General features: G+C 40.5%; 4 protein-coding genes across 9 annotated transcripts; all 4 read left to right on the top strand.

The window, feature by feature from the left end:
* The first annotated feature begins 6,546 nt into the window (after positions 1-6,546).
* RANBP17 (RAN binding protein 17) lies at positions 6,547-324,946 on the top strand. Of its 4 annotated transcripts, XM_032626911.1 has the most exons (28): positions 6,553-6,606; positions 16,484-16,630; positions 21,229-21,319; positions 29,242-29,408; positions 32,853-32,918; positions 37,890-37,994; positions 39,390-39,555; positions 42,529-42,602; positions 44,820-44,939; positions 46,706-46,852; positions 47,386-47,558; positions 49,582-49,775; positions 77,917-78,022; positions 87,176-87,311; positions 227,832-227,905; positions 228,927-229,007; positions 237,866-237,929; positions 238,021-238,129; positions 251,575-251,678; positions 257,397-257,485; positions 264,796-264,903; positions 267,447-267,529; positions 280,703-280,917; positions 283,068-283,206; positions 294,935-295,101; positions 318,853-318,951; positions 320,839-320,966; positions 323,216-324,946. In XM_032626911.1, exons 1-28 carry the CDS (start codon positions 6,589-6,591, stop codon positions 323,310-323,312), a joined length of 3,267 nt encoding a protein of 1,088 aa, XP_032482802.1. In that variant the 5' UTR covers positions 6,553-6,588; the 3' UTR covers positions 323,313-324,946. The 4 variants fall into 4 exon arrangements, with proteins under 4 accessions (XP_032482804.1, XP_032482802.1, XP_032482803.1 ...); XM_032626913.1 differs by lacking the exon at positions 21,229-21,319 and having other exon boundaries at positions 6,547-6,606; XM_032626912.1 differs by lacking the exon at positions 37,890-37,994.
* Positions 324,947-333,611: 8,665 nt separating this feature from the next.
* On the top strand, positions 333,612-336,421 carry TLX3 (T cell leukemia homeobox 3). The gene is made up of 3 exons (XM_032628389.1): positions 333,612-334,144; positions 334,500-334,743; positions 335,672-336,421. The coding sequence occupies exons 1-3, from the start codon at positions 333,724-333,726 to the stop codon at positions 335,880-335,882; spliced, it is 876 nt and encodes a 291-aa protein (XP_032484280.1). The 5' UTR covers positions 333,612-333,723; the 3' UTR covers positions 335,883-336,421.
* A 40,800-nt stretch (positions 336,422-377,221) lies between these two features.
* Positions 377,222-393,638, top strand: NPM1 (nucleophosmin 1). 2 transcript variants are annotated; one of them, XM_032627484.1, is made up of 11 exons: positions 377,222-377,576; positions 379,568-379,647; positions 380,135-380,254; positions 380,586-380,679; positions 381,241-381,347; positions 381,447-381,514; positions 385,922-385,979; positions 386,335-386,418; positions 387,472-387,573; positions 389,930-390,004; positions 393,282-393,638. In XM_032627484.1, the coding sequence occupies exons 1-11, from the start codon at positions 377,519-377,521 to the stop codon at positions 393,318-393,320; spliced, it is 885 nt and encodes a 294-aa protein (XP_032483375.1). In that variant the 5' UTR covers positions 377,222-377,518; the 3' UTR covers positions 393,321-393,638. The 2 variants fall into 2 exon arrangements, with proteins under 2 accessions (XP_032483375.1, XP_032483376.1); XM_032627485.1 differs by having other exon boundaries at positions 377,342-377,576; positions 388,835-393,638.
* An 8,066-nt stretch (positions 393,639-401,704) lies between these two features.
* FGF18 (fibroblast growth factor 18) lies at positions 401,705-437,400 on the top strand. Of its 2 annotated transcripts, none has more exons than XM_032625096.1 (5): positions 401,705-402,229; positions 402,405-402,441; positions 416,883-417,063; positions 429,155-429,256; positions 436,114-436,745. In XM_032625096.1, exons 1-5 carry the CDS (start codon positions 402,198-402,200, stop codon positions 436,464-436,466), a joined length of 705 nt encoding a protein of 234 aa, XP_032480987.1. In that variant the 5' UTR covers positions 401,705-402,197; the 3' UTR covers positions 436,467-436,745. The 2 variants fall into 2 exon arrangements, with proteins under 2 accessions (XP_032480987.1, XP_032480988.1); XM_032625097.1 differs by having other exon boundaries at positions 402,069-402,229; positions 429,150-429,256; positions 436,114-437,400.
* The last annotated feature ends 53,077 nt before the right edge of the window (positions 437,401-490,477 follow it).

Here is a 490,477-nt window from a genome sequence, read left to right as displayed (position 1 = left end):
AGGCTGCTATTCTTGGTAATTTTTAGTTTTGATTTTATACAATTCTGTACCATAAAATTTTATACAAAAATCATGGATTTCTTCTATAGTCAGGAGAAAATGATAGAAATATTCTTTTAAAATAAATCTCGATAATTTGAAAGGATTTAATATGGGTATCATCTCTCCTAAGCTTCTCAGTATGACATATGCTACTCGTGGGGAAGGTGTTAATGTGTGTTGGGGCAGAGGAGATGGGAGGCAGAAAAAGAAAGGAGAAAGAAGAAAGTTCACAACTTGGTTTTCCTTGAGATATTCTTAGGTGATTTTGTTTTTCCTTACAGTAAGAGACTTGCCTGCTCAGCTTGGTATCCTCACAGTAAATTTAAAACATAACTCTTAGCAAAAGGAAAATGTTGACCCTTAAGGAAGGGGCTTTGGGTTGTAAGAAATGGTATAGCTTTTGCCTGCTCAAAGTAATATTAGTATGTGAAGGACATAATTTTATATTTTAGTCCAAATTAATTTTACTCTAAAAACAATTAAACAGTATTGTTCTCATTGATACAGCCTTAAACATATTTTATGGATATCTTTTAGAAAAAATCACTTGAAATGGGGACATGCCTATTTCTGGGAAGTAGCTATGTGCATAAAATGGGCTATGACTGGTGATAGCTCTTTTTTCCTGCCCTATTCCCCTAGGATTTACACATTTTATATTTTCCATTTCAATTTAAGATTGCATTATTTTAAAAAAAAGTTACATGCACACACATACCACATCCACACTTTGCCTTACTCCAGAAAAGATTTATGGCAGTAGTGCCTGCCTGGTCAAGTTCAGATTTTCTGATTGGTCTTTCTTCCAAATATATACACCTGCCATCAACACTTCTTTGGTAAGTACTTCCTTAATGAGATTAACAGTAATCTATTTTGGTGTCACTTTTTGTTATACCATAAGTTTTCCTCTCAATATAAAAATGAATAATGTACCTTTTAGAAAATCTTGAAAACACAGAAACATGATGAAGAAGAAAAAAATCACCTGTTAATTCCACCATTTATAAGACAGCACTGTTAATATTTGTTTGTATTCTGTTCCATTCATTTTTTTCTATGCCTTTTTTCATTTGATTGAAATGATAAATTGTTCCATTTTTCCTTTTACACTTAACCTTGTAAGACAGCATTTTCCATATTTTTTTTACAAAACTCTCCATAAATATAATTCTTCATGACTGTATAGGATTCTGCCATACGATGTACCATAGTTTACTTAAGCTTTTCTGCTTTTTCCTATTGTCAATCATGCTATAATAAATATCTTTGCATATAAAACTTTAAAAAAATTTAGGCTTCTTTGTTAGAATCACTTTCTAGAAGTTGGGTGAAGATGAACATGTTCAAGGTTCTTGATACATATTGCAAAATTGCTTTTCAGAAAGGTTATACTGCTTTATTTATCCAGTAGCACTGCATATCAGGTTACATTTTATCATGATCCTGCTTAGCAGTAACTTTCAGATGCATATTAAGTAATGCTACTATCTTGCGTACATAATCAATGCCTTAAACTCTTTACTATTATGTAGAGGAATTAATATGCAAGTAATATAAGGCAATGTACAGAATGAGAAACATTAATTTTTATTTGTCAAAATAATGGCATTATTAATACATAGCAGTATACCCTTATTGGCAGTGCATTAAAAGTAAAAATCATTTAAAGAAAAAGTATGTATATTTTTTAATATATATGTAACAGTCAAGATTGTGAAATAACTCATATCCATATCATTCGTGAAGAAAAAAATTTTTTTTCTTACTCTGGTTTCATACTGGCTATTTAAATAAATGGAGTTTAAAGTTAATCACTTAACAAAACAAAAATATAGTTGAAATCAACCAACATGAAAGAAATATACACAGGTAAATATTTTATATAACTGCTGCGTTTGAAGGGGTTTTACGTAAATTTGAATTTATTGGATTCATTCTCCTCCTATTTCTCTTACCTGCCTGCCCTCTGCTGGATTCCCCAAACTTATTGACGTATTAAGCAATCTTACTCAGTGTATTTAATAAAATTACATTTGTAGAATAAGTTAAGGGAAATGTGTACTAATGCTTCCTATATTTTGTTTATAATGTTACTAAAGTAAATGATTGATCATAGGTTTTACATTTTAAGTATTCATAAAGTGAGAATTTTAGTTGGATATTTGGAATTTTCAGTCCCACCATTTATGAAAACATGAGATAGAAATGCTGTTAATGCAGGAAATGTCAGAGCCTTTCAAAATTTTTCAGGATTGAGAAGCTGGGTGGGGCAGGAGGGACAATGAGGAAATATTCAATTTGATAGTAAATTCACAAAGTAAAAAAGTATAGAATAATTTACTGTTTGATTAAAATTATAATGCTACTCCATTAAAAATATTGATTTAAATATGATATTCAGGGGCTTCCCTGGTGGCGCAGTGGTTGAGAGTCTTCCTGCCGATTCAGGGGACGCGGGTTTGTGCCCCGGTCCGGGAAGATGCCACATGCAGCGGAGTGGCTGGGCCCGTGAGCCATGGCCGCTGAGCCTGCGCGTCTGGAGCCTGCGCTCCGCAACGGGAGAGGCCACAACAGTGAGAGGCCCGCGTACCGCAAAGAAAAAATAAAAAAATAAATAAATAAAATATGATATTCAGAGAATATGAATTTACTTGATAATAAAATTAGTATTTATGTAGCACTTATTATTTACCACATGCTAAGTACTTTATATATATTAACTCATATAGTCATCACAGCAACCTATGAGATATATACTATTAGTCTCCATTTTATAGTTGAGGAAATGAAGGCATGGCGAGGTTAAGTAACTTCACCAAGTTTACCAGCTAGTAAGTGAGGTAACTGGTATCTTAACCCAGGTTGTTTGGCTCCATGTTCTTTTCCTAACCGCCGTGCTTGGCTGCCTCATCTCAATATTACTTCTTGTAAAATTTTTGAATTATAGACTTACTGTTATCCTGACCTTAGAAATGACAAATCAAAGCTCAGAGTTGTTAGGTGAATTTCCTAAAGCACCAGAATTACAAATGCTAATTGAATGCCCTAAAAAGATACAAAGATTAAAGACCCATCTGTCTTTTTTAGAAGGCTAGTTGCCATAAAGGAAGATAATTTTGTAATTCCTAAGGGCTCTAAATGTCCCTCCATTAATTGAGTTTTGTGACAGAAATAAATTATTTGACATCCTGGAGCATCTTCTGTGCTAATTTTAATAGCTGTAGTGACACAATTCTATCTTAAATTTTGTTAATTGACAAAAAAAGATATGGAGTTGTGTGCATATTTTGCTGACAGAAAATCATGGAAGGGAGTGTTAATTAAACAGAAATCTCATGTGGTCACTCAAATTTAAAAGGAAAAAATAATTGGCTTCTCATTTCCAGAATTACCTGGTGACTCCACAGAACAGTCAGCCGCTGTTCCTGTCACAATCTCATATTTGCCCCAAGGATATTCTGGAGTGGGAAAAAAATGCCAAATGGTCAAAGTTCAAGTAAGTGTTCCTCTCTTAATGACCTAAAAATTGAGGTGACAGAAGTGCTACTTTAAAACTATAGCTTTAAAATGTGGTTGGGATCTAGAAGTTAGGCAAAGGCAATAATAGTCAATTAAAATAATGGGGTACTTATTGTGTGGCAGGTGCAATAGGGAGGTCAGAAATGAACACTGGTGCTTTGGATGTGAGAGTCAGAAATGTTGGAATGTGAGAATCACAAACAAGATTGGATATCAAAAGTCTTGGGACATGGAAATGAAAGTTAAAATATAGGAATCAAAATCTTTAGGAATTAGGAGCACAAAATGGCAGGATGAAGGTATCAAAGATTTTAAAGTTTAGGAGTTGAGCTGTGGGGATGAGGATTCATGGGCTGTGGATGAGCTATGAAAATCAAGGGTGAAGAATGGAAGATGCAAATAGCCTGGCCATAATGAATTAGCTTATGCTGGATTAGACCTCCCACTGAAAACAATTATAAAAACGGGACAAATAAATATAAATATACATACATATTTAACAACTATATTACATATATAACAACTATAAAGAAATAAGTATGTATTTAACAATAATTTAACATATTAACAACCATATCACACTATATATATATATATATATATATATATATATATATTTAACAACTGCTTGAAGGTACTAGAGAACAACCAACAAAGGCAGGACTTAATTGGCTTCAATCCTTGAGAGCATGAAAGCACTAAGGGCAAGATCCACATTTACTTCAGCTTTTCCCATCTCTTCCCCTCCCACCCCAAAAGCATTTTCCAGTTGGCACAAGGAGTAACAGAGCTAAATAGCAGCGATCTCAATAGGCCAGGAACAGACAAGGGAGTCTGGGAACAAAAGCAGCTGAGATTCTAGGGACAAAATTCTAGAGAGGAGCAAACCGCAGAGATGTGAGCCCCAAAATCTGTGTACAGATTTCCCTCAAATCATCAGTCAATTCTTAAGATGTATCCCTGTAGGGAGAGACTTTAAGAAACTCAGCAGAAGAGCAGCATCTAAAGAGTCAAACAGAGATTTTAGCAGCTGCACAGTGATGGGGAGACAGGGATTAAGAGTTCAAGCCAACAGGGTGAAGGTGTCTTAGTAAACATCCCAGGCTTTTAGTTGTAAGATCTATTGAGGACCATGACCTAGGAATAAGGGTAAAATGGAAATAAACCTGAATTTAAAAGCCTAAAGCCAAGTCTTATAGGATTGGAGTGATCCTCTGGTATTCTATCTGCCTACTACAATAAAAATTTTTTTAAAAACCTTCTTTGGAGAAAGCTGATATCGTCCAGAACCTCTACAGTTTTTCTTCCACACTGTCTGACATTCAATAAGAAATTATTGAGGCACACTTGAAAAAAATAGGACCAAATACTAAAAGCCAGGAGGACCCACAGCTGATTCAGATATAGGAGTTATGTGTCACAGTCTTTACATAATATAATTAAAATGTTCAAGAAAATAGAGGAATGATAAAGAATTTCACCAGAGCCTTGGAATCTATTCAAAGAATGGAAAGGGAGGAGTCAAATGAAAATTCTGCAACTGAAAATATTATAACTAAAATTAAGAATTCAACAGAGGGGTTGTATACCAGCTCAGACACAGCAGAATAGAGTTTCTACTGACTTGGGTGAAAGGTCAATAAAAAATATGTGGATTAAAGCATGACAAGGAAAAAAGACAAAATATACAGAAAAGAGTGTAAGAGACATATGGAAAACTCTAAAAGGTTTAACACACACGTACTTGGGGTTTCAGAAGGAGAAGAGAGAGAGAAAGGGACAGAAACAGTATTTAAAGAAATACTGACTGGGAATTTTCAGACATTGATAAAAAAAACCCACCAGATCTCATATTTAAGAAGCTTTATGAACCCCAAGCAGGAGCACACACACACACAGAGTTATATCACACTCAAACTGCTAAAGACCAAAAGAAAGAGAAAAATTTTAAAGCAGCCAGGGGTGGGAGAAGGAGACATACTACCTTCAGAGGAGCAGTAATCAGACTGATGGCTAATTTCTGAACAGAAACAATGGTAACCAGAAATCAAGAGAAAGGCATTTTTTAAATGCTCAAAAAAAAAATTAAAAAGCCAAAATAGAATTCTATACCCAACAAAACTATCCTTTAAAAATGTAAGTGAAATAAAGACGTTTTCACGTTAACAAAAGCTGAGAGAATCTGCCACTAGTAAACATGAACTATAAGAGGTATTAAAGGAATTTTTCACACTAAAGTACAATGACCCCAACTGGAAATGTCAAACTTCAAGAGGAACTCCTTTCAGAAAGGAGTGACTTTGGCCTACTTCTCAAATAAATTCTCATTCCAATGGAATCATTCAGTGTAAAATATAAGTTCATGTTAAATGAAATCTAGACAAGAAGTGAACTAGAATTTTATAACTTAACAATATGTAGAAGATACTGTCAGTTTAATTTTAACCAAAATAAAGTTTTTTAAAAAAATGAAAGCTGGATTCTGGGAGTCAGGGATCAAGGACAGCAGCTGGCATGTAGCAGCCAAAGGTTATGGCTGATCTGTCATTGGCAAGTGGGTGTTAGGGGACAAGAAAAGATGTGGAGATGGGGGAGTTAGAAGGCGTGGGCAATAACTATGCTAGAGGTCAAGAGAGTCTGTGGGAGATGTAAGGTCAGGGGTCATGGCTGACAGTTGGGTGGTGGTGGTTGCCTCAAGGGCCGGAAGCCTGAAGTCACGACTCACCTGAGGAAGTTGAAGCATGAGGACGGGGAGGGGTGATGGGGGCGGTGGCGGTTGAGATTCCTGGCCCCCGGCCCCGCCCCTCTCGGGCTGGCCCCGAGCGCGCCGCCTCCGTCACCCCGTCCTTCCCCGTCAGCCCCGCCCAGTCCGGAGCTTCGAACGCGAAGGCAGCTCGGCCGAGGCGACGAGCGAGCTAGCGAGTGGCGCAGGGACCCAGCGGGCTGCTGGGGCTTCTGCGGCGCCCGCCTACGCTCCCTCCCCTCGGGTGCTCGGGGCGCCGACTGGCGCCGCCCCCCGGGAAGATGGCGCTGCACTTTCAGGTCAGTGCGCTTTGCGCCGCGGGTTCTCGCTCCGCCGGTCAGCCGCCCCAGGAACCCGGCGGGACGCTGGGGTCTGGAGACTGAGGGCCGAGGCCGGTGGCGGAGGCCGCGGGGTCGCGGGCCGGTGCCTCGGAGCCCCAGCTCCCGTCCCCGGCCAGGGACCCACGCACTGGCTTGGGCTGCACACCCCGGGCCCGGGCCCGAAGAAGGGGCGGCCAGAGCTTGGGGTTGACGGTGGAGGGGCAGGGGCCAGCCTGGAGCTCGCCCCTCGGGGGAGGTACGGATGCTGAGGACCGGCCGCGTGGGAGCCCGCTCTCCCTGGTGCCGCCGCACGGCGCGCACGGAGGCTTCGGCGGCGCCCTAGCAGGTGGGAGCCCGGCCGGACCAGCCTTCCCGCCGCGTCGTGGGCCGCGGTTCCATCGTCTGCCTCCACACAGTTCGTACGGAGCTCGAGAAGGGGGCCTGGGTCCGCCGATGGAGGGCGCAGCAGTTGGACTTTAATTGGCCAGAGCGGACAGGGGCTGTGTATATGGGGAGTTGCGAAGGAGGGCTCTGCAGCAGCTTCATTGGAGGAGGAAACGGGGGCAGGACGCGCGCTAGGAGCGCAGAGATGGTCTGGATGGGACGCGGGCTGGAGGAAGGCTCACGTATTCTCGGGCACTCTGGCATATGCATCCAGTTATTCATACAACAAGCATTTATAGAGCCTTCCCCCGCCCCCCCCCGTGTCTCAAGCACGGTGCAAAGTTCTGGGATAAAGGATTACATCATCTTACCATACTTGCCCTCACGGAATTCACGGATAATTATATAGTACATGTGAAAAATGGTATGATAGAATTAATCACAGGATATCATGGGACATTGAAAAGGGGCAGTCAACCGTGTGTGTGTGTGTGTGTGTGTGTGTGTGTGTGTGTGTGTGTGTGTTGGGAAGGAGTGAGGCAGAGCTGCTGTGCTTCTCAGGCAAGCTTTTCTGAGCTTCTGTTCATCTACTAATGTATTGTAGTTCCTACTTTGCTAGGCCCTTAAGATATAGTTCTAGCAAAACTTTATGATTTGTACACTCAGGAAACTTGCAGTCTAGTGGATACTGAAAGAATTGTAGGAGTTGGCCAGGCGAAGAGGAAGGGAAGGGTATAGAGGCAAAAGGACAGTGTGAGCCAAGTCAAAGAATTGTGGAAGAACATGGCACACTGCAGGAAGTTCGGTTTGGCTGGAACTTAAGGTTCATAGAAAAGGGAAGGGAGCAGGGAAGCCTGTGGAGGCAGGAGATGACCTTGGAGAGGTAGGCAGTCTCATAATATGCTGACAGTGTATCTAAGTGTCCCAACCCTTTGTAGATTTCTTTGGATCCCCTGTGACTACAGTGACTCATTAATTATTGATTCTTCCAAAGGGTCTTTTCAATCAGCCACTCTCCTATCAGGTAATTGACAGCTCAGGAGGTAGTAAGCCTGACACATTACCTTTTGACTCCTTGCCATTTCTAAGCGTCTCCAGGTCAAAATAATGTTATTTATTACCACTTTAGTAAATATGCCCTTTGGAAATCTTCACAGGAGGAATTTCACAGGAAGGACTTTGGGATTGTAAATAGGTAAACAGATGTTCATAATTCAGGTGTAAATCTTGAGGGCAATTAAAAACTGTGGTGGAAGTTTTGGGGACTTCCCTGGCGGTCCAGTGGTTAAGAATCTGGCTACCAATGTAGGGGATGTGGGTTTGATCCCTGGTTAGGGAACGAAGATCCCACATGCAACTAAGCCCATGCACCGCATCAAAGACCCAGCGCAGCCAAAAAAAAAAAAACTATGGTGGAAGTTTGGAACAGTTTCAGACTTGGAAAGATGAAGCATAATAGTAAATTACCCAGTCTGGAAGATTTCTTCATACTTAGTGGTGGAAAAATTAGCTGCTAATGCCAAAATTACCCAAATTGGTTTCCTAGGAATGTATTTCACAGCAGTTCTGGGAAGCTTAAAAGTGGAGTTGAACAAACAAAAGACCTGATGATTTGGGGGGCCAGAATTAAGCTCTGAACCTTCTCAGTTTGAATTGTTTTCAGCATATGGATCATATTGTTACCCAGTTAACTCAAGGAGCCTTTATTGCTAATGATAACTGGTACCTAGCATTTTGAATTTTCACATGCTTGTTATAGATGTTGAGCCCCACAGCTAGCTTGAGAGGTGCGCATATACAGTCGGCTTTCTGTATCCCTGAGTTTTGTATCTGTGGATTCAACCAATTGTAGATTGAAAATACTCTCAAAATTCCAGAAAGCTCCAAAAAACTTCCATTTACTGCACACGTGACAACTATTTGCATAGCATTTACATTGAATTTACAATTATTTACATAGCATTTACATTGTATTAGGTATTATAAGTAATCTAGAAATGATTTAAAGTATTTGAGAAGATGTATAGAGGTTATAGGCAAATACTATGCCATTTTATATAAGGTACATGAACATCTTTGGGTTTTGGTATCTGCAGGGTGTCCTGGAGCCAATCCCCCTACTTATGTGCATATATACATTTTATCCCTGAAGACACTGAGTCTTAGAACAATTGTGACTTGCCCAAGGCTACAGAATTAGAGTAGTCTTAATAACTCATGTTTCCACATTCTTTCCTACCAATATCTTACTGTCATCTACCCAGCAGGGAAGTTAGTGAAAAATTATGCCATTTTGATAAGTAAATAAGTGAATTTATGTAAGGGGAAGTTAGGTCACTGCTTCACAGTCTTTTTCACATCATGGCATACATAAAAAATGGTAATTGTGTGGTTCATTGACATAAACTGCTCATAACCAAAAGCCTGACTGGAGGACAAGGGGATCAATGTCCCTGACATACTATAACCATTCAAGGCACATGTATTCTGGTTAGGAAGCTGTGGGTTAGGGTACTCTGTCCCAAAGGAAGAAATGGATCTGGATTATCTGAGAGGAGACAGTCCAGATTAGAGGATAGGGGACAGAGTGAGGAAAGGTATTTCTGGGACCAAGTAGGAGGTAGGCACTTAAGATTTAACAGAAGGACCTTGATGAGAATCAAGAGATAACATTAGGAAAAATTTAGGAGATGCAGTTGGTCGATCTTTTTAGCTTTCAGGATTATTCCAGAACCTGGGACTATAGTCATGCTTAATAGCCAGCCAGGCATTCTGATATGATCAGGCATACCTGATATGATCTAGATGTGATTGTGAACTATTATAGTTGAATACGATGGTAACATGATGAGAAAGGGGTTTGGAAAAGATCATCCTGTATGGAGTTGAATGGGAGAAACTATAGACAAAAGACCAATGTGGTGTTTTATAATTAACTGAAGAGATTATTTACAATTTGTGTAGATCTGCTGTGTGCCAGGAGGTGGATTAAGCTTTCTCTCGTCTTTTCTGTCTTAATCTTTACAATTATTTTAGATGGAATCTTCACAATTATTTTACGTGGTGGATATTACTACCTGCAGTTTCAAAAGTGAGGTTTAGAAAATTTAAATAATTTGCTGGAGGTCACTTAATAAGTAATTGGACAGATTCCAAAGCTTCCACTCTGATTCCCAAAGAAGCCCCTAAAGAAATCCTGGGCACTGTAGGCCACAGTTGGAAAATACTCTTCTATTGATCTACTGTCTATGAATATCATGTAGAGGTGTTGAGTCTGAGTCTTTATTTTAAAAGAATTGGTAGGATTTTGTGATAAATTAGGTAGGTACCTGGAATTAGCCAAACTGCGAGGTTTGAGGGCACAGTTTGCAAGACTGTTCTCACTTCTGACACCACCTGCATATTTGGGGGTTTCCCAGTACCACTCTCAGGTTTGATAGTTTAACAGAAGAACTCACAGAATTCACTGAAAGCTATCATACTCAGTTTATTATCAGGAAAGTATGCAGATTAAAATTGATTAAAGAAGAGATACATAAGGCAGAATCTGGGAAGGTTCTCAAACAAAGCTTTTGTTGTCCTCAGGACATGTTACTCTCCCAGCATATATGTGTGGCAGTAAGCACCAAGTATTGCAAACCAGGGAGGTGCACCTGAGCTTTGAGTTTTGGAGTTTTTATTGGAGCTTCTTTATGTAGTCATTGATTGACTGGTTGGTTGCCACATGATTGAGCTCAGTCTTTAGGTCAGATGATACTGAGCAATCTAAAGTCCCCACCCTAAAACACAGGGTTGGCCTTTGGGATGGTCAGCCACCAATTTACGACTATGGGGTGTGGTCTGCTACACACACACACACACACACACACACACACACACACACACACACACACCCCGCCCCCGCCCTGAACAAAAACATTCCTATCTTAGACGTAGATTACCTCCCAGAATCTGAGGGCGAAGACCAGACTTTCTCTTTGGGCAAGGCCAAACTCTTAACTATATAGGAGGGACTAAGGAGAAGGAAAAGTAAAAGATAACATCAAGATTGTAAGTCTAGATTCTGGTCTACACCTCCAAAACCACTGAAAACAAAGGGACAGTTGATGTGAAAATCTGTGGGAAATATGTTCAATTCAGTTCCTGACATTTTGGGGCTTTTTGCAACATCTTTCTTGATTTCCAAGAAGAAGTTTGTAGATAAATATAAAGGTGGTGAATAGAGAGTTGAAAGTGTGGACTAGGACATCACCTGCAGGTACATGATGACTAAAGTCAAGGGTGGTAAGATGGCAAGGTGCTGAGGAGACAACATGTGCTTGGGGCCCACAGATTTGTATGTGGCTCAGAATTGACCATTTACTCATATCTTGAGCAACGTGTGTGTGTGTGTGTGTGTGTGTGTGTGTGTGTGTGTGTGTGTGTGTAGATATATATATGTGTGTATATGTATGTATTTGATCTCTCAGCCTCAGTTCTTTTTTTTTGTCTGTAAAATGGGTGTGCTAAAAACATGTACTTTACAGGAGTCTACTTTTTAGAATTGGTTTAAAAAATAGAAGATGGAAATACTTTTGTAAACCTTTAAAGCACTAAAACAAATATGATCCAATTCATTGTAGAAGAAGGAGTTCTAAGAGGCCCAGAAATAAGCCCTCAGGTATGCTCGGGAAAAGGTAGTAAAGGGAGGAAAAAACAAAGAGTTTATGGAAAATGAGTAACTTTAAGATAAAGGCACTTTCTATTAATGGTAGTCAAGAAGCTTAATTCCAGAAGGCAGGAAAGATACAGAGAAGAGTAATTGAAAGGAGTTTAAATTTAATTGAGCAGGGATTTTTTTGTGGTTCATCGATTTATTGTTTTATTATTAGGGGACATTTTTCCCTAGGACAAAAAACCTTCGTTTTTTTCCAGCTTTCTTGAGGTATAATTGACAAATAGTAAACTGCACATACTTAAAATGTCCTTTTGGATGAATTTTGACGTAAGTATGTTAACTGTGAAACCATCTCGGAAATCAAGATAATGACCATATCTATCACCCCCCCAAAGTTTCCTTATGCTCCTTTGTAATCCCCCCTTGCTGCTTCCCTGTCCTTTTCTCCCACTCTCTCCTCCCTCCCCAGCCTGAAACCGCTGATCTGCTTTCTTCCACTATAGAACCATACAATATAAACTCTTTTTGTCCTGCTTCTTTTACTAGGCATTTACCTGTCGTTAGATACATGGTGGGAATTACTGTATAGAAAGAAGTCACATCACTTACTGGTTAATTGTATGTCAAGTGCAAAGTGCAGAAATGAGTCCAGAATAACTTGGAAGATATTAAGACTGTAGGCAGGATTATGTCATTGTCTCCTAGGCTATGGAAGTTGGGTGCTGTCTGTTTATGTTTGATAGTTTATCGATGGGAGTTAGGTGATATCCAGTTCTACCTGTGTTACCTGTTATTTATTTATATGGGCTTCTTACGGTGATATGAAGCCATGTAGAAGCTTTAATAACTCAAACCCGGTTTGTCAACAAGTTGAGAAGGGATCATTTCTCTGAGGCATTCTTATGTTAACCATATTCTCAGACATCAGTTTATAAAACTAAGATGCAGTTTATCAGTTCACTATGAAAAATAGTCTCTCTTTATAGACAGATTTTCTGGAAAATCAAATGCTAATCAGAAGATTGGTCACTCAGCAGTCATCACAAGTTTAACTACTTGAAATGTTTAGATAATGCTTTTCCACAGGGTAAGGATCTTTATGTATGTATCCTTTTCTCTAAAAAGATTTATCAATAGTATGCTAGGCATTTATTTAACTGTTATCCTTACAGTGAAAGAATAGCTTAATTTTTTCCACTTTGTTTCAGTCTTTCCTAAGAGAAAGTTCAAACCTTTACCTTTTTATCTTTCACTGCCTTTCGGTGGTTAATAATTTGAAAGGCATTTGGGACATTGTTGTAAACAAATACTTTTTAAATACACTTCAGACTTGTTCTCTGTTGGAGTTCACTAAATCAGTATAGCAAAAAAGACAAAATTCCAGAACTTTTTCAGAATATTTCCAAATAGATTTACTTAGGTGCCACTGAATTGATTAATATTAATGTTTGTGTTAGTTTCTTGGGGCTGTTGTGACAAATTACCACAAACTGGGTGGGTTAAAACAACGAAAATTTATTCTTTTTTTTTTTTAGAAGCTATTTTAGCTTTATATTTTTATTTTATTTATTATTTATTTTCTTTATTTTTGGGGGCTGCGTCGGGCCTTAGTTGCAGCATACGGGATCTCATTGCAACGTGCAGGCTTCTCTCTAGTTGTGGCGTGCAGGTTTTCTCTCTCTAGTTGTGGTGTGCAGGCTCCAGGGTGCGTGGGCTGTGTAGTTGTGGTTCTTGGGCTTAGTTGCCCCGCAGCCTGTGGGATCTTAGTTCCCCGGCAAGGGATCAAACCCGCGTCCCCTCCATTGGAAGGTGGATTCTTTACTACTGGACCACCAGGGAGGTCCCAGAAAATTTATTCTTTTATACTTACAGAGGCCAGAGTCTGAAATTAATGTGCTGACAGGGTTGGTCTCTTCTTAGAGGGCTTGAGGGAGAAACTGTTCTGTGCTTTGTCCCTAGTTTCTGATAGCTGTTTGCAGTCCATGGTCCATTGGCTTGTAGATGCATCACCCCAATCTTTGCCTCCTTTTTATGACTTTTTCTCTTGTTTCTGCATCTCAAATGTCCCTCTCTCTTGTGAATCATTGGATTTAGGGCCTGCCCTAAATCCAGGATGATCTCATCCCTAGATCAGGATTTGCAAAGACCCTATTTCAAAATAATTCGAAGGGACTGGTGGTTAGGACTTGGATATATCTTTTAGAAGGATACAATTCCACCTATTACAATATTCTTATTAGGTGATACTAATAATAAACAGCTAACGTTTGTAGTGTGTATAGTGTGCCAGAAGTTATGTGGCCCTAACTCATTTAATCCTCGCAGCCGACCTTTTGTTTTTCAGCAGTTAGGTTTTCTCAGTATTTCTGGCTTCGTTCTTTTTTATACTCAAAAAGTCTACTTCTTCAGAGACTCGTAGACCTAGATGAATGCGTGACAGCAGGATCAGTTTATCTTTAAATTATTCTGGGTATTATCAGCTGTAAAATTTAGCCCTTCAGATTTATTAGATGAAGGAAAAGGTTTCTGAGGTTGATCATGAGTCATGAGAGGGAAAAAGGTAGCTCTTTTCATTTTTGTGTTTCTTACCCTTGGAGGAAATATGGGAATTCATATGTATTCATGAACCATAAATTTTCTATGCATTTTAATATGATGAACAGTATGTAGTAGCACTCTGAGGGCTTCTTGGCCAGTCTAGGTAGAGGAAATGTTTAAAATGTGGTTCATTTTTGCCGTCCTTTATCCTAATTTATCCTTTTGAAACCTTTCTTTTGTACTTTTATTTTCACTCTAGCAAAAAATTCCCTAGTCTGAGATGTTGGGCTCTGAGCTGGATAGAGAAGTGGAAAATGCCATTAAGAAACTAAGGAGAGAGAAGTAAAAAGAATAATGGGAGCTAGAGGAGGTTTCATTTCAGTGTTTCTTATGTATTCCTGTTAGACAAAGGTACATGCATTTGACGGAATGTCTAGATTAGTGTAGCTGTAAGGCTGCCACATAAAAATTCAGGTCAGAAAGGATAAAAAATAGTATTTCTTTATGAATATCCCATTACCTTCGTATGCCCACCTGACGTTGAAATCTGTGCCAGTTTTTTTTTTTGTCCTCCAAAGAATAATTCTCTAAGTTCAAACTGAAGTAGTTTTAGTAAGCCACCTTTAACAAAAATTCTCTAAAGCTGAGAGGAATACTGAACTCATTTAGAATTTTTTCTTTCAGATTTTATCCACGTGTCCTATATCTTCAGATTAGATTATATTTATAAACAGAATGATTTATTTATTTTTAAAATTGGCTTGTTTGTCCTCCCTATATATTTTTAATACAATTTTAAAGATTACCCTTTACTTATAGTTATTATAAAATATTGACTATATTCCCTGTGTTGTACAACTTATCATTGTAGCCTATCTTACACCCAGTAATTTGTACCTCCCACTCCCCCACCCCTATATTACCTCTCACAGGTAACCACTGCTTTGTTCTCTGTTTCTGTGAGTCTGTTTCTTTTTTGTTATATTCACTAGTATGTTGTAATTTTTAGATTCCACATATAAGTGATATCATACAGTATTTGTCTTTCTCTGTATGACTTATTTCACTTAGCGTAATGCCCTCCAAGTCCATCCATATTACTGCAAGTGGCAAAATTTCATTCTTTTTTATGGTTGAGGGATATTCCATTGTATATATATATATATATATATATATATATATATATATATATACACACCACCTTCTTGATCCATTCATCTGTTGATGGACACTTAGGTTTCTTCCATATCTTGGCAGTTGTAAATAATGCTGCTGTGAACATTGGGGCACATGTATCTTTTTGAATTAGTGTTTTTGGTGTGTTGTTTTGTTTTTTTTTTTTTTTTTTTGGATATATACCCAGGAGTGGAATTGCTGGGTCATATGGTAGTTCTTTCAGTTTTTTGAGGAACCTCCATATTGTTTTCCACAGCGGCTGCACCACTTTACATTCCCACCAACAGTGTATGAGAGTTCCCTTTTCTCCACATCCTTGCCAACATTTGTTATTTGTGTTCTTTCTGATGATAGCCAGAATGAATTATTCTTTATGTCTGTAAAATAGGAACCTACAAGATGATAGCTAGTTATTACACTGCTATAAGTAACATGGGGTCAAGTCGTAGTTCCTGAGAATCATGCCGTGGTTTACCTGCAGCACTATGAGTCATTAGTTCTGAAGACCCACATCAGCGTATATTTGTATCTTTTCTTTTATATAGATGGAACCATTGAAGTTCTTATAATCTGAAAAAGAATGTAAATTGGCGTAATGTCTGCAACTTGCACATGATAATTCCCCTTACCCATCTCTTTAGCTTCTTTTGGCATCTCCTCCTGGCTGTCTGTCTACCAGTCATACTGACCTTTTAATGCCTTGAAACGATTAAGCTCTATTCTGGCCTCTGGTAAATGCTGTGTCTTTGCCTGAACTGCTGTCTACTCTTTTTCATATGGCTTACCCTTTCAGGTCAGCATAAATGTTACTATATACTTTAGGCCAGCCTTTTTAATCCCCTTGGATTAGACAAGTCCTCCTCTTTCTGTACTCTTACTTTTCCATCACAGAACTATCAATTTAAATAATTTAGAGGTAGGAGGTTTGCCTTTTTTTTGTTCACCACTGTGACCCCTAGTAAGTAGTTGTAGCTCAATAAGCATTTATTGATTTGACAAATACACGCATTGTATTTGCATTCCTTGTTTCCTATGATTAATATATTTACCTTATTTTTTTTCACTCAAGTAAAATGTTAAATTTTTTTTTTTTTTCTTAAGAGTTTGGCTGAATTGGAAGTATTATGTACTCATCTCTACATAGGGACTGATCTTACACAAAGAATAGAGGCTGAGAAAGCACTCCTGGAACTTATTGACAGCCCAGAATGTCTCAGCAAGTGTCAACTTTTATTAGAACAAGGAACAGTAAGTATTTGATAACAGCAATTAACAATGAAAGATCGGTAGGTATATGTCATTGTTAATGAATGCATGTAGGTTAGCAATGTAGGTTAACTGATAGGTATTACCATATGTCTTTTTACTGTAGTTTATTTCACTGTTGAAGAATTGGAAAGCCTGGAAAGAAAACTTAGGGAAGAGCCCAGGAGGTGGAAATAGGCATGAATCAAAATACATTCTTGATTCCTCTTGGCCCCTTTTTATGTCTTCTACCAGCGGCAAAAGTTACATTTTTAGAAAGTTGGAATTAAAAATCTAGGTGGGAGAGGCAGATTGTGATTAACTTTGAAATGTGAAGGAATGATTCAGAGGAATGCTGATTACTTCTTGCCTGCCTCTCTCCTAGAGATTCATAGCCATTCATTCAACATCATTTAGCAAGTATTTAAATGTAAAACCAGGCACTGTACTACCTACCTGCTTTATTTACAAGCATTAAAGTAACTCATAGTTTAGTTGGGAAGGCATAGATGTATCACTATAAATAAAGAGCTATGGAATGATATGGTAAGCACTACAGTAGGAGACTGTAGGATCTACAGAGCAGAGGTTAGCAAACTTTTTCTGTAAAGGGCCAGATTGTAAATATTTTAGACTTTGTGGGCCAAGAGGCAAAATCAAGGGTGTTTTATAAATATGCCTATTAGAAGAGAGAAAACAAGTTTCCACAAAGTTTTATTTATGAATTTTAAAATACAATAATTGAGTACAGTGTTTTTGTAGTATAAGTCTACTGATGAAAAGAATGGAATTATTCTTTTGGGGATGACATTTTGCTTAACTGGGGTTCAGAGTTAGTATTTCCTATCATTAGCATTGATTACAAATGTTCATATGTTAATACTGACCTGTAATGAGATTTTACAAATTTCATCTTTGGAAATGTCTCTTCACACAGATAGGTACTACTAAATATTGATATCAGCTGATAAGCATATGATTTTAATTAAGCATATTCATCACTTAGAAGGCATGTATAGTGTTTTATTAAAACTTCTCTTGATATTTGTCTTCTAGGATGTCATTACATTCTAGATTAATCACTTCCAATTGAAGGTTAGGTGGAGGTTCCTCAATTGCTCAGTTAAATGGATTTTGAAATATGGAAATTTCCTTTGCATTTGCAACAAGGTCTGGAAAAAAGTGCTGCTGGAACATAGTTTGAGCTCAGAAAATATACTCAGCAATAGAGATCTTGCTACTTGTTTTAATATTTGATTGTGTGGAAAATATATAAAGCAGCTTGATATTACTTGTGATTCAATCAATGTTAGTTGTGACTAGAGTAACTTTATTGCATTATAAGTTTCACATTAGTACTAAGCACTGTTTGCCTTTTAGACAATTTTGTAACTTTAGGTTGAATTCATTAAGAGACATTATCAAGTTTGAAGCAAAAACTAACTTCAAAAGCTATTTAATGTTCAACAATAGTGGATAAAATTGGTTCTTCTCATTCAGAAAAATTTCAGTCTCAGTCCTGAGCAAGAAAAAATTGCAGTAAAACTTTACCACTGCCAAGCTATAGAACTACTGTGCAGTAGGGCAAGTCAGAATTTTCAGCTTCTATTTCTGACAGAAATTTCCAGAACTGAAGATGAATTCATGAAAGTGAATTGAAGTCCACTGTTTTTTTGTTTTGTTTTGTTTTTAGATTTTTTTTTTTTTGATGTGGACCATTTTTAAAGTCTTTATTGAATTTGTTACAATATTGTTTCTGTTTTATGTTCTGGTTTTTTGGCCACAAGGCATGTGGGATCTTAGCTCCCCCACCAGGGATCAAACCCGCACCCCCTGCATTGGAAGGCGAAGTCTTTTTTTTTTTTTTTAAATTAATTAATTAATTTAGTTTTGGCTGCATTGGGTCTTCGTTGCTGCGCACAGGCTTTCTCTAGTTGCGGCGAGTGGGGGCTATTCTTCATTGCAGTGTGCGGACTTCTCATTGTGGTGGCTTCTCTTCTCGCAGAGCATGGGCTCTAGGTGCGCGGGCTTCAGTAGTCGTGGCACGTGGGCTCAGTAGTTGTGGATTGCAGGCTCTAGAGCACAGGTTCAATAGTTGTGGTGCACGGGCTTAGTTGCTCCGTGGCATGTGGTATTTTCCCGGACCAGGGCTTGAACCCTGTCCCCTGCGTTGGCAGGTGGATTCATAACCACTGCACCACCAGGGAAGTCCCTGGAAGGCGAAATCTTAAGCACTGGACTGCCAGGGAAGTCCCTGAAGTCCACTGTTAACACTACTGATTCATTAACACATGATAGATTCAAATATTTACTACAAAGTACCTACTGATGAATAATAAAATGAATACCACAGGCCTTTAGTCTCTTACATTTTTACAAGCTTTGTAAATTTGTCCACTTAAGTTTTTTCTTTTTTTTTTTTTTTTTTTTTTTTTTTTTGCTGTGCGCGGGCCTCTCACTGTTGTGGCCTCTCCCATTGTGGAGCACAGGCTCCGGACGCACAAGCCCAGCGGCCATGGCTCACGGGCCCAGCCGCTCCGCGGCATGTGGGATCCTCCCGGACCGGGGCACGAACCTGTGTCCCCTGCATCGGCAGGCGGACTCTCAACCACTGCGCCACCAGGGAAGCCCAAGTTTTTTCTTTTTACCACCACTTGTGGCACACTTTAGCAGCTACTTCAGGTTGTACAGAATTAGCATTTTCTCAGCTTTTTTCAAGATATTCTGACCAGTAATTGCATGCAGACTCTTCATAGAGATTAATTCTTTAGTCACTTCAAACTAGCATTGACTTCTGGAATAAACAGATAATGTCGGTAACAGTATGAGCAGTGCATGTTGGTAACATTGGTAACTCATCAAGAACTAGGGAGAACCTCCAAATCATTCGCCTGGTTTGAAATTGAATTTTGATGTTGCTCTAATAATATCTTCAACTATCTGGGCCTTCTTCTCACTGAAAGTCTAGTCATCTGAAGTTTATGTTCTCTGCATGTGTAACTTTGGCTACTGCAATAAAATAATGGTGATTTAATTAACTCTTTTGGTAAGTGGCTTTCCTTACTTGGCTAACAAATGAGCCATTTCAAAACCTAACTTTGGTTGTAGCCTCACTTTATTTTTTTGTGGAGAAATTTCACTGTTATAGATATTCTGTCTTAAATTTTCTCCTTTTTTCTGACTATTGATTACCCGTGAGTTAGGAATACTGACATGAGTGCTTGGTATGATATGGTCAACATATGTTGTATTCTTTTAGGACAGCTATAGTACAATTGCATAAAAAGCACATTGCTTTGCTATATGATTCAGTAACAAAATGATCCACATCCCACTGTGCCTTAAGAGTTAGATATTTGAAGTGCCTTTCTATCTTTTCTTGTTTTGACATAACAGACATGCACTGGTAATAATAAAAGGTGCGTGTCATGTCATGGTGATACTCATGGCACTCTGTGCTGTGAAGTTAATCAGTACATCACTGCGGTTTATAGTGCACTGAGCAGCAGTAGGAGGCAGTGAGTGCCATATACTGTTTTAACTATTTGATTCTGCTGTCATAGTCTGAAAGCAGACTATATGCATGTGGCTGTGTTCTAATAAACTTTATTTATGGACACTGAAATTTGGATTTCATGTACTTTTCACATGTCACAAAATATTATTATTTTTATTTTTTTCCCAACTGTTTAAAATAGTAAAATCCATACATAGCTCATGGGCCTTGCAAAAACAGGCGGGATTTGGTCCACAGGCCTTAGTTTGCTGACCTCTGGTCTAGAGAAAAAAAAATAGGGCTATCTTTACAAGAGATTGCTAGGGGTAGAGTGAATAACTGAATCAGATTTTGAAGGGTTGAGTATGCTATTAAGTTAAGACAGTTGGTGGCCAGAGTGAATACAACCAGCATGGATCTGAAGGAGGGGGGAGGTTAGGGTGGGAAAGACATTGAAAGGAACTGAAAGAGGGCTGTTTTGGTCAGAGGATAGCAAAGAGTGGAACCAGATGAATTTGAAGAGATAATCAGAGGGCAGAACATGCAGGACTATGTAGACATGGTAAGTGTATTTTATTTGAACTTGCTCATAATCATTTTTTTCCTCTTGCGGAGGATGGGCTCTAGGTGCACGGGCTTCAGTAGCCCAACAACTGCTTGCCATTTGAAAAGACTACCTATACCTTCCTCAGCTACCCCACCCTTATGAGGGATTGTGTGTGTGTGTGTGTGTGTGTGTGTATTTTATCCCTTGTAAATCTGCCAGTTTGGAAAACCAGAAAAATTCCCAATATTGCTTAGGAAAAGTTCCTATCATAGTATTTTTTTTTGGCTGCATTGGGTCTTCGTTGTTGCGCGCGGGCTTTCTCTAGTTGCAGCAAGCTGGGTGGCTTCTCGTGTTGCGGAGCTTGGGCTCTAGGTGCGCAGGCTTCAGTAGTTGTGGCGCATGGACTTAGTTGCGCTGCAGCATGTGGGATCTTCCCATACCAGGGATCGAACCCATGTCCCCTGCATTAGCAGGCGGATTCTTAACCACTCTTCCACCAGGGAAGTTCCCTTATCATAGTATTTTGATTAATCTATTAAAATTTATATTTCTTTACAGACATCCTATGCTCAACTCCTTGCAGCAACATGTCTTTCAAAACTTATTAGCCGAGTCAGTCCTTTGCCGATTGAACAAAGAATAGATATCAGTAAGTGGTTTATTATGCTTTTTATCATATTGCACTTTAAAAATAAATTTTGCTTTTAAATATGCTAAACTGTTAACAGGCTTGCAAGTTATTTTATTGTCATTTTTAAAGATGAGTAGTCAAGTCTCCTTTACACATGTAGTGATAAACAACAATGTGTTATACAAAAATGTGTTGTCAGAAAAGCATTTGTTTAATTTGATAATAAATAATAACTAGCATTTTATTGTCTATACTATTTACTAAGATTTGCACTATCTCATTTTATCTACCAAACTTCTGAGATAGGCACTATTGTTATCCTCATTTTATAAATGAGGAAATTAGATTTGATAGGATCTATAATGTGCCCTAGATCGTCACACATCTAGCAAGAAGTAGAGCTGTGATTCAAACTTACACAATTTTTGTCATGCTCTTAGCGATTATCTTAACATCATATACAACTAAATGATGGGAAAGAAGTGTACTCTCCAGCATTTCTCAGGATCCTATATCAAAATCATATGGGATGCATATAAAATCAAAAGCAGATTCCTACTTATTAGGAAAATAATGTGTATATGGATGAACAGTGCTTGGAACTTAGTGTAGTTGGAAAATTGATTCTGTAAAGTACCAATATGCTTTCAGAAGTAATGTATTTTCATATTTTAAGTGTGTGAATTTGTTTTTCATATGGACAAAACTCTGATAGTTGAGGTATGGGAATTTTTTTATTATCTTTGTCCATAATAGACTGTTGACTCATTTCTGCTCTCCAGCCTCAAGGTTTACATGATTCATATTTGTGTAACAGAAAAGTTAAAGTGTAGTATTATATATGATGGTTCTTTAAGCTCAGTTTTTGAATGGTCACATCCCACAATGATTTGTCATTTGCCTCATATGTTTGACTGATATTTCTCTTAAGTACCTAATAACCGAGGGGAACTCCTTCAACTTGATAAAGAACATCTACCAAAAAAAAAAAAACCTACCAGGCTGAAGAAAACCTAGAGGAGAATTTATCCATGTTCTCATGGACTTGTGTGCTTAAGAAAGCAAAAGAGAAATTTACAGTTTAAAAAATAAGGGTTCAAACATTAAAAACCTGTCATAAAACATTGTGATTTTGTTTGTTTGACTTTTATACACATAAACACACATATTTTAGGTAGACTTATTTTTTTAGAGCACTTTTAGGTTCACGGCAAAATTGAGCAAAAAGTACAGAGACTTCCCATATACCCCCTGGCCCCGCACATGAATAGCCTTCCCCAGTATTAGCATACTACACCAGAGTGGGTACATTTGTAACAGTTGATTAACCTACATTGACACATCATCATCACCCAAAGTCCATAGTTTATATTAGAGTTCACTCTTGGTGTTGTGCATTCCGTGGGTTTGGATAAATGTATAAATGACACATATCCCCCGTTATAGTATTATACAGAATAGTTTCACTGCCCTAAAAAGCCACTGTGTTCCAACTATGCATCCCTCCCTCCCCTCTAACTCCTGGCGACCACTGATCTTTTTTACTGTTTCCATAGTTTTGCCTTTTCCAGAATGCATGTAGTTGAAATTATACAGTGTGTAGCCTTTTCAGATTGGCTTCTTTTACTTAGTAATATGCATTTAAGGTTCTCCATGTTTTATCATGGCTTGGTAGATCATTTCTTTTCTTTCTTTTTTTAAAAAAATTTATTTATTTTATTTATTTTATTTTTGGCTGCACTGGGTCTTTGTTGCTGCACCCGGGCTTTTCTCTACTTTGCGGTGAGCGGCGGCTACTCTTTGCTGCAGTGCACAGGCTTCTCATCGCGGTGGCTCCTCTTATGGCGGAGCACAGGCTCAGTAGTTGTGGCCCACAGACTTAGTTGTTCGCGGCATGTGGGATCTTCCCGGGCTAGGGCTCGAACCAGTGTCCCCTGCATTGGCAGGCAGATTCTTAACCACTGCGCCACCAGGGAAGCCCGATCATTTCTTTTTAATGCTGACTGATGTGCCGTTGTCTGGATGTACCACAGTTTATCTGTTCACCTTTTGAAGTACACACCTTCATTGCTTCCAAGTTTTGGCAATTACGAATAAAGCTGCTATAAAGCAGGTTTTTTGTGTGGACATAAGTTCTCACTTCATTTGGGTAAATACCAAGGAGAGTGATTGCTGGATTGTATGGTAAGAGTATGTTTAGATTTGTAAGAAATCACCAAACTGCCTTCCAAAGGGGCTGTACCAGTTTTGCATTCCCATCAGCAATGAATGAGAATTCCTATTCTTCCACATCCTTGCTAGCACTTGGTGTTTTCAGTGTTTTGGATTTTGACCATTCTTATAGGTGTGTAGTAGAATCCTACTGTTTTTTAATTTACAGTTTCCTAATGACATATGATGTCGAACATCTTTTCATATGCTTATTTGTTGTCTGTATATTTTCTCTAATGGGGTGACTGTTTAGGTCTTTTGCTTATTTTTAAATCAGGTTGTTGTTTTCTTATTCTCTGTATATTTTAGTAAATGGTCCTTTATCAGATAGGTCTTTTGCAAAGATTTTCTCCCAGTTTGTGGCTTGTCTTCTCATTCTCTTGGGCAGAAGCTTTTAATTGTAAAGAAGTCCACCTTATCAAGTATTTCTTTCATGGATTGTGCCTTTGTTGTTGTTTGTAAAAAATCATCACCAAACCCAAGGTCATCTAGATTTTATTCCTGTTATCTTTTAGGAGTTTTTATAGTTTTGCATTTTAAATTTAGAGCTATGATCATTTTGAATTAATTTTTGTGAAGTGTGTAAGTTCTGTGTTTAGATTCATTTTTTTGCATGTGGAGGTCCAGTTCTGCCACCATTTGTTGAAAAGACTGTCTTTACTCCGTTTTATTAGCTTTGCTCCTTTTTCAAAGATCAGTTGACTGTATTTATGGGAGTCTCTTTCTGGGTTCTCTATTCTGTTCCATTGATCTATTTGTCCTTCACCAGTACCACACTGTCTTGATTATTATAGTTTTATAAAAATTAAAGTTAGGTAGTGTCAGACCTCCAACTTTGTCCTTCTCCTTTAGTATTGTGTGGGCTATTCTGGGTCTTTTGCCTCTCTATATAAACTTTAGAATCAATTTGTCAATATCCAAAAAAAAAAAATAACTTTCTGGGATTTTGATTGGGATTGCATTGAATCTATAGATCAGTTCTGGAAGAAGTGACATCTCGACAACATTGAGTCTTCCTGTCCACGAACATGGAATATCTCTACATTTATTAATTTCTTTGATTTTATTCATCAGCTGTGGTTTTTTGTAGATGTTCTTTATGAAGTTGAGGAAGTTCCCCTCTGTTCCTGGTTTGTTGAGAGTTTTTATCATGAATGGCAGTTGGAATTTTTGAAATCCTTTTTTTGTATCTATTATGATCATGTGATTTTTCTTCTTTAGCCTATTGATGTGATGGGCTGCATTAATTGATTTTAAAATGTTGAACAATGCTTGCATACCTGGGATAAATGCCACTTGGTTGTGGTATATAACTCTTTTTATACATTGTTGGATTTGCTTTGCTAATAATTTGTTGAGGATTTTTGTTTCTATATTGATGAGAGATATTGGCTCAACTACAAGTTTTCTTGTAATGTTTTTGTCTGGTTTTGGTGTTAAGGTAATGCCAACCTCATAGATTGAGTTAGGAGGAATTCCCTCTCCTTCTTTTTCCTGGAAGAGATTGTAGAGAATTGGTAGAATTTCTTTCTTAAATGTTTGGTAGAATTCATCAGTGAACCCATCTGGGCCTGGTGCTTGCTGTTTTGGAAGGTTATTAATTATTGACTCAGTTAATTTAATAGATATGGGCCTATTCAGATTGTCTCTTGCACTTATCTTTTTTAAATGGATACTTAAAAAAAAAAAAAAGGTACACTCATTAAAGGAAATTCGGAAAAAAGAGAAAAGTAGAAACCTACCACACAATTTCAAGCAACAAATGATGTGTTTCCTTTATGAGTTTCTTGGGTTTGAGTTACTACTCTTGCTTCTGCAAGTAGATTAGAATGTTATGAAATGTCTGACATGTGTCAATAGAATAATTGGTATGTCAGTTAAAATGGAAAATGTGAAGATTGCCTCAAAGTCACATTGCCTTTATTACATCAACTCTAAAATTCTCATTCTTTCATGATACGGTCCCAGACTACATATTTCATTATTTCCCAACATTAACTCTGTTGCCTGTTCTCTGTGTCCAGCACACTGTTTTCTACCTATATTAGTATAATTAACGATGGCTTACCATCGCTCATCAGTTAAATACCATTTCCTCAGCCTGGTGTTCAAGTCCTTTCATGAGCTTGTAATTGATGGATCGTCCCATCCTTGTAGCCTTATATCTCATTGGTACTAGCCTATTTGTACCAGAAGGTATTTTCCTCATGCCATGTTATTTCTGCCTTGGTGCCTTTTCTTATGTTGTTTCTCTAGCCTGGAATGCTGTCCTTTTAATCTTCTATTCAAATAAAAGTGTAGCTTAAGTTTAATTACCTATATAAATCAGTCAATTCTCCTTCCCTTTCTCTGTCCTTCACTCCATCCCTCCCTCCCTCTTTCCTTCCTTGCTGACTCCCCTCTTCAAACAGCTTTATTGAGGTATAATTTATATACCATAAAGTTAACTTGTTTTAAGTGTACAATTTTTGATTTTTAGTAAATTTACAGAGTTGTGTGAACATTCCCATCATCCCTTCCAAACTCCCCATGCTCATTTACAGTTAGTCCTGCTCCCATACCACCAACCTCTAAGATGTTTTCTGCCTGTATAGATCGACCTTCTGAGGATATTTCATATAAATAAAATCATATCATGTGTAGTTTTTTTACATCTAACTTCTTTCACTTCAAAAAATGTTGTTGAGGTTCATCCATGTTGTAGCATGTGTATTTCATTTTTTTTATTATAGAATAATATTCGCTTGTATAGATGTGTGACATTTTGTTATCCATTCACTACCTGATGAACATATGGGTTGTTTTTGCTTTTGGGCCACTGTGAATAATGCTACCATGAACATTGACATACAAGTCTTTGTGTGGATATACGTTTTCATTTCTCTTGAGTAGATACCTAGGAGTGAAATTGCTGGGTCATAGGTAAGTTTATGCTTAACTTTAAAAAAAACTGTCCAACTATGTTTCAAAGTGCCTATACCATTTTGCGTTCTCAGCAGCAATGTGTGAACATTGCAGTTTCTCCACATCTTCACCTCATAAGTCTTACATTGATCTTCTTGTGGTAGTTTCTTTTTGTCTGTCTCTCCAAATATTTTATAAGCTAGCTCTCAAGGCATAGATTATAGCTCAAATTTTTGTGTTCACAGCATTTGGAATTGTTTCCATCAAAGCATTTGTAGTTAAATGTTGAGGTATTTACCTTCTCTTCATTTTTTTCCTGAATAACATGCTAGCCTTTGGGACCAAAGTAGAGATTGAGTCTTTCCCCTTTCTTTTATATTCTTTTTGTATGTTTTCTGATAGACTTTGTGGCATATTTTTTTACTTGACTTCAATTAATCAGTCAAAAATATTTCATATTAAATTTCTATAATGTGTAATACCTAAAGTTTCAGTCTAATGGTAGTAAACTCCAAAAGACTAACTACCAGTTTTGACTTAGAGTTTTTGAATTACTAATTATTACTAAAATATATGGTTTGACCAGTATTTGAAAGCAGGAAACAAACAAACTCAAACCAAAACAACCTGACTCAGAGTCCCAATTTGGCCACTGTGACAAGTTGTTTCACCTCTTTGACCTTCATATTTTTTTACCTAGGAAACAGAATTATAGTAACATAATAGCAATATCTTCACATTGCTGTGAGAGCTACATAAAGCTTTTTTTCTGGGAAGCACTTGTAATTTCTAACTTGTTTCATAAATGCTAAATATTGTTGTTATCATATATGCATTTGACACTCAAAGAGCCTCTAGTGCATAGCGTTCCAAGTTTCTGTTAACTTTTGTTGGGGAATTTTTCTAGCTGTTTATTTCATTCTCCCATGTGTCTTTCTGAACATTTCATTTTCTTCTTGGTATGGCTTTTCCCTATTATCTTGGGCTGGTGATGATTAGATTGCAGTTGTTTTACTTGATTGTTATCATTGGCTCTTGCTTATTAAACTGGAACACTACTATAGGTCATGTAATAAGCATAACGTGAGAATATTTTATGTAAAACGTTCAACTAAAGTAACAGAAATACAGTCTATTAAAAATTTTTGCCTTAGATAATAAACTTATTAGCTAGTATCTTTGCTCAAGGAGTTTGGGAAGGTGTACTTCAGGTACCTAGCTTAAATGTGAAACTTGGTTTGTCTCCTGTTTTGTTGTTTTATTATTTTTGAGATTACCCTCCCAGTGGTTACCACTACCTACATATAGATTTCTCACATTCCCTCCAGTTTAAAATTTTTCAAGGTACTAAAAATAAAAATAATAGAAGTAAATAAACCAGATTTTCTTTTATGTTTAGGAGGCAGTGTCATTTTCATAAGTTTTGTTATTGAAATAAAAGATTACATGTAATGAAGCTTAAGAGAACCATATTACTTTAATCCATAGCAGAAACCTCTTTCAGATTTATCTTAATGCTAGGAAAATCTCTTTTAATAGTGTTTTTATTTGTATAACTGTGTATTTTTAATGTTAATAAAAATTAAGGTTGAAATGTGCTAGTCGTGAGAACTTTTCTTTTTTATATCAAGGTTCTCATTACAGTTGTCAAGAACAGCTGTTGAAAGTGTTCTTGGATTTTGGGGTTGTTTCCATTAAAGCTATTTTTAGTTAAATAGTGAAGTATTAATATTGACTTTTTCTTCACTCTTTTCCCAAATGGTATGCTGGCCTTTGGGGCCAAAGTAGAAATGGAATCTTCTCCCTTTAAAAATTTTTTTTCTTCTGTTTTTCTGATAGACTTTTGTGGCCCATTTGTAACCTCAATCACTCCTCCATTAGGAAGCTCATAGCTGAATTTGCTACCCACTTTTAATGATTTGGGTATATTAACTTTATTCCAGGCTTTACTCTTCTGTTCGTACTTTCTTTAACTTATGTACTTATTTTATCACATTATATTATTTGTATTCTTTTCTGCCACTTAAACAGCCAGATATCGCTTCTCGGCCTTTTGGCTAAGATCATGTGTAAACAGCCAGATAGTGTGTAGTCAGTTTTGCTATAACATGACATATGTATTCCTAAAAGTGACTATGCTGTGCAGTGATATGTAGTAAAACCACAGGGCTTATTGGAGAAATGGGATTATGGAAATAAAATTGAAACATTTTATCAATGACACATTAAAAAAAGGATAGAAATCTAATAAAAGACATAGTAGAGTTTTACACATGTTAAATGGTTAAGAAATACTAAATAGAATAAATACAGCATTTTATCTTGAAGAAGACCTGAAGTTTGTGGAAGGGGGCCCACTTCAACAAATAACTCATTGAAGTGTTGAAATTTGTGAGTTACTATGAAGGTAGAAGGAAGGTGATCTGAAATAGAATGGAAATTGTAACACCAAAAGGGATGAGTCTGATAACACATGAGATGAACTGAGATAGCTAGTAGATACGTGCATTTTGAGTATGGCTTGGTTCGTTTGGCTTGGTTGCCGTTTTCGTTATTCACCTAGTGTTTCTTTCTGAATGAAATTATGCAAAAATGAAAGTGACATTCGCATTATACTCATATTATCCCCTAATATATCAATTGAATTGGAACACATTTGCTTTTTCCAAATAACCCTTATAGGAGAACTGACTATATAAATAAGTACATATCTTGGAGAAAGGGATTAACTTTTTGTCAAAGAATGTGTTGTCATCACTACCTGTTTTTACATTATTCGCATTAAGTTACTGAATAGTCCAAATGATCACAATATTTTTTTACAGGAAACTACATTCTTAATTATGTGGCATCACAACCCAAGCTGGCTCCCTTTGTCATCCAAGCTCTAATTCAAGTCATTGCTAAAATTACTAAATTGGGGTGGTTTGAGGTTCAGAAAGACCAGTTTGTCTTCAGAGAAATTATTGCTGATGTGAAGAAGTTTCTTCAGGTAAGAAGGCATTATTACATTATAAGAACATCAGTAGTTGTTTTTTTGGTTTAGAAAACTGCTTTTCTTAAAGTTAAATTGTTTGTTTTGTGGCTACCAGAACCATATTAATTATGGTTTATTATTTATCCTCTGGAGCCTGTATTTTTTATTGCCAGGAAAAGAGGATCATGTCATATAACTTCCAAACCAGAAGAATGCAAATTATAATGTTTTATAATTTCAAAAATATATGTTGTCATTTGTAACCACGTGTGTCTTTGTATTGCATATATGCAAAACATGTATATAATGTTTTTCATGTATTATCTAATTTAATGCTAATTACATCTCTGTGAAGGGAATTACATTTTGTAAATGAGAAGACTGAGGCTTAGAAAAGTTAGGTAATTTGTATAGGATTGCATAGTGATCTAGTAAAGCATAGCGCTTGTACTTCAACAGGTTTTCTAACTTAAGATATATATATTTAAAAATTTTTTACATTATACCACATTGAGTCATACTAAATTCTCAAGAATGTTTTTAACCTAAATGATTAAAGTTATAACATACTCACATTTAACTTACACAAATTCAGGTATTTGGACTGAAAAGGAAAAAAAAGAAAGAAAGAAAAGAAAAAAGAAAAGCAAGAGGACACTAATTTAAACTGTGCCAGTGATTCCACTTGCTATTCCACATAGTATTTTATGTTGTGGGGTGTGATATGGGAAACTTAAATCTGCTCTTTTCTGTTCCTGTATGCCTCTTAGGATGACCATCATGCCCTGCTCAGTATGATTCAGATATTTAAAGATACATACTTTTTCATGCAAATGTTATCCCTAATCGCAAGAAAAGTACCTTAGTTGGTGCTCTGCCGAAGAGGCAGTGATCTGTTACAGTTCTCAAGGAAAAACTGGCAGTTTGGATTAATAGATGTTCAGTGTTGGTTTATTGGCAATTAGGGGGCCTTTTGGACTTTCTGAGATGTTATTGCTTATACAGTAACTGTCAGATTTAATCCCTATGTAAGATGTAACTCCATCATACATTGTAATGCTAGAAACCTCAGAATATGAAACACTAGACTATTCTGCTTCTCTTTTATTCATATTGTTAAAATCCTGGTTAACAAATATTTGATTATCTAAAATATCACAAGAATAAGTGTATTTTTAGCCCTGAGGAGATCTGCTGTGGGACAGAGGGATAATTTATTCAGTGACACATGAGTTTCTCACTTTATAGTTGTGCATATAATTTTGACTAACACAATAGCACCCCTCTCTTGTCCTTTACTAAGATTGTACACAGCTCATCAAGAATCCACACACACACTCACTGTAAACAAGAATAGACTTCAGAGTTCTTTTAAAATAAAATCAAGGTTGAAAACTGAATGAAATGAAATCATTCTTGTTGGCTAACATTTCTCAAGCTCCCTTTTCAATGACTGATAAGTTGAGCTTAAGTTGGGCTTTAGTGTGCTTTTGTCAGTTTTGGAAGACCAGAAGAAACAGAAAATGTTTTCTCTTCAAAGTTTATTACAGTATCACAAAAAAAGCACTTGCTTTCTGGGTATATGACTTAACCTAACCTTCAGTCATGAGAAAGACAACTAACTTAGTGTTTTAGTACTCTAAAATAGTACCGCATGGTTCCTTTGGTTAATAACAGCTTCTGTGAATTTTGTACTAAAAATTATTTTAAATTTGTTAAATTTTTAATGGCCTGAAATTTTGTATATCTTCTTTTCTCTGTTATTGTAACCTTATTGCTGTCATACTTCTAACATTTACACGCCTCCTTTCTACATACCTACCCAGGAGATACTACTGTCATCTAGGACAGTGCTATTCAGATTGCTGGTTCACAGCAAGATAAGGGGTTTATGTCAGAATGTAAATCAACGTGGTGCTTCCGTCATTGAGAGAGACTTGCTATGAAAAATATGCCAGCTGAACTGAACAGTGTACTTAGTGACTTACCTGTTTTATATTTTGGTGCAAACTCTTTTGTCATGGACCAGTATCAAACCATTCTCAGATTAGAATCGAATTTGCAGACTACCAGCAGATTCATGGACTAACAGTTGGTCAGGGAACGACATGTTAAGGAGCATTGGCCTGGTTTACACAGAAGATGGATGCTTCAGTAATGTGAAATCTGTAGTTTATCATAGAGTTCCGATTGTCCTAAAGGGCCATAAAGAATTAAAATGCAAAAATTGGACTTCCCTGGTGGGGCAGTGATTAAGAATCCGCCTGCCAATGCAGGGGATACGGGTTCGATCCCTGGTCCGGGAAGATCCCACATGCCACAGAGCAACTAAGCCCGTGCACCACAACTACTGAGCCTGTGCTCTAGAGTCCACGTGCTGCAACTACCGAGCCCACGTGCCGCAACTACTGAAGCCCGCGCGCCTAGGGCCCATGCTCCACAACCAGAGAAGCCACCGCAATGAAAAGCCCGCGCACCACAACGAAGAGTAGCCCCCGCCCGGCACAGCTAGAGAAAGCCCGTGCACAGCAACAAAGACCCAGTGCAATCAAAAAAAAAAAAAAGCAAAAATTATGGATGTTTCTTTTATTTTTTTATTCTGAGATAATTTGAATTTAATTATACCTAGTGACCCAGTGTTAGTGAAATTCTGTGATAGTTAGAAGGAATGACCAGCTATAAAATTAAGGCTTGAAAAGTGTATCATCTGTACTGCTTTTTTAAAATTATTATACTATAATTGGATGTTATATTTTTTTATTTTCATACTTCCAATGTGATTTTGCAGTTGAGTAATTTGTTAGTGATGTGCGTATAAAATCTGAATTTTGATTTGAAGGAAGTTATTGAGATTAAATTGGAAGCTGATTACATTAAAACATCGTACTGTATTGATAGTCATGTATTTACTCAGTGCATTGGGCAGTTCACAAGCCTTCATTATAGATTCTTAGTAAATGCATATACGTGCACTATTAAATAATATTAAAAGGGCATAAGTGATCTTATCTGGTATTAGGTTGAGGGATTTAAATTAGTTCCTAAGTTATTAATTATTTACTGAATGCATCTATCTTCAAGCAAATTTACAGAGCTAAAAATTGTTTTTTGTTCTTTCTTATTCGTGGCCTTATGAAAAGGATTAAACTACACTCCTGTATTTTGAGGTTTAGTTTATTGTAAGTCCTACATGCTGAAAACATTTTATAGAGAGTATCATGTAGTTCTAAGGTAGGTGAGCTTTTTTCCCATTCAACTCTATACCTAAATTTATCCTTCAAAAAAATGAGCTTGACATTATTTGTGGACCTCATAGTGATTTTTCTATATATTTTAATAGATCTATTTTAAGAAAATGTGATGTTTCAGTATTTAATTACTTGTAAATGTTACCTGGTTTACACATTAAGAACCAATCATTTGTCTCCATTTAGGCTAAACTTGTTTTTTTCTCCAAAGGGTACTGTGGAACACTGCATAATAGGAGTAATAATCCTCTCAGAATTGACTCAGGAAATGAACCTGGTAAGCCTTTCCATCTAATGGTGACATGAAGTTTGCTAGGTAATGTCATTTCTTTGATGTAAAATCTTTGTGTGGCTTAGAACTCTGAATAAGCAAGTCTTTTTTTTGGGGGGAGGGGTGTCTATTTTATTGGTGGGATAATCAAGTATTGGAACACTTTTACTGTTACTGAAAATGACAGTAACAATATAAAGTACTACAAAGAACAGGAAATTAGACATGGTCCTCTCTCCATGGCAATTGGAGGATCGTCCTTTTATCCTCTGTATATATAGTAATATACTAATCATAAAAATAAATTATACGCAAAAGTGGAACAAGCCTTTATTTGCTTACACAAAAAAGACAAGCAGTTTAGCAGTTTGGTAAATTGATTCTCAATAATGGATACACAGCCTGACTCAACAAAGAACAGGATACTTGGCACTTTGCTACTTGTTAGCATGGGTTTCACCCATACAAGGAGAGTTTGCAGAAGCTATGCTTACCCCCCACCAATGCCTTTATGAACTCAGCAGCTGAGCACATCCTCACCCGCTCCTGTTCATTTTTGTATTTAACATGGTTCTAAACAGAACAAAAGCAGAAGTTGGGTTTTACATGGAATAATGTTATAATAAAGGGGAATTTATTGTTTATATTTAAGAACTTTTATCATCTTTTTTTAAAATTGAAGTACAGTTGGCGTACAATATTAGTTTCAGGTGTATAACATAATGATTTGACATTTATACATATATATATATGTATATATATATATGAATTGATCACCACATAAGTCTAGTAACCACCTGTCACCAAAGTTATTAAAATATTATTGACTATATTCCTCATGCTGTACATTATATCCCTGAGACTTATTTATTTTATAACTGGAAGTTTGTACCTATTAATCTTCTTCACCTATTTCATCCAGCCCCCATCCCCCTCCTCTCTGGCAACCACCAGTTTGTTCTCTGTATCCGTGAGTCTTTCTGTTTTGTTTTCTAGATTCCACGTATAAGTGAAATCAGATGGTATTTGTCTTTCTCTATCTGACTTACTTCACTTAGCATAATACCTTCTAGGTCCACCCATGTTATTGCAGACAGCATGATTTCATTCTTTTTTAATGACTGAGTAATTCCATTGTGTGTATTTATACTACATACTCTATTCATTGATCTATTGATAGACACTTAGGTAGCTTCCATATCTTGGCTATTGTAATTGATGTTGCAGTGAACATAGGGGTGCATATATCTTTTTGAATTAGTGTTTTTGTTTTCTTTGGGTAAATACCCAGAAGTGGAATTGCTGGATCATATGGTAGTGCTATTGGGTTCTCCAAAAAGTTCGTTTGGGTTTTTCCACGGAAAAAACCCAAACGAACTTTTTGCCCAAAAAAAAAAAAAAATCTTATGGAAAAACCCAAACAAACTTTTTGCCCAACCCAATATTTTTAATTTTTTGAGGACCTTCCATACTATTTTCCATAGCAGCCATACTAATTTACATTCCCACCAACAGTGCACAAGGGTTCCCTTTTTGCCAGGTCCTTGCCAATACTTATTTGTTGTCTATTTAATAATAGCCATTCTGAAAGACATGAGGTGATATCTCACTGTGGTTTTGATTTGAATTTCCTTGAGGATTAGTGATATTGAACATTTTTTCATATGTCTGTTGGCCTTCCGTGTGTTTTCCTTAGAAAAATGTCTATTCAGGTCCTCTGCCTGTTTTTTATTCAGATTTTTTTTTGATACTGAGGGTAGGGAAGTTTTCAGCAATTATGGCTTCAAATACATTCTGTGCTCTTTTCTTTCTCTCTTCTCCTTCTGGGACCCCTATAATAATGCAACTGTTAGTATGCTTGTTGTTGTCTTAGAGGTCCCTTAAGCTATCCTCATTTTTTAAAAACTTTTTTCTTTTTGCAGTTCCAATTGGGTTATTTCAACTACCCTGTCTTCCAGATTGCTGATCCATTCCTTTGCTTCCTCTAGTCTGCTGTTGATTCCCTCTAGTATATTTTTCATTTCAGTTATTGTATTCTTCAGTTCTTATTGGTTCTTTTTTATATTTTCTATTTCTTTGTTGAAGTTCTCACTGAGTTCATCCATTTGTCTCCCGATTTTGGTGAGCATCTTTATCACTTACTTTGAACGCTTTATCTGGTAAGTTGCTTATCTCCATTTTGTTTAGTTCCTTTCCTGGGGTTTTGTCTGATTCTTTCAATTGGAAGGTATTCCTTTGCCTCCTCATTGTGTCTGAGTCTCTGTGTTTGTTTCTATGTAGTAGGTGTATCAGCTACATCTCCTGGTCTTCAAACAGTGGTCTTAACGTAAAAGGGGTTCTATGGGGCCCGGTGGTACCCTCTCCCTGGTCACCAGAGCCGGGTGCTCCAGGTGCTCCTCCTCCTTTGTGTGGGCTGTGTGTGCCCTCCTGTTGTGGTTGGGCCAAGATTGCTGCAGGCGTACTGGTTGTTGGGGCTGGTCCCAGCCCAGCTGGCTGAGAGGTCTGGCTCTGAGTGCTGCAGGTGGGCTGATGTGCTGATCTGTGGTTTTCTCGTTGTCTCATCTCAGGAAGCACATGATTTGATTTGTTACATCACTAATGATGTTCACTTTGGTCACTTGACTAAGATGGTCTCTACCAGGCTTCTCCAATTGTACATTTATTCTTTTCCCCTTTGTAAATAATGAGTATTTTGTGGGCAGGTAGTTTAAGACTCTGAAAATACCTTATTCCTCATTAAACTTTTAATTTATTCATTTATTATTTCTATCAGTTTGGATTCCTGGTTTCTAACTTTGTTTAATAGGTTATAGTTTGTTACTTACATTATATTTTGGTGCCCAAATTTTCCCAAATTTGGCCATTAGGAACCCTTTCAGGCTAGCATCTCTGTTCATTTGACATTTATTCACCATCCTTTGAACATTTTCTTACTTTCTGTCACAAGATGTTCCACGCTTATCTTGTGTAGAACTAGGTACCTTTTGAAGAAAGCTTCAAGCTATGAAGTGTGATTTTGACTTTGTATGGTAAAAAATACATGGCTTCTGTGGAGACATTTTAGTTAGCCTAATTTTAGAGCATTAACAACTTCAACTAGCATTTCTTAAGTACTTCTGAAACAGGCAATAGGGAGATCTACAATGCATAATGAAAATCAAATACAGTTGTCAAATGTGAGCCAGGTAAATTCATGTAGGGTCAATAACAGGATGTATCTTCTAAGAAAAAGATCTAAACTTGAGGTTTCTTAAAAATTTAGAATTATATGTTACCATGCTTTTGTAGAAGCTAAGTCTAGTATTCCTGCAGTATATTCAAAATATAATCATCAAGAAGTAAAATATTCTTTGCCTACATGGTAGAGACATAGTTATGCAGTAGAAAATGGATGCATAATCCCTCTTATCAAAAAAATTGGATATCTAAATAAATAACCCAAGTAGAATGAGCATGTATGCCTTGAAGATAACTCTGAAATAAGACCTGGATTTGTGTTTTAGCTCTATTGCCTGCTGCTTTGTCCAAACTTCTTAATGTCTTTAAACTTACATATCACTATCTGTAAAGCAATCATGACACTTTCCTTGGGTCTTATTAAGATTAGATAAGTTACTAGCACAGGTCCTAGTACATACAAGTACTCAGTAAACCCAAGGTTCTTCCCTCAGTGTTATAGATATGGTATGCCTGTGAGCTTTAATTTTCTTGTATGTGAAAAGAGAATAATATATATCTCACAGGTTCGTTTTGAGGATTTAGTGAAATAATATGTGAAGAGTACATAAGTTGAGATTATAATGCTGTATGCTATTATTAATTTGTATTAAGGAGAAGTTTTTATATATTGAGGGAAACTGAAGAGACAGACCAATTGAAGGAGAGAGAGATGGACGTTTGATTTAAAAGAAGGGGGAAATGCTGGAAATGCTAACTTGAATCTTACATAGTGGGTAGAGATTCCAGTAACTGCTTTCTGTAATCACTTTGGACTTCTGTTATGTTTCATGTTTCTATAAGTAAATGTGGTATTTAAGTATAATATGATGGAGCTTAGGAAGTGTCAGATAATCAATTTTGATCTCACTACTTTTTTCAAATCTATAAATATCAGGAAGGAAAATGGTTTATTTTCATCTTTCAGATACCAAAATGAATGCTATAGCCACTGTAGCCTGTGGTATTAATAATTGTTTGGGTATCAGATTTCAGCTTTGTTTGCTGTTTCCTAGTGATAAATGGAAATATTAATGGTACTAATAGTATAGTTTTTGCCATATTATATTTTAGATTAGAGGCTCAAGAACTAGTCTTAGTAAACTTATTCTTAAAAATTATTTTTTATTAACTAATAAAATATTCAGGGGGAATATACTGTTATGTAGTAAATCAAATTTCTGATTATTTATAATTTCTGCCTTGGTTTTTTTTTTTAGAATATCAAAATACATGAATCAGTGACATAGCTGATATATATAGAAATGTCACTTTCATATAGAAGAATCTTTCTGTAACTGGTTCAGTTTGCTGATTCACAGAATGTTAGAATTTGAGGATTATGTCAGAGATTTCCCATTTCATAGGTGGAGCCTGAGGAACAGGGAAGCTGTTACTTGCCTAATGTGAAATATGATACATGACTCAGGAGTTGATAGTATCTATTATTTTCTAATCTGTGTTTATATTGCCTCTGAAAGTATGATCAATTCTGCTTTTCAATTTTGGCATCAGTATAGTTTGTAGAGAGAGCACTGAATTAAAACAATACAGAAACTTGGGTTCTAGTCGTGGCTCTGCCATTATTAGCTCTTTGAGTAACCTTAAACAAATCACTTATACTAGTAGATTTTTAAAAGCTCTTTTAGCTCTATACTTTATGATTCTTTAATCATTATTTTCATTCCTTTTCTTACATAGTAAATTTTTGCTTTGCTGTTTGGCAAGTCTGGTTAAATAAATTCATCTTGAACTTTTTAGGTTGATTATTCTAGACCTTCAGCAAAACACAGGAAAATAGCTACCTCATTTCGTGACACTTCTCTTAAAGACATTTTAGTGCTAGCATGCTCTCTTCTAAAAGAGGTAAGTTACTTACTTAATAATTCAGCATCCTGTTTCAGAAGAATTTCAGATGAATTCCCCTGTGCCCGTTTAATTTAAGTACAAATTAATTTGCACAAATCTATAAGCAGTTCCAAAAAATTCACTTTTATTTAGTCGGGATATAATAAAGTAAGATCCAAAGGGAATTTAGTAACTTGTCTTTAGACAGTAGTTTCATTATCTTCCTACCGTAGATTACTTATTACAGAAGCTATTTGAGACTTAGTCTCTGTATTGCCCTGCCCATATTTTAATGGGGTGCAGATGAACAATGAAATGACGGCAAGTTTTCCTAATTCATCATTTCTCAATATTTTTTCAGAGTTGAGCCAAGATAGTTGACTTTAATAATTTCTTTAGGAAATAATATTTTCCCATTTGCTACTTAGTGCCCTATTGAACATTAGTATGTTCATAGTATGATTCATAATTATATTGTGTTCTCTTGTAATATAGGGACTCCCTCATTCTACTCAAGCTTGTTAATTGGTGTAGTAGACCATTTCCCAAAGTATGTTCCACTAATCACTAGTTTCTACTTATTTAAATTCTGTGATATAGTAACATGGTAACTGCCACACTAGGCCAGACTGAAAGTTCCTCTATTGAAAAATTTGTCTTTTAGTATGAAAAATTTTAACATATATACAAGAAGATCGAATAGTATAATAAACTCCCTTAGACCCAGCAACCAGATAAGCATTAACAACTCGTGACCAATCTTGTTTCATCTCTATCCTTAACTAACCACTTTATTTCTTTCTGTGTTTTTCTTGAAGCAGAATCCCAAGCTTCTTATCATTTCCTCCACAAATATTTCACATTGTATCTCTAGGAGATATAATCTGTTCTGGTTGTGTCAGAATGAACATTTTGAGGGGGTCGGGATTGTTCTCCAGGAGCTTGTGAGTGTCCTCCCACATTCAGACAGCTCTGAGAACCTTTGTTAGCTGAATGTGTATCATTTATGCATGAAGCTCCCCTACTTTTTCTTGAAGAATATTATATTTTCAGCTTGTTCCAATTGCTCCTTTGAGCTAACGAATCCTGTACATTTATACATTTGTGCTGTGTAAAGTATTTGTCCTAAAGTTACTTCCTACAACTTTAGAAGGTGATCTCCAGTATGCAGTTAAATATGAAAGGTTTTAACCCCATTTTACAAGATTAAATTTGAAAATTTAATCTATTATTGTAGATTTTTGTTGATAGTGATATTACAGTTTTTTCCTGATATATACAACATAACTATGCAAATTCTTTTTTTTTTAACTAATTTTAATTTGGAACTGAAGAATTATTTAAATTAGTTGACTAAAATTCTTTTAATTGACATATGTCATAATGTTTCATTTGACTCTGAACCTCTTTCAGGTGTTGGCCAAGCCTTTAAACCTTCAGGATCAAGGTCAACAAAACCTAGTAATGCAAGTCTTGAAACTGGTCCTCAACTGCCTTAACTTTGACTTCATTGGCAGTTCAGCAGATGAATCTGCAGATGATCTTTGCACAGTACAGATTCCAACAACTTGGAGAACAAGTAAGAAAAAAGTTTAGTGTAAGGAATGGTCAACATAAAATACACAGGATTAGCAGTATAGTTGCTTTATGTGCAATTATCTCTGTTTTTTACCTGGCAATCAAAAAGTTCAAAAAAATTTGTAACCTAAGGTAGCTGCTGATACCCAATGTTGAAATCTGTTTTCCTCAGTTCATATCATAGTAACCTCTGTATTTTGATTTTGGAAAAAAGAAAAGACAACTCTAGAGTTGGAGGATGACAAGTTTAGGTGGGGAAATGAAGAGCTCTGTTTTGAAATTTTCAGATAAGCAGTAGGAGAGGATATAACACTTGGCAGGAGATATCAACATATTTTTCAAAGTTATAAAGAGAATGAATTAGAGTAGCTAATTTAGCAGAGCAGAATTGCAATTTACTTTGTTACAGAGAAGGACACCAAAAAAGAGCAAACTCACTTGCTCTCACACATCCCAGAAAGATGATGGCAATAGGGCTTTCCTATTGAAGTCAGAGGTAGGGAATTGGGCTGAAAGGACTTGGTAAAAAGTCTATGTTCTGCACAGACACCCCCGGGATCTTCTGTGCCACCTCTGTGCAGCTCTGTGACTGCCCTTTTCCCTTCCTTCCCTATGTGTACTTCCCTCTAGATTCCCAAGACCAGAGCTTTTTTCTCTTGAGAAATTAAACTGGAGAGGTTTCTCATTCAGGGGTATCAGATATAGTAGAGAAACACCATACATTTGGTGAAAACTTCTAATATGGAAGTCAGAGACTAAAAGAATTAAAAGGGACTTTGTATCTTGATAGTAGTGATGAATGCATGAACCAACACATGTAGTAAAAATTGCACAGACTAAATACACATACACACACACACACACGAGTACATGTAAAACTGGGAAAGCCAAATAAGATTGGTGGATTGGATTTTATCAGTGTGCCTTCTTGATTGTGATATTGTGCTTTAGTTTTGCAAGAACTTACCATTTGGGGAAATGGGGTAAACAATACATGGGATTTCTCTGTATTATTTCTTGCAACTGCATATAAATCTAATTATCTCAAGAAATCTTTTTTTAAAAAGGGAGAGTTAGTAGAAACAGAGACAAAGTGAAGAGTCGAAGTAAGTTTCAAAAAGGTTTAATTGCTATCCTCAGAGAGATAAGAAAAGGTAATGCATTCCTGAAACATGAATAGGATATTGTTTCAAAAACGGAAGTTAAGACAGTGTTCCAGATATACAAGTTGCCCAAATAAAACATTCAGTAAAGGAAGTGGAAGATAAAGCTAAGGAAATATCCCAGAAAGTAGAACAAAAAAAGCAAGAAGAGATTTGATAGAAAAAAATGCAAGAATATTAAAGCATGAAGCTAGGAAGCTTGACATCTGGCTCTTAGGAGTTCAAGAAAGGACAGGAAAAAACAGAAGGCAATTTGCAAACAATACCAAAAAAAAATTCTCAGCGATGAGATACATAAATTTTCACATTGAAAGATCCCATAAGTACCCAACATAATAAATGAAAAAAAATACACTAAGCTTCATAATCATGACATTTCAGAATAACAAGGACAAAGAGAACCTAAAATCTACCGGAAAGAAAGTCACCTACAAAGGATTGGGATCAAGAATGGTATTAGAGGGCTTCCCTGGTGGCGCGGTGGTTGAGAGTCTGCCTGCCGATGCAGGGGCCACGGGTTCGTGCCCTGGTCCGGGAAGATCCCACATGCCACGGAGCGGCTGGTCCCGTGAGCCATGGCTGCTGAGCCTGCGCGTCTGGAGCCTGTGCTCCGCAACGGGAGAGGCCACAACAGTGAGAGTCCCGAGTACCGCAAAAAAAAAAAAAAGGAATGGTATTAGATTTCTCAACAGTAGTACTGGAAGCTAGAGGACAATGGAGTAATATCCTCAGACTTCTGAGTGAAAATAATTTTCAAACTAGACTGAAATTACCAAGTATAAGAGAATAAAGATATTTTTAGACATGTAAATCGTTCTGAAATTTAGCCCTTACGTACTTGTTGTTATGAAGCTACTTGATATACAAGCAAGAAAATGGAGGATATGGAGTTGAAGAAAGCTTTAACACAAGATGACAATCAGCAGACATAAAAAGGAGATAATTATGTAACACATTTTGGAACAGCCAGTCTAAGTTGAAGAAGGCTCCAGGAGGAAGGGGTGGGAAAATGGAAGTGATAGGTTATTTGATGCTATTGACCAGGTGGAAAATGGCATGAAGAACATTTTGCAAATCTGTCAGAACATTTGGAAAGAATTAGTGACAGATATCGATCTACACAACTAAGCACAGAAAAGATGCTGTGATTAAATCCAGGGAGTGTTGGAAATGTGATATAATCATAGTATACTTGGCTTAGCGGTTAACATTATTTACCTAGTCATAATAAAGTAAACACTTAGAATTGATTTAATTCCAAATTGTTATAACAGTGGATGGATTTTTGAGAGAGGATGGATTGTAGAAAGAGTGGTGGGAGTAGAGGGGAGAGTGTACCGTAACAAGGTCATTTGAGACCTAAAATAAAATAGTCAAAGACATGTAATACAGCATGTAATTTGGAAACATGTATTTAAATATAGCTAAGAGTTGAAAGGCAGTTGGAATGGAGTAGGGTACAGCTGTTTTTTACTATATACTTTTTAGTACTATTTACTTTTTAATACTATTTGAATTTTTAAATGTTTTTATTACCTTAATATAAATGAAAATAGTGAGAAGGTTCTCTCAATAGGAACTGTAGGTGCTACATGGAAATAAGGAACATCTTAGCTAATTAATTTTTATCTTTGTATTATTTCATATTTCAAAGGAAAATAGCTAGGAATTAAAAAGGAATTAAGCCTAACTGCAAGGAAAGATTGGCCACATGCAGAGGTCTTGGAGTTCTTGGTTTGTATGATAATGTCTTACTATGTGAAGATCACTGAATTGAAAGTAATGGTGTTAGAATTTTTTTTTTTTTCCAGTTTTCCTGGAACCAGAAACATTGGATCTTTTCTTTAATTTGTATCATTCACTTCCACCACTCCTATCTCAGTTAGTAAGTAAAACTCATTCATTATTTCATTAAAAAGTACCTGTGATATTTATCTAAGGGTGGTACATATTTATTTATATTCTTGATTAGGTTTACCTCTCATAAGAGATTCTTACATCATCTGGGATTTATATTACGTAAGCTATTTGTCAGTTTCTATTTATAGTCCATAGTTCCCGTCATTTCACTGGTGAGCCCAAAACCCGTAACTGGTGATTTTGTTCCTGCCCGTAGCCAAGACAACCTATCAACCTCTAAGTATCTTTTTTCCTACTCAGTCCCCCCCAGCTCTTCTTCTGGGCCTCAGTCCAGTAGTTTGCCACCCCACCTGTTACCTTCCCTTTTCTTAACCTCTCTAACTCTTTCTCCACTTTGCTTGGCTCCATGTCAGGCTTGCCATGTGGCCCCCATCAGATATCTCCAAATGAGAAACAAAGGGGATCTGCTCACTTGATTTTGTGCTCATCACTCCAGCTGTTCATTTATTTTTTGAATCAGATTCTGTTGTGTGCTAAAAGATTCTTGAAACTCTTTGGTTATAGTATGGAACTTTGAGACTCTGTATCCCATCTTTGTGGAATCTAAAACAGAGACCAGGCAAGATTGAAAAAAAAAGAAAGTTGTTAGCTTAATATCTAAGCTTGTAGAAGTGAAGTTGGGGAATTCTTATATTGCCATTTCCTGAAAAAAGATGTTCCATATTTAAAGTACATATCAGCAGTATGTTTGTTTAGATGTGTTATCACCTAGGAGGGAGGAATAGGTTCACAAAAATACTCCCTCCCTTTCTTAGAAAACATGTTTGCTCTCAAATCGAGGGTTTTAAGGTGGTGGTTTTTAAACTGGGTTTCACAGGACACTCATGTTTCCAGGTGGTGCCACAGAACTTCAGCCTCTGTCTTTTAACCAGAATAGTCTTGTTTTTAGTTGTTTAAAAACCATGGTTTCAGAAAGTACAGTTATGTTTTGGGATAAAACAAACAAGCTACTGGTGCTTAAAAGTAGATTGGAAAGCAACTGCTTTAAGAGAATGTAACTGACATTTATTGGGCATGCCCTATCCTATGATGCTTATCTCACTTCATCCTCACAGTGGCCCTGCAAGGTAAGTATTGTTACCTTCACTATGTAGACAAGGAAACAGATCCGGAATGGCCTAGGTGACTTCCTTCAGGGCAGTGAACTAAATTTTGGAGTTGAGATTCAAACCCAGGTGGTTTTGGCCCCAAACCCCTGGATATTTTTATTACGCTAGTGGTTCCTGAACCTTCTACACATCAGAAGGGAGTTTTGTTTTTTGGGTTGTTTGCTTGGTTTTTGTTTTTAACATTAAGGACTGTGGCAAACTGAGTAACATCTAAAAAGACTATCCTCTGATTTTTGTCCCTATTCTCACCCTTGCCAAGAGAGCCAGACAGTTTGTGTGAAATCTCCTAACTGGAATATTTAAATATTGACAAATAATTCTTTTTTTTTTTTTTTTTTTAAAGTGGGCAAGTTTACATATGTGGGCCAGTTTGGCCTGAAAGTTGCCAGTTTTGGGCCTCTCACTTAATGAACAAACAGGCTTCAGTGGGTTCCAGTAGTAGAATTAAGAACCCGAGAAGTGAAATTGACTGATAAAGTATTAACTTCAGAAAGATAACTAGGCCGCAGACACTTTGCAGGAATTTTTATAGGGTATCTGACTTTTTCAGCAGCATTTTCCAAATTGTTCCTCAAGATACTAATAAATGGTGTGGGCAAGATGTTTTATCACCAGATAAATTTGGGACATGCTGAATTAAGTAAAGTTAAAGATTTTTTTCCCACTTGCAGGATACCACAGTGCATATTGTACAGTAGTTCCCAAATGTATTCTACAACAAAACCATATTTTCTTTTTGGTGAAACACCTGGTTCGTTGGTTTACAAACAGATTAGGCATCAAAAGCAATTGGGAGCCTTTGAGTGTATGCAGGTCCCGGCTCTGCTCTGGTGTATTTAATATATACAAAAATATTAGAGGAATTTTACACAGAAATAGGAATTCTAGTGGTGGGATTGACGGGTTTTGGGTGGTGGTAATTATTGATGATGTTTAGCTTTCATTGTTTTTGGAATCTATAACACTATTTTATCATTAAAATTAAAAAATTTAAATGTAAAGAATAGTGTTCCTTACATGTGGCCTTACATTAATTTTAAAGTTGAAATGAATTTTGTTGTTCCTGTTTTTAGGCACTTTCATGTTTAGTTCAGTTTGCTTCTACAAGAAGGTCCTTATTTAGCAGTCCTGAACGTGCCAAGTACCTTGGTAATTTAATCAAGGGAGTAAAAAGGATACTTGAAAACCCTCAGGTATTTTTGAAGTAATTTAATTAATATTTACCATATTTAAATACAGTTTTTCTGCTGAAAGGTGCATAATAAACTTATGACTTTATTACGATTCTGGAAGAAAATAAGTATCATATTCTACTTTCTTGGATCTCATTTGTAGTATAAATGGGCAGCTTTGAAAAATGAATGTTTTCCTGACTGACTGCTACGTTGTTCTTTTTATTTTTCCTGTTCTTTTAGGTAAATATGAATAGAGGTTGTATACCTTATTATGCTTCTGCTTTCTACCATTGTACTTTCCTTGCATTTCTTAAATTACTGAAGTGATTAATTCAGTCATATCTACCTTCTAAACTAGAAGACAGTATAAATCTGGATGTTAATATTGGAATAAGTGGCTTTAAATTATGAATATCTTTTTTGCCCTCTTGTGGACAATAAAAATTTGTAGATTTTTAAATCTACTCTCTATGTTAACTGCAAATCTTCAGTGGCAGTGTTCATTTCAGAGAATTGCACAGCCATTATAAATTAGTGATTTTGGATGCCTAGATAAAATTTGTTTCACTTTTGGTTTAAAATATCTGTAATGAAAGTACAAATATTAAAAGGTTAAATGATGATTTAAGGAGGTTTATCTAAGTCTCTTGGTTATTAATAACTTAGGGGGGACATATAATATCTATACATAAAAAAATGCTTACTCTATAAAGAACAGTTGTTTTTGCAGATTAAGTGGTATTTTATGTGTTGTGCATTAGTTTTATCTTTTCACTGTTGGCATAACTGTGAAATTTATGTGTTTTGCTGATAAATGGGATTTTTACCAATATATCGATACTTTAAAATTTTTAGTTGTTCAGCTCACTATCATCAGTCAATATGTGGAAGATAATATGCTAATATCAGATAATTCTCTTAATTGATTTTCCAGTATCCTCATGTTGATGGTTTATGGCTCTAAAAGTTAATTTGAATATTATATAGATTTTAGAATTATAAATATGTATTAAAAGACCCATGAATACAAAATATATTTTTAAATTAGTCCTTAATAATTAGAAACTATGTTATATTTTTTCATGGGATGAAAGTTTTTACAAACTCTTTCACTATTAAACAGATACTGAAAGATACTTGAATTCTGTTTCATGCCAGCTATAGTACAGAGTTCTCAAACTATAAAGATAATAACATACATGTCCTATCTTCGAGGAGCTCACTGGGGGCACCTTTCTTGGTCTTCCCTTTTAAGCTGTCCTCCCCACGAAGTTACCTCTGTTTCTTGTAGTACTTTTGTTAAATTTTCTGCTCTACATTGCAGCAGTTTATTTAAATGTCTTAAGAGACAAGGACTTGCTTGAGGACATAATGCCTCTAGGTACTCAATAAATATTTGTTGAATTAAAAGATGTTTCTGTTATTTGTGGGTACACATTTAATGTAAGTCTAGTGGTATTGCTCTTTTCCAGGATTTCAAGAGCCCACTCTTATTTTCCATCTTAAATATTTTTCAGGTCTTGTATTGACTTCTATTTAAGTCACAAGATACACACTCTCTCTCCCTCTCTCTCCACCCTTTTCTGTCTCTCATGCAAGTTTTTTTTGGGTAATATAGGGGTTCCCAAACATGACTTAGTCATCATGGTCAAAGCTTCCTCCAAAGCCTCTAGTTTGGATTCCTTATTATTAATCATTTATGACAACATTAAGTCCAGTAGGAATCATTTGGTTTTTTGTTGTTAAGTTTTTTAAAAAGCCTTTCTTTTTGTCTCATAATTTAGGGTTTGTCCAATCCAGGTAATTATCATGAATTTTGTCGATTTTTGGCTCGTTTAAAGACAAATTACCAGCTGGGAGAATTAGTTATGGTGAAGGAGTATCCTGAAGTTATCAGATTGATTGCTAATTTTACCATTACTAGCCTACAGGTAAATAAAAATATATAGTTGATGTTAAACTGTAGATAGTTTTAAAACACTTTCTTGGTAAGATTTGGTAGGGATTTTAAAAAACATTTATTAGAGCACTTTGCTAAAAATGTTCGTTGCAAGATTTTAGGTAAAAAACTTCTTTGTAACAAATTTTATAATAATAAAAATTTAGAGGCCATCTAAATATCTAATAATTAAAGACCGATTTGAGATGCTGTAGTAAAATCTATGTGGAGAAATAAAATAAAGTTTTACAGATTAGTTTTTGGAAAAAATTCTTTTTATAAGTTTGGGGGGAAGTTTTAAAACCATATTTTCCACATGATATCAACTCTGTGAAAAAATATTCCTGGAAAGATTAGAAGGAAGTTCACAAACATTTAACAGAATTTGCTATTTTAAATGTTCATTGGTTATAATCAGAATAAAAGTTTATTTTAAGCTGTATGTTTACTAATTTTGCCTCTCCATTTCTTATTCTAGGAAGACATAATGTCATTTTAAATAACGTTTGCTTTATTTTTTTGTAGCATTGGGAATTTGCTCCCAACAGTGTTCATTATTTATTAACTCTCTGGCAAAGGATGGTAGCGTCAGTTCCTTTTGTGAAATCAACTGAACCCCACTTATTAGACACTTATGCACCAGAAATCACGAAGGCCTTTATCACTTCTCGGTTGGAATCTGTTGCCATAGTTGTGAGGTATTGAAAACTAAATGTTTTTGTTGTATTTTCATCTTCTGCATCTTGGAATTTTTAAAAATGGAGGTATCATTTACCTATGGTAAAATTCACCTTTTTTAGTATACAGTTCTGTGAGTTCTGACAAGTGTATGCCGTTGTGTTTAACAGCACAATCAAGGTATAAAATAGTTCCATCACCCCAAAAAGTTTTTTTAGGTTCCTTTGTAGTCAGACCTTTCCCCATCCTCAGCATCTGGCAACTATTGATGTTTTGTTCCCTAAGATTTTTGTCTTTTTTGGATGTTATTACATAAATGAAATCATGTAGTATGTAGCCCTTTAGTCTGGCTTCTGTCACTTAGCATAATGCATTTGAAATTCTTCCATTTTGTGTCAGTAGTTCTTTACTTTTTATTGCTGAATAGTATACCATTTTATGGATATATCACATTATTAGTCCACTCACCTATTGATGGACATTTGGGTTCTTTCTGTTTTTGCCTTTATGAGTAAAATAGCTGTAAGTGTTCCTATACAGATTTTTGTATGAATTTAAGTTTTTATTTCTCTTGGATAAATTCCTAGGTGTGAGATTTCTGGGTTGCCTGGTAAGTGTATATTTTACTTTATAAGAAATTGCCAAACTATTTTCCAAAGTTGCTGTATCATTTCACATTCCCACCGGCAGTGTATGAAAAATCCAGTTGCTCTGCATCCTCACCAGCACTTGATATTGTCAGTTTTAAAAAATTTTAGTCATTCTAATAAGTGTGGTGCCTCATTGTGGTTTCAAATTGCATTCCCTTAATAACTAACAATGTTGAGGATCTTTTTATGTGCTTATTTACCATTTGTATATACTCTTTGGTAAAATGCCTGTCAAATATGTTCCCTTTTTTTTATTGGGTCGTTTATTTTCTTATCTTGCGATTAGAGAGGTCTGTATATTCTGGTCACAAGTCTTTTTATCATATGTGTTTTGCAAATATTTTTTCCCAGTCCATTGCTTGCCTCTTCATTTCCTTAACAGAGTCTTGTAAAGAGCAGGAGTTTTAAATTTTAATGAAGTCCAATTTATCCTTTATTTTTTTCTTCTAGAGGTTTTATAATTTAAATTTAGGTCCATAATCCATTTTGAGTTAATTTTTGTATATGATATGAGGTTTAGACTCAATGTTATTTTTCTTTCTTTTTTTCCTTCTTGCATAGCAAAGACCAGTTATCCCCAACACCATTTGTGGAAAAGACTGTCCTTTCTCCATTGCATTGTCTTTACTCTGTTTTCAAAAATTAATTGACCACATATAGATGGTTCTATTTTTGGACTCTTTTCTCATTACTCTGTTTTTCTCCTTCTGCCAGTAGCCCCTGCCTTGAGTACTGTAGCCTTATAATAAGCTTTGAAATCAGGTAGTGTGAATTTTCACCTTGGTTTTCCCTTTTTAAAATTGTTTTGGCTCTTTTACTTCCTTTGCTTTTCTGTATAAATGTTAGAATCATCTTGTCAGTATCTACAAAAAAAAGTCCTGCTGGAGTTTTGACTAGAATTGCATTGAATTTGTAGATTAATTTGGAGGAAGAATTGACATCTCAGCAATATTGAGTCTTTTAGCCAATGAGCATGTTTATCTTTTATTTAGAGCTCTTCTGTGATTCCTTTCATCACTGTTTTGTATTATTCAGCCTTTAGATCTTACATATATTTAAGATTTAATTAGTGTTTTATGTTTTCTGGTGCCTTTGGAGATACTGTTTTTTAAACTTAAATTTCCAATTGTTCATGTTAGTATATAGTAATGAATTCTATATATTGATCTGTATTGCTAGCACCTTGGAAATACACTCACCTGTTAGTCCTAGTAGCTTTCTTGTGGTTCACATTTTCAAATATAGACATTTTATTTCTTACCTTACAGTCTATGTCTTTTATTTCTTTATCCATGATAGAATTTTTATTTAACATAAATAAAGCTTATTTGTGGTGAATAAAAGTACATCTCATTCTAACGTCACCTGCAATCCTTTTCTTATATATTTGCAGAGATAATTTAGATGATCCACTGGATGATACCGCCACTGTGTTTCAGCAGTTGGAGCAGTTGTGCACTGTTAGCAGATGTGAATATGAGAAGACATGCACTCTTCTTGTACAGTTGTTTGATCAAAATGCACAGAATTACCAAAAGCTTCTGCATTCAGCTTCTGGAATAACTGTGGACATGGCAATTCAGGAAGGTCAGTAAATTTTATATGACCATATAAATAATATAATAATATGGTATTATGTTGAATTTTAAGTAGCTTCATTAATCAATTTATTTAATAATTTTACTGCAACGTATTTTTGTTTATTTCCCCCAATTCTATTCCTCTAATAATCCATTAATTTTATTAACCTTCTGGGTATTTTGTTGGTTTGATGGTTTTAGTTCTTTATAAGATTCACAGGGAATATTTCTTTCTGGATTCACTATCAAAAAAAGCTGATAATGATCTTTGAGTAGAGTTTATTAACTTATAACTATCTTTTAACTAATCATGTTTCCCTCTTTGCTATATCTGACTGCAAATTCAGAGCCCAGTTTTAGCCAGTAAAAATTTTCCAAAGACCTCATCGTGGTTTTGCATTTGTTTATTTGCCTTCACCATGGCTTTATTTGATTATTATATTTCAATTTCTCAATTTCCTCTTTATTTTTCATTCTTTACTGAAGGAGGATTTATTTATTTCTGTATATTTCCTTAATACGAAAGGATTTTCAGGAACATATGGAATTAAATACATTTTTCAGATTTTAAGTGGGATAACTTATGAGAATGGAACTGGCTATATACATTTCTTTTTTTTTTTTAACATCTTTATTGGAGTATAATTGCTTTACAATGGTGTGTTAGTTTCTGCTTTATAACAAAGTGAATCAGTGATACATATACATATGTTCCCATATCTCTTCCCTCTTGCGTCTCCCTCCCTCCCACCCTCCCTATCCCACCCCTCTAGGTGGTCACAAAGCACCGAGCTGATCTCCCTGTGCTGTGTGGCTGCTTCCCACTAGCTATCTATTTTACGTTTGATAGTGTATATATGTCCATGCCACTCTCTCACTTTGCCACAGCTTACGCTTCCCCTTCCCCATATCCTCAAGTCCATTCTCTAGTAGGTCTGTGTCTTTATTCCCATCTTACCCCTAGGTTCTTCATGACATTTTTTTTTTCTTAGATTCCATATATATATGTTAGCATATGGTATTTGTCTTTCTCTTTCTGACTTACTTCACTCTGTATGACAGACTTTAGATCCATCCATCTCACTACAAATAACTCAATTTCGTTTCTTTTTATGGCTGAGTAATATTCCATTGTATATATGTGCCACATCTTCTGTATCCATTCATCCGATGATGGACACTTATGTTGCTTCCATCTCCTGGCTATTGTAAATAGAGCTGCAGTGAACACTTTGGTACATGACTCGTTTTTAATTATGGTTTTCCCAGGGTATATACCCAGTAGTGGGATTGCTGGGTCATATGGTAGTTCTATTTGTAGTATTTTAAGGAACCTTCATACTGTTCTCCATAGTGGCTGTAGTAATTCACATTCCCACCAGCAGTACAAGAGTATTCCCTTTTCTCCACACCCTCTCCAGCATTTATTGTTTGTAGATATTTTGATGATGGCCATTGTGACCGGTGTGAGATGATATCTCACTGTAGTTTTGATTTGCATTTCTCTAATGATTAATGATGTTGAGCATTCTTTCATGTCTTCGTTGGCAATCTGTATATCGTCTTTGGAGAAATGTCTATTTAGGTTTTCTACCCATTTTTGGATTGTGTTATTTGTTTTTTTGTTATTGAGCTGCATGAGTTGCTTGTAAATGTTGGAAATTAATCCTTTGTCAGTTGCTTCATTTGCAAATATTTTCTCTCATTCTGAGGGTTGTCTTTTGGTCTTGTTTATGGTTTCCTTTGCTGTGCAAAAGCTTTTGAGTTTCATTAGGTCCCACTTGTTTATTTTTGTTTTTATTTCCATTTCTCTATGCGGTGGGTCACAAAGGATCTTGCCGTGATTTATGTCATAGAGTGTTCTGCCTATGTTTTCCTCTAAGAGTTTGATAGTTTCTGGCCTTACATTTAGGTCTTTAATCCATTTTGAGCTTATTTTTGTGTATGGTGTTAGGGAGTGTTCTGATCTCATACTTTTATATGTACCTGTCCAGTTTTCCCAGCATCACTTATTGAAGAGGCTGTCCTTTCTCCACTGTACATTCCTGCCTCCTTTATCAAAGATAAGGTGACCATATGTGCGTGGGCTTATCTCTGGGCTTTCTATCCTGTTCCATTGATGTATATTTCTGTTTTTGTGGCAGTACCATACTGTCTTGATTACTGTAGCTTTGTAGTATAGTCTGAAGTCAGGGAGCCTGATTCCTCCAGCTCCGTTTTTCGTTCTCAAGGTTGCTTTGGCTATTCGGGGTCTTTTGTGTTTCCATTACAAATTGTGAAATTTTTTATTCTATTTCTGTGAAAAATCCCAGTGGTAGTTTGATAGGGATTGCATTGAATCAGTAGATTGCTTTGGGTAGTAGAGTCATTTTCACAGTGTTGATTCTTCCAATCCAAGAACATGGTATATCTCTCCATCTATTTGTATCATCTTTAATTTCTTTCATCAGTGTCTTATAATTTTCTGCATACAGGTCTTTTGTCTCCTTAGGTAGGTTTATTCCTAGATATTTTATTCTTTTTGTTGCAGTGGTAAATGGGAGTGTTTCCTTAATTTCACTTTCATATTTTTCATTATTAGTGTATAGGAATGCCAGAGATTTCTGTGCATTAATTTTGTATCCTGCTACTTTACCAAATTCATTGATTAGCTCTAGTAGTTTTCTGGTAGCATCTTCAGGATTCTCTATGTATAGTATCATGTCATCTGCAAACAGTGACAGCTTTACTTCTTCTTTTCTGATATGGATTCCTTTTATTTCCTTTTCTTCGCTGATTGCTGTGGCTAAAACTTCCAAAACTGTTGAATAATAGTGGTGAGAGTGGGCAACCTTGTCTTGTTCCTGATCTTAGTGGAAATGCTTTCAGTTTGTCACCATTGAGGACGATGTTGACAGTGGGTTTGTCATATATGGCCTTTATTATGTTGAGGAAAGTTCCCTTTTTGCCTACTTCCTGGAGGGTTTTTATCATAAATGGGTGTTGAATTTTGTCAAAAGCTTTCTCTGCATCTATTGAGATGATCATATGGTTTTTCTCCTTCAGTTTGTTAATATGGTGTATCACATTGATTGATTTGTGTATATTGAAGAATCCTTGCATTCCTGGAATAAACCCCATTTGATCATGGTGCATGAGCCTTTTAATGTGCTGTTGGAATCTGTTTGCTAGTATTTTGTTGAGGATTTTTGCATCTATGTTCATCAGTGATATTGGCCTGTAGTTTTCTTTCTTTGTGACATCTTTCTCTGGTTTTGGTATCAGGGTGATGGTGGCCTCATAGAATGACTTTGGGAGTGTTCCTCCCTCTGCTATATTTTGGAAGAGTTTGAGAAGGATAGGTGTTAGCTCTTCTCTAAATGTTTGATAGAATTTGCCTGTGAAGCCATCAGGTCTTGGGCTTTTGTTTGTTGGAAGATTTTTAATCATAGTTTCAATTTCAGTGCTTGTGATTGGTCTGTTCATATTTTCTATTTCTTCCTGATTCAGTCTTGGCAGGTTGTGCATTTCTAAGAATTTGTCCATTTCTTCCAGGTTGTCCATTTTATTGGCCTAGAGTTGCTTGTAGTAATCTCTCATGATCTTTTGTATTTCTGCAGTGTCAGTTGTTACTTCTCCTTTTTCATTTCTAATTCTGTTGATTAAAGTCTTCTCCCTTTTTTTCTTGATGAGTCTGGCTAATGGTTTATCAATTTTGTTTATCTTCTCAAAGAACCAGCTTTTAGTTTTATTGATCTTTGCTATCGTTTCCTTTATTTCTTTTTCATTTATTTCTGATCTTATCTTTATGATTTCTTTCCTTCTGCTAACTTTGGGGTTTTTTTGTTCTTCTTTCTCTAATTGCTTTAGATGCAAAGTTAGGTTGTTTATTTGAGATGTTTCCTGTTTCTTAAGGTAGGGTTGTATTGCTATAAACTTCCCTCTTAGAACTGCCTTTGCTGCATCCCATAGGTTTTGGGTCGTCGTGTCTCCATTGTCATTTGTTTCTAGGTAGTTTTTGATTTCCTCTTTGATTTCTTCAGTGATCGCTTCGTTATTAAGTAGTGTATTGTTTAGCCTCCATGTGTTTGTATTTTTTACAGATCTTTTCCTGTAATTGATATCTAGTCTCATAGCGCTGTGGTCGGAAAAGATACTTGATACAATTTCCATTTTCTTAAATTTACCAAGGCTTGATTTGTGACCCAAGATATGATCTGTCCTGGAGAATATTCCATGAGCACTTGAGAAAAATGTGTATTCTGTTGTTTTTGGATGGAATGTCCTATAAATATCAGTTAAGTCCATCTTGTTTAATGTATCATTTAAAGCTTGTGTTTCCTTATTTATTTTCATTTTGGCTGATCTGTCCATTGGTGAAAGTGGGGTGTTAAAGTCCCCTACTATGAATGTGTTACTGTCGATTTCCCCTTTTATGGCTGTTAGTATTTGCCTTATGTATTGAGGTGCTCCTATGTTGGGTACATAACTATTTACAATTGTTGTATCTTCTTGGATCGATCCCTTGATCATTATGTAGTGTCCTTCTTTGTCTCTTTTAATAGTCTTTATTTTAAAGTCTATTTTTTCTGATATGAGAATTGCTACTCCAGCTTTCTTTTGATTTCCATTTGCATGGAATATCTTTTTCCATCCCTTCACTTTCAGTCTGTATGTGTCCTTAGGTCTGAAGTGGGTCTCTTGTAGGCAGCATATATATGGGTCTTGTTTTTGTATCCATTCAGCCAGTCTGTGTCTTTCGGTGGGAGCATTTAATCCATTTGCATTTAAGGTAATTATCGATATGTATGTTCCTGTTCCCATTTTCTTAATTGTTTTGTGTTTGTTATTGTAGGTCTTTTCCTTCTCTTGTGTTTCTTGCCTAGATAAGTTCCTTTAGCATTTGTTGTAAAGCTGGTTTGGTGGTGCTGAACTCTCTCAGCTTTTCCTTCTCTGTAAAAGTTTTAATTTCTCCATCAAATCTGAATGAGATCCTTGCTGGGTAGAGTAATCTTGGTTGTAGGTTTTTCTCCTTCATCACTTTAAATATGTCCTGCCACTCCCTGTGGCTTGCAGAGTTTCTGCTGAAAGATCAGCTGTTAATCTTATGGGGATTCCCTTGTGTGTTATTTTTCCCTTGCTGCTTTTAATATGTTTTCTTTGTATTTAATTTTTGACAGTTTGATTAATATGTGTCTTAGTGTGTTTCTCCTTGGATTTATCCTGTATGGGACTCTCTGTGCTTCTTGATCTTAATTAACTATTTCCTTTCCCATAGTAGGGAAGTTTTCAACTATAGTCTCTTCAAATATTTTCTCAGTCCCTTTCTTTTTCTCTTCTTCTCCTGGGATCCCTATAATTCAAATGTTGGTGCGTTTAATGTTGTCCCAGAAGTCTCTGAGACTGTCCTCAGTTCTTTTCATTCTTTTTTCTTTATTCTGGTCTGCAGTAGTTATTTCCACTATTTTATCTTCCAGGTCACTTATCCGATTTTCTGCCTCAGTTATTCTTCTATCGATCCCTTCTAGATTATTTTTAATTTCATTTATTGTGTTGTTCATCATTGCTTGTTTCCTCTTTAGTTCTTCTAGGTCCTTGTTAAATGTTTCTTGCATTTTCTCTATTCTATTTCCAAGATTTTGGATCATCTTTACTATCATTATTCTGAATTCTTTTTTAGGTAGACTGCCTATTTCCTCTTCATTTGTTAGGTCTGGTGGGTTTTTATCTTGTTCCTTCATCTGCTGTGTGTTTTTCTGTTTTCTCATTTAGCTTATCTTACTGTGTTTGGGGTTTCCTTTTTGCAGGCTGCAGGTTTGTAGATCCCGTTGTTTTTGGTGTCTTTACCCAGTGGCTAAAGTTGGTTCAGTGGGTTGTGTAGGCTTCCTGGTGGAGGGGACTGGTGCCTGTGTTCTGGTGGATGAGGCTGAATCTTGTCTTTCTGGTGGGCAGGTCCATGTCTGGTGGTTTGTTTTGGGGTGTCTGTGGCCTTATTATGATTTTAGGCAGCCTCTCTGCTAATGGGTGGGGTTGTGTTCCTGTCTTGCTAGTTGTTTGGCATAGGGTGTCCAGCACTGTAGCTTGCTGATCGTTGAGTGAAGCTGGGTGTTGGTGTTGACATGGAGATCTCTGGGAGATTTTCGCCATTTGATATTATGTGGAGCTGGGAGGTCTCTTGTGGACCAGTGTCCTGAAGTTGGCTGTCCCTCGTCAGAGGCACAGCACTGACTCCTGGCTGCAGCACCAAGAGCCTTTCATTCACATGGCTCAGAATAAGAGGGAGAAAAAGTAGAAAGAAATAAAGAAAGAGGATAAAATAAAATAAAGTAAGATAAAATAAAATAAGTCATTAAAATAAATAAATTTTAAGAAAAAAAATTTTTTTAAAGAAATAAAAAACACGAATGGACAGAACCCTAGGACAAATGGTGAGAGCAAAGCTGTACAGACAAAATCTCACATAGAAGCATACACATACACACTCAGAAAAAGAGGAAAAGGGGAAAAAAATCATAATCTTGCTCTCTAAGTCCACCTCCTCAATTTGGGATGATTCATTATCTATTCAGGTATTCCACAGATGCAGGTACATCAAGTTGATTGTGGAGCTTTTTATCTGCTGCTCCTGAGGCTGCTGGGAGAGATTTCCCTTTCTCTTCTTTGTTCGCACAGCTCCCCGGGTTCAGCTTTGGATTTGGCCCCGCCTCTGCGTGTAGGTTGCCTGAGGGCGTCTCTTCCCACCCAGACAGGACAGGGTTAAAGGAGCAGCTGATTTGGGGTCTCTGGCTCACTCAAGCCGGGGGGAGGGAGGGGTACAGAGTGCGGGGCGAGCCTGCGGCGGCAGAAGTTGGCGTGACATTCCACCAGCCTGAGATGCGCCGTGCATTCTCCCAGGGAAGTTGTCCCTGGATCCCGGGACCCTGGCAGTGGTGGGCTGCACAGGCTCCTGGGAGGGGAGGTGTGGATAGCGACCTGTGCTTGCACACAGGCTTCTTGGTGGCGGCAGCAGCAGCCTTAGCGTCTCATGCCTGTCTCTGGGGTCTGCGCTGATAGCCGCAGCTCGTGCCCGTCTCTGGAGCTCCTTTAGGCCTTGCTCTTAATCCCCTCTCCTCACACACCAGGAAACAAAGAGGGAAGAAAAAGTCTCTTGCCTCTTTGGCAGATCCAGACTTTTTCCCAGACTCCCTCCCGGCTACCCGTGGTGCACTAACCCCCTGCAGGCTGTGTTCACGCCACCAACCCCAGTCCTCTCCCTGCGCTCCGACTAGAAGCCCGAGCCTCAGCTCCCAGCCCTGCCTGCCCCGGCGGGTGAGCAGACAATCCTCTCAGGCTGGTGAGTGCCGGTTGGCACCGATCCTCTTTGCGGGAATCTCTCCGCTTTGCCCTCCGCACCCCTGTTGCCGTGCTCTCCTCTGCGGCTCCGAAGCTTCCCCCTCCGCCACCCGCAGTCTCCACCCGCGAAGGGGCTTCTAGTGTGTGGAAACCTTTTGTCCTTCACAGTTCTCTCCCACTGGTGCAGGTCCCGTCCCTATTCTTTTGTCTCTGTTTATTCTTTTTTCTTTTGCCCTACCGAGGTACTTGGGGAGTTTCTTGCCTTTTGGGAGGTCTGCAGTCTTCTGCCAGTGCTCAGTGGGTGTTCTGTAGGAGTTGTTTCACGTGTTGATGTATTTCTGATGTATCTGCTGGTGTTGGAGGGTCTCCTGCAGAGGCAGTGGGTGGCCGTGTCTCACCGTGAGGACAAGGACAATGACAGCAGGAGTTCTGGGAAGCACTCTTTGGCATGAGCCCTCCCAGAGTCTGCCATGAGCCTCACCAAAGAGGCCAGGTGGCTATATACATTTCTAATAGGAGGCAGTTTAATTACACTTCCAGGATGTTTTTGTTTTCTTTCATATTTGTTTGGAAAGTGAGTGGTAAGGGATGATAGTCAAACTTTGAGTGATTTTCCATTTAAACTCTTTTTAAAAAGTTCTTTAAAAATTATCCTATACATTTACGTATTGTCTTCTAAAAATGCCTTTTATTCATTATCTGTTTTTTTGGTTTTTGTTTGTTTTCTGAGTCACACAGTACTGCTCAGCAGCGGATAGAGGAATAGTTAACCTTCTTGAAATGTTCTCTTTTATTAGTATCTCATTATAAATTAGATGGAGGAGAACTAACATTTTACTTTGTAGCATCTTGTCTTCATGACTGATTCCTTTCTTTTGCAGAGTTCTGAAAATTATTAAATATCTAATACATACAAAAGGGTATTTATATATTTTGAGACATAGTAACTAGCAGTAACAAGCACCATCACATAGCTTAAAGAACAGGTCAATACCAGTATCTTTGCTGTTCCCTTTTTCCTACCAGCAAAAAATTACTTGATGTTTGTTCGTTAATTGATGCCTCTTCTTCATAGTTTTACTGCATATGTATGTACTCTGAAAATAATGCATGGTTTTGCATATTTTTGAACTTTATACAAATTGAATCAAAATTATTCTTTTACAACTTGCTTCATTATTTTTTCTCAGTGTTGCATTCATGAGAGTTTGTGTGGATGCTGTAGCTATAGTTCCTTCATTTGTACTGCTGCAGTGCTGTTGTTTGAATATACTGCAATTTATTGATGCATTTTCTTGTCAGTGGGTATTTGTGTTTTCTGTTTTCTGCTAATGCAATGAATGCTGCTGTAAAGATTGTTATATATATTAATTACATAGTCAGCTTCAGTAAGCAATGCCAAACTATATTTTACAAAGTGATTGTACTACTTTATGTCCCACCCACTCTTAGCTAGATCCTCACCAGTGGCTCATAATGTTAGACTTTTTGTCAGGCTAGTTGTAATATACCTCATGCATATTTTACTTTTCACTCTCATGATTATTAATGAAGTTTAGTGTTTATGTTTATGTTCTGTCATCATCAGTGATATATATGTTCATCACTTTTGTTCATTTCCTCCTCGCCATTTGGATTATTTTGGTCTTTGATTTTTTTATACTAATGGAGCTCTTTATAATATTTTAACACTAATCCTTCAGTTGTTTGAATTGTAAATATTGCCCTCAAGTTTGTTACCTGTTTTTACGTGTAACTTTAATGTATCTGTTCTCTTAGTTTTCATATCTAATTTTATTTTAATTAATTCACCCAATCTTTTGAAGAGGTATTATATTTACATTGTCCAGAAAAAAGAAATTAAAATGGGTTCTGTTCCAGTCCTATAATCTGTCCTACTGTTCTTCACTCTAACAAATAACGATTCTTGTTGGTTTTGCATCTTTCTAAAATTCCTGTATGCATGTACCATTAGGAATATATAAGTTCTTATCCCCTTTTGTTTACATGGAATGTGGCATACCACACTCACATTTTACTCCTTGCTTTTTCTCATTTAACAATGTATTTTATAGCTATTCTTAAATCAGTATACAAAGAATACTTAATTCTTATGGATGAATAATATTTTATTTTTTGAATGTATCATAATTTATTTAACTATTCTCTCCATTGTTGAGAATCATTTGAGTTGTTTGCCATCTTCTGCTATTAAAACTAATGCTGTACAGATTAACCTTGTACTTGTCATTTTATATTTATGCGAGTATATCTGTAGGATACATTTCCAGAAGCAGAATTACTGTTGGGTAGAAGGGTTAATGTATTTGTAATTTTTATAAATATTTCCAAATTACTCTCTGTAAGGACTGCACCAATTTACTTGTCCACCAGCAGTCTATGAGAGCTCCATGTTATTGCCTTCACAGGGCAGTATTACCAAGCTTTTGAATTTTTGGCAATCCTATAGGTGGAAAATGATTTCTCAGTATAATTTAACATGCTCATATCAGTGAGGTTAAGCATTGTTTATTTAAGAGCTATTTGGTCTTCTTTTTTTTTTTTTTTTTTTTTTTTTTAGTATGCAGGCCTCTCACTGCTGTGGCCTCTCCCGTTGCGGAGCACAGGCTCCGGACACGCAGGCCCAGCGGCCATGGCTCACGGGCCACTCCACAGCACGTGGGATCCTCCCGGACCGGGGCACGAACCCGCGTCCCCCGCATCGGCAGGCGGACCCCCAACGACTGCGCCACCAGGGAAGCCCTGGTCTTCTTTTTCTGTAAAAGAATTACTCATTTTTTTGGCTCAGTTTTTTGTTGTTGGGTTATTGGTTCTTTTTTTCTCATTGATTTTTTTTTCCTCATTGACTTTTAAGAGCTCTTTATATTTTAGAAAAATGAGCCCCTTTGTCTGTGTTGAATTGCAAATATCTTTTTTCTTTTTCTTTTTTCTTGAGTATACAGTTTGAATTTAGTAGATACATAGCCATGTAACTACCACCACATTCAAGATAGAGAACCTTAGAAATAATTTTCTCATGCCCTTTGATCCATTTTCCTAACTCTATATCCAGGTAACCACTGTTTTTTGTCACTATGGTGCATCTCTTTTGGGTTTCTGTGTAAATGAAATCATACAATAACTAGTCTTTTGTGTTTGACTTTGTTTGCTTAGGATAATGGTTTTGAGATTCAAACATATTGTATATATAAATATTTTGTTCCTTTTTATTGCTGTGTAGTGTTCCATAGTATGGCTTTTTCTTTAGTTTGTCTAGCTGTTTACCACTTAATGGATATTTGAGTTATACTTGCAGTTTTTGGCTGTTATGAATAATGATGTTGTGAACATTTGCAGACAAATCTCTGTATGTACTTAAATTGTCATTTTTCTTGGGTAAATACCTGTGACAGTTTGCTGGGTCATATGAGAAATGTGTGTATAATATTATAAGATACTACTATGCTATTTTACGAAGTGTACCATTTTTCATTCCCACTATGAATGCTCCACATCTTCATCATCATTTGATACTGTCTTGTTAACTTTAGCCATTCTACTGGGTATCTAGTAGTAGTATCTCATTGTGGTTATACTTTGAATTTCCTTGATAATTAATGAAGTTGTGCTTTTTTGGCCATTCTTATATCTTCCTTTGTGAAATGTCTGTTCACAATTTTTGCCCATTTTTATATTGGGTTGTTTGTTCTTTTGTATATAGTCTTATTATTGAAATTGTAAGTGTTTAATATATTCTGTATACAGTCCCTTTTTCACATACATGTTGCAAATATTTTCTTCCTGTCTATCGTTTGTCTTTTCAACTGTCTTTCAAAGGGCAGAGTTTTAAATTTTGATGATCTGCCTTTTCAGTTTTTTCTTCATGGCTTATGCTTTTTATATTTAAGAAATCTGTAACTGAAGTCATGAATATGTTCTATATTTTTCTTCTAGAAGTTTAATAGTTTTAGGTATTATGTTTAAGTCTCTGATCCACTTTGGGTTAAATTTGGGAATGATGTGAGGTAAGGATAAGGTCTCCTCCCCAACCTATACAGTTATCAAGTTGTTCTAGCACCGTCTTTTTTCCTATTGAATTATCATGTACCTTTGTCAAAAATCAGTTGGCCGTAAAAGGCTAGGGTCTGTTACTAGACTCTATTCTGTACCATTGATCTAAATGTCTATCCTTATGCCAATATTATACTGTCTTGGTTACTATAACTTTATAAGTCTTGAAATCAGGTAATTTAAGTCTTTCAGTCTTGTTCTTCTTTCTCAGAATAGTTTTGTGTTCTACATCTTTTGCTTTTCTGTATTAATTTTAGCATCAACATGTCAGTTTCTTTAAAAAAAAAACTCATTAGCGTTTTGATTGAGGTTGCCTCAATCTATATATCAGTTTGGTCCATCTTGATATCCCGTTGAGGGACATGATATATTGCTCCACTTATGTAGGTGTTTTAAAATTTTCTTTGCAATGTTTTATTGTTTTCAGTTCATAGGTATTAAAAATCTTTCACAAAATTTATTCCTATATATTTTGGTGCTATTGTAAATTTTGATTATTCTTTGCTATTTTATATAAGACCAGAATTGATTTTTGTCTTTGTGTCCTGTGATTTTGCTGAATTTACTTATTAGTTCTAATAGCTTTTTTTGTAGATTCTTTAGGATTGTTTTATATGATCACGTCACCTAAAATAAAGACAGTTTTATGTCTTGTCTTCATGCCTTTTATTTCTTTTTCTTTCCTTATTCCACTGGTAGGACCTTTAGTACAATGCTGAACAAAAGCGGTAAGAATGGATATTCTGGCCTTGTTTCTGTTTATACATAGAAAGCATTGAGCCTTTTACCATTGGTAATAAATTTGATGAAGTTCCCTTCTGTTTCTCAGGCTATTTATAATGAGTGGGGCATTGACTTCTTTGAATGCTTTTTTATGTACCTACTCAAATGACCTTTGTTTAATTTTTTATTTTACTAATATAATGAATTATATTGGTTGATTTTTCTTTTAAACCAGCTTTCCATTCCTAGGATAAATCCTGCTTGGTTATGATACTGTTCCTTTATATAGTGTTAGATTCAGTTTGCAAAAATTTTATTTTACATTGATGTTCATGAAGGATATTTGTCTGTAGTTTTCTTTTTTTGTGATGACTTTGCTTTTGGTAACAGGATAATACTGGCCTCATAAAATGAGTCAAGAAGTGTTTCTTCCCCCTTCTTTACTTTCTGAAAGAGTTTGTGTTGTATTGGTATTATTTCTTTCTTAAGCATTTGATAGGATTCATCAGTGAAGCCAGTGAAGCCAGCGGGCCTGGAGGGTTTATTGTTATGAATGAAATTTTGTTAATTGGTATAGGACTATTCAAATGTTCTCTTTCACCTGGGGTCAAATTAGTCATTTGTGTCTTTCAAGGAATTGGTCCTATTTTTAAATTTACTGGAATAAAGTTATTTCTAATATTTCATTATTATTCTTTTAATGTCTGTAGGATCTGAAGTGATGTCTTTTCTTTCATTCTTCCTATTTTAAGAATTGAAGTATACTTGCCACATAATATATTATTTTCAGATGTACAACAGTAATTTGGTATTTGTATATATTAGGAAATGATCACCACAAAAAGTCTAGTTAACATCCATCACTATACATAGTTACACATTATTTTTCTTGTGATGAGGACTTTTGAGATCTACTATTTTAGCAACTTTCAAATATGCAATACAGCATTATTAACTATAGTCACCGTGCCGTACATTACATCCCCATGACATTTATTTTGTAACTGGAAGTTTGTACCTTTTGACCCCCTTTCATCCATTTGATAATTTTTGCCCTTTTTCTTTTTTTCCCGATAGACTAACTAGATATTTATCAACTTTGTTAATCTTTTCAAGAAATCAACTTTTAGTTTCACTGATTTTCTTTTTTGTTTGTTCATTTTTTATTTCATAAGTTTTTTGGGGGGGCTTTATTATTTTCTGCCTTATACTTGATTTTATTTGGTCTTTTTTTCTAATTTTGGATGGAGACATCACATCTTTAATTTTTAGATTTTTTTGTATTCTAATAAAAACATTTAAAGCTATAAATTCTGCTTTGAGCATTGCTTTAGCTGCATATCATGAATTTTGATCTTTTATTTTCATTATCATTTAGTTAAAATTATTTTCTAATCTGTTATTTCCTTGTTAGTTTATGGATTATTCGAAGTATGCTTTTATTTCCAAATATTTGGGGCTTTCCTAGTTGTCTTATTGTTTCTGATTTCTATTTTAATTCTACCTTGGGCAAATATCATTTTGTATGATTTCAGACTTTAAGTTTATTGAGACTTGTTTTATGACCCAGCATATGGTCTCTCCTGACAGACAGACCATGTACACTTGAAAAGAATATTTTACCATAGCCATAGTTGGGTATAGTAGTATGTAAATAGAAATTAAGTCAAGATGATTAATAGTATTGTACAGATATTCTTATTTTTAATGATTTTTTTCTGTTTGTTATTTTTGGGGCCTATTTCTATTATTTGCAGAGAAAGAGGTATTAAATCTCCAAATATGATTGTGGAATAGTCTATACTACTTTTTATTTTTTTAATTAAAAATTTTTTTTTAATTTTTGGCTGTGTTGGGTCTTCATTGCTGTGCGTGAGCTTTCTCTAGTTCTGGTGGCTTCTTTTGTTGTAGAGCACAGGCTCTAGGCACACAGGCTTCAGTAGTTGCAGCACGCGGGCTCAATAGTTGTGGTATGCAGGCCCTAGAGCGCACGGGTTTCAGTAGTTGTGGCTTGCGGGCTCAATAGTTGTGGCTCGCAGGCTCTGGAGCACAGGCTCGGTAGTTGTGGTGCATGTGCTTAGTTGCTCCGCGGCATGTGGGATCTTCCTGGACCAGGCATCGAGCTCGTGTCCCCTGCACTGGCAGGTGGATTCTTAACCACTGCACCACCAGGGAAGTCCCATATACTACTTTTAATTTTCAATTTTTGCTTCATTTAGACATTTATAATTTTTTGTCTTCCTTGTTAATTGATCCTTTTATCTTAAAATCTACTGCATTTGATATTACTGTAGCCAGTGCCATCTTATACTTTCTGTTTACATGGGATATCCTTCACCATCCATTTACTTCCAGTCTGTCTGTGTCTTTATTTTTAAAGTGTGTCTCTTGTAGACAGTGTATAGTTCTTCCTTTAAAAAAAAATCACTGCTGACCATCTCTGTCCTTTAATTGAAATGTTTCGTCCATCTACTAAATGGGGTGGAGGAAGACTATCAACTCAATACCATTTAAACTGCTTCCTTAGAATAAGGTTTTTCATATCACACTGGTAGTCTGTATTTAGGCCTCGCTGTGTGAGGTCTGAATTGAGGGATTTTTCCTTCTTTCCTGTGACTAACATGGAAGTCAAGTTAGACAATTTTCTGTTTTGTCTTTCTTTGTCTAGGGCAGACAGTTCACTTTCTTGCTAAGGGTGTAAGAGTTTCTTGTTGGAGTCCTCTTATTGGGCATGCCCTAGGCTTTGTCCTTCAAACAAGAAGCTCAAGTTCTCTAGTTGTTTTTATGCCTATATCTCTCAGTTTCAGCCCAGACATCTGTTTTTGCCTTTGTGGATTTATTTTACTTTCTTACCAACTCAGTAATATATCAGGTGCCTTTGTGCAAATTAGAAAAAGCACCCAGGCAAGTATAGTATGCTAGTATGGTGAGTAGAGTACAGGCTGGATTTCAGTCCCCACTTGTCCCTTCAGTTCTTTTTGTAGATATGTGGTTGCCCTGTAAGCCTGTCTTATAGTGTTTTGGGGTTTTTTTTGCCTGATGACACAATGGCAGCCTTATATAATATCTTTTCTGATTCATTTTTTATATTAATTCAGATTATGTTATAATTTGGTTCATGTTTAACCAACTACCTATAAAAATCACATTTTTTGTTTTTGGTTTTATATCACAATTAGTGTTTGCTTCTTTAAACGTAAAGAATTAGTAGTAACTTTCACTTCAGTGTGGTCAACTACATGCTCTGAAAGGCCTTTGAGCTGCAGTCAGATCCTGCATTGCTTGGCTTGAAATAAGTATATGAAATTTCTGAGGTTCCTACTCCTCCAGTCTGCTCTCCTCCACTTCTCTGTCCCTCTCTCTTCTGACTACTTCCCCCTCAAAAAATGAACTTTAACCAGAATGAACTGGTGGGTAGCAAACAAGGGCAAAAAAGGCAGTGTTGCCTTTAGAGGCAAATTATCAATGATTAAATTGGTGGCAAACCCTTAAGCTAGTAGCAAAGTCAGTGTACTGAACTTGGGATTCTTATATTAAGTTGGGCCCTTGAGAGGGGATATACTGGTCTGAAACTGGTAGATCCCCTTGCCTTCCAGCAAAAAAGTAAATTAAAATCTTCTTTAAAGAATAGCAACCATACTTTAGTGCCTTAAGAATCCTGCAGATAAAGAGCAGTCAATTAACTCTTCATGACTTAAAAAATAACCAGCACACAAACAACAAAACAAGGTACCATGACTGAGCACTAACAAAAACAGTGAATGGTTTATTTGATTTAGATCTCCTCAAGGACTTAAGATACTGGAATTTTATAGGAATATAAAATAATTATGTATGAAATGTTTAAAGGAAAAAGTTAGAACTACAGATGAGCAAACAAGAGAATGAAAAATGACCAGGCAGATTGAAGAAGACTCAAATGAAACTTATTATTGAAAAAAATATTTTTTGTGATCTAAAATTTAATGAATTTGTTAAACAGTAAATTAGAGCCTGCTGAGGAAAGAATTAGAAAATTGGCAGTTAGATTTGAAGAAATTTTTAAGAATGTGGGGAAACAAGGAAAGTAACTTTTTAAAAAAAAAAAAACTGGTGAAGGATTTATTTTTTAATTTTTTTGGCCGCACCTCACGGCACGTGGGAATCTTTGTTCCTTAACCAGGCATTAAACCTGTGCCCTCTGGAAGTGGAAGCATGGAATCTTAACCACTGAACCACCAGGCAAGTCAAAAGTAGCTATTAAAAGAGAAGTTAAAAGATGGAATGAAGAGGTCAGATATGTCAAGTTGGATCCCAGAAGACAGAATAGAGAGAATGGAACAGAAGCAATAATGGAAAACATTCTTTCTGAGAATTTTTTAGAATTAATGAAAGACATGCATCTGTCAATACAGCAAATCCAAAATGTACCAGTCAAAAAACCCAGCAGTTTAGTCAAACTATGTAGCTCTGAAGACAGAAAATCTCTAAAGCAGCTTAAAGAGTGTAAAATAGACCGAAAAACTCACTTCTCAACAGTAAAAATGTAAACCAGAAGATTGTGGAATATTATTCTCAAAAAATTGAGTCAAAGTAATGGCCATCGTATAACTGTATGTCAGCAAAAGTATCTTTCATGAGCAAAGATACTGAAACCACTTCTAGACAAGTGAAAACAGAATTTTTACTACCAGTAGATCTTTACTGAGGTTCTTTATTAAAAGTTTTCATTAAACGTTCTAAAGATTATTTTTCAGGAAGAAGGGACATGATTCCATGAGGAAGGAAAGGAACACACAGAAATTGGTAAACACACAAATCTTAACAAACATAGCCTTATATTTTTAAAAAAGTTATTGTTTTTAACTTGTGAAATTAAAAAAGAAACTACCATAAACAGTAGTACACGAGAGAGGGATGTGATAAGAATTAAAATTGTCTTAATGCCTTGTTTTATTTTGGAAGAGAATTAAGATGGTAAAATTTCAAGAGTAACAAAAGTGTAAGACATGTGATTAACTTCCGTTACACAGTAGAGGAAAAATAATGAAATAGGTAAACAAGGAAACTCAGTGTTTTAAAAAGCCAAGAAAAGAGAGACAAAAAGAAAGACAGTAATAGAAAATAAAATAGTAGGAGCAGTCCACATACATTATTAATCTAATAAACATAAATGAATTAAATTTACAATTAAGCCAGATTATAAAGTTGAATATTTTAAAAAATATTCCAGTGATCCAAATGCCCATTATAAGAGACATACTCGGGGCTTCCCTGGTGGCACAGTGGTTGAGAGTCCGCCTGCCAATGCAGGGGACACGGGTTCGTGCCCCAGTCTGGGAGGATCCCACATGCCACGGAGCAGCTAGGCCCGTGAGCCATGGCTGCTGAGCCTGTGCATCCGGAGCCTGTGCTCCGCATCAGGAGAGGCCGCAACAGTGAGAGGCCCGTGTACCGCAAAAAAAAAAAAAAAAAGACATACTCAAAACTTTAAAACATAGAAAGTTGAAAGATTAAAAAAAATGTGCTGTGTAAATATGAACCTAAAGGAAGTTGGGGTAGTTATATTAATATCAAACAAGACTGTAAGATAAAAAGCATTACTAGAACTGGAGATAATCATTTGTATACTAAGAAGGTATAACAATTTCAAATATCTAGTACCTTGAAATAGTCTCAAAACATCAAGCAAAGAATGGTGATCCTGTGGGAGAAATCGACATATGTACCATTATAATGAGGAGTTGCAGTACATTTCTGCAAATTATTTTTGATAAATTAGATATGGAAATCAAAAGGATTTGAACAATATAATTAACAGACTTTATTGAATTGATGTATATAAAATGCTGAAACCAACAATTAGAAAATATTAATAGGACATGTGGCATGTTTTTAAAAGAATTGACCAAGAAGAACAAAGCTAGAGGCATCATGCTTCTTGACTCTAAACTATATTACAAAGCTATAGTGATCAAAACAGTATGGCATTGGCATAGAAACATAAATCAGTGGAACAGTATAGAGAGCCCAGAAATATACCCATGTCCACATGGTCAGTTAATTTATGACATAGAGCTAAGAATATACAATGGGGAAAGGACAGTCTCTTCAATAAATGGTGTTAGGAAAACTATATAGACACATGCAAAAGAATGAAACTGGACCCCTATCTTACACCATACACAAAAATAACTCAAATCGAAAAGACTTGAACATAAGACCTGAAACCATAAAACACCTAGAAGAAAACATAGGTAGTAAGCTTCTAGACATTGGTCTTCGCTGTGATTTTTTGGACTTGACACCAAACGCAAAGGCAACAAAAACAAAAATAAGTAAGTGGTAAGTGGGACTACATCAAACTAAAAAGTTTCTGCACAGCAAAGGAAACCATCAACAAAGTGAAACGGCAACCTACCAAATATGAGAAAATATTTGTCACATATCTGATAAAGGGCAAATATCTAAAATATGTAAAGAACTCACAGAGCTCAATAGCAAAAAAATAAACAGCCCAATTAAAAAATGAGCAGGGGATCTGAATAGATATGTTTCCAAAGAAGACATATGAATGGCTTTCAGGTATGTGAAAAGGTGCTGAACATCACTGATTCTCAGGGAAATGCAAATCAAAACCACCATGAGATATCACCTCACACCTATTAGAATAGCTGTTATCTTAAAGACAAGATATAACAACTGTTTGCAAGAATGTGGAGAAAAGGGAACCCTGTGCACTGTTGGTGGGAATGTAAATTGGTATAGCCAATATGGAAAACAATATGGAGGGTCCTCAGAAAGTTAAAAACAGAACTACCAGATGATCTAGCAATTCTACTTCTAAGTATTTGAAGAAAATGAAAATACTAACTCAAAAGGATATCTCTACACCCCCATGTTCATTGCAGCCTTGTTTACAATAGTCAAGACATTGAAGCAACCTAAGTATCCATTGCTGGAGGAGTGGATAAAGAAAATATGTGGGGTGTGTGTGTGTACACATAAACATATGTATGTAAAATTATTATACATTATATATATAGTATATAAGGAATATTATTCAATCATAAAAAAGAATGACTTCTTGCCATTTATGACAACACGGATTGACCTTGAGAGCATTTTAAGTGAACTAAGAGAAAGACAAATACTGTATGATTTCATTGTATGTGGAATCTGAAAAACAAAACAAAACAAACTCGTAGATACAGAGAACAGATTGGTGGTTGCTGTGGTAGTGTTGGGGAGTGGGTGAAATGGGTAAAGATGGTCAAGGTATAAACTTCCAGTTATAAATAAATAATGAAGATGTAATATACAGCATGGAAACTATAATTAATAATACTGTATTGCATATTTGAAAGTTGCTGAGAGTAGATTTTGAAAGTTCTCACCACAAGAAAATAAAATTTGTGACTGTGTGGTGGTGGATGTTAACTAGACTTATTGTGGTGATCATTTCCCAATACATACAAATATCAAATCATTTTGTTGTATACCTGAAACTAATATGTTATATTTCAACTATATCTCAGTTTTAAAAAATTAACCAAGTATTACTACATAAAGCAAGTCTCAACAAATTTCAATGACAGTATCATAGAGTCCAGATTTTCTTACCAATTTGCGATTAAATTAAAACCAACCTGTAAAAATAACAAATTCCATAAAGTTGGTAATTTTATAAACATACTTCTAAGTAATTTTGGAGTAAAAGAAGTCTTAAGGAAATTAAAAAACAAAGAAAAGTGGAAATACAACATGTTTGGAATTCAGTAGGAAATTTATTTCACAAAAACAAGAAAGGCTGAAATGTGACTTAAGCATCCAAGTTGAGAGGTTGGAATGAGAGGAGCAGATCAAACCCAAAGAAAGGAGAAAGAAGGAAACAAAGAGCAGAAATTAAGGAACTAAACAACAAAGATTCAGTAATATCAAAAAAATCAAGAGTTAATTCTTTAAAAGTACTAATAAAATTGACAAACCTCTCATGAGATAGGAAGAAAAGAGAATTCACAAATAGCATTAGGATCAAGAGGGGAAATACAATTACAGATACAGCAGAGGTTTAAAAGATAAAATTATACATAGTATTTTTTGAAGTCAACAAATTAGAAAACTCGAAATTAGTAAATTCCTAGAAAAATAACTTAAAATCAACACAAGATTTTTAAAAAAAGATACCAGAAGTCGAAGAAGATATTTGCAACACATACACACACACTAACCCAAGCAAGGATCTAGAAGAACCTGGAAATAAATCCTAGAAATCAATAAAACAAGCAATTCTTTAGGGAAATGATCAATAGATACAAATAAGCATGTCACTACTCATAAGAGAAAGGGAAATCAAGGCACATGAGATACCGTTTTACTTCCAGTAGATTGGCAAAAGTAAATCTTACAGGAGAATGTAGATCAAAGGGAATTTTTACATCCTTCTGGTAGGAATATAAAGTATAGTCACTTGGAAATAGACTGGAAATCACTTTGGTGTTATCTTGAAAAGTGGAACATTTGAATACCTTCTGACCTGGCACTTCCACTCTTAGATATGTCCTTTAGAAGAGCTCTTCTAAACAAGAGGACATGACGTGAGAATGTTCATAGCCTTAATGTTATTAAAGGCAAAAAAATGGAAAAAGCTCAAATGTCCATCAACATGAAAATGGATAAACAGATCATAATATAGTTATACAATGGAGTATTATATAACATAAAAAAATGAACTACAGATACACTTAAAGATGAATTTCAGAAATAATTAGTGGGGAAAAAAAAACAATTTTCAGAAAGCTATATATAGTATGAAACACTTAATAAAGCCCCAAAACAAGTGAGACTAAAAATATATAGTTTAAGAATATATCTGTAAGTGATAAAACAAAAAGATGTCAAGAAAATAGTAAGCATCAAATACAGTCATGGTTACTTCTAGGGTGCAAGGTAAGGGGGGAAGCTAGGTTCGGGGTATGGAGGTAGGTGTGACAGTATTGGTAATGCCTTGGTTGTTAAATTGGATAGAGGGGGGTCACAGGAGTTTGTTTTATCATACAGTCATCCCCCTGTATCTGAGGTTTCTGCACTTGCTAATTCAACCAACCACAGAAAATATTCCCCCCCAAAATAAAATTCCAGAAAGTTCCAAAAAGCCAAACTTGAATTTGCCATGTGCCAGCAACTGTTTACTTAGCATTTACATTGTATTTACAACTCTTTACCTAGACTTTACATTGTATTAGGTTTATAAGTAATCTAGAGATGATTTAAAGCATATGGAGGTTACGAATAGGTTATATGCAAATACCGTGCCATTTTATATAAGTGACTTCGAGCATCTGCAGATTTTTGTATCCATAGGGATCCTGGAAATAATCCCCTGTGGATACTGAGGGAAGACTGTACTTTACATACATTACATATATTCTTTCATATGTATCAAATATTAGTTACAGTGGGAAAAGATTCAGTTGTAAAATCAAAGACTTGTTTTCCTACAAAAGGGTATTAGAAGAAAGTATAGCTGTTCTAAGATACATGAATGGAATTAACTGAAATGTAATCATTTATTGGTATTAAATAGGCCTATCTATTGAATAAAATGTCAGACATGTTTCTTTTTTGTTTTGGGGGGTTTTTTTGGACTGCGTTGGGTCTTCATTGCTGCGCAGGCTTTCTCTAGTTGTGGCGAGCAGGGGCTACTCTTCGTTGCGGTGCATGGGCTTCTCATTGGGGTGGCCTCTCTTGTTGTGGAGCATGGGCTCTAGGTGTGCGGGCTTCAGTAGTTGTGGCGCATAGGCCCAGCAGCTGTGGCTCACGGGCTCTAGAGCGCAGGTTCAGCAATTGTGGCGCACAGGCTCAGTTGCTCTGCGGCATGTGGGATCTTCCTGGACCAGAGCTCGAACCCATGTACCCTGCATTGGCAGGCGGATTCTTAACCACTGCGCCACTAGGGAAGCCCCAGACCTGATTCTTGACTAATACAAATTCAGGGAGTTTTTGTAGTTGTAGTTTTAATGAAACATCATTTCAGAGTTTCTAATATAATGCCTGATACATGGAAATGTTTAATAGATATTTTTTTCCTTTCTTCTAGTCAAAAGGTTAGTGAAAAGGAATCTGTCTGCCCTTTAAAAATATCTGTGGTTTATTCGGAAATAATTGTTTTATATTATGAAAAGTGCCTAGTGTGGTGTGGTTCTAGTTTGTACTGCTGTGTATGGTAGTGTTCAATTTCTTTTGTGTAAAGACTTCAGTTAGTGTTGAACAAAGAAAATTATATGCTCTCGTTATGTGTGCTTTAATTTAGATGCTTAATGGCTTTTAATGTTACAAAATAAGTTTATTATTATATTATGATCTCACTTGTATTATATTGTCTTGCTCTTCCATATTCGTGGTGATATGGTCATGGTTTACGAAAACAATAATCCCTAAGAAATAAATAGATCATTAACAGTAGTTAACGATTACTTGTGATCTAGGGTAATGACTGATTTCTTTGGGATTATTGCAGTTATAAACCATAATTACAGATTATTACAGCAATAATTATTTTGTTAAAGGAAAAAATGTTCTGTTCTTGAACAGCTGCTGAACGAGTGCCCTGAACATTTCAGAATAAATCGAAAAATGAAAAACTATAATGGAAATGTAATCTGAGAATTTTTAAATAAAATTATAGATATGAAACTCATATATAGGATATTTAAATTTCTAAATGCAATTTAGATTTATGGCTTTACATGGTTCTTTAAACTTTGTGGATATAATTCCGTAACCAATGTAACTTTTTAACATCTATTATTCTAAATGCTGTAACTCTAATATTCTAGAGTTTTAGGGTAAGGTTTAATGTGTATGAGAAATATCACTCATTCAGTGAAATAGGAAAATTGTATTTGATAGATTAATTAAAATGCCTTTATATTTCATTGCATTGTTCATTTCTAACACTAATCCTAATTTTTTCAGTTAGTAGTTGTTAATTTTTAGGGTTAAAAATTCCTGCTTTTTTGTCTCATACAATAGAAATCACTGCTTTCTAAAACAGGGAAAGAGTGAATATATATCCTACTTCTCTCTGAATAAACTTCCATTCAAAATTTACCATAATTTTAGAAAAAATGCTCACATGCTATCTTTGCATAGCATTCTTTGATATCAAAGCCTTAATTTCAAGGTCACAAAATAAAATGAATTAAAGAATAAAAAATTAAAATTTGAGAAATTCTTGTCCTATATTTAGTATTTATTATTAGACAGTGATCTCATCACAGTGCATTGAAAAATCATCTTTTCAGTTTTCTCTCTCTCACCAGGTTCAACCTGTTAAGCATAGGGTCTCTTTCTCCCTTCTCACCCTGCCTTATACATATTTAGTTATATCCCAGTGGACAGAACATGGCACATAGTAGATATTCAGCAAATGAATTTTCTGAAAATTCTTGAGTGTTTTTCAGTTCAGGGTTTTTGTTTGTAGACATAGCTAACTGTAAGTAGCTTTAATTGCGAAAAGCCTCTTTGGTAGAGAGGGAAGAACTTAAAAATTCTTAAATATTGTGTGACTTCATTTTCTTGAGCAGCTTGAAAGTAAAACTTAGAATGGACATATAAATATTCCATATTGATATGTTTTATGGCTTTTGTAGCTATGATATAGAAGAACTAAAAACAGTATAGCTATTTAATAATAATAATAATAATAGTCAACATTTAGTCAGCCCTTGTAGCAGGAATTATTATGAGTACTTTACATGCAGAATACCATTCAGTGCTGTCAGAAGCCTACGAGCCAATTATTATTAGCATTTCGTATTTATAAATGAGGAAATTAAAGCCAAAAAGATTGAGTAACAAGCATAATAAATAGTAGAGGCAGAATTTGAATCCAAGTTGTGCTCTTGGTGGCTAAATTGTATTGCCTCCATTTTTAAATATTGATCTTCCAACAGAGAAATATAAAAGTTACATATATAATCAGTGTCTGTTTTCAAGATGGCTTGTTTTATGAAGAGCTAGTAGGCAGATGTTTCTACATTTACATTAGTTATAAACTCCAAAAGTAAGTTTGCTTATTTTAAATTCAGCTATTCAACAAATGTTAGTTTCACGTGTCACATATACTTGGTTTTAGGGTGGCTGGTTTGGGAATCAAAAGAAGTGTGAATGCCCTAGAAATGATCCCAAAGGGAGATGCAGTCTCATGTGTAGCAAAAATCTGGGAGACAGGTGGAGGACAGTCAGGATTAGGAATTAAAATGTATTAAATAAACACTTAAGAGGTTGTTGGATCATCAAGGTCTGTCTAGCTGATTGACCACTGTGTTGTTCAAGTATTTTAATCAGTTTTGAGAGGAAGTGGTACATATCTCATAACGGTATGAGAATGGACTCTTGGAAATCCGTTGCCTATATTTGAATCATATACTTCTTAATAGGGATTTGTGACACTAAATAAATATAGGTACAGATAATACATATAATGTTTAAAATAGTACTTAGTGCATGTTAAGTACTATTTAAGTGTTTGCTATTATTTTTAGTAATAGTGAAGCTTACTTTAAGCAAAATTAGTATCTAAGAATCTAAATAGATAAAATATATAAAGAAGGTTATTATTTAGATTTAAATAATATTTTTCATTTTGAGAAATAATTTGTAGTAAGATATTTTTAAAATAATGACTCTCATAGGGCAGGTAAGTTATTATACTACATTCACCAAAGATTATGGTCACAATGTTTTAGATTCGTATCAATTATATAAAATGTGTATGCCCCACACACATTGGAGCACAATCTATTGATGATAACCTTTGTAAGATTCTGAGATATACAGTCGATTCTCCTTATTTGGTATTTAATGTTCCATAAAGTTTCTGTGAACACTGAATTAGCAAATATTAAACCATTGCTCCTAGGGGAAATACAGATTGGGTTCCTGCAGGCTTCTGGTCACATTTTCATCGACTGATCAGCATATAACCTTGTGTTATGTATTCCTGCTTAAAGATAATTTACATTAATATATATCATTGATTCGTTAACATTGAACTCACAGCCAACAGCACTACAGCCCATGCCTGGACGAAGCTTAACACGTGTTATTTTCTCTACAAGGTACATAATAGCTTTTTTTTTTTCACTTAGGAACACTAGGCAACACATTAGCACTATTCTTATTGACTATTTTAAAGAGTAAAATTATAAACAAGGAGCACAAAAGTGAAAAAACAATGTGGTACCAAAAAGATACCAAAAAGGGATACTTAGCTGTTTATAGAATGAGAGATGAAACAAGAAAGCAGATTGTTGCTTTGTTTTACCTGATCTTGGAATGTGAACATTGGGCAACTTAAATTATTTGCTGTTCTGCATCTGTCCATGAATGACCACAAGTATTGATTTGGGGGATTACAAATAAATTTTACCACGTGGATGAATTTGCAAATAGCAGGATAGACTAGATTATACCTTGCATTGAATGTGCTTTAAGAAGCTGCTTTTATTTAAGCAAGAGAAATGTAACTACCATTAACATTCGTTTTTAATAACAACTCTACATTATAATGTTTACTAAATTGATAATAAGCTGTTAACTTCTTCTTGCCTGGTTCATGCTGTATTTTCTATGTAATGATTTCTTAATTCAATAACCCATGTCTATTTGATAACTTATGTATGCCAGGCACTGTTTCAGGCTCTGGATATGCAATAGACAACCAAACAGAAAAAATAACAGCTGTCATGCAGTGTACATTCTATTGGAATAGACAAGTAACAAAGCAAGATAAATAATAAAGTATATATTATGTTAGAAAGTGATAAGTAAAATTTTAAAAAATAATGAATCAGAAAAGGTGGATATGAAATGTTGGCAGATTGTATTCTGGTTATCTTTTGCCCAAAACTTAGTGGTTTATCAAATAACAATTTTATTCTTATCTCTCAGTGTTCTCTGGGATTGATAAGTTTCAACTAGATGGTTCTCCTTTGCTGTCTTTCAGGTGCTGTAATCAGGTGACAGCTGCAGCTGGCATAACCTGAATGATTCTTTACTCACAAGTCTGTTCTCTTTGCTGGAATGTTTGATGAATGGGCTATAGTTGGGCATTTCTCTCTCCATGTAGTCTCTTTACATGGCTAGCCTTTAGGTCTCAGGGTATGTGGTTTTCTTACATGGTGAATGGCTTCCCCTAAGTGAACATTCCCTGAGAGACTGGAAGAAGCTGCCAATTCTCTTAAAGGCTAAGCCCAGTACTGGAATAAGTGTCACTTCTACCATATTCTTTTAGTCAAAGCAGTCACAGTCCAGCCCAGACTTACGAAGGATTGGAAAAATAGACTCCACTTCCTGATGGCAATTGCATACATGGAGGGAAGGAATTGATGGGTATCTTGAAGACACACTACCGTAGTCTAGGTATTGAAAATTGATAGGATAGCTGTGTAAGACCTGACTGAGAAGGGGCATTCAAAGTGAGACTAGTCAACATGGTTGTATCTTTTTGCAGGTACATTAAGCTGTGTGAGGATAGGCAAAGAGTAGGTGGAGAATTGGATTTAAACAATTACAGTTTTGTAAGATGAGTATGTCAGAGGAGGAGAGAAGTTGACATTGTATGCAAGACAGAGATTATAATGATAGGCAGTAGAACTGGAGGTAGGTAAGCAGGGTAGAGAAGACATGAAGGGTGTAAGAAAGTGAAAAAAATGGCAGATCCCAAAAAACTATTAGAACTAACAAAAGAGAAACAAAGTTGCAGGATACAAGATCAATAGATAGAAATCAACAGTGGGTTTATATATTTTCAATGAGCAATCAAAAATGAAGATAACAAGTCCACTTACAATAGCATTTAAAAGAATAAACTACTTAGGTAAAAACTTTACAAAAGAAGTGTTAAGTCTTGTACACTGACACTGTAAAACATTATTAAATATCTAAATAAATTGGAAGACATCATGGTCATGGTTCAGAAGACTTAATATTGTTAAGAAGGCAGTATTCCTCAAATTGACTTAATGGATTCAGTGTAATCTCTGTCAAAATCCCAACTGGCTTCTTTTCAGGAATTGGCAAGCTGATCCTTAAATTAATGTGGAAATCCAGAAGACCCAGGATATCCAAAGTAATCTTGAAAAAAAAAAAAAACAAAGTTGAAAGACTCACACTTCCTGATTTCAAAATATATGACAGAGCAATAGTAATCAAGACAGTGTGGTATTGGTGTAAAGGTAGACACTAGATCAATGAGATGTAGTTGAGAGTTCAGGTATAAACCCTCTAATTTGTAATCAGTTGATTTTTGACTGGTAGGAAGACAGTTCAATGACAGAAGGATTGTCTTTTCAACAAATGGTGCTGGGACAGCTGGATGTCTGCATGCAAAAGAATGAAGTTGGAACCCTATATCCTACCATACACAAAAAGTTAAATCAAAATGAATCATAGACCTAAATGCAAGAGTTAAAGCTATGAAACTCTTAGAAGAAAACATAGGACTAAATCTTCATGACTTTGGGTTGGGCAATGGTTTCTTAGATTTGACAGCAAAAGCTGAAATAACAAAGGAAAAATTAGCATTAGTACCACATGAGAATTTAACATTTCTGTGCGTCAGAGGACACCATGAAGAAAATGAAAACAACCCACAGAATGGGAGAAAATATTTGCTAATCATATGTCTGACAAGAGACTTGTATCTAGAATATATAAAGAACTTTTACAACTCAATAATAAAAAAGATAGATAGCCCAATTTTAAACTGAGCCAAGGATTTAAATAGACATTTCTCCAAAGAAGACATACTTACGCAAGATCACATAGCAGATTGGTAGAGCTGGGATTCATAGTTGTATCTGGCTCTAAAATGTGTCATTTTCACTATTATACTACCTTGGTGAACTTAAAATCCAACTCTTCACTCTGTCAAGAACTGAGTTCACAGTAGTTTATCACTTGTTTGGAAGAACTTTCGCTAATTTTAGAATATTGGGAAAAATAAGCCTTATTTCTATCAATACTTTCTAAATGATTTTTTCCTTGTTATATATTAGGACGTCTTGCCTGGCTGGTATACTTGGTTGGGACAGTTGTTGGAGGAAGATTAACATATACCAGTACAGATGAACATGATGCTATGGATGGAGAATTATCCTGTCGGTAAGTAGTAGCCATATAATTTATAGAAATTTAGTTACTGAGCTGCTATTATGAGCTAAAGCATTTTGTACTTGGCCTTTTGGAGAAGGTATTATTTTACTTTTTACTGATGAGAAAACCAAGGCTTAAGTGATTTGTAAAAGTCATATCTCTAATAAGTAGTATAGTCAAATATATTCATATGAATAATATGAGTAAGCTAGTTTTCCATATATTTTAATTCACTTTTAATAACATCTTTCTTTATAACAAAGTAATACATGTTTTTGTTGAACACTGAAGATTTAAATGAAAAGAAAGTTATATATTAATTTGGAAATAACTACTGTCATTTGGTAAAGATCTTTGAGTCTAATGTTTGAGAGTATATGTACATTACATGTGTATTTCTCAACTTTTTTTCAACAAAAATTATACTATAATATTGTTTTGTAAACTAAAATGGGGATACTAGTACTATATCTAATTCATTTTGGGCTGTTATAAGGATTAAATAAGTTAATAATTTAAAAATAATTTTAAAGTGCTTAGGACAATCAATGCCTGGCAAATAGTAAGCACTATATTACCAAAAAACCCCCCAAAATAATTCTTTTTTAAAAACTCAAACATAATATTTATAAACATTTTATCTAGACATGACATATTCTAAGCTGTACCATAATTTAAATAGGTCCTTGCTTTGGGAATTTTAGGCTGTTTCTCAATTTTTCCTTATTATAAACGTGAATATTCTTTTAGCTATATCTTTATGTAGATCAAAATAATTTTATTAGAGTTAGGTCCTAAAAGCTAAATAGTGGTTGAATAGTATATAGCACTTTAAAGACTTTCAATACACCTTACCAAATGGCCTTCTGGAAAAGTACCAGTTTATCCTCTGAGCCCAAAGGCCATGAGAGGCTATTGGGGTTTTTTGTTGTTGTTTTTTTTTTTGCAGTTGAACACTAGGTGGTAGGATTCTTATCTTTGCCAGTTCATAGGTAACTGATGTCTCATTTTAATTTGTATTTCTTTGTTTACAAGTGGTGTCAAACATTCTTTTCCATTCCTTTTCTTGCCATTTCTATTTTCTCTTTGTGATTTTTTATTATATGTAGATTGTATCATTCACCTGGTTTTCTTTTATGATTATCTTTCCTAATCTATCCGTAAGAACTCAGTATATATCAGTATATATCAAAGATTGTAATATTTTGATATTCATTTTGCTATTCATTTTCTCCATATGTTTTAATTTGTTTTAGAAATTGCTTTTTTTCTGGCTTTAAACATTTATATATTAAGATCTATGAATTTTTTCTTTCATACTTTTTTCAATGCTCATGTTTAGGAAGGTTGTTCCACACCTGGATAATAAAAATATTCTGCTATATTTTCTCCTGGATCTTTTATGGTTTCAGCTTATATTTAATTTTTAATATATCCAACATTTATTTTGTTATGTACTTTTTCGAAAGTTTCCAAGTGTTAACCAGTTAATGTCAAACCCCACCGTCTACTGATTTGAAATGCTGCATGTATCTTACACAAAATTCTCATGTCTTTTTCTAGGCCTTTCATTCTTCTCCACTGATCTTGGAAGTCTATTAGTACACCACTATCACCCTACTGAAGTCTTTAGTATGATATTCTCCCTCATTATTATTCTTAAATATATTCCTAACTGTTTAATAAATTTGTTGCCATTTTGAATAGAGATTTCTCTCTCATTTCATACCCTTTTTAACCTTTAAACTACCTCATTTCAATGAAATTTGAATCTGAATGGAACATAAATATTTTTAGTTTTTCCTAAGATTTATTATTTCCAATATCAAACCACTTTAAAATATGACTGGGGCATTCTCAAAATGCTTTGATTAATTTTTTTTTTTTGCGGCACACGGGCCTCTCACTGTTGTGGCCTCTCCCGTTGTGGAGCACAGGCTCCGGACGCGCAGGCCCAGTGGCCATGGCTTACGGGCCCAGCCACTCCGCGGTATGTAGGATCCTCCCGGACCGGGGCACAAACCCGTGTCCCCTGCATCGGCAGGCGGACTCTCAACCACTGCGCCACCACGGAAGCCCTGCTTTGATTAATTTTTTTTTTTTTTTTTTTGCTTTGATTAATTTTAAACCAAGTGAACAATTTACTTCTGTAACATCTTTTAATATTACGTATTTAGTAAAGTTTTTGCTATAGTTAGTTCGATTTTTTTTTTTTAATGTTTTCATCATCAAGTAGAGAATTTCCCACTGGCACTATTTTCCTGAAAAATATATATAACAGGAAATAAAAGTATCTGCCAAGTAGAAAATTTTAATTTTTTCTTTAAGCGGCAAACATTTAGCTCTCAGTAAGATTTGTTTTGTGTTTAGCTTGTCTTCCCTAGGAAACAAAGTCTTAGTTGAAGTTTATGGGCTAAGATTTTTTTGTGGGGTGGGGAAAAGGATACATTTTCAGGGAAGAAAGAATGAAGGAAAAGTGAGTAAAAGATAAAACAGGTTATGTGTTGATTAGTTGATGAAAATATTGTGACCAGAGTTCCTCGGGAACCTATTCCTGTATTACCTCTAGGAGCAGTGGTTCAGTATTTGCTAATTCAGTTTTTATGGCCATTTTACAGCACATAACTACCATAAATAATGAGAATCAACTATAGAAGGTGGTGCATTACACACCTGGTTGCTCACTTTTACAGGTTTCCCCAGAGACCACATGGAACCAGCTGTGCTTCAAAGCAGTCCATCTTGGTGGTGGGGGGGGGGACGGGGACTGAGGGCAAGTGGTTTATATGTTCACTTATTTCTACATCCCATTTTTAGTGGTTGAAATCTACTCCCAGAGTGTATAACTTTTCCATACTTCTTAGTTGTGTTCCCTGGCCTCTTTGAGGAGCTGCTGGGGAAGCCAGAGCTACTATTGGTCCTGTTGGTTGGAGGTAGGGGCTGGCTGGAGCTATGATAGGCCTTTCCTCCCCCTGAGTGAGGATTTGTAACTGCAGTAGCTGTGCGAGTCTTTACTGGGGCTACAAGGCAAGTGGTTGAGCCCAGGGACAGGAGGAGAGGTGGTGGTGGGGTTGGTGGGGGGTTAAACAGGGCCGAGCAGATTCAAGGTGGGGTATGTACCAGGACTTACATAATTTGCCTAGAAAAAACATAAATATATGTGTTTTAACATGCTGAGATTTTAAATTAAATAAGAATGATGTTATATGTAAAATTTTAAAATATCAATTTCACATGGAGAAATTCCAGGTAACTAGAACTGTCATACTGTTGCCTTTTGGTGGTGTTATATGATGACCTTTTTAACTTCTGGGAGGACACTACCACATTGGACGTTGAGGAGCTCCTGCCAAAAATCTATGTGTTATTTTATCAGAAAAAGGTTGATATTCATAAAAACTTTCAATATTGTGATAATGATATTTAAAACATGTTACTTTAACATTTTTAAATATGCTGCTTTAACTTAGCAAATAAGTATATTTGTGCTCAGGCCACACAATTCTGATTAAATAAAGATAACTTTATAATCATTTCAGTTTCATTCATCATGACCAGAATGTAAACCTCTTGAGAGATTTCCCAGGGATTTTGTCTTGTCCTGTATCCTCTCTAATTTGCTGGTGGCTGCTTCTTTTCGGCTCATTCCTCTAAGTTAGGCCACCCTCTGTTTCTGTTTCTTCACGTTGCTCTCACCTGTTCATCTCTCAATCATTCCTCATTATTCATTGAAGACTTTTGCAGCTAGGTCAGTGTTTTGCTCTCTGCCCCAAACCCTGCTGTGATGTAGATGACTTCAACTTCTTTCCCATCCGGTAGGTGTTGCTTCCTCTTCTCTACACAAGACACTTCCAGTGGCTTCCTGTCACACGTGAAACAAATTCCAAATTCCTGCCATAGCCCAAAGTGTACTGTGCTACTTCTCTGACCTTATTTCCTATCCCTTTTCATTCAACTCAGCTACATACACTGACCTCCTTGCTATTGAGTATTACCAATATGTTTTCACTTTAGGGACTTTGCGCTTCTCTTCTGCTAGGAATGCTTTCTCCCAGATGTTTATGTAGTACTCCGTCACTTCAATCAGGTCTGTACCTAGATGTCTCTACCTCTTTTGACCTCCCTATCCAAAATAACATCCTTATCCTACTTTAGTTTTCTTCACAGCACTTATTACCTCTTGATGTTTATTCCACTAGAATAGGGAAGGAATAAGCTTTATCTGCTTTGTTCACTGCTGTATCTTTATCTCATCTGCCTGGCAAAACCTAAACTCTGAAGGAATTCAGAGTTTTCTCTTAATTTGTCGAGTGATAAAAGAAATTGCACACTTCTTTAGATAGGTACCATTGCCAACTATCTTTTTTTTTTTTAACCTTAACTGAGCCCTCAGCATGGCTCAGTGATTTGTGTTATTTTAGTAATTCTTATCTTCTGACTTCCAAACACTTACTGAACTGTTTACCTTGCATGTGTTGTCCCACGTGTACCTCTAATTCAGTGACTAAACTTAAACTCATCTCTTCCATCCACTCCCGACCCTGACTCTCTTTGTGTGTCTCATCACTGTCCACTCAATTGCCTAGGCTTGAATCCTGGGACTTCTCCTTAACTTTTTCTTTTTTCTCTCACCAGCATCCATATAGTCATTCTGTCACTTCTACCTTCTGCTTATCCCAATTAGTCCAGTTATTTCTATTACCCTTGCTGTTTTAACTCCTGTCATCATTTGCCTGGATTCATGCTACAGTTTTATGTGGGCACCTTGTTTCCTCTCTGGCTTTCTAAAATAAAGATTTGATTATGTCTGTGCTTTGCTGAAAGTCTGCAATGACTTTCATTGCTACTGGGATTAAAATCAATGTGATTTATCAGGCTCTTCATAATCTGGGTCCTGCCTGTCTCAGTAGCCTCATCTTGTGCCACTGACTGTCTTATAGCTGTATGGAACTTTTTTTCAGCTCTTAAATGAGCCATGCTTCCCCCCCTGCCCCCCCCCCGCCCCTCCTGTCTAGAAAACTGCACATGCTTTCCCCTTTCTCTTGACACTCTCTGCTCTGTTCCATCCTAGAATGTTAGGAGCTCTAGCTAATTTCTTTGTAGTGTTTATTATAGCACTTGTCATTCCTTATTCTAATTGCTTGTTTTACTGTCTTTCCCTGCATAGGCTATAGATTTCTGGAGGGCTGGGAATATATATGTTTTGCTCAGTATTGTATTCTGAACTCCTAATACATACCTGCCATATTGTAGGCCTTCAAATATTTGTTGACTGAATAAGTACTTCCAGAATTGGATATTAAGGGGAATATAAAAGAGTTGATTATCCAAACATTCATTTCTTTATACTTGAAATGGTGTACATATACTTGGATCAAAATTATTTAATATTTATCTTTTTATTCCCTCCATGCTCCAAAGATAATTTAAGATAAAGGTAAAAATAAATGTAGGACAATAAATTGAAACACAAGTGAATATTGTATATACAATACAAGCTTTGGTCTTATGCACTTATTAGAGGTGGCCACAGATCTTTGAAGGACACTGTGGCAGAGACTACTAGTTGTCTTGTATCTCTTCTTTCCTTCTTCTGCAGTAATAGAATACCTGAAATGTTTTGCTGTGCATTGGCCACCTGAATAAGACTAGATTTACTAGAATCTCTTGCAGCTAGGTATGGTTAAGTGATTATGTTCTGGGCAATTGAATGTAAGTGAATGTGGTACGTGTAACATACATGCACATGGGTGGAGCTGAAGAAGCCATCTTAGACCATAAAGTGATTGGGTGAGTGGAGGCAAGTGTAACAACAAGATGGAAGGAACCTGAGTCCCTGATACACCGTGGAGCACCAACTAGTCCTAGAGCATTGCCTTGAATTTTTTTTTTTTTGCTTGAGAGAAAAATAACATCTGTATTGTTTAAGCCATTGTTTTTGGATTTCAGTCACTTGCAAATGAACTTCTTGTACGGCTATCAGAGCTTATTTGACAGATGGATCATGTACCCTTCTGGGAACTCTTTCCTACTCTCCTGTTGGGGATTGTTGGAGTGCCTTTGCAATTCATATCAAGCTGGTGATTTGCATTGCCTCTTAAGCAAATGTGAATCACCAGCTTGATATGAGCTGTAAAGGCACCCCAACAAACTTGGCTATTGGTTTCATGTCTTCCTCAGATTTTTGGAACGTATGTTATTAAAAGGAAATAAAAGTAAACAAGCCATTGCATAGAATCAACAAAGAACCAGAGTAAGAAAAAGGAGGCCCTACTCATAAAGAATTTAACAGCAGGATATGCTTTAAGTCATTTAAGAAATCACCTGGATCCAGAGATGAAGTTTGGCGTGTGTATCTATTTATTTAACTAAAAATTACTTCAGGAGTCTGTGCATTCACAAATACACAGACTTTAAAAGTGAGCTTTGTCACCTCCTTTCAAAATCAGAGAATAAACACATCTTTTTAGGAAAAACAAACACACCTGGTTGACTCATTCTTAAATTTGATCTTTATAAGCTTTCCTTTATGAATTTTAATAGCATTAAAGATATTTAGTAAGTGAAGGTACTTTTAAATAAGTAGCTTAATTTAGGAATTAATAACTATAAAAATGGTTACCAAAATATTATTTCATAACACTTTGGCAATAAATACCAAGTTTTTTAAAGAAGTTCATTCACTGTAACCTACACATTTTGTTCCTGGAACTCTTTGCTGGTAGGGACTAGGAGAATAATTATATTTCACTGAAATGTAAGTTTGTATTCAAAATGAGATTATTAAAATTTGGTGTAGTCTTAATTTTATACAATGTTTTGGAAAGTTATTTAATAATATGAAAAAAATAATTGGGCAAGATATGTTTAGTGAGACAGTTCAATGGAATAAAATAAACGGTCCAGGAAGTAATATGAATGCATAAATGGACCTAATGTATGTGATAAGGGGGTAATTCAAATTAGTGGGCAAAAGACAGACTATACAAGAAAGAAATGGTGTTGAAGCAGCTGGGTAGCCATCTGTGAAAAAACGTTGATCCATATCTCACCAGATAGGTTCAAGGTTAATTTCAGTGTATCATACAGTTGAATGTAAAAAGATGGAACAAAAACACCTCAAATTTGGGTAGGACCTTGTTATTTATATAAAAACCATAAGAGAAAAATTGGTAAGGTTTTCTGCATAAGAAAAAGAAGAAAAACATGCATGGTATTAAAAAAACACCATAGGGCTTCCCTGGTGGCGCAGTGGTTGAGAGTCCGCTTGCCGATGCAGGGGACACAGGTTCGTGCCCCAGTCCGGGAAGATCCCACATGACGCAGAGCAGCTGGGCCCGTGAGCCATGGCCGCTGAGCCTGCGCGTTCAGAGCCTGTGCTCCGCGACGGGAGAGGCCACAACAGTGAGAGGCCCGCGTACCGCAAAAAACAAAACAAAACAAAACAAACACCATAAAGTCAAAAGACAAATGAAAAAGTGGGGAAAAATATTTACATCTCAATCACAGGCAAAGGGCTCAGTTTTCTAATATATAAAGAATTTGTAGAAATTAGCAGTAAAAAAATAACCCAACAGAAAAATCAAAAAAGGATATGAGCAAAAAGGGCACACAAAAGGACATATGTATTACTTAAAAATATGGAAAATTTTGACTTTACATTCATGAGAGGAATACAAATTAAAACTTCACTGAGATACCATTTTTCAGATTCCAGTAAATTGTAAAGTTTAATATCACCCTGAATTATTTATATGTATATAGACAATCTCATTTACTGATGATGGGAGTATAAATTGTTTTTGTTTCATTGGAAGGCAGTTTTGTAATAGCTATCAAAATTGTAAATTCATATTCTTTAAGCTAGTAATTTGACTTTTACTGGTGTATATTATAACTGAACATGTGTGCAGTGATGTGTACAAGATTGTTAATTGCAGCATTTTTGTAACAGCAAAAAATTGTAAACAACCTTAGTGTCCCTCAGTGGGGGAAAGTATGAAAATAATGTGGTATGTTCATATAATGATGTTCAGCAGCTGTAGAAAGAGAATAAGGAAGCTCTTTATATCTGACATGAAAAGATCTCTAAGATATATTATTAAATGAAAAAAGCTAGGTTTAACAATATAACAGTGTAGTATGCTCCATATGTGTAAAAGAGTTGGGAGGAGAATGTATAGTCATACATACATTTTAAAAGTCTCTGGAATGACACAAACCGTTAACAGCGTGTGTGTGTATGTTCTCGTGTGCATACATGGAAGGAAGTGAGTGGGTTAGGACTAGGCATAGCCGCCTTTGCATAATGAGAAAAAAAAGAAATAGGTGCTGTTTCCTCCAGAACTTCTACTTCTGTTTCTTAAAAATTTTATTATGATATGCTAATTTTGTTAGCACCAGGCAGTTGGCAGCCATTCACTGGAAAATTTTAATGAAAATAGATAGATAACAGAAGGATTTGGGGGTGGGGGGAAATTCTAGACTAAGCTTTTTATTCTATTAAGCTTTTTCTCTAGGAAATTTAATTTAATCTTTAGTTCATTTATGATTTTTTGATAATAATAGTTGCATACTTGTATTAAAAATATTTGATTTTGTTAAGATCATCTTGTAATTTATTTCAGGTAAGATTTTTATTACTCATTAAGAAAGTGATACAGCTTGATGGCTGTACCTCTTTTATTTGTATTTTGAACCATATGACCCCAAAATATATAGTTATATGAAAATATGTTGTAATGAAAAAGTAAAATACAAAACTACACATTCAATATCATTTTTCTTTTACTAAAATATTATATATATACATAAATATATAAGTTAATACCTGTGTTTATATAATAGTTATAATTGTAGATATTTACTATATATGTATATGTCATGTATCTATATATAAATGTTTAGTAAAATAATAAATGCATGTCCATGTAGGTTTGTATGCATGTATATGAAGTGCATGTGTTAGGAAAAAGGGCTAGAAGGAATCAGACCAAATTGTAGTATCTCTTCGTGGTAGGATTTCAGATGATTTTTAAAAATATTTTCGTTATAAGCATTTGTATTTTTCCACTTTTTATATTATATAAAATTGATGATAAATATTTTAATGGTATTTCTCTAAGAATTTTTACTGAAGCTTCTTTTTTCCTTCATGAAAAGAGTTTTTCAGCTTATATCTTTAATGGATACCGGATTGCCTCAGTGTTCTAATGAGAAAATAGAACTTGCAATTCTGTGGTTCTTGGATCAGTTTCGTAAAACATATGTTGGTGATCAACTTCAGCGAACCTCAAAGGTAGGTTTTTACTAGAGATTAAAATTAATGTTATTGAAGATGAAGAAAGGTGTTCACATGTAACAGCTTTAAGCTGAATGATATATTTGGGCAATTTCTACATAAGAAATTTAGTTGATCAATTGAAGTCAGTTGATTAATTGGTATTGAAGGCAATGTGAGATTGCTTGTTTTATGCCTAGATTTACCATTGGCTTTGAAGATTGATTGGCAGAGTTAGAGAATATTTTTTATGTGGTTAGTCATTAGTTAAGATTATTTTAAACACCTTAATGAATTTTGCCTTATTGTATTTCAAGGTTTAAAACATACGATTTACTCTTTTAGTAGTTCTGAGGGTTTTGGTGGGGTTTTTTTTTTGATACTTATTTTTGCGGTTTCCAGTGTATTTTCCACTCATTTCTTGGCATTTTTACATGATAAATGATGAGGACAAGAAGAGTAAGACATGCCTTTGAGAGGCTGCAGTTAACTTAGTGAAGGGAACATTTCTACTATGGTGATTGAAAGTTTAGCATTAGCAAGTTCAGATGAATTGATCTTAAGGCATTTAAGGTATTATTGAGGGCATTTATGTGAACCCTAACCAAATATTTAGTAGCACTTGGACACTGAGTAAGATCTATGAGGTTTTTTTTTTCTTTTCTTTTCTTCCTAGAATAATAACTTTCCAAAACCTTCTCTGTTGGAAGTCCCAAGGATATTCTTATCTCCTTTGGATTTATAGTTTGTATTAGTAATGTTAAGAGATTAAGTTCTAGTATAAGCTTTTTATATTGAACTGAGCTTTCTTTTCCCTGGGAAATTTAGCTTAACCTTCAGTTCATTTATGGTTTTCTGCTAATAGTAGTTGTATAGTAGTATGAAAAGTATTTGATTTTGTTAAGATCATCCTTTAGTTTACTTCAGGTGAAATTTTCTTTGCTTTTTAAGAAGGTGATGTAGTTTGATGCTTTCTTTGTGAAATACATTGTGATATTTTATTGCCATTTAGGATTTGTTTTCATTCAGGATTAATATCAAAAAAATTTTCTTAGAATTAAGCTGACATTGAATGAGACAACTAGGGAGAAAAAGGAGTAGCTAGATATAACTATTTTAGGTTGACAGTAAGACAAATTAGAATCAGACAAAAATTACATGGTATAAAATTTATACAGGGTACACATTGAATTATGATAAACTGTCTTGTTTTAAATGTACCCAGAGAGTTTATTTTGCTTTTGCAAAAGTGAATACTCTTGAAACATTGCTTATCTAATATCCATTTGGTCTGGGTCCTAAATCAGAACAGTGTAATATGGAGTGGAAAAGCCTTAAAATTATTGTGGTTAAAGCACTTGGAAATAATTATGTAAAATGAAATCGATTGTTTTAGGGCAATGGGTTTGAGAAGTTTTTTTTCTGAAGATTCTTATATGTATATAACTTTTAATATAAGGTAATTGTGAAAAAAGTGAATTATAAAAGATAAGTTTTTCTTTTTTGAAATTGCTTACATATTAGGAAAAAATAAACACATCATCAGACTGGTGTTGATTCTTTTATTTTAATTTTACTCTAATGTTTTTGATGCATCTTATCCTATTTTCAAAGAGAATAAGGTGATTTTATTTCTGAGGCATTCCTACTGCATAACCTTGAAGTGAAGCCAAAGCTTTCCACTTTTCTTTTCTTTTTTTTTGGCTTGTCTGCTGATCTGCCTTAGTAGGAACTGTTCTGGGGGTCCTTATTGTGTGCCCTGGCACTCTTCTAGGAACTCTTCACATTCTCTCTAGGTCTTATAACAAGCCTGCAAGTTTGGTATTATTGTTCCCATTTTACAAATGAAAGAAAAGACTGTCTAAGACATTTAAAATAAGTTCTCTACATACTGTTTTTCTGTCAACCAACTAAGGAGGACCAGATGGAAAATATTTTTTGGTGAGAGCATTCCGGATTATGGCAAAAAAAGGGAGAGCATTAGGTTAAAGTAAGCGAATAATGTTCAGTGTGTACTTATTTTGTACCAGGAACTTTCCTAAGCTCTCTTAAGCATTATGTCGTTTAATTGGATCATATAGAGTATGACTTAAAGTTCTTCCCAGTCTCTTTTCTATGTATGTCATCGGTTTCATGCTTCACTACTCCATACTTGTATTGCATACTTTATGTGTACTAAATTTTTTTCAGCTCCTTTAACAGTCTGCATTCTCTTTCAATTCTGGACCTTTGAAAAAACTTGTTTCCTTTGCTAGGACACTATTTTTTTTAATTCAGCTTCCACTTCCCTGCCTTACTTAGCTAACTTCTACTTTTCTTTCACATCAGATACCGCATCCTTTAGGATGCTCTTCTTAAATTCTGGGAGAGTTTCTGTCCCCTATTTTAGGATTATTATACTGCATTTTAATTATTTCTTAGCAAAACATATAGAGACTATAATTTGGGTTAGGACTGTTCTGTCTTCTTTATTGTTATCACCTCCACATGCTTGGCATATTCCTTGTATGCTTTCTACTAGATAATGGTTGAATGTATATATTTAGTAGAATTTCATAGGAATTGTGTCTAGATATCATGTATAATACTTTCAGGTAATAAAGGGTATGTTCTTGAGTTGGAAAATGATGCTGACTTTAGTGAAATTGTTTGACAGTTTTTTATAAAAGATATATTAATTGATTTATTTTTAATTTATTTATTTTTGGCTACACTGGGTCTTTGTTGCTGCACACGGGCTTTCTCTAGTTGCGGCGAGTGGGGGCTACTCTTTGTTGTGGTGCGCGGCCTTCTCATTACGGTGGCTTCTCTAGGCACGGGCTCTAGGCGTACGGGCTCAGTAGTGGTGGCACGCGGGCTCAGTAGTTGTGGCTCACGGGCTCTAGAGCACAGGCTCAGTAGTTGTGGCTCACGGGCTTAGTTGCTCCACGGCATGTGGGATCTTCCCGGACCAGGGCTCAAACCTGTGTCCCCTGCATTGGCAGGCAGATTCTTAACCACTGCGCCACCAGGGAAGCCCTGTTTGACAATTTTAAGTAAGGTATACCATTAATAAGCATCTTAAAAATTCTATAAAAGCCTTCATATGCAAAATAATATAATTTATAGAAATAAATGCTCCAGGAACCAAGGTGGGAATCATTGAAGTGATTGTATAGAAGTATGTCCTATAAGTGAGAAAGAAAAGTCATAAATAGTAGCTGTAGGCATTAATTGAGCAATCAGTCTGTGCCAAAGACTTTGCTCAGCACTTGACAGGCATCTAATTTCATCTCACAAAAACTCCATGGAAATAGTTATCTTTATTAACATCCCCACCACTTTTTACAGATATGGAAACTGAGGCTTGGAATAGTTAATTAATTTGATTAAGTGGTTGAACCAGGACACTTGATAGAGCCTTTGCTGCTAACCACTTTGTTGTATTGCCTCCTGTTGGATCTTTGACAGGGGTATTGAATGGGCCTTTCAAGCTCAACAGGTTCTAAAAAGAAACATTGTCTTCTAAAATGCTTTCTACCTACTTTTCTATTTTGAGGAAGAATGACTTTTAACCCAAAATTTCCACTTTGTTCTTATTTCTTATGTCTAATCTGTCACCTATTCTTGCTGATTTTATTGCCTAAATATCTCTCAGTTCCACTCCTTTCTCAGGAGTGGAACTTTCCTTTTTATTCTTGTTACTGCTTACATTTCTCACTAGATTTCAAAAGTCTTCTGGTTGTACTCTTTGTTTCCTTTTTGCCTTCTTCCAGTCCATTTTCCATACTGCCACCAGAGTAATCTTTTCTTCAGTAGAAAACCAGAGAGAATAGTGTAATGAATAGTCACACATCCATCTTCCAGCTTTGTCAAATCTGAATGCTTTGCCATATTTACTTCAGATCTGTATATTTTAAAATTAACTATTGAAAACATATTGCTCTGATTCTATTTGCCTCATTTCTTGCCCAAAAGTAACCACTACCCTAAATTTAGTGTGATTTTCGTGCACGATATCGTTCTTTCCCACATTTCTATATATTTATTAACAAAATATAGTATTATTAACTTTATAGAAAATTATTAGGCAGAAACTTGCCTTTTTTGATCAACATTGTTTTTGAGATTTATCCATGATGATACATGTAGTTTTTGTTTGTTTTAAAGAACAGGTGTCATTCTTTTTTTTTTTAATTTATTTGTTTTATTTATTTTTGGCTATGTTGGTTCTTCATTGCTATGCACAGGCTTTCTTTAGTTTCAGTGAGTGGGGGCTACTCTTTGTTGTGGTGCATGGACTTCTCATTGCGGTGGCTTCTCTTGTTGCAGAGCAGAGGCTCTAGGTGCACGGGCTTCAGTAGTTGCAGCACATGGGCTCAGTAATTGTGGCTCGCAGGCTCTAGAGCGCAGGCTCAGTAGTTGTGGCGCACAGGCTTAGTTGCTCCGTGGCATGTGGCATCTTCCGGGACCAGGGCTTGAACCCGTGTGCCCTGCGTCGGCAGGCGGACTCTCAACCACTGTGCCACCAGGGAAGCCCTGTATGATTTTCTTGAAGGTAAATACTAGGAGTGGAATTGCTAGGTTGTGGAATGTTCATATCTTCAGCTTTACAAGATATTATCAAGTTGCCCTCCTAAGTGTTGTAACAGTTTATTCTTCCTCCCACAGCAGAGTAGGTGTGTGTTGCTGTATATTGTCATAATACTTGCTTTTGTCAGTCTTTAAATTTTGCCATTCTTCAGGGAACACATTTCTTACTGTGCCATTTCTCTGCTTAAAATTATTATTGATTTACCATTATTTACAAAATAAATTTCTTCTCATGGTCAAACTTCACCTACCTTTGCAACTTTTTCTTTTGATACTGCATTCTATTCTATGACATGATGTATATGTGCTGCTGTGTATTTATTTCCTGCTTGCATATTTCAATTATCCAATGAATATTAATAAGTAACTACTTTATATTAAGGCCAGGGATACAAAGGCAAATAGGATGGTCCATCTCCCCAGTAAGTGTATAAATTAAAGAGGGAAGATAGCAAATAAAGAAAAAAATAGAAAATTTATCCATGTCTATATTGAAACAGTATATAAATAAGGAAAAGACAGACTTAAATAGATGCTGCTGGGATATTTTGTTATATCTATGTAAAAATTATATTATTCACAGCACACAAATATCAAATCCAACTAAGTTAGAGGACTCTTAGTGTGCAAAGTAGAAGATTATGATTTAGGGGTAAGGAAGGATTTTTTTAAGACATAAAAAGCCCAAAGTGTAGATACAAAGGTTGATAAATTCTACCCATTTTAAAAGTAAAAACTTCTGTGGATAAAAAAGATACAGTAAACAAAGTAAAAAGACAACCTGTAGACAGGTTGTAAGATATTTGTAATACATGTAACTTAAAGAGAATCAATATTCAGTTATATAAACAATTTCTATGAATCAGTAAGAGCAAAACAACTCAGTAGAAAAATGCGCAAAAGATGTGAATAAACAATTCACAGAAGAGGAAATCACAGTTGCCGATAAACATGAAGAAATGTTCATCCTTTTGTGGACTCGAGAATGCAAATTAAAGCTACAGTGAGATACCATATTATACCTGTTAGCTGGAAACAGTTACAAAGTCTGACAAGTGTTAAGTATTTGTCAGGAAGTAAAATAGCAAACACTTTACACTGCTGGTGGAATCCAAATTGGTAAAAGTGCTTTGGAAAACAGTTTAGCAATATTTAAGAAAGTTTAAAATGCATATACTCTTGGATCAGGGAACATAAATTCTGAGAACATACTTTAAAGATGCTCACGTGTACGGATGACATATTTAAGAGTATTTTCGATACAACATTGTAAATCAACTATACTTCAATAAAATTTTAAAAAAAGAATATTTCAGGTGTACAAACAATTGGAAAACTTAATTTTAAAAATACCATCTACTCTAATACCCCAAAAGCCCTTCATAAAATAGGAATAAATCTAATGAAAGATGTACAAGACGTGTACAGTGTAAACTCTAAAACATTGTTGTAAAAAATTAAATGAGTCCCAAATAAATGGACATATATATACTATGTTTATGAATTGGAAACTCAGTATCATTAAGATCACTTAAGTAAAGTAAGAGGTAACAATGTGTCATGAAATAGAGAATATCGATAAAGGGAAATTTAAAAAAAAAGAAATAGAAATTCTGTAGTTGAAAAGTACAATAATTGGTATGAAAAGTATACTAGAGGGGCTCAATAATATATTTTAACTCGCAGAAGAAAGAATTAGCAAACTCGCAGAAGAAAGAATTAGCAAACTTCAAGATTGACTATGTCTTAGTTTGGGCTGCTATAATACATACCATTGACTGGGTGGCTTAAACAACAAAAAATTATTTCTCACAGTTTTGGGGGCTGGTAGCCGAGATTAGGGTGCCAGTGTGGTTAGGTTCTTGGTGAGGGCCCTCTTCCTGATGGTATCCTCACATGTCCTTCCTTGCTCCATGCCAAAAATGAGAGACTGGTTCTTTGTCTGCTCCTCTTTTTATAAGGGCATTAATCTCATCATGACGGCCCTACCCTCATGACCTCACCTAACCTTCGTTACTTCCCCCAAACCCCACTTACTAATACCATTCCTTTGGAAGTTAAAGATTTAGCATATGAATTTTGGGGGACACAAACATGTAGCCCATAACAGATGGCTAGAGATTATAGAATTCAAAAAACAGACAAAAAAGAATGAAGGAGGGCTTCCCTGGTGGCGCAGTGGTTGAGAGTCCACCTGCCGATGCAGGGGACACGGGTTCGTGCCCCGGTCCGGGAAGATCCCACATGCTGCAGAGTGGCTGGGCCCGTGGGCCATGGCCACTGAGCCTGCGCATCCGGAGCCTGTGCTCCGCAACGGGAGAGGCCACAATGATGAGAGGCCCGCATACTGCAAAAGAAAAAAAAAAATGAATGAAGGAAAATGAACAGAGCCTGAGAGAACTGTAGATCCCCGTTAAGTACACCAACAAACATATGGAGTACCTGGTAGGAGGAGTAACAAAGAGGACAGCAAGAAAGGAGCAGAGGGCTTCCCTGGTGGCGCAGTGGTTGGGAGTCCGCCTACCAATGCAGGGGACACGGGTTCGTGCCCCGGTCTGGGAAGATCCCACGTGCTGTGGAGTGTCTGGGCCCATGAGCCATGGCCCCTGGGCCATGTGCATCCGGAGCCTGTGCTCCGCAGCGGGAGAGGCCACGGCAGTGAGAGGCCCACGTACAGCAAGGAAAAAAAAAATAAAAAGAAAAGAAAGGAGCAGAAAAATATATTTAAAGCAATAATGGCTTAAAAATTACCACATTTGAAAAAAAAAAAAAAATTACCACATTTGTTGAAAAATATTACCCATCAAAGAAGTGTAACAGAAAAGGTCCACACTAAAATCACACCATAGTAAAAATGCTGAAAGACAGGCAAAGAGAAAACTTTGAAAGCAACGAGAGAAAAACTATTCCTCACATACAAAGGAACTCCAATAAGATTAATAGCTGATTTATTTTTAGAAACAGTGAAGGCCAGAAGACATTTGGCTGTCATATTCAAAATGCTGAAAGAAACTTAAAGAATTCTATATCCAGCAAAACTATCTTTAGAAATGAAAGAAAAATTAAAGACATTTTCAGATAAACAAAAACTCAGAGAATGCATCGCTGTCAGAGCTGCCTTATAAGAAATGCTAAATGAGGTACTGCAGGCTGAAAACAGGTGATCTCAGACAAATTCATACGGATCCATGGAAAAAACCAAGAGCACTAGTGAAGCTAATTAAGCAATTATAAAATATGGTACTTCTCTTAACTGATTGAAAAGCAATGGTATATAACAGTTACATATTTTATATACATATACACTGTATCGATAGCATATAACATGTAGAGATATTGATAGCACACAGAAGGTGGGTGGGGAAAAAAAAAGGTGGGTGGAAGCAAAGTTGTGGAAATGACACAAGATGGTAACTCAAATATAAGAATCAATAGAGAGAACTAGAAATGGGAAGTAAGAATGTTTATCTAGCAAACACTTTAAACATATTCTTGCTTTTTTTTTCTCTCAACTTTAAAAGACAAAATTACATAAAGAAATAATTACCATAGTTTATTGTTGGGTTTATAATATGTAGTTGTAATATGTTATAACGTACAATAGCAATATTACAAAAAGGGAGCAAAAAGAATAGAGCTATGTAGGAGCAACATTTCTTTATCTCATTGGAACTAAGTTAGTATAAATCTGAGGTAGATTCTATTAAGATGTATATAGTGAGCCCAAAGGCGACCACCGAGAAAGTTACCAAAAAAAGTATAGTGAAAAAAGTCATTAAAGTTTTTAAAATGTTACATTAGAAAATAATTCGCTTAATGCAAAAGAAAGCAGTACAGGAAAGCTAGAGGAACAAAAAAGACAGTAGACATTTTTTAAAAAGTAAAATGGCTGACATAAATCTAACAATATCAATAATAACATTACATTTAGAATAGATTATATAATCTAACCAATAGGCAGAGATTGTCAGATTAAAAAAAAAAAAACAATGTCCAACATGCTATCTACAGAACACACTTTTTAAATTCAAAGATACAAGTAGATTGAAAGTAAACGGATGGAAAAGATATACAGACAGCAACCATAAAAAAGTTGGAGTTGGGCTTCCCTGGTGGCGCAGTGGTTGAGAGTCCGCCTGCCGATGCAGGGGACGCGGGTTCGTGCCCCGGTCCGGGAAGATCCCACATGCCGCGGAGCGGCTGGGCCTGTGAGCCATGGCCCCTGAGCCTGCACGTCTGGAGCCTGTGCTCCGCAACGACGGGAGAGGCCACAACAGTGAGAGGCCCGCGTACCGCCAAAAAAAAAAAAATAAAGTTGGAGTGATTATACTAATATCAGACAAAATAGACTTTAAAACAAAAAATGTCACTAAGGATGAAGAGGGACATTTTATAATGATAAAATAATCAACCCATGAGGAAGATATAACAGTTACAAACATATTACTACCTAAGAACAGAGGCAAAAACTGAAGCCTCTGTTTTTTACATGAAGCAAAAACTGACAGAAATAACAACGTTAGTTGAAGAATTTAATGCCCTAGCTTCAATAATGAATGGAACAACTAGACAGAAGATCTATAAGGAAGTAGCAGACTTGAACAGCACTATAAACTAACTGGACCACAGACAACTATAGAACACTCCACCCAACAACAACAGAATATACTTTTTTCCCATGTACACACAGAACATTGTCCAGGATGGACTACGTGCTTTACCATAGAACAAAACTCAGTAAACTTAAGAGGATTGAAATAATACAAAGTATATTCTCCAACCACAATGGAATGAATAGAATTCAGTAAAAAAGAAATTTGGGAAATTCACATATATGTGGAAATTAAACAACACACTTCTAAATAACCAATGAGTCAAAGAAGAAATAAGAAGGGAAATTAGGAAATATTTCTAGGTGAAGGAAAATGAAGACACAATATACCCTAACTTATAAGATTCATTTAAAGCAGTACTTAGGTCTAACTTTATAGCTATAAACACCTACATTAAAAAAGAAGAAACATCTTTAATAGCCTAACCTTCTACCTTAACACTGGAAAAATAAGAAACTAAACCTAAAGTAAGCAGAAGGAAGGATATAATAAAGTAAGAGTAGAAATTAATGTAATAGAAATTATAATTCATGGGAAATTAAATCACCATAATTCAGGAGAATTCATTTCAATACTATAATGACATACCACTTCACTCACCCCTAGGATGGATATAATCATAAAGACAGATAATAACATATCGGTAAAGATGTGGAGAAGTTGGACCTTCATACACTGTCGCAATGTAAAATGGTGCAGCTAGTTTGGAAAACAGATTGGAAGTTCTTCAAAAAGTTGAACATAGAGTTGCCATATGATCCAGTAATTCCAGTCCTCTGTATATACCCAAGAGAAATGAAAGCACACATCCACATAAAAACTTTGCACACTATTTGTAGAAGCATTCCTTGTAGTCATTAAGTCAAAAAAATCCAAATATCCATCAACTGAAGAGAGGATAAATAAAATGTGGTATATCCCTAAATGGAATATTATTCAGTCATAAAAAGGAGTGAAGTATTGATACATGCTACACCATGGATCATCCTTGAAAACATTACGCTAAGTGAAAGAAGCCAATCACAGAAGAACAAATATTGTGTGATTCTACTTATAGGAAATTTCCAGAATAGACATATCTATAGAAACAGAATGTAGATTATTGTCTAGTAAAGTTTTCTTTATGTTGTGTTGAAAATATTCAAAAATTGATAGTGGTGATGGTTGCAAATATCTGTTAATATACTAAAAACCAATTAATTGTACACTTTAAATGTGTGGTTGTATGAATGTCTCAACTACTACCAAAAAAGGACTAAAGCTCACTTTTAAAATGGGGAAAAGATTTAAACAAGCACAACTAAAGAAGATACCTAAATGGCCAATAATCACATAAAAAAATGCTCAACATTGTTAATCATCAGAGAAACATGAAAGAAGTATCATTTCTCACCTGCCAAAATGGCTAAAAATGAAAAGACTGATAAACCCAAGCCTTGACGATGGTGTGGAATATATGAAACTATGATATGTTGCTGATGGCAGTGTAAACTGATGTATCCATTTTGGAAAACTATTTGATGAGTCTACTAAAGCTGAACAGAGCTTACCCTATAGTTCATGAGTTTCACTCTTAGGTATTTACCCAGAAGAAATAAGTTTATATATCCAAGTGACTTATATAGCAATGTTCATAGTAGCTTCATTTATAATGTCCCCAAACTGGAAACCTGTGTTCACCAACAGTCTAATGGATAGATAAATTAATGTGTACCACATGGCAGTAAAAGAAAAGAATTACAATTCATGTAAAAATGTGGGTAAATTGATGATAATCAATTTAGCCATGATGATGAATGAAAAATTAGACACAAAGTGTACATACTTTATGGTTCTGTTTAACAATTTAATGTGCTATTTTGATTGATTTGTGAATATCAATCCATCCTTAAGTCCATGGAATAAATCCCACTTGATCATGGTGTATGATCCTTTTTATATATTGTTGGATTCAGTTTGCTAAAATTTTGTTGAGGATTTTTACATCTGTATTCATCAGAGATATTGGCCTGTAAAAAAATTTTTTTGTAGTGTCTTTGACTGGTTTTAGTATTAGAGTAATGGTGGCTTTATAGAATGAATTTGGGAGTGTTCTGTCCGGTTCAATTGTTTGGAGTAGTTTATGAAGGATCAGTATTAGCTCTTTGGTAGAATTCCCCTGTGAAGCCATTCGGTCTTGGACTTTTGTTTGCTGGGATATTTTTTTTATTACAAATTCAATTTCACTTTTAGTGATTAGTCTGTTCAGATTATCTGTTTCTGGTTCAGTCACGGATGGTTGTTATGTTTCTAGAAATTTGTCCATTTCTTCTAGGTTGTCCAGTTTGTTGACATACAACTATAGAATTCTCTTAAAATTTTTCTATCTCTTGGGCTTCCCTGGTGGTGCAGTGGTTGAGAGTCTGCCTGCTGATGCAGGGGAGACGGGTTCGTGCCCCGGTCCGGGAAGATCCCACATGCTGCGGAGCGGCTGGTCCCGTGAGCCATGGCCGCTGAGCCTGCGCGTCTGGAGCCTGTGCTCCGCAACGGGAGAGGCCACAACGTAAGAGGCCCACGTACCACAAAAAAAAAAAAAAAAAAATTTGTATCTCTGTGGTATTGGTTATTTCGCCTCTTTCATTTCTTATTTTGTTTATTTGTATCCTCTTTTTTTTCTTGAGGAGCCTGTCTAAAGGCTTATCAATTTTGTTTATCTTTTCAAAAACCAGCCCTTTGTTTCATTGATTTTTTTTCTATTGTTATTTTTGTCTCTATTTTATATTTTTCCTCTCTGATTTTTATTATTTTCTTTCTTCTGCTGACTTTGAGCTTTGTTTGTTCTTCATTTTCTAATTCCTGTAGGTGGTAGGTTAGGTTGTTTATTTTAGATTTTTCTTGTTTCTTGAGGAAGCCCTGTATTGCTATAAACTTCCCTATTAGAAGTGCTTTTGTTGGTATCTTATAGATTTTGGAAAGTTGTGTTTCCACTTTCATTTGTCTTGATGTATTTTCTGATTTCCTCTTTCATTTCTTTATTGACCCATTGGTTTTTTAGTAGCATGTTGTTTAGTCTCCATGTGTTTGTTTTTCCCAATTTTATTCCCATATTTGGTTTCTAGTTTCATACTGTTTTGGTTAGAAAAAGTGCTTGATATAATTTCTGTTTTCTTAAATTTGTAGAAACTTGTTTTGTGGCCAGCATGTGATCTATCCTGGAGGACATTCCATGCGCACTTGAAAAGAACGTATTTTCTTCTGTTTTGGGATGGAATGTCCTGTAGATATCTGCTAAATAAGTCAGACTGATCTAATGTGTCATTTAAGACCACTGTTGCCTTATTGATTTTCTGTCTGGATCATTGTGTATTGATGTAACAGGGCATTAAAATTTCCTACAATTATTGTGTTATTGTCACCTACTCCTTGTATGTCTATTAATATTCACTTTATATATTTAGGTGCTCCTGTCTTAGTTGCATATATGTTAACAAGTGTTATATCTGCTTCTTATATTGATCTCTTTATCATTTTATAATGCCCTTCTTTGTCTTTTGGTATAGTCTTTGTTTTAAAGTGTATTTTGTCTGCTATGAGTATTGCTACCCCGGCATTCTTGCTTTTATTTGCATGAAATATCTTTTTTCCATCCCCTCATGCTCAGTCTGTGTGTGTCTGTAGCTCTGAAGTGAGTCTCTTATAAGCAGCATAGAGATGGGTCTTATTTTTTTATGTAGTCAGCTACCCTGTGTCTTTTGATTGGAGCATTAGTTCTTTGACACTTGAAGTGATTATTGATAGGTATGTACTTATTGCCAGTTTGTTACTTGTTTTCTGGTTGTTTTTGTAGTTCTCTTTTCTTTTTTTCTGTTCTGGTTTGATGATTTGTTTGTTTGTTTGTATTAGTGGTATGCCTGTATCCCTTTCTCTCTAGTTTTTGTTTATCTATTGTAGATTTTTGACTCGTGGTCATTGTGGGTTCATATGTGTTGGCCTATAACTATATCTACTTGTTTTAAACTGGTATTCATTTAAGTTCAAATCATTTTAAAAGATCTATATTTCTGGGCTTCCCTGGTGGCACAGTGGTTGAGAATCTGCCTGCCAATGCAGGGTACACGGGTTTGAGCCCTGGTCTGGGAAGATCCCACATGCTGTGGAGCAACTGGGCCCGTGAGCCACAATTACTGAGCCTGCAGGTCTGGAGCCTGTGCTCCGCAACAAGAGAGGCCACGATAGTGAGAGGCCCGCGCACCGCAATGAAGAGTGGCCCCTGCTTGCCACAACTAGAGAAAGCCCTCGCACAGAAACGAAGACCCAACACAGCTATAAATAAATAAATTAAAAAAAGAAAACAAAAGATCTATATTTCTTTACTCTCCTCTCCCACATTTTGTGCTTGTGATGTTGTATTTTACAGCTTCATGTTTATCCCTTTAATGTTTATTGTAGTTATAGTTGACTTTACAATATTTTGTCCTTTAATCTTTGTACTAGCTTATTTAAGTTGTTGATCTCCAGCCTTTACTGTATATTTGCCTTTACTAGTGAGTTTTTTTTTTTCCTATCCTATAGATACTTAATTCTTGTTATATCCTTTTCTTTTGCACTTTAGAGAAGACCCTTTACATTGCTTTTATGGAAGGTTTAGTATTGATGGTGATGGGGTCCTTTAGGTTTTTTTTTCTCCTCTGCTCAGTGGCTGTCACCGTCCTACTGGGGGCAGGGGCAGGTTTCAAGTTGCTGAACTAGAAGCCTTGAGGATCAGGTCTGAGCTGGCTCTGTTCCCTCTCTGTGTGCGCTCCCTCTCCCAGCACTGGCGCCCTTGCCCTAGAGGGGAGCAGTGCTGGAGCAACAGGGGCTGGAGCAGGCCCTTGGTGTGGATCTGGGCACAGGATTGTGGCAGTCCCAGCTGGAGTCAGAGTCCGAGACCACTTATGTCAAACTGCTTCCACAAATGCCAGTAATGACTGCCCATGTCCCATTCGGGTTTTGTTCAGGGTTCAAGCCACCTTTGTCCCTCACAACTGAGCACTCCCCTGAGCCACTGCAGCCCTAGCCTTAGTGTGGAACCATGTTGCAAAACAAGCAGGGCCAACGTGGGCGCTTAACTGAGGTTGGGCCTTGCGTTGGGACAATCACAGGAAACTTGTAGGAGTCTAGGGCAGTTTCACTCTGCTTTCTCCACTTTATTTCGAGAGTAGCCAAGTGTGTGTATGCCCTTCACCAGCAGAATCTAGGTTTCTTACAGCCTTCCTGTTTTTCCCACTGGTTTTGTAACCAGCTAAGGGAACTTGTATTGGTGGTGTCAGACTGCAGGGCTGGAGCACCCAATATGTGACTTGAACCTCTCACTCCCTAGAGAGGATCCCCCTCCTATTCTTTGTCCCCTCCCAGGGACCCAGGTCCTGACCTGATCGTTTCTCTTTCCTTCCTACTGGATTCCGTGTGGATCTTTCTTACAGCCTTGGTTGTACAAGAGTTAGCAACTCTCCAGTTATTTTAGTTTTCAGTGGGAATTTCTCGAATGTAGATGTATTTTTGATGTGTTCATAAGTCCCATGTCCTCCTGCTCCACGATCTTGATCTGAATGCCCCATTGTAATTTTTAATCCAGTTAAAATTGAATTGTAAATTTTAAAATGGGATATGGAAGAAACTTTTTTATAGACACACACACAGAGAGATCTTGGCTTCTGAATATTTATCAGTAGGTGGAAATTTTGAACTTTGTTTTTAATTCCCTTTATTTATTCAAGCCAACCCTACCCATAAACATCAGTTTTGCTTTTGTTGGTTACAGAAATCTCACCAGTAAGCTGAATTGCAAAAGTTAGTTAAATTGTGGTCGTTTAGATCTTGGAATGTACTTTCCTTTAAAAATAGATCTACAAAGAACTATTTAATCAGTGACACTGATAAGCCATAGTATTAATAGAAGTTTCCTGAATTTTGGCCTCCTAAACTAGGATACCAGAAATTGAGGAGGAAGCAAGTTCCCTTTCCCTCTTAGGATTTAAATTTTCAAGTAGACAAATTAGTCTTAGAGGTTTTCTCTCCTTTTCTTCACTCCCAGTTTTGACATCCTATACAGTCAGTCACCACCAGAGGGATTTCATTCTTTGAAATGATCTGTAACTCTCTTTTCTCCATCAGCACACTACGCACAGCAACACACATGCACACAGCAACACACAAACACACACCTCACAAATTTGCTTTTTTTCTAAACACTTGGCATCTGCTAGGTGTCAAAAGGGAAGACTCCCAATTAATGGATGAATGAATTATCCTAGGAAGGATTTGCCTTTTCTAAAGAAGATATTTATTAGTGCCAAAGAATTTCAAATAGTATAACAAAGTGAAGTAAGTAAAAAAATCACTCTGTTTGAGGTAGTTACTTAGATTGAGGCATTATGTGGTCTGGGAATGCACTCTCATGTTATTTCTACTTCCACCTCCCCCTTTTTTGCCTTCATCCTCCTGAATCAGCTATTTTCTAAAAATTTGCAAATTGCTTTTCAGGAAGGTTCTCAGGGCATTGTTATGAAGCCAAAGGGAATAAAGGCAACATACTAATGTATAAATAGGTGACCATGCATTCAGATTTGCCTAGGATTGTCCCAGTTCACACTTGTTGTGCTAGCATAATTGATAATTAATTGCTCCATCTTTTGTTCTCAAAAGTGTCCCTGGATAATAAGTTATATGGTCCCTTTATGTACAAGCCGTATGTTCATAAATAGGATATTGTAGTAATTCATAAATGGGAAATAACTTTATTAAGGTCAGGCAAAGTGATGCTTTTCTTTTGCTTCTCTGGCTCTCCATACCTGAGTAAAAGCCTTATTTATAATCATCATGAACTAGTGATATATAAGCACATTGTATCCTTGTAATTCTGTGGAATAACTTGGAATTTGTACTAAGACAGTCAGTGACTGTTGATGTATTTTCAAGTTATCCAAAATAGAAATGGGAATATTTCAACTTTCAAGTATCATCTTTGTATATGGATTTCTAAATTGTGTTTTGTAATTACTTTACCTGTTATCAAGCTTTTCTCCTGTTGAGTACCACATGAAGCAGCAGATGGCATTCTCTCTCTACAGCTGTTAGATCCTCCTGTGTAGAATATTAGTAACAGTTACTGGTAAATCGAGTAGGGAAGCACGTGAATAATGAAAAAGAAAAACATAATCGTAACGGTAACTTAAGTAGACTGCTGTAACTATAATTGGCAATCCAGTGTTGAAATAATGTACTTGCTGCTTTTCCAGGTAACTTGGATATATTTCAATTTTGGGCAAAACAATTTTTGTATATGTATTTAATAACAGTTTTAGGAGAAAGTATTTAAGAAATCATATGAAAATTGTTTTGTGCATAGGATTTTCACTTTGGTGAAAAATACGTAGCAGCTTTAAAACATTTAAACAGTAAACATTTAACATTAAAAAAATATTCTAGTGTAACAAGTATATCATGCAGGTTGTAGGGGGAAGAAAGTACCTTCAAAAGTTGATTGTTTTTTTTGAAGTTTGAGTAGAGAGAATAATGATCACTGACTTTGGGATTTTTAGAGAATAATGATCATTGACTTGGGATTTTTTTTTCTATTAAGTGTTTTAAAACTTATAAAAAAGTTTTCGAACTTTCATTTTGAGCTGCTTTCACATTTCCTGTGTAAATGTATCATAATTTGTCTCTGTGATAGAGTGTTTTCAGAGCTAGCTATGTTTTCCTTCTTGGATAATGGTTAGTGCTTATAGTCCTAGCTAATGCTTATAGTGCTGGATTGTTTTATTGCTCAAGGATTTTTTCTTTCAATTGTCATATAATACATCTAATACATATATAATACATCAGAATTCAGACAGACCCTTTTTTAAAAATATGATTTCTCTACCCCCATTCCTATGTAATTCATCTTACTTGATAATATTTATTAACTATTGAAAAAACACATTCTATGTCTCTGCTTAATAGAAAGTTGAGCAAAGCAGCCTAAGGCCTAATTTTTTTTTTTAATGTTTTTGCTTTATAAATGGATTTGCCAAGTTATGCTTGGCACTTCACTCCCTAAGTGCATTTAAGTGTTGATTCAAGAGCATTAAGTACTAGACAAGGAGGTTTGCAGCAGAAAAATCTAAAGTTAAAATCTTAGCAGCTGTTAATAATTGAAATTATGATGTAATTTGGAGAAATACAGGATTTAAATTGGAAAAATGATGGGCTTAATTTATTATTTTTAAACTGACTCCTATGTATTATTTATCATACCAAATCAAATATACCATTATTTGGCATATGTAATCATGTAATTCTTTATACATGTATTCCTTAAACACTTATGGTCTTCCTTGTGCTTAGCACTATGCCAAATCCTGGATATTCCAAAGATAATGATTACTTGTAAAAACTTGATAAAGTATATGCTTATACACAGAGTATTTTAAATCTATATTTTCTTATTTTTTCCATTTATTTTAAATGATTATAAATTCTGAAGCATTTATAGAATTTGACATTTGTGGACAAAATGAACAGAGTAAAACTACATGTGCATTTGGATTATGAATGACATATTTTGGATTGTTCTCTTCATTAATTTTTTAAAAGGCAGAAGATAATACTTTCTTTTGGTGGTGATTTTTTTGCCTCAGATACATTTATCTGGACATCTTTTGATGTTTGAAATTTTCCTAATGATTCTAAGAAATTGTTGTGATAAAAATAATAAATGAAATAGTATGTGGATGTGACTAAGATGTGTCTTTGAAGCATTTTCAGCACTAAAAAACACTCAGTTTAAAGAGGTTTTAGTTTTTAAAGTTTACAACTAAAACATTATTCTCCCCACATTGGTCTGTAGTTTTTCTGAATAGGCATTGGGTCTTGTGGAAATCACACACAAGATGATCTTTCCCTACAAATCAAAAGGTGAGGCATGCAAATCTACTGAATTTACACTAGAAATGTGTTCACCTGTGATGGTGTTGCTAAAATTGGTTATCTTCTCTATTATTTAGTGTCAAAGTAGTGATCAGTGAGAATCTCCTACTTCATTCCAGAAAGTATTTTCTTTTCTTCTGTTGATAATTGCTTTAAGTGGCTTGCTTGAAGGGAATCTGGATGAGAGAGGATCCATCCTACTTCTGCTGCAGAAACCCTGAAGCTACGTAAAATTTGTAAATAATCCATCCCACATCTTTGTTTCTTTTAGCTTCAAGGAATGCTTAACACCTATTATATATTATAATGACTGGATGATCAACTGGAATGATAAGAAAAGTTATTTTAGCTACAAGTTTGTAAATAAATATGGTTAAAATATTTCCAGAAGAGTTTTAGGCTTTAAGATGGTGATTCTATCGCATCAAATGTTTTCTACAAATCTGAATGAGGAATATCGTGGATCATTCTTTAATCGTTTATTTAATAATTCTTTAATCATTTACTTACTGATATGTTATTCTTTTTTGGTAGTATAAGAAAGTAATCGTATTATTTCCAAGGCATGTTAGTATTTGAAGAATAGGTATGTTTAGCCTGAGAGCGAGCCTGATATTAAGTAGTTAAACATTTTAATAATATATTCGTGTGTGTGTTTATATTTTTCTTCCTCAAATATATATTGTTCGTTGCTAATTCATGTTCTTATCTGATAACTAGGAAGAAAAATTAACAAGGTAGGCGTATTGAAATATGTACATGAATGACAGTCCAGAATTACAGGCTATTTATTAACTTAATAGTGTGATTGCATCAAAAACAAACAAAAAATAAGTATTAGTAAAGACAGAAGAAATGTAATTAAAAATTGCTGTTTCTTAATATTTAAATGACAAGCAGTGTTTTCTTTTTGTTTTTTTTTGATAGTTTTGGATTTTTCCTACTGGTTATGTTATATATATTTGGAAAATCTAGTAAAGTCCAATTAAACATGCTTAACTATGTTTGTCTAAGTCTGAATGACACTCTCTTTGTTCAAATGATACTTTTAGGCAACAATTTAATGCAGAGCATAGTAGGCAGTTTATTGGATGCATTTGTTTAAATGTGTGTCAAAACGTATCCATTTAGACTATATTCTAAATCGTATAAATTCAGTTTCTACTATATATAGATGGCTGCAGTGTGCATTTATTAGATTCCTACTGATTTTAGAGAATGTTGTGTGCTTATTATGTTCCCGCTTAGTTCTATCAAACTAGCTATCTCCAAGTTATGTAATGTTAAGCCTCTTACCACCATGTGGCTGTAAACCAGATAAATAGAAATGTCAATAGCATGGATTATAACAGCTACTGTTTATATTCCATCTGGTACATTTATTTTTTTCTCTCTGTGGAAAGGCCAAAAAAGTTTTAGCTTAAACAAAGGATAGATGAGCATTCTGAATGAGGCTCCTTTACTGTCCTCATGATTAATGATCACTGAACACTTTTGAAAGATTAGCATTTTTTTAGAGCTGCTAAAAAAATATACTGTTTTATTTAATTACAAGAAAGTAAAGACTCTTCACACTGACAGGTGGTGGAAATTAGCAGGCAGTTTTGAAATTGTGCTGTGCACGAGAAATTAGATCTCATTTTAATTCTGCTTTTCTCAACTAGCAAATGAGGTTAATGCCATACATATTCAGCTGATATGGATGAAGAAATTGATATAAAGTAGATCAACATAGCTACAGGGCTAGATTAATTTATAGGTAAAGAGGCAGTGATAAATGAAAGTAATGTAGTAGTGGTCACTAAACTCCTCTGCCATGAGGGATTCAATAGCGTTAGTTGCTCATTAAAGGCATCGTCGGGGTGCATCAAGTAGAAATTTGAAAAGGAATAACCAACTAACCCCTAATTATCAAAATACAGAAAATACTAATTATACCTTAATTAGCTTTTCTTTTAATGTACTGAAATTTGTTACTTTTTGTGTGGCACAAATGGATAGTTATATCAACAATAAATAGGTTGTTTTAATAACTTTCTTTTACCTCTGGGAAAACTACACTCCAATTTTTAATATGCAATAATGCTTCTCTCTAGCCTGTAGGAGATGAAAATTATTAAGTAGCTTTATTTTTTTGAAGATTTTACAGCAGCTTTGGGAAAAATTATTTCACTATGCATCAATTACTTTTAATTGAACTGAATATTTTTCAGATTATACCGAATGCCTCTCATTTAAGTTTAGCAGTTAGAGTTTAAGAAAGCATCATAATGAGAACTGCATATATCCTCTGTCATGTGTTATAATAAGATAAAGATGATTATTTATTTTGAATTTTTAAGAAGTGTCCTAATTAGACATTATCAGGGTAGTCACCTTATTTATTTCTGGTAGGCAGTGTTAGAGAAATAAAGCTATGTATTTTAGACACTTTTGTGATTTTTTTTTTTCTTCCCCAAATAAGGTAGCTATCAAACAATCCAGTTGAGAAAGGATTTATCTATTTAGAATAAAGATGCAGTGCTGGAGTGGGAAGCAGCTTGGGCTTTTAGTCAAATAGACCTCAAGCCTGATCTGTGCTCCTCCTGCTATCTCTTAACTACCCTTGGAAAATCCATTGACTTTTCTACGTATCAGTTTCCTCATCTATCAGCAGGAGAGATACCTTTTACAGAGAATTGTGAAGATGAAGTAAGATATGTGAGAAGTATTTAGCATAGAATTTAATACAATGCAGATACTTGAAAGAAAAAAATCTGTTATTGATAAGAAGGTAGAGCTAAATTTTAAAAAATTATCTCTACAAATTCATGTAATGGGGAAATTCTCCATGAAAGAATTTAATGTAATCAAATCTTTAGAATATATAATATAATTTCTGACCTTTTTCAGAATTTGACTGACGTATCACAGATTGATTTTTTTGTGTGTGGAGAATTTGGAAATAGTTTGGCTTTGGGGCGCATAGTTACAGTCATTGTAATATTGGTAGATAATCTAAGTTCATGTTTTTTTCCTAATACCAGGCAGAACTGGGAACTAAAACCAGTCTGATTCTGAAATCCCTCTAGAAGGAGACAAAAGTGTGACTTCTGGCCTAAATCAAATCTATAATTTGTTCAAAATCTCTATTTTTCTATCCTCTTTTGCCTTTGATACTTGTGTTGGATTTGTGTTTCTTCCTCCCTCTTTTGCTTTTCCTCCACTATCCTTTTTGGGTCATAGTCATTCAATACACTGACCATTAACTAGGTCTGTGACACTAAGCTTCTCCAACTTTGTTTTCCTTGTTAGTAAAATAAGAATAATAGTATTCATTGGTCTTTTTGGTAATGAATTATATCAATATGTTATGCCAATATCAATTACATTGTATCTTTTGTCAGAAAAATCAAATAAACAATTCAAATAGGCATAAAAGAATGGATCACCAGAAGAGAAGAGAGCCGGAGGAGCATTTTACAATTTATCAAGATATGGATTCTAGTACTGCCTTAAAACATAAGCACTGTCAGCCTACATTTTAGAATTATGAGTGCTAACTAAATTAATATATATGAAAGTAAGTTGTAAACTATGAAGCATTCTGTATATCTCCATATTACATGAAAAATGACAATACTACCTTTCACCTGCTTACCTCCTCTCAAACTAACCAAAAAGAACAATTCAAGTGTGATTGTGATGAGAAGGAAAATGAATGGGTTTGTTTTCATGGAGGGTTAGGGGAGTGAGAGAAAATGCCAGAATGGAAGAAAGGAGGTGAGATTTTTATGTTCATCAGAAGAGGAAAGGATTTTAAAGGTTAGAAATAGAGAATTACAGCAGTGGTCTCAAACTGAGACCCCAAATCAGGAGCGATAGTCCACCTGAAAACATGTTAGACATGCAAATTCTTGGGCCCTCCTGTACCTGACCTAATGAATCTGAAGCTCTGAGCGTGGGCCCAAGCAATCTTCGTTGTAACAAGCTCTTCAGGTGATTCTGATGTTCACTAGTTTGAGAACCACTGAATTATTTGCTTGAAGACAGATGCTCTCTTAATTTCTATTTTTAATCATCATAAGGACCTAGGTTTGTTTGTAACTCATCCCCACCCCTGCCTCTTTTAACCTGAATATGTGCTCTTTTCTTGCTTTTCTTTTAACCTAAGCTCTAAAGAAGGGTAAGGGAAAAATGACCGCTAGTCCATTATCTGTTAAACGTTGTGCTAAAATAATCTAGGGGAATGTATAAGTCAATAGGATCTATGTTCTCCTCTCCCAAGAACTAAAATATATACTTATACATTAAGTTATACAAGATACATATGTAATAAACCATGAGTATTCCTAATCTTAACCCTATTTTCAACATTTCTTTTAATATTATAATTAATGCTAAAATGAACATTTTTTTCTTAAATATATTTTTGAAGATAAAATTATTTTTAAATAAAATTTCTCTTCATATATTGATTTTTTTTTTTTTTTTTAAAGAAAACTACAATCTGAACTAATGCCTTGAACATAGTTCTCAAATGTTGTGACTCTTCCCTCTTGGCCTTTTATGTATATTATATTGCTGGTGATCTATGGGCTCATTAACTTTTTAAAATTAATATGTTTTAAGAAAAGTCCTTCAGACACTAGCAAGATTAGGTCAGAAGTCACACTCTTTTCTGCTTCTAGAATCAGATAGTTTGGATTTAATTCACAGTCCTGTCTCTTAATAGCCTTGTAATTTTTGATGAATATATAATCTCTCTAAGCCATTCTTTATTCATCTGGAAAATGATAATAATAGTACCTCCCTCTTAGGAAAGTTTTGAGATTAAATGAGAGTGCATGTAAAATAGTTGGCACAGTGCCTGATACATAGTGCCCAGTAAATATTAACTGCTATGATAATGATGATGATGGCAACTACAACAGCAATGTGACTCTCACTTTTCTACTTCAATTTAAACGGTACACAGTGTTTTTAGAGTTAACAAAATGTTAAGAGTCTGGAAGAGACTACAGATATAATTTAAATGAGCACTTTCTAAGATGTTTTCTACACATCACAAGGCTCTTGATAACAGAATTTAACAAGTTAATAGCACTTGAAAGGATTTTTTGCCATAGAAATTTGGAAAAGCCCATGTACTATATATTTCTCTCTTAGAAATTTATAATACATGTTAGCATATTAAAGGTTCTAAGAAAGCCTTGCCTTAAATGATCCTTAGCATTTATCAGAATTACTTAACCATAGAAACCTTTTCTATGGGGAATACCTACTTAGGTTTTACAGAATACATTCTGGGAAATGTTTTCTAGACCAACCACTTTTATAGATAAAGAAGCATCTCCTCGACCCCATTCTATAGAAATTGATGACTTACCTAAGGTCACACAGCTATAGACTGAGTTTGGAACCCAAAACTCTTTCTAGTCATGTTCACTTGTTTTTCTAATCTGGTTTGGATGTAGAAAGGAAAATGTTTTGAGTAGAAAATTGGAAATGATTCTATTATATGGGATGGCAAGGAAAGAGGAATGGGAGATAATTCTAATATAGTGCCTCTCATGAGTCTCTGATTTTAAGAGAATTCAGGATACTTGTTAAAAATACAAATTCTCATACTCCCGGGCATTTTGATTTATAGGTATGAGGTAGGTTATCATTGCTAGGTCATATGTTAATAGATTTAGGATTTCCAGGCATGAAAATTTCCAGATTGGTAAGTGTTATCTTTCTATATTGGCAGAAAGATGATTAAAAATAGACCAGATTCTGTGACAAGAAAGGCACATAAACCTCACTTCCTGTCCACTTACACCTTAAAGTCATGTATGTTTGGGAAGAATGTTATTGGTTTATTTATTGCTTTCCCCATAAATACTCTCTAGTAGTCATTTCATTAAGGAGTTATGGAAATCTGTTTCTTAAGGTAGCTGTGGAGTCATTCAGAGCCTAACAGATTATCGGTAAGCTATATTAAGTTCTCTATAATAAATTAGTGATTCATTAAATTTATTTACTTTTTGACCACAACCCTGTTGGATTCACCTCCAAGGGACAGACTATAATTTAAAGTTAAACCTAGGCCTTCTTATGTCAGAAAACATCTAAAAATTTCTACATGGAAAATTTTGGGAAAATACGGATAATATTTGGAGTAATAGCACAGCCTTTATAGCTGATGCCTAGACATGTCCTATAAAGACACTAAGAATTCTCAGTGAAATAAGAATTAGTTCTGGTATGTGTTAAAATGTCTGCTTTCCAATAAATATTCATAGTTAAATCAGCCAATTTCAGGAAGTCAGACATTATTTGGAGAAATAAATATATATAAACTGTATATTGTCATAAACAAAGATTTTTATGATCTTCTTTGGGGATTTTATGTATTACAGGTGAAATGTTTCTGAAATTTGTTATATGCATAACCTTTTCTTTAAGACCTTGAAGTTTATGACCAAGTTACGAAAACACGTTTGCATTTAGCATTTTTATTATCAATACAAGTTGTCAATTAGAATAGATTCTCAAGGTATTAAAGTGAAGGTATGTTTGTGAAATTTGACTTTCAGAGTAATGATGCTGTTACTTGTTGTTCTCCAGCTTATTTTGCAACCTACTTTTCCTTCATGTTTTGCTTCAGAGAAACCAAATAAAATATAATATCAAGGTCCTTAAAAATGTTCACATCTGTTGACCCAGTGTTTTATGTACAGAAGTGTAGCTTGAGGAAATAATCTGAAATGCAGGCAAATCTTTGTGTAGCAAGGTATTCATCCCAGTAATGTTTAAAAGAGAAGATTGATTAAATAAGTTATGATACAGCATTTGATAAAATATTGATCAGACATTGGAATTTGTTTAGACTGAAAGTTAAAAGTTTTTGTAGACCCCTGTACTCCCTCTTTCTAGGCATAACCACTATATCGTTCCATACTTTTTTCTTTTCTGAAAAATTTTATTGACATGATATGATGCTTTTGTTAAAATGTTACACTTTTTGTAGGACAACAAATTATAAATACATAAATATTTTAAAAATTCATCCAAAAAGAGTAGAAGAAAATATATTAAAATGTTAATTAATAATGCTTGTCTCTGGGTCTGTATACTTTCTTTTTTTTTTTTAATAAATTTATTTATTTATTTATGGCTGCATTGGGTTTTTGTTGCTGCATGCAGGCTTTCTCTAGTTGAGACGAGCGGGGGCTACTTTTCATTGTGGTGCGTAGGCTTCTCATTGCGGTGGCTTCTCTTGTTGCAGAGCACGGGCTGTAGGCACACAGGCTTCAGTAGTTGTGGCACACGGGCTCAGTAGTTGTGGCTCACAGGTCATAGCTAGAGCTCAGACTCAGTAGCTGTGGCACACGGGCTTAGTTGCTCCATGGCATGTGGAATCTTCCCAGACCAGGGCTCGAACCTGTGTCCCCTGCATTGGCAGGCGGATTCTCAGCCACTGCACCACCAGGGAAGCCCCTGTATACTTTCAGTTACCCTCCACAGCCCCTCAAGTAATTTAAAAAAGCCTATGGATAAAGATAATCTTTCTGTGTCAAAAGGGCTGGAAATCTAAAAGTCTGAAAGGTAGGATGCTTGAAGAACCGTCTTCCTTCTCATTCTTACTAAATTAAAATGATAGTTGAAGGTATTTTCTCCTAAAAAGCAAGGCAATGAGTGAAAAGATAAGGGCACTACTGGTAGACATGATGACAGTGAAAGAAAAGAGGAGTGGAAAAATCGTTTATGGAAATGTGAATTCATAGAGTGGTTATAGTAATACCTGAACTTGACTTCAGAGAAAGCAAAAGTGATCTTCGTGAGATTGGTTAGTTTGGTCATTTGAAATCAGGAATTTATTTCATTCATGCTCTGCTAAACAGCTTTCAACCACTATACTAAGTGAATATGAAGAAAAGTTCCTTTTCTGGAGGATTTTGAAGTCATAATTATATTGGGTTGGCCAAAAAGTTCGTTCAGTTAGTGACTACGTTGTTCAATAAAGTTCTTCGTGAAAATGAAAAATGTCTTTTATTTTTACTTAAAACCGAACAAACTTTTTGGCTAACCCAATAACATGCCAAAGCTTTTTACAAATAGAAAGTGGTGAAGCCAGAATTCAGACCTAGGTTGGTCAACCCCCAAATTACTTGCTCTATATGTAGATGCATCATGTTTAGGATTCTAATTTCCACCTAGGACATACTGTCTGATTGTGGAACTAAAAATATGTATCCAGCCTTCCCTGGTTGGGCAGTGGTTAAGGCTCTGCGCTTCCACTGCAGGGGTATGGGTTTGATCCCTGGTCAGGGAAGTTCCTTCCGCCACGAGGTGCAGCCAAAAAAAAAAAAAGAGAAAAAATAAAAGATGCAGCTCAAGTTACACTGTCATTATTACTACTCTTCTGATTGGAAAGGGATATTTATCTTTTGCTAGCTTTACTAAAGAGAATAAGATTTCTCTGTGTTACTATTTATTATGCAGTGGCTTCTAAAAAATGGAAAAGTTAGTTGCTAGGCAAAAAAAAAAAAAATTTCATTTAAGTCCAAAATCCCTCACTATGATGTTTCTGGAAAGGTAGTTCCTCAAACTGTGGTGTACATAAGAATCCTGTTGCGTGAGTTTGTTAAATGCAGATTCCTCTACCTCTCAAAGATTCTGATAAAGTAGATTTGGGGCAGGATCCAGAAATCTCTATTTTAATAAGTACTCCTACTAATTTTGATGTAGGTGATCCATGAACTACACTTTAAACAACTCTCGTTCAGAAGTTCTACCTCCTAGTCCTTACACTGGATATACTTTTTATGTCTTTACAGTTAACTTGATTAATACAGATGAAAGTTGAGGGTTTTCACATTACTTTCTTATTTGCAGTATGCTGTGAAGTCTGCCAAATGCACATAAATTTGCTGTATTAAATCTTATACTGTTTATCATTTCTTAGTTCCTCATTGACTTTGGAGAATTTTATTGCTGTGTGCATACATTTTTGAATATAGCATTTTGAACATAATTGTCAGGTTGGAGGAACTGCCATTTCAAATAATTAGGAGCACTCAGGCTGTTTTGGGGTGGAGCCCATTTATAAACCTTGGTCTTATGGCTTCTTAAAAAACTATTCCATTCTTAGACATATCCATGTAAAATTACCAAAATGATTACGATTAGACTTTACGTTGTCATGGTATTTAAATGTTGTTGTGTGTTCATATAATGTGAAAAGTGTATATTCACATAAAAATAGCATCAGTACTAAAAGTAGTATAGGTCTTTGATAGCAATATTAATTTAGTTTTAAGCCCTTCTCGTTCAGCAGTTTAATAGTCTTCTTGAGGTTCTTGAGGCATATTAACTACTACTAATTAAAAATGGACCTACTGACTGGCCTGTTTTATTGTGCTTTTACTTGTGTCTTGGATGTCTATCCAGATGCTTTTGCTGGTGGGAAATTAAATAGTCTGTTACAGTTTTCAATGAAAAAAAAATGTCAGTGGGGCACAGGTCTTAGAGCTGTGGTTTTTAATTTGTATAAAATATTTTTTAATTTTGGATTGGAAATTCCAAGTTTTTTTTTAACTTTGTATTTTTTTAGATATAGAAATGTTCATGAACCTAGATAGAATATAACATATTAGAATACTTTCAGGTTTTTATTTAATATTTATATACTGTAATGGCATTGTAAAGTTTAGAACTGGAAAGGCTCTTGATAAATCATCTGCTACCTTGAGGCAGCTGAATTTTTTTTAACCCTATTTTAATAGTGAGGCCCCGTGAGAGTAAATGACTTGCCCAAGGTCTCATAGCTGGCAAGTGTTAGAGAGAAAACTAGCATCTAGGCTTTTATTTTTCTAATGTAATGATTTTATCTAATTATTTTCTTGGATCATTACATTAATACATTTTCCCAACTTCAGCTTATGTCAATGTTCACCATCATTAAGTTTTTAAAGATATTTCTATAATTGTAAATAAAATGCTAGTATTTATTGTAGGTTTAACTTTTTACCATTTGATAATATTTTTCAATAAAATTAAGTAATTATAAAAATAGCCTGTTTTGTCAGTTGGATAAGCTGGCTTTATTTTATACTGCTGATAAAGGCACATTACGTTCAAGCATTGCAATTATCACTGAAATGCGCATCCATTAACTGAAAGATTAGGCTGAGTATATAATTACTGTCCAGAGCCAATATCTTTGAAGCTGCATCTACACAATGCTATTAAGCTATAAGCAATATTTGTAAACTAATATTTAAATGATTCAGAATTGATACCATCTTTTTCAAACATAAAAATGAAAACTGTATATTCAATTTGGTTTCTCATGTGCTTAGAAAAATATGATGGGAATTCTTAAAGGTGATTGAAATATGTGACTTGAGGTAGATGAATTTTAATACAGTTGCTATAACCTAATACATAGTAATGTTACTGACATCATCTGTTTCCCAAGTTTTTTTATTGTGGTAAAATATACATAACATAAAATTTACTCTCTTAACCATTTTAAGTGTACAGTGGTATTAGATACATTCATATTGTTGTGCAAACATCTCCGCAGTCTGTCTCCAGAACTTTTTTCAGCTTGCAGAACTGAAATTCTATACCCATTAAACCGTAACTCTTCATTCTCCCCTACCCCTAGCCCTGGCAACATCTGTTCCATTTTCTGTCCATGTGATTTTGACTATTCTAAGTACTTCATATAAGTGGAGTCATACATTTGTTTTTCTGTGACTGGCTTATTTCACTTAGTTAATGTCCTCAAGGTTCATTGATGTTGTAGCATGTGTCAGAATTTCCTTCCTTTTTAAAGCTGAATAATATTCCATTGTGAGTGTGAACCACATTTTGCTTATCCATTCATCTGTTGATGGACACTTGGATTGCTTCCACATTTTAGCTATTGTGAATAATGCTGCTATGACCATGGGTATACTAATACCTCTTCTAGACCCTGCTTTCAGTTCTTTTGAGTGTATACTCAGAAGTGCAATGGCTGGATCATATGGTAATTCTATTTTTAATTTTTCGAGGAACCGCCATACTGTTTTCCACAGTGGCTCTACCATTTTAGACAAGATCGGGCACGTTCAGGGTGGTGTGGCTGTAGACTGACTCTGCCGTTTTACAGTCCCAGCATCAGTGGACAAGGCTTTCAGTTTCTCAATATCCTTGCCAACATTTGTTATTTTTTTAAATTGAAGTCTTTTGTCCATATAAAATAAAATATATGTATATTCTATTCACAGTAAAACTGAAGTGGCTGTGTAATCAAGCTTTTTAACTCAGAAGGTCTTTTGGGGGCTTATCATTTCAAAATTGCTTTTAAATCTGAATATTTATATTTACTATTGAAATCTATCTGAACTTGTATTTCCAACAATAAGTACCACTTTTCTTTACTGCTACAACATTTAGAAGGGTGTTTTGACAACTGTTGCATATAGATGTTCACAATATCCTACAATGTACCTTTACAATTTGTGTAATTTGTATGTTGCAGTATGACATTACTTAATTTATTTGACCCTACTAAATTCTCATGTGAGCATCTTGGCTTAGACATACATATCTAAACCATACGATGAGGAGGACACAGTCAAGAGACTTGCTATCTAGTTTTGTCTCTACCATTAATGCCACATTTTGTGGTGAAAAATATTGTAGTTTTAAAATCTGGTTAACTTGGTTTTAGTGCCTGTCTTTATCATTTAGTAGGTATGTGGCCTTAGGCAATTTACCTAACTTCTTTAGATACCAGTTTTCCTAAATAAAACACTATAAAGCACTCTGCAGGGTTGTTTTGAGGGTTAAAGATAGTAAGTATAGAGATTCACACAGAATTGGTGTTCCCTAAATCATACCTGTTAACATTGGTTTAGTTGGGTAAGTTATAGTCTAAATCTCAAATTCAGCCCATGTGAAATGAAACAATTGAACTGGACTAAGAGAAATGAGTCCGAAGATCCTTGAAATAATATGCTAATATTTTCATTTTGTATGCTTCTGTGGAAAGATGTGTAGTGTTCATCAGATTATTAAAACAGTTTATGACTCTCCCAGAAGGATACATATTAAAGTAGGTGATCTCCAAATTATCTTCTAGTGATAAAATTTTGATTATATGCTACACAGTCCACCTCAGTGTGGCCAGAGTTAGGGAAATTCTTTATAAAAATTTTTTTTACTCAAGCCCTTTGTTGTCAGAGGTAATCATTGTAGTTTACCTTAGATTAGCAAATTATACCCAAAGTAAGTAAAGAAAAGGAAATCATTAAAATAAGAGTAGAAATCAATGGAATATAAAACAGGCAATCAATGGGGAGCACCAATGACATGACAAGATGGTTATTTGAAAAGACTAATAAAATATATTAAATTCTACAAGACAGATTAAGGAGCAAAAAATGAGAACCCCCCCGCCACACACACACACAAAGTACCAATATCAGGAATGAAAACGGGCACCATTATAGATCCTACACACATTAAAAGGATAATTATGGAACCTTACAAGTAAGTTTACACCAATAAATTTGACAGCTGAGAGACAATGACAAATTCTTTTAAAAACAGAACTTACCAAAACTAACAAAAGAAGAAATGTGAAATCTAAATAGCTTAATATCTAATAAAGTGAATTAAATTTATAATTAAAAGTCTATTCACAGGGGAAATTCCAGGCACAGATGGTGACCTCCATGAAGCACTGGGGAAGGAATTAAAACCACTCTAACACAAACTTTCAGGAAAGAGAGGAGGAGAATAAATTCCCCATTTCTTTTATGAGTTTCATATAGCCTTAATATAAAAATCCAACAAGGAAATTTCAGAAAAAGAAGATTGCAGACCAACATACCTCATGAATATAGACACAAAAGCCCCCAGTAATTTCTAACTTTATACCAGTTACTGTGCCTAAAAAGAGTTTAATCAATTTAAGGTTAATTCAATTAATAGTAGGTAATATATTTCATATGTTTGTTTATTTAATTTGCCATTACATTGGAATGTGAATAACTATTGATGTTATTACCCAGTTGGTAATCAGAAATGACCAGGGTGTTATATGAGGATAGTTACTTAGTATAGTTTATGGCCTCTGTTGTCTCCCTAAGTACTGTTCTAATAGGCAACTACTTCTGTTTCTTTTTATATTATTCATCAAAAAGGAATTGAATAGATAGCTAGTGGGAAGCAGTCGCATAGCACAGGGAGATCAGCTCGGTGCTTTGTGACCAGTTGGCAGGGTGGGATGGGGGGAGGAGACACAGAGGGAGGAGATATAGGGATATATGTATATGTATAACTGATTCACTTTGTTATAAACAGAAACTAACATCCCATTGGAAAGCAATTATACTCCAATAAAAACGTTAAAAATTTTTTTTTTAATTTAAAAAGGAATTAAAAAGTTCTTCATTATAATTATGGGAAATTATTTTTTAATTACACATTAAAAAAAATTTCAAATCTACAGAAAAGTTTAAAGAATATTATAACAAATGCCTTTATACCATACATTTTGCCACATTTGTTTTATCTCTCGTTCTATGTATGACACATTTACGTGTACACATTGCATATAAACTTTTTTCTGAACCATTTGAATATGTTACACACATCAGGACAGTGAGCCCTTAAGAATACTTTCCACGTATCTCCTGAGAAGAGGGATGTTCTCATATATGAAAATACCGTTATCACACTCAAATATAATAATGATATAAGAACATTTAATATATGGTCCGTATTTAAGTTTTTACACTTGTCTCAATAATGTCCTGTATAGCTTTATTCTAATGCTAGAAACAATGATCATGTGTTGAATTTACTTTTTTCTCTTTAATATAAAATCTTCTTGCCACCTTTCTTTTTTCATGATATTGACATTTTTGAGAACTTCAAGCCAGCTGTTTTGTAAAAAGTCCTGCAGTTTGTATTTTTCTGGTTATCACCTTAGTGTTAGATTTGTTTAAACAGTATTGCCAAGAATACTACATAGCTGAAGAAATAAAATTCTTAGTAGAATATTTGCAAAAAGAGCACTTTAGACCAACAGTGAACTATGGAACAAATAGATAAAATGACAGAAACGGCAAAGTTTACAAGATTATACTGCAGATACCAATTCTGCATTACAGTGTTCTTGCCTGCCTTCACTTACCTTATGAATGTTCCAGTTACTCCACATCTTTGCCAACATTGTCAGTCTGGTATTGTCAGCCTTTTAAATTTTAACCATTATAGTGTATGGTGGGATTTTACTATAGTACTAATTTGTATTTTCCTAATGACTAATGATATGGAGCATCTTTTCATGGACTTGTTGGCCTTTCATATATCTCACTTTGTGAAGTGTCTCTTCACCTCTTTTGCATATTTCTTATTGAGATATTTATTTCTTATTATAGAGTGTTGTTTATAAATTCTGTGTTCCAGTCCTTTGTCAGACATATTTATTGCATTTTCTCCCCCTCTGTGATTTGTGTTTGCGATTTACTATTTGCTTTCTTAATGATGTTCTTTGAAGAATAAATATTTTTAATTTTGATGAAGTCCAGTTTATCTTTTTTTTCTTTTTTGTTTCTTACTTTTTGTGTCCTAAGAAATCTTTACCTTTGCAAGGTCACAACTCTTCTTTCCTATGTTTTCTTCTAGAAGTATTATATTTTTAGTTTGTACATTTGTATCTATGATCCATTTCAAGTTAATTTTTGTCTGTGGTGTGAGATAGAGTAGAGGTTCATTTTTTTTTTCCCATATGGATATCAGGTTGTTTCAGCACCAGTTTCTGAAAAGACTGTCCTTTCTTCCATTGAATTATCTTGAGCCCTTAGTAGAAAATTAATTGGTTATATATCTTTACATCTGTTTCTGAAATCTCTATTCTGTCCTATGGTGATCTGTAAGACTATTCTATGCCAGTATTATAGTGTTTTGATTACTGTAGCTTTTACTGTCTTAAAATCACATAGTGTAAGTCATCTAAATTTGATATTGTTTTAAAAAATTGCCTTGGCTATTCTGGTTTTTGTCTTTCTTTACAAATTTCACAATCGGCTTATACATCACTATAAAAAATAACACTATTTTTTGGAATTGTATTAAATATATAGATCTATTCAAGGAGAACTGACATTTTAATAGTATTGAGGTTTCCTATATTCTTCCTGATTTTCTGGCTCCTTGGTTTTATTGGTTATTGAGAGAGAACTGTTGAAATCACTGACATATATTTATTTCCTCTTGCAGTTCTAGCTTTTCTGGCTTCGTGTATTTTTTTGTGTGTGTGGTACGCGGGCCTCTCACTGTTGTGGCCTCTCCCGTTGCGGAGCACAGGCTCCGGACACGCAGGCTCAGCGGCCATGGCTCATGGGCCCAGCCGCTCCGCGGCATGTGGGATCTTCCCGGACCGGGGCACAAACCCGTGTCCCCTGCATCGGCAGGCGGACTCTCAACCACTGCACCACCAGGGAAGCCCCATGGCTTCATGTATTTTGAAAGTCTGTTATTAGGTCCATAAACTTTTAGGATTGTTATGTCCTCCCCCTTTTTTTTTTTTGGCTCTTCTATTTATTTTTGTTGTTGTCGTTGAAGTATAGTTGATTTACAATGTTGTTTAAAAAGAATGTGTATATATATGTATATGTATAACTGAATCACTTTTCTGTACTACAGAAACAGAAATTAACACAACATTGTTATGTCCTCTTGATGAATTGACCCCTTTATCATTATAAAATGACCCTCCTTATTCATGGCAATATTCTTTGCTTTGAAATCTACTTAGTTTGATATTGATATGGCTACTTTCACTTTCTTTTGATTACTGATACCATTCTTTTAACCTTACTATGTTTTTATTTTATATATAAATAAGTTTGTAGGCAGCATATGGTTCAATGTTTTTTTAAATCCTAGATGGTAATCTCTACCACTTAATTGAGCTGTTTGGACCATTTACATTTAATATAATTACTGATATGGTTGGATTTAATGCATTATCTTGCTTTTTTTCCTGTTTGCTTCAACTGATTTTGTTCCCCTTTTCTTTCTTCTTTGTTTTACTTTTTTGGCCTTCTTTTGGATTACTTTTTATTATTCCAGGTTATCTCCTGTTTTGACTTATTAGCTATAACTTCTGTTTAGTAGTCATTCATCAGGGTTTTATAGAAAAAACAGAATACATCTTTAGTTCATCTTAGTTCCCCTTTCAAGTTATATCACACAACAGTGTACTTCCATTTTCCCCCTTTGGCCTTATGCTGTTGTTGTCATACATTTTACTTCTACTTATATTATAAGCCCCACAATACCTTGATATTATTTTTGCTTTGAGCAGTTGCTTATCTTTTCAAGAGATTTAAATAATAAGAAAAAAGTCTTTTATATTTATCCATGTAATTACCATTTCCAATGCTTTTGATTCCTTTGTGTAAATCCACATTTCCATGTGACATCATTTTCTTTCTGTCTGAACGATTTCTCATAAAATTTTATGTAGCACAGAAATCCTGATCTTTCAGCTTTTGTATGTCTGAAAAAGCATGTATTTTGTTTTCTGTTTTGAAAGATATTTCCACTGGAAATATCATTCTAGGTTGACAGTTTTTTTCTTTTTAATACATTGAAGAAGTTGTGCCACTGCCATCTCACTTGTCATGTTTATAATGAAGAATCTGCTGTAATTCTTTTCTCTTCCTGTGTATGCAGTTTGTTCTTTTTCTTGCCTTCTTTTAAGATTTTATCTTTATCACTGGTTTTAAGCAATTTGATTATGATGTGCCTTGCTGTTGCTTTCTTCATGTTTCTTGTGTTTGGGATTTGTTGAGCTTCTTAAATCTGTGAAATTTTAGTTTCTTAGAATTGGGAAAACTTTAGGCTTTTATTTCTTCAGGTATATTTTTCTGTCTCTCCCTTTTCTCTCTCTTTTTGAACATATTATATATGTTATCATAACTCTTTTTTGTCTTTGTCTACTGATTCTGCATTTATAGAATTTTTTTCTTTGCATTCCTAATAATTTTTTTTATTGGATGGCAGACATTTTTGTATAAATACTGTTGAGTTTGGTCTGGGAAGCAATTAAAGTACTTGGAAACAGTGTGATTCTTTCAGATCTTGCTTTTAAGCTTTGTTATGCAGAGCCAGAAAAACATGTTGTCTAGGACTAATTTTGCCTCAATACTAAAACAACATCTTTCTGAGTATTCTACTCAATGTACCATGAATTATAAGGTTTTCAATTGTGGCTGTTGGGTATGGGACCTATTTTGGGGCCCTCTGTGAACCCCAGGTACTATTCTCTCTAGTCCTTTTGGTGTTGTGTTTTTTTTTTCTTTGACATCAGATAGTTTCCTCAAATGCATGTATGGATTGATAAGTACTCAGTTGAAGATTCAGTTCTCTACACATCTCTGAAGTTCTTTCTCTTTATAGCTCTCTCTTTTCCAGTACTCTTTCCTGCAAACTCAAAACTCTAGCTGCTCTGGCCTTTTGGACTGTCATTTTGTCCCTCAACCTGGGGAGCCTTCTGGCCTGCACCAAGCTTCCACCTCCCTGGGCCAATCCCAGGGATCCCTGTTTTTTGCTTCCTGACTCTAATGTCTTGAAAATTATTGTTCCATATATTTAAATTGTCTGCATTTTTAGTTATTTCAGGCAGGGGGGTAAATATAATCCCCATTACTCCATGTTGGCAGAAGTCATGGATTTTATTTTTTCTCTATTTTCTTTTCTTTTAATCTACCTGTTTCTTTATATTTAAAGTGGTTTTCTCACAGGCAATATCCTATCTGACAATCACTGCATTATAATTAATATGTTTAGACTAGATATCAGTAAACCTTTTCTGTAAAGGGCCAGATAGTAAATATTTTAGGCTTTACAGGCAGTTTGTGTCACAACTGCTCCACTATGTTATTTAGTACAAAGCAGCCATAGACAATATGTAAGTGATTTGACATGGTTGTCTTCCAATAAAGCTATACTTAATGGATATTGAAATTTGAATTTCAGAAATTGTCATGTGTCATGAAATACTATTATTAAACTTTTTTTCAACCATTTATAAGTGTAAATGCCATTTCTAGCTCACAGGCCATAAAAAACTAGGTGGCAGGCTGGATTTGGCCTGTGATCTGTAGATCACTGACCCTGGTTTAGACTATTTCTCTTTAATATAATTATCGATATTGCTGTCATCTTGCTGTTTGTTTTCTGTTTGTTCCATCTGTTTTTTTGTCCCTTTTTTCCCCCTTTCCTGCCAGTTTTGGATTAATTGAGTATTTTAAAATTATTCCACTTTATCTTTACTATTGGTGTGTTAGCTGTACCTCTTTGTTTTATTTAACAGTTTTTCTGCGGTTTATAAAATGCATTTCTAATTTACCTACCCTGAAATGATATTATAGCACTTCATATATAATATAAGAACTTTATAACAATATACTTACATTTAAACCCTTCTGTTCTTTAACTTCTACATTTATAAACCTCTCAATACATTGTTATTATTTTTTAGTTGTTGTCTTTCAGAGAAATTGAAGAATGAAGGTGAAAGTTTTTATATATACCTACATATGTGCTATTTGACGCTTTTTTTCTGTAGTTGTAGATTTCTTTATGGTATCTTCTTTATTTTCCATGTGAAAAACTTTTTTTTTTTTAACATTTCTTGTAGTTCAGGTCTGATGGAAGCTAATTCCCTCAGCTTCTTTTCTTTTGCCTGAAAAATGCTTTGCCTTTACCTTTAAAAGATATTTTTACTGGGTATAGAATTCTGGTTTGACATTTTCTTTCCTTCTGCTATTTAAAAATGTGTTTCATTGCCTTCTGGCTGTTGTGGTCTCTGACATGAAGTCTGTGAACATTCTGAAACTTCTTCTGGAACTGTGCCCTGAAGGTTCAAGTTACTTCAGATTCTGAACTCTTATATTTGCCTCCTCAACTCAGTGAGACTGTTGTACTATACTTAGAATACCCCCTCCTTCTCTACAGTCCAGAATGCTTGTTTGTTTCCTTCTTATAGGAATCCAAGTCCTGTACTGCCTGTTTTCCATTTTCTCAAAACTGTTGCTTATTATATTTAATCTACTTCTCTTGCTGCTTAAGGTAGAAGGGTGAGCCAGGTGCCTGTTACTGCATCATGGCTAGAAGAGCAAGTTCATTCTTTTGAGAGGAAAAAAAAAAAAATTCATTGAACTGGGAACAACATCTCTACTTTAGATACTAGAGATTTAAAAATGTGGACTGTACAGGCTTGATCTCTAGTCTCATGAAACTTACATTTCAGAGGAAGCAGAGAGAAATATTTAATAACTAAGCAAATCCGAAAGGTAATTTAAGATACTAGATAAGTGCTGTGAAGACAGTAATGCAGGATGGTATGATAGAAAGATGGAAAGAAGAGTCTACTTTAGATTGGAAGAACGTGAAAGGCCTTGCTGAAGTAGTTAATGTTTGACATGAGGCTTGATTGATATAAGAATTGTCAAACTATGGTCTGAGGGCCAGTGCCTGTTTTGTAAATAAAGTTTTATTGGAAAACAGCCACACCTATTCCTTTATGTATTGTCTGTGGTTGCTCTTGGGCAACAATGGCAAAGGTAGTAGTTGGCCCATAAGCCTAAAATGTTTATTATCTGATCTTTTAAGAAAAAGTTTGCCACACCTGACATAAAAGAACTACCCATTTATTGCTTGAGCTGAGATGACCAATGACAGTAGTATTTATAAAGCTGGTGAATACTTTTTTACCCTTATCTTAATGAACTTTAAATGAACGAGCATTCAACATAAGTGACCACTTTCTCCTTGAAACAATTTTTCCTTTTCCTTAGCTTCTCTGACACCATGCTTTCTTGTTTTAATCTCTCTCATAATTCCTTCTCAGCTTCTTTGTATACTAACTTTCCTAAATCTGACCTTTAAACATTGTTTCTTAGGGCTGGGCTTAGGTCTTCATATCTGTCTTCTCCGTTTTCTCCCTAGTCTCATCTTCTGTGTCTTTAATTACCATTTATTTACTGAAGAGCCCAAATACGTATCTCTAGCTGGGCCTGTCCTCTGAACTTTAGATAACGCATCCAGCCATCTACTTGACATTTGTTTATCATCTTAAATTCAGGAGCCTCTAAACAGAATTCATGGCATCCCCTGAAAACGCTGCTTTACTTTTAGATTTCTCTATTCAGTAAATGGCATCTGATGCTCACGTCTAGAACTAGAACTCACCTAGAGTTCTAGAACTAACTCACACCTAGAACTCGCTGTAGCCATTAAAACCTTTCAGTTCTCTGTCCTAAGTATTTGATTTTATATAATTTTATATGTATTAGCATGTTACTAGTCGAGGCCACCTCTCCATGACCTCTGTGACGATTTTCTAATGGTCTGCCCATATCTATTCTTGCAACCCCCAAAATTGTTCATCGTATACGATAGCCAAAGTGGTTGTTTTACAATGAAAATTAGTGTTTCCCTTTGTTAGTAGGATAAAGACCAAATCTTTTCCATGGCTTATAGCATCTGCTGAAGAAACTCTCTGTCTCCCTCTCCAGTCCTATCCTATACCAGTTTCCTTTTCTTTTTTTGTTTCTTTTCTCTAGGTACTCTGGCATTTTTTCAGTTCCAAAATTCTCCAAATACTTTACCAGGGCCTTTGCATATATTGTTTCTTCTCCCTGGAATGATCTTTCTCTGTTCTTTGCCTTGCTAATTCCTACACTGTTTTCTCTGGTCGGCCTTCCCTCATCCTTCCTTCCTATCTTAGGGCCTCCAGTTATATGAAGTCATATTACTTAGTCTTTAGTCTTCTAAGCACTTATCACACTGTGATTATTCACAAGTATAATTAATGTAATTATGTGTCTGTTTTGTTCACCATTGTGTTCTCAGCACCAAGCATATTTTCTGACAGTCAGTAAATATTTGTGAAATGAAATAATAAATGAGTATATCATGTGTTTCAATTATCACAAAACCCCTGAAGTTTATAATTTCTCTTTGAGAGGCTATTAAATTCCTTAGGAAAAATTTAGTAAAGAATACTGATAATAGTTGCCATTTATTGAGCAACTTTCATGTGCTTCCTATTCACTCTGCTACCCTACAATGTAGAGATAGACTTATCCTAATTTTTATGTGGGGAAACTGAGGCTCACAAGGGTTATTTCACTTGCCAAGAGTCATACAGCTAGTACATGGGAGAGCCATGATTCAGACCCAATTGATCTTTCTCTAGAGGCTCTTATGTTCTTACACTTTGTATTACAGCCTCCTAACCAGGTTATTACTGGGAAAACTGCAATTTGTAACTTCACCACAGGCTTCCAACTAATTTTTCCTTTTTACTCCAAAGGGATTAAAGTTAGTATCTATACATACTAGCTCATATATTCATTATTTGTTAATATTTACATAATGATTGTGAAAATACATGTACTTCTTGGATTAACAAACATCTGTAAAATACTGAATGCTGAAATTTAGTAATTTGGTTTGGATCTTTGCAGGCATGCTCTAGAATAGTTATGCAGAAATTACACCAAGGCTACAGATGAACTTACTCCATTTGACATTCAGTATTTTTCTTAGTTGTCATAGTTTTTTTTTTTTTTTTTTTTTTTTTTTTTTTTTGGCTGTGTTGGGTCTTTGTTTCTGTGCGAGGGCTTTCTCCAGTTGTGGCGAGCGGAGGCCACTCTTCATCATGGTGCACGGGCCTCTCACTGTCACGGCCTCTCCCGTTGCGGAGCACAGGCTCCAGACGCGCAGGCTCAGTAGTTATGGCTCACGGGCCTAGTTGTTCCGCGGCATGTGGGATCTTCCCAGACCAGGGCTCGAACCCGTGTCCCCTGCATCGGCAGGCAGATTCTTAACCACTGCGCCACCAGGGAAGCCCAGTTGTCATAGTTTTGATCCTAAGTTGAGAAATTACTCACATATTCGAATTAAATTATGGAATGTTTCACATTTTCTCTACCTTAGAACATGTAGTAAAATTTGGATGGATCTTTAAGAGTCTGTTTCTTAAAGAGTTTATCATATAGGGCAAGGCACTGCTTTGAGAAACTGCAGCTTAGCTTCATTCTGTTATTACTGCATGGTTTAGGAGTCTTAAAGATTCTGATATTTCTATGATAAATCAGTATCATGAAGAATTCATTTTTGTCTTTTCTTTCAGCATTGGTAAACTCATTTCTGCCATGAAGCATCTTATCTCCTTGTAATGCTCTTCAAGGGAATTACCCTTGATATCTTGGTAGAGCTAAACACTTTCCCCTTCTCCTATTTGTGAGCTTTGCAGAGAGTATTATAGCTCTTCTCTGGAATTTTCTATGTTTTAAAAATCCCCTTTATAAAGAACTCATCTACTTGTACATACAATATAAATCTATAAGAGAAAGACAAATGTCACATTATATCACTTATATGTGGGGTCATAAAAAAGATACAAATGAACTTGTTTACGAAACAGAAATAGACCCACAGACATGGAAAACAAACTTATGGTTACCAAAGGGAAAAGGGGGGAAGGATAAATTAAGAGGTTGGGATTAACACATACACACTACTGTATATAAAATAGATACCCAACAAGGACCTACTGTATAGCACAGGGAACTATACTCAATATTTTGTAATAACCTATAAAGGAAAAGAATATATATATGTTCATATATATATATATGTATTACTGAATCACTGTGCTGTACACCTGGAACTAACATGACATTGTAAATCAACTAAACTTCAATAATGTTTTTTTAAAAATAAATAAGAGGGCTTCCCTGGTGGCACAGTGATTGAGAGTCCGCCTGTCGATGCAGGGGACACGGGTTCGTGCCCCGGTCTGGGAGGATCCTGCATGCCGCGGAGCGGCTGGGCCCATGGGCCATGGCCACTGGGCCTGTGCGTCCAGAGCCTGTGCTCCGCAATGGTAGACACCACAGCAGTGAGAGGCCCGCATACCGCAAAAAAAATAAATAAGAAAAACAGCAAAAAAAAAACACCCCTAGTATCTGAAAAAAAAAGTCTGTAAAGCATTTAAACTAACCCCAGTAAGATCATATTATAATTAATAATAATAATATTTTGGTCATCAAACCTTGCTTCATAATAATTTCTTTCACACTTAAGTTTAAGTGCTAAACTTTGTAGCTTCATATAGTGATTTTCATTACAGAGATCAATTTTATTATTTGCCATTTGAGCTATAGACTACTAGACCTAGTAATTCCTGTTTATTTTGTAGAATGGGAGGTGAGAACTAGAATTGAGGAAGGGATTTTGATTTCATATAAATTTATCAGCTATTAATTAGTTAGCCTATTACATTTTTATAGTAGCTATTGAACTTTTGCAGCCAGTCTTATTTTGAGTGTATTTTTAAGGTAGCATTTATTAGCTTCTATATCATCTCACCCTGTCATCTCATTCATGTGAAATGGAGTTTTTTGCTTATTGATTTTTTAAAAATAAAAACTAAGTGGTACCCATACATACAGAACATTGAAATTCTAGTCTTGCCCATGAAAAAAAAGTTAAATTAATATTAGACATATATGGCACTGCAAATAAAGCTAAACAAATTTTTATAAATAAAAAACAAAAATTTACTGTGTTTAGTAGGGCAAAATAGACATCTTGAAATCCTGAAGTTTGCTAATTATCTAAAATAAAACTTTGTGTATCTATAAAAAAGACTAACATGATATTTTTGAGTATAGATTCTTAAAAGAACTAAATCATCAGTCTTGGAGAAAAATAGTATTTTTAGAATTCTTTTTTGAAAATATCAGTAAAGATATTTTATACCTATGGAAAACTTGATTGGAACATGTTAGAGATGTATCAAATACTGGTCTTTGGAATGCCAGATAATTTGGACTCTGGAAAGATAAATTCTTTTAAATCACCACTAAAGTAGCTATAATATCTGAAAATAATTTCATGATTTGGATTGACACTGCATTGTTGACATCCTCCTTATCTACTCTTAAGCATTTTTAGAAATATTCTAGGACTAACTACTTTGCCCATGAAAACAAACTTTTGGTCATTCATCTTCCCCAAATCAAATTCAGCGGGGCCATGAAAATAATCAGTTGTAACTAGCATCTTTATTACTATAATATCTATTCCAAAATGATTTAGACTTTTGTTACCTTTGTCTCTCCCACTTTTGCAGAGACTTTCTTTGCCTTGTGTACAGAAAAGAGGTAGCTAAGTGGAGAATATGCATACCTGATTTTTTTTCCTCTCCTAAGAAAGGAGAATTCATCCACTGCCACTGTACCTTTTTTTTCTTTTCTTTTTTGTCTTGCACAGAAGACTGACATCTTCCTGTGAAGGGCTTGTGGCAAACCTATCCAAGTCGGGTTTCTTCCTCCTTGAGAACGATCTGACCCATCATCATCTGAACCAGGGATCACACTCTAAGGGTCCAGGTGAGGGCAAGTCAGTCTGTATGTTAAGCCAATTTCTTTTCTGGTCAGGTAAGTCACACTCAGGCATTATCTCACTCAGCATCAGTCAGCCTTAGTTTTTTAAAGCTTCCTAGACCCCAGAGAGATATACAATTCATCCATCCATTAATTCTAGGACCCACCTAAACTATTAATGATTAATCACATCAATTAAAAATTCTCTTTGCTGAATAATGTAATCATTTCAGGATACTTACTCATTTTAAGTTCCAGAAATCTTAAAAGGAGTATGTGTGTATGGTGAGAGAGAAAGACATATTGAAACAGGTATTTCTAGTTGCAGTTTTAGTGCTGATCCTTGTTTCCATTTTTATTGAACTTGTAAGAGTTGAGAGCAACTTAAAGTCAATCTAGCAGATATAATCTTGTACCTTTGTAATTTTAATAGCTTTTAACTGTGTTTGTAGATGTCTTGAATCCAGCGGTGGATTCAGAATATTAGAGCTAACATTTACATGCATGGTCATCATGAAAGTCTTCGTTGGTTTGCCATGGATTCCTTCACTTAATGTCAGAACGATTAAGGGCAAAGACAAGAATTTCCCTGTTCTGTATCCAATTTCCATAAGCTAGTTATAAGCAGAAATTTATGATTGCTCCTCAGGCAAGTGGTCTTAGCTAATTGAAGTCTGACTTTGCACCTTGATGCTATATTTTAAGCTGGGAGGTGAATTAGGTCTGTGGCTATGAGGCTATTTTCAAGACAACTCAGTTTCAAAAGCTTTTTTTAATTGGGGGGAAAAATCTTCCTTGTATTCTGATATTGATAATCTATCCTTCAAAATGCACTTGTAGGGACTTCCCTGGTAGTCCAGTGGTTAAGACTTTGCCTTCCAGTGCAGGGGGCGTGGGTTTGATCCCTGCTTGGGGAGCTAAGATCCCACATGCCTCATGGCCAAAAAAAACCCCAAAACATAAAATAGAAGCAATATTGTAACAAATTCATAAAGACTTTAAAGGTGGTCCACATCAAAAAATCTTTAAAACAAATACAATTAAAATAAAAATCTGAAAAACAAAATGCACTTGTACATTATATATAATTTGTTTTATAGATGACCCTTTATATACTGTAATAAATTACTTGTCAATCTTATAAAACATTCATTTGTTGCATCTTGATAATGACACCGTATGCATTTAATTGTGAGGAAAACAGAAGTAGTTCTACTCTGATATACCTTGTCTCTGCCGTTTGCCAACACAAAGATAGGAATAAATTGGGCTTTTATTTCCTTCCATTGGCTAACTCTCCAGGTGACTCCTAAGTTATGAACTGAAGTTAATATACTTCAGTGGAGTTAATACACTTCAGTTTGCTACAGTAAAGAATGACTCCTACTTAGTGGGAAAAAGCAGTTGTCTTCCTCTCTGAAATTTTGTCAGCCAAGAAGCTAAATGGTTGTATTGCCCTTTAATATTGGCTTTTTGAGATGCATTTTTTGGTGTTTATTACTCAAAAATGTCAGTACTAGTTTTGAGCAAGAGAACTTTTCTTTGGCTGGGAAAGCAACTTCTTCAAGCATTTATTATTCAGAACCACCTGATATTTTATGACTGGAACCTAAATAAAGTAGTTGTTTACTTGATTCTGTATCAGTACAATTAAATTAGTATGGGCTTACACACAGAATTTGTTGAATACAGATCCTCTGTTTTGTAATCCCCTTATGTTTAGTGTAACGTGCAGAAGAACTGAAAATATTCATTGGTGTTAAAAAATATTTCCAAGATATTCTGTCTTGAACAGGAAAGTTATTTATTTAACTCTGCTTCAGGTGCTAACGAAAAGTTATTTCCCACTAGACCGTAACTGTTAATATGATTAGGTTCCTATATGTGCACTATGTGAGTACATGAACATATCCTAACCCAATCCTATAAATCTATAAAGTAACTTAAATATTTAGAAATCTGAATTACATTACTTAACCAGGAATGTCATACACATTAAAATGTTTATTACATATTAGAATCTGCATTGTAATGAAGTCAGTGGCCATGTTTCAAAAGCTTAGGGAGTAACACAGATTTCTCATGCTGCTCTTGGGCTGGGATAATCAACTACATTGTTGAGGAATTGTAATTTTGAAGAAATAGCAAACTATGAATGAAACTTGAGTATTTGACTGCCTTTAGAAGTATGTGTATATCTAAAGAGTATAAGTTTTAAAATAATGCCTTATATTTACCCTTCTCTTACTCTTTTACTTATGTAGCCAGTAGTTTTTTATGTAGATGTATATGTGAATTTTGGATATTTCCATATTTATATCAGTGAAATCATTGCAACATCTGTTTTAATAAACAAATGAACTGAGATTTAAAAGACCAGTTTTTAGTCTTTAAAATATCATGATGGTGTCAGCTCTTAATTATCTACACAGAGATTTAAAGAATTAAATGTATAGATTTAGATTACCCGTGATAACATTTCCATTCTACACCAGTTAACATATTTCAGACACCTGGTAAGTGTAATAAGGGACATGCTAGCTCATTTCCCTTACTCTAAGCAAAACAAAATTAGAAAGGCAAATGTGCTATGAAAAATAAATAATTGATTAATTCTAGAACCACATGATGTGACTTTTAGACTCTTCTGTGCATTGATAGGTTTGTTCTGCCCTTTCTAAGAAAAAGGCATGCTACTGACCCCACTATAAGCTTCAAGTTACCTTTTAAGTAAAGTATGTTAAGTTTGGAATAAAGCATAGCTTAGACATAGGCATTATAGAGATTACATACTGAAATTGGGGGTTCCTTTCCTTATTCTCCCTTCCCAGTTAAGATTTGATTGCATTACTCAAACAAGTTTTAACAGTAAAATCATGTTTTGTGTTTCTTTGTTTCCATTTTCTGCGTCCTCTGTAGGACCACAAAACAAAAACAAAACAAAAAACAATGAATGTCATTGTTCTAAGAAGCCCTTTTAATGCATCCAGGATGTCAGAAACAGTCCTTTCATGCCTCCTGAAGAGTGGCAGCATGAAATTGTATAGGAATATTCTACCTAGCTTTTCTTTTGGTGATGTCTTGCCATTAACTCATAGAAATATGTATTGTACTATTATCCCTATTGTACCTTCAAGTAATTTATTGGATTGCCTGTTGGCTACTAATGTCTTACATTAATAACCAGAGAATATTTCAGAAAGGTGGTTCCTGCTTCGTAAAATGTATCTGTGGTTGCTAAAATCTTATTTGGCTTGAAACAACTAAATTTAGTAGACTCTAAAATTGTATATTGTTAGAATATGATACTTCAAAAAACTATGATTTACTTTCAGTTCTGAAAATATTCAGAAGGGTTTGTTATCTCTTGCAGACCTTTCTGCAAACTACTAATGGGATGAACACAATATATCACTTTTGTAATAGTGAGCTATTAAAGGCAAGCATAAAGCAGTCTGAAGCCCATAAGTGCTGCCAACAGCTCCTGCTTTAATGAATTCCCTTTTAGATGTCCATTAAATGCTCGTGGCAAATGTACTCATAATGGAAATGGCAAATCTAAATGGGTAGATATGAATAATCCATGGAGTTTAAATTCTGTTTATGATCATCTTCACATTTAGTTTTCAAGACAACGCAGTTTAGTTTTCATTACAGTTTGGAATAAAGAGGACAGGGAGTAATTGATTGCTTCAAGCAGATTAAAACCAGTGGTTTTCTTTTCAAAGAACCAGTTCAATGCAGTAATTCCAACTTTAAACATTGATTTAGGGTACTCAACACAAAATGTTTTGTGCTATGTGAACTTTTATGTAGAAAGACTAGTATTACTTTTATTTCCCTATATATCTATATAGTGAAATATAGAGGTTGTTAGTAGCATGTGCATGACTTAATAGTGATCTATATTAAGTCATTTTGATATTATTGCAGTCATATAATGAATCAGTGAGATTCCCGTCATCACTGTAATATTGTTTGTAACCCATTAGCACAGAGAAATTACAGCCCATCGTACATCATTACTGTGATTGAGGCTTTATTACCATATTCTCAAATTGCTTGCTTGCTCTAAAACTAAATAGACACAAGACAACTATAGGTGGGTATAGACTATGCATTATTGTGCTACAGTAATGAGGGATTATTGTACAATAAATGGGTGAAACTTATGAGGAAAATAAGCAGTAGTAATAGAAAACTGGAGACTCTTTTTGCTTTTTTTATTACTTAAAAGGTCATATATATTTGTTACGCTCATGTTATTGTTTATATATTACACGAATCGTAGCCTTTAAATATTTTGTAAAGATTTTTTTTCCCAAACGTATCTTTTCGAAGTCTGTAGTCTAACGCACTTCCAGTGCTCAGGGCTGGACTTGGAATCTGCCTTTTGTCACTTGCGAGATTAGACATTTTACTGCTGCTAAGCTTGACATTTTTGTGGGTGGGTAATACCATTTAAACTTCAGGCTATTTTTCACTACTCTATATATTTTATTAATAGTGTGAATAGGTCAGTAGTCTTCTGACTCTTCAGTTGAAATAATAAATGTATGAATGCAACAATATTCTAAGCAATGAAGAGAGGTAAAATATGGAACAATTGCCTGGGGCCTGATGGTAAAAGACTTTTGATGTCTCAAAGAGGGAAATGGAAGAAATATATTGCCTCTATATTAAAGAAAAAAAATCCCACGACACTAAAACTTGTTAAATTGTGCATATGTTCATCCTCTCTCTGTTGAGTCTTGTTTATAACATTGAGACCATTATTTAGAACAGTAAAAAGGCTAGTGCGTTGACTTTTGGGCTAAGATCATTGCTTGGATTGAAAGTTCTGCTCAGTGCAGAGTGGCTTTCTGATCTCAGCTTCATTGTGATTTGGCACCATGACAATTTAAATAACAAACAACAGTATAAAACAAAAACCAGAAGCTGGCATAAATATATTCATGATTATAAAGTACTCTACCTATAAATTCTTAGCTAAAGCAATAATAACCACCTGCAAAGTTAGACATGACAACATATTCTTCCAAGAGAGATAACTCTGTTCTTAGGTTATAATATTCTCACAAGCCACTTAGGCATTACTCTAATGCCTATCATGATGTAATTACCACCCTCTTTGTAAGTCATAGTTTTTATTTATAACACATATAGTGGTTGTGGTGGTATAAAAACTGAACGCTTGTCAAAGTATGTCTTAACTGCAGTGAGACATACTCTGTGAAATGAGAGTTCAGAATTGGCTGGGGGGACATAGGCCTAAACTATGCCTCACCTAACTCTAGTATATTCTTAAAATGTAAGAAACTGAAAAGCCTCCTAAATAACTGACTTCATTCCCTGCTTGCCAGATTACACAGCCATTTTGAACTATATGAATATTTTTGTGACTTTCTCTTGATTCACGTCATCACTTCTTGGGAGCACTTTCCATGTTAAAAACAAAACGAAGAAGCAATACAAAAGCAAAATGCCAGGAATAAGAGAGAGGAGACGTTAGAAAGATGTATTTTAAATCTTTGAAATCATCTATCTGTGACTCATTTTACACTTAACATAATTTCAAGCAGGATTTGAAGTTGTATTAAATTTGTTACCTGCTTCCAGATCTTTTGGGGAACAAGGGAGAACATGAATAAAATAACTTTTGTTGTTTTTAATAGTCTAGTTGGAGAGATACTAATAAATAAAAAATTACAAAAATAATAGTAAACAATAAAAATAAGCATTAAGAGCTAAGAAGAAAAAGTGAGATATGGGTGATAGGGAGTGCTAGGTGGGGTTGTTTTAATATAGGATATTTATAGAAGGCCTTTTTCTAAATTAATTAATTTTTTTGGCTGTGTTGTGTCTTCATTGCTGTTCGCGGGCTTTCTCTAGTTGTGGAGAGCGGGGGCTACCCTTCGTCGTGGTGCATGGGCTTCTCATTGCAGTGGCTTCTCTTTGTTGCGGAGCACGGGCTCAGTAGTTGTGGCTCGCGGGCTCTAGATATTTGTGGCGCACAGGCTTAGTTGCTCAGCAGCATGTGGGATCTTCCTGGACCAGGGCTCGAGCCCGTGTCCCCTGCATTGGCAGGCAGATTCTTAACCACTGTGCCACCAGGGAGGTCCCCAGAAGGCCTTTCTAATGAAGTGACCTTTTAGCAAAAATCTCAAAGTGCAGAACTACCATAATGGTATCTGTGATAAAATACCCCAGAATGGTGAATACAAAGATGTAAGACAGAAGCATGTTTGGTGTGTTTGCACAACAGCAAGGCCAGTGTAGCTCAGCGAAGTAAGTAAGGGACAAATAATGAGAAATTAAAAACAATGCCTTAGTAATTTTTAATATTTATAATAATGAATTTAATACCATTAAAGATTTTTTTCTTTGGCTAGGTTTTTGCTCTTAGAGAGGTAGTTCAGACTCAAATGATGCTTTCAATAGCTTTCTTAATATATTGTAAATGATTTACTTTTTAAATGTTTAAATATACTTTTAACATATTCAGTCTATCACATATATCTTCCGTGGGGATCTAGATATTTTTGGTAAGTTATGTCAAATTCTCAGAGTGTGAGCCATGGACTACCCTATATATTTAAGAGCTTACAATTGGGGAATATTTGTACTTTTTGTGCTGGTATAGATAGGTTATCAATTTATTTCTAGCACTCAGTAAAAACAAACATTATTTAATGGCCCTTCCAAAGTAGTCCAGAGCTCCATTAAAGCTTGTGAAGTCTTGCTATTTTATTTATTTGACTTACAGACAAATTGAAATAGATGAGATGTAGAGTTTGGGGGATCTTTAATCCTGTAAAAGGGGTCCTTGAATTGCAAAAAGTTTTGAGAATCATTTGCCTTCTTCTAAGGCAGAAGGTGAGGAAGAAAAGGAGCCAAACATGGGAAAACTGAGGTAAAAAGAAGACACTAAGAGAAGTCTAAGGTTCCAAGAGAGAGAAGAAGCTAAAAATGTATGTAAGTTAAGTTTTGACACAGAGAAGAGGAAGCTGCTAAGAATTTTTCTAGTTGTATCCTGCATTAGTTATGTGTTGCTGTGTAACAGATTACACATGTAATTACTAAAAACTTTTATGAATCTAAGGACTTAAAAACCCCTTCTAACTGATGGATTAATGGATGGATAGAAGGATGGCAAGGTATGTAATAATGCAAAATACAGGAACTCTTTAATTATAAAATCTAGAATGTGGATATATGGCTGTTTATTGTACAGTTCTTTCAACTTTTCTGTATGTTAAAAATTCTCATAATAAAATGTTATCCTTATAATACTACTCCTAGCTACTGCTTTTCCAAATGCAAAGTGACATTTTGTAGTGGCAAAGAATTGGTAACTTTTTCTCCCCAGCCTAAACAACATGCACAAGTTATTGTTAGTAGTTAGCATCTTAGCAAGCCTAATAGCATGTAGCTCTTTCTGTCCATATAATATGCTTCCTTTTATAGGGAAGCAATGATTATACCTCTGGCATATGTATATGACAAGAGCCTGAATCACAAAACACATTTAAACAAAATATTTGTTATGTAACAGCAGCTACCAGTTACTTAGTGTCTGCAGTGTTTCAGGCACTGTGCTAGTTACTTCTGTTCTCACTTTAATCCATATAAAAATCCAAAACTGCAGGAAATTACGGATGAGGAAACTATGCTGTAATATTTTTACTTCTTAGTGGTGGTCCTTGTAAAAGTCTGTTTAGCATTGAAAATCAGTATATATAGTTTTGGATTCTAGTGTATTATCATCGTTAGTTAGTATAGAATATGAAAAATGCCTATCATTTTTGCTTAGATCATTTGCAAAGGCCATTTTGCAGTGATCTTTCATAGGGTCTTATATTTTCTTGAACCTCCCATGACTCATGTGTAGTTGAAAGAGCCATATAATTTGGAATCAGAAAGCTATGTTTTAGGTCCCAGCCACATCTCTTAAAAGCTTTGTGACCATATAGGAAATGTGAGTGAAGAATATATACAAATTCTTTTTAACTATTTTTGCAGTTATTCTGTAAATCTGAGATTATTTGTAGATAAAACCGAAAATAAATAGCTTTGTCACTCCTCTAAGCCTTAGTATACTGTTTTTGAAAGTAGGAATACCTGTACCTAATAATACCAGAGGAACCTAAAGAGAGCCTAAAGTGTGAATGCAGATACAGATAGCTCACACAATTTTCAGCCCTATTGTAGGTATTCAGTAATTTTCACACATAGTTAAATGCACAACACATGTTCATTGAGAGCGGCAATATGACATTGTAAGAATATCCTCAGTGTTGGAGAGCCAGCTAACTAGATTCGGATATTAATTCTCTCACTGGACGACACATTGAGCAATTGACTCAGTCCTGTCATTCCTCAGTTCTTCCTACAATGGTATGAAATAGTGGAAAATATTCAATATCTAAAGGCATTCAAGCTATCCCCTAGAAAGCTACTGTAAAAATTTAGGGTAATGTGTTACGTAATATTTACTAAGCAGCGAGCCGTTTCAGTAATTGTTGTCACCCATTTGCTTCATTTACGTACTGTGATTTCTCAGTTTTTTTAATCATCACTGGGCACAAAGCAGCATCTCCCAGAAACAAAGAAGCCAAACTACCACCCCACCTTTCACAGTCTAACTTGTGATAAAATATGAGAACATATTTTTATTTGTTGAAGGAAGTCTTATATATCCCAATTGAAATCACTTTTGAAGTACATCATCATATACAGATACTATACTTAAATACATTTGTTGTTTTCAGTATTATTGAAATATTTGTGGTGAAAGAGATGATTAATTAATGCTTGGAAGAATATGTTGCTGGTGAGTTGTTTGGGTCAAAGAGTTCTCCCTTTGCTAATATTTTGAGGATGAGCAGGAACATCAAGAATGATTTTAGTACAGTAGCACTCACATTTGAATCATCTTTGGATTAAAAGGTTCTAACTAGAGTCTTTTTTGCATTGCTTTTCTTAATTATAACTATAAATCAAAACCATATAAAATTACAGAGAGCTAAATGTTTTGTAAGAACCATTTAATGACTGTAATAACCAGTCTAGAGGGAGGCATCATCTTTTTGTCAGGGAAACCATAGTCACAGAAAGACCCCTACTCTCAAATTTTTGCTTTGTCTGAAGGGAGTATATATTAAGATGTTTGGAGAAATAGTTACATAAAGTCTTTTCTGCAATATTTTAAAAGAGGATATAGTACTTTGCTTAAACTAATAATAAGACTGTAGTTAATGGACACAAAAGTGGATGAATATGGGATGACTTCAAAAAAGAGATACAATTGATGTTATATATTGACTGGTGACTGCTTTCCTGCGCTTAGCATTAAACAGTTTGTACCATGCAAATATCGAACTCTATCAAATGAGTGACTACAGTATTTTCATACAGCTGTTCCTATAATTACTTTGTAATAAGTAAATCTTTTTGAGGCAAATACATAAAATGAAGTATTCTTCTTAAAAAACAAAAAACCTAAGGTCACTCTTTTCTTAAAACATTTTATTCTGAAGATTTCAGGAATATACATAGGATAAGATAGCTTCAAACTGGTTTATAATTTCAAACTGGTTTATAATTAACTGGTTTATAATAAGTTTATAATTAACTGGTTTATAATAAGTTTCAAACTGGTTTATAATTAACTGTTTCTTAAATAAATCTTACACAGAAGCAAATGGTTCTGATGGAAATGAGGATACAGTGATTGCAGGGAGCCAGATGTTCCAGTGGCTCAGTTCTTACTGTCTCTGTGGTGACCCTGACGTGTCTCTCTGGCATCCTAAGCCTCTGAGGAGTGCATTTTGAGAACTGTGGAAATCTGTAGGAATTTGTAATTCTTAGGCCATATGCTATTCCTTTGGCTATTGAACAACTCTTCCTTGCCGTCACTGTTAGATTACATAGGCTAGCCACTAGCAGCTATAGTTGTTCAACAGGAATATGTATATTGCATAAACAAGTTATTGTTAGTCAGCATGTTTGTCTAATCAGTACTAGTAATTAGGTATGTCATATGGGCTCAGACACTTCTGATTCTCAATTTCTTTATTGTATGTAGTGAGAGAGAATTGGGTTAGGACAAATCAGAAGCTCTTTCCAAGCCCCTACCATTCTGTCATTCGATAGAGAGTCTAGAACTTCCCTTACATGAGGTAGAGAATAAGTCTTAGCCATAGACCATAACTCTGAGGGATTTAAACTCAGATTGACGAGATAAAACTATCTGACATAAAATGAGCAGAGACAATCTATTAACAAAATGTTAATAAATTGTTTTGGACTTTAAGAGCCAAAATTATAAAGAGACAAATGTATGTAGAAAGGATCTATTTTAAAATTCTTAGATTAAAAGAAAATCCTGTTTGATTGAGATTTCATCTAACTAGATAAACCAGCAAATTATGCACTTAACGTATTTCCTACTAAGAATTAGAAATCAGTGCTGTTGCTCTGTTTTGATCTTAAATATGGTCTTCTAAGCAGGTGTAGGAAGGTGTTATTTTTTCTCATGCTGTCTATGAATATTAATATTATGACATTTTTACTTTAATGCCTCCTGTGAAACCTGTATTCTTACACATCTAATGAGCCAAACTATAGCTTTAATAGCTCATATAAATTCAATTGGCATATGGCTTGAACATCAAGATTATAGAGTGACAAATTTTTCCTAATTGTTTGTGAGTACAAATTAGTATTTTCTTAAGTCCATTCTTAAAATGTATTTTTAATATAGCTATAAGGTCATATAGATATACTTCAGCATATAAAAGAAATATTTTAGTAATTTTTATGTTGAAATTTTATTTTACTTTACTAGCAGTTTTCATTCATTAACTCTTATTTTCCCTTGCAATAATAATGTATTTCCAAACCATTATAAAATTTGTAGAGAATCTTATATTTAATATTTGACTGTAATACCCAATTTGAGTTTTGCTTTGCTCACAAAGGTAGAGAGAAATCCAAATTTACTCATAATAAAAGTATTAGAGAAACTGTCAATAAATTTACTGCTATAATTGAATCATATGATACCTAAATTGTTGATAATATGATCTGCTCGTTAAACAATAGTGTCTGGAGAAAATGATGGATTAATTGACTGATGGCTAAAGTTTCCCTCAATTATAATGGTTTATCCAGTTTGATTTGATTTGTGTAAAATAACTTTCTCTAATAAACAATTTGCTCAGAGGCAATAGAAGAAATGAATGGTTATCAAACCAAACTTAATTAGTCTATCCTAGATTGATATTACTTGGGGAGTCTTCGTTTTAATTGTGGAGGGCTGGATGCAAAGAGTTTGGTTCATTATTTTTTCCTGTATAAACACTATTGTGTAACTACCTATGGAATAATAACATGTGAATTCATTTTAATAAATGCTTGTAAAGTGAATTAGCTAATTATGCCAGGCTAAAAATGATTCCTTTAATTATTTTGGATATTTAACTGGTACTTCAATTTTATTATTGTTAGTCTGTAAATGTGATTTGTATTAGCTCTGCCAAACTAATTATAATATTTAACTTAACAATTTGAACAGTTTTGTAATGCTTATAATGTTCTCTTGTGCAAGAGAAAACATTATTTCTAGTTTGCATGAAGATAAAGGTTTGACACAAATTTAGACCAAAAGAATGGCTGTTTGTGTTTAAATAGAGAATTTTTTAAAACCCTCAGTATCCAATATAGTGACTGACATCATTATATGTATGAGAAGAATGAACATATTTCATTCAGGAGAAGGTAATACCAGTGAAACCAGTGACTCGGTTTATCTTAAGATGGTATTAGTTTGGCACTTGAAGATACGATATAGCATAAGAGATTTGATTATTATTTTACAACGTAGAAGCATTTTCTTCATGACTTTACCATAGACAGAAAGAAGAGCTCTATCCACATTCTCAGAAAGATTTATACTCACAACTCATTATGAATGTTAAAAACAATATACTTCTTTTTTTAATTTATTTTTTATTTTATATTGGAGTATAGTTGATTTACAATGTGGTGTTAGTTTCAGGTGTACAGCAAAGTGATTCAGTTATACATATTACATATATCCATTCTTTTTCAGATTCTTTTCCCATATAGGTTATTACAGAATATTGAGTAGAGTTCCCTGTGCTATACATTAGGTCCTTGTCAATTATCTATTTTATATATAGTAGTGTGTATATGTTAGTCCCAAACTCCTAATTTATCCCTGTCCCCACCTTTCCCCTTTGGTAACCATTAGTTTGTTTTCAAAAAAAACAATATACTTTGTAATCACTTCCACTTAGCAAGCTAATTCTAATTGTCTTTGAATCAGAAGTGAATCAGAAGTTTTAAAAAGGCCTTAGTAGTGAAAAATATAGCATTTTTATTTAGTTTTTCTGGGAAAGAGGCAACTACCATAATCAGGACACAGAATAATTCCATCACCTAAGAAAAACCTTCCTCATGCTGCCTTACCCTCTCCCATCCCTAACCCCTGGCAACCACTGATGTGTTCTCACTCACTATAGTTTTACCTTTTTCCAGAATGTCATATAAATGGAATCATATAGTGTTTGACCTTTTGAAACTTCTTTCAAAAGGCTTCTTTCTCTCAGCATAATGCCTTTGAGATTCATGCATGTTTTTGTAGTATCAGTAATTTGTTTCCTTTCTGCCTCTCCCCAAATTAGCAACACTAATATCAAGTTGTCAGGTTAATATAAATGATCTACCCATATGGAAACTTAATTTCTCCTTCAGCATATCCCCATCATAACTAGAACTTGATTTTTGCCCTTATTCATGCATATAGTTCTGTCTTTTTAATGTCTGTGTTGTAATTTTTTATGGATGCATTATAAATGCATTATAAATTTTATGGATGCATTATATTTGTTTAACCTGTCTCCAACATAGATGCATAGATGTTTTAAGATATTATATTCAAGGCTACAGTAGGCATTCTTGTGCATGTCTTTTCTGCATGTATATCTTCCAGTAATTCCTAGAAATGAAATTTCTGGGTAAAAGAATGAACACAAAAATTTGTATGGATTACAGTTTGCCTTCCCAACAATGTTGAACCTATTTGTACACGCTCTTATTTTGCTCTGTCATTATCCTTCTTTGTAATCTTTGCAAGTCTAGTAATTGAAAATATCTCACTTTTATTTTAAATTGTATTTCATTAAATATTAGTGCATTTGAGCTCAATATTGTTTAAATGTCAGTTGTCTCCAATTTGATCTATATATTCAGTCCAATCCTAATTTAAAAAAAAAAAAAAATCCCAGCAAGGTTTTTTTGTTTGGTAGTTTTTTTGTTTTGGGTGGTTTTGTGGGGTGTTTTTACGGTTTGTTGTTGTTGTTTGCCATTTTAATAGGATTGTAGTGTATCTCATTTTAGTTTTAATTTGTATTTTCTTAATGGGTAATGATGCTGAACATTATTTCTTGTACTTAATTGTCTTCCATTTGTCCTCTTTGGAAAAATGTCTGTTCAAGTCTTTTGCCCATTTTAAAATCAGGTCATTTGTTTTCATACTGTTAAATTTTGAGGGTACTTTATAGATTTTGGATACAAGTTCTTTGCTGGATATGTGATTAACAAATGTTTTCTTTCAGTGTATAGCTTGTCTTTTCATTTTTTAAGTGTCCATTAAAGAGCAACTGTTTTTAATTTTGGTGAAATCTAATTTACCATTTTTGTTTTTTGCTTTAGAGAGTGTTTTGGTTTTATTTTGATTCGATTTTAAGCCATATACACATAACTTGTAAGCTTTAAAACTGTAATATGTTGCAAATTGGTTGTATCATATGGACTTTTGCATTTACTAGTATTTAGTGATCATATGATCTATATTCCAGAAAGCATGTTTTTAAAAATGTGAAAATCTGGTTTTGTGTATGTGTGTGTGTGTTTTTATATGACATTAGCTTATTTCCTGTTCATGATTCTTTGATTCAAGAAGATACTTTTTGTGCATATATTGTATATACAGTAACATAAAAGACATGATGAGACTCTCCTGGCAATGAATTAGGAAAGTGAATCATTTAAATAAATTTAAGATATTGGAAAACTTCTAAGAATGCAATGAAAGATAAAAATATATACTATGAGAATTACATTAGGTAATGTGCATGAAAGCAGGGCATAATCTAAAAAGTTCTATCTAAATATATTTTTTTTTGTTTCTGCTTTATAACAAAGTGAATCAGTTATACATATACATATGTTCCCATATCTCTTCCCTCTTGCGTCTCCCTCCCTCCCACCCTCCCTATCCCACCCCTCTAGGTGGTCACAAAGCACCGAGCTGATCTCCCTGTGCTATGTGGCTGCTTCCCACTAGCTATCTATTTTACTTTTGGTAGTGTATATATGTCCATGCCTCTCTCTCGCTTTGTCACAACCTACCCTTCCCCCTCCCCATATCCTCAAGTCCATTTTCTAGTAGGTCTGTGTCTTTATTCCTGTCTTACCCCTAGGTTCAGCTCATGCAGCTCAATAACAAGAAAACAAACAACCCAATCCAAAAATGGGCAGAAGACCTAAATAGACATTTCTCCAAAGAAGATATACAGACTTCCAACAAACACATGAAAGAATGCTCAACATCATTAATCATTAGAGAAATGCAAATCACAACTACAATGAGATATCATCTCACACCAGTCAGAATGGCCATCATCAAAAAATCTAGAAACAATAAATGCTGGAGAGGGTGTGGAGAAAAGGGAACCCTCTTGCACTGCTGGTGGGAATGTGTATTGGTACAGCCACTATGGAGAACAGTATGGAGGTTCCTTAAAAAACTACAAATAGAACAACCATATGACCCAGCAATCCCACTACTGGGCATATACCCTGAGAAAACCATAATTCAAAAAGAGTCATGTACCAAAATGTTCATTGCAGCTCTATTTACAATAGCCCGGAGATGGAAACAACCTAAGTGCCCATCATCGGATGAATGGATACAGAAGATGTGGCACATATATACAATGGAATATTACTCATCCATAAAAAGAAACGAAATTGAGCTAATTTACCTTTTTTTTTAATAGATTATGTTTTTAGTGTCATGCATAGTTAAATGAGCAACGTGAAAGAATTCTTTGCCTAATCCCAGGACACGAAAATAGTCTCCTAAAAGTTGTACAGTTTTGGGATACGAAACTTTTGGGATATCTTTTTTCCATCTTTTGCTTTAACCTGTGTTTAAATGTAAATGCATTTTACCTTAATATGGGTTTCTGGTAGACAGCATATCATTGAGTCCTGATTTTTTTTGTCCATTTTCAGAAGCTCTGTCTTTTAATAGGTATATTTAAACCATTTACACTTACTATGGATATTTGGATTTAAGTCTACCCTTTTCTTGCTTTATGTTTGTTTCCTCTACTTTTAATTGTTTCTTCTTTCCTGCCTCCTTTCAGATTATTTAAATATTTATAGTATTCCATTTTATTTTATCTATTGAGTTTTTTACTGTAGTTTTTCACATTTTTTTTCATGATTACTCTAAGGATTATAATATGCATATTTAACTTTTCACAATCTATTTAGAATTAATATTTTACCACTTAAAGTGGAACATAGGGTCCTTTTCTCCTCCACTGTTTGTGTTGGAGTTGCATTATGTATTACATCTACATACATTGAAAACCCCAAGATAATATAATTTTTGCTTTGAACCATTAAACATATTTTATAGACTATAAGAGGAAAATTCTGTTTATCTCGATATTAACTCTCTTTTCTTTCGTTCGTGATGTTCAGGTTTCTCTCATATCGTTTCCCTTCTATCTGAAAAACTTCCTTTAACTTTTCTTACAGAGCAGTTCTACTGACAATGAATTCTCTTAGTTTCCTATCATCTGAGAATGTCATTTTCACCTTTTTTCATGAAAAATTTTTTTTCTGGACATAGAATTCTAGGTTGACAGTTTTAGCACTTTAAAAATGTTTCACTTTCATCAGACTGCATGGTTTCTGATGAAAATTCCACAGTCATTTAAATTGCTATTCCCCATCATTTTATGTGCTATTTTTCTCTGGCTGCTTTCAGGAATTTTTTCTTGGCCTTCAGTTTTTGAAGTTTGGTTATAATTGTATAGGCGTGAATTTCTTTATGTTTATTCTTCATGAATGTGTAGGTCTGTGTTTTTTGCCAAATTTGGGAAGTTGTCAACCATTACTTTCATTTTTTTCTTTTTTCATTGAGGTAAAATTCACATGACGTACAATTGAGCGTTTTAAAGTGTACAATTCAGTGACATTTAGTGCATTCAAAAGGTGCAAATACTACCTCTCTGTAGTTTCAAATATTTTTCATTGCCTCAGAAGAATATTCTGTACCCATTAACTCACTCTCCATTCTCCCCTCTCCCATCCTGTGGCAATAACTCTAATCTGGTTTCTGTCTCTGGATTTGACTATTCTGGTTATTTCATATGAGAAGAACCATGCAATATGTGACCTTTTATGACCAGCTTCTTTCCCTTAGCATAATGTTTTCAAGGATCATCCAAGTTGTAGGATGTGTCAGTACTTTGTTTCTTTTTATGACTGAATAATATTCTGTTTTATGGATATGTATATACACCACATTTTATTTATCTCTTTATCAGTTGACAGACATTTGTGTTGTTTCCTTTTGGCTGTTATGAATGGTGCTGCTATAAACATTTATGTACAAGTTTGTGGATATCTCAGAGAGAAATAAAACGTATATATAAAATATAAAATTAAATTAAATATATATATATGTATATGGAGTTGCTAAGTCATATGGTAATTTTATGTTTAACTTTTTGAGTTACCACCAACTTGTTTTGCACAATGGCTGCACCATTTTACATTTCCACCAGCAGTGTACGAGGGTTTCTTTTTCTCCATATCCTCATTAACACTTTTAATTTTCTGTTTTTTTTATGTATACATGTATATTTGGATTATATATTATGTATATAAGTAATTATAACCATCTAGTGTGTGTGAAGTGATCTCATTGTGGTTTTGATTTTCATTTTCTTAGTGACAAATCATGTTGGACATAGTTTCTTGTGCTTGTATATCTTCCTTGGAAAAGTACATTCAAGTCTTTGCCCATTTTTTAATTGGGTTGTCTTTTTCTTGTTGAGTTGCAAGAATTCTTTAAATAATCTTGATACTAAACCCTTATCAGGTACATGATTTGCAAATATTTTCTCCTTTTCTGTAAGTTGTCTTTTCATTTTCTTGATAATGTCCTTTGAAGCACAAGTTCTTAAATTTTGTTGATGTTCAGTTTATCTATTTCTTCTTTTGTTGCTCTTGCTTTTGTGTGAAATCTAACAATTCATTGCCAAATTCTGAGGTCATTAATATTCTGTGTTTTCTTCTAATAATTTTATAGTTTTAGCTCTTATATTTAGCTTGTTGCTCCATTTTGACTTAATGGTGTAAGGTAGGGGATCCAACTTCATTCTTTTGCATGTGGTTAACCATTTATCCCAGCACTATTTGTTGCAGATATTATTTTTTCACCTTTGAATGACCTTAGCACCCTTGTCAAAAATCATCTATCCATAGATTTTGGGGTTTATTTCTAACTCTAAATTCTATTCCCTTGGTCTATGCTATGGTCTGAATGTTTGTGTCCCCTCAAAATTCATATGTTGAAATCCTCATCTCCGAAGGTGATAGTATTGGCAGGTGGGACTTTTAGAAAGTACTTAAGTTCTGAAGACAGAGCCATCATGCATGGGATTAGTGCATTCTAAAACAGCCTCCACAGAGATCCATAGCCACTTCTGCCATATGAGGATCTGGAAGAGAGCCCTCATCAACCCATGCTTGCACACTGATCTTAGAGTCCTCCCTGGAAGCCTCCAGAACGGTGAGAAATAAATTTCTGTTGATCATAAGCTACCCAGCCTGTGATAAAAGCCCAGACAGACTAAGACAGTCTATACGTCTCTCCTTGTGCCAGTACTGTACTGTTTTGATTATCGTAGCTTTGGGGTAAGTTTTGAGATTGGGAAGTGTGAGTCCCCCAACTTTGTTTTTCAGTATTGTTTTCGCTATTCAGAGGCCTTTGCAATCTTATATAAATTTAAAGATCATCTTTTCCATTTCTGCAAATGAAGGCAATTGGAAATTGTATTGAATCTGTAGATCATTTGGGGGGAGTATTGCCTTCTTAACAATATTAAGTCTTTTAATCCATTAGCATGGAATGGCTTTCCATTTAATTAGGTATGTAATCTCTTTCAGCATTGTCTTGTAATTTTCGGTGTACACATCTTTCACCTCCTTGGTTAAATCTATTCCAAGATATTTTATTCTTTTGGATGCTATTGTAAGTGGAATTATTATCTTTATTTCCTCTTTGCATTGTTCATTGCTGGTGTATAGAAACCTAACTGATTTTTGTGTATTGATTGTGAACCCTGCAACTTTGCCGAATTTGTTTAATAGCTAGTATATGTTTTCTGAACGTTTTGGTGTGTTTTCTTTATAGAATCATGTCTTCTAAAAATAGAGATAGTTTTATTTTTTTACTTTGCATTTGGATGTCTTATATTTCTTTCTCTTACCTAATTTCTCTAGGTAAAACTTTCAGTACAGTGTTGAATAGTAGTGGTAAAAGTGGGATCCTTGTCTCATTCCTGATCTTAGGGGGAAAGCTTTTAGCCTTTCACCATTGAGTATGATGTTAACTATTTTCCCCTTTGATTCTGTCAGTGTTTGCTTCATATATTTTGAAGGTGTTGTATGGTGCATATGTGTTTATAGTTTTTATATCTTCTTGTTGATTTGACCCTTTAATCAATATATAATGTCTTTGTCTCTTATAGAAATATTTTGATTTAAAATCTATTTTATCTGATACTAGTATAGCCACTCCAACTATCTTTTGGTTATTGTTTGTATGGAATATCTTTTTCCATCCTTTCACTTTCAATCTGTTTGTGTCTTTGGGTCTAAAGTGAATTGCCTGTAGGCAGCATGTAGTTGGATCATTTTATTTAAATTCATTCTGGCAATCTGTCTTTTAATAGGTGAGTTTAATCTATTTACATTTAAAGTTGTTACTAATAATGAAAGACTTAGTTCTGCTACTTTGCTGTTAGTTTTCTGTATATCTTATATCTTTTTTGTTCTTCAATTCCTTCCATACTGCCTTCTTGTGCATTTTATTGATTTTTTCTAGTGTCAGTTTTGACTCCCTCTTCAATTCTTTTTCTGTAAATTTTTTATTTTCTTAGTGATTGTCATGAGGATTACAGTTAACATCCTGAATTTATAACAATCTAGTTTGAATTGATACCAAGTTAACTTCAATACCATACATGAACTCTTCTCTTATTCAGCAGCTCCTGTCTTTTATGTTGCTGTTGTCACAAAATACACAAAATTCGTATAGAATATGCCCATTCACATAGATTTATAATTATTTTTTAGGCTTGTTTCTTTTAAATCATATAGACAATAAAAAAGCAGAGGTACAAACTGAAAATAAAATAATGTTAGCTTTTATGTATATACCTATGTGATTAACTTTACCGGGGATCTCTATTTCTTTATATAGCTTTGAGTTGTGGTCTAGTATCCTTTCAGTTAAGCCTGGAGGAATTTCTTTAGTATTTCTTATAGGGCAGGTCTGCTAGTGATGGCTTTTTAATTTTTTTAAATCTGGGAATGTCTTAATTCCCCCTGAGTTTTTGGAGGACAGTTTTGCTAGATATAGAATTCTTGGTTGACGCTTTTTTTTTTCTTTTTTGGCTGCATTGGGTCTTCGTTGCTGTGCTTGGGCTTTCTCTAGTTGCAGCGAGCGGGGGCTACTCTTCATTGCAGAGCATGGGCTTCTCATTGCAGTGGCTTCTTTTGTTGTGGAGCACAGGCTCTAGGCACTCTGGCTTCAGTATTTGCAGCACTCAGGCTCAGTCGTTGCAGCACACGGGTCCTAGAGCGTTCAGGCTTCAGTAGTTGCAGCATGCGGGCTCAGTAGTTGCAGCTCACAGGCTCTAGAGTGCAGGCTCAGTAGTTGTGGTACACACAGGCTTAGTTGGTCTGTGGCATGCGAGATCTTCCTGGACCAGGGATTGAACCCAAGTTCCCTGCATTGGCAGGCAGATTCTTAATCACTGTGCCACCAGGGAAGTCCCTGTTTGACAGCTTTTTTCTTTCAACATTTTAAATACATAATCCCAGTGTCTTCTGGCCTCCATGGTTTCTGATGAGAGATCAGATGTTAATCTTACTGAGGATGTCTCATACTTGACAAGTTATTTTCTCTTACTGCTTTCAATATTTTTTTTTGTCATTGTCTTTTGACAGTTTGACATAATAATGTGTCTCATGGTGAATCTCTGTTAGTTTATCCTGCTTCAAGTTCATTGAGCTTCTTGGATATATAGATTTGTGTGTTTCATCAAATGTTGGAAGTTTGGGGCCATTATTTTTTCCAGTATTTTTTCTGCCCTTTTCTCTTTCTCTCTTCCTTCGGAGACTTCTATAATGTGTATGTTGATATGCTTAATGGTTTCTCATAGGTCCCTTAGGTGTTGTTCATCTTTCTTTGTTCTTTTTCTTTCTGCTCCTTAGACTGAGTACTTTCCAATTGCCCTATTCTCAAGTTTACTGAGTCTTTCTTCTGCCTGCTCAGATCTGCTATTGAACCTCTACTGAATTTTTTCATTTCAGTATTGTACTTCTCAGCTCCAGAATTTCTATTTGGTTCCATTTTACAATCTCCCTTTTTAAAATTAACAGTCCCTACCTAAGTGTTTATATAGTGTTCTCCTGATTTCTTTTAGTTTTTTATCCATGCTTTCTTTTAGCGCTTTGAGCATATTTAAGACAGTTAATTTAAGTCTTCATCAAATAAGACCAATGAATGGGCTTTCCTCATGGATTGTTTCTGTCAGTTTATCTTTTTCCTGTGAATGGGTCATACTTTCCTCTTTCTTTGTGTGTTTTGGTTTGCTGGTACTTTGAATTCTGGTCTCCTTCTCTAATCTGCCCACTATCCTTTACTTTGCAAAGTCTTCAAATAGCTTCTCCATGCTTTCTGTGCAGGATTTATATTTGTACTCAGTGGGAGAGACAGGTTATAGTTTGCTTATTTCATCTTGCCAGGATCCAGAACCTCTCTAAACCATTCTTTTTTTTTTATAAAGATGAATATTTAATAGTGATGAAAGGTATGATCCACAGAGAAGACAAAATCATCATAAATATTTACATTTCAAAAATATCAGAGAAATTTATAAAGTAAAATCTATTATATAAACACAAAGAAGCACTAAGAGAGCCTCAGTAATAGTGGAGATTTCCCCTTGCCTTTCAAAAAAATCAATAGATGAAATAGATAACAGATAGGGATATGGCAGATATGAAAAACCATTGCAAGTCCAATTTAATAAATGTGCTTTGAACTTTTAAAACATATTGTGTATTTTGAATTACATATTTGGAATTCTTTTAAAACCATTCTTATTGTAAGCTATATGCCCCCCTGCTCTAGAAAAAGCATACTTGATTTTTACAGACTGTTTGGAATATAGTATGTGCCCAATTAAGTATTCACTGATTGATTATACCACCCAGTTGTTAAGGGCACGTGATGCTAATAAAGAGATTTATCTGCAGTTTTAGGTAAATGTGCATTAACAAAAGCAGATAGCTTTATGAGTTTCCATTTGAAATGAACCTCATACTTGCATGTGTGTGTATCTTTGTATATCTCCATGTCTTTGTAATGATATGTACCATCTTGTACCATCTAGATGTATAAGTATCTTATTATTATTTGTATACATTTTCTTCTAAAAACTAAAAAGCCATCATAAGTTTTTTTTATAAATGATGACTAATGGAAATATCATTTGATGTTTAGTAAAAATGAATCATCTTGAAATTTATATGCTCACAATAAACATGACCGTTTAAATAAGCTTCATTTCATTTGAATAAGCACTTTAAAAATTTGAGTGCTTATTCTATTAAATAAATCATGTATGCATATTTATATCCCAGGGACAGAGAATAATGAAAATATTTTATGACCATTTTTATAGAATTACGTGATTTTTTTTTTTGGTAGAGCATAGAAAAGTTTATCTTATCCACTAGAACATAAGTACAAGTTGTAAATTGATGTTCAAATTAAAAGCTCATTAGATTACAGATTTACGTATTCATGGCCCCATTAATGGAACTTTGGGATCAAGAAAAACATGTATGTTCTAGTCCCATTGCATAAAAAGTGGGACACATTTTATACAGTCTGATATTCTTTTTTTTGGCTGTGTTGAGTCTTTGTTGCTATGTGTGGTCTTTCTCTAGTTGCGGCAAGTGGGGGCTACTCTTCGTTGTGGTATACGGGCTTCTCATTGTGGTGGCTTCTCTTGTTGCAGAGCACAGGCTCTAGGCATGTGGGCTTCAGTAGTTGCAGCACACGGTCTCAATAGTTGTGGCCCACAGGCTCTAGAGCACAGGCTCAGTAGTTGTGGCGCACAGGCTTAATTGCTCCATGGCTTGTGGGATCTTCCTGGACCAGGGATCAAACCCATGTCCCCTGCATTGGAAGGCGGATTCTTAACCACTTCGCCGCCAGGGAAGTGTCTATACAGTCTGATATTCTAAAAGGCTTTACAAATTTCAATACTATCTCTAATCTTAAAATTAGTTTGATTATGTTGCATGTATAGTCATGCAGAAATGGTTCAGATGGTCATAGAAACTTAAGGTGGAATCTTCCTTAAAAAACCCCTAGGATATGATACCAAGCCAGGGGTCTTCCCTTAATCTGCAATTCCATTAATGTTTGAATTTATCATTTTGATGTTCTAAGTGATGGCATTTCTTCAACTTCCCCAGATGATTTCTCATAACTTAATATATTTTCCTGGCATCTAGCTTTCTCTAGTAAATCAACTCTTGACTATTTAGAAAACAAATTTATTTAGCCTTTTTTCTTTTTCCTCTGGCTCTAGAATTACTGTTGAGCTGTTGCAGTTTCTTAGCACACCATTAAACATGCAGTTCAAACCACTGTATTCCAATATTCAGTTTGGTTTAATTCATTCTTTATTGGGCACTACTATTGTGTCAAGCCCTATGTTCTAGATACCAGTGAAATAGGAAATACGATTTCATACCAGATCCTGAGAAATTCTGGTTAATAAGTGAGACATACACACAAATAATTATAAACATTCCATGCAACACATACAGTGGCATCAAGATTGGATGTTGTACAGAGGAGATGGTTTATTCTGTCTGGGTCAGGAATGGAGGATGGATTTGTGATCTAAATTCTGAGAAGCCACAGAAGAAAATGGAAATAAAGCCAAATATAAAGTAATTTTGAAAAAGCATCATGGTGATAGAGTGATTAGATAGAAAAGGAGATAAGAATAGGCAGATTTACCATGATGCTGTTGAAGCTTAAGCTTTGCAGAAGGGCCTACCAAACCTGCTTTGCCCCTCCTTATAAGAGATAAGTAACAATATTTTTGTCAGGGATATAAAATAAAAGAGAGGAAACATCTTGCAACTTAGTAGATAGACAAAATTTCTAAAAGATGACTTGAAAAGCTGAAGCATATTGGTATTTCTCCTTTCTGTCTTTACCAAAAAAAAAAAAAAAAAAAATAGCCCTTCTGTATGCCAAAGCAAGCAAATTCTATTTATTAGAAAACCAAATTTCAATGAGATAGATTATCTTAGAATGTTCATATTTGTAGAGGACTTTAAATGCAATTTGGTTAGTTCAGTCCTATCATTTTACGGTTAAAGAAACCAAGATCCAACAAGATTAATTAAAGAAAACAAATCTGTTTGCCATTTTTGTTCTTTTTTCAGTATACTCAGCATCCCTCTCTCTTAGGTATTTCAAAAGGAACTGTTAGGGCAAATACATTCTCTTTTTTGGAATTACCTCTACTGTTTGCTTGTATCTGTAATCTGAATAAATATAATGTTAAAGCTGGAAAAAGTCATGGAGATCAGCTGTTCTTAAACTTTTGAGGAGCAAAAATCATTTTGAAGATTGGTTAAAATTCATTCCCTGTGCCCCATTCATTCCCCCCAGACTTAGGTGAGTAAATAATTCCTGACATAGATGGAGAAACCCAAGATTCAGAAACAGAGAGAATGATTTTTTTTCAAAATCCCAAAGTGGCCAATAGCAGACAAAATTAGAATGGTCTACTTATAGATTACCCCTAACAGTTAAGTTCTTCAAATTGTAATAAATTGATAAAATAGTAGTTTCTTTCCTGTTTGTCTCACCTCTCCCCTCCCCCACAAATTGAATGTAGAAATACTAGTATACCTATCTGGAGAGTTAGTTTCTTCTTCAGAATATCGCCAACATAATTAGAACTTGATTTTCACTCTTATTCACACATGTATTTTTGCCTTTTTAATGGCTACATTTTATTCCAGTTTACGGATGCATCATATAGTTTAACGTGTCTCTAATATAGATACTTAGATTTTTTAAAATAATATATTCAGTGCTGCAATAAACATTCTTGTGCTTATCTGTTCTATATCTCCAACAATTTCTAAAAATTAAATTGCTGGATGAAAGAATAAACATGAAAACCTTTTAAGGACTGCAATTTGCCTTCCAAAAAGATATAACCAATTTGTACCTCACCAAAAAAATAAACAGTTGTTGTTTTTCTGTAGCTTCGCAATTTTTGTACTTCTTTGTAATCTTTGCCAATCTAGTAATTGAAAAGATTTTACTTTTACTTAATTTATATTTTATTAATTATTAATGCACTTGAGCTCAATATATGTCAAACAGCTCAGTGTGACATTTAGATTCAATGCAGTCATGGTCCAAATCTTAGCAAGGTTTTTTTGTCATTATTGACAAGCTGATTCTAAAATTTTGTGGAAAGGCAAATGAACCCTTTCAGTTTCAGAAAAAAATGAAAAAGAAAAAGTTGAAAACTGATACTACCCAAGTTTAAGACTTAATATAAAGCTACAGATGGCAAGCCAGTGTATACTGGCTAAAGGATAAACATATAGTTCAGTGGGATAAAGAGCCCAGAAATAGATCCACTGATATGTCAACTGATTTTTGGCAGAGGTTAAAGAGAAATTTAATAGCAAAAGGATAGTCTTTTCAATAAATGGTGCTGGAACAGTTGGACATCCATACGCAAAAAGAACCTTGACACATACCTCACACCTTATACAAAAATCAATTCAGAATGGATCATAGACCTAAATGTAAAACTATAAAACTTCTAGAAGAAAACATAGGAGAAAATTTGTGTAACCTTGAATTAGGTGATGAATGCTTAAAACTGACACCAAAAACACAATCCATAAAATAAGAAAATTGATAAATTGTACTTTAAAATGTTTGCTCTGTGAAAGACACTGTTCTAACAATAAAGAGAGAGCCACAGAATGGGAGAAAATATTTGGAAATTGAATGTCATACAAAGAACTTGTATTCAGAATATACATAGAACTCTAAAAATTCAACAGTAAGTGTGGTAGGCAGAATAATGGCCACCCCAACCATGATCTACGTTCCTAATTCCTGAAACTTGTGAATATGTTGCTTTATATGGCAAAGAATTATGGTTGCAGATGGAAATAAGTTTGATCATCTGACTGTAAGATAGGGAGAAGACCCTGGGTTATCTGACTGGGCCCAATATAATCACAAGGGTTCTTAGGCTCTTAAAAATGGAATGATGATGCAGAAGAAGCAGTCAGAGTGATGTGATGTGGAAAGGACTCAATCCACTGTTGCTAGTTTTGAAAATGAGAGGTGAGGGCTCTGAGCCAAGGCCCACTTGCAGTCCTTGAAATCTACAGAAGGCAAGGAAATAAATTTTTCCCTAGAATCTCCAGAAAGAAATGTAGGCCTGCTGATTCCTTGACTTTGACCCAGTGAGACCTGTGTTGGACTTCTAACCTACAGAAATGTAAGATAGTAAGTTTGTGTTGTTTTAAGCCATGACTTTTGTGATATTTTGATACAGCAGTAAAAATCTAATACAGTAAAAAAATAATAACAAAAAAATGGGCAGTAGATCTGAATAGATAATTCACCAGAAAAGATATATGGATGGCAGATAATGATATGAAAATATACTCAACCTCATTTATCATTAGAGAATGCAAATTAAAACTAATGAGATACTACTACAAACTTGTTAGAATTGTTAAAAGCAAACAAAAAATTTGACAGTACAAATACTCACAAGAATCTGGAGCAACAGAGACTCATTCATTGCCAGTGGGATTGCAAAATGATATGCCACTTTGGAAGATAGTTTGACAGTTTCTTATATATCACTCCTAGGTATTTATCCAAATGAATTGAAAACTTGTGTTCACGTAGAAACCAGTATGCTAGTATTTATAGCAGCTTTATTCATAATCACCATAATCCAGGAACGAACAAGATGTCCTTCAATACGTGAATGGATAAACAACAGGTGAGTCGTACATCATACAATGGAATAGTACTCAACCATAAAATGGAGGGAACTGCTTATTCTTACAACAACATGGATGAATATTGGATGCATTTTGCTGAAAAAAAAGCCAGAACTTAAAGGCTATGTATTGTATAAGTCCATTCATATGACTTCTGGAAAATGCAAAGCTAATAAGATGGAAAACAGGTCAGTGGATTACCCAGGGGGCAGGGAAAAGGAGGAATGGTTGACTACAAAAGGGGCACACAGAGGAATTTTTAAAGCGATGGAACTGTTGTATATGGTACTAAGATGTTGGATGTGTGACTCTATGCATTTGTTAAAAGCCACTGAACTTCAACTGATATAGATTAAAAAAATCAGCCAAGATGTCAGGGGATCCCAGGATAGAATTGAGACTTTCTAGTGAACTTTACAGTGAAGACACTGGGTCAAACTCTACCTTACTCAAATAATCAAGGTTCAAATCAACAGTGATAAGTCAAGTGTATTCTTCCCATAACCCATAACCCCTATCTGATCATAAGAAAACATCAGATAAACCCAAAATGAAGGAAATTCTGCAAAATACCTGACTAGTGCTCTTCAAAAGTATCAAGGACATGAAAAGCAAAGGAAGTCTGAGAAACTGTCACATACCGAAGAGACCAAGGAAATATGGTGACTCAGTACAGGTGGAGGCGACTGATTCCTTCCTACAGCAGATAGAATTCATTAGTGGGAAAACTCGTGAAATACAAATCAAGTCTGTAGTTTAGTTGATAGTGTTACTGTAACAATGTTAATTTTTTAATTTTGACAAATGTACCTTGATTATATCAGATGCTACCATTTGAAGCTGGATGAAGGATATCTGAGAACTCTGTATTGTGTTTGCAACTTTCCTGTAATCTTAAAATTATTCCGAGATAAAGATGTTTGTTTACAGAGTATACATTCTTTCAAAATATATATTTATACAGGTGCACATCTCTTTTTTTGTTTGTTGATCATTTTTTTGTGAGTTGCCTATTATAATCTTTGCCAATGTTTTGTTTAGGTACACTTTTTATATGTGATTGCAACTGCTACATCGACTTGTTTTAGGCTCTGTATAAATCTTATCAGTAACTAAAAAAGCTTGTGTTTTTATTCATTTTCACACTATTTTTGAGACTGTGTTCTAATAGGAAGGCTGATTGTAAATGTTTCCTTTTGTTGTCTTCTCTGCCTTAGATGCTGGAAACTTTTTCATACACTGTCACTTAATCCTTGTTAAATAATAACTTTGTTTAAAAAGAATACCTACTTTTCAGGTAAGAAAACCAAGGCTTGGAGGTTAATAACTGGTCAAAAATCAAAAGCGAGGTTTTTTAAGATTTAAATTTAGGTCTTGCTCTAGTTTCCTTTCTTTCCCATATGATAAATTGCCTTTTCTGCAGTATAGTAGGAAAACTTCAGGAAAAAATGTTTTGACTTTTTTTTTTTTTTTTTTTTTTTTGCGGTACGCGGGCCTCTCACTGTTGTGGCCTCTCCCGTTGCGGAGCACAGGCTCCGGACGCGCAGGCTCAGTGGCCATGGCTCACGGGCCCAGCCGCTCCACGGCATGTGGGATCTTCCCCGACCGGGGCACGAACCCGTGTCCCCTGCATCGGCAGGCGGACTCTCAACCACTGCGCCACCAGGGAAGCCCTGTTTTGACTTTTTAAAATAAAATAACATACATTACAAAATGTAAAACCAAAACCCATATCTTCTATTCTACTTGTAAATATGCCAATTTTGTTAAAGAAGGTATATTAGAGAAAATTACAAACTAGATTGGCCAAATGAACAAATTGTTCATGTATCAGAAAATCCACTGTAGTCTTTACTTTTCATTAGGAAGCAAAACACCAGTAAAATAATATACCCCTGGGTTTTGAGGAGTTTGAACAGCATGATCATTCATTGCAGTTTGTTGAATTTCAGGAAGACCGTAATAATGCTTCTAAGTTTGGACATAGACTTTTAAGACTGTGATTATACTTATTTTATCAGTTCAAGTAAAGCCACCCTTGAGTTTAAGATATTTTCTTTGCTAAAAGGCAGTTTGGGTAGGCTTCAGAACCAGCCGTTTGGTTTGAGTATCAGCTCTGCTTTTTATTTAATTGTGTGTTTTTTGGTTTTTTTTTTTTTTTTTGCGGTACATGGCCCTCTCACTTTTGTGACCTCTCCCATTGTGGAGCACAGGCTCCGGACGCACAGGCTCAGCGGCCATGGCTCACGGGCCTAGCCGCTCAGCGGCATGTGGGATCTTCCCAGACCGGGGCACGAACCCATGTCCCCTGCATCGGCAGGCAGACTCTCAACCACTGCGCCACCAGGGAAGCCCTAATTGTGTTATTTTAATCTCCATGTATATAGCATATTATGTATCTCATCCTTATAAGTTATGTTAGTATATCTGCATAAACTACCATGTTGAAAATCTAATAACATAAATGCCTTTATATACTTTAATCCTTTGTCTGGGACTCCAAAGGAAAAAAAAAGACTTTCAATCTCAACAGGTTGTAATATAATGGAATAATCTCTAAGAATCTCTCCTTGATACCTAGGTTCTGTTCCCACTGATAAAAGACAGTCTCTTTACTGTTGAAAACCCATAGTCTAAGAGAGGAGCTTCATATGCTCATACAATAATAGCAACTAAATATAGATCACATTTTTAAAAGTTAAAGAAATAAACATCAGAGTATCTAACATAGAGATTACTGGTTCAATAGTATTTTCTTATTTTGGCACCTGCAAAAATTCACTTAACTGTCTTGGATCCTAAATATCTTCCTATGGAGAAAGTATAGCACTGCCTTCCCTGGGATACACTAAATAACTTTTTCCTTCTATTAATTATTAAGGACTGACTTAAGTGTCAGCTTCAAATAATCAGGATAATCTGGTGTCCTAGATGCCAAAGGAAATTGCAAGAAGAGTGTTAAAGATGGCGTGTCAGGTAGCCTTGAATATCAAAATAAGATGAAACCTGAGATTAAGGTTGTTAAATCTGCCTGTGAGGGGTTCTTTGAAGTGATGGTGCAGACAACAAATGACATATTACATTGTTATTGTTTGTACACATCTATCTACCCTTACAGACTGAGTTCTATTATAGAATGGCCTGTTTCTTTTAAATCTGTATTGGCAGCACCTAATATTGGGCCTAAGCTTAAGTGTAACATTAATTTTTGAGAAGGCAAAGTGTCTTGGAAAAGCTCCATTTTTTTCTTTACTCTTACATTACACTTCACTTCATCCTTAAAGTTCAATTCAGTTCTGACACTATCTGCTTGGAGGTAGCATCAGATTCCCTAAGTTAAGGGCTCAGTCCCACAAGACTGCCCCCTCCCTTCAGATGCCAATGGCAAGTCCCATGTAATCACCTGTACTTCTGACTGAAATGGAGGTTCCCATGACCCCTTCTTTGGGTTTGATAATTTGCCAGAATGGCTTACAGAATTCAGAGAAGCACTTAGGTTTACCAGTTTATTATAAAGGATATAATAAAGAATACAGATGAAGAGACACCATACGGCAGGGTATCGGAAAGCAGGGTAGAGCTACCATGCCCTCTTTGGCTATGCCACCCTCCCAGAACCTCCATGTGTTTGGCATCCTAGGAGCTCTCCAAACCCCATGCTTTTGGTACTTTTATGGAGGCTTCATCACTTAGACATGACTAATCATTAACTCAGTAACTCAATATCCACCCTCTCATTCCTGGAGGATGGGGAGTAGGGCTGAAAGTTCCAAGCTTCTAATCACATCTTGATCTTTCTGGTGACCGGCAGCCATTCTGAAGCTATCCTGGAAACCTAGCAAGATTTGCCCAATTAAAACAAAAGACATCCCTATCACCCAGGAAATTCCAAGGGATTTAGGAGCCCTGTGTCAGGAACCAGGGTCAAAGGCCAAATATTAGAACAAGAGATGCCCCTAGTGCTCTTATCATCTAGGAAAATTCAAGGATTTTAGGAGCTCAGTTCCAAGAACTTGGGGCAGAGACCAATATGTATATATTTTCTGTTATTTCACAAGAGAGGAAGGAAAGAAAACTGATAGTAGCTTGTGGGGAACTAAGGTCATCACAAAGATTTTTGTTTCTTTATTTGTTTTTATAGTAGGTAACAGGATATTGAGAGGGGGAAGGGAGAGATGGAGAAAAGTCATAGGGCCTTGATTATCTCAGCCAAGTGGGAGGCAGTCAGTCCTCCACTGAAAATAAAGGACACCATACTGGAGTGAGGACAAAGAAGAAAGTGGAGAAAGGTTAGAACAGAAAGTAAATTATGGTTTAAAAAATAAATAAATTGCAGGTAGCTGTAAGGACCCAGCTGAGGTGAGAGCACTGATGAAACACTCAAGCCCATTTTAGAGCTGAGTGTCTAAATAATAATGTGAGAATAATATTAGAATAACTATTATTGCTGTACCTCAGGAGATTATGTGTCTTTTACTATCCAACATAATATTTCATATTTTATAGATTATATTAATTTTATTTAAGATTATATTTTTTATTAGTTTTATAAGTTGCTGTCTTCTTTCCTTGAAAGTAATCCTACTGGTAGTTATGCCATCTCTGTGAAGGTACGACTGATGAGATCACATCTAAGCAACATTACCCATGTGGTCCATAAAGCTCACCTATGGATTATTTTCTGCTTCATGACTATGGAGCCTTTAGTGTGATTTAGGGTTCATTCACTCAGCATATAAGACCTAGACACTATGTGTCTGGCACTGCCTTAGTCACACAATGCTAAACCTCCAGAACTGACAGCCTAGTGAGAAAGAGAAAATATATAAACAGTTACAATGTTACCTAAGGAGTGCCTTCGGGTAGTATTTTATTTTAAAAGCATGTGATGGGTAACCCAAGGCACTGAATTTCTAATGCTGGAATACCAAGGAGTTTAGGAAGTGCTACTGGACAACTTGGAGTAGGTGGGGAAAGCTGTAACAAATGATACTTAATTTGCATCTTCAAAGCCTAGTTTACCAGGGGAACCTGGGAGAGAAGGGATTACATACTAGTATTTCTCAACCTTTTTAAATCCATGACCCTCCTCCTCTGATAAAAAAAAAAAAAAAGTTCATGTCTATCTTGCACATTATTTTGAAATTTCAACTCAAATGAAATATAGCTAAAAATAAATCAAAACAAGGACTAAACAATTGAACAAAAATGTTCAAACTATAAATTCACTTCCCCTCTCCCTATTCTTCCTGTGTCACCCATCGTGCTTTAGATGGGAGGGAGTTTATTGATGCATCTGTAATTACTTGATAAGCAGGTATGGCACCTCTATGGTATATATACCACTACTACATGATCATAAGGTTTCTCTCAGAAGGCAGAGGTTTAAACACCATAATTGGCATTTATGAAGGCCAGTTGTGTATATGACTTCCTTGTGCAATATGCCTCTAATACAGGATCACAGAGTATTGCTTTCCATTCTGCTTTTGACCTAAGTAGGTTTTCTGTAGACTGACATTTTACATTAAGCCTTCCTTGACTACTCCTTCCTGTGCCCAGAGCGGTTCAGCTTCCTTTAATGTGCCTTCTTAGAAACCTGTGCTACGGATTTGGGCAGTTATCATTTTTACTAATAATTGCCCTTTTCGTCTGTGTCCCTAAAAGCTTGTAAACTAATAGAGAGCAGAAATTGTGTTTTTCCTACAACCGTTTATTTCCCAGAATACTGTCATTGCCAAGTAGGCAATGAATATATATTTGTTAAACGAGTAAATATAATTAAAAGTCATATTAGCATTAAAAAAATTATACAATGAGACAAGTTTATCTATAGTTTTTCTTGCCCACCTCTATCACTCTAGCATCTTTAAGTTTTTCCTCCCGCTTTTTTTTTCCTTCAGGGAACCTATGTCTACATACTGCCTTGAGCCCCCGGGTATCAAGGCGATGGTGGAAGGGTGAGGATCTGATTAACATTCTAGTACAAAATAAAAGTTTGCTTCTTTATTTTAAATATGTCATTATAGTGTTTTCAGGTGTCTTTTTAAAAATATTTGTTTATAGAAAAAGCAATATAGTCATTTGGTACAAAAATGCAAAATACAGAGAGGAATGCACTGTGACAAGTAACTTCCCTTTTCCCTCCATCCCTCAGCCATCAAATTCCGGCTCCTAGAAACCATACTTATCAGTTTCTTGTGTATTTTTATGGAGCTATTCTATACATATTCATATTGTATGTCTTCTAACTTAATTTGTAATGTCTTCTTTTAAAGGTGTTTCAAATATATATGTAATCAACAAGCCAGGTGGTTTGTCTTGTAAAATTTCTCAAAGTCTAGATATTGCTGATTATATTTTGGTATATTCTTCTGTCCCTGTATTTCTTGTATAAGTAGTAAGATACAGAGACCTCGGGCTTGATTTTTTCTTTGTTTGGTTTTGTTTTGGGTCAAGACTGCTTCATAAGTTAGGTTGTATACTTACTATACTTAATTTGCCTATTCTGGATATTTCATATAAATGGAGTCTACACAATATGTAATCCTTTGTAACTGACCTGTTTCATTTAGTATATTTTCAAGGTTCATCTGTGTTATAGCATGTATCAATACTTCGTCTCTCTTTATTGTTGAATAATACTCCTTTGTATGAATATACCACATTTTATTTTTTTGTTCATTCATGGAGGGACTTTAGGATTGTTCCTAATTTTGGCTATTAGGAATAATGCTATGAACATTCATGTACAAGTTTTTGTGTGGATATATATTTTAATTTCTCTTGGGTACATACCCAGGAGTAGAATTGCTCAATCAGATTGTAACTCTATGTTTAACATCTTAAGGAACTGCCAAACTATTTTCCAAACTAGCTGCACCATTTTATGTTCCCACCAGAGGTGTATGAGGGCTCCTGTTTGTCCAAAACCTTGCCAACATGTGTTGTTACCTGCCTTTTTTATTCTATTCATCCTGGTGGATTTGGAGAGGTATATCTCATTGTGGTTTTGACTTACATTTTCCTGATGGCTGATCATATTGAGCATCTTTTCATATGCTCATTGTCTGCTTTTATATCGTCAGAGAAATGTGTTTTCAGATCCTTTGCCCATTTTAAAATTGGGTTATTTGCTTTTTTATTATTGGCTGTTAAGTGTTCTTTATATAACCAGGTACAGGTCTCTTTTCAGATATATAACTGTGTAGATATTTTCTTCCATTCTTTGAGCTGTCGTTTCACTTTCTTGGTGGTGTCCTTTGAAGCATAATAGTTTTTAATTTTGATGATGACCAGTTTTAATTTTTCTTTTGTTGCCTGATCTTTTGATGCTGTAACTAAGAAGTCACTGCCTAATCCAAGGTATTGAAGATTTACTCCTATGTTTTGGGGGTTTTTTTGCGGTACGCGGGCCTCTCACTGTTGTGGCCCCTCCCGTTGCGGAGCACAGGCTCTGGACACGCAGGCTCAGCGGCCATGGCTCACGGGCCCAGCCGCTCCGCGGCATGTGGGATCTTCCCAGACCGGGACACGAGCCCGTGTCCCCTGCATCGGTAGGCCAACTCTCAACCACTGCGCCACCAGGGAAGCCCTACTCCTATGTTTTCTTCAAAGATTTCTGTAGTTTTAACTCTTACATCTAGGTCTTTGATTCATTTTGACTTAATTTTTGTGTATAGTATGAGGTGTAAGGGTCCAATTTCATTCATTCACTTGACCTAATACCACTTGTTGAAAAGAGTATTTTTTGCCCACTGGATGGTCTTGGCACTCTTGTTGACAATCATTGATTGTAAATCTGAGGACTTATTTCTAGAATCTAAATTCTGTTTTACTGACCTATATGTCTGTCCTTATACCAGTACCACACTGTCTTGACTACTGTAGCTTTGTCATAAGCTTGAAATCAGGAAGGAATTGTTATCCTTTTTCAAGATTATTTTGACTATTCTTAGATCCCTTGGATTTTCATGTGATTTTTAGGACAACTTGTCAATTTCTGGAAAAAAGTCAGCTGGGATTTTGACAGCGACTGCACTGAATCTGTAGATTAATTAGGGGATTATTGCCATCTTAACAATATTGTCTTCCAGTCTGTGAACATGGGATGTCTTTTCATTTATTTAGGTCATTTATTAGTTCTAATAGCTTTCAGTGGATTCCTTTTCTATATACAAGATCTTGTCATCAGCATGAAGCAATTTAATCTTTGTGTTAACAGTGTCTGTCAGTAATAATCAAGGACAGTTTCATTCCCTTAAGCCCCTTCTCCTTCATGTTTTCTTTTCTAGTTCATTTTCTCCTTACAATACTGTCTGCCTTCTTTCTTTGTAGCTCATTCGTAGTCCATTTCCTTTCTGCATTTGGGCTTTTCTCTAATAATCCGAATTCACCTCTTCTTTCCTCCTTTGTGTTCTCTCTGCTGGAATCTTTATCCTTATGGCTTCCTCTCCTCCTCTACTTAACCTCTTTTTCTTGCACTTTCTTTCTCTCTAGTGTCTATCTTTATTGCCTGCCTGATGGACATTGACACTGTTCTCTCAGGTTATTGGAGTTATTTCTGAGGTCAAGACTATGTTTACCAGAGTTATTTTCTTATAGAAGTAGTTGTAGCAGCTATTTTTAGCTTTATTGAGATACATGTTACTTACAGTAAAATAAATAGATTTTAAGCATTCAATTTGGTGAGTTTTAACAAATGTATACATCAGTGTTTACATGGTTTTAACACCAAGGAAATATCCTCATTTCTCTTTCTAGTTAATGTCCCTCTTCCCCCAGCCCATGAGAGGAACACTTTCTAATTTTTATCACCATAGATTAATGTTACCTGTTTTTAGATTTTATATGAATAGAAATGTACAGTATGTGCTCTTTCAAATCTGATGTTTTTTCACTCAATAAGGATTCATCCATGTTGACATACATGTAGTAGTTCGTTCCTTCCTTTTAATTACTGAGTAGTATTCTGTTATATGAATATAACACAATTTGTTTATTCATTATCCTGCTGATGGACACTTGAGTTGTTTTCACTGGTTTTGTTTTTAAAAATAATAATGTTTTAAAATTTGTTTTTAAAAAGACAAAGGAAAAATATCAAAAAGTAAAAAGCTCAGCTCCGTCCCTGCAGAGGTAACCTCAACATACAGTTTCATATTTTCTTTCAGACAGTCATATGTATATCCAAGTATTTTTATATGTCTTTGTACTTATTTTCATACAAATGGAGTCATCTGTGTATATAGTCCTGAACCTCAATTTTTTCCCATGTAATATTTCTTAAACATCATTCTGTATTAACACATGTATTACTTCATTCATATTCTTAATTGTCAAAGAGCATATATGTAATATACTTCTTTCTCATTGTACAGATATACAATAAATTCTTTAACCAGTCATATTTAACTAATGGATAATCAAATTGTTTCTTTTTTTGCTCTTACAAATATTCCTACATTGAACATCCTTATATTTATATATATTTGTGCTATTTGCTCAGTACATAAATGCTGTAAGATAACTATTACATAAGAGGAATTGCTATGTCAAACACTATGTACGTTTAAAATTTTGATAGAAATTGCCAAATTGCTCTCCAAAAGTGTTGTATTAAATCTCAGCAACATTGCCCTTTCTATACAACACTTAAGGACTGTTTTTCATATGTGATTATGGAGACTTTCATCTGTTTACAGTTTATTTATTTAACAATTATTGAAGACCACCAACAGTGTCTGACAGTTTTTGTTCCCACACAACTTGTAAATATCAGGTCATGTTTATCTTGCCAATCTTACCAATGAAAAATATTATCTTACACATACTTGAATTGCATTTCTATACTTATGAATATTCTTTCATATCTTTATTCTTCATGTAGTTTTCTTTTATCTGTAAACTACCTAGTTTGTATTGTTTGCCCATTTTTCTATCTCATTTTTGTCCTTTTTCATGCTGATTTATAAGAGCTCTTTGTCATGTGTTATAGTTTTTCCTAGTTTCTTGTTTGCGTCTTGAATTTGTTTATGGTGTTTTTTTCTTAAATAAATATCGTGTGTATATATATATATATATATATATTTAATAAATTTATATATTTATTTTTGGCTGTGTTGGGTCTTCGTTTCTGTGCGAGGGCTTTCTCTAGTTGCGGCGAGCGGGGGCCACTCTTCATCACGGTGCGCGGGCCTCTCACTGTTGCACCCTCTCTTGTTGCGGAGCACAGGCTCCAGACACGCAGGCTCAGTAGTTGTGGCTCACGGGCCCAGCTGCTCTGCTGCATGTGGGGTCCTCCCAGACTAGGGCTTGAACCCGCGTCCCCTGCATTGGCAGGCAGATTCTCAACCACTGCGCCACCAGGGAAGCCCTATGGTGGTTTTTTTAAAAAAGAAAATATCCTCTGTTCCTTGATGATGTTTATATTTTTAAAGTAAAATGTTGTTTAACCCAAAAGAATAATTCTAAAGAATTAGTGGGATCCTAGCAGTTGAGTGAGAAAATTATTTGGGTTGGCAGAAGGGATACCAAGAAATCTGGGAATTTCATCTCTCTAAATGAACTCTTTCTTCAAAGACCTGTCTCTACAATAGTGGAATATTTGATATACCATCACTTTTTTTTTTTTTTTTTTTTTTTTGCGGTACGCGGGCCTCTCACTGTTGTAGCCTCTCCCGTTGCGGGGCATAGGCTCCGGACGCGCAGGCTCAGCGGCCAAGGCTCACGGGCCCAGCCGCTCCGCGGCACGTGGGATCCTCCCGGACCGGGGCACGAACCCGTGTCCCCTGCATCGGCAGGCGGACTCTCAACCACTGCGCCACCAGGGAAGCCCTATACCATCACTTTTTATGCTGTGAGGATAAAGTTTGTCTTCACTTTAGTTCTAAATATATAACAATATGTTATATATAAATGTCAGTATATATACATTTTTTTCTGTACTGGTGCAATTGGTTATTTTGTCATTTGTGATACTGCAGATCCATCATTCACCTCTACTGAGTTTATTCTTCATTTGGGTAATGACTTCAGAGAATTTTAATATCCTAGAACTGTAGCATTGGAAGGATTCTCATCATAAATTTCAGGACAACTAAGAAGTTGTCTGCATTCACCCATCAAGGCACATAAGTAGAGACTTTTGCTTAATTCATAAGTAGAATAAACACAAGTATTGTCAATGCTTTATTTTCTTCTCTTGAATATTTATTGAGACTCTGGCTAAGATCTTATCTGAAGGAATGTGAAAATAAAAAACCTGAAAGACCTGCTTAATGGATACTCATCGTATAACAGACATGACACTGAGTTGCTAATATTACCACATCTTCTAGTTGGTCCAGTTCTACATAGAAGGTGAATACTTTTTATGAGTTAGACACAAAACTAAGTGCTTTACCTATGCATTCAAATCTCTGAAAGTAGGTCCTATCCTCCCTATTTTAAAGTTGAAGAATCTGAGGCTCCAAGAAGTAAAATATCTTGCCAAAGTAACTGCTAAATGATAACTAAAACCTCCTGTTGTTCCCATCAGAAACTTTAGAGTTATGCACTGGCTTCTTTTATCAAGTAAATTCCATGCTGTGTCTACTACTCTTAGTCCATGGGGAACTGACCCCATTTCCTGGCCTCAGGAATGCAGACTTGACATAGCCCTGACCAGTCAGATCACTGTATTCCCCTGGCCACGATTATTGGTTTAATATGAGCATATGAAACAAGCCAAGTCCAAGGTCAGTGAGGTTTAACTTTTGAGACCTTTTGAAACTATTTGGAAAGAGAAACTCTCTTTCCACTGAATTTGTAGGTAGGAAAATTTAAGTCTTAAGATGTCAAGGGCTACTATGTTCAAAAAGCCAGCTTGAGAGTGAATGAAAGGACTGAAAAGAAACACTGAGTTGTGGAGAGAGACCAGATTCTGACACTATTTCTTTAGCCCCTGGATCCAAGGATTCAAATATGCTTACAAGAAGATCTAGCAATGTTTGTTTCAGATACTGAGCAAATACTCCCTCCCTCCATGCTCCCTGCTTTAAAACCAAAGACCATGCTGAAGTTGTAGAACCAATTGGCTCCTAAAGATTGAAGTGATATTGGTAATATTCTGTCTCTCTCTCTCCTATTCCTCCTCCCTTTTTCTCTCTCTCCCCCCTCCCCCTTTCCCTCCCTCCTTTTCCCCCTTCTCTTTTCTCCTCTCTTCCATTTCCCCTCCTTTTCCCCCTCCTTTCCTTCCTCCCTCTTTCCTGCCTTTTCTCTGTCTCTCTGTCTCTCTCACACACACATACACACAGACACACACACACACACACACACACACACACACACATACACACACACAGACTTATGTCCAGCTTGACCACTAATTCTAAAATAGGAAATGACAATGAATATGCCAGGAGGAAGGGGGAGTGTTCTGACCTGTTGCCAAAGCTTTTTTTTTCCACCTCTGCACTGCACCTATATTCTGTAATGGTCACTGCAACCCTTTTTAAAAAACTGTTTACATGTCTGACTTCTTGTTTGGATTTTACTTGGTGATTTGATATGAATTTTTAATGTAAAAGCACTTAGCATTAGGAGTTTGACATTTTGTCTGACCTTAATCACCAGGAGGATCATGAGAGGTTTATTCAGTGGGAAGAGAACTGTTACAGCCCTGACAGAAATGATGGGAAATAAGTAAACAGACTTTTAAATCTTCACCAGAAATCAATAGGGTTTAAAGATGATGGACGTTGGTGTTTTTTGCTGCTTAAGGACTTGAACCTTTTACGGGAAGATATCTTCTCAACGTGTCAGCAGTTTTTTCCCTGTACACAATGAATCACTGCTGCAAATAGAGCATTCTGCGTAGCACACTCTTCATCATTATTATATGGAAGAAACTGTATATGCCTGCCCATGGTAACATAGAGCCTTTTGGGGCATTTTTGTATGAAAAAAGAGGGCCGTTTCTCACCATTTTGTTTTTTGTCTTATGTGTAATTCATGCTCCAAACTTTCTTCCTCAACACAATAGCAATTTTTATTTATTGAGTACCTTTTAGTTATGTGATGTTAAGGTAGATGATATGATTCCATTTTATAGATGATGAAACTGAAGCCCAGAGGCTCTGCCTAAGGTCATCCAACTAGTGATATAACTGGTATTTAAAATCTTGGTCCATAGTATTTGAAGCTTATGCTTTTACCACTCTTTGAACTGCATCTCTGAAGACACTCAGTAGGTATTCTCACTTTTGACTCTATTTCTTTAGCAGTGGTATCTCTCATTTCTTTCTTTCATCTTTTCCCTCAGTCAGTAAAACTGACTTAAGTGACAGATCTCCACATCATTTAATAAGAGGATAAGAGCTATACCATGGTCATTGAATAAAGAGTTATGGGTTGAGAACTGCTTCCCAGTATACTCTGCAGATCTGTTTTTCATGAATGATTTACAAGATATTAGATTGATACAGCATTTAGCAGTATATTCACAATAAACAGAATCCAATGAAAGTGTTCAAATTTTAACAAAACGTCATGCAGTGTCCTTTTTTTCAAGGTATAGAATTACATATTTCATTTTTAAAATATTTTTATTCTAAATACTTTAAAACATGGAAAACTTGCCATTATAGAAAAGCTGACTTTCCAGGTATTCGAGAAACTAAGATATTTATTTTGTAATTTGGAAATATTCTTTCTAATTCAAACTAAGAATACCAACTCAGTTTTTTAATAAGTAATCATGAAATATATATTGGTAGATAAAAATTTTCACATAACATTTTTGATTTGATGTGAATTTAGCTTTAAAGACACATTACTTTAGTTAATTGGAATTTTAAAAAGAAAAGATGAGATAGCTCTTTACCAGTTCATTGTAATACATGTTAGATATGTTGAATGCAAATACCATCTTAGGAAAGGTGCAACAGTCTCTTAACTTTTGGAATCCTCCATTTCCTTATTTAGAAGCTGAAATAAACTAAAATTTTTGAGGATCCTTCTAACTCTAAAGTTCTGTAACTCCTTAGGTTTAGAATATTGGTTTGAAGTCATTTTTTTTCTATCACATACTTTTACGTAATGTTTGATTTTTCACAATGTTCAAAGTAATTTTTGCTGTAGCATTTTAAAACGTTCCACCCTCACCCCTTAAAAGCTGATCTTTTTCTAATATCTAATGATCTTCTCTGAACTGGTATACTGTGTTGCTCCCCTGACTTGTTCTTACCTCAAGAAGAGTGACTTGAAACCTTTGTTTCTCATATGAAGAAAAGATAAAATATTGTTACTCTAGGCCTTCTAAAGGTGCTGATCAAGGAATAAAACTGATCAGCCATTTTCTTATGTTCTCTTTACACTGACTTGGGACCTCAAAAAAGAGTGTTAGTAGAAATCAAGAATGCTTCGTTCTAGTCTGACCCTTATCCCTAATTTTTTGGTCATACAACCTCTTGAGGCCCCAGTTTTCTTATCTACAAAATGGGGATAATAGGACCTACTATACCGGATTATTGTGAAAATTATTTGAATTAACATATATGGAAGCATTTGAACTCCTAAATAAGCTGCTTTGTCAGACAACAATTTAGGTGTTTTGCTAGTACAAGTTCTTATTACCTGGGCTTGATATATAACCTCAAATTCTTGTACTGCAGTTTTTTGGGTATGACCAGATGTAACTTCTAAAAATAAAAGTACTGCTGAGTTTATTTATTCACTTAAGTAAACTTTCATGGTTTTTATCCTTGCCCCTGTTATGAAGTAAACATGTCCATTTTTTAAAAGGCTATAGCTTCCTCAACATGACAGTGATTACAGATTAAACAAATGAAGAGAGGGCTTTTCAATATAGGGTGTTCCGTTTATCAAGTTCCTTTTCTTGTTTGTCTTTGAACTTTTAATCCTCTCATTAAATATAAAGTCATTTCCTAGTTACTTTGCATTTAAATTTTGCATTGGTTACTATAGGTTTTTATGTTTAAATATTTGATTTTGATGAAGTCATCTTTAATCGTTCATTTTATTAACATCTGTTTTGGGGACCAAAAATTTTACCAAAGAACGTGCTTTAAATTTATTGAAGGAAAATATGATCTGATACCTAAAAAAGTAAAGCAAAACCAATTTTTTTTGCTCCAAAATCTTACTGAATGTTAAGTAATGGTCAACCATGATTATGCCTGTGTTGGTCCTACCTACATACATTTGTTCCTTTTAAAGAACACATATGTTTCCTCTTTTCTAATACTTCATTCTTAAGTTATGTAAAATAGTTTTCATCCCTTATTAAATGACTTAATAACAGTCATCAATTCCTATCAACACAGAAGTTATTTTCCCCAGAATTATTCTCACATTTTTTCTCTTTTCGTAACTCTTTGTTCCTTCCTTTATTGCAACAATTGTATTGCACATTTATATGTCCGACCTACACACCATCAGGAGTTTCTTACATTGTGAAATCTTATTTACCTTTGATGTCTAGTCCTTATAAACTCTGTGTGGGGCATTTAGTGAACTCTCAATAATATATTGAATGATACTTCAGATTTTGTTGAAGATCCAAAAATGCTTAGCCAAATTGATCTATGACTATATAGACAAGTTCTGTTACCATGATTCTTAAAACAAAAATGTTCCCAGTTTGTGACTGATGGTCTATAATGTCATATTTACTTCCATTATAAATAGTCACCTTTCATAATAGTGTCACCATAATAAACTAAGATTAAAAGGATTTGCTGAGACTTCTCTCCCAGACATTAGGATAAACCAGGTATAAGGTTCTACCTCCAGTTAGCTACATGACCTTATCCTGTTAAGGTTTTATTTATAAAGTGACGGCTTATACTGGATTATTGCTAAGGTCTGTCTAGCTAAAGAAATTCTCAACCAGAAGAGCTTAACAGTATCTGTCACCTACATTTATTTTTGCTAAGAGGCTTTTTTCCATCATATTGACACAGTTATTCTGAAACTCAGTTAGCTTCTGAAAAAACCTAGGAAGCCCAGCTTGTAGCCCCACAGTAGGAGCGCTTGAGGAACCTGAACTGCATACTACCAGGTGCTTTTTACATCCTGAGAAAAATTGTTATTCACTTTTGATCTCTAGTCCTTAAACTCAGTGCTTGGTATTTAGTGAATGCCTACTAATGCTTAGTTTGGTTTGGTTCCATATAATGGAAAGTACTCATCTATATGTAATGTATAGATTTCTGTCTTTGAATTTGTGGGAAGGCACGTGTATTGTAAAGTCAGCTTCCTGCCATCCCTACTCTCAACCAACATCTAAGTCCCTGCCACTGTGGTTTAGTCCCCAAAATTTGTTATAGAAGGTATAAACACTTGTTTAATATATCATAGACAGCCAATATGTGTTTATATATGGCCTTGTCCCTGAAGGACTATAAGCTACTTGAGGTCAGAAGCTCTACTTAATTAATTTTTTATCTCCTTCTAGTGTTTATTACTATTTAGTACCTATTGGTCAATTTTGTTTACTAATTTGATGATTATACAGAATTGCAGAATTATACAGAATTTTCAGAATTATTACTGAAAAAAGATCACTGCCTTTGTAATGATCCCTCTCTACAAGAAGGAACATCCGCAACTCAGTTTTGTGTGATAGCTTTTGTAAGAGGGAACCTTCTGGAGAAGCACCTGATGATAGTCATTGTCTATTATGTTATTTCAGGGATAAAGGACAAATGTAGTCATAATTGCTGCTATAATTTTCATGAACCCTAAACAGTTCTATATTTTTTAAATGACTGTAGAAATGTATTGGTTATTTTCAGTTTAGTTTTTATGCAGTCTAGCAATGTAATCAGATTAAGTGTGTATGTGTCATGCATTTTTTCACTTGTAGCAATAATCCCCTATCTGCATCAGTCTAATTTAGTGCTTTGGGCAATGAAGTAATGCAGACTAAATCGAAGCTGAGCTTGAGCCAAGATGATGAGTTGGAAAGATTCCTGGTTTTGTAATTATATAGACCTGAATCTCCACTGATTGAGGTATAACATACATAAAACACTAAACATGGTACTTGATTATGGTAAGTTGCTCTGTAAAAGGTAGCTAATGTTATTTTAGTTTAAAAAGTATATTGCTAAAAATAGTCATTAGGTGTGAAAAGTATTTGAAAGACATGAAGTTCACTGCCTTCAAAGTACAGATTACCAGCATATAATATATCTTGGCATATGTTAGCTCCATAGTAGGTTCTGAAACAGACCAAGGAATGAAAGAACCAACTAACTTTGTTGCAAGGCTGTGTGCTTTTTTATTTAATGGGAGATGATAGTCATCAGATGCCAGTCTAGATGGTGGCAGCCAGCATGTGTGTGATTTCTAATTGTGTGTGTTAGGTGATTAGAGATTTCTGCCTTAAGCAAGTCACTGAGTACTAGATGAATTCAACTTCTGTTAAATTTCCTCTAGTGAAAATAAGGCCAATAATGATTATGTTGCAAAGTTATTATGAGGATTAGTGATTATATCTAAAAAATAACTACAAGTGCCTAGCATTTTGTAAATTGTTCTATAAATTGAGCGTTTTATTTTTATTCTCATTATTGCTGACATTGCTGTTGCCATCATCATCATCTTTATGTAGTGATCTGTGTGCTTAAGGTGGGTTTCTGCCTTTGTGGATCCTCCCAATATTTCTCTGTTCCTTAGAAACAGATCCTGTAAATCATCACAGAAACTCTCTAGGCATCTGAGAGCAAAAATACTTCATCAGATTCTGTAGGCTCTTAACTTTATACCATTCTACCTAAGCCTGCCTTCTAACACTGATTCTTCTGACCTTTCAGAACTATGCTCTCTTGACGTTTAGGAATTGCGGAAGTTTACTATCTGGCTGATCTTGGTATATGGTACTACGTGCAATGTACCCAAGAGAAATACATTCACTTTGCGCCGTCTTTATCTGATTGTCAATCCTACTTTACTCATATTGGCGATTTTTTTTGTATTCTGTCCCTACTTTTCTTTTCCTCATGATAATTTCATTTAATTTCACATTCTTTTATTATTTTTTCAAAATTCATTAACCCCTAATAAGGTCAGTTATGTGAATTACGGATTCTCACTAAGTTGTTCATAATGCTGTGGAGGTGTGTTATTTACTCCATCTTGTTTTCTTTACTCTCTGTCCTCTTGATGTACTTGTTGTGATGACCTTAATCATGTTTAGAATGGTTCATGGAAAAGAGAAGGTTGTGACTGGAACTGACATGAGCCATAGAGTTTATTTATATGCTTGTGTAAGTCTTTTCTATTTTATCAACTTGAAGCTGAACTTATTTAAGACATTGCTAGCTATAAATAAAAAGCACAGTTCTTTTCATCTGGTAGGTATATAGTCCACCAAAGGAAATCCATTGTGGATACTGATAAGGAAATACATAGAAATTGAGAAGGGTTTTGGTAGTCCAGTTACCTTTGACAAGTCATAAGCTTTCTGGGCCTTAGTTTTCTCCAGTCCAAAATGGACATGTTAACTGCCTTTTCTATTTCAGTGGATTGTGTAAAGATCAGATGAAATAATGTGAAATGCATGTAAAAGGACTTTCTTTGTCATTCATGAAAAGTGTTAAACTCTTTATGATTATACAGTGTTGTTGCCTTGAATACTTTGAGGAAAGAGAGTAAGTGTTGGTATATTTATTAACTGGTTTTTGCCTCTCTTCTTCCAAAAAAGATTTGAAGCAGAGGTCACTAATGAAGTCACTGAATTGAAGATATTATTGGCAAGAGGAATGAAGTGAAAGGAAATCTGAGGAGGAAAATATTTTGTAAAGGTGTTGAATTAGTTTGCTGCATAGGCAATAAATATTTGGGAGGCACATCCTCAGAGATAGAATTAAAGTACAAATTGGATTGTTACTGTTGGCAGATAGGAGTGGTTTTTAAAAGAGTAGTAATATATTGTAGATCTGGAGAGAGATTTTCTATAAAATGGTAAGATCTTAAAAAGAAGAGGTAAAGATTAGATATAATGAGAAATTGTTAGTTAATTTCAATTTGAGTACTTGGAGGAAATGCTTCAACTTACAGGGAAAGAATAATTTTAGGAAAATAATAATGTGACCAGGATAGGGCCTGAATTTTGAATCTGTAAGGAAGAGGCTAAGTTCTTATTAATTTTTTTAAAGGTCAGTGTCTACCTTAAAACGCTTGTTTACCAACAAATAAAAGTTACGGGTGGAGGAGAGAGAAGAGGGATATTTATGAATTATTTCTGAGATCTAGTGAAAATTCTAAGTATGTGGTAGAACTTTCTGAGGTTCATACCGTAGCACAAAAGGAATTATGATGGTTTTAGATAATGTTTTGAAACATTAATTGTGACCATGTAATTAAAGTTTATGATTCTTGACCTCATATCTTATTTTGTAAACTGATGTTTTATAAAAGACTATATTACTTTCTGCTTCAGGTTGCTACTGAATCATGTTAACTCCTTTTTTATCAATAGTTTCTCTCTCGTTAGTTCTTTCCTCCCAAACTACGTTAAACAGAGTACCTACACCACTGCTTCTTAGCTCTTTTTCTTTAGGCAAGTTCCTGAGCTCTCCGAGCTTTAGTTTTGTTGTAAAATGTGGATAGTAATACCTATTTTTTATAGAGTTGAAGCGAGGATTGAGATAATATTCTTAGCATGATAACTGACACATAGAAAGTACTCATTAAGAATTAGATGCTTCTACTGTTGTTGGTGGTGTTATTGCTATGATTATTACAACTGTTCTTATCATCGTTGAATACAGTTATTTTTTCCCTAGTGGTCTACTAAATCAAAGAAAAATCATTGGGAAATAATCACAGGGGATGTGTTTATATAAGTGGTGGCCACGTATTATATTTTACAGGTTCGTAAACTTTGCTTCTTAGCATGTTATGAATATCTTTGAACTAAAACGTTTGGAGAGGGAAGAAAGATTTTCTTTATTTGAAAACATCCTTCTGTTTTACATCTTAGAATAGCAAAAACCTGTATGTACTTTTTAGAATCAGTCTCTAAATGATAGCCCGATACGGAAACCAGGGTTCTTTACAGCAGGCCATTCTGAGGTTGGAGGTATCGTTGGAAAAAAACGTAATTAGGATTCACCATAAATTCTTACATTTCTCAGTATTTTATCTATTAAGCGGTCACCCCTGCTTGTTGCCCTTTAGGCAGTCAGTTGAGGTGCATTAGTAAGCTGGGTGAGCAAACTGCTGAGCATATCTAATTGGACTCCTAGAGAAAATGGCTGACCAACGGTTTTGAATACTCAAGAATTCACATATTGAATGCCTGTCAAGGACCAAATCTGTTGTGAAATCATCATTACCCTTAGAATCTTGAACTTAATGAGGAGACTGGTAAGAAATGGTACAGGGAGATAAACCTGTGACCGAGGTAAAGACAGGCCTGTAGCAGCCCTTAAGAGGGACACCGGCCTTGGGCTTGAGGGGAGCAGGACTCGGGAGAGAGGAACCAGAGGACTTAATGATGGTAATATCTGGGCTTTGAGGCCAAATGGATGGTGGCTGGGTAGAGAGGTGGTAAGGGACCAGGAGGGGATAAATTTTCCATTTGGGGAACTATTAGATGGTGGAGTAAAGATGAAAATATAGGCCATGAAGGGAGAAATGAGATTTTTCTGCTGTGGCCTTGGAGGGTCTCTTTTGAGCAAGAACTAGTCAGTTCAAAGGAGGAAATGATTAAAATGGAATTCACTAAACTATTTTATTCTGTTGACTTGATCAGTCAGTTTCAGTAAAAATGCTTGCACCTCATAATCCATTTGGGTATGGATTTGTTTTTGTTACTCTTTTATAATGTGGAAGATACTTTCAGAATTCTCATGTGGTTCTCGATAGTGGTTGTACAATATAATCACATGGGGATTATTTTTTTAAATGCCAGCGTAGATTTGTTGTAATGATTCCAACAGAAATTTTTAAATGTTGGGGGATGGGGAAATAGATTATACAAGACTAGCAAAATATTGATAATCATTGAAGCTTGGTAATGGATACCTTAGGTTCATTAAAGTCTTCATTATATTTGTATATGTTAGAATATTTCCATACTAAAAAATTTTTGAAGTAAATTTAGAAGAAGTTTTTCTCAACAACCACCACCAACAAAATACTCGTGCCTGGGCTGCTCCCTAAACCCATTAAATAAGAATTTCTTGAGATAGGACTAAGGTATCATTTTTCTTTTTTATTGAAGTATAGTTGATTTACAATATTGTGTTAGTTTCAGGCGTACAGCAAAGTGCTTCGGTTATACTATATATATATATGTATATATCTATATTCTTTTTTTCATTTCTTTTCCATTGTAGGTTATTACAGAATACTGAATATAGTTCCCTGTGCTATACAGTAACTTCTTGTTATTTATCTAGTTTATATAAAGTAGTGTGTATCTGTTAATCCCATACTCCTAATTTATCCCTTCCCCCGCTTCCCCTTTGGTAACCATAAGTTTGTTTTCTATGTCTGTGAGTCTGTGAGTCTGTTTCTGTTTTGTAAATAAGTTCATTTATACTATTTCTTTTAGATTCCACAAATGTGTGATATCGTATGTTTGTCTTTCTCTATCTGACTTACTTCACTTAATATGATCATCTCTCGGTCCATCCATGTTGCTGCAAATGGCATTATTTCATTCTTTTGTTTTTTTAAGTTCAACGTGATCCTCATGTAGCTGTGGTTGAAAAACCTCTGCTTTATGAGATAAACTAAGCAGGAATTATTGTTCTTATTTTACAGGTAGAAAAACTGAGACCCAGAAAGGCTAAATGTTTTGTTACAAGGCCACATAGACAGTAAAGAGCACAGCAATTGCATTGTCAGCCTCATGTATTCTAGTGCTCATTTTATTATACCACTCTGCTTCTACATTGCCCATCGAAGGAATGATTTCATTGCTAGTAGTTGTCATATGGTCTGTTCAAAACCTATGCTGTATTGAAGATACCTTAGTCCTAACGACTCTGTTTTAGAACACTAGTTCCTCTTCCTCACACTGGCAGTGAGTATTGGGTGCAAGCAATGACGGTTGCTAAATTGGTTTTATTTGTGAGTAGGTGCTCATAATTCAGCCTGCCATTTTCTTTTCTTTTCCTGCAAATATGGGGACAGTGTAAGTACCTCTTGGAAAGAAAAGATGCTGATATTTTTCTAACACCCTGTGCACTGGGGCAGTAAATCTACATGCAAATTAAAGATTTTGGTGACAAATGATAACTCTCATCATCACTCTAATCTCTTCTTAACTTTCCTGGGTATTGTTAATTCATAACGTAGTTTGAATTGACTTACTACTATTGATTTCTGTATTCATTAGAATGAAAAGAGAAATCTTGCCGTTGCAAGGGAAATACAGTTATCAGACACTTTTTTCTCAGAGAATAAAAGGACCTGGCGGGATATAAACTGTGAGAATGACAGTTAAATTGACATGAAGGTTAATGCTTGCTTGCTACATTGATGTTGGAGGATCAGTCACTTGTCAGTATGCTGCTATAATACATGCAGTACATCTTCATTAGGAAGGCATATAGCAATCAGTTTCAGGTTTCCGGATGAGCCTGTGGCCAGGCCATAATTAACCTTTTGAACCTGGAATTGTAACAGAATGTACTATTGGCTTGGGTTATCAATTATGGTCAGAGTCAGTTGATACTTACCCAAAGAAGGCTTATTGGTGATGGATATTATAATCTACTCATTTTCCATTGTTTGATTAAAAAATAAAATTGACATGACAGAATATTCCATTTTTTACTTTTGGAGAGACCAATTTTTGTAAGCCAGATGCTTTGCCAAACAAACAGTTATATTAGTAACAGTTTGGATTTTCTTGGTTTCGATTTGATTTTCGGTCTCAATTTTCAGTATTGTTTTCAGTTTCTTAAATATGAAGCAGTGTAACTGCTAAGGAGGACTTTTTAAATACCTGATTTGTCAAATTATAATAGAAAAGACTAAGATAGCATTTCATCATACTTTAAACATAAGTTTTAAAAGATTAAAGTTCAGGTGCAATCATGTTATTAAGTGTTTTGCGTCTTGTACTTCTTTTTCAATATTTCACTCAAATCAAATAGTATTATCAGAAAAATGGCTGACCGAGTTTCACTTATTTTGGAAACACTTAACAGATTATTTGTTAATCAAATAAAACTGAAAATAATATTTGCCAATCCAAATCAAGGGAATGTTGCTATTTTAATGTATTTCAAATTGCCTATTACAGTTTAAATATAACTACTCAAATTTAAAAGCTCTGTGCTTTTTAGCTATATTTCCATTTATTATGTTATTTTTATTGTATAAGTTTTCAAAATAATTTTCTATTAAAGTTATGCAGTGCTAATATGTTTGAGAAGTTATTTCTAGAAAAAAGTTACACTTAGGTTTTACTTGTAGTTGCTGCTGTCTGTGCATATTGCTTTGAAATTGTCATCTATGAATCTGTCTTGAGACAATTTATTTTTATTTATTTATTTATTAACATCTTTATTGGACTATAATTGCTTTACAATCGTGTGTTAGTTTCTGCTTTATAACAAAGTGAATCAGCTATACATATACATATATCCCCATGTCTCCTCCCTCTTGCGTCTCCCTCCCACCCTCCCTATCCCACCCCTCTAGGTGGTCACAGAGCACCGAGCTGATCTCCCTGTGCTACATGTCTGCTTCCCACTAGCTATCTGTTGCACACAATGCTGTTTCTGCCCATAATTAATTTTAAATAAACTGTCTCGTAGAGAATGGAATTGAGGATACGGGGAGGGGGAAGGGTAACCTGGGACGAAGTGAGAGAGTGGCATGGACTTATATATACTACATATATACTACTTGCATATACTATATATATATATACTACATATATACTACTTGCATATACTATATATATATACACTACATATATACTACTTGTACATACTACATATACACTACTTATATATGCTACATATATATACTACATACATACTACTTGTACATACTACATATATACTACTTATACATACTACATATATACCACTTATATATACTACATATATACTTATATATACTACTTATATATACTGCTTATATATACTACATATATACTACCTATATATACTACAGATATACTACTTATATATACTACATATATAAGCCTATGCCACTCTCTCACTTTGTCCCAGTTTACCCTTCCCCCTCCCCGTGTCCTCAATTCCATTCTCTACGAGACAATTTATTTTAAAATTAATTATGGGCAGAAAGAGCATTGTGTGCAAAGGTGTTTTTTGCAATATTTTTATAATAGTGAGAAATTGAGAAAAACATAAATGTCCAATACTAAGACATTGGTTGAGTACATTGTGTACACCCATTTGAAGAATTAACATAATCATAGGGTAGAAATTTTAATATTCTGAGGAAATAGTTATCTTAAATTTTTAAAAGTAGGCTAAAAAAATTGTATACCTAAGGGTAATAGAGGGTTTGTTTATACTGGAAAGAAATATACTAAAATGTGAAGAGTAGTAGCCTTGAAGTGGTAGTATTACATGCCTTTTTTCTTATTTATATATTTTATTATATAAAATATTTATTATAGTATATATATAAATTATATTTTAAAGTAAATTATATTTTTATAAGTAGAACTGTTTCTGAGTATTATTACTCTTATCTATCAGGAAAACAATAGTTTAAAAATTAATTACAGGTCTCTAAAATTAATGTTTTTGTAATCTGTTCATCAGTAGCACAAGATAGTATGTAAGGCCTGACTGCCTGGTTCAAATTCCAACTCTTACTTTCAAGCTGCGTGACTTTGGATAAATTTTTAGTACCTATTTATGCTTCAGTGTCCTCCTCTATAATATGAGGATAATAAAGTACCTCTCTTGTAGGGTTTCTATAAGATTAAATTAGTTACTGTACGTGAAGTTAAAATAAGTAAACACAGTCTTCTGGGCACTGACCCTCTAGTGCTATACACACAGCCTGCTGCTTTACTAATAGCTGATCACTAGCTCTTTAGCTTTCATATCTATCTTCCTTCTGTAAATCTCTACTTATTTATGTCCCATGGGCTCTTTCAAACTCACCATTCACCTTCTCCCCAAATATCTCTCACTCCTGCTAGTAAATCATTGTCACCTCAGTCACAATATGAGAGATGTGAAAGTCATTTGGACTCTTCTTCTCTCTTCCTAAATTTTCTTGAATATTTCTGCTTTTTTTCTTTCCCTTCTGCCACATTCAGACCATCTTTACTTCTCATCTGCTCATCCAGTCTTGACTTTCCTATCCCCAAACATCCTAGACAACACTGCTAGGGCATTCTTTCTGAAGTGTCAGTCTTCCGTAATTCCCCAAACTTTCAAGGTGAAATCTAGAGCCCCAGGGACCTAACCTCTCCTCTGGACTATACTCATTTCACCTCACACTGGCTTTCCTGAATTATTTGCAATTCTTTGAACATGCTTTGCTCCTTCAGTACTTCTGTGTCCTCATGCATGCACTTCCCTTTCTATGGAATGCTCTCCAACCTTCTATAATAACTCTGGATTAGATATTTCTCCGAATGGACTTAGCACATGGCACAAAGCAGTAAAAGCATTTATCATACTTTATGTTAATTGTCTGTGTCCTTTTCTCTGATACCCTTTACATTGTGAACCTCTTACATTTAGGGACCAAGCCTTATTCTATATGTCTTCTTTTTAATATGCATGGACCTAGAGATGATCATACTAAGTGAAGTAAGTCAGACAGAGAAAGACAAATACCATATTGATATCATTTGTATGTGGAATCTAAAATGTGATACAAATGAACTTACTTATAAAAGAGAAACAGACTCACAGACATAGAAAACAAACTTAACAGTTTCCAAATGGGAAAGTGGGTAGGAGAGGTATAAATTAGGAGTTTGGAAATAGCAGATACTATCTATCAAATAGATGAACAACAGGGTCCTACTTGTACAATACAAGGAACCATATTCAGTATCCTGTAATAAGCCATAATGGAAAAGAATATGAAGAAGAGTATGTATATGCTTAAAACTGAATTGGATTTCTCCTCAGTAGTTTTTAAAAGTGTTAAAGAGTCTAGAGATCGAAAAGTTTGAGAACTATTATCCTACACTGTTATCCTCATATTTCAGAAGAACCTTCCTTTTAGTATACATTTGGAGCCTTTTAAATTGACCTCCCAATTTCAGAGAATCCTACAATTCTGTATAAGAACAATACTTTCTTATAAGTTGTCAAAATTGTTAGCAGTAATACTTGAGACCTTTGTTTATTCTTTGACCCTGTTTGCCTTCTCAAACAGCTTACAGAACAAAATACCAGGATATCATGATTCTGGTGTACTTGAATCAGATTTCCAATGTTAACTTTTATGAAATATGGAGAATAATTACATTATAATTAAAGCAGATTGTGTTTTAATGTGAACCATTACATTTTAGTATATGACTGGTATTGCAACTAGAATGTTACCACTTCCAGAAGTTTATGCAACCACAAACAGCAAATATCCTCTTTTTTATCTTATATAATGAAATTGCTGAATGTTTTAAATAGGATTTATCTATTGTGTATTTTCCAGTATTTTAGAAGCATGATAGAGTACAGACACACTAAATGGTTTCTAAAAGAACTGTTTATTTTTTCATTTAACAGTTATTAAGCATGTGTCAACTCTGTGTTTAAATACTAGGGGAAAGACTAGCTGTAGTCTTGGTTCTTAAGTTAGATGGGGGAGGTAGAAAAGAGAACAAATGAAAGATATTTTTGCCGAACTAGTGTAAAACTTCTCAAAAATAAGGTCTTTTTTTATTCTTGATGATGTTTGTCATTGATTTTATGTAAATTAAAGGTTGTAGCCTATTTTATGAGTATAACTTAATCAGTAATAAAATCTTACTTCCACTATGAAATAGAATTTGAAATCTAATACAATATTAAAGTTTTTAAAACAATGATTAAGTGTTCTTTAATCTCCCTCAAGTTACAAAGAGGTGATATTGCTTACTTTATTTATATAGTGGAGCCGGAAAATGTTTGCCAGAAGACAAAATTGATTGCCAAGTTGAGCTGTACATATGATCATCAAAAGAGAACTATACCCTAAATATCCCAGAAAGTTGAAAAACAGTTATAGATTTTACATATCCATGTATTACAGTGAGTACCCCATTTATGCTGGGAGAAGTGGTTTCAGTTTTCATTTTTGCAGCTAGGAATGTTTTATAGGTCTACCTTACTTACATACTTACTGTTCACCCTAACAGTATTCCAACAAGCATTACTAGTGTTTCATGGTCAGAGGGACGTGGGACTCCTGTATGGCAAATACCATTCGCCTACACATAGGTGACAGTTTGCCTAGGAACAAAATTCAAAATCTTTTAAAACCTGCTAGTTTTTACTATTACAGATTTTATTCTAATGGAATGAGAGCTAAGACTAGCTAACATCTTTTGAGGTACACAGAGTCAAGCTAGCCTAGGACAGCCTCTGAACCCTGGCATTATCATCCAGGATATATAGAGTTTCTAGAGCCCAGTAAAAATGAACAGAGGTACCTTTTAATGAAATCATGGCTTTAATGTGAATTTTTTAATGCCATGTGGATTTATAGTTTAACTTCTTACAGAGAGTATTAAAGGCAAGTAAACTTAAAATTTCTTGGCTTGGTTTCACTGTTTGTTACAGGAGGAGGAGATGCAGTTAGAAAAGTATTCCATATCATATTGCTAATTGGGGGGGATTTTTTTTTAAGAAAAGAACATTTGTTTTCTATAATGCCATCTACTACTGAAAGAAAGCTCAGTAAAATCTTGACTCATTAAAAATAGTGTTATCCCCCCACCCCAACCCTGACCTTGGAAGAATGGCAAGTTCTCCCCCACCCCCTTCTACTAAACAGAGAGTGTCTGGGGTGACTTGAGAACTTATGTTTATCAAAATGGTAATGGAAGGTGGAAGGAGGGGGAGAAGTGTGACAAGCATGAGAATGATAAGGTAACACTAGTATAATGGCCAGAATGGATTCCAGTCCTGAACACTGTCACTAACTGGCCGGTGAATTTTAAGAAAAACTTTGAATGTGAGTCGCAATGTTGAGAACTCTGTCTTCTAAACTCATAAATGTAACAGTGAATATCATATTTGCCGATTTGTTGTTTCAACAGATGTTTTTTGATTCTTTAATTAGCCCTGGCCCTGCCTTCAGTGAGTTTATAGTCTAGTTTGAAGAGATTAGATTTTTACACTAGTGGATAAAGTCTCAAAAACAGATGTCTCTGTCTCTCTATCCTTCTTCTCTAGCACAGAGACTATCCTGTGTCATAGAGGTGTTTCTTTTGTTTTTGAAATCACTCACCACATGGTGATGGAAAGGGGGAAGAGGGAGGAATCGGTAGAGAAACATAAAGCGCAAAAGCCTAGCAGTCCTTGTTTCTGAAAAGTAAAGCGAAAATGCAATTTATCAACCTCACCTCTGAAATTACAATGTAAGTCAGTAGAAATCAATGCATAATTCTCTTGCCACACATTTCTTGCAGAAATGAGATATAGCTCTGCTTGTGCCTGGCTTACATAGCTGAGTCATAGTTAAGGAAACCTGTGTGGGCTTAAAACCTAGAGGAGAGTTTCCCTTCCTTCTACTTCACCCTTCTCTTGCCCCAAACCTATCTCCACCAGTTACTTCAGTGTGGCACTGCTGTTGAACCCATAGCACCATCTAGGGGTCAGGGGAGGTGATGGAGAGTAGTATTTCTGTGCCTAGGCATTCCCAAGAGCTTACAGCCTTTAGTACTTTTAGAACTCTTCTCCCAGTTTGCAGTTAGCAGTTCTGTAAAATTATGTCAGAAATAGATGAACATGAGGTTTACAGAGTTTTCTCCTCATGGCAATTAAAGAAAGAAAGTTTACACACATGTCAGAAGACAGTATTATACAATGAATAATACCATACAAGCTTTATTCCAAATCGACTTGGGTTCAGATCCACCATCTGGGCTTGTAAGGGTTTTTCTATTATAATGTGTAAAGTGGTTTGGACATAGTAGGCCCCTAGAAGTGAGTCATATTATCATGTTTCAGAATCATATGGATAGAGTTAGATGGAGCCAAAAAAAAGAAAGGTCAAATTCTACAAAAATAATGAAACTATTTTAGTCAACGTAAGGAAAGAAAATGAACATTAAGCAAATGTATTTGGTGTCAGGGCTCTACTTTTTAAAAGAAGAATCATATGTATAACTGAATCACTTTGCTGTACACCTAAAACTATCACAACATTGTTGATCAACTGCACTCCAATGTAAAATAAAAAGTTAAAAGATCAAAAACAAAAGAAGAATCATAGGCTGTGGTCTATATCTAAATCACGAAAGGTGTTAAAATCACATTAATAAGTATTCTGGTTACAACAGAGTAGAACTACGTCATCGTCAAAGTAAAGCTGACTGAGGCTTCAATGTGTAATTAAATTGCACTTTAAACAAGAGCATTAAAACAGTTCTTGTAACACTCTCCTCCTCTATCACTTTTCTCCTATCAAAACACAAGAAGCCAGTAAGAAACATCATTCCCTTCTTGGAATAAGCAACAAGATAACCTGCAAACAGATGATAAGAAAATGTCATTCATCATTTTCATTTTCTTTGGAAATTGTGCTTCTCTTCTAAATATACCATAATTTTTTTCTTTTCCTTTTTATGCTCAATCAGAATACTTTAAAATACTGTTTTGTTTGTGGAAAAACACCCTTCTGTCTCTTAAACATATCTTGTGCTTTTTAGTGAGAACCAGTTGGGGGGCGCAGATGCAGCATTGTAAGCAACTGTACCTTGGCACAACTGTATGACAAATTATGCTGCGAGGTTGAAAAGCTAGTTTCCCTACTATCCGTTTCTTTTGGAGAATGTAAACTAGCAGTGTGATACCATTTTACTGATACTGGAGATACAGTATGCATGTTTTTATTCATACAACTTTTTTGAGAAGTCTATAATGTTGTGTATGTTCTTGGACTTCTATCTCCAAAATCCTCTTGCTAACTCTGCTAGTTATAAGGGCATGCAGTTTTCAGCTATAGTCTTGGGTTCTACCATTTAGTGGCCTTTAGGCAGATGTCTCAAACTCTCAGACCCTCCCTCAGCTTTCTTGTTTCTAAAGTTAGAATAATAATAGTTAATTCATAAGACTGTTGTAAGGATTAAAGGAGATTACATAAGATAAGTTCTCAAAAAATATTACGTCTCTTTCCCTATAAAATAAAACATTCCCCTAAAAACTATTATGTCCCATTTTTTTCTTGACTACCTTCACCCATTTTGCCTTCCCCCATCCTATCCCCCACCTCTGGCAACCACCAATTTGTTCTCTATATCTTTGAGGTTTTTTTGTTTTAGATTCTACGTATATGTGAGATTGATCATACAGTATTTGTCTTTTTCTGTCTGACTTACTTCACTTAGTGTAGTGCCCTCAAGGCCCACTCATGTTGCTGCAAATGGCAACATTTCATTCTTTTTTATGGCTGAATAATATTCCACTGTGTGTATATACCACATTTTATTTATCCATTCATCCATTTATGAACACTTGGCTTGTTTCCATGTCTTAGGTATTGTAAATAATGCTGCAGTGAACATTGGGGTGCATATATTTTTTTCTTTCAAGTTAGGGTTTTTTTTTTTCCCTTCTGGTAGATATCTGGAAGTAGAATTGCTTGGTCATATGGTAGTTCTATTTTTGGTTTTTTGAGGAACCTCCATACTGTTTTCCATAGTGGCCGCACCAATTTATATTCCCAGCAACAGTGCACAACAAACACAACAGTGCACCTTTTTTCCACATCCTCACCGATACTTGTTATTTCTTGTCTTTTTGACAATAGTAATTCTCACAGGTGTGAAGTGATACCTTGGTGTAGTTTTGATTTGCATTTGTCTGTTGGTTAGTGATATTGAGCACCTTTTCATGTACCTGTTGGACATGTGTGTGCTTTCTTTAGAAAAATGTCTATTTGGATTCTCTGCCATTTTTTAATTGCATTGTTTGGTTTTATTTTCTACTGATTTGTGTATGAGTTCTTTATATATACTGGATATCAGATATACGATTTGGAAATATTTTCTCCCACTCTGTAGGTTGCATTTTCATTTTGTAGATGGCTTCCTTAAATGTTGCTAGGCATTTGAAGTGATTCTAATTTGTATCTAGTACTACTGTTTTCTAGATCCAGGAATGGCTTCCAATTAATATTCCTTTACGTGGAATAACGTTCATTTGTCTAGCTCACTGCTACTATATTGTACATGTACAGCTTGGGAAAATGTGCTGTTTTTGCACATTTTCTGTTCATTCAAATGGTTTATGAATCAAAAAACAGAGGCCTATCATATTCTAAGATCCTGTAATTATTGCAAAATAAAGTATCCATTTATTAGGCAAGAATTGTCTACAGTGTCTGCAAGAGTAAACAGAACCACTCACAAGAATAAGTGTTGCCTTCAAATTCATACTGAAGTATGCTGAAAAACATGTATGCTATAGCTGTGATAATGAGCAGTACAGTAGAGAGAGGTGATTTATGATACCTGTTTCTGACAACTATAGTGCTGAGATTCCCAGGGTATCTGATTGTGGCATTAGCATGCTGACAGCTCAGCATTTAGAACATTATGGTAATTTATCCTGCCTATGCTGTCACCTGCACTGTCAGAGTTTCTTTTTAATGATGGTATAACTATTTTGTTTGTTTGTACTGCATTCTTTTCATTTGGCTAATGCTTTCTCATTAGATTGAACCTAGTAAATGAGAGTAATTAAGTGCTTCCTATAGCTCAGATGCAATGATTAAGTTGCAGAGCTGCTACTGATTATGTTTTGTCATTTATCTCTATTAATCTGAGAATAATCCAGATGATAAACACATGTAATTTTTTGCTAATGTTCAATAGATGAAATTTATAGTTTCTCAATGGAGCCAAGCAGTATGTGTATATTCATATATAAATGATAAGTTGTTACATGTGAACTTGCTTTTAATCAGCATACAAGTTACAACTAGAATTAATAAAAAGGGAAAGATACTTTTTGTCACACTGAATTTACTTTTTCCTGAAATGTCTTTCTTTATTCCAAAAAAAGAAAAAAGAGAGAGAGAGAAAGAAAGCAGGCTTAAATCTTTGTTACAGAGCAAGTTGTCTCTAACTTTTCCTTTCTTTGAGTTATATGCAGGGGCAAGACTAAAATTTGTTTTAATGTAGTGTATTTGAACTCATGGGATTAATAAGTTTTTGCCTTTTAATAAATTAAGCTAAAATGTGGAGTTACATATCTATTTTTTGAAAGATAATACACAGTTACATATTATTTATTTATATCTGACAGTATTTGCTGTAAGGAGCTATACAGTTTTCATAACTCTGAAATATTATGAATATTATAGTTAATTAATCCTACTAGCTTTTTAAAGTTTTTGTAAACGATGCCAAACCAACTGATATTTTGTTTGTAATTGAGACAGTATATGCCAAATTCATGCATTTTAATGTAATTATTTGCAAAAATGTATTCCTAACTCTTTACAATTTATTTACAAAATGACAGTTCCAACAAACTTTCAGATGTACTAAGAGGAAACAGTATTGTTTTTAGGAAATTAGATTTTTGTGACACTGTTTTCATAAATGCTTTAAAAGATCATAGACTCACTTAATCTGTGAATATTTGTGTGCATAGGCTACCCTTAATCTTCAGTTCATATACGGACGGTAGGAAAATTGACAGGAACCTAGTTATGGTATTTAACAGTTTGTGCTTAAGTGTATGACCGGAATCTGGTTAGACTGTGATTTATCATACATTGGAATAAGAACATTAACAGTTCTCTTTTTAAAAAATGAGCATTGTTGTCCTTGAGCTTTCAGCATGTTCCCGGGCACTGTAGTGCTTTAACAACACTCTCATAATTCACTTAAGAAAAAGGTCTTTTAAGCATCCATACACATAATGCCTACACATTTAGATCATTTGCGGAATTTCGTGTGAACAAATGGTATCACCTAAAATTAAATTTCTGAAACATTGGTGTTAGGCCTACTTCAGTGAGTTAGTTTTAATAGGATATTATTTTTTGAAAATAAAGACATTGCATAATTCTTAAATGGAATTTGATATTTTTAATGATTATTCATGTATTCTTTGGATTCCTTTCTAAAAGAATAAATGATTTTTAAAAGGTGGGTTTAGGCTAAACAGAGAAACTTTCCTCCCCTTTAGGTATAGAAATGGCTTCCATGCAGACTAATTGGAAATTGAGACCATCATAAATATTGGGCATTAAGTTCTCTAGCAGTCTATTCAAATTGGTTTTCCCTCATTTTTAGAAGATTTAATATTTAGCCTCATAGAGATGGTCACCATTTAGGGATTACATTTTTAATTCTATACTTAAGGCTAGATAATTTGTTAATGTTAGTATAATAGAAGAATCTGTGTTTTTGAAATTGTGGAAAATGTCTCTGATAGGCATTGTCAGTTAAGTAAAGGACCAAAAGCAGAAAGTCCAAAGTTCTTTCTAACTAGGACAATGTTCCCTAGTAGTTATTTCATTGGATAAATCTCTCTTTCTTCTGCACACTGAGATATTAGGATGAATAATGGTAAGTATTAGGCCAATGAAATGCTCTTTGAATGTTAAATTATAAAATAATAAGCCCCAAAAGAATAAGCTTTAAATGTCATAATAGGTTTCCTATCACTGTATACTGATTTTTTTTTAAAAAAGCACAATTTGAATAATATTTAGGAAGGATTGTTAATTACTTTAGAAGATATTTCTTTTTCGGTAAAGGATGGGAATGATAGTTTTGATGTAAGAATCTTTTCATTGACTTGTATATATTCAGTTCACTAATATAAATTAAATATCTGTTTGCTCTTTCTGTATTCCTGACAGTGGATTCCTAAATGCCCTTTCTTTAATATTCTGGTTTTTAAAATTATAATTCTTAATCAGTCCCCACCCCCACCCCTTGTCCCCACAACAAACAAAGAAAAAGTCTATTTGAGTTGTTAATGTTGAAATCACAAGTTGTAACTGTCCCTTTCTCCTTGGTTAAAAAATAATTATAAAAATAGGGTAAAGAGAAAATTCCCTTTTTCCCCTTGTTGGTCAGTTCTGTAGAAGTAATTTAAAATAAGGTGTATTGAATTCTTTGATCATTTCTCTTGGGTGGATAGGGAAAGAAGTCAAAGCTGAGGCAATTGCTTCTGGGCTCTCTTTCTGTGTGCCTGGTAAATGAAACACAAGGAACCTCACCAAACTACATGACTAATGGCAACCTCCAGTGCCGCCTGCAATCAAAGATTAATTTGCTTTATCAAGTTTAAAGAATACTGGGTGATAAATCATGTCAAAAAGAAATAATCAGTCAAAGGCTGATGTTCTTTTCTACATGTGAGGACAGGTGCTATGAGGCAGGCATTTGCCGTGTACGGTTAATTTTGTTTTTGTGCATTTATGTTCATTTTAGTTTCTATTTAGTTGATTCTTGAATCAAATAATTTCTTTCATTAAGATCAACTAGCATTCCAACTGGAAGGCTATCGGATTATGGATCCAAACTAACATTCTTTCCCTTTAATTTGTATAAATATTTTCTTATCTGAGGATTATTAATAAATGTTTACTTTTTTCAAACATGAGTTAGCTGACGCCAAATGAGTAGTGAAATTGTTTTCTCCTTGTCAAGGTGGCCAAGAATATTAACTGAGTGTTCATATTTGTAATAGATATCTGTATATAACATACCTACATATTTATATAAAATTTTCATTTTACCCAAATCCCCACACCCTTTTCTTTTCTTTTTCTTTTTCTTAGAGAGAGAGAGAGAGCGAGCTGGAGTCTCTCTTTAATTCTGTCCCCTGGGTCCATAATGTAGGATCCATTTTAGGTAAGATTGTATTATAAAGAGGTGGTCTTCCCAGCACTTTTAGCACATGCATTTTGAACAGTATCCAAAACCAGTCTTGTGTTTGTTCAGAGGCTGTCAGGACTCTTCTTAAAGTGAGACTCAGAGCATCATTTTAGAAGAGTTTTTTTATTTCTAGTTATAGTCACGTTCAACTAGAGTCTCTTTAAATGTTTTGGTGTATGTAGATATGTATTACTTCCTACCCTAGGTCGTTTCTACTCCCTCTACCTTCAGTGACTAATTAGAAATTGAGAAATTATTAATTTTGCATTTGATGTATATAAAATAGAAATGTATCGTAGGCTTGAAACTTGGAGCTGTGAAGTTATGTAGTTTGAGCAGTTGTAGGAAATCTTATTCCTGACGTGACTCTTTATTTTCTTTTTCCTCATGGTTTCTCCCAGTCTTTCTAGATTTTGACCCTTTTTCACTCCAGTAAATTCTTGGCAGTGCAGGTGGACTTATGGCTTTTGTTTTTCTTTTCTTTGGTTTCTGATTCCTAGGAATTATTTTAAAATATTTATAAAGTTCCCTTTTTAGCATCAATAGTATCCTAAAGAGAAAATATCTTGTCAGCTTAGCTGGGTTGTTTTTTTTGTTATTTTGTTTTTTCTTCGGTACGCAGGCCTCTCACTGTTGTGGCCTCTCCCGTTGCGGAGCACAGGCTCTGGACGCGCAGGCTCAGCGACCATAGCTCACGGGCCTAGCCGCTCCGCGGCATGTGGGATCTTCCCGGACCGAGGCACGAATCCATGTCCCCTGCATCGGCAGGCGGACCCTCAACCACTGCGCCACCGGGGAAGCCCTTAGCTGGGTTTTTTAAAACTTCTTTTTAAACTGAGTAGGCATTTAACTTGCCTATACTTATATTTTTCATAAGAAAGAATTTATCATGATCTAATTTATATCTAAAATGAGAATGGGACAAGGTAATGAGGACCCTTCTAATTTGAAAGAATTTTGTAACCTAGGACCTACCTATTTTGGTGTTAACTGAGTCATCAGTGATCATTAAGAGTTTGTATAACAGCACTCTATGCTAGCAAATTGCTGTAGAATGAACTGCATAGCAGAGTAAAAATAGGGTTAGATTTGAAGACTGAACACTTCTAGCTAAGGTCTAACTTCAGCATTTGTATAAAACCTGATAACTGTAGTTGCTTTAGGGGTGCTGTTGAGACTAACAGTCATATTTCTCAGTGGTCCCTATATGAAACCACATGAGAGAAGTTTCTTTTAAAATTTCGCACTAAGATATGACTCTGTGCTTAGGAAACGCATATATATTCCTATAATGGATAACAAAGACTATAAAATAATATTTACTTTTTCACTTTGGACATCTGGAAATTTGGCCCCAACTTATGGCTCAGTTATACCATTGTGTGAAACCTTATAATCTGCTTTTATGAATTTTGATAATTCTCCTCCCTCACCCCCCCCCATCTTCACTCTAATACAACTTTATATTATACCAAGTCCTCATGTTTCATTTTAATTCCTCTTTTACTTTTTTAATGTCTGGTTTTCCTATATATCACTCCAAACACTATATATAATGAGTTACTGTGTAAATAAGTAAAGCTGCCCTGACCCTGTCACTAAATATCCGAAGAAGTCATTTCTTTTCTTTTAGAGTTTCAGTATTCTCATTTGTAAAATAAATTAATGAATCAGATTGCCTCTGAGGCCATTTTGACTCAAATTCTAGGAGTAAAAGCAATAGGCTTTTAGTTTCTGTTTGGGACTGTAGAAAGCAGGAAGATGCATCACTCCCACCCTGAACAACAAAAAAGATGGACAAACTGCAAGTTTATGACTTTTCTTGAACCTGTCAGAGAGCTGAGGTTGCAGAGCAACCAAACAACCTAAAATCTAAGAAGAGATAGGTGCCTACTAGGAGAGAAAGAACACAAGTACTCTTTTACCTGAGGCACATACAACGGACACCATTAAGAATGATTGGGATGGAATAGTTCAAAGAATTGATGGAGGTACACACTATTATACATAAAATAGTTAACTGATAAGGACCTACTGTATAGCACAGGAAACTCTGCTCAATACTCTGTAAGGACCTATATGGGAAAAGAATCTTTAAAAGAGTGGATATATGTATAACTGGTTCACTTTGCTGTACAGCAGAAAGCAACACAATGTTGTAAATCAACTATACTCCAACAAAAATTAATTTTAAAATTAAATTTTAAAAATTTAAAAAAAAAATTTTTTTTAAAGAATTGGTGAAGGCCCAGTATGGACTGGCAAGAGAAAGTAGAGCCCCCAACAGCCTTAGATATATGTAGACTTTGTACCTTCTTGCAGGTTCTCTCTTCACATACCCCACCAGACAATCCCTCCTACCCCAAAAAGATATTGGCAAGAGTCCGGAGAAAGCATCCTTCAAAGTGCATCCCTAGATGAGGGGAATAACAGTAGGAGGGGCACAAAACTTAACCTGAACCCTTCTCCCCCATCTCCCCTACCAAAAAAAGGTGTTAATTTACAAAGTAAGAAAGGCAACCAGTGAAAACTTTTGGTGGGGTGGGACAACTCTGCCCAGTCAGGGAGCAGGGACAGGAATATGTGCTGGGCCCAGAACCACAGCTGCAGGAGAGGCAGGAGCACTGTGAAGGTCATATCTCCGTGACCCAGAGACACAGTGCCTGCCCAAGGCTAACACCTAATCAAACAACACAGAACACTCTCACCCATTCCCTATCAGCAGACTAACAAGTGTCAGTTAACAGGTAATAATGGAATATTGCTAGGAGAGTTACAAGAACATTAAGACATAATACCTGAGGCACAGCACAAAGGAGAAACCTAATACTAGGAGTGAAGCAGACATTGAGAAAATCCCTCTTTGAGAGCCGGCTCCCACTCTAAATAAAAGGTATCACTAGAGTAATTTGAAGCCTATGATATACTGTGGGTAATTATACAACAAAAAACTCAGACTTAACCCAGCTTCTAACTATTAAAGCTCCACACAAAAGGCCTAGCAGAAAGACACATGCATTTCCAGAAGCAAAAAAAAACCACAAAAAGTCTGACTTTCAACAAAAAGTTACAAGAAAGGAGAAAAAAGAAGCAGCCTACAGCCAAGAGACAAAGCAAAGAACAAAGTGAGACTCAGCTATGATGCAGACATTAAAACTCTATAACAAGAAATCTAAGGTAACTATGAATAATATGTTAAAGATTCTACTGATAAAGGTGGACAACATGCAAGATCAGATGGGTAATTTCAGCAGAATTGAAAAATTTAAGAAAGAATTAAGTATAAATGCTAAAAATGGAAAACTCTTTAACAGAGATGAAGAGTGCCTTCAAAGGCCTTATCAGCACACTTGACACAATTGAGGAAAGAATCAGTGAACTTGAAGATTGGTCATGAGAGATTACCCAACAACAACCAATTAAAAGAACAAGCCAGGGCTTCCCTGGTGGCGCAGTGGTTGAGAGTCTGCCTGCCAATGCAGGGGACACGGGTTCGTGCCCCAGTCCGGGAAGATCCCACGTGCCGCGGAGCGGCTAGGCCCGTGAGCCATGGCTACTGAGGCTGCATGTCTGGAGGCTGTGCTCCGCAACGGGAGAGGCCACAACAGTGAGAGGCCCACGTACCGCAAAAAAAAAAAAAAAAGAACAAGCCATAGCTTTTGAATGGCTGTTCTTTTAATTTTTTTCATGAATAATACTGTCAGCCAAGTTGACCTAATTGACATTTATAGAACACTTCATCTAACAACAGAAGAATATACATTCTTTCACATGCACATGATACATCCACCAAGATAGATTGTATTTTGGGCCATAAAGCAAATGTTAACACGTTGAAAGGAATAGGAATCCTGTAAAGTATGTTTTCAGACCAGAAAAAAAATTAAACTTGAAGTTAATAACAGAAGGCTATCTGGAAAATTACCAAATATTTAGAAATAAAACAACTATTTCTAAGTAGTCCATGGATCAAAGAGGAACTCTCAATGTAAAAAATATTTTGGATGGAATGAAAATGAAAATATATTCTAAAATACTGTAATTTGTGGGATACTGCTAAAGAAGTACTTAGAGTGAAATTTATAGCATGAAATGATCATATTAGAAAAAGAAGAAAGGATTCACATCAGTAATCTAGAACAGGGGTTAGTACTTTTTCTGTCAAAATCCAGATAGTAGGGCTTCCCTGGTGGCGCAGTGGTTGAGAGTCCGCCTGCCAATGAAGGAGACACGGGTTCGTGCCCCGGTCCGGGAAGATCCCACATTCTGCGGAGCGGCTGGGCCTGTGAGCCATGGCTGCTGAGCCTGCGTGTCCAGAGCCTGTGCTCCACAGCGGGAGAGGCCACAACAGTGAGAGGCCCACGTACCGCAAAAATAAATAAATAAATAAAACAAAAATCCAGATAGTAAATATTTTAGGCTTTGAAGGCCATATATGGTCTCTGACACATATTGTTCTTTTTTTCGTTCTTGTTTTGTTTTTACAGCTTTTTAAAAATGAGAAAACCATTCTTAGTTCGAAGGCTATTAAAAAAAAGGTCACAGGCCAGGTTTGGTCCTTAGATCATAGGTTGCATACCTCTGATTTAGAAAATGAGTAAATTAAATTCAAAGCAAGGAGAAGGGAGAAAATAATGAAGATAAGAGCACGAATCAATTAAATTGAAAACAAAAACAATGGAGAAAATCATTGACACCAAAATCTAATTGAAAAGACAAAACTAATAAATATCATTCTAAACTGTCCAAGGGGGAAAATAAGACAAATTAGTATCAAGAATGAAAGCACGAAGGAACTCCCTCGTGGTCCAGTGATTAGGACTTGGTGCTTTCACTGCTGTGGCCCGGGTTCAATCCCTGGTTGGGGAACTAAGATCCCACAAGCCACGCAGCGTGACCAAAAGAAAAAAGAAAAAGAAAAGGAACGAAAGAAAGTATGGATATCAATACAGATTCCAAAGACATTTAAAGGATAATAAAGTAAAACAGTTTGACAACTTATTTTAAACGAGCCATTTCTGTGAAAGACATAAGCTACCAAAATTTATTCAAGAAGAAATAGATAACCAGAATAGTTTTATATCTATTAAAGAAACTAAATTTATAGTTTAAAACCTTTCAATAAAGAAAACTCCAGACCCAGATTATTTTACTGGAGAATTCTACCCAACATGTAAGGAAAACAATAATCCTAATTTTACACAATCTCTTCCAGAAAATAGAAGAGAAAGGAATACTTCCCAACTTATTTTATAAGGCCCAATTCCAAAACCAGACAAAGATACTACAAAAAAAGAAAACCAACGATCAATATCCATCATGATCACAGACTCAAAAATTCTCAACAAAACATTTGTAAATCAATACAACAGTGTATTAAAAGGTTAATAACAGCACAACTAAATGGAATCATCCCAGGAGTTCATGGTCAGTTCAACATTTAAAAATCAGTCACAGTAATTCACCTTCTTAAGCTAAAGAAGAAAGACCATATGATCATCTCAGCAGATGCAGAAAAAGTTTTTAACACCCATTCTTAGTGAAAATGCAGTCATCCAGGAATAGAAGGGACCTTCCTTATTCTGATCAAGGCAGCCAATGAAAACCAACATCATACTTAATACTGAAAGACTGAATGCTTTCCCTCTAAGATCAGTAACAAGCAAGGATATCCTTCTCACCACTCCTAATCAACATCATACCAGAAGTGCTGTCCAATTCAGTGAAACAGAGAAATTTTAAATGCACATATTGGAAAGGAAGAAATATAACTGTCCCTATTCCCAGATGACATGGTTATAGAGAAAATGGCCAGAAAGCTATGAAAAAAAAAAATCCTGAAACTAAAAAATGAGTTTAACAAGGTTGCAGGATGCAAGGTTATTATACAAAACTCAATTGCATTTCTATATGCTAGCAATGAACAATTTAAATTAGATTTTTTTAAAGTGCTATATAAAATAATGCCCCCCAAAATGAAATACTTTGTGTAAAACTAGCAAAATATATGCAGGATCTGTATGCTAAAACTATAAAGCACTGATAAAAGAAACCAAAGACCTAAATAAAGAGAGAGATGCACAGGATTCATGATCAGAAGATTCAGTATTGTTAAGATGTTAATTCTCTCCCAGGTTAATCTATAGATTTATTACATTTCCAATCAGAATCCTAGCAGGATTTGTTCTAGATATCAACAAAGTGATTCTAAAATTTATCTGGGAATGCGCAGGAAAAGGAATAGTCAGAACAATTTGGGAGAAGAACAATTGGAGGATGCACACACCCAATTTCAAGACTTACCATAAAGCTACAATAATCAGGAGAGTGTGGTACTGGCAAAAATGTAGACCTATAGATCAATGGAACATAATGGAAAATCAGAAATAGACCCACACAAATATACATCATATATATCACTGATTTTTACAAAGATTCAAAGGAAAATTACTGGAGAAAGAATTTTTGTCTTTTTCAACAAATGATTCTGGGTCAAATGTCAGTTTCTCTCCGTATCTCACACCTTAAACAAAAGTCAACTCAAAATGAAATAAAAGGCCAGTAACAGATTGGGAAAAAATATTTGCAAATTACATTTCTGACTAATGATTTATATCTAAAATATATAAAGAAGTCTTGAAACTCAGATATATAAACACTGCAGTATTGGGGCTCTAAAACATGAAAGTTAAAATTTTTATTAAAAGAATTTTGTGTTGTTCCTAACTCCAGAAAGTCTCCAGTCATCTCTTCCCCACCTTCCCCCACTGTTGACTTGGGCATCCTTTCTCTCTCTGCTTACCCGTGTTGTGGTTTTTATCCCATTGTATGAGACTCATCTATATACTTATCTCGAATTGGGAGCCTCAGTGCCTGGTCCATAGTAGACATCCAATGATATTTGTTGACATAAACCTGATTTCTTCCACTGTTACTCCTTTTGGTGAATGGCACCATTCTGTCATAAGTCAGAAACTTAGGAATTATTTTTATTTCATTTCTTTCTCGCTCATTCTCACCAAATTCTGATACTGTTTTACGTCGTAAATCTCTCACCAGTCTGTCTATTTCTATCTCCTCTACAGCCCTAGTCCAAGTTACTATCTATCTGTTTACTTGGGCACTTACATTACCCTCCTAACTTGAATCCTCACTCTATTCTTGTTCTCCCACCCCATGCCTTCAGCCTGTTTTATACATTGTACCCAGAGTAGTCTTTTCCAAAAAATTAATCTGATTCTATCTTTCCACCTATTTAAATAGCTTTACATTGTTTGGGGGATAAAAACCAACTTCACAATGCTACATGCCCTTATTAATCTAGCCCCAACCTACCTTTTTAACTTCATGTAATCCCTACTTTCCTAGCCAGCCCAATGGCCTTCTTTAAGACCCTTAGAAGTACCATACTCATATAACTCCAGGCCTTTGCACATGTCACTTCTCTTGTCTGAAACACTCTTTTCTGTTTCTCCCAACCTCATTTTCACCCAGTTAATGCCTACTCACCCCTCAGCTCTCAGCTTAAATATCTCTTCATCATAGAAGTCCTCCCTCATCTCCCAGACCAGGTGGTTACCTTTTTGTATACTGTCAGAACATTTGACACTTCCATTATAGCAGCTCTCACCGTTTGTAATAATGTTTATATGTGTGATTATCTGATTACTATCTGACTCTTTCACTAGAACTATAACCTCAGTGAGGATGGGGATGCGTTTGATTTTGTTCATGCCAGCGTCTAGCACAGTGCCTGACACATGCTGGAATATTCATCAAGCTCACATTTATAAAATTCAGTTGAACATTTATTAAATGAATAAAAGAATAAGCTATATATACTGTGCTAAGTGGTGGAACTGGAACTGTAGCTGAATACATGTGCCCGACATTAGATTAGTCATTTCTTCTGTGAGCAGAGTTTGGGCTATAAACAGCAGATGTCGTATTATGTCCTAGTTTAAGAAACCCTAATCCAAATACCTTTCGATGGTCAGTCTTCTGTTTCTCTGTTTGATACAAGTCCTGTTGGACTCAAGGACCCCTAAGTAGAGGTACTAGAGTTTGGTTGACTACAGTGAGGCCCAGAGGAATTTTTTGGAGTGATGGAAGTGATTGATATAGATATACTGTGATATATATATATATCTTGATTGTGGTGGCAGTTACACAACTATTGCATTTGTCAAAACTCATAAAACTGTATGTTTTTGAAAAGGGTATATTTTATAGTATGTAAATTATACCCAATTAAAAAAATTCCTGAATATTTTGAGGCAGGCATTTGCTCTGTACCCAAGAACCTCTTCATTATGCCCTTACCTTACTGTGGAAGTTGCATTCATGTATCATGAAGATATGAAAACCAGTTCCAGGTCCAGAATATTCCTCACAACCTGTGTCTTCCCCCTGCCTTCTCTCCCAGTCTCGTTTCATAAAATTGAATGAATGAATGAATGAAAAGCAGAAATTATTGTTGGCTACTTGATTGTATTAGGACAGCTCTCATGCCATTCTCTTCCCATGACAGGCTGTTCTTGCTCATCTCCACCTGATTCTTCCTCCTATCATTCATTTAAGAAATACTGGCAAAGTTCCCCAAAAGTGTTTCTTTGCTTTCCCTCCTGTTTCCTCTACTGGAACACCCACTTACTGAAAATGAATGTATCAGAGAGGCCCTTTTATTGATGGTTTCCTAAATGAAGCCCAAGACAAGATCCCTTCCCAGTGAAAAGAAATATTCAGACATAGGAGTTCAACTAAGGAAGGTTGTGTTTAAAGGTGGTTTATCAAGGATGAAGCCAAAAAGTGCAAAGATATATACTTTGTTCTAGCAAAAAACCTAAACTGGAGAATTGGTTAAATTAATTCAGAGAAGACTAAAATCAAAATAATTATTCTGTAGGACTAATTTGCAGGAATATCTGTTTTAACTTTTGCTACTGCCAACCCTGAATCCAGTCACCCAATTTTTTAAAGGTTGTGTGCTTAATTCAAGAATTCATTTTAAAAATTATGAATGAAGACCTAATGCTGAATAATACCTGCGTCATAAATAGTTGGCATATTCATCCTGCATTTTATATACTTCCATTTATTGCTAACTCTTTAGTTTCTTTTCTCTTTAGTATATATTGTGTAAAAATGTATAATATATATTGCTTTGGAATAAAATCAAGACTAAAAAATTCAAATTTATTGGTGAAATATCAAAAGGTTGTAAATTGTTTCAAATATACATGGTCATCATTAGTGCAGAATCTTCCTTATATATTGATATTGGAAATAGAGGTGTTAAATTCCTCCATGATATGGCCATTAGTTTGCTTCTGGTTTTTAATGATAATAGAGCTGCTAGTTTGGGGTTCTGTGCTCTATATCTCTATTAGAATGTTTGTAGAGACTCTCTTTTAAGGTAATAGGTGATTCTTGAAAGCGAGACTGATCTCTTTTTTCATATAATTTTCTGTTAAAAAGTAGTTTCAATTGTTCAGACTGTAATTGAGGAAAAAATATTGTTGGAGGCCAGCTATACAGCACTATGTCACTAAGTGAATGTCTAGTAAATGTATGCTCTTAGTGTGTGGTGAGCTTGGAATCCAGACCATGATCGCTGTTGGTGGAGTCTGAACCAAATGTTTTACCTGCCCTTTATAGAATGGATAATGTTTTATGCCCATCATGAATATGGAATCACTCTGCATTTGCTTTTTCAGTTATAATGCAAATTTTGGGTAGATTCAGTCGTAGTCTTTTCATATTAATAAATTGCCAGTGGTCAGATGGGTGGTACCGAGTGTGACCTGTGACCGAATAAGTGCCTTTGTTTCTTAGAACTCTAGAAAAGCTTGTCTTCTTTAGTTTATTAGTATTCATTAGGGAATGAAACGTAGACTGTGTTTAGAGGCCTGCCGTGTGCCAGTCAGTGTGCTAGATACTTTATTTACTTTGGGCCTTCTAACAACTATGTGAAGTAAGTATTATACCAGTTTTAGAGATGAGGAAATTAAGGCTCAATAAATGGCTGTCACTGATAGCTAATGAATCATACAGCAGTGTTTCAGACCTAGAGCTCTTAACTACAAAGGCACATGACAGATTTTTATAGGTGTTTACCTTTTCTTTCCAGGCGTGAGTAATAAAGACCTGGTTTCTTAAAAGACTATTAAACAGTTTATTATTTATTTTTAAAATTTATTTGATCAATTGCAACATTTTGTGTTTAAACTGAATGATCGTCGCAAACAGCCTGATTTTATCTAGTAAGCTAGTAGGGTAAATGGCTCCATAATTACTGAGTTTTGTAGCACAGTTAGTGAGTCCAGATAATTCACTATGGGAAAATATGGTTCCAAATTGAGTTTTTTCTTCCTAAAGGACAGTAGAACAATGGAATTTTTCTACTTAATAATCTTTGTATGTGCTGCTTTGAAAAACTGAATAACATCATAGAATCATAGAATATTAAAACTGGAAGAAAACATAAAATGTGTAGTCCACAAGTTTTTCATCTTGCTTTGTGCAAAGTTTCCAGCAATGGGAAGAGGAGCTTGGCAAGTCACATTCCCCTTCCATGAAACAGCACTCTGCTTTAATCTGTCTCTCATGTTAGTCTTCCAGGTAAGCTCTTATTTGAGGAAATGGTTTCATATCTTTAAAACATTTTTTTGCCATTTCCTAATTTTACAAACGGCCGTTTAAGGTCCGGAGAAGCAAATTACCTTTCCAAGGTAATGTCCCTTGCTGGACTAGTTTATTCATTCCTTCAGTAAACATTTATTGAATATCTGCTATGTTCCAGTCACTATGCTTAGAGCTCACAGACTAGTGGAAGAAAGAGATGGACAAACAAATAATTGACAACACAGTATGACAAAGGAAGTTTATGAAGTGCCATATGAAAGAAGTCAAGAGAAGCATCCCATGAGAAATTACATTTGAACTGTCTCTTAAAGATGGAGATGATTTTGCCAGGTTGAAAAGGGAAGGATGACTATTCCCGACCGAGGCAACAGTGTATACAAAGCCATGGAGGTATGAAAGCACGACATGATCAGCCCATGTCACGGGGCTTGGTGGGGTAAAATTCCACACTAAATAATAGAAGTTAGGGGAAAGGTTATTACCGTAGTTGTGAAGGGCCATATTAGGAAGAGTGCTCCACAGCAAGTTAAGGAAAGAAGGTTTTATCCTGTAGGGAAGTGTGCCTTTGAAGACTTTTAATTAGGTAAGAGGAGTGATTGATCATTCATGTATTGCAAAAAAGTTATTCTGGGGGCTGTTTCTTAATCCTAGAGGGAAAAAGATACAAACTATGTGTTGCCTTTTAGCCATCTCAGCCTCTTTCACTTACTGGTACCTGCAGATGGTGCCCTCAGCCTCTCCCCCAACGGCCATAAGAGTTCATTATATGTTTTGTTAACGGCGTTTTGTCCTTTAGAGTATCTGCCTGCCACAACACAGCATAGATCAGATTTGGAGGACCTTTTCTGAGTGTTTGACTCTCTGTGAAATCCCTTTCTGTGTTTTGCTTCACTTTGAAATGACGTTATCACTTACTGTGAGGATAATTTGTAGTTTCCTTTGTCATCATCTTTTTTGGATGTCACAGACCATGGAGTGCTCTGCGTTGGTTCATAGAAACTGAGAATGGGAAGGACACATGATTTTTATATTATTACTTCTCTTGAGTATTCTCACCTGTGATGGATTTTGGCTCCAGGCTTAGATGGAGAAGTGGCCCATTGGGAGAACATTTCATGTTTCACTTGACTTTTTCTGTGATTAAATACACTATTAAATCATTTGCGTGATGCTTGCATGATATTGAATCAGAAGGGCTATTGTTTTATCAAGAGGTGCTTTAGCATATACTGTGAAGACTGGACATTAAATGCCAGGGCTTCTATAGCATGTGAAGAAAAGTCAAGCCAGATTTCTTAGTAACCTTAGCAATGGCTCTTAAGAAACCTGAGGCTTTCTTTCTCATCAGAAGCCTCAAACAGGTTTCCTTTGGGGGTCATTTTTCCTGGCATTATATTCTGGATTCAACCAGCATTCTGGGCTGGGTAAGCTAGCATCTTACCATCCTCTGTCTCCAAGCCTATAATCCTCTCTTAGGCCATCTGTGCTTTAAAATAAAATCTATATTTCTTTTTACTTTGTCCTAAGCCAGAGTCCTTTGTCTCTCTCTAATGAAAAGCAGAAGAGGAGCTGAAACTTTTCTTTGGTATAAATTCCTAGGGACAAACTCATATCCCAAAAGCCTCAGGAGTTGACTTGCCCTTATTTCTGTCCAGGATTCCTCTGTTCCCTGGCCCTCCAAACTTTTTCAGCAGCCCTTTTGGGGATTTCTATATGTTTTGATACTACCAAAAATAAAGAAATGGCCTTTTTTATTAGAGTGATGGAGAAAGACTGGATAAAATAACATGAAAGAACCAATTATACAACTTTAGGCAGTCTCACACCAGAAGTTGCCCATGATAGTAATGCAATTGTAAATGGGATGGGTTCCGAGTACATGTCATATTTATTCTTCTGAAAGCTGCACGGTGGGCTCTATACTTCATTCCCTAGAAATAGTGTTTCTAGGCTGCATAATGCCTTACCTTTCCTTAAAAAACTAACACAAAAAAGTAGGGAAAAACATTACTTTAATTACTAAGGTGGATTTTTAAGTACTCAAAGGACATTTCAGAGAAGCCCCCATATTGTGTCAAATAGCCCCACGAGGAAGAATAAACATTTATCAGTCACCTATAATATGCAATGCCAAACATATCACAAAGATTTCCCTTATTCCTTGCAACAATCTCATGAGATTCTACCTCTAACATTGGAAAGGAAATGCATCCAAGGAGATTTCCTTCTCTTTCTTCCCTTTTACCTTGGGCATTAGGGTGAGGTGAAAAAGTAGTAATAACAAATAAGGCTGAAGACCAGATTTGTATGACGCGCATAAAATAATCGAAGGAAGACATAGATGATGAGCACTATGCCCCCAAAAGTCTAGAGCATATTGAAAAGTAGATGAGGCTTTCTTTGACAGGGAGAGCAGAACAAGGAAATAGAATCATCAAGAGGAGGAATGCCATTTATTGTGTAGCTTCTAGGTGCCAGTATGCTGCTAGGTGCTTCACGCACGTAATCAATTTAAGCCTCACAACAATCATGTAGGGTGAGTGAGCTTTTCCTCATTTTACAGGGGAAATCTGGGGAGCAGCATGGTTAAATAACTTCATCCAGGTCGTACAGCTAGTGAGTTTTGGGACAGGGATTAAACTCAGGTTCTACGTGTAAAATCCTCTAACACTAAAAAGAAAAAGTATGTAAAATTTTATACATGTACATTTTCCTGGGAGATGGTCGGTATCTTTAATAGATTCATAAAGGAGTTCATGCCCCCTCCCCCAAAGTTAAGAACTTCTTCTAAATTATGCCACTTTAAGAAGAGCCAACTGAGGAAATTGGAGCTGTGCAAGCCTTGTTTTATGTTCCCCATTTAGACGTTTTCCCAGGTAATAGTAGTAAGTTAAACCAGGAAAAAACATTCTTACAATTCTTTAGGCCTGAGAAAGCTAATTTATTTTGCTAGAGAAGTAGCATAGTGTACTGGGGTAGGGGAACAGGTTCTAGAGTCACATTGCTTAAATTTAAACCCTAACTCTACCACTTATTTGTTCTTTTGCCTCAAATACACCTAATCCCTCCATCTCAATTTCCTCATTATAAAACTAGAATAGTTGTAGAAGTACCTACCTCATGGTAGATGGAAGCGTTAAATTAGTAAATGTATGTAAAGTGCTTATTAACACAGTGGTTCTTTCCAGGGGTGATTCTATCTTCCAGAGGACATTTGACAATGTTAAAGACATTTTTGGTTGTCACGATTTGGGGGAGGGGTGCTACTGGCATCTAGTGAATAGAGGCCAGAGATGCGGCTCAACATTTTACAATGCACAGGACAGCCCCACACAACAAAAACATCAGTAGTGCTGAGGTTGAGAACCTGTTTTAACACAATGACTGACATATACATTTCAGTAAATATTTGCTATTATTTTGTGTTAATGATTAAGAAAAACAGGGAAGAGCAAGTGAAATTACGATTCATTCATCTTTTCTGAGCAACTAAAGAAAAGTAAAAAAAGTTAATATCAGGTAATAAACTACTCTACCCAATAAATAGTCATAAATTCAATATTATATGGAAAAACCCACTTAAAGAATGTGATTTTGGGCTTCCCTGGTGGTGCAGTGGTTGAGAGTCCGCCTGCCGATGCAGGGGACATGGGTTCGTGCCCCGGTCCGGGAAGATCCCACATGCCGTGGAGCGGCTGGGCCCGTGAGCCATGGCCGCTGAGCCTGTGCATCCGTAGCCTGTGCTCCGCAGCGGGAGAGGCCACAACAGTGAGAGGCCCGCGTACCGCAAAAAAAAAAAGAATGTGATTTTATGATAACGTAAATGAATATGAAGCCATGTTTGAGGCTCTCATGTGTGCTTTGTAAAGAGTTCTGTAGTTTAATACTATTTGGTATTGATGTAACTATATATTTTTAGAGCATTTCATGATCATATATAAAAAATAATTGGTTAAGAGTGTGGTCTTTGGCATTATTCTTACTTGGGTTCAGAACCCACCTCTGTCACATACAAACTGTCTGACTCCATAGACACATCACTTCTTTGAGCCTCAGTTTCTTTAGTGGTAAAATTTTGATATTAATGCCTACCAGCTTCATTGAGTTATCATATTGATTAAATGAGATAAAGCATATAAAGTACTTGGCAGAGTCCCTAGCAAATACTAAGCACTGAGTAAGTGATAGTTGCTCATATTATCTTCATCATCATTGTCATCATCTCTGTCCCTGGAACTTTAGTACCCACCAGTGGTGGGATAAAAACTAGAGTAACCAACTAGGAGGCTGTTAGCAAAGTAAACCTGACCATGGGTTCTGTAACTAGCATGTGCAAGCCATCTGACTTGACATGCTGCCTTTACCAATTCCATAAAATCACCCTCAACTTCCCTCGTCACTCTACAAGGGCTCTTTCCTAGTTTGATACCTACCAACATCCATTTCCAGCATCCCTGACCCCTTTTGGAGATACCCTGGATATTTTACTCCTTTTTATTGATGTCTGAGTTGTGATATTTTTCACAAGTGTCCATTGAAGTGCCAAGTAATTACATAGTTTTGGTTTTTGTTTTGTTTTGTTTTTCTCAAAACCCCACATCACACCGTTAAGGGAATCTGAACTCTATTTCCTGTCTGGCTCCTCTCACCATATGACAGTTCATTTTATTTTTTTTTAACTTACTGTATTTTTAGCCTTCTAAGTTATATTATCCTTTGAAGTTCCTAGCTTAGTTTGTTCAAGTCAAAACAAAAGTGATATTTTGTGAAAAATAATGTGTAGTTTGGTTCTGCATGTGACAAAGAGACACTGTGATTGCTTTCTTTCTGTTCCTAGAAGCTAATTTATTATTAATTAACTTATTTAGAAGCTAATTTAAGTTTCTTCTTTTACTGTACTTGGGCAGTAGAGAGTATAGTCTGCAAACATGGTTTAAGATTTGGGTTAGATTGCATACATCTTTATTAATGTGTTCCATAAGCCAAGTTTTAATATCCTTTTATTGTGCTGTTGTTAAAAGAATTTTCTTAAATCTAAGGAATGTGTCTTTATCTTGAAGAAAGATAATTTTTCCACCTCTCTGAGTTTAAAATAGAGGAACCTGCAAAGAAAAGGAAATTGCATTTTTGAACAACAGATCTCAGAGTAGTCTCTGGATTTGCAGGTTGTTGCTCTTCATCCTCTGAGCCAATTGAATGTATCACATGGGCACCAGTGAGCAGATGTGGGGAGGACGCAAGCAGGATGTGGAAGCAGGAGCCAGCAGCGCTGGCAGACTGGCAAATGCTTCTGTTTTGCTAAGCACCTGCTTTTTTGTATTCAGACTATCCGAACCATCTGCTTTTATATTCTCTTTACTTACTGTCAGCCATTTTGGAGTTTTTAAAAAGCTTCAAAAGTGACTGGGAATTTTTCACAGTAAGCTAGGAATCCATACCACTCTTTTAAAAACTTGTGCTTTTAGGGTATTCCTACTTAATTCTCAAGACATAGTTGCTTTTTAATTTAGGTACAGTGTGTTATGTGTTGTATAATTAAAATGTTTTTCTCCCTTCCCAATTACTTACTCTCAGACATCAGTATTTGAATTGCCTAAACAGATAGTTGACCGTCATACGATACATTAACAACAAGATACTTAATGATTGAATGTAAATGATTGTTTACGTACCCCTTCTCATTAAAAAAAAAAGAAAAGCATTGTACCGTTTAATGAAAATTCGTAATTCTTTATAAGCTTAACTGTTTTCTAATATGCAACTGATGTCCTCACTGGAAATAGTATTTATAGAGTACCTATTGTGCACCAGATACTGTGCTAGGCATTTTGTCCAAATTATTGCTAATCCTCTCTCTCTACAGCCTTACAAGGTAAGTATTATTACCTTCATTTTGTGAATGAAGAAATTGATTCTTAAAGAAGTTGAGAAAGTTGTTTAGGGTCACACTTGAGACTGGGGATTTGAGCTCTAGCTTCTCTAGCTCTTCTACACTGTTCTTCAAAAATGTTGTCATGTGGGCTTCCCTGGTGGCGCAGTGGTTGAGAGTCCGCCTGCTGATGCGGGGGACACGGGTTCGTCCCCCGGTCCGGGAAGATCCCACATGACGCGGAGCGGCTGGGCCCGTGAGCCATGGCCGCTGAGCCTGCGCGTCTGGAGCCCGTGCTCCGCAACGGGAGAGGCCACAACAGTGAGAGGCCCGCGTACTGCAAAAAAAAAAAAATGTCATGTCAAAGAGATGATACAGTATGTGATAGAGGGCCTCAGCATAAGGAATCAGGGATGGTACAATTTATTTAGCTGCAGGTGAGAACTCTTCATCTCTAGTCATTGAGAAGTGCTGTTGGCACTTGGTCCTCTGCTTCTGCTTTTTTTAAGTTTTTTAAAAAATGCTTTTACTTAAAAAGAAAGAAAAGGAACACTTGTAGCCTGTTTCTAAAAACTTACAACAGCTAATTTGTTTTTTCCTTGAGCTTTCCGCCTGTCAGCATTAAGCCCTCTAGTAGCCTTTTAAGATGGTAATCAGAATTGAATGGCGATGTTGTTACATGTTTTTTGACCTTTATCACTACCCAAAAATGTGGTCTGTACAAAACAGACCCCAGAGATGCAATAATTCAAATGATTTAAAAGCACAGTCAGTAGACACAACCTCTATTTATATTTCACTTTTTGTAGAGCGCAGCTCACATACACACTGTAGAAATCAACAGTATGAAAGTATTAGGCCTCTTCAGCCTAGAAAGTTAAACACTTAAGAGAGAAGATCAGGTTTTTGGCTTTTTTAATCAATAGTGGTAGAACTTAAAAAAAAAAAAAAAAAAAAAAAAAAAAAAAAAAAAAAATAGTGGTAGAACTTGAAAATTTTGTAAATATTTAAATTCAAGAGTACCCTTAGCCTTACATTAAGTTCAGGGCAAATAAGAAGAAGTTCTACTTTCTTTGGTGGATAATGAAATTTTATGGGGCTTATTTTTCCAGGGAGTGCCACAAAATGAAAATACAAATAGGTCGATAAGTCCATGAATGAAAGATTCTCAACTACTTAAGGAAAGAGAAATTTCTGGGCTCCATCTCTAACCTTCTGAGGTTAATGGTCATCGCTGGAGGCTAAGTCACTGGAGTCATAATCAGAGACAGTAAAGAACCAAATGAGCCTTTAGCTGATATGCTGTGTTCTTATATAATTAATAGAGGCAGTAATCTCCTTCCTGGCCTACCTCAGACTTTCCTCTTGTTCAAGGAAATAGAGCCAAAATTGTCACAATTTTGCCACCTTGGCCCTTCTTTTCAATTCCCAACCCTAACTACTTTTCTTTAGTAATACAGATGAGGTAGAGAGGAATTTTTTTTCCACATTCAGTACTTACTTTTGGAACTATGGATTTAGAGTTTTGGGGGGGTACATACTTAATTGATACCTTGTGAGCAGATGAACGTCCCCCAAGGAACTGGGTATGTAAGGATGAAGGGCACTCTCAGCTCAAAGATGTGGAAAATAAACATTTCTAACAGAAAATAAAGAATTGAAAAGTGAGAAGCCCAAGAATACTGTGTCCATGAAGGTAGAAATATCAAGAAGAGGAAACACATGATGTCAGAGACAGCAAAGTGTTCAAGAAGAATAAAAGCTTGACCTCTCTGGCTGTGGTCCATCACACACACTGTAGTCAGACAAATCTTAAACACCACTTTTATCATAGGGCCCTTCCCACTTCAGAGACCTCTCTCTTGCCTTCATCTAGCCAACAGTCCTCAGCTTCTAAGGTCCTCCAGAATCTAGCTCCACCTACTAGCCAATTTTAGTTTTCACAGACCCCCTCTATCAAGCTGACTCTCACCATCTTTATCTTGGATTACATTGTTCTCTTTTTTCTTCTCCCCATTCCCCCCGCTTACCCCACAGCAATCTCCATCCTTCAGTGTTCTATTCCAGTAGGCACTCTTACAGTTCTTAATACCTGGATCATATTCATTAAAACTTAGTTAAATAATAATGATAATGGCAATGCTGGCACTCGTTTATTGTTTATTATATGCCATGATGGACTATAATAATAAGCTTTTACATACATTGTATCTTGTAGGCCTCAAAATAATCTTGTGATAAAGGTGTTCTTAACCCCAGTTCTGCCATAACGTAACTTGACTAAGAACACAGTGGTAGGAAGGGGCATGCACAAGATTTGGCCTTTAAATCTAACTCTAAATTCACTAAATGACTAACTGATTGCCAGTCTTGCTCCTTAAGTGTTCTGCTCTGTGTCCTTGTTTTCTTAACAAAGTTTGAGATTCTTGAGGACAGAGGCAATATCCTAGGTATAAGATACGTATCGCATATCTGTCGCTATTGATTGAATATGGGTTAGGTAGGGTGAGATGGTCAGATTTCATGGTGACAAAAACAGAAATTTTATTCTGATTCTAGTCATTTTTTTGAAGTAGGTGTTGTTAATTAGAGCAGTGTTTTATTAGGAGACAGTGGATTGGAACCAGCTAATGTTCCGTTTTTAAGGATTGTAAATTAGAAAAGGATCTGCACCCCTTCCCACATACCTTGCTCTAAGCATCTCTTCCATCTGGATGTTCCTGAGTTACATCCTTTCATAATATACCAGTAATCTAGTAAATAAAGTGTTTCTTTGAGTTCTATGAGCCACTCTAGCAAATTAATCAAACCCAAGGAAGAAGTCCCTGGATCTTCGATCTGTAGCTAGTTGGTCAGAAGCACAGGTGACAACCTGGACTTTCTTACTTCCTTTTTTATTGGACTTTCAATTGGTGTTTGAAAATTAGGAGCAGTCTTGTGTGACAGAGCCCTTAATTGGATGTGACACATCCAAGTAGTGTCCCCTGAGAACTGCTTGGTGGTGTTGGAAAAAACATGTAGACATTACAAATACATGTAATTGCCTACTATGTACTAAACAATAGGCCATAATATTGACTACTATTATAAAGAGAGATAGTCCTGCCATCATAGACAGGTGGAGAACACAGAGATGACAGGCATCATTGTTTGATATGATAAGGCCCATATTTGATATGCAGAACAACAGTGGGACCATATAGGAGAACACCTAATGTAATCTTGGGAAAGTCCAGGAAGGATTCCCGGACCAGAAGAGTCCAGCTTTACGTTTTCCACTTTCCTATTGAAGATTGCAAAACAAGACCAAGAAATCTAAGTATCAGGGAGGGAGGGAGACGCAAGAGGGAAGACATATGGGAACATATGTATATGTATAGCTGATTCACTTTGTTATAAAGCAGAAACTAACACACCATTGTAAAGCAATTATACCCCAATAAAGATGTTTAAAAAAATAAAATAAAATAAAAAGATATTGCTGCGATATAAAAAAAAAAAATCTAAGTAGCAGTACACTTCAGACTGTTTAACAAATTGGTGACAGTGTAAATGTTCCATCCCTGATAGGATGGTAATTAGTAAAGCAAATAAATTCCTCTACCCCTCTCAATTGGCACCAAGAACCACCCACCCCTCCTACTCTGTCAGATAGGTGCCAGATATAAGGCAAGGTTGTTTTCCGTGCATTGAATAACATAGCACCCAGTAGAAAGTTTAATTTGGATTTTCTATGGTAAATATCCATGAATACATATTTTTTCCTAGTAGCTAGGAAGCAGTGTTGTCAGTTAGTGAAAACTGTTGAGTAGGAAGTTGGAGAACAAGCCATTTCACTGTGTAGCCTTCTTGAGCCGTCTTCTAAACCCCATCTAAAAAAAAATGGAGTTCATGATACCTGCCCTACCTGCTTTGAATGCACAATCTTAGTGATCTAAGGGAGACAGTACATTGAATGAGCTCTTTCCCAGCCAAAAGGGATAATTCAAGTAACTAAAGATTTAAAATAAAATTTTGTCAATGAGATATAGGAGGGAGAGAAGAGAGCCATAGAGAAAGTTCATGTTTTGTCAGCTATTTTTCTTGGTTGCTAATTAAGAATTTATCATTTTAAATCAGCTACAGTGTGGGGAAAGGTCATGATTTCAATAAACATGAGTAATACTATTAGAAACAGAAGATAAGGAAATATACCTGGGTTCTCTACATGTAAAGATATGTGGTTTATAGAACATTAGTTATTTATGGTGGTAATGATTCCCCTCTAAAAAGTCTATGAAAATGAAATAAAATTATTTCATTGAACTTTTCAAAAAACATATCTTCCACGAATTCCTAATTGTTAATCATCATAATCAAGCTGATTTCAAAAGAAAGGGAGAAAAAGTAGATCTGAATGGATAAGTAGAATGCTAGAGAATATAGAATTTTTATTCATTTGTCTGGTGGACCGTCATCTTGAAGTAAATATGAAATGGATCAAAGTTGTTTGTGCTTTGAAAATTGAAGCAGTGTTCATCATACATAATTGAACAAAGTTGAAATTTTGTAGGTATAAAACAACAAAAAAAGCCACAGCTATAATAGCTATTACAGGAAATGGAGGAAATTAATAATAAAAGACAATATACTACCTCATAAATACATGCTCATCATGTGATTAGAGGGTGAGAGCATTAAGCAAATACCCTGATTAATTTAACAGTTTAACCCTGAAATTAGAGTACAGACAGTTCAAAATTCATTTGTACATAAACCAACCAGAAAAACAAACAGCTTACTTTCATAAAGTAAGGTTTTTCGGCAGTTCTTTTGGATACGTGAAGATACTGTTCTCTTAAAAGACAGATTATTACTTAGCAAGGCATGTTTGTTTGATGTATTTCTTAAAAAAAATAACCAAGTTTCTGTATCTTCTTTTAAGAAAATATATTAAGGAACAGATTGAGGGCATTTTTGCCTTACATCCAGTGATATTGCCTTTTATAACTTGTCCTCAAGTAACTCCTAGGAGCTATGATTTTTAAGACTGAATGATACTAGGAACATAAATTAGGCAGGAAAAGGGTATTTTCGTAGGTCTCTGTATTCACTGAGTAAAGTTTAAATTAACCTTGACTAGAGCATCTTTGAATACCTTTTTGATGCATAAAATAGTTTATCAAAACATATTTTTAAAATAAATTTTGGAGGATTTTTAGAAGTGCAAACAGCAAAAGAGTAGTTTACTAGAAAGGCTTTTATTTTATATCACGTCGACATTTGTGAATCACTATGTTTTTTCAATCACTTATTTGGTAAAAGTCCACAATTTGCCAAAATGGTTAATAGAACACAAATACAGACGTTTCATGTGATGTACCATGTAAATGTAAACCTTTGTAGTTACATGTTTTTGTAGCAAGAGAATTGTTTTAAAAGGCACGTAATTTATTAGCTATCGGTAGCTTCTTTATTGCCTTGCCGCGCTGCAGTAATAAATAAAAAAAAGTGAACTGATTTTACAAATGGCACACAAGGTGCACATTTTGTGGGGGAAAAAAGTCTCTTTTTAAAGAATTGGCATTAAATCCTTTTTTTGTGATGACAAAGAGGCTAAGAGTGCAAACTGTATTTTCTGTTTATCGAAAACAGTCTTTTTTCTCGGGGGCATTTTTTCCTATGATCATCAAGGGATTTCAAAAGCAATAAAGTGTGGAATCATTGTTCGACTTGAACAGTATTAAAACTTAGGTTTTAATTTCAGTGAAGTAATAAGATTTGAACCTGTCTCACATTACAGCACTGTAAGGCATTTAGCAATTGTATTTTAAAAGAGGTTTTTAAGATGCAGCTCACTTGTAAGCTCACTGTCTGTCAGTAATTAATAGTTTTTCTTCAGCATAGGCTGTTGTGATCAAACCAAGAAATATCTGGGTTTTCAGTAACACATTGTGATAATTGTGAGTGTTTATTCCTAATTAGTCTAAATGTCTAATAATTGTCAGCTTGCTTCCCTGGCTGCTTAAAAAGAAAAAAAGAGAGTGACATTTAAAGCTACAGTGTGTCTTTGGGCTTTTAAAAATATGAACGTAGATGTACATGTGTATTTCAATAAGCTTTACACCCAGCAAGATTATATGTCAGTTGACTCATTCATTAACCAAGTATTTTATCCTTCAATATCATTTCCTAGTTTTTAGACATTACATCATCTTTGTACGTAAAAAAAAAATGTTTCCAGATACAGTATTATATGTACAGCTAAACCCAAACTGACAATCTGGATTCTTCAGTACTCATCACTGAAACTTACCTTTACTTCTCAAGAAAGCTTTTAAAATATGAGCATTTCTATTAGATCAATGTGGCAACATACTTGCTGATGAAAGATTGTAGTTACCATTTTGAATTGCTATTGAAAATAATTGCCCTCTACAAAAGGAAACATCTGTATGATAGCACATGGTTAAAGCTGCCATCAATTTTTAACATTTGAGGGTTGAGCTATGACCTTTTATGATGACTGTGAACAGTAACTGCCTCCATTAGCCATAAGTTTTGTTTCTTTATTTTAGTAGATGGCCTAGGCTGTAAATATTAGAGAATCTAAAATAAATCAACATATTATCCTAAGGATACAAAATGTAAGAGCTGTTTGTGGTTGGGAGCCCTTGACAGATAGTTTGGATGAAGCAGATGATTGCCTGCCTAGCGTATCTGGTCTGCATTGCTATGCCTGCAGGCAGTTTAGTGCTGTGGTTGTATATTGATGTCAGGGTTAGTACTGAGTGGCTAGCAGTGACAGATGTCTATAATTACAGGCAGTGCTTCCAGTATTTCTGAAAAGCCAGCCTATGTTGAACAATTATCTTATTTCTGCCTTGCCAAAGAGCGTGTTCCAATTGCTAGTATTAGCAGTGGTGAATATAGCGCTTCATCTGCTGCCTTGGGTCAAATGTGGGAAAAGCACTTGGTTATAAAACATAAATGCAAAATATTTTTTTAACACTGAATTAGTTCAGTTCAGTGTTTTCCTAATTTTTATCTTCCCATAATGTTTCTGTTGAAGGAATCTTGAAATAATAGAAGCACATTTGGCTACTTATTGGGATTTTGTTTTCCCTTAAGCCTGTGTGTCTCCCCAGCGCCAGTATCCCTTGCTTTACTGAATAGATGTGTTTAAGCAAAGTTGGCTTTGAAACGACTTTCTCCAACGTGGATTACATTTTCTGATTGACTCCCATTACAAAATTGGAAATGCATTTCCATGGACAACCTCCCACACCTTTTGACGAGGAAAATTGTAAAAGGATAGACAGTGCTGAAATGTGCGAAATACCTTAGTGCACTGGTGCCTTTACATTAACTGAGAAATTGCAGTTTTCAACTTTTGTTTTAACCCTTTTTTTTAAGCCTTCAGCCACTTATTGTCCTTTCCTATCTCCAAGTGTACATGACCACTTCCTTCCATATTGCCTCTTAGCCCGCTTTAGTGACTCATTAGAAATGCTTTCATGCTTGTTGGTCCCAGTTCTCAACTGTCCTTTTTTTCTGGTTATTTGCATTTCTGAGACATGGGCTGTAATACCACTCTCCCGAGCAGATGCATCTGCCTTACTTACACAATACTCTCCAACCTTAACATTCCTGAAGTTCCTAAAGTTCAGGGCACTGGGTATTAAAACATTATCCATGCTGTAAGTGACAAATTCTGTATTTCCAGGTAATGTAGACTGAGAAATGCCTAGGAAATAGCACTTGAGGTCATGTTTCTTTCCAACCTTAATCTAACCTGTATTGGGTTTCTACTTTGTGCTTCACTCCACTTTGTGGCATTATTTATTACATTTTCTCATTTAGTCTTCTCAGCAATATTCTCTTTAGTAGGTAGGAGTATCTTCATTTTGCAGAATATGAAAAAAGATTTCAGGAAGGTTAAAAACTTGTTTAGTGTCCTGGGTTTTCGACCAAATCATCATACCCTAAACCCAAGTGTGCTTTCCAGTGTATCACATTACCTATGTAGGTATTTAGACATGAGTCCAGACATGATCAGTTTTAAGTGTAATGATTGATAAGACCATCATCACAGCTTCATCCCCGTATTTGCTATTTTACTTCCCGAGGAAAAATCTCATCACTACAACCACAGATAGGACCTCTAGTTCTGGCTATCCAGCAGGCATAAGAGAATCGAGCTACATCCTAGATATCTTCTAAAATCCACCCTACTTTAGGAGAAGCAACTCAACCCATGGTCTAGTGTCAGAGATAAATATTATATTCATATATGAAAGGCAGCCCCTTTCTGTTCTTACTGGGCCTATCACACAAAAACTTTTTTAATAACTTAAAACTCTAATGATGATGTTCTGGAACCCCTTGTCTGTGTGCATTTAATTTAGCAAAGAAAACTCAGAGAATCGGATTTTATTGCACACAGGGATGTAAATCATCTGCTTAACCCAGAGATGAGAACTTATCCTGCAGACAGGAAACAGGAACTTGTGATGACTCTAAAAAGGAAGATGAGGGCTTTGAAATCAGGAACTTAGGTTGTACGGAGCCCTTGGGCTAAAACATCACCTGCTACCACATAGCATTCTGTTTTCCTCCTGTCTCCTTTCCCATCACATTTACTGTTCCGCCTCTGTAAAATAGAAGTTATAGGTAGAAGACAGAAGATTAGGAGTTAGTCTGTCTTTCACTGGGGCTCTCTTCCCTCTAATCACTCTTCTTTAACCATTATTAAAGTTACTCACATGCCAGTTTAGAAGAAATATTTACTTTCCACTATCTAGTCCAGATAAAGCACAAATAAAAGGGACCGTCATCTTGGTGCATGCCTCATAATCTTAATGCCAGACTAATGTTTGACTATCTTACTTAATAATAATAGTGGCCATTTAGTGACCACGTATTCTAATGGCTAACAGCTAATGTTTATTTGGTGCATACTGTGTGCTAAAAACTTTCCAAGTGTTCCTGACACTGTGCTGGCAGTGCTGTATATAATACAGCATTTGATGACAATAATATTGGGTTGGCCAAAAGGTTCCTTTGGTTTTTAAGTAAAAATAAAAGACACATTTTTCATTTTCACCAGGAACTTTATTGAACAACCTATTCATTGTTTTGTTCCACTACCTTCTGCCGTTTTTCAGGCAACTTCGTAATTCCATGTTCCCAAAACCTTTGGTCTTTTTGAGCAAAGAACTGTTCCAGGTGCCTTTTACAGTCTTCCAGGCAATGGAAATGTTTTACATTAAGAGAATTTTGTAAAGACCTAAATAAATGGAAATCTGAAGGTGCAATGTCTGGTGAATGTGGCGGATGAATCGGAACTTCCCAGACAAGCTGTAACAGTTTTTGCCTGGTCATCAAAGAAACATGCGGTCCTATGTTATCCTGATGGAAGATTATGCGTTTTCTGTTCACTAATTCTGGACGCTTTTCGATGAGTGCTGCTTTCAAGTGGTCTAACTGGGAGCAGTACTTGTTGGAATTAACCGTTTGGTTTTCCAGAAGGAGCTCATTAGTAGAGGACTCCATTCCAATCCCACCACCATATACACATCACCTTCTTTGGATGAAGACCAGCCTTTGGTGTGGTTGGTGGTGGTTCATTTCGCTTGCCCCACGATCTCTTCCATTCCACATTATTGTACAGTATCCACTTTTCATTGCCATCACAATTTGTTTTAAAAACGGAACATTTTCATTACGTTTAAGTAGAGAATCACATGAGGAAATATGGTCAGGAAGGTTTTTTTCGCTTAACTTACGTAGAACCCAAACATCAAAGCGATGAACATAACCAGGCTGGTGCAAATGATTTTCAGCGCTTGATTTGGATACTTTGAGTATGTCACCTATCTCCCATGTGCTGATTGTTCTCAGTTAATGTCTTGATTTGATCACTGTCAACTTCAACTGGTCTACCCGACCACGTAGCATTGTCCAGCAAGAAATCTCCAGCACGAAACTTCGCAAGCCACTTTTGACACGTTCGAACAGTCACAGCACCTTCTGCATACACTGCACAAATCTTTTTTTTGCATTCCAGTTGTGTTTTTACCTTTCTTGAAATAATAAAGCATAATATGCTGAAAATGTTGCTTTTTTTCTTCCATCTTCAATATTAAAAGTGGCTACACAAAAATTCACCAATTCTGATGTTTTTGTTTAAATGCACGCTCATATGACAGCTGCCACATACAATCTAACAAACTTGTTTCGAATGAAGTTAAAGACAACTAAGTGCTACTAGAGCCATCTTAGCAGAAAAAAACTGAACAAACTTTTTTGCCAACCCAATAATAATAGCCAGTACTTTATGGAAATTTTACCATGTACCAGGACTGTTGTAAGTGCTTTACATATGTTAACTGCTTTAATCCTCTCAAAGATTCTGTAAATTAGGGCCAACTATCATCCTCATTTTATATTTGAGAAAACTAAGGTGTAAAGGGTAAGCAGTTTGCTCAAAATCACTTAGTAAGTGGTGGAATCCAACTAGTCTTGGGCTTCAGAATCTATCTTTAACCACTTCACTAGACTGCCTTCTATTTTGTGATATTATTCTTTCCATTTTACAGATGAAGAAACTGAGACTCTTAGAGGCTAACTAATTTTACTAGAATTATAGAGTTAATTTATTAAATAAAATATTGATTAAATGTCTGTTATCTGCCAAGCACTGTGCTAGGCTAGCAAGTAGTGGTCTCACTCAGTATCCCATGTGCATTGCACTAGACATGCATTCTGTGTTTCCTCCTAGTTGAAGTTATCTAAAATATATACTCAACTTGCTCATTTCTGTCTCTTATTGAAAGAAGACTGTGCTTCCTGGGCAACTGCATGTTGTCTTTGTTCACCAGTTAGGCTTTTGCATACGTTGTAGCTAATTTTCAACATAAAAGTATTCAGTAGGAAGACTAGGATGGAAGCGGTACTTAGCCTATTGCTGCGTATATTGCCTCCTCAGAGAAGGTTTGAAGTGTTTATTCGTGTTTGAAGATACTAGTGTTTGAAAGACGTCAGTAGGCCATCAGAAGGTGAACTCTGATCCTTTGCATTTAGGGCAAGTTAAAGTTTTCACTAACTAGGCTAGTGTGAGAGACAGAAAGTAAAAGCTACGAAGGACTATAGGATCAACGTTTTTGAGTAAAGTTTGAGAATATAATGAAAATAGCAGATTTGACAGAATAGTAAAAATATGCACAATGTCATTGGCAGCCCTTTTCTCATCCCATGGGCCATTATTCCTTTACTCTTTTTGCCAGGTTGTCCTTCCTAAAGGGACAGAGAGTTGAGTGGCTCATAGGAGGAAGGTACAGCAGTTGTTTTGGATGTAGGAAATGGGAGGTGTTTCAGAGAGGCAGGGTGGAGGCAGAGTGTGTGTGCAAGAGTTAGATTAAGTGGTGGAAGGCTCGATGTGATTTGTTTAACTTTCTGAGTGACTACAGAAATGCGTTTCATTTATTGAACATATACTTTTACCCTTCAGAAGCTGACTTGGCCTACTTATATCATTAGCCCCAGTTGCCACATTTGCATAATTAGAGTGCCTCATGGGAAACAGCAGTATTAAGAGATTCTTCAAAATAGTTCTGTTAGGTGTTATCTATAATTTGTTCTTTTTCAGGGCTACCTTTAGTAACTGGTTTCTTGAATTCTTTCATGGAAGCAAACCCAGTGTAATCCATAGAACCACATCCAGGCTTCGAACAGCACTTCACTCTGCCTATGATCCTAGCCTCCAGAATAAAATCAAAGTCCCATGAATACTTTAAGTGACAACCACAAAGATCCTGAGCCACATTCTTCCTGTATCGGAAGTTGGGAAGGACTTCTGCTCTTCCCTTATCCCCGACACCAGGTGGCAGGTCCCTAAATTCTGTGCTTTTTAGGTTGTACGCCTGAGGAGTGATGTGCCCAGAGTTCCAAAGAAGGCTTGGAAAATAGTTCAGGTGAGTTGAGCTGCCGGTTATTGTGGTGGATCACCAGTCTTTATGCTTGTCTCACCACAGCCTGAGATTCTTATTATTAAAATAGGCGTGATAAGTGTAGGGGTGCATTTTTCTTGATTCCCTTTTTTATGCACCGTGGAATCCTACAGTGTGCATGTTTTATAACGAAATGTTCTATAGTCAGCTTATGTTCGATAGTATTAACGGCGAAGCCTCTGTTCAGTGTGATTGCATAGTATGAAAGCAGCCTAGGTTTCTTGATTATAACGTTTCTGAAGTGGCCAATTCTAACCAGTTATTCATACCTGAAAGCAGAAAGTTGTATTTGGCTACAATGAATAGCATCTGTTATTGAACAGTATCTAGAGCACATGTATCTCTTGTGCCAGAATACGTTTCTGGCAGACACCTTTGAGAGGTGTAAAGGATTAAACAAAATCTTTTACTTCCCAGTTCCCCACCTCTACCATCACTCTCTCACAAACTTCATCCAGCATCAATTCTTTGCTCCAAAATGTAATCATGTCATCTTATAAATTTGCCATTGCAAAGAATTATGAATCAAATGCCTGAAACGCCCCTTCAAACCATGATCTCAAAACCTTCTACCAAAATTAATCACACCTTCTTCCAGTAGTCCTGTGCCATAGCCATGGTTCGCTTCTTATTGTATGAGCTTGGAAAGATAATATATTTACCCAAGACTTTACCATGGCTTTAGCCCCAGAAGACTAGTTTAACAGAAGCTTGGCCCCAGATATGGAGTGAATTGGCAGCCAGCGGGAACAAAGCTGTGTCAGGACAAATGTACACTCCCCGTCTTCTCTAGTTGGCTTTCAGCTGGTTGCACCACAGGAGTCTTTCTATGGACTGTGTATCCTGTGACCAATAACTGGTGCTCTCGACCCAGGTCCCTCTTGGCTAGTGAAGGCCTGTCGGGAGACATTAGGTTCATGCTGGTGGAGATCCTTAGTCAGTGGCTCCCTGAAGGAAAATGGGGCAAACAGCCAGCTTCTGTTGAACAGGTGGTAGTTAGACCTTAGATCTGGTCGGGGCAGGAGGGAAAGAATCTCTCCAAAATTACCAGTATTGCTGGTTTTCACACTGTACCTGTACTCCTCTTTCTAATAAATGATCGTTTAGAAACTAATCCAAAAATATCTCTGGCGGCATCTGGAGCCCTTCCTTAGCAGTCTGGATTTGGGCCCAAGTGAGGAATGGAAACCCCACTGGGGTGCAAGCAAAAGAGGAAGCATGTTCTTAGCCATGCATCAGTGGAGGCCCCTACTGGGAGAGGGGATTATCACAAGGCAGCAGGCAGCCCTGTACCCCAGCCTGCTGAGTTCATGCTTTGTGCCACAGGATGTGGAGCGAAGGAAATGTGAGGCCAAAGTGGTCGCTCCAAGTTTTCTTATACAATAGCTTATTCAAGCAGATTGGGAACGCCTCTTAAGAGATTTGTTAGGTACATGTCCCCTTAGCAAGATGGCCACCACAGATGGTAGGTTCAGATATTCTAATTGAAATAAATACTTAACATTCATATTTATTTTATATCTCCATAGCCAGCTTTTCTTTATCAGATGTCATTCTGTATTCCACTGAATGAGGCAGGCAGATTCCTAACCTTTTACCGCTTGGTTTCCAAAGTAAATTATGGTCTTAAAATTAAATTTTAGCAAAAGATTTTTTTACCTAATTTTGGTCCTGTATTTTGGGATGTTATTTTAAATGATATGGAAAAATTAGTCAGCCAAGATTAATGTGGATCTATTCATTATCACAAAGTTTATGTATTTAATATGCAGCAGTGATGTCTGTACTATTAATTCTCTTGATGTGGTCACAAGTTAATTGTGACGATCATTTTATTTTTTTTTTATTCTGCTTCAGACGTTAATGAGAGAGCTCAATATCTTTAGTTCCAAACTGTTTAGATCCAAGTCATTAAATGCTCTGTTAGTTTCCTCTTACACCTTTCCTTTTCCTCCCTCCCCTCCCTTTCTCTTTAATGGATCTCATGTAGAGAGCACTGCTTTGGCTTCAAGGGCACTTGAAGCCTAAGACAAAAATATGGAAATTGGTTTCTTACTCATAATAAGTGAGTTCACACTCCGTTCCAAAATTCTTTTCCTAAGGAACATTAATGCTTTTATTATATTGAATGCTTTCCAGTGATAGGTCTTGTTTTACTAAATTACATTCAGTTAAAAATCTTGACACCAAGGGGGGAAAGTGGTGGGGGGCGGGTCATGGTGGTGATGGGATGAATTGGGAGATTGGGATTGACCTGTATACACTAATATGTATAAAATGGATAACTGATGAGAACCTGCTGTATAAAAAAATAAATTAAATAAAATTCAAAAAAAATAAAAATAAAAATCTTGATTTTTAAGTCATTTCAATAGATTAAAACAGTGCTTTAAAATTCATAATTGTTGAGTTTTTAAAACTTTTATGGTATCAATTTTGTATTATTGGATGTGAATTTTTTTACACTAAGTTGGTTCAGGAAAGTATATCATCTGATGGCAAAATACTTTGTTGTTGATTTCCACAGCACTGCTAATTTTCTGCACTGAGCCTGCTTATAAAAGCTCTTTGAGAAGTTATAACATCCTAAACATTTATAGAAGGCCTAAGGGTATTAACTTATTGTAATTTTCTGAAGATTCATTATCCAAAATCTTAATTCATTATAACAACTCTTATGAAAACCTATAGAACCAGTGTTTTCTCTTATTTTCTTATTTGCACACAATGAGAGATTCATTGTTCTTTTTGTTTCATGCGGTGCTTTTGAGTACATTTCATAGAGAGCTGTTATTGAATTTCTGTGACTGTCATTATATATCCATACAACCTTTAGGAACTAATATTCTGGGTTTCCCAGTTCTGTAATCTACTTCAAATTTAAGGATTGACATAATTAGTTTCTTCAAAGTTATAACCAGAATGTTAGAGACAACACTGCGGATACCCAAGACCAAGGATTAGGATTGGAAAAAGAAAGCAATTTAAAAAATTATCACAGCACATGCTTTTATTCTTTATTAAATTAAATTTACAGCTCAAAACCTTATTGCTGTTTGTATGTGTATTCCCTTGTCTGGTTTTCTTATCTTGTCTGGCTTCTTTTTTTCAAAACCAGATATAAGATCATTTCAACTACCTGCATATGCTCAGACATTATTTGTCACTTGATTAGTTTAGAAGTTGAAGAACATAAGTGGGTCACTGAAGTGTTATATACATATCCAAATACTCTTTTCTGAAGTTTAAAAGAAGCTGCACAGTAGAACGACTAGAGATAAGAAAACATATTAAGACAGTTTTTTAGGAGCATGCCTTCTTATGTCTGTACTGATGATAATTTCTTACATTTCTAATGACTTCCTGTATTTCAAGAGCCAGAGAGATGGATGACTGGCTAAAATGGGTACTTTTTTCTGCCTTCTAAGACAATAACTATTTAGAAGTAGAAAGAATTTGGTTTTGTATCATGAAATTTTGAAGCAATATGCCTTTAACAAATGCCATTTCTGACCATGATTAGCAAGATTTCAAAGTTAATACAAAGTTAGGGTTTTGTTTGTTTTAACCTTTTTTCTGTGTGAAAGTCTTCAAGGTAAGCCCTTTCTCACCCTTCTGTTATTTTTTATGTAATGAGCTTTCTCTTGGAAAGGTAGTAGCTGACAATACTAGCACCTACTATTAGAAAGGGTCCATGAAAGGGGGTAGGAAGGGAAACAGCATTTGTTGAGTAGCTGCTAAATGTCAGGTTCTGTGTTAGGTATCATCATTTAATGTTCCCAAAAGCCCATAAAAGTATCATCATTTAATGTTCCCAAAATAATAAATTTTTATTATTATTCCTGTTTTTCAGATAGGAAACCAAGATTCAGAGACTTTAAGTAACAACTAGTTAGTGGCAGAATTCAAATCCAGTTATCTTTGGGACCAAAACCTGTGCTTTTTGTATGTTGCTAAGTTTATCGAGATAGCTTCTGAGTACTTCTGGAGATGTAAAGAGAAATAGACATTTCCCTGCCCTCAGGCAGCACGTGCTTGAAGTAATGGAGGAAACACATATAAACATAGAAAATTAGTACTACAACAAGATAATATTCTATTACATGAGAAGTGCCACTAATAGGCCAGCAACAATGGATGCTCTGAGTATCCAAAGGAGGAGAGAGAGCTCCTCTTACTGAATCTACAGGGAGGGCTTCTTCCAGAAATATTTAAGCATTGAAACTACATATTTTTATATATAAAACAGATAAACAACAAGGACCTACTGTACAGCACAGGGAACTATATTCAATATCTTGTAATAACCTATAATGGAAAAGAATCTGAAAAAGAATAGATATATAGCTAGATAGATAGATATGTATAACTGAATCACTGCTGTATACCTGAAACTAACACAACATTGTAAATCAACTGTACTTCAATTAAAAAATAATAATAATTTTAAAGAACTGTATCTTTTTAAATAACAAAACTTTACCAGTGGTCACCTGAGTGAGTAGAATATATTATCTTTACAGGAAAAAAAATTCTTTGTAAAAAAAACACACATCTTACTGGTTGTTTTCCTTTTGTTACAAAATTATGAATGAAATGGAATCAGCCAAAATACACATTTTAACGTTACATTCTTGTTATTCATTTAACAAACGTTTATTGAGTATTAGGCATGGGAGATAAAAGACAGAGCATCATCTCCACCCTCAGGGAGTTTGTAGTCTAACAGAGAAGGGCAGGCATATTAAAAAAAAAAGAAAAGAAGAAGAAGAAAGGGAGGAAGGCACAGGCTGACAGGCAAAAACTAGGTTATGTGAAACACATAACCAAAAACATAACGATTTATTCAACTTCATTGTATCCTTCAGAGAAGGATAACACAAATGGGCTTATTAGTCTCTTATTTCTTAGATTTTTGCTTATTTTTCACTATGATCAAATGATCTTAATTGATTATGAAATAAAAGATTAGAAATCTATGAATTGCAAGTGAACTTTTTTCCTTTTCTTGCATTCCTACGCCAACTCCTATATCTTTCCCTAAATGTATGTATTGTGATGTAGTTTCTTGCTGTCATAAAAATTATTTTTGGTGAAGTGATAGAATTTTTAGAAAATGTTGAAAACCCCTGAATATTGTGTAAGAATTTTTTCTGTAGAAAACTTTCATTGACTTGTGCTTTATGATAAATAATCTTATAGATGTTTCCTCACTGGACAGATTAGTCCTCACCCCCAAATTATGTGTATCTATGGTATAACTACATTTCAAATGTTCGAAGACATTTTCATATTATCTGCATGCTCTCTGAATGATAAGGTGCCTTGGAAAACGTGAGATGGTCTTTTAAAAGAAATGCAGTAATCATACCTTGATTTTAAATGACCCTGTCACACGTGAAAACAAATCAGATTGTTGCTCTTAATGAGCTTTTCAATTTACTATTCAGTAGATCAGATAAGTGGATTTAAGAGGTAATGATCCTGTTTAGTACTCAAGCTTGGCTGTCAGATCCTAGTAGTGGAGAGAAATCCCTAGGGACAAAAGCGTTGACACAGTTCTAGATGGGATAATGGGAATCAAAGCTAATGGATGATAAAAGGAATGGTGCAAGTTACAAGGATAATTGTGGATTAAAGCACTGCCATGTGTCAATGTTGACTGTTTTTTCCAGTATCGTATTAGGTCAAACCTGATGCTTTGAGAAGCTGTTTTGACAGCAGAGCACAACAGACCTGCCTGCTTAGATTCCTTCTTTCTTGAATGCCAGAGACACAACAGAAAACTTCCTTGCAGGGACTATCAATTTAAAAAATATTTTTAATATGTTTAAATGTCTTAATGTTTAAAATCACATTTTTGTTACATGTCTATTATTCAGTGTGGCACGGGCAAAATCAAAGTTAGATTAATTTGATCTTTGCCATAAAAAATAGCATTTGAAAAGTCTTGAAAGTGTAAAATTTTATTTTACAAAAATACAGTGTAGGAGGGGAGATGGACACCCAAACAATTACAATGTGAAAAGCACCATGCTAGAGGAATGGACCAGACGCTATAGGAACGTAAAGGAGAGCACAACTTACCCTACCTGGAAATGGAAGGAAGCTTCAGAGATGACTTTTGAATGAGAATCAGGGGAAGAGGAGGAAGAAGGCTGATTCAGGAAAAATGAACAGCACATGAACTCATAGAGATCTGTTAATTGCATGAGAAGCCTCAGTATTTCATGAGTATTTCATTGTGGCTTCAGGTTGAGGGAAATGATAGATGAGGAGGTAGGTTGGGGCCAAGTTGTGCCATAGTCATATCAATATCAGATTTTCAAAGGGGCCCGTCTTACTCCCATTCATGAGAGAGCTTTTGGATCATGTTGAGGTAAGGGAAACTTCCCTTTTTACAACCATTCTTCCTTTGAGCCGTCTATGGGCTTAAAGGTTTCTGATGATTGAGGATTTGGTGTTAACTAACTTCCCTAGGTTCTTTCTCCCTAGCTCCCTCTTCTCAGCAGACATCTTACAAAAACAGTGATAGCTTTGATCTTACAAGAGATGAAGGCCTACTCTCATGAGCCAAGTCACAGATACTGGAATTGAAATGCTTTTCTATTAGGGCTCAGAAGTTAGCAGGAGAAGCAACAGGAATTTGAATCTCAATCTTCCTTTCTCTCTCCCCCAGCTCCTCCCCTCTCCCCTTCTGCCCCTTCTTTCGCCTGCCCCTTCCTTTCCCTCTCTTTCTCCCTCTCTCTGATTCACTCTACTGGCCTGAGGAGCTCCTGGTCGTAGGACTTAAGTCAAAAGCCTGGAACACAAGCTTCTGGTTGAATAGTGTTTAAAATCCAAACATGAGATCTCTGCAATGAACAGCTTTCCTCCCCTGTATCACCATGTAACTCTGGATGATTTGTGGTGTCCTGTGATTTTTATCTCACCTTCACAACCTATGACATTATATCAAGGTAGTGTTTACATATGAAAAACAAAAGGCAGAGGGAGTGAAAGCTAAGTTGCCATACCATAGGAAATAGATCAGGAGAGAGTAAGAGAACACAATCACAAGGAATCAAATCAGAGAAGAGAAATCCCATACAGCTGGTGTCTGGCAGAGATAACCTGGAATCATACCAGAGCATCAGGGAGTATGAAGGTGTCAACCCACCTCTCAGCTTTGCCAGGCTATTAGAGGGAATATTCAATTGGCTGCCAGTGGCATTTTCCCACTTGTAGTGGGATATGTGTTTATAAGCTCAATGCGGCTTAGGTTGGAACTGAAATGTTACACCCCAAACTCTGCAACCATCACTCCCTAATGGGAAGCTTAGTGGATTCCCAGACCCTGATGTATTCAGCAGAGAATCCCTGAGCCTGGGATTTCAGTTTCAGCATGGAAAGTAAGACCTCTCTGTATATTGGGGGGAGCTTATTGAGATACTTGAGGAGAATTTCTATAAATTATTTAACTTCCTCTTATTTTTGAAAACCTTACTTTTATAGCTGCCTAACATGATCCTGAATTATTTGATGGCTTGCTAAAATCTGGAAGAGATGGAAATTTTTTAAATGTTGGAATCTTTTATTGAGGCACTCCACTTTCCAGCCCTTTACGTACATATACCTGCCTTTGAGAAAGGGGTGCTTTATTACCACTTTGAGAAAAAAACAAAAGTTATGGAGTATGCTGGGAATAAAATGAGTATGTAAATGTGGGTTTATGTGGGTATGTATATATTTCAAAATAAGGGAGGTGCTTCCTGGAAGAGAAAGAGGAGGGTAAATTTTTCAATTATAAAAATTTTTTTAAATTCTTAATTTGTTCTCCCCATTCGTTCCCTACATCACTGTGGATGCAACAATGCATTAAATCTTTATATTTGTTCAATTTGAATAGTCTTTTGAAAATATATGTTAATGATAAAGTTTTTAACAATTAAATGTTTTCATGCAGGTATATGCCCGTATGTCAGAAGTCTTAGGAATAACAGATGACAACCATGTTCTAGAAACATTCATGACGAAAATGTGAGTTCCTGCTTTGGTTCTTTGATTTTTCTGTTGTTGTGTTGCTTTGACCTTTTTACTGTGCTTAAATTTCTCCAGAAATATTAATTTTTAATAAGAGACTTTTTAAATTATGCTTTGATTCTTAGAACGGTAGCATTGTTCTTATCTGAAACTTAATTTCACGTATTTAAAATTCACCATCCAAAATACGTTATTTTTCAAGGTATCCGTACTACTGCAGTATGCAGTATCAAAACGTGGTTTTGAAAAGTTTACAGACTTTGACTCTTCAGTTCAATTGGACTGCCTTTTTTAATTAAAAAGAAAATACTCAATTTTAAAGGCCAACTCAAGAGATTATTGCAAATTGGAATCATTGAGAGAGATTTGGTTGCCTTCAGACAGGGCATTCATTGATTCCAGTAGAAACCTATGGCTATCAGAGACATATTCATGGAAACTGTCCTTAAATTATCCTTACAATATTAGCAAAATTAACTAGTTTCTGGTCATAGACATAACTTTGTACACTTAGCCTAAACTTCTATGCCTCCACTTGACATCTTTCTTCATCTGTGTAACAGATAGGTAGCACTGCCTTACTTGCAGAGAACAAAGCTAGATAAACAATCATGATCATAGGAAGTGAGTTTTGGAACCACAAGTTTGATGGTTCACTTCTTGGCAGTAAGTGTGAGTCTCTATTTGACTTCCTTTGTAACTCCTGTTGTCACTCCCTACTATGTTTATTTTGGATACAAACTTAATGTTTCTTCTGTGAAATATTTAGGCAACTTTTTAATTTACAAAACTAAATTTATAGAATAATACACCATTTGGAGAGCAGTGTTCATTGCTTGTATATAATTTTGAATATGCTATGAAAAGAATAGAAAATGTTCCATTGATATTTAAACCCACTTTATGAGATATTTGTGATTTAGGTCATTTAACTGACATGAGTGTATGTGTATTTCCATGTTCTCCCTACACAAACAAATACCTTCATTATAATTAAAAACTTTTTTTTCATATTTAGTGTTACAAACCTTAAATACTGGGGAAGATGTGAGCCTGTCATTTCAAGGACTCTTCAGTTCCTAAATGACCTTTCTGTTGGATATCCTTTTTACTATATCTGATAATGTACATAAACAACCTAACAAGTGCATTCTGTTGGCCAGGTATTTTCCTTATTTATAATTTTTCAAGTGTTTTTTTATTTTTTTAATAAAAAGCCTTTCATTTAGCCTTATCTGTAAATGCATAATTTTGAAAGATTTATATTAGCTATATAATGTGAAAATTTTATTCAGAGTCACAATTGAATTTATATGGATATATAGATTTCTAACTAGTTAAAGTTAATGTTTATACCCATCCAGGCTTATAAATGGATATATAAGAAAGTATGCAAACCACATGTTTTAATCCGTAATTTTTCATAATTGTCAGGACGTTCTTGTTTTTAAAAAACATGTAACTAATTTTAAGAAAGTCAAAATGTTCCAAAAATATTATTTTATAAAAACTGAATTCCTAAGAATCAGTATTTCTTCAGTGTTCGTCAGTTGAAACAAATATTATTTTCACTAGTTAAGAGGCACAAAGGAGTAATAGAAAGGGAATTACAAGGTTTTTGACCTCTTCTTTGATTATTTCCTCTACCAAATCAACATCTTATTTGCTCTAAAATAAGATTTCCCATTACACATTAAATGTTTAGATTTCTCTTTAGCAGATTTTTAAAATCTAAAACCAGAATCATCCTTTCTTATTAGATTATAGTTGATACTATTATAATGTTTCTACCAATGCGAGAGAAGTATGTCGATTGTCTTTTATATGTTAGCTATCAAATATGTAGGAGTTGTGAAAAATAAGTGTTGGTTTAGTTAACCACTAAGATTAGCTGATATTTTAGCATGAGGACAGCATTCTGAAAATGGGTGGCATTGGATGGAAATCTTTAATGTAGGTTCACTCCAGGAATATGTTTATATTAGTTAAGTTTAAAATTGTGTTCCTTGGCAAACCATAAAAGATTTCCAAAGTATTAGACACCCACTTTTGTGCTGGAATTTAATATGCAACTTTTTATTGGAAAATAATCGTCCTTGTCTGGCAAAATCCACCATGCAATATTTCTGTTAGTAGGTATAATGCAATAAAGACAGGGAGGGCTATTTATCACTACAAATTTTGAGGATTTCAGGATTCTTTTTATTATTTTAATATATTTCTTTGATATTAAATCAGAAAAATGATAAATTACACCTGTCCAGGCTGTTTTTCCTTTTTACTGGAAAGTGATGTACAACCCAATTCCAGTGGTCATTTTGGCTTTTTAAGATATGTATTTTTTCTTATTAAAAAAAAAACTCAACCTGTATTTTTTTTTAATAATAATGCTGAAATACTCTTTATTTCTAACATATGAAGTGGTTTATAAGTACTTCCTAGTATTGCAAACTCTGGCCTTTTCACAATGTATTACTTTGAGAACATATTATCTGGAAAGAAGCCTATATTATTTTATAGCACATATCTATGTTTAGATTTCCCCTATTTTTTAGGTTGAAATTGAAATCTAATATAAAATTAATTTGATTTGTATTGTTTTTGTATGATTTACATAATGCCTAATTTATTTGTATCTGCTATTAAAGATCCTTTCCTATCACTTATACCTTTTATATATTCTTTAATCCTGAGATTATAACCATTTATCTTACAAGTCACTTACTGCTTTTGAGCACTCCTTTTTTGAAGTTAATAAAAGAATCGTATTTTCAGAAAGCTTATTAGATAAAAGTTTAAAAGCTAGCGTTTTAAACCAAGGGATAGGCATAATTTCAACTTGGGTACATTGATTTATATTTTTAAACAATTATTTCAGGTTTGCATATTTAGAAATATATATTAACTCAATTTGATTTCACTGCTCAGTTATTTGAATTATAAATCATTATGTCCCTTCTAGCTGATCAGTCATGAAATATCTTTGAATTCATTTACATAATGGAATATGTGAGTGGTGTATCTATTTCAGTGCAGTTGCTGGTTACTGAATGCATGTTTTGTTGTTTCTAATCGATTTCTTTATTGTAATGCGTTTTTAAATCCTGATTTTAAAGCAATACATTATTTCTGTGTTAAAAATAAGGTGACACTCTTCAGCAATAGAAACAGTTATACAAGATAAAAATCATCACCATTTGGCCTCTATAAATGGAAGTATGTTTATATAGTAATATTCAAAATATTTATATTTAAAATACTAGTAACAAATAAATGAAAAGCATGTTATCTTACTATAAAATTTTTAAATGTTCCTTATTACTTTTATAATGCATGTCTTCAGATACTTATTTTTTTGTTATTTCTACTTTTATCTTCTTCAGAGTGAATCTTACTCATTATTTATGGTCCTCCCAGCCCTTCTCTGAACTTCGGTGGTCTTGTATCTGACTGGTTGTTTGGAAATTGAAATCACAAAAGATCCTCATTTTTAAGAAGCGCTAAAAAGCCTTGTGTTTACTTGCCTAAGGCAGAGTAACCTGGAATGGTAACCTGGCCCTGATGGTTACTGTCTCAAACCTTAGTGATAATCAGAGTCACTGGAGTTCTTGTTAAAATACAAATTCCTGGACCCCACCCCCACCCCCAGAGTTTCTGTTTTAGGAGGGGTCAGACTGAGACCTGAGAATTTGCATTTTCATCAACTCCAGGTGATGCTGGTGGCTCAAGTACCATACTTTGAGGACTTCTGCCTTAAGTTAATCAGAAAATAGAACTGAATGTCCTAAACAGAAAAGTCGGGTATTTCTCCTACAAGCTCTTCTCTAAGGGAATTTGTCTTCACTTGGAAAAGGCGGACTTGATGTTTTTAGAAATAGTCTAGTTTTCCAAAGAATAATGTGTGTGAGGAGGATACCATTATGTTAAGTCCCCAGGTTTTAACTGGAAAGCCCTTGTTGCATTCACCCCAAGGTTTCTGTTGGTAAATTTGAAGCTTTCTAAATTGGTAAGATTATTGTAATTTTAAAATCTAGTGGCCTTTTTGAGAGAAAGTTTGTTTTCCCGATAGATTCATTACATGTGGCATATATGATACATTTAGCAAGCATATCTAGTAACTTTTTAATGTACTTTTTAAATTTCCAAGACTAAATTTCAAGAATTCCAGATTCTAAATAGCTTTCTCTAACAGGCACAGAGTTGAAATGACTCTGTCCTGGGGCAGCCCTCCACAGTTAGGTTTAATACCTGGGGATCTTTTTCTTGCTTTGAAATGATTTCCAGTCATAAATTCTAGTTTCTATCTAATTGGGAAAGGAGTAAGATTGTTTAAGTGATTAGGACAAGGAAGCTGCCAGGAAAACTGGAGCAAGAATAAGGGTCATACAGAGCTATCAAATAAACTTACTTATTTTACATGCTGAGAAAGAGGGAGGGAAGTGTCACATTTCATCCAAAATTCTGTTTGTTTATTAATCATTACTTCAAATTTTTCTTCCTTTGAAAAATAATTGATCAATATTTCTACTGCAATTCATTGTTTACTAAAATTTATAGCATTTACATGTCTCTGGGTTTCAGATAGATAATAATGAGAAAGGAAATTTCATTTTCTGTTAGGCCCTCTGTTGGTAGCTGCCCTTATTACATCATCCTCAAAGGTTTGAGAAAACCCACAATATCTTTAGCTTTTAAAAAACAGACCCCATTAAAGGGTTCTACATAAATTCATGAATTTATCCAAACTCACTTTACCCTATTGATAATGTTAACTTAAACAATTCTTAGAATTAATAACTTCATCATGTTATTGCAAGACCACATACATAATTCACGGGTCCCAGTACGAAGTGAAAATGTGGGGTGCCTTGTTCATAAATGATTAAGAATTTCAAGTCCTCATCAGCAGAGCATTGAACCAAGCAGAGGCCTTTATAAGCAGAGACCCCTGTGCAAGTGCATAGTCTGGACGCCCATGAAGCTGGCTCAGGTTATCTGTTAAAGAAAGAATTACTTCCATTTGGCTTCAGACTATCTAAGACTGGGGCTATCTCCCACAGTTCCTGTACACCAGGATTTGGTGAATCCTGAATGAGGTGGAGGGTCAGGAGAGACTAAAGGATGAAAGATGAAACAAGGGTCTAGAATGAAATCAGGGTGAAGGATGGAAGTAAAATTGGGTATGTCTGTTACAGGAAATATTTAGTAATAAACCGTAGTAATTCTGCTTTTGTGAAACAGTATTAAAATGTATTGCTTTATTTCAGCGAGTATCACCATCTCCAGATGGTTTTCAGAATGTTAAATAAAACTAGTTTCAGCTACATCCCTCAGGCATACTTCTATTAACATTTCTCATCAAAAGAAATGTTGATTTATTTCTTTGTTTGCTGTCTCTGTCATCTTTGGAAAAGTCATCTCGTAATTTATCTGCTCTATTTGTTTGTTTTTGTGCTGGCATCAAGGGTGAGAATCTGCTACTCCTCTTCTGTAGCCCACTTATGCAGGCCTTCTCTCAGTTCTTTATATATTCTTGCTTCACAGGATTACCTTCCTCGAGTATTGTTTTGATCTGATCATTTTTCTTCCCAAAAGCCCAGAGTCACTTCCACTTGCTTCTTGGGTCAAAGTAAAATTATCGATTTAAACTTGAGTTCTTTAATGGTACTTGACTTATTGAGTTCCCATAACTAATTTCCTGATCTACCACTCAACCACAATTTGTACTTTATACTTGGGCCAAGGAAATTTATTTTTGCCTTCCCCTTGACACCCTTCATTATCTTTCACTGAATTACCACATGTGCTGTTCTCTTCATTTGATCCATTGTAACTCACTTAGGTCTCTTTTAATTTTCAGGTTTAGCTAAAAACTTGGTAGAGCCATCCTGAAGTAGTTACAATCCTTAGTCACTATGTTAACTGAAAGAACATGAATGAGTCATTTAACTTCTCTGAGACTCAGTTTCTTCATCTGTAGAAAGGGAATATTACCTATCTCTTAGGATTTTGTAAGGATTAGATAAGATAATAAATACATAACAATATATCTATGTCATCTTACAATAATAAAGCACCTGGTTCTACTGATCCAGTCACATAGTAGGTGCTATTAAATACTTCATTTTCGTTCCTTTTCTTTTTCTTAATGTTCTTGGACACCTAGTTCTTATCTATATTTCTGGTGATGAATATAATATAGCCTAGTATTGGCTAGTCCTCTCTCCTATTAAGTTGTAAATTATTAGGGATTAGGACTCTTGTTTCCTTTCTCTATAGTTTCAAAACTTCATCACATAGCAGGCCTTTTGAACCTACTGTTACCTCTCCTACTGAGATACTAAACCTTAACTCTTAGTCCTTATAAGTAGTTATTAGTATCCCTTAAGATGTTTCATTTTGGTTATACCTGTTTGGATTTTTTTAGTTTAGTAGGGTTCATGAGCATAATTCTACTTTTGAAATAACTAAACTAATATTTCAGTAATTATGCTATATACCTACAGTATATTTATACTATATTACCTACAGTAATTTCCAACAGGTAATTTTCTTATCTGTGCACTTTCTTCTATCATCAGGATCTAATTCTATCTGTAATATTTGTAAATATGTATGGCTTTTACATAATGGCCTAGGTCAATACCACTATCCAGCCTCTTGTGCTTAGTGGATATCATGCATCTAATATACTACTTCTTCGATTCTAAAACAAATTTTGTCACATTTTAACACTTCTGTAAATAAAATGTTTTATAGCTGATGATACTTTAAAATACTTTTTCTTTCATAGCAGCTCATATCATAAGGATGTTTTTTATAATCCGTGGTGTTTTAGGATTGATGAAATATGGTGTTGCTCAGTAAAGACTTGATAGCATGAATTGAAGTCATACTTGGTGCTCCTGTGCCCCTTAGCTGCGGAAGTGTGTGGTACCTGTAACTTAAGAAACCAGGGCATTCTCAATTTGGTTATCCTTGTCTTCAAAGGCTGCAGATTTTCAAAATTTTGACCATCTCTTAGATCACCATGCTTTCAACTTTTTCTTGCCTTTCTCCATTTGTCATGCTAACTATCAGTAAGGCCATCTTCACCTTCGTCAGTGGTTTCGTAACAACATGGATATAGACAGAAATTTTATGAGCATTTTGTTTGTAAGTTAGTATCAGCCAGGTTATGGAGTTTGCTCAGTCCTGGATGTGATGAAGGCTCACTTATGAGTTGATGCATCCTAAAAGAACAGTTTCCCTGTCGCTTCTGGGACCTAGTTCCAGTTTCAGTTGTATCTCAAGAAGCTAGTGATCTCTGTAGAATCATTTGGCATCTTTAAGATTAAATGGATATGAGATAGCCTAGTGAAAAGAGCTTCTACTTTCACACAGACCTTTGACCTTTGGATTTGAATCTTGGCTCTACCATTTATAAGTTCCATGTGAGACCTTTATTAAGTTCTCTAACTCTACTGGACTTCTACTACTGTTGTTACTGTTAACCACCATTACCACGTGTACTGTTATAAACTGTTGTCAACAGGCCTCTGAAATCTAACCTAGTACTGCCACCCAACTAAAATGGTGCAACTTACAAGAACCCTAGTCTCTTAGAGAAGAATGAAGATTATAATGATGATGTATCTATTTACCTTTTTAAAAAAAATTACAGATCCTCTTAAGGACAATAAGTAGCTTTGAATTGAATTCCTATAGGGGAATATAAATATTCAGATGAACGCTCATTTTTTCCTTTATTGAAAAAGTTTAAAAATTCACTCTTAACCTTTTTTTTTTTTATTTAGAAGGTAATTAAAAGGCCGTGAGGCTGGCCTTGGTACAAAGTGCACGGATGCAGTTCTGCAGAAAGTGTGTCTTTGGCATATGAGATTCTTCCTGTGAATGTTCTGTTTATTGCTACCATAAATATTCTGTTGTCAAAACATGACTTGCTGTTTATTAGCAGCACTGACAGGAAGATTCCTATTAATGGCAGCATTCTTATTACCCATAGACCCTGTCACTTTTAACTTCGCAATTGTAAGCGAATTGTATTTGGTAATTACTTAAGATATTTCTTAGCTTATTGATCCCCACCCCTGTTTAACCGAGTGAAGTTTGAGTGGCAGTTCTTCGACTCAGTGATTTACACTAGAAAAAAATCATCAAATCTGCATCTTTGTAAGCAGGGAAAGACTTGCTACCTATCAGCCCTGATCTTGTTTCAACCTTCCAGAAACACATAGTGCATCGAGCACCCACTGAGAGCGATGTACTGGGGAAAATGCGTACATGCGGCCACTGCCCTTAGAAAGTTTACAGTATAATATACAGATAAGCAAACTATACAGTTGCTTAATATGCAACTGGAATGGGTTGCCTTAGAGTCAGAGGGGCTTGAATGTAAATCATTCTAATTGCCTGTCTTTTGGAAAGTTTTATTTCATTGTTTGAGTTTGTTTCCTCATTTGAAAAATAGAATCTATCTCATGGGATTGTGAGAATTAACCTTGCAAGTAGTAAGCATTCTGTAAAGGTTCATTCTCTGCTTCTTTGTATCTTCTCTCTGATTTACATTTAACAAAGACATTTGCATCATCTGATCCTTACAACAGTCCTCACAACCCAAGATAGCTTGGGTATATCCTCATTTGTTGAAGAGGAAAACTAAGGCTAAGAGTCACCGAGTATAGTACTCAGACTGTCATCCTGCTGATCGAATGGTGTAGTCAAGCTGAAAGCCCAGGTTTCCAAACTTTTGTTCCAGTGCATTTTCTACTCTTTTACACCCACATCTGAGTGCCTAAAATTTTAAATTAGGCTTATCAGCCCCACTGTACAGAGTTAATATACATCTGCATTTGGGAATGACGTGAAGGAAAAGAGCCAGTGTTTTCATTGGGACATAAATGGAACCATGTAAGATTATTACGGCTTGAAGAAAGGTGTGAGTAAGTATGTAGGGAATGCCCAAGAGGTGCCCTAGCTAGAGTAGGAGACACATGACTAGAAGACACTTAGGTAAACCCTAAGTAAGAGCAGAGGGTGTCTGTGTCCTGAATAGATGTTCTTAGAACCCACTTCAGCCCTTCTTTGATGACGGCATTAACCAGAAATTATTTAGGCTTTGTGATCGTGTTTGTGACTTTTCAACTCTATTCTCATTCTGAGTTGAACTGTTCAGGTGATAATGTGGTACAGTAGAAAGAACACAGCCTTTGTAATCAAACCTCGAGTCAAATGTCAGCACTCTCAGTCCACAGATGTATAATCTTGGGCAAGTAACTTAATTTCTCTGAGCTTCTGTTTTCTTATCCACAGATTAGACATAACAAGTAATATTTAACAATGTAATTATGAAGATTTGGTGGGTTCACAAATATAAAATGCCTTACACCTAGTAGGCACTTGAGAAGTATTAGGTCCTTTAAACCTGGCCTTCAGTACTTGAGGACATGCAGTCTGCTACATGCTCCTAATTGTATTCTGATTTTCTTCATCTAAAGCAGAACTTCCTTAGATTTCTACTAACTGAGCTCATGTGTCTTAGAATTGAATAATTTTCTCTTTCTTGATAGCCTATTATGGGTCTTTCATAATTATTTTTTATGAAATAATATTAAGTGAAAAGAAGTTCCATGTTACACCCAAAATGTAAAAAGGGTCAGTTTTAATTTTCCACTCTCAAGGCTTTAATAGTAAAAAACTTTTTGTCTTAATTATAAAAGTCATTCTCCCTTTCCATAACTAGAAAATGTGTAAGATAGGAAAAGTCATTGCACTGGTTAATAATGGATTATCATTCTTAACAGAATGGAAGGCATTTCTATAGGAATAATGCTCTTTAGAAGAAATATTTATTCTTCCTAAATAGGAACTGATGCCATTATAGTTCAGTGTCATTTTGTGATCTATTACTTACTGGTAAGACAATTGTATTTCCCCAGATTCCTTAACTTCTATTACCTATATCCTTTTAAAAAAACTTGTGAAGATAGATGCCGTGAAATTCATGTTAAAAAATCACACGGTGAGTCTTATTTCCTTTAATTAATGACTAGAGTTTTCCGGGTAGTTTAGGTAAAGCTTAGTAACTTTGGATGCTCTCTTGCTTTCATCAGAGTGAACACTTCCCCTTTCTTGGCATCAGTGACAGTTACAGTCTCGGTGACTGCAGGTGCCGAACAACCTTCTACACAGCCCTCACTCGTCTTCTGATGGTAGATCTAGGTAAGGTTAAGAATTTAAGCTTAATTAATAAGGGGTCAACAGTATACTTGTGTGAATAAAGAAGTGTCATATTTGTGAGTACCACATTTAACTTATTGGAATTTGCCATCTTTGACAGTTTTCTACAACTTTCCGAGATTTGAGCATTCACTTGTTAGCACCAGAGCCAAAAGGCAAATTTTTGTATATAAGGTGGTATTTTTCACTTCACATAGTACTTGTATTAACTCTTTACTTCAAAGCTGATTTTCTGGGTATCCTTTGATCCATTAATTTTACTGCTACAAAATCAAAGAATAATCGTAAATACAGAAAAGCTTTATAAACAAGGATTTTCTTTGTAATGGCATTTAATCTAGAAAAATATGGTAATGATGTAAATGTCCAACAACAGGGAATTATAAAATTATGGCATATCTACTTACTTGATGTAATAGTCTGTAGTCATTAAAAATTTTGACTTGAAGACAAAGTAATACATGAAGTTTTATGATATAATATTAAGCAAAAACGTAAGGTATTGAACTGTGCAAATGATGATGAGCATGCCCATTGGGAGGGAAAAAACAGTGCGTCAAAAAAAAAGCTTCAGTGAAATTCTTCAAAAATGTTAAATGTTGTCTTTGAGTAGTGCACTATAGGTGACTTTTCCTCATTTCTGGTTATTTGAAATTTTCCTTACTGTATTACTTTTCTAATGGGAAAAATTAACTTGTTTTTGTTTCATTGAAAAGCTGAAGTTAGCCAGAAGTATCCACAGGTAGATAGCGAGCTACCTTAAGATGGGCACTTAGGCCTCTCTGTGTTGAGCACGTTATGCTGGATTCCCATTTTCCCCCATGTTTGGATACTGCAGGTTAAATTAATCGGTTTATAGACATATGAGAGAATTCAATTAATGACGATATGATATCATCCTTAGAAAATATAAGACTGATGATACTTTTTCTTCCTTTCTCTTGCAATGTATTAACTGATCTATCAACTGAAACATGAATTTTTTTTAAACATGATCATACATAAGGAAAAGGGATAAATAATTTCATTTTGTATGTAAAAGGCATTGACCCTTGTAATGGAAAGGTGGCTAAAGCCTTCTCTGCTCCATATGTATGTTACTTTCATGCATTTCAACAGAATAAATCACCAGAAAGACAAACAGCCAAAAGTTGCAAAAAATACAACAAGAATGACTAAGGAGCTTAGTGGGATTGATTTCTAAAGAAAGATTAAAAGAACCATGTATGTAAAACTTGGCCAAGTGACAAGTAGGGCTTGAGGCAAAGAAAACTGTCTATAAATATTTGAAGAGTGTAAACCAGGCATGCAAAACCCAATCATCTGCTACCTTAGGCAAATGGAGGATCTGAGTGACAGCTTTGCATGCTGCACGCTGGCCTGTATTACCTCTCAGCTGCTGCCTTGGAGAGCAGAAGAGCAGCCCAGACTCTTTGTCATCGTCCTCCATAATCATTTAGAGAGCACCCTGTGCTGAGGTCTGAGGGCAAGACAAAGACCAGTCAGGCATACTGGCCCCTGCCCTCAAGGAGCTAGCCTTCTTGCTTTCCCTGTTGTCCAAGCATTAAAGGAGATAGTAACACCCTTGTCTAGACTTAATTTGTTTCCTAAGCCTTAAAAATGCTCTTTTAATGACCTGTCAAACAGAGTGAAAGAAGCAGGGAGACCAAAGTTAAACAGAACTGGCTAAAGGAAATTTCCTAGAAGGAGGTTCATGTCACGCACATCTTCAGGACCTGGAAATGGAATGAGTCAAGATCCTTTTTTGTACGGCCGTTATGGACAAAAGAACCCCTCATAAATCTGTGGTAGCTTAAACAACAGGATAGCACCGTCAGTATTCACAGCACTACTGCACTTATCTTTGCATTGGTAATTGATAGTCATGATGGTGGCCAGAAAGACCCTGCATTGCACGCTGCCTTTTTGAAGACTACATTTATTTAGTATTGCTTAATGTAAAACTGTGAGGTATGAGAAACTGAAGTAAAAATATATAATTGACTAATACGGTCTTATTAGCTTTCACACGATTTGATTCCTTTGAAATATTTAACCCAAGGACATATAAAGTATAAATTGAAATTTTTTGGTTCAGAGGGTTTTTTTTAAAGGTAAATATCTGCTACACCGAAAGCAGTTTTTAGATACCTTGGGAAAAAGGAAAGACAGGCTGTGTGGGAGTACCTGGTACATGGTAGATGCTTGATGTAAGTAAATCGAATCTGGGAATAGATAAAATGAAAAACAATAGCAGCTCCACTCATGGAACTTGTACATAGTTTGAAAAGAAACTTTTTTATTTATTAGTGTTTCTCACTTTTAAAAATAATTAAACGTGTATGACAGGCATCAAGTGATGATATGTGGTATATATTATCAGAGAGCTTCCTTCCCCTGTTACAAACCAGAGTTGCTCTTCTTCCCAAAATATGTTGAGCTCCTTTAGGGTGTAGACTTTGCCTTCTTCATATTTTCTAGTACCAATCTCAGTATCTCTACATTGTAGGTGCTCAGTTAGTATTTGGCGAATGAATGACACACAAGTATACTGTAACCAGAATGCCATAATCATGGCTCCTGAAATCAGCTCAGCCTGCTGTGTTCTCTCTGGGAGTAGTTTGATCATTGGACTCTCCAAGACAAAACAAACCAAGTGGCTGATTACTTTCGCAAGTGATTAGCTACACTTGGACACTCTTGTGCTCGACTAGTCACTTGTTGCTCTCTGTTCAAGTTATTACTTTACAGACAATCATTTGTTGAGTGCTGCTGAACACAGTTTTATTATTTGAAGCCTTGTCTCACAAACTAGATTGACTGGATGTTGCTGTCAGAATTCCTATATAGATGGCTCTGTACTTTTCTATTGGATGTTCACTGTCATGGAAACAAGGAAAGAAGAGGTAGTGATGTTGTCAAAAGAAGCACAGATCCATGTATTAAGTGAGAGAAATACTAGATCATGAGAATTCTTCTCAAATTAAACAGAAAAATTTGAAGAGGAACTTTTTATATCAGTGATTTTTTTGGGGGGGGGGTAAGAATCACATAGAAAAAACACCTAACCAACCTGCTTGCAAAGCATTGGATGTGATTCTTAGATTGAAATATAAAGCATATTCTAATTGGATCCTACAAAAGAAATTGAATATGCTTTGTGTATAAGCCCTGCACATTGGAGTGATTAAAAAAGGTGAAGAAATTGGGTGTCACATTAATTGATATTTACTTTGAAATGCATTTTGGTTTCTATTCAATAATTTGTACTTTGTGTGAATTTAATTAGGGGCTATGTGCCCCAGGTTGTATTTCAGATTAAAATGGGGGGGGAGGGTGTTGACAATAAACAGTTGTACCACTTTATCAAATTGCTCCTTGGCTGAACTAGACGAGATGTTCACTTGTATAAAGAACAGAATTGAAAGCATTTCATCGTCAGAATAATGATGTTTCATGTTGGCCACGTAGTTTAAGAAATTATAAAAATTAATGCAGGGCTTCCCTGGTGGCGCAGTGGTTAAGAATCCGCCTGCCAATGCAGGGGACACGGGTTCGAGCCCTGGTCCGGGAAGATCCCACATGCCACGGAGCAGCTAAGGCCGTGCGCCACAACTACTGAGCCTGCGCTGTAGAGCCCGCGAGCCACAACTACTGAAGCCCACATGCCTAGAGCCCATGCTCTGCAGCAAGAGAAGCCACCGCAATAAGAAGCCTGTGCACTGCAACGAAGAGTAGCCCCCGCTCACCGCAACTAGAGAAGAGCCTGCACGCAGAAACAAAGACCCAACGCAGCCAAAAATAAAAATAAATAAATTTTTTAAAAAAGAGAGAGAGTGAAAGAAAAAAAAATTAATGCAAAAAACTCCCTTCATGAGATAGCATACGTACAGGAGAAAATAGTAACTGACCAAGAATCACTTAAAGTTCCCAAGGTTATTTTTAAGTTAACTTTGTCAATCTAATAAACTAAAGGAAAGATAATATTACCCAAGTCAGTAAATGCGAACCTCCAGGGAGCTGTTCAGTGTAAACTACTTGAGTAAATAAAAACCTTCTATTTTGTTTAATTTGAATGGAGGTGAATTCAGCTGACAAATATTGCAGAGGGGAAGTGTGGGAAAGAGATACAACAAAGGATTTTGTTTTGTAGAGAACTAAATATTGTTAGTTGCAAATGAAGTTTTTACCAACCACAGATTTAGAATTGCTTGGTGTCATAGTTTATTTTCCTTGGACATTTTATGATTGCACCTTATCTTGAACTACTCAGATGAGAAGCATGTTGATGGGATCTGAGTAGTACCTTCCTCAGATATTCAAACTCTAACAAGCAGTCATACTTTTAATGATCACGGGGATACTAATATTAAAATGGTGTTTATAGACATTAAGAGAGAGTTCTCTCTTTAGGGATAAAGGTAGCATAGTATCCATTTACCTTTGTGGCTTATCATTGGTAATTGGCACCTGAAGATACCTGGCTTAAATTTGAAAATTTTTAAATAGCAAGTAAATGACTTGAATAAAAAGGGAAGAGTATTTTAGAAATAGCTACTAAAGATAGAAGTAAAAATACACTGAGGAAGGAAACTTTTCCTTTTCTTTATTAATAATAACGTTTGTTTACAAAGTTATAGTTTGCAGACCACTTTGACATACATTTTCCTATTTGATCTTCAGGACAGCCCACATGAAATAGGTATTATTGCATTGTTTATCCGTTAGAAAAGTGAGGTACAGAGATTAAATGACTTGCCGAAGGTCAGTCATATAACTTGTAGTCCTCTGACCACATATTCTCATTCACTTTTGCTAAACTGTTACTTTGCCTTTCACATTCTCAGTCAATTAGGCAGTGTAACTTTTTCTTCTTCATTTTTATTTGAACTGTTTGGACTGAATGATTGATTTGAGGTTCGGGGGCAGTGAGAAGAAGGGAGAAGGGATTACTTTCCAAACTTCTATCAAACAGATAAGATTCATGTTTATTATTTGTATATTACAGTTCTGTGGTCAGTGAAAGTCAAATGTAGTTTTTTTTTTTTTTTTTTTTTTTTTTATGCGTTACGCGGGCCTCTCACTGTTGTGGCCTCTCCCGTTGCGGAGGACAGGCTCCGGACGCGCAGGCTCAGCGGCCATGGCTCACGGGCCCAGCCGCTCCGCGGCATGTGGGATCTTCCCAGACCGGGGCACGAACCCGCGCCCCCTGCATCGGCAGGCGGACTCTCAACCACTGCGCCACCAGGGAAGCCCTCAAATGTAGTTTTTGAAATTTGTTCTTATGTCTAATAATTGGCTAAAGCATACTTCTTCTCATGGAAAAAATAACAGAGGTAGATATCCCAGGAGGATTTAGAAAGTGAGAAGCTTGCTCAGAAATAGCTGATGTTCTGATAAATAGGAAGAATACATCAATATATCACCTGTGTCCATGACTTGGCACAGACTATCTGGAAAATAGACATTTGGTGGGAGGAGGGGAAGTGGGCAATAGGGGTAAAAAAGCAGCTGGAAATACTTAGAATCTATAATGAGATAATTAAGACTAATTAGCTGGCCCTGTAGGCAGAAAGCAGCCCATTAAGTCCAGATCCAGTGTTAATAACTCACCTGGTTTTGAGGGTAGAGAGTCCAGAGCACCCCAGGGAATGAGATGCTTCAGGGATGAAACTTTGAGGATAGGTTTGCTAGAAAAGGAGTGAGTAGTCTGCAGTAGGCAGTGTATTTTTCTTCTGGGAACTAAAATAAACATTCTGGTTCCCTAGGGAGAGGAATTAAAGGGTGCCTCAGTTTTCTCATCTGTTAAATGGAAATATCTACTTTGAAGAGCTGTCATGTGGCTTAAATAAGATAAACATGTGTGAAAGGGCCTGGAACAATTTTCACAAAACAAGTACTCAGTATGTGTTAATCATGACAGATATTTTATTAAATGCACTGTTAGGGGCACTGACTGACACTGGGTCCTCAAAATGAGGCAGATCCAATACCCTTTATGCAGCTACTCTACCTTTAGAACTTGGGCTATTATTTTCCTATAGAAGCAAAGAGCTGATGACACTTCCTGACTGATACTAAAACATCTTGCCCTGCCCAAAACCATAAGTTATTTCAAAGCCAGCTAAAACTCCTAGGCAGTTTAGAGGGAAACTGAAATGAAAACCAAATTTGGGCCCAAGTTAAATCTGGCTATGCACATTTATCAAGGCTTTTTCTAATAGAACTTTATTTATTTTTATTTTTGGCTGCGTTGGGTCTTTGTTGCTGAGCTTGGGCTTTCTCTACTTGCGGCGAGCGGGGACTACTCTTTGTTGCGGTGCGCAGGCTTCTCATTGTGGTGGCTTCTCTTGTTGCAGAGCACAGGCTCCGGAAGCGCAGGCTCAGCGGCCATGGCTCACGGGCCCAGCCACACCACGGCATGTGGGATCTTCCCGGACCAGGGCTCGAACCCATGTCCCCTGCATTAGCAGGTGGATTCTTAACCACTGCACCACCAGGGAAGCCCCTCTAATAGAACTTTAGAAGTGCTATCCTAATAAAGTGCTGGGGAACAGCAGATGATATGGGCCTAGACCTACAGAAGTCACTGGCTCTTATGAGATTACCCACTGGTACTTAGTTTTAAACGGGTTACAGTTGTCCCTCAGTATACACAGGGGCTTAGTTCCAGGACACCCCACCCCCCCATACCAAAAGTTGCATTTGCTCAAGTCCTTATGTAAAATGTCATAGTTTTGCAAATAACCTACACACATCCCTCCCGTATACTTTCAATCATCTCTAGATTAATTATAATACCTAATACCATGTAAATGCTGGGTAAATAGTTGCCAGCCATGGCAAATTCAAGGTTTGCTTTTTGGAACTTTCTAGAATTTTCTTTCCTAAATATTTCTGGTCTCTGGTAGGTTGAATCTGAGGATGCGGAACTTATGGATATGGAGGGCCAGCTGTATTTTCTTCACTCACTGTCTGTGTATCTCCTTGTTTGCCTCTCTTAATTCTCATTAAGAGCTTCATGGCATTAGACCTGCTCTTTATTGATGTATTAGTTTCCTATTACTATTTTAACAAATTACCACAAACTTAATGGCTTAAATATTACAAATTTATTATTTTGTAATTCTGGAGGTCAGAAGCCCCAAATGGGTCTCATTGGGCTAAAATCAAGGTATTAACAGGGCAGTGTTCCTTTCTGGAGGCTCTGAGGAAGAATCTGTTCGCTTGCCTTTTGCAACTTAGAGGTTACCTGCTTTCCTTGGCTCATGGCCCCCTTTTCCAAGATTGGTCAAATTCTTCTCATGCTGCCATCTCCGATTTTCCCCTTCTGCTTCTCTCTAACACTTTCACGGACCTTGAGATTACATTGGACCCACCTTGATAACCCAGAATAATCTAATATTTTTAAGTCAGTTGATTGCAACCTTAATTCTCCTTTGTCATATAACCTAGCATACTCACAGATTCCAAGGATTAGGATGTAGACATCTTTGGGGGGCCATTATTCAGCCTACTACATTATTCAGCCTACTACTACCTATTACTAATACCAAACTATTTCACACAATACATATCATACAATAATTCCTCAGTAACTGTTGGCTACCATCATTTATTACTACTTGCTTCTCCTTGGCCACTCCCCAAACCCCCCAGCAACCCAGCTGCAATTTGCATTTGAATTTGAAGAAATGAGAAATTGCACTGTTTACATTTAAGGGGGGGAGGTGGAAAGCAAACCCAGATTTTTGGTGGTGTTGGTTTTGTGGGGGCAGTGACATTCTCATACCATAAAATTCATCCTGTGAAAGTGTATAATTCAGTGGTATTTAGAATATTCACAGGGTGTGCAACTGTCACCATTATCTGATTCCATAATATGTTCATCACCCCAGAAAGAAAGCCTGTACCTTAAAGTAGTCGCTCCTCATTACCCCTACCCCCAGCTCCTGGCAGCCACTAATCTACTATCTGTCTCTATGGATTTGCCCATTCTAGACATTTAGTGTGAGTGGAATCATATAATATGTGACCTTTGTATCTGGCTTCTTTCATGTACCATAATGTTTTTGAGGCTTATCCATATTTTAGCATACATCAGTACTTCATTCCGTTTTTTGGCTGACTCATATTCCATTGTACGGATATACCACATTTTGTTTATCCATTTATCAGTTGATGAACAGTTGGGTTGTTTCCACCTTTTGGCTATTATGATAATGGTGCTCTGAGCAGTCGTATGCTAAGTTTTTGTATGGACACATGCTTTCAGTTCTCTTGGGCATATACCTAGGAATAAAATTGCTGGGTCATACGACAACTCTGTGTTTAACTTTTTGACTAACTACCAAACTGTTTTCCACAGTGGCTGCATCATACTATATTGGCTTCACCATTATACATTCCCACCAATCTAGATTTTAAGTTATACAAAATAACAAATGAAGTGGCCTACAAATAAAATATCTGAGAGCCAACATACTAAAACAGTTACTATTTGTATTTTAATGTGACTTCTCTGAAGGAAAAAGAATTGAAATTCATAAAATGAATAACTTTTCTGTTGAATCAGATCCTCAGAAATCCAGTAGAGGGGATTTAGCTTTGGGCCTTCCCTAAAAGCTGATGTCAATTACAGATTGGCACTTGCCCTTGGCACTTGCCATCTACCTCTACAAGGATTAAATCATGAGCTGCTGCAGCTGCTGACTTTCAGCAGCCCCTGAAAGGAGTTCAGGGCGGAGAGCAGAGATGAGGCGCTCTGGGAAAAACTGGCAGAACAGGTCTTCGGATAGTTAGATATTTTCAGGAGCCGACTTTATGAGCCCAATTCTTGTATCTCCTCATATCTAGAAAAAGCACTAAGATCCTTCATGGTGACGTCTGCTCCTTGTGACTAGCAGTAACCTTCAGGAGACTAGCAGAAACCTTCTGCAAAAAATATGCGCTTGATTGCATGTACTCCCCCTTCACCCAAATCACATGTATACTGACCTTCTCCCCAACCTCTTTAGGGCAGTTTCTCAGAGCTATCTGAAATGCTGTCTCCCAGACTGTAGCCCTCATTTTGCCCGAAATAAAACATAACTCGCAATTCTCATGTTGTGCATTTTTTTAAGTTGACACTGAGGAATATTATTTTTATCTATGCATGACTGAGAACTTAGGATGTTACGTTAGTATTTACTTTCTGATGCCAATGAAAATAGTAGCCTATAAATTGGCACTTCACCCTCAAATTATACTGGTGTCTGGGCCCTCGTCTTGTTAGAAAAAAAAACTGGCAGCTTCCATTATTATTCATAAAATGATCACATGTAGATTTGGCATACTAAATATAATGTATGACTGCATACTTGAATGTAAAGTCGTAAGAGCACATGTTTTCTCTTTTCGTATCAGAAACAGTAAATGATACCTCCATGGGTAATACAAATGAGGAAAAAAGCCTTAATAGATGTTGTATAAAGTTGCATGAGGTAAAAAAAAATGACCAGTTTTCTAGCTTAGATGATACAACATATCACATTGCAATAATAGGAACAGTGCTAACTGAAACATAAACGTTTCTATAGGAATAATGCACCAGTGTGTCTCGTTTGCCTACCTTAAACTCAAGTGATTGCTGAGGAATTCCTTTCTCCTCACCAGAACCAAGCTAATTGTTCTTCACCCTCTTCTGACTTCATGCAACTGCAAAGTCGAGATTTTGTGACCCTGACTTCCGTCCCTACCTCTGACACCTTCCACCCCATCAGAGACATGAGGGGAGGAACATGAAGTTGGGGGGTAAAGCAGAACTCATTGGAGACCCTGGTTCACTGACATTTACCAGGCAGAGGATGTTGGACAAACTACTTAACTCCTTCAACCTCTCTGTTCACATGTAAAATGAAGGAAATCATCATACTGGTTTACAGCATTGTTGTGACTGGTAATGACTTACAACAGTGCTTTGAAGGTAGTAAGAGCTACATAGATGTTTGTTAAGTAAATTAAGTACCACATTCATTGACTGCACATAACAAGTACTCAAGAAATAACTACTGTTATTTAGTCACTACACAAATATTACTTGACCACCAGACCCTCCTCTAGGCACTGGGGATACAGTCGTGATCAAGACAGACCAAGTTCCTTCTCCAAGGAGCTTACATTCTAGTAGGAAAGACAATGAATAAATATGTAAATTAATAGCCAGTCATAGTAAGTCCCATAAGAACAGTGAAGTAGTTTATGGGGTGGGAAAGTAGGTGAGGGGGGAGGGCACACACTGTGGTACTGTTTTAGAGTGGTCAGTGAAGTCCTTTCTGAGGAAGTGACATTTAAGTAGAATTGCTGCTCACCTTGCTTTCTTTAGTATTTGCTCCTTGACTTCTCCCTTCACATTTCACATTTTGGTGGCTTTCTCTTGTGCTCCTGATGTCCCTATTTGCCTCAAAATTTGATTGAGGAAAGAGATGGAATCAGGAAGTTTTTTTGATCTGTAGCTCAGTATACTAAGGAAGGGTTTAAATGTTCAAGTTCTGAGTTTGTCTTTGTTCTGAGTAAACATCCTTACTTTGCTCCCAGAGGAAGGGTATTGGGCTGGCAGCCTCGTGGTCACATTTTATTTGACCACCATAATCACCTCTGTTAAGTTCATGTTAAACTCAAAACAACAAAAATGCTCCTGGCTATCATTTATTAAGTGCCAGACACTGAGCAAGGGGGCTTACAAGTGTTTTGTCATTTAATCCTCACAGCTAACTTTATGAAGTAAATATTATGTCTCTTAATTACAGATGAGTGAAGAGACTTTATCCAAAAGCAGACAGCTAATAGTAGCAGAACCAGGATTCAAGCATAGAACTTTCAAAGCATCCACTCTCTCTAGCACCCTTATCTGCCTGCAGTGATCATTATCACTGTTCTCATTAATTCCATACTAGAAGAGTAAGATTACATGGTTAAAATATAATGTATTATATATTTAAGGATTTGATGTTTGCTTCAGTTAGTAATTTTTCTATATTAGGTATTAAGAAAATAAGATAATTTTAAAATTTACCTTTAATTGAACAACTACTTTTCATTCAAATACAGTATTTCCCTAATATGTACCAGGCACTGTTCTAGGTGCATCATCTATTTTTCCTGTATATACATTTAATATACACAATAATCCTCAAAAGATAGATATTTATCCTTATTTTATAGATGAGAAAACTGAGACACAAAGTGATCAGCTAAGTATCCAAAGTTAAACAGTACGTGATGGAGCGAGACACTGGGTCTGTTTATTGCAGGGGCTTAACCTACATCATTCTCCTTCACAGAGAAATGAAAAGATGCAGTCTCGGTTCTCCAGAAGCAAAGCCAAAGATACTATCAGTGTAGGCTGATAGATCTAATAATTTACATATACATGTTACAAATTTTATCTCATTTAATCTCCACAGTAAGCTTCATCAAATGGTGGTAGTGGTAGAATGATATAGGTGGTATTATTAAGTGTTAGTATTAGCTATCTGCTAAAATATCTGCCATTCACAGCAGACTGATACATGCTATCTAAAGGATCAGACGACAAAATGCTGTGAGAACCCAAAGGGAGAAGGGGAATACTTGCAGTAGGATCTTAGTACTTGAAGGGGAGCTTAGCTCAGACATTAAGAAAGCTATCATTTGACCTGGGCTTTGAAAAATAAAACTGGCTCCTATAAAGGTCTCTAATGTTATCCCCAGTTGACAGAGGGTGTATCTAAGAGGAGTAACTTGGTCGCCTAGCTAGTTGACAGGGCAGGGCTTATAATTTGGAGTCAGACGTACTACCATTGCACCGCGAGGTCACTATAATTTAGTTTACCTTCCCCTTCACCTAGCGCCCTGATCCTTGTGTCGAACAGCATGCTAGGAAAGACTCATTGGCCTTTTGACATCTCTTTCTGAAGAAAGCTGAGTCCCTGAATCTGTTGGACTCCAGAAACAAAGTATGTAAGGTTAAAGGGAAAAGAGAAGTCACAAAAGATCGGGGTCAGCCAGATCAGCCACTCCTTAAGAGTCAAAAGATCCTGAATCTGCCATTGATTTTCTGTGTATGTGGCCTTGGACCTCGCTCTCCTTATCTGTAGAATAATATATAGGCCAGTGTTTCTCAAACATTTGCATGCATCTGAGTTACCTGGAAAGCTTCCTTCTTAAAACAAAAATTGCTGGATCTGGGATGAACTGGGTTTTTATATCTAACATGTTCCCAGGTAATGCTGATGCTGCTAGGTCAAGGACCAAACTTTGAGAACCACTGATCTCTTCTCTGAGATCTTATTTCCTCTCTAATTCTCTACTTAAAAAACTGCTAGGGCTTCCCTGGTGGCACAGTGGTTGGGAGTCCGCCTGCCGATGCAGGGGACGCGGGTTCGTGCCCCGGTCCGGGAGGATCCCACATGCCGCGGAGCGGCTGGGCCCGTGAGCCATGGCCGCTGAGCCTGCGCGTCCGGAGCCTGTGCTCCGCGACGGGAGAGGCCACGGCAGTGAGAGGCCCGCGTACCGCAAAAAAAAAAAAAAAAAAACTGCTAGCATAGAAATCAGGAGGTCTGGACAGTATAGTTACACCTCCACTAAGTATGCTACCTTGAGCAGTCGCTTAAGGTTTCTCCGCCTGTTTCTTCGTCAGTAAAGTGGGACTCACAATTCCCTGTGGCATAGGATGAATGAGAAAACATTCTCATTTGAAGGAAACCCCTTTTGAAAAGGATAAATTACCTTTTTGTGTAAATTGTGTAACATATCCATTTGTTAAATGGAGATTCTCCCTTCAAAGTGAAAAAACAATAGAAAATGTCTCTTTTCCCTTTTTTATGTAAAGAAAAAGAAGCTTATTGCAAAAGGAAGTGTACTCAATGGAGAATGTACTTAAAATCCAAATGACCCATGAGGGACCCCATCCCGTTTGGAGATAAAAGTTTCCCTGACATCTGTTTAACAAATTAATAAAAAAGAACATAAATAAAAGAGAATAATAACTTAGGGCTATCTGGGCACCTGAGTCTGTGAGCCCTTTAGGGCCTTGGCATCTAAAGAGAAAGGGAAAAAAGATCCTGTTCTCTGAGGCTTTGAAAGTGCCTTTCCTTGAGGCATTAGGGAAGCTCTGGGGGCCCTAAGAGCTGAAGGGCTGAGAAGCCTGGGGCATGAGTCTATTTGATCCAATAAAGAGCCAGGAAAAAAAATGGCTGGTAAGTAATTTTGCTATTTCATTTGGTGCAAAAGAGAAGGCAAAACACCAGAATATTCAATGAGCCAAAGCACAAAATGTGGTATGGATGTGAATGCAGGCTGACGCCTTCTCAAGAACGTTTCTAAGCCTGAATGAAGCACTCACTGTGGAGGCTAATGGACGATAGCATGCATCTTAAAGCGTAATGACCCTTTTGTTTTTCTGATAGGCGAAGATGAGGACGAATTTGAGAATTTCATGCTGCCTCTTACAGTCTCTTTTGAAACAGTGTTACAGATATTCAATAACAACTTTAAACAAGAAGATGTAAAGGTGGGTTTGTTTCCGAACATGAGAAAAGATGATTTTGTTCATTCTAGGATGTATAGATTCAGAAAAAGGTCTGCATATTTGTGTGTGCTTTGTGCTTCATCAATCTTAATTTCCCAATTGCATGTGTCTTTGAGTTGTACTTTTCCTACAAGTACTTTTCTAATTTCTTATACAAATGGACTTTGAGGTTATCGAATGATCTCAGAGAGCTTATGATTAGATGATGCATTTGTCTCTCGTGGCAATATCTTTTAAAAGAACATTTCTCGTGGGTACACCACTTTAAACGTCCCTATTCCCTCATCTACCCCACACTATATGTTTCAACATATTTATATGGAGGAATGCACAAATGTACACATGCTAAGATACTACATCTCTAAATATTTTTAAACAAGAATTTGTATAAATCAGGACTTTATTAAATGGCTAGGCATATATGTATAAATAGGAGCTGGTCTTGAAGTATTGCATTCTTAAACTGAACAAAGTGATTAGGGTAACTGATAGCTAAATAAGGTTTTTATGTGCCTGTGGGAGCCATATTAGGATTGATTTGACAAGTCAGTTCAGCTGTGGCAACAGTCATAATATCTAAGACAACATTATGTTTTATTAGTAAAATCCTGAAGTGTAGCAAGCTGTTTGTGACAAAACAGCCCCATATTTTAATACGGGGGATGGGGAGCACAAGATCTGCTAAATAGGAATAACATCTTCTGAAATTCTGATGTATCAGGGCTGTATTAAATAGATTGACACTGGTTATTATTCTTAAAAGACTAATAAATATATACCGAAAATGTAGGCACCTTTGTTGGTGATACTTGAGTCATGTTTTATTGTTATTTGAAATGTGTTGAAAATATTGACAGTCATTTTGCATGGCTCCTCTTCTCTCTACCAAAAAAAAAAAAAAATTAGCAGTAAGAAGCCACATAGAAGAATGACAGCCTTTGGTGATTATTTAGTGTAATTCTTGTACTAAAAAATAATTAACCAAATACTGTACCTTTTATTTTGACATAGAGTTTTTGAAATGCATGTTTATCAACATGCAATAGTCATAGAATTTTTTAAACCAAAAAAGGATCTTAGAGATTTTCTTTGTGTTTATAGTGTTGCTGAAATTCTTCACCAGAGTTTCTACTCAGGTTAGCTATGTTTTTTAGATGTCTCCCAAATATTTTTAATGACCAGAGAAATCTTTGCAACTTTAAGGTGGTTATTGCTGCCCTTTATATCAAAAAGAAGCCGTGATGTTGAAACACACTATCTTTATAAAAATTACATTTGTCTCATTTGAAGATTTCATTATACTCCAAGCCCGTTTTGATGTAATCCCATCTAGTTTGATAGAAACCATCTTCCTAGAGTCATTTTTAATGGAGTTCCTGTGATATATCCCTAAACCAGCAAGTTCTTAACGACCCTGGAAAGTGACTGCTTGATTACACTTTAACGGTATTTGCAAATAAAATCACAAGTAATTAAGGGGAAATCTCCAGGCTTTTGAGCAAGTTTGATGCATGATAACTGCCTGATTCAGCTTCATCTAGAGTAATGCTGTGTAGGCAACAGCTACTGAGATCAATAGCAACGTAATGATAGTGGCAGAATTAAGTGAGTAACCTGAGAACTGTGCCTCAGAATGCATGCAGCTGCCACGAACCAAGGCCACACAGTGCACTCCGTGCTTCCGTCCTAAATGTTCATCAAAAGACGCCCTGCAGGAAAATGGAGTTAGATGCTCTTTATTGCTGATCGTGTCTCTTGCCACATTTATCAGGGAAATTGGATTAGCAGTTGGCAGCTGCAGGTAGACAAGATTCTGCAGTGATTAAATATGCAGCTTGGCTGCATTTGTTGTGACAGACCTTTAGTAAATTCTACTGTAAGCACCATCTGTCTAATTTGTATAAAGAAAACTTGGTGCTTTAAGCTACCGATAAAGAACTAAATCTGTTGCTTTATCATAAACAAAACTTTTGCAGTAAATGCTTTAAAATGTAATTTATTAGGTTAAGCCTATTTTTCTATCATGATGAATAAATAATACATGCAGAAGTGCTTTCAGGTACTTCATTTTGCAAGTACTAGAGATAAAAACAGTTCTGTTTTGTTCTTCAATAAAGTATTCAGTATTCCAATCCACAGGAGGTAATGCCGTTAAAATATCTCTATGAAAATGCTGCAGGACTGCCAAACTCATTTAATTTGCAACCCTTACCAGGATTTTCTAACTGCCTACTTATTGATAGATATTTTTCAAATGCGGATTTCAGGATAAACATAAGCATTAAGGACCTACACTGCCAAATTGAAATATGGCTGTGAGAAGGAAATGCTGTAAAACTCTTAAATTTATAGCTTTGTTTTCTTACTTAGTCCTAATAAAATTGAACAGAACATTGAATTTTTGTCTTGGGTTTCTCTTTTCAAAGGAAAGGGAAAAAGAAAGAAACTGCTCTGACAAACCCTGGCTCTAAAGCGTTAGTTCACAGTACGTGTTTCCCCCCTGTGATTGTACCCATAGTAAAATATAGTCCAGTACTCTGACTCCCCATGCATCATTTTTGTTTTGGCCATGACGTCATCAGTTTTAAGGGAAATGAATGAAAACTTCTAGGAGGAAGAGGAGCAGTTAAATAGGAACCTGCTATCTTTAGTCCCTTCGTAAAAACTCCACAATGTTAAATTATTTAAAATCCTAGATTTTCAGCATGCGCACATTAAAAGTTTTCGCACTAAGTGCCAAATGTTGCAAACAGCACTTTAACAGAATGATTTTGCTTTGATCCCTGTAGCAGTTCCTGAATAATTTATCACAGGTTATTGCCTTAATTCTGGAGAGGGATAGAGCAATAAAGGCAGATGAAAACACTCCAGTTGAAACACCTTGGGGCCTGCTCATTCCTCTGACACGGCTCTTTTGTTGGAACTATTTAGAGGTTATTAAGATGTGTCTCCAGAATTAAGAGTATGCTGTAAGGAGGAAGACAGCCATCTTAATTCTAAAGACAAAGCACAATGACCCTTCACCTTCTTTTTCTTTGTTGTTATTATATAGTAGAATTATGAGGATAATATTATAGCTGCCCCCAGTAGTGCCACTACAGTAAAGGGTCTGTCAGACTTTCCATTAGAAACCCTGTTTTGGAGGTCAGGGTGGAAGGAGCCGCATTTCAACTGTTTCCCAGCCCATCCGTCGTCTCACACTTGGCACACAGACGGCCGTTCACCATGCAGGAGACTGCAGCACCCAGCAGTTTCTCCTTGAACTATCCAAAAAAGGAATCCTTAGGATTAGATACCCCAGACCTGCCCACTCCCCCAAACAGCCTCACTTTATAAGGACCTCTCATTTTTCAGGTCAGTCAAGTGTTGACTAACTGTAGGAGAAAGGCAACTTTTGGAACAAACCTCTTTGTACTGTTTTAAGTGAGATGGTGAATTGTGGCTCTTCCTCCCCTAAATTTCAGATCATCCCTTGATCTCTGAGATTGTTTGACAGCCTGGGTGAGCTCCTTGTTAACAGTTTTCCTGGTCTCGTACCAGAACTGGGTATCTTTTGACGGTCAAGAAAGTACTTCCTTAGTGTTGTCTGAGTGTCTGTATAGATTATTACGTACTCTTGCTGCTTTGAGATAAAAGACTGTTTGAGCGTGAGAGATCCGTTTCTCACATTAACACTGCATTTTCCTGCTCAGTCGAATCTTTTGAAAACATATTTAGTTATTATATTGTCATATGCTTCCTCTGCTTTGGAGTAACATTTTCTAAAATGGATATAATTTCATAGATTTGAGTCAGTTAGAGCCCTTCTGTTAACTTGGTGTCTCTTAAGAAAAAAATTTGTGATGAAATAAATATTAACCTTTTTGTGTAATAAGGATAGCCTAAAATATTTTAAGAGCCTTTTGCACTAGACACAAAGTAAAACTTATCGCTCCTGTTGACCGATTTAGAGTTGAATGGTGATGAGTACCTTATGTATATGATGAAAACTGAAGATTATTCGAAGAGCAGCCTGTAATTTGTAAGTGTACGTAATAAAAATAGCATCAAAAAAGGCCACTGTAATAGAAAGACTACAAAGAGAATTAGAATAGAATTGTTCAAAGACTTCTAAGAAGACATATTCTGTTCTGGAAGCTGCAAGAAACGTTGAAAGCTGAGAAAGAGGAGAATAGGTTCCAGGTGATGAAAACAGGTTACATAAAAGGCAAAATGGTTTAAAGAAAAGTAGCAGTCACAGAAGAGAACTACACAGAGAGACTGGCCGATTATAGAAAAACAAGGACTGGTGAGATTATGAAAGGAAAAAGAATAAGTTATTTAAAGAAGCAGAAACAAAAGTTCAGGGTTCACAGATTCAGAAATTCAGATTACCATCATTCTGTAAGCTGTTACACAGTATAGAAACTGAGTATTCTTATAAACAGCTTCCAGTTATATTGAGGCACCTTTTAGGTATGGGGCATTGGGGAAGGGGGATCAAAAATGACAGATACTTGTGACATGAACTATTTCCTACTTTGAAATTTTTGTAGTCATTAAGATGAGGGTCAGCATTCACTTCCAAGTCCTTAATGATAATTTAAACGCCTTCCTAAAGAGACTTTCATTTATTACTAAAGTGTGCGGAAAAGAAAATCTGATAAAATGGTTCAGAGACCATTTTCTGGCAGAATATTTCCACTGAAAACAGTATCTTCAGAAATCACAGTTGCATATCTCAATTATCCCACCCCCTTGTTCTGCAATTATGTTTATTTGTACTCTTTGTTCTGACATTCTAGCATCTGTTCGTGGGTTTTCTTTTTCACTTCCCAAGCATCTTCCTAAGGACAGCTTAATTAAGGGTCCAGAGTACGAGTCAGATCTCTTCTATTTAAGAGTCAAGTTTTCATTTTGTTTTGTTTTGTTTTCTCTAAAACTAAATATTTATGGAACACTTATGTATGTATCAGGCTCTTATTAGGCATTTTTATATAAATTTATTAAATTTATTCCTGACAGTGCCTCTGTGAGAGAGGCATTATTAGCCCCTTTCAGAGATGAGAAAACTGAGACTGATAATTTGCCTTGCCTTAAGTCTTACAGTTAAGAAGTAAAGCTGGGTTTAAATTCAAGTCTTCTGATATTGAGTGTAGAAGAACTCTTTTCCTTAAATCTTTTCCTTGCTTGGGGAATGTGAATGCCATTCTGGGTATGCCACAGTACCAATAGGTCATCTGGCCAGTTTCATTTTGTCCTAAGTTACTAAAGATATTCCTTAGGGATCTTTAAATGCCAGTGTGCTTTCAGGTTAGACTCCAGATTGCCTAGTGGGACTGATTTCTTCCAAGCCAATGTGGTTAAGATTTGTTGTTATTAAATAATGTCTATACCCTGTACATTTCTGTTTCGTGGAATTATCAATACTCTTTTTTTTTTCTAATTTGGCATTATTCAGAAACAAAGTATGTTAGGAATCTAAATGTTTCTAAGCTATTGGAATTATGACTCAGCTCAATTTATAAGAAGCAGAGTTGGTCAGCAGATTTGATGGTCTGTTTGCTTAAAAAGTCTATGACTTTCTATAGAAAGAGATCTGAGCGAGACATTTTAGCTAATGAATCAAAATCAGATATGTGGTCATTATTGCCTGATTATTACTCCATCTGCTCTGTGCTAACGTGAAAATCAATTACTGTGTCTCTTTCCCACTGACAGCGTCTGTTGATCGGGCTGGCAAGAGATCTTCGAGGGATTGCCTTTGCACTGAACACAAAGACCAGCTACACCATGCTGTTTGACTGGATGTATCCTTATTACACTGTGACAATACCAGCTCTGTGCACAGAGGGATGCCAGGCCCCTGGCTTTCGTTTAATAGTATGGCACAGTAGGGAAGAGGAAACAAAGCTAAATGAACTAATGTGTAATCAGCTAAAAATTACAGCACTGTGGCAGCAGTACAGATAACTGAGCACAGCATTTGGAGACCCAGCTCAGAGAGGTCACTTTTTTGGTGCCATTAAATATTGACACCTTAAAAAATCACATCCCCAAATGATTGTTTATGTTGGGGTTGCAGGGATAATTGGGCTGAGGTCTCTAACTCAAGATCAATGGATCCTACCATTTGTCATTTTCAAGGAAATTTGGATTCCTACTCTTATCTCAAATAGCAGAGCTGAGGTCACTTTATCTCTTTGAGGCTCAGTTTATCATGCTGTAGTTTTTCATCATCATGAAAATATTAATGGACATGAAAAGGGGGAAATAAATCGTTAGGATTTTCATTTGATATAAAATTTGAACTTACCTTTGCCAAGGCTTAGTACAGACAGCAAAATAAATAAACAAGGAAACAAACATCCCCCCACAGAAATGCCTCATCATTAATAGTAAAAAGATTTGGTGTTAGGCAGACCTGGCTTGAATTCCTAACTCTCCATTTGCTGTGTAAACTTTGGCAAGTCTTTTCACCTCTCTGAGTTTCCTCATCTATAAAAGGAGACATCCAGTATCACGGCCTATTGTAACCACTGAAATAGGTAACGTACTTTGTATAATGTCTAGAACATAATAGGTAGTCATAAATGGTTACTATTCATATTGTTTTAACAATATTATACGAATCCTCTTTGATCTTAACAGAAAGTGATAGTTTATGCAAGTCATGTAAGTGTAACATATGTTTTCATGCCTTTATACATGAAACCATCAGAGCACGTAAGAAAATTCTGTAACCTTAAAGTTATTTTTTAAGTTACATTATTTGTCAGTTGCTCTTTTCAGACCCTTCTTATCATAAATAAGAACTTCCCTCATGAATTGAATTACAAAAGAAACTTCCCTCATAAATTAAATTACAAAAGAAACTTCTTAAAGGCAGTCTTCAAGTACTGATGACACAGTTATGGCCGAAAACATAACGAACAGGATCTGGGCATGTTTCAGGGAGAACGCTACACATTAAAGAAATCGTTTAGCATTAATTTTGAATACTTACTTACATTTTTACTTACTATTAAAACCTACCTCGTCAGATTTATGTGCCCACAGAAGGTTTGGAGATAAGAATTTTCCATGCCGTTTAGAAATCATGTATGTCTTTATATCAGCTTACAGAGTACGTGTACAGAGATTGTAGATTTTAACATGGAAAGTCATACAACTCTTTTAACTGTGCAGAATAAACTGGAATTACATATGACCCTTTCATTTCTCTAAACATAAATACAAGCTCACAAAGCAAAAACTTTCATTTATTTGAAATATTGTAAAAACCTAATTTTAGCACTTTAAAATTGATGGTGATCTTGAAGCCAGCCTACAACTCTAGGAGGTCCAGCAATTAATGCTTCACGTTTTCCTCAGCAACAATCTTAACTAAGAGTTCAGATAAGAACTTTCCTCTTAGCATCAAAGAATAGAAATATCTGTCGTAATTGATACTGCCTAAAATTTATAGAACATATTGTAATTTAAGTTTTTAATTAAGTCTGTTTTCCATTTCCTCACTTTGCTCCTTCTTTTGGGCACTTATCTGAAATGAAACTTTTGTCCAGCAGATGGCAGAAAATAGCAAACGGAAAACCTTGGGACTTAACTTTTGTTTTGGACTAGAAACCACTGTCTCCTCCATCTGACTGTAGACGTTGATGTTATTAGGGTCAGGGACGGAGGGCCAAGTGTCAGTTATGCAGGAAGTTATGTTAGATTGCCAAACGGGACGGCTTGGTACCGGCCTTGCTTATAATAATTGAGTTTCAGTAGCAAATCAGCTTCCTTGGGAAAAGGCCAAAGGCTTTTCATAATTGTATTGACAACAAAATGAATATGATAAATGGTGTTCATTCAGTTGAGGCAAGATTTATAGTTTTCCTTTGAGCAAGGGATAAAAGAGCAAATATTTATAATCATAGTAAAATTTGTTTAAAAGTTGCATTATTTGATAATTCAAAGAGCTTTATTAAAATATTTCGAAATACTTTAAGCAGTTTCAGGTGATAGAGTACAGATTCTTTCCAAAGTATTCGAGTAATGTAAAAATGAGCAAGTATATGATTAAAAAAAAAAAATGGATATGAAAGTCGTTTATTCTTCCTAAAATATTGATATGTCAAACCGTCAGTGATGATTCTAGTATTACTGCTGGAGAAAGTTTATTTGCCTTTTATCCACATAAATGTATGTGCTTTAATTTGTTGTATAGTCCTTAGCATACAGAAGAAACATCCTATAAGAGCACATGTCATCTTAAAGTCAAAATGCATTTTATTTATCGTGATTGTTTGATAAAATGCTATTTTAGTGGTTAGCTATTTAATTTTAAAACATTTCTATAAACACTGACTGCATTAACTGGTACACGGACTACATTGCTTATCACTCTGTCCTTCCAAACCTAAATTGCCTGAAACTACACAGCAACCATGTTGACAAATTGTCCCACTACTGGAGAACAGAAGAAGAATCACTGCTATTTCTTTGCCCCTGTAGTGAGAATGAAACAATATAAAAGCACCTTACCTTGCACTGTATTTAGTCCCCTTGTTTAAACTTTTTCCAGATCATACTTAAGTATCAAAAACCCAGCGGGAAATTGGAAAAAAATAAGAGAATGTGCAGGATGCTATTTCCTCACACTCATTCTTTTAATTGTCATAATCCTGATCTTTGAGTACACTGTTTTTCAGTCACGCAGTCAGTGCTGTTGTTTAATACGAATAAACACATTTTACAAAGACAAGACAAGACAAAGAGATTTGTAGGGGAAAAAAAAAGAACTTGGGAATAGGACAGTCTTAGGTTCCAGTCCTGGGTTCACCACTTAACAACCTGTGGGGTTTTGGGCAAATTACTTAATGTCTCAGAATCACAGTTTTCTCCTCCATGAAACAGGGCTAATAATACTTGTATCACAGGTATGTTGTAAGAAGTGAGTGAACTGACATATATAAAGGGCCTAGTACAGTGTCTGGCACAAAGTAAATATACCCCTCCACTGTTGTTAGTTCCTTTCCCTAATATGGAATGAGACAAAGGAATCCGATTTGCTCACTTATTCAGCAAATTTGGCTAAGGACTGTCCTAGGATTCGTGAGGGATGTAGATTTCTTACACTCAAATCCCACCCCAAAATGATGTTACAGTTTAATAGAGTCAGTTAGGTATCTACCTAAACAACTGTAATAAAATACAGAAGGTGATAAGTGCCATAACAAAGATAGAAATAAAGTGATTGCCTTTAGCTGGAGCATCAGGAAAGGCTCTGTAAAGGTGAAGATATTTCTCTGGGTCATATCACATAAGTAGGATTGGACTATTGGAACTGTGGAGTAAGAGGTTTTCAGTTGGTCTAAGCACAGGTTTAGGAAGGAGAGTAGTAGAGAAGATATTTTGTTAAAGATACACTTATCTTATGGTTGGACACGTAGGTTGTCTGGGACCCTTGAATATCAGGCTAAGGAACCTTATTCCATAGATGGATTCCATAGATGGTATAAAGCAATTGATGATTTTGACTGACTAACAGAATCAGAATTGTATTTCAAGAAGAGAATAGTCATCAGTATGTTGGACAAACTGAAATAGGGAAGAAAGTAAACCTGAAAAATTGCTGTTCAAAAAGCATATGTTGAGTGCGTTGTGCCAGGCATGAGAAATGAATAAAATGATTGCTTTTTCTAAGAATGAATAAAACGGATCGTTCCTTAGAAGCTCATAATCTAGTGGCCATAACAAATAACTAATAAACCATCAATGTACTGTAACAAAGATGCATGCAAAGGACCATATGAACATTTAAGAGGAAGAGATTGGTATTTGGGGCAAAAAGTAGGCTTCCCAGGGAAGTAAAAGTTGAGCTAGGTGTTGAAAGACGGATAGGCATGTGCCAGACCGAACGAGAGAAGGCTTCCCAGCAGCATTTGCCTCCATGAACAAAGGTATAGATGTTTCACGTTCAAGGAACACCTTTCAGTTAAGCTCTGAACTAGCAGGCTATTTCTGTTCTGGAACCACATCCTCACACTCTTATCTCCTAAAATTTTTAACAGAAACCTCTTTTGTTGCCTTCTAGTATATTAGAATGCTTTCTCTACTGTGAAATCTCAGAGGAAGAGAATTGCTTTTTTACTCATTTATGCTTTCTTGGGGTCCAGCACATAGTAAGTAACTATTTGATGGATGGATGGATGTCATCAAGAAGCAAACCTCGTTCTTTTCAGTTTTTCATATTTAGCTTCTTAGAAGGCAATAGCACATCATTAATTTTTTTTATTTTTTATTTATCTGGTGTTGACCTTAGGAATCCATTGGGGAGATCCAGGTGAAAGCAGTTAGATCTGTGCCACTTCTGCCTAAGGTCTCCCACTGTCTTCCTCCTATCCATATATACATAGTTCTCACAAGGCCACTGGAAAATTAAACTCTTAGTGTGGGTTCTGATTCTCCCCGTGTAATCTTGAGTCTGGCACTCTCACTCTGAAACCCTTTTAAACTCCCTGCTTGGTAGACCTTTCCTCTGCTTTCCAGTAATCACTCATTTTCTCTGTGGCAGTCACCTCTGTCAGAAGCATATTAGAGTTGGCGCCACTCTCGTTCCACACAGAAAAGGGAGCGTCCCCTCATATCCCGGGCCTTATCCCGTAGTGAATACAGTGTGCTCTGAAAAGTATGATGGTCCTGATGTCTTTAGAATGCCTTGCAAAGGGGCATCTGTGTGCTTATGATATTCTTAGATTCTGAGATTTGGGTCTTTTCAGTCTCCTGATGAGTCTTCCAGATGCTTTCCCACTCGTGATCGCCGAGTTTGTACTCAGATCTCTTGGTGGAATATTTTCTCACCTGTACTCCTCTGGCACTGTTTCAGAATTTTGGTACTCAGAGCATTCCTGTTATGTGTGCACCACCCAGACTCAAGCATGAATTCACCAAGAAAAAAAGCCCTGTCTTACTTATCACTGGACCCCTGGCACAGTACATAGCACAGAGTATCTACCATCTATCAAAAATAACAGATTTTCTAGTCCATAGAAAAAAATAAAACAGTAAGTTATCTGACAAAATAGAGTTAATAATCAAGTTTATTGATTTTATATTTTTCATTTTCATCCAACTGAAACCTCATTCACACATATACACTCACTTCTCATCTCCTCTCTCTGCCTTATTTCCTTTGTAGCACTTTCTAAAGGATCATATGTCTATTTTATTTTCTGTCTTATTAGAATATAAATTCCACGAGGGCAGGGATTTTTTTAATGTTTGGTTCACTGATGGCTCCAGAGAGTTTGTAACAGTGAGAAGACATTTATAGAATAGGCCTTCAGTAAATACTTAAGTAAATTGTTCGTATATATTCAAATACAGCCTTAACATGGTATATCTAGGGGGACAAAAGTATTGATTTTTGCACTTTTAGGGAGCCTGACACTCTTAAGGTATTTAAGGGCTTATTTTCACTAAATGTTATGTGAATTATTTCCTGAAGCTTCAAAGTGAAATGCACAGCTTAAAAGAATCAAATAGGTAGGTCTAATTAAGTATGCTACACCTCATTTTTAGGTTGGCAGGTTTACCACAACAAATGTTTATTGAAATCTATTTTGTGCCAGGTCCATGCATACAATAAGTACCTATGCTGTGCTCTCAAAAAGCATATAATAGGAGAGATAAGGTGCTATGATAGCACTAACACAGGGTACCAGAGCCTTACATAGGAGACACACTTAGTCATGGGGGATTAGGGGAGGTGTCACGGAGGCTTCTTGGAATAATTGACATGTATATTGAAATATGAGGGACAAATAGGAATTAACAAGGTCACAGTAGGGAAGCACAGGTCTTTGCCCTTGAGAAACTCACTATCTAATGGGGCAGATGGGTAACACAAGCAACCAACCGTAATGCAGTTTGTTATAAGAGAGACGTGGTCAAAGTGCGCATTGAACTTAGATGAGGAAGAGATTGATTCCTTTTGACAAAAAAAGAGAACATTTCACCATTCCAGGGGAAGTAAAACTTGAGCTAGATGTTGAAATACAGTTTGGAATGTGTTAGGCAGACAAAGCAGCATACAGAGGAATAGAGACAAGAGAGAGTCGGCATCAGTGGGTTTGCAGAGAATTAAGAATGGCCAAACCATAGATAAGGGGAGGAGCACTAAGAGACGAGACTGGAGGTACGCAGGGACCAGATATTAAGGACCTTGTTTGCCATGCTAAGGAACTTGAAATTTATTCTAAGAGCAGGGAAGAAAATTGTGATCTTTTCTCACCATGGAGATCACTACCCATACCACACAGGAAAGGAACAACATGAGGTGATTCCGTTCAGCACTTCCATCTGAAACAAAAAGACAAGTACATTGAAAAACATCAGAAAGAGACAGATTTAGGGATTAGGAAAAGGAAAAGGAAATGAAGGTAGTGGCATAGGAAGGGGTTTTTCTGCTGCAGTTTTAGGCCTTAATTTTATATGCCTGTGTCCATTTGTTAGGAGGAGGCCAGTTACGGGTTAAAGGGTCAGTGGAGCTGAGTCAGTTTTCCAGGTTCTGGTGGTCTCAGCCATTGACTTACCAGAGACATGCACTCCTTAGTATTGATGAGGGTGTTTGAGAATTTCTCCTTGAGTGTACAAGGGACTACCTTTTAGCAAACTGACCTTGAGTTGAGATTAAAAATTACCCAAAGCTTTTCTTCAAGCTGTCATCCCCAGCGTTCCTTGGGGCTATAGTGGGACTAAGCAGAGTTAAGTCAACAACTTAAAATAAAAGAATGTAGATAATTTCTAAGCTGGGAGATAAATACATGGGCTTTACTATTTCCCTCTACTTTTATGTATTTTAAAAGTTACATAATAAACATTTTTTTCTTAAGTAGTTTGATGCCCAACAAACTCTGATAATAGCAGTTCACATTTTTTACCCCTCATTAACTAAACTTATTTTCCTTTCCTGCAATATTAAGCATAATTCTTTAAATATGTTACATGATACTTCATAAGTATGCTAAACATAGAACAAATGTGGATTCCTTTTTTTTCTTTTTAAGTGGCACCAATTTTCAGAAACAATATTTCTTTTGACCCTTAAATTCTTTAACAGGCTTTATAAAAGGTACCCAACATATATTCCCATTCTTCAGAGGGCTGTTGAGCAGTGGTATGGAGAGCCAGCATGTACAACTCCCATCTTAAAACTTATGGCAGAACTGATGCAAAACAGGTAAGAGGTAGCATAGGCAAGTGAAAAGGTCATTTACTATTTGGTAGCACTCTTCAGAGGTCAGACTTTCCTGCCTGGTGTCTGTATATTTAAGACTTAGCAAGAACCCAGGAACCAAAACTTAAGATGATCAGTTGAAGGCAGTAGAATTAGAGATATAAGGTTGAGACTTTGGGCGAGAAAGAATTTAGTATACTTAGGTGTATATGGGGACTGTGGGAACTGGGAAAAAAATTGGAAGACTGCAGCCACCATTATTCAAAAGATTCAAAAGCACAAGATGGAGGAAGGTAGGTTTTTGTTTTGTTTTGTTTATAAATTTATTTATTTTTGGCTGCATTGGGTCTTCGTTGCTGCACGCAGGCTTTCTCTAGTTGCAGCGAGCGGGGGCTACCCTTCATTGCGGTGCACGGGCTTCTCATTGCGGCAGCTTCTGTGCAGACCACGGGCTCTAGGTATGTGGGCTTCAGTAGTTGTGGCTCGCGGGCTCTAGATCGCAGGCTCAGTAGTTGTGGCGCACGGGCTTAGTTGCTCCGCAGCATGTGGGCTCTTCCTGGACCAGGGCTCGAACCCGTGTCCCCTGCATTGGCAGGCGGATTCTTAACCACTGTGCCACCAGGAAAGTCCCAGGGCAGTTTTAACTGTCTCATTGCTTAACTGCAGTTCTGTAGAGGAGGAAAGGAGTTTAGAGGTCTCTGAGTTGAGATGCTTTATTTTATGGATAAGGGAACTGAGTCCCAGAGCAATTCGTGGACACATAGTTTGTCTCAGAAGCCCTGGGGATTGTTCCTGCCTTGACTTCTAAGTTATCCTTCTTCCTCTGTGCCAAGATGCACATATGTGGATGATTTATGCACTCACAATTTTTATTTAAATAGCAACTACCACACTTCTCAGAAATTGCCTAGGTGACCTTATAATTTGCGTAGACAAGCAGAGGTTCAGGTTCTTTGTATATAAATATTAACAAAGGTGTAGCTAAAAGAGAAAAACTGCCATAATATAATTAGTTTTACCTCTTTAAAATATGTCATTATGAATATGGCTTAGCACCAAATTACCTGTCACTTAGCCATACTGTTTCATCAGTTCCTCTTTGTAAATTGCGTGTTGGAAGGGAGATATCCAGACAGGGACGGAGTATGGGTTGCAACTCTAATTTGATCTATGGTGCTGAGTTTTTCACAGCAATAATTTAAAATTTTTAAAACAAGAGGTGGGAAAAGACCTGGCAAATAAATAAATGTGAGTATTCTTTTGAAAGCTGTTAGTTTTTTTAAAACTGTTTTCTAGGTGCCTTAAATACTAAACGAAGGGTGGCTATATAGCTTATATTAGAAATTTAGTTTTTATTAAATTACAGTTTTTTTCAGCCAGATAATTAATAGTTCATATTACTGATATAACATTTAATACTAAAGGAAAAAATCATTACGTTGAATATTGTAAAGTATTTTATATCTGCCGTAGGTGGATAATTCATATCTAGCACAGTTGTCCAAAGAACTACCTGGTAAAAATTTGTAATCCCAGAAAATGTTATCTTGTCTATATTTCTCTGGAACCTAATGTGAATTATGTATATACATTTCTTTAATCGGAACTCTATGCCAACAATCAAATGTTTCCAGTAGATAAGTTATAATTGCACTTAATTCTGAAGCATTTTGAAAAAGCATAGAGAAGCAGCAATTTATTCTATTCCTAGCAACTTATTCTGTTCCTTGGCAAATATCTTTGCTTTTTGGTGTTTCTTTGCTATGACCTATTTCATATTTTTGCTGATCCTTTTAAAAATATACCATTATTTCTTAAGAGCAGAGCAACAAGGTATATTGGAGCCAGCTAAAGCCAAAGTGATGTTAAAAAAGCAAATATTATGTCAGGATGGCATGTCAGTCCTTTACACTTTTCAGACTGTTCCCCAACCTGTTAGGAACTAGGGAAGTAGAACTGTTCTTATTTAGAACTTCTGGGATTTGTTTCTCTTTACTTGAGCTATGTTCGATGGAAACTATAGTCTGTATGTAATTTAATGTGTTTGAAATATGCTTGAAGTATCAAGTGATTCATTATGCATACGAGCAGTATTAAAGGTACTTAGATTCCCTGTTATTTTATAATTTGTTTTAAAGATGTGTATTAGGCACTACAGGAGATCTCAAGTGTAAATCTCTATCCAAGTAACTATATAAACTTATACATACTTGGGGTTTTCTTTATTATTATCTATCAACCACTTTGCATGAAAGGAGAGGGGTATAAGAGGTCAGTGATATAGGATGTCAGGATATTGTTTTGACAGATAAAAAGTGAATTCTTTGAATCAGCAAATAAATGAAAATAATTTTATTGTTCTAGTATCTTTATAGTGAGAGAATTAGCACACACATTTTATCAATACTTGTTTAATGGAATGACACTTTAAAAAAGGGATAATTGTACTGTTGCTACTTCTAATAAATGAAAATTCTGGGTATTTTAAACCTATATTTGGTTTTTTTATCTGCACATATAGTCTGAATTTTTGCTGTATTTCTTAGATCCCAGCGTTTGAACTTTGATGTATCATCTCCTAATGGAATTCTTCTCTTCAGAGAAGCTAGTAAAATGATTTGCACTTATGGTGAGTATCCTTTTCCATATTTGTCTCTGCAATATAACCTTTATCTCTTTGGAGGAAAGAATGATGTTAGTTATTTTGTTCTTTTGAACCTTCATATCTGTATGAATTGGTGAAGTGGGTAATAGGGGTGCAAAAAGCCAGGTAGCTGTCATATTGACATCAAGAGAAATAAGCAACATGCCTTTGACTACAGATCATGCCTGACCAACTTGATGAATTTCTTTTAGATGAAATTGCAGTGTCAGTAGGCAAAGGGAATACACTGTAGATAGAATATTGAAAAGTTATAGCATGTTGAAAATCGCTAAAAGTTACATCAGGGAGTTTAGTGTATTGCGTCAAAGGATGCTTAAATCAGTATGTCACCGGCACTGAATTTTGGAAAAATATCCTGGTAAAGAGCAGTAAATATTTTATTGTAGGAAATCTGGGGGCACTGCATCCTAAGAATCAGAGTTCTACAGTAATGATTGTTCTATTCAATTATAGTACCAAAAAAATGTGGTTAGTAGTTAGAAATGAGCGTTAGAACTACCATAAACCCTAATATTTGCCACTTCTGACAGCTTCATCAATGAAATTCTCAACTCTCTGAGACCTTTATGTAGCCAGGGAATGAGGATATGATACAACAGATAAGAATCGTCTGTTAGTTCGCCACAAACTGACTGAATACTAACTACAGGCTGGACACTTTGCATGGTTCTTCTTGAGAGATGTCTCTCTGTGTCCTCCTTTCCTTTGCCCTCTTCTTTTTTGCCTGTCTGGTCTTACTTTCCCAAATCAACAGCCAGCTCTGTGTTTGGCCTCAAAAATTGCCTGTGATTCTCATACTTCTTTTGGAGTACCTAGAAACAGATTTTCCAAAATTTTGTAAAGCTTCTTTAAGTGAGTGTATGTATGTAGGAACAGCCATTAAAAGTGTATTAGTTTATTTTGTGTATGGTGTTAGGGAGTGTTCTAATTTCATTCTTTTACATGTAGCTGTCCAGTTTTCCCAGCACCACTTATTGAAGAGGCTGTCTTTTCTCCATTGTATATTCTTGCCTCCTTTATCAAAGATAAGGTGACCATAGGTGCGTGGGTTTATCTCTGGGCTTTCTATCCTGTTCCATTGATCTGTATTTCTGTTTTTGTGCCAGTACCATACTGTCTTGATTACTGTAGCTTTGTAGTATAGTCTGAAGTCAGGGAGCCTGATTCCTCCAGCTCCGCTTTTCCTTCTCAAGATTGCTTTGGCCATTCAGGGTCTTTTGTGTTTCCATACAAATTGTGAAATTTTTTTTGTTCTAGTTCTGTGAAAAATGCCATTGGTAGTTTGATGGAGATTGCATTGAATCTGTAGATTGCTTTGGGTAGTATAGTCATTTTCACAGTGTTGATTCTTCCAATCCAAGAACATGGTATATCTCTCCATCTGTTTGTATCATCTTTAATTTCTTTCATCAGTGTCTTATAGTTTTCTGCATACAGGTCTTTTGTCTCCTTAGGTAGGTTTATTCCTAGGTATTTTCTACAGCAGAAACTAACACAACATTGTAAAGCAACTGAACTCCAGTTAAAAAAAATTTAAAAGCATATTACTTTTTAAAAAGTAAAACCTATTTTAAAAAGCAGGAAAAGTTCTTTTAAATTGCTTTTACTTGAACTCAAAATATTCTGGGACTCTGTTCTGTATGCACTGTAGGCCTCTGTTAAAAATGCTTAGTTTTAATTGTACATTTGATTTTTAGAGTTTGAGGTCATAAGTGTATAGAAACTACAGAAAACACCTATTTAAGACAGTAAATTTAAACTCTCCTATTTTCATCTGTACCAGCAACTATATTGCCACAACTTTTGCATCTGTTGAAAATGGACACATTAGAATCACATAAAGTAGAAATGCTTTGCTGCCCAAAGGTAAAAATGGACCCCTTTTTGAATATTCTCAGTACAGCTTGTTGTGTTTCCAGGGTATATCTAATTCCTTTCAGTGTCTTATCATAAAAGACATATGACTGGAGCTTTTTCCAAAAGAATGATATCTTTAAAAAAACACAGATTTTGGCAATTAAAAGATCTGAGTACCAATTCTAGTACCAACCCATATCAACTCCATGACATTCAGCTAAGACACTACACCTCTTTGGCCTAGTTTTCTCATATGTAAAATTAGAAATAATGAATACCTACTGACCTATCTGTCTAGTTAGGATTAGAGGTGGTTAATTGAGCTACTCTGGGTAAAGGGCTTGGCACAGGTTGTGACATGGCTTAGGTACTCAGTGAATATGCCTTTCCTTGATCCAAAGCCATTCTCTTACACTCACAGAACCAGCCTCCTTTGGATAGGGGTTCACTGACCTCATCACTTTCTTATTCAGGAATGCCTTCTGTTTGGACCATGCTGTCCTGCTTCCTTCTGCCTGTAACAAGTGCTAAGCGTCTATTTCCTCACTTCTTAAAAAGAAATACTTCCCCATTATGAAACAATGCACATATAAGAATTTCTTAGTAGTCAATAGACCTTTAACTCTACAAATGTTTGTTTCCTGTTACCAACCACAGTTGTATCTTTCCTTCCCCCTTTTCTGGATCCAGTTTCTTTTACTGAGGCTTACTCACTCTTACAGTAGGGCTGATAAGAGCAGCAACTTCTTCCTCTTCCAGGATCACTGAATCTCTAGTATAGGACAGAACGTTTGTCCAGCAAGTGATACCAAAAGGAATCTCAGGACATCGCCAAGTCTATGGGCTTCAAAAGCTATTCAGTCCTCTGTCAGGTTGTTTAACATAGACAAAAGCATTGCAGCAAAAGTTGAGAAAGAAAACTGTGAGGATTATATTGGAGGAAGAAGAAGAGGAGGAGGCAGAGGGAGAGAGAGGAAGAAAAGAGAAAGAAAAGCAGAAAAAAGAAAAAGAAAAGAGAAAACCTTCAAAGCATTCTTGAGAAGAAAAGCCAATAAGGAGTTTTCTTACACTGAAGAAAGACTAGAAGATTAGGGTAAGGTTCTTCTCCTTAGTTTGGACTAATAATAATGGTTGCTTCCATTTTTTAATCAACTATTATGTGCCTGCTCCTATACTAGACCATTAATCATACATTAGCCCATTGAATCCTTAAGGTAAGTATTATTATCTGCCACTCACTAGTCACTTGGCCTTGGTTAAGTTGCTAAGCCTCTCTTGCTTCACTTTCTTGTTAAACAGAGAAAATAATACCTACTTCATAGGGTGGTTGTGAGGATTCAATTACATGGTGCATGGAAAGCCCTTAGATCACTTAGCTACTGTGAATACTGTTATGAAGAAATTGAAGCTCATAAGAAGTTAAAGAGTTGCCAGATATTACATAGTTAGCAAATAGTCAAATTGGAATTTCATTCAAAGTCTGTATAACTTCAGACAGTAGTCTTTCCATGTTCCTTTCTGCCACTTGAGAGTTGCCACACAAAGTTGGGTATTTTTGATGAAGTACTGCTCTTTAAGTATGGTGATTTCTATCCTAAAACTTAAGGAAAATGAAGGCTCAATGGAAAAATGTCCTTCAACTTTGTCACCAGTGACTTTGACACATGCGCTTTACATAGAATGATAGAAAACTCTTTTTCAGCCTTCACTGATTCCACATGCTGGCCTCAGTCAGCCGAGCTGATTTTGTCTGTCTTTACCTGTGTAATGTTTTATTACCCATGCTTTTACCTCTGGAGATTCTAATATGCTCACTGAAGGGAGATCCTATGGTTGCCATCCAGGAGTCTAGAAGATGAGGAAAAGAATGACTAGGAGGGTACAGAAGAGCCAACATTATTTACTTCTGTGGTAAGCCAAGGTGAAGGAAGGGAGAGCCCATAGAAGAAAGGGGCCAGAACATTCTCTGATCCCTTCTGTTCCCATCCTCGCTGGGTTCCTTCTCTGCTCACCTGTCATGGGCCGTATTTGTGTAATCGATGATTGGGGCAGTTCAGAGGGGGGAAGAACTCATTTCCACATGCACCTGATTCGTTATATATTTTATGGAATACCTCCACCTCGCTACTCAATGAGACTGGCAGAAAAAGAATACTTTTGATATGCTGTTTTATTTATCTACATTCTGTCATGATATACTTTGATGGAAGTTTTTAATTTTGCCTCAGCTCTCAGCTGCTCTCGCCGTTACAGCTCAGGGTCAGCAATGAGGTTAGCCACAGTAGCACAAAACAATTTCCTGTTTGTGCAGCCCAGGTAGCATTTGGATGAGGATTAGATTTTACCACATTTTCTACTAGCCCAAGCCTATTATTTCTAATGAGTTTTAAATTGCTTCAAGAACATGTATTTCAAAATTTAGTGCTATGATCCGTTCAGCCTGAGCAACTTAATAAAAGAAATTTCTTTCTTAAATTTTTGGTTAAAATGTTGCATGCCGTGTAATAAATGTTATTACTTTGGAAACCTACTTCTCAGTTTTAAGAACTGGGTGGTTTTTATGCTCAATTTCCATTTGTCTAATCTTTTCTTCCCTTTGCCTCTGGGTCATGGTATCTTTAGTGACATCTGTTGGTTAAAGAGTGCGCAGAAGGGGGAAATAGTGGTTGTTTTTATAAGACTGGCAAAAATGGAGCTGCTTTTATTCCTCCCTTAGGTACCTGATTTAAAGAAAGCTCAGTGTGTGAAAAATCTAAACTTTAATAGTGGAGAGAACAACTATAATTATTCACTGTACATAAGAATTTACATCAGGGTTCTTTTGAGCAATATATGCTCCAGGTGCATTTAAGGTATGATCTAATAATATGCTTAAATTGAATTTGTAAACTGATATACAAGCCGCTGTTATTTACTGTGACCTAGAAAACAAACCAGTGGTTTTCCAACTGGGTTTTTCAGAGCCCTAGAGATCTGTGAAAGTACCACAGAGCCTCTCCAGAGAGGGGGGAGGAGGGGACCCTACTGCCACTTTGACCAGAGCCACCCAGCTATATATAGTTGCACTAGATTTATTTGTAATAGGGGTCACCTGCTTAAAGATTTTTTTTTTTAGTAAAAGAGCTTGAAAATTACTGGTATGTATTGATACTATTAGCAGCATTGTAAGAATAAAGGATTATGATTTCTATTTATGTTTAAATGATTACAGAAAGATAGCTGGACAGGGCCTCTCTGGTGGCGCAGTGGTTGAGAGTCCGCCTGCTGATGCAGGGGACACGGGTTCGTGCCCCGGTCCGGGAAGATCCCACATGCCGCGGAGCGGCTAGGCCCGTGAGCCATGGCCACTGAGCCTGTGTGTCCAGAGCCTGTGCTCCGCAACGGGAGAGGCCACAGCAGTGAGAGACCCGCGTACCGCAAAAAAAAAAAAAAAAAAAAAAAAGATAGCTGAACAATGTGTTGGACTTGAAATAATTAGAGACTTAAAATGTTATCAGGAAATAACAGTTCTGGAAAACAGATCATCCAGGAACCATGGACATAACCTTAGATTGTATCAGAAACGTGGTCAGGGACATAGAGTTGTATCAGAAACATGGTCGGAGACATAGGACAACAAAGTAGTAGAGTAAGCTCACAAAAATCTTCTTAAGGCGATGGAATGATCAACACCTTGAGGATCCCAGGCCTTGAGGAATACATTTCACAGTGAATCCACACGTGTTGGACTTGGCCACTTCTGCACACAAGCAAAAACTGCTAAACAAGCTGTTAAATAAGTAAGCGTGATCTCCAAACAAGTGGCTTAGAGTTCAGTCGATTCTTTCATCCATGCAGCTAACGTTTATTGAGCATTTACTATGTGTTTGAGAGTTACAAGGGATAGGAAGAGAAATAAGACACACAAAAATAATCTTACTGATTCTTCTCTTAGTGGAGTCCAGCAGTGTATTCAGACAAGTAAATAAAGAATTATAATGTGTTGTGCTCACTTTTATGCTTAAGAAGCATACAGAGTGCTATGGGAGCCCAGAAGTTTCTAACTCAAAACTGAGGAGCCAGAGAAGGAAATAAGAATAGGGCCTGGAAATTTGAGGAGGGCATTTCAAGCAGGCAATAGCTTTTACAAAATCATATAAATATAAAACATTAGCATGGTCTACCAGTAAACTGAAGGATTTCAGAATTGCTGGAGAAAGTAGAAAGTGAAAATTCCTGATTATCTCATCACTCAAAGATAACCATCATTAACAGTTTAGTGTGTGCTCATTCATACTTTTTTATGTGTGCATATACATATATTATTCCAAAAGTGGTATTATAATATACTTGCTAATCAGCAATTTGCTATTTTTTACTTATATCATGGCCATCACTTTATATTAATACATATCTAAATCTACCGTATCTCCTTTTTTCCTTTGGTTTTTCATAATTTTTTCTACCATATCTTTTAAAATAGATGTAAAGCATTCCATTTTATGGTCATACTATAATTTATTTAATTATTCACCTTTTGATAAACGTAATTTTTATAAACATGTAATTTTCACTATAATACACTGTTGCAGCAAGTACATACACTGTACATTCAGCTTCGTGAGCTTCACTCAGTCAACAAAGATATATATTGAGAGTAGCAGGTGCTGTTCTAGACTCTGGATATATCAGTGAGCAAAACTGAAAAAGAAATTATTTTGTATGTCAGAAGGTAATAAGTGCTATGGGGAAAAAAAAAGAAAGAAAGCAAATCAAGATGGGAGCATTAGGGGCTTCCCTGGTGGTGCAGTGGTTGAGAGTCCGCCTGCCGATGCAGGGGATACGACTTCGTGCCCCGGTCCAGGAAGATCCCACATGCCGCGGAGCGGCTAGGCCCGTGAGCCATGGCCGCTGAGCCTGCACGTCCGGAGCCTGTGCTCCGCAACGGGAGAGGCCACAACAGTGAGAGACCTGCATACGGCAAAAAAATAAAATAAAATAAAATAAAGATGGGAGCATTAGAAGTACCAGGGATTGGGAAACATGTTGCATTACTAAGTAAAGTGATCGAGGTAGGCCTCATTGAGAAAATGACATTTGAGCAAAGACTTACAGTAAATAAGGGAGTTAATTACGCAGATATCTTGGGGAAAAGTATTCCAGGCTGAAGGAACACCAAGTTTTAGGGTCCTAAGGCAAGAGTGTATCTGGCATGTCTGAAGAACGGCAAGGACATTGGTTGCTGGAACAGAGTGAACAAAAGAGAGTAATAACAAAAGCAATGTCATGTAACGTCATATCCTGTAAAGGTTATCAGGACTTTGACTTTAACTCCAAGTGAAGGAGAAGGACTTTAGAATGTTTTGAGCAGAGGGCTGACATGATTTGCTATTGGCTTTGACCAAGGTGATAGCAGTGGGAGTAGTGAGAAGTGGTTAGATTCTGGATATATCTTGAAGGTAAATCCAATTTCTTGATGGATTGGATATATGGTATGAGAGAGAAAATGTAATCAAGGGATTTTGGCATAAACAACTGGAAGGATGAAGTTACCATTAACTGAGATGGAAAAGGCTGAGAATGGGTGTGAGGGGGACTCAAAAGTTCCATTTTGGTTGTGTTGAGCTTGAGGTGTTGATTAGACATTCACGTGGAGGTGTTGAATACGGAGTTGGATATACAAGTCTGAGGATTGGAAGAGGTCTGGCCTAGAGAAACAAATACGGGAGTCATTAACTCTTAGACGGCATTTAAAGCTGCAAAGCTAGATAAGATCACCGGGGTGGGGGTATGAATTTAAATATAAAAGATTTAGCTTCGAGTTCAGGGGTATTCTGTGTTAGGAGGAAAGGGAGAAGAGGAGGAACCAGCAAAGGAGAGAATGAGCAAACACTGAAGTAAGAGAAAATCAGGAGAGTGTGTGTCTTGGAAGGCAAGGAAGAAGAGGTAGTCAGCTGTGTCAAAAGCTGCCGATGAATCAAATAAGATGCGGACTAAGAGTCGACCATTATGTTTAGGGACAAGGAGGTCATTGGGAACCTTGAAAAGAGCACTTTCAGTGGAGTGGGTGTAAAAGAGAATCAGAGGAGAAGAAATGAAGACAGTGAAGGTCACAGTTCTTTTAAGGAGTTTTGTTACAAAGGGGAGTAATATCAGGCAGGGAAGTAGGGCCAAGAGAAAGTTTTTTTTAAAATAAAAAAGATTGCATAGGAGAGAAAGGGGGAAAATGCTGTGCTTTGTTCTCAAGCACATACGAGGAGATGGGAGCTAGTTCAACATACTGAGGGGCTGGCTTTTATAGAAGACAGTGTGTAAGTGCAAACGCTAGGAGATAGGTAGATATGGTAGTGAACATTTGGAATTAGAATATATTCCCAAAAGTGGATTTACGCATTTTTAATATTTTTAATAAAATTTACCAAATTACCCTCTAGAATCGTTATACTAATTCACATTCCCAACAATTTCCTTAATTTCCCACATGCTTATCAATGCTGCATTGTTTTAATCTTTTTCAACATGAAAGGGAAATGTTATATTCCTTTCCAGTCTCCACAGCTTCATTTCTGTCCCAGACCATTTACGTCCAGGGGCCTCAGCTGGTTTGCACAGAGACAGAGTGGGTTGAGTGACCTGAAGTAAAGGAATGTCAGGAAGCTTGCACTTCTCTTCCCATAATTGTTCTCATGGCGAATGAAGACATTCAACCTGTAGAGCCGTCAGCTAAATATCAAATTCACTTTAAAATTTTAGAGATTAAAAGGGAAAAAGAAAAGGTAAATCAATGTAATGGATTGCTCTATAAACCAGGAAGTGACATTGTTCATACTGTTAGTTCTTCCTGGTATAAAATACAACTACAGTATATCTTATCCCTTGCACCTTTTTAAAAACGTATTCTTTTGAGGGCACAGAGAACTGGTAGATTGTGGGCCAAAGACCCCCTGCAGCCAGTTCTCTTTGGAAGGAATAAAGGGAAAGTGGTCGAAGATGTAGTATTGACCTTACTTTGAATTATGTGTTAGAAGGAAGGGACATTATTCTACACCAAACACACCCAGCCTTACCTCCTCCTCTTTTTCAGGCCATAGCTCCCCATGTATGAATTTACAGGCTAGTAGACTGGAGAAAGAAATGAACGCCTAGTACTGTGTATTGTTATGGTTTACATGACCACTGTGCCAGTTACTGTGGTAAGCACGTTACGTATGCTGTCCCTTTTACTCCACATAAGAGCCTTGTGAGTTATAAGTACTGTTATTGTCCTCGTTTTACAGATGAGGAAACTGACTTACAGAGACTAATAATCTGTTCAGACACCCAGGTAGTGAGCAAAGAAGTAGGATTCAAACCCCAGGTCGGTATGACTCAGAAGCCCACCTGGTTCATGACTACCTTACGCACTGTCTGTCTGTTTTCTGTTAGACTACTATCTTGTTACACAGTTCTCCAGTTGAGGCCTTTGAAGGAAGGCCACTTCTTTTTGGGTGTAGGGAGCCTCTTCTGTAGAGGACATCATGGAGTCAGTCATCAGGGAAGAGATAGGGTCTCAGAAGGGGAAAAAGTTGTTTAAAACATAGGTCTGAAAGTAGATATCAGATAAACAGAAAAGGAGATTTTGCATCTTCTTATATATCCTTCTCTAAATCTACTTATTGAGAGTGGTCTAGAAGGGTACTTCTGAATGCTGGAAGCTAACCAAACACACACACACACACACACACACACAAAAGGGGGGCTTCTCCAAAAAAGACAGAATAGAGGTTAAGAAAGAGGAACCCAAGCAGTTAATGTAAGCTTATAATGAGGGAAATATATGTAATAAGCAAAATTATAGCAGGAGTCTTCTATGCTTATTTCCCAGGTTTTTTCCCCTTATTATTTAGTGAGATTTCTTTTCCTGTTATAGCATATACAACAGTAAGAATGGCAGTTCCATAACACTTGTGCTTCCCTTCCTCAGTCATTGCCCTTAGCCAGGTAAACCATTCAGTTCACAGCATCCTTTTCCAGAGCCCCAGCATAGCCTCAACATCTGTCTTACCCAGGTCTGATGTTAAGGTTGTAACAGCATCTCATTCCCCTGCTCCCAGTTGTGGCAGATATAATCAGTGGGAAACAATCAGAGATTTTCCTTTTGATTCTAAACTTTAGAAGTCTCTTATTAAAGAAAGTATCATTTCCTTTTGTACAAGTGGCAACTGCTACTGGCTTCAGTGGCTGCCAGCCTGGCAATGCCTTCATCTCCCAGCGATCCATCAGTGTAATAAAGATCTCCCTCTTAGGAAGGAAATTCTGGGAAGGAAGGAGATGGGACTTTATGGGTGTGGGGTGGAATAAGGAAGGCAAGGAGGGTTGTCATACCTATAGAGGAACATCAAAACCAAACCTCAGCTCAGTCACTTTTGTTTACAGCAATGTGAGTCTAACTGCTAGATTTTAAGCTTTTGGAGGGCAGGGCCTCCAATTTTAGTAAGTGTTGTTGAATAACATAGATTGAATAAAGCTGATCGGAGTGAATAATGATGCGGCCACATCTTCTCTTCCATAGTCTTACAGCCACCACGGAATGTGGAGCCACTTGAGCACAATTAAATATAGTTTCCTCTTTCAAAAGTATTACTTTTTCAAGGTCATAATGCTGTACTAATTACTGTTTTAATTAACACAGATGTGTCTGAAGCAGTCCAAAAAAACAAGTATGCCAGATTGCAGCTTTAACACAGCAATAAAAGTTGTGATTCTAAATAATTAATCCTTCTTGATGATAGGTTATCCAGTCCTTTAGAATCAAAAATTTTTCCCCATCACAATTCTTCGTCTTCCTATTCAATCTTGTGCTGAAGAATATAGGATCTTTACTTCCCCCATAAGGACATCAGCGTAAGAAGTCCCTGAAAGATGACCCAGTTTTCTCCGTTTGCCCCTGGCCTCCTTAACAGACCCAAAATGTGTAAACCACCACCACCATCACCAAATTACCCTAGCTTTTTCCATCACATGTAAGCAGTGCTTTTCTTTCCTGGGAAAGGGAAGTGGGGGGAAATGTCTACCTTGATTTATATTGAATTGGAGGCAAAGGTAGAAAAGCAGTGGTTGAAAACTGCCCTCTCCTGCAGTACCCTGCTTTTTCAGACCTTCATGCCTGTGCATATAACCTTTCTGGAATACTCTTCTCTCCCTTCAAGTCCACCTGAGAAACTGTGATTGATCCTTGAGAAGTAACCTGCTCTGTGAAGCCTTTCCCACACTGCTCTCCTGCCCAAGCAAAGTCAGTCTCTTCTATTCCCATAAAATCTTGACAGACCTCTCTGATAGTGTTTGTCACATTGTACGGAATTATTTATTTACAAATCTGCTTCTCCCAGCAGACTGAACTCCTTCAGAGCAAAGATTTTGTTTCATTCGTTTATCCTAGCACCTCACACAGGGTAGCTATTAAGTGAACGCTGTCGTACTGAGTTGAATCTTTATGAAACTTACAATATCTTTCTAAGGTAAGTTAGGATGAGATCATGAGAGAGAGTACAGCATGTGGTACGGAGTAAATTCCAAGATATGCTTCAGCCGACACAATGGTGTTGTCATTCTAATGTACAAATTATAAGCAAAGCCACATGGGCTTCAAAGGATGCACAGAAGAAAATCTGTGTGTGGAAATGTTTCAGTAGGCAGAGAAAGGGGAGGGAACCTTCACCCTGGGCGAGTCCTGTTTCATGCTCTGCTAGAATTATTGGTCCTTCTTAACCTCTTTAGTAAACATGTGGTTTTCATAATATACCTATCAGTCAGGACTCAAGGAAAAACAGACACTGTGACACTGATGGAACAGGGAATTTATTTTAGGAATTAGACCTTGTACAATCTTGGGTGAAGATGGGAAAATAGGTCCAAGGGGGAGAGTGGGAAGTTCAGGAGAAAAATCATTAACAGGCCCTCCTGAAATAATGGCATGGATGGACAAGTTGGAGCTTGCAGGGAAAGCTAAAAGCTAGAGACATCCAGCTGCTGGGGTGGGACCCTGAAAGGATGTGGGGTGAGAGGGGGGACTTGAGTAGTGGTAAAGAAGCAATGGAAGACTGTTGCCTCTGCACAGCTCCTGCTCTGTACGTGTGCTGCCAAGCACTTGGTGGTAGGCTTGGGGTCATTGGTCAACAGGGCTTGTAGTTCTAGACACAGAGCAGGAAAGAACAAGGAGAAACTAAAACCCAGCGGTATTTCTACATCTTTTTCTCACACCTCTAATCACAACAACCTTCAGAAAGTCATGGCTGCTACTTCACTTCCACCTTCTAAATCTCATATAGATTTCTGTTTTGCTCAATTCTAGCCCACAACCGTACAGGGAAATGAGTTCTGGGAAACTTAATTCTTATTTAGCCCAATAGACACAGTACAAAACCACAACAATATGCCTCTAAATTTTGTAAATTGAATTTAGTTTCAATTTTAGAAGCAGTACTCACTTGAACAGGAAAAAGCAGAGCTAAGAAACATGTATGACTTTATAATTCTTTACAAAGCATTCTTAGGTATTGCCTGGTAGCAAACCTTACTAGCACAGATTTCAGAAAGAGAAACTATTAGTTGTAAATGCTAACTATAAAAAGCTGTAAGGTGATTATATAAACATTTCTTCATCTTTTGATGGTCAGACATAGAATTTAAGTACGGTTTTTAAACAGTCGTCTCTTTAGATCTTCTGAAAAAACGTCTAAGAAGAAAAAGGAAGTAACATTTATTGTGCACTGTGCCAAGAATTTCTTGTGTCTTATTTCATTTAACTCATGTGTCAAACCTATGAGGCCCCTAAGAGTGAAGTAACTCAATATCAAGTGCATGTGAAAAGGTTGAAAATTCATCCCACAATTCAGAGTAATTTATATCTCTAAGTTATCTTTTTCTCTTGACTTAGTTTGTTATTTACTCCTACTTTTTTTAACTTCTTATTGAAGAAGAGATAACATATATATTAAAGTACATAAAGTGAAATAATCTTAGGAGTACAACTCAATGAATTTTTGTGCATCCACATATATATTCATGTAATCACCATCCAGATAAAAATATCAAACTTTTCCAGTACCCCGTGATTGATTTTCCTCGGGCCGTTTGCACTTCCCAGGTAAACTGCCTTATGTATTTATATTTTTCATTATATGGATGATGTAATTCTTGGAACAACGGTAGGGGGAAGTGAACAATAGCAGTAAAGTGAAAATGTTGAATAATGTGCCTCATAACTGCTTTGAGTTACATCTACTTATGTCACTTACTCATTCTGCTTTTACCCTAAAACAGGTAATCAGATCCTGTCCCTTGGGAGCCTCTCAAAAGATCAGATTTATCCAATGAAACTCAAGGGCATCTCCATCTGCTATTCAGCTCTCAAATCTGCCTTGTGTGGAAATTATGTCAGCTTTGGCGTCTTCAAGTTGTATGGGGACAACCATTTTGACAATGTACTCCAGGCCTTTGTCAAAATGCTGCTGTCAGTGTCCCACAGTGACTTGCTAGTAAGCAATCATGCGTCGTGGGAGTCTTTGTATGAAACGTGAAGTAACACCACCACAGGGTTGGAATTGTTATAATGAAGCCCAAGGAGTTAGAATAGCACCAGATCATTTTATGTTTTAGGACAGCTTCTTGATTTAACTTACAGGATTTGAATAACTATAGTGGCTGTATTTATATAACTAAATGTGCAGTTTTGAGAACTGCAGCTACCATCTTCTGATAAACTGGTCATCTCAGGTATTCCAGGTTCTGTGTCTAGAGAGAATGTAATTAGCAATTTCAACTAATTGCTTACAACTGTACTCATAATTCAGAGAAGGTCTGTGTTTCCTGGAGCAGAAAATGCAGAATGACTATAGGATCTGCTCCTTCCTTCATTTCTACTCTGTGTACTCCCCTTGCTGTTTGGTCTTGCTTTCCATTAAAATTCAGGTGTGGTGGACAGAGTGCTAAACTGGAAGTTGAGCAGCCTGGTATGTAGTCTCAACTCTGCCACTTGCTGGTCATTTACCTTGAATAAATCACCTTCTCTATTTCTCCAGGCTTCAATTTCCTCACCTTTAAAATCAGTAAATTAAACAAAGTGATCTCTAGGTCCCTCTTCTACTCTACCATCTAGTCTCTGTGATTTATGTCAGTTGTTTTCAAACTTTGCCCCTCAGAATCACCTGGGGTGCTTGTTGGAATTCAAGTTTCCAGGCTCTTCCACTGAGCTGAGTCTGAGTCGTTATCAGACTTTTTTTTAAATATCTCATCCTGATTACACAAAAGCTAACATATGCCCAATGTGGTTGCAGTAATTACTTCAGTAACACAGCCAAATTCATGCTCAGGCTTAGTTTAGGCTTTCCCACCTGCTCCCAGCCCAAGGTTACAAGTGAGATCTGAGGGCCTTGGTTAGTCAACCTGTATGAGAAATGCTCCTTTGACATTCTAATGCACTAGAGGTACCCTCTTCCACCTTTCTAAGCTAGTCTTCATAAAACCACATCTCGGGAATTCTCTGGCAGTCCAGTGGTTAGACTCTGCAATTTCACTGCCAGGGACCCAGGTTCATTCCCTGGTCAGGGAACTGAGATCCCACAAGCTGCGCGGCATGGCCAAAAAATACTAAAAACGAAAAAACCACATCTCAAGCCAAAGTTGTCAAGCCTCTTTGCAGTAGAATGGAATGTTCATTGAAGGCTGCCTGTACAACAGAAATTACAAAGTGGAAACTTGAGTCAGATCAGCCATGTGTTACAGCCTCCTCATTGAGGGAACTCTTCACTACAGTTGAGGCCCACCAAAAAAACCTGATATGGTTCCAGGAATTTCTCTATTCTTTTTTCTAGTAGACAAGCAAACCTCTAACTCAGTAATCTCAAAATTGAGGGTGCATAGGGCTCCCTTAGTGTACATTTTGAAAATGCACATTTCAGGACCTCGTTCCAGAGGTTTTCATTTTGTAAGTCTGAATTGGGAATCAGAAAACTGCATCTTTAACAAGCACCCCATGTGATTCTTATGGAGATAGTCAATTTTACTTTAATAAATATCGATATGGTTTATTTCTCTTATAAGTGTTGTGCTTCTTTGATACTGGTTTGGGTTTCATTTGAGGCTTTCCAGGTATCTTTCTCATGCACTTATCCTTTGCCTGTTGTATATGGTAAATATTAAGCCATTTACCAAGTTATGATTTAATTAGATGGGTTGGCATTGTGTAAATATAGCAGACTATGATGCCAATGCTATTATAACACAAATATATAACACAAATTTCTTTGTGTTAAAAAAAAAGGTTGCCTAGCCACTATTAAGCACTGTTCAGTGTTACAATATTCCAGCCCAGAAAAATCATTCAGTCTTCTATACCGCAGCAATTGCACTTAAGTGTTAACCACATAAGGCAAAATTGAAATTACTTTACTAGGGTATGCTGTAGCTTCAAATTAGGGTTTCTAGAGATCAAGAGATCTTTATTAGAACCCCTTTAAATACTGAATTGAGAATCATTATGTCATTTGTTCCATGTATTTATATTTATGTTTATTTTATGTATTTATGTGTAAGGTCACAATTTCTAATATTATAAATGGCAATTTTCACTGAACTGTGACACGTCTTTTGCTTCCCTGTGGCTTGACATTTAGTATTTCTGTTATAGCAATATCGGAAACTGAGCCAGTCTTATTATCCACTCCTGGAATGTCTCACCCAGGACCACATGAGCTTCGTCACCAACTTAGAGCCTCCTGTACTCCTGTATGTTCTCACATCTATCTCAGAGGGACTCAGTACTCTTGGTAAGTATCATGGAGAACACTGTTTTCAGAGGAAAGACTTGATTGTGGTCTCTTAATGTATGTGCTTTTGAGATGATCATCCTACAAAGGGGGAAAGATTATTTACCCAAACTGAAAGATTATTTTATAACTATTACCTGCGAGACAGAAAATGCCCTTTTTCATATTTTGATATTTTTTAATCAGCTTAATTAAAGTATAATTTACACACAGTAAAAATTACTGATTTTAAGTGAACATTTCAATGAGTCCTTACAAACATATACACAGTCATGAACCACCACAGCCAAGATGCAGAACATCTTCATCACCGCAAAAACCTCCCTCCTGACCCCTTCTAATCAATCCCTTTCCCCTAGTCCCAGCCCCAAGGAACCACTATCTACTTTCTCTCACTGTAGTTTGCCTTTTCCAGAATTTCATATAAGTGAAGTCATATAACCTGTAGTCCTTTGTGTCTGACTTCTTTCGTTTAGCATAACGCCTTTGAGATTTATCCACATTTTGCGAAAGTTTTTATCTTTCTATTGCTGAGTATTATTCTATGGTATGGATTACTACGTTTGTTAATATGTTCACCAACCAATAACATTTGGGTTGTTTCCATTATTTGGTTGTTTTGAATAATGCTACTGTGAACATTGATGTACAAGTCTTTCTGTGGACAGGTATTTCTCTTGAGTAAATACCAGAATGGAATTTCTGGGCTGTGTGCTAAGTGTATATTTAACATCATTAAAAACTGCCAAACTCATGGATATATATACACTACCAAATGTAAAATAGATAGCTAGTGGGAAGCAGCCACATAGCACAGGGAGATCAGCTCGGTGCTTTGTGACCACATAGAGGGGTGGGATAGGGAGGGTGGGAGGGAGACGCAAGAGGGAGGAGATATGGGGATATATGTATAGGTACAGCTGATTCACTTTGTTATAAAGCAGAAACTAGTGCACCATTGTAAAGCAATTATACTCCAATAAAGATGTTAAAACAGAAAACTGCCAAACTGTTTCCCAAAGTGATTGTACCATTTCACTCCCCCAAGCAATGTATGAGGACTCCAGTGGTCCTATATCTTCCCTAACACTTGCTATTATCAGTCTTTTGAATCTTAGCCATCCTCGTGGGTGTGAAGTGGAATCTCCTTGAGTTTTTAATTTGCATTTCACTAATGAATGATGATTTGAGCATCTTTTCTTGCTTATTTGCCATTCATCTGTCTTCTTGGTAAAATATTTGTTCAAATCTTCAACCCAATTTCTTTAACTGGGTTGTTTTATCTTGGAAGAGTTGTTATATGTTCTGGATACAAATCTTTTATCAGATCTATGTTTTGCACGTATTTTTTCAGCCTTGGCTTGTCTTTTTTATTTTCTTAACAGTATCTTCTGAAGAATAAAAGTTTTCAGTTTTGAGGAAGTCCAATTATTTTTTTCTCTTACAGTTCATGTCTTTTTGGTCCTATCCTAAGAAATCTTTGCTTATTAGTCCAAGGCCATAAAGGCTTTTTCTGTGTTTTCTTCTAAAAGTTTTATAGTTTTAGCTCTTATGGTTAGGTCTATGATCCATTTCAATTTAATTTTTGTATGTAGTATTATGAGGTAAAAGCTGGGATCCCTTTTTTAACATGTAGATATTCAGTTGTTCTAGCATATTTTGTTGAAGAATATCCTTTATTTGTTAGACTACTTTGTGCCATTTCTATACTGTCCTAATTTTATAGGAAGTCTTAAAATCAGATAGTATAGCCCTCTGATTTTGTTTTTCCCTTTTTAAATTGTCTTGGCTATTCTGGGTCCTTTGCCTTTTTTATAAATTTAGAGTCAACTTGTCAGTTTCTCATGTTAGAAAAAAAATGAGCAGGGGAATTATTATTGGGTTACATTGAATCTCTAGCCCAGTTTGGGGAAAACTGACATCTTAGCACTATTGAGTGTTCAATTCCTGGCAATGGCATATCTTTCCATTTATTTAGATCTTCTTTACCTTTTCTCAACAGCATTTTTGAAGTTTTGAATATATAAGTCTTGTCCATATGTTGTTGTATTTACAACTATTTTCTGTTTTTATGCTGTTGTAAATGATATTGGGTTCAATTTCTATTGTTTTTGCTACCATGTAGAATTGCAATTGATTTCTTTGTATGCTGACCATGTATCCTGTAACTTTGCTAAACTGACTTATTAATTCTGGTAGCCTTTTGTAGATTTCTTAAGATATTCTGCATAGATGTGTCTGCAAATAAAGATAGTTTTACCTCTTTCTTTCCAATCTGTATGGCTTTTTTTTGGCCGCACGGCATGCAGAACTTCCCAACCAGGGATCGAACCCATGCTTCCTGCATTCGAAGTGTGGAGTCTTAACCACTGGACCACGAGGGAAGTCCCTATATGGCTTTTTTTATTTTTCTTACCCTATCACACTGGCTAGAACCTACAGTACATCGTTGAATGGAAGTGATGGTAGCGAGCATTCTTTCCTTGTCTCCAGTGTTATGGAGCAAACATTCATTCTTTTTCACCATTCAGTATATTAGCTCTAGGTTTTCTGTAGAGGCTCTTTATCTTGTTAAGGAAATTCTCTTCTTTTGTAGTTTTCTGAGAGTATTATCATGAATGGGTGTTGAATTTTATCAAATTCTTTTTCTACATATACTGAGATAATCATATGGTTTTTCTTTTTTGGTCTGTTAATACATTACATGATATTAATCACCACATTGATGGATATTTGAATGTTAAAACAACTTTGCATTCCACACTTGGTTACGATGTATTGTCCTTCTTATATATTACTAGATACAGATTTTTACATCTATGTTCATGACAGCTATCGATGTATTCTTCTATGGTTCTTCTTTTATAGTTTTCTGTTCTTCTCATATCTTTGCCTTGTTTTAGCGTTGGTCTAGGGCCCTCATGAAATGAGTTGGGAAATGTTCCCTCCTCTCTTATTTTCTTAAAGAGTTTGTGTAGAATTGTTATCAGTTCTTTGTGAAATGTTTGATAGAATTCCCTAGTGAAACCACTAGGCCTAGATTTTTTCTTTGTTAGAAGGTTTTTAACTATAAATTAAATTTCTTTAGTGGATATAGGACTATTCCAGCCTCTTATTACATCTTTCTTTTTTTAATTAATTTATTTATTTATTTGGTTGCGCTGGTCTTAGTTGCAGCTTGTGTGCTCCTTAGTTGTGGCTCACGGGCTCCTTAGTTGTGGCTCGCCAGCTCCTTAGTTGTGGGCATGTGTACTCTTACTTGCGGCATGCATGTGAGATCTAGTTCCCTGACCAGGGATCAAACCCAGGCCCCCTGCATTGGGAGTGCAGAGTCTTAACCACTGCACCACCAGGGAAGTCCCTCCTATTACATCTTGAGTAGCATTTGATAGTTTGTGTCTTTAAAGGAAATTGTCCATTTCATCTGAAGTTCATCTGACATTACTGACATAAAATTGTTCGTAATATCCTCTTGTTATACAATTTGATTTCTGTAGGATCTCTAGTAGTGTTCCCTCTTTCATCCCTGACATTGGCAATTTGTGTTGTTTTTTTTTTCTTTATCATTCTGGCTCCAGGTTTATCGATTTTATGCAGAGAACCAGCTTTCAGTTTTCATTGATTTCTCTATTATTTTTCCATATTTTTATTTCATTGACTTAAGGTATGATCTTCATAACTTCCTTCCTTCAGTTTATTTGCTTTTCCTCTTCTAGTTTTTTCAGGCAGAAGCTTAGGTTGTGGATCTTAGACCTTTCTTCTTTTCTAATGTACACATTGAATGCTTTTATCTAAGCACTACTGTGGCTATAACTGATAAAATTTTTATATATTGGGGGCTTTTTTTTTAAGATTTAATTTTATTTATTTTTGGCTGCGTTGGGTCTTTGTTGCTGCGCGCGGGCTTTCTCTTTGAGGCGAGCGGGGGCTACTCTTAGTTGTGGTGCGCGGGCTTCTCATTGCGGTAGCTTCTTTTGTTGTGGAGCATGGGCTCTAGGCATGCGGGCTTCAGTAGTTGTGGCTTGCGGGCTCTAGAGCACAGGCTCAGTAGTTCTGGCACGTGGGCTTAGTTGCTCCACGGCAAGTGGGATCTTCCTGAACCAGGGATCAAACCCGTGTCCCTTGCATTGGCAGGCGGATTCTTATCCACTGTGCCACCAGGGAAGTCCCGGGGACTTTTTCTATTCAGTTTTAAAATATTTTCTTATTGCCTTAGTGATTTCTTCTTTTACCAGTGAGTTATTACTTAGAAGCACATTGTTTAATTTCTGATCTTTCTGTTATTGAGTCTAGTTTAATTCCATCGTAATCATATTAGTGGTTGTTATAACTTTTGTATTTGTTGAATCTTTTCTATGGTCCAAAATATGGTGAATGTTCCATGGGCACTTGAAATGAATGTATATTCATTCCATTGTTGTTGGGAAGAATGTTCTCTAAGTGTCAGGTATAATTGCTTGATAATGTTCACATTTTATATATTTTTACTGGTTTTTTTCTGTTTGTTTTCTACTTGCCCTATGAATTATCAAGAGAGAAGTGCTGAAGCCTCTAACTATAATTATAGATTTGTCCGTTTCTCCTTTTAATTCTATCCGTCTGTGCATAAATTATTTTGAAACTCTGTTATCAAGTAAATATATATTTAGGATTGTTATGTCCCCTTGATTAATTTACCCCTTTATCCTTATGAAGTGATGCTCTTTATTTCTGGTAATATTCTTTCCTCTGAAATCTACTTTGTGTGATATTACTTGCCTCTCCAGCATTCTTTTGATTAGAATTAGACTCTTTTTCCATCATTTCACTTTTATTCTTTCTGTGTCTTTATATTTAAAGTTGGTTTCTTGAAGACAGCAGGTATTTTCTATTGCTGTTTTAACAAATTCTTACAAACTTGGTGACTTAAAACAATGTAAATTTACTGTCATATAGTTCTTTAGGTCATAAATCTGACATGGGTCTCACCAGACTAAAATCAAGGTGTCAGCGGAACAATTTTTCTTTCTAGGAGCAAATCTATTTCCTTTCCTCCTCCAGCCTCTGGAGATCACCTACATCCCTTGGCTTATGGCTTCTGTCCTCCATCTTCAAAGCTAGCAACATTGAATATCTCTGACCATTCTTCCGTAGATACATGTCCCATTGATTCTGATGTCTTCTGCCTCTCTCTTTCACTTTTAAGGACCCTTGGAATTACCTTGGACCTACCCAGATAATCAAGGATGATCTTCCTATTTTTGGTTCAACTGATTAGCAACCTGAATCCATCTGCAACCATAGTTATTCTTTTCTGTGTAACCTAACACATTAATAGGTTCTGGGGATTAGGATATGGACATATTTGCCTAACACACAGCATATAATTGAGTCATATTTTTATATCAAATCTGACTGTCTCTGCCTTCTAAATAGTGTTTCAGCCATTTACATTTAATATAACTACCAGTATATTTGAGTTTAAATTTATAATATTGCTGTTTGTTTTTTCTTTATCCTATCTGGGCTTTGTTTCTTTTTCCTGCCTTCTTTTGGTTTGGATTAATTAAATGTTTTTCTAATGAGTTCATTTTATATCCCCTGTGGGTTTATTAGTCATACTTTTTAAATTTTAGTGGTACTCTAAGGTTTACCGTCTACACCATCAAATAATATAATCATAGTTTGCATTCAAATAATTATAGTCTGCCTCTCTCCATCTCCATTCCTTCTGGAACTCCAGTTACACATATGTTACGTATATCTGTTATATTGTTCAAAGACTAGAGAGAACTCCTCTGCAGATCTCCGGAGCTCACTTCTTATATAGTTCCCACTCTCTGATACTCTGTCCCACAAGTTCTAGCTGCCTCAGCCTCCCCAAATTCAACTCAGTGAGACCACTTGGCTTTGTTTGGGTTCCCCTTTCCTGTCCAGTAGCCTGAAAACTGCTTTGCGCAGTAAGCTTGAGCAGTTGGGTAGGTATTACCTCATTTGTTTCCCTCCTCTCTGGTTTCATGCTCCTATACTGCTTCTTGTGCAACAATTGAAAACCGTTGTTTCATATATTTTGTCCTGTTTTCTAGTTGTTTATGGCAGAAGGAGAAATTCTCATAGCAGTTAATCCTTCATGGACAGAAACCGAAGTCTTTTATTATTACAGTTTGTCTTGACATTCTTTCATCTCATATTATAGTAATACTTGAAGATTTGGAATTAGTTGCGGATGGCTGTGTTGTTCTCAACATATGATCTTAGGCCCGAAATCAGCATTTTAACAAGTCTTCAAAGGAATCTTGACAAAGTGGCATAATGCAGGGAATACTGAACTTGAATTTAAGTCTCAGTGCTGCCACTTATGAATGTATGACCATGGACATGGACTCTGTGCCTGATGCTGCCATAGGTGTTTTCATGTGTGTACTTCACTCATTTCATTCTCAGAACCACTCTGCATACCAAAACTGGGTTAAATATGCAAACAGCACTGTTTGTCCTTATTTCCTACTTGATCGTAGGCTTCCTACTTGATAGGAACAGTGTGTCTTAATCACGAATTTTTTCCCAGTGCCTAGCATGTGGTAAGTGCTCAATAAGTATATGTTGAATGAATGAATTAGGTAATATTATTTTCACTATACAGATGAGTAAGCTGCTGCCCAGAGAGGTGAAACAACTTGCCTAAGGTCATACAACTAATAAGTGCCTCATCTAGGAGTCTTTCTAACTCTAAAACCCATTCCTCTTCACCTCACCACCCTGCTGGATCCATCTGATAAAGGTCACAATTTGGCAGGTGAAGTGTGCCCTGTGTCTTCAAGAAAGAGGATTATTTAGACTGTTGAACGTAACCACTTGGGTTTCTCCTTTTCCAACAATGAAAAATTTGCAAAGAGGCATTAATTGGGTTACAGGCAGGCTTCAGTTCTACTATAGCCTCAGTGGGAAAAATGAGAGGGAGGTACAGAAAAGTTGAACCAATGATAGATAATATGCTTAACATGATATTAAATTTTTTTAGTTAATCATTTACTAGCATTTTTAGTTTCAGGCCAGCTATAATTTGTGAAAAGAACAAGTGATTGTATTTATATATTATATTTTCCATGTTTTTAATCACCCACCACCACCACCACCACCACCTACCCCCATACTCTTACATACAGAGACCAAGCACAAGGCTTACAAAAAGCTGCTTCTAATAATGACTCTCAACTCATTCATTTAGTAAACATCAGCTGTGCACATGCTATGTACCAGGTTCCATTCTAGACCTTGAGAGTGCTGTAGAGAACAAGATAGATAAGGTCTCTGCTCATATGCAGTTTATATTCTAGTGAGGAGATATAACAGTAAACACACACACACACACACACTCACCACATACACAAGAAAATGTCAAGTCGTGATAAGCGCTAAACAAAGACTTAAAATAGGATGATGAAGAAGGAATGATTGTATGGCTTTTTTAGAAGTGATCAGGGAAGGCCTCTGAAGGTGAGCCCTGGCAGGAATGGGGGTGCCTTCCAGGAAAGCAAAGGATGGCACAGAAGACAAGACAAGGGAAGGTGGGGGCAAGCTAAAAGTTGAACCAACTGGAAACCACCAGAAATTTCCCCATCAAGGTCACTATTAATAAAATTTTCATTATTAATACAGGGTGTATGTTATTGTCATGAAACACATTCTTGAATTGGATGGAGTAAATATTATAAATGTAATTTGGAAATAAAACATTCAGGAAATACGTAGAAACTTAGAGACCTTGTTCATTAGTTTCTCCCACCAGAAACATGCTAAAGAGAGAAGAAAGCTATGGATTGGCTAAATAGAATGACAGGCTTGGTGTTTCAGGAATTGAAATAGCCAGAAAAACAAATGGGAAGTGAAAAGGGGGAAACCTACAAGTGTTGGGCGCTATGTTACAATCTTTACACACTTTTTGTCTTTAATCTTTAATTTCTCAAAACAAAGTAGGTGGTATTAAACACATTTTACAGAGGTGGGAGTTGAATCTTCCTATAGTGAAACATCTAGAAGATACAGATTCAACCCTAAACTGCTGCACCATCCAAATAGGCCTTTTGTTTCTGAAATTGCCTTTCACACTATATTTTTCCAAGACCTTCATCCTCCCCTCTGCTATGGTGAGAAATTTTGAGTCAAAGCCAAATGTAATTTCAACCCCATTATCATTCTTCTGACTCTGAGTTAAGCAGCTCTTTCCTATACAGTTAGCTTTACAGAACAGCTTTCTGTGATGGGTCTTCGTGAACAAGAGGGCCATTGATGATGCATATGCTTCCCGTGGAGACTAGTTGCAGAAGAAAAGGGGCATTTGGTTGTTTCAGTGCCAAACAATAAGTTGCTAGAGAGGACAAAGTGCCTGTTGGGCCTAAAACAATCTGTCCAAAACTGTCTAAATCATGGATGATAAACACCAAGAGCTAGGAAAATATGAAAATTCATGACTTCTGCTCATTCTTTTATTTCAGGAGAGTTTCATTGTTTGAATCTCACACAATAGCTTGAGCTGCAAATAGAGAAAACTGAAAATAGTACATAGTCCTCATCACTATTCATTCTGTTTTTGATCAAATGGCCCACGATCCTTAGGATTCCACACTTTTCAGTCTACCCTGAAGTAACATTTATCCTTTTCAAAGCCCCCAACAATAAATCAGCCATAATGAAAGCTCTTCTTCTTGCTTTTACTGCAAGGATATATGCTCCAACCTTCATGTCTAAAGTGTTTACCTGGCTTTTTCATAGCTGACTCAGTAGATTGGAACCTTTTAATGCAACCTTCATGGCATGTGGTCACCAAATCTATGTGAAGTCTTTATAATTTTTGTATGATTGATAGCATATTGCTCTTCACTGCTGAGGGGAACCATATCTATTTCCTGCTTGCTTCCTTTGTACACGTTAAGTTACTTAATCCATTTACTTTCATGATTGGGACTTCAAAGGTAGAAATGTGAAGGAAAAGAGAAAAGCAAACAGGTTCAACAAGTCTGTGCCTGATTCTTAGGCCTAAATGTTTTCCACTGCATTATATACTACCTCCCAGGGTTATAAAACCAAAGCTTCCTTTTCTGCAAAGCAACCCAGTTAGTGGGGAGAGATAATCAATCAGTCAGTCAATCAGTCAACTGCCATAGCTTTAGAAGGAAATAAAAGCTCCTTTCTCAAAAGCCTATAGCTCCACATTTCCCAAAATTATTGTCCATGCCCATCTTTTAGACCTTCATTCAACCCCTCATGATCCTGTGTCAGCTACCATTATCATCTATTTTAAATGCATACTCCTGTATTTCAAAACCTGTCCCCAAACCTACCTCTATTTACTGTGTCATTCCTCTCTAAAACGATGTATGTGAGAGTTTTTAAATTGTAGTGTTATATCAATTCTAGTGTTACTACTAAACAAAACTCAAGACTTTTTAAAAAAAACTTTCTCCGATTAGCTTTGCCTACGCATTCTTTAATTAAATCAACTAATATTTCACCTCTAATCTATGACAAGCACACATATGTCTCAGAACCTTAGAGATGAGTAAAATGAATAAGAAAGTAACTATTCCCCTAGGAAGTTTATAATCTGCTTCCCAGCCCTACTCTCCCAATCTACTTCTTTTCTGAATCTACTAAATTTGCCGGTTTTTGAGTGCCCATCACGTTTTTGTTTGTCTTGTTGTTTCTGTTATTAATCCTAAACTCCCCAGAATTGTGTCCGTGTGTTACCATTAGCCAAAAAATCTGGGCACTGTCATGCTCTGAATCAAAACCATGAACTTTGGATAAGCTAATTATCTCTGAGCTTCATTTTTCTCATTTGAAAAATGCAAACAACAGTACCTACTGTATACAGAAGTGGTTATTAGAGGTATATGAAATGATATTTAGTGTACAAAGGAATCATGTCACTTACTTGCTAAAAAAAAAACCTTCAATAACACCTCTGTTGCCTTTCAAATTACATGTAAATGTCTCGACCTACTACTGGATGCCCTCAAGATCCCAAACTATTTTGTCAGCCTTCTCTCTTATGATTCCTCTACACATTCTTTTACTCACACCAAAAGGTCCTGCTCCCCTTTTTTCACTATGAGGGAAAATTAGTAGTAACTACCATACTTTTTTTCCTTCCAGTTTTATTGAGACACAATCGACACTATACAAATTTAAGGTGTACAACATAATGATTTGACTTACGTACATCCCGAAATGATTACCGTAGTAAAGTTTAGTGAACATCCATCACCGCATATAGGTACAAAATAAAAGGAAAAGAAAAAAAATATTTTCCTTGTGATGAGTATTCTTAGAATTTACTCTCTTAACTTTCATACATAATATACAGCAGTGTTAGTATATTAATCATGTTGTACATTACACTCCTAGCACTTATTTATCTTATAATGAGAGCTTTATACCTTTTGACCACCTTCATCCAGTTCCCCCTCCTGCTAGCCCCTGCCTCTGATAACCACAAATATGATCTCTTCTTCTGTGAGTTTGTTCGTTTGTTTGTTTGTTTGTTTGTTTTTAAAGTATAATTGACCTACAACACTATGTTAGTCCCTGGTGCCCAACATAGTCATTCAATATTTCTATACATTAGATAATGATAAAATACTGTGGTAAGTCTAGTTACCATCTGTCACCATACTAAGATATTATTATTGGCTATATTCCCCACACTGTACAGTTTGTCCCCATGACTCATTTATTTTGTAACTGGAAGTTTGTACCTCTTCATCTCCCTCACCCATTTCTCTCATCTTCACCCCCCCCCCACCAACTCCTCTCCTCTGGCAGCCACCTGTTTGTATCTAGGACTGTTTCTCTCTTGTTATGTTTGTTCATTTGTTTTTTGCTTTAGATTTCACGTATAAGTGAAATCATATGGTGTTTGGCTTTCTCTGTCTGACTTATTTCACTTAGCATAATACCCTCTAGGTCAGTTATTTTTACTGTGAGAATTTCTAGTTATTTTTCTCCTCATTCAACTCTGCAGCATATTTTATAAATGATGAAAAAGGTTAATTGGCTCCTTCACAGTAACAACACAGCAAATAACTGGAAAAGATGGAATTTGAAACCAGAGCTGTCTGGCTTCAAAATCCATACCTTGTCACCCTACTATGTACATTGTGCAAAATGTGAAAAATGTCCTTCCTTATGTTTAACTGGAATTAGTTTTCCAATCCCGTCTCAGGTGCCACCTCCTTCACCAAACTGTCCTTAATCCTCATCCAAATACAACGTCACCCTCAAATTTCTCACAGCAGTGTGTCACTCATCTTTGCGCAGCACTGTGCCAGTGACTTACGTACCAAATCATGAGCTCTTTGACACCAGGGTGAGTGTTTCCCCTGAAGCAAAGTACTTTGCAGCAAGTTTACACCCTGTTTCCCCCGAAGCAGAGCAGTTTGCACCAAGTAGATATTTAATAAAGTCACTTCAGTTGAACAGAGGGTCATTAAGGTCACATATGGAAAATTCTGTCCAGTGCAATCCAGGAATCATTTACTTACTAACATGTCTCTATTCCAGGTCCTGTAGTAGACACTGGCTTTAAAGAGATAAAAGCAAGGCAAAAATCCCTGCCCTCAAGGAGTTTACAGTTTGATTAAAGTGCTTTGAAACCAGAGAGTTGGGGTTTTTTTTAATTTAGGCATTATAGTGAGATGAAACAAACACTTTAGTAATACAAGTGAATTCTCATTTGTTGTTCACACAGATACAGTTGTCTCCTCCAGCTGCTGTACCAGTTTAGACTACATCGTCACCTACCTCTTCAAGCACATAGCAAAAGAGGGCAGGAAGCCACTTCGATGCAGAGAGGCTGCCCAGGCTGGTCAGAGACTATTACATTTTATGCAGCAAAATCCAGAGGTCCTGCAGCAGGTAACTGGTGGTTGCTTATCTAGCTTAAGAGAGAAGAGTTTCCCAATCTGGTCTCTGAATATCCCTTAGAGCAACTGGTCTTGCCAAGACTCTTTACTGGGTCTTCTCTAGGAGTATTTTCCCTGTAGGGAGGATAGTACACTGGCCTCAGGATTACCCACCCTCCAGAAATCTCTAAGTCATTCATCTCACCTCAGTGAAGCTAGAATTCAAAAAGAGGATAGCTCTTCCAGAGACAAGAGAAATAAAAGTCAAAGCTGGAACTAGAAACAGTCAACCTCTGATTTCTTTCCCAGAGCCTCTAATAACGTCGTCTTAGGTTTGCCTTGTGAATACTCTGGTATGTTGAGAAACTACCATTTTTCTGGGCTCCTGGTCTGTGCCAGGCAGCTTGCTGGGAACTTTCCCTTCATCATATCATTTTCCCCATTTTAAGATGAGAAATCAAGGTTCAGATAGGTCATATTCCCACGAACATTTAAATAATAAGTAATAAAGCTACGATTTGTTTATTTTCAAATGTTTTCTGACTAGCTAATATGAATTAGATCCAAGTTTAATATGTTTTAAAAACTTCTGCAAATCACAGTAACAGCATGCATAAAATTAAATCATATATGCCAGAAATGTTTCAAAGAGAATAATACCATTTTACTGTGGAGATAGCATCACTATGATATATTCCAGTTCTACTACATTTGGAAAGTGATATCTTTATACTGCTTCCAGTTGTCTTCTTTTGCCAAATTATCTATCTCCATAATAGTGTGTGGTTTGCAAATATAAACACTTTAACCTGGTCATTAGCCAGCAAATAAGTCACCTGCAATCAGCAAAAAAGTGTCAGTCTGAGTAAATAAATGATGAAAATGAATAAGACAGCCATGGAAGAGGTTTTTTTCCTTGCTGTCATTTTTTTGCTAATATTTAAATGACATTATGTAAACTTTATTTGTGGTGATGTTTCAGTTAACCAGTTATTTTCCTGGCAGGGAGGTGTGTTATTAAGATTTTGTGTAAATAAGCAAAGGGTTCTGGGCCTGTAACTATTTGGTATGACCCTGGAATTGTTACATGTTGGTGATTAAACAGGAGGAAGGTAACTCACATTTATTGAGGACTTCCTACGTACAAGGTGCGAGAGCCACTAAGACCCATGAGACATATTTCTCTCCTTAAATAAGTGTGTCCTGCCAGGTGGGAAGGAGAGACAAGTAACTAACTAATTATGTGATAATTGGATTAACATAGTGATGACAGGAGGAGAGGACCGGCAGAGATATCTCCTCATTTAGACCCCACAACAACCCTGCAATGTGGATATAACCATCCCCATTTTTCAAATGAATAAATTGAAGCACAGAGAGATACACTGGAAAGTGGAATGTGAACCAAGGTCTGTTTGGCTCAAAAGCCCAAGTCCTTACCACTTACTTACACCATTGATTCTCAGGAGACTAGTTGCTGGATAAGATCTCAGATTCACCTGGAATGCCTTTTCAGAATAACACATTCTATCAAGATTTGGATGCACTGTTCCTCACCCATCCTTCTGCAGTAGCCACCGGTACTGCTGGGAGTGTGGCGTAGCCCTCAGGTGTTTTGCAACAAGAAGACTGAGAACCACAGAATTAGAGCGTGTAGGCCGTGGAGAAAATAAATAACCATGGATTGGCCAGCAATCAGACCCAGCGCTCACCCCACCGTGGCAAGTGACAGGTGCTCAACCACGATCACAATATTGTCCCATAAACTTCGGCAGGAACTTTTAAGTGGGTAGAAAATTTTAGCAAAAATCAATAGGCTATGGTCCTAGACAAATACCATCCAACTGTGCAGAACAAGTAATGTGGTTGTGCAGAAGACATTCAAGTTTGTCTTTACTCAGAATTACCATGTGTTTGTTGGTTTAAGTAGTTTCTATGTGTTAATAGTATTTGGTAATCCTTTACTTTATAGCATATGACTAAGTAGTGATCTATCTTCATTAACAGTGGAATACATTCTATTTATTTGGAATGTAGGCTTTCAGATAGCATTTTAAATATTAATGACCGGTCTCTGGTAGTCAGCATAAATATGATTTGCATTAGCACTAGGTTATATCATCTTGAGTGCCTCTGATGTCAATGATTGGGTATAGTAGTATCTGACATCATCTCCTTAGGTCACTGACAACTTTGACCTCTATTCTTATGCACAGTTTCTGTCGTCTCAAAAGCTCTTTTGAATTGATTTGAAATTTTGACTCTTCCCTTTATGAGGCAGTAAAATTGATAATTATTCAGATGGGAGCTGAGCACCGAGTGAAAAATCAATTCCACCCGCTCTCTGCCGCGTATAAAATTACTTCTGAGTCGGCTGGACTGAACGGATGGCCAGAGTAAAAGCAGCAGGCAGGAGTAGTGGGAAGAATTAGCTGGACACAGCTAATAGCCTGAAGGGATAGACTTGGAAAAGAGGGAGTGGGCCAGTTGGGGGTTATTATGAGCAAGGATGGGTCCCATTGATCATCTGTTTGCATCAGCTTTCCAAGACCTTATAAATCAACCCTGAAGAGCAGCAGAATCCAAGATTTCAGCCTCTTTCCAGAGGGAATTTATATTAGATTATTCTCATTTTCACACTCAGATGAAAAGTGAGCCATTGATTATTCATTGGTTGCCCATCAAATGCTGTTTTTATAGGTGATTTGCCTATCAGAGAAGATAATGAACAAGGTTGCTGCTTCATAACTCAAGGTTTCAGTTTTCAAGGCATCTGTGTCAGTTAAGTAATGCCTAACCCTATTAAAAGGAATGGGTTACAAATTGCTTAACAGTGCTGAAAAACTAGACCCTAATGACTAATTGTGCTTGGAGTTTAGAGAGGGTTTGTCAGCTCTTTAAACTAAACTGATGCAATGATACTGCAATTATTTACTAGTGTGAACTGTTCTCCCCCTGCACCACCAACCTGGACCTATATCGCTGGAAGCATAGTTGCATGAAGAGTGTCAATTCTAAATTGCAAAAGTTATCTCCTCAAGCTTCCACAGCAAATGAAGCATGAACCCACATAAAGGGTCTTCTGACATTCTTATAGGCCTTTCCTATGAGACATTTTAAGTGCCTCTCACCTGAAGATGTGTTTATTATGACCTGCTATGTGGCTTTAGATCTTCAGTGTTTTTAAAAACATTCTCCAAATAAGCCATCTTCCATATTTTGCAAATAAACCTACATTTGCAAAGCATTACCTTTAATCCATTTGAAGATCTGTTATAATTAAGTGAATCTATTTTAAGTAAGAATTATTGTCTAACCAGCATTGCTTTAACTTAACTGAGAAAAACCCAGTTTATGTATATTAAGCAAAACAAAAAAAAAGTTCCCATGTTTTTATGTCCTTAGAGAGATAAACTAAAGTTTTAAGAACAGGCCAGTAGTAACAGTGATTAGGCATGGATCTGCTACAGTAATTTGGAAGATAAAATTTCTACGTGAAACGTTTTCAGTTTTATCCCTGGTCATGTTAAGTGTTTGTATCTATAACTCAAAGGTCAGCATACATTTAGCTATATCACAGAATGAAAGAAGGATCTTCCCAAATTAGGTACATGAAAGAGCGTGTTTTATAAGAGTAGAAGGGCATTTCAAAGATGAGACTCATTCTCTTTCAGATTATAAGAATAGGACACTGAGGCTGAATGCTTCTCTAAATCATAACTTCTATTGAAACTACCTGCTCTCGAAAGAGTAGCAACTTCCATAGAAGTAGAACAAGAATTATGTGATGGTCAGTATTACTGATTAGATCATGCAATTAACTTATTAACAAGGTATTTTTAGCAATTATGTTCTCTAAAATTTAAATACACTGAATGGAGGAATTAGAACATTTAGGTTTTAATTTATCTTAACCTCTTCTATTTAACTATTTGGCTCAAGTGAGCTGTACTAAAAACCAGAAAAAGTTCTAATTATAATTCTTTCTCCCTCGCTCTCTCTCCCCCTCCCTCCCACTTTGTGCTAACCTGACATTTAACTACAAATTGTAAAGAGCTGTCAGGAGTTATAAGAATCATACTTCAGTAGGGACGTAAGCTGGAAAGAACATTCACCCTTTTCCTCAATCAGTCAGTCAGTCAATGAAAATTGCTTTTGTACAGTGCTCTTCGTGACATGCATCCCAAAGTGAATTACAGCAAAAGGGAAATCATCTGCTCTTTTTTCATTTCTGTGTTTAGATTGAAAGGATATTGCTCAACATTTTGACATACTATGCAAGACATCTTTCTTACTTAAGATACCATCCCATAGTACTAAGTAGGAGAAAGTGCAGTCGCATATTTAACTGATGTTGAGATTCTGGCCTATAGAACCTCAGCAAGACTCTCACAGTGGGAAACACTTTAGCAGATGAAATATATTCATGTCTCTTATGCTCTGAAAAAAATTAACCAGACTTTCTAATGTTATTATAGACGTTTCTAGTGAACCCTAAATAGAAAGTATGCTCATGACCCACTAGCTCAGTCTGGTTAATTTGCAGCTATTATCAAAAGTGTGGCAGTAGATTGATGTCAAAAACACATGCTGAAGGAACATTCACAACTGGACCAGAGGATAACATGGATTTAAAGGGAAGCCAGGGATAGGTCATTAGACGTGGCAAGTAAAAAATAAGAATAATAGAATTGTTTTTTGCACATGCTGCTGCAGTCTTGGTCTTCTTCACAGCAACATCTGTATGTATTTTGTATTTATTTCTAGGAAAAAAATAATACTGACAAAATGTTGCAGACAGTAGCTTAAGCTTTTTCGTATGCATTTAATCTGATTTAATCACCACAGTATCTCTGTGAAGCTGTAGTATTATGAGCACCATTTTACAGATATAGAAACCAAGGCATAAAAAAATTAAGTAGGGGCTTCCCTGGTGGCGCAGTGGTTGAGAGTCCGCCTGCCGATGCAGGGGACACGGGTTCGTGCCCGGGTCCGGGAAGACCCCACATGCCGTGGAACGGCTGGGCCCGTGAGCCGTGGCCGCTGAGCCTGCGCGTCCGGAGCCTGTGGTCCGCAACGGGAGAGGCCACAGCAGTGAGAGGCCCGCGTACCGCAAAAAAAAAAAAAAGATTAAGTAACTTTCCCAAGTTACTAGTGGTCAATACGACCATATAGTCCATAAGCGGAAAGACTAAAATTTTACCTTGATGTGTTTAGCTCCAGCATTCACATGCTTAACCACAAAGCTATAATTTGTTGGTGGCTGCTAAGTTGAAGTAGTATGTATGTTTTGAGCACTTACAATGAGGCAAGTTGAGCTTCCAGTAAGTCCCACCGGGGCCATCCTTAAGGTAGAATGATTTAGAGCAGTCATCCTATACCCCAACTTTGTGCTGCAGCCGGAATGAAACAGATGGGCAGTGACCCAAAGAGGCAATGGGCAAGGGAGAGGGAGGTTGCTTTGCCAGCTGGTATAGAAAAGCCCTGTGGCTCCTGCCATCACTGACAGAGCTAACAGAGCTTCCTCTCTCTTATTCTACACCCGTACCCAATCATTAATTCTGTAGCCAGACATTGAAGGTATAAAATTTAGCAGGACATGTATCCTTGAGAAGGTCAGAGTCTAATAGTATAACTGTCTCATGGTGTCCCTTTGTGACTGTCCTTCAGTTCCTCTGAGGTAGCTCTTGAGGTTTACTCTAACCTGACTTTTCTAGGATAGAATCAATATAGAAGCTGTGAAATGAAGTTGGGGAAGCAACAAGTGCTTTGCATCCATCCCCCATACCCTGCACGTCTCTAGGCTTTGTCCTGACTCTCACCACTGATTCATCAGTGTTGAATGTCATTTTTCACCTCTTTCTGATTGTAAACAGCTTCTCTTTTTTAAAAGAGGCTTCTACTACTGAGTACCATTAGCTCTACTGAAGGTCCTTCTTAAGGGCCTCTCACATGGGCAAGTCTGAAACTGACTCCTTTGAGCATCCCTCTCCTCCTTTTCATTCTGTAAGGTACCACAGACTAAGATGCCTATAGAGCCAAGTAGGAAACTTGACTGAGGTAGACAGGAACGACAAACTGTGTTCAGTATACATCCCTATCTAAAGGGGGCAGCCTCCAAAGGGCTTCAGCTAATTGTTGCCCTGTAAGGTGGTAAGACCCAGTGTTGCCAGATATATTGAGATTTCCCCCCGGAGAGAAGCCAGAAATCCAGTTTTGTAAATGTTGGCGACTGATTGAAAATTTAAAATAAAAATACTCTGCAGGTCAGCACTGTATGTCTGGTTATCAGTTTCCCACCTCTGTATTCTGTACTCTTAGAGAATTTCAGAACTCAGATCTCTTAATGCATGATCCCTTGCATTTCTCATAACCATCCCATGTGGCCTTGCAACAGTGATATTTTTATTTGTCTCTGATGTTTTGATAATTCTTAAAGCACACTTTTTTAATTTGCTGTTTTAAGAGGATGCCATTATTTTGCTTTTACATATGAGTCTATACTTAGGTCTTTAATGAAACTTAAAGAGGGCATTTTATCACATTTGGGTTGTGTCTTTGCATACAGAAGGGCTGCAGTAAACAGGCAATGAAACTCAGTTAACATCTCCCAAACATTTTTTTTTTAATTTTCAAAATAATAAGATTTGTTTGAGGCAGAAATAAAGCTCACTTTGGTCAAGTGTGTGTGTGTGTGTGTGTGTGTGTGTGTGAGAGAGAGAGAGAGAGCTAACTACTAAGGATCAAATCAGAGTATCTAAGAGGACCAGGGCTGCACAAAAGTGTCTAGTTAATAGCCAGGTAACAAAAGTCCAAAAGGGAATAAAACTCTTAAGAACAATCAATGTGTGACCACCACCCCTAAAGATCAGCTTAGAAAGTTAAAATATATAATTTTAAAAACACGAATTTTTAATTAAAATGGCTTTTATCTGTAATATAATAAAACCATTTGTCCATCTTTAGAAGGATGATTCTTGTCCAAATCCTTTGCTATATTCCATATCTTTGCCATTTTGATTTCATTTTTGTTATAGAGATATTTGTTGAATGACTGTTTCAACTGTAACAAAAAATGGTATTTTAAAACAAAACCCTTTTAAAAAGAGACCTATTCTTGATGATTTATAAATCATCAAATTAGTGTTATAACCCTATCACCTATCTTTACACAGTACCTTTTTTCCCCCAAAGATCACCTCCATCTTGATACTTGTCCCAGCACCTAACAGAGCCTGAAACCTTGTGATGGTCAATGAATGTCTGCAAAACAAACCAAAAAAATTAATTTTTAAAAGTGCAATCTACAGGCAGTGACTTTAGGTATCAAATCTAACATGGTCATAGACTAATACATGATAAAATAAATGATAATGCCAAGATAAGATTATATCGTCATATACTATATAATAACCCTGCTGAAATTCCATAAGAAAATTTTATTCTAAACATGGATGAAGAAAGAAATAAGTACTTCAAATATTGTTTCAAATGGTTAACAGAACAGAGAAGGTTTGTGGTGGGTTTTTTTTTTTTTTTTTTTGTGTGTTTGTTTGTTTTTTCCACTGGGACATGTGTTTTTCTACCTCTAAGCACAGTTTAAAGATGTAATCCATTGCTAGCGTAACTTGCCTTATTAATTGAAAGGGATGGAATCCACCAGATGTAGCCCAAACCAGCAGAGAGTTAGGTGCCTAAGCAACAGCAAAGACACCATATTGAGTGAGCCAGATTTCGGTCTCCAAGTCATTTATTTCAACCGGTGACAATACATTTCAACTCCTGTGCCTCAGCAGTGATTGATGGTTTAATATCATATATAATTTTTTTAATGAAGGAAAACCATTTAAATATGTTACCATTTGCACTGGTATTCTCCTATGTACATAACTGCATTTAATCATTATGGGGATTGTTTTTATACTTGTGTAATTTGTATCCAAGAAATAACTGTCAAAACCATCTCATGCTGTTGCTGGAAATGGTACAGTGTGCTTCATACTTGAATAGATTCATTCTTCCCTGCACATAATTAAGAGTGTTGGAGCTTTCACTGCTACCACATAGGAATTCCATGTTTACATTTCTGAGAATGAAAAATTAGCCACAGTTTGCTTTTTCAGGCTCCCATTTTCTGGGGCTGTGATATTTGAGTACCTTAGTTCTGTACCAGTATATGATTTGAAGAGTTTGATTTTAAGACTTTTAATATTAAAATACATAATAAAATTTTATTATCTAATTATAAGAGGGTTTAGCCTCTTATTAAAGTTGCTAAATCAGGCCTGGATTAACATCATAATGGCACAGTTTGACATGGAATACTCAAAAGTCAAGTTCGAGGGAAGGGATGGGTTTTGTTGTTGTTGTTGTTTTGGGAGTTTTCTCCTATACCCACCCCTCGCACAAAATAACAAGGACGAAACGCATGTATGGAAACAGACAAGGAGCAATTTGGGACGCTGGAGAAGGAGTGGAGGTGTCAGCCTAGGATGGTACCCTTAGGCGAGGCAGCTGGTATATGTAGCCTTTTGTTTATCTGCTACTGGTTTATGTAGCCTTTAGGCCGGCACCAGAAACAATCACTCCTACAGGGTCAGCTGCTGGTCAGAAGCAAAACAAGAAAAGATTTTGCGTTCAAATGCACAGCCATAATTTCTGTACAGCTGGCACCTGCTACTGGTGCACAGCATGAAGGTGAAAGGTCAAAGAGGCAGTTGTTCAAAACTCAAGAATGGCTTAAAGGGACTTGTAGATTAATCTGCTTTATTAACTTCTGTATATTAGATAACTATTGCTATGAATGACAGTACATCTTTTTGAATAAGTCGCATCTCTTTCTCTTTTAAATTAGCTTTTGAGTAATGAATATTAAATAGAAAGCATTTCAGGGGTAATTAAATGAAAACAGAATGATGTCATTTTACAATTATATTTGGGTGTTTATAGAATAGGGGAATTATAATGTTTTCCAAGGAGCTAAAAAAAAAAAAGAGCCGGCTTCATAAAGAAGAATTTGAAATAAATAAGTTAGATGTCCATTAGCCTTTGTGTTTAGACTGAAAAGTATGATGTAGTTTGCGACTTAACATAGAGTCATTGGGTGCCAGTGGCTTGATTTGGCATTCCCAGGGGCTCCAAGTGTTTTCTTTATGAATTAAAGTGACTGCAGTCCGTCATTGTTCTTTTATCTACAGTTTAGCACAGTCAGTTTTGCTATTACTCTGCAGCAAATGTTCTCAGAATAGCAAAGGAGTAGTAAAAAACAACAGCCGTACCTTTTCCTTCGCACTCGTGTAAAGCAGATAAAGAGCACTTCATAAGGAAAAAACGCACGGTTTTACACAGGTTTCGCCCAATGATAATTAGGCGTGCTTTATAACAGTCTCTCACCCGGTATGGCAAGTGGCAAACAAGATGGTTTTTAGCCTCTTCGTTAATAGTGATTGGCGCAGTTAGCTTAATTTATCATTATAAATTAAGGGTAAAAAGAGTTCACTTTCATGCGTTCTTTTTTAAAGCCTCTGCAAGGAAAATTTCTAATCCATAGATAAAATACTGACACCAACTCTGGGAACGTGTTTAACAATCTGCCTTCTAAAAGGACGACTCTTTTCTGCTGACTCTCAGTGATTTTTTGTTTTTGTTCTTTTAAGAATTCTCAGAAAAAGCATAGTAGATGACATCTGCCTTTTTCATGCTAACACAGCACAGGTAGTAGCATTTATCCATATTTCACAAATGGAAGGCGTTTGGGATTTCATTTGCACTCCCAAGTTTTAACACAAGTTCAGTCTTTCTACTCTGAGCAGTGTTTCTGTGACATGTGAAGATGACACCTGAGATCACCTCCCTGTGTCACATCCAAGCCAGCCCAGGGCTCACCAGAAGGATCCTAAACTTGCATGGGTGTCACAAAGGAGCAGACTACCTTGACCAGAAAAGATTGGGTTAGGAGTATTTCCACATCCTTACACTCCAAAGTGGAAGAACCTTTACACCTCCTTCTTAAAGATCTAGACTTTTCCTCCATCCTGTAACAGAAGCCTTATTTACTGTAGGGTTGCTAGGACCTAAGAAGTCACTATAAAAGGGCGATCTCAGGTTCAAACAGAATTTTTATGATGAATGATAATGATGAAAAAGAAGTAGAAATAATTATTATACGCTAGGCTTGTGTGCTAAGTGCTTTATATATATGTACACAGACATATATTCCAGTGTGTGTGTGTGTGTGTGTACATATATATATATATATATAAATTTCTGTTTAAGTCTCACTACTCTGTAGGGCAGATATTTTTATCTCCATTTTATGATCAAAATACTGTAATTGCAGCTCTAGTAAGACGGTAACTTACCCAATACCATACAGCTAGTAAGTAGCAGAACCCATGCTCTTAACCAAAATACAGTACAACTTTTTTTTTTTTTTAATCTTTTTTTTTTTTTTTTTTTTTTTTTTGCGGTACACGGGCCTCTCACTGTTGTGGCCTCTCTCATTGCGGAGCACAGGCTCCGGACGCGCAGGCTCAGCAGCCATGGCTCACGGGCCAAGCCACTCGGCAGCATGTGGGATCTTCCCGGACCGGGGCACGAACCCGTGTCCCCTGCATTGGCAGGCAGACTCTCAACCACTGCGCCACCAGGGAAGCCCCCAGTACAACTTTTAAATGGGCTAGATGGAGGATAAGCAAGGGGAGACACATACCATTCATTCATTCCTAAATCCTTGATTGAGCCAGGGTCCCCTTTCTTTGAGAACTGATTGGACAAGAGGTAAACACTTGACCTAAGCTGGCTTTTCTTCCCTAGATTTAGAAACTAGCATTTAAAAGATACTGGTCAGCCTCATCTGAATTGAAGACTTGAAAAATCAAGAACCATGGGGCAGCCATTCCCTGCCATATGCTCAGAGAAGTAGCCAGTCTGCAGCGAGAGAAAAGAGCAGCAGACGTGCTAAAAGGGTCTCGAGAGACCAGGCAGGCCCACAGAGGGAGACTGAGAAGGATCCCACCAGCGTTCTTGCCGTTGGTTCTAAGCCCTTGAGAGGCCTGACCATGCTGCCTAGTGTAGGGATCCTGAAACCACCCCTTTTAGGCCTATGTTTTGCCTGCAATAGTTGCTGTCCTCCTAGCCAAAGGATTCTTGACTCAGGGAAGTTGTGATGACACAGTGAACCAATGAGTATAGACTCACCTAGCCCAGAGAAGGTATTCAATCAATGTGGAAATAGCCTTCACTTTGAAAAACAATATGCAGCTACCACTTTTTGATGTCCCTGTCCTTGTCCATATCCCTGCTGTTCATAATTATAAATGTGAGAAAAGTATCCTGTCCAGGAAATCCCAGGCCCAAGACTTCATTTCACAAGATGATTTGATTTTGCCATGACTTCAGCCGGATTACTTATGTCTACCTGGTCCCATCTATGTGTTCTGCCTTTCTTAGAGTTCCTTCTGTGACAAGCGTTCTTAATATCACACTCACTCACTGGACTGGATGGGGTGTGGCGTGATTTTATTCTTGGGCCCAAACTGACTTTTTCTCACTTATTCTTCCTGCATACTCCAGGCATTACCTTGCAATGGCAAGAATGAAAATAAATGCCATAACTCTTTCCATTTGTATAATGTCTTCATACCTTATGTCTCTGCTGACTCTCACAACAACCCTGATGGGTAGACAGGGCCAATGTGAATATTTTTTTAACTTGAGAGTATGGGTACATCAACACATTTAATCCCACAGTACCTGTATGGGTAAAGTACGCAGAGGTTCAGAGGGGCGAAATAACTTGCCCAAAGACACAGAGCCACTAAATAGCTGTGCCTAGAATATAACGAAGGCTTTCTTGTCCCTAGATTTTACAGTTTTCTTGTCTCTAGATTTTACCATACCAAGGCTCCCCAGGGCCTTACCCTGCCCTTCCTTCCTGGCATTTCTTCTTCTCCGTTCACCCCTATTCAAGGGAGACAGCAAGATAAATGACAGCGTTCCCCTGCCTTCATTTCTCTTAGTGGCACTGTGGACGGTATAAGAAGCTCTTTGAGTTTCTTGAAAGAATGGCACAGGATAAAGTGAGGGTTGGTTTAATGATGGCATGATTTATTCATTTCGCAGTTATTACTGATTTTTCACGTAGTACTTGAAGGGTAAATTATGTGAAATTTTCCCAAAGTATATTAAGGTACTGGAGATGTGACTTCCACCTTCATATTCATTTGTCTTGACCCTTGGAAATTTTAACTAGCAGTAGCCATTCGTGCAGCTGTGAGCTCATATAGTGTGTTAAGGAAGACTTCTTATTTGGTTGCAGTCTAATCACTACTTGAGGAACAAGGTAAAGGTTCCCTCATCCTCTGACCTTTCATGAGTTAATGCTGCTTTGTATGCTTTGCAACCCAGAAGAACTCTTGCATGTTAATTCTGTATCCCTTGTCATGCTTAGGAAAATACAGACGTAAGTGCTTTCAGACTGATGAAATTCTGTCCTCCTTTCATAGTTGTTTAATTGCAAATTCTCTCTTTGTGGAGGACTTTCTACTTACAACAATCAGAGCTGACAGATTTTACAGTCAACAGACCTGGTTTTGACATACCAGTTATGCTACTTCGTGTGTCCTTGGAATACTTACCTCACCTCTTTGAGGTTAGCAGCCCTTCAACAGGGGGAGTTCTTTACATTACTTGAACTGGCCCCTGGGATCCGGTGGCTGAACTACTCCCTCCTGTGGTCTCATGCCCAGACTCCCCAAGACTAACCAAGACCTAGATGTCTCCCATTCCATCACTCCCTCAGCCGGTTACCCCATAACTTGGAACATTGGTATCATGGAAAAGAAAAACATTCAAGTGCATGTTTAGTTGAGGTCATGTGAACATAGAATGCTAAGAAGGAGCAATGGGAAGCTCAAGGCCTGAAGAGAAATCTCTTAGGCCCCAAAGAGACCCACCAGAAAGAAAACACTAAGCAAGAGCTCTGTGTTAATCCCCATACTTAATGTGGCGTCTTGTTTTAGATGGGACAAAGAAATTCCACTCAGGGAACTAAAAGCGTCAATTAGAGTTAAGTGCATTTAGGGATGATTTCTCTGAGACCCTTAAGATTGGAAGGAAACAACTTGATGGGTGCGCAATAAGAGATTAATAAATACTTAGGCTGCATGAGCTCTTCTAGGCCACAGGGACCACATTTTATTCAATTCTGTACCACAGTGCCTGACACATAGTTCAGTAATTCTTTGAGCAACGAATAAGTCTAAGAAATGAAGAGGGAGGGAGAAAAGAAGGAAGGAGAAGTCCCTAGCACAGTACCTGACACATAGTAGGTGCTCATCACGGATGTGTTAACGTGTGTGCACCTAGCACGTAAGAGTTGATAATAGAGTATTACTGACTTGAAATGTGTGCAGGTGAAACAAGTAGATAACAAGAGGGCTTTAGAGCTTCTCTAGCGGCCTGGCCTGTTTTGGAATCTGTACTTTGAGGGAGAAGTTCCACCCTCAGCACATGATGGCCTCTTCTTATCCCACAGAAGGAGCAAGCCCTCCCTCCCCAACCCCATCTTTCTCCTGAGCCCCTTGCATTACTGAGAGGCTGGAAACAAACTGACAGAAACCTGGAGAAAAGTAACTCAAGTGATTTAGGAGAATGGAAGGGCTGGCTTATGGGGCCAGATTAAAGAAGCTAAATATGTATAGCCTGCCTAAGTGACAACTAAATGGGGCGTTTGATAAGTCTATAAATACTTGGAAGATGTAAACGCCAAGGAGGAAAGGGAATTACTTAGCATGGCACAATGGAGTATTGGCGTAATGGGATAATATTAAGAAAGGGAAGATGAAGGTTGAACATCAATAAAAAGCTTCCTGACAAAGAGAACCATTCCTGACAGAGGACACTATTAAGTTACGCGCTGTGGGCCAAGGGAAGTAATGGCAGTGCCATTTCTCAGGGTACTGGCAACAGAGCCAGCAAGACAGGGCCCGAGATATGTCCTGACTGAGGCACAGGAGCCAAGCAAGTAACCTGTGTCTGCGGCCTCTGAATCCTAGAAACAGGAAAAGAGCTGCATCTTCTTGGGAGAACTCAGATGGCTCAGCCTCCTAAGGGGTCAGACCCTGTGGAGAATGGTTATACCAATCGTTCGCCCTTCCATGCCACTGCCCAAAAGAAGTCATCCAACTAAAATGGTACCCCATTTCCTCCAAGATAAAGCCCACATTCTCTAGCACGCAGTAGTAGGCCCTTCACAAGACGGGGCCTCTGCCTACCTCATCAGCCTCCTCCGCCACCACCACTCCCCGCGCACCCTCTCAGGTCCCACAGAGCTGCTCGTCATTCTCCAGACACTTCTCCAAACCTTGGCACCTGCTTGCTCCTTTTCCTACCTTACTACCTGTCAGACTTTGCTTGTTCTCCACAACAGATCCAGGTGTCACCTGTGAAGCCTTCCCTGCCTGCCCCCCACCCCTAGACAGAGTTAGTCAGCCTCTTGTGGTCTCTCAGAGCCTCCTGTGCAGGCTTCTGTTTGTGGCACTTGCTAGAGTGTGTTGTCATGTAAACAGTGTACTGCCTCCCCAACTTGAGTTCTTTTTTTTTTTTTTTTTTTTTTTTTATAAATTTATTTATTTATTTTTGGCTGTATTGGGTCTTCGTTTCTGTGCGAGGGCTTTCTCCAGTTGTGGCAAGCGGGGGCCACTCTTCATCGCGGTGCGCAGGCCTCTCACTGTCGCGGCCTCTCGTTGCGGAGCACAGGCTCCAGATGCGCAGGCTCAGTAGTTGTGGCTCACGGACCCAGTTGCTCCGCGGCATGTGGGATCTTCCCAGACCAGGGCTCGAACCCGTATCCCCTGCATTGGCAGGCAGATTCTCAACCACTGCGCCACCAGGGAAGCCCCAACTTGAGTTCTTTGAGGGCTGGGACTGTGCCTCATTCATTGGTATGTCCTCAGGGTCTAACACAGAGCCTGGCACAAAGTAGGTGGCAGTAAAGTCTGAATAAATCAAGGAACGAGGTTCTATTCCCAGCACTTTCAGTCACTATCATTCCTTAGGCTCCCTGTGTAAATATTAGGGTGAAAGAGCTTCCAAATCTCTAACATCTTTGAATCATCTCCCCAACCACTTGGCCAGCACTCTCTATGCCATTTAGACAACTATAAATAAAAACGCTCAAATCTGAAAGGCAGCATGCCATCCTCTGTGGTTAAACTCGAGACTGCTCTTTAATGGAAAGTGCTTCTGAGGGCCGAGTGAATTTTCCAAAAAATATTTTTTTCTCCTCACACAAAATCATTCGAACATGATAAGTAAAATAATCCTCCTCTGTTGGTTATGAAGATTTTTAGGTCCATCTAACCAAATCCCTTCGGGAAGTCAGGGAGAATATAGTGACAGATGATAGGCAATGAAACTTTGAACCGCCTGCTGTAAGGATAATATGTTTATTATGAAATACAATATTCATTGCACTCTGCTCTGAGGACCGCATGAGTTGCCCCCATGCCATTATGCCTTATGTTGTTCTGTTGTGAAATATGATATTCATGGCGAAATGTTGTGATGACTGTTGAATGAAGTAGCATGCTGTTCCCCACTCCCTTCCTTGATTTTGAATGGCCTCAGTTAGAGTTCACTTTATCACTGAATATTTAATATAAACATGTGCTTGTAGTCGTCTCTGTCATGCATGTATATGTACACTGGGTGGGGTTCATTTCACTGCTCCTCATCCCCCGAGCTCACTGGGACTGTGGGCCTGCTAGACGGCAGCCGCCCTCCACCACGTGCAGCACTGCTGGGGCCGCCTAGCATCCAGCCCCTTCTCTCATTGGCAGTCTTGAAGTTGAGGCCATGTCCTTAAAGCTCTGAATTTACCTGTAGCTTCAGTATCAGGTTGTTGCTCTTCGAAAGATTTCTTTAACTGGGAAGAAAATGGGATACGCAGTCAAGGATTCTGACCCTTTCCCTCTGTCTCTGCTACCACAGCCTTGCGGAGGCCCTCATCATTTCTCCTCTGGACTTGTGCAGTAGTACCTAAACATGTTGCCTTGCCTCCAGTACCTACCCGTCACTGCCATTCTGCAGTTTCCCATAAGTTTTGTTCTGAATCACCCATCTCGTCATTATTCAGAAGTCCTTTGGAGGCTACCCTTTGTGTACTGGCCGGAACTCATTTCTGCATTCAGCCTGACATGAAAGACCTTTTATAGCCTGGACTCAGCCCAGTCTTCTCCTCACCCTCAGCTCTACTCCTTTCCACTCAAAAGAAGGTCTCTCTTAAAAGCCTCCTATACAGAGGCTGATTATTCCTCATATATGCCAAGCCCTGTCCCCTGTGCCTTTTCTCATTTTATTTTCTCTTCCTAATGTATCCTTTCCCAGTGATGCTATATGTGTCTTTTAAGATTCAAATTAAATATTAGCTATCCTGTGTGGATAGGCTGATTTTTTTAGACAGAAAACGTAGCACATATGCCTTTGTTAGTCTCTCTTGAGCTTACACACATTTTCTAATTTGGGGCCCCCAGAGGCTAGTGTAGGACATTTGAGGTTCTAGAACCTGATTGTATGGCAGTCATTTGGGCAGTATACCATGAACCAGAAATAACAGTGTCACTTGAAAAAAATGAGAGGAAAATGGCTTTGGCGTTGAAAGCCATTCCTTTACACACAAGTTTTCCCAACATTCCTAGGGGAAATTTAGATAATGTTTTTGACAAGCGATGCTTAATTTTTACATCACATCGAATACTGTTCCGTTTGATGTTGGCCAGAGAAGAGTGAGAAAGAGTTTCCCAAATAGTGCTGAGTGGCAAATCCTTCAGCCTCCCAGTACCCCAGGTTTTCTGGTTTTCTTTTAATGCAGCAAGCTGCTTTATGAGATCTGCAGCCACTTGAAATATGAGTTACTACTCGTAAAAAGTTTCAAGCGGATAATGAAGATTCAAGAATGAGACTCACAGGGTAGTGCAGTCAATTTTGTTGCTACTGCTTTCCAGTACATCTCTGCCATTGAAATGAATTATTTATTGTAATTTATTTCAACCATGGAAAATAAAACTGTTTTCATTGTGATGTGCGCTGTAACATTCAGAATAGACACATCACATGCAGTACTCTCAATTAATTAATTCTGAAGTTTCATTCCAACTTTATCTTCTTTATTATAAGCTAGGAGACTGGCAGGTAATTCTTTCCCCAATAAACTATGATTAAAATGAATGTTTTGAGAACTAGGGGTAATGTTGGTAATGGAGAAAATTGAAACAGCAGCAACACTAGGTTGTGTATTTCCTTGGATTTTACAGTGGATGGAAGGGTTTTTAAATATTCTAGGCAATTTATCACTTGGAGGAAAACTTTTTCTCCCTTAACTTTTTGTAAGGAGTGGGTGGAAGAGGAGGGTGTTCTTAAGTTTAGATGTGGAACCGTGCAATGCTAATATATGGCCAAAGCCAGCTGAGTTAACCAGTCCTGCAGTACCTTTATTGGTAAGAAGTTTTTTTGCCCTTTTTTTTTTAAAGCAAACTTAGCATTGTACAAAGGCCAAGAGGCAGGACTCCCAAATGATTTTTCAGAGGAGAATGGGTCACCTGTAATTGATTGCAATCTTGTTTCTTCTAAAAAGAGGCTCACCTCATGCATTTCATTTGATTTTTTTTTTTGATTTAAAGTGCTAAATAGTTGCTTCTGTTACAAGACTGCAAAGACACTATGAGAACTTAGGAATGTGCTTAATATGTACAGATATTAAAAGATTTAATATAACTTAGGTGGTGGGGCTTAGCCCAGGCAGAAAAATACTTGCTTATTTGTCCATTACTTTCATTTTTTATAACATTCCACTAATACCACGTTGCTAGACAGCAGACAAAGAAACAATTGATTCCTTTTCCCCAAAGATGACCAGTATCTAATTTGAGGAGGATCACATTTCAATATTTGCTATGCACGTGGCCTAAGAACAGCGCTTGGTAATGACAGCAACTCGCTTACTTCCACAAGCACTGAAAATCTGGAAGCTTTTCCTCCTTTGGCAGCATTCAGATTCTTCCAGGTCATAGATCTTCAACCAGGGCATGGGGCTCTGGAGAAATTGCTGTGGAGATGGGTAGAAGGTTTCTCTGCTTTTTCAGGCTCTACTACACTATCGTTTCTGTTTTGTTGTTTTTATTGATGTTGCTAGGGCCAGCCTTCCTCCTCCTCTCCTAACTGGCCTTCTGAAAAGCCTGTTACGGGTGCCAGAGGATTCTTGAGACTCAGAAGCATCTCTCAAGTGTTTGGTGCATTTATCGGTTGTTCTCAAAACATCAGCAACTCATTGCATCAAAATCAAAGGCAATCTAGCTTGGTCAGCAGTACATATAATTGTGTATCCTACCCCCTCTTCTCATTGAGGGCCCAAGCAGATTAAGGCACCCCATTCCGCAGACACACCCTCTTGGGCACAGCCCTGATCATCCTTGCTTTGTCCTCCTCTCCCCACCTCTGTCTGGATCTAGGTACAGGGACGCTTTGTCTTTGGTCTCTCATCTCTTCTTTGGTCCATCCTTCTTTTATATAAACCAAAGCCTCCTTCTCAGCCCCTCCTTCCACCACCTTGTGGAGAAGACAGATTACTCTTGCCCCATTCCCGTTTTCCATTTCCCTGGTCAACAGGGAGCAAAGTTGCAGTGTCACTAAAAGGTCATTCAGCCCTGAGCAAAGAGGCCAGGATAGAGAGGGAAGAGCTGAAGTTCCCTAAATATGTTAAGGGTTTGATCCCCATAGATCAGAGTTCGTATCATCACTTCAGATTCAGTTTTGTCTTTCTGAATCAGATGGGGAGCAGAAGGGAGAAGTCTGAATTTTTTTTCACCTATTTCTTAGCCTTTGTGGAATCTTTTTTAGTTTTATTAATCAATATGTTCGAAGAACATGAACAATGAAAAGTGCTCACTTTATAGGGAGTATTGTAACTCGAAGAAAATTAGCTTAATTTACTAATGTTTTCTATTATGTTAATTTAAATTGCCATATACTTTTGGTGGGAGGGAAACCAGTGGTTCAGTGGACCGTGTTCCAGAGACAATCTATTAATTACGTCTACTGCTGTTCATCTTGGGAGGCTGAAAATATGTTAACCAAATTTATAAAAGCTGTAGGTGGGAGGCAAGAAGGTCTGCGGCAAACTCACCAGGAACCTCTGCCCTGGATTCCAATCACAGGGATTTCAATAGCTGCCCGACTCTTGATCAGGTGGCAGAGTGGCCGGACAGAGAAGATACACATGGGCAGCATAGCTGGGAGGCTCACTGCAGGTGGAAGCGTGAGCCACGCCCAGAAACGAGCCTTTCCTTTCACACCATGAATCCGCTAGAAGTCTACAGTGAGGGCCAGACACACTGTGCCTCAACCACCGCTGCGGCAGTCCTGGTCCTCACCCTCAGGCAACAGCCTCCGGACTCAGGTGGGCCTGTGCACATGTCCTGGTTCCACTTCACATCGTGGTAGCTGCTGGCTGTGATGCCTTGAGCAAGTGACTGACTTGCTCGGCACTTCAGATCCTTAGTCTATGAAATGGGGCTAATACCTACCTCAGGGTTAGCTGAGAGTTCCAGACAGTGTGTGCCTAACAGGGTGCTGAGCACCCAAGGGCTCTCCGTAAACGTGTCATTCCCTGCTGGGCAGTGAGAAAACTCATCAGGCACAGCTTACTCTTAGGTGGAAGTGCTTGTCATTAGAAAAGATGGTGCCTCAGCCTTTGGCCTTGGTGACCTGAAAGGCCCTAGAGAGCTCTTCCCGGCAGCTGCTGGCTAGAGAGGCAACCGTGGCTTAGAAGAGTTCTCAGGCTCTGCACACGAAAGCAGGATCCTTGGAAATGAACAATGTATTCATTTACATATTTACCCATTTCAGGTTTTAGCCATAGACTGAGGCCAGAACTTCTCTGTTTTCTGCACAGTCCCCTTTCGGCTCTTTAGCTCGTTATGCTTTAGTTGATATTTCACTCATCCTTTCCCGTTCTTTCATATATTCATTTATGTATTCATTCTGTCATCCAGTAGCTATTTCCTGAGCCTCTGATAGGTGCCAGATGCCATACTAAGCACCAGGGATACAGAGAAAAGTCCCCCATGGTCCCAGCCCCGCAGAAGTTTGCAGACCACTCTCGCGACCCCACCCCATTGCAGTCATCACCCTGTACACACTCAAGCCACACCTCTCCAGCCATCCTTCTCCACTCAGCTTCTAGACCCACTGAGCCTCCAGCCTCCTTAGAAAGAGTACATACTCACCGCGTAGCAGTAAAGCATCCAGCACAAACCACATCTTTGCTTATTCTGCATAGGTAGAAGATAGAACAGGAAGCATCTGAAGTGAGAGAGCATGTAGTTACCACCTTGCTGTAGGGGAAGAGTGACCCAGCACATTTGAGTAGGAAGGTCCACTGTGCTTTGTGCTTGCGCTTTCCATGCCATTTTAGGGTAGAAACATAGGAGCGGAGCTGAGGAGAGAACAGAGATCCGTGTAGCACAGCATTGCTTTGTCTTATTTTTCCAGATCAGATATTTGTAGCATAGCTTCATGTTTTATTTAGAAGATTACAAGATTTCAGAACAGCAGAAACACTGTCATTCAAAATCCATACTAATACATGTGCCAGACCACATAGGACTGATTTTTGGACTGTTTTCTATTTTAGGGTTTTTTTGCTTGTTGGTTTGTTTGCTTATTGCAGCTCCCAGTGAGGGTAGCGGATAGTGAGAGTATAATCTCGTTTATCTGTCCATAAGCAAGACATGAAATGGGGTGCTTCCTGGAGCCATGAGATCCCGCTGGGCCAGATCAGGCAGGGTAACCATAGTTGGAGTAAAGGAACGCTAGTAAGGATTTGAGTGCCTGGGGAAGAAGTCAGCCCTCACAGCAGCCCTTCAAAGTAGTTGCCATAATCCTTCATTTTATATGTAAAGAAATAAAGGCTCAGAGAAGTGAAACAACTTGCCCAGCGTCCCAGGGTACGTAAGTGGCGGGGCCCGATTTGGCCTTAGTTCTGACTGGCTCCAAAGTCTGTCCCTGTCAAACCATGTTGGTTTTGCTTCACTGAGAGAAATTTTCTACAAACTCATGCCAAAGCCCTTTGGGAAGGAGGAAGGAGAACAAGGAAGCACCACCTGAGACAGTGTGGTGTCTGGTTTTCCTAAGCGGACTAAGCCTCATGACTCCCCTTCCCAAGCGGTCCATTCCCTGGTTGGGCAGAATAACTGCTTAGGATAATACAGTGGGTAATGTGTGTGTTTTTGGACGTAGGCTCTGGAAACTGTAGCCTGGGTTGGGCAAATTTGAAATGGCCATTCCAGCCATGCCTGTAACAGTGCAGGAAGTGAGCAGAGGTTGGGGGAGTTCCTTATACTGAACGCTGATAGCGCTTTGTGACTCAGTGCAGGCTGGGGCGGGCCACTGCAGAGTTGCCAAGGGCTCTCTCCTTTCAGTCTTGACTTGTTCGCATCGATAACCGCCAGAGATTTCACATTACCTGCAACAGGATTCGGTACTTAGGCATTTCACCCAGTATTCTTTCATATGGGGGGGGGGGGACTTTCTCCAAAGGGACTTGCCATACTGATTGAACTGTTTCCCCACATGCTCTAGGAGTGTTAGAAACAAGAACTCTGGAAATGAGTTGCCACGTCAATACCCTTTGAACGGATTTGCTCACTAATTTCCATTTTTCCGGAAGAGTAAAAGACAAAAAGAAAAAAATCATCCATTTTAGCCAACTTTATTTTTAGAAAAGTATCTTATTCAAACATCCCCTTACTTATTACAGGCATAAATACATGCATTCAGACAAATGAATCCACGAGAGAACCGTATAAAGTAATTGGCACATCACTTCGGCATGCTTTGTCAGTTAGTGGAGGACTTCGGTGCCTCTAACTTTAATCTTTTCCATTAAAATATCCATTCTGCCTTCAGATTGTGAAACCCATAATATTTTAGGCTGTCTCCATGGACCTGTTAGTTTTGCTTGTCAGACTAATTTAATTTGTGGCTCTATGACTTTGGGTGGCTTGTTAAATTGTACATGGAAACATGTGATCTGCAAATGATGTTCAACATGCCAGGCTTAAGACCTAGTTTCTCCCCAGAGACACTGGACGTACAGTAAATGTGTACTGGCAGATTTCATTTGCAACCAGCCTAACTGTTAGGATGATGATGATGTGTGAAATGGCAGATGTTTAAGCGCATTACTGTTGCTTTTATATACCTTAAATGTTTATAACACTTTTTGAAGCACTTTTTATATCCACCGTCTCATTTGATTCTCTGAGCTTCCTTGTACTGGGTTATCATTTCCCTCTTTATAGCTAATGAAACTGAGACACAGAGAGAAAGGTTCAGTGACTTGCCTGAGAACAGGGTAAATTGGATTGCAAAGATGCTAGAGGACAAAGCCAAATGTCACCAAAGCCTAGTCAGGGTGGTGTGTGTAGTAGACTTTGCCACATAATTGCCATTTTCCCCTGCCCTCCTTTGAGGAAAGGAGCTCTGAAGTGGTGAAAACAGGAAGGGCTAGAGATGGGAGGTAAAGAGTGCAAGAAGCAGAAACTGTAGCATCAGCTCCATGTGGATGGCCACAGCTGGCTTCACTGCTCTTTGCCTGGACTGTTGCAGCAGCCTCACCTCTGGTCTCCCTCCTTGACTGTCACCTGCACAGTACATGTTCCAAATGTCCCCAGAGAGAGATTTCTTAATTACAGATCTGAGCATGTCTCTCTTTTGCTGCAAACCCATCATTGGCTCCCACTGCCACATTCTTCATCGCGGTCTTCCAGCCTACACTGGGGTCTTGCTTCTGGCCCGCCTCTCTTCTGCCACACTGCATTCCTCACCACTGTAGAACCCACTGTGTTCTTTCCCAGCCTCCTTTTTTGCCACTGTCTCTGCTTAGAACACATTTATGGTGAACTCCATAAACATGACCTTCTCTGTGAAGCCTTCCCTGAGTCTCAGGGACCCAGAAGCATCCTTCTTTCCACTGCATGCCCACAGCAACTTAGCCCAGCCTTAGTGCCTGTTATCTCTGTGCTGAGTAGTCTGCCCCAGGGAGTTTTTAGCTCCTCAAGGATGGAGGTTGTGGTAGATGCCTGTGTTCTCTTACCGCCTCCCAGGTGTCTTGAAGAATTGGAACTTAAGAAAACGGATGAGTACGAAATGTAGGAGTGAAGTGAGTAAATGAGTGAATTAGTGTATGAGGAGTGAATGAGAAGACTTTAACAGCCTGGGCCAGCAGGAAACGTGACTCCCGGCATTACCTGGCATGTGCCCCATTTCTCCCTCTTGTCTGAGAGGAGTCATGGAGAGATATTGCCCCTCCACAGCTTGGCGTCTTTGGTGAAATGAGAGGCATAAAGAAAGGTGAGCTGGGCTTTTGCCTGGTGACCTAGTATAGAGGAAAGCACATCAGGGTTGAGAAGCAGGGACTGATCCTCTTGGCTCTGTGGCCCCTGACTTCTGCCCACCCAGAAGGTTCTCACCAAAGGTTTCGGTGGTGGGAACTCTTCCTGGGGGAGCTGAGAGTCTTTGCCAAGAGTTCCTACAGCAGCATCATAGGCTTCCAGAGTCAAAGCTGTTTGTTTGTCCAGGAAGCACCTTCATGTCTGGTGGCAAGATGTGGGGATAGAAGGTGAGCACATAGAAGGCCTGGGACTTGGGTGGGGGGGAACTCTGAGCCAGCGCATCAGTGTCTTCATGTGACTCTGTCTCCTAGATGATGTCTGTCCTCATGAATACCATTGTCTTCGAAGACTGTCGGAACCAGTGGTCAGTATCCAGGCCTCTCCTGGGGCTCATCCTGCTCAACGAGAAGGTGAGTGCGGTTGCAGGAAGGTCCGCAGGAGGCGACCACTGGGAAGAGGGAGCAGCTATACACCAGGCCAAGCTGCGACAAAGACAGGGAAGCCAACCGAGCTTGAGCTGGGACCTTGAGCACGCGGGACAAGGCTGTATTCCCCCAGAAGGCCCTTCCCCAGAGGCCTCAGATCTCCTTCAGTTGTTAAGTAGAGGCCTCACAGTAGCTTTTCTGGCATCTGGAGCCCTGCACTGGACAGGTGGTTTGCTCAGCAGTGCTTCCAGCGCACCCTCACTCCCCTCCCTGTTCCAGGAGATTGTGGGCAACAACGCCTTTTGCCCCTTCCTAGGCCTCCCTTCCTTTGTGGGATCCCCACTGCCCTCAGTGGTAGCAGTGGCCCCTCAGGGCAGCACCCTTCATCCGGAGCACAAGTCTCCAGTCCTTAAGTGCACGCACCACTCTGGGCTGCCTCCCAAGTTCTCCAGCTTCCCCTTGAACCCACCCCTGTCTCCCCAGCAGTCAGTAGGAACGGTACATTACTGCTCGGGAGAATGAATTGTCTATACGATAAGAGAGTACTGGGGGAAAAGACAGTGAGATTAGAGGCAGCCGCATACATTAAAATTCAAACTGAAATCCCAGCCTTGGAAGGAAACTAATAGAAGAAGAAAATATATCAAAAAGAGAAGAGCTGTCTCATCATTCACCTGTGCTGAAGTATCCAATTTTAGCCACATTCAATAGCACCGTCATTCATCTTCCCCCGGTGTTATTGTGATTTAAATCCAAGCTCTATAAGAGAGAGCAGTTCTTTTAAAATGATTGAGAGGGAATAAGGGCAAATTCAGTGTTTAGAAAAAGCTTATGACATCACAATATTATACTTTACTGATGGAGGTAATATTTCATGGTTTGGGATGAAAAACTAATAATTTTCTATTTGGTGTGAGTCACTGCATCATTATAAAAGGGAAAAATAAGTAGTTTTGTGCATTCCCAGTCTTGTTCGGGAAGACATTGTGGTTTAAGTGTAATGCCTCTGATATATAGTATTTAAGTATTAGTCTGACTACATATTAATTATGTGTGTTTTTGATGTGAGCTGTTTTAACGTATGATGGAAATTAAATATCATGCTGTTTGGGCTTGGAAGGATAAACACGACTGGCAAAATGTTGTCTTTGTGCTGAAATTAGGCCGTTTCCGATGATTAGGAGCTGCTTTTAGCCTGAGAGTTTGTGTGTGTAAAAGCCCACAGACATGAGCAGAGAAGAAAGGGCTGTGCAGTTCTTTGTGACCAGGTGTGACAGGTGTTTTTCTTAGTGCCAGAAAGCTCTCCCAGGACTAAGCGAGTCCCTGTAGTACCCCACCTCAGCAGAACAGACCCATCCTAACTCGGGAGGACAAGGACTTGGAACAAAGCCTGGGGTCGTTTGAGGGGTAGTTCACTGAAGCCACCGAAGACGAAGAGGCCTGAGGAGGGACCCTGGACTTGGTCGCCCAAAGCGCTCCTTGGGCATTTTTAGTTCATTTCTTCCCCTCAGCCTGAGAGGTCCTTCCTCTTTCAGCCTTTCTGTGATTATTGTTGATGAGACTCAGGAAGACCTTTATGTGCTTGGTCCCCCACAGAGGAGGCGAGGACTCCATCAGCCTAAATTGTTCCGTGACAATAAAGCAACTATAGGAAGAGATTTTTATGAGAAGGGATAATACAGTTTATACTCAGGAATGTCTCTGTTGCTTTGGTTTTCTCTAAAGGCTTAAAGTTCAGAGGGGACCTGGACCAAAGCCCCTTTGAGAGTTAGGAGCCCTGAGCACTTTGGAGGTGGTCTAGCCCTCCCCTACAGCTCTCCTCAGGCCCCAGCGTGGAGCCAGAGTTCTGACACTTGTTCTGTCTCCCAACAGTATTTCAGTGAACTGAGGGCAAGTCTGATAAACAGCCAGCCTCTCCCCAAGCAGGAGGTCCTTGCCCAGTGCTTCAGGAACCTAATGGAAGGAGTGGAGCAGAACCTGTCTGTCAAGAACAGAGACAGGTAAGCAGCGCCCCATAGTTTAGCATCTCTGGGGTAGGTGGACGTTCCGGGATTGTGCTTAACACGGCTCACAATATACTGATGCGGCTTTTCTACTACACCTTGTAATCCTAGACTCAATTTAGTTCCATCCGGTAAATATGACTGGGTAGTTGCTTTCTTCCAAGCATCACACTAGGCACTGTAGAGCAGCGGTCCCCAACCTTTTTGGCACCAGGGACCAGTTCCGTGGAAGACAATTTTTCCGGGGGGCGGGGTTCAGGCGGTAATGCGAGCAACGGGGATAATGTAGATGAGCGATGGGAATTGGCAGATGAAGCTTCAGTTGCCCGCGGCCCAGGGGTTGGGGACCCCTGCTGTGGAGGCTGCAGAGATGAATAAAATGCAGCCTCTGCCCTTCAGCAGTTTATAATCCAACAGGAGAGAGAGAGAAAAAATAACTAATTGAAAAGGTTAAAAGAAGGAAAGTCTAGATCTGCTATGAAGGACAAAGAAAGGCCTCCTGGCATTTGAACAAGCGTAGGCTTTGAGGTCAGACAGACTCCAATTTAAGTTTTATCCCTGCCCTTTATAAGGCTGTGTGGCAGTGAGTAAGGCAGCCAAGTTCTCTGATCCTCCGTTTTCTCACCAGTAAAACAGAGATGATGATAATTGATTGTGAGCTTTCAATGACAGAATATAGTAAACATGGTACCCAGGACATACGATGCACAGTAAGTAGTTCCTTCCTCTGTCTGACCTCTGAAAGTGGTTGGTTTTGCAAGAACAGAGACAGGTGAGTTGCCAGTGAGATCCTGATGAGGAACCCAAACTCATCACCTGTGCCAGAGTTCATTCATCCATTCATTCATTTAGTTCATAAAATTTTATTAAGAATCTGCTATGTATGGGCTTCCCTGGTGGCGCAGTGGTTGAGAGTCCGCCTGCCGATGCAGGGGACACGGGTTCGTGCCCCGGTCCGGGAGGATCCCACATGCCGCGGAGCGGCTGGACCCGTGAGCCACGTCCACTGGGCCTGCGCGTCTGGAGCCTGTGCTCCGCAACGGGAGAGGCCACAACAGTGAGAGGCCCGCGTACCACAAAAAAAAAAAAAACCACAAAAAAAAAAAAAAAAAAGAATCTGCTATGTGCCAGGCACTGGGGATACCACCGAGGAACTAATTGTTCCAGGTTTTTGCCCTCACGGAGCTTCTAGTGGAAGAGACAGGCATAATGAATGATGGAGAGAGAAAATGTTTTCAGAAAAAAAAAAAAAAAAAAATACTTGCCTCATCCTTTTATAAAAGTGGTAGCATCCAAACACTGCGCCATTTGAAAGGCACATCATTAATCATCCCGATAGCCACATGCCAAAACCTGGGCTTTGGTAATACGAGGCCAAGGCGGCTGGGCTCTGTGGACGTGTCCATTTGACTGTTCTGAGCCAAGATCCTCTATCAGGCAAAAAGGGGCAGCCTCCAGGGCTAGCAGGAGAAGAGACTTCGTGAAGGAAGAGGGGACCCTTCCCTACATGCCTCGGGGGGAAATTGCTTCACCTGAGGCTTGGGAATTTGAGTATTGCCTCTTGAGCGGCTCTGTGAAATGGTGTCAGACAAGCTCCTCGTCTAGTGAGAGTACTAGCTAGCAAGGACTGCGTGTTTTCCACGTGCCGGGCAGGATGTTGAGCACTTACAGGCATCGTCTCACTTGACTCAGTAAACTCTCCCTTCCCACAATCCCGTAAGCTAGCTACTCATGTGGGGCACCAAGACAAGAGATCACCCAGCTTAGAAGTGTTGGGGCCAGGATGTGAGCCCAGGTAGTCTTACCCAGTGCCCCCTCTTTGTGAAGCACTTAGTTTGGTTTCCTTATCTGCAGATGAGGATACTGACACCTACTTTGGAGAAGACTTGTGATGATTAAACAGATTTATATGTAAACTCAACCAGTGCCAGGCACATAAGCTTTTGTTCTTTTCTTTATATTCCTTACTATCTATAATGTAATTTGACTTTTAAAAATAATTTTTAAATAGTATAACCACAGAATGCACCCCTCGAAATGGTCAGAGTGTATTTGCTGGTAACCCTTGTTTTCCGGGAGGGGAAGGAGGAGGGCATGCTGCTGGCGGAGCAGTAGTGGTCGGTGAAATGGGAGGACGGAGCTCAGCCAGCACCTAGGCCGTCTCCAGGGTCCTGAACTCCGCCGCCAGAGCTTCACACAGCCTCAGCCTTGCCACTGCCCTCAGCCCTTTCTTACTCTGTCCACAGGTTCACCCAGAACCTCTCCGTCTTCAGAAGAGATGTGGCAGAGGCCCTGCGCAGTGATGGCAGCACCGAACCGTGCAGTCTGGACATGATGAGCTGACCCGACTTCTGACCGTGTGCCGAGCAGCTTTTATCAAGAGACTTGTGGGTCTGGATCCCAGGACAGTGATGTTGGCTAGCCCAGGGGAATCTATTTTTCAAAACAAACAAACAACAACAACAAGAGTCCTACCTTTTTATAAGCCTGGCCTAATTGTAAGAATTTATAATAGCACACAAACAATGTAAATGAAAAAGCAAAAGATGTGTTTTCAGTCTTTCTATAAAATAGCATTTATCTTTGTTCTTATAATGCTCTGAAAGGGTGTAGAGACAATATTTAACCAAAGAATATAATAAACCAGGTTTACACCTAAGTGTGTACTAGTTAATGGTTCTGCAGTCAAGGTTGTGAATTTGTGAGAGATGCAACCTTCAACATAGATCCCGGATTGAGACAAATATACCATTTGAACCTGTTAAATTAGCAGTTTGTTATGAGTCTGGAGAAAGCAGCACTGGGGACTCTGAGCTGTGGGCACTTAAGAACGAGCCTGGGAGCTCTCCAGAGCATCCCACAGGACTGCACACAGCCCTCTCCGTCTCAGCAGCGTCTGATGAAGTTGAGAGACAGTAACACAATTAAATGACTTACAAACAACGTTTGCTCTTCACTGGCATAAATCTGAAGTGGTTCAGTCTAGAAGAATTAAGCTGTGCAATTACTGCCTGCAGAGATATTTCTTCAAAAGCAGCTCTGCCTTCTTGGGCCACCCAAAACAGTTCTAGGTGCTAAAGTATAGATTTTCAGAGGATGTGGATCAGCTGGTTTTCATCCTTCCACAAAAACTCTTACTACTGTGGGGACTGCAGCTCGGCCCAAACCCAGGACAAGGAGGAAGCCTTTACAGTTTGTGAGGGACTGGAGCTAGGCTATTAATTTGTGATTGCCACTGTCAGATGGCTTTGGTGTCTCACCGCTCCGTCTTCATGGCTCAGGCTTGTAGTAAATATTGTTCCCTTTATTTCTGATAAGACATGAAAGGTTGGCCTTACTGTTGAAGAAGAAGTAAATCTACAAGCTCCTGTTATAATCTCATTTCTCAGACTAGTGTTTCTTGAAAACTTTCTTGATAGCTGAGCTTTACAACAGGCTTGTCACAGAAAAGCAAGGTCACCCAAGTTTATCTCAAAATGTTTGTCTTCCGTGTGTGAACCCAGGAAATCAGGGAAAAGTGTGTGTTCTAGGTAGGGTTACTTCTGGTATCTAATGGAGAAGGAAGCCTCAGCCTTACACTATGTTTCATTAGCAGTGGGATAAATTTCCACAAGAAGGCAGATTCTGAACTTCATAAAACCTCAACTGTTGAGAGCAGTCTGACTTGAGAATTTTCTATTTCTCATGGGCTTATTACTGTATACTACTCATCCCCCAAAAAATCCTTCATCGAAGACCTATCCCCTTCCGACACTGTTTTTTGGTTTGTTTTTTGTTTTTGTTTTTGAAAAAGGTCCAAGACCTGGGAGTTCCCTAGTGGCCTAGTGGTTAGGATTCCGGGCTTTCACTGCCATGGCCCGGCTTCAACCCCTGGTCGGGGAACTAAGATCCTGCAAGCCGCGTGGCGTGGCCAAAGTAAATAAATAAATAAAAAGGTCCAAGACCTAAAAGCACCGTATCATTTGCATTAAAATGCTCACAAGAAAATCACCATGTGTACTTGCTTTTCTTGACCACATCGCCAAAGGTCGCCTGGTGGTTTCTCCCCAGCCAGGAAAGGCTCAGTCTTGGCCTTGGAGAGCTGCTGGGGAGGAGGACTTGTCAGGCCTGCCCCAGCCCCACTTGAGCAGGGCCTGCTCATGGCGCCGGGGTGTGCAGAGCACACGGAGAGGCAGCGCGCGCAGCGGGGAACAGACTCAGCAAAGCGATGGAACGTCTGCCGTGCCCTCCTCATCTGACCTCTCACTTAGTCCTCACAATAACCCTGTGAAGGTGGACAGCATACTCCCACTTTTCAGATGAGGAAGCTGAGGCGCAAAGGTGGTACGCAGCTTACACTGGTCACACAGGCAGGATTTGACCCCAGGTCTGTGTCACCTCAGAGGAATTCCTGGCCTCTCCAAGACCTGTATTTGAGAATGGTGAGTTGAAACCAGTTAATGTTTACATCCATCACCATGTGTTTTTCAGAAGTCTCTGTTGCTGTGTAACAAACGACCCCAACACGTAGTGGCTTAGAGCAGCACTGCTCATCTCGCAGTTCCTGTGAGTGCTCTGCCTCAGGGTCTCCCAGGCTGCAGCCAGGATTGTGGGCCAGGGCCCTGATCATCACCAGGCTTGCCCGGAAAGGACCTGCTTCCAGCCCCCTCGTGGCTATTGGCAGGAGTCGGCTCCTCGCGGGTTGGTGGACCGAGCCTCAGCTCCTCGCCAAGTGGCCTTTGCACAGGGCGGCTCACAACTTGGCATCTCGCTTTACCAGAGCAAGAGAGAGAAGCACAGCAGTCTGGAAGTCTCAGCCTCTCGTAACCTAATCGCAGCGGGGCCACGCATCACTTTTCCTGTGTTCTCTTCATTGGAAGTAAATCACTGGACCGGCCCACACCCAAGGGGAGGGGTTACACAAAGGCGGGAGGCAGGGGTCTTCGGGAGCCATGTTCAAAGCCACCTGCCACGACTCCTACCTGGCCTTTGCTGGAGAGGTTGAGTTTGGCTACAGGTTTCTCCCCTGAGACCTGGAAAGGAATCCTGATTCTCCCTGGAGAGCTAAGTTCCGTTCTGTGCCCTTTCTGAGGGAGGAGGAGGGAGTGGGGAAGCTGGGGTGTTTGCAGATCACGTCAGACTGCACACTCACCCCCTGTCCCAGTGGGTCCTGGTTTGGAACTGCGCCCCACCCGCTCAGGCCAGCCTTGCCAGAGTCGGCCTTGGTGAGGGATTGCGGGGGCTCCAGGGGAAAGCTGGAGTCCCCCATGGGAGTTCTCTGCAGGGTCATCCTATCCCAAGGGTAAAACAGGCACTCGAGGGCACACCCAATCTTGCGGAGCCTGCACAAAAGAGAGCTAGTTGGATCTGTTACAGAGCGGTCTCCAACCTTTTTGGCACCAGGGACTGGTTTCATGGAAGACAGTTTTTCCACCGTCAGGGGTTGCGGGGGGGTGGGGGGCGGTGTGGGGGGGGGCACAGGAGGATGTTTCAGGAGGTAACACGAGCGATGGGGGGGCAGCAGAGGAAGCTTCGCTCGCTCCCCCGCCGCTCACCTCCTGCTGTGCGGCCCGGTTCCTAACAGGCTGCGGCCCGGACCGGTATTGGTCCGTGGCCTGGGGGTTGGGGACCCCTGTGTTACACGCTCCAATCAGATCGCAGGTGAATGTGACTTACACTCAGCAACAGGAAAAAATAAATGATCCTGGCAGTTCCTCGGGGTCTACCACCTACCCACAGCATCTGGCCCAGAGTGAGGAGGAGAGGAATGCGCGGGCCGCTGCCGGCGCACCTCGCCCTTCTGAAGAGCTTCTAGCAGGCAAACAGGTCTCGTCCACACTGTGCGGGGCTCTAGGTCAAGCCAACAGCTTCAGCTGATAGCCAAGCAAGAAACAGTTTGAAGGTATTATGACCGCACGCCTTTTGCCTTCTCCACTGACTTAAGAACCTGACCCCTGAGAGCTGTACCCTGCTTGTGGTCTAGATGTTTCTGTGTTTTCTGTGCTTTCCAATCAGGCTTCTCTAGAACAGGGGATGGGGGTGCTGCATGCACCGTGACGTGATGATCGGAGCAGCCAGAAAAGCCCTGTCGGCCCCTGGCCTCCCTTCCACTGGCCCTGCCAACCTAGAAGTGCCTTTGGGTTACGGTACTGGAAGCCCCTGTCGACATGCGCAGCTGACCTGGCGCTGGCTGTGAGCTGAGCTCAGTGACTGAGTTAACTACCAACAGAGCTGAGCGTGAGAACAAAGAACAGGGTAGGTTTGGTGAGAGAAACTGGGGATGGTGGAAGAGCTGGCATACGGGAGCCTTGTCCAAATGGAGGCCAGTCCAGCAGTGTAGGCGAGGCAGCATTTGAGAGAACCCAGCACCTTATGGCGAGGAGGCAAAGAGCGCCTGGAGAGCGGGGCGGGGCAGAGTACAGAGGGAGACAGTGAAAGTCCCAAGATGAACATTACACAACTGGAACCACCATCATTTAATGAGCACCCACGAAGCACTGCAAATCATGATCTCATTTAAATGTAATGCTTACCAATAAGAAAGTCAAGTAAGTATTGATATTATCCTCATTTTAGAGATGAAAAAACTGAGACCAAAAGACTGACCCGAGCCACACAGCTAAAAAGTGGACGAGCCAGGATTCAAAGTCAGGTCAGCCTGACTCCAAAACTCATGTTTCTCTTCCACTAACATCCCTTAAGCTAGGTACTTCACCACTGGGCTTTGGAGACAGTTGGGTGGGGAGGTGCATATGGACCCACCGGGACCCCCAGATGGGGCTGATCACTCCCCAAGAAAGGCCAGTCCCACAGGGCCCCTTGTGTGCTGTGTCTGTGGCTTCTGCCACTGATTCATCCTCCTCCCTGAACTTTATAAAATCATTCTTGAGACTTTTTAATGTTTTATTGAGGTGTAAGTTTACAATGACAGCAAACCTTTCAAACTACAGCAAGAGTAACCTGCCTCCTTGGCATATTAAAAAATAATGTTAGTGTGGGTTTTTACATCCCATAGGTTGGATTGCTCATAAGAGTGCTTCCTTGACAAGATTCTTTTTGAGGTTTACAGAAAGCGTAATAAAATATGTAAGTTACATTCCCACAAACAAAAGCTATAACATAAGTTATTTATAAGCGTGAGATACAAACAGTATCACGATAAATAAACCATAAGGGTACCTGCAACATCCATCTTAATGTAATTTGCCCAACAAAAGTGTTGAAACGAAGTCAAATTTAGTAGAGAAATCTGTCAGGAAGAAAGGAAAGTTGTAAAACACAAAATGGGGACAATGGCGGATGGGGTGGGAACAAACAAGGGCATGAGATCGGGTGTGCAGGCACCTCAGAAGGCCACGGCTGTGCCTGCCCTCGGTGCCTGCCCTCGCCCCCTGAGCCCGCGTGCTCCCAGCAAGCCCTGCTACCCACAGGCGCATGTGTCACCAGCCCGCACGAGGGAAGGAATCTCCCCTCCCCTCCCCCTTCCTGTCTTATACCCTCTCTCCTAACCCCCAGCCCTTTGGCAGCTCCCTCAGGCTGCTGCCAGCCTCCCTGCCAGGCTGGGCCATCCTCGAGGCCAGGGCCTGGGTCTGACTCAGCACAAGGATCCTGGAGATCATTCGTTCGCTCATTCATTCACCTACCACAGATAAAGCAGCGAACGAGGCAGAGTCTGCCTTCAGAGAGCTGGTGAGCAGGGGAAATACGATGGGTTCCAAAGGCAATGAGGCAATGATGAAAATAAAACAGGGATAGACAGTGGCTGGGGGGGAGGAGGGCTGCTTTAGAGGATGGGCAGAGAGGCAAGAGGTGGCCTGGGCCCTAAAAGGTGGAAAGGCAGGGCTTCCCTGGTGGCGCAGTGGTTGAGGGTCTGCCTGCTGATGCAGGGGACACGGGTTCACGCCCCGGTCCGGGAAGATCCCACGTGCCGCGGAGCGGCTGGGCCCGTGAGCCATGGCCGCTGAGCCTGCGCGTCCGGAGCCTGTGCTCTGCAACGGGAGAGGCCACAGCAGCGAGAGGCCCGCGTACCGCAAAAACAAAAAAAAAAACAAAAAAGGTGGAAAGGCACCAGCCGTGGGCGGAGCTGGGGGAGGCGAGTGCTGAACTGAGTACAGGCGAATTACTGGACACACTTCTGACCCCTTCTTCCTTATCCCTCGTCTGACCTTGCTGTGTGCTATTCAGTTTAATACCGCAAACTCTTAATGACCATCCAGTGGGCCCTGGGCCAGCCCCAGGACATGAACTTGAACGCCACCAACACCATTCTGCCCTGGAGGCACTCCTGGAACAGTGGGGGACACAGAAGTGAGCCCACTGCGGCCGCCCTCACGCCACTCCTGGGATCCTTCCCCTAGACCACCCACTGATTTCCTATGACTTCGAATCCTTACTACCTGCTGCCACAGCAAAAATGGGGGTATGAGGTAAAGGGAAAAGCACGGGCTTTGGAGTCAAGACAGTCCTGGGTTCCAATCCCAGCTCCAGCCCTTCCCCACCGCATGCCCTCTAGTCCTCCTCATCGAGGGAGGCAGCGATGAAGAGCTCAGACTGCATTACTCCCACTATCAGATGGGGAAATGGAGGCCCAAAGTTGGGACATGGTCCAGAAAATTGGAGTATGTGCTCAGCAAACACTTGAATAAATGAATGGATGAGTGAATAAGTTTGGGCAGGTGTCTTTAGAGCCTTCCATCATGAGAAATAGAAGGGCCCCTAGAGACTCCAAACTAGGGGGTGTGAACTAAGGATGGAGGGTGGGCAGGTAAGCAACCTGGGACATGGCGTGTGTGCCAAACTGATGTGTTTGTGTCTTCGTCTATGGAAGTGGTCCATAATATTTTCATCTATCTTGCAAATTTGGTTGCTGACCCAAATATGTTTAAGAGCCCTGATTCAAACCCTACCCCATTTTACAGACAGGGAAATTGATTCCCAGTTTACACAGGAAGTCGGCGGTAGAGTGAGCCCGAACTGGGTCCTCCTGCATGTGGACAACTGGAAATGCCGACATCCTGACTCTCATCCCTAAATCCCCCCTCTGTCTCCTATATGACACCCAGCAAGACCTCCAGCAGTGCTATCCCTTCTCCCATCTTCTCCATCGGGAGGAGGAGAGGATGCACTGCATCCTGGAAGTCTTTCTGGCCTCATGAGTCTGGGCCACCAGCTCCCAGATCTTAGAGATTTTCTCATCTCTCTGTGTGTGTGTGTGTGTGTGTGTGTATCTCCATCTCTGTCATTGTTCAGTTGATAGCAGGTAAGAATGGACAGCAAAAAATTACAATTTCAGGAACACTAAATACATATCAAACAATATTTGGCCAAAACAGTGCTCAGAGGAGAATGTCTGGCCTTAAATGTATTTAATAAAAAACAAGGAAGAATGACCAAAAGGAACTAAAATTTCACCTCAACAAACAAAGAAGAAATTAACGAATAAAAATAAAACAAACCATTCCTGAAGGAGATGATATTTTAAAAGAGGATAATGAAATAAAAGTCTTTTCTTTAAGACCAGTAAAATAGACAAACCTTTGACAAATATGATCAAAAGGCACAACTGAGTAACAGTGAGAACGAAATGCAGAGGATGTCAACACGGATTCAACATGGGAGTTTCAAAATAGGAGAGAATCTTCCCACAGTGTCACAACAATGAATTTGAAAACTTGGATGAAATGGGCAATATTCTGGGCACCGGCTTCTGAATTTGAGCAGGCGTCTCAATCACCTGGGGGGCTTGTTAAACACAGAGTGCTGAACCCAACCCCAGGGTTTCTGATTCAGTAGGTCTGGGCTAGGGTCCAAGAATGCGCATTCCTAACGAATTCCCAGGTGAGGCTGATGCCGCTCGTCGGAACACACATTGAAAACGCTGTCCCGGAAACTGCTACCCGCGCCGTTTACTCCTTTTCCTGAGCTGCCTAACAGCTCTGTTCTTTCTGGGTTGGGAAAGAAGGGGGGTTTGTGCCCAGTGGTCCAAAGCGCCTACTGCTGGATGCCTGAGAAGCTCAGGGTCCCAGGCAGCGGGGCACAGTGAGGTGGAGCCCTTCCCTACCCCAGGCGCTGTGCAGAATGCTTACTTGAATGAGCTCATTCAATCCCACGATGTTGGTACTGGTGCTTTACCGGATGGGGAAGCTGAGGCACAAAGAGAATTCCCTAGCCCACAGCTCATCAACAGAGGTAGGAATCCAACTCTTAAGCACTGGGCCACTCACCACGCCCTGGGAGCAATGTTGGCCACACCACCCACATCTTCTCCCTATCTCTGTGCCTGCCCACCTACGTGTGCAGCGTGGGCCTTGCTATTCCATGTAACAGAGCCAGGAAGCAGCAAAGACAGGCCTGGGATCCAGGGATCTGGAAGCCAGGAAGGAAGTGAAGCTGCTGGTGGAGAGCCTTCACCGGCCTCTGAGTCAGCGTGAGTCTCAGAACTCAGCCTCAGTCAGCTCATCAGGTACAAGATGGGGTTGAGAGCAGCCTTTTCCACACAGGGCTGTCGTGAGGAATAAATAAGTGCCCCAGCCCTTGCGTGGCACGTGCTAAGTTCTCAACTCACAGTTGCTCTATTGTTGCCATTAAAGTTATTATTACATAACCGCCAGAGTGTCTCCCAGGCAATTCCACAGACCTTCTCTCATTTACTTCTCACAGCCACCCTGGGGGTAGCTATTACCCTTTCTGCTTTTACAAATAAGGAAAATGAGGCTCCAGGAGATGCAAGAGAGACCCCACAACCCCCAGGCCCCCCGGTGGCAGAGCCTGAGTTAGAAGCAGGAGGCCCCCAGCCCAGAGCAACAGCGAAACTCCATCTGAAGGTCCTGGTCTGCAGAGGGCAGTGGAGGAGGGCTTGCCCAGGGCCCAGGAGCCCCGCTCTCCTCACCCCTCTCTGCCCAGACACCTCATTCTCCCCACCCAACACTGAGGTTCTGCCAGGGCCAGAGACTTGCCCAAGGTCACAGAGGGGGTGTTGACTCAGGCTTCCAGGCCTTAAGATTGTAAGTCCTGAGGCCTCTCCTTGTTGGGGGCAGATTACTAGGAAGAATCTAGTAATTCTGCTGCCCCCTGCCCTTCCTGGACCCCTGAGACTGACCCCACCGTAGACAAATACACCTCTCTCTCCAAGATACTGAGCCTCCGCAAATAAAATAAAACCGCAAACAAATAAACAGGAATCTTAAGAATAACACATCAACTGTCACGCTGGGCGGGTGGGGAGGGCAGCCACAGCTTCCCGTTTCCTATTACCTGCCAGGCCCTAACCCCGTGCGCTCTCCACATCTCACTCGCTGCTCGAGACCACCTCGCAATTCACGCATTCTGTTTTACAAACGAGGAAACCAAAGCCTAAAGCTATGAGTCCCTTGCTCAAGGTCACTCAGCTAGGATGTGACCTGGCCCAAATACAAACACCCTTCTGGCCAATGGAGCATCCCAGCTCTCACCACGTCGGCAAGACGAGGAGCACAAGGGAGGCCCCGCTAAGCGGTCAGCAGTCAGTTTGCACTTAACGATTTTAGAATTAGCAGGTAGAAAACGATTCTGTAAACCTTCCCTGGGGAGACAGATGAGACTAGGGGGGTGGGGGGCAAGGGGGGTTGACCGCCCTGCACGTCGTCCTGTCACCGGTGCCCCTTGGCCCGCCTGCACAGTCTCCGAGGGCGCGGGCAAAGCAAGGAGTGGTCTCAGCGCCCAGGGTTACCCAAAGAAATCCCGCTATTTGCTCTAAATATGACCCTCCCCCGCCCTTGCCCCTCGGCAATCCCAGGTCTGGACACCTGCCGCCCCTCGGGCAGGTCTCCCCGCGGGTCCACAGTCCCGTCCATCCTGCAACGAATTTCGAGGGACCGGATCTCGCTCCCCACCGGGCGACCCCGGGTCCCGTTCAGCCGGGCCTGGCACGCGTGGGCACCTGAGAGTCTCGCCTCGGTCCGCTTGCCGGGTGGGTGCCAGGGAGCGTCTCTAAAGTGGCCGCGACGCCGCGGCCGAAGCCCGGGCGGGGGTGAATTCTCCCCACGCGGGTCGGTGTCCTCGGGAGCGCGGGGCATGCTCCGGTGCTGTCCTCACCCCGCGCGCAGGCAGCGCACAGCTTGCGCCCCACGGTGCGCCCCTTTCGTTGCTCCCGAGGCGGTGGGGTGTCCAGGACGCTGCCGCGGATTCCGCAGGGTCGTTCCGGAGTTGCAACTCCATTGTAATTGAAAGGATTCATATTGTTTGGGTTTTGCTCAGATGAAAAAAAAAATTTTTTGGAAGAAAACGAAACCCCCCTCAGCAAATGACAATTTCACCAGCAGAGCGCCCTGCCCGCCCGGCTCGGCGGCGGGGAAGCTGCCCCAGCCGGGAGGAGCGGGGAACGTCTCCTAATTGCAGCTTCGTTACATTTCGGGTTTGGGAGGCTGTGGTTCAGGCGCTAATATCCGCCGCCCATTATCCCAGCTAATAAATTTGACCTATTGTTCGTTTGTTAAAATGATGTCACCTTGGAACAGTCCCTAAGCTCCTATTTCCATGAATTAGGCCTTTATTGAAAGCCAGGAGCCAATGGGAGGAGAGAGGCTTGTTGATCGCAGCCAATGGCTGCGGCGGGAGAGGAATTAGCAGCGGAAACTCCAGGTTCGGTTCAAGAAAGATGACACAGAGCCTGTCGGGCCCGCGCACTCTTGGCAAAGTTTCAGTGCGACGAGAGGCGCCGGGCGCTCCATGGCCGCGCCGTAACGGGGACCCAGCCGCCTCCCCGCCCAGCCCAGCCCAGCCCTTCCGCCCGCCCAGGATGGAGGCGCCAGCCAGCGCGCAGACCCCGCACCCGCACGAGCCCATCAGCTTCGGCATCGACCAGATCCTCAACAGCCCGGACCAGGACAGCGCGCCAGCCCCGCGGGGCCCCGACGGCGCCAACTACCTGGGAGGGCCCCCCGGGGGCCGTCCGGGCGCCACATACCCGTCTCTGCCCACCTCCTTTGCCGGCCTCGGCGCGCCCTTCGAGGACGCGGGATCTTACAGTGTCAACCTGAGCCTGGCGCCCGCCGGCGTGATCCGAGTGCCAGCGCACAGGCCGCTGCCCGGGGCCGTGCCGCCGCCTCTGCCTAGCGCGCTGCCTGCCATGCCCTCCGTGCCCACGGTCTCCAGCCTGGGCGGCCTCAATTTCCCCTGGATGGAGAGCAGCCGCCGCTTCGTAAAAGACCGTTTCACAGGTGAGCAGGGTGTCCAAAAAGGCGCCGGGCCTCGGCCCTCCCGGGGCCAGAGGCGCCGCGCCCTACGTGCTTCACTCGGGGAAACGGTTGCGGAGGCCCAAGTGCGGTGGAGGCCTCAGCGCCCAGGGCCCCGGGCAACCATAGAGGGGAGAAAAATCAGAGAGTTTGGGGGAAATAAGCCTGTGCCCGGGGAAAGAGGGGGACATCTCCCAACCGGCTTGGTGCCGCTGGGGACCCTCGGGACCAACGAAATAGCGTAGTACTCTGCGCCCCACCGGGCGGCACCGGGTCCGCATGGTGCCTGAACGGCAGTCGAGCTGGGCCGGGCTTCAGGGGGCCTCGTGTGTCTCCGCAGCGGCGGCGGCGCTCACGCCCTTCACCGTGACCCGGCGCATCGGCCACCCTTACCAGAACAGGACGCCGCCCAAGCGTAAGAAGCCGCGTACATCCTTTTCTCGGGTGCAGATCTGCGAGCTGGAAAAGCGCTTCCACCGCCAGAAGTATCTGGCCTCGGCCGAGAGGGCGGCGCTCGCTAAGTCCCTCAAAATGACGGACGCGCAGGTCAAGACCTGGTTCCAAAACCGGAGGACCAAGTGGCGGTGAGAGAGGCCTGGCCCGGCCCACCTTGCACCGGCCCTTCGCCCGCCCCGCGCCGGAGCCTCGCGTTCTCCCCACCCTGCGCTACCTCCTACTCGCCCTCCTAGGGCTGCACCTCCCCCCTCCTTCCCAGGTTTTATCTCCCAGCTCGCCCTCCCGCGCGCCTGTCCTCATCCGTGTCTGGAATTCTCCTCCATTCCCATCCCTGTGTCGCTTTCTTGAGCCTCTCCAACTCTCTCGGTGTTTTATTCGGTCTCCTGCGCTCGCTCGGTTTCCTCTCACCTGCCCCCCGCCAACACCCCACCCCATCCCGGGCCTCTCGCGCTCCGCTAAACCCTCCCGCTTGCCCCCTGCCCTTCCGATTCCCGACAATCCGCGCGGGGCTCCGGGTTCCCGCTCTAGCTCCCCATCCCGACTCCAGCCCTGTTTTTATCCGATCGCTCTTTCGATCCAACCCGTGAACGGCGAAGCGATCGCGTCCTGCAAGAGGGGTTTGAGACAGAGCCTGGGAGAACCGGATGAGGCTGACCGGACCCGGGGACACCGCGAGGTGCAGAGCCTGCCCGCCCACCCGCGGGCCCCAGTGACCCGGCCGCCTGTAGGGCCTAGTCAGTTACACACACGCCCTGCCCTTGTTACCCCGCAAAGAAACAATCTTTGTTGTCGGCGAAGCCACAATACCCGGGTGTGCAAGTGGGCGGCGGGCGGAGTTTCCTCCCGGCGATCTCCCCGCGCACAACAAAAACAAACGATCCCAACCCACTCCGCGGACCCGCGGGTCCCCGGCGCACAAGGCCGGCGGGGAAGCAGACTGACTCTGCGCCTCGAGGCTCCCGGCTGGCTTTGGCTCCCGGGCGGGTGGGGGCCCCGCCGGCGGCCCCGCGGTGCCGGGTGCCTGACGGTGCTGTCCCTCTCCCTCCCCCGGTGCAGGCGGCAGACGGCGGAGGAGCGGGAGGCGGAGCGGCAGCAGGCAAGTCGGCTCATGCTGCAGCTGCAACACGACGCCTTCCAAAAGAGCCTCAACGACTCTATCCAGCCCGACCCGCTCTGTCTGCACAACTCTTCGCTGTTTGCTCTGCAGAATCTGCAGCCCTGGGAGGAGGATAGCTCCAAGGTCCCCGCCGTCACCTCTCTGGTGTGAGCCGCCAGCGCGCACCGTCACCAAGTATCGCCGCCCCGACCCGGCGGGGCGCCCCGGCCCCCCAGCCGGTCTGGGGGGGGAATGGAGGCCGAGACGGGAAGGGCCAGCCAAGCTCAAGTAGGCCCCGGGGCGCGGCCGCATCCCCGCCGCCTGCGGAGGGGGGCTGGGCCCGGGCTCCGCGCGACTGCACAATCCGAGCCCCCGCCCCGCGCCCAGTCCCGCCCGAGGCCCGGGCCTGACAAAGAAAGCGCCTTACGTTTCTCCGCCCCTCGCCCGCAGCCCCCGGGCCGGGCGCCTGTATTATACTTTGTACACTTTTGCCCAAACGTGTAAATAATAAAAGTTTTGGCTTTTTTCTTTAGAAACCGGCCACCTGCTTCCCCCGCGGGGGCCACTGGAGGAGGGGCGGCCGATCAGGCGACTGGGGGAAGCGCCAGGGGCTGGGGCACCCTGCGTTGAGGCTGGGTCCACCCTTCTCCTTTTCCGTTCCTTTTATTTAAGTCGTTTTATTTAATAAAAAAGTTAGCTATTTCACTTAACGCCGCTTTTATTTCGTTTTCGATCCAATAATGCTCGGCGACTCCCGACCCTGCGCCCCACCCCCTAAGGCGGTAGAGGCCGAGCGGCGGTGTGCGGGCGAGCGTCCACTTCTCCGAGCCTCGTCGGTATTCGCCTCACCTCGAACCCCGGCTCGGGGCCCCGCGGAGGATCCGCGGTGCAGGTCAGTGCGTGCCGGCCGCCCGCAGTCCGGGAGCCCGCGGGATGGGGTGGACGTGGGAAGGGCACTCTAGGCTCAGAGGTCGCAGAGCAGCGCCAGGCAGAGTTGGGGAGTGAAAGGCCCCGCCTGGACGGGTACTTAGACCGTCCCAAGTCAAACCCACCTAAGGGGTGGGAGGCACGGTGACCTCGAACTTCCTGGGACGCGAAGCCCACGCCCCCTCCCTCCCACAACCCACAACCCACTGTCCTCTCTCTTTCTAGAGAGGCCCTGTGCGGGCCCCTCCGACAGGTTTGAGAGGATCTGGGCGCACTGCGCGCGGGCTGTGCGCGCAGAGCAGGCGCGCTGCCTGGCTCTCCAAACGCTCGGCGTCTGGGGAGCAAGTGTAGCGCACAACCCCGGGACACCCTCGCCCTTCTGGGTTGCGTGGGACCGCCGGTGGAGCGTGATGTCACGTGACTTCACTGCAGCCGTGGTGGCGTCACTAGACAGGAGGGGGCGGGGCGCCCGGAACGCCCAGGACCCCAAGCCCAGGTGTGAAAGCGGTGTGGCCCAGTCCACCCGCTTTACCTCGGCTCAAAAGCTAGAAGTTTCGGGATCACGAGATCTGGAGCAGGTGGCCCCTTATAACAACGACAAACACACACTCGCAGCGTCCGTGAACATTTCATCTTGCTCGTTGATTTTTTTTTCCTTTTATCATTCTCCCTTTCAGTCTTTTAAAAACTTTTCTTATTTTCTGGCCTCTCCATTTCTTTCTCCACAATATTCTGTTTCCTCCTCTGTTACTCTTGGTCTCTGTTACTGTATCTTTTTAACTTTTCTTTACAGTTTTATGTTCCTCTGTATAGTTCGTTCTCTATTGCTTTCAGTTTTTCATCTTTCTTTGTCCTGTCCTTTCTCCCATTTCCGACTCTCGCGTTCTATCTCCTTACTTCCCTCCTCTCTTTTTGTCCTTGTTTTCCCCTTCTTGTCTTCCAAAATCTCTTTGCCTCTACCTCTCTCAGTCCCGGTCTCTGTGTCTCTCCTTCCCTCCTCCAGGCCGGGCTCCCCGGGTCTCCTTAAGGCTAAACCCTTCTGGGTGCGATCTCGGAGGCCCTGTAGCAGCCCCGCCAGCCTCATCGCCCTGCCTCCCTCGGGGCCTCTCGGCACCCTGCAGGCTCGGGTATATTGGGCGCCTTCGTTGCAGGCGGGCAGCGGTATTGTCTGCACTGCAGGCCTCTAGGAAGGGGAGGGAGTCTAAGAAAGAGCTGGAACTGCAGCGTTTCTGCCCTCATCCCCACCTCCAAGCCCTGGGGACTCCCAGACACCCCAGAGAAGAACTAGGGTGACTCAGAGCTTCGGGTCTCTTCCTTGGGTGTTTTCCTGAAATGCTTCTATTTTTCTCCGCTTAAAAAAAAAAAAATCGTAGTAAACGCCGTCATCAGGATGGGAAAGGTTGGCCCTTCGGCTGGGGACTTGAACATCTAAAAACCAGAGCGACCGTCTTTGCCTTTGCTGAACAAGGAGGGCCCCTCCTCGGGCACTGGTATCGCTTTCTATTTTCCCTCGCTTTTATTCTATTTCTCCATAACAGGGCTTAGTGGTTTTTGTTTTTTTTCTAAATTATGTTTGTTGTTCTACCAGAGGGATCCTCGATTCTCGGGCCTTTTTGGGGAACGCACACACATCTTTTTTCCCTCTCCGGTGCCTGACTTTGCGCAAAAGGTCTCTGAACGAGAGGCCAGCCGGGCTGGGCTTTCAGGCAGGCCCGGGGACAGGGACCCAGTGCCGCTGCGGCCCTAGGGGAGAGGGGGCAGATTTTCCCCAACCAGTGACTTCGCGGGCGTTTGCTCTCCCTGAGCGCTTTGTCCCAGCGAAGCCTTGCCCAGCCAGAGAACGGCTAGGGGTCTCTTCAAGTTAGGGGGGGCTCAGCCCACTTGTGTGCGGCCGGGTGGTGACCGTCACCCAACCACGCGCACCCAGGGCAGTGTGGGCGCCCCCAACAGGTGGGAGGAATTGCTGAGCCAAGCCAGGGCTTTTAGCGCCTAACGCCCTCCTCCCGCTGTGCAAAGCCTGGAGGTCGCCGCCATTTCCACTGCGGCTGCGCCAGATGAGAGCCCGAGGACGCCCCGCTAAGGGACACAGCTCCCAGTCCCCACACCGGGAGGACTGTGAGGCATAGTCGCGGCGCGGAAATACCCGGACCAGGCACGCGCCCCTGAAGCTGAGTTTAGGAGAACGGGAATCTGGAGTAGGCTGGGAGGCCCACATGGGCGCCTCCTTCTGGATCGTCTCCCAACATGAGGCCCCACCTCGGCCGGAGGAAGCGCCTGAGGCTCTGGAGGTAGGCGGGTGAGTGTGGACGTTCAGCCAGGCCAACGGCCCCAGAGGGGATTGAGGACAAGAAGCAGCCGGCCTCTGGGCAAGGGCTGGAGACTTCGCCTCGTCGCCCTTCCCCGCGGCCTTCCCTAGTCTCGTTTGGAGAGTCTCTGAAGTTGCACCCATTTTACAGATGCCGGACAAGGAGGCACGAGGCAGCTTCGCGACCCAGGCGGACTGGTCGCGGGAGCTCTCCCCGAGCGCCGGTTGCTGGGCTCCACCCGCGGGCAGGGTGGGGGCGGGGGTTGGGCCCCAGGCGTCCGCAAAGACCGGCGAGGCTGCCCCGCCCAGGCACGCGGAGTTAGGCCCGAGCTCAGCTGCCTGGGATGCTCCGCAGCCGGTGGAGTCTGGGGTTGGGCGATGTAGTGGGGACCCGGGCGGGTCAGAGCCAGGGAGGGAGGGGGGGAGAGAGAGAGACAGAGAGAGACAGGGAGACAGAGAGAGAGAGAGAAACTCTGGGGCTGGCCGCGCCCTTCAGCAGCTCCCTGTACAACGCCGGCCGCGGTGGTTGACGATGACCCGCACCCAGTCTCTGCGAGGTTTGGATGCCCCTCCCCATTTTGCAGTTGAAAAAACTAAGGCTCAAAGAAGTCAGAAATTAGTTCTGGGTCGCGCATCGCCGGCGGACTGGCGCTCCCTCCCAAACAAAGCGCTCTAATACTTGGGAGGACTTTTGGGAGGACTTTGCTTAGCAAAGGGATAGGGAGGCGGCCTAGGGGACACCTGCAGCCACCCGGACACCAGGCCCAGCGGTCACAGTGCGGCAGAAGGGCCTTCCTGCTCCATCTTGGGTGGTGGACTCGGGCTCTGAGTTACAAGGGCGCCAGCGCCTATCGCCTCCCAGGCTTGCGAGCTTCCCCGCGTTTGCCGTCGGTGCAGGAGCGGCGAGACAAGATGAGGTCGCCCCCGCTCATCGGTAAGACCGGAGTCCACACTGCGCCCTTGGGCCGGGCAAACTCCGCCCGCCCGCCCGCCTGCCCCGGCAGTTCCTCGAGCAGTTGGGGCCTTGCGGCCCTCGTCTCGGACTTGAGGCCTAAGGACGCGCAGCCTGGCCCCGGAGGGTTCGGCCACCAACTGCGCCGTTTCAGCGGCCGGCCCTGGGCAGCAGCAGGCGGTGCGCATCTGTTCGCCGCGCAGCTAGGCGCTCCGGTTAGGGACCTCGGGATGTGGCCTCGGACTGCCCGCCGAGACCTCCAGGCCAAGGACCGGGCCTAGGCTGCGAGAGCGCTGAAGGGGACCTTCACCAAAATCCCAGTCTCAGCCTCAGCGCAAACGCAAGCAGAACAAGGCCGGAGAAGGGCAGGCGTGGTGCAGGGGCCCGCATTCTGGAGAGCGAAGGTTTCTTAACACCGAAGGCGACTTTCCTTTTACGAAATCTTACGACTCGCGGCGGCGAGGTCCCCCACGTTTCCAAGCATCTGCTCGGTTATGAGCGGTTCCTCTCAGCGAAGCCCAGACTCAGCGCACTTTCTTGGTTCAGACACTCGTAAAATCCTCCTGGAATTGCCACAGTGATCCGTGCCTTCCCTCGTGCCACCCAGCCGGTGGTGGCACGGATTTCTCTGCTCAGTTTTGTCACTCCCTTGCTGTGTGGCCCTGCGAACGTGGCTTTGGTTTCTGCATCTGTAAAATTAGGGCTACATAGTCATTAAGGAGTCTTCCAGGGAAAATGAAAAAAACCCGTGGCTTATGGTACAGCTGATCTTCAATTTATTATGAGAATAGAAGCATTTAAAATATACTTATGGATGAGGAATCTAATTAAACACCTAACTGCGTAGGGGTTTATTCATAGTTGTTGCTATTTTGGACAAAAGGGCAGGAATGGGGCAGGACCCCACTGAGGTCACTTCTCCTGCAGTCACTGAAGGTGGAGAGTTGGTGGAGAAGTCATCTGGGAAACTGGGCCTGGGTTTATCTGGTTAGAGGTTGCAGTATCCTGGTGTTACCCTGAGATCCGTGGCCGTATCTGCCTCTCACTTTAGTTGAAATGACTGGACAAAGTTGTTCTTGTGTCAGACTGGCTGCCAATTAATGACTTACTTATTAAACCCTTTAAATATGCTCCTAACTGGTGTGGAGAGGAAGAAGAAAAACCATATTTGAGCAGAATATTTGTTCAGAGGTTTTCACACCCTCCACCATCCCACTGAATCCCCAAAAGAGTCTCGTGTTCCCATTCTAAATAAGGAAACTGGGGAGCAGAAAAGGCAGCTGACCTGCACAGGTTCAACCCGCGCCTTAACTGAGCTCCGACTCAAACTCGCAGTCTGCCGGCTGGGCTCCCTGTGTGTCCCCACCCAACCACAGATCGCAGACAGCAAAAGCTCCACCGGCCGCGGGGTCATTAGAGAAATTTGTGCTGACCCAGACTCCCCCGATTTTAAAGAAACCAAATCTTCAAATGGAGCAGAGTCTTAGACTGGCTTTAAAAGCCTCCAGACCCTGAGCAGCTCCCGTGGTGGCCCGCTCCCTGGAATGTACTGGCTTTGCTGTCAAGCCCTATTGATGGATGGATTTATCTGGGACGCACTGAAACTCTCGAAAACTTGCAACCTGGGTCGGCAGCACATCCTTTGCCGCTTCATCCCCCGCAACCAGGAAAAAGCCACTCCCTCCTGCCGGCGTAGACCAGCCAGCAGAAACTCAGCCAGCAGGAGTGATAAGGAGCAGTGCTCTCAGGAAGGTCTGCCCTCAGGGGTAATAGTGGGCAAGGCCCGCTGAGACCCTGGGGCTAGAGAAGGTGGTGCTGGGCTCAGGGGCGCCAGTGAATAGCCAGTATGCTAAACAGTGCGCACTCGCTGTCTGGGCCGCCGCAGCTGGGACACTTTTGTTCTTTGGAAGTAGTGGGACTAAGGAGGAGGGGGTTGCGGAGAGCAGAGAGGAAACTCAACCCCGAGAAATCAGAGTGAGAGGGCCCTGGGAGGGGGTCCTGCTTATTATCAATCACCTGCAGTTTCAAGTTCGTTTGTTGGAGGAGCCCCTATGGGCAGGGATGGGCCTGTGCACCCAGTCCCCAGCTCCCAGTGGATCCGTAGCCCAGAGCCCAGGCTCTGGCCGTAAAGCAGTTACCATGTGTTGAGAGCATCTGCACGGTCTTATGTAATCCTCACAAGGGCTATCTCGGAGGTAGGTACTATTGCAATCCCCATTTTACAGATGAGGAGACTGAGGCTCTGAGACGTGACGCAATATCCCCAAGGCCATCTGACTTGAAAGGCCAGGACTTCAACCCAAGTGCACTGACTCTGCCTCATGGGTTTTTACCCATTGAGGCTCCTCAAACCTGCTTATTAGTAAAGCCAGTGTCCTTCTGTGACTGCCAGAGGGAATTCTGAATGGTTTGGAGATTATCATCCCCAAACAACTTCAGACACAAACCAGAACATCTTGGGTTGTATCTACAACATTATTGTTGTTGCTGCTGCTACCATTACTGTCCCCTGTTATTTCTCTTCTGAGACCCCTGAAGGTGGTTGGAAGGTGCTTGGCCTGCGCTCTATCTAAGGGATTCAGGGGTCTTCTCCTGCCCTCTCCCCCAGCCCAAGCTAACGAACAGGCTCTAGTGAGCCCCTGTGGGTACTGATGAGCCATGGTGTGGCCCTCAACCTCCAGACCCTTAGGATTTTCAGCTCAGGGCAGGAAGATGGCACTTAAATGCTGCTTGCCTCGAGGCCAAAATGCCCACAACATGTATGGAGTATAAAGAGGCCTGGGTTAAAATCCAACTTCACCACTCATTAGCTGTGTAGCCTTGGAAAAGTCACTTTGCCTCTCTGAGGCTTTGTGTCCTCATCTGTACTCTGTAAGGATAGATCTTCCTCACAGGGTCGTCGGAGGATTAAATGACATAATCCTTTGTGCACTTCACCAGGAGCCTGACGCACGGTAAGCACTGTGATACATTTACTGCTCTTATTAGTGGTAGATTAATTTTCACAAGATAAATTGTTCTGGTTCTCCTCATAGAGAGAAGGAAGCAAACCCAGAGCAGAGGAGTAACGTGCTCACAGTCAGGCAGTAAGTGGTAGAGCAGAAATTCAAACCCAGTTATGTCAGAGTTCAGAGTCCCGATTTACCTCAGTCTGCACTGTCTCCGCCGTAGAGAATCTTCTAGAAATGGCTGTTGACTAGGCGTGGAAAATCTAGATTATTCTAAGTCAGTGGAACCAGGTGCTCTGTTGCCTTCTGGGGCTTCCATTTACTTTGGTTGCTGATGTGTGGTACACTGCAACTGCTAAGTACCTGTTTATTAAATAAAAATAATACTAAGTAGCATTTCTAGAACATCTGCTGTGGGCTAGACAGTGACAGTGGACCAGATGTTTTACCCAAGTGATCGCATTTAACCCTTAAAACAATCCTAGGAAGTAGATCTCATTTTGAAGATGAGAAATTTGAGGTTTGGGGACTTTAAATAACATAGCAACACAGGGTATGAATTGGAATCTAGATGTTCTGACTCCAGAGAGGGGAAAACCTAATATGAGCTGAGCACTGTACTTGGGACTTTATGTATATTTTCTCGCTCAGTCCTCTTAATCTTATAAAACAGTTTTTTTTTTAATCTTTTAAAAATTTATTTATTTATTTTGGGCTGCGCTGGGTCTTTGTTGTTGCGCGCGGGCTTTCTCTAGTTGCAGTGAGCGGGGGCTCCTCTTCGTTGAGGTGCGTAGGCAGTGGCTTCTCTTATTGCAGAGCACGGGCTCTAGGCACGTGGGCTTCAGTAGTTGTGGCACGCGGGTTCAGTAGTTATGGCTTGTGGGCTCTAGAACGCAGACTCTATACTTGTGGCACCCGGGCTCAGCTGTTCCGCGGCATGTGGGATCTTCCCAGACCAGGGCTCGAACCCGTGTCCCCTGCATTGGCAGGAGGATTCTTAACCACTGCGCCACACGGAAGCCCATAAAACAGTTTTGAAAGAAAACACTAAGCCTCGGCAACTTTAAAGTGTAATTTGCCCAAGTTTCCATAGATGTCTGAAGACAGCAGTTCTCCATCTACCAGCACAGGGTGCTCCAATCTGCTTCCAAAGCTGAGCTCTTCAACCAAGGTTGGGGTAGCTCTGCAGAGACGGGGCAGACATGGTCATGGGAGGTGAGTTCGCACACAAAATGTGACTTCTCCCATGAGGAGGCCAGACATACTTGATATCTCCTGGTCTCTCTGAGGGAGGGGAACGTCAGTGATATTTAGTGAGAGGACAATGACGTGTCTGCAGGTAAAATGAACACAAAGAGATAAACCAGCGTTGAGATGGTCAGAAGGCGTGCAAGCCTGCTCTCTGCCTGCAAGCACGCAGGAAAGAGCCTGGCCTCCTTCCCTCAGAGAGAGTCCAGGAAATAACTCCTCTCCTTGCCTCCCTCCCGGCTGCGCTACTGAAGTCCGTCCCCACCTACCTCCAGAAGGAGCTGCTTTCGATGAAGACCGCATGCCTGTTATACATTCATGTTCCAAAGCAGGAGAGGGTGGACATCTGTGTTACTCAATTGCATCTAAGACTTGAAGATGAAGTAAGGTGGATTGTTTTGTTTGTCCTCAAATCCATCAGATGAAAAGCAGACCTTGAACCTGGAGTCACTGAATCCTGAAGGGCAGGGTGTGGGGTGACGTCTTGGATTTGTTCCCCCACAGAAGCCAGGTTTTGCCAGCCTGGCCATGCGCTGCAACAGACGAGCTTCTGCTGGGCCCCATGATGCTTAGCGCGCTGAGCGCTTAGTAGGTGGTTCAGTGAGTCCTGGCAACTGTCCGACCTACAGCTTGGTCTGCTCGGCTGGAGCTCTGCAGCTGCGAGCCACGCTACCCTGCCGGGCTGTGCTTGGTAAGTAGAGGTCAGGGTCTGAGGCTTCTCTGCAGGCGGGTTGCTTGGGCACCCTGAAGAGAAGACTGAACCTGCGCTCTGTATAGTTTAAAAATGATTTGTCAATGGCGACAATTTACAAAAATGTATTTCTGTTGCGGCATCTTCCAATCGCTGGGAGTTATGGCTTCATCTCTCGGATTTGAAAGCACACCCGCACGCTCTGGCAAATGAGAAAATGTATGAACAATTTGTTGGCCTTTTTTTTTTTTTATATCAAGTTTCCCCAAATATGTAAACTCTGAGAGCACCTTATTCTTTTTAAATGATCATTCATTTGTCTCCAGGCTCTATCTTTTGGCACAATTTATTATTCTCTATTTCAAAAAACTTAAATGCATTTCGCATATTAGCACGTAACTCTTGTTCCTGTCTCCTCAGTTGTGGAAAGGGCTGGATTGCTTTTATAAAGAAAAAAATGGCTAATAAAATTGGCCTCAGCACCGTTGCTCTGCAATTCTTATCAACAGTAAAGTGGTACTTACCGTCATTGATGTTAAAAGCTATTTCTAAATTATGGTGCCATTTATTATCTCTAGTGTCCAAAGTAAGTTTAAATGATGCTTATAATTCATGTTTTACCAAATTTCCTTTTCCCCCCGAGGATACCTCTGATTAACTTATACACATTAAAGCGCTTTTTAAATTCTTCTTTTATTGCCATTATGCTCTGAAAATCTCAGCAATTCTCAAAAATGGGTAATAAGCTTGAGATAAAATGCTGCAGTTTTAGATCAATGCTGACATATCACTGTGGTGATTTCTGCAGAGCTAAAGCGATAATGCTTCATATTTACGGAATATATACTAGGTTATTACTACAGTATTACCATTTTGTTCTAAGATGAAATGAGTAATTTACCAATTTATTAAACAGTTACATTTAAGTATTGCTTAGGACATTACCACCCCAATCTGTTTACTTAGCTTGAAGAGTTACCACTAAGATACCCTGTTTATTTAGGTAAAATTTGTAATCATCATGCCTTCCATTAACCAACTTGTTTTTCTGCAAGGCTAATTGTCTGGAAATGAGTTTCTTCTTATTTACTGTGCTACATTCTGCTTAGCTGGCTGAAAACATCACCCCAGCACGAAGTGCTAGGGAAATTAATAATACATACAGAGAACAGTTTTAATTAGTATAATACCAAATATTAATAAAAGATTTATGACACCGTTGAAAAATTCTAACAGAAGAGATCTTAACAGCTTGGGGCTCAGTTTATCAGGAGAGGGCGACCGTGGTGCGACCTTTTGTGGGAGGCCAGTTTGGGTGATTCTCAAGAGCTTCTGAGGCTCCTGGGAGCACGGGCTGGAGGTGAGAGGCTCTGCCTCTAGAAGGGGTTTGCTGGGTGCTGAATAGAGAGTTCACACCAAGGAAGGAAGATTGGGGACATAGGTGTAGACTGCCAATTCTAACTCAAAAGATACCAAGGTTTCTGCAAAGTAGGAGAGGAACACAGGCCAGTCTGAGGCCCCCCTGAGACATTTCCAGAGGCACCACTGGTCTTCAGTCCCAGATGAGAAAAGGACTTTGAGAGTCTGGACTGCTGTTAACTCAGAAGCCATGGGGACACTGGATCGACATGGAACTGGGGAAAGAATGCATATTCACTGAGTATTTATTATGCGCCATTTGCTTACACACATCTATTTTAATCTGCACGGCGGAGAGCTAGCACTGTCCTCATTCTGCAGGTCAGGAAGTGAAGCCCTTGGAAGGGTAAGGCCCTTGCCTGAGGTTATGCAGCTAGTGAGTGGAGCAGAATTTGAACCCAGGTCTGTGGAAACCTCAGAGCATTGTCTCCTGCAAGGCAGTACCGATGTGAAGAGAAAACAAGCAACCCCATTATTGACCTGCGCCCTTGTCCATGATGTCAAGCCAAGTAGGCACTCAGACAAGCATTCGATGCTTCCATTCTCATCTGGATGGGTCGGTGCATTCCCATCCTTCCACTGTCCTGCTTGTCCCAAAGGCGTAACGTTCTTTCTTTATGTGTCCATCTTCCTTCTGTGACATGAACTCACAAGGGCAGGGTCATTTCTTACCTTCTTTAGATCCTTGGTGCCTGGCACATAGTAGGCCCTTTTAAAAAGATTTAAAAGACCAAGGAACAAGGAAGTGAAAAGGAAAGACAAATACAGCTTCTGTTTGCAGTGTTCCGGAGAAAAACTGACCCTACATAGATACATTTTGTTTGTAGGAAGTCATCCCCCTCCCCGCCACCAAGCCCACACAACCCTGGCTGAAGTATAAGGGTTATTATTATTGCCATCTTTTCTAGCCCCCAAGGGCCGGGTCTTAGGAGCAGCAGGAATCCTTTGTGCCGTGAGCTGATTTTTTCCTGACATGTGTAATAAAAACTGACCAAGCCAGTTACTTTCTCAATTTCTCTCCAATTTGAGAAGCTCCATATCGTGAGGCACTTGAGGGCTGATGACCCTTTTATCCTACTCTTGATTAAAAGGTAAAAGAAAAAAACAAAACTAACAAAAGTTCTTGGACTGAAGATCTCCAGGATATGCGGCAAAATGGCCGGGCTGCTTCTTGAAGAACAAAAGTAGTGCCTGTGACCAGGGCCACCTTTGCTGCTCTCTGAACACCTTGCTCTTCCTGACTGTGCCCTCCGAGAAGGAATTTTAGTCCTTCAGGGGATGAATGGATAAACAAATCGTGGTCTGTACATACAATGGAATATTATTCAGCCGTAAAAAGTAAGGAAGTACCCATACCTACATACAACTTGGATGAGCCTCAAAAACATGCTAAGTGAAAGAAGCCAGGCACAAAAGGCCACATATTGTATGATTCCATTTATATGAAATGTCCAGAAAAGGTAAACCCGTAGAGACAGAAGAGAGATTAATAATCCTAGGGGACAAGGTAAGGGAGGCATTTGGGGTGTTTTTCTGGGGTGATGAAAAGGTTTCGAAACTAAGATCTGGTGGTTGCACAACATGGTGAATACACTAAATGCCACTAAATTGTACATGTTAAAGCAGTTAATTCTATGTTATGTGAATTTCACCTCAATTTTTTAAAAAGGCATTTTAGGAATACTAGCACAAGTGTCCAAAGCTACATATACCTGGGTGTTCATCACAGCAGTGGCTATAAGAAGGAAAAGTTGGAGATAACAGTCTGTCCAACATTTAAAGATTGGCCTCATAAAATAAAACCATTCATACAATGGAATGAAAAGTAACCATCCAAAAGAATGGGAGTGGGACATCGGGACTTGGGAGCTGCTCTGCGGTGTTAGGAACAATGGCTTTCGGTGTAACGGAGCTGTGATGTGGAGAGGCTAAGCTTCTTTTTATTTTATTTTATTTTATTTATTTTTTATGTTTTTCGGTACGCAGGCCTCTCACTGTTGTGGCCTCTCCCATTGCAGAGCACAGGCTCCGGAAGCGCAGGCTCAGCGGCCATGGCTCACGGGCCCAGCCGCTCCACGGCATGTGGGATCTTCCCGGACCGGAGCAGGAACCCGTGTCCCCTGCATCGGCAGGCGGACTCTCAACCACTCCGCCACCAGGGTAGCCCCAAGCTTCTTTTTTTTAGATGCAAAGAAAAGTTCCAAAACATATGGGAAAATGTTTGCTGGAAAATGACTTGGTTAAAACCTGACAATCTTACCAGCATCCTGCAGGCTGATGAATACTAATGAAGCTATGAATGTCACTGATTGATGAACAGCTTCATTTTAAATGAGGAGTCACTGTCTGCCTATTGAAAGAGGCCAGTTTGCTATGAAGTTCCTAAGATGTAAACATTCTGGCTAGTGCCATAGATTTACTTGTCTGTTGTATGAAAAACTGGTGATCAGGAAAAGCTCTTCATTTTATGGACACAGAAAGAAAACAAAACTCAAGACAGATTATTTTTTTGTAATTTTGAAATTGCATTTGTGAATAGATTTCTGAGCCAACATCGAATCTAGATTAATGCATCCATATGACTCAAGCCACTTCTGTTTAATCACGTCACTGCCCTAGAGTCATAACCTGTTAGCCAGTATATTATTGATACTTTCTAGCTCTGAAACTGTTTTAAATGGAAAATTCCTTTTCAGTTATCCAGCCTTGTAATTAAATAATTTTGAATGAAAAAAAAAAAAAAAAAAAGAATGGGGGTGGGAATTCCCTGGCAGTCCAGTGGCTAGGCCTCAGCGCTTTCACTGCTGGGGCCAGGGTTCAGTCCGTGGAACGATGTCCTCAATGCGTTATTGAGTAAAACAATTTACTTGCAAAGATACACACACACACACACACACACATAAATCTCATATCCCACACACAAACACATGTGCCTTGTTCTGTCATAGGACAAGAAATAGAAAGCATAGACAGCAACCAAATGATTTGCTCAGGTTACTGCTGAGAAAAGAATGCTGGAGTGAGTGGAGGCTTTCACTTTTTACTGTGTCATTTGCAAAATTAAATATTTTTTTAAAATAAATGAATATGTTTTGAATTAAGGCAAAAGTTATAATAACGTTTAAGATGTGGTAGAGGAGTGAAGGCAAAAAGAAAGTGATCCATAGTCCTGCCACCAATTTAGTGTACACGACTTAAAAAAAAAATTTTTTTTAACACATAGGATACCAACATTAAAAAGAAACAACAGCACTAAAAAATTCTGTTAAGACATTGAAAGATGAAACTTTAGACTAAGCAGGTCCTTACTTAGACTGCTTTGTGTTTCTTCAGCTGCCCAGCACCATACCTTGGAAATGATAGGAACTAAGTTCTCAACACCCACTTTCTTAAGGATTGTAAAACATACCGCATTTTCCTACAGTTTTCAGTATCCAGCATGGAGACATTGAACCTAATAAGTTTATAAGACAAAATGGCTGTTATGTGTGCAAAACGCAAGGGCATTTTTTAGCTAAGCAACTCTAGAGGACGAACGCCAAGGGAAACCTTTTGATCTCAATTATTGGGACGCTTTAGAGGTATTTTTACCCTGAATGATTTGGATAATTATCTCAATCTTTCACTTTGTTTTGACTAGCTCTGCAGACTGGTTTGAATTCAGGAAGGGTATCAGTTTCTTCAACTAAATATTCTTTCAAATTCATGATGCCAACCCATGAGTTTTTTTGTTTTTCAATGGCTTTTCTCAAACACAGCCAACATTGTTTTTTAATTTAATTAATTTATTTTTGGTTCCGTTGGGTCTTCGTTGCGGTGCACAGGCTTCTCGTTGCGGTGGCTTCTCTCGTTGCGGAGCACGGGCTCTAGGCGCATGGGCTTCAGTAGTTGTGGCACGTGGGCTCAGTAGTTGTGGCTCGCGGGCTCTAGAGCACAGGCTCAGTAGTTGTGGTGCATGTGCTTAGTTGCTCTGCAGCATGTGGGATCTTCCCGGGCCAGGACTCGAACCCATGTCCCCTGCATTGGCAGGCAGATTCTTAACCACTGCGCCACCAGGGAAGTCCCATAACCAACATTTGAATTTCTGCTGTTTTATCCCTTTTCAAAAGGGAGCATTCTTAGAAGCTGTAAGAACAGAATCAAAGTGATGAGTGGACCTAAGTATTTGTGTGTTTCTGTGTGTGTGTGTGTGTGTGTGTGTGTGTGTGTGTGTGTGATTTTGTGTTCGTGTGTGAGTGTACATGTTCTGTGACAGGGCCTGAGTCAAATTTTCAAGGCAAAAGACAGAACTAATTTTTCTCTCTTATTTTCAGTGGATTATTTTCTGTGGGTTCTAAATAATTGATAAGGAGGTCCCTTTCTGTAATTAAAATGGATGTCTGGACACGTCAACACCGATAGCTTTTCCAGTAATGAGTGAATTTAGATACACGCTAAGTAAAGGCTATATTTACTCCCCTGATGGGTTGCAGTGCAGAGTGTGTGGCTGGGGAATGGGGGCTGGTGGGAGACACAAGCCAGTCTCAGTGGAGATGACAAGAGAGCAGGAAGGATGGGAGCCTGGGAGATTACCTGGGCAAAAGCCCCTGCCTGGCCCCAAGGTGCACCTTGGACAAGCAGGTGAGCCAGGCACAGAAAGGCAACATAGGGCAGGAAGTCTGGAGACGTGCTTCGTCCCGTTTGGAATCTGCTGAGTTTTCTTTGTCTTTTCTGCCAACCCTAATGTCCTCTCCGTCTCTCACCTTCTTAGTGACATCTCCTGGCTGCCCCTTTCCTTGATGAAAACCTATCAAACCCTTCCCTGCCAAGGAGAGAGGGGTCGTTGGAAGCCTTCCAGGTGTGGTTACCTTCTTAGAAACATCAAAGTCAGTTCACTCACCTTTGGGTCCAACAGACTCTCTCTCATCGCCTATCATGGGCCCTACTCCATGGCTGGTGCTGGGGACACTGCAGTAAAAGGCTGCCTGTGCTGGAGGAACTCACACAGCGCGCTGAGCAGATGGTTGTCTACCTACAGGGAGGCAGGTGCAGGAATCGGGCTCAGAGGGGCCGTGGGAGGAGGGACAGTCCATCTCAGGGGCCTGTGCTGACTGTGCAGGTGAGGCTGGGGTCAGGGGCGGGAGGAGGAAAGGCTTCCCAATGGAGAAGTCGCACCAAGAATGGGGAGAGGGACAGACGCTGGGGCGGGAGGACAGCATGTGAGAGGTTTAGATAGATGGCAGAGCAGCCTCATGGATGAGGGCCCACTCCTTGGGGGTTGAATTCCTTTTCGAGGAGCTCAGCTGTCATCCTGTGGTGATGCTGGGGCACTGAAAGGCTTTATGTAAGCCTGTGTGTGTGTGTTGTGGTGGGGGGGGGGTGATGCTGAAATTTAGGGAAGTCCCACATGGAGGAGGAGGGTCCCGAAGGGAGACAAGAAGCAGGACTAAAGATTCAGGGTGTAAGAGAGGGGTTCCCAGAAGGGTGAGGGGGGATGGTGCTGGGCTCTAGAAACCTCCAAAGTGAGGCAAGGAGAAGGGAGGGGTGGTGGCCTGGGTGACAGGGACCAGGGGACTGAAGAGGGCAATATGCCTTCCAGAATGCTTAAGTCACCCCCTGACAGGGAGGCAGGGGTGAGAATGAGACCTGGCAAGTTCCAATCCCAGTGCCTCTGCCTGGTAGCTCTGTGACCTGGGGTAAGTTACTCAACCTCTCTGAAGCAGATTCCTTCCCTATTATTTGGGCATAATGGTATCTGCTTCACTTGTATCTACCCACCACATCCTAGCTGCTCGATAATAGCAGGGCCGATTATTAGCTAGGAGTGGAATGGGCCAACCACAAGTGTCCTTGCAAGAGGGAGCACACCCAGAGGCGCACTGACTCACAGCCCTGGGCGCAAGAAACTGAGTGTGGGCTGGGGCCCTGGGGAGTTCATCACGGAGCCGTCCTGAATGAGGACACCTTTGAACAAGGGGAAGAGAGAGCCACAGACCGGTGTGGGTGCATTCATTTCCAAGCAGACTCTTGTCAAGAAAAAAAAAAAAAAAAAAAGGCGGCAGAGTGTCTGTTCTGGCAGAAATACCCGAGACCACAGATGCATTTGCCCGCCCGCCCCCGCTGTTCTCTCTGTCTGTCTCCCTCTGGCCTCTTTCATTCCGTCTTGGCTTTGATACTGCCAGATGACTCCAGAGAGGCGACAGGCTACCGGGAGGAGATCGCCATCAGGGAAGGAGCCAGTGGATAACTTTGGAAAAGGGGACCCATTCTTGAAAGGTAGCAAGTTTTCAGCTCCCAAGGACGAACAGGGCTAACGCTGATCCAACCTAAAGAAAAAAAATTTTTTTTAAAAGCAGCCTTGCTGACACGTTAAAGACGCATATCTGTTTGATTCATTTAAAAACGCGCTCAGTGCTCAGAAGTCCTTAGAAAGATTTTTGCCAATTAAAAAAATACATTTAAAATGAATTCTAGCATCCAAATACTTCCTTTGAGGAAAAAGCCAAAGAATTTCTTGCTTTCCACCAGAAGTGGGGAATAGCGGGGCCTTGCGGAGGGATGACACACTACCCCCAATGAATGAGCCTGCAGGGCACCGTGGAGAGGATGCAAGGGCCATTATTATGGGCGGATTACCTAGAGGTCAGTTGGCTAACACTCTGAGAAACAGGGGCTTTGTGTGAGCGGGAGACTACAGCATCTTGTTTTAACTTAACAGTTAGAAAGGGGGAAATCCTCATGTCTGCACCGACCAAGCTCTGTGTAATACGTGGCCTACTTGCAAAATACCGCACAAGAATTCTGGCAGAGACTCCCGGATTCCCTGGTCCCCAGGCTGCTCCTTCCTTCCTTGGTCCTGTGTACAGGCTCCCCCGGCACGGCACCCCCTGCCTCGGCCAGCAGCAGCAGGCACATTCTGAGTCTCCCTTTCCTAAGGCAGCACCAACTGTGTTTACCGTAAACTTAGCTTCGGGGGCAGTCAACCCAAAGGATGCTTACTCTGATGACTTACGACACTGTGCTTCTGTTCCTTGAGTCAGTGCTAATGTGGAAGCTGCCGCCTTTGTGAGCTTATGTGTACCCATGTTGGCTGGACCTTTCAAGTGACTGTGGTTGTGGGCACAGGGAGGTGAGTACCCAGGAGACTGCACTTGGCGTGGGGACACCAACAGCTGCGCTGTAGCATCCTTCTCCTTGGGGTCCACACCTGTGCCTCTTCGCCTGTGGGCTTTTCCCCCGGCCATGGGAGCACATGCTCTGTTGCCTTCCAGGCAGAGAGGTATTGCTTATTGCCCTCAACCCGTGATGGGCAGGGAGCTGGCGGATTAGTCCTCCAGCTGCCTGGTCCTGGGTAGAGAGGTGTATTCTCACAGCTCCTAGACAATGAATTCCAGTTGCCCACAGTGGGAACCAGCTTGAAAACACACTTCGTATTGGCCGCCCTCTGTTCCGTGTCCCTTACCCACTCTCATGCCGTTGCCTCCTGGGATGACTGCCAAATAACTACTTCCACCCGAATCCCTGTCTCAGTGTCTGTTTTTGGGGGAACCTGAACAGAGCAAGGTGGGTTAGCTACATAGAACCCTATGAAATTGCCACCTCTAAACAGAGCGAGTTCATGTGTTTTAACTAACAATTCTTGGTGCCTCGGCTGTGTTTCCTGAGGTGCCAAAACAACACGTCTGGTCTCTGTAAACTGAGGCATATCCGTGTCTGTGAAGCTACAGGCTACGTGTAAGAGCAGTCTGATATTTTCTTGTTCACATAAGCCTTCCTGTCCTGATGGATGTCTCAGGCTTGTCATTTTTTAATGATTACCTGATATTCCATTGTTCCGTTCTACCCACATGCAGGACCAGATCTGTGGGTGTGTCACTTGTGAGGCACAGGGCCTCACATTCTGAAAAGTCCTACACTTGGTTTAATGCTCTGTTGTTGCCATCAAGGTAATTCATTGCAGTACCACTTAAAAAAGCAATCCATTTAAAATAACCTAAATGGATATCCATAGGGGACTTCCAATAACACAGAGAAAAACTATGTCGTGGAATACTGTGCAACCATTAAAAAAAATAGACCGACACGTAACAATCTCCAGATCGATTGCAAAGCGAAAAAGCAAGGCACAGAATGGTGTGCATAGTAACTTACACTTGCATAAAAAAACACATGAGGTGGGCTAAAGACTCTTACCTCATGCACAGATCAACTCTGGAAGGGAGGATGGAAGAACTGGCTTCAAGACTGCTGTAGGAAGGAGAGTTGGAGGTTGGGAGACAAGGATGGAGGGCGACAGATTTTTCACCACTGTGCTCTTTTGGTGTTTGAATTTTCTTGGTTTTCTTCCCCAGTATATTTTTTTAAAAATCAATTCCAAACCATCTTTCCCCTGGGGCTGCCTTTGCAACGTGCTAAGTGACGATTCTTTTAAAATCTGGAGCAAAAGAAATCCTCTTTATTTTCTTGATGAATTTGTATATTTTCTCTGTTTTGAAATAAAGTGACTGTGTCTCTTTTTTTTTTTTCACTTTGGCTGCCAGGAATCTCAGAGGCAAATTCTAAGCTCAATTATATGTTATCCACGTGAGCTGTAGGTTAAATTCTTTTCTTTCCTCTGGACTTGATTTTCTACTTGTATTACATTTTCTTTGTCCCTGATTCTTTATATTTTAATGATTTTATTGTATGTGAACTAAGATAATAATTTGAATTTTCAACTGAGGTTTTTTTCCTCCCTGTATTTCCTTGTACCCTGTCTTCCTCCCTCCTCCATTCAGTCAACAAGACCAGGTGGCATCCTTGCCTCAGGGAAGGGATGTCACAGTAGAAGGATGAGAAAAATCTTTTGAGTTGCAAAGCCCAAGCTCTGAGGGACTAGGGACCTGAGCAGTAATTTGGGAGAAGAGGTGAAGAGTCACATAGAACAAAGCTGGCTGAAACTTCACAGGCTGGGGAAGAATGGAGCAAAAGGAAATTAAGAATAAGGGAACAGCACAAAACCCAGATTGCTGGGAGAAATCTGTCCCAGGGAAACCTGTGCCCTGCTTCCCATTTAAAGTATAGAGAAAGTACAAGCCCTGTGGCACAAACAGCTGTGTAGTAGACAGATGGGTCTGAGACCACCTCCCAGAGTGTCCTGCACCCCAGAGGGCACAGGAGCTATGTAAGATGACTCCCATATGCCACAGGAGTGGGATGTCTGGGAGAGCTCAGAGACATATCCGGAGGGGCCTTGTGGTTGAGAATGACACTGTGGCAACATCCTTCGTGGACCCAGGACCAAAGTCATCACCCCAGGTGCCAGAATGCACGGACAGGGGATGAGGACAAGTGCCCACCTTGCCTTGGTGCTCTGTAGCCTCCCCAAATTGAGAGCAGCCCACAGAAACCATGACGTGACTGCGATGAACTTTCTGCCATATGGCAAAATGGTGCTCATAAAAGAAACAGGTATATATCTTATAACCCTGAGTTAGCAAAATGTCCATACCCTGAGCCCCTCAGTGGAATGCAAAGGAGAAACAAATGAAGTAAGCAGTAAAGAGCCCTATCCTAAAACTAATTCTTTCCAGACCCTTCTATAAGAGGATCCCCAGGACAGACTGCCCCCGTATGAATCCTGGGACGGCCCCTCTGATAAAGATAGTATTTCCATGCTCGGGACACAACTAGATCCATCTCGCACATTTTGATGACGGACCGGGGAGGGACCTGACTCACTTCTTACATCTTCCTCTGTAACAAATGCTTTTGGAATAAACTGGAGCTGCCACTGGGCACAGTTAATGGCCTGGAAGCTTCCCAGGTGCTTCAGGAAAGAAGCGGCCTTTTAACCATGGTTTTTGGCCTTCACAACTAATGTCAGCTTTAAATGCTGTTCAGAATATCAAATGAATGCTTGTCTGACTCTGAAAGCCTTCGCTCACCGCACTCCCATGCTTTATTATTTCACTGATGGAGACTGCTTTTGTCATCTGGAGCAAGTCATCTTGGCAGTCTGACCGTTAGTTTACCTGTCTTTCAAACGAGCATAAGAATAATTTCTTCGTGGGGGACTGATGCTGACCAGGTGTTCACAAATCCCCTTAGGATCACCGGCACAGGGCCCTCAGGGGGACTGAGGTTGTTGTTATGTAATAATTTTTCCTTCTAGTTTTGTTTAAAAAAATGATACATGTCCATCTATGTACAACAAATGTGTCGATGCTCACGGGACGTGCGCACCAGAATCCGCTCCACGGAGATCAGAATGCAAGGAGGGTGTCCCCCAGCCAGGCTCCCTCACAGCACCAGTTCGCACAAACAAAATGACTGGGGGATAAAAATCTTTTCAAAATTAAAAAAAGAAAAATCGAGATGTTCCTGACCTTTGGATGCTACCCATCTGTGGTGAGAGGGCGAGGGCAGTTAAGATACGGCCTGACTCGGCCTTGCGGTAGACTCTGGTGCCCTCTTGCTGTCATTTGGGAAATAAACGTTTCTTTGGGGAGCCTTCAATGTCTACCGCAAGGAAGGAAACCGGCTACTCTCACCTGCTCAGAAGTTTCCACTTGAATTTGGCTCTGTTCTGAGCTATTTGGGTTGGAGGCTAGGTGTCCTCCACAGAGCCTGGGGTGTCCTGTTACATCAGCCTCAGTGTTCATCCCAAAGATGGAACTCAGATGTCTTGGGACAGAAAAGCAAACTGACCGAACCCGAACCCAAGGATTCCCAGGGATTAAAACAGAGCACCAAAGTGTTTTGAAGAGATCAGTAAGAGGCTCATATGTGCCGGATTTGATGCAGCCCCAAGCTGCTGTGTTCTGAGGGTTTTTTATTCATTTAAAATTTTCCTTTCATTTTATTTTGTGTCCATCAAGCAAGGAAAGGGCTTGAATTTGGTCTGGAGTGTGGCATTCTTCACTGGATGTGCCCGCTCTGTCTGAGCCTCTCTGTAACACCTGGGTATGGCCCAAAGATCGAATGCTCATTTACTCTGTGAGCAAGAAGGATATTTGCCCATTAATTGCAACTCCAGTGCTCCAGGCAGCATGTAAGTCTCAGTTAATATCATCTCACTTTAGATGACACTCGAAGGAGCAGGAAGACAATTTGTGGGGGGAAAGGAATAAGAGGCAGCGCACATTTAACCAGAATGTTAATATTTACCCATTGCTGCACTTGGTGTCTGGGAGGCTGCACAGTCACTAAGTGGGGATTACATCTTCAATTAAGTAGTGGTAGCGGGGGAGTTTGTGATATTTCACAGAGGGAAACTGCCGAAATCATACTTTAAGGAGAATAATTTTTTTTAAAGCTACAAAAAAAAATTGAAATCAAAGCACGAGGGGAAAAAAAATAGAGAGAACATTTCTGTTTAGGGAATCCTAATATTTTGGCTGAACATATTATGTAAAATTAAATACTATTTTAAACCAAGGAGATATAATATCTAATTAAGTTTTTGTAGTTGATGGGCTTAGAGAGGATTGTGAATGTTGCATCCACTGAGCTGAAAGAAGTAGAAAAATTAAATAACACTGTTCTATAGTGACTTTCACCCAGACATACAAGCAGTCTTACATATCTTGCTTTTACTCTGCCCCCTACCTAAGACTCACTGATGACATGAGAGAAAAAAGGAGAATGGGCACGATGACCTCATTAAGCCTTGTAATGACCCCGAAGCGCAGGAATCAAGAGTTGTCAGCCTCATTTCCAAGCTGCGACCAGAGGCTCCGAGGGGCCAGGGGGCTCTCAGAGGGTCATCTCGCGAGTCCAGGGGTGGAGAAGGAACAGAACCACCATCTTCCAACTGCATCTGGAACTTCTTCTGCCCCAGAACGCTCTCTGTTCTCCAGTAAGAAGAATGTCAAACTTTGGGATGTGAAGCCTTCTGTTATTGAGCAGAAGTTCCAGGAAGCACCAAGATTTTAAGGCTACTTGAAGTTTTTAGGGGGAATTTCAGTGTAAGGTGTGAAGGAGCCAGACGTGGAAGATTAGTTTTAAAAGGATGTTGACTTCTAAGACTAATTATTACACAGAGGCATTTTCAAGTTACTTTATAAAATAATTTTTAAAGACAGGAAATAAAAAGAATACCACATGATTTTTGGTCGGCAATTTTTTAAAACTTAGCTTGAATAGTAGGTTTCCTTAAACAGAGTAAAATCAAAATACCTACAGATACAGTCTAGACAAAGACAATACTCCCAGGGCAAGGACTGAATATTTCTATCATATTTCATTCATTTTCCCTCTAAATTTACCATCACAGATGTACAATAAAAGAACTAACCCACCATTTTTAAAAATTTAAACTTTGGCAATATTTTGTCTATAGTTCCTGACATACATTAAGCAGGGTCACATTTAATATTTGGGAGGGGAAAAAGAACTCTCAGGACATCTTCATAACAAGTTGAAAGAAATTTTGTCAGAAGGCTATTTGAAAAAGTAGAATATTCAAATTATAATTTGGCAATAAGGAAGTAGTTTAAATAATTGAAAATGAGGAATTGAGCTGGGAGAAGTCACTCTTCGGTGGTCGTTTTTGTTTCAATTGCCACAAGCGAGAAGTAGGTTTTAAAAATAGATCACCAGGGCAGAGCAAGTGTCTCTGACAGGCACTTGAAGGCAGGATTCTAGAAATTCCAATCATTTAACAAATTGCACCATTAAAAGTCATAATAGGTCTAAAAGCCATTCTTGAAAGAACTTACTAAGTAATTTGACCTACAAAATCATCTTGTTAAATTTATTTGATATCATGAGACAGTTAGTGAAATATGCATAGTCCATTATATTAAAGAGAAAAAGCACTCTGCAATGGGTATCTGATGTGCTCTTTGCAATCGCAGCTATTAGTTGTCTATAAAACTCCTAGACATGATTTGATTTGATTACTGTTATATCATTTTACTTTGTAACATACAGGGGTGGAGATTACAGATCCGCTATTGCTTACTAGGAAATATTTAACGAAGGATGTTTTATTTATTAGCATAAAGAGACACAGTGGATTATTGGGTGATTAAAGTGATGATGTGGCTGCCATACTTGTCAAAAATATAGCTCTAATTCAATAACAAGGCGACAGTCAGTCTCTGAGTTGATCTATGCCTGAGCAAACTGACTCTGAAAGCAGGACATGGTCCACTTAAAAGGATCTTGGTAAATTTCTATAATTACACGTTATCAAAAACAAACAGCAACAACAACAAACCCGCGGGATGATTTCTCAATTGTAAATTTACTTTCTCTCTGCCATGAGCTCCTGCATCTTATCTTCTGCATTCCTAACGTCCCAAGTCAATAGCAGAGAATATTTAGCGTTACTAATCTATGTGGGAAGCAATAATTTTATAAGGAGTAAATTGAGAAGGGAATCAATAAAGGGAGCAAAGGAAGAAGGAACTAGCATTTATTGAGCGCCTGCTGTGTGCCAGGCTCTGTGTTATGTATTTCACAAATACTAGCAGGCTATCTCATTTAATCCTACGGAAAACTGCAAAGCGAATGAAGAAATAAGTTTATTTTTAAATTTTGAATTGCACACATATTTACTAGTTTGTCCTTTGTTCTCCTTTGGTTTAATGTCATTTAAGTCCTACAAGTAGCTTGTATCATCAGAACTACTTCACACCACATTGGGAGGGAAAGATTACTAATATCACTTGTCAATGAACATGTTTACCACAATTAGTGTCCATATTTTATTCTCAGCTCTTGCTTAGAGAATACTTGATCAGAATTTTACTCTGTGCATAGTTAGGCATAAAATAGATCCACCCTGAAATACCTGCTCTTTGCTAATCATGGCCAATTTTAAAGAAATCTTCTAAGATAAACTACATCATGTAAATCAGTTTGTTCTTTAATATTTGTTAATTGTATTATTTGCATTTCAGGACAAAGTTCGTGCTATTTCAAGGTAAACTATTACAGATTCTGATTTCTTTTAGGTTGCAAGCCAAGAAATGGTAGAGACCCTTTCTCAATTATTTTAATATGTCGTAAGCTGAAATTGATCCGGTAGATCATAAACGTTTACTGGGCTTTAGGAGCAGTTTAGTTTCGCAGCGCCCTCTGTTGTTGCTCTGTAAGTTTATCACTCTTCTAACTCACTGAGAGAGCACCGCTCACTCCTCCGGGAAGGCTCATCGCAGGTTGGCGTCAAAGCGTCAGTCTTCGGGTTTCAGAACTTGCATACTGACGGTGAACCCAAATCCGAGCAAGCTCAGGCAACCAATGTGCCCTGACTGAGCTCCCAGGAATTCTCTTTCCATCCCCGTCCTCTCCCGCAAGCTCCAAAGCCCCTACATCTGGCCGCCTCCGGACGTCCAATGGGCATTGCACATTTTGCATCTCCAAACAGAGCTCTTGTTTCAGCACTCCCAGTCCGAACATGACTTACCCCCAGGTCTCATCTCTGTCCGTGGACCACCACTCACTCAATCGCCCTCAAACCTAGGAGTTGTCTGTGGTTTCTCTCTCCCTCACACCCGGCACGTAGTAAGGCCTTCATAAATATCTGCTGAATTAATTGAAAAAGGAAACAGAATATCAAGGTATTAATTTATAGAAAAGCATCTATGAAAACATCAATAAGATCAACACGTTACTTCCAGATCTCCCTCCACGGAGAGAGGCTACCGCCAGTTTATATTTCCCGGGCCATCCCTACCTAGGCAGGATATAGAATGCCTTTTGATTCCCACAGCTGCCATCAGGCAGGGCAGGGAATAAAGGATCTGACTTTAGGTTTCTAGGTTATAATCACATTCCTTCCTTACTCTCTGAAACTGTGCACTGGTTCTAGTTCCTCGGAGTGGAACTGGATTGCTGCTAAACCCGCCAGTCTGTTAACAAGCCAACTCATGTGTTTCTCTCCCTCAGATAGCTGCACCATCATGTGTGGAGTCTTACTCTTGCCACCTGCTGAGAATAACTTTTTCCTTGTTCTGGGAGACACTTATGTGTCCCCTTTGGCCATTGATCTTTATCAGTCAAACTTGATAAAGAGAATTTGGCATTCTTGCAAATCAAAGTGTTTTCTAAATTGGTTAGTTTGATTTAAACCGAGACCCTTTGCTTTAATAAATATAATACACAATTTGATAACACATATATAATTCAAGAAATTAACATCAGGCTAATCCCACAACCCAGAGGTAACTTCTATTAACATTTTGATGTATTTTTTTAAAAAATAGTTTATTTTTTTAATTTTTTAAATTTTTTTAGAGTTTATTTTTTAGAGAAGTTTTAGGTTCACAGCAAAATTGGATGAGAAATACAGAGATTTCCCATATACACCCTGCCCTCACACATGCATCACATCGAGAGTGGGACGTTTCTTATAATCAATGAACCTACACTGGCACACCATCACCCACAGTCCATGGTTTACATTATGATTTATTCTTGGTGTTGTACATTCTATAAGTTTGGACAAATGTATAAAGCCAAGTATCTATCATAACAGTATCACACACAGAATGGTTTCACTACCCTAAAAAATCTTACGTGCTAGGTCTAGTCATCCCTTCCTCCCCCCTTAATGCCTGGCAACCACTGATCTTTTCATATAGATGTCTCTTTTCTATATGTATGTGTATATTAATATTATAAAACTGGGCACATACTATGCATATCATTTTATTTTCTGTTTTGTTTTCGTTTTAAAGTTTAAACACTTCATGTTATGGAAATTCTCAAATGTACATAAGAAGTAGAGTGAAAACTATCATGAATCTCCATGTGCCCAACACCAGGCTTCAGTGATTATCAATATTTTTGCCCGTTGTGTTTCATCTGTCTCCCCCAACCGCTTTTATTTCTTATTTTTGCTGAAGTATCTTCAACAAATTAAAGGTATCATGTCATTTCATCCATAATACAGAAATATTACATAGACTGCCTTTTACATTTAACATGACATGAATATTTCCCATATCATTCACTATGGTCTGAAACAATGTATTTAACAACTGCCAAATATTGTCATCGTTTATACGTATAACAAACCTTTGAGTGCATCTCTGATTATTTCTTTAGGAAACATCTCTAGAAGTAAATTACAGGATCAAAGGGTAAGAATTTTAAAGATACAAAAAACATCATAAATGGTTAATCAGTTTATACTCCAATCAGTGGAATGTGAAAAGGTCTGTTTCTTTGAACCCCTCCTGACTCTGGGTATTACCAATCGTATGGGTCAATGTTTCATTGCAGATAGCAGAATCCACTCTAGCTGGAAGCAGAAGAGTTATTACCAGTTATTATGAAATCATTAGAAGATTTGGAAGAGCTGATTGAGCTCCCAGGAATGAATTCTGAGCCACACTGCAGAGCTGGCTCACCAAGGGAGCAGCCTCTGGCACAGTGGGGAAGCTGGGAATAAGAAAGTTGTCATCACAATTGCAGGCTCTAAGCTCACAGGGCCTTTGTCATGACTTACACTGTCAAAGTGGATGCCTTACAACCCCATGAAACTGGAGCTGGACCCCACTCCAGATACCTCTTATGACCTTGCTTGCTAGCACAAACAGCAGAATTATGACTTGTGCCTCATAATATTTCCACCGTCCAAATTTCATATGGGCACACTGCTAGATAGATCATCTGAAGAATTCCAGCTGTAAGGGAGTCTGGGAAATGTAATGTTTTGCCTTCCAGCTTTCAGCAGGCAGCAAGACATAATACAAAGTGGTTGGAATGGAGCTGAATGAGCCAATCTGTAATACCTACTACAATCCACCCCTTTGGTAATGCAGCATCCATATATAGTCTTCTGTCAATAAGTCTTGCAAACAAAAATAATAGCCAAAACCAACATACTCTCCTAATGGACTCATACCTCATACAAACAAAAATGAGCTTATCCTGAAAAGGAGACCCAGATCTCACTGCATTCGTCTCTAAGTGATGTTCATTCTTCTTCTAGTGTAACCACATATTGATACCCTGCAATCGAGGTGCTAAATTATAAAGTTTACCACAACTCTGTATCGGATATCTTAACTTACTCTAGTATAGTAGGTGAAAGAGAGAAGGAGAAAAAAAGAAATAGCATTATGTATAAAACTTGTGATCGTGGATCTCATTTCTTCAGTTAGTCATAAGGTATCCAATACCAGCCAATAGTCAAAGATGCAGTTTTACAGCTGGTTTATTTGATTCAGAATCCAAACAAGGCCCACATATTGGGTTGTTTTTGTCTCGTAAGAGTCTCTTTGATTCAACACATTCCCCACCTTTCATTTTCATGCTTTGATTTGTTGGAGAAACCAAATTTTTTTTTTTTTAATTTTTTTATTTTTTTAGGTACGCGGGCCTCTCACTGTTGTGGCCTCTCCCGTTGCGGAGCACAGACTCCGGATGCACAGGCTCGGCGGCCATGACTCATGGGCCCAGCCGCTCCGCAGCATGTGGGATCTTCCCGGACCGGGGCATGAACCCGTGTCCCCTGCATCGGCAGGCGGACTCTCAACCACTGCGCCACCAGGGAAGCCCCCAAATTATTTTTTAAGTGTAGAATGGATTTGGTTGGTTGCTTTCTCTTGATATCATCTAACTTGTTCCACTATTCCCTATGTTTCCTGAAAACTGGTAGCTATTCTAAAGACCTGATTCGATTCAGGCTCTGTTTGTGTGTTGGCGATGGGAGCTCATGGGCATCTTTGTGTACTATTGCATCACATTGTGATGCATACAATGTCTGTTATCTACTTTCAGAGAATCTAAGATTGATCAGTGGGTTCAGGTGGTGTGGCCCTGGTCCCTCTGTTATAAAGATTCTCACTAACTTTCCACCTAATGATATGAGTGTCCTTTGAGATTATGACCTGGATCTATTACTTCATTAGGGATCAAAAATTGATAATTTTTCTAATTCTACCGAACAACTAGATATCCGTGAATCATTGCAGGTCTGTACCCCAGGTCACCTCTTTTTCTAGGCAGGATGAATGACCAGGTACTTATATATATAATCCTATGTAATATAATATAGGAGACGTCACTGCTTGTTATTCCTCAATTAAAACTGCCAGATTTAGCAAATAAAAATACAGACATCCGGTTAAATTTAAGTTTCAGAAACAATAAATAAATTTTCAATACGTATGTTTGAAATGTTTAAAGATAAGCTGAGTCATATTAAAAACTACCACAGTTCACCCCATGTCTATTAACCATATTTATCTTCCAAATAAAGACAACAGTAAAATCATAGATGGGGGGCCCTGAGGTAACCTATGACGGAAGATAATTCAATCAGGGAGAATCTCTAGATTTTACTTTGACAGTTTGAAGAAAGATAGGTCTCCCACCCCTCCTACCCTTCAGGCTTGGAAATGAACAGAAAGAATATACATGTTGGTCCTTTGAGGGAATTCAAACTGGGAACAGAGCTGATGAGGGTAGAGGTGAGAGAATTTCAGAGTCACCGTGGCCCTGGTGACACCCTACAACCACTGTATAGCAAACAAATCCCATCAGCCTTACCTTTTTCCAGCTAGTTTGAGTTTGAGTTGCGTTCTCTTGTGAATGTGGCATATTTAGCAGGCAGGACTTCGTAGGAGAAAAGCGGGAAACAGCTTTACTCTTTTTCACTACTGCTCTTTAAATTTACCTGGTCAATTCTCCCTTCTCTATCCATCGCAGTATATTGAGCAGACCACTTGGCTTTTCTGTCATTTTCAAGGTATTCGAATAGTCCTGTTTTCAGGTGCCAAAAGTCCAGGTTGATTTAAGTAAGAGCTTCCGTTTCTGGCGGAGTTGAACGCTTCTCAGGCCCATCTGGGCTTGGAAATCTGCAGGAGTGAAGGAGAATCATGGTCTTTTCTCTATTCCTTTACCTTGTTTTCACCTCCTCCTTTATGCATCCTGCTGCTTTTTGGTGCCCCAGGGTCAGGATGGAAAGGAGAAATGGGAGGGAAAATATAGGGTCTAACTTGATGGTGATGGTTTAATCCAGCATCAGTGCTCTCCTGTGGCTGATGTCCAAATGCTGGCCTTCAGTCTCGTGGGATATTTCCATGACCTCTTCACAAACATGCCTCTGACAGGGCACAATTGCTAGGTTGGGCATTGTGCCCTATGGCTGACCTTTCAGAGATCATTACCTTCAGCATCTCTGAACTTCTCTATGAACTGACACGGAGTAATTTCCAGGGTGAAGAATGCATAGTGTGAAAAGCGTGCCCATAGTATGCTACCTTTTGTATAATAAAGAAGAGGAAATAAGAAACTACACATGTAGTATCTGCTCAACATGCTCTGTGAGCCATAGACACCCTTGGCTCTAGTGGAAGCAAAGTCATGAATAATATTTTCAATATCTACTTCTTTGCTTATATTGTTTTCAGTTGAGACAATTACCGTGTTTGTTCATTTCTTTTGACCAAGAGGCGATCTTAAATAATTTTTAATTAAGCTGAAGTAAAATTATAGTAGTCTGTCTTAGGATAAATAAAATATTTAAATTTAAAATAATGTCATGAGTATTAATCTACCTACTTTTCAATTTTTTTTCAACTGCCTTACAGTCCTAGGAGAAAATTTGCCATTAAAAACTACTTAAAAACAGGTACATAGGGTGCTCATTTTTATTGCCTCAGGTTCCAATACGGCTCAGCCTTACAATCACGGTTATTTAAAAATTTGATATTTTGTCATTACAGATTTTTGTATTAATTTTTATTTTTAAAATATTGCATTAAAATATTATTTATCTTAACTACTGATTTTTTTGTGCACATTCCTCCCTTTTCTGTGCCCAGGGTGAACTCCTCACAGTCATGCTAATCTGGTCCTTGCAGCTTAACTGTGCCAAAAGAAACATAAAAATGACAAACCAGAGATAACACGATTGATTATCTACAGGCAGTGGATGGAATGAGGGCAGAAAGGATAAGGGGGACTGACACCTTTCTGAGCAATCTTTTTCATATATTTTTGACTTTTAGAGTCATGCAAATGTTTCACATACTAAAAAAAATGAATAAAATATAAAATAATCAACAGGGATGGGATAGAGCCCCAAACTGAATACACACAATAACAGATGAACTGGACTGTTTCACAAATGAACGTCATAACCGTACTGGAGTGGGAGCAGAAAAGAACCAGCCCAAGCAACTGTGGAAAATAGTACTTTGACTATATACTGAAAGGGCAAAGAAAAAAATGAGCACAAATATTGCACTTTACTAACCAGTTTGTTTTTCTCACAGATATGGATTAGCACTTCTGAAACTACTTTCTGTGTATTGGAGCCAATAAGTAAATATACTGTGTATAATGAGACCCAGGTTTTTTACTGTCAGAGAAAGCAGTTAAAATAAAGGGAAAGGCTGAATGAAATCTATGTTGTTGGTTTGGAACTGGAGATACGAACTAATGGTACGTCTGCACGTATACACACAATACACGTGCACATGTATATATATATATATATATATGCACACATACAGATAGATGGCATCCTACTACCAATGAGCGCATCTAGAGCCCAGATCTTTGTTTTTAAATACTATTATCCAATGAAAGGAATTAGGGCTGACTCCAGAGTTGGGGCAGGAAAGTACAAGATGAATGTAAAACAGAAAATAGGAACTGCACACATAAAAAATGATGGGATAAGCAAAGGGACACAGGAGTTCATTTGAAGAGGCTCCAATGTCCAAATGTGGTACAATCTGAGTAAGAAAATAAATATTAAGAGTAATGGATTATAACCCATAGCATAAAATAAGAACCATGAGTCCATACTGATATAAATAATTGAATAAATACATGCAAAGATGAAAAGGAAAAGCTCTTCTTTACAGAATTCCAACTAGTAAATGGAAACAGATAAACATTATTTGGCAAGCACTTTGGTAATAACTTTTTAGGTAAAATTCATGAATGGAAGCTAGAATGAGTAGGTAAAATTAGAAAAATGGTACGTTTACTTAGTCTCAAAGATCTCCCCACAGGATATTTATTAATTACAAAGGAAAAAAGAGTAACTTTAGTGGAAGGACCTGGCAAACGTCACTCTAATCAAGTGATCAAAGTGAACATCATCAGAAATGAGACAAACCTCCTGTGGCTTCTGATACGATGCACTGAGAAGGACACAGCGTTGCCTCTGTGATATTCTTAACAAGAACGCGTAACTTAAATTTAATCACGAGGAAATCTCAGCCCAACTCCAGACAAAGAATATTCTACAAGATAGCTGGTCTGAGGCACTGTTTCATATTGAAGGAGAATGAGGAGATATGACATCTAAATGTGCAGTGTGATTCTGCATTGAACCCTGGACCAGAAAAGGGATATTAGCAGGACAATTGGTGAACTTTGTATAAGGCCTATAGATTAGATAATAGTATTGTACCACTGCTAATCTCCTGGCTTTGGCAATTATATTGCAGTTATGTAAGATGTTAACATTTGAGGAAGCTAGATGAAAGGTATGCAAAAATTCTTTGTACTAGTTTTGCCATGTATTTGAATCTGGAAACAAAATCAGCTTTTGTAGTGTGGGGTTGCCTCACCACAGCAGGCAAAGTCCTCTTGGAAAAGTCCTTTAAAGACTTCTCTATGCCCATCGACAGATGAATGGATAAAGAAGATGTGGTACATATATACAATGGAATATTACTCAGCCATAAAAAGGAATGAAATTGGGTCATTTGTAGAGATGTGGATGGATCTAGAGACTGTCATACAGAGTGAAGTAAGTCAGAAAGAGAAAAACAAATATCGTATGTTAATGCATATATGTGGAACCTAGAAAAATGGTACAGATGAACCGGTTTGCAAGGCAGAAATAGAGACACAGATGTAGAGGACAAACGTATGGACACCAAGGGGGGAAAGCGGTGGGCGGGTGGGGGTGGGATGAACTGGGAGATTGGGATTGACATGTATACACTGATGTGTATAAAATGGATGACTAACAAGAAAATAGATAAAGAAAAAAAAGACTTCTCTAGCTTGGCTACTTCTGGATGTGCCAACTTCTAGAAGTGTAAGCCAAGCCCACCACAAGTCTCTTTGCTTTGCCATCATAGGCAGCTCAAGCCAGGTTCTAGCCGTCATAGTTTTCCAGGCAAGAGTCAGGCAGCAGTCTCTGGAGTCACCTAAAGTCTGGGGGACGTAGGTCAAGTTTTTCAGAACTCTCCACCACACTTTGCTCCAATCCATGGGGCTAGTGGAACTTCCTGACTTGGCTTGAGGTAAAGGCAGAGAATAACTCTCACTCTAGGCCAACAGCTCCTTTCAAAGAAATCCTCTCTCTCCTCTCCTCGAGGACTTTCTTGGTTGCTTTTCTCTAGTCTGGAGATGTCTGATGGGCTATATAGTCCATAGGACTGGTTTAGCTACCTCCTAGTAAGTTTGACATGGACAATAATACACTTTTTCATCTGATTGGAGGCTGAACCCAAAGCCTGAGAAAATGATTAAAATTCCATTTAACATCTTGTAACACCTGCAACTAAAAACATTCCCAAACATTTTCAAATGAAAAAGAAATGGTGACATTCCCTACCAAACCTTTCTTTTGTTTTGTTTGAAGAGACTCAATGGCACCCTTGTAAGAGATTAGTGCAAATACTCCTGAAAGTAAATGGAGCTGCTGAGCTGCCTACCAGCTGCCTCTTGATTAGAAACACTAGACAGTGAATTTCAGCAAGGTAGACAAGAAACAGCATCTTACTTAAGAAAGCATATTTGCAATCAAATAATTTACCTAAAAGAAGAGGTTCTATATAAGATATTAAATATCACTGTATCATTGTACTACTTAATATAGTTCTGTATCATTTAGGAATGTGTTAAGCTTAGTGAAAGTGGCCAAGAAGCAGATGGGGTTTTCTTCTTTCTCATATAATAAGTTCAGAGGAGGCATTGCTTATATTGGTTCAGCGGCTCTACAACACCATGGAGAACCAGTTCTTTCTATTTTTAACTCTGTCATCTTTAGCATATTAGCTTTCATCCTTATCATTTTTGTCTTATGGACATAAAATATCTGCTCCAACTCCAGAAATCTTATTCCAGGTAGGAAAAAAAAGAGATAGGGTGAGGGGATTTTGTACAACTCTCTCCTCATCAGATTCCTAATTACTTGTCTTACCCAGAATATATCACAGAGCTACTGCTAACCATGAGGGAGGCTGGGATTTAGAGTATTAGCTTTCCATTCTGTAGAGGAGAAGGGCAAGGGGGTCAGGACTTGGTGCTGGGTAAGTAAAATTACAGTGTCTGACATGGGTGCTTTGCATATACTTGTCATTCAATAAAATTATGTACATAGAACAAATGTGTAAAGAATTGTCCATATTATAATGGCCAATGAAAAGTGGCTTTTAAAATAATAACAATACAATAAAGAGGTGTTTTTGCTCCACTGAAAAATTTTAGTGGAAACTGCAGCTTCAAACCTTAGGTTAAAAAGCAACAGACCGTATGAAATGGGAGAAAATATTTGCAAATCATATATCTTATAAGGGGTTAATACCCAAAATACATAAAGAACTCATACGACTCAACAGCAAAACAAAAACACAAACACAAACAATCCGATTAAAAAATGGGCAGGGGGTCTGAATAGGTATTTTTCCAAAGAACACAGACAGATGGCCAACAGACACATGAAAAGATGCTCAACATCACAAATCATCAGGGGAATGGAAATCAAAACCACAATGAGATATCATTTCACACCTGTTAGAATGGCTAACATCAAAAAGACAAGGAATAACAAGTTTAGGAGAGGTTATGGAGAAAAGGGAGCACTTGTGCACTATTGGTGGGGATGTAAATTGCTATAGCTATTTATGGAGGTTCCTCAAAAAATTAAAAATAGAACTACCATATGATTCAGCAATTCTACTTCTGAGTATTTATCTGAAGAAAATGAAAACACTAAGTCGAAAAGGTATCTGCACCCCCATGTTCATTCCAGGAATAGCCAAGACATGGAAGCAATGTAAGTATCTATCAACAGATAAATGCATAAAGAAAATGTGATACATAAATCACAGGTGGAGCAGTTGCAGGCCTGGACTTTGCCCCATGGCAAACTGGTGAGCCAGCGAATAAGCCACCATGAGCGTGAGCCACAAAAGTACTGGCCCCAATCTTCTAGGCATAAAAACCAAAATGCCTGCTTCTTCTCTTCTGCCTACCAAATTTCATGTGAAAATATCTCTTGTCAACCAACCTAACCAAAATAAACGCAGAGGAAAGTTCAGCCTAGCCAAGCTAGTAAACACACGAAGTGATGCATGCACGAGGCTGTTCATTGCTGTACTGATTGTAATAGCACAAGACTGGAAACGACCCAGATGTCCATTAATAGGGAACTAGGTAAATAAACTAGGGTACATCTAGATAAATAAACTAGCTGTACATAAAGTACAGCTGTAAAATCGGATGTGAAAAAAAAAGTTTTTATATGCTGCCATGGAGTGATGTCTAAGATATATTGCTAAGTGAGGGAAAAAGAAAAAGGAAGATGCAAAACAATAAGCATAGTATATTATCTTTCATCTAAGGGAGTATTTCCTAGCTCTGTCTATTAAAAAGTCCTAGAAAAACAACTAACTAAATAGCAATGAGCACCTTTCACAACCAGAATGCCGTATCTAACACTTCCCGTTAAAGGGTTCAGTGGGTCCTTAAAGAAATGGCTGAATCTATCTCCAGGACAGGAAATGTATAATGTTAGCCTGGAATATTCTATTGAGGCAGGAGGTAGATGGGCCCAGGTCAAACAGCTGAAGTTCATAGTTCGTCCCCTGTGGCCAGAAACTCCATAATAGCAGAAACTCCATAAAAGCAGGATGATGGAAGAGGCTGGTCTCTGCCCAGATAAGAGATAAAAGACCACATATTCCTCATTCTCGAAGTCAAGGAGACCTTCCCGGTTACACATGCGCAGAAAGGCTCCTTGGAGGTCAAAATGGAGGGGGCGCCACCCCATAGTAAGTGATGTCAACTACCCATAGGCCTCTTTGCTAGAATCCATCTTAGCTAAGAGATGTGCACACACACAGGGGAGGACCTTGAGATATACTAAATACGGACTCAGAACCAGGCAAAGCAAGATGACTGGTCAAAGGAAACCTGGAAGAAATACCCCATAAAAGTAATTCAAACTACCATGAGGGTGCAACTCTCTCTCTGAGCCCACCCGTGTGTCTATCCACACGTACTGCACTCTTTTTCCTCCTAATAAACGCTTTACTTGCTTCACTACTTTCCGTCTCTATGTGGAAATTCATTTCTACACAGCTGACGGGCCAGGGCCTTGTCACTGGTCCCTGGTGGTCTGGTGGCTAGGATTCAGCGTTCTCACTGCCACTGCCCGAACTCAATCTCTGGCCGGAAATCGAAATCCTGCTTCAAGCCACTGCAGGCCAAGGCCACCCAAGATCACTATCATACCAGAAAGTAGGAAAGCTATCAAAGACTATTGGAGTCATTTCACAAAGAATCAAAGCCAACTTGAAGGGACTCTCACTGCCCAAACCGGGCCATTATAAGCATCCCTTCCCCCGCCAAAAAGGGAAGGAAGATTGAAACACTGGTTATGTTTAAATTCATGTGCACATAAAGATACTAAAAAAAGAAATAATACAGGGTACCACCTATTATTCTGAAAACAAGTAAATAAAAGGAGAGATGCAATCATTTGTGAATTATTTTTCTAGTTTTCAGGGTAACCAAATAGCTGATAAGGGAAAAGTCTCCTTTACAGAAGAACTTCAGCCAATAATTGTAGAGGGAATGATAAATTAGAAGGAAGGAAGCAGCTTAGAAAAATGGAAGGAAGCAATGGTCAGTTAAAACTCTTACATGAATGGAAGACTTTATAAAGGAAGAATCCAGCTGATAATACCTGAACTTGACATCACAAAAAGAGAGACAACCAGACATTATGTGTACCCTGACGCAACATGAGGTATTCTACGCACCTATGTATGAAGTATTCTTGTCACGAAAGTGAACATGATCTTGGTGATGCCTCTACATCAGAACTGTCCAACACAAATTTCTGCAGTGATGGAAATGTTTTTGTGTGCTATCCAATACTATATCTAATACCATAGCCATTAGCCAATAGCCACTTGGCTATTAAGCACTTAACCTGTGAGACTGAGAAATTGACTTTTAAATTTTAGTTAATTTTAATTGCAGTAAGTCCCATACAAACAAGTTCCCTTCTGAGAGCATGTTTGTAAGTCCAATTTGTTTGTAAGCCCAACAATGTTAGCCTAGGTACCCAACTAACACAATCGGCTATATAGTACTGTACTGTACTAGGTTTATAATACTTTTCACACAAATGATACATTAAGAAAACACAAAACACAAAGAAAGCATTTTTTTTTTTTTTTTTTATAAATTTATTTATTCATTTATTTATTTTTGGCTGTGTTGGGTCTTCGTTTCTGTGCGAGGGCTTTCTCTAGTTGTGGCAAGCGGGGGCCACTCTTCATCGCGGTGCGCGGGCCTCTCACTGTCGCGGCCTCTCTTGCTGCGGAGCACAGGCTCCAGACGCGCAGAGCTCAGTATTTGTAGCTCACAGGCCCAGCTGCTCCGTGGCACGTGGGATCTTCCCAGACCAGGGTTTGAACCCGTGTCCCCTGCCTTGGCAGGCAGACTCCCAACCACTGCGCCACCAGGGAAGCCCAAAGAAAGCATTTTTAATCTTACAGTACAGTACCTTGAAAAGTACAGTAGTCGAGTACAACAGCTGGCGCTTCTTAGCTGTACCAGCTACATCACCACCTCTGCTTTTACGCTTGTTTCTGGACATCCTGGGCTCGAAATAAAGATACTGTACTACTGTACTCTATACAGTAAAGTACACAAAAGCACAACCACTTGTAGAGGATGCACACACATGACAATGTACGTGAAACACGTGAACTAACGTGATTGGACATGCGAACACAGTTCGCATCTTTGAAAGTTTGCAACTTGAAGGTTCATATGTAGGGGACTTACTGAAATTTAAATTGAAGTAGCCACATGTAGTTAGTGGCAACCACACTTGACAGAGCAGCTGTAGGTCTACTAATTTATAGAAAGGATAGGGGATAAAGGGACATGTTAAATAACACATCTCAGTGTATAACGTGTAGACCTTGTTTGGATCCTTATTCAAACAAACCAAACATAAGAGACAACTGGGGAAATCTGAACTGGATAATTCATAATATTAGGAATTATTTAAAATTTTTACTTGTATCAATGATATTATGTTTAAGCTTTAAAAAATTGTTCTCTCTCCAAGATTTATACTTTAATATATAAGATGAAAATGTATATGTCTGCGATTTTCTTTAAAGAATCCATCAGAGGGACTCCCCTGGTGGCACAGTGGTTAAGAATCCGTCTGCCAATGCAGGGGGCATGGGTTTGAGCCCTGGTCCGGGAAGATCCCACAAGCCACGGAGCAACTAAGGCCGTGTGCCACAACTACTGAGCCTGCGCTCTAGAGCCCGCGAGCCACAACTACTGAAGCCCTAGAGCCCGTGCTCTGCAACAAGCGAAGCCACTGCAATGAGAAGCCCGCACACTGCAATGAAGAGTAGCCCCTGCTCGCTGCAACTAGGGAAGGCCCACGCGCAGTAACAAAGACCCAACGCAGCCAAAAATATAAATAAATAAATAAGTAAATTTATTAAAAAAAAAAAAAAGAATCCCGCGGAGGTGGAGGGGGAAGGGTGGTGGGAGGGTATACGTGAAACAAGATTAGCTATATGTTGATAACTGTTGGGTATACATGAAACAAGATTAGCTATATGTTGATAACTGTTGAAGCTTGGTGATGGGTATATGGTGTTCATCATCATATTCTTTCTATTTCTGTGCATGTTTGAAAATTTCCATCGCAGAATGTGTTAACAAATGAAGAGATAAATAAAACCTAGAATTAAAAGAATAGTATATATTTTATCCTATGGAACATTATACAACTCCTAAAAAGAATTCAATGGGCCTCTATATATTATACCATGGAAAGAAGGCTAAACCACATGAGATGAAGGGAAGTTGCATAACAATTACTATGGTCTGAATGTTTGTATCCCCTACCCCAAATTCATGTTGAAATCTTAAGCCCCAATAGTAATAATATTATTATTATTTTATATTATATATTATATATATATAATATGTATATTATATATATATATTATATTATTATATTATATTATATTAGGTGGAGCCCTTGTGAATGGGATTAGTGCTTCCATGAGATTCTGCAGAGCTCCCCCTAGCCCTTTCCAGCGATGTGAGGATACAGTAAGAGGTTTGCAACCTGGAAGAGAGTCTTCACCTGACCATTCTGGCACTCTGATCTTGGACTACCAGCCTCCAGAACTGTGAGAAATAAATTTCTGTTGTGTATAAGCTGCTCAGTCTTTTTTGATAGCAGTCTGAATGGACTAAGACAGCAATATAGAAAGTATGATCCTATTTATATAAACAGTAAAAAGATGCATTTATATGTACATATATTTGTAAGTAAATACCTGCCCTTTAACGTAGAAGTCCATTTCTTAGGACATATTTACAAAATTATTTTTAGACTTCCAAAAGGATATATGTACAGATACTTAACTGTAGTGGTCTGCTTGGGCTATCATAACGAAATACCACAGACTGGGTGGCTTAAACAACCAAAATTTCTCACAGTTTTGGAGGCTGGGAAGTCCAAGATGAAAGTGCCAGTGGATTCGACTCCTGGTGAGGGCTTTCTTCTGGCTTGCAGACGGCCTCCTTCTCACTATGTCTTCACACAGTGGAGAGAGAGAAAGCTCTGGTGTCTCTTCCTCTTCTTATAAGGGCACTCACTAGCTTATAGATTAAGGCCCATCCTTGTGACCTCATTTAACCTTTATCACCTTTTCCATGTTCTATCTCCAAACAGTCACACTGAAGATTAGGTTTTCAACTATGATTTTGGAGGGAACACAAATATTCAGTCCATAACATTTACGAAAGCATTATTTCTTATAGCAAAATTATGGAGACAAGTTTTGTGTCCATCTATGGAGAAATGGATAGTTAAATTATAACATATCCATATTATGACTAGTTTGGACAAATGTCCAAAATATATTTTTGAGTATAAAAAGTAAGTTGAACAATATATGAATCACACACATTAAAAAAATACCAAGAAAACCCCCTAACTATATAATCCATCCCCCACCCCACCCCATTATATATAGTCTGGAAGTATAGTCATTCAACTACTAACAGTGATTAACCTTAGGGAATAGGAATGGGGATATGAAAAGAGGGGCATTTAACTTTTTCACTTGTAAAAGCCTAAATACTTCTCATTTATTTAAAAGATAATGGGCATTCATTACATTTGTAAATCTGAAAAATGCAAAAAGTGGTTGTTTTTTAAACCACTTGATTCCATGAGATATCTAAGCGCCTGAAATATTAAAACAGCAAACGCATTTATATAACATGAGCTATGCCTCTCAGATGATTCCGGCTCTGTGCAGAGCTGCATTGAATAATCATGGTCCAGAATCCAGAAACATATTACAAAGTAGTCCCAACTTTTACTTGCATGGGCTCAAAGAACATTAGCCCCTTCTCCACTATCCTGTAGCTCCTCTCTTGAGACTTTCTCATTCTAAACTTCTAAATCCTCCTCAGCCACAGTCCTGTCCTCTTTTTTTTTAATCAGCCTTCCTCAGTTCCTTTAAATAGATATCCTTGCAAGACTCAATTTTTTCTCTAGCAATTGGTCACACTCTGCGTTTTAAAAGATCCAAGAACCAGGCTGGTGAAGACTTTTCTTCAATTGGGGGAAGGGAAAAGGTGAGGAACAGCTTAGTCTATTCACATATTGCAAGCATTGATTTCTCCAAATTTAGAACTGTCATTCTGTTAACTAATAATTGGGTCATGTGTATTATGGTTTATCTCAGGTAGATTGTATTCGGGTAGGGAATTACTGTCACTATTTTTATTCCTTACAGTACTTCTTTAATTTATTGTTTGGTCCATTGATGTAAGAAAGATACCTAGGGGAATCCTCGGCACCAGGGCCCCGGGGCTGCGGTTGGGGGAGGGATGGTCCTCAGTTTGTCAAAGTGTAGCTTAAGTTGCTCATTTCCAGGCTCACTTCCAAATAGTCTAATTAAGGTTTATGCATTTCTTACAAGTCATATGCCTTCTTTACAGGTCAGAACATTCTTAGAAATCCTGAGGATTCAGAACTGCACTGCCTCAGACACTGGACCCTCATATAATCCTCCGAGCTCTTTTAGTTGGATGTTAGTATTCGACTTCGAACTAGAGAACCCTGTCTATAATCACTTCATCTGTTTGGGCACCTTCCTAGCGGCCCGCTTCCTTGTCTGCAAAGCGGGGATAGTCGTGTGTGCCTCACAGGACGTTATGTGGGGACATGTTGTGGATATATAGCCCTTTCAAAACCTTCTGTCTGGAGAAATCACCCAGGCTTGGTTCCTGCCCTGCTCATGTGGAAGAGGCCGACTTAGTCCCCTTTTGCCCCCAAATGACATAATGAGGAAGGATTTCAACTTCGAAGATGTTTGCTCAGAAACGACAGAGCGATAAAAACAGAGTTGAATAAGTCTGGCCAGCAGCTACATCTTTTCTCTCCAACAGATAATACTGCGTACGGTCCACTGTCTCTGGCACCTCAAGCTTTAACTTTGGGGAAACAATGAATTCTGCGCCCAGGCCTTCAGGCGAGTCAAAAAACCCGAAGTGGTTATGCTTGTTTGGAGGCCTGCGAGGCACGAGGAGACGGAGAAAGGTGAATCGAGCTGCTGTCTGACTCACAACCGCCTCGCCCTCCATACCTAACACAGCTAACTGTTACCGTCGCCATTTTGCAGGGTGGGCTGCGCAGTTTTCTCTAGCAAGGCCCGCGCGCCTGAGCCGGAGAGGACGTGGAAGGCTAGAAGGCGGGGAACGCGCGCTACCGGGGCGAAGCACGCGTGCGCACAGGCGGCGGCTGCGGCGGAGGGGTGGGGCCGGGGTACGAGTGCGCGTGCTCGGTGGGAGCCCGCGAAGTACCTGGAGGAGGTGGGGGGCGAGGTAGAAAGGAGTGAGGTTGAAGAGCGCTTGCGCAGGAGAGCGACCGTGCGGGGAGGGGGGCTCCGGAGCACCGGCGCGGAGACGGGACTTAAGGAGCTCTCGCGAGATCTCCAGGTTGCTATATATGTGCGCAGGGAGCCCGCGTCCTTTCCCTGGTCTGATTCCGTCCTGCGTGACTGTTCCTTGGAACGGTAGTCTTTTATCTCCGTCCACTTTCTCTCCCACCGAAGTGCGTGCCACCAACCCATGGAAGATTCGATGGACATGGACATGAGCCCCCTGAGGCCCCAGAACTATCTTTTCGGTAACTGCTGGGGGGTTGGAGCGAGGCCGAGCAGGGCCTGCAGGCTTTGGTGGGGGGGCGGGATCCCACTGAGGCCTGGGTTAGCGAGGAAAGCTAAGCAGGCTGGAGGCCTGAGGGAGTGGGAAGCGAGCAGATGGGGTCCTGCCGCCTACAGGATGGGGACCCAGGAGGGGCGAGCCGGAAGCACGGAGGGGGGTGGGAAGGAGGGGCGGCCTGAAGGCTGGGGCGTCAGCGGTCCGAGGCCCAGGGCCTGAGGAACCGACCGGCTGAGGGTTCGGCGTTACGCGGGGCCCATGGTGGAGCTCCGGGCACAATTATTTTCTGGGGTTTTGTGAGTTGGTAGGCTTCTCATTCCGGGCGGGTGCCTGAGGCTGAGCTCCGCGTTGGTGGTGTAGGAGGTTTTGTGGGTTCGTGGTGTGAGGAGGCTTGGGCCTCCTTTCTGGACGAGAGGAACAGTTGAGCATGGCGTTGTCCTCAGGCCTCAGGGTCAGGAGCTCTCGACCGAGCTTCGGCCCCGGTGCCTCGGCTGGTTGCTGGGGGCAAGGGAGGTGCGGCCCGGCCCGGCGTGAGGAGGCCGCGACCGCTGGGGAGCACGTGGTTGCCACGTGGTTGGGGGAAGGAGGGGGGGTGTGGGCGCTGCATCCGGGGCTCACTGGTGTCTTGTCACCCCCGAGCCTGGGGTCCTGGGGCTTGATTGAGGCTGGTGGGCCGGAAACGTTAGGTGAAGTGGTTGGTAGCTCCAGGACTCTTGGAGGTCTTTTGTTCGGTGCTTAACATCTATGCTGGTAGTTCTCATTTAGAGAATCCTCTGTTTCACCGCGTCCACCTCGCAGAGGAGGTACTGCCGCTCAGAGAACCGAAGTGGCTTAACGAAGGTTGCACTTGTAGGAAGAGACTACATCTAACCCCCATGACCCTTGCCTCCAGAGCTGATGCATTACAAATGATTTGGGGTGGGGGGTGGCTAGGGAGGGAGACTGGCGGAGGCAGCCTTCTGTTAAACTTGTAATTCTATGCCAGGGTTTTGTGATTTCCCCCTCGAGCACACCAAGTACCATACTAAGGGGCCTGCGTTGGTTTCTCAGTCTCACTAAACTGAATTGTTGAAGCCTTTGTGTCAGGCTTTCACTTAAAGTAAGTGCAAATCCTGCCCCAAATTAATTTTGTTCCCTTATATACTGTGCTGAGATTTGTTAACTGAGCAATAACAGTTAAGCATCTGTTCCAGTAACTTAGGTGGCAACTAAATGGGACTATTTAAATTAAATAAAGGTTAATTCTGATGGTATTTAAGACAATTTGCTTTTTCATGAATGGTAGTAGTAACACGCACTATGCATTAAGGCTTTTATTTCTAGCATTTTGAAAAGCTGGCGTTTCTGATCAGTTTACATCAAAATTTATATCAGAATTTTTGTGTTAACTCTTGCTCTTGGAAGTATCCCTAGGATATTTCTATTGTCTTAAACATAATTTCTGAACAGAATTTAATGTACATCATTTCTGTTACTTCGAAGATGGAATGTTGACCCCTGTAATGAGTTTTAGTTCTTTTACATTTGTAGTTTTTCTGTTGTAAATGCAAGCTGTTGATGTAGGTGTTTGTGTAACCATTGTCATTTCTAAATTTGGCACCTGGCAGTTTTGGTAGGTAATTCAACTTTAAAATAGTGGGATTTTATCAACATTGTATGTTAGGGTTGGTTTCAGTTCTAGGTTTGCTAAATTTTTGATTTTGTTTCTACATGAGAATAGTAGTGTAGTTGAGCATAAAATAATGTAGTGGGAAGTGGAATTTATAAAGCTCTGTATGGATGTTATTTGTTGTTTATATTCTGTGTTCAAGAAATCCTGGAAGAGGTACTTCTGCCTTGCCTTTTGGTAGCTAGAATAGTAAAAATTAGTTCACAAGTTAACTTTTTGGTTACCCACACTGAATTTTTAGTGTTATTTTTCTCCTTGTTATAGTTGAATTTTTTCTTCATTTACAGGTTGTGAACTAAAGGCCGACAAAGATTATCACTTTAAGGTGGATAATGATGAAAATGAGCACCAGTTATCTTTAAGAACGGTACTTAAACTTTTCAAAATAAACTACTTAACATTTCTTGATTTCTGTCTCTTAGTTCCTATTCGTGTGAATTAATACTTATTTTACAGCAATATTTTTCTTTCCTTATTTATGTTCTTCGCTTCTACAGTTGTATTAAAATGCCCTTTAGGGTAGTGATAAATATCAATCTTATTTGTTCTCCACAGACACTAGCCTATAGCCTACTACTTCTAGGTGGCCAGTGAAAGGTGGTTTGTACTTAGGCGTGGGTGATGACATAAACATCTTTGTCATCAGATGCATTTTTATGTAATTGTTAAGACTTACCAAATATGAGAAATTGTCAAAGTCACATAAAACTTGAAAACAACATTGTGCTCAAGTCAGTTTCCCGTCAGTGGTAATAATGAAAGGTTTATAATTGTTCTGATTTTTTGAAACAGCTGGTTGGGGGGATTGTAAAATGGTGGAAGCTTAAGTTGAAGTGCTGTTCTTCTATTCACAGGTCAGTTTAGGGGCTGGCGCAAAGGATGAATTGCACATTGTCGAAGCAGAGGCGATGAATTATGAAGGCAGTCCAATTAAAGTAACACTGGCAACTTTGAAAATGTCTGTGCAGCCAACGGTAAGGGCACATTTACACTTTGGATTTTATGTCAAATTCTAATTCTGTTGCCTTAAGGTGAGTGTCATTTAGGTTACAAGGAGATTGGGGAATTTGGTTTGGTTTTTTCCTAGTAGTCACAGCTGCATATTCTGTCACTGGTGTTGACTGATCACCGTGGTGGTAGCTGCTTGTTTATCAGAGGTGGAAAAAACAGGTTCACTGATTTGTTCATTTGGCTTATGGGTTTGCTCGTTCAGAAACATTTTTAAGTTATGAACAGATTTTATACCTAACGTGTAACCTTTTTTTTCCCCACAATATTTAGTGATTTATAATTTCTTCTTTTTAGGTTTCCCTTGGGGGCTTTGAAATAACACCACCTGTGGTCTTACGGTTGAAGTGTGGTTCAGGGCCTGTGCATATTAGCGGACAGCACTTAGTAGGTATGTTATTTTTATGTTATGATGCTTATTTTTAATGCAGTTACTTTGTTCCCAATTTGGACTTTATAAAGTATGCTTAGTTCTGTAATACGGCTGTCTGTAATAGGTTCAAGTGGGAATCTAGGGGCTTCCCTGGTGGCGCAGTGGTTGAGAGTGCGCCTGCCGATGCAGGAGACACGGGTTCATGCCCCGGTCCGGGAAGATCCCATGTGCCGCGGAGCGGCTGGGCCCGTGAGCCATGGCCGTTGAGCCTGCGCATCCGGAGCCTGTGCTCCGCAATGGGAGAGGCCACAACAGTGAGAGGCCCGCGTACCACAAAAAAAAAAAAAAGGGAATCTAGTAATTTATAACTAGAAAAGCCTGGTGTTTTGCATGTAAAACCTAGTAATGAGTATTAGTTCACCAAATTCCTTTTTAAAAATTTTGTTCTTTTTTTTTACTGTTTTTATAATAGAATCTGAGTTTTAAAATACTCATTACTGTGTCTTATCAGTGCCCTTTTTTCTGAGTTCTTGCTGTTGATTGAGTTTTAATAGTGGCTAATAAAGAATTTTATTTTAGCTGTGGAGGAAGATGCAGAGTCAGAAGATGAAGAGGAGGAGGATGTGAAGCTCCTAAGTGTATCTGGAAAGCGTTCTGCCCCTGGAAGTGGTAGCAAGGTTCCACAGGTACAGATGCAATTTACTATACATAATTTATTCTGGCCTTTAGTTTGGTAGTTTGGATTGGTACTTACTTACGAGTGTGTGTCCAATTATTTTTTTAAGAAAAAAGTAAAACTTGCTGCTGATGAAGATGAAGATGATGATGATGACGACGACGATGATGATGAAGAGTAAGTAGTATGCCCTTAGAAACCTGACATTGTTGTATGGGGGGGTTATGAAAACGATTTACCAAAATCATGATTAGTGGTTGTCAGTTTGTGTTAAATGAGCTGAGTTAAAGGATGGCGTATGCAGCACTTCCCAGATGTATTTGACTAGGTGCCTTTTTTCTGAGGAAGGTTTAGTGGACACATTACTGTATGCTATGTCTGGTGTATTTTACGCTGAACAGTTTATAATAAATGGGTTGGGCATAAAGGGAATCTGAATAGTTCCAGCTGTATTTATTTTGTAAGTTGTCACTTGAGGATTTTTTTTCCCCACAAAGGATTTTGGCATATGGTTGTCCTGGTCCTTATGAGAAAATTAGATTCTAAAAGAGAATAGGATTTTGCTGGAGAATTTAAAATTTGGTTGTAAACAAGATTTGATACGTTTGTTAAACTAGGTCAGACTATGGTAAAGTTACAAACACGCTATGGAATAAAATGCTCCTCATAATTAGTCTTTCCTATATGCAGCCATATCAGAAATTTATTAATATTGAATTTTTAATTGCTTGTCAACTTTGTTCTTGAGTTCTCAGGTTGGTCCAATATATATTTACTGAAAACAATTGAAATGGAATCTAAGACTCTGAGAGAACATGCACTAATTTGATGATCAGATCTGCAAAGTAGGTTTTCAGTGACCTCAACTAGCCAAACTGGTAGCCCTTTAAAAAGGCCTTTGAGCATGACAGTGGAAGCAGAAAATAGGAAAGAGTTGAATGCTTAAAAAATTCAGGGGGCTTCCCTGGTGGCACAGTGGTTGGGAGTCCACCTGCCAATGCAGGGGACACGGGTTCGTGCCCCGGTCTGGGAGGATCCCACATGCCGCGGAGTGGCTGGGCCCGTGAGCCATGGCCGCTGAGCCTGTGCGTCTGGAGCCTATGCTCCACAAAGGGAGAGGCCACAACAGTGAGAGGCCCGCATACCACACACATACACAAAAAATTCAAAATTACCTGCATGTTAAACTTACAAACAAACTCAATATAGTTGGTGTTTGTTACTACTTGACTATGCCTGAGCTTTGGAAGATTTCCTGTCTTTAAAATGGGGATAATTCCTGATGTAACTACAGTGTAAATAGTTTACGTTCTTGTCTTCTATGTCTCCTCTAAGCTGTCTTTTAAGTTAGGTGGTGAGGGAGGAATGAAAAGTGTAGATGGTGACAAGGTCCAAATCGGTAAGTTTTCATAAAAGGGAAAAAAGGGTAGTCAGATACATGTATAAGTAGAGGCAGTTAATGGATCCCTTGAGGATAAGAAGTCTTAGAAGATTCCATTGGTTAGGGGGCAATGAAAATGTTAAGAGGAGCCCCAAGGTTTGTTAGTTAAAAGTAGTTGTTATGTAGAAATTGTAAGCCATAATCCAAGAAGGCTTGGAACCCACAAAATAAAAGGCAGATCAGTTGGGTCTGTTCTGGGGATGGAAGGGGTATGGTATGGGGTTGGTTGACTGCTGTTGATGTAAGCAAGAAAAGCTGAAGACCATGTAGTACATTAAAAGTTAGTATGACCAACACAACATTGTTAATCAACTATACTCCAATATAAAATAAAAAGTTAGTATGGCTTACAGATATATCTTGGGTGGATTATTCTGGGTGGCCAGGGAGCTATAAGGGGTGACTTAGGACAGTTTTTAGGGGGCCCTGAAAATGTTAGGCGTTCAAGCATGGCTGGCATGGGGCCCCCGTGGGGCCAGAGTGGCCATTCCCCAATTGGCTCACGGTTATGGCTGGGTCCTGGGGCAGCATGGGCTGTGCTTCCTTACAAGTTCAGTGTTGTTTCCACAGGGGCCAGATCAGGTGAGGGGGTGGTGGAGAGTGTTCCTTGTTTTTCATTGAGGTGGCAATGGGATTTGCCTAGGTGCCACCCAGGAAAATATCTGTTACTTAAAAAATAAAACAAAGGGTGATTCTCCATAAACACCCTTTTCCCCTATTTTATTAGGGAATATCCTAATAAAACTGTTTACAGTAGTGGTTTTATAGAAACCATTGTCATCTTTTTTTTAGTGTGGGGTAGCCCATGCAGGTATTGGGTGCTAGGGCCAAAATTGACAAATTACTGTTAAAAATTACTTAAAAGATGTTATATGCCTTTAAATGTATACTACATGGTATTTTATCCAGTTAACTTAGCAGATTTTTTACCCCTGTATTGGAAAGAAGTGTTTCTTTGGTTGCACATGGGTGAAGTTACTCCTGTTTTTATTTAGACTATGTAGTGTGGCAGAGAAACCATTTTGGCCAGTATATAATGTTTGGTTTGTGAAGTAATTACAATTTAAACCAATTCCACCATTTGCGGATTCGTACTTATTCGTGGACTTCTCCAGTGATTGGATTTTTTCCCCCCCAGTTCCTCCATTTACCGTGTACAATTTGGTGCTTTATAGTGTATATGCACAGTTGTGCAGCCAATTTCAGAACATTTCATCACCTCAGAAAGAAACTATGCCATAACCCCTCATCTTCCCCCAGCTCTCGTCAACCACTAATGTACTTTGTAGTTTATAGATTTGCCTGTTTTGGAAATTTCATATAAATGGTATCATACAATCTGTGCTTTTTTGTGGCTGGTTTGTTTAACTTATCACAATGGTTTTTTTTTTTTTTGCGGTATTCGGGCCTCTCACTGTTGTGGCTTGTCCCGTTGCAGAGCACAGGCTCCGGATGCGCAGGCTCGGTGGCCATGGCTCACGGGCCCAGCCGCTCCGTGGCATGTGGGATCTTCCCGGACCAGGGCACGAACCCGTGTCCCCTGCATCGGCAGGCGGACTCTCAACCACTGTGCCACCAGGGAAGCCCTATCACAGTGTTTTTAAGATTCATCCTTGTAGCATGTAGCAGTACTTGTACTCGTTTTGTATTATTGAACTGTAAGAACTTTATATATTTTGGAAACAAATCCCTTATCAGGTAGAATTTACAAATATTTTCTCCCATTCCATGGGTTGTCTTTATACTCTGTTGGTGGTCCTTTACAGAAAAACTTAAATTTCATAAAGTTTGGTTTATTTCTTTCATTGTTTTCGGTGTCAAACCTAAGAAACCATTGCCAAATCTTCAAAAAGTTTTATAGTTTCAGCTCTTACCTTTTATCCGTTTTGAATTGATTTTTGTATCTATTGTGAGGTAGGTGGCAGTTTTATTTTTTTTTGATTGTGGATATCCAGTAGTCCCAGCACCATTTGTGAAAGACTTTTCCCCATTGAGTGGTCTTTGCCCCCTTTTTGAAAATAGTTACCATAAATGTATATTTACTTTTGGACTCTTCAGTTCCATGTCTATCCTTCCGCCGGTGAAACATTATTCTGATTTCTGTTGCTTTGTACTTTTTATAGATTTTTAGTTTGTAATTACTTAATGTGAATGCTTCATCTTTGTTCTTTTTCAAGATTGATTTTGGCTACTTTGGGTTCCTAGAGTTTCAGTGTGAGTTTTAGGATCAGTTTCTATGGAGATACCAGCCAGGATTCTTTTAGGGGTTGTGTTAAATCTGTAGATTAATTTGGAGAGTTGCCACCTTAATATTTACTGGTCCATGAATTTGGAATGTTTCTATTTATTTTAATTTCTTTAAATAACTCCATTTTCATTTTCAAAAATTTATTTTCAGTTGTAAAAAAATAACACCATATTTCCCATCTTAACTGTTTTTTAAGTGTACAGTTCAGTAGTGTTAATCATAATCACATTGTTGTGTAACGTCTCAAGCTCATCTAGTTACACTGAAAACCATAACCGTTGAACAAAAAGTCCCCATTTCCACCTCTCCCCTGCCAGCCACCAATCTACTTTTAGTTTCTATAAAGACTGATTCCTTTAGATACCTCATATAAGTGGAATCATACAGTATTTGTCTTTTTGTGACTGTTTTTTCACTTAGCATAATGTCCTTAAGGTTCATCCATGTGCTACATTTGAGGATTTCCCTAAGACTGCATATTCCCTGATATATATACGTATATGACATTTTCCCTACAATTTGTTTATGAACATTGGGGTTGCTGCTTTTTTGGGGGTGGGCGGGTTGCCTCACACCGTGCTGCATGCGGGATCTCTTAGTTTCCCAACCAGGGATTGAACCTGTGCCCCACTGCAGTGGAAGTGCGGAGTCCTGACCACTGGACTGCCAGGGAATTCCCTGGGTTGCTTCTACCACTTGGTAATTGTGAATAATGTTGCAGTGAAAATGAATTTGTGTTCAAGGTTGTGCTCTCAGTTCTTTTGTCAACCCACAAAAGTTTGAAAGCTCTTCATGCTTTGAATGACTAAACTTGTAGGTTCATCCACTTTCTGGATAAGCTTTCTAGATATGTTGAGTGCATTGAGTCAGTAATAAGGACTTATTTCATTTGTAGTGATGATGATGATGACTTTGATGATGAGGAAGCTGAAGAAAAAGCTCCAGTAAAGAAAGTAAGTAAGATACAGTAGTATAAGATTATCAGAAATAGCTAATAACAAAATGATGGGAATTTTTGCCATTGGCTTGTTTTGTGGTTATTGAAAATTGTCTTAGGAGAAGATGATCTCATACTTCAAATTTTTCTTGAGTAGGGCTATCCTGGAAACTTTTCTAATAGTGGGGAATTAACCTATTTTCTTTATATAGCCTTCTGTCTGTTTGTTAACCCTTTTGTAACCTTTTGTCGAAATGATTGTTTCTCTTAGCCTGACTGCTGCTTTTGCCATGGTTTGGGGCAGTTTTATTTGTACTAATATGTCTGTTATGTAGGGAGGGGCATTGACTAAGATTAATTTCTAATTGCAGTCTGTACGAGATACTCCAGCCAAAAATGCACAAAAATCAAACCAGAATGGAAAAGACTCAAAACCATCAACACCAAGATCAAAAGTAAGTGGTAACATACAAATACAAGCTCCATCTTCTGTGGAAGAATCTACTTTTAAAAATTTGTAGGTCTTTGGAGAACGCCTGTAGCTGGTGTCGAAGAGCTAAGATGTGATTATTTTATTGGTAATCACTGTCATATAGTTAGACAGTTGACCCTTGAACAACATAGGTTTAAACTGCCTGGGTCCATTTATCACGGTTTTTTTTTTTTTTTGTAAATGCTACAGTACTGCATATCCACGTTTGGTTGAATCTGGATGCAGAGGAACCACAGATGTGGAGGGCCGACAAGTTATACACAGATTTTTGGCCACGCGGAGGGCTGGCGTCACCTGTTGACATTCAAGGGTCAACTGTATATTGCCGTGGCTTTCTAATGGGGGAGAAAGCCGACAGAAAGATTTTTATTGTGGTACAAACAGTTGTGTCATATAAGGGTTCTTGCTTGTTGAAAGGTATGTTTATCGCATAGTGCAGTTTCTCCGTGCTGGCCTCATGTTGGGAGATTATCATTTAAATGCTATGGAATGGGCCCCAGGCATCAAGCTGCGTTAACTTTGTTGCTTCATTCTTGGGGACCTTCTGGTTTCTTTTTTTTTTTTTTTTTTTTTTTGGTATGCGGGCCTCTCACTGCCGTGGCCTCTCCCGTTGTGGAGCACAGGCTCCGGACGTGCAGGCCCAGCGGCCATGGCTCACGGGCCCAACCGCTCCGCAGCATGTGGGATCTTCCCGGACCGGGGCACGAACCCATGTCCCCTGCATCGGCAGGCGGACTCCCAACCACTGCGCCGCCAGGGAAGCCCTGGTTTCTTTTTTTGATAATATACCTTAAGTGTAGAACTGACCTTGTGTTGAAAATAAATGCAGGCTCAAACTATTTCCTATTCCTTTCTTAAGCAATAATTTAAAAATAATTGTTGAGACACGAATTCATTTAACTCAATTCTGGTGTGTACTTGTTTTTACAAAGGACTGTAAGAATTTTGTTGAGAAAATCCAGGCGGGGTGGGTCTTAAGAGTTCTTATGATGTTAAAATTCGCCTTTTTTCCCAGGGTCAAGAATCCTTCAAAAAACAGGAAAAAACTCCTAAAACACCGAAAGGACCTAGCTCTGTAGAAGACATTAAAGCAAAAATGCAAGCAAGTATAGAAAAAGTGAGTAAAATTGTCTTCCTTAAAGGAACTAAATTGGTAGTTTTACCTTTCTGGGGTTTGGAACAGGACTCTTCCTCATTTTTTATAGTTAATATACCTGCCCTTGTGTGAAATTACCTCAAAAATGAATTACTAGTTACTTACATTAATTTATAGTCTCTGTTGATTTTTTTTGCATATTTGAAGTGACATATGCTTTATTTTCCATTATAAAAGGAATACAAGTAAGTTGATTGTAAGATATATTCTTACCTTAGATGTTAAAATGAGAGCATTTCCCTTCACCTGTTCTGGTCATGAGATGCCACAGTACCAGCAGAGGGCGTTTGAGTCTTCTAAAATTGCAAACAGCTGGAAAAGTAGTCTTTGGCCGCGTGGTGTTGTAGTTTTTTAAAAAATTACTCGTGTTTGACTGTAGTCAGAAACATTCTCCAACAAATTGAGTCATTTCTATTTGCCATTTGCACCAAGATGTCACCAGGCAATACGTGTGATAATATCTTGAATTTTTGAGTGACTAATGTGTTTACATTTAGTCTCCTTTTGTCTTAGTGGAAATGTGTGAGAAGAGGATTAGCTTTTGTCCTACTTGCCTTGCTTGATTTGGGGTGGGGGGGATGCACTTAGTAAACTTCAGTAAACTCTGGAGTATGGAGTAATTGGTTTTTTTTGTTTTGTTTTGTTTTGCGGTACGGGGGCCTCTCACTGTTGTGGCGTCTCCCTTTGCGGAGCACAGGCTCCAGACGCGCAGGCTCAGCGGCCATGGCTCACGGGCCCAGCCGCTCCGCGGCATGTGGGATCCTCCCGGACCGGGGCACGAACCCGTGTGCCCTGCATCGGCAGGCAGACTCTCAACCACTGCGCCACCGGGGAAGCCCCCGGAGTAATTGGTTTTAATGCCTTGAAACACACTTGAGAGAAACTTTAAAATTCTGTGGATATTCTCAGACCCCAATTATTGAGAATAAATGTGGGATGGTGAGGAAAAGTTACTGACTCCCTTTCCCTTTGTTTTTTCTGTGCTCTCTAGGTTCTACATGGCTTCATAGATTTCCTTTCATTGTGCAGTTGAGTCAGTTGGAAAACTAACATTTTAGAACCAGAATGTATTTCTTGATTTTGCTTTAGTACTACTGTAAACCTTTTAGCCTCTCTGGTATCGCTGCTTTATTTTTATCCCTTGCGTACCGTTCTAAAATGACATTTTAGATACCCCTCCCCCTAATTTTAATATGGTCCTATCTCCTTGGTTTAATTGCAGGCGCATTGAACAATCCTGGGCACTACTGGTAAATTAAGCCCAAAGATGGGGAGAGAGGAAAAGGAGAGACAAATATAGTCCAAACTGAATATCATCAACAATCCAGACTGAAGTCTTCTATTTTAACTCAATCCCCTTTCCTGATTTGCCACCCACCCATGCCCAGCCCTTCCAGGCTGGAAGCAATCTCTTGATCTCCTAAAACACTTTCTTTTGACTGCTGTGATTCAGTGAACCTTATACTTTGCTTTCTATTACTTGTGCATTTGCCTCACCTCTTTGACCATATTTTAATCACCTTTGTATCTCCCTAGCTGCTCAATAAATATTTGAATCAAATAAGAATGTATGTGACAATAATTTAAAAGTGTAAATTATAGTGAGGTTTATTTTCTAGGTGATGAGGCAGTTAAGTATCTTACACCATACCTGAAGCCTTCTTGATCTTTTTAAAATGCACAGAAGATCCAGGTTACAAGGAAAATCAAAATTTAGTTATCAAAATAGGAAACAAAAGTGAAAAATTAGTGCGTTAAGATAATTCCAGAGCAGAGATAAATATAAACATTTCAAGATTTTGGAAAATATTTGGTGACATATACTTTGAAAATAATTTGGTGTTACTACTATTGTGCTTTCTTCCCTGTGTCCATCATTGAGAGGAATGGCGAAGTTTAGAGTTTAGTGAAATGTATTTGGTCCTGGGTGGTAGAGGACGGTGATAAAGCCGACCTGTTAGATAAATACAGTAGGCAGTCAAGTTGATGGTTGAGTTCCTGAAGAATCACAAGCATAGCTTATACTTTGTGTTTTTAGAGTGGCTGGGTGGGGGCAGGGAATTTGAAACTTGGACAAACCTTATTCAGTATGAGAGTACTTGTGGAAGACCTAGGGCCTAATATGTTATACAAACATGTCTTTCTAGGCCTAAAAAAGGATTTATTCAGTATTAAAATGAAGGAGTTGAAGAGACAAGGAATGAATCACAATGATCCATATAATAAACAGCACTCAAATCTTTGAGGAATTTCATAACAATCTCCCTCAAAAACAATGTTTCTATACTTACCCTTAATAATGCTTTTGTCTCAATAGGGTGGTTCCCTTCCCAAAGTGGAAGCCAAATTCATCAATTATGTGAAGAATTGTTTCCGGATGACTGACCAGGAGGTAACTGAACTTTGTTGGAGACATGATCAAATCCAAAATTTTTATTGTGACTTATGGCTATTTGTTTAGTCTCTTTAGGTGTTGGCTTCTTTTAAAATGTTCCTAACCACAGACAATACTTCAGATTAAATACATGGAAACTCTTAAGAATTTAGTTGGCAGAGACTGAGAAGATAACTTTTTTAGTACATTTTTCCCAGCTTTTATATAGTTGGTAAATTACCTCTTGGTTACTGAACTCAGTTTTGCTTTTGGTACTATGTTGGCTAAGGAAATGAGCTGTGGTTTTCCTTGCTGCTCCATTTGGCTACTTGGGTCAGTCTGTTCTTTGCTTTCTTGTGAGTTGGCAGAGATGATTTTCTCCATAGATGTTATGGGAAGCGCATTTTGCTGAAATCAACCTAAGTGTAAAATCAGTTGAGTTAGATTTTGTATTTCTTAATGTGAAGAAGGTATTTTGTCAATAGAAGAAAATTTTTATTTTCTAAATAAATAACATATTTATTCTAAAAATAAATTTATTTTTACTGTCTTATTTATAGTTGATGACTCGCAGATTGTAAAGGAAAATGTAAAAGCAGTTACATAGGGTTGCTAGGCATCATGTACATACAGGACATATTCTGTGCTTAATGGTTTTTGTCAGCGCTCCCTAAGTCTCCTGTATTCAGCTTTCTTCAATAAATTAAATTTGTTATTTAGAGATCTTTTTCTACCACAATATTTAGTACTTAAATCACTTAAAATGGCAGCACTATTTTTCTCAGTTTGAAACCCTTTCAGTGGTTTAATACTCTTTACTTGTTTATTGTGAGTTCAGCCTTCCTTGTTGTGGTCACGAGCTGACCAGTTTGAATCTTTTCGATTCTTTTCGTTGCTATTCTGTTTTTGTGTATATTTGAATCCCAAAAAAGCCAGTGTAAATTATGTGAATTTTCTGCGGACATTTAGTAAACATAAAGGTCCTTTTAAAACTATGCAGTGTGTAATTGTCAATTCAGTATTGAAAATGGTAGAAAGTGAGATATATAAACCATCATCTATAACAGGTAAGCATAAGAGATATATAATTTTTTCAGCTAATACTAAAGGAAGTGGTAAAATAAAATTTTTGATTAAGAAAAATAAAGGTGAAGATGAAGTAACTAAAGTTGCAAGGGCCTTCCAAACAGCATAACGTCAGTCTTGCAGCTGAAAATGACTGAATTCACTGCTATCAGAAATATTTTCTGACTTAAAAACTGAAAGCTGTTTTCAAGTGCCAGGATGAAATTTCTGCAATAATAAAAAATATATCTCAGTTTGCTATTATGAAATTATCAAAAACACTGACTATGTCACAGTTTTATGGCAAAGCTGCAGATGTAAGTAATCACAATGTGTAAAATATCTTCCTATTACTTGTGTAGTTTATCTTCTGCAAAAGAGTTGTTTATGAGCATTTGGCTAATAAAATCCAGATGGAACCTGAGAAATAATAGCAAATTTTTGCAGAAACTCTTGAATTTAAAGAGTTAATGAAAAAAACTGTACTGCCTTTTGTGGAAAGATTACAGATAAAAATCTTGCTGAATGTTTATATAAAGGTACAAGCAGTATTTACTCAAAGTTGAAGCAAAACATGATGTATTTGAAGGTGTTTTCTGTCCCATTCAATATTCTATATAATACGTAAGTGAAGTAGCATCTGGCTTCGTAAGTGAAGTAGCATCTGGCTTTTTTTTTTTACATTAGAGTGTCATGAAAATGTTCTTCAGTATTTGTATTCAACGTAATGATTAGCGAATGACTGATATTTGTTGACATGGTATTCAGTTTTCTTGCATTTGAAATCCAATGGCTGTGTTTAAAAACAGTATTTAAGAAAATCCTATTTATTTGAAACACTGAAGAAAAGGCCCCCAAAGTTCTTTTAAATAATCCATTGAGTGAAACCTGCTTATTTAAATGTCTCTTCAGCAGTAGGACCACGTAAATTAAAAGAAGAGCAGAGTCATTGAAGTTCTCCATTGCTTTAAAAGAACTTGTTGAATCCTTTGAACAGTTGACAAAAACATCAAGACTTTTTTTTTAAGAGGCATTATTCATGAATAGGAAAAGAAACACCAACTTGAAGTAGATGATTAATACTGCACTTACATGATTGTCATTTGAAATGTTTTTTATCACTTGAAGATTTTGGCTCTTTTACATGGATGTTACTAAATACCAGCATGAGAACAAGTAGAATGAATTATATGTTGAAGAGGGATGTAGAAATTGATGAGGGATCTCTTCTTTTTGGTCATTGGACAGTATTTTTTTATTTTAATTTTTATTTATTTTTTATTATTATTTTTTTTGTGGTACGCGGGCCTCTCACTGCTGTGGTCTCTCCGGTTGCGGAGCACAGGCTCCGGACATGCAGGCTCAGTGGCCATGGCTCATGGGCCCAGCCGCTCTGCAGCATGTGGGATCTTCCTGGACCGGGGCACGAACCCGTGTCCCCTGCGTCCGCAGGTGACTCTCAGCCACTGTGCCACCAGGGAAGACCTGGATAATATTTTAAATCATTAGACTTGAAGAATGGAAAAGCAAGTTAGTCATGGAAGATGGTGTTCTGTGTTTCAGCAAACCAGAACAGCTTGTCTGAGTAGCTAATATGGCAGAACATGTTAAATATACATAGTGTCTCATAATGCTAATGCTAGTTTGTGTTCTCATTAATGAAATAATTTGGATGTGACCACTGTATAAACTTAAAATGTAAACAAAATATAAGACTGTAATTAAGGAATTTTATTATGCAAAATAAGGAACTATTGAGATCCCACATCATCAGGGAAATATAACTAGAGGTAAAAAAAGATGTAACTTTGGTATGTTTATATAGTTTATTTCAGATAAGTGTACTTAATTTTATGTGTGCTGTGTACAGGTGCATGTTTTTCTCTAAATCTGGCAGCCCGAAAGCAGATAACATGGAGGCAACATTGGCCTAACTGGTCTTTGTTTCCTTAACTAAATATCTAAATTGTTAAATGCATATTAGTATAAAAGTGACTTTGCGTACAAAAATCACATGATTTTATGTCTGAATCGAAGTATTTGAAATTAAATTATGCCTAAGTATAAATTTCTTTGAAATCAGTTCTTAATTATCTAGAGTGAACCTTTTTGGTGGTAGAATGAAAAATAGATATGTTGAATTGTACAGAGACGTGGTTTAATTTATTGGTGTGTATTAAGTGTTGTGGTTTTTTAACCACATTTCTTTTCTCTTTTTTTTTTTTTCCAGGCTATTCAAGATCTCTGGCAGTGGAGGAAGTCTCTTTAAGAAAATAGTTTAAACAGTTTGTTAAAATTTTCCGTCTTATTTCATTTCTGTAACAGTTGGTATCTGGCTGTCCTTTTTATAATGCAGAGTGAGAACTTTCCCTACCGTGTCTGATAAATGTTGTCCAGGTTCCATTGCCAAGAATGTGTTGTCCAAAATGCCTGTTTAGTTTTTAAAGATGGAACTCCACCCTTTGCTTGGTTTTAAGTATGTATGGAATGTTATGATAGGACATAGTAGTAGTGGTGGTCAGACAAATGGAAATGGTGGGGAGACAAAAATATACATGTGAAATAAACTCAGTATTTTAATACAGTAGCACTGTTTCTCTTTCTGTTATCCTCTTTGTACTTTGTCAAAGAAATACATGTATGTAGTAAAAGTGTCAAATAGTATTCCAAAATCTCTAAAATAGTGTCCTGCCCTACCCCTCCAAATAGTTCTGCTTCTCAGAGTTAACCAATCTATTTTTCATCAAGAGGGCTTGGTGCTTTTACCTTACCACCTCTTGATAATAGTTAATTATAATCAGATGTTCATCAGACCTTCTTATCCACCTATCCTAGCCTTTTCACTCCCAAAGAAAATCTGGCATGTTAAATAGCCTGCAGCAGCCTTTCTCAACCTGGGTTCTTTATCTGAACCAGAACACAAAATTATTTCTGTGACTATTTTCTTAATTTATCCAAAATAGTACATATTTGAGATCCATAGGGGAAGTTAATTTATTGCATGTGGTGGTTATGTGAGGACATTCAGGGACTAAACCTTGGGACCCCTTCATCTGTTAGACCAAGATTCAATTGCATGATGGTCAGGGCTAGATTCCTGTTCTGCTTGTTTTGCTGTGGTATATCCTCCAGTAGTTTCCCAATAGATGGGGGAAGTATTCTGATTTTTTTTTGCATACCTGAAAACATCTTGATTTTTTTTTTTTTTTTAACATCTTGATTTTTGACATCAAATTATATGCTGCCTTGTAAGCCAAATCTTTTTCTCTGAATTTTAGGTGTGAGCTGCCTTTTTTGGCCTAGTCTATTCCATTTTTGTATATTCTTTGTATATGACCAGTTTTTCTGAGAGCTAATTAAGATTGCTTTATTGCTGGTGTTCTGGAATTTTATGTGTCTTGTAGACTTGTTCTTGGGCCCTGGGTGGACTGTGGGTCTGTTCTCCAGAGATGCAGTTCTCTGGTCTGGGCCTTTTACTTGGGAGATTTCACCCTTCTACTTAACTCCCATCCATTCTTAGGCCTTCTGTTTGATTCTCTTGGATGTTTTTCCTCATTCCTTTTTGTTTAAACTTTAAGAGAGAGACTTTATTTTCTGTCTTCAAATTTGTGTTGCTTTTATTTTTTTTAACTTACAAATGCTCTTCCAAGTGCTCATTCTTGGGATGTAGTATGTAGAGTCTGAAGAAACTTTTTCTCATTCCATGCATTGTTTACTTGTTTCCCTCCCACACCAGCCTGTTTATTTTATCTTTTATATTGATTAGGAGGGTGGTACTTGTTGACTGGGCTCTAGTTTCAGATATTTTGATGGGGGTCTGCAGATTTTAAGCCTTTCTGTTTCTGGGGTGGTTTTCCAGAGTAAACTAGTTTTGGAGGGTGGGGGAAAATACTGGTGCAGTACTGTCTAGTCTAATCTCAAGTTTCCAGGTGTTGGGTTCTTCTACTCATTTACATTGTGGTTTTCTTCATTGATTATTCAGTTTCTTTTCTCCAGGCCATGTCTGTCCTTGTAGCTTATCTCTTTATGTCTTTATTTTAATGGAGGCACAGTAGGAGATGGTAAATATTCAGTGTTCTTTGTTTTTATGTACTTCAGATATAGAAGATCATCTACTTTAAATTGATAGAACAATCCGAAATCACTTGACCATCCTATACATTAATTTGAAAAGTTATTGGTGTTCAAATAATGCAAGTACAATAAAGTTGAGTCATTCCTTTCCTAGATAGTGTTTTTTATTATACTATGTGATGTAGGAGTGTGGTAATTATTAGTATTAGTCCCTTAACATGTTCAGAAGTAGAAATATACTTGCTGCATAATACTGTCTTAAACAGTAAGTCTGAAATTTTTAATATTTGAGTTGCTTTGTATAGAAGTTAAACCTTAACTTTGGTTTACCTGGTGGGCACTTTTATGTGGCAGGAAACCCAAAAGGACTTCTCACCATTCTGAGGGAAAGCAATCGGCCTTACTGGTTGTCCTGTTCCCAGCTCATTAAATAGAGCTAATCAGATCCAGATAGGGCTTCTGTTTTGGAAGCGCAGGAATTAAAGATTTCCCTGTGCCTCAGAAGTCACTAATAGTGCTAGTTATTAGACATCAGCTAACTAAACATGGTAGTAATCTGAAAGTTGAATTACTACTCTAGGTTTGTGACTTAGGAAATTCCTCTTCTAAAGAAACTGATTTCCTGAAAGTAAAAAGTGAGTGTCCTGAATTCAGATTTTTTTTTTTTTTTTTTTTTTTTTTGGTAACTTACAGTACTTAAAAAAAATTTTTTTAATTGAAGTATCGTTGATTTACAGTGTGTCAATCTCTGCTGTACATAAGAGTGACTCAGTTATACACAGACATTCTTTTTTATTTTCCATTTGGTTTATCACAGGATATTGAATATAGTTTGCTGTGCTATACAGTAGGACCTTGTTTATCCATCCTATATATAATAGTTGACCTCTGCTAATCCCAAACTCTGTCCTTCCCTCCCCCCTCCCCCTCAGCAGCCACAAGTCTGTTCTCTATGTGAGCTGTTTCTGTTTTGTAGATAAGTTCATTTGTGTCATATTTTAGGTTCCACATGTAAGTGATATCATATGGTATTTGTCTTTCTCTGTCTGACTTCACTTAGTATGATAATCTCTAGGTCCATCCATGTGGCTGCAAATGGCATTATTTCATTCCTTTTATGGCTGAGTAATATTCCATTGTATACATGAACCACATCTTTATCCATTCATCTGTTCATGAACGTTTAGGTTGCTTCCATTTCTTGGCTATTGTGAATAGTGCTGCTGTGAACATAGGGGTGCATGTATCTTTTTGAATTATAGTTTTGTCAGGTAACTTTTTAGTTTTCTTCAGAACCGCCACACTTTTCCATAGTGGCTGCACCAATTTACATTCCCATCAACAGTGTAGGAGGGTTCCCTTTTCTCCACCCTCTCCAGCATTTGTTATTTGTAGACTTTTTTTAATGATGGCCACTGAAGTCATATTTTTATATATTTCAATCCACTGTGTTGTATCTTTTTGGCCAACGGAATCCTTTTCAAGCTTGTTCCTACCATCACTGACTCCCGTAAGTAGTCTTTGATACGAAGTTTTTCGCTTTCTAGTGTGACAGAATGTTCCAGGCTTACCTTGAACAAGATAAACAACTTTTCTTTCTAGACCTGGAATGATCCATTTTTCCAAGGAGCTCTGGTTCCTTATTTTAAAAGAATGGCGTTTAGAGACCGCAGCCTTGGTGGGAGTGATACTCATTAATACTGATGAACCCAGTATTGTTTCGAAGACTTAACCTGGATGATCAGATCAGACCCTTTGGAAAAGCAAGGGGAACATTTTGAACACTAGGAGGGCAGAGACACACTTGTTGGCTGTCTGCAGGAAGCTTCTTTTCATTTGGTATCTTAGTATCTATCACATGTGGTTAGGTTGTGGGTGAGAACTTATCAGAGTTACCTTCAACCTGAACCAGAGGACAAAATAGGTTAATAAAATAAGGCCATTTGGGGAGAGCAGATCAGGCTGAAATTACGGGATCATGCACATGATGATAAAATGAGGTTTAAAGCTTGCCTCTGGATGATGGGGGTGGGGTGGGGAGGTTATGTTTACATTGCCTGGGGGGGTGTTTTTGTTTGAAATTATCTGAGGAAAAAGGTTGAGGGTCACAGAAAATACCCTATTAAGGGTTAGTAGTCTGCACTGTGGAGATGCAGGGTTAAAGTTACTTCAGAAAGTGTAAGGCCACCTTCCAGCCGGATCTTAACGAAGAGCCAGTTGCTCCTTGACTCCTGAACTTGGCAGTAGACATCCCTTTTTAATCTGAAAGTTCCAAGAGCTGATTTTGTGCCACTTAAATGTCTACTTTTCTGATGAAGCTACTTCATCCGATTGAAGACCTGAGGCTGCATTTGTCCTATGTTCTTAGGCTGGAGGTTCTCTCATCCTTCTCCAAAATATTTGTATCCTATAGACTCCCTGAATTTTGTGATTCTTAAGATTGGAGAGAGGTGGAAAACGAGTGTCAGATTGCAGTGCTGTTAGTGTACTTTCACTTGAAAACGAGGTAGGAAGAATCTAAACATTTAAGTACTGTGTCCCAAAGTATGTATTTAAGGCTTAGGATTAATCAGCAAGCAAAACAGGTCACTGCCCTCCAGGGCTTGCATTCCATTGGGGAAGCAGTCAACATACATTCTCAGCTACCCTTCAGACAACCAGGAATTTTACAGATGAGAATTTGCTCAGAAAATTGTGAATTTGCCAGCCGAGAGCTAGGAATTGAGTGTAGTTGTGTCCGACTCCCAACACCAAACTAGCACATAGCCGCACCTGGCCCCAACTACCATACTTTAGCCTGGACTGGTAACAGCTTTTTTGCTGGCCTCCTTACTGCCACTGTCGTACCATTCCAATGTATTCTTACCAGCTGCAGTAAGCTTTAAAAGCAAACTGGATTTTGACCCTTCGTTTCAAAGCCTTTGATAAATTGCCAAACAAATGGGTATATCCACACTGAGTACTACTTGACAATAAGAAGGAACAATGATAAAAGCAACAAGGGATGAGGCTGAATTTCAAACATGCTGAGCAAAAGAAGCCAGACACAAAAGAGCACATAGATGGTTCCATTTCTGTGAAACTAGAACCTAGTGCCAGCAGACTAATGGTAACTTGAGACTAGTGATGGGTGTGGTGGGAGGTTGCCTGAGAAAGGTGTTTACAGAAGTATAAACATTTGTCAAGCTCCAAGCATTTAAAAGTTGTACATAGAGGGCTTCCCTGGTGGCGCAGTGGTTGAGAGTCCGCCTGCTGATGCAGGGGACACGGGTTCGTGCCCTGGTCTGGGAAGATCCCACGTGCCGCGGAGCGGCTGGGCCGTGAGCCATGGCCGCTGAGCCTGTGCGTCCGGAGCCTGTGCTCCGCAACGGGAGAGGCCGCAACAGTGAGAGGCCCGCGTACCACAAAAAAAATAAAAGTTGTACATAAATAGTGCCTTAAAAGGCCTTTGAAGGTTTCTGACAGGTACCTATTGCCTGTTTTCACCCTCTTGCCACTCTTGGCTAACCCTGCGTGTCACCTAGCCTTTTCCCACTTGCAGGCAATTGACATCTTTTGCCTGGAATGTTCCCTTGTGTGGCTGGCTCTCCCACTTTTGGGTCTTAACCTAAGTATTACTAATTGGTGTTCTCTATCCCACTGTTTTCCTTCAAAGTGCCAGTAAGCTTGAATTTACCTCTTGGCTCATTTGCTTATTGCCCATCTTCCTTAGTAGAAGTAAAGTGCTTTTTCCAAGCAGGGGCTTTGTGTGTCTTCACCCAGGGCCTGACACAAATAGTGATTGAATGAATTGGTGAGAAGTGACTACCAAATTAGTGACCCATATTAAGTGCTATACGAACATGTCAAATTTGAATAGAAAAAAGTTCATTTAAGATTCATCTGGGAGGCTTCCCTGGTGGCGCAGTGGTTGAGAGACCGCCTGCCGATGCAGGGGATACGGGTTCGTGCCCCGGTCCCGGAAGATCCCACATGCCGCGGAGTGGCTGGGCCTGTGAGCCATGGTCGCTGAGCCTGCGCGTCCGGAGCCTGTGCTCTGCAACGGGAGAGGCCACAACAGTGAGAGGCCCGCGTACTGCAAAAAAAAAAAAAAAAGATTTATTCATCTGTATGGTAATAAGTTTGCAGGTGTGAACAATGGAAAGGAAGACTGTTAAAATGACAGGATTTAGAGTCAAAAGATTCTTTTCAGTAAATTAAGAATGATCCCTGGGCTTCCCTGGTGGCACAGTGGTTGAGGGTCCGCCTGCCGATGCACGGGACATGGGTTTGTGCCCCAGACCGGGAAGATCCTACATGCCGCAGAGCGGCTGGGCCGGTGAGCCATGGCTGCCGAGCCTGTGCTCCGCAACGGGAGAGGCCGCAACAGAGAGGCCCGCGTACCGCAAAAAAAAAAAAAAAAAAAAAAAAAGAATGATCCTGCTTCCCTACTTCATGAAATGGTGAAGAAAAATATAACGTGATAACCTGAAAACCATAATTAGGATTATTAATAATAGCTAAAATCTTTGGAGCCTTCATTGTGAGCCAGACTGATCTCATTTGCTATCTCGCAGCATCTTAACACTTGGTACTGTTGGAAGCTTGCTGCAATTTATAAGTAAATGTTGGAGGCAATATTCAAATCCAGGACCTCTAACTTGAGTTTATGCTCTTAATAAGGACTTCACTTGACGGGACTTCTGGGTGAATCTTACTTGGGTGATAGCTTTATTTGTGGAATCAACAAACACTATCTGAGCCTTGAAAAAAATTGCCGGCATTTTAGAATATAAATAATTATGGACCCATTTCATTCAAAAGTAATAGGAAAAACAGTACAGAAAATTGTAAGTCTGATTATTGGCCAGGAGATACTTCAAACACCCCACTTTAGCAGGTAGTAGGCCAAACCCACCTCTTGACTGGGCTGTCAGAGAAGTAAGATCAAGCATGGCGATGCCACAGGACCCAAGGGAAGCATATGTTTTGTGGTTGGGCATTGCATGCTGTCTTGGGATTTGCTGGTTCTGGCAATGAGAATGGCTAAGTAAATTCAGCCCAGCTCTTCACACAAGAACTTTCTCCATTGCTCAGCACCTAGCTTTGTAAAGGTTTTCTGTACTTGTGTCCAGTGCTGAAACAGAGGCTGTTTAAGATGGCCTCAGCTTTGAAAGGGAACTTAAATAAAATAGCTTGCAGGGAAGCCTGATAATCGGAACAACTGATGATAGTTCATATTCCATGACTAGGAAGTAGCACTGTTTGACAGTGTCTACCTCAGTTTCACTATACGTGAAATGGGGCTATCAGCCATAGCCAGTGACGCAGGAAGTTTTTAACCAAATAGTCCGGATTCCTGAGTTTTGCTTTTTGAGCTTGTTCAGTTTCTTTCCCTCTATGACAAACCCCTTAGCATTAGGCCAAAGCAGAGCCTAGCTGTCTGGAGGTCTAGACAGTGTGAGACAGTGTACGTGTGACAAGAACACCTACATTTTGAGGTTGGTGGCAAGGACAGGAGTGATTCCTCTGAAGGGGCGGAGGGGGTTAGAAGAGATGCCCTTAGAAGGGACCTGGTTAAAAGAGTCAAACTGCTTAGTGTGCAAAGAGTGGCAAATCTCAGCCTGGAGGCCGGCAAAGGGCCTAGAGTGGTCGCTGACCATAGTCCTGCTGGCTCCTCCCGGGCCTGTATAGCCTGACCGGGCTGGGCTGCAGTGAAGCCTTGGGGACGCTAGGTGGCAGCCGTGCGTTTCCAAAGCTGGCTCACCTACCGGAGAGCCCAGCTGGGATCTCGGGAACCGACCCGGGAGCCCTGGAAGGGGGTCGGTGGGGGTGGGGTGGGGGCTTAAGAGACGCCCTCGAGATCCCCTCCCCTCAACGGCAGGGACGGAGATTGAAAGAGGGCTCACATAGGGTGGCCAGCCGTCCGAGAGGGCGCCTGGGACCTGCCACGATCCTGCGTGAACTCACAGAGCGGGTAAAAGCGACCCCCTTAAGTGGAGCCGCCCCGAGGGCTGGGCCTGACCCGCTCCTTCCCTGCTCCCCACTCAAGCGCCGGTGGCTGTGAGTGCGAGTAGCGAATGTGGGCGAGCAAGGACGTTCCGCACCTAACTGCGTTCTTGGGGACCGCAGCCTGTCCAGTTCCGGCAGCGTTTGCGCCGTGGCGCGGGGTCGTTGCGCCCAGGCGCAGAATTCCGACGGCTTCGAGCGCTCACCAGCTCCAGCCTAGCTGGCTCTGCCCCTTCGGAGCTGCCGGTCCCGTCGCCGAGAGTCTGAGCGCCTCCCTCCAACCCGGAGCCGCCAGGAGAAGGAGGAGGAGGCAGTGGAGAGGCTGCGGCAGGCAGGCAAGCAGGCAGGGCCGCCTTTGATGTGGGCGCGGCGCACCCAGGCTAGCTGAGCGCCCGTCCGGCCGCGCCCCGAGGGGGGAGCCCCCGGGCCCCGCATCCTCATTGTGCCGGCTCGGGCCCGGGCCCGCCCCCGGCCCCCCGCCCCCTCGCCGCCCGCGCGTAGAAAACGCCCCGGCCGCCGCCAGTGGTGGGAGGTGGCGATGCGCACGGCCGGAGAGACGCGGAGGAGGAGACATGAGCCGGCGGGCGCTCAGACGGAGCGGCCGTGACGCGTTCGTGCTGCAGCCGCGCGCCCCGGCCCCGGAGCGCTGACCCCTGGCCCCGCGCAGCCCCGCGCCTCGCCTGGAGAGCGCGCCCCAGCTTCCAGCCCCGCCACGCATGCTGCCCCCGGAGTAAGCCGGGCAGCCAGCCTCCCGCAGACGCCCGGACGGCCGGACGGCCGGCCGGCAGTGAGCAAGCTTTCTCGCACCGGCCGGTGCCTCCTGCACAGCGGCGGCCGCCCCGCAGCCCCCGCTCCAGCCCGGAGGGCGCAGCGCTCGGGAGGAGCCGCGCGGGGCGCTGATGCCGCAGGGCGCGCCGCGGAGCGCCCCGGAGCAGCAGAGTCTGCAGCAGCAGCAGCCGGCGAGGAGGGAGCAGCAGCAGCGGCGGCGGCGGCGGCGGCGGCGGCGGAGGCGCCCGGTCCCGGCCGCGCGAAGGGGACATGTGCAGGCTGGGCTAGGAGCCGCCGCCTCCCCCCCCGCCCAGCGATGTATTCAGCGCCCTCCGCCTGCACTTGCCTGTAAGCGCCCGCGTGCGGGGCTGCCCACCCTGCCTGGACGTCTGTCCGTGTGCCTGTGGCTCTGTCTACCCGCCCGGCCGTTCTTCTGACTTTCCGACTGCGTATCTGTCTGTCTATACGCGGGTTCCCCTCCCTCCAGTCCCACTGACTGCCTCTCCATCTCTCTCTCCCGCAGGTGTTTACACTTCCTGCTGCTGTGCTTCCAGGTACAGGTACGTGGGCTTCTGACTCTGACCTCCCCCCCCCCCCAGCCCCTGTCTCCCGGTACGTGTCTACCCCCCCTCCCCCGGGCCGCGCCCCCTCCCTGTGCCCCACCCCTCCTGGGCGCCGAGCCCAGTGCACCTGTTCCCAGGGCGCGGAAGGGTGGCTCCAAATACGCCCAGCGCGGGCGGGGGACCGGCCAAGGGCAAGGGGCTCTGTTGCGGGACTCAGGCTGGCGCGGGCTGCCACGGCCCCTGTCGGCTTCGGCTGGGAGAAGATGCTCGGAGCCGGCGGCCTCAGCCGCTACAATGTGCCCGGCTCCAAGCCCCCCCCTTCCCCCCCACCCCGCTTCCCCGCCCGGCCCGTAGCCGGTGAGGAGTCAGGACGTAGGGATTTTCTCTGCCAACCGTCCCTTAACATCTCCGTTCGCTCTTCCAAACAAAAAGGCTCCTTTCAACCGAGTGGATTTGGAGTCCAGGGAGAAAGCTTCAGTTGTAAATTACTCTGTGGTTTCAAAGGCGTTTGCAGCATTGAGAGAAGGACAGAGAGGGAGAGAGAGAGATGTTGTGCTAGGAGGGGAGACTGGGGTGAGAGCGAGCAGAGCGGGGCACCTGGGCCGAGGGACCACTGCCTGCGAGGCGGCTCCGGAACGGGCCGCGCTCCGCAACGCACACCCTTGCCCAAGGTAGTGCAGCCCTCAGCTGGTTCCCCGCCTAGCTCCCCGCTCGCTTGCTCTCCTGAATCAGAAGAGGGCTTGGCGCTCAGCCTGGAAAGCACTTGCTAAAATCTGATCTGTTACTTCAGCAGCTTTCAGACTCGGGAAGGTCTTGGCACGCAGACAGTTGGAACACTGGGGCTTCCAAAGCCGTGGAAATGAAGGAAAAGGGTTGGGGGGCGGGGGGAGGGAAAGAGAAGAGGGACTGAGGGAGCTGACTTCAGCCCCGATTAGAACCAGACCAGGCTGCCTCAGCTTGGAGGGGGGGCGCAAAGGGAAAGGGAATAGGAAGTGCCAGCTGCCCTAGCCCTCCACCACCTAGTGCTCTGAAGGAGGCGCCCTAGGAGGAGCTGGGCTGGGGCCAAAAGAGATTATGGGCCAAAAGAGCCCCTTCCCCGTCTGGGTTGAAGGCAGGTGTCCTCATAGGGTTCGAGAGGATGCTTGGGCCTTAGCTTTCTGGATTCCCGAGGTGCCCAGGGAGAGCACCGAGCAGGCAAAGTGGTGGTTCTCCCAGGTGTGTGTGTTGAGCGCTGTTGAGATTCACGGGTCTCTTGCGGAGGGCGGCTACGGTGGTGGTGAGACTGCTTATCTCCCCTCCCACTCCTGAGAGAGAGCTGTTACCATCGGGATGGACATTGAGGTGAGGGCAACTAGTTGGGACTGGGGGCTGGAAGGATGGATGGACAGACTGATGGGTTCTTTCCTTCTGTTGGCCAGGCTGGGGTTCCTGGTGACTCCTTGAATCAATACAACTGGAGTCAGTAACTTAAGACTGGCCGTTTGCCAAAGCAGATGTGACCCTGTGTGGTTGCAGGGGGCAGGGTGGGGAATGGCTGGTGTCAGAGAGAGAGGCCAGTGCCAGGCGTAGCCTGCTTGGTTTGCAGCTGAGTCCCCATGCAGAGGGCGGGCCCCAGGGTCACCCCGGGGGACTGCCTGTCTGACCTGGGGGAGAGCTCTTTTCCTGAGCGCTGAGCCTGGGGCCGGGACGATGAAATGGGCATAAAGTAGAGAGACGGTTTCAGACTTTGTGGCCCAGGCCTCTTATTGCCTGCTGCCTCTTGGTCCTTGAAGTGGGGCCCAGGAGGGGCTGCTGTGTGGTCTTTGTGTTCTGGGTGGGGGGGAATGTGAGGGAGGGAACCTGGACTCTGCATCCCACCTCCAAGTCCTGGCCAGAGCTAGAGCCAGCCTGTGGCGGGGAGGGGCGGGGAGGGGAAAGCTGGGTGGGCCGTCTGGGTTAGGTCCATTGGGGTTACGCCTTCAAGCAGGTGAGGGAGCCTCCTCTCTCTCCCCCCCCCCCGCCCCACCTCCCCCTTCCTTTGCAGCCTTTCCCGTTGCAAACTGCCTTAGGACTGACTGATGTTTTTAACCCATGATCCATGCACCCTTAGGATATCTAAGGATGGGATTATGGGAGAGGGGTGGTCCCTGAAACACTGTGCAAAACGGTGCCCATATATGCAGTGTACGGGAGACGGTTCTCAGCTCCCCACAGATTTTTGAAAGCACCCATGATTGCTGAAAGATAAAACAACTCTACCCTAGGGAGTTATAGACAAAGTTGGCAGGCTCACATCCTCCTTTATGCTCGAGGGACAAGGTGGAGTGTTAGTTAGAGGTAAAGATGAGAGGTGGGACCCTTGTGCTAGTTGCGAGAGTCTGGAGTCTGTCTGCTCCCCACTGAGGTGATGGGCCAACACCGGGAGAGCAGCTGCTTCCTGGACAGGGTGCATTTGGAGGGTGGTAATGAGAGCACCCTTGGTGAGCAGGGCCCAGGGGAGGCTCCCTGCACTGCGGGAAGGGCTCAGGGCTTTGCCATCCTGTGGATTGCGCCTGAACCCCAGCTCCATCTTTCCCTATATGTAGACCTCTGCGAGACTTAGCTTCATCATTTGTGACATGGGTGGCCCCGAGGACGAATGGTATATGATAGGCGTGGAAGAGGTTTTGCGAATTCTCATCCCGCAGGAGCTCTGCTCATCCTGGGATCTCAACATCCCAGAGTTGCTCTGCTGGGAACTCTATACACCTATGCCCTTCCTTCCCCCGCCTCCGTGTTTTGGGGAACTGGTCCAGTCCTAGCAACAGAGTTTCTGGGCTCCTCCTCTCTTTCCATCCATCATCAGCCACCAAACCCCAAACGGGCCCCTTGCCCCCAGCCACATTTCTGTGAACACAGTCAATGCCAGACACTGCCCGCACCGCCCCCCCACCCCCCCCACCCCCGACAATGTGGTGAGCCCCGCCCTCCCCTGCCAGCAACCCTGGGAGCGGGAAGCTGGGAATTTAATAAAATCCCTTCTCCACACGACTTGGGACACCGTGGATAGCTCAAATCGGAAGAATTTTAAAAATTTCCAAGGGGAGCAAGCAGCGTGACCAGTAAATTGCTTTTCTGCACTTGGCTGAGCGCTGACAATGACACCGGGCTGGGCCTTTCACGCAGCTCGGCCGGCACCTGCCTGACATTGTTCCTGCCGCCAGGCTCGGCTAGGTCCTGGCCTTCCCCAGACAGGCCAGGCGTGAGGCGGGCCAGGGCAGGGGGGCCTTCCGCTGGCCCCTCGGTCCCTCCTTCCCACAGTGCTGCTTCCTCTCTCACCGCACTTGCTCAAGTTTGGAAGTTTCCTTCCATGCCTCCTCTAAGGCTAACCACCCCCATGCCTGGCCTCTTCAGTGGGGTGTAGAACCTCTCTTCAAGCTTGCTAGGTTGGGGAAGCCAGAGACAGAGTCATCTGGGACTTGAAGAGGATGGGACGCTCTCCTATTGGATTGTACCTTTAATTTCTTGAAGAAGCGACCTCATCCATCCATTCGTCCATCCAGTCAGGTATCTGTTCATCAAATACTTGCTGGGAGCCTGCTTCTTGCTGCTGCTGGAACATGACTAGTCCGTTCCTGGCCTCAAGGAGCTCCCAGTCTAGAGAGGGAGAGTGCCAGATAAACAGGAGTTCCTTCAACCCCACCCCTCCTGTCCCACGCTGTGAAGTGTTGAGAGATAGAGAGCATCCTCCAGCCTGATGGGGGTGGGGGAAGGGGAGGGGGTGGGGCGGGAGGGGGGAAACCAAGGCTGGGGAGAAGTGACCTGCGTTTGGTGAGAAAGTGCTACTTGTATGAATTTCCAAGTGGCTCTTGCATCAGGAAGTTCCTTTCATCCTTTCTACCATTCTACAAGGGACACTGGAGTAGGAGGAATATAATCAGATTCCTACCTCACAGATGGAGAAACTGAGGTACAGAGCGGGGAAGGGATTTTTCAAGGCCATGGCTAAGACCCAAGACTCTGAAATCGAGACCTTGTTATCCCTTCCAGCACACCAGGCAGACTTTTTCAGAAACACTGCAGTTGTTCAGAAGGAATACTGATAGGGAAATGGAGTCTCAAGAGGCATGCTAGGGGCCCTTAGTGAGAGATCCAGTTGGATCCCCCTGATAGGATCCCTTATTAGGGGATGATCAGAGGCCAGGTGGGCATCTCTGTGGTTGAGGGCATCTGACTTGGTGTCTGCAAACCCTGATCTTCCTGGAGTGTTCTGGTCTAAAAGGGTTTCAGAGCCAGAGGTGGGTTTGGTTTTTGGGGGAGTAGCAGGGCCTGGGGGATTCAGCACTCTCCTTCCAGCTTCTTTCCCAGCATGGAGCAGGAGTGTCACCTGCTCTGAGGCAAGGAGGTGGATTTGGAACATTTCTTGTGGGTGGTGCAGCCAGTGTCCAGCAGGCTCTGGGCAGCGTGTCAGGGCCACGGCGTTGCCTCCTCGTAGCCCTGGGTGGCTGGGAGGGCACATTGGACCCCCAAAGGGAGATGGATGGGGACAGGAAGAAGACTTTCTGTCCTCAGCAGATCTTTTGGTTCTGACCTCGTCCTGTAGCAGGGAAGTTGTTGGTGTGGGAAATCAGGGTGTAGGCCCATCAGGGTAACAACTATACTGGTAGCTGCTGCTGGGTATTGCGGGCTCGTTCCGTGGCTGACGCTTTCTCACAGCATCTAGGCTGTGCCTCACAACCAGCCTGGAATCAGGGAATTCTACAGATGAAGAGAGTGAGGCTCAGAGGCATAAAGTAATCTGCCTTTGTTTGCACAGCAGGAGAGAGAGGCAGAGTGGGATTCAACTCTAGCTTGCCCACTCTAGGACCCAGGCTTATTAATCAGCACTTTAAAGGCTCTGGAATCTGCCAGGCTGGTTCAAAGAGTCTCTCTGCCTTGTCTTTGCTGTGTGACCCTGGACAAGTTACTTAACCTCCCTGGGTCTCAGCTTCTGCACGCATAAAATGGGAAGAAAACAACCAACAAAACAGCTCCTGCTTCCTAAGGGTGTGGAGCAGGGGAGAGTGCAGAACCCAGGGCTCTGAAATCTTGTCTTCCTTTCAAGACCTAGTCCCTGTGTCTCTTGTTCTGGGAGGACTCCCTTGGTTCTACCCCTCTGTCAGTGGATTAAGCTCCCCTCACCCATGGCACTGCCACCTCCTGGTGACTGGGGAGAGGGAAGGTGTTGTTTCCTTTCTGAGGGCCAGGATTGTCTGATGAACATCTGTGTGCCCCACATTTTGTGCTGGGTTGGGTTTCCCCCCTACTCACAAGGACCCATGTCTGAGCACTTAGGGAAGGGCAACACCAAGGGCCCTGTCAGTGTGGCCCAGGCTGGAGGAGAGCCACTGGGCCTCCGGAAGTGCTGAGGCCTGCTGTTGGCACCTTGGGTCTGACAGTAGGGATTTGTTCTGGAACATCAGTGCGTAAGCGGGCCCCTCAGGCTTTAGTCAGTCTTGCTGGTAGGGCCTGGAAGATGACTGGGTTTTGTTTGCTCCGACATCTGAACGGCATAAGGCCTCAGGCCCATTTAAAATGCTGCTGTGCCAAGGATGGGGCCAAAGACAAGCCCCCCATAGGCCACAGGGCAGAAAGACTCTCAGGATGCCTGGGTTGGAGTCCTGGCTCTGTCACTGGCTCGTCGTGTGCCTCAGTTTCTCCACCTGGGTACCAGTGAAGTGAGCTAGGCGGCTTCTGTGTTGCTCGAATGTGTGGGCTTTGGCATAGGAAAGACCTTGGTTTGAATCCTATCTGTGCTGCTGAGCAACTGTTCCGCAAATTTCTTAACCTTCCACCCTCTGCACCTTGGTTTTCCCCATCCGTGTAACGGGGTAATGAAAGGTACCTACTTCTTAAGGGTCATGGTGAGGACTAATAGGATAATGCACACAGAGGAGCTAGCACTGTGGCTGACACTCAGTAAATAACTGAGTAATAGTAATCGCTCGATCAATTATATGCCCTGTGTGTGTGTTAACATGCTGCAGCGTGCTGAAGAAAGCTAGGAAGGCTGCGCTTCTTGCATCGGTGACATCAGGCCCCCTCCAGTCTGAGCGTAGGTCTTGGATTTAGGTCTGAATTTTATCCTCATTGCACCACTCACAGGCTGTGTGCCCGTGGGAAAGATCCTTAACCTCTCTGAGTCTCTACCTCCTCGTCAGTTGAGAAATCGGAATAATAATACCATTCCTAGGGCCTGTTGGGAGGATTAATTGAAACCATGTCTCGGACCTGGTATGCAGTAGGCGTTCAATTATGGCGCTGCTCCTCATTAACAATCAGCAAACATGGCTGGCCCTGGACTGGGTTTTGAGTGGGATGAAGAAGACATCTAAGGCTTCAGCTTTTTTCCTCCATGATCCCTGTGAAGAGATGGCAGGTGCTTTGGCAGCTTTGTTTACCACTCTCCCCATCCCACCTCTGCCTTGGAACCTCTTAGCACTTTGTCATTGCTCTGTGACCCAGTGCGTTCTCTGCTGGGGCTCACAGGGATGTATAGGGGCTCAGGCTCTGGACACAACCCACCTGGGTCATACCCCACCTCGGCCACTTGGTAGCTGCATGATTGAGTGAATTCTCGGCTTCTCTGTGGTTCATCTTTAATATAGGCATCAGGATGGACCCTCCCTCCTGGGGTTGCTATAGGGGGTGAACTGTGGTCACTTGGGGGAAGCACTTGGCCCAGCACATGGCTCATTATAAGTGCTGAGTAAATGTGAGCTGCAGTTATACCTTTGACTCTGGGGTGCCTAGAGGCCTGCTTGTCCGCCAGCTCCTGGTTCCTGGAAGTCAAAGGAGGCCTGGCCCATCCCATGGGCCCTGTGGCACCTGGCACGGACCTGGCATGCAGCATGAATGTCAGCAAGTTGGAGGGGTGGGGAGAACAGCTTCTCTGAGGGCCGGGCGTCTGTATGGAGCCCCCCAACCCTGTACCAGGTGTGGGGCACGGGGTGCTCAGGACCTGTCCCAGCCCTCAGGGATTTGAGAGAAATCTGAGGGATCTGTGCAGGGGGCAGGGGCCCAAGGGTGCAGAGGGTGTTCTGACGAAGGGCCCTGAAACCAGACTCAGGGCAGGAGGATCTCGCCTGGGAAGGTGCGCCATTTGAATCTTGAAATAGGAACAAGCTGGGTGAAGAAGACTCTTTGAGTGTCTCTCTCTGTGTGCGTGCGTGCGTGCATGTGTGTGTGTGTGTGTGTGTGCGAAAAAGCCTTCGCAGGCACATGGACCATTTCTACATGGAGCAGGGAACAGCTTGATGTGCTCAGGGGACTCCAAGCTGTTTGGAATGGCTGTCGCATCAAGTTCAGGAATGAGGGTGATATAAAAGGCCATGGTGGGCATTGAATGCCAGAATAAAGGGCTTGTTTATTACCTCTTTGACATGCATGACCCCTCTCCCCACCCAGGGGCTTCAAGGGAGAGAGATTGGAAAGAAGGAGAAAAGGAGGAAAGAAGGGAGCATGGGTCTTTAGGAGTCCCCCCCGCCGCCTCAGGCTGGCTGCAGGGTTGACGGGCCGCGGCACCCATATTGACAATCTGTACAGAGCAGGCTGATGTATGGGGAAGAGGAGCTCCCGGTCAGCGCCTTGGGTGGCAGCACCCCCCTCCCGTGCTGGCGGCTCAACCCGGCCAATCAATACATTGACAGCCCCAGGAGCTTAATGGACAGGTTGGGGGTAGGGAAGGGCCGTTTGGAGCAACACTGTGTCCTGGCTGGGATGGATGTGGGGAGTGTGACAGGAGAGAGGGGAGAAACCTGGGGCTAAGGGGTGGCCGGAGGCATCAGTCTGAGTGAACCAAGCTCCAGTTCAGGGGTGGGCCCAGCCTCCCTCCTCCGCTTTCTGTCCAGGGGTGTCAGCTAGGGGAAACTGATGGACTCCAGAGCCAGAGGTGGGTTCAGTTCTTGGCTGCATCAGTTTCTGTACAACTTAGGCAAATCCCTTAGCCTCTCTGTGTCTCCCTTTATCATGGGGATGGTAATCGTTCTGACCTGCCCAGGTCCTGCGAGGAGCGAGGAGACAGTGCCTGGAAAGTGCTTAGCTTGGACCCTGGCACTGAGCGAACGCCCACTAAGTGGGAGCCAGCGTTAGTTTCGTGCTCAACGACAATAATAATCCCCAGAGCGCTATGACTGGCATCAACTCCTGGGCCTGAGTCCAGGCTTGCTCTTGAGGAACAGTTTGGGAGCTGCATCTCAGGATGGAGGGGGTGCTGACTCTACAAGGGGCCACTCCTGGAATGGGGTGCAGGTCTCAGGTTTGAATCCAGAATTTGGAGAAGCTCCGAAAGCCCTTGGCATGGCTGGCCCCAGTGCTGCTTCTGGAGGGGGAGGCAGGCAGTGGTGGAATGTGGCCACAAGTCTGTGGGCTGCCTCTCCTGGGACCAGGGAGACCCTCCCTTTCTGGGCAGGCTGCCTGGAGACAGGGGCGCGGATTCTCTGAGGCCTCGAGGATGGGTACCTGGGTGGGAGGGACAGTCTGACCCCTTCCTTCTCTCTCGGGTAGGGGGTGAGCTCAAGGCCTCAGTCCTTTCATGTTTAATCCTCCACCTCAGTCCCTGCCCCACATATGGCTTGTGGCCGGAGCCAATTGCTTTCCTCAATGGGGGAAAGGAGGTGGGTGACAGAGAGAAAGGAGAATAGAGCAGGAGAGGGTGAAGAGATGGGGAGCGGAGGTTCTAGGCTGAGCTGGATTCAAATCTTGATTCTTTTTTGCACCAATTTTGTGCCTTTGGACAAGCAATGTAACCTCTCTGAGCCTCAGTTTCCTCATCTGTAAACTGGGGATGATAACCATACCAACTCATAGGGCTGCTCTGGGGATGACGTAAGATAAGTTAGTTAAAGTACTTCTTAGTATGGAGAACATGCTCCATAAGTAGTGACTGTTTAGAAAAAAGAAAAAAAAGGTGGCTCCTCTTACTTATGTTTTTCTGAGGTAAATAATTGTAAACAATCTCATTCTGCTGATGAGAAAACTGAGGGTTAAAGAAATCCAGTAAGTTGGTGATTTTGGGGTGGAGCCAGGTCACACCCGAGGTCAGTGAGTGCTATTGTTGAACGTGTGTGGTGTGGGTGTGCTGATGTAACGTGTGTATTAGGTGATGTGTGATGTGGCAGATGTTGGTGTGAGGCGAGCCCAGGAAGAAATAGGAAGCCGCTTCAGACATGACTTCAGAGCCAGGAGTGGATGGGTGAGGTTGAAACCTTCGGTCAGAGGGAGCAACTGTGGTTATCGGATTCCCTGGCGGGAGGGGGAACCTGGGTTGACGTCTGGAAGCTGGCCCTGTGGTTGGAATGGGGCTCACCCCAACCTCTTTTCACCTCATGGTGGTTTCCCCCCAAGGTGCCTAAGAGAGGAGGCTTGGAAGCTAGGCGGGGGCTGGATGGTAAAGGACTACGTGCGGGCGTTGTGCAATGGGTAGTGGGGAGCCAGGCAGATTTGGGAGCAGGAAAACCCCTCACCTCGTGCACTAGAGCCTGAGACTGCAGGCGGAAGGTGGCGGGCTCTGTTCCACTAAGCACCACGTCCGTGCTGGGATCTCGGGTTGCAGCCCCTGTACAATTCCTGGATCGGGGAGTGAATATTTCCACCAGAGCGCAAGCCCCTCAGAGAAGGGGTGGGTCGCCCTGGGGGGTAACAGGGGTCTCAGCCAGGCTGCAGGGGGACCCCACTGTAGGCTACCCTGCTGCGGGAAAAGCTATCTCGACCTCAAAGGTAATCCGTGAGTTTGGGGTGGGGGAAGGAGAGCCTTTGGTAAGGCACCTTGCTCTGCCCCAGGAGACACCCTGTCTGTGCGAGCCCTGCTCGCCTTGCGAGAGCCGCAGCATTTTGATTTTTGTCACACTGCAGCTTTTCAGTGCCCCTGATGGTTATGCACCTGGATGGGTTTAGAGAGCAGCTCTGACTGTTCTAGGAAGTCCTGGAAGACAGGCCCCCTCTTGGACGGCGAGGCCGAGTAGCAGGAAAGGAGGTGCGAGAGGATGGATGTTCCTGAGTGGCCCTGCTCTGCATGTGCTCTGCAGGCAGGCCCTGGAGCTCTGTGGCCCCGGAGAGGTGCCTCAGAGGTCCAGTCTGTGAGATGGACTCTAACTGGTGCCTACCTCCACGGGTGCTTAAGGAATTTGACGAGGTACCATGTCTTGAGGGCTTCTTAGTAGAGCGCCTGGAACAGAGGAAAGCTTAGCAATTGATGGCTTTAAAAACCCTCTCTGGGGCACTTGCTCATCTGGGTAGTGAGTGATGGGGCTGATTTTGGCTGCCAGGTTTTCCTCATCCTAGCCACAGTGATTTAGCAGACGTTTGCCAGGTGCCTTCTGGGGGCAGAGCTGAGGGTTCAGGGATGAACCAGGGAAACTGGACTCTGGGGACAGAAAGCCATTACAGTAGTGTCCAGAGGCTGTAAGCCAGCCTGAGGCCGGAGGGCAGAAAATACTTCCAGAGGAGGTACCTGAGGGCAGGTGTCATCTGTGCAAAGACCTGGAGGCCCCCAGAGGTCTTGCCCAGGAAGCCCAGGGGTCTTCCTGCCTTTTCAAAAGGACGGACTCTGTTTCCATGTCCGATGCCACCCCTGTTACCGCCCTCGGGATTGATGTGGCCACAGAGTACGGCTTACATGGTGGAAGCTGGGCAAGATGGATTGTTCCCCCGCATCCTGGGGAAGGGCCACTGGATAGCCCCTGCTGACCCTGGGTCACCCATGCTGCCTCTGTCCAGTGGGCCAGGGAGAAAATCATTAATGGGAGGCTGGCTTCTGGGGCAGGGCAGTTCCCCTAGGGGACCTGGGGTGAGGAGATTGGTTTGACCTCTGGTCAATAAGGTCTCCTGTGAGCGGGAGGAGATCTGGAGGACAGGGAGGGAGGCCGGAGGCCTGGCCTTGGGGGAGGGGACAGGGCCAGGCCACCTTGGGAAATCATTCCAGGAAGGTTGAGGGCCACGGGCGGGGGTTCTTCAGGACACATGCCCACCAGGTGTGGCCCTCAGGGGGCACTGGAGCTCTATCCTCCCTAAGCGTTAGGATGTGAAATGAGGCAAGTCCCAGGTGTGAGATTGGGCTGTGAACGGGCTGGCCATTTAGGGTAGTGGAAGTGAAGAGTGTGTACTCTTGGTGCACCAGCGGCCAGGCCCTGCACCACCGGGCTGTGGGGCTCAAAGCAACTGACTTAACTTTCCTGAGCCTTAGCTTCTACATCTGTTAAATGGGGGTGATAAGCATTCCCACGTCCTAGGGTTGTCGGGATGACCGAAAGCAATAACATCTTCCCAAACCGTAATCTGAGCAGCAGAAGTGCCTCAAAAGACGTGAGAGTGTGATCCACTTGTGTCCTGGGGAGGCTTCTGTTAGCAGGGCTTCACCAAGAGCCTCCTAAAGGGCTCCCTTGTATCCTCTCAGCAGTTATTTATGTCTGCTGAGCGCTTAAATCTGTACCAGGCAACTGTTCTAAGACTATATGTTTAATATTCACCGCATCCCACAAGGTGGGTGCCATTGTCACCACTCTCAGTAAGTTGCCTGGGGACCCTTAGCTAGGGAGTGGCTAACCCTGGGTTTTTTGTTTTTTTTTAAAGAGTATAGTTGATTTACAATGTTGCATTAATTTCTGCTGTACAGCAAAGTGTATCAGTTAGCATATGCCCATATCCACCCTTTTTTAGATTCTTTTCCCATATAGGTCATTACAGAGTATTGAGAAGAGTTCCCTGTGCTATACAGTAGGTCCTTATTAGTTATCTATTTTATATATCGTGGTGTGTATATGTCAATCCTGGTCTCCCAATTTATCCCCCCACCTCTTTCCCCCCTGGTAACCATAAGTTTGTTTTCTACATCTGTGACTCTATTTATCTTTTGTAAACAAGTTCCTTTGTACCATTTTTTTAGATTCCACGTATAAGTGATATCATATGATATTTGTCTTTCTCTGTCTGACTTATTTCACTCAGTATGACAGTCTCCAGGTCCATCCATGTTGCTGCAAATGGTATTATTTCATTCTTTTTATGGCTGAGTAATAGTCCATTGTATATATATGAACCACATCTTCTTTATTCATTTCTTTGTCGGTGGACATTTAGGTTGCTTCCATGTCCTGGCTATTGTAAATAGTGCTGCAGTGAACGCTGGGGTGCAAGTATCACTTCGAATTATGGCCTTCTCTGGATTTATGCTCAGGACTGGATTTTGAACCTGGATCCTGCTCACTACTGTACTGGTGAGACAGGCGGGGCCCACTGAGGTGGAGCTGAAAGCAGCGCTTTGGGGCCACATGGCCTGGGGCTAACTCTGCCATTGCCTGCTCTGTGACCTTGTTGGTTCAGCTTCGGAGCCTCAGTTTCCTCATCTGTAATGTGGCATAATGTTTCCACCCTGAGGATGATAGTGAAAGTTCAATAATGTGGTCCAGGTGAAGTGTCTGTGGAGCCTAGGCTGGGATTGGAGGACATGTGCAGGTCAGCGCGGGGACAGAGACCCTGGCCTGGGCATGGGGTGTAGCAATGAGGAAAACATGGTCCCTACCCTGGAGAGCTCACAGCTGAGGGCTGAGACAGATGCTTGGGCAGCCCCAACTCCAAGAGCCCCATCATGGGCTGAGTGGGGTCATGCTCTTGTGGAAATGGGGTCCTGCAAGCCTAGCGTGCCTAGAACAAACCCAGAACGCTCTCTGTACTTCAAGAATTGTTCAGCTTTCTGGTTAAGATGGGCTGGGACAGGGATACAATTATCAGGGCGTAGGAAAACCTAATTTAATGCTAAATAGGATGACAGACTCCAGATCTTTTCAATGTTCACTTGTTCATTCATACATTTGACAAATGTTTGAGTTCCTACTATGCTGTGTGCTGGGGATATAGCAGAAAACAAGTGGGGGAGACAGACAAAAACTAGATAAATAGATGTTATGTCAGGTTGATCAATGCTAGAAAGAAAAATCAAAGCATGGTAGAGAGATGAGGAGTGACAGAAGTGGGGGCTGCCTCAGAGAAGCAGTCAAGGAAGTCCTGTCTCAGGACGTGACATGTGAGCAGAATGAATTAGAGGAGCCAGAGTGCAAAAATCTGGGAAAGAGCACTGAAGCAGAGGGAAGAGCAAGTGCAAAGGCCCTGAGGCATGTGTGTATTTTGTGTTTGGAATACTCAGAGCCCTAATAAGACAGCCAGTGTAACTGGTGGGGAGGGAGTGGTAAAAGATGAAGGTGGAAAACAGTTGGGGGCTCATCTTTTTCTTTTTTTTTTTTGTGGTACGCGGGCCTCTCACTGTTGTGGCCTCTCCCATTGCGGAGCACAGGCTCTGGACGCGCAGGCTCAGTGGCCGTGGCTCACGGGTCCAGCCGCTCCGCGGCATGTGGGATCTTCCCAGACCAGGGCACGAACCCGTGTCCCCTGCATCGGCAGGCGGACTCTCAACCACTGCGCCACCAGGGAAGCCCGGGGGCTCATCTTGCAGGGCCCTGAGGCCCTGGTGGGGACATTTATCTAAATGCGATGGGAAGCCCTGGAGAGTTTGGAGGGGAGGGTTGCACAAGGTGATTGGGTTTGGTGGAAGATGGACTACCAGGGGGAAAGAGTAGAAGCAGAAGGCTGGTGAGGAGGTGGGTGCAAGTTGTCTACGTGAGAGGCCGTGTTCAGGGAAAAGAGGTGGGAGAGATACGTGCTGGCGTAGCCAGAGGTGGCTTCCTGGAGAGTGTGGTCAGACATGAGCTAAACCTCCAGGGATACAGGGAATTTTGATGAGAGATGCTAAGCAAAGGCTTCTCCACGAGGGGCTAGGGATGTGGGCAAATGCTTGGTGGTGGAGGCGAGCATGAGGACACTTGGGATGTGGAGAGGAGACGCCCCCCAGCATCAGCTCCAAGGGGAGAAATGACAGTGGGCTCTGGTTCATTCGTTCCCAGGAAGAAATTTGCCAGGTCTCCTTCCTTCCCTGCTGAGGACCTAAACAGGAATTATATGCCCCCATCCATTTTCCATCTCCATATTGATTTTGGTACTTTTCTTCCCATTTGCTCACTGTATCCTAACAGCCACCCTGGGGTGTAGTCAGGCTGGAGGCTCTGCTCCACTGTTTTACTGGGGAAGAACCTGAGGCAGAGCAAACTATGGGCCCAAGGTCACATGGGAAACTCCGCTCCATACTTCTTGCTTTAATTTGGGGGTGTGGTGGAAAGATAGCAAACTTTGCTGTCAAATAGACCTAGACCTGATTCTTACTTAGCTTTGCTGCTTCCTGGCTGGGCCACCTTGGGCAACTTGCCTCATCTCTCTGAGCCTCAGTTGCCTCATCTGTGAAATGGGGGTGGTAGCAGGGCAATTGCGAGCGTGTGCTGATGCCTGACCCAGAGCTGGCATAGAGGAGACCCTGGCTCTTTGTTGTGAATGTGGTTCCTGCACGCAGGGACTCTGGACTTCCAGAGTAGCTCACCATCTCCCCTTTCCCCGCTCAGGTGCTGGTGGCCGAGGAGAACGTGGACTTCCGCATCCACGTGGAGAACCAGACGCGGGCTCGGGACGATGTGAGCCGTAAGCAGCTGCGGCTGTACCAGCTCTACAGCCGGACCAGCGGGAAGCACATTCAGGTCCTGGGCCGTAGGATCAGCGCCCGCGGCGAGGACGGGGACAAGTATGGTAAGTGTCAGCCCCCTCCCCCCACCCCCCGACCGTGTACACATGCTTCCCGGCCTCTGAGACCTCAGGTTCAAATCCCAGCTCTGCCGTGTCCTGGCTGTGTGATCTTGCACCTGGCGCTGAGCCTTTCTGGGCCTCAGTTTCCTCATCTGTAAAATGGGGATGCAGTAGTGCATCCCTGAGAGCCTTATTGGGAGTAGTAACTGAAGACGTGAATAAAGCATGCTCTGGCTGGTAAATGCCCCATAAATGCCAGTCGTCGTGGGTGTCCGTGGCAACCTGCTCCCCACGGCATTGCTTCCCCAGGTTCAGATGCTCGGAGGGGTGGGAGCCTGTGGGGCACGCTTTTTGGATGCTGGTGGTGGTGGTGGAAATTGGCCTGGCGTGAGTGTGTGTGCGCATATGTGTGTGAGAGTGTGTGTGTGTGCACGGGGACAGGCCTGTGTGTGTGTGCTCTGCGGGCTTGAGCCTGTGCACCTATGAGGCATGGGTACTCACAGCACCTTGGGCCATGGTCCCCATGACCTGCCCTTGACCCTGGAACTGCCCAGCTCTCTTCTGGGGTGTTTAGGAAGCATCACCTGCCCCAAGCAGCCTCTGCAGAGGGGCTGGGAGGAGTGAGCTAACCCTGACTCCCTTCCCTCCCTAAGCCCCCAGTGAGCTAACCCTGACTCCCTTCCCTCCCTAAGCCCCACAAAGACCCTCAGCAGTGAGTGAAGCAGGCAGGACTCCTCCCTCCTAGAGCCTGGAGGGGATTTAGGGGCCAGACACTGAGCAAATACTGACCACACCTCCATCGCTTCCTACCTTCTCAGGCCCAGGTTCTGGGAGGTGTCCCAGGCCCCAGCCTTGGGTGGGGGGGAGCTGGGGCTGTAGGTGGCCACAGTACGTGCGTGCCTGCGGCCGAGCCTGCCGGCCTGGGTTTCTCCGAGATGATGCTCCGTCTGCCCGCCAGCCCCTGCCCATTGCAGTCAAGACATGACAGCAAGACAAATAATTTCTTGGATCTTTTATCTTGGACACCATTTATTTTCCCTCAGCCCCGGGGCAGGACTGACCTCATGGTAGGGCCCAAGTGTGGCAGCTGCACCGTCACTGGGGGCTGGGCCAGGCCGGGCTGGGCAGGGCTGGGCCACGCTGGGCTCCTGCTTCTCCGGGCCAGCTGCCTCCCCTCCTTTCTCCTGCCCCATCACTCTTTACTGCCTCCATCCCTCCCTCCCTCGTCCCCCTTCTTCCTTTCTCAGTCTGGCCGCTTCTCCTTTTATCTGGGCATCTCTCTCTCTGAGTCCTTCTCCCCTCCTTCTGGCTGTTTCTGTCCATTTCTCTGTCTCCCCCCTCCTCACCATCTCTGTCTTTCTCCCTGCTTCCCTTTCTCCGACCACAGCTTTCCATCCCTCCTCCCCACCTCTCCCAGGCCCTCTGCTGGCCGCCTCTCTGGGGCCTCGTCTCTCTGTGCCCCCCCTCCGTGGACGCCTGGCTGTGCTGGGCAGACCCAGGTGCTGGTTTTCCCTGGGATCTGCTGTCCAGTTGCTGCCAGGGAAGGGGCAGCTGGCTGGCTGGGGCGGGAGGGAGGTGCCCTCCTGGGGAGTCCCCGGAGCTCTGGCTGGCCCCTCCAGGCTGGGAGAGTACAGGGGGGTCAGACTCTGGTCTGAACCATCTGTCCAGGCTCTGAGATAGGAGTCAAGCGCTTGGGAGGGAGAGGAGGCCGGAAATGGCCGGCCCCTCCCTCCAGAAGCCACTTGTCCTCTCATTTCCTCTGCCTGCACTGGAGACTCGGGGGATCTCACCTGCTGTGTAACCTTGCCTTCTCCGAGCCTCAGCTTCCCTCTGTACATTACAAGGGCTGTACCAGAGCAGCGCTTCTTAAACACTAACATGCGTTGGAATCACTGAGGGTTCTCATTAAAATGCTGATGTTGATTCAGGGAGTCTGGGTTGGGGCCTTGAGCCCTGCATGTCTAACAAGCGCCCTGGTGGTGCTGGGGGACCACCCCTGGAGTATCCAGGGACTCGCCCGTCTTGGCTTCTCCTCCAGCTCCTCAAACTCTAGATTTAATGATTCTCTGTCAGGGAACATGTTTATCATTCCTCCAATCCCCCAACACCCAGGGCAGCCAGGGGCCTTGCTGGCCGCTGAGGCTGCTCTATTTAAATGTCGCATTAGAAACGCAGATGAGGTGAAGGGATCCCATCTGTGAGCCCTGGGAGAGGAAGTGAGACAATGGAGCCAATTGAAGCTTCCAATCTAGATAATCAATACAAATATTATTGGGAGGGTGATTTATGTGGCCAAGCCGGGCAGGAGGATGGGGCTGTGATGGAGGCTTGCCCTGCCTGTGGGGGAGGGGCAGGCAGTAGTCCTCAGTCAGGCCAGGGGGCCCAGGATGGTCTGAGAACCTGCTCCCTCCTTCTCAGGGCTCCATCCAGCTGAAAGAATGGCGTCTTCTGAGACTTGCATTCGTACACAGTTAGAATGCAGTCTGGGAATTTCAGCAAACACCAAGTATAAACAATCCCTATAAATGCCTGGAATCTGGAATCCCCAGAAACGCCCGGAATCTCAGATCTGAGTCTGTAAAACACTCAGAATCTCAGATTTGACAGCGTCCCGAGGCGCTAGACCCCATAGGCAGGTAGGTGCAAGATGCGGGCCCACCTTTGTCTGGGTGCCCTGCCCAGGAGCTCTTGGCCGACTTTGCAGCAGTGAGCAGTCTTCGGTGAAATCTGCATAGATGTCAGCCTTCTACACCAGGCTATTCTGTGAGAGTTTCTCCCCATGGCTCCCTGAAGCTTTCCCAGAGCACGCTGAGGGCCCTGAGGTTGGCTGTTCTAGGAATGCAGGACTTTCTTAGCTTTAGGTTCGGCTCTGGAGGGAGAGGTATGCTGGCCAGGGGGCTAAAGGCTTAGGTAGTGGGACACCTGGCAGGCCAGGAACTGGGGGAGGGCCACCCTGCTCACCCGGGATTATTACATCAGCCCCTCCCCTTCCTGCCCTTGGTCCTGGTCACCTTTGTCCCGCAGGTAGTTGCCACCTTGAAGAAACAGCACTGGGCCAGGAGGCAGGACCCCTGGGTTCCAGTGGCAGCTCCGTCGCTGAGCAGCCCCCAGTGCAGGGGACAAGCATGTCTGGCTCTGGGCCTGGTTTCTTCACCTGCCAAGCAAGGATGAGAAGGCCCCACTCTACCTGCCTCCAAGGTTGATGCCCTTCAGCTGGGATGTGGAGGTGTCGGCACCCCCTGGCTACAGGAAGCAGGGCTGCTGGGTGGTGGGACTTGAGTCTCAGCAGATGAGCACCTGGGGTCAGCTGAGCCAGCCCTCACGGAGGGGGAGGGGCCCCAGCACCAGGGATGGTGGTGTGGGAGCAACTCTGCTTTTATAAGCCACGTGGTTGGATATTCCTGCCTATTTTCATTTGCAGAAAAGGGCTCCTCTACTTGATTAAGAAAAAAAGGCCAGAACACCCAAGGTTTTGCAGTAGGCCAGCCTCCCAGGACCGACAGTGCCCAGAACATCCCCAAGCAGGCCTCCGGAGGGGCTGTGATAGCCAGGGAGGTGGTCTTTTGAGAGGGTGGGCATGTGGATTCTGGAGTCGAATGGAATTGGAATCTCAGTTCCACCACTTACGAGCTGGAGACCTTAGGTGTGTGTTAGCCTTTCTGGTCCTGTTTACTCTTTCGTAAAATGGGGTAATTGAAATGAGAGAATATCTTATTCTCAAAGAGTATATGATTATTAAAGCAAGAATATTCCTAATAACCACCTGAACTCCGTGCTGTTGTATGGCGGCAGGGGGATACCGTCATAGGCTCAGGTGAAGGTTTCCCCTCTCGAGAACGGATTCGTGGGGCTTCCAGAAGGGATACTGCTTCTCTCCCCTTAGTGGGGCCCTGGCATATCAGCTGCAGTTTAGAAGAGGCTTCTTCAGCATGATTCCAAGCAGCAGGGCGGACTGGCTACGCTCTGGCTGCCGTCTCAGGCTGGATGCGGAAGGGTATCTCGACCCTTCTGTTGCGTGCGGTCCGGTCTCTCAGTTCACACCTGGATCCCTCCCTCACTGGGCGATACAGCGGTGAGTGAGACCACCCAGGCCCAACCCTCAAGGGGCTCCCAGGCGAGAGCCCCTTCTCCTTTCTAAGGGCTGACTCTGAGTAGGAAGAGCCTGGGTCCCTCACTCTCTGTGTCCCCTTGGGCGCTTTCCATCCCGTCCCTGCACCAGTGGGTTTCCTCACAATTGTGGGAAGGCATGGGCAGGGCACCGAGTGTGTACTGTGTGGGCTTGTTCCAGTTAGGCATGGATTAGTCTGTGATTCCAGCTGTGTCACCACTGCTCAGGGTCACAGGGAGTCAGCCTGCCCCAGCATGGGCTCTGCCCCTCGAGGCAGCTCCCCCGTTCACCCTTGCCCCTCTGAGAACGTGAGCTCCTTGAAAGCAGTGACCTTTCTGCCTGTCTGCATGTCTAGTACATGTCTTGAGAGTAGGCCCCCCTTAAGGGTTACTGGATAAATGAATAAAATAATTACAGGGCCACGCAAAGCACAATCAGGGGCTGACTTGCGTGACTCACCTAGGAAAGTATGTGGGGTCTTCCAGGGCTTTTGCTGGAAGTGGGAGGGGGCCCTCTGGTCCCCATTTCTCTCATCCTGGTACCTGCTGCAGGGCCGTGCTGGAGCAAGGAGCCAGGTCCTTTGGGCTGGCTGGTGTGGCTGAGGAAGCAGAGACTCTTTTCTCTGAGTCTGACGGCCCATGGTCCCTTCTCCACACCACAGTCCAAAACGTGAGACTGTGTCACTCCGTTAGTCAAAGGCTCTCAGCTCATTTAGAATGCAGTCCAAGTCCTTGGCTCTGCAGGAAGGCCTGGTGTAGCCTGGCTCTTGACTAGCACACTAACCTCGGGCTCTACTGCCCCGTCCTTGCCCGCTCTGCTCCAGCCCCAGCGAGCTTCCTGCCGCCCTTGGAACACGCCAAGCGTGTCCCCAGCTAAGGGCCTTTGCTGTGTCCTCAACCTGGGGATGCCCTTCTCCCAGATGTCCCCATGGCTTTTGCTCCCTCGCCTCACTCAGACTACCGTTCAGTTGTCCCCTTCTCAGGGAATTCCTGTCTCTGTCCTCTCGTGGGTATGTTTCTCTTCCTAGCACTTATTGCTACCTGAGGTTCTGGTAAGTATTTAGTTATTCGCTCTCTGTGTCTCCTGTTATAGTGCAAACTCTAAGGCTAGGCCGCTTCAGTCTATTGTGTTCACTGCTGTATCCCCTGCACAGAGCCAGCCACAAACAACGGTTCAGTACATGCTTGGGCCAGCGAATACACGGCTGACCCATGTGTGCGTCCGGGAGTGTAGATGGGACCACTTCCCCGGGGCGGGGGCAAGTGCCTGGCACAGAGCCCAGCACACAGTAGGTACCTGGGCAATCCGTGCTCCCTTCCTCTTCTCCTGTCCTCCTCTCCCATCCTTCCTTCCAGCCAGCCTTGCATCTTGCAACAAGGATACAGTGAGCGACAGGACCAGCTTCCCCGAGGGGTGCTCCCAGCTGGGAAGGGGCATTAATATCTCTGTCTGAACCCCCTGCCCTCTGAGCTCATGTTCCACGACTTCTGTCCCCAGTGAGGAGTGGCCACCCACACGTCGCTGACTCTGCAGCTCAAGTGGCCACATGAGAGATGCAGCTAGGATTAAATATAGCTCCCGATCAATCCTATTGATTCTTTCTCTCTTCCTTTCCAGCTCGCCCACGTGGCCTGCGAACCTCCTTGGGGGACTTTAGGAGAAGGGGAACCATGGGCATCTTTGGGGAAAGGCCACAGTGGGTGTGTGTGGGTGTGTGAGGGTAGTGACGCTGAAACATCTCCAGAAAGGGCTCCTTCCCCCCACCCCCACTTCTTTCCCTTCCCCTCCCCTCGACCTGGTCCACCTTCAGAGGGGAGGAAGGGAGTATGATTTGGTGTGACCTCCCAGTGCCTTTTGTGGCAAGGACGTTTCCTAGCTGGGGGATGATGCCTGGAGAGTGGCCAGCAGCATTGTCAGCACTGGAATTGTAGCGGCCGGCCGGCCGGCTTCTGGCCACCCCGTGCAGGGTCTGGGTACGGCCAGCTCTGCCCAGCCTCTCACTGGCTCCCAGCTCCCCCACTGCTCTCTCAGGTCTTGGGGATTTAACCCCGAGGCTTGGGGAAAAAGAAACCAATTCTCCTGCTTAGCTTTTTCCAGTTCCCTTTCTCTGGATCTTCTGTGTTCCTCTTTGGATGTGTCTGTCTGGCTCTCTGTCTGCCTCTTGGTCTTTCCCTGTCGTTTCCTACCCTTCAAACCAAAAGTCTTTAAAGTGAGGCTGTGGATTGCCCGCAGGGAAGCCCAGCTAGGGAATCACACTGGAATCAGTCAATCAATCCATCCATCAAAGTCATTTCTTTTTTCTCTGCCATGGCGGACCTGCCTGATGTCTGTCCTGCTCTGCTCACCTCTGTCTGAATCTCTCTGTCTCAGGCTAGCTCCGGAGTTACTCTGCCTGTGTTCAAATCCTGGTCCTACTGCGTGACTCTGGCAAGTAACTTAACTGCTCAGGGCCTCAGTTTCTTCATCTGTAAAATGGGTGTAATCGTGCCTACCTCATGGGGTTGTTGTGAGGATCTAATGAGACATTCCACATTCAGACTCCAAGCACAGTGCCTGACAGATGGTAAATGCTCAAATAAGTATTAACAGTTTTTGTTTTGTTTTGTTTTTTTAATTGTCATTGTTACTCCACGCATTTAAGAGAAACGGGGAAAAAAAGACAGCATGAGTTCTTATTGAAAGGGCTTTCTTTCCGGCTCCTTTTTCTTCCACTTTCTCTTTTTCCTTTTCTGCTTTCCTCTCTCAATGCTGGAGAAGGGATCGGGTCCTTCGAGCTCCTGGCCCCCAGCCATGGGCAGGCGCTGGGCTTCTGCTCTGTGCTGGGCCCTGGTAAGACAGGCTCTGTGGAATTTGCCTTCAGGGGAGCTGGGTTGTGGAACCCCCCCATCCTGCACTCACTCACCCTCTGGTGCGTGCAACCTTTCCTTCTAGTCAAAACCAGATCTGAAGTCATTTCATGCCTCTCTGGCTGTGGTTTGAACCCAGACTTGGGTGCTCCTATGGGCTCCCCCACCTCCCAGAATCAGCTCGAAGGTATTTTCCTCAGGGTGACCCTTGGCACCCCTTCCTCCCTCAAGGTCATTTGGAAGCGGAGCTGAGGAGGGATGGGCCCCAACCTTTGGCCCTTTGGGCACCCCAACCCACAGACCTCTGCCTCAAGAAGGTGAGGTCAAGTGAAGACCTTCTCTGCCTGCCTTTGGTGTTCGTTCACTCACTAACTCCCCCAGGAAAGGGACTGGTGTGGAGGAGAAGTGACCGGTGGGGGAGACAGGCTAAGACCCAGACTTCCGTGTTAGCCTGCCTGGGTTTGAATCCTGCCTGCGTTTTAACTTCATCCCTGTCTGACCTTGGGACTCAATTTTCTCACCTGTAAAATGGGGATAATAAAAAAATAGTTCTAATCTCCTGGGATTGTTGTAAGGATGGGTGGGTAGGAGCTCAGAGTTCTAGTGAGTGGCAGGAGTAACACGGTGGGGTGGGTGGGTAGAGGGAAGAGTTGCTAAGGGCATTGACCTGGAATCAGAGACTTGGTTTGAACTTCTACCCTGCTTTTACTACCTGTGTACCATTAGGCAAGTCCCTTTACCTCCCTGAATCTCATTTGCTTTAACTTTTAAGTAGCTTTATTCATACCTACCTCACCAAGCCCTTTATGCACTTACTAAAATTTACTTATTGGTCATTTGCTGTGAGCCAGGTATGGGCTAGGTGCTAGAAACCACAGTGATGAATGAGACAGTTAAGGGCCTGCCTTCATGGAGCTTACCTTCCAGTGGATAGAGACAGACAATAGAAAAGGTAGCAAATAAAACAACTTGGGGAAGAGCTCTGAGGAAAATGGAGCGGGGCTGGGGGCTTCCCTGGTGGCGCAGTGGTTGAGAGTTCGCCTGCCGATGCAAGGGACGTGGGTTCGTGACCCGGTCCGGGAGGATCCCACATGCCGCGGAGCGGCTGGGCCCGTGAGCTGTGGCCGCTGGGCCTGCGCGTCCGGAGCCTGTGCTCCTCAGCGGGAGAGGCCACAACAGTGAGAGGCCTGCGTGCCGCAAAAAAAAAAAAAAGAAAGAAAGAAAGAAAATGGAGCAGGGGGTGGCTAGAGCTGAACTGGGAGGATAGTACAACATGGGACAGCATGGCCAGGGAAGGCCTGTCTGAGGAGGTGGCATCTGAGCTGAGATGTCAACCTAGGAAGTGAGAAGCCACTATGGGAAGCTCTGGACAAAGCAATCTCCAGGCAGAGGAAAAGTGCAAAGGCCCTGAGGTGGGAGTGTGCTTAGTGTCTTAGAGCAGGAACAGTAAGGAGGCTTGTGTGGCTGGAGGGCTGTGAGGGAGGGAGGGAGGGAGGGAGGTGGGAGCAGGCAGCAGGGGCCAGACCACGTGCCCCTTCCGGGTCCCCGTAAAGAGTCTGGATTTTTAGTGGGTTGGAGATCCATAGGAGGCTTTAGCAGGGACGAGGCACAATTAATTTTATATTTTAAAAGGATCCCTCTGGCTGCTGTGTAGAGAAGAGACTGCTGGGGACAAGAGTGGCAGAGAGAGGATGGGGGCATGCCAGGGTGGTGAGGGGCAAGATACCATCCTCAACCCCTCCCGCCTGGCCTGGGACAGACACGAGAATGGAACTGAGCGGAGATGAGGTTGCTAGCTCCTGAGAGCTGCATCTTGGGGGCTTGGGGCTTGAGTCAAGAGAAGGGGGAACGTGATGCTGAGGACCAGGCAGGCTCTGGGGCAAACCTGGTCTGAGCGGGCGGAGCCTCTCTTTCTGAGAAATGCTGCTGCTATTACTCCCCAAAGACTTTACATAATCCTGGCCCGGCTTGCTCCTCATTATGTCATGTGCTGAGTGGAGTCTAGGTCACTCCATGGCTTGTTGCAGTCGGGGAAGAACAGATTTCTGGCTCCCTGGGCACAGAGGCTGGTGCAGACCCTGCCCTCGCTGGGGTGAGGGAGACTGGCTTGCAGGGGTGGAGGTGCAGTCCAGCCCCAGCCCCAGGCCCTTTGGATGGCTTAGGCAGAGGCCAGGGCTTCCTGAGATGGGCTGTGGTTAATGAGACATGGGGGTTGTGCTTTGAGCCAAGTCTCCCCAGTGCTGGGGGCCCTCCTCTGGGACCCAGGCCCCAGCAGGGAGAGCCAGGCAGACCTGACGTCAGCCTTTCCTGCTGGGTTGGTTCTCTGAACCTCAGTTTCCTGCACTGTAAAAAGGGGACAAAGGTACCCAACCTCATGGGGATATGTGACTTTAGCAGGCTCACATGGGAGCCAGATCCAGGGTGTAGTAGGAGCTCTTCTGAGGACAGAGGCCCAGGCATGTGCTAGGGGAGGGCAGACAGAGCATTTTTCCCCTTGGACTCACCTGGAGTTGCCTGGGCCCCAGCCCTGTGGCCTCACCCTCTTCTTAGGGTTTCCCATGCCTGCCCCTCTCCAATGCCAGAGACATTCAGAATAGGGTCAAGCCCCATTCCCACTGCATGGGTAAGGAAACTGGGGCTCAGAGGGGTGTGTGGCTTACTCAAGGTCACACCCCCCAGGATGGCAATTCCAGAAATGGAATCAGACCCCATGAATCCCAGTCTAAGGCATTTTCTGATGCGCTCACAGTGTGGGGTGCCTGCGACCCTGGAGGATGCTGAGGAAGTTCAGGGCAGAGGGCACACCTTGGGGAGGCAAGTTCTGCTCCACCTCTGCCCTTTTACACACATCCGATTTTTTTTCCACTACTTTTTTTTTTTTTCTGGGAAACCAGTTTTGTTTTGCAGTTATTAGGAAACTTAAACAATAATTACTGAGCTTCCCCTACCCAGCCTCTGAGAACGGGGTGCTAGGCCCTTTACAGCATCATTTTATATAATCCTCGCCATAACTGTTGAAGATTGGAGATGACTATTCCCATTTTACAGATGAAGAAACTGAGGCCCAAGGTCATACAGTGACAAGTGGGGCCAGGGATTCATATCCATATCTGTGCATTTCAAAGCTCTCACCTATCCCCTTACACACGCTACCTTCGTCAGAAGCTCCTAGAGTTGGGGACCCTCCTGACCCCCCAACAACCCCCATCCCGTGTGGGGCCTGAGCTTTGTGAGGAGATACAGAAAGCATGTCCCAGAGCTGCTGTGATGTTTGGCCCTTGGTTCCCAGGGACCAAGCTAAGAGGAGAGTTAATGGGGAATTTGAGTTAAGGGGAACAGGGAACACGAAGGGCTTGTAACCCCCTATCTCAGTGTCGGTTAATATTCTCAACTCAGTGGTTTACTAGGGATGGGGGAAGGTGGAGAGAAGAATGTGCCCCCCACCCTTGTTCCTAGAATTACTAAATTCTTGTTAGATCTTTAAATTTTATGTAAATTCTTCTTTTTTTTCCTTGGAATGGTGGGTATCATATTTTAATTAGTAGTGGTGTCAAAGGAAGGCTAGATTAATTATTGGAAATCCTGAGTTCCAGATGGTTTTAATTTTCACAGCAGGGCACCAGGGTATATATTTAAACTTTTTTTTTTATTAAAATCATACCTAGTGTATTTTAGGGGCACTGAGGTACACTCTTTGTGGCTCCAAGGATACTGTGTTTAGGGCTATGATTTTTGTTATTGAGAAGCAAGTCCCTTGTCACTGAAATAAAAATTTTGTGGGTGAGGGAGGGGCAGGTGCTGGGAAGCAAAGAGTCAGGGGAGGAAGGGTGAGAATGGGGGGTGCGTCATAGGCAAAGAAGCGGGTGGTGGTGGTGGGAAAGCCAGGCACAGGGATTCAGGTTCAGAGAGGGCACATCACCTGCCAAAGTCACACAGCACCTTACTGAGGAGAAAATGTGGACTGGCAGAGGGACAGGGAGGGGTCTCACAGTATGCCTAATCAAGAGGCAGTCACCCTTTGGCCACTTGAGGTCCTTGTTTAGTCAGGCCTTTGGGGATCAGCTCTGGACACCCCCATCCTGAGGGAGGCTCTGTGGAGCATAGATGGTTTAGCATGGGGCCTCCCACTCCTCACCAGGGGGTACTGGGTCCTGGTTGGGGCTTCCGGGCTCCTGGGAGGTAGTTATTCTTCAGCCTTGGTGGCCTTGATTGAGGAAGGTGAAATATTATGCAGATAGCCTCCTTTCCCCAGGGACTCGAAACACCCCTCCCTGACCCTTCCCCACTTCAAGTGGCCAGGGCACTCCCTCACCCATAGCCCCAGAGGGGAGGGGACTCTCCAGCTGTTGTTTTCCCTGGAGGAAGGGGCCTGTGACCTAAATTTTGGAGGAAGCAGCTTGGCATTCCACAAGGCAAGGTGTGGATGTGTGTGTTTTGTGTGCGTGTGTGTGTGTGTGTGTGTGTGTGTGTGTGGTGTGCATGCCTGTGTGAGCTCACGTACCTCTGAATGTCTGACCCCTTAGTCCAGTGACTGCTGCTTTTCTGGGGTTATTTGTGTGGCTGTCTGTCCTGCCTTGGGGAAGGGTATTGGCGGAGGAGGGGAAGTGGATGATGAGGGGAGGAGAAGGCACACTGGTCTTCAGCCACAAGGGGCGATCTGGGTCCCAAGTGGAGTCAAGAGAGGCTGGGAGTCCCGGAACAGGTGTCAGACAGCTTCTCTCCCTGCCTAAGGGGCAGGGTGCTCCCGAGAGACCTGTCAGAGGCATCCCCCATGCCTGATTTTGGGGCAGTGGGAGGTCCAGGGACAGGGTCAGGGATCATGTCTCTGAGTCTTTAGGCCAGCCATTGCCCCTGGTAAAAAAATGTGTCTTGGGCTTCCCTGGTGGCGCAGTGGTTGAGAGTCCGCCTGCCGATGCAGGGGACACGGGTTCGTGCCCCGGTCTGGGAAGATCCCGCATGCCGCGGAGCGGCTGGGCCCGTGAGCCATGGCCGCTGAGCCTGTGCGTCTGGAGCCTGTGCTCCACAAGGGGAGAGGCCCCAACAGTGAGAGGCCCGCGTCCCGCAAACAAAAAAAAAAAACACAACAACAACAACAACAAAAAAAATGTGTCTTGTTCTCCTTCTGCCTTTCGAAGCCCAGCTCCTAGTGGAGACGGATACCTTCGGCAGTCAAGTCCGGATCAAGGGCAAGGAGACGGAATTCTACCTGTGTATGAACCGGAAGGGCAAGCTTGTGGGGAAGGTAAGTGATGGTCTAGATTGGGTGGGTCCCCCGGCAGCTCTGGGTAGCTGGAACAGTGCATCCAGGGCCCTATCATTCCCAAATGGAAAACAGGCCCCATGAATGTGTGTGTGTGTGTGTGTGCGCGTGCGTGTGTGTGTCCCAGGGACTTCTCTGTCCCCGCACCTGCAGCCTGCCAGGCCGAGGTATCTGTGGCTGTGACTTTGGTGAGCACGCAGGGCCCTGATCTCTCCTGGTGGATGTGGAGCTCTGGCTTGCTTGGTAGTGGGAGAATCCTTGAGGGGTTCTGAGGCTCCCTGCCTGAATGTACCTGATGTCTGGGAACAGGGAACCATTAGGCCAAGGGCAGGGGCTGCAGCATTGTTTTAACAATCACCAGGGGTCTACGACTCCTCAAAGCAGCGCCTCTGGAACCCAGCAGCCTCGTCAGCTCTGGGACTCATGATTCTAGCATTTCAGGAAGATTTTATTACTTTGGAATAGGCAAGAGAGCTGCATGTAACAAACTAGGGCAGGGGTGGGGTGTGGACCCACATGCCAGGGGTTCTGAGCCTCCACTGATGCTGCGTTTTGATGCTGCCCCCCTTTTTCCTAGTGTCTGTTTGTGAAGTTCATACACTTGCTTCCTTTGGATGTTCCAGTGGAAAGCATTACTGGTGGTAGCTCTATAGTGGCATGCTCCATGTTTCCTTCTCTCTGCAGGGACCCGACTCACCCCCTATCCAGTTTGTATATTGGAGGGGGCTGTGGCTTCTGCTGGACAGGTGGAGTGGGGGGTGGAGGGTAGACCCAGATTCCAAGGAGGATGGCTTCTTCTACTTGGCGGCAAGACCTTGGGTGATGATTTGCATTTATTACACCTTGTTGGGGGGAAGAAAGCATGACCTCAACTCCTGTTTAAGCCATGGTTTTGACTTGCTGAATCCCTCAATTCTTATCCGTCTCCCCTCCCCCATTCCCAAGTGCCTGTAGAGAAGGTAACAGGCCAGGGACTTGTTACCTGGCTGGACAGAGCCAGGGTATTGTTGCTTATTATTTGTTAATAACAACGGTACCAATAGCCTCTGTTAATTGAGCACCTGCTTTCTGCTGGGCACTGAGCAAAAATGCTCCAAAATAATCCCAAGAGGTTGGTACCGCCACCATCCCCATTTCCCAGATGAGAAAGCTGAGGCTTGGCCACGTCCGGGCACTTGTCCCAGGTCCCACGCTAGAGGTGGGCGGGCTTCAAAGCCCGGTTTGGAAGGCAAAGGAATCCAGCAGCACTGCCCACACCGACTGGAGCTTCTCAAAGAGCAAAATAATAGTAATCCATGTAGCGCCGCCCCGGGATGCCAAGGAGTGGTTTTAATTAGTGATTCACTTTCCGCGTCCCGAGGCCGGCCCGCCGGCCAGCGAGGGGGTCCGGGGCAGGGGCGGCGGGCAGGCCGGGCGCCGGGTGCCCTGGCCTGGCCGTGCGTTTCCTGTGGCGGCGCGGCAAGCACCGCGTCAGGCGCTTTGTTCTCCTGCCCGCCTGGGCCGCCTCCCAGGCCCAACCTGCTTGCAGTTGTGGGCCCGGCTTTCTCCCCCCAACCTTTTTTTTGTTGTTGTTGTTGAAAGGAGGGGCCGCGCTGCAGCCCGCCGTGCCCAATGCCTGCGCACCCCTCCCTCCCCGTCTACGCGGTTCCCGGCATCTTGACCCCAGGAGGGCCGTCTTGGGGTCAAAAGAACAGCCCCGTCCCTTCGGGCTGCTCCCCGCCGCCGGCCGCCCTCCGCCCGCCCGCCGGCTGGCCGCTGAGTCACCGCTTCCACAGGAGCCGGCTCCGATTTCCTGCCCCCTCGCCCTCTCTCCCGTCATTAATATTGGGGATGGTTCAGCTGGCGGCGAGGCTCCGCGTAGCCTAGGGAGGCTCGCCCCCGCCCGCCCCCTCCTCTCCCCTCCCCTCGCTCCGCCCCGCTTGCTGCAGCTCCCCCCCCATCATCCCTTTCCGGTCTTCTGGGCTGACCTGGGAGGCTCCAAGGGCGCCCCACCAACCCACCGCACCCTAGTCCCCCTGTCCTGACTTTACCCTGGGCAGGTCCCCCTGTTGGCCTCTGCCTAGCCCAGCGCCCCTCACTCTCTGGCTCCCGCAGCTGGAACCCCAGGCCCTTGGGTTGCTGTTCCATCACAGACGCCCCAGCCAGTCAGACCCCGGTCCTGGAATTACTCTTGATAGCTGGTGTGTCTGCTGCTTCCCTAACTCCTGCCTCTGTTCTGGCCTCATACCTTCTCGGGAATAATGTTCCTCAGCGGCCTCAGGCTCCACCTCCAGGCCTTTCCCCCGGTGCCCACCCTCAGCTTTCTAAAGCACAAAAGGGATCAGGTCTTCCCCACCCTCTGCCCCCAGCTCAGCTCAGAACCAGCCCCTGGGTCCTCACCACCTACCCGAGAAAGGCTACACTCCTCGGGGAGAGCTTCCCCGCCCTCGTGGTCCTTATGTCACGGACACATGGCACTGCCAGCCTCTACTCCCTGAGGGGGCCGTCAGGCTTTGTGCATGCTGTACCCTCTGCCAGGACTGCCCTTCCCTTGACCATCCTGCCATGAGTTCTGGCTCATCCTGCCATAGCCTCTGGCTTCACTGACTGCTCAGTCAGCGCACCCGCCCTGAAGCCCGTAGCCCGTCACACAGCCGTCTCTCTCCGTTCTGCTAACCTGGGTTGTCACTGTCTGTCTTCGGGCCTGCATCCCCCGCTGCATCCAATTGTGGGTCCATCCATCATGCTTCTTGTACCTGCCCAAAGGGCTGCAGGGGCACCAGAGAAATAGAAATGTGGGTGCTTGCTTTCTGAGGATTGACTCTTAACCTACAGCCAGAATTAGCCACATGAGGCCCAGGAATCCAAGTGCCCTGACCTCACTGAGCCTCAGTGTCCTCACCTGTAAAATGGGAAGATACCACTGGCACTTAGTAGGCACTTACTTGTTAAACATGAGTTACCTCCCTCTTTGAAGCCAGGTCCTTCACCTGTGGGACTCCTTGACCTCAGCTTAGGTTCTGGCTCCTCTGGCTCAAGAGGATAGCTTCCTTGGATGGTCTTGACCCTGGGTGTCAGTCTTCTACATATCTGACCACAGCTGGACACATCTGGCTGAGCCCCCAGCAGAGCCTTTGCCAATGTTCCAGACCCTTGGCTGTGCTACTCCCTCTGCTGCATTGTACCCGTCACATACCAGAGCTCTTCTCCCCCGCTTCTCCTTGCCACCTCTCTGGACCCCACGTCCACCTGACCTAGGAGATAGTACTTCCTTTCATTCCATAAAGAGTTGTTGAGTGTCAAACACTATGTACTAGGCAGTTTTTCCCCATTTGTGGAGATTCAACCCAGACGGATTTTTCTCATCTGCCCCCTCCTGTGTGATTACTGGTGTGTCCTCTTTGGGGCAACATAGGGCCCCAGACCCTTTCAGGGCAGAGGGTACCCTGCCTACCACCGTATCTTTGTGAAGACTGCTCTGGTTGGAAGTGACTGAAACCCAATTCAAAATGCCTTTAAGCATAAAAGGACTTTTTTGCCTATGTAACTAAAAACGTCCAGGGGGTAGTTCTAGTTTCAAGGAAGATTAGATCTAGGGGCCAAATGATGTGATCAGGATTCAGTCTTCAGGTCAAATAGAAGGAATAGGACTCCAGTTCGGAAAGAAGGAGGTTGGAGGTGGCAGAGGGGGAGAGATGATCAAATTCTACTAAATCACCAAGGTTCTGGGACGGGCTATTCACTTACTCTCTAAATATTGATGATCTGCCTTGCATTTTCAGAGGTGAGGCCCATGCATATGTGTTTTTTAAAATCTCTGCAGGCCGTAAGCAGGGTTATAGAGGTGCTCAGCAGAGGTGAGGGTCAAGCCCCGGGACAGCCTACTGTTAGCTTCTTATCCACTGGGTCTGAGTTCACGGTGGGGAACTTGTGACCATCATAGGCCCCATGGCTCCTCCCAAGGGGTTCCTGACCTCTGGAGTGTCGGGAATCTCAGCCTGAAGCCCAGATCCTCAACCCAGACGTGAATGAGCTCGTGTGCCAGGCAGTGTGCTGGCCCTTGAACCTCCGAGTTCTTGCTTCATGCCACGGTGGCTCTGTGGGCCTGGGGGAGGGGAGGTGTTTTGATGGGCAGCACCCACTCTTCCATACCCTTTCTCCTCACGGGCCTGTCTGGCGCTAGACAGCAGAGACGTGCGCTACATGTGGCAAACGCAGGTTCAAACCCTGGCTCTGCCACTTAACAAGCTCCGTGACCTTGGGAAAGCCATTTTTGCCTCTTTGAACTGTTTTCTTCTACCAGGTAGAGTCTACCTTAGCATAGAGTCTACCTTAGCAAGTTATGAGGATTAAATGAGACAATGCGTGTGGAAATGTCTGGCCTGTAGTTGGCAATCAATAAATTCTGAATGATTGAGTGAATGGATGAGGAGGGAGACCAAGGCTGGCAGGCAGAGAGCTCCAGCCCTCTGCTCACTCTTCTCGGCACATCCCCCAGAGGAGGGGCCCCTCATAGCTCATGACTGTCTCTGGAACATTCGTAAGAGATCCAGGAGGCAGAGTCCATTTTCTTTTGGAGGAAAACCCATTCATGTGTCAACCCCACCATTTCTATCCCAGCAGAACTCTCATCCGTTTAACCACAAACGCTCTGGGCACCCCTGTCTTGGGCTAAGATTTCTGCTGAGCCAGGAGAGCAACTGAGAAGCAGTCCTGACCTCCTGAAGCTCTTGGGCTGATGAAGAGGCAGGCAGATACAGAATTGCTCTGTTGGGGGGCGGCGGGAGAAGGAACGGGTGTCGAGGGGTTTCGGAAGATGGAGTATGTGAGTTCAGTAAAGCCTGGTGCTTAAATGGAGCCTTGAAGGAAGAGGAGGAAATACCCAGGGAGCTAGATGGCAGTCAGGGAAGGCTTCCCAGGGGAGGTGGTTACTGAACTGAGCCTTGAAGGTTGAAAGCAGTTTTCCAGGCAGATGTTCTAGGGTGGGAAAATAGCCATGGTGTAGCCTTTATTCAGCTTGCTCTGACTGTTCCATGGAAACCAGCCAAGGGACCTGGACTCAGCTTGGATAGGCAGCTTCCAGAATTATTCATGGGGGGCCCAGAGCCCAGAGCCCACTCCTTCCTATCAGCCTTGCACATATGCCCGGCTTCCCTCACAATAGTCCCTCACGCCTCACCCAGTCCCTAATGTCCTCTGGGTCCTGTGTGTGTCTCCCAGGCCCTACCCCCCTGCCCACTCTGCAGCCTCCTCAAAAGATCTCTCCTCCAGAGAATGTTTTCTTACCCTGCCTGTTCCGTTCTGCGAAGTTCAGCACTTTGTCTGCAGGGCCCAAGCTTGCCCTCTGCTCAAAGGTGAACGTTCCTGGAAGCTCCGGCCCGTTTTCCACTTCAAACAAAAGGCTGGAACTCGCACCTCAGTCTCCACACACAGCCAGACCGCTGGGCTTCCAACTTGGCTGGGCATCCGTCTGTAACGAGGAGTGGGCCCGGCCTAAATTTGGAGATGTTAGCTGGAAACTCAAGTGCTGCTAATTCAGGCCTTCCAACTTTGTGTGTTTCCCACTCTTCCACATAGAGCGACTCGACTTTCTCAAGGAGGAGATTCAAAGCCTGCTTCCCACCACTCTTTGTCCAGATCCAAGGAGGGAGGCCAGACTGTCCGAACCACCTGCTTTTCAGGAATAATTTAACAAGTTCCTACTGTGTGCCAGGCTCGTTTATAAGCGTCATTCCTCACTCATAACATCTCTAAGGCGCAGGAGTCGTTTTCCCTCTTTGATCCAGGCGAGGAATCCAAAGTTTAGAGTGGAATTAACTAGCCTGAGGTCACATAAGGAAGTGCCAGAGTTGATTCGACTTCTGACTCTGAATCTAGTGCTCCTTGCCTAGCACAGTCTCCCAGGGAGCTCACCTGGGACCCTGAAATCTCAGAACCACGGCTACAGGCTTTGAAGTTTGGCCATGCCCAAACTCTTATTTTTAGAGGCTCCCACCACTCTTCACACCAAACATTAAGCTGTACTGCATCCCACATGTAATGGAATTTATATTTAACTATATAACAGTGGAGTTGATTGGCAGTTGAGTGGTTGGCTTCATCTCAGGTTTAGTGAACATCACTTGGGACTCCTTTCTGTTGCATGTGGTAGGACACTCTCAACTGTTTTTAAAGGACATGAGATATTGTTAGCCCACATAACAGTGAGGTAACTTGAACCTCAGATGCAGCTCGGTCCAGAAGCTAAAAGGTGTGAGGAGGACGCGGTTTCTGTCGTTCTCTTCCTCTCGTCTTTCCTTGCTCCAAGCTGGCTTTGTCGTCAGACAGAATTTCCCTTCATGGTGGTACAATGGCTGCCTTAGCTTCAGCATTGCATGTTTCCCAAGTGTAAATCGGCCTGTGATTTCGGGGATTACGTACACAAGGGTCTCGAGGAACGCTGATTGGATGGCTCAGGCCACGTGCTGTGCTCTGCACTAGTCATGGGAAATAATGTTTTGATTGGTCAGGTCTAGGTCTCTTGTTCTAGTAGAGCTGAGGTGGAAGCCCCTGGTTACGGTGCGGAGAGTGGAAGAGATGGATCCCTGAGTGGTAATGGGAGGATGTTACCTAACTGGTGAGTAGGGAAGGATTTCGGAAGGTACCCTGTAGGTACCTTCCGAGTAGGAAGGTACCCTGCGGCTACCATGACAAATCCACTCCATAGATCCAGGGAGTAAAATTGCTGAGGCCAAAGCTTGGGTGGGGCCCTCTCTACTCCACGACCCCAAGCCTTGGCCACCTGCTCATGTCCTCTCTACATAGCTCTGTCCCTCGTGCCTGCCCTCCCCCTTCTCACCTCCTCCTCTCTCTTCCTGCAGCCCGATGGCACCAGCAAAGAGTGTGTGTTCATCGAGAAGGTCCTGGAGAACAACTACACAGCCCTGATGTCGGCCAAGTACTCTGGCTGGTACGTGGGCTTCACCAAGAAGGGGCGGCCACGGAAGGGCCCCAAGACCCGGGAGAACCAGCAGGACGTCCACTTCATGAAGCGCTACCCCAAGGGACAGGCAGAGCTGCAGAAGCCCTTCAAGTACACCACAGTGACCAAGCGGTCCCGGCGGATCCGCCCCACACACCCCGGCTAGGCTGGCCCCGCTGTGGCCCCGCCAGGCTTCCCCAGCCCACACTCACACTCACAGAGAACTGCAATCAGAGGAATATTTTTACATGAAAAATAAGGAAGAATTTCTATTTTTGTATATTGTGTTTAAAAGAAGACAAAAAACTGAACCAAAATTCTTGGGGGAGGGGAGCGATAAGGATTTTATTGTTGACTTGAAACTCCCTATGACAAAAGACTCACACCAAGGGACTGTTGTCAACACACAGGTGCTTGTGTCTCTCTAGGAACAGACAACTCTAAACTTGTCCCCAGAGGAGGACTTGAATGAGGAAAACGACACTCTGAGAAACCAAAGTCCTTTTTCCCAAAGGTTCTGAAAGCAAAAAAAAAAAAAAAAAAAAAAAAAAAAAAGAAAGAAAGACAAAAAAAAAGACAAAAAAAGCAAAAACAACAAAAAAGAGAGAGAGAAAAACAAAGAGAAAGTAGTATCCCCTCACCCCCAACATACTCCCCCCTCTTTCCCAATCCCCTGTCCCTGCCCCAGACTCCCAACAAAAATCGCTCTCTGGTTTGCAGTCATTTATTTATTGTCTGCTGCAAGCTGCCCCGAGACACTGCGCAGGGAAGGTGTGCCCCTCGGAATTCTCGGCGCCTCGACTTCCGACGACAGACGGCCTCGTCCAATCATGGTGACCCTGCATTGCTCACAGTTTTGGAGGATGCTGCTATCAACCTTCCATGACTCACGTGACCTAGTACACCAATGAATAAGGGAATATTTTAAAACCAGCTATATTATATATATTATATATATATAAGCTATTTATTTCACCTCTCTGTATATTGCAGTTTCATGAACCAAGTATTACTGCCTCAACAATTAAAAACAATCGACAAATTATTTAAAAAACCATGAGGCGAGTGGTGGCCGGGGGCAGGGCACAGGTGCCCTTTGTGTTTCATTCTTCTCAGTCTGAGGTCATTGGGCTGAGAGCTGGGGCCTTGCTCATTCATTCATTCATTCATTCATTCGACATGGGCTATGCTCCAGGCACTGTTGTAGGCACTGAGAATGCAGCCTTAAACAAAGCAGATGGAAACCCTTGCCTCCAGAAAGATTAAATTCTAGTGAGTCATGATTCAGTGGTTTACTCAGTCATATGTTCACATACATATGCTCTCACATACATTTACTCTGCACCTCCTATGTTCCAAGGCCTTTCAAGGCCCTGGGGATTTATCAAAGAACACAAGAAAAAAAAATCCCAGCCCGCAGGGAACTTCACTTATAGTAATTCTCTTGATAGCAACGATTCTCTGCTTCATTCATTGGCTTATTAGTGGAATCACTTATTCAACATATATTTATTTAGCCCTTACTAAATGCCAGGCACTCTTTTAGGTGTCGAAAATTCATCAAAGAACAAAACAGACAAAAAAAAAAAAAATCATGCTTCATGGAATTTGCAGTCTAGGGATTATTGATTGAGTCATTTGTGGAGTCGACACCTGGGTTTTGCCAGGCACAGGCTGAACAAGGCAGTGGTGGTCCCCACTCTCCTTCTTCTGGTGGTGGAGGGGGTCAGAGGGCCCAGGTCAGGAGGGGACCTGGTGTTTCTCTCCTCAGACTCTCGCGGGCTGGAGCACGAGAAGTGTGTTTGGCATCGTGAACTTCCAGGGGCCTTTTCTCCTACGTCTTCTTTCCTAGGGCCTGCCCCAGGATGTGGAGGTGGAAAGCAGATTGGGCTTGAGGTTGATTGAGGCAAAGGTGCCTCTTATAAGGGTCCTGCTGCTGTCACCTGCCTCCCTTGAAAACGCCGCTTGCCAAGAATGGCCAGAAGAGGTCCCCCGTGAGGCCCTACGGAGAAGGAAGGGGCAGGGCTGGGGGGTGGCGTGGGGGACGGTAGCACCTTCTCTGCGGAGAGCTCCGGGACAGGGATGGAGCTTGGCTTCTTCCAAGCTCCCTCTATGACCCACCTCTGAGCTCAGGCCAAGCACAACGCTTGGTGCTATCTTTCTTTATCCCTGGGCCCCATCCTGCCTCCTGTGTGTCTGTGGCTCACCCTCCTGCCTGTCACATCACATCTCCTGAGGGCTTTGTGAAGCCCTTTCAGGGGCACAATCTCATTGTGCCCTCCTGATAACTTGCAAAGAAGGTACTATCATTATCCCCATTTTATAGATGAGGAAAAGTTTGTCTGCTTCCCCGAGGTCATGGAAAAAGTGGTGGGGCCGGTATCCAAATCCTAGACCTTCTAGGACTGCAGTGCCTGCCACTTGGTGAGTGCTTACTGGGTGTCAGACCCCCTGCTAGGTGCTTCATGTCCACCCCACAGGCATCCAGCAAACATCCCTTGTGTGGGACAGAGTTTGACAGGTGAACAGACTGGGGCTCAGAGACATCACTGACATGCCCAAGACCTCAGGGAGCAGGTGACTGAGTTTGAGATCCTTGGTGGTGATAATTGTGGTTGTTATTTATTGGGCACCTATTATGTGTCAGTCCCTTTCACCCTCTATTATTTTATTGAAACAATAACCCTATGAGATGGATATGTACTATCTTTTGCATTGGAGGTTTCAGAGAAGTGAAATGACCTGCCCAAAGCAATCCAAGCTAGAAAATCGTGGCACCAGAGTTCAATCAACCAGTCATTCATTCATCTGATAAATATGTATTGTTTACTCTGTGCCAGATGCTGGAGATACCGCAATGAGCTGAGCAGAGCCCTTGCCCTCGTGGAGCTTACGTTCCATTGGGGAAGATACAGTAAGCCAAATAAATATAAAATATGTCAGGTAGTGGTAAATCATAAGGAAAAAGAAAATAGGGTGAGGGGTTAGAGGTGATGGGGCTACTATTTTAGAGAGAACGGTCAGGGAAGGCCTCTGGAGGGGGGACCCATGCAAACACTGAGGGGAAGAGCATTCCAGGCAGAGGGAAGAGAGAGTGCTAAGGCCTGGAGGCCTGTCAACGGAATAAGGAGGGGCGGGTGGGGCTACTGCAGAATGGACGAGGGAGGCTGAGTTTTGGAGGGGGCCAGACTTGAACTTTTTTACTTGGAGTGAGATGGGGAGCCACATGTGAAGTGCCTCACACTTGAAAGGGACTCCTCTGGCTGCTGCATGGAGAAGGGCGGGCAGACTCCAGCCTGGGGCTGCCTGAGGCCGTAACGACCCTGCCTTACCTCCTGCTCCTGGCTATGCCTGCCTCTTCCCCCCAGCACATCCTCAGGCCTCCATCCTCATCCCACAGGCTGCTGGCACCTCCCACACCCAACTCCTTGCCTCTGCTCCCTCTCAGGGGCCATGGGGCCCCTGATGATTTCCTTTCCTTGGCCCTCTAGAGCAGTGGTCCCTACCCTTTCTGGCACCAGGGACCGGTTTCATGGAAGACAAGTGTTTTCATGGACCAGTGATGGGGGGTGGGGATGGTTTGGGGGTGATTCAAGCGCATGACATTTATCGTGCACTTTATTTCTATTATTATTACATTATAATATATATTGAAATAATTATACAACTCACCATAATGCAGGATCAGTGGGAGCCCTGAGCTTGTACAACTAGATGGGCCCATCTGGGGGTGACGGGAGACAGTGACGCCCGAAGTGTGTCGCTTACGTCCAGTCTACTCCGTGAGATGCAGCTTAATTGTCACTTGCCACTCACTGATAGGGTTTTGATATGTCTGCAAGCAATTGATTGATTATGGTCTCTGTGCGGTCAAACCTCTCTGCTAATGATAATGTGTGTTTGCAGCCGCTCCCCAGCACTTGCATCACCGCCTTGGCTCCATCTCAGATCATCAGGCATTAGATTCTCACAAGGAGCGTGCCACCTAAATCCCTCGCGTGTGCAGTTCACAGCAGGGTTGGCGCGCCTATGAGAATCTAATGCCACCGCTGATCTGACGGGAGGCAGAGCTCAGGCGGTAATGAGCGATGCGGAGCGGCTGTAAATACAGATGAAGCTTCGCTCGCTTGCCTGCCGCTCACCTCGTGATCTGAGGCCCAGTTCCTAACATGCCATGGATCGCTACTGGTCCATGGCCCAGGGTTCGGAGACCCCTGACGTAGACACTTGCTGCGTGCCCTGGAGCGAGTCACTTCCCCTCTCGGGGTCTGACTTTGGAAGATGTGGACAGAGCTTTCTGGATATTTCCTGAGCTATGGGAAATATGTTAATGATAAGTGCAGTGGACTGGCAAGATTTCTCAGCCAAGGATGATGTCTTGGGATGCTTGCTTAAGGGAAGAACTGAATGAGTGTTTCCATGGTCCAGCTGAGTAGAGCCCCAGTAATAACAGCCATCGCTTTTGAAACACCTACTATGTACCAAGCATGATCTTATTGAATCCACCCAACCAGCCTTTGGGGTGGCCATTTTAATTTTTTAAAATTATTGTTTATTTATTTTTGCCACGCTGCGTGGCTTGCAGGATGTGGGATCTTAGTTCCCCAACCGGGGATGGAACCCCAGCCCTTGGCAATGAAATTGTGGAGTCCTAACCAATGAACAGTGAGGGAATTCCCTGGGGTGGGCATTTTTAGCTTCATTTTATAGAGCAGGCTCAGAGAGGTGAAGTCACTTGCCTGAGGTCACATAGATAGTCAGTAGAGGAGTTGGGATTTGAACCCAAGTCCGTCTGTTCCTAGAGCTATGGCTTGACGCCAGCCTGGATGCTTGGAGCACTCAGCATCTGTCCAGAGTTTCAGTCTTTCCCCCTAGCCCCCTGATCCTGCCTCTATGTCCATCATCTCCCCCCAACCCCGCCCGGGGGAAGGAGGCAGATATAAACCACATTTTCAGGTGCCTAATGTTGGCCCACCCCTGACCCTCTGGATCCTCCCCAAGATATCAGTGTCCCAGAGGTCACAGATATCTGGGACCTAAGGTACCTGAGTTTGTTTTCCTCTTGGCCACTTGGCCAGCTGTATGACACTGGGCACGTCATGTCTTTTCTGTGAGGCAATATCCTTCATTAATCCAACTGTTTTTACCTTGCAGGGCACATGTAATGTTCAAAAGAGATAGGAGAGCGAATTATTGGGGATTATTCCTGCCTAGTAAGAGCTGGAAGGCACCCATGCAAGTGTTTTATCCTCAGTCTTTTCTCTCCACCTCCCTTCAACGTTTTTTTTTTTTGGTCCGTGGCCCCAGCAGCATGCGGGACCTTAGTTCCCTGACCAGGGATCAAACCCATGGCCCCTGCAGTGGAAGCGCAGAGTCTTAACCACTGGACCACCAGGGAAGTCCCAACCTCATCACTTTAGAGAGGAAGGAACCACGACTCAGACAGGGGAAGTGACTCGCTCCAGGGCACCCAGCAAGTTAATGACAGAGCCCATTAGATGACCAATGAATAGAGATGATGCTGATAATAAACCAGCAGGGTATATAGCAAAGGGAGGTGGGTCAGTGCTCTTCCAGGGAGGTCAAGGGTCAGAGGGCCCCTTCAGTGGCCAGCCAGGTCCCTCTTAGCATCCTTCCAAAATTTGCTTCTCTGACCCAAAAAAGTAGAGGGTGGAAGGAGATGGTTGAGGTCTCTTGATCCCAGACCCTCACCCTCTTGCCCCTCACCCCTACGGTGGTGCTCTGTGCCAGAAGTGAATAAAGATGGACCCTTGCCTAGCATTTCAGGGGGCCAGTAAGCAAGAAGAGTAGGATCTGTCCCCACGTCGGGAGAGAAGTGGGTTTGGGGATGAGAGCGAGCTCTCTACCTACCCACCCCACCCTCGGGCATTGTTTGGATTTAGTCTCCTCCCTCTATGGCCACCCCTCCCCTGACCACTGGCGTAGGAGAGGGAAGTGACATCTATCAGGCACCTATTCTAGACCGACCCTTATGATCACAGTGATGGGCACACACCTTGTTCAGGATGGTTCCTGGTGCAGAGTAAGGTCTTGGTACCTTAGCTATCACTATCATTGCATTTGATTGGCACAAGGACATTGCAAGATAGGTGTTAGAAGGCCCATTTTGTAAGTAGGGAAACTGAGACCCACAGAAGAATGCAACTGGCCGTAGGTTTCATGATAGAAAGTGACAGAGCCAGATTTGAATCCAGGCTTCCCTGTTTCTCCTTTCCACTTCCCCACCATTCCTCCTCGTCCCTGCTTTTGTTGGGGTTGGAGAGGGGAATAAAGCACCAAAGTTTGGGGCAAGAGAAGTAGAGTGTCCCTACTGGGTGGGTGGGGAGGACATGACAACAAGGAGAGGCTGGGTCTGGGGGTTTTCCTACCAACCAGGTAAGCTGAGGGGTGGGGCAGGGGGTATAGCCCCAGGCTGAGTGTGGGAATGAAATGCTCTCCTGGCTGCCTGCCCAGCTGGAGCCTAAGGAGACTGGGCTGGGATGCTCGGGGCTTGAAAGCCTCATAAGTGGGCAGAGGCCTCCCTCCACAGCCCCAGGATTGGGGCTTCCAAAGAAACAGTAGTGAATTAAGTGCTAAAGATGTGAAGGCTGCCCCCCAACCATGCAATTAGGTAGCGGGTCTGTTACAAACATTAGGTGGGGAGCTGGGGACCAGATGGTGGCGAGGCTCACCCTTGCTATCCTGTCTGGAACTGCCTGGCCCCCTGGCTGAGGTTTCCAGCTCTGGCAAGGAGAGAAGACGGCGGGAAGCCCCGGTGCGTGGACCCCTGCAGAGCAGGCCGTTAATGAACCAGGCATTCCTCCCATCCCTTGGGCAGCTTCACGGACCTATTTAGCACTTGCTAGAATTTCTGCCCAGCTCCTCCACTTGTGGAAGGAGAAACTCTTTGAATGTTCCGGTCTGCCAGACTGACCACTGCAGCTGCAGGACCTGTTGTGGCCCCTAGGGTGGGTCAGAGGTGCTGACTACTTTTAAAAGACTGTCAGACTGAAATTTCATTTGCCTAAGCCACACAGGGCTAATTGTCACCTACTGAGCACCAGCTTTGTGTGGGCATTTTATCCAGTTCTCTTTTTTAAGTCTCACCATAATCGTCTGAGGTAGTTATTTTTATGTGCTTCGTACCAACTGAGGAAACTGAGGCTCCGAAAAGGTCAAGGTCAAGTAGGTCAAGGCTTGGTTAAAGTCATCCATCAGACTCCTGGAATCTTGCATATGACTCTTCTTACCACAAAGCAGCCCCCCAGGGAGTTGGTCTTAACCTGTTCTATCCAAGGACAGAGGATCAAAGAGGCAAAGTGATATGCTCAAAATCACTCAGTTATTAAGCAGTGAAGCCAGGATTTGAAACTAGGTCCATCAAGTTTGAGAATCTTACCTCTCTACTCCTGCCAAATCTCCACTTCTGTCTCTGTTTCTGGGTTCTTTGGCTACAATGGACAGAAACACATGAAATCTGACTTAAGCTTATAAGGAAATTTATTGGCTTGTATAACAGAAAAGTACATAGGCACTGGCTTCAGGCAAAGCTGGATCCAGGTGCCCAGGCTCCTCTCCCAGTTTCTGCTACATTGGCTTCATTCTCAGGAAGACTTTCCCTGTAGTTCCTTACATCTTACTGACTTAATAACTTCAGAGAAAACGGAACATACCTTTTTCAGAGGCTTCAGTAAAAGTCCCAGGGCTGATTCTGATTGGATCAGTTCTCTCTATTCTTGAGCCAATCACTGTGATCAGGGAGACAGAATCTTTCAGTGACAAGACCTAAGTCATGGGCAAGTCCTTGGAGCTAGAGTTGGCGGCGGGGGGGGGGGGGGCATTGGCCAGTTCCACCAACTGTAAGGTCTGAAAGGGGCACAGGGGTGGTTTCCCAAAGGAATATGGAAGTGTTATTACCAGAATAAAGGGGCGAAAGCAATAGAAGTCTGCTCCGGTGTTCTCCACTTGGGTGTGCATCAGAATCTCCAGAAGGGCTTGTTAACACACAGACTGCCAGGCTTCAGCCCTACACGTTCTGCTTCGATAGGTCTGGGGTGAGCCCAAGAATGTGCAAGTTCCCAGTGGATACTGCTGCTGCTGCTCTAGGGGCCACACTTAGAGAACCACTGATCTGTACCTTTCTCTTACCCTCATTCTTTTCTCCCTCATCTTGTCCTACCGTGTAAGGGCATCTGTATGCATCCAGGGCCTTCAGACTGGGGATGTATATACCTTGTGCTATGTGAGGTCTTTCCGAGAGGCCCATGGGTACAATAATCTTACAGGGATCAGGAATCGACTGACGGATCCTCAGCTTTCCTGAGTACTCTTTCCTAAACTGATCTGCTAGAGAACTTCCCTATGGTCCCTGGCTCCTTTCCTGCCACACATTCCACACAGTCCCTCCTCCAATTTACAGCAGAGAGGTACGCCTCTTGCCCTCCCCGCATCTCACTGCAGGCATTGCCTGGGATGTAGAAAACTCTAGCTCATGGAATGAAGGGATGATGTCAGTGTGGGGAGCTCCCTTTAATCATGGTGCCATGAATCTACCGTAAGGCCTCAGGCTTTCCCTTGTCTTGATATTGGTCTGTTCTGTAAGGGCAAAATGTGGATCCTGTTTTGGCCCAGGTGGGGTTATTCTGAATTCAGGTGCTGTGGGAGTATTGGCAATTTTTCTTTAATTACCTCGTCTCTTTTATTCATTCCCCCAATGTTACCTGGAACGCATTCACTACTAAGGGATGGTCTTATGAAAACAAAAGAAGTATCAATGGTGGAAGTAATCTATTGTATTTAGGGGACACAAACTCATGGCTAAATCCCATGCTCTACCTATCCATCTGTCTACCTACCTACCTACCTATCAAACCATCTTGGAACGACGATATTCAAGATTTTGAAAATGCATTCTTTGAAATACCAGTCTGGGTCCTGCTGCGCGGTCACCATCCTCTGAGATGAGAAAGAGCCTGGTGTGTTTCTCATCCATCCACTCCTTGGTCCATGTCTCTGTGGAATATTTTGCCCAGTTTCAAGAAGGAGGAGATGAAACCTTCCAAAATTACTTCCTACAGGTCTTATTTGAGTAAAAGATCTTGTAGCAGAGGAAAGTTAGTGTTTTATCTTTTCTTGAACATTTATTAAGACTTGCAGGGGAAATACTTTCATTTAACTTTTGCAAGAGGATGACTAAATTCACATTCATTTTTCACCTGGGTGGAAATCTCTTATATGCTGTCACTTATCACTGCTCATTTATTCATTCTTATTGTGTATTTATTAGAATTAGATGGACTTAATTGTGAATGGCATGGTTTCTACTGAAAAGATATTCTCTTCAAAATTATTCAAGGGGGTTCATGAGAAAAAAGTGTGAAGACCCCAATCTAGTTCAATTCGGGCATCTGTACACTCTACAGTCAGGCACAGATATACAACCAGAAAACATTCCCCAGGGCACTGGCTGCTTGCCTGCCTTCCGCAGCTGGGACCACAGAGGTACCTCAACCTGGTCTCATGGGGAGACCCAAAGAGGCAGCCCTTGGGGAGCTCGCACAAAGTTGAACGTTGTGAACAGATGGACTATAAAACAGTAAGAGAAGAGCATGTAGATAGAAGCCCCAAAACTCTGGATGCACAGAGGACTAACTGGGAAAGACGTGAGGGGTCAGGAGACTTAGGAAGGCTGAATGAAATTTAACTGCAAGGAGAAATCGGGGAAGGGCAGTCCAGGCAGAAGGAACAGCAAGGAGAAGGTGGAAAGAAGCAAAAATATATGAAGATTTACAGAATATGGCATGGCAGGAGCTAGGAAGCGCAAGGTGGAGCGATGGGAGATGCAGCTGGGATGGGAGAGAGAGACAGAGACAGTCAAGGCTGTGGCTTTCATAGCCCCTATTTTTGCACGCCACTCCTGCATTGTGCACATATGTCCAAGTTCACACGCACCCTGCTCTGCACACACAGGAACAGTCAGTCACACTCTGACGCTCAGCCAAGTGTACACACCAGCACTAAGATAGCGCAGGGTCATGCCTCCCTCCTGCCCTCCTTTCCCCTTCCTTCCTGCCTGTAACATTTTCTGAGTGCCCACTCTATGCTGGATTCCTTGGAGATAAAGCAGTAAATCTCTGCAATCCCTGCCCCCCAGAGGCTTATTGAGGTGACAGACAGTTAAAAATGACCACACACTGTGATTAGTGACACAATGGGCCAGGATAGTACAAAGGGGGAGTCAGTGAGGACTTCCTGGAGGAAGGGTCCTGGAAGCTGAGACCTGAAAGAATGAGGAAGCATTGGCAAGAATAGAAGTGGGTGGGAGGGGTGAAACATTCTAGGTAGAAGAAGCAGCATTTGCAAAGACCTGGCTAAGACAGCATAGCCTCCAGGAAAACACAGAAAGGAGGCCAGGGGAGGATTTATGATTTCAACACAAGAGTGGCAACTTGGTTGGCAAAAATGGGGGAGGGGATGTTACTAGAGGACTCTCCTCGGGTTTCTGTTTTGTTGGGGAGGCTGGGGCTTGGGCTGATGGACAAGGATGATGTTCGTGGGTACCACACCTTCCTCAGGCACCTCTGGGGACTGCTTTAGAGTCAGATGTGGCTCCATTCCTCAGCGGGTCATGGCCTGCATCAGTGGTTGCCAACCGGGGTGACTTCAGGACACTTGGCTGTGTGTGGGGATGTTTTGGTTGTCACAACTGGGGGGCAGCTACTGGCGTCTCGTAGGTAGAGTCTGGGGATGCTGCTAAACATCATACCATGTACAGAACAGGCCCTATAACAAAGAATTATTTGGTCCAAAGTGTCAATTGTGCTGAGGCTGGAAAACCTTGGCCCAGATCCATTTTTCAGGAGAGTGGCAAAACGGTGATTTTCTACTTCTATCATTTCTTCTGCAGTGATTGACTGGGGTTCTTCTGTAAACAAGAACTCTTCCCCATCAACTATTCAGTTACCCCAAGAGATAATTCACACAGGAAAGACAAGTACTTGATTCTTTATTTACCAGTTTTCAGAATAATTCATCAACTAGCACTCTCCAAAGATGACCAATACACTTTTTTAGTATCTCCATGAGAATTTTAGGAAACTTAATGTCTTGCAATCCATAGAAGTGATTAATCTTTGTGAAGGTCAGATTCCTCCATCTTCGGCCAGTGAGGACTCCTTAGGTTGGCCCTTGCGTCCTTTTGTCACTGCCCTAGTGTTCTGATAGCTTCTTTGCTTCCTGGTGTGACAAGTTGTCCCTGGTTCATCTTGTACATTTTAAAGCTCTTGGCACAGTGCCTGGGACATAATGAGTGCTCATCTAATGCTGTGATTATTGTGAGACCAGAAATCAGCTCCTCCAAGTTGCTTTCCCTCAACCCCCAGTGCATTCTGACACTTGCTTTCTGTACCTCCAGACCGTCTGGGGCAGGTCCTGAGAGTAATGAAGGTTCAGGTTAGCCAAGAGGGCTGCAAACAGTGGCTCTGTTGGACAGAGGGACCTGCCAGCCAAGAGTGCATGTCTATTAGAAGCCAGGGTAAGCCGGCAGAAGAGAGGGGCAAATCAGCTAATTCAGGAGTCAAGGCCTTGCTTTTGTCTTCACTGTCAGTTTTAATCCTGCAATAACCTTTGACCTAAGCCTTGGGGCAATTAGTACCTGCAAGTGAAGTAGTGGTGGGTTTGAACTTCTGCCTTCCTCCCAGGCTAAGTCAATACCTTTGTATTCTATTACATGTAATTGAGGCAAAAGGGTTTATTTAAGCTAACAAATGATTATTTCCCACAATAGAACCTCCATCCCAGTTAGCGAATTGGCTCTTCCAGGCATCCTATGTTTTGTCTGCAACCAAAGCCTGTATTTCACTGACTGCTTTGTCCTCTTTTCTCCTTTTTCCTTGCTTCTCTCTCCTACCCCTCCCCTTTGCCCTCACAATTCAATGTAACTAGCATTCACACTGAGCCTCCCCTGTTAGGTTTAGGCATTAGGCAGGCCAGGCCCTTAGATCCCAGTACAATTCTGGGCCACCCCAGAAGGATCTCACAGCCTAGTGACAAAGACAGACACATAAACAGATAAATTATAAATTATACTGTGGTGTGATAAGTGCAAAGTAATTCAACAAGTCTAGACAAAGAATTTGATAGATGGTGTGGAGGGGTCTTTGTGCAGAATCTAGAAGGGAGACAGGACTGGAGACATTTGAACCATTAGACATGAGGCTTCCATGGACCAAAGAGGGATTTTATCCAAGTGACTTGAGGGTAGTTATTTAAAAGAATGTGGCAGTACAGAACACAGATTTTGTTCGGGTTTCCTGCTTCTCTATGGTGTCATGTACTTTAGAGAAGGCTTGTGCCAATCTCATCCTCGGGGTGAGTCTTGATTCATCAAAGTCCGTCATGCTAACTGCACTTCCCTTGCCAGTGATTGGCTTAAGACAGGTGCATATGACTCTATTCTGGCCAATGAGCTATGAGGGGAAGTCTGGGGTGGTGGTGGTGGGGTCATGTTTCTATGGAAGTTTCTTAACCCTTAAAAACAGACACAAGGAAATTATGATCACTTCTCTGAGTCTGGATTTTGGTGAGGATGTGATGGCTGGAGCTGTTGTAGCCTTCTTGCAACCATGAGGAGAACCAGCTGTTATACTGAGGGTGGTAGAGAAAAGAGAAGGCAGGAACCTGGGTCCTTGATGCCGTTGTTCAGCTACTGAATAAAGCAACACGGGTCCTTCCTGCCTTGAGACTTCTCACTGTCTGAGATCACAAACTGTTCTTGTATGTAAGTCTGTTTCAGTTGGGTTTTCTGTTACGTGTTGCTGAAAGCTTCCCAACTAATAATACAGAAAAGGAGGTAGAATTTGAAGAATGAGTCATGAGAAAGAAAAGAGCATTCCGGGAAGGGGATACAGCCCAGACAAAGGTGCTGAGACAATAGGAAATGTACACTTTAAGTGCACGGAGGCTTAGTTCTGAGAGGTGAGGTCAGATAGGCTTCAGCCAGGTTAGGCAGCGTCCCATTTCCCCCTCTCTCTGCCTCCCTCTTTTCCTCCATTCCTCCTGAGTGGTTCCTCCTCTTCAGCCAGTCTTCTCTCCAAAGATACACGGGAGGGAGATGCAGGTAGCAGCAATCTTAGCCTAGATATAAAATGTTTACTGAGTTTTCACTCTGTGCTAGGCCTTGTGCTGGGCTGAAATGGTCCCTCTGAACAGATTGCCTAGTCCAGGGACAGAGACAAAAATGTAGACCTATGTTTCTAAACATGTGATCAGTTTTAGATTGGTTCATGGGCTAATATTTTTTTTAATTTGAATTTATTTTAATGATCAATTTCTATACATGGCAGAAATATACATTTTCCTTTCAGATATATTAAAACAAAGGAAAAAAAGGGTCAGTTTAAGGAAAACTAGTTGGTAATGTTACAGGCAGTATGGGGATGTGGTAAAACTTGTGCAATGAGAATTGAATAACATGTACATGCACATGTGTGTGTGTATTAGTCTGCTCAGTTTTGTTTTTTCTAGTCATTTGAGAATAGACTTCTGTTCTTTCAGGAACTTCTGTGTTTTATGTGGTTTCACTGGGAGATGCCATGTACATATATGACTATTCCTACTCCCACCATATTCAATTGGTCCAGGATTTTCTCTCAGGATTTGTCAAACCATGAAAATTCTCTTTCTAGTGGCAGAAGCTATGAGACATGAGACTTAGGAACTGTTGGCCTGTTCCTTGCCCTACCAAGGACCCTGACCTGGAGTGAGGGAGGAAGGAAGGAAAAGAGAAGGAGAAACAGAAGATACAATTCATTCTTGTTATTCATGGTAGTTATGTTCTATAAAGTGACCACAAACTGAACTAGTGAATATCCAACCATTGCTCCTAGGGGAAATACAGGGTAGGTTCCTGTGAGCCCCTGGTCACAACATTTTCATCAACTGATCAGTGTATAACTTTGTTTTACTTGTGTTCCTGTTTAAAGACACCTTATTTAACATACATTGTTGATTCATTAACATTAAACTCACAGGCAGGCGCTGTAACTCACTCCTGAACGAACCTTATCTAACACACATGTTTTCTCCATAAGTCACATCACAGCCTTCTTGCACTTAGGAGCACTAGACAGCACCTCAGCGCTATGCTTGGGGGGTCGTTTTCAACAGTGAAATCACCAACAAAAAGCACTAAAATGAGAAAAAATATGGCATGATATAGACTTACAAAAAGGACACTATTCCATAACATGGGAGCTGAGACCAGAAAACAGAGTGTCTCCTAGTTTGACCTTAGCTGGGAACATGTGTGTCGGATGACTCAAGTTTTTCTCCACTCTGTGAATGTCCACAAATGACTGTGAAATGCCACAAATATTGATCTAGGGTTTGCAAATAAATTTTAGCAAGTAGACAAATTTACAAATACAGAATCCATGAAAAATGAGAATTGATTATGAGAGAGAGAGGGAGAGAGTGCTTGCTCAGCTCTGCTGGAATTTGAGTCACTGGCTCTAGCTACTTCCCTGCCCTTTTTTTTTTTTTGAATTTTTTTTAAATTTATTTTTTGGCTGCATTGGGTCTTCATTGCTGCGCACAGGCTTTCTCTAGTTGCAGTGAGCAGGGGCTACTCTTCGTTGCGGTGCACAGGCTTCTCATCGCAGTGGCTTCTCTCGTTGCGGAGCGCGGGCTCTAGGCATGAGGTGGGCTTCAGTAGTTGCAGCGCTCGGGCTCGGTAGTTGCAGCATGTGGGTTCAGTAGTTGTGGCTCGTGGGCTCCAGAGCGCAGGCTCAGTAGCTGCGGTGCACGGGCTTTGTTGCTCCGTGGCACATGGCATCTCCCAGACCAGGGATCAAACCTGTGTCCCCTGCATTAGCAGGTGGATTCTTAACCACTGAGCCACCAGGGAAGTCCCATTCCCTGCCCTTCTTATGGCTTGAATGTTCAGTTTTGTTTGATTGTATGAGATATTTCAAGGTCCTTTCTACACCCCACCCCTTTTTGTTTTACCCTAAGCTGATTCAATTGGAGTTCTGTTGCTTGCAACCAAGAGTTCAGACTTAGTATATAAAGCCCTTGGCACATAGTAGGTCCTCAGTGAATGTGGGTCCCTTCCCTCATAGAATGCAGGGTTGGCTAAAGGTAACCAATGAATGTGTGTCCTAGGGAGAGACAGTGGTTAAGAAAAAAGGGCTTTATAATAAAAAAAATAGGTAGCAGCATATTTCCAACTCTTCCTTTTACCCTTAGCAGCAGCAGTCACTTCTTGCCATGTTCCAGTACAGATGGAAAAGTCACTGAATTACAAACCCAGTTGCAAGCTATTTTTGGTGGAATTGTGGTGTGTGTGTGTGTGTGTGTGTGTGTGTGTGTGTGTGCGTGCGTACGCACGCGCAATGTATGCATTGAGATTCTTGGCCACGGCCTCTGTTTGTATCAGCTGTCAGCAAATCAGAGGCACCATACACGTTTGTCATAATTCATTACATTAATTAACCATGTTTGAGAACTGGGCACAGGCCAGAGGGGATGCGGGGGAGGGAAGCCTCCACATTGTTTTGTCTGAACCTCCCGGGTCAGAATTTCCACGGTTTGATGGGCTGCCATCGCCTGCACATGTGTCCCCTGACACGCGGACCTTGATGAAATCATCATGTTTACATCTTTGAATATTCTCTGCAGATGATGCCTGTGGCGGGAAGCCAGAGGCAGAGAGCATCCCAGAACTTGGCTCTGGGGGCCCATCTCTGTACCCAAAAAGAGCTTGGAATTACCCTGACGTCCGGTACCGAACTGGGCACCCTCCACTAGCCCATCTCTCTTTGGCCAGTTCTCTGGGCAGGCTGCCTGGGCTAGGCCTTCTGCAGGACAAATGGCGCCGGCCGTACCATCCCCACTCAAGGCGTGGTGGGATGAAGGCGTTCTCTCTCCACATCCCCCATTTCAGGGAACGCTAGCTGCCCTGCTCGGAACTTGCAGATAATTCTTGACTCTTTTACCGTATCCAGTCTCCCTCCACATCCTATTCATTCCCCTTTATTACCGCTTCTCAGGTCCTTGGACTTCAGCGCTACTTCACCACGATTCCATCTGGGCCTCCATCGCCTCTCACCTGGACCACAGCAACAGCCTCATCTCTGGCCTCCTTTATTCCCGTCTCTTCCTTCCATCTTTCCTGCAGCCACAGGGAGTTTTCTACAATGTAAATAGAAGCATATCACTCTCCCATTTCCTCCATGCTTCCCATTGACCTTGGGATTCTTTTTTTTTTTTTTTTCTTTTTGTTTGCGGTACGCGGGCCTCTCACTGTTGTGGCCTCTCCCGTTGCGGAGCACAGGCTCCGGACACGCAGGCTCAGAGGCCATGGCTCACGGGCCCAGCCGCTCCGCGGCATGTGGGATCTTCCCGGACCGGAGCACGAACCCACGTCCCCTGCATCGGCAGGCGGACTCTCAACCACTGCGCCACCAGGGAAGCCCTGGGATTCTTTATGATGGCTTACAAGGCCCTTCCTGACATGGCCCTGCCAATCGTTGATTTCTGTCCATTTTCAAGCCTTATTCTCCAGCCTCCCTGCAGTTCTTCTAGTAAGTTTCTTTTGCCTATATTAGTTTCTTTTGTATGTACCCACAGACCCTGACTCCTGAATCATCAAAGTTTATATTTGTTCTCTATGTCAGATTAAGAGCAAGTAAAAATTTTTTTTTCAATAAAAATGTCCTATGTTCTTACCATGGGCTCAGTAACTGGGCCTCTGATTGGTGTTTATCACTGAGTCTTTGGTGTTTAGAAACTAGGTCCTTAATGACATCATTTAAACTACTGGATTGAACCTTGCCTGAAGCCAGTACCACACATTTCCCAGTTTCGGGGGGGGTTTTTTTGGTTGCACGGTGTGGCTTGCGGAATCTTAGTTCCCCGACCAGGGATTGAACCTGGGCTACGGCAGTCAAAGCTACGAGTCCTAACCACTGGACCACAAAGGAACTCCTTTCCCAGTTTTTTTAGTCAACAGATTCTCCTTATGTTTGATTATTTATTTATTTATTTAGTTTTGCCTGCGTTGGGTCTTCGTTGCTGCGTGTGGGCTTTCTCTAGTTGCAGCGAGCGGGGGCTACTCTGTTGTGGAGCGCGGGCTTCTCATTGCGGTGGCTTCTCTTGTTGCGGAGCATGGGCTCTAGGCACGCGGGCTTCAGTAGTTGTGGCACCCGGGTTTAGTTGCTCCGTGGCATGTGGGATCTTCCTGGACCAGGAATCGAATCCGTGTCCCCTGCACTGGCAGGCGGATTCTTAACCACTGCGCTACCAGGGAAGTCCCTCTCCTTATGTTTGAATTAAATTTTCTGTGACTTTCAACTTGACACAGACACTGAGTTACAAATTGTTTTTGGACAAGGACGATACCTGCTTCATCTTGACTGTAATTATCTGCTAGGGTGGAGTTTTTATTTGTATTATCTAGGCTTATTATTAACCTTTTCCCTTCCTTGGTGTAATTACCCTCTGCACATCAGTTGCAGTTTATAAAGCACTCTCACATCCATTATCTCATTTAAACCTGTCAACAATCCTGGGAGGTATGTGTGACTGCATCCATTTTATAGATGAGAGAACTGAGGTTCAGAGAAGTAACAGGCTTGCCCAAGCTCGCAGGTTAGTAAAAAGCAGGGCTAGCTTTTAAATCCTGCCCTCTGATTCAGAACTTGTATATTTTCTTACATTTGTGTGTTCATTAATTCATTCGAGAACAACAAAAATGACTGAATGTCAACTATGTTAGAGATCTTGCCGGGCTTTGGAAATACACCAGTGAACAAGGCAGAGTCCCTGTCCTTGAGGAACTTACTGACCAGCAGGAGACACAGACCATGGCAGTGATCTGTGATGGGGACGCTGATTCATTCTGAGCCTGGATAGCTGATCAGCAAGCCACCACCGGAGGGGACAAGCCTCCACCATTTCCAGTCTCTGTCTCCCTGCGTAAGATTCAAATTCCAGGCTTGGGTGGGATGAGAGGCTGGTTAAAATAGATACAATGGATTGTGTGCAGTGGGGAACAGGTAATTCTGCAAGAGGAAGTTGAGACACTATTAGGGAGGAGAAATAGGAACAACAAATGTTCACTATAATTCGGGACACTTGAGTCACTTACTGGACTTCAAGGTTATTGTGCCTGGGTGATGGTCAAGAGTTACAGTTGCTACACCCTGGCTTTTAATACGTGATTTCCCAATTTGGGATAGGTTTTTTCCCTTAAATCCTTTTGATTTATTTTGGAACCACATTCTATGAATAAGAATGTTGCTAAGCCCTTTAGGGAGCCGGTAGATGTTGGTGAGCCGGGCCAATGCATTTTTTCATCTTCTTCTGTAGTAATGTAAATACCTCCTCTGAACTTTCGCAACCCAAGGCAGACATGACTAATCGAGCCTGGAATTCTTTCCCACTGAGCCCAGATAAAGCCTCAGAAATCTTATTACAGCCACAACCAATTGACCAGAGTTGGCACATGGAGTGACATCTATTTTTCAGTCCTGTTTTGGAGACTGTGGGACCTTGGGAAAATCTCCTTCCTTTCTCTGGGTCTCAGTTTCCCCATCTGTTAAATAGTGGCAGGTGCCTTCCAATTCTGACCGTGTTGGAATGGAAGATCTTTGAGGTGGGAAGACACCTCTGTAGGGCAGGCTTTTAGCCTCTAGATGAGGTTTGCTCCCTCTCTTTCCCCATCCTCCTAGGACCTTCAGGACTGGGAAGTAGGTGGGAATCATATTATGTGCTGGGACACAGACCAAATATTTCCCTCACAATCTCTAGCGGTGTAGGTAACACCGCTAGAGAACACCTGAGACTCAGGGCTGTGTAGTCTAGGAGTGAAGTGGCAAGGATGGTCACCATTTATTGAGTGCCTACTGTGTATGCCCGGCCCCACCTCTAAGCTCCAGCACAGCCCTCCAAGGTAACGTTCTCATTCTTTTTTTTACTAAAGTATAGTTGATTTACAATATTGTGTTATTTTCAGGTGTACAGCAAAGCAACTCAGTTATTTTTTTTCAGATTATTTTCCATTATAGGTTATTACAAGATACTGAATATTGTCCCCTGTGCTATACAGTAAATCCTTGTGCTTATCTATCTTATATGTAGTAGTTTGTATCTGTTAATCCCATATTCCTAACTTAACCCTCCCGCATTCTTTTTCCCCTTTGGTAACCGTAACTTTGTTTTCTATGCCTGTGATTTCTTTGTTTTATAAATAGATTCATTTGTGTTGTTTTAGGTTCCACATATAAGTGATGTCATATAATATTTGTCTTTCTCTGTCTGTACTTACTTCACTAAGTGTAATATTCTTTAGGTCCGTCCATGTTGCTGCAAATGGCAATAGTTCATTATTTTTTAAGGCTGATTAATATTTCATACCACGTCTCCTTAAGCCAATCTTCTGTTGAGGGACTCTGGGGTTGTTTCCGTGTCTTGGCCATCGTAAATTGTGCTGCTATGAATATTGGGGTGCCTGTGTCTTTTCAAATTATAGTTTTTGTCTTTTCTGGATATATACCTAGGAGTGGGATTGCTGGGTCATATGGTAGTTCTATTTTTAGTTTTTTAAGGAATTTCCATACTGTTTTCCACAGTGGCTGTACCAATTTACATTGCCACCAACAGTGTAGGAGGGTTCTCTTTTCTCCACACCGTCTGTTTATTTGTAGACTTTTTGACGATGGCCATTCTGACTAGTGTGATGTGATACTGTATTGTGGTTTTGATTTGCATTTCTTTAATAATTAACCATGCTGAGAATGTTTTCATAGGCCGATTGGCCATATGTATGTCTTCTATGGAGAAATGTCTTCTGCTCATTTTTTGATTGGGTTGTTTGTTTTTTTGATATGTTCTCATTCTTATCTTACAGACAAGGGTAATGACCTCTGAGGGCTACCCACACACTCACCCAGTGACAGAGCCAGGATTAAAGCTCAGGTTCTGTGTCCACTGCTCTTTCAATAATTGCACCTAGTTCGAGCTAGAAAGGTCCTAAGGGTATGATCTTTGGTACTTTTGGGGACTTGCCAGGCCCAGTGCCACCCCTGGTCCCCCTCCCCCTGGGGCACCAGTCTGTCTCAGCACCCAACACTGGTGCTCTGCTCAGCCCCCCTCATCTTTCCTGGCTTCTGTGTTCTCTGTGCCTATCGCCCTGTGCCTGCACTCTCTTTGCAGGCTTGCCCAGGACTGGAGATGCTTCCCACAGATGCCAAGAGAGGGTCATGCCCAAGGACTTACCTTCTTCTTCCACTCTGCCGTTTGGCCAGTGACTGGATGATACTGGAGTAGGGAAGCCCAGTGCCCATGTCTGGAATCTGCACAAACTCTGAGGGGTAACGTCTGCCCCAGAGCCTCCCTGTGGGATCAAGCTAAGGCTACGCTTTTGCCCCAGCCTGCACCTTGCTTGGCTTCCTTCCCTTCCTTGTGTCCTTCCCCCACTCTCTGACTGAAAGCCATTCCTTAGTACATCACTTGCCCTCAAATACTCAGCTAAAGGCTGCTCTGGGCAACCTGACCTCAGATACCTTCCTTCCCTCTATTTCTTAGGAAATTAATCATAATAACTGAGATTTTAGAATTCATTGCAAAGCATTTTTAAAAAGTTTTATATATTTTATTTTTAGCTGCACGTGGGCTTTCTCTAGTTGTGGCGAGCAGGGGCTACTCTTCGTTGCAGAGCGCGGGCTTCTCACTGCAGTGGCTTCTCTTGTTGTGGAGCACGGGCTCTCAGCACGTGGGCTTCAGTTGTTGTGGCACGCGGGCTTCAGTAGTTGTGGCACATGGGCTCAGTAGTTGTGGCTCGCAGGCTCTAGAGCGCAGGCTCAGTAGTTGTGGTGCATGAGCTTCGTTGCTCTGCGGCATGTGGGATCTTCCCGGACCAGGGCTCGAACCCGTGTCTCCTGCATTGGCAAGCGGATTCTTAACCACTGTGCCATCAGGGAAGGCCCATTGCAAAGCATTTTTGAGAGATGATCTTACATAATTCTCTCTGCCTGGCATGCCCTCCCACTGCCCACTTCATTGCTGGACCCAGCTTGATCCTCACTTCCTCTGGGAGGCTTCTCTGCTCAGCCGGCTAGGGTGATGCTCTCCTTTGACTCCCCTATTGTGGCAGAGACCTGCTAGATACACATCAATCCTGGCTCCTCATTTCCCAGCCTCCTGTGCGTTAAGTGGAGGCAGTGAAACTAGTTCTAGCCAATGGAACATGGGCAAGTCAGGTACACAACTTCTGGGCCAGGCCATAAAATATTCCATGCAGTCCCCCATGATGCCACTCTCCTGCCTGTTGGCTGACATCCAGTAGAGGATTCCAGTGGGAGACTCCAAGGAGGCCTGGCTCTCCTGATGATTACACAGAGCAGAAGCCCCTGCCAATGCATTGCACCATGTGATATATTTTTAAGCCACCGAGATGCTGGGATTATTTGTTATAGCAGCTTGCACTGAATGCCCTGACCAAGACACCCAGCCTCTTGTAATATATCTATTTTAACAACAATCACCCTACATTATAATTGGTTACTTATCTGTCTCACGGAATGGGCTGGAAGCTCCTTGAGAGCAGATACAAGATTTACCTCTCCATCCCCAGTGCCCAGTACAAGAAGATGGTCCATATTTGTTTGTCCAACGAATGCATGAAAACATTGTGAGGTGCAGCATCATAGTCTAGTCCGTAGAATCTAGAGTTGCCGTGGCTCGGCTGGAATCCTTGCTCTCCCTTTTGTTGTTTGGGTCACCTGGACAAGTTACTTACTCTCTCCGAGCTTAGTTTCCTAATCTGTAAAGTGGTGATAATTGAAGTACCTACTTCATAGAATTGTCATGAGGATTAAATGAGGTCATGCATTTAGCCAGAGCCTGGTAAGTAGTAAGCACTCCATAAATACAACTCTTATTATTATCATAGCTCTTATCATCCCCAATGACACTGAAATTCAGAAAGGTGGCTTGACTGACCCAAGATCATTCAGTAAGGGACAGAAGTGATCCTGGCATTCAGAGCTTCCTCTTTCTGCTATGAGGAGTAAGTGGAGAGCTTGTCTGTCATCTTGGGCTTTTCCCCTGCAGTTCTGGGTGACAGCCAGGATCCCCAGCAGGAGTGGTGACCTGGGACTTTTTAACACCTTCAGGTGCTAAGTTGAGGCAAAGGGCCTGAGTGACTTCCCTGGGGAGAATCATGCACTTGGTTGGAAGACCCTCCCAGGTGGAAACCTCCACCTTGGAGGAACTAGGTTGCAGCCTGGAGGCGCCCCTTGTCGCATGAGACAGGCATCGGCTTACACAGGAGCCACGGGAACCTGTGGCCAGCTTCCTCCATTGTCCGGGCCCTCTTTTCTTCCCCTTTTAACTTCTATCTCTCCTCCTCTTCCTTCAGAAAAATACTCAACAGTTTTCCAGCTGCTTTGGCAGTCTCTGAGTTTGAATTCCAAGACCCACGGCCTCTGAGGACAGGAGCCCAGAGGAAGGTTTTTAGCTCTGTGAGACCCAGACAGCAGGAAGTGCTGGGGTTTCCTGAGGGGTGGGGGGGGTGGTGGAGAGGGGCACTCCAGGGTTTCCCCAGGCTGCGTGGGAGGAGCCCCAGCTGGAGGCCGACTTCAGTCCCCTGGGAAGCAAGGGCCTGGACCCAGCTGGAGAGAGAAGGCCCAAGTGGAACGCTGAGGAATTCCAGGGGATCCTGGCCCCCTCAGTGGTGAGGGCCCCCAGCAGTCGGGAGAATGCGTGAAGTGCCCTGCTGGGGCCAAAGATGGCCTGTGCTGTGTGCGATGAGCATGGCCCCTTTCCTGGTCTCCTCTCCCCTTTCTGAAACACCATGTTCTTGGCCACCTCTCTGCCATTTTCTTGGCCTGCCCTCTCCTGCTCCTTTACCGCCTGGTGCTCTCCACTCACCTTTCCAGATAACTCCTTGTCTGTGAAGTCCTCGCAGCTGACCCACTGACCTCCCACAGCCTCAGGTGGGCTCCCCCTCAGAGATCGTGGCGAGCATGTCCTCTCCTAACCCCAGAATGCCTTGTGGCAGGCTCCGTGACTGTTCACCTTCGAGCAAGTACATCAGTGAATGAATGAACGAATGAACAAATGAACAGAAAAGTGCCTCTCTGTGCTACTGAATGAATGAGTCAATGAGAGCACGAGGGGGTGAATGAACTTGCCTCAATGGGACTGAGTGGGGAGCTGGGGGGTTCTGGGGTGACCCCTGGGGGCAGAGGCAGAAACTGCAGGAAAGTAGGCCTTGACGGCTTTGGAAAGGGGCTGCCACTGTTCATTATCCCTGGAGGACCCAGCAGGCCAAGGGGTCCTTTCCCCATGCACAGCCTTCTGTCGTCTCTCTGGGCTCTGGTGTCCCCTCAGGCTCCCATCCTTGGCCATGCTCAGAGGAGAACCCTCCTGGCCCCCACTGGGTTTTCTTGGCAGGGTCCTCCTTGGAGCATGTTTCTTTTGGACGAAGACTCTCTCTGACCCTTCTTCCCCTCCCCCCAAGTTCCCATTAAGTGTTCAAAGTATTTTCTTTTACTCAATAAAGCAAAGAAAGGCGAGGGCAGCCTTGAGCCCTGAATCTGCAGCCCTTGACTTCACTCGGCTGGGGTTTGCAAACCACCTTCACGCTGGAACCTCTGGGGACCCTCCCACGTACTCCACTTCCCAGATGGGAGAGCGAGGCTTGGAAGGTGAAGGTCATTCTGCTAAGAGCAGCCTGTGAAGACTTGACCTGGGCCCTTCTGACTCAGCTCTGGGAGAGCCATCCCCCGCTCGGTGGCCCATCTCCACCTCACTTTGATTCCAGTGGGTGACAGCTGGCTGGGTGCTAGGTGGCCTCTGTGGTGAGGGTCTGCAGTTCTTTCTGCAATATGCTTCCATATGGCTCTGCACATCCCTGCCGAACGGCCGCTGTACGCAGGCAGGACTGCTGACTGCTGTGAGTGTTGGGAATCCCGTCTGGGGCTCCACGGAGACAGGTGAGACCTGGTGGGTGCGTGGGGCAGGCAGACCCACAGAGAGGAGTGTGAATTGACTGAGTACACTCTACATGCCAAGCCTTTATTACAACAGCCCTCTACGCTGGGTATTATTATCACCATTTTACATGTGAGGAAACCAAGGCTGGAGAGGTGACATGAGTTGTCCCAGATCATTCAGGGGGAAGTGGTGAAGCTGGGATTTGAACCCAGCATTTGTCAGACCCCAAAGCCCAGGCTCTAACATCTTCTTCTAGTTGGGTGAGAGCTTAAGGTAGGAAGGGGGACAAGTACAGGTGTGGACTCTAACGTACAAGGCCCAGAACAGGTGCTCACCCAGCTCCTGGTTTCATGCCCTCCTGTGATCGATCGAAGGGCAAGTTTGCCCAGGCAGATGGGTTCTTTCTGTTTTTGCACAAATCTGGACTATCCTCGCTCATTCAGTTCTTCTAGAAACCTACCCGCTTGCTTTGGTCTTCCGTGGAGATAGATGCTCTCCACCCCGCAAGTGTGGGCTGGTCTCCCTTCTGCCTGCCCTAACCCCACAGCCCTGTGGTGGGTGGAGCCAGCTCCTCAGGAAAGGGGCTTCTCTCTAGACAGCCCTGCCCTCCATCCCCCTTTCCATCCCTGGCCCTGGCCGTCCCCCTGGGCCCCGGCTTGAGAACAGACACCCCTTTGCCAAGCACGGAATGGGAAGGGCCGAGCAGCAGCAGCTTCAGCCAGGAGTCCCGGCCAGGGAACGGGATCAAGAGTGGATGGGATGACTGGGGCTGCAGAGGGGCCAGGACCCAGGCACGGGGACCTGGGGCTGCAGCCGGCTGGGGGTGGCCTGGAGGTCAAGGGAGGAGCAGGAGGGCTCCCCATCCCCAGCTCTGCCTGGGTGTGAAAGTCAGAAGTCTTGCAGCTGCAGCTGGAGGGGGCACACAGTGGGAAATGGCCTTGCCCCAGCTGTCTTCTTAAAGGGGCCAGATCTCTTAAAGGGGTATGCTGGGCTGGGCAGGGGCCATGGGAAGTCTCAGCCTCTCAGCTCCAGGGTCAGGGCACAGTGCCCTCCCACAGGCAGTGGGGCCGCCCCCTGTATCTAAGGGATGCCTTGGTTTCCTGCTTCCTCACCATAATGGTGTCCAGCTGGGCCTGTTCCCGCTTGAGGGGCCACGGGGCTGGGGCCCTTATTTACCTTGCCCTTTGGAGCCAGGCCTGGGCCAGGCCCAGAGAAGCACCTCGGTAATGACTGAGGAGCAGATGACTTGGTGAAAGGACGAGGCTGGAGCTGTGAGTTGGGACCCCAAACGCCCACCAGAGCCCTTCCCTGACTCAGTTTCCCCTTGGTCTCCCAGACCCACCTTATCCAGGTGGTGCAAACAGATCCCAGCAGGGATGGGTGCTCCCTACTTGGGCTGTTCTCTGAGTTCTCCCCCAGCTCTTTCCCTTCTGGTGACATCACCTCCACTCAACCCCAAAGTTCCCAGCCCATCTAACTTCCATGATGTTCTTTTCATGCATCATAAGTGGACATCGTAACTTAGTATTTAAGGTCCAGAAAGACAAACCTCCACTCTGCCCATTCCCAGCTGTCTCAGTTTCCTCATCTGTAAATGGAGCCCTCAGTAATGCTATGTCAGAGGACTGTTGAAAGGATTCACTCAGTTAATGCAGCTGAAGTGATGAGAACAGGTACGATAGATGGCAGCCAGGATTTGAACTCGGGCTCAGCACGTGGCAGAGCCTGCTTTCTTTCTGTCCCCATGCACCCTGGGATTGCATGCTCACTGGGAGCTGGTGGCAGGTGAGAGCTGGGGTGGGGACTAGAATCTACTCCTCCCTTCCACTAGCCTAATTTCATGGATTCCAAGAATGGTGGACAGTTGTGCAGGGTGGAAATGACCCTGGAGCCCCTCAGTCCCTTTCCCTCCCTGGGCCTCAGTTTTCCCGTCTGTAGGCTGGGAAGATGGACAAAGACAGTGTGAGTCTCAGCTGAGCTATAATGTGTGAGAAAGGCTTTAGGACACAGCGGGCGAGGCCTCCCAGGTTGAAGGACAAGAAGGGGGCCTTCGGAGCGGGGGAAGTGAGCTGGCTGTGTCCACAGCCTCGGACCTTGGCCTCCGCCGGCAGCTGGGCCTGGACTCCTGCTCATGGCCGCCCCCTTTCATGGGCCTTTGGCGATTTCCCTGCTCCAGGCTGACGCCTTCTCTGCTGAGGAGGCTTCTGCTGCCCACCCAGGAGCTCCGTGCCTGGGTGCTTCTGTGTGTGAAAGTGGGCGGGGTTCTTGCAGGTGCTGAGACGGACAGGATCCTGAGCTCACACTGTGGGCCACGCACGGAGCCCCCGCGGAGTCAGCCTGGGCCGTCGGCTCAGCCATCCTTCCCGGAGCCTCTGCAGTTCTTCTGGCTGCTGCCGCAGGCAGATTCCCGGCGAATGGTGCTCCTGAGACTGCCACGGCCCCAGGCTGCGTCATTCCCACCCTCCCTGAGCCCTGGGACCAGCTGGGCAGGGCTCCAGCCCTGGGAACTTCGCCTGCTGCTTCTTTTTTTTCTTCTCCTTCGAAACTTCACTCTCTGATTCAATGAAAATGTCCTCTGCTCTCCATTGCCTGGCTTGGCCAAGCTGACCTTGTAGGGTAGAGAACACTGGACCTGGAGTCCAGGCTCTGGTCTGTGTTCTGCCTTGGATGCCCTGTGTGACCTCGGGAGAGTCCCTTCCCCTCTGTGGGCCAGTTTCTCCATCTGTAAAATGGAGCTGGAGGATGGTGGTGAGGGTGCATCTAGCAATAGAAGAAGGAAAACTGCCTTCGTACCCTCCCATGCCTGTCTCCTAGCTCCATGGTGGGCACCATTCTTTCTTTGCAGAGAAGTTTACCCAGGGGTCCAAGCTGGACCTCTCTACTCTGCCCTCCCCACCAAAGCAGCTTACAGATCACTGGTCCCAGGCCCAGCTGTGGCGGCCTTGGGTTGAGACTCATCCCCAGTCCCAAGGAGGTTCACATCTAAGATTTGGCCCCAACTGTCCTCCCTTCCCTGCCCCCTACCCCCTGGCTAGAGGCTCAGGCACCCCTCCATGTGGGGCTCCACCACTAGAGGGCGCCCACCACTCCCCAAACTGTGATTAAAAACCAAACCAAAATGCTTACCCCAACGGAACTTAATGATAACAGCCACTGTTTATTGAGGATTTATAGTATCAGGTGCCGTACCAGTCCCCACAGCACCCCTAGGAGGTGGATAGTGCCATCATTTCCACTTAACAGATGATAAACTGAGGTGCGGAGAAGTAAAATGACTGACCCAAGATCACCCAGCTGGTGAGTAACAAAGCTGGGACCGGCATCCATGTCCAACCAGGGTCAATCTCAGGCCCGGACCTGAAGGCTCAGTGGCCGTCAGAGTCAGTTGTCAGGGTGGGGGATGATGGCTAGGATGGGAACTAGAGATGGGAGCTAGGATGAGGTGATCAGAGACCACTAAAGCGAATGGTTGCAAACTTGAAAAAAACCATTCAGCAGATCTTTTAATAACTCCACTAGCAGGTAACATCCATGAAGCACCCACCACGTGCCAGGCACATGTGCCAGGTGTTCTACATACATGAGCTCGCCCAGTACTTGAAACCACCCCGTGGCCTATGTTCTAGTGTGATTTCCATTTTACAGATGGGGAAACTGAGGCTCGACAAAACCAACTGCCTTGCCCAAGCTTACTCATTTGAAGCCAGGTCTCTCTGTCTCCAGAGTTTGAGACTCTTAACTTTTACACTGTGCTACCTGTCTTGTTTCAGATGAATCTTATCCGGAATCCCAATATTTAAGAGAGGTAAGTGAGTAGAAGCAGAGAAGGCAGGGATCCAGAAGCCTGAGGCTCCCCAGGTCACAGCTGGAAGATCCCTGATCGGATGCATCCCTCTCTGGCTCCCACAGAGGAGCAGGGACTTGGCCGAGGGCACAGAGCTGGTTAAGGGCAGAGCAGGAGAAGAGCCCAGGCCTCCTGGCTCCCAGTCCACTGCTTTGCTCACTCTACATGCCGCCCTGACTTTGAGACAAGTACAAGAATCTGTCTAGGTCCAGGCGTGGGATGACTGGGGTAGAAGCTTCAGACCTTGGCTTCAACGACTGGGTAGTGAATGTCTTTCCCCTGGTGAGCAGACCTCAGCCCTGGCTGGAGACCTCCAGGACGCATGGGCTGTCATAGACAGTGGCAGCCGAGAGGTGGCTTGGGGGGTAGATATCTGGGCCCCCATAATCTCTATCAGTCCTTCCCCTAAGCCATCCCAAACAAGCAGCCCCTATCCCACCTCTGACCCGAGTGCAGCCCAGAAGTTGTCCTGGGTAAGGTGCTGTAGCAGCCTGTGGTCATGTGAGTAGACTCAGTGGTCTCATGGCAGTTTGTCCAGCACAGAAGCATGAGAGTGGGATATGGTCCCTGCCACGTGTGAGGCTCTCTTTTGGTGTAATGGGATAACTTCCTGATCCCGGGCCCTGCCTTGGGTCCACCTTATTACTCTCAAGAGTTGAATCTTTGGAATTTTCTGACCTCTGCAGTGATGCTGGAGTAACCAAGTTCAACTGCGGTATGGACAGCACCTCCCTGCAGCTGGGGAGACTTGTTTGGTGGGTCTGGCTGGGGCTGAGGGCGTCAGAACTAATCATGTGTGCACTACTGGGGATCAGGCTGGTGCTAAACACGATTGCAGTGAATCCTTACAACAATGCTGTGAGGTAGGAACACTTGCGCTTTCACCCCCTTTATGCACAGGAGTAAGCAGAGCTCACAGTCTAGTTAGAGAGACAAAGGCAGAGCAGGGACACACAATGCAAACAGCACGGGGCTTATAAGCCCACGTAACGCGGGCCAGATGGGCAAGGTAAATAAGGGAGGGGGCCATGTGTGAGGCAATAGGAATGGTGGAGATTGTGGTGAACTTCAGAGACACACCTGAGGGGAGGGGTGGTGGTGGCTGCTATCAGCTCTAGCCACTTGGTGCCACGTGGGCCTGATGTGGTCAGAGCCTCTAATTTTTAAAGGCAAAGCAGGCATTTTGACACTTGTGTCAACTCTTCCATTTTCCAAAACTTGGAGAACTAATTTAAAACTAATTTTTACAAATCTGGAGGGGTAAAAGCATGAATAAGAAAAATTAAATTTTTAAAAATCTGGACAGCCCAAACAAACCTGGAGACCAGATCTAACCGGGTAATATGTTGTGGGATCCTTGAGGCAGGACCCCTAACTCAGCCTAGGAAGGTTCCCCCAGAGAAAGAAAACTTAACCTGAGGGTGAGGAGAGATTAGGGAGGGGAAGGAGTAGAAGAGGAAGGGTGAATCGGGCATTGGGACAGCCCGAGCAAACGATGGAGGAGGGAGCTTCAGGGAGTATGGTTTTGTCAACATGCAACTGTATCGTGGCACCTGTACCACCCTACATTCATTCCAAGGGAAGCTGCCATTTTAGGTGGCCCCAAGTCAGGGGTTTTGGTTCTGGGGGATAAAAGGAGAGGGAAGAAGGGACTCCCCAGAAACATGCAAGAGATTCCCTTTGTTGGGGCAAAGGGTCAACAAACTCTAGGAACAGAATATTTTCTGTCCTTAGTTTTAGACCAAGTTTGGTTCTTTGCAGGAACATCCTTCAGTCATGGGCCCTGTGTTTGGGGTGCTTTGGGGAATGAAGGAGAGAGGACTGCATCCATGCTTGGGGAAAGTAAGGTGGAGAGGGGACAGCAGCTGGCGGCCGAGGTGACCAGGGAGACAAAGTGACCATAGGACAGCGGGCAGTGGGCTTTTGGAGGAGGAGACAGAAAACATCAAGGGGCAGGTAAGCATCTACTTTGGATCTCTGCTGAAGCAATCAGGAGGGCACCGTGTTTCCTGCAGCCACGTGTGGGGTGGGGCTGGAGTGACTGCGTCTGGAGATGGTGGAGAAGAGTGGCCTCCCTGACCTAGGGTTGCACATGGTGAAATGGTATTTGGTTGAGCTGTTGGAAGGGCTCCAGACAGTGCGGTATAACAGAGCCCCACTCTACACCCGAGTCCAACATCTGCAAGGAAGGTGGTTTGATGCAGATTAAAATGGCAAATGTTTTTATCTCATGAGTCAGTCCTCACTGACTGGCTGTGGCTTTGCATTAATAAGAATTTCAGACTGTGATGGTTCAGCCAGGAAGAGTGTGGAGATAGATTAATGATGCCTGCCCAGGGTGTGAGATAGATTAATGATGCCTGCCCAGGGTGCAGAAAGGGGGACAGTTTATATTCCTGGCTTGTTATTCATGCACCTCCAAGGGAAATGAAGTTCTTGTCTTTGCTCTCAAGTTCTCTTGACCCAGGTTCCCCTCCCTGCGTGACTTGAGACATTTCCCCTCAGAGGCCCTGAATCTCATGTGACTTGCTCCCCTCTGGGACCTGGATTCCCCATCTGTAAAAAGAATACAATGCATATAGTGGTAATAATATCCACCCTACCTATCTTGCGAGATGCTATAGAGGTGAAATGACCTCTTTGTTACATGATTTCATTCTTATAAATGCTTGTCTACAAGATTAGACTCAATTCTCCAGTTTCAAGTATTGTGACTTCATAATGCATTGTAATATCTGGTGGAATAAGATCTCCCCCATCCCAATCATTCTTTTTTCCCAAATATTTCGTGGCTTTTTTTTTTCTCTCACAATTATCCTTCCAGACGAACTCTAGGATCATTTCATAAAGTTGTGACAAGAAGTAAGATTTTCTTTGGTTACTCTATAACCAAGCATGGAGTCTCATGCTTAAGAGTGTGGGCTGTGAAATCAAACAGCTGGGGTACAAATCCCAGAGCCCCCCCCATTGGTGGTTTTGGGCAAAGACTTAACCTTTCCAGCCTCCATCTCATCATCTGTAAATGGGGCTCATAGTGGTACCAACTTTCTAAAGTTCTTAACGAAGAGTAAATAATTCATGGGCAGTATTTAGAAACTTGCCACGCATGTGGCAAGCATGCAATATATGAGAGCTAGCGTTAGCATCATTTGATGCGTCCTCTCTCCCCTCTGCAGTCTGCTCAAGCCTGTGGTGCGCATGTGGTGATGATGGCAGTGGGTGGGGCTTGCGTGCGTGTGGGGTACCTGGAGGAGCCAGGGGTTGCTGAGTGACTCCAAACCACACGGCCCATGTCTATAGCACGGGCTGCCATCCAGGACATCAGAATAGATGCCGTATGGTCCCCGACTTCTGGGGCCACAGGGTAAGGTGGAGGCAAACACAACACCCCAGTCACTGTACAGGGTGGTAGAAGGTTCTGTCTGTCCAGAGAGAGGGATGATACCCTGCCAGGTGTATGGGGTGTCAGAAAGACTTCCAGGCAGAGGGAGGCGATGAGAAAGCTGAGAGCCTTCCAGAAGTTGGATGCGGCCAGAGCAGCTCCATCAGGAGACAAGTTTGGGGAACCCCAGGCCACCCCACGAGCACTTTGAGTGTCAGGCTAGGTGGTTTAGGCTTTATCCCAAGGGCAATGGGGAGTCAGTAAAAGTCTTAAAGTGCAGGGAGGGAGGTTGAAACCTGGTGAGAGCCATGTTTGGGAAGTGAGAACTTTGGGGAGGCACTTGCAGGAAGTCCCTTAGGATGTCCTTTGGCACGCGCTGACCGTGGCCTCGGTGGGTTCCCCAGCACAAGCAGCACCGGGACCCTCTCTTCCGCACCAGGTCTGGGAGCTGTGTTACAGCCGCCCATCTGCTCCAACTGATGGCGAAGTATCTTCCGACCTCCTTCTCTCCCTCGGCCTCTCCCTCCCTCATCCGTGCTTCCTCTTGCTCTCTGCCTCCCATTTACATCACCCACCCCCCTTCCTTTGGTCCTGTTGCCTGGTCCTGACTAAGCTCCACCAACATTTTCCAGCTTCATTTTCCCTTAGAAACAGCACTTCATGTATCAGGACACAAAGGACAACTTGGATGGAAGCAAAAACAAAAGACGTCTGAGCAGCCAAAATAGAAGGCATCAAGTTCATTGTCCCTGCATGTTGGCAAGTCTGCCCACCTGGGATTCTCACTTAGAGCTTAACTCTTACTTCACACGTGATTTGAGCATTATTTCTTACCGAGCTTCCTGATATCACATTCTGAAACAACACATTATAAGCACCTCCTAGAATTTTAGTATAGCATTATTTATCATTTACTGCATTTTTTTGCTTTTCATTTAGTTTTTATAGTATTGTTATTTTTCTGATTATAAACACAACAAACTGTAAACATTCTGAGAAAATGCAGACTTGTAAAAGATGGTGTGATGGTTAATTTTATTGTCAACTTGGCTGGGCCACAGTGCCCGGATATGTGGTCAGACATTATTCTGGATGTTTCTGTGAGGGGATTTTTTTTTTACATCTTTATTGGAGTATAATTGCTTTACAATGGTGTGTTAGTTTCTGCTGTATAACAAAGTGAATCAGTTATACATATACATATGTTCCCATATCTCTTCCCTCTTGAGTCTCCCTCCCTCCCACCCTCCCTATCTCACCCCTCTATATGGTCACAAAGCACCGAGCTGATCTCCCTGTGCTATGCAGCTGCTTCCCACTAGCTATCTACCTTACGTTTGGTAGTGTATATATGTCCATGCCTCTCTCTCGCTTTGTCACAGCTCACCCTTCCCCCTCCCCATATCCTCAGGTCCGTTCTCCAGTAGGTCTGTGTCTTTATTCCTGTCTTACCTCTTGGTTCTTCATGACATTTTTTTTCTTAAATTCCATATACATGTGTTAGCATACAGCATTTGTCTTTCTCTTTCTGACTTACTTCACTCTGTATGACAGACTCTAGGTCCATCCACCTCATTACAAATAGCTCAATTTCGTTTCTTTTTATGGCTGAGTAATATTCCATTGTATATATGTGCCACATCTTCTTTATCCATTTATCTGATGATGAACTCTGTGAGGGGATTTTGGGGAGAGGTTAACATTTAAATTATATCCAGTTGACCAATGGTGCTATTGAGTTCGACTGTGTCCTGTCTGATTTTCTGCCTGCTGGATCTGTCTAATGCTGATAGAGGGCTGCTAAAACCTCCAGCTACAATAGTGGATTTATCTAGTTCTCCTTGCCCTCCTATCAGTTTTTGTCTCACATATTTTGATGTTCTGTTATCAGGCACATACACATGAAGGACTGTTTTGTCTTCTTGGAGTATGGACCCCTTTTTCATTGTGTAATGTTCCTCTTTATCCTTTTAAATTGGTGGACTTGGAGTAAAGCAGATTGCCCTCCATAATGTGGGTGGGCCTCACCCAATCAGTTGAAGCCTGAATAGGCCTGAAAAAACTGACCTCCCCAGAGCAAAAGGGAATTCTGCAGCAGACGGCCTTTGGACTTGAATTGCAACATTAGCTCTTATCTGTCTGCTGTCCCATCCTGCAGATTTTGGAGGATACCTAGATGACCTTGGATATGGTGACGGCTTTTTAGGTATAACACCAAAGTTATGACACATGAAAGAAATAATTGATAAGATGGACTTCATTAAAATTAAGAACTTCTGCTCTAGGAAAGACAATGTCAAGAGAATGAGAAGACAAGCCGCAGACTGGGAGAAAATCTTTGTAAAAGACACACCTGATAAATGACTGTTATCCAAAATACATGAAGAATTCTTAAAACTCAACAATAAGGAAATGAACAACACATTTAAAAAATGAGAAAAAGACCTGCTGAACAGACATCTCACCAAAGAGGATATACAGATGGCAAGTAAACATAAAAAACAGATAAAAAGATGTTCAACATCATATGTTGTTAGGGCATTGCAAATCAAGATGACAATGAAATAACACTACACACCTATGAGAATGGCAAAATCTAAAATACGGACAACACCAAATGCTGGTGAGAATGTAAAGCAACAGGAACCCTAATTCACTGCTGGTAAGAATGTGAAATGGTACAGCCACTGTGGAACACAGTTTGGTAGTTTCTTATAAAACCAAACATGCTGTTACCATATGATCCAGCAGTCGCGCTCCTTGATATGTACCCAAATGAACTGAAAACACATGCTCACAGGTAAACCTGCATACGGACGTTTATAGAAACTTTATTCACAATTGCCAAAACTTGGAGGTATCCAAGATGTCCTTCAGTAGGTGAATGGATTAATAAACTGTGGTACATCCAGACAATGGAATGTTATTCAGCACTAAAAAGAAATGGGCTATCAAGCCATGAAAAGATGTGGAGGAACCTTAAATGTATACTACTACGTGAAAGTAATTAATCTGAAAAGGCTACACACTGTATCATCCCAACTATATGGCACACTGGAAAAGGCAAAACTATGCAGACAATAAAGGGCTTCCCTGGTGGCGCAGTGGTTGAGAGTCCGCCTGCCGGTGCAGGGGACACGGGTTCGTGCCCTGTCCGGTCCGGGAAGATCCCACATGCCGCGGAGCGGCTGCGCCCGTGAGCCGTGGCCACTGAGCCTGCGCGTCCGGAGTCTGTGCTCCGCAACGGGAGAGGCTACAACAGTGAGTGGCCCGTATACCGCAAAAAAAACCCCACCAAAACTTAGTGATTTCCAGGGGTTAGGGAGATGAGAGGGATGAATAGGTGGAGCACAGAGAAATTTTAGAGCAGTGAAACTATTTTTATGTGATACTACAGTGGTGGATACATGTCATTATACATCTGTCCAAACCTGTAGAATGTATGACACCAAAAGTGAACCTAATGTAAATTATGGACTTTGGGTGGTAATGACGTGTCAATGTAGTTCATTATTTTAACAAATGCACCGCTCTGGAGCAGGATGTTGAGAGTGGGGAAGCTTGTGCCTGTGTGAGGACAGGGGCATGAGAACTCTGTATTTTCTACTCAGTTTTGCTGTGAACCTAAAATTGCTAAAAATCAAGTTTAAAATAAAATAAAAAAGAAAGTTTATTGATTTAAGAAAATCATCCCATGAAAAGAATAACTATCAAGAGCAGCATATGCTTTTGGGATATTGTATAAAATATCTATTTGTATTATATATACATTTATTATTTCTACAACTTTGCTTTACACCTTCTTTTGTTTTGGATATCTTTCATTGATATTCACATCCCCCTTTGTCTTATTGTACCATAATTTATATAGTTAATCCTCTTTGATAGTCATTTGTATTATTGTAAATTTCTTACTATAGATGCCATAACAAAATTTCTCTCTTTATGTGTTTGCCCAAGTTTTACTTCAAGGTAAATTCTAGATGTGAACTTGGTCAATCGTCTTCCAAAAATGTTGGTTCAATTTACATTCCCACTAACACTGTATGACAGGGCCCGTTTTTTCATACTCTCAGTATTAATATTAACCTTTTTAATCTTTATCAAAAGAAGAGGCAAAAAATTTTCATCTTCTCGTTAAAAGATAGAGTTTTATGACTACTGGTGAGGTGAAGAATTTTTTTCATATATTCAATTTGTAGTTCTCTGTATTGCCTTTAACTGCTGTTTCACATTGTATATTCTCTCAGTATCATTCCTTGATGATGTATCTCTTCTAAATATCTGCGGAGAGCTCAGCACCGCAATTAAGGCATAGTAAGTGAGTGAGTGAATAAATGAATGAATGACTGAATGAAAAAGCAAGACCACTTCAGATCTCAGAAATGGTAAGCGGTATGGAGAAATTCTCCATTTGGTTTCATGATTCAAAAATGAATCTCTTTCTGCATCTGTCCAGAGGAGGGGCTGGCAGAGGGAAGTGCCCTATTGCGAGCAGAGCCGGAGGCTCCTCACGTGAGCGACGGCCTGACATTGGGACCAAGAACACCCACCCGCCTAACGTGAGAATGTGGAACTCAGCCTCCTCGCAAGCGAGCACAGTCCCACTTCAGTCATACAAGTGCCCATTGGGGTAAATAACACAACATTTATACACTTTGTAAGGGAGATGTGTTTTGGAGGAATTTATCTGCAAAAATCGTAGAGCTGGACACTGGTGAGATTTACTGAGAAACGATAAAGAACAATAACCCAGGTATAGTTCCCTGTGCTATACAGTAGGTCCTTGTTGGTTATCTATTTTATATATATTAGTGTGTGTATATATATATATATATATATATATATATATTTTTTTTTTTTTTTTTCTTTTTGCGGTATGCGGGCCTCTCACTGCTGTGGCCTTTCCCGTTGCAGAGCACAGGCTCCGGACGCGCAGGCTCAGCGGCCATGGCTCACGGGCCCAGCCGCTCCGCGGCATGTGGGATCTTCCCGGACCGGGGCACGAACCCGTGTCCGCTGCATCGGCAGGCGGACTCTCAACCACTGTGCCACCAGGGAAGCCCTAGTGTGTATACTTTAATTCCAAACTCCTAACATAGGGAACTATACTCAATATCTTATAACAACCTATAATGGAAGAGAATGTAAAAAAAGAATATATATATATATGTATATATATATACCACACATACATACATATATATGTATATGTAACTGTATCACTTTGCTGTACACCTGAAACTAACATAACATTTTAAATCAACTATATTTCAATAAAAATTGAAAAAGATAACACAGGTAAATCCACCATTTGACATCTCTCTCAAACAATTACTTTTGAGTGCGCTCTGGAGAATGGTCCACACCCACTAGTGTTCTAGCCAATCAGAACGTTCAGAGTCCAGGCTAATTCAGCTAACCAGAGCTCAGCATTCTCTGATGCAGAGTCTGGGGGGCGCAGCTAGTAATAGATTTCTGCCAGTGACAGAACTTTAGGGGCTCAACTGGAGAAGTGGTTGATGGATGGGAGGGGGGAACTTTTCAAGAATTACAAGTCAGTTGAAAAAGTAAAGTCCACACAATTACTAACATGATAATTAACATTTACTGAGCACTTACACCTCAGTCACATTCAAAATGCCCTCAGAGAGGTTAAGTGGCCTGCCTGAGGTCACAAAGTGGTACGGAGTCCATGTCCCTTACTGCTCCACCACTTTGTGAAATGATAATTGTCATCACTAATATTTAATGATTACTTCCGGTGTGCCGGGTACTGTGCTTTTAGACGTGAACGGCACACAAGAACTCTGTGAGGTGGGTGCTCTTCCACTTCATTTTACGTACGACTGATCAAATAATAATAAAAAATCTGAAACCTATCCTAAATATGTCTCTTATTGGGAGAGACTTTGACAAAGGTGGAAAATGTGAATCTTGATTCTTCATGCAAAACCCAAACCAAACCAAAAAACAAAGACTCAAACCCAAAGTCTAGTCCATGTAATTATTTAACCAAGTTTCATTGACTGAATAAATAAGTGAGACCCAGTCACAGGAGACCCAATGGGGAGCCACCAAGAGTGATAGATGACTGTGGACCCAGAAACGTTGGCTGAGTGCCTGAAGGAAAGGACCAGGAAAGGACTGTGCCTAATTGTAATCCAAGGCAGAAGATGTGAGACATGGATTGTGGGACAGTGGGACTTGGGTACTCCACATCCTTTGTTCTGTCCCAACCTCCCACATGGTCTTCAGAGCATTCAGGGTCAGTTCTTGTACCCTCCGGGTGGACCCAAAACACAGGAGGGCTCACATTTACATACAAGGGCGCCCGCACTGTCAGGCGGACACACAGACCTAGAGTCACAAGCAGGTGGCATCCCACAGAGAGCTGGCTGTGCTCATTATCACGGATACACACATATGTGGACAGCTGCATGTACACACGCACACACACACACACACACACACACATACACACACGTTTCTTTGAGGATCTTGTGGAATTCCTAAACAGGGAATTTGTTCCCTACCTGCCTCTTGTTGTTTTTGATGGTCTGATGGCCCAAACCCACACACATTTATTGGCTACCTACAGTGTGCCCAGCATTGTGCGGAGCCAGGGGACCTATCCTTGGGGGCCAGGAGGGAGACGCCCCAACTTAGGAATCAGGAGGACTCAGGTTAAGGGGGGAAAAAGTGTCGAGAAACCCATGGTGGTGCTGGTGGGCCTGCTTGGGAGAGCTTGTCAGAAAAGCTACGGGGAGCTGGCTCCAGTTCAGACATCTTCCAGGAACACAGAAAACAACCACATTTTACTAATTATAGCAAAGGAAAACACGCTGGGATTACAGCTAAATTACATTAAGACATAACTGGCTGGCTCGGCCAGGGCTCTATCTCTCTGGCTCAGGTTTCAGCCAGGCCGGGCGGTGACATGGGTAGGCAGACGGGCAGGCCAGCGAGGCCTTGGCCGGGGAGGGCCCCGCAGCCACGTCCTCTGTGGAGTTGTGACCCTGACATGACTTTTTGGGAGTCCCAGGGCCAGTCCCTCTTTGTATGACCAACATCTTCTCCTCCCCAAAGGGGGCTTCCCTGGGCTGGAACAAAGTGCTTAGAGGATCACTGAGTCATCCAGCCCCTGGTCTCCTTCCCTCTCAGAGCGGAGGGTCAGAGAACTTCAGAGCTCCAAGGAAGCTTGGGGCCAAAGCTTTAGTCATTTAGAAGGTAACTCGAGTGGGTTGTTTTTCTAAACCTTCTCTCCTGTTGCAGCCACCGACTCTGTCTTTTCCTTCCAGGCCCCGTGGTCTGCACCTGCCAAGAAGGGCTTGGCACCTGTTTGGGGACTGGGGGGTTTGGACCCTCTACCCCTATTCTCCGTGTAATTATTCCTAGAGGGCCAATGTCTGACTCACGTCTCACTGGTAGGAAGGAGGGTAAGAAGGAAGGACAGAAGGAAGGAGGGAGGGAGGAAGAAAGGGAGGGAAGAGGCAGACAGTAACCAGCGTAGGACAGACGACTTACTGGGCATTTGCCAAGCACCAGGCATTGTGCATAAAGTATCTCCCTGCACCTTTACAAGAGCCTCGAGGACAGGAACCCGGTCCGATGCTTCCATGGGTTCTAGAGCTGCACACACTGCAGGTACTCAATAAGCATTTCAATAATTTCTTGAATGACCAAGTGAGGCCAGGCCGCTAGGTCCTATCGTTATTTGTAGGTGGAGATACTGGAGCTCAGCTGGGACAGTGACAACTATGATAACACAGGGGTGGGGTTCAAATCCAGCTGTTTGGCCCCAAAGCCCACTCACTTACCACACCCAGGCTGCTCACCTTTGCGTGCTAATGAACTTGGTCACTCCAGTGATCACACGGCCCCCAGTTATGATGGCAACTTGGTCTCCAGCTTCAATCTTGTCGAGCTTGGGGCTGAACCGAGGGTATGCTTTTATTCTGCCAGACGCTGTGCTTTATTTATTTATTTATTTGGCCGTACCATGCAGCATGTGGGATCTTAGCTCCCTGACAAGGGATCAAACACACACCCCTGCAGTGGAGCATGGAGTCTTAACCACAGGACTGCCAGGGAAGTCCCCAGACACTGTGCTTTAAAATGCATCATCTCATTTAATCCTCATGCCACAATTTGAGGATGGGGTAGCCCTTAAAATTCTCATTTTTTTAGATGAGGACCTTGGGGCTCAGAGAAGTAAAGTGACTTGTCTGAGCTCACACAGCTGCTACCTGGGGGTGAGGGGGTTCCCATCCTGGTCTGTGTGCTGCATCAAGCACCATACTGTCAGGGTAGAGTCCCCATGGGGCCCGCTCTCTGGCTACCTCCTCAGGATCTGTCTGATGGCCAAGCACAGGGGATGGAGTGGGAGGCCCTCTCCCCTCTGAGGACAGACCCTGTAGCTGTTCCCCAGGCCTTCTGACTATGAGGACAGTGTTTGGCCAGGGCCCCTGGGCTCAGCTCAGGGAAAACACACCGGCCTGTGCCCGGTGGCTGTGGAGCTGGGCCCATCCCAGATCCTGGGGCAGCAGGAGGTGTGGTCTTGGGCACGGGGAGCAGCTGGGCTGTGGTCTGGTGGCCACTGTGTTCTGGCCAGTTATGCTGGTGTTTACAATCCACATTTTTAATAATCTGATGTTATGCTTGGCCCTAGATTCCTTCTGCAGGGCCTAAGGCTTGCCTCCAAGATGGTCTTCTAGTTCCTTCCAACTCCTGCCCTGAGATGAGCTGGGAAGAGAGAGAGACATAGGGAGATGGAGACTGAGAGACAGATATAGGAGCAGAGAGAGGGAACTCCACCTGACATTTATGGAGCTCCTACTCTGTGCCAAGTGGATTTATTTCCATTAGTTTTATTTGATTCCCACAGAAACCCAGTACGGTGTGTTTTCTGTACTCATTCTACGGCTAAAACTGAGGCCTAAAGTCTGAAGCTGCTTGCCCAAGCCAGGGCGGGTAAGCCTGGGTTTGATGTCGGGTGGGTGCTGCTCCAGAGCTTGGGTCTTTTCCACGATGCTTGTTGAGCTAGAGATGCACCTGGGAATGTTGCTTCTTTAGGGGGACTCATCCACCTGAGCCCTACACCTTATCCAGGGGTCAAGCAAGCTTTCATTCTAGGTTTGGGGGAGAACAGAGATGAATGGCTATTCTGGGGGCGGGGAAGTCCAGACCTTGGGCTCTCCCTTTCCTCTCTTCTCCCATTCAGTCCTTAGCACGGTCTGCCACCACCCCAGCCTGCGGTGGTGGCCAAAGTCAGCCTTGCAGTTCAAGGCAGAACTTTCAGCCTTTCTGCCTGCCAGCCCCTCAGGCTCTACTGAGTTAGGAACGGCAAAGCCAGGACTTTCTGTTTAGGAAAAGGTCCAGTGTGGAGCCAGGCCTGGCTGAAGCTATGAAAGGACTGTGATCTCCAGGCCTCCATCTCTGTCCCTTTCTTGTCTTGCTTCTCTCTGATGTAGTGGGATGGACAGTGAAATCAGATTTCAACACCACGCTCACCAGCTGCGTGAGTCATAACTCTAATAATTACGTGATTTTGTGTTAATAACTCATAAAAAGTCATAACTCTAATAATTGCACAGTATTAATTATGTTCCAGAGACTAGGCTGAGTACTTCCTACCATTCTCTGAGAATCCTCAGAAAGCCCTTTGAAGTCGCTAAGATTATTGTTCCCATCATACAGATTTAGAATTTACCTGCAGTTACACAGCCAGCAAGTGGCAGAGGCACCATTCTTTTAAAAAAAATATGTTCATTTTCAATTACTTTTTCCAAACTTTATTTATTTATTTATTAACATCTTTATTGGAGTATAATTGCTTTACAATGGTGTGTTAGTTTCTGCTTTAAACAAAGTGAATCAGCTACACATATACATATATCCCCATATCTCCTCCCTCTTGCATCTCCCTCCCACCCTCCCTATCCCACCCCTCTGCTGTGCGGCATGTAGATCTTAGTTCCCTGACCAGGGACCAAATCCATGCCCCCTACAGTGGAAGCATGGAGTCTTAACCACTGGACCACCAGGGAAGTCCTCAGAGGCTCCACTCCTAACTGCCCTGTCATAGTGCTTTCTTTGACTATGGCTCAGTTTCTTCATCTGTAAAATGGTTCTGCCGGTTCCAACCTCAAACAACTGGTACGATGATGCAATGAGAAAATGAAGGTAAAGTGCTTAGGACACAGGAGGTGCCTGAAGGATAACTGCCTCAGTTTGTCAGTCATTCAATGAGTGTTTAGTGGTTTCCTACCTGGGCCAGGCACTAGGCTAGGCGCTGGGGAGAGAGCAGGAACATGCAGACGAAGTCTTGCCCTCATAGAGCTCACAGGTCAGTGGTGAAGATAAGCAGTAAGCAAATCCCGACACCTAGTTGATGAGATGATTTCAAGTGTGCCCTGTGCTGCCAGAGAGAAGTACAGGGTCAGGTAAAGACTGGAAATGGTAAGGATGGCACCCAGGGGAAAGTAAGGTCAGGAAGTCTCTATGCCCTAGGACACTGTGAGGGGTCCTCAGGACTGAGGAAAGAGGACATCTGAGGGGCAGAGGGGTTCTCCCCCATCTTCTCTTCAGCAGCAGGGCAAGCGGACTCAGGTAAAAATGTGCTGGTTCTACAGGTAAGTGTCACCTGCTGGGCAGCCGGGGGGACTTGCGTCTGAGGTCTGTGGAGGCCAAAGCACAGCGTGGCCTGCCTCTTATGGCCTGGCTGTGTGGAGCTGGCCTAGCCCTGCCTGTTGTTGAGCTGACTGGAGCTGGGCCGCTGGTTCGGATCCATCTCTGCTGCTCATTTCCTCTGAGTGACCTCGCTTCTTGGAGCCTCAGTTTATCTGATCTGTGAAATGGGGATCTTAATGGCCACCTCTCTGTTTTGAGGATTTAATGCAAGAATGAATGAGTTATCATTATGCTTTACTAAAAATCTCTGAGAGCATATCAGTTGCCAGCTTGCACCATGCTAAGCATTTGACAAACGTTGGTTCATTTAATTCGTATCACAAACCCCTGAAAGAGGTGCCTTCGTTATCCTTATGTTACAGATGGAGAAACTAAGGCTCAGGAAAAGTTAAGGAACTTGGTCAAGATCACAGAACTGGGACAGAGTTTACAAAGGGAGAGGAAAACACATCAGGACACGTGCAAATGAATGGAAACCCCAATTACAATTTACGGGGTCCCCACTAGGTGCCAGACGATTTGTGCATGGGCCTAGATCTGCTTGCTTCAAAGGTGGCTTCTCTACTTCGACTCCAGGGTCTTTGTGGGGAGGTGGTGGGAATCTGGGGACTCTAGTTCCACTCGCAATCATGCAGGCCTTAGGTATAGAAAGAGGTTCAAAGGTCTCTTCAAATATGATTACGCATACTGTTAGGATTGCCAGATTTAGGAAATAAAAATGTTTTTAGAAACACAACAAATTTGTTTTAGTGTAAATATGTTCCAAATATTCTAGTTCCTTCTAACTCTTAAGCATGATATACCTATATTAAAACATTGTTTGCTCTTTATCTGAAATTCGAATTTTACTGGGCATCCTATGTTCTATCTGCCCACCCTACATACTGCCCCCAAATCACCCTGACAGGATTAAGAGAAAACAAGTTTCACCACACAACTTATTACACTGCCTTGCCTGTAGTGTTATACCAACTGATATATGTATTTTTGCGGTACGCGGGCCTCTCACTGTTGTGGCCTACTCCCGTTGCGGAGCACAGGCTCCGGACGCGCAGGCTCAGCGGCCATGGCTCACGGGCCCAGCCGCTCCGCGGCATGTGGGATCTTCCCGGACCGGGCAGGGCACGAACCCGTGTCCCCTGCATTGGCAGGCGGCCTCTCAACCACTGCGCCACCAGGGAAGCCCTCCGACTGATATTTTTTAAAAGTCCTAAAATTATCTTGGGACTATCTTGCATTTTGTGGGTTTGTTCAATGCTAATATTTAAAACAGGCTACAGATAAACAGTACGGTCCTACTGTATAGCATAGGGAACTATATTCAATATCCTGTGATAAACCATAACAGAAAAGAATATGAAAAAGAATATTATATATATACACGTATAACTGAATCACTTTGCTGTACAGAAACTAACCTGACATTGTAAATCAACTATACTTCAATAAAATACATTTTAAAAATAAAATAAAATAAAACAGGCTACAGTGTTTTGTAACCTTAAGTTGATATTTGGGTGGGCAAACTACGGCCCGTGGGCCCAATCCAGTCCAAAATAAAATAAATTTTATTTATACAAATAAAGTTTTATTGGCACACAGCCCCACGCATTTGTTTACAGACTGTCTATTGTCACACCACGACGGCAGAGTGGAATTGTTGGACAAGAGCCCATATGGCCCACAAACCCAAGATATTTACTGTCTGCCCTTTACAGAAAGTTTGCTGATCCCTTTGCTGTTATTATTCCTATTGATCAGGGCTTGCATTCTAAGCAGTAGCAACATACAGGTGGGCTTTGCATGTGAAGGTGGTGGAAGGGTGACTGGAGTCTGGAGATGTCATTTCTAAGCCTCTCACCATCTTACCTGACCCTCGATGGGTGTCCAGTGGGGGTGAGCCCTCCTCCACCTTTTTCTCTCAAATTTCCTTCACCTTGGTCTCTTGGAAAGGGAGCTCCCCAGTCCCCTCCCCTCCACTCTCATGGAGGTCTGCTTTGTAAATTCAAAGCAGGTTTCTGGTGCATTTTGAGCCCTGTCTGCTTTTCACAAATTTCACCTGGCTAAAAATAGTCATGTGCATAATCTCTTGATTCATGTCTTCAGCCGAGGGGGGAGGTCTGTGCCCTGATCCTGGGCAGCCCTCCTTCTCTGTGCTTGACAACCCCATCTGCCTGTCAGTTGGGGTGCAGAATTTGTCGAGTTCCCATCTCCGGGACTCAGCGTTCAGCTGGGTTTAATCGCAGCCCTCTTTGGAGAGGGCCAGTGTGCAGATTAGAAACAGGAGAACGGCTGGGTCAGGCAGTAGCTTGTGAGAATTCACCCATCGTCTGCTGCTTCATACATGCCTCCCTTCCCCAGACCTGCAGAAACAATGTCACCTCTCTTATTTGAACACCTAAGAGGAGTCCTTCCTTTTTTTCTCTATCTGTCCATCCACATAGCCATCCATCTGTCCATCCATCCATGTAAACCTCCAATCTCAGAGCCAGTTTCCCAGGGAAACTGACCTAAGACAAACTCTCTCTTAATATGCAAATAAACTCTGGCCAAGAACTGTAAAGGGTCTGAGACGTTACCTACTTGTAAGCTGACTTGCACGGCTTCACAGATGCTGGCAGAAGACATAAGACTCCTGGGTCAGAGACAAAAGACATTATTACCTATAGCACAGCAGACAGCATGAATGTCACTGACGTCGGGGGATGTGGAGGGCCAGGGGGATGCCGCACAAGCAGTGGGTTTGTGTCACAGCTGAGAGCCCCAAGTTGAGGGAATTGGATCCTTACAACGGGCAGAAACCTTGCCTGACTTTTGCCCTGGAGGAAGACGTTTTCTTTGTCATACCGGATAGTAGACAGACTTACTTGCTCACTGCTCTGGAGGGAGACGTCATCTATCTTCCAGGGTTGAAAAGGTAATCAGAGAGAGCCTCGGCTCCCAAGATATGAAGAAAAGTGAGAGACCCATAGAGAGTTGTCTCCCATTAGCTGTCAGTTTGTTAACCTTAACTAACTATCCGAGCTTTCTTACTGATTGTTTTTGTACATAAAATGAACAGCATTCACAACTGTCATGAGTTATTGCAGGCTTTTATGCTTGTAACGACACATCACCCTTTAACTGACCGGTGAGGCATAAAACCTCCAAGGCAATTTTCACTCGGAGTTACGTTTGGAATCGTTGCCTGTGTTCAGAAACCGATGTTTAGATATTAACATCGGTGTGTCTTCTGTGTATTACTGATGTTGTTACGATGATTGGACATGATGGGAAACCTACACTATTACACGACCATTTATCACACACAGTTTAGGGATGCCAAAAACGACAGCAAAGTTGGCATTTGGCTATTGGCTTTCCAAAGCAGAGACCAAGGCTGAAGCCAAATAGCATATTTGGGCTGAATTCTGAGGCCGAAGTTGAACGTTGAGGCATCTCAAATTATAACACAGAGTGCTATTATAATACCACTCCATTCATTCAGAATAAACTGGCATGGGGAAACAGGGATGGGACAGAGGGCTGTAGGAGTAGATGAGTGGGGGTCACAGCACGAAATCTCCAGGGCCCATGGGTATGCTTCCTGGCAGAGATAAAATCTAAGGTTGGGCTCTGCAGGGTGAGTGGGAGCTAGCTAGGTGGGGCTGGGGAAAGAGCATTTCAGCAAAGGACCAGCATGTGCTGAGGCTCAGAGTGAGAGAGAAAGTGAGTGCCTGGAATGTTCTGGAAACCAAAAGAAGCTCAGAGTGGCTGGAGCGTAAAGAGCAAGTGGTATGCGGGAGTGTGTGTGTGTGTGTGTGTGTGTGTGTGTACTGGGGGGTAAAAAGGGGGTCAGGGCTCAAGATCAGACTTGCAAGATCTTAGGCTCCACCCTGAGCAAGGTGAGGGCCTTGGCAGGGCTTCAGGTAGGGCTGGTAGTCGAGGTTGTGCTTTAGAATTATCCCCCTGGGCAGGAAGTAGGGAGAATGGATCAGAGGGGACTGGCTGGAAGCAGGACGACCAGGGAGAGGGCTGATGGCTTCCAGAGGAAGGAGCAGAGCAAGCCTACCACCCCGTGCCTGGGAGGAGCTGAATGGAGGTCAAGAGAGAGCTCCCCCGAGCCCCCCTGAACGCTCTTCTCTCAACTGAGGAATGAGCAACACAGGTCTTTTCTCACTCTCACCTCCTCTGATAGGAGAGGTAATGATTCCAGATCCCATTTCCCTGCCTGCCCGTCAGCCCTGCCTCAGGTTCTTTCTAGATCTTTCCATCACTGGTATTTCTGGGTTAGGCTACCTGAACTTGTGGGCCAGAGTTGGATTAAGAGTGACGCTAAATGAAGAGATCCCCGGGTGATTCTATGCACAGCTAGGATGAAGATGCATTGAGCTAGTCAATGTCCTGGAAGACTTTTACAAATTTCCTGATTGTGAAATCCAACCTAGTGTACTTGTCATATTGTGACTAAGTTAACATCCAAATATGTTTTAACTCAGAAAGACTCAGAAAATAAACTTTGGCTTTGCAGAAAAAAAGAAGAATGATGCCAAATTATATGAGTCCTTGCTAGGCACCAGGCACTGGGCTCAACATGCATGGTCTCATCTTGATTCCGTTGAGCCATGGTCACAGCGCCTGGCTAAGCAAGTCAAGGTCAAGGTTAAGTGACTTGAACAAGGTCACCCAGCTTGCAAAGGGCAGAACCTGGGTTCAGCCCAGAGAGTCTAATTCCAATATCCAGATGCTGAACCACTATGGTGAACCGCCACCCCAAATGGGAAGCTTTCTAAGCAGGGTGGTGTTCAATACAGTGAAAGACAGGACAGACTCTGGCCCAGCAAAGTAGCTGTTGGCTGCAAACAGCCCTCTCCACTGGGAGTCCCAGCTGAATGTTAGCTCAGCGCGGAGGCAGGCACCAGTGAGGACTTCCGAGCCCTTAGCTGTGCACCAAGCAAAGGGGTGGCCCGGAGAGGGTGTCATCCTGGCTTTCCTGCTCAAAGCCTGGGGCAGAGATTGGCTAACTGTGCCCCAAATCTGTTTTCTCTTATTCCCTGGGCTCACAGCTGCATTACATTTCCTCACTCCCTTGCAGCTAAGTGAGGCTGTGAAGAGATTCAATTCATGGAGTGTGGGTGGGAGTGATGGTGCCACTGCCCTAAAGCCCCCTGCAGAATCCTTTGTGTCTCTCTTCTTCTACCATTTCCTGGCCATTTGCAGATGATTCAGAAGACTCTGAGGCCCTAGGAGATGCTGGAGCCACAAGATGGAAAATCCTGTGTCCCTGTGAAGCAGAGCCACTAACCTCTCCCCATCACGGGACTTGATATGAGTGAGAAATAAGTTTGTCTTTGGTTTAACCACAGAGCATGTGGGGCTTTTTAAAAACTTATTATCATTATTCTAAAATTTATTTTATTATTTTTTATTGAAGTACAGTTGCTGTACGATATTATATAAATTATGGTTGTACAATATAGCGATTCACCATGTTTTAAAGGTTATAGTCCATTTATAGTTAGTGTAAAATACTGGCTATATTCCCTGTGTTGTAGCAATACAATATATCCTTGTAGCTTATTTTATACCAAATAGTTTGTACCTCTTATCCCCCTACCCCTTATTGCCCCTCCCCTTACTTCTTCTTCTTCTTCTTACTATTATTACTGTGGTATCTAGCGTCACTTACCTTGACTACTGCAGCCCACCTGGTCCAGCCTGGACTTCAATACTCTAGTCCTCAGCCCACAAACAATGCTTGCTGAAGCCATGGAAGCTGCCTCCCTCACTCCTCTCTTTCTCCACTCTGAGCTGCGCCGTGATTGCAGAGGCATCCCTGCTGTAGTCCTGGGACGGGTAGCTGTCGTTTTCCTTGGCTTTAATGCCATTTGGTCCCATCTCTTGGGTGGTGCAACGGAAAGAAACTTTGGCTCAAACCTGGGTTTGGATCTCTGCTCTGTCATTTATAGTCAGGTATTTACCATGTGCCAGGTACTGTTCTACGTGCTTTAGATGTACTAAGTCCCTGCAGCCTGGAGGTAGGTACCAATGCCATTCCCACCAAGGTCACAGAGCCGTAAATGATGGAACATGGGTACCCTGTCAGCCTGGCTCCTGAGCTCAGCACGGTAACCACTACTTTCCCTCCTTGCTCACTTCCCACACACAGCCCAGCTTCCGTGTCACTTGGTAAATGGATCAGAACAGTATTTCCAAGTGTGAAATGTGCTGCCTCTGGAACCCAGAGTCTTACCAGGCACTGTGCTCCCTTCTTCATGGTGGGAGCTGTGAGATACAGTAAGTTGCTCTTTAGTTTCGAGGGCGTTGACTCAGCATGCCCCAGAATCCTGGATCCCTAAAAAAGTCACTCACGTGGTGGGTCCCTGAATCTTCATACAGTTTCTCTCCTGCTCTCTGTAAAGCATGTTTATTTGTTTGTTTGCCGTGCCGCACGGCTTGTGGGATCTTAATTCCCCGACCAGGGATTGAACCCACGCCCTCAGCAGTGAAAGCACGGCATCCTGACCACCGGACCGCTAGGGAATTTCCCTGTAAAGCAGGTTTCTTACCAAGGTCTCCAATATAGCCGCCACTTCTTGTTTGCCTGATCTGATTAACACGTCAATAGCTTTCCAATATCATGGTCTGACACTTGGCCACAGTCATCTGCTTCCAGCGTTGTTGTAATGACCGCTTTCCCCGACTTCTTAAAAAAAGAGTGAAAGTTTTTAGAGTTGCACCCCTGCCGCATCGTCAGGGAGTCCTCTGAAGGGGTGAGGAGAGCAGGTCTGGGCAGAGGGAGGAATGGAGCGGAAACCAAGGCCTTCCCAATCCCATGGCGATCTCTGGGGCTGGGATGGCACTTCCAGGTGGTTGGAATGGAGGAGAGGGGACCAGTCTTTGGATGGGGGCTGCCCGTTGGGAAGGGTGTAGCTTTGGGTGAAGCAGCTCACTTTGGCTGAGGGCAGTTCCTAGAGAGAGACTCAGCTTTGTGCCATCATCAGATGGCACTGTGGGCAGCTGGGGAATGAGTGCCTTGGGCCTGAAAGGGCAATCTCCACGGTGCATCACAGATTCCTCTACACCTCCTCAACCTTCCATGCTTCTCAGGGTCCCTGCTGTCCACATCAGTGACTTCAATTTCTTAGTACATTGGCTTCCTCCCTCACATTTCTACATATATATGTATGTATATATATGAAGTTTTCTAGAAGAATACACAAAAAAACTGTTAATACTGGTTGGAAATTAGGTCACTGGGAAATTTGGGTGTGAAGGTAGCTGACTTCTCTTGTATACATTCTTAGTTTTGTACCACATGCATTCATTTTTCTGTAGTACACACATTTGTGAAATAAATTCATAAAAATCCCGGGAAAATGAAGTGCAACAAAACATATCATGTCATTTCCCAGGCGGTTCACAAAATCATGATGAATCACATTTTCCCTAGACATCAAAGTGTTAAATGACCATTTGAGTATCCTTTCAACATTTTACAGAGGGGATCGCATATGCTTTTCTTTCAGAAGTCTTTGCTCTAAAGCACTGGATTCTGTACTTTGCCGGCAATACCTCGCTTAGTATCTCACTTTGTCCACACAGCCCCTTGAGGTAGGTCTTATCATTACCCCAATCTTATAGGTGGAGAAACTGAGGCCCAGAGAGGTTAAACGATGGTGGAGCTTTCTAACGAAATGCCCCTTTCTTTGACACCCACAGTCCCCTCCAGAGGAAAGACAGGGATTCTCAAAGAAAGTTTGCTAATAGGAAACTGAGGGAGGTACGGACAGGGAGAAGGACCTAAGGGGAAATCAGGGCACTGCTGGGTCTTGAACCAGAGCTTCTGACTCCCAGACCGGGCCTGTGTGTCCCTCAGTGTTGGGGGCTCTGAGCAGGCTCAGGAGGCCTTGAAAGGAGAGACATGGTGGGCTGGGAGGCCAGTGGCCCCGGAGTCAGGAGGTCATCACCCTGCCCTGCCCTGCCCTCAGTTGCTCACCCCAACCCAGGGGTCAGGGGGGAAGGGACTTTATGGCCGAGGGGATTTATGGCAGAGACAACAGTTTGTTCTCTGAGCTGCACCAGCCTGAGCCACCCAGGGAGCAGTTTTACACACATCCCTGCAGCCCCCAAATGGGGTTTCCAGCTGGAGCTCTGGGGCCCACCCCTTGGCCGCAGCCTGAGATGGCCCCATTTCCCATCTGTGCAGGAGCCCTATGGGGTCTGTCTTCTCCTGTGAACCCTCCATGAACCCCAGAGAAAGAGGGAACGGCTTGGAGGCCCCCCTGGTAGGGGCCAAACTCCTCCCAGGAGCTCAGAGCAGGGGGAGGTCAGGACCCCAGCCAAGGCAGAAACAAGTCTTCTGGGATCCCCTTGCTCTTCCCCTATAGAAGTCTGTTTATGGCCCTGAGGCCCCTCAGTTCAAATAGGATTGTCACCTACTCATTCCTTCCAACTCAAGCCTCTACCCTCAGTTCTCTTTTGCTTAATCTCCAGCTGATCACATCTCCCCATCTTCTCAGTGTCCCCCCTCAGAGGTTCCCCAGGAACTGCCAACCCATTGTGGCCAAACTTGAACTGCCCGCTGCCTTCCCCCTTCCTCTCCCATCTCCTTGTTTTCACCTGTGGTACTCCACTTATCTCAGCTCTAAGCCAGAAATGTAGGGTTCTCCTTGACGCGACCATCTCTCAGTCACCAAGTCTTGCCAAGACTGCTTTAAGTACCTCCCACATCTACAAACCTCAGAATTCCATCTTCCTCGGGGGACCTCAATGTTTTTTCCTCTTAAGGCCTTCAACTGATTGGATGTGACCCACCCACCTTATGGAAGGGAATCTGCTTCACTCAAAGTCTACCGATTTAAATGTTAATCTCATTAAAAAATATCTTCACGGCAACATCTTGACTACCTACAGTTTGAACAAATATCTGGGTACCATGGCCTAGCTAACCTGGCACATGAAATTAACCATCACAGCATGTATGTGTTTTTGCATATGTGGAAAGTGGGTGGCTGGATGGTTGAGTTGATCAAGGAATGAAGAGTGGATGATTGGACATGTGGGTGGATAGTATGTGGTTGGTTATCTGTTTGGATGGGAGGATGAATGAATGAATGGATGGATGGGTGGATGAATCATGGAATGGTTGGTTGAACGAATGGGTAGAGGGACAGATAGATAGGTGGATGTGTGTATGAATGGGCAATTAATTGATGTGTGGGTGGGTCAATAAGTCATTGAATGGTTGGTTGGGTAGTTGGACGTTGTCTAGTGAATCTGTGGTTGGATGCATATATACAGGCATTGATGGATGGCTGTGTGAATGCATGTATGAGTGGATGCTTGAATTAGTCGATAATCGAATGGTTAAGTGTATAGATTAGATACAAGTATAAATGGATGGAAGGGTGGATAAATGAGTAGATGGTATGGGAAAAGATATATTGGGTAGTGGATTTCTTTGGGAAAATGCTAAATTGGGAAAATCTAAAGATAACAAGACCTTTATTATGGAAGAAAGAGTTGGTAGAAGGAAAGCAACGTATCACGTACCACTTGTGTGATTTATACAAGTTCCTTCATTTCTCTGAGACTTTGTTTCTTTATCTAAAAAGGAGGGAAATAAAGTTCTGTCTACCTGGCAGGGTGCTGTGAAGCTCAAGTGAGATATGTATGCAAGTGTCTGGCACAGTGCCCTGAATATTGTTAAGCTTTCAAAGATGTCAGTTTAATGCATTCCTCTGCCTCTCCCCCTTTTTCTCTCTTACTCTTGGGTGGTAGGTTATGATTTATAGGGCAGAGTCATACTGAGGTCTCTTCTGGATCCTTTCACCCCAGCTTCAATATACACACATCACTGACATTGCTGATACGACCCCCTGAACCCCACACTGAGGCACAGAATAACCCTCAACCTCTCGTCCCAAAAGAGACACCACTGGCTGAGCTTCTTGCTCCAGCTGGAATGATTTTTTTTGTCCTCCATGGACCAAAGACAACATCTGGGCCTAGCTACTGCTTCTCCTTGAATCTTCTCATGATACTTCAAAATGATGAGAAACGCATTTCATTCCCTTGCAGAGGCAATGCTTTCTTCAAGAGAGATGAGAGACATGTACGAGGGCACACACACACAGACACACCCACACCCCGCCACACACCAAGTTTCTATCAGGGCCCTCGGTGGGAAGAAGTTTATGATATAGCTTAGGAGTCTGAGAAACCTGGGTTTGAATCCTGGCTCTGCCATTTTCGGGGCTGTATGATTTTGGATATGTCACTTTCCTTTACTGAGACTCAGTACCATTATCTGTAAAATGGGGATAATATTGCCCAAGGCCTTTGTGGGAAAGCAGTGAAATCATTATGGCCGAATTGTCTGGCGCAGAGTAGGCACTAAATAAATACTATTCTCAACCTCATTGGGAAAAGTCTGGCTGGGAAAGAAAGACCTAAGATATGCCAATTTGGGTTACATCTATGTATTTGGAGCCCAGTGGAGTCATTGGTAGGGGAAGGATGGTGAATGTGTGGATTGATTCATTCATTCACTAACATTTCTTATATTTAAAATCAATTTAACTGAGGAATAATTTGGGTGCCGTAAACTGCACCTATTTAAAGTGAGCAATTTGGTGAGTTTCGACAGGTATATGCACCAGTGAAACCACCACCACGATCAAGATGCAGAACACTTTCATCCCTCCCTTTTCAGTCCATTCCTCCTTCCGACCTCATCGCCAGGCAACCACTGACCTGCTTTCCGCCTTTATGGATTAATTTGCATTTTCTAGAATTTTATGTAAATGGAATCACACAGTGTGTCCTCTTTTGCATCTGACTCCTTTCACTCTGATTAATGATTTGGGGATTCATCCATGTTGTTGCATGTACCGGTAATCAATTCCTTTAAATGGCTGACTTGTATTCCATAATATACCACCTTTTATTTGCCATTCACAGAGTTCTTTAGTAATTTATTGACTCATTATTCAAATGCTTCTTTATTTGCTTATTATTTACTACTTTGTCCATTCATTCATTCATCCATTCCGCAAATATGTACTGTGTGCCTGCTCCATGCCAGGTACTGCTCTGGCATAGTACCAGAGGATATAGCATGTGTATATGTTAAAGGTATATATTATATATATTTATAATTATATTAAATATAATACATATTTATTAGAGGACCTGGAGCTAAAGCAGTAGAGGGCCTGCCCTGAAGGAAGGAGATTATATTCTATGATATATAAGCAAATACATATATAAAATAATAGGCTGTGATAAATGATATGAAGAGAAATAGAGCAAGTTTTGTGGGCAGGTGTTTATGGAGGTGTACGCTAGCTTCTGTGAAGTGGTTGCAGAATGTGCTTCGGAGGCAGCTCTGTAGATATTTGGGGGCTAAGTAGACAGAGTTAGAAGTGCAGAGATCTTGATGTAGGTGTATATCTGGGATATTAAAGAGAAGCAGGAGGTCTGGACTGAAGACAGGCATGGCCTGAGGGCAGGAGGGGAACCAGGGAGAGTGGGTCCAGAAGCTAAGTGTAAAGCAGGTGTCAAGAAGGAGGGAGGGGGGGCTTCCCTGGTGGCGCAGTGGTTAGGAATCCTCCAGCCAATGCAGGGGACACGGGTTTGAGACCCAGCGCGGCCAAAATAAATAAATAAATAAATATTTTTTAAAAAGAAGGAGGGAGAGGGTCACCCGAGCCTAACGCTGTTGGGGTATTGCAGTAGAGGGGGAGGGGGAGGGGAGGGGGAGGGCTTCACATTGGCTACTGGAGAACTTTGGTGTTATAGAAATGCAGTAGTCATGGAAGGTGGGGATGATGGAAGTAGGATCAGGAGAAAGGGAGGCAAGGAGGTGCAGAGTGAACACAGACTCTTTTGGGGCATTCTACTGTAAGGGGAGAAGAGAAGTAGGGTGATCACTGATGGCGGGTGTGGGAGCCAAGGAGTTTATTTTATTTATTTATTTTTTGGCTGCGTTGGGTCTTTGTTGATGTGCGCAGGCTTTCTCTAGTTGCGGCGAGTGGGGGCTACTCGTCATTGCGGAGCACAGGCTCTAGGCATGCGGTCTTCAGCAGTTGTGGCTCGTGGGCTCTAGAGCGCAGGCTCAGTAGTTGTGGCACACGAGCTTAGTTGCTCCGCGGCATGTGGAATCTTCCCAGACCAGGGATCGAACCTGTGTCCCCTGCATTGACAGGCAGATTCTTAACCCCTGAACCACCAGGGAAGCCTGGAATTTATTATTTTTAAGCTAGGGACCATTTGACATATTTTTATGCTAATGGATGGAGTCAGCATTTGCTGAAGGCTCTTTCTTTCCAGGCCTGGTGCTATTTACCCCGTTCTTTTTTC

Source organism: Phocoena sinus, chromosome 3 (assembly GCF_008692025.1).
Source record: "Phocoena sinus isolate mPhoSin1 chromosome 3, mPhoSin1.pri, whole genome shotgun sequence".
In the NCBI taxonomy this organism is placed as follows: Eukaryota; Metazoa; Chordata; class Mammalia; order Artiodactyla; family Phocoenidae; genus Phocoena; species Phocoena sinus.
Note: the sequence above shows the minus strand (reverse complement) of the source record. Positions and strands in the feature narration are given on the sequence as shown.

Excerpts from the sequence above, each read along its gene's own strand:
- TLX3 (XM_032628389.1), top strand. The coding sequence starts at position 333,724 with ATGGAGGCGCCAGCCAGCGCGCAGACCCCGCACCCGCACGAGCCCATC. Across the intron at positions 334,145-334,499 it reads CGTAAAAGACCGTTTCACAG|CGGCGGCGGCGCTCACGCCC; the intron begins GTGAGCAGGGTG and ends GTGTCTCCGCAG. Across the intron at positions 334,744-335,671 it reads AACCGGAGGACCAAGTGGCG|GCGGCAGACGGCGGAGGAGC; the intron begins GTGAGAGAGGCC and ends CCCCCGGTGCAG.
- RANBP17 (XM_032626911.1), top strand. Across the intron at positions 229,008-237,865 it reads CTAAATGACCTTTCTGTTGG|CTATATCCTTTTAAAAAAAC; the intron begins ATATCCTTTTTA and ends AACTTCTATTAC. Across the intron at positions 237,930-238,020 it reads TCATGTTAAAAAATCACACG|AGTGAACACTTCCCCTTTCT; the intron begins GTGAGTCTTATT and ends TGCTTTCATCAG.
- NPM1 (XM_032627484.1), top strand. The coding sequence starts at position 377,519 with ATGGAAGATTCGATGGACATGGACATGAGCCCCCTGAGGCCCCAGAAC. Across the intron at positions 377,577-379,567 it reads GCCCCAGAACTATCTTTTCG|GTTGTGAACTAAAGGCCGAC; the intron begins GTAACTGCTGGG and ends CTTCATTTACAG. Across the intron at positions 386,419-387,471 it reads CATCAACACCAAGATCAAAA|GGTCAAGAATCCTTCAAAAA; the intron begins GTAAGTGGTAAC and ends CTTTTTTCCCAG.
- FGF18 (XM_032625096.1), top strand. The coding sequence starts at position 402,198 with ATGTATTCAGCGCCCTCCGCCTGCACTTGCCT. Across the intron at positions 402,230-402,404 it reads CCCTCCGCCTGCACTTGCCT|GTGTTTACACTTCCTGCTGC; the intron begins GTAAGCGCCCGC and ends TCTCTCCCGCAG. Across the intron at positions 429,257-436,113 it reads AGGGCAAGCTTGTGGGGAAG|CCCGATGGCACCAGCAAAGA; the intron begins GTAAGTGATGGT and ends CTCTTCCTGCAG.